Raw genomic sequence first — 506419 nt, 5'->3', positions numbered from 1 at the left:
TGCTGCAAAGGCGGGAACTCCATATTAATGCCTATGGATTTAGAATGTGATGTCAAAAGCTCCTGTAGGTGTCCCAATACTATAGTATATGTAGTAGCTAGAGAAGACTGTTGAATTTTTCATTATGAGGAGAGACCAGAAGTATACTATACACTGTATCTGTTATATATTGTGATACTGGGACTGCGCGGTGCCTTGCAGCACATCTGCATGAAATTTGTATGTTCTCCCTGTGTCTGCGTGGGTCCCACACTCCAAAGACATATTGATAGGGACCTTAGATTGTCAGCCCTATTGGGGACAGTGTGATGCTGATGTCTGTAAAGTGCTGCGGAATATATAAAATAAAAAATACTGTATACTTATGCCGTACTGTCTACTACTTTGTCTGTATATAAAGCTGAATGTGGGTGAGATTTGCTGTGTGATTGACAGCTCTACCTTAAGGTGTTGCTGCAGGCTATCTTCACACTTCAGATAAAAATGTGATGTTTATTTCCATGGAAGAAATCCGAGGCTCACTCTCTGTGTGTGAAGCAGATCTGCATGATGATTAGCCCATTTGTCATATAGTAGGTCTAATCCTCTGTTTCACCTTGAAATCTGACGTGTGAAAGGGACCTTATGGGAAGCTAGTGTAGGCATACTTACCCTACATAATATAATTTAGAGTTAAATTATGTTTTATTTTATTTACATTACTGCATATTCACTGAATGGCCACCTTATTAGGCTGGGTTCATATCCCCTTTTTTCCCCATCCGTTTAATGTATACAAAAAAGAATACATTAAATGAATGACTTTTTTTTTTTTTTTTCTCTTCTGGACTCTGCAGGATACAAGAACGTGGTGTGCATTGTTTTTGTATACAATTATATATTTTTTCTTCTAATGTATGCGTCAAACAGAGGCATAAAACATCATGTGAACCCACCCTTAGAGACTAGTTTATCTAGTAGCTAATTGGACCTTCAGAGCAGCAGCAAGTTGTTGTGCCCTAGATGCCACTAGGTGTTAAAATCGCTTCGCAGGAATATTGGCCCATGCAGACAGGTTAGCTTCTTGCAGTTTCTGCAGATTAGATCGAGAAATGGAGGTGGCACTCAGAGCCACCATGGAAAAAGTCTATGGTGTACCAACATGCCTTAGACTTTTCTGTCATTCATCAGTGCAGGGTGTACTATGAACACCACAGGCAGCACACTGAATGTAGGCAGGCTATTATAGCTAAATGATAAAGTACATGGAAGCTATACCATATTAGACTGTAGTATTCAGGTTAAATTGCTGTGTTGGCACTTTGCGATAAGTGGGTTTTGGGTAGCAGTTTGGGCCCTCGGCAGTGGCGTAGCTAGAAATGACTGGGCCCCACAGCAAATTTTTAATGCGGCCCCCTCCCCCAGTGATTTTTCCCCTTCCTTTCATGCCGCCCCATTCCTGTTGCTAGTAAAGATCGCTCTCTCAGACCAGGCCCGTGTGTGTGTGTGTGTGTGTATATATATATATATATATATATATATATATATATATTCTGCTCAAAAAAATAAAGGGAACACTTAAACAACACAATGTAACTCCAAGTCAATCACACTTCTGTGAAATCAAACTGTCCACTTAGGAAGCAACACTGAGTGACAATCAATTTCACATGCTGTTGTGCAAATGAGATAGACAACAGGTGGAAATTATAGGCAATTAGCAAGACACCCCCAATACAGGAGTGGTTCTGCAGGTGGTGACCACAGATCACTTCTCAGTTCCTATGCTTCCTGGCTGATGTTTTGGTCACTTTTGAATGCTGGCGGTGCTTTCACTCTAGTGGTAGCATGAGACAGTCTACAACCCACACAAGTAGCTCAGGTAGTGCAGCTTATCCAGGATGGCACATCAATGCGAGCTGTGGCAAGAAGGTTTGCTGTGTCTGTCAGCGTAGTGTCCAGAGCATGGAGGCGCTACCAGGAGACAGGCCAGTACATCAGTAGACGTGGAGGAGGCCGTGGGAGGGCAACAACCCAGCAGCAGGACCGCTACCTCTGCCTTTGTGCAAGGAGGAGCACTGCCAGAGCCCTGCAAAATGACCTTTAGCAGGCCACAAATGTGCATATGTCTTCTCAAACGGTCAGAAACGGACTCTATGAAGGCCCGACGTCCACAGGTGGGGGTTGTGCTTACAGCCCAACACCGTGCAGGACGTTTGGCATTTGCCAGAGAACACCAAGATTGGCAAATTCGCCACTGGCGCCCTGTGCTCTTCACAGATGAAAGCAGGTTCACACTGAGCACATGTGACAGAGTCTGGAGACGTCGTGGAGAGCGTTCTGCTACCTGCAACCTCCTCCAGCATGACCGGTTTGGCATTGGGTCAGTAATGTTGTGGGGTGGCATTTCTTTGGAGGGCCGCACAGCCCTCCATGTGCTCGCCAGAGGTAGCCTGACTGCCATTAGGTACCGAGATGACATCCTCAGACCCCTTGTGAGACCATATGCTGGTGCGGTTGGCCCTGGGTTCCTCTTAATGCAAGACAATGCTAGACCTCATGTGGCTGGAGTGTCAGCAGTTCCTGCAAGACGAAGGCATTGATGCTATGGACTGGCCCGCCCGTTCCCCAGACCTGAATCCAATTGAGCACATCTGGGACATCATGTCTCGCTCTATCCACCAACGTCACGTTGCACCACAGACTGTCCAGGAGTTGGCAGATGCTTTAGTCCAGGTCTGGGAGGAGATCCCTCAGGAGACCGTCCGCCACCTCATCAGGAGCATGCACAGGCGTTGTAGGGAGGTCATACAGGCACGTGGAGGCCACACACACTACTGAGCCTCATTTTGACTTGTTTTAAGGACATTACATCAAAGTTGGATCAGCCTGTAGTGTGTTTTTCCACTTTAATTTTGAGTGTGACTCCAAATCCAGACCTCCATGGGTTGAAAAATTGGATTTCCATATTTTTTTTATTTTTGTGTGATTTTGTTGTCAGCACATTCAACTATGTAAAGAACTAAGTATTTCAGAAGAATATTTAATTAATTCAGATCTAGGATGTGTTATTTTTGTGTTCCCTTTATTTTTTTGAGCAGTGTATTATACACACACACTCAACATTCACATTGCAACACCAAGAAGGAGAAGCCATGGAATTATTGCTGCCTCCGTACGTCCTGGGTTTCTTGGAATCAACATCTTGTTGACAGGACCACACGGTAACCTGTCACCTATGCAGCATGTGACCCAATTATGTATTGCATAGGTGACCTGTAACAGGCCAGTGATTGGCTGTAGCAGTCAGGTGTAACCCCATCAACAGGATGTTGATTCCATGGGACCTGCAGAGGTGGGTCCAGGTGAGTATAAACCCCACAGTGGATCTGGGCCCACTGAAGGGGTCTGTTAAAGTTTGAAGTTGGATAACCCCTTTAATGATTTAATATATATTTTTTTTTTATCAATTTCTTTAACAAAATATAATTTTTTTTTTTAGTGTCTCGTATGATTGCCACAAGCAGAAATACTCACACATGCTTTGGCATGCATGCTATCAGTGAGGTTATTAATGGTTGTCTGAGGAATGTTCTGTTACGCTGCATGCATTTGGGCATGTACATTATCCAGATCTGCTGCTGGCAGCTACTTTTGCTGACCAATGATGTCACAGATTTGATCGATGGGAGACAAGACCAGAGATGCTGCAGGCCAAGATAGCATGTTTAGACCATTCAGGCTGCTCACAATACCACAAGTAGCATGTGGCCTGGCATTGTCCTGTTGGAAAATGGTTGTACCCACTGCTTCGATCACAAAGTTTGGTGAGTAGCAATCTGCCAGCGTGATAAACCAAAGTTTCTCAGTTCAAGGATTCAGTCCCATTCAGTTTGTGTCAAATGACAATAACTGGCAGGTGGACAAACAGAAGGCATCACACAATCATTCCACAAGTATTGATCAGATTTTTGAGGTTTCATGTGACTAAAAAAGTTGCTTTCCATCTGGCTTTTTTTCCCCTCCCACATGCCACAGATTGAATATATGTGCTTGAAAATGTGATCATTTGCAGATCTGATCAACTACTTCCTGGATTTGCATACCCTTCTGGCTTATCCTTCTAAGGGCTCTTTCACACAAGTGGATGCCGTAAGGGTTGTCCACTGCATGAATGAAAGCCAAGCTCTGCTCCGGACAGCAGAGACACTAGATCTTTTTACTACAAAATCACTGAGATAAAGTTGTCACTGATTTTGTGGTAAAAAGATCCCAGAGAGACACGGAGCATTCTCAATCATGTTAATGCTCCCTGTCTCTGCTGTCCGGCACGGGACTTGGGTCTCATTCACGCAGCGGATTACCCGCACGGGATCCGCTTGTGTGAAAGAGCCCTTAGGCCTCTTTCGGACGGGCGTTGCGGGAAAAGGTGCGGGTGCGTTGCGGGAACACGCGCGATTTTTCCGCGCAAGTGCAAAACATTGTAATGCGTTTTGCACTCGCGTTAGAAAAATCGCGCATGTTTGGTACACAAACCCGAACTTCTTCACAGAAGTTCGGGCTTGGGATCGGTGTTCTGTAGATTGTATAATTTTCCCTTATAACATGGTTATAAGGGAAAATAATAGCATTCTGAATACAGAATGCATAGTAAAATAGCGCTGGAGGGGTTAAAGAAAAAGATATTCTTTTTTTTAACTCCCCTTAATCCACTTGATCGCGGAGCCGGCATCTCCTTCTGTCTTCATCTTAGCTGTGTGGAGGAACAGGACCTGTGGTGACGTCACTCCGGTCATCACATGATCTTTTACCATGGTGATGGATCATGTGATGACCGGAGTGACGTCACCACAGGTCCTGTTGCTCCACACATCTAAGATGAAGACAGAAGGAGATGCCGGCTCCGCGATCAAGTGGATTAAGGTGAGTTAAAAAAATTATTTTTTTTTAACCCCTCCAGCGCTATTTTACTATGCATTCTGTATTCAGAATGCTATTATTTTCCCTTATAACCATCGGGTCTCCATCCCGATCGTCTCCTAGCAACCGTGCGTGAAAATCGCACTGCATCCGCACTTGCTTGCGGATGCTTGCGATTTTCACGCAACCCCATTTACTTCTATGGGGCCTGCGTTGCGTGAAAAACACAGAATATAGAGCATGCTGCGATTTTCACGCAACGCACAAGTGATGCGTGAAAATCACCGCTCATGTGAACAGCCCCATAGAAATGAATGGGTCGGTATTCAGTGCGGGTGCAATGAGTTCAACTCGCCCGTGTGAAAGGGGCCTTAGTGTTGTAATTTCAGTGTTGAGCATATAAAAAATGCACTCAATGATAAAATAAACACATATGTCAGGCATATATGCAAATGGTTACAAGTGTGGTCTGATTAGACACTGGGTCTTGTCACAAGAGGGTGTAGTGCTTCTCTTGCTACACTATATTAAAGTCTCTCACAGGCTACTTTTAGGTAGTGTACCTCTCCGTGAGATATCATTGACTCCTAGACATATCATCGACATAGTTGACAGACTTTGAGAGGAGATGCATCAGTGACTGAGAGAAGCAGGATGCTCATTTTGAAAAACTGCCTGCCACATAGGCCATTCTGATCTAGCCAATAAGAGTTGCTGCATGTCCAAGACAGACAACCAGTAGAGAGAATTGTTTGGTCCACTGTGCTTCCACTGTTCAGTTGTCTACCATCAAGGTGGCATCTACATTACACACCCGTATCTGCTGGGACCATTTCCAGGCACTTAGCAGAAGGAAAGATGGTGTCATGGTGCCCATGATGTGTAATACCTTTGACAGCAAGCCACCGTCACCTTCATTTGCAGTGGTGTTCTGAATGAGAAACCTGGACTGCTACAGACTAGAACTGGAATAGTCTTTAGTGATGAATCCAGGTTCTGCTTGGGATCTCATGATGGTCAGGTTCAAGTATGAAGGCTTCGTGGTGAGCATGTCAATCCTGCCTTTTCTGTGGAGCAACACATTGCCCCAACTACTGATGTGATGATCTAGGGAGTCATCGCATACAAAAGTTGGTCACCCCTGGTAGTGATATGAGGGACGTTAACAGCTCAGCAATATGTGCAGGACATCCTGCGACCACATGTGTTGCCTCTCATGGCAAGGCTTCCAACTGGCATTTTTCAGCTGGATAATGCTCATCCACACACAACATGGATTTCCCAGAAATGTCTCCACCAGATTGCAATATTTGTTTGGTTTGCCCGGTTTCCAGATTTGCCTCCAATCAAGCATTCATGAGACCAGTTGGGACGCCAGCTTCAGAAATCTGAGTTGCAACATCTGTGGGCAGATGTGCTGCATAATACCATACAGAATCTGTATGCCTCAATGCCCAACCATCGCTCATCTTGTATCTAGGCTACAGGCGGTCAACTGGGTACTACAGCCTCCTTTCAATTGTACAGTTTTCCCCAATAAACTTATCCTTTTTCCCCGATATTGGAATCCCTTACATATATCATTACATTCACAAATAGAAAGTTTCATTCGATTCCAACAACTCCTCCTTTGTGCATTATTTTTTTCTCAATGATGTATATAAACGTTTAGAAATAGACATGCCAGTCATTGCTGCCCCTCACCTAATACTCATTTGTCCTGACTATCCGTACAATTAATTAAGACATTCTTTATATGCTTTCATCTACTAAATGGATTAAGAGAAAATCAATGTCTGGAATCTGCATGGCTCTAATGTTTTTCTGAGGGCTTTATCTGCAACAATAAGTTACTTTAGCTATCCCTTCAAGTGCTTTGATAAAACTACCAAGATAAATCACTCTTATGATATCATTTACTGATCCTACAAAAGTAATAAATCTGAAGTCCTTTGTGTTTGAACAGTAGATTGCTGGTCAGTTAGAATAAATGGGAGCAATGCTTTCTAGACGTATTTGATTATATTTTTAACTGTTTCTTTGTATTTTAATCTTACTACATATTGGTTTCCATTGAATGCATTAAAATGTAGACCTGATTCTTTTCTTTACTATCATTTCAATTAGGGATGAGCAAGGGGTACCTTGGAACCGAACCCGAGTTCGGGAAATGTTTTTTTTACAGTATAAAGTGTTACCTTGGAACCGAACAGAGTTCGGGAAATGTTTTTTTACAGTATAAATCAATTTCTGAAGTTATTATGCGAAGTCTCGCACGACTTTGCAAAGTAATAACTTTGGCTCATTGGAGCCAATAAAATCTAATACTGTATGGAGCGCTTGCTCCGTACAGTATTGAAACTAAGTTTTATGCGAATCGACTCTGGATGTTTCAATGCTTTAAAACAAGGATATTTAGCAAATGTTTCACTGAAGTTGTAATGTATTGTATCAAACAGACTTGGGGTCATTTATCAAACTGGTGTAAAGTAGAACTAACTTAGTTGCCACAATGAACCAATCAGATTGCACCTTTCATTTTCCAAAGGAGCTGTCAAAAATGAAAGGTGGAATCGGATTGGTTGCTATGGGCAACTAAGCCAGTTCTACTTTACATCCGTTTTTTAAAAGCCCCAATTTATTTTTGTTGTTTGCACAGACTGGATTCTCCGCAGTGTATCAATGTATTGCTTTATATTAATTGCTTAGATGCTCTCTATATTGATTGGTGAAGTGAAAATACATATCACCATAAGGTACTATATTGAAAATCATTGACATGAAGAGCACTTTGAGATTTAGGGCACAACAAGCTAAACTGTAGCAGCTAATGGTGTATTTCCAATGGAAGTAGACCATGCAGCGGCTATGGGCTCATGGGGAAAGGGGGCCCAACTGTGTATGAAAGGCCCTGTCCACTAATTAGCAGCAGGCACACTATATAATAAGAAGAAACAGTGGCAGGCAGAGTTCATGGGGGTATGGCATAATATATAGTAAGCAGCATTCTCAATTCATGTGGGGTATGGTACACTGTATATAATAAGCAGCAGACACAGTACATAGGGTGGGTGATATACTATATAATAAGCAGCATACACTAATATGCAGCAGGCACACTTCATGGGGGGTATAGCACACTATATAATACACAACAGTAGGCATAGTTAGGGGAGTTGCCAGGGGCAGCTAGTGGGTAGGGCCTAGATATGGGGGCCTTATTGCCCAATTATTTCTATGTACTTCCTTGGTAGCACCCAGTGCCAGGCTGCTCCGCCCAAGGCTAATAATATCATAGGATAAATCAAAATGTGAATAAATGCATGCAATTAAAACAGGGGCGGACTGGGAACTTAAAGTGGTACTGGAAAAAAAAACATGTAGGCGAGTCCAAGTTAACAGAAGGTGGGGCAACACAAGCCACAAGTAGGCAGGGACTGCAATACCATAGTGCAGCACAAAATACCGCCTCAGTAAAGCCAAATACTATAGTGCAGCACAAAATACCGCCTCAGTAAAGCCAAATACTACAGTGCAGCATAAAATGCTGCTCTATCACCATATTGAGGATGGTGATATAGTAGAATTCAGGAGAGCACCTGGCTGCTGGCCAGGTGCATAAGTACCCGATGCTCCTAGCATTAATGAATGCTGAGAGGATATGATTCTGTTCCTGGCCATGAGGAGGGCTTTGGTGGTTAACTGAGCATCAGCCCACTGCGAAATTTCCGTGTAGGGTCAATGGCCAGTCCACCCCTGAATGGGAACATACAAAGTTAACATTGTTTGTAAGGCTGAAAAAAGCCACATCTCTCAGAGCAGAGAGTACCAGCTTAAAGGCCCAAGTCAGGATTTGGGGGATACTTCTGGAATTCTTTGAAGAAAGGGATGCAAATGATCTGGGACTCTGAGAAGAAAGGGATGCAAATCCTGACTTAGGCCTCTCAGCCAGTTAAGCCAGTACTCTCTACTCTACACTGATGAGGGGCAATCACCCCGAAACAGCTGTCTGCGGATGAGGTGCTGGGTAATTTAATATACGAGTCATGTCTGAAGGCTTATTGTACCACCTCCCGTCTGCCCGTTGACTATAAATGTCTGGGAGGTGGATCTCTCTCTGAATGGACGTTTCTGAACGTCCATTCAGAGATTGCAGCTGCACGCTAATCATGCAGCTGCAGAGCGGGTTGCCCGCTGTCAGTGACAGCAGGGCAACCCAGAGAGAAGGCAGGGACAGTTCCCAGGTGTCCCTGCCTTCTAGATCGCAGTATACACAGCGCTGTGTATACAGAGCAGGAAGTGATATGCCACTTCCTGTCCCGGCCCGGTGATCATTTGACCGCCAGGACCAGGGGAGTGCAGGAGCTGTCGGATCTTCCATAGACCACGATCAGCCCTGCACTGAGGCTGTATCAGCGTATAAAAAATGTTAAAAATAGAAAAAAATTTATAAAATATACATATTTGGTATTGCCGCGCCTATAAATATATCACATGATCCACCCAGTCCGATAAACACCATAAAAAAAAAAAGCTTACATCACAAAAAGTGCAACACCAAGTGATCAAAAAGGCTTATGTCCCACAAAATGGTACCAATAAAACAGTCACCTCATCCCGCAAAAAATGAGCCCCTACATAAGAAAATCGCAAAAAAAAAAATATATATATATAGCTCTGAGAACATGGACACATTAAAACATCTTTTTTTTGTTTCAAAAATGCTATTATTGTGTTAAAGTGAAATAAATAAAAATAAGTATACATATTAGGTATCTCTGCGTCCGTAACAACCAGCTCTATAAAAATATCACATGACCTAACCCCTCGGGTGAGCACCGTAAAAAAATTTTTAAATAAAAACTGTACCAAAAAAGCCATTTTTTTGTCACCTAACGTCACATAAAGTTCAACATCAAGCAATAGAAATGGGGTATGCCCCCAAAAATAGTACCAATCAAACTGTCACCTCATCCCGCAAAAAATGAGATCATAACTAAGACAATCGGTCAAAAAAAAAAAAACTATAGCTCTGAGAACATGGACACATTAAAACATCCTTTTTTTGTTTCAAAAATGCTATTATTGTGTTAAAGTGAAATAAATAAAAATAAGTATACATATTAGATATCGCCGCAACCGTAACAACCAGATCTATAAAAATACCACATGACCTAACCCCTCGGGTGAGCACCGTAAAAAATTTTTATTAATAAAAACTGTGCCAAAAAAGCCATTTTTTGTCACCTAACGTCACATAAAGTGCAACATCAAGCAATAAAAATGGCGTATGCCCCCAAAAATAGTACCAATCAAACTGTCACCTCATCCTGCGAAAAATGAGATCATGACTAAGACAATCGGTCAAAAAGTAAAAAAGCTATGGCTCTCAGACTATGGAGACACTAAAACATCATTTTTTGGGTTTCAAAAATGCTATTATTGTGTAAAACTTAAATAAATAAGAAAAAGTATACATATTAGGTATCGCCACATCCGTAACGATCTGCTCTATAAAAATGTCACATGACCTAACCCCTCAGGTGAGGTCACCTTGCCCCATAAAGTGTTATAATGAATGATGAAAAAATCATATGTACCCAAAAATAGAACCAATAAAACTGGCACCTTATCCCCTAGTTTCCAAAATGGGGTCACTTTTGGGGAGTTTCTACTGTAAGGGTGCATCAGGGGGGCTTCAAATGGGACATGGCATCTAAAAACAACAGTTCAGCAAAATCTGCCCTCCAAAAACCATATGGCGCTCCTTTTCTTCTGCGCCCTGCCGTGTGCCCTTACATCAGTTTACAACCACATGTAGTGTGTTTCTGTAAACCGCAGAATCAGAGTAATAAATATTGAGTTTTGTTTGGCTGTTAACCCTCGATGTGTTAAATAAAAAAATTGATTAAAATGGAAAATCTGCCAAAAAAGTGAAATTAAAAAATTTGATCTCCATTTTCCTTTAATTTTTGTGGAACACCTAAAGGGTTAACAAAGTTTGTAAAATCAGTTTTAAGTAACTTGAGGTGTGTAGTTTCTACAATGGGGTCATTTATGGGGGTATCCACTATGTAATTCCCACAAAGTGACCAGACCTGAACTCGTCCTTAAAAAGTGGGTTTTTGCAATTTTCTTAAAAATTTTAAGAATTGCTTCTAACGTCCTAAAAAAATAAAATGACATTTACAAAATGATAAGTAGACATATGGGGGATGTAATAAATATTTTATGAGGTATCACTTTCTCTTTTAAAAGCAGAGAAATTGAAATTTTGAAAATTGCGAATTTTTCAAAATTTTGGGTAAATTTGCGATTTTTTCATAAATAAAGGTGAGATATATTGACTCAAATTTATGACTATCATAAAGTACAATGTGTCACGAGAAAACAATCTCTGAATGGCTTGGATAAGTAAAAGCGTTCCAAAGCTATTACCACATAAAGTGACATATGTCAGATTTGCAAAATTAGGCCTGGTCAGGAAGGGGGCAAATGGCCCGGATGTGAAGTGGTTAAAGGGTTGAACATTGACTTATAGGATAGCTGCCTTACATCTGATGGCATCAGAGGCAGAGCTTGTTAAGAGCTCATTTGCATCCCTTTCTTCCTAGAATTCCAGAGAAGCATGTATTGCCTATGAGTCTCCTCATGCTGACTAAGGCGCTCTCTCCCCAAGGAGAGATAGTACCCCGAAATCCAATTAAAGATACACCAAATTATCAAACATCGTGTGATATTTGATAAGTTTAGCCAATGTTATGGCAAAACAGACTCCTGTAAATCTGATGTCAAAAATTCCCTTCATGATATCATCCCTCCCAATGTATATACATGCTGCCTTTTGTTACTCAAATCAGTCTGTAAAACTGTACTCCACATCTTAAATGGACAGTTTCTGTTTTTTAGTGCAAAATTACCGTACTTTTTGTCAACTGAGTTTTCTTCTCAGAGACAAGGATAGAAACACCCCTGTTTTCTTCAAATCTGAAGCAAGACTTGGGCATTCAGTACTTAAAAGCTGGCCATACACATTAGATTTATGTTGGCTGATCCCTCTGACTTTGGTGGGTTCAGATAATCATCTAGTGTGTGTATGGGGGCCTTTTGACTGCCATCGGACAAGGAGGGTGGGGGGATTATTTGGCTGTGGTTTTTACTTGAGTCTATGTTCTCAGGAGATAAACCACCTCCAGAAGAGTCCGGCACTGGCTTGCTTCCGTTTCCCCATTCAAAATATTTGCACACTTGGCTAAGCGGTCATGTGTACTGGGGAGGTCGAGAGATACGGCTGTGCAGTTTTGGAAACTCCTATTTAATTATTGCCATTACACATAGTTTTGAATGTTTTTTTTTTATCAATATGTTTCTTTTTATAAATATGTATCTTGTAAAAGGATTCACTCAGACTTTTGCAAACCTTTGTCCATTAGAACATTTCTATGCAGCTGTTGCAAATGCAAGAATATGGGCCCAATGTTACAATTTAACATTACTAAACACCCGCCATCTATAAATTATACATGGTTTTAAAATAACCATATATCCTTTGTAAGCCTGTCATTGTGCAACCCTTTCATTGGGCTGAAATTAAAAATAGCAGATATTGAAATATATAAATTACACATTTTACTGAATCGTTAAACCATATATAATCTGATTTGCTTCCCCTGCTCTATAAAAAAAAATGCTACCTGCAGATTGCATTGCATTTCCTGGTGACAGGTCCTCTTTAAAAAAAAAAAAAAACTTGTACTTCAACTGTACAAGATGAAGCTTCCACTGATTATAGGCACCTCTCACCACAATATTTTGAGATGTGGCTGCAACAAAAGGGTTAACATTTGTGAACATTTTGAGCAAGCAGTAGGCTATTACTTTGCCTATTAGTGTCAACCCAAACTTTTAAGCCATGGCTTTCAATAATGCCTTTAAAAACTAAACCGTTCTTGAAGATGGTGAAAAAGTAATTTCATGGATCAGCAACTGGTTAAAAGATTGGAAACAAAGAATTGGATAACCCTGATAAGAAAGTAAATGGTCAAGGTTTTATTTCAGAAAGGTATGGTCCCAAGGGGAGCTTTACTGACTTCGCTTCAGAAAGAAGACAAACTCAGAGACCTAAGCTTTTGTGAACAGATGAAAGGGGACCTTGAAAGGTTGTGCAGTTAGGAGTGTTTAAAGGGAACCTGTCACCATGAAAATGCACCCATTTTATGGAGCAGGGAAGAGCTTAACAGACTATTATATATGATACAGTAAAACAAATAATTTATTAATAATTTATTCATTTAAATTTCTGCTCATTCTGGGCTTTAAAGTCTAGTAGGTGGTCCAATCAGTGATTGACGGCCTTCCCTCAATGACTATGCATAGATAGATTGCTGTCAGTCACTAATAGGACCACCTCCTTGATTTCAAAGCCCAGAACAAGCAGGAATTTAAATTAATGCATTACAAGTTTTACTGAATCTTTTCCCATAAATCTATATATTAAATTGATCAGCTCCTCCTGATCCATAACATGCTGTCTTCAGTTCAAACACCATGTTCAGCATGATGAGTTCCCTTTAAGTATATAGTGACATTTAATCAGCAGCCTGTTCCTATTCTAAAAAAACTCAAGTTACACTATTATCTATACCAGCAAACACTTTCACATAATTATAACTTATTAGATTAACACGCACTCTATCATCTGGAGTTGCATTAAAAAACATATTTTAATTAAAAGACATACTAATAAAAAAAAATCAATTAATAGCATGTATATACATAATAATTCTTCAGCCCTAATGAACCACAATACACTATTTCATATACAAAGTAATAAAATATAAAAAATGAATTAAGTAAAAAAAAAAGGCAGTTTCCAAGTCTGTTCTTATTCTTATCGTTGTTCAGATCAAAATATTTTAAGGCTAAGAAAAAAAAAGGCAGTTTCCAAGTCTGTTCTTATTCTTATCGTTGTCCAGATCAAAATATTTTAAGGCAAAGAGTTATTTGACATCGATAATTTATATTTATCAAAACCAGTGACCGTGAAGTCTGATATTTCAATAAAAAAAGAAAAAATGTATAAGAAAATATATATAAAAAAATGTATTCCAATTGATCATGACAATCTGTGATTTATATGGTTATTTTTAGTTATTTAGTTATTTTTCTTAATTATGAATAGTCCATCAAATGTCCTTTAATTTATATTATTTAGTGATTTTCCTTAATGTGCAAAATAATTGATAGTGTCTTCAATCGTTCGGTAGTGGCCCTTATTGTATTCAGAATAATAGGTTCATCCAAAGTGTTTAAAATATAACGTAAAGTAATGATTTGTTATTGCTGCTAAGCAGTCTATGTTATCATTTAATAAAGACAGCTTCTCATGTGCCAAGCGAGATAGCTGTAATGTGCAAAATAATTAGTAATGTTACCGTATATCTTCCATCGTTCTGCAATGCCCTTGTTGTATTTAGAGTAGTGAGTTAATTCAAAGTATTCTTTGTATTCACAATATGGTATACAATGTACTGGTTTTGTTATTGCTGCTGAATAGCATACATTACCGCCTTGATGCTTTCTATGGAGACAGCTTCTCTTATGCCGAGCGGTATAGCTTTAATGGTGCTCCCTCCAGATTCGGCATCCTACATGTTGGTAACTTTGCTTTATCCTTGTACTAGCGGGTCACTGTTGAGTCTGGGAATGTGAAAGCTTCACCCCAATCGGATACTTTGTAATGTTCCTTTCCGTTTGTCTATGATGGATAGTGATCTCTTTTTATCTTTTTCTTACTGGGTTATATCCGCGGCTATAAATCCTAGTGTGCTTGTAACGGATCTCCTGGCACCCCAACTGGGTACCTCCGTTGATGGATGCTCCTAGTGCTTCCCGAGGGCTCCAAGCACTCCACTTGACACCGTAAGACTGCAGACCCCACGAACCGCCACAGCTTGGTTGGGGTCTTGCCGTCTCCTACCCACCCTGAACCTACGACAAGGCTCCAGTGGGTGAACCTCTCTTCCTTCAGAGAGCGATGCAGGAACAAGGAACAGGAACAGGTCTTACAAGAGCTAGGGGTATAGCCAGGGGAGTATACAGCGTATAGAAATCCCCACACACATGAGACAAGGCTCTATGTTGAAGGTAAAACAGGAACTCACTTTATTGAAGACCAACTCAGTATATATACATTTCAAGAAGTCTAACAACATAAATCAATCAACCATGAACAACATGCAAACAGAAATCTTCACCCCCCTCCCTAATGAATGAATAAGGAGAGAGGAAACACATGTGATGGGATTATCTCCTGAGTGTATTATAGAGTGATCTACTCATCTTCACTGGAGTCGGCTACTCCTAGAGTCAGCTATCTTAATCCCATCACTAACACAATCAGTGGGAGTCTCAGTGCAGAGTTAACCCTTTTTGTGTTGCTGGATTCACACCCTGAACCTTTAGTGGTCAATAGGAAATATGTGGCATATAAACTCCACACATAAATCACGGTTCATAGTTCCTTGTAACCCCAAAAGGTCTTAGGGTGTGTCCATAGTTCTGGGTCCATAGTCCGTAGGAAGGAGCCTGGCCCTCAGGCTTCTCCAGCAGCCCCAGTGACGTTTCAGTCCGTCACAGTGCCATTCTTTATTATATCTTCTTAGATAGCATTTGACTTATAACCAGATGCGTTTCGGAGCCTGTGCGCTCCTTCTTCAGTGATGTAATACAGAAAAAAATTAAATTCTGAACTTTGTAGCCTGTATAGAGGATCGGTAAACCTAAGTTAAGGTATCTTCTCCAGACTGTGCAACAATATAGACTAAGCACATACAGCTTGACAGAAATGCTATAAGCATGTGGGGGCTATGTGGTGACCAGTGTCATTTGTTTAGTTTTGTCTTTTTTTCTTATGTCCTTAGTTTTTTGCCTTTTCAGATTTTTTTGATGATCTTTCACTGCATGATCAATCAGGTCCTCTCTATTCAAGTGTCCAAGGTATGCAATATTTTATCCCATGCTTGTTTGAGGACACAATCAGAATATCCTCTGTTTCTAAATTTAATGTGTAGTGTCTCTAGCTCCTTTTTAAAGAGAATGTTTTCGGTGCAATTGCGGCATAACTTAATGCCTTCGCCATATGGAATTCTGTTAACCACATGCCAGGGGTGGCATGGGGACGCCAACAGCACAGTATACCACTAATATCCTTCCTATAGTTATTGGACACTACTCTATTACCTTAATTAGACAGCTGGATATCCAAAAATTGAATATCCCTCTTGGTTATATGTGTAAAATTAAGGTTCATGTCATTCTTCTTTAAGTATTTAACAAAATGTCCAAATTCTATTTTGGTGGAGTCCCATACCATAATCAGAGTGTCTATAAATCTTCCATACCAAACAATGCTTGGTAGGAATATATTTTTGTCGCTCATGAGGCATAGCTCCTCCCAATGAGCCATATATATATTTGCAAGTGAGGGGGAGAATTTTGCACCCATTGGTGCCCCCCTCGTTTGCAAATAGAAGGTCCCATTAAAGGAGAAGTAATTATGTTCCAGGAGAAACTCCACTGACATGTATATGAATGCCTTCAATGCTGGACTATACTGTACTTTATAGATCTAAGTGCCTTTTCAAGCATGACAGACCTAAATATGGTTTATAGCTGTCCCACCATTCCAATTTGCTTACTATATCAAGCACTTGTTTTGTGTCCCTGATATAGCTAGGAATTTTATGTACTAGGGAGCCTGGGTGTACCATTTTCTTCAGCCTCAATTGCTCCCCCAAGCTCTCTATACCTGCCACTATAGGTCTTGTGTCTTGATACTGCAATCCACCCATTCCCTTAATTACCTTGGTCGCCCTTGTCTGCACCTGCTTGTAGTTCAGCTATGTCCTTCAGAATAACAGAATATAATGATCTGAAATCTCATAAACCCATAGTTTATTCACAAAAGATCATAGAACACATATCAGATGTTGAAAGTGAGACATTTTACCATTACATCATAAAAAATAACTAATTTAGAACTTGATTGCAGCATTCATTGGTGCATCTAAAAAAAAGTTGGGACAGGACAACAAAAGGCACATGACTGAGTATAAAAAGAGCATGTTAGTGAGGCAGAGTGTCTCAGAAGCAAAGATGGGCAGAGGTTCACCAATCTGCAAAGAAACTATGTCTAAAAATAGTGAAACAATTTCAGAAAAATGTCCCTCAATGTAAAATTGCACATACTTTAAATATCCCACCATCTAGACTACAAAATATCATCAAAAGATTCAGATAATCTGAAGAAATCCATGTGGGCTATAGTATTGGATGCTCGTGATATATGGGTCAACAGGCATGATTCTATACTGGAAATCACTGCACAGGCCATTGTCTGTGAACACAGAAATCATTGTCTGTGAACACAGTTCACCATGCCATCCACAAAAGCAAGTTAAATCTGTATCATGCAAAGAAGAAGCCATATGTCACCATGATCCAGAAACACTGCCATCTTCTCTGGGCCAAGGCTCATTTAAAATGGACAGGCAAAATGGAAAACTGTTCTGTGGTTAGATGAATCTAAATCTGAAAATCTTTTTGGAAACAACGTGCTGAAGACTCAAGGGGAGAGAGATCATCCAGCTTGCTATCAGCACACAGTTCAAAAGCCTGCATCTCTGATGGTTTGGGTTGCCCTGTTACCTATAGCATAGACAGCTTACACATCTGGAAATGCACTATGCTGAACAATATATAGAACAACATATGCTCCCATCCAGGCGTCTCTTTTGGGAAGCTCTTGCGTATTTCATAAGACAATGATAAACCGCCAACTACATCCACCACAACAGCATGGTGTTGCGGAAGAAGAGTCCAGGTGCTAAACTGGCCTGCCTGCAGAGCAGACCTTTCACCAATAGAAAATATTTGGCGCATCATGAAACATAAATTCCAGCAAAGAAGACCCAGGACTGTTAAGCAGCTAGAATCCAGATTAGACATGAATGGAACAACATGCCTCTTCCAAAACTCAAACAATTCGTCTTCACTTCCCAAAACATTTACAGACTGTTGTTAAAAGAAGAGGGGATGCTACACAATGGTAGACATGGCCTTGTCGCAACTGCCATCAAGTTCTAAATGAGTAAGTTTTTTTTCATGAAATGGTAAAATGTGTCACTTTCATCATCGGATATGTGTTCTGTGATCTATTGTGAATTAAATACATGTCTATAAGATTTGCAAATCATTGCATTCTGTTTTTATTTACATCTTACACAGTGTCCCAACTTTTCTGGGATTAGGGTTGTACATTGCCCAAGATTGTACACAAACTTTCATGTGTAGTCTGACTAGTGATTTATTTATACTTAAAACTACAGTATGGTCTTGTCATGAGCATCTATGCCTTTTTTGAAGCAAGGAAAAAGCCAAAGGAGCTTCAGTCACTTCATATTTGGGATTGGTTGATGTCACATCTTAGCGATATGCCATAACATTATGTGATGGGAATATTGCTTTAAGTAATTAATGACAATGTTGCAGTAAACTTACCCTCTTCTAAAAAGGAAGGCGTAGTAGGTAAACAGAATTCTGGCTAGTTATAAAAACTGGAGAATGCTTGTGGAGAAAATACTAGACCTGCTTTCTATAAAAACAAGGATTAGAATAGATAGAAGAAAGCAGAAAGAACTCCTCTGTGTGGAAGAGATGCAATTAATAGGAACCAGATGAAATGGTGATCAAAGATATGCAACAGTAGTAAAGACACATCTGTGTTGGAAGCTCCATTCGGAGCCCCCGTCGTAGATTCCATCAAAATAAGAGGAGACAAAGGTCCTGCATGCAGGACTTTATCTGCTAAAAAAGCGGGATCCTGAATGGACCCTATCATAGTCAGGGAGGTCTGTTTTGCTCCGTTCAGGTCAGTTACCTGCCGAATCTGGCACTTATGTTATTTTCATTGTTCTGCTCCTATTATAGAACAGAACAGTCCAATAGGTACCATTATTCTGATTTGTGCTGTTATTTGGGAAAGTAGTTACTATTAGCCCAGAGTTAAATTACATCCAAAAATATCAGCATTTGATTAGTAATAAATCTTGTTTCATGAAAATATGAACAATATGCAAAGTACACTGCTCAAAAAAATAAAGGGAACACTTAAACAACACAATGTAACTCCAAGTCAATCACACTTCTGTGAAATCAAACTGTCCACTTAGGAAGCAACACTGAGTGACAATCAATTTCACATGCTGTTGTGCAAATGGTATAGACAACAGGTGGAAATTATAGGCAATTAGCAAGACACCCCCAATAAATGAGTGGTTCTGCAGGTGGTAACCACAGACCACTTCTCAGTTCCTATGCTTCCTGGCTGATGTTTTGGTTACTTTTGAATGCTGGCGGTGCTTTCACTCTAGTGGTAGCATGAGACGGAGTCTACAACCCACACAAGTGGCTCAGGTAGTGCAGCTTATCCAGGATGGCACATCAATGCGAGCTGTGGCAAGAAGGTTTGCTGTGTGTGTCAGCGTAGTGTCCAGAGCATGGAGGCGCTACCAGGAGACAGGCTAGTACATCAGGAGACGTGGAGGAGGCCGTAGGAGGGCAACAACCCAGCAGCAGGACTGCTACCTCCGCCTTTGTGCAAGGAGGAACAGGAGGAGCACTGCCAGAGCCCTGCAAAATGACCTCCAGCAAACCACAAATGTGCATGTGTCTGCTCAAACGGTCAGAAACAGACTCCATGAGGGTGATATAAGGGCCCGACGTCCACAGGTGGGGGTTGTGCTTACAGCCCAACACTGTGCAGGACGTTTGGCATTTGCCAGAGAACACCAAGATTGGCAAATTCGCCACTGGCGCCCTGTGCTCTTCACAGATGAAAGCAGGTTCACACTGAGCACATGTGAGAGACGTGACAGAGTCTGGAGACGCCGTGGAGAACGTTCTGCTGCCTGCAACATCCTCCAGCATGACCGGTTTGCCATTGGGTCAGTAATGGTGTGGGGTGGCATTTCTTTGGAGGGCCGCACAGCCCTCCATGTGCTCGCCAGAGGTAGCCTGACTGCCATTAGGTACCGAGATGAGATCCTCAGTCCCCTTGTGAGACCATATGCTGGTGCAGTTGGCCCTGGGTTCCTCCTAATGCAAGACAATGCTAGACCTCATGTGGCTGGAGTGTGTCAGCAGTTCCTGCAAGACGAAGGCATTGATGCTATGGACTGGCCCACCCGTTCCCCAGACCTGAACCCAATTGAGCACATCTGGGACATCATGTCTCGCTCTATCCACCAACGTCGCGTTGCACCACAGACTGTCCAGGAGTTGGCAGATGCTTTAGTCCAGGTCTGGGAGGAGATCCCTCAGGAGACCGTCTGCCACCTCATCAGGAGCATGCACAGGCGTTGTAGGGAGGTCATACAGGCACGTGGAGGCCACACACACTACTGAGCCTCATTTTGATTTGTTTTAAGGACATTACATCAAAGTTGGATCAGCCTGTAGTGTTTTTCCACTTTAATTTTGAGTGTGACTCCAAATCCAGACCTCCATGGGTTGAAAAATTTGATTTCCATTTTTAATTTTTGTGTGATTTTGTTGTCAGCACATTCAACTATGTAAAGAACAAAGTATTTCAGAAAAATATTTAATTAAAATATTTAATTTTGAGCAGTGTAGTTTTCCATGTAATAACCTAATATTAATAATGTGAAAGAAAACCCATTTAAATTGTAGGTACATGTCATTCTTAAAAAAAATCTTCAGTTTTAAAAAGTGTAATTTTTTTTTATAAAATTTAAATATAAATTGCAAATAAACATGCACCCATTGTGCCCTGTAAATATGTCACACAGACACCAATATAATTACAGATGTCTGCAAGATAACAATAGGAAAAATATAAATTAGCCTTTCCTGTTAAGACATTTGTACAATGTTGTTCCCTGCAGCGCTAGACAGTTCTTATCCGAAAAGACAGATTTTCCAATATTTTTTCTGAACGATACCTTCCACTCTCTATAATCATTTTTCACCTTCATGCAAATGCAAGTGCAAATGAAGGAACATGGAAAGGTTAAAATAGAAGCTGTCTACTTCCATTGGCATGTAAATTTCCCCTCTCTGGCGTAAAGCTAGATGTTGAGTGTGGTTATTAGCTGCCATTCTGAAATTAGTGAAAGCCTCTTTAACCCCTTCCCGACGAGTGCTGTAATAGTGCGTCGCAACGGGACGTGACTTGCCACCCAGCGCCGTCCTATTATGGCCCGCTGATCGGGCGGGTGCAAGAGCTGCGCCCGCCCAATCAGCTGCAGGGGAACGGCTGTTCCCATTAGCTGGAGCCCTTCTGTATGCGCCGGCATCGGTGAAACCCCTTATATGCCACTGTCAGCGCTGACCGCGACATAGAAGGGGTTTGCTGCTGGTGAGGGAGCCCATCGGGCTGAGAAGGCAGCCCGATGCCATGCAGAGGATGCCCAATGTCTTGCACGACATCGGGACCTGCTTTCTATGGTTGCCCAGGAGATCCAGCCTCAGGCTGGATCTTCTGGCAACCCTTTTAGTGTATTACTCTGTGTAATACACTAACAGGCAATGCATTACAATGCAGATGTATTGTAATGCATTGCAGAGGGGATCAGACCGCCAAAAGTTAGAGGCAGAAACAAAGTAAAAAAAAAAGTAAAAAACAGTGTTTTTAATAAAAAAAAGAAAAGAAAAACTGTCAAAAAAGCCATTTTTGTCACCTTACATCACAAAAACTGCAACACCAAGCGATCAAAAAGGCGTATGTCCCACAAAATGATACCAATAAAACCGTCACCACATCCCTCAAAAAATGAGCCCCTACATAAGAAAATCGCTCAAAAAACAAAACAAACTATAGATCTCAGAATATGAGACACTAAAACATATTTTTTCTTTATTCAAATATGCTATTATTGTGTTAAAGTGAAATAAATAAAAATAAGTATACATATTAGGTATCGTCGCGTCCGTAATAACCAGCTCTATAAAAAGATCACATGACCTAACCCTTCAGGTGAACACCGTAAAAAATAAAAACTGTATAAAAAAGCCATTTTTGTCACCTTACATCACAAAAATTGAAACACCAAGCAACAAAAAAGGCGTATGCCCGCCAGAATAGTACCAATCAAACCGTCACCTCATCCCGCAAAAAATGAGATTCTACCTAGGACAATCGGTCAAAAAAATAAAAAAGCTATCACTCTCAGACCATGGAGACACTAAAATATTTTTTTTGCTTCAAAACTGCTATTGTGCTAAAGTAAAATAAAAAAATAAAAAGTAGACATATTAGGTATTGCCACGTCCGTAACAACCTTCTCTATAAAAATACCACATGACCTAACCCCTCAGGTGAACACCGTAAAAAACTAAAAATAAAACCGCCAAAAAAGCCATTTTTTTGTCACCTTGCATCACAAATATAGTACCAATCAAACCGTGAGGCAATCACAAAGAACATAATATAGAGAAATTAAAAATCATATGTACCCCAAAATAGTACCAATAAAACTGCCACTATCTCCTCGTTTCCAAAATGAGGTGTAGTTTCTACAATGGGGTCATTTATGGGGGGTTTTCACTATGTAAGCCCCACAAAGTGACTTCAGACCTGAACTGGTCCTTAAAAAGTGGGTTTCGGAAATGTTCTTAAAAATTTTAAGAATTGCTTCTAAAATTCTAAGCCTTCTAACATCCTAAAAAAATAAAATGACATTTACAAAATGATGCCAACATAAAGTAGACATATGGGGAATGTTAAGTAATAAATATTTTATGAAGTATCAATTTCTGTTTTAAAAGCAGAGAAATTGAAATTTTTTTCATAAATAAAGGTGAAATATATTGACTCAAATTTATGACTCTCATGAAGTACAATGTGTCACGAGAAAACAGTCTCAGAATGGCTTGGATAAATAAGTGTTCCAGAGTTATTACCACATAAAGTGACGCATGTCGGATTTGCAAAAAATGGCCTGGGCAGGAAGGTGAAAACTGGTCTGGGGTAGAAAGGGTTAATAAAAGTGTAAACAAAACCAGGCCAGGACAAAATTAGTTTTCCATCCCAGCAATAACTAGTCTAGCCTCTGGTGTAAATATTGCCTGGTAGCATGCAGATATAGTGTCTACATCTTGGGAATATCTCGTCTAGTGAGTAAGTTTAAAGGGCTTCTGTCACCCCACTAAACTCTTTTTTTTTTTTTTTTTTTGGGGGGTACTTATAATCCCTATACTGCAATATATCTATACATTATGTTATTAATCATTTTCGTTCAGTAGATAATGCAAAAAACATACTTTTATAATATGCAAATTACCTGTCTACCAGCAAGTAGGGCGGCTACTTGCTGGTAGCAGCCGCAAAAAACCGCCCCCTCCTCCTGTTGATTGACAGGGCCAGCAGCGATCTCCTCCTCCTTCGGCTGGCCCTGTCTGCATTTCAAAAATCGCGCGCCTGTCTTGATTCGGCGCAGGCGCTCTGAGAGAAGGAGGCTCGCCTCCTCAGCACTCCCTCAGTGCGCCTGCACCGATGACGTCACCGAAAGAGAAGACGTCATCGGCGCAGGCGCACTGAGGGAGTGCTGAGGATCAAGACAGGCGCGCGATTTTTGAAATGCAGACATAGCCAGCCGGAGGAGGAGATCGCTGCTGGCCCTGTCAATCAACAGGAGGAGGGGGCGGTTTTTTGCGGCTGCTACCAGCAAGTAGCCGCCCTACTTGCTGGTAGACAGGTAATTTGCATATTATAAAAGTACGTTTTTTGCATTATCTACTGAACGAAAATGATTAATAACATAATGTATAGATATATCGCAGTATAGGGATTATAAGTACCCAAAAAAAAAAAAAAAAGTTTAGTGGGGTGACAGAAGCCCTTTAACCCCAGTATTCTAGAGATATCTAAAAACTAAATAAAAAGGATTTATACCCGATACAAAATCATTCTGCTAAGATGCCTCAGAGGTCATAATGGAAGAATCCTAAAACACAGATGCAGCAATCTGCAACTTAATAATCCTAAACGCACCCTATCACATTAAATACACAGTCGTAGCAAACTTTAAATTAACAACACAGCAAAAGCCATTAAAAAGTCAAGTTTAAGTTTGCTGCCACTTGTATATTTAAAGAGAAAATGTCACCACAAAATGCAGTGTAATCTGCATGCAGTATGTTAAAGAACAGGAGGAGCTGAGCAGATTGATATATATTTTTGTGGAAAAAGATTCCGTAAACTGTATAACTTTATTTATACATGTAAATCTCAGCTATTTCTGATTTCATTATTCATGGGGAGGTGATAGCATTCTTTGTGTAAGTGTGTATACATAACTGTCAGTCATTCATAAATGTACATGGCTGACTGACAGCTATCTATGTATACACACTTACACAGAGAATGCTATCAATCTCTGACAACACCTCCCCTGTGTACAGCTAACAGTGACTGACAGCTATCTCTATATACACACTTACACAGAGAATGTTATAAATCATTGATAACACCTCCCCCATGTACAACTATCAGTGACTGACAGCTATCTATTTATACACACTTACACAAAGAATGCTAACAATCACTGACAACACGTCCCTGTGTACAACTATCACTAATTCACAGCTATCTCTGTATACACACTTACACAGGGAATACTATCACTGATAATATCCCCCCATGTACAACTAACAGTGACTGACAGCTATCAATGTATACACACACACAGAGAATGGTATCAGTCACTGATAACACCTCCCTGTCGACAGATATCAGTGACTGACAGCTATCTATGTATACACTATACACACCTACACAAAAAATACTATTAATCCCTGACAACACCTCCCCTATGTACAACTATCAGTGACTGACTGCTATCTATGTATATACACTCACACAGAGAAAGCTATCAACCATTGATAACACCTCCCCTGTGTACAACTATCAGTGACTGACAGCTATCTATGTATACACACTTACACAGAGAATTCTATCACTGATAACACCTCCTGCGTGTACAACTATCAGTGACTGACAGCTATCTTTGTAAGTCAATGGGGTACGGATCCGTTTTCTCTGACATAATATAAAACGGATCCGTACCCCATTGACTTACATTGTGTGTCAGGTGGATCCGTCTTGCTCCGTACTACATCGCAGACATTTTGGTGTATTCTGTTTCTTTCAGTTCAGTTTTGTCCCTATTGACAATGAATGGGGACAAAACTGAAGCATTTTCATCCGCTATTAAGATCCTATGACGGATGTCAATAGTTTAATTGAAAACGCTAGTGTGAAAATAGCCTTACACAGGGAATGCTATCAATCACTGATAACACCTTCCTCATGTACAACTATCAGTGACGAACAGCTATCTATGTATAGACACCTACACAGAGAATGCTATCAATCACTGATAACAACTTTCTGTGTACAACTATCAGTGACTGACAGCTATCTATGTATACACACTTACACAGAGAATGCTATCAATCACTGATAGCACGTCCCCATGTACAACTATCAGTGACTGACAGCTATCTCTATATATACACTTACACAGAGAATGCTATTAATCATCGATAACACCTCCCCTGTGTACAGCTATCAGTGACTGACAGCTATCTCTATATATACTTACACAGAGAATACTATCAATCACTGATAACATCTCCCTGACAGCTATCTATGTATACACACTTACATAGGGAATGCTATCAATCACTGATAACACATCCCCCATGTACAGCTATAAGTGACTGACAGCTATCTCTATATACACACACCGAGAATACTATCAATCAGTGATAACACCTCTCTTATGTACAACTATCAGTGACTGACAGCTATTTATGTATACATACTTGCACAGGGAATGTCATCAATCACTGATAACACTTCCCCCGTGTACAACTATCAATGACTGACAGCTATCTATGTATACACACATTAACACAGAGAATGCTATCAATCACTGATAACACATCCCCCATTTACAGCTATAAGTGACTGACCACTATCTATGTATACACACTTACACATGGAATGCTATCAATCACTGATAACACCTCACCTGTGTACAGATATAAGTGACTGATGGCTATCTCTGTACACACACTTACACAGGGAATGCTTTCAATCACTGATAAGAACAATAGAACAAAGTCAGAAACAGCATTCAGTTTCAATGAATCTTTTCCCACAAAACTATATTATCTGCTCAGTTCCTCCTGCTCTATAACGTGCTGCCTGCAGATTGCACTGCATTTTAAGGTGACAGGTCCTCTTTAATGTTTTAAAGGGGTGTCCCAGTGAAATTATCTTATTAAGACCTTATGCACACGACCATGTCCGTAAATAGAGATACCTTCCATGTGCATGTCACATTTTTCTCACCCCCTTCACTATAAATGACTATTCTTGTCTGCAATATGGACAAGAATAGGACATGTTCTATAATTTGTGGAAAGTCTAGATAGCACACGGATGACATCTGTGTGCTGTCCATTTATTTATTTTTGACCAATAATGGTTCCGTGTGCAATCCCCAGAAAATGCAGATCGGACACAGATCCAAAATATGGTTGTGTGCAGGAGCCCTTAAAAACAGGGTTTAATTGACCTAAAAAAAATAATTATATATATATATATATATATAACCAAGACTCACCGATCTGCCATCCTGCTCTCCCTGCACAACTCTGGTCCCTGATCCTTTCCACTTCCTGGTCTCAGACTCCACACAACAGAAAATTGCTTTGCTTGCTTGCTCAGCTAATCACTGGCAGAGGTGGGTCACTGCTACGGCCAGTGATTGGCTAAGTAATTCGACCTGTTTTGAAATATACACATTCCACTGGAAAGCCATTTTTAATATACTATACAGTTGCAGCAGATTTTAAAAGGACACAACCGTCAAATGTTTTATCAGATAAAATAACAGCTTAGGCTTCGTTCACATTACCATTCAGCCTTTCCGTTCTCCTGCCCCGTAGAGGGGCAGGAAAACGGAAAGGACGGATTCGGCACATAACTGAGCCGAACGGAGTCCACGGGCCCCATAGACTATAATGGGGTCCGTTAGGTTTCCGCTCAGAAGAAGACTTTTGAGCAGAGACAAAAGTTGTGCATGCAGGACTTTTGTCTCCGCTTCAAAAATCTTCTGAGCGGAAACCTAACGTATCCCATTATAGTCTATAGGGCCCGTGGACTCAGTTCGGCTCAGTTATGTGCTGAATCCGTCCTTTCCTTTCCAGTTTTCTGGATATCATTTTTTATTTCCTGTTCTGGCTCTTAATGTCCCTCTTTGTTTGGACTTTTAGCACAGCAAACATCTTTGCTTGACATTTTTACTCAGACCAGTCACTGCGGCCACAGAGGGAAGAGGAACAAGCAATTTAAATAGAACATCACACATTGCACTAATCCTTGCCATGCTCTTTTGTGGGCATCTTTATCCAGGCCTATCAAGAGAACAATAGGCAAAAATTCTTTGAAAATATTGTTTTCTAGGAATATTAAGAGTTTTAAAAATACCCCTTTCTGACAGGTGTCCCTTTAAATTGTCAAAAAAACTGATGCCATTGAAAGTCCAGTTGAACTTTGCTGCACCTATGTATTAAACACATTATAGACTGCTTGATCAGTAACTCAAAGAGGCATATTTAACTTAGAAGAAATATATGGTTAGTGGTTTGATTGAGTAAACTGGCAAAGAATGTAGCGGACTTTTAGATGGATGAGCTGTCACTATACTCACAGTTTGGGTGTCAGGAATGTCATTAGTTGCAAATTCTTAGAAGCATCCTATGTTAAAGGAAATATATTGCAGTTATTTATTTAAAAAAGAAGGTTCTGTAATGAAGGCTTGTGTTTTATGTCATTATTAACCTCTTACGGAAGCAGGGCATACCTGTACGCCCTGGTGTCCTGGTACTTAAGGACACAGGGCGTACAGGTACGCCCTGTGTAGTTCCGATCGCCGCACGGCGGTGATCGGAACAAGGTGCCTGCACAAATAATTGAGCAGGCACCTTGGTACAATGCCCAGGGGGGTCCTGTGACCCCCCGTGTCGGCGATCTCAGCAAACCACAGGTCAATTCAGACCTGCGGTTTGCTGCGTTTCTGGGTTATTCGGGTCTCTGGTGACCCAATAACCCAGAATAGGACGGTGATTGGTGGTGTTATAATACACCACCAATCACCGTCCTGCGATCCTGAGAGGTGGAGGTCAGGCCACCTCTCAGGATCGCTTCTGATTGGCCGGGTGGGCGGGCGCAGCGGCAATTTTAAATTGCCGCAGCTACTCTCCCCACTCATACACGTCCGTTGAGCGGGAGAGAGAGGAGCTCGGCTATAGTGTACGTTTTTTTTGTGCCATCAGGCACAAATCAGTGTATTTGGGAGAGGTAGATTAGGCAGGGATAGTGAGGGAGAGTTAGGACAAAAAAGAGTTATTTTATTGTGGTGTAGCACCCGGATCGGGTGTCTGGGGTCCTCAGCACTCAGCTGTGTGACCCTAGACCCCCCAGGGGTGCTGCAGCTTGCCCCCCGCCCCTACACACACATTTTTTTGGGGCGCAAGTGTTTTTTTTTTTTTTTTATGCGCTAACTGTGGCTGGCACTTTAGCGTCCAGCCACTGTTAGCGCATCGCCCACCCCACCGCTGATCAGCGCGTTTGAATCTTTTTTTTATTTTTATTTTTTTTACACTATTCGGTATTTTCTATTTTTTTTTTTTGTTATTTTTTTTTTTTTTACTGTTAGGTAAAGTACGCGAACGTCCGTCCCCCACACACACGCACAGTGAAGAAAGTTTTCCACGCACACACACTCACACACTCCCCTATGGCCCGCCGGACGTTATCGGCCGAGGAGGCATACGCCCTGGTTGCCTCCGAATCCGAGAGTCCCAGTGAGGACGAGGATGACCCCACTTTCCTCTTGTCATCTGCGTCCTCCCCATCATTTAGCGATGATGATAAGCCCCCAAGGCGGCGGAGACGCCGCCAGGCAGAGCTAGGGGACCGCCATGCCAGGGACCCTGTGGCCCAGACTTGTACGAGCAGCTCTGGGGCTCGTACTAGTTTTTCGGCCCACCAGAAAAGTCCACCTGAGCCCCCTACCGGTGAACTTGTCTGGTGTACCCCAGAGCATTTTGAGCCTGCGATTCCTGATTTTGTTGGCCAAGCAGGAATCCAGATTCCCACAGTGGGCTTCACTGAATATGACTATTTTAGTCTTTTTTTCAGTGACCACTTTGTGAATCTGATGGTGGAGCAAACAAACTTGTATGCCCAACAGTTCATTGCTCAACACCCGGGCTTCTTTTTGGCTAGGTCCGGTGGCTGGACTCCGGTCAGTGCAGCCGAGATGAGGACGTTTTGGGGCCTCGTGCTGCACATGGGCCTAGTCAAAAAACCCAGTGTCAGGCATTACTGGAGTGGGGATGTCCTCTTCCAGACCCCACTTTACAGTACGGCCATGACACGTACCCGGTTTGAGGCCATCCGGAAATGCCTGATTATGCAGATAATGCAGCATGTCCCCCCTCCCCGAGGTGATCCTGCCTATGACCGCCTGTACAAAATCAGGCCGGTCATGGATCACTTCACGGCCAAATTTTTGGAGGCCTACAGTTGCAAGAAAAAGTATGTCAACTCTTTGGAATGATATGGATTTCTGCACAAATTGGTCATAAAATGTGGTCTGATCATTATCTAAGTCACAACAATAGACAATCACAGTCTGCTTAAACTAATAACACACAAAGAATAAAATGTTACCATGTTTTTATTGAACACACCATGTAAACATTCACAGTGCAGTTGGATAAAGTATGTGAGCCCCTAGACTAATGACTTCTCCAGGAGCTAATTGGAGTAAGGTGTCAGCCAACTGGAGTCCAATCAATGAGATGAGATTGGAGGTGTTGGTTACGGCTGCCCTGCCCTATAAAAAACACACACCAGTTCTGGGTTTGCTTTTCACAAGAAGCATTGCCTGATGTGAATGATGCCTCACACAAAAGAGCTCTCAGAAGACCTATGATTAAGAATTGTTGACTTGCATAAAGCTGCAAAGGGTTATAAAAGTATCTCCAAAAGCCTTGCTGTTCATCAGTCCACGGTAAGACAAATTGTCTATAAATGGAGAAAGTTCAGCACTGCTGCTACTCTCCCTAGGAGTGGCTGTCCTGTAAAGATAACTGCAAGAGCACAGCGCAGACTGCTCAATGAGGTGAAGAAGAATCCTAGAGTGTCAGCTAAAGACTTACAAAAGTCTCTGGCATATGCTAACATCCCTGTTAGTGAATCTACGATACGTAAAACACTAAACAAGGATGGATTTCATGGGAGGATACCACAGAGGAATCCACTGCTGTCCAAAAAAAACATTGCAGCACGTTAACAGTTTGCACAAGAGCACCTGGATGTTCCACAGCAGTACTGGCAAACTATTCTGTGGACAGATGAAACCAAAGTTGAGTTGTTTGGAAGAAACACACAACACTGTGTGGAGAAAAAGAGTATGGTGGGGGGGGCATCATGGTTTGGGGCTGCTTTGCTGCGTCAGGGCCTGGACGGATTGCTATCATCAAAGGAAAAATGAATTCCCAAGTTTATCAAGACATTTTGCAGGAGAACTTAAGGCCATCTGTCCACCAGTTGAAGCTCAACAGAAGATGGGTGTTGCAACAGGACAACGACCCAAAGCATAGAAGTAAATCAACAACAGAATGGTTTAAACAGAGGAAAAAACGCCTTCTGGAGTGGCGCAGTCAGAGTCCTGACCTCAACCCGATTTGAGATGCTGTGGCATGACCTCAAGAAAGCGATTCACACCAGACATCCCAAGAATATTGCTGAATTGAAACAGTTCTGTAAAGAGGAATGGACAAGAATTACTCCTGACCGTTGTGCACGTCTGATCTGCAACTACAGGAAACGTTTGGTTGAAGTTATTGCTGCCAAAGAGGTTCAACCAGTTATTAAATCCAAGGGTTCACATACTTTTTCCACCTGCACTGTGAATGTTTACATGGTGTGTTCAATAAAAACATCTTAACATTTAATTATTTGTGTGTTATTAGTTTAAGCAGACTGTGATTGTCTATTGTTGTGACTTAGATGAAGATGAGATCACATTTTATGACCAATTTGTGCAGAAATCCATATTCCAAAGGGTTCACATACTTTTTCTTGCAACTGTATGTACCTGGAAGGGAGGTCGCGGTTGATGAGTCTCTCATTGCTTTCAAGGGGAGACTCATTTTCCACCAGTATGTTCCCTCTAAGCGGGCGAGGTATGGCGTGAAGCTGTACAAACTTTGTGAGAGTACCTCAGGGTACACTTACAAGTTTCGTGTATACGAGGGGCAAGATTCCCGTATTGAACCCCCAGAATTTCCCCCACTCTGGGTGAGCGGGATATCTTTGTACTGTCCACAATTCACGGTAATGGCATCACCCCTGTCCCTGTGCGAGGTACCGCGGGAACAGTCCTCAAGCCCGATTGTATCGTCGACTACAATCGGTATATGGGAGGAGTTGATCTCTCTGATCAAGTCCTCAAGCCATAAAACGCCATGCACAAAACCCGGGCATCGTACAAAAAAGTTGCTGTTTACTTGGTACAGGTTGCCTTGTACAACTCTTTTGTGCTGTCCCGGAGTGCTGGCAACACAGGGAAATTGCTCCAGTTCTATGAGGCAGTCATCAAAGCCCTGATCTTTTCTGACCGGGAAAGAGCAGGCCGGAGTACCTCGGGAACTGGAGGCGCCCGGATCCCCCATACTGGAAAGAAGGGACGGTCCCAAAAACAGTGCAGAGTGTGTCGCAGAAGGGGATCCGGAAGGACACCACCACTCAGTGTGACAAGTGCCCCGATCATCCGGGCCTCTGCATTGACGGTTACTTCAGGGAGTACCACACTTCCATGGAGGAGTAAATTTATAATCAATCCCCTTCCCCAATTTTAATTCCATTTAGCCACTAACAATCGAAAAAAAACTGACCAAAAAATAATAATTCATACATTTTTTTTATATTCTTTTGTAAAACTAAGATAAATTAAAAAAGTAGACATATTGGGTATCGCCGCGTCCGTAAGAATCTGCTCTATAAAAATACCCCATAACCTAACCCCCCAGATGAACACGGTAAAAAAAATCAAATAAAAATAAAAACGGTGCAAAAAAAGGTATTTTTTGTCCCTTTACATCACAAAAAGTGTAATAGCAAGCGATCAAAAAGTCATATGCCCCCCAAAATAGTGCCAATAAAACCGTCCTCTCATCCCGCACAAAATTAGCCCCTACCTAAGATAATCGGCTAAAAAAAAAAAAAAACGGACTCTTAGACTATGGAGACACTAAAATGTTTTTTGTTTTTGTTTATAAAAGGATAATATAGTGTAAAACCTAAATAAATTTTAAAAAGTTGACATATTAGGTCAAAAAAATAAAATTAAAACTGTGCCAAAACAGCTATTTTTTGGCAAATTTTCCATTTTAATCAGTTTTTTCCAGTAACAAAGCAAGGGTTAACAGCCAAACAAAACTTTATATTTATTACCCTGATTATGCAGTCTACAGAAACACCCCATATGTGTTCGTAAACTGCTGTATGACCAAATGGCAGGGCGCAGAAGGAAAGGAACGCCGTATGGTTTCTGGAAGGTAGATTTTGATGGCCTTTTTTTTGGCACCATGTCCCATTTGAAGCACCCCTGATGCACCCCTATAGTAGAAACTCCATAAAAGTGACCCCATCTAAGAAACTGCACCCCTAAAGGTATTCAAAACTAATTTTACACACTTTATTAACCCTTTAGTTGTTCCTTAACAGTTTATGGCAAATGGAGATGATATTTCAGAATTTCTATTTTTGGTAACCTTGCCTCACAAAAATGTAATGTAGAGCAACCAAAAATAATATGTACCCTAAAAATAGTCCCAAAAAAACTGCCACCTTATCCCGTAGTTTCCAAAATGGGGTCAATTTTATGTAGTTTTTATTCTAGGGGTCCATTAGGGGGGCTTCAAATGGGACATGGTGTATATAAACCAGTCCAGCAAACTTCCAAAAACCACAAGGCGCTCCTTTCCCTCTACACCCTACCGTGTGTCTGTAGAGTAGTTTACGACCACATATGGGGTGTTTCTGCAAACTACAGAATCAGGGCAATAAATATTGAGTTTTGTTTGGCTGTTAACCCTTGCTTTGTTACTGGAAAAAAAATATTAAAATGGAAAATTTGGCAAAAAATTTGAATTCTGAAATTTCATCTCCATTTGCCAATAACTTGTGGAACACCTAAAGGGTTAACAAAGTTTGTAAACTCAGTTTTGAATACCATGAGTGGTGTAGTCTCTTAGATGGGGTCACTTTTATGGAGTTTCTACTCTAGGGGTGCATCAGGGGGGCTTCAAATGGGACATGGTGTAAATTAACCAGTCCAGCAAAATCTGCCTTCCAAAAACCACACGGCGCTCCTTTCCCTCTGCGCGCTACCGTGTGCCCGTGCAGTAGTTTACGACCACATATGGGGTGTTTCTGCAAACGACAGAATCAGGGCAATAAATATTGAGTTTTGTTTGGCTGTTAACCCTTGCTTTGTTACTGGAAAAAATTGATTAAAATGGAAAATTTGCTAAAAAATTTAAATTCTGAAATTTAATCTCCATTTGTCAATTACTCTTGTGGAACACCTAAAGGGTTAACAAAGTTTGTAAAATCAGTTTTGAATACCTTGAGGGGTGTAGTTTCTAGAATGGGTTCATTTGTGGGTGGTTTCTATTATGTAAGCCTCACAAAGTGACTTCAGACCTTAACTGGTCCTTAGAAAGTGGGTTTTTTAAAATTTCTGAAAAATTTCAAAATTTGCTTCTAAACTTCTAAGCCTTGTAACGTTCCCAAAAAATAAAATGTCATGCTCAAAATGATCCAAACATGAAGTAGACATGTGGGGAATGTAAAATAATAACTATTTTTGGAGGTATTACTATGTATTATAGAAGTAGAGAAATCGAAACTTAGAAATTTGCAAATTTTTTAAAATGGTTGGTAAATTTGGTATTTTTTTATAAATAAAAAATAATTTTTTTTTACTCCATTTTACCAGTGTCATAAAATACAGCATGTGACGAAAAAACTTTCTCAGAATGGCTTGGATAAGTCAAAGCGTTTTAAAGTTATCACCACATAAAGTGACACTGGTCAGATTTGCAAAAAATGGCCTGGTCCTTAAGGTGAAAATAAACACGGTCCACAAGGGGTTAAGATGAAGTTATAAGTATTCTCTCATATTCAGATTTATTTATTTTGGAACCCCTAGAGAATAAAGCATTCCTAAAACAAGTATTTGAGTAGCTCATTCCCAATATACTTTAGCAAGTTAAATAAGGCTACTTTCACACTCGCGTTTGGTGCGAATCCATCATGGATCTGCACAGACGGATCCGTTCAGATAATACAACCGTCTGCATGCGTTCAGAACGGATCCGTTTGTATTATCTTTAAGATAGCCAAGACGGATCCGCCTTGAACACTATTGAAAGTCAATGGAGAACGGATCCGTTTTCTATTGTGCCAGATTGTGTCATAGAAAACAAACCTGTACCCATTGACTTATATTGTGTGTCAGAACGGATCCGTTTGGCTCAGTTTCATCAGACGGACACCAAAACACTGCAAACAGAATCCGTATCAAGAATAAACGTTGCTTTTACTGATAGCTGGGCTCTTGCTGCATCCGCCTGCATTGCTGTATGCGGTGATACTTTCACATACCGCGGTCAGCGATGACCGCTGCACATGCAGGGTTTACAGAGGGAGGGGGCTCCCTCTGACTCCATCGGCCCCCCGCGTTGCGCTGACAGAGAAGACAAAAAGTTAAAAAAAATTAAAAAAAAGTTTCAAGTTAAAAAAAGCCCCCTCACCATAAAAGTGTTTACAAAAAATAAAACAGACATTTTAGGTATCATTTCGTCCGTAACGACGTGCTCTATAAAAATGTCACATAATCTACCACCTCAGGTGAACGCTGTAAAAAATAAAAACTGAGCAAAAAATGCAATTTTTTTGTCACCTTACATCACAAAAAGTGTAATTCCAAGCAATCAAAAAGACAAATGTATGTGACCGCAGCATACCAACTCATGCTGCTGGCGTCATTCTCTGTGAAAGGTTGTGACCAGATGTTGTGGCCGTGTCCTGACTGCGACATGGTCATGCCGCGGTCTCACACTTCGTGGCAGTATAGGCCGCAGCTGGCTCCTGTTAAACTAATCAGCACTGTTTAGTTGTTCTGCTTGTTAATGGCCGTTTGGTATTGTGGGAGTCGTGGGGCCATTAACAGTTCAGACCTGTTACACAGTGCGTTCCTCATTAGTTTAACAGGCGCTCACTGTAGCCTGTTCGGCCACGTGGTATGTGACCGCAACGTAACAACTGCAACAATACCGCACTGTGTAGTTGTACCCTCAGAATATACGTTCACACAGAGCTTTCTCTTTTGGATGGGAAGTTGAGATGTGGATTTGATGCAGAATCCGTACCAAGAATGAACGTTGCTTTTTCCTTCCACGCCACTATTTTTATCAAACTGCTTGCGGAGAAGAAAACATACCGTGTAAATTACCAGAAGGTTTTTCCCACTGATATCAATAGGAGGTGGATTGCGTGCATTTTCTGTGCAGATTTTATGAGTTTGACGAAAAATCTACATCGAAAAATCACAGTCTGAACATACTCTTACAGTGCCAGTGATGAGATATACAGAGAATAGGTCATCAGTTAAAAAGTCTCATAAAAACCCCTTTAAGTAGGTTTAAAGAAAACCTGTCACCGGGATTTTGTGTATAGAGCTGAGGACATGGGTTGCTAGATCACCGCTAGCACATCCGCAATACCCAGTCCCCATAGCTCTGTGTGCTTTTATTGTGTAAAAATCCCGATTTGATACATATGCAAATTAACCTGAGATGTGTCCTGTCCTTGACTCATCTTAGGAACAGGGCTCCTCTCAGGTTAATTTGTATATGTATCAAATAGTTTTTTTTACACAATAAAAGCACACAGAGCTATGGGGACTGGGTATTGCGGATGTGCAAGCGGCCATCTAGCAACCCATGTCCTCAGCGCTATACACAAAATCCCGGTGACAGGTTCCCTTTAAGTAAAGAAAAGAAATGCTGCAGTAAGATTTTTTAGGGATTTTAAATTATTATTATTTTTTTTTTTTTTACTAGGAAGTAAGGGAAGAAAATGGGGAAGGAAAAACATTTTTTTTTTGTAGGGGGGGAGTGGGTATGGTTGTGAATTTTTTTTTTTTAATGGAGGGGGATTGGCGATTTTTTTCAGGGAAAGTAGGGGAAAGGAATGTTTTGAGGAATGTTATGTTTTCGTTTTTTGTGGGGGTTTGCTGGCAGGTGACAGCAGTATAGGACGGTGCTTGACTCTTCGCCTTTCTACTGACTCTTTTTCCAGAGAATATTTAGATTTCATGTTTTTCCTCCGGGATTCGCAGATGCTGAAATAAAAAAGAAGACGTATCAGTGATCTGGTTTCTTCTACTGACATGTCGGTCCCGGATGCAGTTTGTGCACAGATCCTATTATCAGTCTCCTGTCATTATAACCTGATGGTGTTTTACATGCTTCTCTTAATCTATCCCCCACTGGTGACAGATGCCCCAGACCATGCCACTGCTATGGGGCTTAAAGGAGTATTCCGTTTTTTTGCAAGTTGTCCCCTATCCGGCTCAGCTCCCACAATGGATGGAGCCCTCTGTCCACTGTATAGTTTCTGGCATGGCTGGCCAAAACAGCTGATAATTGTGGATATGGTTTGTCTGCCCCCCCCCCCCCCCCCCCCACCCCCCATGATCTGATACTAATGACCTATCTCGAGGATAAACCCTCAATGTCTAAGTCCTGGAGCACCCCTTTAACATTCAGCGTAGTGCCATCCATCTGGTTGCCCACTGATCTTTAGACAGGGCTCCCGGGTGACTTTGGGTGCATTTTGATGATGCTGAAGAGATAATATGGAAAATTGTTAGAATCTGATATGTCAGGAAGATTTCTATTCTGGATTGTTTGTATCATTGTCATAATCACTGAGGGGTTTTCTGGGATTACTATGGTGTTTAAAAGACATGTTCATATAGTTGCTTACCTCATGTACATCTTCACCATGCTCTCAATCTGGAGTCTCCAGACCCGTTTCCACCATGTAAACCAATCACTTTGGTCTCCATCCTGTATGTAGCACTTCCAGTTGCTGTATCCAACCAAACCCATGATGCAGGTGATTGATGGTTCTCCACCTGTTCTGCTATGATCTCCTCCACTGGGATCTTGTCTCTATGATGTCATATAGAGAATCTTCATATCAGGCCAGGCTTCTCATGATGTTTCTATGGCAGGTGATTGATGTTTCTCCACCTGTTCTGGCCATAAGTTTATTCTTCGAGAGGATGTTGTCTCTCCAAATATAACAATCTGAGAGCATGAAGGCATGTACAAGATAACATGCTGAAGATCGCCAGTCCAATCTTTACAAAATTCATCATTGACCTGCGATAGATGCCTTTCTCGCTGAAGTCTTTGTACATGATAATTTTGTCTTTCTGTTTGGTTGTTGGCGTCTTTTCAGGGGAAGCGGTGCTCCCTTCCATCTTTCTTCCCCAGGGTATATATGGAGGGCGGGTAAAGTATCCTCTGTCTCTGATCTTCTTCCGATTCATGATGACTTTGAATCTTGGTCTTGACAGTGGAACTGTGGGGCCGTCTATATTTTCCTCCTCATATCCAGAGCTAAGCTGTTCCTGTGGCTCATCGTTCTCCTGCTTATTTGGAAGCGGCCTGGCCTCTAGGTGACCTATGAGGAGCAGGCAGAGAACGAGCATAAAGCAGGCAGTATACATATTGTCTGTACTCCGCTCTAGGCAGGAACTGTTATGCACTCCGGAGAGTTTTCGTGCTTTAAGGCAGTAGCACGCGGACTGCAGTGGCAGTTGTGCCGAAATCCAAAAATTTGCTTGAAGGCAAGCGAGATGCTGGACACTGGAACTCTAGAAGAGGCAGCGAACAACTGAGGAGATTATGGTGCACCAACACCTACATGCTAGTTGCTTGTGACATCACCTTATTATAATATGTCTATGACATCACCTCATTAGCATATCTCCATGACATCACCTCATTATAATATTTCTATTGATGATTATAGTTCACCATCACTTACCTTCTGCTTGCCGGCTGTGACATCACAATGACCCTATGGATATTACCTTTAGGTCTACTATGTCTGGATGGAAAAGTTCAGATAAGCTAAATGTCAAAAGAACAACAGCCTGAGGCCACCAATATGATTCCAGCTTTCATATTCTTCAGCCAGGAAAGCAGATTATAGCTGGAATCCGATGAGGAAATGCTGTGATATTGTTTCTGGTAGATCTGATAAATGTGGCCAATGTCAGTCTGGGGTGCCTTGGGCCCACCAGTAAAAGTTGTTCTGGGTGACCACTGTACAGTTACATGCAAAATATAACCTGCTAACACAGTGGCAGGCAGCAGCAAGACGCTACATGATGAGTGATTATGGGGTCCCCGAAGAGAATTTGAGAAGACGGATCCCAGGGGAAAAAGCACGGTGGCTGGTCTGCCTCTGTACCTACAAATCATCTCAGCCATCTAATGTATCTCTAATAATAAACTTGGTAGTTTTTTCAATACATCTACCTAGTTTTATATAAAACTTGAAAATGAAGAAAAAAGTCCAGTTTCTACACACGAAAACTTTAAAAATCCAACATAGCAAACAGGTTTGATTTGGATTTTTAATGTTCTCGTGTGTATTGAAATAAAGAACGTTATTTTTTTTTGGAAGCTGGACTTTTTTCTTCATTTTTAAGTTTCCTATATGGCGCTTGTTTTCAAATTTGGTATTGTCGTGTCCGTATCAACCTGCTCTATAAAAGCAACACATGATCTATCCTGTCAGGAGAACTCCTTAAAAAATAAAAACAGCCATTTTTTGTTTACTTTGCCTCACAAAAGCGTAATATTGAGCAATCAAAAATCATATGTACCCCAAAATAATACTAATAAAACCTCATCCTGTAGTTTACAAAATGGGGTCACTTTTTGGGAGTTTCTCCTCTAGGGGTATGTGACAAAACCCCTGTTTTAGGAATGTCCAGACTCTTGTATTTCATCTGATGTTCATGTAGTTTACCCTATTTCGCTCTTTAAATGTACACAAATCACCTCATCTGCCTGTGATGCAGTTAACGAACACAATGGATATTAGCGAACACAATGGATATTGCCCGTGATGCAATCCACAAACACAATGGATATTGCCTGTGATACATTTAGCAAACACAATGGTCTTAGTCATCAACCGCATTGAACTATGTCCGGCCCCTTTATCCAATTATCTCCAGGATAGAGAGGAAAGATTTTACTGTTCATGTGGGAGTGTGTTATATCTTACTGTATATTGATTGGTCACTGTATTTTGTGTGCCTGTTCCCCACAAGGGCCCCGTGGGAGTAACCCTTGCTGGAGGACTTGATAAAAGGCTGAGCTGTGGGCATCAATAAAGTTGATCGTTTTTACCCCCTTCCTGAAGTCCTGGATCCTGTTTGTGGGGGATTGGGAGCTATATATTCACAACACCTTCAGATTTACTTGGTTTTCGGGAGACGCTGTGCGGATTTACTCAGCTGGAGTGTAAAATATCCGTAACAGGGTGCATAAGGGTGGTCTTCAAATGTGACATTGCAACTTAAAATTATCCCAGTGAAATCTGCCCTCCAAAACCCATATGGCGTTCCTTTACTTCTGAGCCCTGCCGTGTGTCCATACAGCCGTTTACAACCATATATGGGTGTTTTTGTAAACTGCAGATTTAGGGTAATATTGAGTTTTCTTTGGCTGTTAAACCTTGCTGTGTTACAGGGAAACATAGATTAAAATGGAAAATCTGCATTTTCCTTTCATTCTTATGGAACACCTAAAGAGTTAACAACGTTTGTAAAATCAGTTTTGAATAACTTGAAGGGTGTAGTTTCTAAAATGGGGTCATTTATGGGTGGTTTATACTACACTGCTCAAAAAAATAAAGGGAACACAAAAATAACACATCCTAGATCTGAATTAATTAAATATTCTTCTGAAATACTTTGTTCTTTACATAGTTGAATGTGCTGACAACAAAATCACACACACAAAAAAAATGGAAATCAAATTTTTTAACCCATGGAGGTCTGGATTTGGAGTCACCCTCAAAATTAAAGTGGAAAAACACACTACAGGCTGATCCAACTTTGATGTAATGTCCTTAAAACAAGTCAAAATGAGGCTCAGTAGTGTGTGTGGCCTCCACGTGCCTGTATGACCTCCCTACAATGCCTGTGCATGCTCCTGATGAGGTGGCAGACGGTCTCCTGAGGGATCTCCTCCCAGACCTGGACTAAAACATCTGCCAACTCCTGGACACGTGGTGCAACGTGACGTTGGTGGATAGAGCGAGACATGATGTCCCAGATGTGCTCAATTGGATTCAGGTCTGGGGAACGGGCAGGCCAGTCCATAGCATCAATGCCTTCGTCTTGCAGGAACTGCTGATACACTCCAGCCACATGAGGTCTAGCATTGTCTTGCATTAGGAGGAACCCAGGGCCAACCGCACCAGCATATGGTCTCACAAGGGGTCTGAGGATCTCATCTCGGTACCTAATGTCAGTCAGGCTACCTCTGGCGAGCACATGGAGGGCTGTGCGGCCCTCCAAAGAAATGCCACCCCACACCATTACTGACCCAATGCCAAACCGGTCATGCTGGAGGATGTTGCAGGCAGCAGAACGTTCTCCACGGCGTCTCCAGACTCTGTCACGTCTGTCACATGTGCTCAGTGTGAACCTGCTTTCATCTGTGAAGAGCACAGGGCGCCAGTGGTGAATTTGCCAATCTTGGTGTTTTCTGGAAAATGCCAAACGTCCTGCACGGTGTTGGGCTGTAAGCACAACCCCCACCTGTGGACGTCGGGCCCTCATATCACCCTCATGGAGTCTGTTTCTGACCGTTTGAGCAGACACATGCACATTTGTGGCCTGCTGGAGGTCATTTTGCAGGGCTCTGGCAGTGCTCCTCCTGTTCCTCCTTGCACAAAGGCGGAGGTAGCGGTCCTGCTGCTGGGTTGTTGCCCTCCTACGGCCTCCTCCACGTCTCCTGATGTACTGGCCTGTCTCCTGGTAGCGCCTCCATGCTCTGGACACTACGCTGGCAGACACAGCAAACCTTCTTGCCACAGCTCGCATTGATGTGCCATCCTGGATAAGCTGCACTACCTGAGCCACTTGTGTGGGTTGTAGACTCCGTCTCATGCTACCACTAGAGTGAAAGCATCGGCAGCATTTAAAAGTGACCAAAACATCAGCCAGGAAGCATAGGAACTGAGAAGTGGTCAGGTCACCACCTGCAGAACCACTCCTTTATTGGGGGTGTCTTGCTAATTGCCTATAATTTTCACCTGTTGTCTATCCCATTTGCACAACAGCATGTGAAATTGATTGTCACTCAGTGTTGCTTCCTAAGTGGACAGTTTGATTTCACAGAAGTGTGATTGACTTGGAGTTACATTGTGTTGTTTAAGTGTTCCCTTTATTTTTTTGAGCAGTGTATGTAAGCCCCACAAAGTCACTTCATAACTGAACTGGTCCTTTAAAATGTGGGTTTTGGAAATTTTCTTCTAAAATTGTAAGCCTGCTAACGTCCTAAAAAATAAAATGACTTTTACAAAACGATGCCAACATGAAGTAGACATCTGGGAAATGTATAGTAACAAATATTTTATGAGGTATCACAATCTGCTTTAAAAGCAGAGACATTCAAATTTCTAAAATTGTGAATTTTTCCACATTTTCTGTAAATTTTGGATTTGTTTTATAAATAAAGGTGAATCATATTGACTCACATTTACCACTAACATGAAGTACATGTCACGAGAAAACAATCTCAGAATCGCTTATATAAGTAAAAGCGTTGCAGAGTTATTACCACATAAATCCAGAGGAAAAAAAAACAGGCTGGTTTTGAGAGCTCCATTTATATAAGCAGGCATATAACGCGAGTTTGCGCGTCGCGTGTTTGATTTAAGTGTGTGTTTGTATAAGTGTGACTTTAGATTAAGGGACTTCAGAGTCAGTGACTTCAGTGAGGGACTGAAGTAAATCAGTTTCTTATTACTGCATTATATTGTATTTTTCGCTTTCGTTGTGTAATCCCCATTTAGTATGTGTTCAATAATTGACAGCGCAGTCCAGTGCACATCTTGTCTCATGTAAGCAGTCCTGGAAAAGCCGTTGGGTGTATATCATTGTTCAAAATGTGAGCAAATTACCAGTTTGGAATCGCAAGTTGAGTATCCTAACGGGCGAGTTTCAACACTGAGAGGCGTTAACAATTTGGAAAAAAGTTTGCTGCTCACTGAGCAAGCACTTTATGGGGTAGATGAGGGGGAGGGTGATAGCGATGAGGCTGAGGAAAGTGAGGTAGCTAGCTTGGTAACAGTTAGAAAGAGGGGTAGAGGGAAGAGTGCTAAGGAGGCTAGCCCTGATCTGTCACACCCCAACAAGTTTGCACGGTTGGCAGATGAGGGGGATGTCGGTTCAGCGACAGCACTGCTGCAGCCGGACACTTCCTCTGCCAGTCAGGGGAATGTCAGCTCCAAAAAGCAGGGGACCAGGAGAGTAGGGCAGGGCAGACAGGTGCTGGTAGTGAGAGACTCAATTATTAGGGGTACAGAAAGGGCAATCTGTCACAAAGACCGTGATCGCCGAACAGTGTGTTGTCTTCCTGGCGCTAGAGTTCGACACATCGCGGATCGGGTTGACAGATTACTGGGAGGGTCTGGAGAAGATCCAGAGGTCATGGTCCATATCGGAACCAATGACAAAGTTAGAGGAAGGTGGAAAGTCCTTAAAAATGATTTTAGGGATTAAGGTCAAAAGCTTAGGGCAAGGACCTCAAAGGTAGTGTTTTCCAAAATACTGCCTGTACCACGAGCCACACAAGAAAGGCAGCGGGAGATTAGGGAGGTTAACAAGTGGCTAAAGAACTAGTGTAGGAAGGAGGGGTTTGGATTCCTGGAGAACTGGGCCGACTTCTCTGTCAGCTACAGGCTCTATCGTAGGGATGGGCTGCACCTCAATGGGGAAGGGGGAGCTGTGTTGGGGGGAAAGATGGCTAGAAGGTTGGAGGAGTGTTTAAACTAGGGACTGGGGGGGGGGAGGGTAATTACATTATAGGATGGGAAGATAGTGCAGATAGAGACCGGGGGCAAGGTAGTGGGACTGGGGGAGGAAAGAAAGGAGGGACTAGAACAGTTCAAAAGGAAAAGTGTAGTGTAAAAAATATACATAAACCTCTTAATTGTAAGTATACTAATGCCAGAAGCCTGACTAATAAAACTAGGGAACTGGAATTAGTGATGTGTGAGGAGGACTATGACATAGTGGGAATAACTGAGACATGGCTGGATGATAACTATGACTGGGCAGTTAATGTACAAGGTTACAGTCTGTTTAGAAATGATCGTCAAAACCGGAGAAAGGGAGGGTTCTGCCTTTATGTAAAGTCCTGTCTAAAGGCCACAGTCCGAGAAAATATAAGTGAGGGACATGAATATGTGGAGTCACTGTGGGTAGAAATACATGGAGGCAAAAATAATAATAAATTACTATAGAGGTTTATTATAAACCACCTAATATACCAGAGTTCACAGAAAATCTACTACTAAATGAGATAGACGAGGCAGCAAATCATAATGAGGTGGTTATTATGGGGGACTTCAACTACCCAGATATAGACTGGGAAAATGAAAGCTGTACATCTCATAAAGGAAACAGGTTCTTGGCAATAACCAAAGATAATTACCTTTCCCAACTGGTTCAGAACCCGACTAGAGGGACGGCCATACTGGACTTAGTATTAACAAATAGACCTGACAGAACAACAGATGTGCAGGTTGGGGGACACTTGGGAAATAGTGACCATAGAGTAATAACCTTCCAATTATCCTTCAAACGAGCGTTTCTACAGGATGGAACAAAAATACCAAACTTCAAAAAAGCTCAGGCCATAGGCGTAACTAACTGGGACAAAGTCCTCAAAAATAAAAATACTGCCACAAAATGGGATATTTTTAAAAGCATCCTAAAATCTAATTGTGAGAGGTACATACCTTATAGGAATAAAGGGTTAAGGAACAAGAAGAAACCAATGTGAATAAATAGAACTGTAAAGAAAGCAATAAATGACAAAAAGAAAGCATTTAAATCACTAAAACAGGAGGGGAGCCAGGAAGCACTGAAAAACTATAAGGAAAAAAATAGAATTTGTAAAAACAAATAAAAGCCGCCAAACTAGAGACCGAGAGATTAATTGCCAAAGAGAGAAAAACTAACCCTAAAATGTTCTTCAATTATATAAATAGTAAAAATTATAAATCTGAAGGTGTCGGCCCTCTACAGAGCAATGAGGGGAGAGTTGCAGAGAGCGATGAGGAGAAAGAAAAGCTATTAAATATTTTTTTATCCACTGTATTCACTGAGGAAAATAAACTGTCAGATGAAATGCAGAATGTAAAAGTAAATTCCACATTAAAAGTGCCCTGTCTGACCCAGGAAGAAGTACAACAGCGACTTAAAAAAATTAAAATAGACAAATCGCCAGGACCAGATGGCATACACCCCCGTATCCTAAGAGAATTAAGTAATGTCATAACCAGACCCTTTTTTCTGACAGACTCTATACTGACAGGGAGTGTTCCACAGGATTGGCACACAGCAAATGTGGTGCCAATATTCAAAAAGGGTGCAATAACAGAGCCCGGAAACTATAGGCCAGTAAGTTTAACATCTGTCATGGGTAAACTGTTTGAAGGTTTTCTAAGAGATGCTATCTTGGAGTACCTCAATGAAAATAAGCAAATAATGCCACATCAGCATGGCTTCATGAGGGATCGGTCAAGTCAAACTAATTTAATCAGTTTCTATAAGGAGGTGGTGAATCAATGGATGTTGTATATCTGGACTTCTCCAAAGCATTTGACACTGTACCACATAAAAGGTTAGTATATAAAATGAGAATACTTGGACTGGGAGAAAACATCTGTATGTGGGTAAGTAACTGGCTCAATGACAGAAAACAGAGGGTGGTTATTAATGGTACACACTCAGATTGCATCACTGTCACTAGTGGAGTACCTCATGGGTCAGTATTGGGCCCTATTCTCTTCCATATATTTATTAATGATTTTGTAGAAGGCTTGCACAGTAAATATAAATTTTTGCAGATGAGACTAAACTGTGTAAAGTAATTAACACTGAAGAGGACAATATACTGCTACAGATGGATCTGGATAGATTAGAGGCTTGGGCAGAGAAGTGGCAGATGAAGTTTAACATGGACAAATGTAAGGTAATGCACATGGGAAGGAATAATGCAAATCACCCGTACATACTAAAATGGTAAAACACTCGGTAACACTGACATGAAAAAGGACCTAGGAATTTTAATAAACAGCAAACTAAGCAGTAAAAACCAGTGGCAGGCAGCTGCTGCCAAGGCCAATAAGATAATGGGTTGCATCAAGAGGGCACAGATGCCCGTGATGAGAACATAGTCCTACCACTTTACAAATCACTAGTCAGACCACACATGGAGTACTGTGTACAGTTCTGGGCTCCTGTGAACAAGGCAGACATAGTAGAGCTGGAGAGGGTTCAGAGCAGGGCAACTAAAGTAATAACTGGAATGGGGCAACTACAGTACCCTGAAACTTTAGGGTTATTCACTTTAGAAAAAAGAAGACTGAGGGAAGATCTAATTACTACTATGTATAAATATATCAGGGGACAGTACAGAGATCTATCCCATCATCTATTTATCCCCAGGACTGTGACAAAGGGACGGTGGTCTGTGTCTGGAGTAAAGAAGGTTTGCACACAAACATAGAAGAGGATTCTTTACGGTAAGAGCAGTGAGACTATGGAACTCTCTTCCTGAGGAGGTGGTGGTGGTGAGTACAATAAAGGAATTCAAGAGGGGCCTGGATCTATTTCTGGAGTGTAATAATATTACAGGATATAGCTACTAGAGAGGGGTCGTTGATCAAGGGAGTTATTCTGACCTCCTGATTGGAGTTGGAAAGGAATTTTTCCCCCTTAAGTGGGGAAAATTGGCTTCTACCTCACAGTTTTTTTTTTGCCTTCCTCTGGATCAACTTGCAGGATAACAGGCCGAACTGGATAGACAAATGTCTTTTTTCGGCCTTATATACTATGTTACTAAAGTGAAACATGTCAGATTTGCAAAATGTGGCTTGGTCCTTATGGTGAAAACTGGCTTGGTCTTGAAGGGGTTAATGAATGAAAACCAGATTATACTGAAGCTTCCACCATAAAACTATGGTATATGTCAATCTGCTCAGCACCTACACCTACTCTATAACATGCTACCTGCAGATTCTACTAAATTTTATGGTGGCAGGTTCTCAAGGTTCTCCTTAATCATGCATGTACAATTTTGAGTTTTTCAGACATTACTTGTGCATGTACTTATTCATTAATTTTGTTTTCTCATTTTTCTTTTATGTTGGAAGTACTTGAGTTTAAATGGTTATTATTTCCTAAAATTATGTTGCAGTTGGGGCTTATGTTTGAATCCTAAACTTTAGTGGAAGGAGTCTCATTTCAAGGCTTTGAGGCGTGGTACTGTAGCTTGTTTATGCAAATAAGCCAGAAGAATACCAGTCTATTAAACATGCATAGACACATTTTGGATCTGAACACTTGCCAGGGGAGCTAACCTTTTCTCCTTCATATCTAGACAAATTCATGAAACCAAATGTTCAAATGCAAACAAATCCCACATTCAGTTTTGTCCGGTCACTTATTTTCCTTTACATATGCAAAGTTGAAATATCCCTTGAATATATGAAGTATATCATACATTTCACTATGAAAGTGCATTGTTAGCTGTCAAGAACGGAAACAATGTCAGGGCTAAAGCATTCTTCATAGGAATGCAAACTATTAGCTCACTGGCAACCAGATAGGGTGCTTCATCAACCAAATGGATGCCTGCCAGCGACAAACAATATAGCATCCTTCTCTACAGATCTAATGTCATACAAAGACTTGATAATGTCATAGCAATAAATTAAGTTGACTCCATGCCATTGCGTTTCATGCCAGTTCTCACTGGTTTGCTTTAAAATGCAGCAGAATATGTCTTTCCTATTACAATAAAATACTTCCCTTCTACCAAGTACATAATGATGACACACGGTTTGCCACGTGAGGACAAGATGGATCTTGAGTGTTGCAAGGGTGTGTTTCATAGAGTGAAAAAAAATTAACTACCTATACATTGTTACATTGAAGGTACTAAATGAGTGAACATCACAAGCTGAAATACATTCAATAGGGAAATTTATTGGTATGAAATGTTCATTGATCATACTGTACATTTTCAAATTTTAGAAGTGTCACCTTGGTAAGTATATGGCTTAAAGGGAATTCTAGGATTGATATTCTCCAGAAACAGTGACACTCTTCTCCATGGGATGTGTCTGGTATACCAGCTTAGCCCCATGAGAGTGGCAGTGGCTGTGCTACTGTTTCTGAAATAGATCCACACTGTGCTGTATGCATACGATGTAGTGGAAAGCTGTATCCACACTGCTCCTATGTGGGAAGATGTATAGGAATGAAGCTGCTACATGAGTACTAGGGAAGGTAACATCATTCTGGACAGACCTTACATCCAGCATATATTGTCCTCATGAGACAATTTTGAAACTAGGAGCAAGTTGCAAGCTGAATATCAGTGGTCGGACAATGAATGAAGTTTGAACACTGCAATTTAGAGCAACTTTCTTTGAGAGAACATGTTACAGAGCAGGCCGGAGCTGAACAGACTGAAAAAAAGTTTTGTGGGAGAAGAGTCAGTAAAAATTTTATTTTATTCAGTAAAATCTCTACAGTTTGTGAGCTCACTAACCAAGCAGGCCATCTTATCGATGACTGACAGCCTTCCTAGTATGTCTGTGTATACAAGGATAGTTGTCATTCACTAATAAGACTTCCCACTTGACTACCAAGCTCAGAAACTCTGGAGATTTTATTTAGGCATCTTTAAGGGGAAACGAGGCTGCCGCAAATAAATAAATAAACAACGGCCTCCCCAATTGCTGCTATAGGGAGCCGTTCCAGCCCTGAAAGCAGATGGCTTACAGGTTTTCAATGCTCAGATAATGTGGTCACTGTCACAGAAAGATTTTTTTACCCTCCTCCAGATCTGTGCCTCCATACAATCTTGTATCTGAGCTCTACAAGTAATTCTGTCCTCCTCATGGCTTAGTTATTGCTGTGATATCAGCTGTGTGACTTTATATAGACAGGGGTGTATCTTTCCAATTCATGTCCAATCAACTAAATTTACCACAGGTGGACTCCAACCAAGGTATAGAAACATCTCAAAGATGATCAAGAGAAATGGGAGTCCCCAGAGCTAAATTTCACGAGTCATCGTAAAGGGTCTAAATACTTTTTGTTTCTGCAAAATTAGTTTTTTTCTTTTTACTACATTTGCAAAAGTTTTGAAAATTCTGTTTTCACTTTCTCATTATGGAGTACTGAGTACAGAATGATAGGAAGAACTTGATTTTTTTTTTTTTTTATTGGAGCACAAGGATGCAACATAAACTGTGAAAAAGGGGAAAGGGTCTGAAGACTTTCTGAATGCATTGTATATATTTATCTATTTCTTTCTGGGGTGCTTTTGCATAGTTTCTGTTGGACAATACCCACAGATTATGTTAATTATTTGGCAGCAATGAGAACCAATCTTCATAAATATGCCTTGATGTGCTGATGACGAGCTGCAGAACATGCTGGTTTATAAAACTTCATACTCATACATATCTTATATAAACATACAGATGTTCCAGAATGGAGATTAGCTTTTGCAAACAGTTTTGAGTTACATTTTAATAAACCCCTTACCATGTATCAAAACTTAGCTGTGCAAGGAGTTTTTCCACATTAAGTCAATGTGCTTTTAATGGCCAATCACATAAAATTTAGTAATAGACAAGACAGTGGCAAATAAATCAGTCTAGTTGTTCCATGTGTTACTCTGTATGTGGTTTATTTATACATTTCCTAAATTTTTGCTATTTAAGGCATTATGCTGATGCAGCTCAGATCTATACTTTGTCAGAAACAGCTGAATAGGTTGTTTCAATAATGTACATGGAAATACCCAACCCATGCATGCCATTCCATCCATTTCAGAATTGAAACGGGTATGGAAAAGTCAGTCCTTGGATTTTTCAGTCTCTAAGGTGGCCAATGCACCTTAGATAGCGGTCAGTTGAGCACTCGTTTGAACTAATTCTATTCCTCCATTTACATGTGTGCTCTGCCTGCATCTGTTTTCAGTGGAGAGAAGCGTAAGACTCCTTTGGCAGTAGTTTATACCTCATGAGAACTAAAGATTGGGCATGTTGGAATCCAGTATGTGATGGAGTCATATAAATTAGATAGTCGGCTTGTCCTGTCACTTCCTGTTTCAATTTAAAATAAAATGGCAGAACAATGAACGACTTGGCATTCAAAGGTGGCATGGTCAGATTTCTGCATATATCTGTGGGTAGGTGGCATCAAAACACATGATGAAGTGGTTTGTTTGACTCAGAAAGGTAGTAGCTTTCTAAATAAAGGATTTTCTGCTCTTCATAAGCTTCACTCCCTTCTGGCAGTACCCAGTAAATCTGACTACATTTCTGGCTGTGGACCACCAATTGGCGCCTGCTACTCTTGAAGGTGCAGCAGTTAATTCATTTCTGTACTCTCATGACTTCTATACAGTTGTGCCTGCCTTCTCAGGTGAGCTCATGTCCTATCAAGTGTTCCCTCTTTGCTGTCTCTTGATACATTATGGAGCTTATTCTTGTACAAAAAAAAAGGTATGAAACAATAGTGCCATGTGTCCATTGCCACAAATCTGTTGTAATAGCAGATTTTTCAGATATGGCCAGGACTATACCCAAGCAACCACCAAAAATAACCAACACATAAGTGAGTTTTCAACTGAAGATATGTGGTTTTTGGATAACTGAAATGACTATTGCCAGGCCAGCTTTAGTTACTCTCATTCAGACCTCAACAGACTAAACCTTTCTTTTTCTTTTGTTTAGTATCTTTCTTTTGCTTAGTTTTTTTTAAACTCATCTTTCCCTTTCTGCTTTTTTTCTTGTTTGTCTCTACTTATTCTTCCACTCACGTCTTAGTGGAGGCCCAATTGAACAAAGAACTTGCATTCATTTTATTAGTGAATATGTAAATGATTTATTGTGTACACTACGCAGTGAAGTATAATGAATTGTCTAGTCTGCAAATACGGAGTTCTCTATAAAGTTTGTAAGAATTTTGTGTTTCTTTTTGCATCTTAGATAATGTTGGTCTCATGATAAAGCAATGCTTACTGCATGTGTACATTCTGTTCAGGATTTTATATAGTTTGTGCAGCATGTTATACACATTGTGACTGTATCGATCTATGAGTAAAGCAAGATAAACCCCATATGACACAGTGGGCAATTATCCACATAGTGATAAGAAATAAGCTCAAGAGGAACCTTCCACAAAACATGAATAGCTATATGTAATGTAATGTCACTACATATTATATAACTTACATTTATTAAAATTTGCTATATTAGATTAAAATAGATTTCCAGTATTTGTAGTAAGTCCTACATTACCTTTTTGTGATCTTACAAAGGTAGTACTTAGTTCCCTGGCTTAAAGGGAATCTGTCATCAGAAAATTACCTAATTTTTAATTGAGTTTTTATGCAAAACATTTTAATTTTCCATGTCAATATGTGTATAAACCACCCCCATAAAATCTTGTAGTTTTTGCACTGGCTACTAAGCCTAGCACTAGGCCCCAGTTCATGGTCTGTACAGATCACTTAACGATAGTCGTTGCTTTATTACAGGCAGAAGTACAATGACAGATATGACTTATCTACTCTCCCCTGACCTCTGCACAGGTCACACAACATACAGTACCTAGAAAACTCTCCCATAAAAGTCTCCTCCAGACTATTTTGTCTATGGTCCATGTGGCTGCTGTAAATCTCTACATGCTGTTAAGCACTGCTCAGGCAAGATGGCATCCCCTATAATCATGTTCAGGAAGTAGAATAAAAAATTCTACAATCAGAAGATAAAAAAAGATCAGAAAAAAAAATGTGTCGCTATCTGGTTTTAAATGGTAGAAACACCTTTTCTCCATTTTACAAGTTGGTAAAGGTGGCCATAAACATTAGACTTAGGCCAGCCGAATATGTCGATGTCAGAGAGACCAACCAAACTTACTTTGGGATATGTTGGGGAAAGAAAGTATCGCACATGCTGAATTTAAGCATGCCTAATCTTTTGTTCTCAAGTGAGGTAAGTCACAGAAGGTGTCTGGCAACAGCTTATTCCACTCTCCTCAGTCAAGTGAGCATGCATGTGGAGTTCACTTAGAATAGCTGTTGAAACCATATTGTCAGCTTTATGATGGATTGTTTGGCCTGTCTATAATTTATTTGCTTTGACTAGTATTTGTTCTTTTTGTCAATTAATGCAGTTTGTTCTTTCTGTGGTAAAGCTCTGTAATTGTTCATACATGTTATGATTACAAGCAAGGCAGGATTAAGGTGGGTGGAAGCCCCTAGGCAAACATCTGGTGGGGTCCCCAAAAATTTAACTTTTTAAATGGAAGGGGATGTCCGTGAGCTACAAGACTGTCTGCTGCTGCCACCCTCTCTTACAAGGCCTACTTGCGCCAGTCCCCCTTTGTCTAACTTGGTGGCCAGCACCAGCAGCCTGGGTCTGCCCTGCTCCTCTTGTCTAACAAGATGGGGAGGCTGAGGAGAAAAGACACAGCTTACTGTTGTCAGGATCTTTCTGCCTCAGTGCTGTGGTCCACCCTTGCATTATCCTTTTCAGTCTTTGCAGACAGGCTGACCGTCAGCAATATAAAGCTATTCCAAAGTATGGATTCAAGGGGGGGCGTGGCTTGCTCATGGCAGAGTAGGACGTGCAGAACAGCTGCTGCACCATTCCTGATCTAATCACTATACCAACGACCAAACACACCAGGTTACCAACCAGATGGGACGGAAAATGGCTAAGGGTCCCTCTGAGACCGAAAGGCAGCAAGAAAACGCCAGCATTCAAAAAAGTTTTTCGGCTCGCAGAACACTACAGTGGAACCACATGCTACTCCCATGATGGCCGCCGGAGCGTCTCTTCCGGCATTGGACAGCAGCGCGCTCTCCTCACCATCAGACAGAGAGTCGGGCAGCCCTTCCTCGTGTGCTTCTATCGGGGGATGGGACCTCCAAGCTCAGTTACAAGCTCTCCCCACAAAGGACGACCTAGAAAAATCTGTCTCCAGGCTGGAGCGGACCTATCATGAGGAAATGGAGGTAGAAAGGGAGAAATAAAACACCTGGGTAACCGGGTTGAAGCCTCTGAGAAGTCACAGGAGGTCATACAGGGGTAATTAGAGGTTTAACAGACGGTCCTGAGGGCCCATTCTGAGCAAATATCCCAACTGCTGTCCCATCTTGACGATATGAAGTACCGCCATCGCAGGAATAACTTGCGGATCAGAGGGGTCGCAGAGTCGGTCCAAAACAGTGATCTAGGGGCCACGATACAAGCTTTGTTCGGCTCCCTACTTAATGGAGCAGTCTCATTACCAATTGAGCTGGACAGTATACATAGAACTCTGGGCCCCAGACCATCTGCCGCGTACACTTCTTTAAAATAAAGGAGGACATTCTAAAAGCTGCCAGACAGTAAGAAAAGTTAGAGATTGGGGGCTCTCCCATTCAGATCCTACCGGACCTTTCGAGAAGGACCCTCCAATTACACAGAGCAGTGAGGCCTTTACTTACGCTATTAAAGGAAAAGGACATCACATACAGTGGCTTCCCATTCCAGCTCCACGCCAGGAAAGATGGAAGGTCGGCTAAAATCAGAGAACCAGAAGACCTCCCCAAGTTTTTGGAGACTTTTGCATTAGCATCGGTTTTCCTACCAGATTGGCCGATTGTGTCGTCCCCAGTGCCTTTGCCTACAAGGAAGCACTGGTCTCAGGTGACTCCCAGAGCATCTAAGCAGTGGAAGACACAGTGAAATATGTCTCATCTTGTTTAAAATGTTATATTTAAGCTGATATGCTTACTTAGGCTGTTGTTTACTGTTTGTGTTGGGTCTCTTATGTGTGGGAGGTTGGCCATGAGGGCTTCCCCTGAGGGGCTCCTTTTGCCACTTTTTAGGTGGCGGAGGTGAATGAGTGAGTCACCTTGGTTCCTGTTGGGTTCTGCCTGGAAGGGGCCCTCATGGAGAAGTTGGGTGTGCATTTTATCAGTCAGTTATATGCTGGATAGTATAGTACTTTACCGTCCATATTTGTTATTTGCCATATGCAGGAGTGGGGGATCTGTTGCTTCGTTGGGGCTTTCACTTCTCCCCTATTCTCACAGGGTAGCAGGGGGTGTTTATCCATCTGCTACTGGTTTTCTTAAAACTTGTACAGTATTTTTACTGGTCTACAAGAGTCTTGTGTTATGATTGTGAGTTTACCCTGGTCCATCTTGTCTTTTCCTTCCCATTACATTCCTTGGTATACATATTTTGTGATTGAACTCTCACAGATTGTATTATATGAACAAATTTTGATAGAGGCCATAGTACTAACAGCCTGAATGACCCTGCCAAGACGAATCAGATTTTATACAACCTCCATAGGCGAGGGTTAGTATAGCCCTGCTGCAGGAAACACATTTTAAATTGGGACATGTTCCCTCCTGCAGGAACTGGTACTTCTCGGTATGGGCTCATAGTACTTTTGATGAATCCAAAGCTAGAGGGGTATCTATAGCTATCCACAAATCAGTTCCGTGCACCATATTGAATACTGTATCTGACAGCTCAAGCCGTTACATTTTTCTTAAACTGTCTATATCCTCCAGAATACTTATGGTGGCGAGTGTTTACTTCCCTAATACGGGTCAGGCTTCTTTCGCCTCCATGGTATTTGCCGCTTTGGATGAATTTGCAGACTGTCTTCCAATCATCATGGGTGGGGATATTGAATTCCCCTTAGATGCTACTCTGGATATATCTGCATGTAGGGCCTCTGTTCCTTCTGGGGTGGTCCAGGGATTTAAGAGACACCTTCAGTCACTACGACTGGTGGACTTATGGCGTATCCTTCATCCCACTGATAAGGATTTCACATTCTTCTTCTCCTCTCATAATTCATATCACCGCCTTGATTACATTTTTCTTTCACACCCTCTAGATCTACGCCCTGCTGTAGGTATTGAACCCATTCTTTTTTCTGATCACTCTCTGACGTGGGTGGCCTTGGAGGTAAGGGACCCTACTCGCAATAGGAGGTCATAGAAGCTTAATGACAATATACTCAGGGACCCTGTCTGTGTGGCGGATATAAAATCTGTTATCTCGGAATTTGTGGAGGTTCATAAATTGGATACCTCTAGCCCTACCATTCAATGGGAGGCTCTAAAATGTGTGAAACGAGGTAGACTCATTTCACACGCCTGTAGACTCAAGAAGATGCGGTCTACTGAGATTAATACACTCCTTCAGAAATTGGCTATGTTAGAGCGGAGACATAAAAATACCACCACGATGGCAGTGTACCAAGAGCTCTGTGATACTAGGTTTGCTCTTAGGAAAATAATTGACCAAAAATATTTGGGGGCCAGAGACAAGTTTAAAAAGCTTTTCTATGGGAAGGGATATAAGAGCGGTAGATTGTTGGCAAGGATGCTGAGACCTAGGCACTCCTCCTCTTATGTCTCATTACTTAACAGCAGAGAGGGTGGTCAAATCCACACTACCGGGGACATTTCCGAGAATTCCAATCTTATTATGAAGATCTCTACAATTTGAAGGGGAAATATGCTGATCTTCATGTAGATTTAAAGATCCAGAAAATTAGACATTACATGTCGCAGTTAGCAGGACCTGAACTTTCAATTGAGGACAGAGACACTTTGGAGGGAGACATAACTTTACAGGTAGTCCAGGGGGTTATAAAAAGATTGAAAGTCAGTAAGTGTACAGGCCCAGATGGCTTTACCCTCTGCTTTTATATATTCCTTGGGGATATTGCCAACACCCTTGCCAATATGTGCAACTCTTTGGGAAAGGGTTTCTTCTTTTCCGCCACAAGCTATAACCGCTCTTATATGTGTAATCCCTAAACAAGGCAAAGATCCCTTAGTCTGTAGTAACTACCGACCGATATCACTGATCAACATCGACGTGAAGATATACGCTAAAATCTTAGCCAATAGATAAAAGGTCTACATGCCCTCCTTAATACATGAGGACCAGGTGGGCTTTGTCCAAGGTCGGGAATCAAGAGATAACACTGTAAGGTCTTTGGCGCATGTGGCATGGGCCAATGCGTCCAACTTCCCCCTATGCCTTATCTTAATCGATGCAGAAAAGGCCTTCGATCGGGTAGACTGGACTTTTCTGAGTAAGACTCTGAGGGCCTTTGGGCTAGGTCCCAATATGATACATAGAATTCTTTCTCTATATCAAAGTCCTAGAGCCCAGGCTCGGGTTAATGGCTCTTTATCAGCCCCTTTTCAGATACATAATGGTACTAGGCAGGGGTGCCCATTATACATTATGGTCATGGAATTTCTGGCCAGAGCAATCAGGGACAATGAGTCAATTAAGGGATTCAAAATAGGGAATCTAGAATCTAAAATAGCCATATATGCTGACGATCTCCTCATTTATTGCTCTGACCCGGTTGAAGGCCTCCCCAATATTTTTAGGGAGTTCTTGATCTTTGGAGACCTTAGCAACTTCAAGGTAAACCTTCACAAATCCGAGATACTTAATATCAACATACCACTCGAAACGGTACAATCATTACAGTCTTTGTTTTCCTTCCAATGGACACTGGGACATATTAGCTACCCAGGAACGGCTATCCCCTCCCGAATATCTAATCTCTATGACAAGAACTTTGCCCCACTTTTGGAAGAAATTAAGGTGGATCTGCAGGCATAGAAGAAAATACCTTTGTCCTGGTTTGGGAGGATACACACGTTAAAAATGAATGTGTTACCAAGGATCTTATATTTCTTTAGAACTATCCCCATTCCACTACCGTGTAGATTCTTCAAAGCCTTTAGATCAATGTTCCTAGACTTTATTTGTGCCGGTTCATCTCCTAGGCTGGGGATACGTTTCCTAACACGATCCAAGTTGAGGGGAGGAGTAGGGCTCCCGGATCTACAAATGTACCATAAAGCGGTAACCCTTTCATATGTTTTGGACTGGTTCCATAGTGGTACTTCCAAACGTTGGATTCAGTATGAAAAGCAGGAAGTGGGTTGCCCAGCCCAGGATTTACTGTGGATAAATAAATTAAATAGACCCCCACACCTTCCTCATATTACTTTGGGAATATTGCAAGTGTGGGATAAATATGCAGTGCCTCTGGGCCTCACAACATTCCCTGGACCCATGACCCCTGTATTAGATAATCCAAACTTTCCCTTGGAGGTGGGACAGCAGACATTGCTAGGAGTTCGGCGGGAAGAAAACCTCAGGGCATATCAGCTGATTCTTAAAAACGCCATTCGTCCACTTGATCCGTTCCCTGGGAAGAACAATAGAGGGGCTTGGTTCCATTACAATAGTATTAAAAACTTAATTTCCTCTCTAGGCCCTATTACGTTAATATCTAGGGAGCTCACACCTTTTGAATCTCTCTGCTTGCAAACAACTTCACCCACACATCTGGTGTCTCTGGTCTACGGGCTGCTTCAGGAGTATGGAGGCCCCCCATCTTCTCTGCTTTATGTGGCGGCTTGGAAGAGGGAACTGGGTAGATAGTTTCCAGCAGATCAATGGGAAAAAGTATTTACATTATCACACAAGTCATCCATTAGCTGCAGTCTACAGGAAAAAAAGTTTAAAGATTTTGTCCAGATTGTACAGGACACCAGCTGTCCTACACTCTTATTATAATACCTGTCCGGACACATGCTGGAAATGTGAAAGGGAAGTAGGCACAATGACCCATATATGGTGGCATTGTGAAAGGCTGACTCCCTTCTGGAAGGTCTTGAATGAGCTATATAAATAGGTTAGCGGCAAGTCATCACAATGGACCCTTGAGGGGACTTTGCTATCTATGTTCCCTGGTCCCATTTATGCGTTAAAAGGGGCATCCTAATATTTTTTTGTGCAGGCCGCTCGCCTGGTCATACCCAGATATTGGAAATCCCAAGACACTCCACACATTAGAAACTAGTTAGATACATTTGAGGAGATACGCAGAATGGAGGACTTGTTGGCGGAAGATGAAGGCACAGATGAGAGATATTTTAAAAAGTGGACCTGCTGGATCCTATTTAAGGGTTCTCAAGCGTATCAAAACTGGTTAGTCCAGGTAGATATTAGAACATAAATGCTTTATTGTTACTTAAATTTCAAATGGTATAGCTTTCCCCTTTTTATTTATATAAATAATAATTCCCCCCTTCCTTTTTTTTTCTTTTTCCTCTCCCTCTCTCCTTCCCCCCTCTTTGTCTCTATGCCCGTTGTCAGTTTAATGCTTATTCATGCTAGCTGAATAGGGTTTTCCAATTTATCAAATGTGGTCTTTTTCCTTACCAATTGTATTGGTCTAACTATATTTGGATATTGTATTAAGTGGCAATCATACAAAGCAATTTATGTCGTTTCCATATATATTATATTGTTATCTTCAATAAAAATAATTGAACAACAAAGTATGGATTCAAGATTGAAATCTATGGGAGTGATACCACACAAACTATAAGCCACATAAGCATAAAATATGGAGCAGGGGAGGCTTCAAACCCCAGATCGGACTTCAAAATAAATTCACACCTCAGACCAGACCCACTAAATTCCTTCTCATCAGTGCGTCACTTGAAATTGCATGGCTGGCAGCAGTGGGCACTCCTGTAGGTACAGAGTACAGGGCTTCTACACACGACTACATAGTATAATAGAAGATATATTATATATACTATTTTATTTGTGACACACAGTGGGTGATATTTACTAAGTAAATGGCAACAAATTGAGCAAGAAGAAGAGTTCATAATATTGACCAAATCTATTAGGTATTTTAAATGAGGGAAGATGTTTAAAGTGGGAAATCTAGGTCGGGTTCACACGAGGCAGTTGCTGTAGATGGCCAAAAACGTGCTCGCCCATGGTGGCCAATGGCTGCACAATTTTAAAGACAAGAACTTGGCCTTAATGTCTAGTGTAACTGCTATGGTCAGGTCACAGTCTAATATAAAAGGTTGTATTTGTAGGGTGCAGCAGCGCTGATTTTTTTAAATATTTTTTTTTTTAACAATTCATCGTGTTGCATCTGAGGTCACAAATTCATCTCTGCTACATCTACTTCATAAATGTGCACCTTTGATGGACATTCTGTTTGGTACTTGGGATAGATATGATGGACAGCATGTTGGTATATATTATGTGAATTGCATGTGGAAATTCTTTAGCATTTATAGTAGCTGCAAAGTGGATGTGATAAAATCTCGTGCCCATGCTGTGGAGTGTCTTATAACTTGATATGTGGTGCAGATTTTAAATCCACAGCATACTAATTTATTTTTATGGAAAATTGGCCATGGATTTCACTCTGCAGTTGTTGAAATATGCAACAAATACACAGGGTTTCTGAACCATGGCAAAATCTGCACAAATTTTCCACAGCGGATTTGCTACGTGTGGCCATAGCCTATGTTCCCAGTCAGTTAACTTGCACCCTCCCATCTTTAAATGAAACATGCAGCTCAGCTAATCATATCTCTTTAAAGGGGGTTATCTAGTTTTCTGATACTCATGACCTATAGATCATCAATATCAAATTGCCGGGTTTCCGGCTCCCAGCACCCCCGTCAATCAGCTTCCTCTTCAATGTTTACCTGCAAGCTGTATAACATTTAGAAAAGGCGCTGGTTGCACCAAAGTTATAGAAGGCCTGCTTAGTTGTCTTACATTACAAACAGTTGTTGCTTATCTGTGTACCAAACTTTGCTACTTGACTACACTTCTCGCTCATATTAAAAACTGTTGCTGCTTATCAGTGTACCAAACCTGGACTGGAATTTGACTAGGCCTGCCTGCTAAACACCAATCAGCCAGATTGCTATGTCCACTGGACTCCGAGCCCATTTCAAGACCTGACAATTCCATTTACCAAGTGAGCAATCATGACACCCAATAACTGGGGATGCACCACTGATAATCTACATCAGTTTAAAGGGTTTGCATGAAATATAAAACATTACAATGTGGCCAAAATGTAGACATAAATTTGTCAATATGCTTGCTTGTAGGATTCCACTTCTGTTCCTGTCCCCTGCTGCATTTATTTTTTCATTAGTTAGGAAATGCACCAAGTGGAACGAATGTCCCCACAGACATACTCCAGAATCATGTGGAAAGCTTTCCCAGATAAGTAAAGGATGTTATAGTCACAAGGTGGTCCAACTCCATAACACCTATGGTTCTGAAACAGGATGTTCGACCTCATATAGGTACTACAAATGTGTCCTTTCCTACATTTCATCTTTAAAAGAGATATCCCGAGATGAGTGGATGAGATAACTAGCTTTAAATAAAGTTTGCGTTACTTAGATCTGATAAAATAACCCAATATTTTTTTTCAGAGCTGGTAATCTCACACTACTTTTCTCTAGATATAACAAGTTACATGTAAAAGTAAGGAAGGACACATATGATGGTTAAAGTAAAGGGATGATGAGATCTGCACACCCTGTATAAGGTTGGGTGCTCACAGCGGACTGTTCATCGTCTGATATCAAAGTAGAAAATTTGTGGCACACCAGAATCAATTAATGCTTTTTAATTAGTAGACGTATTACATCATTTCATATATATATAGTACATCTGGATTAGATAATATAGGTTAAAGTCGTATAGTTTAGTCCCAACGTTTCGGTCATGTGATTGACCTTTTTCAAGGGATCTATGGAAAAATATGCAAGTAAGAATCACTTATAGGTTTATATAATGATTAAGTAACAAGTGCAATTCACGTTATAACAAAAGGAAGGTCAGGTATATATATGTCAAAAAGGGGGGAAAAAGGAGATTACGCAAATATCATCAATGTTGAAGTCACAGTAGGGTAAGATTCCTCATCATACAGCATGAAAAAGTACATCCCTTTTAGTGTATATGTCACCACATAATATATTCTATATCAGTAATCACACATAATTAGGAGCAGTGGTATTCATATATGTTAATGTATTCAGGTAAGTTACACATATAGTATTTCTTAATGTATCATAGGGCACCTGGCTAGTAATCCATTGTACTGATACAGTTCTCTTTGTGATGACTATGGGATGCTGGTCTTTTCTATATACAGGGAGTGCAGAATTATTAGGCAAGTTGTATTTTTGAGGATTAATTTTATTATTGAACAACAACCATGTTCTCAATGAACCCAAAAAACTCATTAATATCAAAGCTGAATATTTTTGGAAGTAGTTTTTAGTTTGTTTTTAGTTTTAGCTATTTTAGGGGGATATCTGTGTGTGCAGGTGACTATTACTGTGCATAATTATTAGGCAACTTAACAAAAAACAAATATATACCCATTTCAATTATTTATTTTTACCAGTGAAACCAATATAACATCTCAACATTCACAAATATACATTTCTGACATTCAAAAACAAAACAAAAACAAATCAGTGACCAATATAGCCACCTTTCTTTGCAAGGACACTCAAAAGCCTGCCATCCATGGATTCTGTCAGTGTTTTGATCTGTTCACCATCAACATTGCGTGCAGCAGCAACCACAGCCTCCCAGACACTGTTCAGAGAGGTGTACTGTTTTCCCTCCTTGTAAATCTCACATTTGATGATGGACCACAGGTTCTCAATGGGGTTCAGATCAGGTGAACAAGGAGGCCATGTCATTAGATTTTCTTCTTTTATACCCTTTCTTGCCAGCCACGCTGTGGAGTACTTGGACGCGTGTGATGGAGCATTATCCTGCATGAAAATCATGTTTTTCTTGAAGGATGCAGACTTCTTCCTGTACCACTGCTTGAAGAAGGTGTCTTCCAGAAACTGGCAGTAGGACTGGGAGTTGAGCTTGACTCCATCCTCAACCCGAAAAGGCCCCACAAGCTCTTCTTTGATGATACCAGCCCAAACCAGTACTCCACCTCCACCTTGCTGGCGTCTGAGTCGGACTGGAGCTCTCTGCCCTTTACCAATCCAGCCACGGGCCCATCCATCTGGCCCATCAAGACTCACTCTCATTTCATCAGTCCATAAAACCTTAGAAAAATAAGTCTTGAGATATTTCTTGGCCCAGTCTTGACGTTTCAGCTTGTGTGTCTTGTTCAGTGGTGGTCGTCTTTCAGCCTTTCTTACCTTGGCCATGTCTCTGAGTATTGCACACCTTGTGCTTTTGGGCACTCCAGTGATGTTGCAGCTCTGAAATATGGCCAAACTGGTGGCAAGTGGCATCTTGGCAGCTGCACGCTTGACTTTTCTCAGTTCATGGGCAGTTATTTTGCTCCTTGGTTTTTCCACACGCTTCTTGCGACCCTGTTGACTATTTTGAATGAAACGCTTGATTGTTCGATGATCACGCTTCAGAAGCTTTGCAATTTTAGGAGTGCTGCATCCCTCTGCAAGATATCTCACTATTTTTGACTTTTCTGAGCCTGTCAAGTCCTTCTTTTGACCCATTTTGCCAAAGGAAAGGAAGTTGCCTAATAATTATGCACACATAATATAGGGTGTTGATGTCATTAGACCACACCCCTTCTCATTACAGAGATGCACATCACCTAATATGCCTAATTGGTAGTAGGTTTTCGAGCCTATACAGCTTGGAGTAAGACAACATGCATAAAGAGGATGATGTGGTCAAAATACTCATTTGCCTAATAATTCTGCACGCAGTGTACACAGGATTGGAGTATTACTTAAAGATGTTTAGACATGTTTAAATATATCCACTAGTTATATACCAGCACTATAGATGTCCTCCACAAGCCTGCCATACATACACACTTTCAGTGTTCCTCTTTATTAGTGCATCCACAGCTTTGATACACTATACATATCTTTATCCCACTAAGGGCAACTCTCATGCCCTTTCCAGCCTCACTATATCTTCTGCGCATGCGCGGAAGATCGTGATGTCACTCCGGACGCACTTAACCACCGGGGAGAGGATACACTTTAGCCTCTTTATAAATTACAGCACGCTAGTCTTGGCGTACACATCCGGCAGAGGCTTTCACTTACAAGTCACAGGTATGTGCTCCTTCATGCTAGTCTCCCTCCCCCTTTCTCCTTCTCTAATGAACAGACCTTCTCTAATGAACAGACTCTATCAACTAGCCAGGTGCCCTATGATACATTAAGAAATACTATATGTGAAACTTACCTGAATGAATGCCACTGCTCCTAATTATGTGTGATTACTGATATAGAATATATTATGTGGTGACATATACACTAAAAGGGATGTACTTTTTCATGCTGTATGATGAGGAATCTTACCCTACTGTGACTTCAACATTGATGATATTTGCGTAATCTCCTTTTTCCCCCCTTTTTGACATATATACCTGACCTTCCTTTTGTTATAACGTGAATTGCACTTGTTACTTAATCATTATATAAACCTATAAGTGATTCTTACTTGCATATTTTTCCATAGATCCCTTGAAAAAGGTCAATCGCATGACCGAAACGTTGGGACTAAACTATACGACTTTAACCTAGATTATCTAATCCGGATGTACTATATACTATATATATATGAAATTATGTAATACGTCTACTAATTAAAAAGCATACATATGATGGTTAGGCGTCCACAGGATTGGCGCATGGCAAATGTGGTGCCAATATTCAAAAAGGGTCCAAAAACAGAGCCTGGAAACTATAGGCCGGTAAGTTTAACATCTGTTGTGGGTAAACTGTTTGAAGGTTTTCTGAGAGATGCTATCTTAGAGCATCTTAACGGAAATAAGCAAATAACGCCATATCTGCATGGCTTCGTGAGGGATCGGTCATGTCAAACTAATTTAATCAGTTTCTATGAGGAGGTAAGTTCTAGACTTGACAGCGGCGAATCAATGGATGTCGTATATCTGGACTTCTCCAAAGCATTTGACACTGTACCACATAAAAGGTTAGTATATAAAATGAGAATGCTTGGACTGGGAGAAAACGTCTGTAAGTGGGTAAGTAACTGGCTCAATGATAGAAAACAGAGGGTGGTTATTAACGGTACATATTCAGATTGGGTCACTGTCACTAGTGGAGTACCTCAGGGGTCAGTATTGGGCCCTATTCTCTTCAATATATTTATTAATGATCTTGTAGAAGGCTTGCATAGTAAAATATAAATTTTCGCAGATGACACTAAGCTGTGTAAAGTAATTAACACTGAAGAGGACAGTATACTGCTACAGATGGATCTGGATTAGAGGCTTGGGCAGATAAGTGGCAGATGAGGTTTAACACTGACAAATGTAAGGTTATGCACATGGGAAGAAATAATGCAAGTCACCCGTACATACTAAATGGTAAAACACTTGGTAACACTGACATGGAAAAAGATCTAGGAATTTTAATAAACAGCAAACTAAGCTGCAAAAAACTGTGTCAGGCAGCTGCTGCCAAGGCCAATAAGATAATGGGTTGCATCAGAAAGGACATAGATGCCCGTGATGAGAACATAGTCCTACCACTTTACAAATCATTAGTCAGACCACACATGGAGTACTGTGTACAGTTCTGGGCTCCAGTGAACAAGGCAGACATAGCAGAGCTGGAGAGGGTCCAGAGGAGGGCAACTAAAGTAATATCTGGAATGGGGCAACTACAGTACCCTGAAAGATTATCAAAATTAGGGATATTCACGTTAGAAAAAAGACGACTGAGGGGAGATCTAATTACTTTGTATAAATATATCAGGGGTCAGTACAGAGATCTATCCCATCATCTATTTATCCCCAGGACTGTGACTGTGACGAGGGGACATCCTCTGCGTTTGGAGGAAAGAAGGTTTGTACACAAACATAGAAAAGGATTCTTTACGGTAAGAGCAGTGAGACTATGGAACTCTCTGCCTGAGGAGGTGGTGATGGTGAGTATAATAAAGGGATTCAAGAGGGGCCTGGATGTATTTCTGGAGCGTAATAATATTACAGGCTATAGCTACTAGAGAGGGGTCGTTGATCCAGGGAGTTATTCTGATTGCCTGATTGGAGTCGGGAAGGAATTTTTTATTCCCCTAAAGTGAGGAAAATTGGCTTTTACCTCACAGGGTTTTTTTTGCCTTCCTCTGGATCAACTTGCAGGATAACAGGCCGAACTGGATGGACAAATGTCTTTTTTCGGCCTTATGTACTATGTTACTATGTTACATATCTATGGGCATATAGTGAAAATAGAAAGCTCAAAGTGTATCTGCTACCTTCATGTTCATCACAGTGGTTCTACTACTACTGCCTGTATATAACTTGGTGGATGCATTATCAAATTGTAAGCCAACTGGTGCATACCGTTTAGTTCCCGTTATAATGTATAACTTTGTGTAAGATTATAACATTCATTTTATGCATCCTCCGACTGAATCTGGAGTTTACATGCCTGTGTTGCAGGAATATTCTGTGACTGGATAGTTTATCCTTATGTATTTTACGCTGACTTGTAATATTTTCAGAGCTTCATTTTCTAGAATTGATTTCTTCGACTTTACAGGCTTCTTAATTTTATTTTTTTACTGCAGTTGTGATGTCATTTCAAAACAAACCCAGAAGTACAGTGTTCCTACAAGTTTGTTTGGTCTTTGCATGCGAACCTCACACAGACAATTGTTTTACCCTTCAAAAAATTTAGGTTAGGCTCCATTCAGATGAATGTAATGCATCTGTGCCCATGTGGTCTGCAATGCACAAACACCAGCCGTGCACACTCTATGGTGCAGACTCAGACCCATTGACTTGAATGGGTCCACGATCTGCAAGATACGGAAAAAGATAGGACATGTCAGTGAATGCCAATGAGATTTCCTAAAAGTACAATGATGCAGATTTGCCAACTGAAAATCCACAAAGGCAATCCGTAGGGTTTCTGCCATGTGTGAACGTAGCCTTAAAGGGAACCTGTCACCAGTTTTATGGTGTCCTAACTAAGGGCAACATAAATAAGTGATTGATTCTCCTAGCACAATGCTGGGTCACTTTCTTTAATTGACCCAGTCAATCTGCCAACATCTTGTATTAAAAAGCTCCAGCTGATAATGATGAGTCATGAATATTCATGAGCTCCTGACTCTCCCCGACCATCTGCTGCTGATTGACAGTTATTTTCCATATGAATCAGCAGCAGGTGGGCAGGGGAGTGGCTATAGCTCTGAATTAAATATACGATGGACTCAATGACATCACGCTGGACTCAAATCAGCTCATTAGCATGCAGCATCTTTGTGTGTATATTATGAGGTAACCATCTGTCACACCAGTAAGTGAATACATCTAAGGTACTTTTTAGTAGTTAATGATTGTATATAATTAGTTAGATTATAATCAAATATCCACATGACAGGTTCCCTTTAAGTGAACACTTGAGGCAAATCTGATACATTGAGTTATCCCTAGGGCTGGGCCTGGGTGGATGGTCCATGACACAGGGAATTTCTATTTGGTGTTTATGGAATGACTGTGTCATGCACAAAATCCTCAAGTGTTGCACCACCTCCATGAGCATAACACAATGGGGGAGAAGAGCTGCCTTAGCTGCCCATAGCAAGCAATCAGATTCCACCTTTCATTTTTGCTCCTTTGGAAAACGAAAGGTAGGTTGCTATGGGCAACTAAGCCAGTTTTCCTTTACACCAGTTTGATAAATCTCCCCCAATACAATGTACACATTTTGGCCTAACTATTCAGATAATAGCTTATTTGTAATATTTGGCTACTTTGATAGCAGGCTCAAGTTCTACTGTAGCAACCTTAGTGCTGATGACAGGACCTATAATGGACCTTCTGGATTGTCTTCATCCATAAATCTACAATATTGTGTATCATATGGTATTTTATCATTTGCATCTGATGAACATTATTTTTTTCTCTCCAAAAATTTAAATATGTGAACCATAAAACCACATGGTTGGTTGTCTAAATTAATCTAGTACCACAGTTATCATTTTCAGTTTTTTCCCCAGTAATATCTGCAAGTGCAATAATATAAAACCGTGAGTTAACTGTTTTGTAGCCTAGATGTATGTGTGCACATTGTTTTTTTTTTTCACTTCATTTAATTTTTAAGAATGAAATATTTCTGAAATATACCGTAATTAGTCTTGTTGTCATCTTCATTTCTCAGAAATGTTTACAGCAAACACAAAATGCAATCCACAATTAATGAAAAACAGGCACAGGGAGTTTAGCTATATACATTTATATTTTGTACCTATTTTTAAAACTTTGATAGATTTTATTATTCCTGTTGTAAATGCATCACTTTAAATACATTTCTAAACACATAAAATATGTAATCAAGTACTAAACTTTTTTCTCCCGGCTACAAAAGACTCATTTCACAGTCACAAAAGAGGCTGGAACATTATTTCATTCATTTACATCCATTTGGTGCATAATACGACATTTACAAACTTCATTTAAATTACAACCACCATCTACACTTTTGGTCAAGCAATGTAAAACATAACAGCAAATGGAATAAAAAGTATGAGTAAAGCAGTCCTACACAAAAATCCTTAAAATGCCACATGATAATTACAGTAAGGAATTCTACATACTTATATGAAAAAGCAGGCCGGGAAACAAAAAGGGGAAATTTGCTGGATGTTTTTCCAGTGAAACAATGCTGCAATATCAAACAAACATCATATCCCACATACTTTTGGAACCCTTAAGGGGTATTCTTATCTGAGAAAATGGGGGCATATCGCTAGGATACGCTCCCATTGTCTGATAGGTGCGGCTCGAGAACGGAGCAGGCCAAAGTGGTGGCTGGAGGACTCCGGTCCGGCCACCACCAAGTGCTCTCCCATAGAAGTTAATGGTAGCACACAGTGCATGACGGGCAACCACTCCTATTCACTTCCATGGGTCCGACGGGAATAGCCGACCCAGCGCTCGGCTATTTTCGGCAGCACCATAGAAATGAATGGAGGGAGGCTGTGTATGAGCTTTTCGTGCACCATTCATTTCTATGGTGCTGCCGAAAATAGCTGGGTCAGCTATCCCCGTCGGACCAATAGTAGTGAGTGGCCCGTCATGTACTGTGTCTACCATTAACTTCTATGGGGAGAGCGCTTGGTGGTGGCTGGACCGGAGTCCTCCAGCCACCACTTTGGCCTGCTCAGTTCTCGAGCCGCTGGGATCCGCACCTATCAGACAATGGGGGTATATCATAGCGATATGCTCTCATTGTCTCAGATGAGAAAACCCCTTTAAGAGAGGTGAACTTGAACCAATTCAAGGATTTGACACCGTCTTGCTTAGAAACAGTAATTAATACAAGAGAACAAGAACGTTGGCTGCTCATAAGATTTTAATACTCCTTCGCCTGTCTGTATGCATATTTTGTGCTTGTGGTTTTCCTTCCCAAACATACAGATTAACACACTTCTTAAGAAATGTGTTTTAGATGGTGTTCCAGTTTGCTGTAGTAACACTGTAATGTCTTGGGAAAAGGTTACAGTTTGGATAAAGTTTCTGTACAGTGTGATGTAACATGCTGAATGCATTAAATGAGTAATAAGAACAGAAAATGGAAATTCACTGAAGGGTCTGAAAACCAGCAGAATTCAACTATAGCTATATATTTCATGCCAAGGACAGCATCGGAACCTATCCTCTGAGACTTTCAGTTACAAAGATTTTCCTGATCTCTGACGAAGGGATTCTGGAACACCAAATATATGACAGCTACATGGAACCACGAGCACAGAGCCTAACAGTGATACAGTAGGCATGCAAATTTTATTTGTTCTACATAATGTCGCACTATGGCACTGATTGGGAGTAGCGCTACTGTAACCATCGCCAGACATGGTGGACAGAGCTTTGAAGTTCCAGTGTCTGTATCTGGCACCTGATCAGCTGGGCATCTGGGAGTGAGACCCCCTGCCGATCCGATACTGATTACCTATCCTAAGGATAAATCATCAACTGCTTAGTCCTGGAGAACCCCTTTAAAGGGGGTTTTCAGGATCCCAATATTGATGACCTCTCCTCATTATAGATAATCATTATCGGTGGAATATGACTTCTGACCCCTTGGACCAGCTGTTTCAAAAGGCAGCTTCTTCTTAAGCTCATGATGTCACATCCTTCGTTCAGATAGCCTTTATATAGCTCTATCCCATTCAAGTGAATGGGATTGAGCTGCAATACCAAGCAAAGCCCCTATTGAGCGCTGTGCTTTGAATAGAAATAAGAGGCTGCATCACGTATCTGCAGACCCTTCAAACAGTTGATGAGTAGGGGTGTTGGGATTGGGTTCCCCACTGCATCAGAAGCTGATGACCTATCCTGAGGATAGGTCCACAATATTTAATTCCTGAAATACCTATTTAACAGTTAATCAAATGCTGTGAAAGTTGCAATAAAAATAATAAAAAATAATAATAAAATGCTCTTTTGCACAATCATTTTATCTGTGGGTGGAAAGCATTTCTTTTTAGTTTCTTACTATATAGACTTGCTGTAACATATTAGTATAAGTACAACCTTTTCTACTGCTGACTTCTCAGTTCTTCAATGGCTAGCCTAAAAGCTTTTCTAAAAAAAACTATGAATAAAGCAGTACAATCTACATTTTAGTAATTCTATTAATATACTATATCACTGTATTGTACACAGTTCAGTCATAACATTAAACCCTCCTCTTAGTAATGCCTGTTTCCCATGGAGCATCTTTTCTTATAACTCTGCATTATAAATAAATTGAAAACTGGGTGTTACTATTTCTCTTGTAAAATAGATGTGTCTGGCACACTCTGGTACTGCCAGCACTCATTGGACCCCAAATGGTAACACTCAGTTGTCAATTTATTCATATTTTTTTCAAGGAGGAATAGCTAAGAAATAGCACAAAACAGCATTCTAAGAAGATATGCTCATAATTGTACTATTATGGGGAATACCATTTTTTTTTTACAAAAACAGATGCGTCAGAAGAGGGGACCGGACAGATGAAGTGAATAACACTGGTTATCTCATGACAATGGCACCTGTCAAAAGACGGGGTATAACAAGAAGCAGGAAAAATGGGCAAGCATAAGGATCTGAGCAACTGTGACAAAGGTCAAACTGTGACAGATCACCATCAGAGCCTTTCCAAAATGGCAGGTCTTGTGGGGTGTTCCCAGGATGCCATAGTTAGTACCTACCAAAAGTAGTACACGAATGGACAACCATTGCACAGTTGACAGGGTCATGGGTGCCCTAGAGTCACTTATGCATGTGCAGATTAAAGCTAGTCTGTCTGGCATTATGCTTATGTAGCTTAACTGGAGAAGAGATGGCACCAGGATACAATATAAGATGAAGGCAATTTGGCAGAGGCAGTGTGATGTTTTGGGCAATGCTCTGCTAGGGAACCATGGGTCCTAGTAAACGTGTGGATGTCACTTTGACACAAACCACTTACCTAACATTGTGGCAGACCAAGTACACACCTTCAAGGCAATAGTATACCCTAAGAAGGACCCACCTCATAACATACTGAACTGAAAGGACACCTTCAGAGGTCTTGTGGAGTCCATGCCTTGATGGGTCAGAGGACCTACACAATATTAGGTGGGTGGTTTTACCAGCTGGTGTACTGCATATCTTAAAACTGAATCCCTTGCATTGAGTACTAATAGTACTAATTAGTAGTAATAGTGGCAGCCACTGCCTGAAAGTGCCTCAAGGATTTTTTAAAGGTTAAAAAATAGTAGCTCTCATAATCAATATATACATATTGATCAATGATCAATTCCATGCCATGCAAAATCAGAAGAACGTTTGCTGTGAATGGAAGGCAGTTTGGTTGAAATAATATTATAAGAGAAGAGAAGGCTGAGGAATCAGACTGGAAATGGGTGGAAGAGACAATCAGTGCCAAAATACAAAAGATACTTATGCTCTGATGCTCCACATAAATCACGAACAAGACAATGCGTTTTAGAACATTACAAAGGGACATAAAAAGCCTCACCCTAATTCCAACAAGACAAGCCAGTCTTTGGAACTTGAACGCATTTCACTAATGTGTTTCGAAATTTAATTCCAAGAAATTCTTGGAATTCATTATGCAGCTGGTTTAAACATGTAGATTATATAATCTTTTAGAAGAGGAAATGTAAAACATACATTAAAACTAGGTTAGGGGTAGATTCGGTAAAACTGGAATTTCTTTTAACTCAGCATTGGCAACATTAAAAAGAACTACGGTATTTGTTTCTGGTGCAGATACCTCGGTTCACTATTAAAAATGGCCAAAAATTATTAGTTGATGTTATACCAAATTTAGGTAATGACATTATTTGTAGGAATTTGTGTGACGGAGCAGTGAGGTGTGTTCTTTCATTTAATTGATCTGAAATCTTGAGATACATTAATTATATCAAATACGACAATTAGTATCTTGAATGTAAAACTGAGTATTAGTACTAGTACAGTAAGGAAGGAAAAATAAATTCAGACTAGAAACCAACATAGACTTGGTCAAATAGCACCTTCCAGTTACTGGTAAGTCACTGCATATGCCATAGTATATAAAATTAACCTACATAATGTGGGCAATTTGTATATATCATACTGCCCTCCTCCAGAGTATAAAATGCACATTCTGCTATCAGTTAGTAATCCACTAGTAGTCTTTTGTTTAAATTATATATGTAGCTGAATTTACAGTACATGAAAACTGTTTATATCCAGCCTTTAATCTGAGCACTTACTGTAACAATAGCAATATATCATCTAACTTAGGTCTGTATTCCAAGCCATACAGCCTCGGACGCTAAAGGAGACTATACATATTAGCCTAAAGCTTATCAAAACAGACCATTTCCACCAATACGACTGTTAATTGGGTAAATTGTACAACAAACAATCATTTTAGATGACAGTTCATCACTGTCTGGAAAGATGGGCAGGTTTACACATACAATCTTTCCATGAAGAATGTTCTGGCATAAGGATTTTTGTTTTCCGACCCCTACAACAAATTTACCCGATCCAAAGAAAAAAAATTGTGTGGCCTGGAAATGTGATGCCCCGTTCGTTGTCACATACACCACTGCAGCCATTTAATGGCCTCAGCAGTCACATGCCGTTTGGAGACACGTCACCTCTGGGGTCAGTCAGTGAATGGCTGTAGTGGTGCACATCACCATAGAGAGGACGTCACACTTCTGGTCCTCAAGGGACCAGAAGCAGTAGGGAAGGCACCTATAGATATAGATCATAGCACCAGTGAATAGGTAAGTGGCTTTTTTTTCCCTTTAGGCTGGGCACTTTCGGGGCCATAATTAATACTGCTGTGGGCTTGGACAACCCCCTTAAGGATGTATTCTGGAGAGAAATACATTACTAGTTACAAAATGGAAGAACAACTGAATGCAAAAGAAAAGCGATGAGTATTGATGAAATACTGCTTACCGTAATCTGTCAGAAGAATTCAATTTATCTGGTGCCAGAGATATATTGAGTGCAATATAAATCTAATGTGATTATCTATCCTGTCCAGGCTGAAGCTAAACTTGGCTTCAATAATACCATCAAGAATCCGTGAGCTTGATGACACATTTATGTCCTCTGAATGACTCTGATATTATCAGCTCGTATGTGAACATTAAATGGCTTTCTCGGTATGGTATGGATATATGAAGACGAAAATGAAGCAACTACAATCTTCAAACCTGAAGTAGCATGCAGCATTAATAAATTCCTTAGGCACAAACAGATGGGGGTTGTTCTGTAAGGTCTTATGTAATACATAGTTGGTGGGTATGGAGGGATCTAATATCTGTTAGAAATACTAAACACTACTTATACGATTCTTCATATCAAGTCACACTAGGGACTATTAACCTGATGCCACATGTAACAGTCCATAGTGTCATTTATAACTATAAATGTCAGACGTACTCTCTAATGACAAAAACACCCCAGATAGCATTCAGTGGAGCCACATAGCTGCAATGTAGCAACTGTTCTCCAGTGCTTCTGGACTTCACATAAAGCAAAAAAACTCCAGTTAATAGATTCCAAAAATAAAGACCACATTCACAAAAGGTTGTAGACCAGAGTGGTTAATTGTAAGCTCTAGGTACAGAATGATGGGTGTAGTAGTCATCCTCCTCTATTAAAATGCATGTACCCTAAAACTGGTTTTTAGGAATGGAAGCACTAATGGTTCCTGGTTGAAAGACAAATAAACCTTACTACGTGAACCACATTATAAATACGAATCTAATTACAACATTCTGTCAGCTCAGATTATGAACTGCCTAATGTCCATGCTGCACGCTAGGGTGGAAGTCGAGGAAATCACAATCATCTCCCTAGTTTCTAAGTTACATGCTGCATATGGAAACCTGGGACACTGAGCACATGTGAATTTATTCCAGAAGATACAATGGACATTGGGCAGGACATGCTACTGGGTTCTCTGAGTGAGTTCTCCAACAGGGTACGGCGACCTCCTTTTATCTTACGGACAACCAATATTTTTACTAACTGGAAAATAAAGAAGGTATGAGATATGTCTATAGCTCAGATACACATTAGCAGCATTACTGTAAACATGATAAGTACAAGCTTCAAAAAAATCAAGGATGCATCTACTTTATAATATGGACACTGGCCTATTTTTGGACTGTCAATGAATTTATGGACGGTTGGCAATCCTGTTAAAAACATACAGAAACCAAGTCTAACAGCACCTGGTAAATGCCGATTTATAAGTAAAGGTACACTTGTAGGAGATGTCTAGATGGATTAACCTCTTTACACTTCACCATCCAAATGTTCAAGATATGCCCCCATTGTCTGATAGGTGCAAGGTCCCAGAGGTGGGATCCGCACCTATTTCGTAAATGCAGCCGGCAAAGTGAAGCAGGGCGCACCGTGCATGAGCAGCTACCCTCCATCCAGTTCTATGGGGCCACTGAAAAAAGGCTATTTCCATTGGCCCCATAGAAATGAATGGGAGCGGAGGCCGCGCAAGCGTGGCGCGCTCCCATTCATATCTATGGGGAGAGCGATTGGTGGTGGCCGGACTGGGGAAACCCGGGGTCTTCCAGCCACCACTTTGCAGGCCACGTTCTCGATCAGACAATGGGGGCATATCCTAGCGATATGCCACCATTGTCTCAGATGGGAATATCCCTTTAATGTTTCCCAGACGTAGTAAATGTACTAATATAAACTTTCTTCCCTGCTGCTTCCAGCATTGCACTCCACTCCTGCAGCACTAACGCCATCTTCCCGGCTGCAGCGGTGGTCTCTCATACACCAGGTCACTGTGCATCCAATTACTGGTGATTGGCTGCAGTGAACGAGAGCAGACATCGCCAGGAAGGACCAAAGCAGGAAGCGGCAGGAAAGAAAAAGTATCACTTCGTTTGTTAGTTTAGTACAGTTGCTGCCGTTGGGAAATATTTAATTTAACTGACAGTATTTTAATGTTGAAAATGATGTGGCAGCATAAGGAAACTAAAACAGGGTTTTGATCTTTATGCTGGTTTCACACATTATTTTTTTTGGAAAAAAGCCACTGCAATTTTTGATACAGCTTTTTGAGCCAATGCTGGAAATGGATCCAGTGGGAAGAAGAATAAATATTAGCTTTTTTTTCTCATTTTGTTTAATCCGCTTATGGCTCTGACTACGTGTGTGAGAACACCCTAAGACTACCTGTACACGGGTGCAGGTAGTCTAGCAGAAATTCTGCATCAATTACTATGCGTTTCCGCACAAAATCTGCATATGTTACCCGTGGATTTTGTTGCGGATTTGATGCGGTTTTTCCCACAGATCTCACCCTTCCATTGAAAAGGGTAAAATTGCACAGTTGACATGCTGTGGATTTCAAAATCCACACAGCAGGTCAACTTCCGCACGAAAGAAGAAAGCAACGCGTACATGAGATTTGTCTAATCTCATTCACATTGCTGGTTGCGTATTTTTTTTCTACATGAGAATCTGTGCAGAAAAAGACATGCGTAATCTGCAACGTGTGCAGGAAGCTTTAGGGTACAGTGACAGAGCAAGAAAAATTGTGCCGCGGATTTTCCCATGATGAGGATTTCTTGCACATTATATAGCAAATTTCACCCTAAGCTTTGCAAAGGGTGAAATCTCATGGTGGAAATCGGCAGCATAAATTTACGTGGCGCACACTTAAAATCCATCCGCAGGTCACTTTCCACCTGAGATTTTATAAGTGGCACGTGGATGAGATGTTTTTTTTTTTTTTGCAATCTCATCCACTTTGCTGCTACTGAAAGTCACAATTCTGCAGTGGTAAATCCACATACCCCCCCCCCCATTTGGACGTACCCTTAGAGTACAACACAAGACATAACAAATTAGCAGCGTTACATATGTTCTGAGGTCCCAAATGCACAATAAGGTGATTGTGCAAAGCCTTATTTCAGTAGTGATATTTCGACAACATGTTAACAGTACATAATAACATAACATTCCCTGCACTTGTAGCCGATTCCTTCATGTCAGTTTATTGCCGTGTATCAATGGGATGACGTACACAGAGATGTCATCTCCTGAGCCCAGCCTGTCATTTGATATCCTCCAACCTCTGTCTTTCAGGACACCTCTAGCACGCATCACCAGATCCTGAGCAGCTAGCGTGTACCTGCCAAAAGAGAGGACCATAAATTATAGAACACTTTCCTGCAGATAAATATTACTGCTATGACTTTCTGGGACCTTTGCCTTGTATTGATCATATAAGCACTTAGAGTAGATTAAAGACAAGATCATTTATTATTTAATAATGGCTTCTACATTCTGTAGGCTCTTTTGTGAATAAACCTCTAGAAGAAAAAAAAAAGGCCAGCATTTGATTTACTTAAAAGAGCAATTTTATTTCAATATGAAGCTACTTGTGATGTGTAAAGCTGTCCGTCTGTAGGCAGGAGCCACTGTAAACAATGATGAGGACCACAAACTTTGCTAATTGTGAGGGTACCTACAGACCCACACTGATCTGACATGTATGGCCATTCCTGAAGATAGATCATCTAAGGAACCAACATCAGGTGAAAAATAGGCAGTTAATGGACAAAGCAAAATCTATCTCTAAAATTTTTTAAACATGGATGTTTGCCAGGCATTACCCATGATTTTGCTGACAAATCTATGGGTTATAACAAATATGCTTAATACAGAATAAATGTGGTATGTACAAAGATCAGGCATAACATTAAAACTACCGTATTTTTCGCCCTATAAGACGCACTCCCCCCCCCCCCCCCCAAAAGTGGGGGAAAAATAGCAGTGCGTCTTATGGGGAGAATGCTGCATTTTGGTGAATTTTCAATGATACGCCGCTCCGCGATGCTGCGCGGCGGGTGTATCAGCTGAGAGGGAGGATGGGCTGGGGGCCGGCATCTGCTTTTATAATGACAGCGGGGCCCGTGCAGTGACTGTATTCTACTACACGGGCCCCGTTCACTGTATATAATTGTACCTGTAATTGTAGGCATTGTTAATGTATACAAATTCTGGGTAATCATCGCCTGTATTACGGTACTTACAAGCGCTCAGTAGCAGAGAGGAGGGAGGAGGCAGGCCAGGAGGACGGGCGCTGGCAGCGTGAGTCACTACGTCACGCGCTTGCGCCGCCCACTTTATGAATAAAGCAGGCGGCGTGGGCGCATGACGTAGTGACTCACGCTGCCAGCGCACGTCCTCCCGGCCTGCCTCCTCCCTCCTCTCTGCTACCAAGCGCTTGTAAGTACCGTAATACAGGCGCTGATTACCCAGAATTTGTATACATTAACAATGCCTACAATTACAGGTACAATTATATACAGTGAGCGGGGCCCGTGTAGTAGAATACAGTCACTGCACGGGCCCGCTGTCATTTTAAAACCAGATGCGACCCCCACCCCCTGTATTGGGGGTCATTCACACTACAGGGACACTGTTATGGAGGGGATCTGTGGATGACACATAGCATAAGATGCTATATATGTGTCATCCACAGATCCCCCCATAACAGTGTCATCCACAGATCTCCATAACAGTGCCATGCAGAGACCCCAATAAGAGCCATCCAGAGATCCCCATAACAGTGTCACCCACAGATCCCCCATAACAGTGTCACCCACAGATCCCCCATAACAGTGTCACCCACAGACCACCACCCACCAAAAGCACACCTTTTGGTTCAAAATATTTTTTTCTCTTATTTTCCTCCTCAAAAACCTAGGTGTGTCTTATGGGCAGGTGCGTCTCATAGGGCGAATACGGTAATACTCTGTAGTTCCCCCTTGTACTACCAAAGCAGCTCTGACCCGTTGAGACATGAACTCCACAAGACCTCTGAAGCTGTTCTGTAGTATCAGGCACTAAGACATTGGCAGCAGATACTTTAAGTCCTGTAAATTGTGAGATGCGTCTGTCATGGATCAAACTGGTTTTCCAGCATATCCCACAGATGCTTGAATAGACTGAGATATGGGTAAATTAATGTTCCTCAAACCATTCCTCAATAATGTAGTGTGGAAGGGCACATTATCCTGCTGAAAGAAGCCACTGACATTAGGAAATACTGTTGTAAATAGAGTTGTGAAATTGGTCTGCAGCAATGTTTAGGTAGGTGGTTCATGTTAAAGTAACATCCAGATGAATGCCACAACCTATGGGTTCCTAGCAGAACATTGCTCAGAGCATCACACTATCTCTGGTGTCCTGTTCTGCATCCATTGTGCAAATCTGAGCTCACATGCCAACTATAGGCACATTCAAAGGTGGAAGAGTCAGCATGGGCAGTCTGACTAGTATGCACTGTCTCTACTGACACCGTTCTATAATGGCCAGCATTAGCGCTTTCAGCAGTTTGTGCTTCAGTAGTTCTTCTGTTGGATTGAACCAGTTTGGCTAGCCTTTGCTTCTCACGTGCATCCATGAGCCTTGGGTTCCCATAACTTTGTAGAAAGTTTACTGGTGGACCTTCCTTGGACAACTTTTGGTAGGTACTAACTGATGCATACTGGGAACACACCAAAAGACCTGTAATTTTGGAAATATTTTCTGCTGTTGTCTAGACATCACATTTCAGCCCTTGTCAAATTTTCGCAGATCATTGTGTTTGCATGTTTTTCTTGCTTCCAACACATCAACCTCTAGAACTGCTGTTCCCTTGCCATCTAATATATCCCACCAGTTGACAGATACAATTGTCACAAGATAATCTATATTATTTACTTCCCACATCAGTGTTTTTAATGTTATGACCGATTGGTGTATAATACAAATTGTTCTGCACCCTGGGGCACGGCTTCCAAATCTGTATGCAAGTACTGAACAGAACGTTTCACCCCAAAAAACATATGATGTTCCAAAACAACCGGTAATGAACGTAGAGTATAGGTTTGAAAGGTTAATAGAAAGTACGCGATAAGGCACATCAGATCTATGCATAATTATACATAAAATGCTATCAATCACTGATAACCCCTCCTTCCTGTACAGATAGCTGTTCACAGGAGGTGGAAAAAGCAAACATGTATGTAAATGTTTAAAATATAGGTCTGTTCCCACAAAAAATATATATCAATCTGCTCAGCTTCTCTGTAAGTCTAAACAATGTACTGTAAGTCTAAGGCTACTTTCACACTAGCGTTTAAGTTTTCCGGTATTGAGATCTGTCATAGGGGCTCAATACCGGTAAAAAAAACGCTTCCGTTTTGTCCCCATTCATTGTCAATGGGGACAAAACTGAACTGAATAGAACAGAATGCTCCAAAATGCATTCTGTTACGTTTAATTGTGTTCCCAGATAAGAGAGAAAACCACATTATGTAGTTTGCTTTCCGTCCTGGGATTCGGAGCAAGACGGATCCGGCATTACCCCCAATGCAAGTCAATGGGGACGAATCCGTTTTCTCTGCCACAATAGAAAACTGATCCGTCCCCCATTGACTTTCAATGGAGTTAATGACGATCCGTCTTGGCAATGTTAAAGATAATACAACCAGATCCGTTCATAACAGATGCAGACGGTTGTATTATCAGTAACAGAAGCGTTTTTGCTGGACCCTGCCGGAGCCAGTAGAGACGCTGGTGTGAAAGTAGCCTAAGATTCATTGCTTTGCTTTGCTTGCCAACTGGCCATTACATGACAAGATTGTGCATCTCCTAACCATTATCATGCTTGTTGTGTATATAGTACTTATTTTATTCTGCATTATAAATAATAATTATAAAGTAGAACAACCCATACACACCTTTGAGGGTCATCTGGATCACAGCAAGCCAGAAAATTTGTAACGGCTTCAGACACTTCTTCATTTAATAAGACATCCCAGAGGCCATCTGTGGCCAAAACCAGTACATCATCTGCACCATGTTCATATTGCAAAAGATCATAAACTCGTACCTGTAGTAAAACAAAATCAACATATCAATTGTAAAAAAAAAAATATCTGTTAATGTGTGAATGTGGTCTTATATGTCTGATACCTCCATGTTATAATACAATAACACAAGTCCATGCAGAGGTCATCAGGAGACCTGGTCTAAACAAACGGTTTTTGGACTCTGGGAAATAAGGTTAAATACACTAAAGTGTGCTTCCAGGTAAGAAGGACAAGATAGGGGATAACTATTAGATCGGTGGGGGTCCTACTGCAGGGACCCCTACCGATCACGAAAACTCCCACAGAAATGAATAGAGTGGCCGTGCGCATGTGAGACCGGCCGATCTGGTCATTTCAGGGGAACTGCAGGGGGTACGGGCCCCCGTTCTTCTGCTCAGTGGTGGTCCTGCTGCCGGGATCCTATGGATAGGGCATAACTTTAACCAACCGAAATACCCCTTTAAATATTTAACACACTGACTAGTGGACTTTACACAATCCAGAGACAGTCTCTGGCCTGTTCCGCGCATCGTTCAGTTTCTAAATGAATCTTTTGTTGAACATCCCCACTAAGTATCCTCTGGGCTGGCATTCCAGCTGTCATTGCGCAGTACTTTAATTCCCTTCTAAACCTTACAGCCATCAGACAGTGCTTGCATAGCACTTTAATTAACCTAAGGAACAGCAGTAATTTAAAAGAAGCATGACGGCTTTAGCAAAGGCAGCCAAGGGAAAATTATATTCAGTATCACAATTTGGAAATAGAACGCCTGGTCAGACATGCTGGTTAATCCTTTCAATTCAGCAATGCATCTGTGGTCCACAAACTCGTCTAAACATGTACTGTGTTTGGCAGAAGAGGACGGCTGGGATTTAATATGTTTTAATATGCTTCTTTGCATTCTTCACTCTCTGCAAGGAGGGAATGTTTATAATATAGACCCGGTTTTTTCTTGCACGTTTTTAGATGTTTGCCTGAGATGCAGTTACTGGAATCCTTGTATTTGTTTTTTATTTAATGTCACAATTTCACATTTAAGGGATAGCACAGAGGCTTTCCCAAATTTTTTGACACTACCAAAAAACAAACATGCAGTGCGCAGTAAAATCATTAGTCGTGCTTGTATGCTTTCACGTATTAAATGAAGAGGACAACAATTGGGATATTCCGGTAATAAAACATAGTTACTGAATCACCTGAAAGATCCTGTGCCAGCGCCCAAGTTCTCCTGACACGGTTGCAGCCAATCACTGGTCTCAGCGGTACACTAAAAAGGCCAATGACTGGCTGCAGTAGGCATGTGTCGTTGACAAGATGGCACCACTGCAACCGGCTCAACTGAGCCTGGCTAGGAGAACCAGAGTGGCAGCTCAGGATCTGCTAAGTAAACAAACGTCTATTTTTTATTGCAGGCATATCCCAAGTGTTGTCCAGTTTCTTCCAGAAACCGGGCAACTCCGGTAAAAATACATTTGTCCTCTTTCTCCCATATTTGTAACATTAAACACTTTCTAAATTTGCAATAACTGGTTCTTTTTTTTATAATATCTACATACTTTCTGAAATATGTTTACATTCCTTAGCAGAGCAGACAGGTATTTGCACACTTTTATAGCTAAGTGTTATGTGAATGAATGAGAGAAGCGGCAGCAGGACTCCTCACAAAAGTAGAGACAGGGAGGCAGCAGTATCTGCCCCTACTATACTTGCAGACACTGCAGTTAATGATGCACTACTACACCTAGCAAGGAGATCAACAGATTAAACTTAAAAAGGGCCTGTCAGTAGCCCTGACCCGTTTTAGTAAAAAATTGTATTCCGCATGAAAGAACCATCTGTTCGGATGCTCAGACATCAATGCTACTTCCTTAAGACTCATATGCTAAAGAAGGTCACCCAGAAACTTGGATGCATTTTATTGGGATTTTATGTAATAGACCCTAATAGACCAACACAAAGTAGCAAGTACAGTCAGGTCCATAAATATTGGGACGGACACAATTCTAACATTTTTGGCTCTATACACCACCACAATGGATTTGAAATGAAACGAACAAGATGTGCTTTAACTGCAGACTGTCAGCTTTAATTTGAGGGTATTTACATCTAAATCAGGTAAATGGTGTAGGAATTACAACAGTTTGCATATGTGCTTCCCACTTGTTAAGGGACCAAAAGTAATGGGACCATTGTCTTCTCAGCTGTTCCATGGCCAGGTTAGTGTTATTCCCTCATTATCCCAATTACAATGAACAGATAAAAGGTCCAGTGTTCATTTCAAGTGTGCTATTTGCATTTGGAATCTGTTGCTGTCAACTCTCAAGATAAGATCCAAAGAGCTGTCACTATTAGTGAAGCAAGCTATCATTAGGCTGAAAAAACAAAACAAACCCATCAGAGAGAGAGCAAAAACATTAGGCGTGGCCAAAACAACTGTTTGGAACATTCTTAAAAAGAAGGAACGCACCGGTGAGCTCAGCAACACCAAAAGACCCGGAAGACCACGGAAAACAACTGTGGTGATTGACCAAAGAATTCTTTTCCTGGTGAAGAAAACACCCTTCACAACAGTCAAGAACACTCCAGGAGGTAGGTGTATGTGTGTCAAAGTTAACAATCAAGAGAAGACTTCACCAGAGTGAATACAGAGGGTTCACCACAAGATGTAAACCATTGGTGAGCCTCAAAAACAGGAAGGCCAGATAAGAGTTTGCCAAACGACATCTAAAAAAGCCTTCACAGTTCTGGAACAACATCCTATGAAGGATGAATTCTGAAGTGTTTCGGGCAATATTATCTGCTCATATTCAGCCAAATGCTTCAGAACTCATTGGACTGAGCTTCACAGTGCAGATGGACAATGACCCGAAGCATACTGCTAAAGCAACCAAAGAGTTTTTTTAAGGGAAAGAAGTGGACTGTTATGCAATGGCCAAGTCAATCACCTGACCTGAATCCGATTGAGCATGCATTTCCCTTGCTGAAGACAAAACTGAAGGGAAAATGCCCCAAGAACAAGCAGGAACTGAAGACAGTTGCAGTAGAGGCCTGGCGATGTCTATGCATTCCAGACTTCAGGCTGTAATTGACTGCAAAGGATTTGCAACCAAGTATTAAAAAGTGAAAGTTTGATTTATGATTATTATTCTGTCCCATTACTTTTGGTCCCTTAACAAGTGGGAGGCACATATGCGAACTGTTGTAATTCCTACACCTGATTTGGATGTAAATACCCTCAAATTAAAGCTGACAGTCTGCAGTTAAAGCACATCTTGTTCGTTTCATTTCAAATCTATTGTGGTGGTGTATAGAGCCAAAAATGTTAGAATTGTGTCGATGTCCCAATATTTATGGACCTGACTGTATGTGTGAACTGAAAAGAAAATGATACATGGCTTTCAAAACTTTAATGCACACATTTGTATTCAGCCCCTTTGAGTCAATACTTTAGCGACTTAAAAAGATTAAAATAGACAAATCGCCAGGACCGGATGGCATACACCCCCGTATCCTAAGGGAATTAAGTAATGTCATAGCCAGACCCTTATTTCTGATATTTGCGGACTTTATACTGACAGGGAATGTCCCACAGGATTGGCGCATGGCAAATGTGGTGCCAATATTTAAAAAGGGTCCAAAAACAGAGCCTGGAAACTATAGGCCGGTAAGTTTAACATCTGTTGTGGGTAAACTGTTTGAAGGTTTTCTGAGAGATGCTATCTTAGAGCATCTCAATGGAAATAAGAAAATAACGCCATATCAGCATGGCTTCGTAAGGGATCGGTCATGCCAAACGAATTTAATCAGTTTCTATGAGGAGGTAAGTTCTAGACTTGACAGCGGCGAATCAATGGATATCGTATATCTGGACTTCTCCAAAGCATTTGACACTGTACCGCATAAAAGGTTAGTATATAAAATGAGAATGCTCGGACTGGGAGAAAACGTCTGTATGTGGGTAAGTAACTGGCTCAATGATAGAAAACAGAGGGTGGTTATTAACCGTACACACTCAGATTGGGTCACTGTCACTAGTGGGGTACCTCAGGGGTCAGTATTGGGCCCTATTCTCTTCATTAATAAATATATTGATCTTGTAGAAGGCTTGCATAGTAAAGTATCGATTTTCCCAGATGACACTAAACTGTGTAAAGTAATTAACACTGAAGAGGACAGTATACTACTACAGAGGGATCTGGATAGATTGGAGGCTTGGGCAGATAAGTGGCAGATGAGGTTTAACACTGACAAATGTAAAGTTATGCACATGGGAAGGAATAATGCAAGTCACCCGTACATACTAAATAATAAAACACTCGGTAACACTGACATGGAAAAGGATCTAGGAATTTTAATAAACAGCAAACTAAGCTGCAAAAACCAGTGTCAGGCAGCTGCTGCCAAGGCCAATAAGATAATGGGTTGCATCAGAAGGGGCATAGATGCCGTGATAAGAACATAGTCCTACCACTTTACAAATCGCTAGTCAGACCACACATGGAGTACTGTGTACAGTTCTGGGCTCCTGTAAACAAGGCAGACATAGCAGAGCTGGAGAAGGTCCAGAGGATGGCAACTAAAGTGATAACTGGAATGGGGCAACTACAGTACCCTGAAAGATTATCAAAATTAGGGTTATTCACTTTAGAAAAAAGACGACTGAGGGGAGATCTAATTAATATGTATAAATATATCAGGGGTCAGTACAGAGATCTATCCCATCATCTATTTATCCCCAGGACTGTGACGAGGGGACATCCTCTGCGTCTGGAGGAAAGAGGATTCTTTACGGTAAGAGCAGCGAGACTATGGAACTCTCTGCCTGAGGAGGTGGTGATGGGGAGTACAATAAAGGAATTCAAGAGGGGCCTGGATGTATTTCTGGAGTGTAATAATATTATAGGCTATAGCTACTAGAGGGGGGTCGTTGATCCAGGGAGTTATTCTGATTGCCTGATTGGAGTCGGGAAGGAATTTTTTATTCCCCTAAAGTGGGGAAAATTGACTTCTAACTTACAGTTTTTTGTTTTTTTTGCCTTCCTCTGGATCAACTTGCAGGTTAACAGGCCGAACTGAATGGACAAATGTCATTTTTCGGCCTTATGTACTATGTTACTATGTAATTACAGCTGCAAGTCTTTTGGGGCATGTTTCTACTAGCTTTGCACAACTAGAGGCTGAAACCTTTGCCTATGCTTCTTTGCAAAATAGCTGAAGCTCAGATTGGATGGAGAGCATATCCAGCAATTTTCAAGTTTTGCCACAGATTCTCAATGAGATTTAGGTCTGGAGTTTGACTGGCCGATTCTAACACATGAATATGCTTTTATCTAAACCATTCCATTGTAGATCTGGCTGTACGTTTAGGGTCGTTGTCCTGCTGGGAGGTGAATCTCCACCCCAGACTCAAGTCTATTGCAGCCTCTACCAGATTTTCCTCCAGCATTGCCCTGTATTTAGCTTCATCCATCTTCCCATCAACTCTGACCAGCTTCCCTGTCCCCAATGAAGAAAAGAATTCCTGCAACACAATGCTGCCACAACTGTGTTTCACAGTGGGGATGGTGTGTTCAAGGTGATGGGCAGTGTTAGTTTTCCACCACACATAGCATTTCCATTTAGACCAAAAAGTTCAACTTTCTTATCTGACCAGAGCACCTTCTTCAACACGTTTGCTATGTCCCCTACATGTCTTGTGGCAAAGTGCAAATGGCTTGCTTTCAAAATGGCTTTCTTCTTGCCACTCTTTCATAAAGGTCAGATTTGTGGAGTACACGACTAATAGTTGTCCTGTGGACCGATTCTCCCACCTGAGATGTGGATCTCTGCAGATCCTCCAGAGGGACCACGGGCCTCTTAGCTGCTTTTCTAATTCGTGCTCCTCTTGCCTGGACTGTTAGTTTAGGTGGATGGCCATGTCTTGGTAGGTTTGCAGTTGTGCCACACTTCCTCCATTTTAGGTTGATGGATTGAACAGTGCTTCTTGAGGTCCAGAGCTTGGGATATTATTTTTTTAAACTTACCTTGCTCACATTTCTCCACAACATTATCCCTGTCTGGTTTGTTTTTACAATGCTGTTTGACCACTAATGTTCTCTAACAAACCTCTGAGGCCTTCACAGAGCAGCAGCAGTTATAGTAAGAATAAATTACACACAGGTGGACTCTATTTACTAATTAAGTGACCTCTGAAGGCAAGTGGTCACACTGGAATTTATTGATGGGTATCACAGTACAGGGGCCTAAATACAAATGCACGTCACACTTTTCAAATTTTTATTTATTAAAATTTTTTAAAAACATGTATCATTCTATCATTCACATACTTGCTACTTTGTTTTGGTCTATCACATAAAATCCCAATAAAATACATTTATATTGGTGAGTGTAATGTGAAAACATTTGAAAAAGTTCAAAGGATGTAAATACTTTTTCAAGGCACTGTGTGAGTTTTACTGGATATAACTTAATGAATTGATCTGGACCTGATGAAATATATGGAAATACCAGTACATGCATAAATACAAACACACTGCACACAGTAATAGAATGCATTCACTAACACGCGAATAACAATGCAATTTTTGCAGTAAATGTGTTTGGACTGCACGGTAAATGCAGTAATATAATCCGTTCACTAATATGGGTATAAGAAGGTCGTTTTTGCAGCATGCTGGCAGTATTTTGTGATGGACTGTGATATTTGGCTGGGTTGGGGTGGTATAAAGTGCCATAATATAGTATTGCTGGCCCTGCCTTCCATCAATTTGGACACGACTACAAAACTAGGGCACTTTTAGTATTTATTCCAAGGTCACTTTAAGTTCCCAGTCCGCCCCCAAGCATCAGCCCACCGGGAAATTTCCCTGTAAGGTCTATGGCCAGTCCGCCCCTGGTCTGATCCTAGGTTCAGAGGTTTAGCAAGGAGCAGACAGATGGAAGAGAGTATGACTGCAGCATCGCACTACATGTGGTCTGTTCTTTGTTACCAGGACGTATAGAAACTGAGTAATAGTAAATGTTTAATAAAAATCTATTGCAACGTTGCTTTTCACTTTAAATACAAAGGAACTAGGCTTGAGCGAATCGAGCTTTGGATCATAGATCTAAAGTCGATTCGTTCAAACACTTCGTTTTAATGCTGTACAGCATTAAAATGTATTGCCTCCGTGGAGGCAAAATTAGTTTCAGACGAAGTTGCATGAGACTTTGGTGAATGAATTCGGTATTCATTTCTGCGTCTTTAAAAACTATTAAAATTCAGAATCCAAAGTCGGGTTTGGTACCAGCTGGTACCTCAATACCAAACCCAACTTCGGATTACAATTGTAAAATGTTTTTAAAGGAGCAGAAATGAATACAGAATTCATTCACTGAATTCTCGTGTGACTTTCAAATGAATTTTGCTTTCAAGGAGGCAATACATTTTAATGCTGTATAGATTAAAACAAAGATCTATGACCCCGAAGCTCGATTCGCTCAATATTAATTAGGAATACTAAATTTGATTGCGAAGGTGTATATAAGGCTCCATTCAGACGTCCGTAGAATGGGTCCGAATCCGGGTGCAGACTCATTCATTCTCTATGGGGCCGGAAGAGATGCTCTCCGCATCCGCATTCCCGGAGCGCGGCTCCGATCTTCCGGTCTGCAGCTCCGCAAAAAAATAGAGCATTTCCTATTCTTGTCCGCAATTGCGAACAAAAATTGGCATTTTTATGGGGGTGCCGGGTGTATTGTGGATCCGCAATGCACTATGGACGTCTGAATGGAGCCTAAATAGGGGGAAAGTTATCATTCAACTTATGCCTCTTTCTGGCGTAGAAAAGTCTCAAATCCATCGGATTTGCAACTTTGTAATCTTTATACCAGCCTTATCAAGTCTAAGAAAAAGGGGACGTGGTAAGAGTGGAGTGAGGTTGGGGCATCAGCCCCGGTGATTTACGTCTCAAACTGGTGTAAATAACGACTGAAATCTACAGCAGCTCTGATCTGCCATATATTTCATTCCGGCACACAGGTAACTGGAGAAAGCAGGTAATTTATGAGGCCTACATCTCGTCATAATTTACCTGCTTCCTCCCTCAGCGCAGGCCCTATCAAGGCCGGAGTAGCATATGATAAATCAGGGTCATGGTCTTTAAATTAAAATATTAACTAGCTGCACAGTAACCACGGGAACACTAACAAACCATTAGGGGTCTGTTTTTTTTTGCATGCCCTCACTTTCCTGATGCAAAGACTGTTTACTGGGTACATAAAAATGATTAATGCATCCAATGACCAAACTAAATTACTTCTGGCAAATCGTACATATTAAAGTCCCCTTTATTCAATTCATCTACCAGCTTCTAAGAAGTGGTTGAGTGTTCCAGTCTATTAATATAAGTCATGCATAATAACCAATACCATGTCATGGCAGTATTTCCTATGTGTTTAATCAGAGCACCGGCCTAGTATTTTACTAGCCAGGGATCAGATTTACTGAACAAATAAAAAGCTCCAGGAATAACTGCTTTGCATGCATTTTGCTATCCAGCCTATTTCAATGGGCGCACTGTTTAGCATAAGGATCAAATACCTTATTTCAAGCTTCGTTTGAGCTCTCTACGCTGTGAAGGGACGGAGAGGAGCTCCCATCCTGAAAATATACTGTAGCTGTGTATATGAGTCCAGACCTAATCAAGTTACATGCATACTCTGTAATGGCTGTTAGCATATATCATACCATAAGCTTTTATGAAGACAAAAATGTAATGCACATAAGGAAGTCGTTATAAGATCACATTGGTGCTACCGATGAAATTCTTCCCTTGAGGCACCATGATGATAGCTCTGACCAATTTAAAGGAAGTACATACATTAAAAATATACCTCTAGAATTCATGTCAAAAATGAAAATAAGGCTACTTTCACTTTCATTCATTATCAATGGGGACAAAACTGAACTGAAGGGAGCGGAGTACATCAGAATGCATTCCGTTCCGTTGCGTATCCATGATGGACAGCATTTTTGTGTGTGTCATGGGATACTGATCAAGATGGATCCGTCATGAAACAGAATGTAAATAGTGAAAAAACTGATCTGGCATCCAATGACCTACAATGGATTCAGTCACTGATCTGTCTTGTTCATTAGGGATATAATACAACTGGATCTGTTCTGAACGGATGCAGATGGTTGTATTATATACCGGATGCGTTTTTGAGGAACCCATGACGGAGCCAGCAAAAATGCAGATGTGAAAGTAGCCTAAAAGTAAAAAAGTTTTATCTAATATTTTGGCACATTCATAGGCCCAGAGTTTTCTTTCAGATGGTCCTTGTACAAAGTTATTTGCACAAACATCATTTCAGCCACATGTAGATGCTTATCAGCCATATCTTTACAGAGATTACTTTATTTGCCTAGAAGTACCGTTAACTCTTTGGATCATGCCTCAGGAATAGGGTTACACTGGGTTAATCTGAATGCCTTTCAATATGGGTACAAGCTAATACAATGCAACAGCACTCTGCAAACAATAAATATATGAACTAAAGGTGGATTTAGACGGGGCGATGGAGCGGCCGATTATTGGGAAGGAAGCGTTCCTTCCTGACAGTCGGCTGCTCGTTCAGTGAAAGAGACTGATACATTTACATCCCTCATCCTCATCCAGAATCATGGCTTCTGAGCAGCAGATCGCTGTTTAGACAGCACGATCTGCTGCCCAGAAGCCATAATAGGAGGCGCCTGCAAGAGCTACAGGATAACCCGATGAACGAGCGTTTCGCTTGTTCATCAGGTGATGGGTGGCACATTAAGATGGCCAGATGATTGGGAATAACAGTTCACAGAAACGATTGTTCCCGATAATCTGGACGATTATTGGTGCGTCTAAATGCACCGTAATGCTATATTCACTATATAACATAAATATGAGGTACTTGGCAAATATATTTTGAACAAAATCATTTGTGCCCAACCACCACAGCAAGGTGACCTCATTCTGGATGGGAACCTACTCTATATACCTCTCCTTGTGCCAACTGGCCTAGAATGAATTCAGGGAAAGCAGGCTACAGCTATATACTGCACCAATTAAAGAGGTTATCCCAGCTTGCTGTTACTAAGGTGAGATGAGACAAAGAGCCACCACCAGGTGGCCGGCAAACAACGAAGTGAGTCGGCATTCTGCTGTTTCGGTAGCTCCCATAGCAGTGCACAGGAGCTATGGAAATAGTGTAGCATAGAAAACAGCGGCCGACCGCCAGGTAGCAGAGAAACAACATAGCTTGCTGTGCTACTCTTTTTTCTTAGCTCCCATGCACTGTAATGGGGGCTACTGAAACAGCGGAACGCAATCCCTCTCCACTATTTCCTGGCCACCTGGTAGTTGGTGCTCAGTAACATCTCATCTTAGTTGCGGCAAGCTGGGACAACCCCTTTAATTAGCGCAGTTTATAGCTGTAGACTTCTCTCCCTGAATTCATTTGAGACTAGTTGGCGCAAGGAGAGGTATCATAAGCGATAGGTTCAGCATATATGTGGAGTCTGGTCTTCTTATATTAGGATCCGTTTTGTGGTCCACAAATTGCAGATCCCCAAAATATAGATGCGGTCTGTGTGCTGTCGGAATCTGCAAAACCATGGTAGAAATCTGATGGTCAGCCTTTGACATGTATTCTTACTGTCTGAACATACCCCAACAACTCTTTCTCGCCTATGTAAATTTTCCATAAAAATACTTGGTTTATCCATTAATTCAGAGTGCTTATTATATATGGTACAAGTCCTTCTCAGGTCTGACTGTAAATATAAAGAACAGTCAATATATTTTCTTAAAGAAACTCTGAGACTTTTCAGGTCCTGATATCTACGTTACCAGAGAGCACAATTACAATAGTGGCTCATTCTATGTACCTGGATTGAAGAATATTCATGCAATTTGTAGAAGAATTACAGAACGTGAGAACAATTAAGGCTAAATTTCAGGTCTATTTAAGCGATATGTTGACCACAAAATAGATACAGGAACTTAGGAAAAGTGATTTGATTGCAAGCAGATCCCCTTTCCTTTTCTTCTCCCTTCTAAGGTCTCCTGCCTTTCAATACCTTTTGTCTTTTAATTCCCATGCTGTGTCTGTGCTCCATCTGTGCAGTGAATGCTGCCTTCAGTATTTTTCCAGGTGGGATCAACCGTCTCCAACTTCAAACACAAACATCCTAAAGCATATTCTCAGAATGTTAACTTTCTACATCTTGCATATAAATAATAAGAAACTGATGCTATCACTTCCTTGATGATGGGAGTTTATTCCCCCCCCCCCCCCAAGCGTTTCCAGAATAAAATGAAAGGTTTTTCTTTGTCCTTTAATGATCGTTCAGTTTTCAATCTCTTTGAAATATGATTATTATAAGGTAATTGTTCATTTTTAATTTAATGACTTACCCTTTAAGGTATGGAAACATGTTGCGTGTCCACAGCCCTGGCGACATGTGGTGGTCAACGGTCATATGATTTTGCAAGTAAAACTGAGGCATTACAGTCAAGGTTATGCAGGTGAGCATGCAGTAGCCAACGATCGCTAAGTCTTGAAGGTAATACCAACCAACTGACCGCCACATGTGGGCAGATCTGTGGACACGCAGTGCCTGCCTGAACCTTCACTCTAGTAACATAGTTTGTAAGGCTGAAAAAAGACATATGTCCATCCAGTTCAGTCTGTTATCATGCAAGCATGGGGAGAAGACTATATATAAAACAGATAGGAAAGATAGAAAAAGAATCCAAACTGCAAAGTCTAGGTAATTGACCTCTCATTTATTATGACTTTAGATTCCTGTGGGTTGAGACAATTTAAGTTTCCACTATAAACTCTACAACATTCTTCTTCTTACATGTGCTCATCATATGGGACAGTCTTACAGGTTAAAACAATTGTCTTCTCATAAAGTTCTAGTCTAAATGTGGAGGAGGCTACAGAATAATACTGCAACAACTTCTTCTAATTAGTCATGGGCCAGGACACACACCATGACTAATGAATTACCAATCTAGAGCATGAAACAATACCAACTATGAAACGTATAATGCCCCCACCCCTCAAAAACTAATTGTCTATAAAGGGTTACACCAGCAGCTACTAGGTGCACCCATGCACCACCTACTTCACAATTTTAGTTAGTAGACGCGTCCAGCTTCCAAACTGTACATTTCTACTAGTTTTTTATGTTCTTATATATGTAGGGTGAGCTACACGCTGTGGAAAAATCTGCAGCAGATTTGGCAATGGATCCGGGACAAATCCCTGGCAAAATCACCATGAGTTACATGCAGATGTGTTGAGGATTTTGCTGCATTCTTGCTGCAGATTTTATTTTCATCAGTGATTTTGAGCCAAAACCAGGTGCGGCTCTAAACACAGAACAGGAGCAGATCTTTCCCTAATATCTTTGCTCTGTGGAGGCTCCAATCCTGGTTTTGGCTGACAATAAGTGATGGAAATCACTGACTAAACACTGACGTGTGAATAGGGGCTCTCCCTGTGAACTGCAAAGTGGAAAGTCCGCCGCATAAATTGACATGGTTTGTATTTCAAATCCACATTGCTATTCAGTTTATAATATGGATTTTTCTCAGCAGCATGTGGATGGGATTTGCTAAAACCTCATACACTTTGCTGGTACTGTAATACGCTGCAGATTTACTACACAAAAATCTGTGATGGATTTGTGGACGTAGCTAAAAGAGAAATACAGTAAGGATACCTGTTACATGAGGCATTAGAGGTGGCAATGTCGGGCTTCTGTTGCCCTAATTTTTGCAGGATCAGTTTTACAAATGAAATATTTGTACTTTGTTTAAAGGGAACCTGTCACTGGGATTTGATGTATAGAGCTGAGGACATGGGTTGCTAGATGGCCGCTTGCACATCCGCAATATCCAGTCCCCATAGCTCTGTGTGCTTTTATTGTGTAAAAAAAAACGATTTAATACATATGCAAATTAACCTGAGATGTGTTCTGTACGTGAGATGAGTCAGGGGCAGGACTCATCTCAGGTTAATTTGCATATGTATCAAATCGTTTTTTTTACACAATAAAAGCACACAGAGCTATGGGGACTGGGTATTGCGGATGTGCTAGCGGCCATCTAGCAGTGTATGTCCTCAGCTCTATACACAAAATCCCGGTGACCGGTTCCCTTTAAATGCTGCTGTCTCCAAGTATAGTGTTTTTATTCCAATTAAACCCCCATTCATGAGATATGTCCCTTCACTGTTTTCTTCCTCTTTATGGTAATTCACTGTTGTTTACCAACAGGACGGCAACCGTAGAAATTCTCCCTAAGTGGAGCCTGCCCAATAATTGCTGAGTCAGACCCACCATGCGTTCGCTAAGGGGATTTTCTACTATCTTGATCCTTGTTCCTCTGTGCCCCCCCCCCCCCCCCCTTTGGCTTTTCTGCCTCTCTTCTTTTCCCTGGTGAAGCTTCCACCTTAAGTCTCTGGCCCAGAATTAACTTTTTACTGTGTGGTCTCATGAAATATATATCATGAGATGATCAAGCTGAGCAAGGCCAGTGTAATGCTCAGAGACTTCAGTCAGGAGCATTGTCTGGGAAAAGAAGAGAGGAACATTTAGTGCACACAAGCCAGCGGGGACGCAGAGCAGGCAACCAGTAAGTTGAAAGTAGAGAGATCTTCTTAGCAATGAGGATGGCCGATCTGACACTGTCCACATCGATTGGACAGCATCAAAACAAATATGCACGCTTCACCTTGGGAGAACCGCTATGGTTGCTGCCCCATTGGTAAACCACAGCGAATTACCATATAGGATGACAAAACAAACAGGGGAGTTATCTCAGGAATAGGTGATCCAATCTGAATGTTAAAAAATACTCAGGAGTATGAGATTCAGTTTGTTTCAGAGTATTTGTGTGTGTATATGTGTATGTGTGTGTGTGTGTGTGTGTGTGTGAGAGAGAGAGAGAGACAGCCTAGTATGCTACTCTGGGTTTCTGAGCAATATATATGTGTTGTCTGGAGGGGGTAGTCTTTCTCATTATAAAAGAGCGCCTAGTATGCAGAAAACGTGTGCGGTGTATTGTAGGCCAGCCAATGTCCCTCTGGGTTTCTGGGAAAGATATTCAAAATAGCTCTCCTAAGCCTATCTGATACCAGCAGACTTCAGATGCTCTAATTTTTGTAGATTTCTCCCAGAAACCCACAGGAACGTTGATTGTCGTACGATGCTTCTCATGCATACTCTTCCATAAACAAAAAAGGTTAATTACCCAGAAAAAGCTGGATTCCTGGTATGAGATCCCTTTTATCTCCTTTTGGAAAGGAAACTAGCTTGCACGTCTCTTTTTTAGAGAAGCACTATGTGTAAAATGCGCCATTCGGTTTTCTTTCCAAAAGGGATTAACAAAAGCAGTGTTTTACTATTTCTATTATCGAGACCACTAGGCAACTCTACTCATGGTTTCTGGGAAAATATATGCAAATTAGTATGTGTAATATCTAGCATCAGAAAGAATTACTTTACCTTTTTTGTGAGGAAAGCCATTCACATAGCTTTAGCTTTTTAGGCAAAATATATTTAAATTATGGTATCTTTTCTGACAAAAAGAATAATAAAGGTACCGTAATTCTTTCTGATGCCCACCGATGTGGTTTAAATCTGAAAAGCAGTATCGGGTTAAATTTTAGCAAATATGTAAAAGCAAAGGAATATGTAGAAATAGAATATTTAAAAGACAGATAAAGGCAGCTAAGTGGAGACAGAGGCTCATTGCCAAAGAGAGTAAAACTGACGCTAAAATGAGAAGAGGAGAAAGAAATGTGTTAAATAATTTTTTTCACCGTATGTACTGTCAGATGAACTGCAGCGTTTTTAACTTTATAAGACTCATTTTTAGCAAGAAAAAATCTTGCTAAAAAGTGCCTGCGTCTTATAAACGCCAGTCAGGGAGATCCAGCATGGCCAGAGCCCCTGACTGCTTCATTAATAACCCGGCAGAGCGCATATACAGTGCTTTGCCTGATTACTGAGAAAGCTGTGCAACTGCACTCACTTCTCTCTCCCTGCCAACACAGATCCGTGTGATTAGTAGCAGCAAGAAAATGCATGGGGAGGAAGGTACTACAGCTGTACTGAAAGGAAATGAAAATGAGAAGTAAGGACCTTTGATTATGTCATCAATGCTGTATGTGTGTAGCCTAGTTGTATGTGTATACCAGAACTGTATAGGTGTATCATAAATGCATGTGTGTAGTCGAGCTGTATGTAGCAAAAAACTTGAAAGAAATGGTTCCGGATACAAATGGAGATCCTCTTTAAAACTTCTTCTTTATTCAATATTCATTTACAGCAGACAGCCACTTGGTACACAAGACAAGTTGACGCGTTTCGGGTACTAGACCCTTAGTCGTAACAGTACAGCACAGTGAAACACAAGAATTTAACTAGATATTGAGCCCACCCCTTCAACTATCTGGGGAGGAGAGCACCTTTTCATTGGTTGTTTCACTGTGATGAACACCCATCATCCACACTGCTAATCACAGAGTAGATGTCCTTCACATTGTGCTGAAGCTCTCAAGCCCATTAACCCCTTATGGGTTGCGCCTAGTTGAATTTGGCTAGACAATTGAAAGGAGAAAAACCGCACAATGTGAATGATGTACTACATATAAAAACATATGATAACATTACTAGAATGGCCTTGTTCATGCCAATGGATTCTCAACATAGGGATCTATTAGTCGCCTCTAGGAGGAAGATATATATGCATACAAATAATAATAAATATAAACATGAGAACATTACTTCCTTTCAGCAATTTTGTTAATAAATGTACATTAGCTCCCTTTTTAAGTTTAATCCAGCCGGAACTCGAGTATTTAGTCTAAATATCCAGAATGCCTCCCGCAGAAGGAGTTTTTTGCGGTGGTCTCCACCTCTTGGGGGTGCAATTACCTTTTCGATTGCAAATGCATTAAAGCTTTTAACTCTGCGGGAGTGCATTTGCACAAAGTGTCTTGCTGCATTGGAGACATTCAATGCGTTTGGATTACTGATATAATTCATGATATTCCAACAGCTGATGTTCCAACAGCCGATTTTTTTATTTTCGCACTGTACTCCCCACAAACAGCAAGTCACATTCAGTGCAACAGATGATATAAACCACCCCTGTAGTGTTACAATTGATATAGCTTTTAATTGGAAAACTACAGGAGTTATCAGAATACTCAAAGGATTGTAAGGGAGTCACATAGTTGCAGGTTTTGCATGGATTGCCCCTGCACCTAATGAACCCCTTAAAGCTGAGCCAGTTTTGTTTTTTGTTTATATGTCGACTATTAGAAGTGAATAGAGATGGGGACAGAGAGCAGGACAGGGTCGCAGCCCTCCTAGGAACTATTCTGCAGCCATATTTCAATGCATTATCGCCTGGTCCGAGAACGTGTGTAGTAGGAATATTAGACATCAAAAATCGCCATCACCGTTTGGGAGTGCAGCGTCTGTTATTCCAGGCTAGGAAATTGATAGCCAGATTCTGGCTTAGACCTCAACCACCGTCTAGGGGAGAATTCCTTAATAGGATGTCCGATATAATACGCCTAGAAAAAGGTGTATATGTTAAAAGGCAATGTGTAACGAAGTTTACCAAAATATGGGATAAGTGGGAGAAATTTAGGATACAGTGTCCGGATTAGCCTCTCTTCTTAGTTGGACTATGGGAAGGTAGAGGCACAGTCCCTGATTTCTTTTGTTCTTCAGCTTAATCAGCTATAGACCTACGATGTATGAAAGTGTTCAGCACTACACAGGATGGGTGTGAAGAAGAATGTTAAACAGATAGGAGATGTACACCAAAGGCTATGCTTAAGATACATTAATAAAATAACTGATGTTGGAGATCGGATCCGTTCCATCGCTCAGGTAAGGGGGGGGGGGGGTGGATTGAGTTATAGTTGGGCAGGGAGGGTTGATCCTATGTTCATTAATTACAATGGATGGAAAGGTGGTTTGTACATGGTATACGGTGTAACTGGATTACTTGATCTTAGGTGCATCTTATGATATGCCTGGTGACATATTACATACTCATGGAAGTAACTCTTTGCTGATCATGTAATACTATGATACTATTGTTATCAACTGATGCATGTATAATGTGCAGGCTATTTTCTTTCTTTGTATTTTTGTAATTTTCAAAAAAATGTCAAATAAAAATTATCTGATTTCAAAAAATATTTCAATGCATTATAAAGGATGTCATCATCATACAATATCGGCAAGCATCCTTTGACCACAGATCAGATTTTATTAAATTCCTTACTGTATTTGATGGATAAAGTCGGAACCCCGTCCTGGTCTCTGTCCCCATGTATCCCCACCTTCTTTCCTGGATTTTTTAATTTGCTCCCTTCCTTTCCGGGTGCAAAGAGCATATAAAATCAGTTTTTCTGCAGCGCAATTTTTCTACCCTCAACAACATCCAGTCAGGGTAGTTTCTCGCTTTTAACCTCCTATCTACTACACTGAATTCCTCTTCTAGGTACATTGATGAACTGCAATTTCTCGCAGCCCGGATATATTCTCCTACCGGGATCGCTTTTATAGTGTGTAAAGGATGGTGGCTTCTAGCGTTCAGAATCAAATTTCCTGCCACATTTTTCCTATATGTTCGAGTATGTACAGTCTCATTTGGGTAGCCATGGAGTGTCAAGTCCAAGAAGTCAATGCTGGATTCACCTACCACGCACGTGAAGCGCAAATTATAATCATTGGCATTCAAATGGGTCTGAAGGTCCGGGACGGCAGATACATCGCCTGCCCAAATCATGAGCAGGTCATCGATGTATCTGCCGTACCAGACCAATTCAGACAAAAACGGATTGTTCACACTGTAGACATATTTGTCTTCCCAGTATGCCATAGTTAGATTTGCCATTGAGGGCGAGAATTTCGCCCCCATTGACACTCCACGTATTTGTAGGTAGTAGGCATTATTAAACATAAAATAATTACGGGTTAATAAAAAATTCGCAACCTCACATGCATAATCTATAAACCCAGAACTGAATCCCGTATGTCTATGGAGATGACACTCCATGGCTAACAGGGCGACTCTATGGGGAATAGAGGGATATAATTCTATTACATCAGCCGCAATCCATTTATAGTTAGATTCCCATTTAAGACTGTACATAGCTCTTAATACATCAGCTGTATCCTTTAAGAAGCCTGGTGTGCGCCTAACCAACGGCTGCAAAAGATTATCCAACCAGTTGCCCAGGCTCTCAGTGAGGGACCCCATTCCTGACACTATGGGGCGCAAGGGGGAGGTGGACGCCCTTATGTATCTTGGGCAGGGCATGCATTATGGGAGTCACAGGCGCATCAACGCACAGATATCTGAACTCAGTGTCATTAAATATGCCCGAGTCCCGGCCTTTATCCTTTTAGTCGAGCTGTATGTATGTAACAGAACTGCATGTGTGTAGAAAAGCTATATGTGTGTAGAAGACTATACATGTGTAGCTGAGCTGTATGTGTGTAGCAGAGCTGTATGTGTGTAGCAGAGCTGTATGTGTGTAACAGAGCTGTATGTGTGTAACAGAGCTGTATGTGTGTAGCAGAGCTGTATGTGTGTAACAGAGCTGTATGTGTGTAACAGAGCTGTATGTGTGTAGCAGAACTAGGTACATTTAATGAGGTGACCACATGCACCATTGCTGGTTGTTACAATGGTCAGCAGATGACACAGTGAGGGAAGCAGGAGCTGACCAAAACTATTCCCACCCCCCACACACTCTGTTACTGACCTTGACCCCTCCACTTCAGTAAAACACATTCCCTTCAAAGAGGACCTACAAAATAGTTTTCGGTTATCTAAACCTCCAATAGTCCAGTGTGTCTTATAAAGTGAAAAATACAGTATTTAGTTTAGTTTAGAACACTGCTCAGTGGTGACCTATGATCTATTCATACTCAGGACTGGGACTCTGACAAAGGGACATCCTCTACAAATAGAGCAAAGAAGGTTTCTACATCAACATAGAAGTAGATTCTTTACTGTAAGAGCAGTGAGACTATGGAACTGGAGGTGGTGATGGTGAATTCACTAAAAGAGGGGCCAGGATGCATTTCTGGAGTGTAATGATATTACAGGCTATAGTTATTAGATTTTTAGAGAAGGGTCATTGATCCAGGAAGTGATTCTGATTGTCAGTTTGGAGTTAGGAAGGTATTGTTTGTTCTAAAATCAAGAAAATTGGTTTCTACAGTACATTTTTATTTATTTTTTGCCTCCCTCTGGATCAGGATAACAGGCTGAACTGGATTGACAAATGTTTTTTTTTTCTTACAAACTGTTACTATGTGTGTAATGTCAAGTATAAGCCCTGTTAATTAGGGAGATATTTATGCAAAAGCTACCACTAGTTCAAACCTTTCTTCTCCCAGGAATAAGGGCAAAGATAGAATTACATGTTAGGTTAATACACTAGGTGGAAATTCACTGAGTATAGAGCGATATAAAGTAATGTATCTAGAAAACTTAATCAAAACTTCACTGCCTATATAGATACTAAAATAAAAAAAATAAAAAATCTTTATTCACCACCTCTGATTAAAATTCATTCATGGAAAGCTGCCCTTGTACCACAGGCTCACACCCCACACTGTAGAGTCCCTGAATATCTTGGAACTAAATAAAAGTACAACACACCATGATTCTACGTTTATTGTGAGTGCCGAAAGAAGGGACAGACCGGGAAAAAATATAGATACTACTGTAGTCTAGGAAGGGTAAAGTACCAGATCATTCCTATTGACTACAGTTCATATCTCCGGACACCTATATGTGATAGCTGCCTGTGGTTAAACTAGGCTATCACCATATCAATCCGGTACCTATGTGTGATAGCTACCTGTGGTTAAACCGGGCTATCACTATATCAATCTGGTACAAATATTGATTAAAGTGCATCATGAATATATATACAGGGTGGGCCATTTATATGGATACAACTTAATAAAATTGGAATGGTTGGTGATATTAACTTCCTGTTTGTGGCACATTAGTATATGTGAGGGGGGAAACTTTTCAAGATGGGTGGTGACCATGGCGGCCATTTTGAAGTCGGCCATTTTGAATCTAACTTTTGTTTTTTTCAATAGGAAGAGGGTCATGTGACACATCAAACTTATTGGGAATTTCACAAGAAAAACAATGGTGTGCTTGGTTTTAATGTAACTTTATTCTTTCATGAGTTATTTACAAGTTTCTGACCACTTATAAAATGTGTTCAATGTGCTGCCCATTGTGTTGGATTGTCAATGCAACCCTCTTCTCCCACTCTTCACACACTGATAGCAACACCGCAGGAGAAATGTGTAGTTTCAGGTGCTGCACATCTCGTATCTTCACAGCATAGACGATTGCCTTCAGAAGATACGAGATGTGCAGCACCTGAAACTACGGATACTGGAAGCCTGTGCTAGCATTTCTCCTGCGGTGTTGCTATCAGTGTGTGAAGAGTGGGAGAAGAGGGTTGCATTGACAATCTAACACAATGGGCAGCACATTGAACACATTTTATAAGTGGTCAGAAACGTGTAAATAACTCATGAAAGAATAAAGTTACGTTAAAACTAGGGCTGCACGATAAATCGAAAAAATAATCGAATCGCGATAATCGGCAAATGCGATATGGCGATTTGGCCGAGCCGAAAATGCCGCGATTATATATGAAGGGGCCCCGCGCACATAACTGGCTTTATGTGTAAAGTATTTTACTAGTGTGTGAAACAATCTCTCTCCTATTGATAACAGGTCCAGCCTCTGTACTCACTTTCACGATGAATGCACTTCAGCGAACGGCAGCAAGCGGGCCGGCTGGCGCGTGACTGACGTCACTTAGTAACGCTCCTGCTTCCTGAAGTGGGAGGAGCGTTACTAAGTGACGTCAGTCACGCGCCGGCCGGCCAGCTCGCTGCAGTACATTCATAGTGACAGTGAGTACAGAGGCTGGACCTGTTATCAATAGGAGAGAGCTTGTTTCACACACTGGTAAAATACTTTACACACAAAGCCAGTTATGTGCGCAGTTTAGGACACATGAGGGGACACATAGGGCCATGAGGGGGACCAGCATAAGATGCTATATGTCTTATGCTGCCCCCCCTCATGGCCCTATGTGTCATAGCACACATCCCCTATAACAGCGTGCTCCACAGATCCCCCACATAACAGCGTCCTCCACAGATCCCCCACATAACAGCGTCCTCCACAGATCCCCCACATAACAGCGTCCTCCACAGATCCCCCACATAACAGCGTCCTCCACAGATCCCCCACATAACAGCGTCCTCCACAGATCCCCCACATAACAGCGTCCTCCACAGATCCCCCACATAACAGCGTCCTCCACAGATCCCCCATAACAGCGTCCTCCACAGATCCCCCACATAACAGCGTCCTCCACAGATCCCCCATAACAGCGTCCTCCACAGATCCCCCATAACAGCGTCCTCCACAGATCCCCCATAACAGCGTCCTCCACAGATCCCCCATAACAGCGTCCTCCACAGATCCCCCACAACACAGCTTCATCCACAGATCCCCACAACACAGCGTCATCCACAGATCCCCACAACACAGCGTCATCCACAGATCCCCCACAACAGTGCCATCCACAGATTCCCCATAACAGTGCCATCCACAGATCCCCTATAACTATGTCATACCCAGCCACGTCAGCGGCTCATATGGGAAAATCCAAGCAAATAGACCTCTAGCACAATTCCCTTAAAATATTGCATAGCATATCGTTATCGCAATTTTTAGGGCCCTAATCGCAATCGCACAAAATTCCCATATTGTGCAGCCCTAGTTAAAATCAAGCACACCATTGTTTTTCTTCTGAAATTCCCAATAAGTTTAATGTGTCACATGACCCTCTTCCTATTGAAAAAACAAAAGTTGGATTCAAAATGGCCGACTTCAAAATGGCCACCATGGTCACCACCCATTTTGAAAAGTTTCCCCCCTCACATATACTAATGTGCCACAAACAGGAAGTTATTATCACCAACCATTCCCATTTTATTAAGGTGTAGCCATATAAATGGCCCACCCTGTATATTAATGGTCGCTTGAATATCTAACGCGCTCACCGCGTTTCACTGGTAGTTGCCAGATCATCAGGAGCCACAGATATAGACAGGAGACCCTGAAAAATGTAGCTGATGCAATGTGTTGATATTTGGAACACAATGTAACAGAATGATGCTGAGAGCAGAACACATGGTAAAGGTGGTGATACTCCCTAAGTTGGGAGACTGTACCACCGTTAGTTTTTGGATACTATTGAAAAACAAACAAAAAGTGCAACCCCTACTGATGATGAGGGGCCACGCAACACAAATTGAAGCAAAAGTGAGCATTCACGCTGTCCCTACTGATGGCGTCCGGCTCTGGTATGGTGGATGGACAATAGAATATTTGAGTTAATGACAACCATTTATATTTGTATTTAATTTTCTCAGATAAAAATGCATAAAAACCAACATTTAAACTGCACTTACCTCAGGAACTGAAGACAGAAATGGTTTAATATAAATATTGGAATCGTGGACTTTCAAATCATGATCACCGAGTCCTCTGGTTACACCAATTGTTGCCATTACGCGGGCCTGCATCCAAAAAAAATGTATTATGTACTGAAAAAGGAACTGTTTGTAGATTTACTTTATAATCATAATTCTATATCATACATATTTAGCTAAAGTAGCAATAAAAAATACAGGTGTCATACATAATACTCAAAAAAAAGGGCTATACTCAAAAAAGGGCAATGTGGTTGTGGAGAAGTGTTAAATCTACAGTGTACATGAAATTCAGTTTTTAATTATTTTTAAATCAATACAAAAAATGTATGTTGTAAAACATGTACCTAAAATCTTAAAAAGGGCTTGTCCAGGATAATGAAATCCTGAGAAATGCTTATTTTTATGCAAACAAGGTTTTTTGTGCACCATGGGAGGGGCAGCTCTGTTTTGCGCACCATTGCTCCACCATAATACCACCCAGCGCCTCCCCATCTTGTTTGATTACCAGTCCGGAGATTTCAGAGCTGTAGTGATAACGCAAGAGAAGTCAGGTGCTTTGAACAGAGCGACCCCACCTACGGTGCACCGAAAACCTTATTTGCATAAACATTTTAAGAAGTGTTGTAAAAGGACTGGATTTCACAAGAAAGATACGGTTATATTTCCGGGCTTCTTTCCTACATAAAAAGGAGGCGAACATATGGAGTATGTAAAGCCTAAAGCGTAACTTTTAATACATATAACTAATATAAGGTATCCTTAAAAATATACAAAATACAACACATTACATAGAAATTGTAGTAGGAAAGAATTGGTTCACGGCGGCACCTATGGATAACCAATTGTCCTACCACAACTCGGAAGGTTCCAAAGCTCCACGATCCCAGGAAGGAAGCTATATAGAAAATAGAAGCTATCCCTGGGTACAGTGAAGTGGTAATGACGAAATGACAAGAGAAGGGAGATATCCCTAATTGCGCCCTAAGTGGGGGGTACTGCTCTGGCCCTGATAACTAGATGTATGTAGCAGCCTAACAGCAGAGCACTCGCCCTGATAAGGGCGACCCGGTCAGGAACCTTGCCCTGAAATAATTGGCCCTAGTACACCCTGCTCCTATCTATCCCTACATGCACGTTTCACCTTTAGAAGAAGGACTCATCAGGGGAAACATGGGGAGCTGAGCACAAATGTGATTGGGATCCGTGGTATGCGCCGTAATGAGCTGGCCCCAAACAATGTTAGAGCTGAATCTGGATATAGAGTCAACTCAAAAAAGCAAGATGGGGGCGGTGTTGTGGCAAATGATACTAGCCACAGTCCACCCTGACTAGGGGCCTAGTATCCGCATACTAGGCCCCTAGTCAGGGTGGACTGTGGCTAGTATCATTTGCCACAACACCGCCCCCATCTTGCTTTTTTGAGCCGACTCTATATCCAGATTCAGCTCTAACATTATTTGGGAACCGATGGTTTGGGGCCAGCTCATTACGGCGCATACCACGGATCCCAAACACATTTGTGCTCAGCTCCCCATGTTTCCCCTGATGAGTCCTTCTTCTGTATGTGAAACGTGCATGTAGGGATAGATAGGAGCAGGGTGTACTAGGGCCAATTATTTCAGGGCAAGGTTCCTGACAGGGTCGCCCTTATCAGGGCGTGTGCTCTGCTGTTAGGCTGCTACATACATTTAGTTATCAGGGCCAAAGCAGTACCCCCCACTTAGGGCGCAATTAGGGATATCTCCCTTCCCTTGTCATTTCATCATCACCACTTCACTGTACCCAGGGATAGCTTCTATTTTCTATATAGCTTCCTTCCTGGGATCGTGGAGCTTTGGAACCTTCCGAGTTGTGGTAGGACAATTGGTTATCCATAGGTGCCGCCGTGCACCAATTCTTTCCTACTACAATTTCTATGTAATGTGTTGTATTTTGTATATTTTTAGGGATACCTTATATTAGTTATATGTATTAAAAGTTACGCTTTAGGCTTTACATACTCCATATGATCACCTCCTTAGGCTTTTTTGTTAAATAATAGGTGATCCAAAACTATTTTCATTTCCTTAATATTTCACTTCTTTCCTACATATAAGAATGCTCACTTTGAAACTGCTTTTGGAGGTGACATACTTTCTTTTACTCTGTAATTGTCTCAAATTTGAGTGCCCACTATGAAATACACAGAATTCTAATCATAAATTTACACATAAATGGAAAAGAAAAACATCATGCAACTAAAAATTGTATTAGGTAGTATTTGTCACAGTATATCACATGATCAATTTCAGCTAATGTCAGCTGAACATAACTATATTAGTGCCATCCAGGGGTGGGCTGGGTCGGGGGGCAGGGAGGCAATTGCACCCCAGGCCGCCCTAAAAAAACGGCCGCTGGGCCACCCATCTTTAACAAAAATATTTTTTTTTATTCCTCAGGGCCGCACCGCTGATCACCACAGGCGGCGCGGCCCTGGATGTAATTGCGGCGGGCAGCAGTGGCGGCAGGCAGTAGGAGATGAGCGCTTCCATTGTGGAAGCGCTCATCTCCATATTCATCTGTATTGCCGTCCTCAGGACAGCGATACAGATGGCTGTGCTGTGGGGCAGGGGAGGGAGAGGCGTGTCCCTCCCCTGTTCTTCTGATAGGCCGCAGGCACTAATGCCTGCAGCCTATCAGAGGCGGGCTCAGGCAGCGCGATGACGTCATTATCATCGCGCCGCCTGAGCCGGGCAGCACACAGCAGGGACACAGGCCGGAAGAGGCCTGCATCGCTGCTGATGGAGGTAAGTATTAGTGTTTTGTTTTTTTTCTTTGTGGGGGGAGCTGTCACTATGGCTATGGGGGAGCTGGCACTAGGGAGGGGGAGCTGGCACTATGGGGGGGAGCTGGCACTATGAGGGGAGCTGTCACTATGGGGGGGGCACTATGGGGGCATTTCTTACTGGCAAATTATGGGGGGGCACCATGGGGAAGAGGAGCACTATGGGGGTATCTGGGGGCTCTAAAGGGGCTTTTTTTAATTATTGGCACATTATGGGGGGCACTATAGGGGAGAGCATCTGGTGTTACTATAGGGGCATTATTTGGGGGAACTATGGGGAAGTGGGGGCTCTAAAGGGGCCTTTTGTATTGGCACATTATGGGGGGCACTATGGCATTTGTTGGCACTAAGGGGGCATTTTTTACTGGCACATTATGGGAGGCACTATAGGGCATTATTTGGGGGCACTATGGGGGAGTGGAGCACTATTGGGGCATATGGTGGCACTAAGAAGGGGCATTTTTTACTGGCACATTGTGGGGGAGAGGAGCACTATAGGGGCATCTGCTGGGGGCACTAAGAAGGGGCATTTTTTTACTGGCATATTATGGGGGACACTATGGGGAAGGGGGAGAGGAGCACTATGAGGGCATTTACTGGGGCACTATATAGAGGTATTTTATACTGGCATACATTATGGGGACATTAGCTCAACTGCGGGCACTAAGCGGGGGTATTTCATGTACTGTCATATTATAGGGAGAATTAGTACTACTAGGGGGTGTTATGGGGAGCTTTACTACTACTACTGGGGGCTATGAGGAACATGATTACTAGGGCACTATAGGGGCATTATTACTACTAAGTGTGCTCTGGCAGAGAATTATTTCTATTGGTGGGATTTTGGGGAGCACTGTTACTTTGGGGGCACCCTGGCATAGTATCAGCTTAGCACAATTATTTTTGGGGGACATTATCTTTATACTATTAGTGTCTGGGCGATGTTATTTTTTAGAGCACTGTGTGCCAATAATTGTTTAAGGGGGCACTATCTGTGTGGTAGTAGTATTTCCAGGGGGACTGTTTCTGCAGTATAGTATTGGGGGCATAGCGGGCACAGTATTGGGGCACTATCTGTGTGGTAGCAGTATTTCCAGGGGGACTGTTTCTGCAGTATAGTATTGGGGGCACAGCGGGCACAGTATTGGGGGCACTATCTGTGTGGTAGTAGTATTTCCAGTGGGACTGTTTCTGCAGTATAGTATTGGGGGCATAGCGGGCACAGTATTGGGGCACTATCTGTGTGGTAGCAGTATTTCCAGGGGGACTGTTTCTGCAGTATAGTATTGGGGGCACAGCGGGCACAGTATTGGGGGCACTATCTGTGTGGTAGTAGTATTTCCAGAGGGACTGTTTCTGCAGTATAGTATTGGGGGTGGCAGGAAAGGGTGTTCATAAGATGTGAAGATGATGGAAATGTGGGAAACTAATGTCTGTTTCTCAATCTCTGCAGAGACGGGAGATGGCAGAAAAATCATCATGGCGGTCGGGTCTAAATGCAGAAGATAAAGAAAGAGAACGTCTACAACAAAGGTGACATCACTGGATGTAAGAGGTATGGGGCGCTATGTAGGAGAGGAGATGCTCCGGCTCCTCCTCCTGCCATTTGCAGAAGGAGGATTCAGAGCTGGGTGAGGATTCAGAGCTGGGTTGTTTATTGTATACTGTGAAGCAGGCAGTGCAGCCAGGACAGGTCCTCCCCTCTCCGTATGATGTGTAGAGACAGGCCTCAACAATAGAATGTCAGCTGTACAGTGTTTGTTGGGAGTGGCCTATTATATGTAGGAGCGGCTTTTAATAATGGGCGGGGCTAAAATGGGCCACTTGACTGGATTTTCCCCCCAGGACTAAGGCCGCCAGCCCTCCCCTGGTGCCATCTCACTGCCTGCCGCCGTTATTGAGAAAAACAAACTTTTATAATATGCTAATTTGGCTCTAGGAGCAGGGAGGTGTTGCTCCTGCTCCTAGAGGCTCCGTTCTCCCACCTCTAGCCACGCCTTGCTACACTAGATTGACAGGGGCAGGCATCGTTGGTAAATCTCGCGCCGTTCAGTATTTGGCGCAGGCGCAGTGAGTGAAGGGTGCTCCCCGGCTGCTAGCTTCCTCACTGTACCTCACTGGATTTACACTGCAGACAGGGCCAGAGGTAGGAGACCAACTATGACTGCCCCTGTCAATCTAGTGTAGCAGGGCATGGCCAGAGGTGGGAGAACTGAGCCTCTAGGAACAGGGGCAACGCCCCCTGCTCCTAGAGGCTAATTAGCATATTACAACAGTTCATTTTTCTCAATAATGGCGGCAGGCAGTGAGATGGCACTACTATAGCTATGTTCAGCTGACATTAGCACATAGCTAATGTCAGCCAGATTAATACCCATTTTTCAGGTGACAGAAACCCTTTATCAGTCTTGTAATCCTTACAGTAGAATTTACAGTCACTGTGCTTTAGCTTGGAAGCCTGTCCACAGTAGATAACGTGTGGTCTGACCATGCTCCAGTTTTCATCTCTATATTTCCATCTAACACTCTTAGTTCATCCTGGAACTGGCGACTAAATGACCAAATTTTGAAGGATGCCCTTTGTGTTGTAGATGTCAAAAACATTATAGAATCCTCTTTTTTTGACCCACGCTTCTGATACTACCTCCCTCCTTTGAAATGTGTTCAAAGGGGTACGTTGATTAAGCATGGGTAAATGACCGAACACAAATGCACCTTATCCCCTGTTACGGCTACAGACTTAGCAAGGACGAGAGTCTCTTAGGTCTCAGTTAGACCAAAAAAAGCCAAATACAGAGTGATCAGTTTCAGAGATTTCTTTGTAATTTTTCAGTTAAATGCGGACACTTACTCGCTTACTTCATCCATGTGCCACTACAACCTATATCCCCCATATTAAGGACTCCACTGGTACTAATACCTATTATGCAAATTGAAACATTTTGGGGGTCATTAGTGACCAGATATACCCCACTTTTGTTGCGACAGAATCTGCAACTTATTTCACGCTCACTCCAGGTCTAAAAAATGGGGTGTGGCGTGGGCAGAGAAGGGGACCGTCTCATTTATCATTTTCTACACCTGGTTTAGGCGTAGAAAATGGTCTAAATGTAAGCCAGCTAGGAACCTGTCTTACATTTACAATCGGCGGTGGATACACTGAAGTTATGTAAAACACCTGTTTTACTAAATGTGCCCCTTTGTACCTACTACAATGACATATATATATGAGATTACAGGTCATTACTCAGATATGGAAAAAGGGCTTCTCACTAACTGCATAGGTAACTACATAGCTGATAAAGCCCTCCCAACTTTACCTGAGACTATTTTTAAGGACTTAGAAGAGGACTTTCAGGAGCATGAAGTTGAGATAGCCATGAAAAATACACCATCTGGTAAAAGTCCTAGTTCACATGGGTTTACTCATGCACCCTTTCTCACAAAAGTAGTTAACAGTGGCAGATGGCCTCACCTTTGCTTCTCAACCCCTAGAGGCACACAGGAGTGTCCTCCCAAAATCAGGAGAAGACACCACATTACCTTTTAACTATAGACATATCTCCTATTAATGTTGATATTAAAGGGGTTTTCCAGGCTTTTCCAGGTGTCGGACTCTCGTCGATCTGGAAAACCCCTTTAAATTGTTCTATTGTTCTCTAAGGTGCTGCCTACCAGACTTTCACCTCTCTTCCTTTCTATCATACATACAGATCAAGCTGAATTTGTTCTAAGTTAATAGATGCGAGACAATACCAGTAAGACTCTCCTCATTATATCTCATGGTAAAGTTAGATCGTTACCTCATTAATTGTTGTCTGCTGATGTGGAAAAATCTTAACAAGCACAGTGCCGTACATTGTATAGTGGCTGGGCTTAGTATCGCAGCTCAGCCCCATTCAGCCTCACTGCAGGGCTGAACGCGGTCTCGGGAAGACCCGGCAGCTCCTGCAGTGTCCCCGAGATTAATTTGAACATGCAGTCAATAGTGTGACCAAGTATATGATAAAACAGTTACCTTTTTCCCTTCGCCATATATTAAAGGAAACTTTAAATCTTCCTCCACAATTGTCTTGTAAGCCCTATGGAAAGCAATGAGTTAATTGCGGAGCAGAAACAAACATGGTAAATAGCTCACTTGAAATTAATAGAAAGGCAAATTTTTAACCAGATAATAGCAAGCAATGTTTTTCCTCTAGATTTTTTAATGTTTATTCATTTTTATGTTTAGCGCATGAGCTTAGAGGGGCAGGGCAGGACACATAAAGTACATCATCGTTCTGCATACAACCCATTCAGGCCCTGCTCAAGGCATTTCATAGTTTAGTGTTACTTTAAGAAAAGAATTGTATTTACAGAAACATTGTCCTTATTTTACACCCGTAACACAAGCCTCTTATTGTATTTTTTGTCCAATCACCTCACGTCTTTATTCAGGGTTAGCAGCATAGAGTTGACGCATGCTATTTTATCAATTGTTTCTCCATGTCTCCATGATGACTGAATACAAGCTTTCAGCTAATTGGCATTCACTGTAATGTTTGGTTGCTAAGAGGAAAGTAAGAGGCATTTAAAACTTAAATCTGTCACCAGGTTCATTCTGCCCGAATCACACCAGCTGGGAATGAGGAGATGAGGCCGCTGTGTGACTTCTCCTCATCTTGCTTGGCTTGATTGCCAGATTTCTGCCTATATGCATACTGGGAGGAACTTGTCAATCAAATCAAACAGGGCAGGGAGAAGACACATAGAAGGCTCTCCCAATGCCCAGACTTTTTAAAAATTATGGAGGAGACGACGACGACCTTGTGTTTGCAACTTTTTAAACGCTATTTGTGGAAGTGTCATTTCAACACCACCCTCATCACTTTCTGGAGAAGGGGGTGTGGCAACGGCTTATTTATCTTCTTTTATGCCAGTTTTCTGGAGTAAAAGAAGACTAAAAATTCTATGCCAGAGACTGAAATCTCGGAGTTGGAGTAAATTTCGCTTTAGGTGTACAGACTGCCAGAGCATGCGCCTAATTTATGACGAGGCCTCATCATAAATTAGGCACATTGTCTGGTACCACAGGGGAAATCACAGACTGGCGTAAAATACTAACAGTTTGGAATAGAAAGATGGTCTACGATAAATCTTCCCCAAGTTTTTTTCTGACACAGTGTGGCATGTCTTAAGGAACCCTGCTGGAACCTGATGGGAGGTTCAGCTTTGCAATGCTGATGCGTGTATTCATCATGTTCAACAGTCAGCACTCTTTTGGAAATAGCCCTTGTTTATCTAATGAAACTGCCCAAAAATGTGGGTGCCCCTACATGTGGCAGATTGTTTTCAGACCATTACTACAACTGAAAATCTGTTCCATTTATCTGAATGAGGCTTGCAGAAAACCATGTGCTTCCCGCCAAAACAACTCCATTCAGGGGGGCGTGGCCTGACCGGCGATGTAGACAGACGCGTGGCGCGGAGCTCCTGGACATACTCCTGAAATTTATCTTCTACCTGTCTCCTACCTGACTTTATTAGGGACCAATACAGCTCAGAAGCCTCCCCAGACGTTGGACACCTATCTGGAGGCACCATGACCGCCAAAAGTCTAAGGAGAAGGAGGTTAAAGAGAGCCGCAATGATACGCCGAACAAACAAAATGGCGCCGCGCACGCTGCAAAACTCTCCGAAGTGGCGGCGAAGCTGGGGAAGTTTGCCCGCACCTCGACATCTGCAGCTAGTGCTCCATTGCTTGATGCTGGTCCGTCCGGCGAGCCGCAGGGAGCAGAGAGTTGGGAAGCGGCCTCATATGCCTCAGATCTACAACAGAAGGTGGGCCCAGAGTTGCTGCTAGAGACTGCACCCATAGCCGAACCTACTATAGCAGATGTGTATAGAATGGTGGCGCAGTGTAGTACAGCCCTCACGTCCCTAAATACTAATGTGGGGAGCCTCAAAGAAGAGGTACTGCTGATAAGACAAGATATGCGGCAGTTTAAAGAGCGAATTGGAGAGTTGGAGGGTCGTATGAGTGAGATGGAAGATCATCTGCCACCCGTTAAGAGGGACTTACAACGTGTCATACATAATGTCTCCCTGCTCATATCAAAGTCGGACGACTTGGAAAACAGTCTGAGACGGAACAATGTGCGATTTATTGGAATTCCAGAACGCACTGAGGGTTCAGACCCCGTATCGTTTATGGAAAAATGGCTTGTGGACACTATTGGAAAATAAAAATTGTCCCCGCTCTTTGCAATTGAACGAGCGCATCGGGTACCGTTTCGCCCACCACCACCAGGGGCGCCTCCGAGACCTCTCTTGATCAAAGTTTTACATTACAGAGACCGGGACGCCATCCTTAGAGCGGCCAGGAACTGCCCCGATATACAAATCAACGGTAACCGAGTTCTGTTGTTCTCGGACTTTTCTGCGGAAATACAAAAACGGAGAGCGAGATTTTTGGAGGTTAAAAAGCGGTTGAGATCCCTGCAACGGCCATACTCCATGTTGCACCCGGCTAAACTTCGAATGGATCCACACACATCTTCGAAGATCCTGCGGAGGCCTGTCAATGGCTGGATGCCCATGAGAAACATCGGTGTGGCAACAACACCTGAAGGAACGGGCAAATTATTGGCGGAACTGTTCTATAATTACAGTTTTTCTTAGGATATTATTATTTATTATGCGTTATGGTTCTCTGGAACTATTGCTATCTAAAGAGGGGGGGGTTTGTATGTTGATATTTCTTTTTGTACTCATAGCATTATAAGGGTCGCCATGCTGTTAGGATGGGAGGTTATGTGAAATAACCCATTTGTACATCCAGGATGCAGCGCTTATGTTAACTACAGTCGTGGCCAAAAGTTTTGAGAATTAGATAAATATTGGAAATTGGAAAAGTTGCTGCTTAAATTTTTATAATAGCAATTTGCATATACTCTAGAATGTTATGAAGAGTGATCAGATGAATTGCATAGTCCTTCTTTGCCATGAAAATTAACTTAATCCCCAAAAAAACTTTCCACTGCATTTCATTGCTGTCATTAAAGGACCTGCTGAGATCATTTCAGTAATCGTCTTGTTAACTCAGGTGAGAATGTTGACGAGCACAAGGCTGGAGATCATTATGTCAGGCTGATTGGGTTAAAATGGCAGACTTGACATGTTAAAAGGAGGGTGATGCTTGAAATCATTGTTCTTCCATTGTTAACCATGGTGACCTGCAAAGAAACGCGTGCAGCCATCATTGCGTTGCATAAAAATGGCTTCACAGGCAAGGATATTATGGCTACTAAGATTGCACCTCAATCAACAATTTATAGGATCATCAAGAACTTCAAGGAAAGAGGTTAAATTCTTGTTAAGAAGGCTTCAGGGCGTCCAAGAAAGTCCAGCAAGCGCCAGGATCTTCTCCTAAAGAGGATTCAGCTGCGGGATCGGAGTGCCACCAGTGCAGAGCTTGCTCAGGAATGGCAGCAGGCAGGTGTGAGCGCATCTGCACGCACAGTGAGGCAAAGACTTTTGGAAGATGGCCTGGTGTCAAGAAGGCCAGCAAAGAAGCCACTTCTCTCCAAAAAAACCATCAGGGACAGATTGCTCTTCTGCAGAAAGTATGGTGAATGGACTGCTGAGGACTGGGGCAAAGTCATATTCTCCGATGAAGCCTCTTTCCGATTGTTTGGGGCATCTGGAAAAAGGCTTGTCCGGAGAAGAAAAGATGAGCGCTACCATCAGTCCTGTGTCATGCCAACAGTAAAGCATCCTGAAACCATTCATGTGTGGGGTTGCTTCTCATCCAAGGGAGTAGGCTCACTCACAATTTTGCCCAAAAACACAGCCATGAATAAAGAATGGTACCAAAACACCCTCCAACAGCAACTTCTTCCAACAATCCAACAACAGTTTGGTGAAGAACAATGCATTTTCCAGGCAAAAGTGATAACTAAGTGGCTCGGGGACCAAAACGTTGACATTTTGGGTCCATGGCCTGGAAACTCCCCAGATCTTAATCCCATTGAGAACTTGTGGTCAATCCTCAAGAGGCGGGTGGACAAACAAAAACCCACTAATTCTGACAAACTCCAAGAAGGGATTATGAAAGAATGGGTTGCTATCAGTCAGGAATTGGCCCAGAAGTTGATTGAGAGCATGCCCAGTCGAATTGCAGAGGTCCTGAAAAAGAAGGGCCAACACTGCAAATACTGACTTTTTGCATAAATGTCATGTAATTGTCGATAAAAGCCTTTGAAAACGTATGAAGTGCGTGTAATTATATTTCACTACATCACAGAAACAACCGAAATAAAGATCTAAAAGCAGTTTAGCAGCAAACTTTGTGAAAACTAATATTTGTGACCGTTTCGTCACCTTTGTTTATAGCGTTAGTTTTTAACGGTTAGGTTCACTTTGCTTATCTCTTGTGTACCCCTGTTTGGTTCACAATACGAAACATGTCTACGATGGTTATGGGAATGTTGGGATAGGGGGTTAATGGAGCAGGATATATTTCTCTTCCTATTGTTATTAGGAGATTCCTCCGGGGTGATCGGCACTGGCTTCTATATATTCACATGTGGCACCATAATGTATTCCGTTAAAGTTCTTGCATGGAATGTGAGAGGGATGTCGCAGGTATCTAAACGGTCTGCTATTTTTCATACCCTGCAGGATTTACAACCAGCTATTATATGTTTGTCCGAGACCCATTTAACCCCTGATAAGACGCGCCTGATTCATAAAGCATGGATGGGTTGTGAGTTTCACTCTACCTACTCCACGCATGCCCGAGGTGTCAGTATTTTAGTACATAGATCTATTCCATTTATAGCTCAGGAATCATATATTGATATCGACGGTAGATTTGTATGTGTAGACTGCAAGATTTTTCAATTCCGGCTTATTCTAGTGGCCGTATACGTTCCCCCTCCATACTTGGCTGAAATTATGAAGACTGTTATTGCTTTCACTTCCAAATTCCCGTCAGTCCCTATACTTATTGTGGGAGACTTTAACATGTATCTTGACGGCTCTCTAGATAAATTTCACACTGGATAAGGGACACACACTAATGCCCCTACTTCTCTGGCAAAACTGCTGGAGGAAGTAGATCTATGTGACATTTGGAGAACCATGCATCCTGGACAGCGTCAATATTCATGTTACTCTCCTTCTTACAACTCCTTATCCAGAATAGATTTAGCCATTGGATCCTCAGCCTTGGTGGCTCTGACAAAAGAGATTTCATATCTACCTCGCAGTATATCAGACCATTCTCCACTATTGATTACATTGGTAATGGGAAGTCAACTGCATACAACTTGGCCTATTTGGCGTTTGAACCCATTCTGGCTCACGTTAGTGGATACCGGAAGTGAAATCTCTGGGGCCATTGCTGATTATTTAGCTATTAATGTAGGCTCTGCATCTGTGGCAATAGTTTGGGACGCCCTAAAGGCGTACGTTAGGGGGTTATATATAAAAACATATTAGTGTAAGAGCCGAGATCTGTTTAGGGAGCTCTCAGATAGAGTTATGCATTTAGAAGCGAAATATGTAGATCAGCCCACATCGATTAAAGAGGCAAATTGGAAGGAAGCCCAAAATCTATTGAAAGAACACGTACAAACTAAGGTTGAGGACAAGCGTCTTTTTGCGGCTCAGAGATACTTTGCTGAAGGGGAAAGTGCGGGCCATTTATTGGCTACCGTGATTAAGGCACAATCTGGCCCTTCTAGTATAGCCTCAATTAGAGAGTCTGGGGGACAATTGGTAACAGGAGATGAAAATATTCTGAGAGAGTTTTATGCTCATTTTAGGGAGGTGTACAGGTCCAGACTGGCCACCACTGCATCCGATAGATCCAATTATTTGGTAGGGATAGATATGCCAGTCTTATCAGAGGAGAATAGGCTGCTCCTGGATAAAGATATATCTTTGGAGGAACTAGAAGTGGCGCTGAAATCTATCCCTAATGATAAGGCGCTGGGTGGGGATGGCCTACCTGGCGAATTCTATAAAAAACATGGGGAGCTGTTACTTCCGCAGCTTCTAATGGTCTTTAAAGATGCCCTTCGGGAGGGTAAATTGCCTTGCTCCATGAGAGAGGCGGTCGTAGTAGTGCTGCCCAAACCAGGCAAGGACCCCACTCTTGTAGACTCCTATAGACCCATCTCGCTCCTGACAGTGGATGTAAAACTTCTTGCTAAAGTCTTGGCCAATCGGCTACTTAAGGTTATTCAAACTATTATCCATGATGATTAATCTGGATTTATGCCTGGAAAATCCACAGCTCTGAATCTCAGGCGGTTATTTTTAAATCTTCAGCTTGAGGGGAGAGATAGACAGGATAGTGGAGCTGCGGTGGTCTCACTCGACGCTGCCAAAGCCTTTGACAGTGTTGAGTGGGAATATCTCTGGGCGGTTATGAATAGGATGGGCTCAGGATTTCTTAGTTGGGTTAAGCTTCTATATTGTGAGCCTAGGGCTAGAATTAGAGTGAACGGTCAGCTGTCGCCTGCATTGGCTCTGGAGAGAGGGATGAGGCAAGGTTGCCCGTTGTCCCCCCTCTTGTTCGCATTGGCGATAGAGCCATTAGCATGTCTCCTAAGGTCCACACCATTGGTATGAGATTCGTGAGGGGTACCATGGAAGAACACGTATCTCTCTATGTGGACGATATGTTGATTTATGTAGGTAATTTAGCTCACTCCCTGGACTCTATAATCTCCATAATTTCGGAGTTTGGTGGCCAGTCTGGACTTCTCATAAACTGGGATAAATCAGTGATCCTCCCAATATCTCTGCACTTACAAGCTTATGATGCCAATTCCTCTGAGCTTAAAGTAGTATATTCCTTTAAGTACCTTGGGGTGGTAGTATCGATGAACCCCGGTGAATATATTTCTAATAACTTATTGCCTTTGATAGAGAAGTTCAAAAATAAGGTTGCCACCTGGCACAGGTTACCATTATCGTTGGTAGGGAGAGGTAACCGATTGAAGATGATTCTGATGCCCCAGTTGTTATATATTTTGCACAACTCCCCTGTGTGGATTCCTACACATTATTTTTACAAGATTCAACAGCTGTTTCGTTTTTTTCTCTGGAAAAATAATAAAGACCTTACAGAGAAATATGAGACCTTACAGAGAAATAAGAATGCGGGTGGTTTGGCACTACCTAATCCTATGTTATACTTTTTGTCTGCTCAATTACAACATTTCAAAGGCTGGGGTGTGATGGGTGAAATGGGAGGGAGTGGTCAGTTGATGGGGTGGGTCTCGGGTAGGTCTCCCCCATTAGCAGCCATAGAGGGAGAAGTAAAAGGAGAAGCTGGGCGTATTCCAACTTTACAACTTATGAGAAGGGTTTGGGTTAAGGCAAAGAACATTTTAGGAATAACGGGACTGGTCAATATCTCGCCTTTATGGAACAACCCGGCGCTTCATGAACTGATTGGCTTAAATGGGTATTCACAGTGGGAAAATAAAGGGATTTGGAATCTAGGCCATATCTACTCAAATGGGGTCCTAAAGCAGTACCAGCAGTTATGTTCTGAATTTAGCTTACCTTCCACACAGTTCTATAGGTATCTGCAGCTCAGGCATGCTTTGGAAGCTCAGTCTAAAATAGCTACGGTGATGTTCGTATCTAATCAGATGCTAAATGCAGCGGTTAATGCAGGACTGGTAAAGGGAGCGATTTCCATAGTGTATCAGGCCTTGTTAGAATACTTTCTAAAAAAATATCCTCTCAAAATTAGACATCACTGGGAAAGAGATGTGGGTAGTATTACAGATGCGCAATGGGAGGAGGTATTAGACCTCACCCCAAATTTATCCCTCAGTGAGGGGGCGCGGCTATCCCATCTATATTTAATCCATAGAGTCTATAAGACCCCAGTGTTTCTATTTAAAGTTGGCGGTAGAGACAGTCCGGAATGTCCTAAATGTAGGAATGCTGAGGCAGACCTGTTCCATATGCTATGGGCATGTCCCTTATTGACAACATATTGGAAGGCAGTGATGCACCTAGTAAATAAGGTATATAGTGCCCATTTTGCTCTTGACCCTAAGTTGTGCTTATTGGGTATAATACCAGAGGATAATTTACAATCAGTAATAGCCACTGGAATAAATAGAATGTTGTACCAAGCACGGAAAACGTTAGCGGCAAAATGGTTACAATCGATACCTCCAGATATATCGGAGTATGTAAGTCGATTGAATATGGTAGTTCGCCTGGAAAGGGGAGTATACCAAAAAAGAAATAATCTATCTAAATTTGAGGCGATATGGGGAGCCTGGATCGATAATTCTGGATGTTGTAGTCCTTGGTTGGAGCTCACAAGAGGATTATTGCGCTCCGTGTGAATGTACTGATCGAGGAGGATAGGTATGGGCTAGGAATAAGAGCGGGGGGAGGTTACTGTGGATATTGTTTGAGCGGTGTATATGTCAAAATTATTAGCATACCAACCAAAATGGAGTTATGGTACAGCTTACAGTCTGTATGGATGCTTGCTTGGGATGTACTGTGTTTAGGCTACTTTCACACTTGCGTTCAGAGCGGATCCGTCTGGTGTCTGCACAGGCGGATCCGCTCCTATAATGCAAACAATGGTATACATTCAGAGCGGATCCGTCTGGTGTCTGCACAGGCGGATCCGCTCCTATAATGCAAACAATGGTATACATTCAGAACGGATCCGTCTGCATTATATTTCACAAAAAAAACTAAGTGTGAAAGTTAGTCAGACGGATCCGCCCAGACTTTGCATTGAAAGTCAATGGGGGACGGATCCGTTTGAAATTGCACCATATTGTGTCATCTTCAAACGGATCCGTCCCCATTGATTTACATTGTAAGTCTGGACGGATCCGTTTGGCTCCGCACGGCCAGGCGGACACCCGAACGCTGCAAGCTGCATTCGGGTGTCCGCCTGCTGAGCGGAACGGAGGCCAAGCGGAGCCAGACTGAGGCATTCTGAGCGGATCCGCATCCACTCAGAATGCATTGGGGCTGGACGGATGCGTTCGGGGACGCTTGTGAGAGCCTTCAAATGGAGCTCACAAGCGGAACCCCGAACGCAAGTGTGAAAGTACCCTTATATGCGCAAATGGGAAACAGTGCTGCGTGATGGTTTACAATTGAGGTTTGTGGTGCCGACACCCCGGGGGATGAGATAAAAATAAGATCCTATTATTAGTGGAGGGCCTTGTGCAATTTATAGTACGCATCTCTAATTCTCATAGGAGGAATCTTATTGGGATTATTATCACTCTGTCCTCCTCTGGTAGTGATGGGGGGGGGGGGGAGAGTTACTTGCTGTTGGGAGGTTTTATTGACCGGTTTATGTGCTTATATATTGTAATATTCTATAATTGGATATATAATTTGATTATGTATCTATGTGTTCCATACTACAATTACTGTATGTATCTTACAATGAATCTACTTATTGTCTAAAGCATAACATAATGATGTTAAAAAACTGAAAAGCAATAATAAAAATGATCTGAATAAAAAAAAAACAACTCCATTCAGATGAATGGAACCGATTTTCAGTTACAGAATGGGGCAGATTTGTTACTGAATGTACATTAGTTAGATCATCCTTATAATTGTCCATTGAACTACGTTTCCTAGAAATTGAACTAATCCTTTAATATTATACACATTAACCAATTTCTTCAAGGTGGAGGTCATAAAGCATAAAGTTTTAGGCTGAAACAAGGCTTACAAGAAGCGTCAACATGCCATGCATTAGTCTCAATAAATGAGGTCAATCTTTGGGCAGATTCTGTAGCAGAGCAACTTGCAAAGTATAAAAGTGCGTCGGATTTGTTTTGTGGGCTCCATGGCAAAAATACATGTTGGATTTTTTCCGATGTCCATCTCCGTCTCACATTACTTCTAATGCAAATTTGAAACCTGTGTTGTGGGGAAAAAAAAGAATGAGCATGTTCATTACTGGGTCGGTTACTGCTCCACGTAGCAACAGGTAGATAGGCCCAATCAATGGGGCTAGTTCACAAGCAGATGTCAGCTTTGGATTTCTGCTGTGGGTTCCATGGCAAAAAATGTGAAAGGAACCATGACCGGAGCCATTACATGATTATTTTTGTTCCAGACACATAACTGTCTATTTGCTGGACAGGCGTAACATTACTTGCTCACCAAAAATTATTGGTGAATGTTTTATGTGCACATAAAACTGGTTTCGGTATCAGTCAAATAGACCACATTGATTGTATGTACCAAATGTCCTACTGGGGGGCTCTATGTTGGTGAAACTGGTCAAAAGCTCATTGCCAGACAATAAAAGAAGGAAAGATCTGCCTGTGCAGAAACACTTTTGCAGTCATGACCACAATGTCACAGACATGAAAGTCTTTATTTTTACAGGGAATTTTAAATCTGAGTAGGACAGGAGAATCTGGGAATACAAATTTATGACAACCTTTGACACACTCAGATCAGGAATGAATGTGTCTCATGGATTTATGTCCTTCTACATGTCTTAAGGAATGTGCTCCTCGGATCTCTTGGGTTCATCACATTCATGGAGTGAATATCTATTGGAGCAGTATTCCTCAACTCCAGTCCTCAGGGCCCACCTACCAGTCATGATTTGAGAATATCCCACAGAATGAATACCTGTGGTAAGTCCTGATCCACTGACACTAATTATATAACCTGCTCAATACTAAGGAAATCCTGAAAACATGACTGGCAGGTGGGCCCTGAGCACTGGAGTTCAGGAACCCTGTATTAGGGGACAATAAAACGTTCACACTCCTTATCTATAATTGCTAAAACAGTTTAGTGCTACAATTGTTTGTTTACTCCTCCACTTATATTAATCTGCTTTACATCACTTGTCTCATCTACCTTATAATTCCTTTGGTGTATAAATATGTGAATCTTCAGTCTTAAAAGATGCCTGGGTAGTCTGGAAAGCTTGCAACTGTGTCATCTTTTCAGTTAGCCATTAGAAGTTATCAATCCCTGAATAATCTCAATTTATTTTATCTTTTATTTACTGTACAAATATATGTTTAACTATATGGATATATGCAAGGTTATTCAAGATAAAGCAAGTGTAATGATGGGGAACATTTCCCAAGGGAAAATCATCACCATCAAAACAAGATTGTGTCAAGGAACAGCAAAAGCAGCCCTATGGAAATAAAAAGAAAAAGGGATACATTCTTCCAGAAACAGCACCACAAATGTTCACAGGCAATGTCTGGCATTGCCCTTCAGCCCCATTCAAGTAAATCAGACAACAAAAGGCACAGCTTATGGACATACAGTGCTTTTTCTGGAAGAAAGCAACTAGAGATTAGCGAATTTTTAAAAAATTTGATTCGCCGGTTCTCCAAATCGGTTTTGGAAAAATTTTGTTCAATCAGAATAAATTTGCGGTGGATTACGTAAAAAAACTGCTATTTCCTGGCTGCAGAGAGCCTTCATAGTGGTGTGGAACACTGTGCCTTGTAGTAACACGCATATGAAGTCTGTTTTGGTAGTGAAATAATACTGAGTCCGTATGACATGCAGATGACAGGTGTCACACTTAGAATCACTGCACACTTCACTTCTTTGGGCAGTCACGGGGCCAAAACTGACCAAATAACTCAAGTATGAACTGAGCCTTGCAGGTCGATGTTAGCGTCAAGAAGAAGTGCACTCCTTTTACACCGTCATCAGCTGATTCTACATAGATGTCTACAGAACCTGTTCTATTAAACGCTTATACAAGTAGAGCCCTCGACAGAGTGGAGAGGGTGTCAGCAGTAAGTTAGTGTTGAAGTCACTGATTATTTTTCCCTTCCTTTGATCCGTCACAACAATAACCCACAAAAAACGGATCCTGTCTGTGGAGCATCCGCCTTCACTCGGTCAGCATTTGGTCACTAATCCATCAGTATTGCTAAAGCCAAAATAAACAGGAGTGGATCCAAAACAGAGATGACACGTAAATGGAATATTTGCAAGTCTCCTGTGTTTTGTACCCACTCCTGCTATAGGCTACCAAATCACAAGCTAATTCTGATGGGACCATACAGGCCTTACAGCTGCTACACAGACAGGATCCGTTGTGCCTCTCATTTTACATTCCTTCTCACAGATCAGAGGAAGGGTCAAATAAAGGACGGTCAGCCAACCCAAAAAGGCTAAATAGTGGCCCAGTCATGAAGTAGGGAGGGTGGGAACAGCATGAGAAGTCCACAGAGTAGCCCTATGACATAGTGGTGAGGTGAAAGCAGCACGAGGAGACCACAGAGTGGCCCAATCACAGTCTGTAGGTGGCGGCAGCATCAGGAGGCCGCAGAGTGGCACAATGACAGAGTGTGGAGGTGGTGGCAGCATCAGAAGACCACAGAGTGGCAAGGTGACATAGTGTGGAGGTGGGGGCAGCATTAGGAGGCCACAGAGTAGCAAGGTGACATATGTGGAGGTGGCGGCAGCATCAGGAGGCCAAGGAGTGGCAAGTTGACATAGTGTGGCGGCAGTAGCATCAGGAGGCCACAGAGTGGCAAGGTGACAGTGTGGAGGTGTCAGCAGCATGAGGAGACCACAGAGTGGCAAGGTGACATAGTGGTGAGGTGGAAGCAACATGAGGTGACCACAGAGAGGCCAAATCACAGAGTCTGTAGGTGGCGGCAGCATCAGGAGGCCACAGAGTAGCAAGGTGACATAGTGTCGAGGTGGCGGCAGCATCAGGAGGCCACAGAGTGGCAAGTTGACATAGTGTCGAGGTGGCGGCAGCATCAGGAGGCCACAGAGTGGCAAGGTGACATAGTGGTGAGGTGGAAGCAGCATGAGGAGACCACAGAGTGGCACAATGACAGGGTGTACAGGTGGTGGCAGCATCAGGAGGCCACAGAGTGGCAAGGTGACATAGTGGTGAGGTGGAAGCAGCATGAGGAGACCACAGAGTGGCCAAATCACAGAGTCTGTAGGTGGCAGAAGCATCAGGTGACAAGTGTGGCAAGGTGACATAGTGTGGAGGTGGGTGACAATACCAGTACCCGCTGAAGATGGTGGGTGAAAGAAGGAGCACTTAGCATCAGATGTGTGGCATCAGGCGGGTGGCAGCATGGGATGATCTAGTCTGATGCATTAGGAATTGGTGGGTGGAAATCCTGGCTGATCCACGCCTGATTCATCTTGACAAAGGTCAGTCTCTCCACATTTTGGGTGGACAGGCGAGTTCTTCTTGGGGTAACTATGGCCCCCGCCGCTCTAAACACCCGCTCTGATGCCACACTACTGGCCGGGCAGGACAGCTGCTGGTTCAGGTTCTGCTCTATGTCTAGCTGCTGGCGAGTAGTTTCTTCACTATGCGGGTGAAGAAAGCTGCTCATCAGCGACTCTAGACTCAGGCTGCTGCTGATGGAGCTGGTACTGTTCCTGCCACCCCACCTCTCCCCAGCATGACAGTGGAACTTGAGTGCAGAGGGGCCCCCCGGTCAGATCTACGAGAGGATGGACGATGATGCAAATAGGCAGCGGCCAACTGACTACATAGGATGTCTCTATAGTAGTTCAGTTTGTCCTCCTTCTCAACGGGTGTAAAAAAGGCCCCCATTTTGGACCAGTAGTGAGGGTCCAACAAGGTGGAGAGCCAGAAGTCATCCCTCTGCCGAATGGTGACAATTTGGCTGTCACTACACAAGCAAGTGAGCATGCAGCAGGCCATTTGCGCAAGTGACTCGGAGGGACTCCCTGCCTCTATCTCCACTGCATACTGCCACGGTGTATCTGGGTCCTGTGCCTCATCGCCCTGTAGCTCCTCCGGCTGCTCCTGCTCCCCCTCTCCTGTCACCTTTGTAGCAAAACTACCCATTTCGCTAGACATTGCTTGTGCTCCAACGTCCTCCTCCTCCTCCAGTTCAGCACCCACAGGGCTCATGTGGCCGTGAGATCTAGGCGCCACGTCTCCAGTCCCCTGACCAGCCATATTTACCAGCATCTGTTCCAGGACATGAAGCAGTTGAATGACATTGTTCATCCTGTAGTCCTAGCAGCTGACAAATAACGTGGCTTTCTCAAAGGGCCTAAGCAAACGGCAGGTGTCACACATGAGCTGCCACTGGCTGACATCGAAGTTACACAGGGGAGTACTCCTGTCCGCTTGGATCATCAGGAAATCATTGATGGCCTTTTTCTTTTCGTACAGTCGGTCCAACATATGGAGGGTGGAATTCCAACGGGTGGAAATGTCGCATATCAGCCTATGTAGGGGGGTGCCGTTCTGCCGCTATAGCTCAAGGAGGGTGTGCTTTGCGGTGTATGAGTGGCTCAAGTGCATGCAGATGGATGGAAGACTTCAGGAACCACTTGACAACCAGATTGAACACGTGTGCCATGCAGGGCGCATGGCTCAGCCCTCCTTGACGCAGCGCCGACACAATATTCTTCCCGTTGTCGTTCACCATGGTTCCAATTTTCAGTTGTCACGGAGAAAGCCAGGATTTGATGTGGTATGCTGGAGGGGCACTATGAATTGTACCTGGAGTGGAGGCTGAGGACACGGTGGAGGATGAGGAGGAAGAGGCAGACATTCTCGCTGAACCAACAGCGTGGCAACGTGGAGGCGGAAGCGGCGTCACCTGGCCACGTTGCTGGTGTGGCTGTGCAGGAACCACATTCACGCAGTGGGCCGTAAAGGACATGTATTGTCCCTGACCGTAGTTACGGCTCCACACGTCGGCGCTGCCGTGCACTTTGGCAGACACTGACAGGCTCAAGGACTGGCCCACCTTCTGTTCTACATATTTGTGCAGGGCTGGTACTGCCTTTTTGGCAAAGAAATAATGGCTTGGGACTCTCCAACTCGGCTCGGCATAAGCCATAAGTTCTCTGAAAGGTGCAGAGTCCCCCACTTGGAAAGGGAGGGACTGCAGTACCAGCAACTTGGACAGGAGCACATTCAGCTTCTGCGCCGTTGGATAAGTGCACACATGACGGAATGCGTGACGAGGAGGAGGAGCATCAGGACCGGCAGATGATGGTAAGGACAGACAGCTCCCTTCGGCTAAGGTGGGGCAGCCTTGACTGAAAATGTATAAACTAAATAGTGACCCAAATCAATGCTCTTTCCAGGCATTGATTGAGATTTGATGAATTTATTTAGACTGAAGCTTCTTTGTGTTTATCTATATCACTTATCATAAGGGCTATCTTTCTTATTAGGAATTATTAAAGTTAAGTTTTATATACATACTCAGAGAAATTTGGGTCACTATTTAGTTTATTCTTTTTTTGCAAGAAATTTGGTGATCTATTACATAATTATCCCCCCTCTTTGTTTTTTTGGAGCCTTGACTGCCAGAAACCGGGAGCGTGCTAGTGGGTGATGCAGCGGTTGCTGCGGCAGGCTGGACCACCACATCAGAGCCACGGTTCTCCCAGGCCACTTTATGGCAACGCTGCATATGTTGATGCAGGGCTGTAGCATCCTGGCCACGCTTCACCCTCTACCCACAGATTCTACATATGGCCACGTTCACCTCCTCCGGCGGCTTAAAAAAAAAGCGGCCACAACGCCAAGTAGGTGATTTTACCCCCAATGCTACGCACTGACTGACTGGTACCGCCGCTGCCTCCTTGAGCCCCCGCACTGCTACTTCCCGGGCAGGTAGGCTCCCGCGAAGCGGGTGGTCTACCCCGGGCGCGTTTGGCTCCCGACCTCCCACTGCTGCCACCCGGCCACGCTAGCAACTTGCTGGCTCCGCCGCTGGCTCACGGGCAAGCTGCCACCCTCTTCTCCTGTTGATAATGAAGCCCCTTCGTCACCTGGCTCCCGAGTGCGATCAGCTACATCATCATCTGATGAACCCACTGACTCTTGGCTGGGGGTGTCTAATGTCACTTGTGACAAAGTGAAAGATCGAGTCAACCATTCAAGAACCGCTTGGTTGCTGGTCACAAAACGACCGCTAGCTGACACTGGGAGCTCAGGCCTCTCGAAGTGATCCCTGCTGCCATGGCCCCTTACTCTGCTGCAACCTCTGCCTGCGCCAGAAACATTTAGGCCTTTGCCACTCCCCTGTGCAGGGCCTGGCACTTCTCTGCTTGTCATACTGTTAGATCAAATAACCAAATGTTAAATCAAATATTTTTTTATTTTGCCAGTAATACACAGCAAACAGGGCATTAAAATATATCACAGCACTGTTAAACGGCAAATAGGCCCACATTTTTTTTCTATTTTTACACCAAAGGCTTTTCAAAAGATAAGTGCAACGATGAAAGGTGAACATATTTGTATTTCGCCAGTAATACACGGCAAACTGGGCTGTAAAATATCAGATAACTAATTTTCGCACTTCACCAGACAACGGCTAATAACCGCTTTTTTTTCCACTAATACAAGCCAAAAAATGCTTTAGAACATATAACTGCACCGCACAAGGGCAAATAAAACATATATTTCCTTGTAATGAACCCTGTTAATGCCTGTTTCAAACAGCACTTGCACTCTAATAAGAACGGTTTGATGTAATTGCAGAGCTGTATAATGGCAATTTGGGAAGGTCTAATAGGAATGTTCCTATTAACCAGGCTGTCACCTCCCCCACTGAACCCTGTTCAACATAAATGCTGTGGAATGATTCCTCCCTATCCTTTCCCTACACCTTGAATAATTTTAACTTGCACTTGTAAATCGTTTAGTTTTTTTTTTGCACAATGATGTTTTTTCTATCATGGTCTCTAGTGCCTGCAGACACATCGCTCCTTGCACTAAGTACGCTGGTAAATGGCAGAATCTAAGATGGCTGAGGCTATTTATAGGGCTGTGACATCACAGGGCTGGCTGGCTGCTGATTGGCTGCATGCATGGCATTATGGGTGATCCCGCCTTCCCAGAGTTCCTTTCTCCATGTCCTCACATGTGCAGCAGCCATTTTAGGAAAAATGCAATTCATTACCACGAAGCGCGAGGAAATTCGCATTCGGTGCGAATCGAATTTTTCCTGAAATTCGTCACGAATTCCACTTTGATTCGCTCATCTCTAAAAGCAACCATAATGCCAAACAACTTTACATCAGTAAGGCTAATTTCACAGTAGCTTTAGACATCTCCAGCAGGCTGTTTCAGCAGGAAGCAGCCTGTCGGAGATGCCTGGATCCGGCACTGCTGGGCACTATCTGACTCTCGCTGGCCCCATTCACTATAATGGAGACCAGCGGAGATCCGGCTGCAGACTGGCAAACACGGCGATGCAGTAGCTTCCGGCAAAGCCGGAATGCAGAGAGATCCGACAGGCTCTACCCTGTTGGAACAGCATCCTGGATCTAAAAGTGGTACTGTGAAACTAAGAGACATCAATATATCTACTGGAAGAGTTTTACTGAAACATGTCCTCCATAGAGTCACTGTATATTAATTTAACAACTAGGCTAAACAGTTAACCTCAAGGTCTCTGCTCAGTAAAATATCTGAGCAGCTTTCAAGTGCCATAGTTAACAAATGCTGAGGAGCAAACATTAAAAAGCTCATAAACTACATAACCTTCAGCTGACTTCTAAGTACTGCAGTCTGCATTAAAGGTTACCAATTTTGTCCTTGAGTAAAACTGATTCTGCCTCCATCAAAAATTCTTTGTTCTACAAAGCATTAAAAGATAAGTGAAGAGTAAAACAGGTGGATGGGAACCATTTAAACAAGCCCTGGGGATTTTTTTTTAAATATTTGAACAAAACACTAGCCAAGGAGGAGCTGCAGCACTGTCATAGCACTGAGAAATGATGATGAAGCCTGGTGACTAGAAATGCGTTGTGTATATTAACTATCCTACAGGGTTAATTAACATAATAAATGACATGACGTAGGTACAGGCTATCATGCTCGCTACTCTGTCCCCCGTCCCCAACCCACCACCTTGTCCCAAAATGATGATACAAACACCAAGGTTGGATTAAATCGGCCACAGCAGCCGTTTTTATTATAATATATGTTTAAATTTCCCAGCAAAACATTTTTAACCAAAAACCATATGCAACGGCATCTGACAACACTCACATATGTATAACATATAATAACGCTGAGGGAGGTCCTCGAAGCCCCAACTGTTTTATAAAATCCTCCTCCACAGGGTACTCCATCTTGCCCCCAGCCAATAATCGCCAGCTCGGAGGCACCACTGATGGACCTAAGAAGCAGCCCCTAAAATCCAACCATGGGAGTCCAGCCCCAACAATGGAGCCCTCCCATCCTCCAGAACCTGCTATTCTACCAACTCCGAGGACCTCCCGCCGCCAAGAACGCACAGGCATGAAACCTTATGCCTGAGCATCCCTCCACACACCCAAAGCTGTTTCTATGCCTCCTTGCAAGCCAAGACACCATAGGTCTATTCTCACAGCATTAGGATGGACCTTATCGCTACGCCAGAGAGCCCCCGACCCTTGTTCCAAATCACCATATCTGACTGCAACAGCCCCATTACGTGACACGAACCGTCCCAATCGCCCAATTCACTTTGTAACGCGCCCTATTCACCTGTTAAGCCGACCGAGCCTCCCGCCACACATGCCTATAAACCACATCAGACCATACCGTAACTATTCCCGGGAATAGTGCCCATATCCGCAACAAGTCGAATTTTATGTCACGCATTAACTCACGGAAAGGTCGAGCCCCTAAATTGTTTCAACCCACATGTATGACCAATACATCAGGGGGTCTATTCTAAACGCACATCCCTCTTGGCCCTGTCCAGGTTAAAATGCTCAAGGGGGAGCAGTGAAAAAATTTCAACATACTCCCCCTTCCAAATCCGCTCCTTTATGTCCTGTTTTAAGTGATTACCTAGGGGGCCCTCAAAACAGACATAGATTTTCCCCTGCGCGGCATCATCCACACGAATCGGTTCCTCCACACCCAAACCCCCCGCTTGTACTGCCACTGAACACCACATTCGCCCCTGAACCTTCCCCCACTTGCATACCCACTGCCCTCATCCCTTCGCACCTAGTTAGAGGCCAACCCTGTTACACCCCAGGCCGGAAGTGGTGACCCCCCACACGGCACCCCCTGCCACAAGTGCCGCCAAACCCCACAACACATTAACAAGCTCCCGCCCTAACTCCCCCGAGGGGCCCCCAACTCCTCCCCCTCCAGGTCACCGAGAATGGATAAAATAGGTCCCCATGTTAACTTACCAGGCTGCCTGGGTGCTGTGAGCCCACCAGCTGGAACTCCAGAATCCCTTCCAGCCGTAGATCCTGCAACCAATCCATCCACGGATCCGTTGCTCAATAGTTGCGATTCAATGGCGACGACCGATGCCAATCTGGATGTCCCGGGGGAAGGCGAGTTGAGGCTACTTGAAGACGAGGAGAGGCCAGCATCCTGCTGCCCGTTTTGCTGGTCCACATCTCCCCTGGCACCGCATCTGAAGGAGGGGAGCCAGCATCCTTCTGCCCGCTCAATTGCTCTAGCCTGTCTCCTCCCACGTGTGCAGGGGGAAGCAGCCGCATCTCCCTCTCTACGCCTGCGCCGGGCGTCCTCCCCTGAAACCATCGGGGGATCCGCTGCACCTGCTCTCGAATACACTTTCATAGCAGCAAAGGGTGCGCTGGTGCCGGTCGGGGGTCTGCTGGAGTCCCGCCGTGACGGAGGATTCCTCCCACGATGAGATGACCGAACGGGAGGATGCCGCTCTGCCGCCCGACGTGGAGGGTCCCTGAAGGGGCTCCCAACCCGGCGCCGGACTCTGGGGACCAAGTTGGGACTGAGGCACACCGGCTGGTGAGTACGCAGTGGCCGTCACGTCCCACGTGGCAGGGCCCCATACCCCTCTTCAGCATCACCGAGCAGGCAATGGAGCTGCTCCCGCAACCAATCAGGGAACTGTGCCTCCGCTCTCGCTGTCAGCTGCCCGATTAGAGCCTCAACTTGGGACATTGTGGTAAGTTTAGTCTGGCTGAATGGCTGCCCTAACGGAAACGGCTGTCCTTCACTCTGAAGTCCTTCACCTGATCTGCTGATTTTCAAACCTAAAATGGCCCCTTCTACCCTCCTCCCCGCCTATTTAATACCTCCCTTCTCCCCCCCCTGAATTTCAAAGCCACCAATCACCTCTTCTTTCTTTACTGGCTCGCAGACGCCTCCCCTCCTCATGCCGGCCTCCCCTAAGGCTTTGCCCTCTAGTCCGGCCACACTTTAGCACAACAGCGCACAATACTATATAGCCTAAAACAATAAAATAACAAGTTAAAGGGGTTGTCCGGGTTCAGAGCTGAACCCGGACATACCTCCATTTTCACCCAGGCAGCCCCCTGACTTGAGCATCGGAGCAGTTCATGCTCCGATGCTCTCCTTTGCCCTGCTCTAAATCGCGCAGGGCAAAGGCATTTTCCGGAGTTCCGGAGGGGCTGCCAGGAAGCCCGGTGACGTCACCGGCACTGATGGACGGGCTTTAGCGCTGCCCCAGCCTGTAAAAACGTGTAGGGCAGCGCCCATTAGAGCCGGTGATGTCACTGAACACACTGCCGGGCGAAAGCTTCCGCCTGGCAGTGTGTTATTGTAAACAAAAGAGCCCAAGGGAGCGTATCGGAGCATGAAATGCTCCGATGCTAACATCAGGGGTGCTGCCTGGGTGAAATTATGGGTTATGTCCGGGTTCAGCTCTGAACCCGGACAACCCCTTTAAGGCTGGGGTTACACCGTGATCTTGGTCATAACACCTGACGCATCGTGGTGCAGCTATTGAACTTTAAGTCGGTCACCAAGTTTTCATCCATTAAACAATCAGCAATGGACAGCAGAATGTTTCCCAAGCATGCTAGACACATTTATGTCATTTCTGCCTGTAGTGAATGTCCTGGAAAAGCACTCTAGCTCCTCTCGTAAGCTCTGCCTGGCATTCTCCCCCTCTCCCCTGATGTCAGGAAGATGCCTTAGCCAATCTTGCACAGGCACCGTATGCTACGCTTCTGGCGCATGTGAAGAACAATCCAATCCAAGGAACATTCTATGCAGGCAATGGAAGCTCAGCACACGGTGCCTGTGCAAGATTTGCCGAGGCACCACCTTGACGTCATCGGAGAGGGGGAGGATGCCAGACAGAGCTTACGCAAAAAGCACTGCATTAGTGTGAAGTTGGAGAGGGGTGAAAACTTTTGCAGCTTAGAGGAGGTACTCCGCGCGGAGATGGGCGGCGGGCTTGGGCACTTTGAAAACGAAAGCCCGCTCCCCTGGGCACTTTAGAGCTGCTTTCCATACGATTAAAACTGCTTTCACTACAGCCAGTAGCGACATAGAGATATGTGTAGCATGCTTGGGCAACATTCTGATGGCCATTGCTGATAGTTTAATGGGTGAAAATTTGGTGACAGACTCCCTTTCATGGGGTTGCATCGCAACTTGCTATGACTGCAACCCCACAATAAAAAACTTGCGAGTTGTACTGCGATCCCATTTAGGTAAGGGGCCGAATTGCTCCAAAATGAGAAAACTATAAATAAATTAGTCATTGTATATTAAAAACGGATCTAATTGTCTCAATCTCTTCTTGCAGAAATTGGTGGCATCATGGTATGGCAATAAAGGCGTTTGGCTTATTACAGTAGTGTAGTCAGAGCTGTGTGCATCTATCCCATGACCATGACAGACTTTTATCTGCTTCCACTGGAAGTAAACAATGAAGGTTCCCACTGAGTGACTGCAAGGAGAGATCTTGAAAACTGTGAGGAATTGATACATTATGTTGGAAACTTGCCTAACTTTTAACTAACAACCTTAAACCATACTACCCCTTTAAATGAGTTGAACAACGTCTTTGAAAGTGACATTATGCAAGTATCCTATTAAATTGGATCAACTGCATGTAAATGAAGTGGGTCAATACAGAATGCAGCGCAATTCCTCTTTTTCATCTCAACTTTTCAAACTCTTTTATTAATACATTAAAAGCATAATAAATCCTCAGTGAGACTTCCACACCACTCGCTTCATTACATACGATTTGGAAGTCACAAATGAAATCCAGCTAATCGGTTTTTGTCTTCTTGTTTTCTAATTCTGCCAGAGATTAATAAGCACTTTTTGTTTCAGTAAAGAAAAACCAGAGACCTACACAAAGAAAAGGTCACTGCGAGGCATCTGAAATGCATTGAGAGTGAAGTTCCTTTTAATCAGATCCTTGGAGAGTGAAAGACCTTCTTAGCTGGAAGAGGGAAATAAAGTAATTCCCTACTGCTTAGCCACTTGGCAGAGCTCCAAAATTTAACAAAGCGCCAATGAAAGAAAAATATATTCTTGCATACTAATACATTTAATTAAATGCAATCAAATCAAACATGCTTCGAGGTATATCATCCTGACAGATCTCTTCAGGGAAGAAAGTTAAGAGGAGCATTTCTACTCTATCGATGAGAACCTATTTATGAATATTCAGTTAATATTTGAAACATTTGACAGTTTTGCATTAAAATGAGAGTAAAATTATACAAACTAGTCAATCAAGTGTTAAGGGAACAAATATGGTTTATACTTTAACAGATATCAAAATGATCATCATTTAAATGTTTGTTAATTAGCACTGAATAGAGTTAATGAAGAGTGGGGAAAAAATAATTCATTAAAAGGGTTTTCTGGAAGTTAAAGTGTAACCTGTCTTTTCAGAAGTGCTTTCAGAGTGACAGCACTATATATGACCATTATATGACTTGTATCTGGCATTTTAGCAGTTTTCCTCTCTGCAGGCTCCATATGAAATTTTCAGGTGTCCCTGAGCTGGTGGGTGGAGACCAGCTGCTATGATGTCTAACCACAGACTACACATAGAGAAAGGAGATACTGTAGAAGCACTATATAGGTCATTATATAGAAGTAATGAGCAGTAGTGATGTCATTAAAGCACTTGGGGGTGATAGATAACACTTACTATTAACCCTAGAAGTGTCTGTGTTGCATCTGCCTCTCTATATTTCTCAGTCTGCTGCTCCCTGCTTCTCCCCTTGCTAAAGACTTCAATGATTCATCTGATCCTCCAATGAGCAAGCAGGCCAAATTGGTTTCTCAAGATGGATTTATCACACAGTTCAGGGAGAAAGTTAGTTTATGAAAGGACAGGAGGGAGAAAACAGCTGATAACTAGGGAACAAGGAATTTTCTCTGATAAGACATATTACAAAGTTATTGATTAAAGCAAACAAACAACAGTGTCCATTTAAATATAGATGACCTATCCTCAAGATAAGTCACCAATATCAGATCACCTATCCTCAGAAGAAGTCACCAATATCAGATCACCTATCCTCAGAATAAGTCACCAATATCAGACCACCTATCCTCAGAAGAAGTCACCAATATCAGATCACCTATCCTCAGAATAAGTCACCAATATCAGATCACCCCCTCCAATCAGCTGTTATAAGAGGCTGACGCCTTTTCCTAGGCCTGTGATGTCATGTCAATTGGTCACACAGCCTCTGTGCAGCTCAGGCCTATTTAAGTGAATGGGACTGAGCTGCAATATTAAGCACACAATGTATGTCACTGTGCTTGGTATACTATGTAGAGGCTGCAGCTTGATACACACCAGAATTCAGTGTAGGGCTATGTGATGTAGGACAGCACTGGATATTTCAATAATAAACCAGTGAGGGGAGGCCGAGATTCAATGTGAATAAATACAGTGCCATGAAAAAGTATTCATACCCCTTGACCTTTTCCACATTCTTTTCACGTGATCCGGGACTAAAGGACCCCTGTACAGAAAGGATCCCAGGGCTGTCTGTTCACTTAACTTGTTGTTAGGCTGCATTCACACGTCCGTGGTGTGTTGCGGACCCGCAAATTGCGGGTCCGCAACACACCAGCCCGGCACCCCCATAGAAATGCCTATTCTTGTCTGCAAGCTGCGGACAAGAATAGGACATGCTCTGTCTTTTTGCGGAGCTGCGGACCCAAAGATCGGGGCCGCGTACCGCAAATGCGGATGCGAACAGCACACTGTGTGCTGTCCGCATCCATTCCGTCCCCATAGAGAATGAATGGGTCCGCACCCGTTCCGCAAAATTGCGGAACGGATGCGGACCCATTTTGCGGTCGTGTGAATGGAGCCTTAGGCAGCATGTCTCATAGTGTCACTGATCATAATGTACTAGGATAAAGGTGTATGAAGCAAATATATTACTAGTTTTAAATAAAGATGCTAACTAGTAATCCCTTAATAGGTTTAAATAAATAAATTCAAAAACGTGATCTTATAATGTGCAAGCACGGCCACCGCTGCAGGATTGCTGGGTGGTTGAAACGCCTTGATACGTGCAGGATATTATGTGATGGAAAAATTAATCAGGACAGCAAAGGAGATAATATGGACAATAACAATATATTAGTAAGTGCCCTATATTAACTTTCGCTACATGATAAATGCCCTTTTTTGAAGTGAGACAACCCCTTTAATAACATTGGCTGTATGTCTTTATGCATGTTCTGCTGCAGAATAAATTTGGAGCCAGACGCCTCCATGATGGTATTTCACGATGTAAAAGTATCTCCTATATTTCTCAACACTGCAGACATTATTAATCCTGATCAAATCCCCAGCTCCATTTGCTGAAATACAGTCCCAAACTGACAAGACATATCATGCTTAATTCCCTTTGAAATCGAAAGTTGTCTAGCAGGCCATCAGCTCAGAACTGACAGAAACCAGTGGGACCCAGGGACACCTATCTATTGTTCGGAGAAGTCTGGCCAGAAGTGTTCTTCATGAAAGAACTGCGGCCAAAAAGCCATACCTTCGATGTATAAAGTGATGGCGGCAGGTGCTCTGATGACTCAAAATTTTAACTATTTGCCTGGGACTGAAGGCAGTTTGTTTGCTGAAGGGATGAAGAGCAGTGCAATAATGAGTGTCTGCAGGCAAGAGTAAAGCATGGTGGAGGTTCCTTACAAATTTGGGGATGCATTTCAGCAAATGGAGTTGGGGATTTGGTCAAGGCTGAGAAATACAGGCAGATACTTATCCATCATGCAATACCATCTGGGAGGCATCTGATTGCTTCCAAATTTATTCTACAGCAGGACAACGACCAAACCCAACAACCAGCGTCGTACATGTATGGTGGATGTCAATTTAAATATGGCACCCACTCACAGGAGCAGTGGACACCTTTGCGGCTGGGTTTCTGCTGTTTTAAACAGCAGAGACCCAAGGCTAATGCCTGTGATAGGTGATAACATCGATCACAGACATTTATCCTCTCACATGCCGTGGTCAGTTTTGAAACTGTTCCTTGAACTGTTCCTTGTAGGCTGGAGCCTGCTGGAGGCTCTAATGCCTATCACAGGTAACTTCCAATGTAGGCCTGCAGGTGGCAGCACTACATTAGAATATACTGAATTTTCTATTTAGTAATAGATTCAATTCCATTGCTAATTAGAAAGGACCTGATAATTTTAGGTTGTTAGACCCCTGGGGGCCTAAAAAAAAGAATTTTAACAAAAAAAATTAAAATAATCACCCCTTTTTCCCCCAGAATAAAAATAAACATTATAGGCATCATTGCATCCGAAAACACCCATTCCATTTAAATATAAAGATATTTATCCCATACGATGTAACAGAAAGAAAAAAAAAAATAAAGCCGATTCCCCTTTTTTTGTCACTTCACCCCAAATTTTTTTTATAATAAAACTATCAAAAGGTCATACACACCCAAAAGAGTATCAGTAAAAATTATACAATGACCTGCAAAAAATGAGTCCTAGGGGGTCAGAATACGGTTATATAAAGAAAAAATATTTTTTTTCCAAAGTTTTCTGCTTTTAATATCTAAACTCAAGAAAAACTACTGCTTATAATGTAATATAGTATAATAAAGTAGTGTGGTATAAATTCTGTATATGCGGTATCGTAATGGTACTAATCCAGACATGGGCCAGATTTACTGCATAGTAAAGTATGCAAAAAAAAAAAAAACCTCGTACAACCTTGTCAGAATTGCATATTTTTGTTTTTCAATTCCACCCCATTTGGAATTTTTTTCCAGCTTCCCACTACATGCATGCATATAGCATCTATTCACTTCATGGGGATCCAGCATGCACCGCAGGGTCCCCGAGGAGGTGATTGGGACAATTTGATCCTGAGAGCTGAATCAAGGTGGATCTTTAAAATAAAAAGTGTCACCCCCAGTGGTCTGAACGAGGTTCTCTCATATAAGCCCTTTTTATGATTGGAGGGAGACACTTGACTTCAAATGGGCGCCTACTGTTTTTCTATTAGCCCTTTGTAAATATCTCCAGGCACAGAGCTGCCTGTCTTGTGAGTCTGATCTAATAAAATATCGTCCCATCTTTCTATAGAAGCTCCTGCTGCATTTGACTCGGGCGTTTATAACTTTCACCCCCTTGGATCCTGAAGAGCAATGTGTATAACTATCATGATGACAGATTACCCTATTGTTTATCCCTTATGCTAAGCCATGCCTCTCCTGAGTTGTGGTGTGGACGAACCTGCAGGGAAAGTGTATTCTGATACCCATGGTTACCTTCCCGCGATGCCTTGGCCGCATCAGAGCGGGAGAGAGAAAGGCTGACTGAGCTGACCTGGCTGGTCTCCTCCCTCCGCCTGCCATTGGTTGATTGCATCAACGAGCCCCTTTTGTGGGTGGAGTTAGGTGTGCCAAAGGAAGTGGCAGGCAGTGTTCGCTTGCCACTGCCGCTCAGTAATGCTCTGACCCACAACGCTGCTCCCTAAAGAGTCGGATGACCGGCGAAAAGCGTTGGGGCCATTAGGGGTTAGTCTATGTTAGGGCGGATTACATAGGTCCGAGGTTCTAGAGGCTGGGGGTCGCTCTTTTCAGGGCGGGTGCTCCGATTGCAACCATTTAGGTATTCCCCATCAACAGACTAGGGTCTCTGAGGGATAGTGTACCTAGGCACTTTGCTATATTGCTGCAATGTGGAGTTCACACCACCACTGAGACTTGTGAGCTTCATTTGACCCCTTTAGCCTCACCAAACGGTACTGATCTGACCCTCCATTATATATTATACTTCTTTGAGCACCTTTTTCATCTTATTTTATGTGTAAAATGAAGTAAAAGCCAAGTAGAAGTAAAAGAATTCCCAGCTTACCAGTATTAGTTGGAATCTTACTCTCTGGGTAGACCTGACACAGAGACTGGGTGTCAGAATACTTATAGTACATGCATGCAATAGTAAATGGTGCCATTAGAAAGTACAACTTGTCCAACAGACCAGAAATATATGTGCAACATAATGACTAGTGCTATCATCTATTGCAATGCTCAGTTTAAGAAAAGTTAGGTCTCACTAGGTACTGAATTTAAATTGATTGGGGAGATGAAAAAACACCTTACAGTAATTTTACAGAAGCATCTGCAAAGGGTCTAAAAATCGTAAGAATATCCACTAACACTCTTGGTATACAATTGAAGGTCATGAGGTATCAACCATAATAACATTTCTTGTAACCGCAGTAGAGAAAAGGTCAACACAGCACATTGTGGTTGGCCAGATAAACAGGGATTTCCATAAAAATGATTTATTAGGTAGTCTTTTAGGCTTTCTAATTAACATTTTACTCCAAAATAGTGACTTGCTGTGCAACATATTTACTATTTGCCCCAAATTAAGTGCCATTTGCACCTCATTTCTACTACATATCCTGGGGTAATAAAAGTGTAATTGTGACAGTGTGAAACACCAATGATGCATGTTGTGACAAAAAGCTTTAACCTAGGATCTGGCTAAAATAAAGCCACTTTTTTTTATAAGTATGGGGGCGTAAATGTACACAGCCAAAATTAAGTGGATACTCCTCCTAATTGAGCTCAGGTGTTTCAATCACACCCATTGCAAACAGGTGCATAAAATCAGGCACAGAGCCATGTAATCTCCATAGCCTAACATTGGTAGTAGTACGGGTTGTACTGAAGAGTTCATGACTTAAAACACCACAAGCACAATATCACTTGGCACAAGTGTAACAGATCTCCTGACACCCCGATCGGGTACCTCCGTTGATGGATGCTCCTAGCGCTTCCCGAGGACTCCAAGCACTCCGCTCTACACCAAAACCACCACAGGAACAAGGAACAGGAACAGCTCTTACAAGAGCAAGGGGTCATAGCCAGAGGAGTATAGCAAATCTTCAGCGTATAGAAATCCCCAGTGTCGATCAGTTACCCAAACACCAGCCTCAACATGATGAAGGGTAAAACAGGAACTCTCTTTATTGAAGATCAACTCATTATATATACAGTTCAAGAAGTCTAACAACATAACGCAATCAACCATGAACAACATGCAAACAGACATTTTCACCCCCTCCATAATGAATGAATAGGGAGGGAGGAGACACATGTGATGGGATTATCTCCTGAGTGTATCATAGGGTGATCTACTCATCTAGGAGTCGGCTGCTCCTAGTCAGCTATCTTAATCCCATCACTAACACAATCAGTGGGAGTCTCAGTGCAGAGTTAACCCTTTTTGTGTTGCTGAATCCACACCCTGCACCTTTAATGGGCAATAGGAAATATGTGGCATATAAATTCCACACATAAATCAGGGTTCATAGATCCTTGTAACCCCAAAAGGTCTGAGGGGGTCTCCATAGTTCTGGGTCCATAGTCTGTAGGAAGGAGGCTGGCCCTCAGGCTTCTCCAGCAGCCCCAGTGACGGTTCAGTCCGTCACAACAAGTAAGTTTGTAAAATGTTGGATCTGCTAGATCTGTCCTGGTGAACTGTAAGTGCTACTACTGTGATCTAGAAGCGTCTAAGAGTGAAGTCCATGCAAAGGGTTTTCATGGTCCAGCAGAGCAGAAGCCTGAGATCACCATGTGCAGTGACCCACTAGGCCCTTGTTAGTGATTAAAACTGGAATATATTATGATGACTTAGGTAACTCATGACATATTCCTAATATTTCCACGGCTTTATACTATCTGCATAGGCTGTAAACTAAATCAAGGGTTAATCCAGATACTGTTCCCAGGGAGAAGGAGCAGCTTAAAACCTTAGGCTTGGCTCTCCTTCCTGTTTATAAGTGAGTTGGCAGTTGAAACAAGGCTGCAGAGAGAACAGCTTCCAATCCTGTCAGTAAGCTTCAGTCAAAATAGACCCCCAAGGACTCTAGGGACCTCTAACATGATATGCAGATAAGGAATGTCCAGTTGAAAGAGGGAGTGTGGGATTTAGCCTGAGGGTAACGCATGTCTACAGTTACTAGACCTTAAAGCCCTGGTTAGGGTATTTATGGTTTCCGACCACTCTTCCCTACTTGAGTGGCAACTAGCATTGTTGGTTTTGGAGTATGCATTTTGCAGTTAGCAATTGCAGACATTGAGGAAAACATTGCTTCTCTTGGCTGGAATGGCATATAGGAATTGCTATGTGAGAAAGTGCATTTCAAAGGGAACTCTGGAGGTAACTAAGGTTTACTAAGACTTGAGCCTTTCATCTTGTGTGGAAGTGCTTACAGCTTTGCAATTCAATAAAGACTTGTTCTGTTCCGCTACTCTCTGCTGCCTGTCTCCAGTCTTACACGCACCGCAAAACCAAGGGCACCCCACCTTCCATAAAGCAGAAGATCCTAAGTAGGGAGTGATGAATCATGTTTCATCTTTCGTCAGTCTGATGATGCACAACTCTGGGTTTAGTGGATGCCCAGAGAATGCTACTACCTACTGGAATACATTGTACCTACTTTAAAATTCGGTGTCAAATATCTATATACTGTACAGTATATCAATGCATGAACAAAATGGTGGTTTCAACTTATTAAAGGATCCTGTATTTTGAGCAGATAGCATTCATCAACCAAGTTAGTGCCATGTGAATCCACAGTATAAAATATCTCACCAGCCGGTCATATTAAAGTCCCTGTAGAGCATCATCTTTCCCAGTTCCTTACGTTGCACTCTCCTTGGAAATTCTAAATGTGTGAACTCATCTCCAAGTAGATGTGGCTGCAGAAAAGCCTAAAATATAGGAAAAAGAGAAGAAGAGGAATATTTACAGACTGAAATCCATGAAATGTACATTATAAAGATTAGTGAGACATCTAACCATATCTGAGCATTTTTCTGCATATTCAACCGAGCATGAATAGCTTACATAATCAATCTTATCTGTAATTTTAGCTCCTGGAAGTGATGGCAGGAAATCAGGACTTAGATGTAAGATTAAGCAGCATTATGAACCAAATCCTGGATTAATTCACTGCATTCCTAATTGAGAAATGTGCCTGCTGAATTTATTTAGTGTACAATACAGATATACACATAGAAAAAGTGACAGCAAATTGCTGTGAAATTGAAAAAAATAAAATAAATAAAATAATAAAAAAAATAAATAAAAGATCTGTAATCCATGTCATCTGTGCTTATATAAACACAGGAGAGTAGTCCAATCCTCTAAATAGCGGTCCCTCAAGTTACAATATTAATTGGTTCTGGGACGATCACTGTAAATTGAAAATATTGTGTCTCTATGTTAAAATTGGTAATTTGTTCCAGAGCCCCAAAATGCATTCCCAGGAAAAGAGAAAATGAACATCAAAGACAAATAAGCAGATAACTAACACATATAAAGCAAGTCCTTACACATAAAAATCTGAAATAGCTGCTGGAAGCTGTAAATAGCTTCCTCTATTGAACGCAGGAGCTTTTTAGGGTGCTATACAGTGTACCAGAAAAATTACATGGTGCCACCCCCACCTAGTGTCCAAAGGAGAAGATCATCATGGCATGTAGTACCGCAAAGTACTAAAGAGAGGCGCTACTAGACATCCAATACTGGTGATTTACCAGTAATGGTGCCTTCAGACGTAGTAGAAAAATCCATCAGAAAAAATGCAGATGCAGATTTTTACAAAGGTGTGGATTTTGTTGTGGATTTATATGTGTGGATTACATCCCTCATTGTAATAAACGGAGAAAATATGCTTTAGAAAAACAGCAACACATTATTACTTACGCAGCAGAAAGTTATTCCACAGTGGAACACAGGGCAGGGATTTATACTTTTAACTAACATGTAATAAACTTTAGAAGTAAAATAATGACTGTCATGGTCTTGACTATCCTAGTTGTATTAGACTTTTGCCAAGTGCAGTTCCCAGAGAGAGCAGTCTTTTTCTGCTTTTACATTATCTCAGGCTATGTTCACAATTGTGTTAGTAAAGTAAGTCCCTCAGTCACAGTTTCTGCCATTCTTAATGAAGAAAATCAGGTCTGCTTGCAGTGCTATTCTGCCAATAAAATGACAAACACCTCAGAGTATGCCAATTAGCTCTCTTTCCAAAAATAAAACCTCTGATGCTACCAGATGTAAGATAGCTATCCTATAAGTCAATGTTCAACTTTTTAAATTGGCCTTGAGGCATAATAGCTAAGCCAGCACTTCATCTGCAGACAGCTGTTTTGGGGTGATTGCCCCTTGCCAGTGAAGAGCAGAGAAAACTGGCTTAACTGGGTGAGAGGCCAGGTCAAGATTTGGGGGATACAATTTCTCCTTATGGAAAGTGCCAAGTAGGCGTAATGAGTCTAATAGGTCAGGCAATCCTCCTCTGGGAACAAAGTATGCAAATTACTTATTTTCAAATAGAAAAGAAAGCTAAACCTCTGATACCACCAGATATAAGGTAGCTATCCTGTAAGTCAATGTTCAACCTTTTAAACAGGCCTTCAGCATAACTTAAATAACAGCTAAGCCAGTACTTCATCTGCAGACAACTGTTTCAGGGGGGTTGCCCCTCATTAGTGCAGAGCAGAGAGAAGTGGCTTACCTGGGTGAGAGGTCTTTATCAGGATTCGGGAGAAAACTATGGACCCTATAATAAGTCAGTATGGTACTGTATGTCTTCTGATGAATCCTGCACTGTATAATTGTTTGTGGAAACTTGTGAAAGTGTATGTGAAAGCTAATGAAACAGAAACATGCTGTTCTTCACCTAAACTTATTACACCAAGCTATAAGGGTGTGTATATACATTAGACTATCCCTGTCAATCTTAAATTAAACCAGAAGATAAAGAAAGGAGAAAAATGACAAACATGCAAACATCTAAGCGGGGGTAAATTCCTCCTTCACAGAAGTATTTCATATCGCTAGATGAGGCTTTTCCGTTAAAGTTCATATGTGCACCATGGAAAAAAGATCCCATCTGATAGTTATTTGTTGGTCACCTTTCAAGTCCAAATGTGACACAAAGGGTTGTACTCAGAAATGTGTCATGTAATGTCTGTGCGGGAGGGATATTATAATGCAGTAAATTAAGACAAATCTAGAAGCTGATGGCAAAGGAACGATCCAAGGATGTACAAAGTGGTCCTCTGCTAATGCATAACACTTGTCGGCATTGTAGGATTATGTTTTGAGTAGTGTTGGGCGAGTATGCTTGGCCGAACACCATTTTCACTTGAGCATCGCGATGCTCGGCACATCGCGGTGTTCGGCCGAACACTGCGTGTGCTTGAGCGCGATGCTCGAGTCTCCTCCCTGCAAGTTTGTTGGCTGCTACGCAGCCAAAAAACGTGCAGGGAAGTACTGGCCCTCACTGTAATGTCGTAGCCATGTTGGTTACTGGCATTACAGTGATTGGCTGGCTGGAACGCGTCATTAGTTGCTATATAGCACCCAATGACACATGGTTCAGCTCAGTCTTAGTCAGGGGGAGCTGCAGCAGAAGGGACAGATAGTGTAGGGACAGAAGAAGCAAACGCGAAACGCGCATAGAGGGGCACGCCAGGTAGCGACAGCTCATCCACACAGCTTATCGGGTAAGAAAGATCCAGACTTGTTCAGCACGTTCTTGATATGATATCTTTATTGTGAATGTTGGCGCACATCTGACTATTGAATTAGTTGGACCTAGTGCAAGTCACTGCTGCCCGTTAGACTCGCTTTACATATTGGGGATCTCATGATAGATACTTTTATCCCTTATAGTCATGCTGCTGAGTTCTAGGAAATCCATCTGTACGCTACATGTGATTTTATGAGCTGCCGGCACAGGCACTTTATTTGTTTCCACATGTTTGTACATGTGTATGTATGTATGTCATATATGTCTTTTATGTTTTATTAATAAACTTTGATATTTGGGTATTTTTGTGGTACCAGTTCTCTTTGTTGACTCATATATAGGAGGTACACCCGTGTATGCACTGGTGGTGTTGATCCAGTTGAATAGTGTTGAAAGGTGTTAGAGACCTTGTTTTATCTGGCTGCAATATATATTATTCGTGCAACCTGCGCTAAATTGCGTGCAATTGTTTGGCCGCTGCTGACAGTGACACAACCTCTGCTACATCTGTTGTGTAATATTAGCGCATCCTAAATATCTGTGACATTCAGTGTAATTTTTTCTTATCCGCTGGTGACAACGACATTACCTGCGCTACATTTCCTGTATAACCTTTGCGCATCCTAAATATCTGTGACATTTATTAAAAAAATTTCACTGCTGGTGACAGTGACATTACCTGCGCTACATCTCCTGTATAACGTTTGAGCTTCCTAAATATCTGTGACATTCAGGGTAATTTATTTGCACATACACTTACAAAACCTGCGCTACTGTACGTGTAACATACTTGCAAGCATATATACCATTTAATATGCTCAAGGCGAAGTGGCCGTGCTGCTGATGGTGCACGCAGATGCCGTGGCCCTGGGCGCGGTGAAACTGTGCCTGCTGCCCGAGCACAAGAAACACACTCATCCACAATACCTAGCTTCATGTACCAGTTTGAAGGGCGGCTCAGGACGGCACTCTCGAAGTCACACCAGTGCCACCAGGTGGTCGGTTGGATTGCAGCAGATAATGCTTCCAGTCGGTTAAGCACCACCCTGTCTTCCACAAAGTCCAGTCTCAGTAGCCAACAGTCTGCTCAACAGAATCCTCACCCTGATCCTCCTTCCTCCCACCATGGAGAGTCTTGGCAAACAAGTGATCCCACACTCGGAAATTCCGAGGAGCTCTTTTCATTGCCATTCCTTGATTTGGGCCTCTTGCCAAGCCCGCTTGAAGAGGGACATGAGGAGATCTTGTGCACTGATTCCCAAACCCTTGAGCATCCACAGTCAGAAGAAGATGACGGTGGGGAATGGCAATTAGTGTTTCACAAGGTGGATGATGATGATGATGAGACACAGTTGCCAATAAGTGAGGTTGTTGTTAGGTCAACATGTCAGGAGGATGACCAGAGTGAGGAACTGGAAGAGGAGGTGGTGGACGATAAAATCACTGACCCAACCTGGGAAGGTGGCAAGCCGAGCAAGGACAGCAGTACAGAGGGAGAGGGATCCGCAGCAACACAACAGGCTGGAAGAGGCAGTGGGGTGGCAAAAGGGAGAAGGCGGGCCACACCAAACAGGCCCTCAACTGTTCCCCAGAGCACCCACTTGCGGCAATCTCCCTTGCTAAGGGGTATGTGTTCCTCAGTCTGGCGCTTTTTTGAGGAAATGCGGACGAAAAGAGAATTGTCATTTGCAACCTGTGCCGTCCACAATCAGCCATAGCACTAAATGTGCACCTTTCCAAATTGCTGGCCCTGGAAATGTTGCCATTTAGGTTTGTGGACACTGAGGCTTTCCGCAGCCTGATGGTGGCGGCCTTCCTTCGTTACTCAGTCGCCAGCTGCCACTATTTTTCCCGGTGTGCCGTCCCCGCCTTACACCAGCATGTGTCCTGTAACATCACCCGTGCCCTGACCAACGCAGTTATTGGGAAGGTCCACTTAACGACTGACACATGGACAAGTGCTTTTGGCCAGGGATGCTACATTTCCCTGACAGCACACTGGGTGTACGTTGCGGAGGCCGGGAGCGAGTCGTACCCTGGGATGGCACAGGTGCTACCGACACCAAGGATTGCGGGCCCTACTGTCACGGCGGAGAGTGGGGGAAACCCCCCGCCGTGCGATGTTAAAGGGATAATGGGAAGCTGCTAGGCCAGGACAACAGAATCAGGGAGCTGGTCACCTCCTAAAGCGTCCCTAACTCTGACCCTGACTCCTAACCGTATGAGCCAACCCAGATGGTAGGAGGGCTCATACTCAGGAACCTCGGGTCCCTATTAGCCCAAAGGATATCCCTGGACTAGGAGCAGGGTAAGACGACCTGTTCCTCCTAGACACGGACGAACAGGAGTCTAAACTGACCAAGCTGCAAGGAAAGGGAAACCTATACAACATATGGATATGGCAGGTGAGTGAAACAACTTACACACCTACCTGCCACAGACACAGTGACTGGAACCCATGCTCAAACGCTGATGTCCACACCATAGAGGGAGGCACACACACATTAAACACACAGGAAACCAGATGCATAGCTGCAATAAGGTAAGACACCACACAAACATAAGCTTAACATCAATACATGTTTTATGACCACAAGGGTGGTCCTCACTGGACAGATGGTATAAGACCAGGAGGATGACTCCAGCATAAGGCATGGCTGGAGTACCCCTCAGCTACAGGGATCCAGCAGAGGCTAAATAGCCCAAGTAACCACACCCACAAACTAGGAAAGGAGTTAACCCTTCCAACACCAGACAAGGTAAGTGTCACTTAAAGGGGAAATGTACACATAACATGAATCCCGTGCACACCAAACATAGAAAGTGAACACATACATACAAATGTTGCCAAAAGCAACCGCATGCCTTGAAGGCGAGCCGCCTAGCAACCAACTCAGGCTGCTACACTGCCAAACATAATTATGTTGCCAGCGGCAACCACACGTGAGACAAACATACAAACTGTCCTAACCTGCGGTAGACAACAAGGAGACCGCTGACAACTGCATGCGACACAAAGAGTCACGACCATAGGCCGTGACACCTACTTCCTTTAGGATTTCCGCCACCACCTACATTAGTGGCTGCAACCCCCCGTCTCCTCCTCCACCTCCTTCTTCCGTTCCACCTCTGAATTCTCATCTTGCAGCACCAGTCAGCCATCAGTTAGTAGCTGGAAGCAGTGTAGCACTGCAGTGGGGAAGCTGCAACAGGCCGTGCTGAAGTTGATCTGTTTAGGTGACAAACAGCACACAGCCGCAGAGCTGTGGCAGGGCATAAGGGACCAGACTAAGCTGTGGGTCTCGCTATTCAACCTACAACCAGGCATGGTTGTGTCTGATAATGGCTGTAACTTGGTGGCGAGTTTGGAGCTCGGCAAGCTCACACACATACCATGCCTAGCCCACATGTTCAACTTAGTGGTTCAGCGGTTTCTCAAAACCTACCCCAATTTTCCTAAGCTACTGGTGAAGGTGCGGCGCGTGTGCGCCCATTTCCGAAAGTCAAGGTGCCGCCGGTCTGGCAACGCTGCAGCAGCGCTTGCAATTGCCAGCTCACAGACTGTTGTACGGCGTGAGCATGCGCTGGAACTCTAAGTTCAACATGTTGGCCATGCTTTGTGAGCAGCAGAGGGCAGTAGTGGAATACCAGCTGCAACATGGTCGTCGCCTTTTCAGTCAGTTTCTGCTCTTCACAAGTGACGAGTGGGCATGGATGTCTGACCTCTGTGTCTACTGAAACGCTCAGTGATCACAATGAAGGTGGACGCTTTGCATGTGGAAGAGGTGGAAATGGGGGAAGACAACACACAGGGTGAGATAGCCAGACCACCCTCTGTTCGTCTTCTCAGCGTGAATTGGATGATGAGGAGGAGGAGCAGGAGACGGTTGCCTTCGCTACAGAGGGTAGTACCCATAGCAGGTTTATTCCATCTGTTCAGCGTGGATGGGCCGAAGAGGAGGAAGAGGATGAGGAGATAGAGTCATCCTCCTGATGAGGACAGCGAAGTCTTGTCTGTTGGGACTCTGGCACACAAACAGTCAGGTCCATGGAATCTGTTGCTGTCAACTCTTAAGATGAGATCCAAAGAGCTGTCACTATCAGTGAAGCAAGCTATCATTAGGCTGAAAAAACAAAACAAACCCATCAGAGAGATAGCAAAAACATTAGGCATGGCCAAAACAACTGTTTGGAACATTCTTAAAAAGAAGGAACGCACCGGTGAGCTCAGCAACACCAAAAGACCCGGAAGACCACGGAAAACAACTGTGGTGGATGACCGAAGAATTCTTTCCCTGGTGAAGAAAACACCCTTCACAACAGTTGGCCAGATCAAGAACACTCTCCAGGAGGTAGGTGTATGTGTGTCAAAGTCAACAATCAAGAGAAGACTTCACCAGAGTGAACACAGAGGGTTCACCACAAGATGTAAACCATTGGTGAGCCTCAAAAACAGGAAGGACAGATTAGAGTTTGCCAGACTACATCTAAGGCTACTTTCACACTTGCGTTCGGGGTTCCGCTTGTGAGTTCCGTTTGAAGGCTCTCACAAGCGGCCCCGAACGGATCCGTACAGCCCCAATGCATTCTGAGTGGATGCGGATCCGCTCAGAATGCATCAGTTTGGCACCGTTTGGCCTCCGTTCCGCTCAGCAGGCGGACACCCAAACACAGCTTGCAGCGTTTTCGTGTCCGCCTGGCCGTGCGGAGCCAAACGCATCCGTCCAGACTTACAATGCAAGTCAATGGGGACGGATCCATTTGACAATTACACAATATGGTGCAATTGCAAACGGATCCGTCCCCCATTGACTTTCAATGTAAAGTCAGGAGTCCCTATTAATATACCATCAGATCAGAGTTTTCTCCAATCCGATGGTATATTTTAACTTGAAGGGTCCCCATCACCATGGGAACGCCTCTATGTTAGAATATACCATCGGATTTGCGTTAGATCGTGAAACTCAGATCCGACAGTATATTCTAACACAGAGGCGTTCCCATGGTGATGGGGACGCTTCAAGTTAGAATATACTAAAAGAACTGTGTACATGACTGCCCGATGCTGACCCCCCCCCCCCTCCCTCCCCTGTATTTAACTCATTGGTGGCGAGTGCGGCCCCCCCCTCCCTCCCTCCCCTGTATTTAACTCATTGGTGGCCAGTGCGGCCGGCCCCCCCTCCCTCCCCTGTATTTAACTCATTGGTGGCCAGTGCGGCTGGCTCCCCCCCCCTGTTTTTAACTCATTGGTGCCCAGTGTGGCTGGCCCCCCCTCCCCCCCCCCTGTTTTTAACTCATTGGTGGGCAGTGCGGCCGGACCCCCCATCATTGGTGGCAGCGGAGAGTTCAGATCGGAGTCCCAGTTTAATCGCTGGGGCTACGATCGGTTACCATTGCAGCCAAGACGCTACTACAGTTCTGGCTGCCATGGTTACTTAGCAATTTTAGAAGCATTATACTTACCTGCGATGTCTGTGACCGGCCGGGCGCTCCTCCTACTGGTAAGTGAAAGGTCTGTGCGGCGCATTGCTTATAGCACAGACCTTTCACTTACCAGTAGGAGGAGCCCCCGGCCGGTCACAGACATTGCAGGTAAGTATAATGCTTCTAAAATTGCTAAGCAACCATGGCAGCCAGGAATGCAGTAGCGTCCTGGTTGCCATGGTTACCGATCGGAGTCCTAGTGATTAAACTGGGGCTCCGATCGGAACTCTCCGCTGCCACCAATGATGGGGGGGTCGGTCATTTTAATTAGGGGAGGGGGGAGTGGGGGACGGCCGCACTGACCACCAATGAGTTAAATATAGGGGAGGGAGGGGGGGGGGCGGCCGGCCGGCCGCACTGGCCACCAATGAGTTAAAATAGGGGAGGGAAGGAGGGGGGCCGGCCGCATTGGCCACCAATGAGTTAAATACAGGGGAGGGAGGGAGGGGGGGCCGCACTGGCCACCAATGAGTTAAATACAGGGGAGGGAGGGAGGGGGGGGTCTGCCCACTGCTGCCTGGCAGCACCTGCCAGGCAGCAGGGGGCAGTCATGTACACAGTTCTTTTAGTATATTCTAACTTGAAGCGTCCCCATCACCATGTTAGAATATACTGTCGGATCTGAGTTTTCACAAAGTGAAAAATCAGATCTGAAAAAAACAGTTATGCAGACGGATCCGTTCTGAACGGATGCAAGCGTTTTCATTATAGGAGCGGATCCGTCTGTACAGACACCAGACGGATCCGCTCTGAACGCAAGTGTGAAAGTAGCCTAAAAAAGCCTTCACAGTTCTGGAACAACATCCTATGGACAGATGAGACCAAGATCAACTTGTACCAGAGTGATGGGAAGAGAAGAGTATGGAGAAGGAAAGGAACTGCTCATGATCCTAAGCATACCACCTCATCAGAGAAGCATGGTGGTGGTAGTGTCATGGCGTGGGCATGTATGGCTGCCAATGGAACTGGTTCTCTTGTATTTATTGATGATGTGACTGCTGACAAAAGCAGCAAGATGAATTCTGAAGTGTTTCGGGCAATATTATCTGCTCATATTCAGCCAAATGCTTCAGAACTCAATGGTCGGCGCTTCACAGTGCAGATGGACAATGACCCAAAGCATACTGCAAAAGCAACCAAAGAGTTTTTTAAGGGAAAGAAGTGGAATGGTGTGCAATGGCCAATGCAAAGTCAATCACCTGGCCTGAATCGGATTGAGCATGCATTTCACTTGCTGAAGACAAAACTGAAGGGAAAATGGCCCAAGAGCAAGCAGGAACTGAAGACAGTTGCAGTAGAGGCCTGGCAGAGCATCACCAGGGATGAAACCCAGCGCCTGGTGATGTCTATGCGTTCCAGACTTCAGGCTGTAATTAACTGCAAAGGATTTGCAACCAAGTATTAAAAAGTGAAAGTTTGATTTATGATGATTATTCTGTCCCATTACTTTTGGTCCCTTAACAAGTGGGAGGCACATATGCAAACTGTTGTAATTCCTACACCGTTCACCTGATTTGGATGTAAATACCCTCAAATTAAAGCTGACAGTCTGCAGTTAAAGCACATCTTGTTTGTTTCATTTCAAATCCATTGTGGTGGTGTATAGAGCCAAAAATGTTAGAATTGTGTCGATGTCCCAATATTTATGGACCTGACTGTAGCTGACTTTATTTTATGCTGCCTTTCCCGTGACCCTCGCGTTATACGCATTTTGGCCAACACCGATTACTAGTTGTTCACCCTTCTCGGCCCCTGCTACAAAGAGAACTTCTCATCTCTAATTTCTTGTGGTGGAGAGGACTAGCAAAATGGTGCAATACCAGAAAGTCCTTGTGGAAAAATTGCTCCAAAAATTTCCAGCTGACAACACTGGCGGCAGAGTACGTAGATCCTTGGGCAACCGAGGAGGGGAGACTAGGGGAACACACAGCAGTTCCAACAAAGGCAGGGCAACATTCTCCAAGGCCTGGGACAGTTTCATGACACCCCGCCAGCACCCTCACCCTGATCCGCGGCCTAGTGTCACAAGGAGGGAAACATTTTGGAACATGGTGAAGGAGTACGTAGCATACCATGTCAGCGTCCTCAGTGATCCCGCTGTACCTTACAACTATTGGGTGTCCAAGCTGGACACGTGGCACGAACTGGAGCTTTACGCCTTGGAGGTGCTGGCCTGCCCTGCCGCGGGCGTTTTGTCAGAGCCATTGGCGGATCCAGGGGGTGGGGCAACGGGCGCCCCCCGAGAATATAGGTAGAGCAAGGGGCCTACTGACCATTCCGGCGGCGGTGGCAGCGGCAGGGAGAGATGAGCGCTTCCATTGTAGAAGCGCTCATCTCTATATTCATCTGATGAACGGTGCGGGGCAGGGGAGAGGCATCTCCCTTGCCCGTTCCTCTGATAGGGTACAGTCACTAGGCCTGCAGCCTATCAGAGGCTGGTGCAGGCGGCGTGATGACGTAATTGCGCAGCATGAGCCGTACAGAGCGGGACACATGCCGGAAGAGGCCTGCATAGCATCGCAGTGTCATGGAGGTAAGTATAAGTGTTTATTGTTTTAATTATTTTTAGTACAATATGGCAAGAAGGGGGGTGGGGCCGTATATACTGGCAAATTATGGGTGGGAGCACTATGGAGAAGGGGGGAAGGAGCACTATGGGGGCATCTAATGGGGGCTCTATATACTGACACATTATGGGGGGAGCACTATGGAGAAGGGGGGGGAGAGCACTATGGGAGCATTATATAGGGGCATTTAATACCGTCACCCATTTTGGTGCCACTATGGGGAAGGGGGGAAAGAAGCATTATGGGGGCATGTATGTGGGGCAGTCTATATGGGGATTTTATACTGCCACATTATGAAGGGCACTATGGGGACGGGGGAGGAGTACTATGGGGGCACTATATAGGACGGGGAGGAGCACTATGGGGGCATCTTCTGGGGGCACTATATAGGAGTATTTTATACTGGCACAAATTATAGGGGCACTATGGGCACCTTAGCTCAACTGGGGGCACTAAGTGTTTTTTGTAGTGGCACACAGTACGGGTCATTGCATCACATGAGGGCACTCTGGGGACATTGACTCTACTGGGGGCACTAAGAGGAGTTTATTTTAATTTTTTACTGCCACACAACGGAGCATTTTTTGTACTGGCGCACATTATAGGGGGGCTTTATTACAACTGGGGGACTATGGGAGCATTATTACTTCTGGGACACAATTACTTTTGGGGGCATTGTAAGAGCACTATTACTACTAAGTGCACTCTAGCACAGAATTATTACTATTGTTGGGATTTTGGAGAGCACTATTACTGTGGGGGCGCCCTGGCACAGTATCAGCTTAGCACAGTTATTTTTGGGGGACATTGTGGTTACACTATTAGTGTCAGGGGCACTATTTGCTGGGTGCAGTTATTTTTTTAGAGCATTGTGTTCCAATAATTATTGAAGGGGGCGCTATCTGTGTGTAACTAGTATTTTCAGGGGTTTTATCTGTTTCTACAGTATAGTTTTGGGGGGCACAGCGTCTTAGTATTAGGGGTGCATGATGGGATGTTGAGTTGGTGGGAGGAAAAGTAGTAAACTAAGATGTCTGTCTGTCTGTCAGTCAAACTCTGCAGAGATGAGAGATGGCTGAAATAAATCATCATGGTGGTCTGGTCTGAATGGAGAAGATGAAGAAAGAGAACATCTACATCAAAGGAGACGTCACTGGATGTAAGATGTATGGGCGCGATATATGGGTGGGGCTGTGTGTGGGTGTGGCTTGAGGGTGGGCAGGGACACAGGATCCCCATAATCTCCTATTGTCCGGGGAAGTGCCCCTCCCGAGGCCAGGCTCTGGATCCGCCACTGGTCAGAGCGGGTATTTAGTGCTGCTTGGGACATACCCTAATAACTGATAAGCGCATCCGCCTGTCAACTGAAAATATTAACAGGTTAACTCTTATCAAAATTAACAAGGCCTGGATTGCCCCTGACTTCTCTACTCCACCAGAGGAAAACAGCTGAACATAAAGGCACTTTAAATGTGGCTTTTATGGTGTATTGAATACACTGTATTCCCATGTACCCCTTCCACCACAAAAAAGGGTATATGGTTCAATCTTCCTTTTCTCGTCTCCCTCCATCATATCAACATGCTTATTAGGCTGCCCTCGCTCCTAATGTTTTAAAGGGTCAGCTCTGCAGCAGACCCTCACCCCTAATGTTTTAGAGGGTCACCAGCAGGCCCTCACCCATGATGTTTTAGATCGTCAGATCAGCAGCAGGCCCTCGCCACTCATGTTTTAGATGGTCAGATCAGCAGCAGGCCCTCGCCACTCATGTTTCAAAGGGTCAGCTCAGCAGCAGACCCTCACCCCTAATGTTTTAGATGGTCAGATCAGCAGCAGGCCCTCGCCCCTAATGTTTTAGAGGGTCAGCTCAGCAGCAGACCCTCACCCCTAATGTTTTAGATGGTCAAATCAGCAGCAGGCCCTCACCCCTAATGTTTTAGATGGTCAGATCAGCAGCAGGCCCTCGCCCCTAATGTTTTAGAGGGTCACCAGCAGGTCCTTGCTCCTAGTGTTTTTGAGGGTCACCAGCAGGCCATCAATCACAATTTTTCAAGGGTGTGTGTGATGCCCTCCTTTATGTGTAATAAAGGGTGTATTGGAGTGCCGGTTCCTTGTAATTTTTGGCAGCCCTTTCACTTAGTGCATAGGATTTATGAGTGAAGGAGTCCCACTACCTGAACAATTGTACCACAATGTAAATGAGGCCCTCCTTTATGTAATATACAGGTTGTATCGGAGTGCCTCTTCCTTGTAATTTTTGGCAGCACTTGCACTTTATATACAAGTGAATATACAGGAAAGAATGTTTCCTAACAATTTTTCCTCTAAAATCGATTTAATCTTGTCAGTCTGTAAAAGTGACCTGGGAGTCCAAGATGGATCGAGACATCCTTCCCATGCTGTTCCCGAACCATTTCGGTGGTGTTTCCATCAATTTCTGACCTGTTCCTGTGAACCAGACACCCTCCCCTCTTCAGAGCAGGCGGTGCCTGGTTTAATGCTCGGGTTCTCCCATTGACTTCCATTGTGCTCGGGTGCTCTGTAGAGCACCCGATCATCCCAAAAAGTTCTACTCGAGCACCCAAGCACTTGGGTGCTCGATCAACACTAGTTTTGAGTTGTCTGTGCCTCAGGTGGCAGAATAAAATGAAGAGCAATTTAATACTTCATTCAATCCGCATTTTGTTCTAGAAAGTCATGCCCTACATAAGGCTTCTTTTCTGACTGGACTGAAAATGGCTATGTTTCAATTATTTACAGATGCATGCTAGGAATCTATACAATGTGCCATCAAAGACTGGATATGATCAAAACCTTAACCCTTATCTGCCAGCGTCATCAGCTCCAATGCTCATATATGTTCACTCAAATACATTCACAATGGTTTTATTATCAGATTGTAGTCCTCCATAACAGTCAATGTATTATGTATGTAATAAGTCTCTAAATAAGTGAAATCCAACTCAAAAAGGAAAACTTGATTTTGCTCCTGACACCTTATGTGAAGGAACGGTGTGCAGAACTTTGCTTCCAAGCAGAGTTGTTTGAGCACCAGAATTCAGTTTGTGATGCAAGAAGTGATTTCCTGTCAGCCATATTACCGCATTTTTCGCCCCATAAGACGCACTTTTTCCTCCCCAAAAATGGGAGGAAAATGCCCCTGCGTCTTATGGGGCGAATGCTGGCAGTTTTACATCGCTGGATGCGATGTACAGAGCGGGGGCCGGGGGAGGGACTGGGAGGAGGAGCTGGGGGCCGGCAATAGCGGTGGGGCGGTGCGGTCACTGTACTATAGCCCCGCCCCACCGCTCCGGTATTGTAATATAAAATGTATTTTTGAATTAAACGTTATTAAACATGCCCCCCTCACTCCTAATTGTACCGCATATCCTAATTGCTTGTGTATAATGCCGGCAGGCAGGCCGGGCGGGCGGCAGCGTAACTCCCTGATGTCACGTGCCTGCACCGCCTCCTTTATGAATGAAGCAGGCGGCGCAGGCAAGTGACGTCAGTGAGCGACGCGCCGGCCGCCCGTTCTGCCTGCCGGCATTATACACAAGCAATTAGGATATACGGTACAATTAGGAGTGAGGGGGGCATGTTTAATAACTTTTAATTCAATAATACATTTTATATTTGTATACTGGGGCGGCGGCGGCGGGGGGGGGGGGATTACACAGAATCTGTGGATGGCACAGTTAAGGGGTGGGGTCTGTGGATGGCACTGTTATGGGGTGGGGGGTCTGTGGATGGCACATAAGTGTCAGTCATCCACAGATCCCCCCATAAGTGTCCGTCATCCACAGATCCCCCCATAAGTGTCCGTCATCCACAGATCCCCCCATAACAGTGTCCGTCATCCACAGATCCCCCCATAACAGTGTCCGTCATCCACAGATCCCCCCATAACAGTGTCAGTCATCCACAGATCCCCCCATAACAGTGTCCATCATCCACAGATCCCCCCATAACAGTGTCCGTCATCCACAGATCCCCCCCATAACAGTGTCCATCATCCACAGATCCCCCCCCATAACAGTGTCCGTCATCCACAGACCACCATTAGTTCCAAACCCACCAAAAGCACACCTTTTGGTTAAAAAAATATTTTTTCTTATTTTCCTCCCCAAAAACCTAGGAGCGTCTTATGGGCCGGTGCGTCTTATAGGGCGAAAAATACGGTAGTTCCTAGCCCAGTCTGACTTACATTAACATAGCCTACAACGCCTTCAATCAGCAGTTTCACTACAACAAATCACTGTAAGACCCCCTATCTAATATAGGCACATATTGAATGTATACAGAACTGTGTAGTGATTAGTAGGGACTACATGTAAAGAGTATAGTACAGTGAACCTACCCTTAAAGATGCACTCCCACAAACATTATTTTTCTCTGGCTTGTTAGAAGAATGCATGACGTAACCAGTGACTGCATTTGTGAGTTATCACCTCCCTTCTCATTCTCAGCTGTGTCATGTGACCAACTCTGATTTCCAACTGACACAGGGCAGGAGATCAGTTTCTCTATTCATTTCTATGAGACTGACATTCAGGCTCCCATAGGAATACATAGAGAAACTGACTTCCTGTCCACACATAAGATGCTGTGTTATTTGGAAAGTCTGATTGCTGGTCACATGACACAGCCAAGAAGCAGAAGGGAGGGGATAGCTCACAAATAAAGCCACTGGTAAGAATATTCACTACAGTTTGCATCATATACCTTTCTAACAGGTCAGAGAATAAAACAATTTGTGGGAGTGCCTCTCCCCCAATGTAGGTACTTGTATGTAATGGCAGACAATCTATGCAATATATGAAAAGTGTACCCTCTTGCGGGGAATATTGTCTTTTATGTATTTCAGAATAAAGTATTCAAAACAAAAAAAAATAAAAGGACATCACAAAGAGATTGCCATATGACGCTATGGAGTAGGGTTGCATCGGGTATCAAACTTTCGATACCCAATCGACACTTTTGTACCCTGATCGATATGATACCGGGATTCGCTATTTTCCGATACTAGGCTGCGCTACTGCACAGCCTAGTATCTGTTAGAGAACATGACACGCGCCGCCCTCAGAGCGCATCATGTTCTCATGAGTCGGCACAGTGGAGAAGGAGGCAGTCCCTCCCTCCCCACTGTGACGCAGCTACTGCTGGCCACCAATAACAGTAACACTGAGAAGGGGGGGGGGCTGTTGGCCACTGCGCCACCAATGAAAGGGGAAAGTGGGGGAGGCCACTACACCCCCAATGCATACAATTAACCTCTTAATACAATTGTACGTTGCAGGTGCCGGCTCTATCACACCTTGTCCCCACCCCAAAATAGGATAGGACTGTTCTAATATGGGCCGGACGTTCCACCAAATGTGGAATGCAAGCGGCTTTTTTGGTGTTTTATTTTTTTCGAGTGGTATCGAATGGTATCGAGTATCTCAGTACTTTTTTATGCTATCGAAATCAAATCTAAATTTTGGTATCATGACAACCCTACTATGGAGTTATGGGAATGACAGGTACTTTATCATAGCATGGCAGGGTCAGTGACAGCTATCTCATGTGCTGGACCGCCTTTAGCCTCACATATAAATTTAAGAAGGGACGCCTCTTCGGGCCATACCCATTAGCTAGCGACTCCCCCATACATACGCACATTCAGCTCAGGAGAGGTGCATGTGTTCTCAATAGTGAAAGTGAAATAAGTAGTTACCAGACACCTCTGAAATGGGCTGAAATCCAAGCGGCCAACCCTTCTGCCATCCCCTTGAGATCTGCCATAGGGGCAGAGTCGGGACGCTCTCCCATACTCTTTATGATGGGTGGTCGGCCCCCAAAAAAGTCTGGTTAGGTCGATACGTTTAATGTGAATAGCTACCTTAGAAGCACAAAAGTAGAATGTATTTAATAATCACAATGAACTCCATTCAGGTTCTGAAGGTTTTTTTATGCATCGGAAAGCAATGACCAAAAACCAGAAAAAGAGAAGAAGTTCATAGCTAGTTGTAAAACATGTTCTCTTGAAATGCAGTTAAAGGTGATCTTTGACTTTCTTAGGATCACATAATTTGAATGACGCACATCCTGGAAGAATAAACTGTTTATATCTTATGGTTTATTAATTCTATATATTATATGACATTTGTGTGCGTTTCTTTTGTTATTATAGCAATTTTCCATTCAGCATACTTTTTTGAAGTCTCCCTTCCATGGAAATATGCCAGATGTTACACTAAATAGGTTATTTCATCCTAAATTCATTTACTTGTCCTGCTGACAGACTTTCTGATGTCTCAGAAAAGATAAATACATGCACAAATCCCTTTTTAATGATCAGAGTGATGCAGGGAGAACAACTCTCCTCACCACAACATGGGGAGCTTCTTAGGCTCTCTTCACACTTGAGGTAGTTCTTTTCCATTAGTTTCTATTTCTTTTCGATGGAAAAATCTGTAATAAATCAATGCCAATAGCTCATGAAGGATCCATCACAGATCCTATTAAAACAAGCCTGTCCTGATCATCTCCAGCAGACACAGTTGAAAGGCCAATTAAAGCAAGTATGTTACCTACCTTAGGCTACTTTCACACTTTTTGCTGGATCCGTCATGGATCAGTAAAAACGCTTCCGTTACTGATAACACAACTGTCTGCATCCGTTATGAAGGATCCGGTTGTATTATCTTTAAAACAGCCAAGACGGATCCGTCATGAACTCTATTGAAAGTCAATGGGGGACGGATCCATTTTCTATTGTGTCAGAGAAAACTGATCCAATTAATTTATATTGTGTGTCAGGACGGATCCATCTTGCTCCGCACCACATCGCAGACAGAAAAACGCTAATTTCAGCGTTATTCTGTCCGCAATGGGAATGCAACCAAACGGAACGGAATTTATTCTGGCAACTCCGTTCCCTTCAGTTTTGTCCCCATTGACAATGAATGGAAACAAAACAAAAGCGTTTTCGCCCGCTCCTGCGTTCCTATGACGGATCTCAATAGCGGAAAGGGAATGCGCAGATGTAAAAGTAGTCTTATACTGTCTTCTCCTAACAAAGAAAAAGCTGTCAATCAGCAGAGGGCGGGTGCAAGCTCATGAATACTGCAGACTCCAAGTTTATCAGTTGTAGTGCAAAGAAATCATCATAAAATGAAAGTAGACCATGTTCACACATAAAACATGACTATGGTATTGGTTATTCAGCTTGATACCCTCTTTACCTTAGTTACCTAATCCCCCCAAATAAGGCCGACACCAAGCTCTGCTCAGCTCTGAACCCGGACAACCCCTTTACCGCCTTCCTGACCAGGCCTAATTCTGCAAATCTGACATGTGTCACTTAGCTTTAGAACATTTTTATTGACCCAAGCCATTTTGAGATTGTTTTCTCATGACACATTCTACTTCATGATAGTCATAAATTTTAGTCAATATATTTCACCTTTATTTATGAAAAAAATCCCAAATTTACCAAAAGTTTTGAAAAATTCGCAATTTTCTAAATTTTCATTTCTGCTTTTAAAACAGAAAGTGATATCTCATAAAATATTTATTACTTAACATTCTCCATATGTCTACTTTATGTTGGCATCATTTTGTAAATGTCATTTAAAAAAAAAAAATTTTTTAGGATGTTAGAAGGCTTAGAATTTTAGAAGCAATTCTTAACATTTTTATGAAAATTTTAAAAACCCACTTTTTAAGGACCAGTTCAGGTCTGAAGTCACTTTGTGAGGCTCTAATTTAAAACTATGTCCTCTTGTAGCAGTTTTTCTTCTTTTAAATATTCTCTCCTCTTTTACCTTGTTGATTCCCTTTATGTATTTAAAAGTTTATATCATATCCCCTCTCTCGTCTTTCTTCCAAGCTATACATGTTAAGGTCCTTTAATCTTTCCTGGTAAGTTTTATCCTGCAATCCATGTACCAGTTTAGTAGCTCTTCTCTGAACTCTCTCCAAAGTATCAATATCCTTCTGGAGATATGGTCTGGGCAATTGCTAAGGGCCCACACTCCTGAGGGTTCCTAGGCCTGGGTTGGGAATCTGACCTTGGGCCTGTCCTTCAGGGGGCCGCTCGACAATTAAACTAGAACTGCATTAATGAAGTTACGAGCCCAGCAAAGCTCAAGGACCTGTGATGACATCATTACAGGTCCTTAAATTCCTAAGAAAATACAAGAACTGCATGCGCCCAGTGACAAATTTAAAGCTATTGCCCTCAGGAGCTTCTACATCGCGCAGGCAGTCCGCGGTACTGCGCCTGCATGAGATTTCACATAGCGGAGGGGGGCAGCGGCAAAGAGTTTGGGTGTGGGCAGTTACTTATGCTGGAAGAGGTGTGCTTGGGCTCTAAAGGAAGGCGGGCTGGGCACTGTACGGGGGAGAAACTGGGCTTCAGAGAAGGATAATAACTTCCCTCTTGGCACCTTGGACACTCATTTGCATAACATAAAAAGTGGATTTTATCGCTAATGAAACCATGAAACAAAAAAATGAAGACTACAGCAAGAAATAAGGTATTTTATTGTACATGGCAGTAGTAACACCTTAATATGCTCAAACCAGGTGACAGATTCCCTTTAATGTCTGGTCAAGGCCACACCTTATCTAAAACCAGCCCTGTGTACACTGATGTGCATTCATTTTGTCTGACTTACTAGGTACTGAAGTCTTTGACGCTCTGTTTCTGGTGTAAATTCTGAAGACATAGGAATGATTTCTCCATTTCGAATAATTATAGCCCTGAAAGAAAAAACAATTTATTTGTCAAAGCTTCATTTTACATTAACATTACGGGAAAAAAATTTTTTGCCCTTAAAGGGCTTCTGTCACCCCACTAAACCTTTTTTTTTGCTTACTTATAATCCCCACACTGCGATTTATGCCTACATAATCTAATGAATCATTTTGGTCCTGTAGATTTTGTTTAAAACATGCTTTTAAAATATGCAAATTACCTTGCTACTAGCAAGTAGGGCGGCTACTTGCTGGTAGCAGCCGCATCCTCCGATCCTAAAGATGCCCCCTCCACATTGTGATTGACAGGGCCAGGGAACGGAATCGTTCTCTACTGGCCCTGCCTGTATGCATTCAAAATCTGGCGCCTGCGTCGCGGCCGTACCGGTCTTCAATCGGCGCAGGCGCACTGAGAGGCGGCCGCTCGCTCGGCCGCTCCATCCTCAATGCGCCTGCGCCGATGACGTCACATCTACACCCGGCGCAGGCGCATTGAGGATGGAGCGGCCGCCTCTCAGTGCGCCTGCGCCGATTGAAGACCGGTACGGCCGCGACGCAGGCGCCAGATTTTGAATGCAAACAGGCAGGGCCAGCAGAGAACGATTCCGTTCCCTGGCCCTGTCAATCACAATGCGGAGGGGCGTCTTTAGGATCGGAGGATGCGGCTGCTACCAGCAAGTAGCCGCCCTACTTGCTGGTAGCAAGGTAATTTGCATATTTTAAAAGCAGGTTTTAAACAAAATCTACAGGACCAAAATGATTAATTAGATTATGTAGGCATAAATCACAGTGTGGGGATTATAAGTAAGCAAAAAAAAAGGTTTAGTGGGGTGACAGAAGCCCTTTAAGAGAGTAAAATTGGCTTCTACCTCACAGGCTTTTTTTTTTTTTTGCTTTCCTCTGGATCAACTTGCAGGATAACAGGCCGAACTGGATGGAAAGATGTCTTTTTTAGGCCTTATGTACTATGTTACTATATTACTGGGTCTTTAAAATGACCGACCGGTTCACATTAATTAGGGAACAAAGAACACTTCCTGCTTGTCAAGATCTACTGTTGGATTGGTCATCAGTGCTCATGTGTGCAGTACTGGCCAATCCAAGGGCAACAGGGAGTGTCTAGGACTACCAAATACACAGTGTACATCAGGTAGTGTGAAGCGGTGCAGTCATCTTGGATGGCAGAAGAGAATCCCGGAAATTGGCTGATCCACAGCTGGAAAGATGAAAAGGAGGTCACCAGGTTGGTGTTCTGGTTTTTGCCCAGTTAACATGATTTTTTTTCTTGAACTGGAGGGATGCTTTCAAGTGGAACCCCAACTTTATACAAACATTTGTGAAAAGAAATGTTCTAGTTCATTGTCAGCTAGCAAATACTGTAGCTCTGAAAGTCTATCGATTTAAAATACACCTAGCTCAGATATTATGGTACAATTGCTCAAACTCTAAGATGGTATAAATTTTTAAACTCTATGAACTTTTGGTAAGTGATCAATTATTTCATGGTATGGATACATAAGTAATTTTCTATAATTTCTGGGCACCTTCCTGTTAAATAACGTTTTGCAGAGTCCACACAGGAGAGTTTCACACACAGAATTTTTTGGAAAAACACCACTGTAGTCTCAGCCAAAGTCAGAAGTGGATCCAGCAGGAAGGAGAAGTATAACTTTCCTCTGTTTCCCTTCTTTCTGAATCAATTTCTGGTTTGGGTTAAAAAACTGCTGTGTGAGACCATCCTCCTGTATTTTGCGGTCTGTAAAACACAGATACGCAAAAAAAAAAAACGATTAAATCTGTGTGACATCCATTTTTTGCAGATCCATTGTAACAATGCCTGTCCTTGTCCGCCAAACAGACAAGAATAGGACAATTTTTTTTTTTTTGTGGAACCGACATACAGAAACTGAATGCACACGGAGTCTTTTCAGTATTTTTTGCGGACCCATTGAAATTAATGGTTCCGCATACGGACCTGTAAAAAACGGAATGGAAAAAAATACAGTCGTGTGCATGAGCCCTTCAGTGTGTGGACTCTACATAATGCTACTTAACAGGAAAGTGCCTGGAAATTATAGAAAATTACTTTATGTTTTCCATTCCATGAAATAATTGATCATAATTGAGTTAGAACAAATTACATTTGTATTCATTTTTTTTCTACATAGATCTTGTTATTACGCAGGAGTAAAAAATGTTAATAATTCACAGTTCACTAAATTTTATTTAAAGGGGTTGTCTCACTTCAGTAAGTGGAATTTATCATGTAGAGAAAGTTAATACAAGGCACTTACTAATGTATTGTTATTATCCATATTGTCTCCTTTACTGGCTGGATTCATTTTTCCATCACATTATACACTGATCGTTTCCATGGTTACGACCACCCTGCAATCCATCAGCAGTGTCCGTGGTTGCATGCTATAGGCTAGTGTTTTTTCCACACGACTGACAAACTGCAGGGTGTTCGTAACCATGGAAACGAGCAGTGCATAATGTGATGGAAAAATTACTCTAGCCAGCAAAGGAAGCAATATGGATAATCACAATACATTAGTAAGTGCCTTTTATTATCTTTCTATACATAATAAATGCCATTTGCTGAAGTGAGACAACCCCTTTAATAATTATGGTATATTAGGCAGTGAATACAACACAAATGCACATAAATGCTGAAATTTTGGCTATATTCATATGTTATTTCAGTGTGGATTTCGTCATGAAAATCTACTGTAATTTACAGGACAATATATGTGGAGAAGGTTTTTAAAACTGAAAAAAAAACAAAAAAAAAACAAAAAAAAAACGAGAGTACACACTGACCACACAATCATTCTGTTGTGGAAATGCAAAGGATTTTTTTACCATGTGATGAACAGAGTGAAAACCAGAGTCTAATCTCTATGTAACGCGTGAGGATGTTTAGAATGGATTTTGTGAGAAAAGGCTTGCTACACGTGAACATATGATCCCATTTGCATCAAAGACTCCTTGGAAACCTCAACCAGGTCTTTTGAAAACGGTACGAAAGATCAGGCAGAGCTGCTCTTTTAAACGGAAGCCATGAAACAAGTGTGAATATAGCCTAAGAGCGATATAAAACAAAATGAATCAAAAACGTTTCCTGGAAAAAGCGGGTAAATATGTTCTAGTTCTAGTAGGCTAAACCCGGTACTTTGTTGTGTCTCTTACACAGCACAGTGATATCAGATGTTGCCTGCAAAACTATGATGGTAATACATGTCAACATACTGATAACTGTGACAATTATCCAGACAGTTATGCTCCATTAGATTAAAACCGATATTACTACATTATACATGTATAGAAGCTACGGACAGAAAATCTATTCCGAACAACCGGCATGTAAATACCAAATAATTAGAGTTTGAAATTATTGACATTCCACAGAATGTACCGTTCTCCATATTCTACAAAAGATGCTGTTAAGCCCAACTGTCACCAATTAAAAATGTTGTGTCATGAAGACAAAACCTTTCTAAAGGGAAGCTAACAACGTACTACCATTGAAAACCACAAGCTGCCACCCATATCTGCTGCAACGGCTCCACAACAGCACTCGGAGGGAGGTCCCAAGCCAAGGACTTTCCATCATGGCATCCATATGTCCTAACAAGGCATATGGATAGGGGTTGTCTTGGTAAGACCACCCGATTTAACTACAGAAACCTGTAGAAAGTCCATTGATATAAACTTATTGCTATTTTAAGAGCTAGTATTTAGGCTCTGCTGACACCAAGATCAAGACTTCTGTTTCTAATGGATCACAAGTGTAATTGCTACACCAAGAAGGAAATAAAATGGAAATAAAATATTAAAAAATCTAAATTTATTCAGTATCGAGTATGAGAGCCATATGCAGAAATAAACGCATTTACATGCCTTGGAATACTATAAAGGAAGAGTGTTCTGCCACACTTAATGCACTTGGGAATGCAAATCATCAAGATCTGCAGCCCCATTTGCAATTGCTGACCATCTCATATGTGCTTGATGGGTGATAAGTCCAAAGACACTGCAGGCCATGGTAGCATATTTAGGCCTTGCAAGCTAATCACAGTAGCAACGTGGCCTGGCGCTGTCCTGCTGAAAATCGGCTGCTGGGACAATGTGAAAAAATGGCTGGTTTCACGAGCAAATCAATCTAACGCCAAGCTGTTAGTGTATCTGAAAGGAAGACAAGAGGGATATGGCTACCATACATTATGCCACCTCACACCGTAACCCTGGTTTACCGTTCCCTTGTAAAGGCCTCTTCATGGCATTGCCCACTTGCTTTGCAGCTCAATCTCTGCTATCACTGCATCCAAGATAAAAGAAGAACTCCATTCCAGCCTCCATTCCAATCTTGCTGAGTATCATGATAGTCATTGAGAGCGGTGGAGTGACGTCAATGGAACATCTGTACCTGGATGTTTGGCTCATAGCCCAATGTCGTACAAACTCCTTCTGATGGTTTATGTAGACCAGGGGTCAGCAACCTTTGGGACTCCAGCTGTGGTGAAACTCCAACTCACAGCATGCTCCATTCACCTCTACAGGAGTTCTGAGAACAGCCAAGCAAGTGTCCATGCTGGGAGTCGTAGTTTCAACAAAGCTGGGGGGCCAGAGGTTGCTAATCCCAGGTGCTGACACTTTTTGCCGCCCTAGGTGTGGGATGTGACGTCCAATTTCACATGCAGTGCAGAATGGATCACTATGTGCCATTCTAATCAGACGATCTGTCCATGCAGAGCTCTGTGCACCTTTTGCTGTCTTTTCAATTTGTTGCTCTTCTACCAACCACCTGGACATGAAACAATGAACAGTGCCGACCTCTTGACCTAGGAGCATAGCGATCTGCTACAGCAATAAACCAAGGTCTCTCAATTCAAGGTTTCAGTCCCTCTCAGTTTGCGACAAGTGGGGATAACTGGCGCATCGACGAAGAGGAGGCATAGCACAATCATTATAGCTTGGTGTATTTTTTTTTCATCTAGCTGAAAAACCCTGCTTTCTGTCTGGCATTTATGCCTGTCCCACATGCCTCAGATTGGAGCTAGGTGTTTGAAAAAAATGGATAATTTGCAGATCTTAGCAACACCTGCTACTGCCTCGATTTGCATAACCTTATGGCACAGTTACACAAATTTATGAAGCTACACTTTATAAAGTGTATTATACTGCCACCCATTAAAGGAGTGCAGTGTAGGGGCGTGGCCTGAGAGCGCATGGAGTAGGACGCACCGCTCACAGCTCCTGCCGGCATCCTGATCATTAGTGTGGTAGCAACGTCTATTTCGATTATTTTTTCTTACCTGGTGGGTGAGAGGAGACCGGAGAGTGTGGGGGTGATTTTGAGAGCTCCGACATGCCGCGAAAATCCAACAAGGGGCCGCGATACGACAGGCCGGAGGTGAGCCAGCATGGTGCTGAGGAGGAAGAGGGGCCGGCCTTACAGTCCAAACTGAGCCAGAGTGCGGCCGCAAAGTTAAGCAAGTTTGCCCGCGCTGATAGCGGTGTGGGAGACTGGGCAGAGGAGAAGGAGACAGATGTGCATAATTCTTCTGAACAAGAGGACGGATCCCTGGATGGGGAGGCCCTGGATGCGGCGGAGTGGCCGCCATTGAACCCTGCACGTCCAGCTAAAAGCGCGGTAGGCCCCAAAGATGCGGCTAATGAAGAGCCCACGTTAAAAGATATTATGGCTGCTGTGGCCAGCTGTAACAGTACCCTGAAGGTGCTCTCTGTACAAGTTGGTAGCCTGAGGTCAGATGTGTCTATAATTAGGCACGACCTACACAAGATATCTGAGCGCACCTCTGAATTGGAGAAGAGGGTGTCTACTATAGAAGATGATGTTCGGCCTCTGCAAATGGCGGCAAAAACAACGGCTAAGGACATAGCTGCTTTATATGCTAAAACAGACGATCTGGAGAACAGGTCCAGAAGGAACAACTGAGGATTGTAGGAATGCCAGAAAAGACGGAGGGGGATAATGCTACAGAGTTTGTGGAGAAATGGTTGCATCAGCTATTTCATGAGAAAGGTCTATCTTCCCTATATGCGGTGGAGCGGGCGCACAGAGTCCCCATGCGGCCGCTTCCGCCAGGCAGACCGCCTCGTCCTATACTGGCGAAGATCCTGCATTTTAAAGACCGGGACACTATCCTGCGGCAATCAAGGGACAATGAGGAGATGGTCCTGAATGGGGTGAAAGTGTCCATATTTCCGGATTATTCCAATGAAGTGCAGCGGAGGAGAAGCAGATTTATGGACATAAAGAAAAGGCTGAGAAGTCTACAAGTTCAATATGCTATGTTGTTTCCTGCTAAACTGCGTGTGGTGGCATTGGGATCCACCAGATTTTTTGAAGATCCGGAGGAGGCGGCGCAGTGGCTGGTCGTCCACGAGCGACAATTGAGAAGTGGGGCCCTGAACACTTGAAGGAGGCTAAGATATAGTTTCTTATGTTCAATTTTTATTTGCATTTGCACTCTAAGGTTGCTATAAAGGTTGCACCAGTTAAGAAGTGTATTATGTAATGCTATCACAAGGTTGATCCTGTGGAGGGAGTAGGTTGCTGAGAGTAAAAATGTATTTCTCAGATGTGGGGAGGATTCTCTACCTGAGGGATGTTGTTATAATCTGTTATGATTATTATATGTTGGGGGGTAAGTTGCTCTCAGATGGCCCTGTTTTAATGTGTGAGGTTGATATCAAAGGGAAAATGTTCCCCAGTTATAGAAATCTGATTGGGAAAGGGGGGGAGGGGGGCGGGAGATTAGGTAGTGAGTTGGGGGGAAGAGATATGGTCTTGAAATATGAGCTGAGGAAGTTGGAGTGGGATGTGAGGTCCAAGTATGGTCTAAAATTCTATCATGTCACAGGTGATTAGAGTTTTGAGCTGGAATGTGAGAGGAATGGCAGATGCACGAAAGAGACAGTGTGTTTTTCAGTACTTGGGGCGGTTTCAGCCGGCTATATGTTGTCTTCAGGAAACGCATCTGATTGGAGAAAATCTACACTGGATGAGTAAGAATTGGGTGACATATGCGTTACATTCAACTCATTCTTCTCACTCTAGAGGTGTAAGCATGATTGTGCATAGTAGCATTAGGTATGAACATATGCAGGAATGTGTGGATGCGGATGGTAGATATGTGTGTGTTGTGTGTAAGGTGGACGGAATACAGGTGGTGCTGGTGTCTGTGTACGTGCCCCCACCATTTGCATCCCCATTAATAAGAGAGATTGTGGACTTTGTGGCGGACTTCCCTGGGCTGCCGTGGCTAATGATTGGGGACTTTAATTGCACGCTGAATGACTCCATAGATAGATGCCGGGTGGAAGGAGCAGGGGGTTTACCGGGGAGTGTGGCTCTCAGAAATATTATGGGTGAAATAGGTGTGCATGATGTATGGAGATTGCGTAACCCTGATAAGCGTGAGTTCTCGTGCAGATCAGCCGCGCATCACTCGTTATCGCGTATTGATTTGGCCCTTGTTAATGATATAATGCTGCCACTGGTCAAGGATGTCGTCTATCATCCTCGGTCGTTGTCTGACCATTCTTTGGTGCAGATAGACTTGTGCCTGGGGGTGCTCAGACAGGGACCGAGGCTGTGGAAGTGTAACTCACATTGGCTAAATGTGTTGGGTGGTCTGTCCGGGATCTCTCTTGAGATTAAGGAATTTTTTGTTATCAATACAGGGACGGCCTCGGTACCGGGTGTTTGGGACGCCATGAAAGCATTCCTGAGGGGAGTCTTGATGAAAGAAATTAACAAGCATAAATCTAGGTCTAGGGAGGCGGATGTTAAGGCGCATGTACTGGTGGCTGAGGCGGAGAGAGAGTTTGGTAGATTCCCCACCCTGATTAATAGTGAGGCGCTGGCGGTAGCTCAGGAGCAGCTGAGGTGTCATTTAGTGCAGGCCGCAGAGAGAAAGAGAAGTTTTTATCGTCAGAGATCCTTTGAAGAAGGTGAGAAGGTGGGTCATCTGTTGTCGGTGGTATCACAGGCTCAGAGAGGCTCCTCTTGTATTCAGGAGCTGAGAGATGACAGGGGGAATAGTAGCCAGGACACGAAAGGAATATTAGATGTTCTAAAAAGCTTTTATGTATCTCTATATGCTTCCACCGGCTCTAGGTCTGAGGAGGCTCTTAATGAATTTCTAGGGGAGGCACAGTTATCGAGGCTGTCAGAGGAGGATAGAGTAAGGCTGGAAGAGCCGATTTCACTGGAGGAACTGGAGGCTGCGCTTGGGGGTATGGCGAATGGTAAGGCGCCTGGAGCTGATGGCCTCCCAGTGGAGGTGTATAAAAAGCTGCAAGGGATATTACTGCCTGAATTACTTAAGGTGCTTGAGCACTCATTGGAAGCAGGTTCGTTACCACATTCGATGCAGGAAGCTATAATTGTGGTTATACCTAAACCTGGGAAGGATCCTAAAATACCGGATTCCTACAGACCAATTTCGCTCCTCACGGCTGATGTTAAGCTCCTGGCGAAGGTGTTGGCGAACAGGCTGTCCAAAGTAATTCTGACTATAGTACACCCGGACCAGACGGGTTTTATGCCTGGGAAATCGACGGCTATCAATCTCCGTAGGCTGTATGCTAGCTTAAATATTCCGGCGGATAATTGTGGAGACAGGGCCTTGCTTGCTCTTGACGCCGCCAAGGCTTTCGATAGTGTGGAATGGAGTTACTTGTGGGGGGTCTTGAAAACTATGGGTTTTGGAGCACGGTTCATTCAGTGGGTAAAGGTCCTATACTCTAGTCCTAAGGCGAGAATTAGAGCTAATGGAGGGTTGTCAGATTGTTTTGCTCTTGCCAGGGGCACCAGACAGGGATGCCCATTGTCGCCCTTACTGTTTGCTCTCGCAATAGAGCCGCTCGCGGCGCATATCCGCTTATCAACAAATATAGAGGGGTTTAGATACGGTGGGCTGCACAATAAAGTGGCTATGTACGCTGATGATACTCTGCTTTTTATGGGCGATACTGGTGCGTCCCTGGATGCGGCCATGGCATTGATTGACAGATTTGGTGGCTTCTCTGGACTTCAGATAAATTTGCAAAAATCCTCTTTGATGCCAATAGATGGGCAGGCCCTGTCAGGCAGACAAGTAGATAGCCTGGTGCCTTGGGTGGATAAATTCAAATATCTGGGACTATATATAACACCGAGACTATCGGATTTTGAAGACCTTAATCTGTCCCCATTGTTGGCTACTTTCAGGCTTAAAGTGAGGTCATGGTGTAGACTCTTTCTTTCGGTGGTAGGTAGAGTTAACCTTTTAAAAATGGTTATGATGCCCCAGTTGCTTTATGTACTGAATAATGCTCCCGTATGGATCCCCCAGGATAGATTCAAGAAAATTCATTCTATATTTAGGGATCTTACTTGGAAATATGGGCAGGCTAGGATTAAACTGGAGACATTGCAATATCCTAAGTCGGAAGGGGGCCTGGCTGTCCCTAATGCATGGATTTATTTTCTGGCCTCCCAATGTCAGCATTTCAAGGGATGGATTGATTTACATGCTCCGGATGTGACAGGGCAGATATTGCAGCATTGGTTGGGCAGTCGGGACCTCATGGGCATTCTGGAAGGCTCAGGAATGCATGCTGGGAGAGAAAAACTCCCTCTTATTGAACTTATGAAAAAAGTTTGGGCAAAGGTGAAGCAGCTAAGAGGTGTAGGTGGAATCAGCGAACTTTCCCCTATTGGAAAGAATCATCTGTTGCCCGAATTTTTTGCCATACCAGGACTTAGGAACTGGGAAACTTATGGAGTGACGAGAATTGGCCAATTAATTGAGGACAAGATATGTAAGTCATTTCAAAACCTGCAGCAGGAATTTAATATCCCTAGGGGGTGGTTCTATAAATATCTCCAAATGAGGCATGCCCTTGAGGTCACACTGCGGAAAGGATGTGTGATAGCTCAAATGGAGGTGGTTCATAAGCTTGTTCTCCCGACAGGGGGAGGTAAAAGAGGGCTGATATCACAGTTGTATGCTCTTTTACTGGAAAAATTCCTGGAGGGATTTCCGCTCTCAAGAATGAAAAAATGGGAGGCTGACGTGGGGGTTATGTCTAAAGATAAGTGGGAAGATATATTGGAAGGGGTCCCCAAAGTGTCCTTGAGCGAACAGGGCAAACTATCCCAGCTATTTATTATACATAGAGTGTACAAAACACCAGTGTTTCTAAAAAAGGTTGGAGTAAGAATTGATGACAGGTGTCCAAAGTGTATGGAAGAGGGTGCGGATTTGTTACATATGCTGTGGTCTTGCCCAGTAATTGGTAATTATTGGGAGGATATAAGAAATATGATTAATAGCAGAATGACATTGAGAATCCAAAAAGACCCAAAAGGTGTGTATATTGGGATATGTGTCTGAGATTGGAGGGACTGAATCGGTCAAGGTAGCTGTGGGGAGGTTGTTATATGTGGCCAGGAAACTGATTGCTATGAGGTGGATCCAGGGAAGTCCGCCTACATTGGGTGAGTTTGAACGGAAGGTGCATGACATGATGATACTTGAAAAAGGGGTGTATGTGAAGAGAGGGTGTCCGCAAAAGTTTGACAAATTGTGGAGTGATTGGTTATCTCATACTCACGTGGTTATATAGGCTCGTCAAGATCAAGACTAGTTATCAGGGAGGGGAGCGTTAGGGCAAGGTGGGGGGGGGCGAGGGCTTTGGGGGGGTTTAGATATTTATAATTCTTTGTCTCAAATATTTGTTTTAACATATATATACGTTATGTACAGATACTGGATAATAACCGTGTGTTGATATTTGTACGGTTACTGTTGTACTCTGACTCCACATGGTGGATAAAGCAAGAAAAAACAACGTATTGATTTTTGTAACACTCTGTATTTATTGATTCAATAAAAATGACTTGATTCAAAAAAAAAAAAAGGAGTGCAGTGTAAAATAGTGAAACCACTCCAAAAGTCGATCTCTTGGAGACCACCAATGATCTGGATTTTTGACATATTGTCAACTCCTTTATATCTTACATATAACTGGCCTTCTTCTATGAGAGTACCAGCCTTCTAGAAGACCATGTTTCAGTACTGGTTGTCAGTGGGTGGTAGTTTCAAACAGACAGCACACTGATGTAATCCGTATGCTTGTTCCGCAATTTATAGAACATCTCCTATTCTGAAAATAGCCATTTCTATTGATGGAAAAGAGAAAAATGCCGAAAGCACGTGGAAGGAATCTGTATTCTGCGGACCAAAATAAGGATATGGTTGTGTGCATAGGGCCTTGAAATACATTTTCTGAGGGAAAAATTCTCCAAAGGATTTTCTTATATTGGATGCCAGGTTTATAAGGCATTATCATGTTTGCACCATTGAATGTACTGAAGAGGATGGTGGAAAATAAACACCAGGGGAGATATTGGATTCATGATACAATATATTTCTTTTAAAGCGGTTGCCTTACCTGATCAACACCTTTTGTACCGAGGACAACCTAGTGATATACTGATCACTAGGGTTGAGCGAATCGAAGTATCCGAAGTGGACTTCGATCCGAATTTCAGGGAAAATTTGATTCAACGTGAATCCCCGTGCTGTGTGATAACAAATACATTTTCCCTGAAATGGCGGTTAAAAAAAAATACTCACCTCTTCCATTTGAGAACGAAGAGACCGTCACGGCCATCTTGATTGAATATCCCGCATGAAATCTCGTGTGTGGTGACGTATGACGTCACCACGCCGGCTAGTGTTATAACGTCATCACGCACAGCACGAGATTTTGTGCGGGATGTTCAATCAAGACTGCCTCTTTGCGCTCAAATAATATATAAGATAAAGTGAGTATTATTGATTTATTTACCGGATTAACTCCTGAAAGCCCTCACTATTATTCTCAGATGCCGCAATCAGCAATGAAAGCAGTATCTGAGGGGTTCAATGATGGGGGGTGGTGCCATCGCCATTCCCATCATTGCGCCCTCTACTTACAAAGAAATAAGCTTTGGGACAAAGTAATTCGTCACAAAGCGAACTTCTTTGTGAAATTCGTCAAAGCAGCTAAATCGAATTTTCGCTTGACACTACTGATCACCATAGGTCTGGCAGCTGAAACCCCAACAGCTGCTTTTACCAATGAATTCAACCGATTCTGTCAGGACAATTCTGCTAAACGGGAAGAAAAAGGGGAAAGGCTTATTCAAACACCACTCAAAAGTGATTATTTTTGTTCATTGCTTGTAAGTATGCTGCAAAAGTCACTTGGATTTACATGTAGCACATTGGGTGACCATGTAATATATCAGCATGCTGACTTCTCCACAATGGCAGCTGTTTGCAGTGGCTTCTAGCTCTGGCTAGAGGGAATCTAGAAGAGAACTCCCCCACAAAATGGGGCAAATCCAGTCATATGTCCCCAAAACACCTAAAATGTGTTAGAAAAAGGTAATTTATTATGATAAAAGGGTAAGGCGTTTCATGCAGTAGCGTTATTAACATTGGAGAATAACATGGCAGACTGATTTACAGAGTTGAGATTTTTCTAGGACAGTGATGGTGAAACTTTTAGAGACCGAGGGCCCAAACTGCAACCCAAAACCCACTTATTTATCGCAAAGTGCCAACACTGCAATTTAACCTGAATACTACAGTCCAATATAGTATATCTTCCATGTACTTTATCATTTAGCTATAATAGCCTAAGGCTGGGTTCACACTTGAGCGTTTTACAGCGCGTTCAAACGCGCTGTAAAACACTCAACACATGAAAACCAATGCTTCCCTATGGCCCTGGTTCTCACTTGAGCGTTTTACAGCGCTGAAAAACGCGCTGTAAAACGCCCTACGCTCAAACAAGTACTTGAGCTTCTTTGGGGCGTTTTGACGCGCGTTTGTGGCCATAGGACATTGCAGTCAATCACACAAACGCGCGTCAAACGCGCGTTTACTATTGCAAAAAACGCTCGTCAAAAACGCGCGTCAAAAACGCGCGTTAAACGCGCATATCAAAGACGCTCAGGTCTGAACCCAACCTAAATGTGTATTGGCACTCACATCTTTTTACAGTGAGTATGTATCCGTTACCAGAATTAATTAGAAAAATGCTCAATAGGTAACTGCCCAATTGAATAATTTGTCAAATTAAGACATAACTTTTAATTAAAACACTCTAAAATAAAAGAGCAATAAATGCTAAATGTCCCAAATGATGCTAGATCAAAGAAAACGAAAAGAAATAGGAGTACACGGCGGTACTGAAGCCCAAAAGTACTGGAACCAGGTGTCCTACCACATCCATGTTTGCTCTGTTCGTTGTTCCAGTAGTGGGTCTGGTCCTTCATCCAAACGATATTGAGATGAAGGGAAGATTAGAGCTGAAAAATGTTTTTGCCTTGGTTTACAACATGCCTGTAGAGAACTATTTTTAGGGCGTTTCTAGGGTTTCTTATCTTGAGGGACAGGTTCCGGATAGGGTCGCCCTTGTCAGGGCGAGTGCTCCATATTTAGTCTTTACAAGGGCCATTGTAGCACCCCCTTAAGGCTTTGTCAGGGACAGATCAGTTCCCTAATTGTACAACTTGCTTTCAAGGTACCCGTGCCGGACCCTTTTCCCTTCCCTCCATCTCAATATCGTTTGGATGAAGGACCAGACCCACTACTGGAACAACGAACAGAATATATGTGGTAGGACACCTGGTTTCAGTACTTTTGGGCATTAGTACAGCCGTGTACTCCTTTTTCTGTTTTCTTTGATCTAGCATCATTTGCGACATTTAGCATTTATTGCTCTTTATTTTAGAGTGTTTAATTAAAAGTTATAGCTACAGTATAATAGCCTGCCTACATTCCGTGTGCTGCTTGTGCCGTTCATAGCGTGTCCTGCGCTGATGAATGGCAGGAAAGGTCTAAGGTTTATTGGCACACCATAGACTTTTTCCAGGGTGCCATAGGTTCGCCACCACTGTTCTAGGACAATTGTTAATAATTGGTAAAGGTCTCCAACTAAGCCATAAATTAAGTGATCCTGACATTTTCTTGTTTCTTAAAAAAAAATATCTCTAGCTGCCTGTTCAGACAGCAGTAATCTTATGCAGTCCTCCTACTCAGCATCTGTGTCTGTGTCATATCATATGTCTAAATGAATACTAGGAGCATATATAGTCTTTAGGTGATAGATTCCTGTCTGGACGTCAATCTCTTGAAAACTCAGCTGCAAAAGTGGAAAGTATCCAGCAATTAGGAATAAAATCCAGTAACTTGGATTTTATTCCCGAGTGTTGACGCCTTCCACATTGCTGCTGACTTTGTACTTGTTTGTGCACTGGGAGGATTTTTTTTCTCACTCTAAGGCCTCATGCACACGACCGTTGTTGTGGTCCGCATGCGTTGCTCCGTTCCGTGGCCCCGTAAAAAAAAAAAAAAAAATACAGCAAGTCCTATTTTTGTCCGTTTTGCAGACAAGAATAGGCATTTCTACAATGGGCCGCCCGTTCCATTCCGCAAATTGCGAAAGGCACACGGGCGGCTTCCGTTTTTTGGGGATCCGCGGTTTGCGGACCGCATAAAAACGGAACAGTCGTGTGCATGAGGCCTAAGGTCTCTTTCAAACATCCGAGTCAGTGATAATATCCATGGTAAGATGTTCAATGTATCATCTGTGAGGGATCCATGTTTGGTCCATGTGTCATTTGTATTCCACATGCACAAAGGGATCTCCAGAGCATTTTCTACCAATGTTCAGGGAAAACTATTCCATCCATGTTCTGTCAGTGGTTTTCACGCACCTATAGACTTCAATAGGCATCATGGTCTGCATCATGGACATAAGTAGTGCATGTCATTATTGTTTGTGTGTGAATAAACACATTAACCCCTTAGTGACCAGTCTGTTTTGTGCCTTACCTAACAAGCAATATTTTTCATTTTCATCGTAGTCGTCCAAGAGCTATATTTTTCCATCTATGTAGCTGTATGGGGGCTTGTTTTTTGCAGGATTCTCTGGATCAGTACGATTACAGCAATACAAAATACATACAAACAAACCCCATTACAAACCCTTTTTTAAAAAAAAGAAGTAAATGTTTTTGCATCACCGCATCCCAAGACCAATAACTTTTTTTTATTCCTACAGAACTGTGTGAGGGCTCGATTTCTGAAGGGGATGACTTGTATATTTAATTGGTATCATTTTGGGGCACATAGAACTTTTTGATTGCTTTTTATTCAGTTTTTTGTGGCGACTAAGCAAAACACAGCGATTCTGGCATTTTTCTTTTTTTTTACAACGTTCATCGTACAGGATAATTTATATCATATTTGCGTAGCAATACCAAACGTGGGGGATAAATTATTTTTTATAATTTTTCTAATTTTTTCAATGGAAAAAAAGCGTATTTTTGATTTACCATTGCAGTCTATGGGAGAATTAAAATGTTATTATCAAGCCATGCCACAGACAGGGCTTTATAGGAACTTAGTTATAACAAGCCCCAGAGTCGTCAAAAGGCCCAAGGCTGCCATAGCTACCAAACAGGTCCTGTGATCTCATTGCAGGAGACCTGTTCTGTCACCTGGAGTGAGTAGCTCCGGGAAAATAACCTCTAATGTGCAGTGATCGCAATTTACCATGACATCTGAGGGGTTACAAGTCTGTGATCAGCATTATTGCTGATTACAGGCTCTGCCACTGAGTGTCTGCTGTGTTATACAGCAGGCACCCAGCAGCTATGGCATCCACTTTGAGTGGGATTCAGAGTGTGCGCCATCTTTAAAGATCCAACATTGGCCTCTCACCTGGTATAGAAGCAGTGAGGCTGGTTGTACCCGGAATGTATGGGATTCTGAAAGAATCCCCCCTTCTCCCAAATCTTTCTAAGAACTAATGCTGTCCACAAACAACCCTCATGCATCATTCACACATCAGTGTTTGGTCAGTGATTTCCATCAGTGATTGTAGGCCAAAACCAGGTGCGTCTCTAAACACAGAACAGGTGCAGATTTTTCCCTTATACCTTATGTCTGTAGAGGCTCCATTCCTGGTTTAGGCTCACAATCACTAATGGAAATCACTGATCAAAACACTGATGTGTGAATGAGGCTTTACTCTAAACCCAACACAAGAAACCAAAAAGAACATGTGGAATAAAGTACCATAATCCTCAAAAATAGAGTACTTACATAAATGCTACTTTTCACTTTTTCAGTGTTGCTACAGTTGCGCCTAGAGTGTATGGGCGTTTGAGCGAATGTAGCCCTACCCCAAAATCATTCTAAGAACTAAAATTCTCCACAAAAACAACCATAAATCTAAACTTAATCCTAATCCTAACACACACAAGAGACTACACAGAACATTTAGAAAAAATCCCACAGTCTCCAAAATACATCGCTTACCTAAACTCTACTTTTCATCATCTCACACTCACATGACCTAAATCGCTCAGGAGACTAAACATTCTAGGCTTTACCAATCTGTAACTGTACTGTTAGGTGGTTAAGGACGTGTGATGATGTCATCACAGGTCCTTGAGTGCTCCTAACCTCAGGGGGTTAAAGGGAACCTGTCACCTGGATTTTGGGTATAGAGCTGATGACATGGGCTGCTAGATGGCCGCTAGCACATCCGCAATATCCATATCCGATTTTATATATATGTAAATGAGGCTACTAACGTTTCCAGAGCCCAGCCACGCTCACTGTGAAGGAGCCCAGCACTGCCCCGCATCCTCCGAATCTCCTCCTTGCTCCCCGACGTCACAAAGCTAGAGCGCCGTAATCTTGCAATGCGCGATCTAGCGCATGAGCAGTGTTGGCATAGTGTTCCTTCCCTGTGCTGGCATCAGCCTCAGGGAACGAACTGCGCATGCGCTAGCTCACGCATCGTGAGATTACGGTGCTCTAGCTTTGTGACGTCGGGGAGCAAGGAGGAGATTCGGAGGATGCGGGGCGGTGCTGGGCTCCTTCACTGTGGGCGTGGCTGGGCTCAGAGTCAGAGAACGCTGGACTCATCTCTCAAGCATGGAGGAGACATGACTTATCTAAGGTTAATTGACATATCTATAAAATCGTTTTTTTGACACAATAAAAGCACAGAGAGCTATGGGGACTGGATATTGCGGATGTGCTAGCGGCGATCTAGCAGTCCATGTCCTCAGCTCTATACCCAAAATCCAGGTGACAGGTTCGCTTTAAGGACCTGTGATGAAGATGTCATAACATGTCTATGTGCTCTTATATACTTCGAACATCACTCATGCTGCAGCGTTTGCATCATGAGTGCATTTCAGGTTTATTCATGTCAGACGGCTTCCTTACAGACCGGTCGAGCGGGAATCTGCCCGGTAGGGTAGATTACCAGTCTGGCATATTGTCATCTCTTTTCTTCTACAGTTAGAAATGCAGAGCCGCTTGTTCTGTCTGCAAAGCTCTTTTGTTCAGCAATTAGACCAAGCCTATATTCTCATAGAGGTTATTCAGAATATTCTAGATTTCACCCCTTCTAAAACATCAGTTTATTTCTCAAGAAATGAATGCTGCTGTGCATATATCCCAGGTGGGGAAAGGGCTTTAGGGATCTCACTATGATGCACTATGCAGACTATAGACTGCAGAATATGTCCTTGACACATAAAGGATAGGAACTTGCTGGTATGGCTCCTTTTGTTATTGGAATTTCAATAAGGGCATGTGATATCATGCGGATTATGAATAGTACTTGTATTAACCGGTAAGGAATAATGAAAGACTGGTTACTGAGCAGAGTAGATGTAACATCGGAGCTTTCCTCATTGGAATGCAAGGAACAGGCGGCAGCAGATGTAAGACTAAATTAGTAGTCGTCCAACACATTCATTTACATGACACACAGCCAAGATAGTTGTCAGCTTTACAGATATTTACTTGCTACATCTTTCACAGTTAGTGAAGCTACCACGCTCAACTTACAATTAAAAGACAAGGAAAAAGTGACCTTCCCAATGCATCATGGGAAATGACAATGTATAATTAAGAGAATATATTATAGAGCTACAATGCTTTAATATCTCGTCTGTACTTAACTGCTTTACATTTTTTCTTTTTTTAGAACTTAGTGGTGGGAAACGACAAAGTGATTCTCTCCCAGGCACACCACCATATAGATATATAGAATATGCGTAAGACCCACAAATAACCTCCATTATATGCTTGGTGAACATCTTGCTCCAAAACCATGGACTTTACCGCGGCTGTCTCATGAAGACAACTCCTGTCTATATTCCCTATTTAGATGGGATAGAGGGGGTCTACGCTGTGACTCTCCTCCCTCTATTAGCCTGAATAGAGAACCATTCTGTAACATCAGTCCCTGTTCTGGTGGACTCTAAATGGCCACTATGTAATACTACATTTTTACTGCAGTGGCCAACGTAGGGGGTAGGTCTTGCTGTCTGTAGCTTACCTGTCTTTGATAGAAAGCAGCATTCAAAGTACTCTGGTATTCACATCATGTTGTGAAAACAAGAGAGTAGACTCATGCCCGGGCTGGAGCTCACATAATCATAAATCACTATGATGCGGGCAGTGTCACGCTCTATTGTGGGAGGGAAACCCCCACACCGAACATAGGAGGGAAAGGGAAAAGGAAATAAGGCCTGAGAACTAGGGAAGGAAGATGGACACCTCCTAGAGAAAACCCTAATCAAAGCCCTGACTGATTACCAGTATGAACAGACCCCAGAGGTAGGTGAGTTCATACACAGGAATACCTAAAGTCCTATCTAACCCTAAAGGACCCTGGTGCTAATGACAGGAATGAGACATCCTGTTCCTCCAAAAGGAAGGATGAACGGGAGTCTCCCTAAGGTCTAATACAAAACAACAAAGAAATACAACACACAGAAAAGCCAAAATACAAAAGGGAAAGGTAACACTTAACTTCCAAGAAGCTATGGCAGCACCAGGAAGTCAGCCGAGATCCAAACACCAGCTATCCACAGGTCCAACTGAAGCTATAAACCGCACAGCATTGTGGGAGAGAGAACTATAAATAGGGAAAGTTAAATGACCACAATAGCAACACCTGGAGGTTAAGGGTGTGGCCGGTACCAGAAACCACACAGACGCCTATTGATCCACATGGTAAACATGTCAAATCAAACCACGTGTTGCCAGTCTCAAAGATCTCCTGCCACTCACTGTCGTGGGGACATCCGTATGTCTCGGTACGTCCGTGACAGGCAGTTAGGGTCAGCCAAGTTACAGTTGGTGCAGCAAACGTGGCCATCACAAGGTCCGTATTTATCAGACTGCATAAACTTTTGTGAAACTGGCTTTAGGATCCGAATTCCTACCGCTCATTAAGTAATAACATTTACGTGATAGAAGTGTATTAAAATATTAAGGAATTTCTATAAAAGTAACCCTGTGGATGTCCTACTATACAAGTCTATTAATTCAGTAGGCATCTTCTTTACACAAGCCTTGTTTGTTCTGCACAATTTTACCAATCTTCTCCATTACCGATTTGCATTGGAATGCAGATCTACATGAGAATGGAAAACTACTTGAGAATTCTATTTTAAATTGAAGCACTAGCCAAAAAAAAGGAAAATCAAAAAAAGTTCTGACTAAAGACATGACCAACTCTTCCCACGAATATCTCACAGGCATGGAGTCGGATGAGGTATGGAGGGAACTGGACCAGTCAATACAGGAAATATAATAGTCCTAGGGTTACAGAACTGGGCTGACAAACCTTTGCACCTTGTCTGGCTACGTAATGACATATTTCTCAGGGTTTGTAATACTACAAGGATATTCTTGGAAATGCTTATGTCAACCATACCGAATGCTTATGTCAACCATAGCTATCAGTGATTTACCTATAAAAAGCACTTAATGGGGGAGATTTATCATACAGCCGTGTTTTACATCTATGATATCCTCAGCTCTGCCGAAGGACGCACCTCTTTTACGCCAGTTTTCTGGCCTGGTGGCTCTGACCTTCCCCAAACCTCCTTTTCAGGAATGTGGCAAGGGCAGTGTAGAAACATCACAAAATTTGTCGCAAGTGGCATTTAAAAAAAGTCGCAAACATGGAGGTTGCAACTTTTTATGCCAGAAAAGGGGTGCAAGTGGAATGATAACTTCCCCCCTACATATGTTTAGACATTTTTGAGATTCTTCATGCTGATGAACATTTTACTCTTCTTCATGCCGTGTGGCCCAATGCCTGTAACCAAATATGATCCACGTCCATATCTCTGAGAATATATTACAATAAAATAAAATGATTCCACCAAGAACTGTTCTCCCCTGCTCGGATTTCAGGGTTCTTTGAAAAGAGATCAGACAGAATTGTGGACTGCAGAAGAGAAGGTGACTAAAGAGTGCTATTGTACTCATCCAACAGGACCAATACCACTTTTTGGTTTTAATCTGTTGGGGGGGAGGGGTCACTGAAGTCAGTAGTAATTCTTGCAAGGTAAAAGGGAAAAAAACTTGTGGGGTCATTTATCAAACTGGTGTAAAGTAGAACTGGCCGAGTTGCCCATAGCAACCAATAAGATTCCACCTTTCATTTTTGACAGCTCCTTTGGAAAATGAAAGGTGAAATTTGATTGGCTGCTATGGTCAACTAAGCCAGTTCTACTTCACACCAGCTTGATAAATTACCTAATACATTTTTTCAAGTCCATCCACATCAATGCTTTCTAAAACATACAGGGGGAGATTTATCAAACTGGTGTATAGTAGAACTGGTTTAGTTGCCCATAACAACCAATCAGATGCCACCTTTCATTTTTGACAACTCCTTTGGAAAATGAAAGGTGAAATCTGATTGGTTGCTAGGGGCAACTAAGCCAGTTTTACTATACACCAGTTTGATAAATCTCCCCCATAGTGTCTACTGAAAACCTGGTAACCATTAGCTGGTACTGTAAAACTGACAAACTGGAGGAGGATGGATGTGCACTTATTACATAGCTCAATAAATGTGAAATACTATTACCTGCTGTCACCGGCATTGGCGACATACATTTTCCCCAGTAAGTATACAACAATAAGGGCCGTGCAGCCTCCAGAGATATTGTAAACGCTCCTTTCTCGCTCAATTTGCAGATCCTGAGGAAAGAATTGAAGTGAAATTACAATACACACCCAGTCACGTTTTCTAGAGCAAATCCAAAACAGTTTGTACAGAGTTTATCCGTTATATAACATTCATGCTTTACTAATTGAATATGCCGTAGATGGCTGATTGATAGGGGCTGGATTCTGGAACAGCAATGGAGGTGGTTACGCCATTCCAAGATGATAACTGTATATGTATTTCACTCCGCTGGGAATGGAGACAGTCACTGTCACTTGGATTTCACTTACTGAGCTATTAACATCACCACATCAGTCTCCACGATGTACATTAAAATATACTAGTAATACTGCCCTGTGTCTTGTAATTTGTCTATAAAATCGCTTGTATTAATAAGCTAATTACCTCAATAAGGAGCCCAAGGGGCTGTCCCTCCGGCCATTGGAGCCCAGGTGCGCCTATTATCTTGGAGCCCAGCACCGCCCCACTGCTAATTTATTCACTGCTCAACGCCGATCGTAATGTGTTTGTTGCGCCCGAAAACTCGCGCATGCTACATGGATACTCATGTCAGCGCCCGTGCGGTGTCCTGGCATCGGCCTCACAGAATGAAGTGCGCATGCGCCAGCTTCGCTTGACCCGGAAATGTGCGAGATTTCGGGAGCAACAAACACATTACGTCGGCGATGAGCAGCGAATAAATTAACAGTGGGGCGGCGCTGACTGGGCTCCAAGAAAATGGGCACGGCTGGGCTCCAACGGCCGGAGGGACAGCCCCCTTGGCTCCTTATTGAGGTAATTAGCATATTAATAAAAGCGATTTTATAGACAAATTACAAGACACAGGGCAGTATTACTAGTATATTTTAATGTACATCGTGGAGACTGATGTGGTGATGTTAATAGCTCAGTAAGTGAAATCCAGTTGACAGTGTCCCTTTAAGCCTGGCCCTGACAATTTCCTGCTCTAATTAGTACAATAAGGGCCCCTTCGGCTTTGGGGCAGCGCCTGCGCAGTTGGCACTCCAAAGCCAAAGTAGAGCTTCTGCCCTTGCTTGGCTAGTCTGAGCAGTTGCGCAGGCAGGAAATTGTCAGGGCCAGGCTAAACGTCTAGCTGCAAGTGGGCGCTTCTTCATCTGTGGGGACAGCCATCCACAGGTGAGACAAAGTGATTTCTTAGAATTCATTTGCTTATTTCTACATCAAACCCCCTCTTTAGAAATATGTAAGACAAACAATGTCTAAAGTGGGGAAACCCTCTTAAGGCATAAATAGAATAATATTCTCTAGAGAGCTCCAGAACTACTGCAGAGCAGCTGATTACCGGGTACCTGGGAGTTGGACCCCTGCTGATCTAATATCGACAACTTACCCTGAGGATAGGTCATCTCTATAATACCCGACAACCCCTTTAATCTGGGTTTCTTATGACAGAATCTACATATTTCTTATACTTTTTTTCCAATTATCTGGAGAACATTATGCCTTTTGCACCATGCATTTGGACTACATCTGTAGAAGTTCTGAGGAAACATGGCACCATCTTCAATGAACTTGATAAATATAAATTGCTTTTTTCTGGGCAACATTCTCCAGCCCTACTGAAAATTTCATGATAGCATGCGATAAATTACCCAGATGATGGTTTTCATGCTCGCTAAATTGTGCTCTTTATGCTTTCATTAATCTAAGAATTCCTTTACATTTATGTTCCTTGGTTAGTGATATAAGATCGATCAGGAAAGAAGAGAAAAAGTGCACCAAGCAGAACTAATGGAAGCATTTGGGAAACTATAAGGGATTCATTTTTAGTATGGTCAAGAGAAGAAGTTATACATTTCATAAGCGGGATACACTACAAAGTAGCAAGGGTTCTAATCTACGTCAATTGCTTTATGAATAATTTTACAGTATAAAATGTATAACAATATATGGTTTGAGACAAAACATGTCAGCTCATCTGAAACATGAAGTACACTATGTATACAGACGCAGCTCACAGGCGCCACCTAGTGTCCAAGGATCAATTAACATTAGGTATCAAATGTATCACAGGATACTTTTTAAAATTAAAGGAAGTAGTACCCTCTACTGTTGATCATAAGAAAAAAATGTGAATGATATGTATAGCCTGTGTATCCTAGAACATTAAAACAGCACAAGAATTTCCCTCATAAGCAGTATTCTCTTAAATGTGCCCCATTCATCATACACCACATTTCACACTGAGAATGACCCAATCTCTTTTTATTGATATGACAGTGGTATAGCCGGATGCTTCATTTTAAACATCCAATGTACTATATTGCAGTTACAGAATGAAAAGTATCAGAAAATCTTCACAATGCACACAAAGGGTAACAGGGCTCATTCAAATTTGGTAATTTTTCATCGCCCAATGTTTCAGGTGCCTATCAAGGACAAGTAGTCATTTATGAGAAAAACAGAAAACGTGCCAGTATTTTGAAGTATTTTGCCCCCAAAAAAACTGACGTGCATACTGTGCATCACAGCTTTACACACTTTTCTAAGTAAAAACTATGCCAGCTTATAAATGGTGTAAACTGTGTCTAGACAGTTTTGGTGCAGGATTTACACTACTCCACATTTATAAGGGCTCTTTCACTTGAGCATGTCCCTTGCTGAATCACGCTCTGTGTGAGATAGAGATCTTGCGGTCTGGACTACAGAAGCACATGGCATCATCATATTCAATATGTGAGAGAGAATCTAAATCACACATCCTCATTACTATGCTTTTGATATAACAACTGTTTTAAATTTCAGCATGATCCAGGCTGGGGGGGGTGTTTGGTTTACAGGTGTATTACGCTTATCCTGATAAACCGCCCCCCCTTCCTCGTGAAGTGAGTAAAAGTATATGATACTTTAGTATTTATCTGATAACATGTATCCTTTTATACACGCTTTTATCTATATGTTTTAACCTATATGCTGTAATTACCGGCCATACATTGTCCTGGTCAATACCACGTACGACGGTCCCTGGGATACACATTCACGCCAAATCCAATTTAACTACTATATATCAAAAAATTTATATTGTTTTATATATATTCATAAACTAATTATTATAATATATACCCATCGCATACGAGTACTGGCGCTCGCTACGGGTTTTCAGGAACAGGCGGATCTGGGTGAAATTCCCACCCACCAATCCTCCTTCTTCCTATCTATCCCATTGACCCAGGTAGAAGTAGAGCGGCACCTTAAAAAGAATAAAATAGACAAATCGCCAGGACCGGATAGCATACACCCCCGTATCCTAAGAGAAGTAAGTAATGTCATATCCAGGCCCTTATTTCTGATATTTAAGGACTCTTCACTGACAAGGGAGTGTTCCACAGGATTGGTGCATAGCAAATGTGGTGCCAATATTCAAAAAGGGTCCAAAAACAGAGCCCGGAAACTATAAGCCGGTAAGTTAACATCTGTTGTGGGTAAACTGTTTCAAGGTTTTCTAAGAGATGCTATCTTGGAGTACGTCAATGAAAGTAAGCAAATAACGCCATATCAGCATGGCTTCATGAGGGAACGGTCATGTCAAACCAATTTAATCAGTTTCTATGAGGAGGTAAGTTCTAGACTTGACAGTGGCGAATCAATGGATGAATATCTGGACTTCTCCAAAGCATTTGACACTGTACCGCATGAAAGGTTAGTATACAAAATGAAAATGCTTGGACTGGGAGAAAATATCTGTATGTGGGTAAGTAACTGGTTCAGTGATAGAAAACAGAGGGTGGTTATTAATGGTACACACTCAGATTGGGTCACTGTCACTAGTGGAGTACTACAGGGGTCAGTATTGGGCCCTATTCTCTTCAATATATTTATTAATGATCTTGTAGAAGGCTTGCATAGTAAAATATTTTTTTTGAAGATGACACTATACTGTGTAAAGTAATTAACACTGAAAAGGACAATATACTGCTACAGATGGATCTGGATAGATTGGAGGTTTGGGTAGATAAGTGGCAGATGAGGTTTAACACTGACAAATGTAAGGTTATGCACATAGGAAGGAATAATGCAAGTCACCCGTACATACTAAATGGTAAAACACTGGGTAACACTGACATGGAAAAGGATCTAGGAATTTTAGTGAACAGCAAACTAAGCTGTAGAAAACAGTGTCAGGCAGCTGCTGCCAAGGCCAATAAGATAATGGGTTGCATCGTGATGAGAACATAGTCCTACCACTTTACAAATCACTAGTCAGACCACACATGGAGTACTGTGTACAGTTCTGGGCTCCTGTGAACAAGGCAGACATAGCAGAACTGGAGAGGGTTTAGAGAAGGGAAACTAAAGTAATAACTGGAATGGGGCAACTACAGTACCCTGAAAGATTATCAACATTAGGGTTATTCACTTTAGAAAAAAAGACAACTGAGGGGAGATCCAATTACTATGTATAAATATATCAGGGGTCAGTACAGAGATCTCTCCCATCATCTATTTATCCCCAGGACTGTGACGAGGGGAGATCCTCTGCGTCTGGAGGAAAGAAGGTTTGTACACAAACATAGAAGAGGATTCTTTACGGTAAGAGCAGTGAGACTATGGAACTCTCTGCCTGAGGAGGTGGTGATGGTGAGTACAATAAAGGAATTCAAGAGGGGCCTGGATGTATTTCTGGAGTGTAATAATATTACAGGCTATAGCTACTAGAGAGGGGTCGTTGATCCAGGGAGATATTCTGATTGCCTGATTGAGTCGGGAAAAGAGTATTACACTCACCGGTAATCCGGTTTCCTGGAAGTCTCCATGACACCAAGTCCTGAGATTGACTTCCTTCTGATTGGACAGGAAAAACACAGAGAGGTTAAAACCCCCACCCCCTCCTCACATCACCAGTGTATTTTAACGAAGAACCCCAGGATGAAAGGATAATAGCTAATAGCAGAAAAAAAGGGTGGGATATATGTGGTGTCATGGAGACTTCCAGGAAACCGGATTACCGGTGAGTGTAATACTCTTTTCCCCAGTCGTCTCCATGACACCAAATCCTGAGACAATATCAAAGATACAATTAGGGGGGGACGACTGCCGACAGGACCTTACGTCCAAATCTTAGGTCATCATTAGCAGCTACATCTAGTCTGTAGTGTTTAGTGAAAGTATGAACTCTTTTCCATGTTGCTGCCCTGCAAAACTGTTGTAAGGAGGCTGAGGCTTTTTCCGCCCAGGAGGCAGCCATGCCTCTCGTAGAATGTGCCTTTAGGGAAGCAGGGACGTCTTTTCCCTGAGCTTTATATGCTTCGGAGATTGCCATCTTAATCCATCTGGAGATGGAACTTTTTGCCGCTTTCTTCCCTTTGTTAGGACCTGAAAATTGGACAAACAGATTTTTGTCTATTCTCCAAAAGACTGGTAGCTTCCAGGTACTTTAAGACCGCTCTCCGGACATCTAATGTGTGGTAAGTGGTTTCCTGATCGTTTTTCGGATCGTCACAGAACGAGGGGAGAACAATGTCCTGAGACCTATGGAAGGTCGAGACTACCTTGGGGAGGAAAGTCGGATCTAATTTGAAAATTAATTTGTCCTCAAATATTGCAAGGAATGGTTCTTGGATGGACAAGGCCTGCAGCTCACAGACCCTTCTGGCTGAGGTTATTGCCACCAGAAAAATAGTTTTAATGGTAAGCCATCTGATGTGAATAGAGTCCAGAGGTTCGAATGGATCAGAGGTTAGACCCCCTAGTACCGTATTAAGGTTCCATGGTGGCACCATGTTTCTAATCGTAGGTCTGATCCTATCTGCTGCCTTAAGGAATCTGGATATCCAGGGATGTTCCGTTAGCTTGGTATTTTACAGTGCTCCTAAAGCCGATACCTGGACCCTAAGGGTATTGGGGATAGACCTAAATCTAGCCCTTCTTGAAGAAAATCCAGGATTAGTGAGATGTTGGCTCTGAACTGGTTGAAGGAGGTTCCAGACCAATCAGCAAATTTCTTCCATATTTTTTGGTACTTGTCGTTGGTACTCTGCTTCCTACTAAGGAGTAAGGTGTTCACTACTGTTTTTGATAAACCAAAGTTTAATAAGTTGGATTCTTCAGAATCCAGGCTGTTAACTTTAGTATTTTCAGGTCTGGGTGAGTAATGGGCCCCTGACTTAGAAGGTCCGGCCTCCGAGGTAGAAGGAGAGGAGCTTCCACGCTGAGGGCTTTCAAGAGGGAGAACCAACTTCTCTTGGGCCAGAAGGGGGTTATCAGGATTAGTGTACAATTTTCTTTTAGGAACTTCTGTAACACTCTGGGGATAAGCGGAAATGGGGGGAAGGCGTAGACTAAGTTTGTTGTCCAACTCTGGTTGAAGGCGTCTACTGCCCGAGGATGATCCCTGGGGTTGAGGGAGAAGAACTGGTTTAGCTGATGATTTCTCCTGGATGCAAACAGGTCTATCGTCGGCCTGCCCCATTTCTTTGTGATTAAGTGGAAGGCTTCTGGAGCTAACGTCCATTCCCCTGGGTCTAGTCTGTGCCGGCTTAGGTAATCGGCCTGAATGTTTAAAACTCCCTTCAGATGAACCGCTGAAAGAGATTGAATGTTGCCTTCTGCCCAGGAAAAGATTTTGTTTGCCAGGTTCTGTAGCAGGCGATGCCTTGTGCCTCCCTGGTGTTGGATAAAGGCCACGGCTGTAGCGTTGTCCGAGTAGACTAGGACGTGACGACCCTCTGCCAGCTCCTTGAAATTTGAGGATTGCTGACTCACGTAATTCCCCCATGTTCCCTGGTAGGAGTTCCCCTGGACGACCGCTCCCCACCCGTGGAGGCTGGCATCTGTTGTGATGACTAGAGGGAGATCTTGTGCCCAGAAAATCCCTTTTTCTAGGTTGGATTTGCTGAGCCACCAAGTTAGTGATTTTTTGGTCTCTGCATCTAAGAATATTTTCCTCTCTAGGGTTAATTGCGATCTGTTCCATTTGTCTAAGATGAACTTCTGGAGTGGTCTTAGATGGAACTGTGCCCAGGCTACTGCTGGAATGCAAGCAGACAGACTCCCTAACACCTTCATGGCCTGTCTTATTGAACAGAATTTCTCCTTCTTGAACTTCCTCAAAGCTGTTTGAAGTTTTACTATCTTTTGAGGTGGCAGAAAGGATCTTTGGGAGACTGTGTCTAAAGTTATGCCCAGAAAAACATTCCGTTTGGATGGGATTAAATCCGATTTCCCCCAATTGATGAGCCAACCTAGGTTCTGTAGATGATCCAGGACTAACCCGAGATGGATTCCCATGGTCTCCATGTTGTCTGCCACTACCAGTAGGTCGTCCAGATAGGGGATCACACAAATTGCCTTTTCTCTCAAGGTTGTCAAGGCTTCCGCCATTATTTTGGTAAAAACCCTTGGGGCAGAAGAGATCCCGAAGGGGAGACACCTGAACTGGAAATGCTGAATGTGTCCCTCCAATTCTATCGCAAACCTTAGGAACTCCCTTGACGACCTGTGAATTGGGACATGATAATAGGCGTCGCTTAAATCTATTGTGGCCATCACTGCATCCTTCTTTAAGAGCTTCACTGCTGACTTCAGGGTCTCCATTTTGAATTTTTGATATCTTACATATTTGTTTAGATGTTTCAGATTTATAATTACCCTGGATTTCCCGTTTGGTTTCTTTATAATGAAGAGGCGGGAATAGAATCCCAGTCCTGTCTGATTTTTTGGGACGGGCTCTATGGCGGCCAAGGTTAATAGGTTTTTAATGTCGTTTTTTAAGGTCGTAGTTTGAGATGGGGGAAGGGTAGTGATCACATATTTCTGTGGAGGGGAAGAGAGAAGATCTATCAGATAACCCTCTTGTATAATACTTAAAATCCACCGGCTGTTTGTTACGTGCTCCCAAGATCTTAGAAAGGAGCTGAGTCTTCCCCCCACTGGTATGGCGTCATTGTTTGCTGTTGGATGAGGAGGCTTCAGCCCGATTTGGGTTGAAGAGGAAACTTCTCCCCCTGCCTCCCTTCGCATAGCTCCACCTCCCAGTCTTCCCTTTATCTTTTTTATTCTCGGGCTGAAAAAATCGGTCACGAAAGGGATGCCTTTTTTGTTTATATCTTTCCTCTGGAAAACCCCTTTTTTTATTTGTCGCGTTGTCTAGGATTTTGTCTAAATCTTCTCCGAAAACGTACTGACCGTGGAGGGGGAGTGCGATTAATTTATTTTTAGATGTGATATCTCCTGACCACGCTTTAAGCCATAGTGCCCTTCTCGCTGTATTTGAGAGAACAGCTGTACGGGCGGAAAGTTTAACTGATTCAGCTGCTGCGTCTGCTAGAAAGGAGGTTGCCATCTTTAATAGAGGCAAGCTCTCTAGAATTTGATCCCGTGGTGTCTTATTGACCAGATGTATCTCCAGCTGGTCTAGCCAAAGGTTTAGTGTTCTGGCCACACATGTAGAGGCAACGCCTGGTTTGAGAAGGGCCGCCGTAGTCTCACAGGTCTTTCGCAAGAGACTCTCCGCTTTCCTGTCTAGAGGATCTTTCAACTGTGCTGAGTCTTCAAACGGTAGGGCCGTATGTTTTGCTACCTTGGCCACTGGCGCGTCTACTTTTGGAATGGTCTCCCAATCCGTACAGTCCTCTTGGCTAAAGGGGTAGCGCCTCTTAATTCCCCTTGGGATAAAGGATCCTTTATCCGGTTTTTCCCATTCTGACCGAATTAATTTTTGGACACTATCAGGGACTGGAAAAACCGCCTTCTTCCTTTCACCTAGACCCCCAAAAATTTCTTGCTGGGTAGACTTAGGAGCTTTAGGCATCTCCATCTGAATGGTGGCCCTGATGGCCCTGATAAGTTCATCAATATCTTCAGGATTGAACAGGAAGCGCTTATATTCACCCTCTTCGTCTGAAGATACCGGGTGTTTTTGCACAGATTCGGAGTCTGAGACCGCCAGCCCCTCAGAGTCGAAATCCAGGATAAGTGATTTAACACTACGGGAGTCCTGAATGGGGGGAACTTTGGGGGGAGTAGGTTCTCTGGTAGTTAAGGCTAGCTGAACCTCTTCTTTTACCACTTTTCTAATGTCTTCAATTAAACTAGAAGACTCAGCCTTGATGACATGGCGGTACATTCTTTACACAGGGGCTTGGATCCAGTGTTAGACAATCTTTTGCAGCAAATACCACATTTTCTAGTTTTTTTAGCTGCAGAAGCCGAATCCTTTTCTCCCTGAAATGGTAAGGGAGGAAAGGATGAGCAGACTGAACCCACCATACAAAGCATGTGCCTGAGAACAGGTTACTCACTGTCCCAGGGTTTGATGCAGGCTCGGTTCCAGAGCCAGGCATTAGGGGGGTGCTCATCCTGACTCCCGACCGCTCCAGAGATGCTTCACCACATGTGAGCCGCGCTATGCAGGGCGCCGTTACACAGGTCCTGAGCGTTTTTATAGCGTCTCCATGTGCTTCTCAGGCTTCAGGACCTGTGGCGCATGTGGATGACGTCAGCGCGCTTAGCTCCGCCCCCGGCGTCTGACGTCATTCGCCTGCCGGCCGGAAGGGACACATCACAGTGCCGATCCGCCGTGTTCCTCCTTCCCTCTGCATTAAGCCCTCCGGGACCGCCGCAGAGGGAATCTTCGCAGGGGCACTACCTATGCGCCCGAGCCCAGGCCTAACCGAACGGAGGAGGGAGAGCTGCACTGCAGATCCGACCTCGGCCTGCAGATGAAAAATAACTCCAGGTGAGCCCAAACGAGCTCCGTGCACCTCTCCTGCTTCCTATCCTGATGGGACAGGAAAAACACTGGTGATGTGAGGAGGGGGTGGGGGTTTTAACCTCTCTGTGTTTTTCCTGTCCAATCAGAAGGAAGTCAATCTCAGGACTTGGTGTCATGGAGACGACTGGGGAAATAATTTTTTTCCCCTTAAGTTGGGAAAATTGGCTTCTACCTCACAGGTTTTTTTTTTGCCTTCCTCTGGATCAACTTGCAGGATAACAGGCTGAATTGGATGGACAGATGTCTTTTTTCGGCCTTATATACTTTGTTACTATCCCATTCAAAAACTCATATAATAAAAACACTTAAAAACATTGCGATACAAAAGCCTGGTGGAGTGCCATGAAAAGTATTCCACAAGCCTATTCCTCCACAAAACAATAAACAAATGCAAAAACTGTATAGCCACAGGGTTAGGGTGCACGACTGTATGTATTTTGTGGTCCGCAAAACGTGGATCTGGAAAAAAAAATTATTTTTGTGGACCCAGTAAGTGCGTATTCTTGTCCACAAAACGGACAAGAATAGGACATGTTCTATCCTTTTTGTGGCGAAGCGGAATGGACATACGGATGAGGACAGCTCGCGGTGTGCTCTCCGCATTTTTTGCGGACCCATTAAAATGAATGGGTCTGCATCCTATCTGCAAAAAAAGCGGATCGGATGCGGACCAAAAATATGGTCATGTGAATGAGGCCTTAACAGTTAATAAATCTAAAGAAATATTAGAAAGCAGTGAGTACAACCATAAAAATATGCAGCTATGCAATACCGAACCCTAGAGACCTGGAGAAGGGGGATGGCATGAGCAACCCAATGCATATCGCCAATTATCCTGGCTTCATCAGGGGTGTGTGCCAAGTGTACACATGATCTTTTAAGTACATCAGTAGGGATAGAACAGACAATCAAAGTAAACAAGTGTTACCTATGACGGTGGTGATCCAGCGCGTGAAGAACTGCATGGCACAAGACCAGACTAAAGAATAACTATTTCGCAAATTGCCATGAGATAACTCATGACTATCTATAGCCTCAGTACCTACATACAAGTTATTTTGAAGAAATAAAACCAAGTGACCTGTGGTATAAGATCCGTACAGCCAAAAGGCAAGTGCAAGCATGTAAACCCTATAAGACATATATACAGGCGCTCAAAATATGCCAAAGTGACAGTGCATGCATAGCCAACCACCTAAACACCATACATGTGTAGATTAGAAATTATTATATAATAAAATTATTAAGTACAAACCCACTAAAAGAAAGATACCGCCTGCTGGGACACTGACGGAACTCTGCGAAACAGCTGATCGGAAGAGTGCTGGGAGTCAAACCTCCACTGATCTGATATTGATTAACTATCCTGAGAATAGGTCATCAACATCATAAACGGGACAATTCCTTTAAGGCTCAAACAATGCTTCATCCTTAAGGAGTTAACCATGGCAAATCCTAGCAAGGAACCTGAAATTTCTGAGACTTCAATGATACAGGGTAGTATGATCTTTAGCACAACACTGCCACCTGCTGTCAACCATGCAAATAATATACCGTAAGCAACATTTACCACAAAACATATAAGGTAATTTAGAATTTTAGTACAAAATTCTTATTTATTGTCTGGTCTAACACTAATCTTAACATCCAAAGATGTTTTCCTCCTCTTCAAATTTTATTACAGAACATATAGATACTCAGAGACTGCACATATGGTTTTTGGAAATATACTTTTTGGAGGGTATCTGTGGAAATTTTTACCTATTCACCCAGAAGAGCATTTAAGTAGTCAGACACTGATGTTGGAAGAAAGGGCCTGGCATGCAATTTCCATTTTAGTTCATCTCAAAGGTGTTTTTTATGGGGTTCAGATGAGAGTTGTGTGTGGGCGAATTTCTTCCACACCAAACTCACCCAACCATGCCTTTACGGACCTTGCTTTGTCCACTGGGGAACAATCATGCAGGAACGGAGAATGGCCTTCCCCAAACCCTTACCACAAAGTTGGAAGCATACAATTGTTCAAAACGTCTTGGTATGTTGAAGCATTAAGATTTCCCTTCACTGGAACTAAGGGACCTAGGCCAGTGATGGCGAACCTTTTAACCACCTCCGGACCGCTGTACGCAGATTCGCGTTCCGGAGGTGGCAGCGCTGCGCACAGTCACGCATATACGCGTCATCTCGCGAGACGCGAGATTTCGCTCCAAGCCGGCCCGCGCATGCGCATCGCGGGCCGGCAAAAGTTAAAGAACAAGTTCGTCACCAGCCTGCCAGCAACGATCATTGGCTGGCAGGCTGGCGATTTTTAAAAAATCCAATCACAAGCCATATAACAGATCATATTAGTAAATATGATCTGTTATATGGCTTCTCTGCTCCTCTGCTGGTCCTTTTCGTCGGTTGGATCCAGCAGAGAAGCAGACATCACTGTGAGTACACCAAACACTTCACTGTAGCCCCTGATCACCCCCCTGCACCCCAATTAACCCTTTGATCACCCCTTTGATCGCCCCTGTCAATCACCAGTGAAAGGAAAAAAAGTGATCAGTGTAAACTGTCACTTTTTTTTTTCCACTAGTATTGGCTGTTAGGTTTTAGGGATAGTTTAGGCCCCTTGGTTAGGTAGTTAGCGTCAGTTAGCGCCCAGCCCACCGCACCGCAGTCACTTTTATTCGCTGAATAGCGTATCGCTAATCAGCATTTGTACTTTTATAGTATCTGTAAGTGATCAAAACTGATCACGGTCAGATCTATAATAGTATTAGTGTCACTTTAGTTCGCCCTCCACCCAAAACGCAGTGTTTGCCCGATCAGGCCTGATCGGTCGCCCACACGTGCTTTCACCCACGCCCGCCCCACCGCAGTGACAAAAAATATATATTTTTTGATCACTGCACATTCATTTTACACGCACTGCGGCGATAAAAAAATCAGTTTTGATATTTTTTATCAACCGCAGCGGCCTCCGGTACTTCGCTAGCCTCCCCTTTGTAAGACAGGCTTGCTTTTTATCTTGGGTAGTCTCAGGGAATACCCCTAAATTTAGTAGTCCAAAATGTCAAACAGGGGGTATTCTTCTGAAGAGGCCTACAGGATTCTGACCCAGTCGGATGAGGAGTGGGAACCCTCATCTGACGAATCTAGCGGGTCAGAATATGAACCTGTGGAAAGCAGTGGCTCTCTGACCCAAAGTTCGGACGAGGAGGTGGAGGTCCCTGGCAGCACCAGGCGTACCCGGCCCCGTGTCGCTAGACCACAGGTTATGCAGGATCCGCTTCAAGAGCAGCAGAGTGGGGCTGTCGCTGCCGGATCACGTGGTGAGGCATACACCAGCAGCGCAGCCCTCCCTGGACCTAGTACCAGCACTGCCGTACAACATGGTGACGTGGCGAGCACCAGAAGGGCAGTTGAAGCTGGTACGGTGGCACGTGCACTAGTTACCCCGTCGCAGCCACCGCGCAGACAGGCCCGTAGAGCCCCTAGAATCCCTGAGGTGCTGGCAAACCCTGATTGGCAGTCACCAACTTCAGCCGCACCTGTAGTTCCCCCTTTCACCGCCCAGTCTGGAGTTCGGGTTGAGACGGCTCAAATTGGTTCGGCCCTGGGATTTTTTGAGCTGTTCTTGACTGCGGAGCTCTTGGACTTAGTCGTGGCAGAGACCAACCAGTATGCCACACAATTTATATCCGCCAACCCGGGAAGCTTTTATGCCCAGCCTTTCCGGTGGAAACCAGTCCAAGTTTCCGAAATTAATTTTTTTTTGGGCCTTCTCCTCAACATGGGCCTGACAAAAAAGCATGAATTGCGGTCATATTGGTCAACGCACCCGATTCATCACATGCCCATGTTCTCTGCTGCTATGTCCAGGGCACGATTTGAGGCCATCCTCCGTTTCCTGCATTTTAGCGACAACACCACCTCCCGTCCCAGAGGCCACCCAGCTTTTGACCGGCTCCACAAAATTCGGCCCCTCATAGACCATTTCAACCAGAAATTTGCAGATTTGTATACCCCCGAGCAAAACATCTGCGTAGACGAGTCCCTAATACATTTTACCGGGCGCCTTGGCTTCAAACAGTACATCCCAAGCAAGCGTGCCCGGTATGGGGTCAAATTGTATAAGCTCTGTGAAAGGGCCACAGGCTATACCCACAAATTTCGTGTCTATGAGGGAAAAGATCAGACCCTGGAGCCGGTCGGTTGCCCTGACTACCTGGGGAGCAGTGGGAAGACAGTCTGGGACTTGGTGTCACCCTTATTCGGCAAGGGGTACCATCTTTATGTGGACAATTTTTACACAAGTGTGGCCCTCTTTAGGCATTTGTTTCTAGAACGGATTTGCGCCTGTGGCACCGCGCGAACTAGTCGCGTGGGCTTCCCCCAACGGCTTGTAACCACCCGTCTTGCAAGGGGGGAGAGGGCTGCCTTGTGTAACGAAGAACTGCTCGCGGTGAAATGGAGAGACAAGCGTGACGTTTACATGCTCTCCTCCATTCACGCAGACACGACAATCCAAATTGAGCGAGCAACCCGTGTCATTGAAAAGCCCCTCTGTGTCCACGACTATAATGCGCTCATGGGAGGGGTGGACTTCAATGACCAGATGTTGTCTCCGTATTTAGTTTCCCGCAGAACCAGACGCTGGTATAAGAAGGTGTCTGTATATTTAATTCAATTGGCGCTGTACAATAGTTTTGTTCTCTACAGTAAGGCTGGGAGAACACGATCTTTCCTCAAATTCCAGGAAGAGATCATCGAGAACCTCCTTTACCCAGGAGGTTCCGTGGCCCCATCCCCCAGTGTAGTTAGCCGTCTACACGAGCGACATTTCCCCAGTGTCGTTCCTGGTACCTCAACCCAACCGTCACCCCGAAAAAGATGTCGTGTCTGTAGCAGGAGTGGAATAAGGCGTGACACCCGCTATTTCTGTCCTGACTGTCCGGACCACCCTGCCCTATGCTATGGAGAGTGTTTCCGGAAGTACCACACACAGGTACACCTAGCATAGGGATTGCATCTCACAGGACAGGCACACAGGGCTATTAGGGCCCTTTTACTCTCAGCTGCTGCAAACCTCTCCTTTCACCTGGGATAAAGTGCATAACGTACTTCGCCACATCTTTGGGCGATTTGCGCTTTGCACATTGTCCCATGGGGAAGGAGAGGTTTGTTCTATAAAGGTAAAAAAAACTAAACAAAAAAAAAATTACCGGTAAGTAAAAAAGTTAAAAAAGTTTAAAAAAGTTAATATGTTCTGTTCAAAAGTTAATAAAGTTATTGCTTTGCGGCCTGGTTTTTTCTTTTTTGTTGTTTTTACCTTCCAGGTGGACCAACCGATCGACCAGCTGCAGCACTGATGTGCATTCGGACAGAAGCATTGCGCTGCTGTCAGATTACACGCAAGTCGGTGTATGCGGCGCTGCAAGACGAGATTTCTCCTCTGCAGTAAAAGATATGTTTGCCGAGGCATATGAGCTGAGGAGGTGGCGGTGTTCATATACTTTGGCAAACACTTTGTATATATAAAAAAAAAATCCCGGCAATGATTTATTCATCCACATCGATTGATGTGAATGGAGAAATCTGGTTTGCCAGGGCATACGAGCTGAAGTGGGTATGGATGTTGGGCGGAGCTCCTATGTCCTGGCAGACGCCTTTCCCCTCCTTTTTCTTTTTTTGGCAGAGATTTTTTCATCCACATTGATCGATGCGAATGAAGAAATCTGTGCCGTTCATTTTTTTCTTTCAGCCCAGAGGCTGAACGGAAAAAAAAAATCTCATTACCTGTATGCTCAATATAAGGAGAATAGCAGAAACTCCTAATGCTGGGCATACATGTAATGATTGCGGAGACCCTCAAATGCCAGGGCAGTACAAACACCCCACAAATAACACCATTTTGGAAAGAAGACACCCCAAGGTATTCGCTGAGGGGCATATTGAGTCCATGAAAGATTGAAATTTTTGTCCCAAGTTAGCGGAAAGGGAGACTTTGTGAGAACAAAATCCAAAAAATCAATTTCCGCTAACTTGTGCCAAAATTTTTTTTTTTCAATGAACTCGCCATGCCCCTCATTGAATACCTTGGGGTGTCTTCTTTCCAAAATGGGGTCACATGTGGGGTATTTATACTGCCCTGGCATTTTAGGGGCCCCAAAGCGTGAGAAGAAGTCTGGTATCCAAATGTCTAAAAATGCCCTCCTAAAAGGAATTTGGGCCCCTTTGCCCACCTAGGCTGCAAAAAAGTGTCACACATGTGGTATCTCCGTATTCAGCAGAAGTTGGGGAATATGTTTTGGGGTGTCATTTTACATATACCCATGCTGGGTGAGATAAATATCTTGGTCAAATGCCAACTTTGTATAAAAAAAAATGGCAAAAGTTGTCTTTTGCCAAGATATTTCTCTCACCCAGCATGGGTATATGTAAAATGACACCCCAAAACACATTCCCCACCTTCTCCTGAGTACGGAGATACCAGATGTGTGACACTTTTTTGCAGCCTAGGTGGGCAAAGGGGCCCACATTCCAAAGAGCACCTTTCAGATTTCACAGGTCATTTTCCTACTTACCAGACATTAGGGCCCCTGGAAAATGCCAGGGCAGTATAACTACCCCACAAGTGACCCCATTTTGGAAAGAAGACACCCCAAGGTAGTCCGTGAGGGGCATGGCAAGTTCCTAGAATTTTTTATTTTTTGTCACAAGTTAGTGGAAAATGATGATTTTTTTTTATTTTATTTTTTTTCATACAAAGTCTCCTATTCCACTAACTTGTGACAAAAAAATTTTTTTTCCATGAATTCACTATGCCCATCAGCGAATACCTTGGGGTCTCTTCTTTCCAAAATGGGGTCACTTGTGGGGTAGTTATACTGCCCTGGCATTCTAGGGGCCCAAATGTGTGGTAAGGAGTTTGAAATCAAATTCAGTAAAAAATGACCTGTGAAATCCGAAAGGTGCTCTTTGGAATATGGGCCCCTTTGCCCACCTAGGCTGCAAAAAAGTGTCACACATCTGGTATCTCCGTACTCAGGAGAAGGTGGGGAATGTGTTTTGGGGTGTCATTTTATATATACCCATGCTGGGTGAGAGAAATATCTTGGCAAAAGACAACTTTTCCCATTTTTTTATACAAAGTTGTCATTTGACCAAGATATTTATCTCACCCAGCATGGGTATATGTAAAAAGACACCCCAAAACACATTCCTCAACTTCTCCTGAGTACGGGGATACCAGATGTGTGACACTTTTTTGCAGCCTAGGTGGGCAAAGGGGCCCATATTCCAAAGAGCACCTTTCGGATTTCACAGGTCATTTTTTACTGAATTTGATTTCAAACTCCTTACCACACATTTGGGCCCCTAGAATGCCAGAGCAGTATAACTACCCCACAAGTGACCCCATTTTGGAAAGAAGAGACCCCAAGGTATTCGCTGATGGGCATAGTGAGTTCATGGAAGTTTTTATTTTTTGTCACAAGTTAGTGGAATATGAGACTTTGTATGAAAAAAAAATCAAAAAAAAAATCATCATTTTCCACTAACTTGTGACAAAAAATAAAAAATTCTAGGAACTCGCCATGCCCCTCACGGAATACCTTGGGGTGTCTTCTTTCCAAAATGGGGTCACTTGTGGGGTAGTTATACTGCCCTGGTATTCTAGGGGCCCAAATGTGTGGTAAGGAGTTTGAAATCAAATTCAGTAAAAAATGACCAGTGAAATCCGAAAGGTGCTCTTTGGAATATGGGCCCCTTTGCCCACCTAGGCTGCAAAAAAGTGTCACACATCTGGTATCCCCGTACTCAGGAGAAGTTGAGGAATGTGTTTTGGGGTGTCTTTTTACATATACCCATGCTGGGTGAGATAAATATCTTGGTCAAATGACAACTTTGTATAAAAAAAATGGGAAAAGTTGTCTTTTGCCAAGATATTTCTCTCACCCAGCATGGGTATATATAAAATGACACCCCAAAACACATTCCCCACCTTCTCCTGAGTACGGAGATACCAGATGTGTGACACTTTTTTGCAGCCTAGGTGGGCAAAGGGGCCCATATTCCAAAGAGCACCTTTCGGATTTCACAGGTCATTTTTTACAGAATTTGATTTCAAACTCCTTACCACACATTTGGGCCCCTAGAATGCCAGGGCAGTATAACTACCCCACAAGTGACCCCATTTTGGAAAGAAGAGACCCCAAGGTATTCGCTGATGGGCATAGTGAGTTCATAGAACTTTTTATTTTTTGTCACAAGTTAGTGGAATATGAGACTTTGTAAGAAAAAAATAAATAAATAAAAAAATCATCATTTTCCGCTAACTTGTGACAGAAAATAAAAAGTTCTATGAACTCACTATGCCCATCAGCGAATACCTTAGGGTGTGTACTTTCCGAAATGGGGTCATTTGTGGGGTGTTTGTACTGTCTGGGCATTGTAGAACCTCAGGAAACATGACAGGTGCTCAGAAAGTCAGAGCTGCTTCAAAAAGCGGAAATTCACATTTTTGTACCATAGTTTGTAAACGCTATAACTTTTACCCAAACCATTTTTTTTTTACCCAAACATTTTTTTTTTATCAAAGACATGTAGAACTATAAATTTAGAGCAAAATTTCTATATGGATGTCGTTTTTTTTTGCAAAATTTTACAACTGAAAGTGAAAAATGACATTTTTTTGCAAAAAAAATCGTTAAATTTCGATTAATAACAAAAAAAGTAAAAATGTCAGCAGCAATGAAATACCACCAAATGAAAGCTCTATTAGTGAGAAGAAAAGGAGGTAAAATTCATTTGGGTGGTAAGTTGCATGACCGAGCAATAAACGGTGAAAGTAGTGTAGGTCAGAAGTGTAAAAAGTGGCCTGGTCTTTCAGGGTGTTTAAGCACTGGGGGCTGAGGTGGTTAAAAGACCAACTGCAACCCACAACCCATTTATTTATTGCAAAGTGCCAACATGGCAATTTAACCTGAATACTGAAAAATATTGGCCAAGTTAAGCTGTGGAGCCGTGGCTTAACAAAGGCCCCAGTAAAATGAATACCCCCGTTGGCCCCCATTAATGGCCCCCATTAAAATTTAAGTGTAACTGTCATATTTATTTTTATTTGCTAGTTTATTAGAGCCAGGCATGTATACCTGAGTTAGTCTGTCAAGGATTGCCAAAAGATCTGTAATTACCTTATAATAACAGCTTTCATTAATGTCCTCTGTCCCTTTCCACTGCTCCCTTAAAAGACAGTTGCTATGGCGGTCTGTCTCCGTCTAGGAAGACGGAGGGGCGGTCCTTCACACTGCATGCCTGCATTAGGCTTCAGAGTGAGGAGGCGTGTCTCTTAGTAATCCAATCTGATTGGCTGTCAGGAAGCTGCTGGCTACAGCAAGTGTGTATGTGACGTGAGGGAAAGCAGTTTTGGCCTCAGAGAACTGGCAGAGGAGCCATCTTGAGAAGGTCCTCATATTGTAAATTTTTAAACAGCCGCAACTAAGGGAAAAACTCAAGGAAAACTGTGGTATGTGAAGAAACTAAAGATTGCTTTATGCATAATGCTGCTGCAGCAGTAACATATGCTAAAATAGATTTTTTTTTAATGAAAACATGACAGTTACACTCACTTTAATGCCTTCATTAGTGCCCCCTAATATTATTTTTCCTCCATTTGTGACTCCCAATATTAATAATGCACCCATTAAAGGCCACAGTATTATTAATGACCCCTTCAACACTCCTCTTGCGCAAAAAAAAAAACAAAAAAACCTCAGCTCATTTATTTGATCAAACCACAGTTAACACTCGCTACTCATTAGATGTGCAGGACAAGACCTGCGCTCCAGCGTGATGACATTTCACAGGTACTGCTGCTTCCAGTCACTGCTGCAAAATGTCATCACGTTGGAACACAGGTCCTGTCCTGCGCATCCAGTGAGCAGCGAGGGTTCCCCGCGGTGTGATCAAATGGATGAGGCGAGTTTCATTTTTTTTTTATCAGAAGAGGGGGGGCAAAGGCTGTACTAATGAGTGCTCCACAATGGAAGCGCTCATTAGTAATAGTGCACAGGTGGCAACCCTACGCATGGCCCATACAGAGCCATGTGCCCACAGAGTGAGCTCTGAGTGCCCCCTCTGGCACGCGTACCATAGGTTCGCCACCAAATTGCAGCTATTGAGTCAGCAGAGTGCTGATCACTTCTATGCCCTATGTCTCAGCACTTGATGACCCTGCTGTGCAACCTTATGTGGTCTGCCACTTTGTGGCTAAGTTGCTGTGGTGCATAAATGCTTCCCTTTTACAATAATATAACACACAGTAGATCATGGATATCTAGAAAGGAGACAATTTCATAAACTGACTTGTTACAATGGTGGCATCTTCGTAAAGTACCAGACTGGAATTCAGTGAGCTCTTTAGAATGACCCATTCTTTCATAAGTGTTTGTAAAGGCAGACTGCATGGTTAGGTGCTGGACTTTATACACCTGTGGCAATGGGACTGAATGAAACACCTGAATTCTGTGATTAAGAGATGATGGGTTCCAATATTTTTTCCCTTATACTGCATATTGCTAGGACTCAGTTACAGATAATACTCCTCTTATAATCATAGTACTTGAGGACCTCCAGGACTTATAGTATGGTTGAATTTGCACAACCACCAGATAGTTGCAAAAACCATAAAAATGAAGAACATATTGGCAGAAAATAAATGGCACGGAATGAAGAGATGATTCAGCAATGGAGTAAACGGTAGCTGTATGGCATACGAGTAGACAGCGGATGAGTGAAAGTGAACTGAAGCTGACCCTATCTGAATTCCAACCAGCAATATCCAGAATCGCGCAACACCACAGCAACAAATTCCAAACAAAGAAACACACTAAATTCTGTGGAACTAAAGATTCCAAAATACACAGGAAACACACTAAACTAAAAGGATCAGAGTAAGAAAAATGGCCTCTTTCACACCAGGGTATTAGAAAACTCATATATGGCACATATTTTGTGCGCAGGAATCCGCTGTTAATGTTAATGAATTGGGCTATTCACATGGGCGTATCATTTCCATCAGTATTGGAAATACACAGCGTGTCCTAGTTTTGTACGTATTTGCTTCAAAATAGGCCATGGGAGTGCATCAAAAATGCTGGAAGGAAGGAATATGCATGTAAATCTGAATGAATTACTGAGGCAATACTGATGACAATCTTGATGATGTATCATCCCAAATCCATCCATATTCTAGAGTCGGAATACGGATTTCAATAGGTTTGTGGGAAAGAAGCTAATCTTGGAGGAAAAGAACATGGTAAACAGCATACCCAGTCACAAGATTCCTAACCAACTAGGCAAGAGTAGATGATAACCTAACCCAGATTCAGATGCAAGGCAAATGTATAGCAATTGCCCAAACACAGTTAGTAACTAGTTAAACCTGAAGCAAAAGGCAGACCCATGCTGCTCCCAAAAGAAAACTGTATGGGGGGCGAACAAATATGGTCATATGTAAACGCCACTTAACAAGACCCGACCAACATACCTTATACTGTTCGTAAAAGGACCCTAAGGCTCCATTCAGGCGTCCGTAGAATGGGTCCGCATCCGTTCTGCAATTATGCGGAACGGGTGAGACCCATTCATTCTCTATGGGGCCGGAAGAGATGCGGACAGCACACAGTGTGCTGTCCGCATCCACATTTTCGGAGAGAGGCCCTGATCTTCCGGTCCGCAGCTCCGGAAAAAAATAGAGCATGTCCTATTCTTGTCCGCAATTGCAGCCAAGAATAGGCATTTCTATGGGGGTGGCGGGCGGGTGTATTGTGGATCCGCAATGCACTACGGACGTCTGAATGGAGCCTTATGTGGACTCTCTTTTGTACCAACCTGTCGCTTTAATCTGTTAGGAAGTTACTTTGGCATAAGCTTTTCAGACTAATTTACAAGAAAACAGATCGAATAGACGTTTATCAAAGAGATCAATTGTGTTATGGATTCTGCTACCATGGACCATAAAGCAATTCCATGATGGAATGCAATTCAACATATACCCAAACTTCTTTTTAAGGTTGGTCTCCCATGCGGTGGAGTGCAGGGGCTAGGCTCTCACATGAGGGCCAGACTCCCGCTCTAATGACGAGCAACGGAAGAAGTGCACATCTGGGCTGTTCAACCCCTTTGATGCTGCAGTCCATAGCGACCACAGAATCTAAGCTTGGGAGCAAATGAAGGCCCCAGGCCTGCCTCCAGTGCTTTCCATCAGCCTGGGCCTCTGATCAAAAATGTGCGCAAAGAGCTTCCATTTTTTATGTGTAATAGGTATTGTACCACTTTAATCCAGAATAATCCTTAGTTCCATTGTTTGCATGTGTACTGGTGTGCTGCCATACCTTTTTGTTTGCTGTCTGCATGCTAGCTTTATGGATGTGCTAGTCTGAATTTTCTTGCAGTATGTTTGGAGAGTAGCTCCCACCTTTAGGCCGAATGCACACGGCCGTGTTCCGCGGCCAAGAGCGGTCCGTGGTATGCCGGGCTGGATTCCTGTTAAGAGCAGGAGCGCACGGCGTCATTGGTTGCTATGACGCCGTGCGCTTCATGCCGCCGCTGCACTACAGTAATACACTATACTATATATGATGGTTTTTTTCTGAAAATATGGAAAGATTGGCCCCTATTCTCAGGACAAACTAATAATGTGAAGAAAGGGATGTACATTTTATTCTACATTTCATTTTATATTTTTTTATTTCTATATTTATTTATATTTATTTTTATGATCTACAATGGTGAAGGTTGCAAACATCATATGGATACAATTGATTATATTCTCAACCTGTATTCCTATGCCCTCTTATAGTGTGTTTTTGTAACCATTGCACTCTATATTTTTTTACATATCGCATAGAAAGTAATATCCAGTCCAGGTTTTACCTGTATTTTGGAATTTGGTAAGACACTTTCCCTTTAATCACAGGCAGCTATTTAAAATGGAGATATGGATCTATTCACTGCAGTCCACTGATGAAGGAACATGTGGTTCCAAAATGAGTCTGGTGATAATTTGTGAGCAGTGAATAGACTTCGATCGCGATCTCTATTATTATCCTAATACTGCAAAGGTTCGGTGCATTTTGAAAATTGACTGCATTTGCATTTGTTTTCCGAGCCGACCGCATTCCGCTACCTGAGCACCAAAGCTTGACCACGTGGGACGCCACTTACTGAGTCAGCGTGCACACAGAAGCAGGTATCGTGCAATTGGAGACTATGATAGGCTCTAATGAAACCAGCCTCCATACGAATATCGAATATTTTCCGGCTATACAAGAAGGAGTTCTATCCAGCTGATCCATATATTTACCAGCGAGATAGTCACACAGTCATCTTCTGGATTGGTAACGTACCACTTCATGACTATATCGCTTGCTGTTGTTCTGTCATATCGTACTGGACCAGCTATTCATCTCAGGACCGGCTATTCACCTCATGACCATTCACCTCAGGACCATAGCAATGATTTGCATGTGATTATATCCAAGAGGTATAACTGCTACTGAACTTACTATATTGCACCTTATGAGCCTGGCGCAGTGTCGATTACTCTACTCCAGTCATCAGAGGATTAACATATCATTTTGAGCCCATAGTGATTACTGGCAATAGAAATACAATTGATATTGCGCAGGTTTTAAATTGACTATATGGTAATAATCCAGCACTATAAAATACCATAAATACCAGATTTGACAAGAACTATATGTGGACAGACCTCAAATTATATCACATAAATTATTGGATTTTTGGACTATTTTTATTAATTTTATTTCTATTTTGTGTATATCTAATTGACATCAATGTTTTTTACACTGTGTTCATATTTGTAAATAAATATAAATTTTTTAACTATATTGTGCAGCCATACAATTATCAGATATCTGGGTGCCACCTGAACAGCGTTATCTTTTCTTTTTCAAATCCATTATACGGTGAGTGTGCCGTACGGGTTGTGCACCGATCCATTGTTATTTAAGTGGGTAGAGCCGCTGGTTTTCTTATATATTTTTATGCAGTTCTGTTAGTGTTAGGTACCCATCTGCGGATACTACCTTGATGCCGGTAGATGGGCCCGACACATGTTTGATCAAAAATGTGCGCAAAGAGCTTAAATTTTTTATGTATAGTAGGTATTGTACCACTTTAATCCAGAATAATCCTTAAAGTATAACTGTCATATTTTTATTTTTTTTGAGTATTGGATTGTGGTGATTAATATCTCCTTGGTGGCCCTATTTCAACTTTTCACTGTGTATTCAATTACCCCTTAATTCCACAGTTTTGTTCCCTGTACTGCCTACTTTTACCTGTGCTTAAAATCAGGTTGCAATGCAGGGTCCGTCTATGTGTTGAAGGACGGAGGACGCAGAAGCAGGCTGCGTGCAAGGTCAGATTACTGACAGCCAAGGACTGTAAGTAAATGATTAAAGCCAGGTCCTCCCCAGCAGCTGATAACAGTGCCTGGGCTGTGTGCACTTCTCCCTGTCCCTGCGCTTGGCAGACGCTCCCTCACTCAGCAGAGCTGGAGAATGCAGAGTTGGAGCAGCGCAGACCAGGGAAGGGAGATCTGCCATCTGCTCAGTGTATAAATGAAAGCAACATGTGGTAGGAGGACCCCTTTGTGCTGCAGAAGATTAACCCTTTAGGGGGAGGGCTCTGGTTACTGACACTTTTGGGGGGCTATTGTTACTGGCTAGTGAGGGCAGGCGGGATTAGCCTCAGGGTGAGGGCAGTGGCGGCCATCTTAACTGAATAGTGAAATTGCAGTTTTATGCAAACTGGTTGCTAAGGGCTGAATCTTATTAAATATGGGGTAAGTCAGTCTAATAGTAACTGATTCTGGAATATCATGTTATTAGTAACTACATATATGAAAATTGAAATTAGGGTCTAAGTGTGACAGTTATCCTTTAAATCTATTGTTTGCATGTGTAATAGTGTGCTGCAATACGTTTTTGTTTGCTGTCTGCATGCTAGCTTTATGGATGTGCACCTGTGAGATATGCTACTTTGAATTTTCTTGCAGAAAAATAAAATAAAGTTACAGCTCTTGGAAATGACAATGAAAAAATAAAAATAAAAAAATTGCTGGTCATCAAGGCCCAAAACTGGCTGGTCACCAAGGGGATAATATTAATAATATAACAAAATTGCAGAGAAAGAAATCAATTGGCACCACACTCTCCAAAAACCAGTAGTCCACAAGGAAAAATAAAGGTGGTACTCTATACCAGCAAAAGGTAGAATATGTTTAAAGCAAGAGAAAAGAGTTTACATATGGCACTCACCAGTAGAATCGCCCAAAAACTTTTTATTGAAGTCTCAAATCCATAGAAAAGTGCCTATACACATGGGTGCAGAATAGGTGGCACCTCGACATCATGATGCCATCATGACGTCATCATGACACCAGTCATCATGCCGATTCATGTGAAGGAACCTGCTATCCCGCACCTATGTATATAAACTTTTTTATGGATTTGGAACTTCAATAAGAGTATTTTTTGATCGTACTGGTGAGTGCCATATATATACTCTTTTCTCTATGAAGTTGTATTGATGTAGGCTATACCGAATTTCTGAAAATGCAATTACCAAAAAAAGGCAAATTCACTGTTAAACTGTATGTTTATGTATTTCTCTTACCATTTCCTTAAATGCATTTTCAAGAGCTCCAATGACAAGACACTCATGTGGAACTTTCTTCTCTGTAAAAAATCGCGTTTGAGGCGTGCTTGGAGAACCTGGGGCACCAGCAGCTCCACGTAATGACGCAGCTCTAGTTAGAGTCCTATTATTGGTAGATGTTGTTTCTGGAACTTCTCCTAGACAGGTGGGAGGTAAAATTGTTGAATTCTTCAAGATGTCTACAATGTCCTGTAGTTGTTCCACGATGTTAAGATGAAGAAGCTTAGATGCTACAACAGCAGCCCCAGCTCCTGCATGCCCATCAAACAATGCCCAGTACTGAAATGCGATTCCATCAGCTTCCTAAAGAACAAAATAAATCGTCATTAAGAACGAGATTATAAAAGTGTTTTTTTTTAACTACACATGAAAATCATAGTATATCAGCAAACATAACAGCTATATTCTTTACAAATAACACTTCCTCCACAAGAGTATTTCGCTGGGCGTGGAGACTAGAAGGGAAAGTTCCCTAAAAGTGCTCCCCATGCTGTGCACAGGAAAAATTCTAAGATTAATTAATGTACTGTATTTAGTTTCTCACATACAGAGTTAAAGGGTTTGTGCAGGCATTATATATTGATGACCTATCCTCAGGATAGATCATTAATATCTGAGTGGCAGGTGTCTGACACCTGGCACCCCTGCCAATCAGCTGTTTGAGAAGAAGTCGCACTTCATACGAGCGCCGTTTCCTCTTCATTTCGTTATGTGTTGTCTCCCCTGTAGTGGTGGCGCAGTGCAATTACAAGTGAATGGAGCGAGTACTTGTAATTACACTGCGCTTCTGCCACAACCTGCAGTGTAATGAAGAGGAAACAGCGCTGCCCCCTCTTCCTCAGCTGATCGGTGGGGGTGCCGGATCCCCACCGATTAGATATTGATGACCTGCACAGCCCCTTTAAGATGTAATCGGATACTTTAGTGCCAGCTCCCATACTGTAGACAAGAGTCTGAAGAACTATATAAAGCAACCGTACAGTCAAGAGCTCAAAAATAATAAGCAAGCCAGTACCTAAAAGGGAGGCTTAGCTGCTTCCTATTTTCCTAGAATCTTGTTTGATTCTACATTTCTATTAGGGTGTGATCTGTGACAACAGTTTAGCTCCAGTGCCTACACGGTCTCTGAGGTAGTATGTGGCACACCTCCTGTCTAGTCATTGGATCACAATTAGAGATGAGCAAACCACTCGAGATTCGGTTTGGTTCAGGTTCACCAAATTTTAGAAAAATTTCGGTTCGCAACTGAATCCATTCGGACTTTAAGTTGCTCCAATTGCCCTGAAAATTGGTATACCCTCTAGTCTTCTAGGAAAACCTGTTATCTTTTCATTTATTTTATATAATTATTTCATTTTTCACTCCCTTCTCCCTAAGCTCTCTAACACAATGACTGCAATAGTAAATGACATACATAGCTATGGGTAAACACACGTTTGACAGTGTTAACATATGTTAACACGTTAAGACACGTGTTATGCTTTTTCATGTTCCAAAGATTCCAAAAATTGTCCCTTTATGGGGGGCGGATGATGCTTAAACACACACGGTGTTATGAGATAGCCTCCAAAAATGATGCCTTGACAGGGTCTGAATGCCTGCCCACACAACATGCACAAGTGTTGATCGTCAGAAGAAAAAGTGGCTTTTTGTGAACAAACCTAGAAAAACTCTCCCTTTTAACTGGTAGCAGCAACAGAGCAGTATGGATGTGTTAACATTATGGATACAGCGGCATGCGGACGCAATAGTGGCAGCAGCAGAAGCAGCATAATATGGAACATAGAAGGCAGTAAGTCAGCTGTCTATGGATAGTAGTAGCAGTATTAGCAGTGGTGGTAGTAGTGCTAGTACCGGGGGTAGTGGTAGTAGTGGTAGATGCTTTGACAGGCCGCAGCAGTGGCATGATGGCGGAAGTGGCTTGATGGAAGCAGCAACCTTACAGAAGATGATGGTCAGCAGAACGCAGCAGTGGCATGATGGAGGCACCAGCAGCAGCTGTGCAGAACATGATGGTCAGCAAGCCACAACAGTTGCATGATGGTGCTAGCATGATGGAGACAGCAGGAGCAGCAGCAGCCTTACAGAACATGACGGTTGGCAGGCTGCACCAGTGGTATGATGGCAACGGAGGCATGATGAAGGCCAGAGGGCAGTAAAAGTGGCAAGATGGGGCACCGCCAGCAAGGCCAGATCTATTTATTGGCCTCAGCCGAAGGAGTGTCACCACGACCCCCACTGAAAACCCTCTCTGAGATGACACTGGAGGCTCGGCAAGAAAGAGAGTGCTGTGCCCATTCAGGCTACTGTTCCAGTCTGCCTACCTAAAAATCCATGGGGTCAGGAGACAGGGTATGTGCCAGAGACTCATAAGAGTTTAGGTAGGCCTGAACCTGGGGATTAAGGCGGGAGCTGTCGGCTTTCTGACTGACTTCAGCCTGGCGCGGCACATGGAAAAACTGCTCCATCATGTTGAGGAGACTGAAATCATTGCTGCTGCTACTGGTCCTGCTTCGGCTGCTTGTGGCACGGGAGAGGGGTGACTATACTGGCGGCAGAGAGGTACTGCTCTTCAAGCTGTAAGTTGTGACAAGCTGTGTACACAGAGCTTCCTGATAATAACGTAATTTGGCCTCCCTTTCCGCCATTTTGCTTTGATAGTGAGGATCTAAAAGTATGGCTATCCAGTAATCATCAGACTACTTGATGTCAACCATACGCTTGTCATTGTGTAAGTAAGCAAGTATACAGGTCATCATTCTGGCCAGGGTGCCTGAGGAGCCAGTTTTTTCGGGCTCCGTCCCCCCACTGGTGCCATCATTATCCTCTTGCTCCTCCACCTCCTACTCTTGCAGTGGCTGCTCCTCATCCACATACTCCTCCTCCTCCATGGCAGATTTTCTTTGTGGGTCCCCAACAGCTATGGGGTGGACAGCAGGAGGCGTTCGCTCTTCTTTTCCCACCATTGCCCCCTGCTGCATGAGCATCAGCATCTGTTCTAAGATAAAAAGGAGGGGATGACATTGTAGTTGTCCCTGCTGACAAACTTTGTAGCCTCTTTGAAGGGTTTCAGCACCTACAGGCGTTTCGGATAGGCTGCCACTGCCTGACTTCGAAGCAACACATGCATGACAAAATCGTTCACGGCTTTCCACTGCTCGTACAAATGCTTGAGCATGTTCAATGTTGAATTCCAGCTACTACGCACGTTGCAGATTATGCAGTGTAATGGCAGGCCATTCTGTCGCTGCAAGTCCAGGAGAGCTTTCCTCGCCATGTAAGAATGGTTGAAATGTTTGGACTTAGTCTCCTGAACATTGCCAGCACCTTGCACAAGCCAGTGTACTAATTTAGAAAGTGTTGCACGACTAGGTTAATGACATGCACCATACAGGGAGCATGTGTTATTTCCCCCCACGTTCAGGGCGGCCAGGATGTTGTGTCCATGGTCGCTGACCAACTTGCCCTGTTGTTGTGGGTGGGGTGGCAGCCAGCAGGATGTCTGCTGCTTGATGTACTTTAGCAACTGCTCTCCTCTGTGGCTACTCTCACCCAGGCCGATCAGCTCCAACAAGGCGTGGAAACACTTGACTTGACACATATGATAGGAAGAAGGGGTACTGCGAGCAACCGTGTGCCCTGCCCTACATGGAGGAGGAGAAAAAGTAGAAAGCTCCAGCTTCCGATAAAACGATATCCTTTATTTGATGCGGTAAAATCCATACAAAACAAGACAGGTGCAAAATCAACGCGTTTCGGATCTTACATTAACGATCCTTACTCATGATATCAAAAGTAAGGATAGTTAATGTAAGATCCGAAATGCATACTTTTTATGCAGTTTTTATGCCTCCCACTCGATACACAGGTGAGCGCTGCAATTTGACTTTCTATATCTATATTACATGGAGGAGGAGGACCTGTGTTAAAGGGACCTGGCCATGTTGCCAAGGTGCTGCCGCCCCACTGTTGCAAAAAACAGACCCAGTGGACTGTGAAAGTCATGTACTGTCCCTGCCCGTAAGAGCTGCTCCAAGTGTCCACTGTGGCGTGAACAATGCCACACAGCAAGAATCGCAGGGAACAGCTCATGTTGTCCTTCACATGAGAGTACAAGGCAGGGATGGCTTTTGGGAGAAATAATTCCAGTTAGGTAACTTCCATCAAACTGAGAGCACGCCATTAGCTCCATAAAGGCAGCAGACTCGCCGGCCAGCAACTTGACCAGGTGGGAATTAAGCTTGAGCACCATTGGACTGCTGGGGAATGATTGATGGCCTGCTGGTGAGCTGACCGTCTAAAAAATTATATGCGAGGGTCTGCAGGTGAGCAGACCCTGTAAAAGATTGTAGGTGAGGGCCTGATGGGGAAATGATCCTGTAAAACATTATATGTGAGGGCCTGCAGATGAGCTAACAATGTAAAAGTTTGTAGGTGAGGGCCTGCAGGTGAGATGACCCTGTAAAACATTATATGTGAGGGCCTGCAGGTGAGCTGACCCTGTAAAAGATTGTAGGTGAGGGCCTGCAGATGAGCTTACCCTTAAAAAAAATTATATGCGAGGGCCTGCAGGTGAGCAGGACAGGCCAGCACCTCCAAGGCATGGAGCGCCAGTTCGTGCCACGTATCCAGCTTGGACACCCAGTAGTTGTAAGGCACTGAAGGATCATTGAGGACGCTGACACGTTCTGCTATGTACTCCTTCACCATCTTCCAAAATGTTTCCCTCCTTGTGACAGTAGGCCGTGCATCAGGGTGAGGGTGCTGGCGGGGTGTCATGAAACTGTCCCAGGCTTTGGAGAGTGTTGCCCTGCCTCTGTTGGAACTGCTGTGTGTTCCCCTTGTCTCCTCTCCTCGGTTGCCCAAGGAACTACGGACTCTGCCGCCAGCATTGTCAGATGGAAATTTTTAGAGCAATTTTTCTACAAGGACCCTCTGATATTGCACCGTTTTGCTCGTCCTCTCCACCAGAGGAATGAGAGAGAAGTTCTCTTTGTAGCGGGGGTCGCAAAGGGTGAACAACCAGTAATCCGTGTTGTCTAAAATGCGTATAATGCGCGAGTCGCTGAAAAATGCAGCCTAACATGAAGTCAGCCATGTGTGCCAGAGTACTAACAGGCAAGACTTCGCTGTCATCAGGAGGGTGACTCTCAATCTCCTCATCCTCTTCCTCCTCTTCTGCATGCAGAACAGATGGAATTAAACTTCCATGGGTACTACCCTCTGTAGTGGAGGAAACCGTCTCCTGCTCCTCCTCCTCTTCATCGTCCAATTTGCGCTGAGAAGACGAACTGAGGGTGGTCTAGCTATCAACCTGTGTAATGTCTTCCCAATTTCCACCTCTTCCACATGCAAAGCGTCATCCTTAATTGTGAGCAGCGAGCGTTTGAGTAGATAAAGAAGTGGGATGGTTACGCTGATAATAGCGTTATCGCCACTCACCATCTGTGTTTATTCCTCAAAGTTTCTTAAAACCTCACAGAGGTCAGACATCCATGCCCACACCTTGCTTTTGAATAGCGGAAGCTGACTGGAAAGGTGAGAACCATGCTGCTGGTAGTATTCCACTACTGCCCTCTGCTGCTCACAATGCCTGGCCAACATGTGGAACTTGGAGTTCCAGCGCGTGCTCACGTCACACAACAGCCGGTGAGCTGGCAATTTCAAGACCGGCTGAAGCTGTCGATGACTTGCGGAAATGTGCACACACGCGGCGCACCTTCACCAGTAGCTCAGGCAAATTGGGGTAGGTTTTGAGAAACCGCTGAACCACTAAGTTGAAGATGTGGGCTAGGCATGGGATGTGTGTGAGCTTGCCGAGCTCCAAAGCCGCCACCAAGTGACGGCCATTATCAGACATAACCTAGAACCAGGCATGGTTAAGTGGCGAGAGCCATGGCTCAGTTTGGTCTCTTATCCCCTGCCACAGCTCTGCAGCGGTGTGCTGTTTGTCCCCTAAGCATATCAGCTTCAGCACGGCCTTTTGCAGTCTCCCCACTGCAGTGCTACACTGCTTCCAGCTACCGACTTGATGGCTGACTGGTGCTGCACGCAGATAATTTGGAGGTGGAAGTGGTGGAGGAAGGGCTGGAGGAGGAGAAGTGGGGGTTGGAGCCACTAACGTAGGTGCTGGCGGAAACCCTGATCGACGTAGGGCCCGCAATCCTTGGCGTCGGTAGCACCTGTGCCATCCCAGGGTACGACTCTCTCCCGGCCTCCACAATGTTCACCCAGTGTGCAGTCAGGAAAATGTAGTGTCCCTGGCCGAATGCACTTGTCCATGTGTCCGTGGTTAAGTGGACCTTCCTAGTAACTGCGTTGGTCAGGGCACGTGTAATGTTACAGGACACATGTTGTAAGGCGGGCACGGCACACCTTGAAAAATAGTGGCGGCTGGGGACTGCATAACGTGAGACAGCCGTCGACATCAGGCTGCGGAAGGCTTCAGTGTCTACAAGCCTAAATGGCAACATTTCCAGGGCCAGTAATTTGGAAAGTTGCGCATTTAGTGCTATGGCCTGTGGGTGGGTAGCTGGGTATTTGCACTTGTGTTCAAATGCCTGGGGTAAGGACATTTGTACGCTGCGCAGAAGTGGATGTGGTCACTGATGGTGCTTGCGAAAGTCCAGGCGCAGGGCGGGAAGCATCCAGGCCTGCGCCTTCGACAGGGGATTGGCCAGCACGCAACACAGAGGAAGAGGAGGCAGTGGTGTGACCCGCAGACACAGATTGTGGACCCGGGGGTTCGTCCCACTTATTACAGTGCTTGGATGCCATGTGGCGGATCATGCCGGTTTGTGGTGAGGTTGCTAGTGTTCACGCCCCGGCTCATTTTGGTACGGCACAGGTTGCAAACTACTATTCTTTTGTCGTCCCCACTTTCCTCAAAAAAGCGCCATACTGAGGAACACCTAACCCTTGGCAAGGGAGATTTCCGCTTTCCACCTTCCCAATTTGGGTCAGTGACTTCATCGTCCACCACCTCCTCTTCCACTTCCTTACTCTGCTCATCCTCCTGACTTGTTGACCTAACCACAACCTCAGTGATTGACAACTGTGTCTCATCCTCTTCATCAACCTCTTGAGACAGTAATTGCCGTTGACTTATTGGCAACTGTGTCTCATCATCATCCACCTCATTAAACAGTAATTGCCGTTCCCCATCGTCATCTTCTTGTGACTGTGGATGCTCAAGAGTTTGGGAATCAGGGCAGGGTGAGGAGGAAGGAGGATCAGGGTGAGGATCAGGGTGAGGATTGTGTTGAGCAGACTCTTGGCTACTGAGACTGGACTTGGTGGAAGACAGAGTGGTGCTTAAGCGACTGGAAGCATTATCTGCTGCAATCCAACCGACCACCTGGTTGCACTGGTCTGACTTCAAGAGTGGTGTCCTGCGCCGCCCTGAAAACTGGGACATGAAGCAAGGTATCGTGGATGGTTGTTTTTCTTGTGCTCTGGCAGCGGGCACAGTTTCACCGCGCCCAGGGCCACGGCCTCTGTGTGCACCATCAGCATCACGGCCACTGCCCCGACCCTTACTGCTCGCCTTCTCCATATAAAATTTTATATATACTTGAAAGTCTGTCACACATACAGTAGCATAGGATTTGGAAGTGTATGCGCAAACAAATTTAAAAAAGATATTTGGGATGTGGAAACGTCACACAGAAGATATCCCGCAGATAATGTCAATGCTGTCACCAGCGGCTAATGAAAAATTACAGCAAATGTCACAGGTATTTGAAATGAGGAAATGTTATACAGGAGAGGTACCACCGGTAATGTCACTGTCCGCAGAGTCTACAAAAAATGTACATTGTATGTCAGATAAAAAATTTTAGCGCACACGTTACACTGCAGATGTGGTGCAGCTAATGTCACTGTTCGCAGCGGACAGAGTTTACGTTTTTCCATAGACAGTGTCCGCTGCGGACAGTGACATTAGCTGCACCACATCTGCAGTGTAACGTGTGCGCTGAAAAAATGTATCTGACATACAGTACACTGGATGTCAGAGACATTTTTTGGATGCGCACACTTTACACAGGAGATGTGGCGCAGCTAATGTCACTGTCCGCAGCGGACACTGTGTACCGAAAAAGTACACTGGATGTCACAGACATTTTTGGGATGCGCACACTTTACACTGGAGATGTAGCGCAGCTTATGTCACTGTTCGCAGCGGACACAGTCTACGGAAAAAAAAACACTGTATGTCATAGATATTGTTTGGATGCGCACACTTTACATGGGAGATGTGGCGCAGCTAATGTCGCTGTCTGCAGCGGCCTATCTATTGCACGCTATTTAGCGCAGGTTGTGCTAAAAATATAGATTGCTGCTGCCACACACAATAGTCCTTAAAAGGACTTTTTGGTCTCTGAAAAGTTTTGGTGTTAATAATATTCTTAAATCACTCCCTACACTGTCTGTCCCTTCCTCAGCACAGCTCTCCCTGACTAAGAATGAGCCGAACATGCGTCATCAGGTGCTATATAGCACCCGATGACTTGTTCCGGCCAGCTTATCATTGTAATGCCATCAGCCGAGCAGGCTCGATCAACACTAGTGTTGTACAGTTTTATGCTTATTCCACCCCCCCAAGAAAAAAAAAAAGGATTTGGTAAAAAAAAATTAAGGGATGTCCCTGCAGCTAGCTGCTTTTGAGGTTTGCTGCAGCTTCTCGACATTTTACTTGATTCATCTGAAAGGAACCTGAAAAGGTTTAGGTTCGTTTGTCATCTGAAAATTTGCAAAGTTCGGGCCAAACCTGGTTCAGTACCAGCTCTGCTCTCTGTTTCTAGCTCTACCACCTCCGAATGCCTGGTGTGTTACACAGACAGGTTTACCAGGGGATAGTACATGGAATCCTAATTTCCAGCACAAAGAAGGAAAAAAAAGATAATTATGATGCAATTGCCCCACGCATAATAAGGAAAATCAGCCTTAGGCCTTATTCACACGACTGTTGTTTGGGTCCGCATCCGAGCCGCCGTTTTGGCGGCTCGGATGCGTACCCATTCACTTCAATGGGGCCGCAAAAGATGCGGACAGCACTCCGTGTGCTGTCTGCATCCATGGCTCCGCTTAAAAAAAACATAACATGTCCTATTCTTGTCCGCGCTTTGCAGACAAGAATAGGCATTTATATTGCCGGCGCCCGTTCCATTCCGCAAATTGCGGTAGGCAACACGGACGGCTTCTGTTATTTGCGGATCCGCGGTTTGCGGACCGCAAAAAACAGCACGGTCGTGTGCATGAGGATTACTTTAATCAAATTATTAATAAAAAAACATTTATCTTGCACAATCCTGTACTATCAAAGAGCTCTGTGGACAGGGTATGCTATTAAACATAACTTTTACTATAGTGTAATGGGGTATGTGTGGTTTTTTGACAATCCTGTACTATAATCATTTTTTATTATTGACCTAAAAAGATTTCCTGCTACGCTACTAGAAGGGGTTTTCTGTGTTTCAGTTGCTCACCAGCTTCAAGGTCCCTGGTTGCCGTCAGCGGGAACCCTAGGCAACCTTCAATAAATTAAAGGGCCTGTCATCTATCTTGACATGTCCATGTTCCCTTTACTCCTACTAGAAATATATAAATAAATTGACAACTGAAAGTTACAATTTGCCTTGTCAATGGGACGCCTCTGCATACTCAGCACTGTTGCAATGTCAAAGTGTAGGGACCCACCCCACTGACTAAGGGGATGGGGACTCCTAGATGTCAATTTATTCGCACATTTCCACACATTAAGAATAACAGAGAGATTGTTATTTCATGAGCAATGCATGCATTTACATAAAACCCGTCAGGAGAGCTGACAAGTCCTTTTTAAAGGGTATGTACACTGTCACAAAGACATTTTTTAGTGCCTCAATACATGTAAAATTAAAAAGTATGCAAATTTGCAAAACCACTTGTTAAAAAATGCTATCTTTAGTGTCTATAGCTACAAAGACTTATGCGGCTCCATATTAACAGACTACAAAAAAAAAAATGCTACACATTATGACTTAAATCATGAGCTACTTTCACACTAGCGTTTCTATTTTCCTTTATTGAGATTCGTCATAGGGGCTCAATACCGGAGAAAAACTTTTCAGTTTTCTCCCAATTCATCGTCAATCGGGAAAAAACTGAACTGAAAGGAATTCTCCAAAATGCATTCTGTTCCGTTTAATTGCGCTCCCAGAGTATGTTTGCTTTCCATCCTGGGATGTGGAGCATGACGGATCTGGCATGACCCCCAATGTAAGTCAATGGGGACGGATCCGTTTTCTCTGCCACAATAGAAAACAGATCCGTCCTCCATTGACTTTCAATGGAGTTCATGACGGATCCGTCTTGGCTATGTTAAAGATAATACAACCGGATTTGTTCATAACGGATGCAGATGGTTGTGTTATCAGTAACGGAAGCATTTTTGCTGAACTCTGCCGGATCCAGCTAGTGTGAAAGTAGCCTTAGGGTACTTTCACACTAGCGCTTTTCTTTTCCGGCACTGACTTCCGTCCTAGGGGCTCAATACCGGAAAATAACTGATCAGTTTTATCCCCATGCATTCTGAATAGAGAGTAATCCATTCAGAATGCATCAGGATGTCTTCAGTTCAGCCTTTTTGACTGTTCAGGACAGAGATAATACCGCAGCATGCTGCGGTTTCATCTCCGCCCGAAAAAACTAAACACTTGCCGGATCCAGCATTTTTTTCCATAGGAATGTATTAGTGCCGGATCCGGCATTCAAATTGCCGCATTGACGGATCCGGTATTCCGGTCTGCACATGCGCAGACCTTTAAAAATGTGAAAATAAATACCGGATCCGTTTTGCCTGATGACACCGGAAAAACGGATCCAGTATTGCAATGCATTTTTCTGACTGATCAGGCACTTTTCAGACTGATCAGGATCCTGCCTGCCGGAATCAAACAACGCAAATGTGTTCGTGACATGTTTTGCGGAACCGCAAAACACGGACAGGGGCAATGTGCGTTCCGTATTTTGCGGACTGCACATTGCCGGCACTAATAGAATATGCCTATTCTTGTCCGCAATTGCGGACAAGAATAGGACATGTTCTATTTTTTTCAGGAACGGAATTGTGGACCCCGAAGTGCGGGTCCAAAATTCTGTATCCGGGCAGCACGCATAGAAATGAATGGGTCAGCAATTCCGTTCCGCAAAATGCGGAACGAAATTGCGGACGTGTGAATGCACCCTAAATCCTTGTTTTCATTATAAAATGGCAACAATGTGAAATGCAAAAAAAAAAAAAAAAAACATACAAAAAACATCCAGCTCATTGTGACACTTACCATGTTTTCCTTCAGTTGTAGGCCTTCTCCATTTTGTAGGGATGATCTTCTCTTGTTTGAGGAGGTCTTGCTGGGAGTGGATTGTACTCCAGTTTTCTTCTTCACAAACATAACTTCACAGCTTGCCTGATCTTCATTGTGTGTGCTCTTCCCTGCATTTATCACTCTGTAGAGTACAGAGAAAGAAAAGGGAGATACAAGAAAAGAATTCCATTAAACAAAAATGTATATAGAAACACAAGCAAGTGTATTTTAAGGAGTTGTTCACCCTTGGAGAGCTTTTCTGCAGACCCCCTAAGTGTGGCCAGACCCGTGGTGGAAATCATAGGCTAGATTCACCCAGTGTTATGGATGAGGATTTGAAGCAGATCTTTGTGCAGGATTTTTGTCCAAAGCCAGAAAGCCGAAAAATAAAGGAAGGATTTCTACTTCTTTTTCCTGGTGGATCCTCTTCTGGCTTTGGCTGAAAATCCTGCAAGGGGTTACAGTTAACATCACCCACTCTGTAAAATGTAACAACCAAAAAACTTTACATGGCACTGATGGCCATCACCTACTGCAAAATACAGGATGAGAAGTGTGTTAGCAATACACCCTACCAGAACTTCTGTTCCAGAGCATAGGGAACTCGTGTGGTCACTTCTGGTGGTGGGTCCTGTTGCTAAGCAACCTCCAGAAATAATTGATAAACTGCCTTGACAGCTCAAAGCTTGAGGAGATTGCTCATTAGGGAGTGGAAAGGACTTGTAAACCATGTTGAAAAATGGCCCATACATAGACAACAATGTCCTTGCAATATTTTATGCAAAGCACAAAAACAGGAACCCAAACCGAAGATAACAGAAAGTGGGAAATATCATACTGCATTGTGAAGAAGCATTCATAGAGAAAAGGGAAATGAGAAAACATTCTGTTCTGCCAGAAGGCAGCCTCAGCAGGTGGGAAAAGGTTGGCAAACATCTTTCAAATGAGTCACACTTTCGGCTTCACATGGACCATGCTTCGAGAAAGGATTAGTCAGCAGAGTCTGAAAATCGTATCAAATGACAGATTTAGGAGAATTTAGTCAACCATACACTGCAAGAAAACTGCTGAGAAATCCGCAAACACGTATCAGATTCTTGAAGAAACTTCGGAAAATGTTGTAGGTGACACATTTTATTTTCCCATTCTGGCCTGCAAAGTTGTTTGGTGACTTCTACAAGACAATATGACTGAATGTCACCCATATTCATTCTGAGTAAACCAAACATGGTCAGAGGAGCAGATATCTAGACACAGAAACGGGTGACTTTCTGTGTCTAGACCCAGTTTGCCAGCACTTTCATAGACAGCAAAGGTTTTGTGCCAATACACAAATGCTGTCTGACAAGCCAGAGTTGGACCTGTCAGAACCTGGGAAAACGGCTAATGGGGAGAGACTGGGACACTAATTAATGCAAATGTATTAGTAAGCGCTATATGGTTTTTTTAGAAGGACAACCCCTTTAAAGATTATGGATACCTTCAGGGCATACACCATGAGCAATCCTAGTGTATACAACACAAATAGTGTATACGCCAACACTCAATGGGCTCAGTATCCAAAGACTAGAAGACAGTTGTTGACCATAGGTACAATATATCGATAAAAACCAAAACACAGTGAAAACTGATCTTTATTATAAATCCAATTCAAAAAACACATATGCAGTAATGGACAGATACAGATCACATTGAAGATGTCATCATACAATGATATTACAGTAGAATAATACAATGTCAATATAAAGTATTTCACAAAACTGAGTACACCCCTCACATTTTTGTAAATATTTGATTATATCTTTCCATGGGACAACACTGAAGATATGATGCTTTGATACAATGTAGAGTAGTCAGTGTACAGCTTGTATAACAGTGTAAATTTGGTGTGCCTTCAAAATAACTCAACACACAGTCATTAATGTCTAAACCGCTGGTAACCAAAGTGAGTACACCCCTAAGTGGAAATGGCCAAATTCTGCCCAATTAGCCATTTTCCCTCCCCACTGTCATGTGACTTGTTAGTGTTACAAGGTCTCAGGTGTGAATTGGGAACAGGTGTGTTAAATTTGGTATTATCACTCTCACACTCACTGGTCACTGGAAGTTCAACATGGCACCTCATGGCAAAGAACTCTCTGATGATCTGAAAAAAAGAATTGTTGCTCTACAAAAAGATGGCCTAGGCTATAAGAAGATTGCCAACACACTGAAACTGCGCTGCAGAACAGTGACCAAGATCATACAGCGGTTTAACAAGACCGGTTCCACTCAGAACAGGCCTAGTCATGGTCGACTAAAGAAGTTGAGTGCATGTGTTCAGCGTCATATTCAGAGGTTGTCTTTTCAAAATAGATGTATGAATGCTGCAGGGTGGATTTGATTTAAATGAAAAGGATTTAAATCACGATTTAAATCACTAGTCATTAAGGCTCGATTTAAATCATAGTTTTCTACATAAAGACTAATTCTTGCTGGTATAACTTATAATATGCAAGTAGATGAAGATTTTTAGAATAATAACTTTTCATATTAGTTTGATTAGGTTGATTCTGCATTCATGGGTTTGTATAAGTTAGGATTAAGGTATTTTTCTCAACTCTGTTCATGTTATACCATTTTTGCTGTGAAGAAGAGGCATGTGATCTCTGCCGAGTCAAATTCAGTTTTGAGAACTGCAAAAGTAAACCAAGCATCTGTGATAATATCTTGTAGGCAGAGACACTGCCCAATAATCTTACAAAAACCTCTGGAAGAGCATGACATTGTGAATGGATTAATGGAATTTATTTACCAAAAAAATTACACATATAGAAACATAGAATGTGTCGGCAGATAAGAACCATTTGGCCCATCTAGTCTGCCCAATATACTAAATACTATGGATAGCCCCTGGCCCTATCTTATATGAAGGATGGCCTTATGCCTATCCCATGCATGCTTAAACTCCTTCACTGTATTTGCAGCTACCACTTCTGCAGGAAGGCTATTCCATGCATCCACTACTCTCTCAGTAAAGTAATACTTCCTGATATTACTTTTAAACCTTTGCCCCTCTAATTTAAAACTATGTCCTCTTGTAGCAGTTTTTCTTCTTTTAAATATTCTCTCCTCTTTTACCTTGTTGATTTACTTTATTTATTTAAAAGTTTCTATCATATCCCCTCTGTCTCGTCTTTCTTCCAAGCTATACATGTTAAGGTCCTTTAATCTTTCCTGGTAAGTTTTATCCTGCAATCCATGTACCAGTTTAGTAGCTCTTCTCTGAACTCTCTCCAAAGTATCCATATCCTTCTGGAGATATGGTCTCCAGTACTGCGCACAATACTCCAAATGAGGTCTCACTAGTGCTCTGTAGAGTGGCATGAGCACCTCCCTCTTTCTACTGGTAATGCCTCTCCCTATACACCCAAGCATTCTGCTAGCATTTCCTGCTGCTCTATGACATTGTCTGCCTACCTTTAAGTCTTCTGAAATAATGACCCCTAAATCCCTTTCCTCAGATACTGAGGTTAGGACTGTATAACTGATTTTATATTCTGCTCTTGGGTTTTTACGTCCCAGGTGCATTATCTTGCACTTATCAACATTAAATTTTAGTTGCCAGATTTTTGACCATTCCTCTAGTTTTACTAAATCCTTTTCCATTTGGTGTATCCCTCCAGGAACATCAACCCTGTTACAAATCTTTGTGTCATCAGCAAAAAGACACACCTTACCATCGAGGCCTTCTGCAATTTCGCTGATAAAGATATTAAACAATATGGGTCCCAGAACAGATCTCTGAGGTACCCCACTGGTAACAAGACCATGGTCTGAATATACTCCATTGACTACAACCCTCTGTTGTCTGTCCCTCAGCCACTGCCTAATCCATTCAACAATATGGGAGTCCACTTACAGCCTTATTCTACATAATTAAAAAACTAATCTTTATTTAATGATGGAATAACTTTTGGATGGTAATATATTTTCCTCAAAAAGCATTTTATATAAAAAAATCTGATTTAAATAAAAATAATCCGATTTCTTTTTATTTATTTTTTAAAAATAATAGATTTTTATCCACCCTGGAATGCAGCCATCATTGCTGCAGAGGTTAAAGGGGTGGGAGGTCAGCCTGTCAGTGCTCAGACCATACGCCGGACACTGCAATAAATTGCATGGTTGTCGACCCAGAAGGAAGCCTCTTCTAAAGATGATGCACAAAAAAGCCCCCAAACAGTTTGCTGAAGACAAGCAGAATAAGGACATGGATTACTGGAACCATGTCCTGTGGTCTGATGAGACCAAGATAAACGTATTTGGTTTGGATGGTGTCAAGCGTGAATGGCGGCAACTAGGTGAGGAGTACAAAGACAAGTGTGTCTTACTTACAGTCAAGCATGGTGGTGGGACTGTCATGGCTTGGGGCAGCATGAGTGCTACCGGCTGTGAGGAACTACAGTTTATTGAGGGAACCATGAATGCCAACATGTACTGTTAGATACTGAAGCAGAGCATGATACTCTCTCTTTGGAAACTGGGCCGCAGGGCAGTATTCCAACATGATAACAACCCAAAACAAACCTCCAAGACGACCACTGCCTTGCTAAAGAAACTGAGGGTAAAAGGTGCTGGACTGGCCAAGCAAGTCTCCAGACCTAAACCCTATTGAGCATCTGTGGGGCATCCTGAAACGGAAGGTGGAGGAGCGCAAGGTCTCTAACATCCACCAGCAATGTGATGTCATCATGAAGAAGTGGAAGAGGATTCCAGTGGCAACCTGTGAAGCGCTAGTGAACTTCATGTCCAAGAGAGTTAAGGCTGTGCTGGAAAATAATGGTGGCACTTTGGGCTAGGACTGCAATAAACGATTATTTTAGAAAATCGAGTATTCTATCGATTATTTTTTGCGATTAATCGAGTAAAGAAAAAATGAATTAATAGACTGTTTTCCTTTATAAAAACTCATTAGACCCCCTGCCATTAGTCTCCAACATCCTTGTAATCAGCCCAAGTGCATCAGCTCCGTTCCCCTAGTACCTTCAGCTCTTCCCCACACCAGTTCCATCAGCTGCTCCCTAGTGCCATTAGCTGCCGCCTCAGTTCCATCAGTTGCCACCCCAGTGCCACCAGCTGCCCCCCCAGTGCCATCAGGCTGCCATCTAGTGCCATCATATTTCCCCCCAGTGCCACCAACTGCCCCCAGTGCCATCATCTTGCCCCCCAGTGCCAGCATCTTGCCCCCCAGTGCCAGCATCTTGCCCCCCAGTGCCATCAGCTTGCCCCCAGTGCCACCAACTGCCCCCAGTACCACCAGCTTGCCCCCCCCAGTGCCACCAGCTTGCTCCCCAGTGCCACCAACTACCCCCCAGTGCCACCAATTGCCCCCCAGTGCCACCAGCTGCCCCCAACGCCACCAGCTTGCGCCCCCAACTGCCACCATCTCACCCTCCTAGCCATGTCCCCAGAGACAGTACTTACCTCTCCTGTAGGGGCGCGGCTCCACAGCTCCTCCATCATCTTCTCTGCGCGCTGCACTGTCGTCCTGACGTCACACAGCGTTGGGTCATAGTGCGCGCTTACGTGCGCTATGACCTGACCACGTGTCAGGAAGAAAGTGCAGCGCAGTGACGGCAGGTGACCACGGAGCGGTAAGTAATAGCAAGCGCTTCACTCCCGCTCTGTGGTCACATGACACAAATGAATCCTCGATGTAAAAAATTTGCATCAAGGATTTTTTTGTGCCTAATTATTCTATTAAATCGAGTAATCGTTTCAGCCCTACTTTGGGCACAATTTGGCCATTTTCACTCACTTTTGTTGCCACAGGCATTAATGGCTGTGTATTTTGAGGTCTATGTATTTTGAGGGCACACCAAATGTACACTGTTATACAAGCTGTACACTGACTACTTTACATTGTACCAAAGTGTCAGATGTTCAGTGTTGTCCCATGAAAAGTTATAAACTATTTACAAAAATGTGAGGGGGCCTACTAACTTTTGTGAGATACTGTATAAGAGCAGTACACAATATGAAATAAGTGATGCAACCTAACTTTAATTAGCACAAGCAGAACAAATCTCTGAGGACATGCATCTACGAACCTCTGCACTTGCTCTACTGATCGGAGCAGCTATCCTGTTAAACATTTGCCCACAAATATTGCAGCTAGGCCGGTAGATTCTGCACACACATAGGTTGCTGAAGCAGGCATCCCAGCTGGTCCCATAAATGCTTGACTGGTAATAAATCTAGTGACAGGAAGGCCAAGTAAGTGTTGTAATCTGGAGGAGACATTCCTGGGAAACCCTTGTTGTATGTGGACAAGCATTATCTGAGAATTGCTAGTTGGAAGCCCTGCCATGAGAGGCAACACATGTGGCCACTGCAAACGAAGGCAACAGTGGCTGGCTGTTAATGGCAGGACACGTAATAAACGCCATGACACCAAATTTCCTTATGCTAAGCCCCTAAAAATAGCCAGGGCAGAGACAGGGGTGTGCAATTAATGTGCCACCTGTGTTTGGATGGTGTACAACAAAACTGTGGGAGCCTCTTGTGCCTGTCAGTGGACCAAGCAATCCTCTCTAGTGGTGGTCTGTCTTGGCCATCTAGACAGATCTATGTGTCCTTACGTAACCACTGCTAGTTAGCAGGTAATTTGTCAAAACAACTATCCTGATTTTCTCAGTCCAATGATGTGCCTCCTCTCAAAGTCTGTCAACTGAGCAAAAAGTCTTCGAGTGCATCACAGAGGCATGTCTAGCAGTCAAACATCTCTCACCAAGAGGTACACTGAAGTAGCCATCTGATTCTTGGCATTGTGCTTGGACATGTAAGGCTTGCATGCAGCTGTTGGGCCATGAAAACTCATCTATGAAGCTCCCAATGCATAGTTTTTCTGCTGATGTTAATACCAGAGAAGGTTTGGAACTCTGCAGTGGTAACTTTTATGCACTATGGGGATCATTTATGAATAGTGTTGGGAGCAGTGGTTAAGTGAGGGCATGCATACATGGTGAACAGGCTCCAAAAGGCCCAGTCAGACATACGACCAGCAGAAAAGATCATTTGATACGCGGAGAAGCATAAGCAGCTCCCACAATTTCATTGTCCACCATCCAGATACAGGCGGCACCTTCATTACACACCCCTGTCTCTGCCAGGACAATTTCCAGGAACTTAGTAGAAGGAAGTTTGATGTCATGGCAATGACAACCAGCCAACGTTGCTTTCTTTTGTAGCGGTGTCATGAACGAGAAACCTGGACTGCTAGGGACTGGCACCGCATTATCTTCAGTGATGAATCCTGGTTCTGTTTGGGATCCCACGATGATCGGATTTGACTATGGAAGTCTGGTGGTGAGTGCTTCAATCCTGCCTTTACTGTGGAGCAACACGCTGCCACAACTGCTGGTGTGATGACCTGGGGAGCCATCTCATAATTACGACAGGCTGTCACCCCTAGTAGTGATATGAGGGACGTTAACAGCTCAGTGATATGTGCAGGACATCCTGTGGCCACATGTGTTTTTTCTCATGGCAGGACTTCTAGCTGGCATTTTTCTGCAGAATAATGCTTGCCCACACACAGCAAGTTTTTCCCAGGAATTGCTCCACCAGATTGCAACACTTCCTTAGCCTGCCTGGTCACCAGATTTATCACCAATCGTGCATTCATGGAACTAGCTGGGACGCCAGCTTTGGCAACCTATGAGGAGCAGGATCTACAGGCCCAGCTGCAACATCTATAGGCAAATGTGCTGCAGAAGCTGTATGCCTCAATGCCCTATCTCATCTTGTATCTAGGCTAGAGGCCCCAACAGGGTACTAGAGCCTCCTTTCATTCGTATAGTTTTCCCAAATAAACTAACTGTTTCACTCCAATATTGTAATTGCTTGCATATATCACCATTACATTCACACATTACAATTTCAACAGCTCCTTCTTGGTGCATTATTTTATATTTTTTTGTCAATGTGTATATGGTAAACATAGCTGTATGCTGCTGCTACATATACGCAATTAGCAGACCATCTGCTACACACATACAATAGGTGTCTGTTTCCCGTGTAGATAATCCAATACCGCTCAAGATATTTGACTGGCCACTACAATATGGTATTGTTATAGGATTAACTCACCTGAATACAGCTCACAGTTAAAATACAAGCAACAGAGAGAAGCCCTTTAGCTAAGCCGGAAAATGCAGGTCAGAAAGACTAAAAAGTGCAGACGTTCAATTCATTAAAAAAAATATTAAAATGCATTAAAGCATAACTGTCACACTTAGACCCTAATTTCAATTTTCATATATGTAGTTACTAATAACATGATATTCCAGAATCAGTTACTATTAGACTGACTTACCCCATATTTAATAAGATTCAGCCCTTAGCAACCAGTCTGCATAAAACTGCAATTTCACTATTCAGTTAAGATGGCCGCCACTGCCCTCACCCTGAGGCTATTCCCGCCTGCCCTCACTAGCCAGTAACAATAGCCCCCTAAAAGTGTCAGTAACCAGAGCCCTCCCCCTAAAGGGTTAATCTGCAGCACAAAGGGGTCCTCTTACCACATGTTGCTTTCATTTATACACTGAGCAGATGGCAGATCTCCCTTCCCTGGTCTGCGCTAGTTCAACTCTGCATTCTCCAGCTCTGCTGAGTGAGGGAGCGTCTGCCAAGCGCAGGGACAGGGAGAAGTGCACACAGCCCAGGCACTGTTATCAGCTGCTGGGGAGGACCTGGCTTTAATCATTTACTTACAGTCCCTGGCTGTCAGTAATGTGACCCTGCATGCTGCGTGCTCCGTCCTTCAACAGATAGACGGACCACGCCTAGCAACCCGATTTTAAGCACAGGTAAAAGTAGGCAGTACAGGGAACAAAACTGTGGAATTAAGGGGTAATTTAATACACAGTGAAAAGTTGAAATAGGGCCACCAAGGAGATATTAATCACCGCAATCCAATACTAAAAAAAAATAATAATACGACAGTTATCCTTAAAGGTGATTATATAGAGCTGAACACTACTACAGCCATTTAGTTTCTAGTGGTTCATATCAATATGGCCAGTCACCAGCATGCTGGTCTGCAGTGAAGAATGGGGAAATTTGGAAAAGTAAAGTATTTTCTCAAAATAAAGCATTAGACATATTGTTCAGATGAACAACTATTATTTATTATTATTTTCATTTATATGAAACCAACAAAATAATTAAAGATGTATGCAACCTTCAATCAGGTTCTTTGTAGTAAGCCTGCCCACTTTCCAGATAACCCTCACCTCATATATACCTGACACTGATGAGATTATTGCTTATTCTCAACTCTTCAATAACAGTCCATCACACCCTCTATAACAGTCTGGTCACAACATTCCTCTCCTGCATAACGGAAACAGGACGCATCTGCTATGCAGGCCATAGACTTCCATTATGACGGAATGAATAACGGAATGCATCTAAAGGCATTCAGTCATGGAATTGCGTTATGGTCCGTGGTAACGGAATCCATAACCCAATTCTGCTTTTACTACCAAACGAAGCGTGGACGAATTTCATAATATGAAATTCGCTCATTTCTACACAGAATGATAAACATAGAAGGGCGGTCCCCGATGAACGGGCACCGTCTGTGTGGCTGGCACAGACAGATGGAGACCCATTCAACTTGATCTGTAACGCAAATAACCCCCCCCCCCTTCCCCTTGGACCCTCAATCGTGCCAAGACATGTGCATTTACTAGGTCCAGAGAGAATAAGGTTTTTCCTGAAACCATGCGATCAGACAGTAAAAAACATTTGAAAAAATGTTATGAAAAGACGGCACAATGTACTCCCTCATTAGTTACCAATTATAGTATTGAATTTTCGCTGATCTGTCGCATTGTCAGAAGGCATCTATCTGTTCTCAATTATGACGAGCAGTGGTCTGACATCATCGATGCATTGCCCGCCGAGCACCCACTATAGCGCAGAAGATTAGTCCCAGTTTGTTTTCTGCCAGCAACAAAAATACAAATAATACATTTACTTGCTTAAGACATAAGGGTACATTTAAATGTGGTCACCGTATCTGCAAACGGGTTCCTCTATATATTCCACGGCTACACAAAATACTTTTGATCTCAAACAATATGTTAATTGTAATACCAGCCATGTGGTTTATTGTGTTACCTGCTCAAGATGTCGTCTTCAATATGTTGGTTGCACCCCCTACAGTCTAAAAGTGAGAACATGTAGACACTTGTCGGATATCCCGCACACTAAAACTAGAAATGTCTCAGCTGTCAGTCTTCATTTTGCGGTTGCACATCAGGGCAATACCGCAGGGTTCCAGGTTCAAGCTCCAGAGGTGGAGACTACAAGCGCAAACTCTTGAACAGGGAATCCTACTGGATCTTCCGCATGGGTTCCTGTGTCCCAACAGGATTAAATCGCAAGCATGATTTAATCCTGCATTATTGATCCTTTTCTATATATTTTTGTTTATTGAAGATTTTAGAATTATGTGTATTTTTATAGTATGTCCAACTTTTTATCTTTGATTATTATGTGAGTAGGGGGCGTGGCTTGTGCTCTTGCCGATCGCAATCACCTGTGATCTGCAAGGCTCCAGCTATTTAAATCTCAGTCAGTCAGTATGAAACCTGTCATGAGTAAGGCTCAGTATTAGGGGATCCGAAACGCGTAGACCCGGTTGCCATGTTGGATTTATAATGTATTTTTGCATATTAGAATAAAGAACGTCACTTTTCGGAAGCTGGACCCTTTGTTCATTTTCAAGTTTCACTATTGTGCGCTTGGTTTCCAGCGCAGTCCGTGCCTCCATTACAAGTGATGATAGGTGAGCGCAGCCTTGGACTTTTCTTGCTGTGTGTTTAACTTGATCTGTCTGCACGCAATAAAATAGAACAAGTTCACTCCGTAGTGCTTCTTTGGCTCTCCGCGCCATATCTTCCGGATTGTGGACAGCAATACGGGCGCAGCCGGGCAACGGCCGTGTGCATGAGCCCTAATGGTGAGCATACGCTCTATTTTATTAAGGTGCAGACAGATCCCTGACCCATTCAAGTTGAATGGGTCTGCATCCGTCTGCGCCAGCCACACAGACGGTGCCCGTGCACTGGGGACGTCCTTCTATGTTTAGCATTCTGTGATGTGACTAGACAGTTATAGAGGGTGTGATGTGCTGTTATTGAAGAGGTGAGAAGTACAACAATTGGAGGAACGGACCACTGCGAATAAAAGTTCAGTGTCAGGTCTGTCTTTCAGGACTGACGGACAGTATTTAAAGGGGTTGTGTCACTTCAGCAAATGGCATTTATCATGTAGACAAAGTTAATACAAGGCACTTACTAACGTATTGTGATTGTCCATATTGCTTCCTTCCCTGGCTGGATTCATTTCTCTATCACATTATACACAGATTGTTTCCATGGTTACGACCAACCTGCAATCCATCAGCGGAAGGCGTACTTGCACACTATAGGAAAAAGCATCGGCCTCTATGGTGGTTAGGACTGTGGGAGCGCACATAGGCTTCTGCTTTTTCTATTCTCTGAAAGCACGGCCACCGCTGATGGATTACAGGGTGGTTGTAACCATGGAAACGAGCAGTGTATAACGTGATGGAAAAATGAATCCAGCCAGCAAAGGAAGCAATATGGAGAATAACAATACAAGTGCTTTGTATTAAATTTCTTTACATAATAAATGCCATTTGCTAAAGTGACAAAACCCCTTTAATACTATCCAATCATACTTATGAAATGCAATAACTTCTGGTTGATGCCGAAAACAGGGGGAGGCGCAATAATATTAGTGTGAGGGGCCTTTTAGAATCAGTGGAGATTTAAAACGCAGATTTTTAATACCTTACTAGAGGCTCCACCAGACAGTCCTTTGGAGTTGGACTGTGCACATAGAACTCCCAAGCTCACTAACCTGATTCGTCCTTGTGATGTTATTTGCAGGGTTCACCATTACTGACTGCAAGAAGCCATCATGGCAAAGCAAGATCAGCAGGCTCTATTTACAGTCAGGTCCATAAATATTGGGACACCGCCACAATTCTAACATTTTTGGCTCTATATACCACCACAATGGATTTGAAATGAAACAAACAAGATGTGCTTTAACTGCAGACTGGCAGCTTTAATTTGAGGGTATTTACATCCAAATCAGGTGAACGGTGTAGGAATTACAACAGTTTGCATATGTGCCTCCCACTTGTTAAGGGACCAAAAGTAATGGGACAATTGGCTTCTCATCTGTTCCATGGCCAGGTGTGTGTTATTCCCTCATTATCCCAATTACAATGAGCAGATAAAAGGTCCAGTGTTCATTTCAAGTGTGCTATTTGCATTTGGAATCTGTTGCTGACAACTCTTAAGATGAGATCCAAAGAGCTGTCACTATCAGTGAAGCAAGCCATCATTAGGCTGAAAAAACACAACACCATCAGAGAGATAGCAAAAACATTAGGTGTGGCCAAAACAACTGTTTGGAACATTCTTAAAAAGAAGGAACGCACCGGTGAGCTCAGTAACACCAAAAGACCTGGAAAACCACGGAAAACAACTGTGGTGGATGACCGAAGAATTCTTCCCCTGGTGAAGAAAACACCCTTCACAACAGTTGGCCAGATCAAGAACACTCGAGAACAATCAAGAGAAGACTTCACCAGAGTGAATACAGAGGGTTCACCACAAGATGTAAACCATTGGTGAGCCTCAAAAACAGGAAGGCCAGATTAGAGTTTGCCAAACGACATCTAAAAAAGCCTTCACAGTTCTGGAACAACATCCTATAGACAGATGAGACCAAGATCAACTTGTACCAGAGTGATGGGAAGAGAAGAGTATGGAGAAGGAAAGGAACTGCTCATAATCCTAAGCATACCACCTCATCAGTGAAGCATGGTGGTGGTAGTGTCATGGCGTGGGCATGTATGGCTGCCAATGGAACTGGTTCTCTTGTATTTATTGATGATGTGACTGCTGACAAAAGCAGCAGGATGAATTCTGAAGTGTTTCAGGCAATATTAAGGGTCCATTCACACGTCCGTTTTTTCTTTCCTGATCTGTTCCGTTTTTTGCTGAACAGATCTGGACCAGATCTGGACCCATTCATTTTCAATGGGTCCTGAAAAAAATCAGACATTGAGCTGTCCGTTTTTTTCCAGGACCCATTGAAAATGAATGGGTCCAGATCTGGTCCAGATCTGTTCAGCAAAAAACGGAACAGATCAGGAAAGAAAAAACGGACGTGTGAATGGACCCTAACTGATCATATTCAGCCAAATGCTTCAGAACTCATTGGACGGTGCTTCACACTGCAGATGGACAATGACCCAAAGCATACTGCAAAAGCAACCAAAGAGTTTTTTAAGGGAAAGAAGTGGAATGTTATGCAATGGCCAAGTCAATCACCTGACCTGAATCCGATTGAGCATGGATTTCACTTGCTGAAGACAAAACTGAAGGGAAAATGCCCCAAGAACAAGCAGGAACTGAAGACAGTTGCAGTAGAGGCCTGGCAGAGCATCACCAGGGATGAAACTCAGCATCTAGTGATGTCTATGCGTTCCAGACTTCAGGCTGTAATTGACTGCAACAGATTTGCAACCAAGTATTAAAAAGTAAAAGTTTGATTTATGATTATTATTCTGTCCCATTACATTTGGTTCCTTAACAAGTGGGAGGCACATATGCAAACTGTTGTAATTCCTACACCGTTCACCTGATTTGGATGTAAATACCCTCAAATTAAAGCTGACAGACTGCAGTTAAAGCACATCTTGTTAGTTTTGTGTCGATGTCCAAATATTTATGGACCTGACTGTATATGCCCTTCTATTATGGGTACTATCGGTCTGTAGATTGGGGAGACGTACTGATTGGGACGGAACATTTATGAAAGGTGCCTTTAATTCACCACCTAGCGGTAGTCTCCCCACCTGTGTTCATAAGGCAGTATACCACTTTGTCATCGTGAAAATAGTACCGGTTGCGTACATCTACACCATATGCTTATTCAAGGGGGTTAGCCGAATAGATTTCTGCCGACTGAATGATAATGACCTTTATTTATTGTAGTTACCTGATGCTGGTAAGCTAGACAAGCTGAACCTAGCATTGCGATCTGGATGTATGTTGCACAGACTTTTTTGTATGTCATACGTAGCCCGAAGTTTTTTTTTTACGTATATTCTAGCTAATCTAGTTACAATTTTTTTATGCATTCAGTTATACCATGTTTATTAATAGGTGGTTGTGGTTTAGTTCAGGTGGAGTCTCCTTCATAGAAAGGCTGTTTGCACACCTGGGAGTACAATTAAGATTTTTTTCCCCTGCCCTTAGAGGACGACTGACCTTCTAGACCTGGGATCAGCAACCTTCGGCACTCCAGCTGCTGTGAAACTACAACTCTCAGCATGTACACTTAACTTGGCTGTTCTTGTAACTCGCACAGAAGTGAAAGTAGGATTCTGGGAGTTGTAGTTTCAGAACAGCTGGAGTGCCGGAGGTTGCTGATCCCTGTTTTAGACCTTTAGGACAACTAGGGGATAGGACACTTGCTCCAATCCTTCCAACTTCTTCTACTGTACTGCTCATCCTCCTTCTCTTACTTCTACTCCTTTACTTTATTCCACTTTCTTTAGTTTTTTTCACCCCTTCTTTTTTTTTTTTTTTCTTTTTCATTTCCTCTCCCCTCAAACTACAGAGGGATCTGGACAGATTGGAGGCTTGGGCAGATAAGTGGCAGATGAGGTTTAACACTGACAAATGTAAAGTTATGCACATGGGAAGGAATAATGCAAGTCACACATGGAGTACTGTGTACAGTTCTGGGCTCCAGTGAACAAGGCAGACATAGCAGAGCTGGAGAGGGTCCAGAGGAGGGCAACTAAAGTAATAACTGGAATGGGGCAACTACAGTACCCTGAAAGATTATCAAAATTAGGGTTATTCACTTTAGAAAAAAAGACGACTGAGGGGAGATCTAATTACTATGTATAAATATATCAGGGGTCAGTACAGAGATCTATCTCATCATCAATTTATCCCCAGGACTGTGACTGTGAGGAGGGGACATCCTCTGCGTCTGGAGGAAAGAAAGTTTGTACACAAACATAGAAGAGGATTATTTACGGTAAGAGCAGTGAGACTACGGAACTCTCTCCCTGAGGAGGTGGTGATGGTGAGTACAATAAAGGAATTCAAGAGGGGCCTGGATGTATTTCTGGAGTGTAATAATATTACAGGCTATAGCTACTAGAGAGGGGTCGTTGATCCAGGGAGCTATTCTGATTGCATGATTGGAGTCGGCAAGGAATTTTTTATTCCCCTAAAGTGGGGAAAATTGGCTTCTACCTCACAGTTTTTTTTTTGCCTTCCTCTGGATCAACTTGCAGGATAACAGGCTGAACTGGATGGACAAATGTCTTTTTTCGGCCTTATGTACTATGTTACTAATGTCCTCTTTCAACTTTGGGTCACTGAATGTCTGAGGCCTCAATACACCACAAAAATGGTCTCAGATGCTGAACCACATGCATAAACAAAGAGTACATCGATTATTCCTTCAGTAAACACACTTTAAAGTGGAACATGTCCCAGCCATCCATTTCAAATATTTTCTCCTCTGATTCCAAACCTGAATTTCGCTCAAGAGCTGCATACCCTCATCGATTCTTGCTTAAGACACTCAGGGTATATACGTCTTCTTAAAACTTTGTGTAAAATACAATCCTTGATATTTACCATGATAGCTATCTTGGCTAAATGGTATTCTCCCAATCAGGATCAGGTTCCTGTCTGTCACTCCATCTTGACTGCTCTTTCTGAATTTGCAGAGGCGGTCCTTTCGGTAGGTGAGGTGACTTCTATTTCTTTCTAGATTACACGTTAGATTCTACCTCTGGTAGAAATAGCATCCCCCCATAGACAAATACATGCAGTCAGATGGGACTTCCAGGCCCTTCACCTGCCAGTCGAACCTACTTTTTTTTTTGTTTTTACTTAAAGGATAACTGTCACACCTAGACCCTAATTTCAATTTTCATATATGTAGTTACTAATAACATGATATTCCAGAATCAGTTACTATTAGACTGACTTACCCCATATTTAATAAGATTCAGCCCTTAGCAACCAGTCTGCATAAAACTGCAATTTCACTATTCAGTTAAGATGGCCGCCACTGCCCTCACCCTGAGGCTAATCCCGCCTGCCCTCACTAGCCAGTAACAATAGCCCCCCAAAAGTGTCAGTAACCAGAGCCCTCCCCCTAAAGGGTTAATCTCCTGCAGCACAAAGGGGTCCTCCTACCACATGTTGCTTTCATTTATACACTGAGCAGATGGCAGATCTCCCTTCCCTGTTGTGCGCTGGTTCAACTCTGCATTCTCCAGCTCTGCTGAGTGAGGGAACGTCTGCCAAGCGCAGGGACAGGGAGAAGTGCACACAGCCCAGGCACTGTTATCAGCTGCTGGGGAGGACCTGGCTTTAATCATTTACTTACAGTCCCTGGCTGTCAGTAATGTGACCTTGCACGCAGCGTGCTTCTGTGTCCTCCGTCCTTCAACAGATAGACGGACCATGCCTAGCAATCCTATTTTAAGCACAGGTAAAAGTAGGCAGTACAGGGAACAAAAATGTGGAATTAAGGGGAAATTGAATACACAGTGAAAAGTTGAAATAGGGCCACCAAGGAGATATTAATCACCACAATCCAATACTCCAAAAAAAAAAATACAACAGTTATACTTTAATCACTGTGCTAAAGATATGCAGTGTAGTTCCACCCCATAGGTAACAGGTTATTTCATACTGAAATGGCTGGCTCAACAACAACCTTTTGAAGGATGCAGTTTGTGTTGCAGATGTCAAACGCACTAAGGAATTCTTTTTGTCCATTTATGCCTCTGACTCTACTTCCCTCCCTATTATGGGAGGACCTGAAGTGTGTTCTGAAGGGTATGTTGATTAAGCATGGCAAGAGACTGAAAAAAGAGAGGGCCTTTCAGATAACCTCCATATTCTGGAGCCTTGGCATATAAACGCACCTTGTCTACTGCCACAGTTGTAGATTTAGCAAGGATGAGACAGTGGGTCATTACTAGACCATAGGAGCCAAAGGCATACGGACATTCCATTATGATTTATCAGACAAGTGTGGGAACCCCCTTTCGCATTTACTTCACCCGTGCACCACCACTACCGATATCCCACGTATTAGGGACTCCAGTGGCACTGAAATCCAAATGAGATCCTTAGAACATTTTATTACGATGACATGCTTTTTACGAAGACCAATATAATATCACTGGGCAATATTCACTGAAGATATAGATTCCCATATAACTGAAACAGCCCTTCAAACTTTGGCTACGGCAGCAGTCAAGGATTTATCTGAGGATTTCCAGGAGACGGAGGTAGGGTTAGCCATCAAAACCATCAGGCAAGAGCCCTGGCCCAGATGGTTTCGCTCCTGCATTGCATAAACTATTTCATGACCAGCTTAGGCTATTTTCACACTGGCGTTTTGGCTTTCCGTTTGTGAGATCCGTTCAGGACTCTCAGAAGCGGTCCAAAACGGATCAGTTTTGCCCCAATGCATTCGGAATGGAAAAGGGTCCACTCAGAATGCATCAGTTTGGCTCCGTTCAGTCTCCATTCCGCTTTGGAGGCAGACACCAAAACGTTGCCTGCTGCGTTTTGGTGTCCGTCTGATGAAACTGAACCAAACAGATCCGCCCTGGCACACAATGTAAGTCAGTGGGGACAGATCAGTTTTCACTGACACAATCTGGCACAATAGAAAATGGATCCGTCCCCTATTGACTTTCAATGGAGTTCATGACGGATCCGTCTTGTCTATGTTACAGATAATACAAACGGATCCGTTCTGAACGGATGCAGACGGATGTATTATCTGAACGGATCCGTCCATGACGAATCCGCACAAAACGCGAGTGTGAAAGTAGCCTTACACTTTTTCTCACACAGGTCTTTAACTCAGTTGCCAATGGCATCACCTTTTAATGCCTGAAGGCACACATCAGTGTCCTCGCAAAACCAGGGAAAGACACCACATTACCTTCTAACTATAGGTCCATCTCCCTTATTAACGTCGATAGTAAGCTGTTCCTAAAGTTCTGGCTAACAGACTTACACCTATCTTTTCTTTTGTCATACATATTGATAAAGTTGGGCTTGTCTGGGGCTGAGAGGCACAAGACAACATTAATAAGGGTCCATTCACACGTCCGTAACATGTTTTGCGGATCCACAAAACACGGACAGCGGCAATGTGCGTTCCGCATTTTGCGGACCGCACATTGCCGACACTAATAGAATATGCCTATTCTTGTCCTCAATTGTGGACAAGAATAGGACATGTTCTATTTTTTTCGGGAACAGAATTGCGGACCCGGAAGTGCGGGTCCGCAATTCTGTGCCCGGGCAGCACGTCATGCTGCCCCATAGAAATGAATGGGCCCGCAATTCCGTTCCGCGGAACGAAATTGCGGACATGTGAATGGACCCCTAGACTCCCTTCCTTATGTCTCCCGCTAATGCTAGATCACTATCCCTTTGTTGTCTGTAGAAGAGGAGAAAGCTTCGATCATGTGCATTGGGGCTTTATGTCAGCGGCTATTAAGCTTGAGTCCTCGCTTTCTTTAGCTGGATTTTAGCTCTGTATATGTGCCCCACTGCACGTATTTGAATCAATGGGGTGTTGTTGGCCATCTATCTAACTTCGTAATGGTACTCAACAGGTGTGCCCGCTTTCTCCTTTACTTTATGCTTTAGGTCATTGGTATCTGATCAGTGAGTTTAGACACCCGGGACCTCTGCCAATAAGCTGTTTAAGAAGACACCTGGTCTCCTGTGAGCACCGCAGCCTTCTCCGTGCTTACCAAGCACAACGCAGTACATTGTATAGCAGCTGTGCTTGATATCATTATTGGCCCCATTCACGTGAATGGAGCGGAGCTGCACCTAGGTCACGTGACCGATGAACTTTTCGTTACTGGCCTAGGGAAAGCTGAGAGAAGGCCACGGCGCTACTATAAGCTCCGGTGTCGGACCCCCACGGATCAGATACTGATAACGTATCCTGACCTAGGATAGAACTCTAAACTCTGATTCAGCCTAAAATGGAGGGAGGAGTGGAAAGGAAGGGGGGAGGAGCGGGACGGGGGGACGGGGGGTTGGGGACTGTCAGCCGAGACGGGGGAAGAGCCTCCCTAGCATCACTGGTGAGATGCAGCAACGGCCGTGCAGGGAGCAGGAGCGACGCGGGTGCCGGGCTAAGTATAACCTATATGAGATGCCCGGGCATTAGGGGGGGGGGGGGGTCATTATAGGATAACCCCTCATGGGTAGTGTAGATTTGCTTTCCTGGTGCATATAGGGTTTCTGTCACCCCAATTTTCGCTATTAAACAGGCTGACATTATAGATGTGAAAATGTCACCGGAATTTAACTCTGCATTGTATGCTCCCATTTTCGTGTCATTTTTACTTGTATTATATGCAAATGAGCCTCTAGGAGCAGGGGGGGGCGCGCGTTGCACCTGCTCCTAGAGTCTCCGTTCGCCCACCTCATTTCCACGCCCTTCTCTCTTGATTGATTGACAGGGCCAGGTGCAGGCTTTCTCACTGAGCATGTGACGAATACTGAACAGGACGGCGCAGGCGCAAGATTTACATGGCAGACGGGGCCAGCAGGAGAACCATCGCTGGCCTGGCCCTGTCAATCAAGACAGAAGGGCGTGGAAATGAGGTGGGCGAACGGAGCCTCTAGGAGCAGGTGCAACTCCCCTCCTGCTCCTAGAGGCTCATTTGCATATAATAGAAGTTTAAATTACATGAAAACGGGGGCATACTTAATTAAAAGAAATGCAGAGTTAAATTCAGGTGACATTTTCACATCTATAATGTCAGCCTGTTTAATAGCGAAAATTGGGGTGACAGAAACCCTTTAAGGTCTTCACCCCTTTAATTTGATGCATCTTACTCTAGTGCATTTTTATTAAGACTGCCATATGAAATGCTGGTTTTCATAAATTCCTCTTAACCACCTCAGCCCCCAGAGCTTAAACACCCTTAATGACCAGGCCACTTTTTACACTTCTGCACTACACTACTTTCACAGTTTATTGCTCGGTCATGCAACTTACCACCCAAATGAATTTTACCTCCTTTTCTTCTCACTAATAGAGCTTTCATTTGGTGGTATTTCATTGCTGCTGACATTTTTACTTTTTTTGTTATTAATCGAAATTTAACGATTTTTTTGCAAAAAAATTTCATTTTTCACTTTCAGGTGTAAAATTTTGCAAAAAAAACGACATCCATATATACATTTTTCTCTAAATTTATTGTTCTACATGTCTTTGATTAAAAAAAAAATGTTTGGGCAAAAAAAAATGGTTTGGGTAAAAGTTATAGCGTTTACAAACTATGGTACAAAAATGGGAATTTCCGCTTTTTGAAGCAGCTGTGACTTTCTGAGCACCTGTCATGTTTCCTGAGGTTCTACAATGCCCAGACAGTACAAACACTCCACAAATGACCCCATTTCGGAAAGTAGACACCCTAAGGTATTCGCTGATGGGCATAGTGAGTTCATAGAACTTTTTATTTTTTGTCACAAGTTAGTGGAAAATGATGATTTTTTTTTTTTTCTTACAAAGTCTCATATTCCACTAACTTGTGACAAAAAATAAAAACTTCCATGAACTCACTATGCCCATCAGCAAATACCTTGGGGTGTCTTCTTTCCAAAATGGGGTCACTTGTGGGGTAGTTATACTGCCCTGGCATTCTAGGGGCCAAAATGTGTGGTAAGTTGTTTGAAATCAAAATCTGTAAAAATTGGCCGGTGAAATCCAAAAGGTGCTCTTTGGAATATGGGCCCCTTTGCCCACCTAGGCTGCAAAAAAGTGTCACACATGTGGTATCTCCGTACTCAGGAGAAGTTGGGGAATGTGTTTTGGGGTGTCATTTTACATATACCCATGCTGGGTGAGATAAATATCTTGGTCAAATGCCAACTTTGTATAAAAAAAATGGGAAAAGTTGTCTTTTGCCAAGATATTTCTCTCACCCAACATGGGTATATGTAAAATCACACCCCAAAACACATTGCCCAACTTCTCCTGAGTACGGCGATACCACATGTGTGACACTTTTTTGCAGCCTAGGTGGGCAAAGGGGCCCATATTCCAAAGAGCACCTTTCGGATTTCACCGGCCAATTTTTACAGATTTTGATTTCAAACAACTTACCACACATTTGGGCCCCTAGAATGCCAGGGCAGTATAACTACCCCACAAGTGACACCATTTTGGAAAGAAGACACCCCAAGGTATTCCGTGAGGGGCATGGCGAGTTCCTAGACTTTTTTATTTTTTGTCACAAGTTAGCGGAATATGAGACTTTGTAAGGAAAAAAAAAACAAAAAAAAAAAAACATCATTTTCCGCTAACTTGTGAAAAAAAATATCAAATTCTAGGAACTCGCCATGCCCCTCACGGAATACCTTGGGGTATCTTCTTTCCAAAATGGGGTCACTTGTGGGGTAGTTATACTGCCCTGGCATTTTCCAGGGGCCCTAATGTGTGGTAAGTAGGTAAATGACCTGTGAAATCCTAAAGGTGCTCTTTGGAATGTGGGCCCCTTTGCCCACCTAGGCTGCAAAAAAGTGTCACACATGTGGTATCGCCGTATTCAGGAGAAGTTGGGCAATGTGTTTTGGGGTGTCTTTTTACATATACTCATGCTGGGTGAGAGAAATATCTCGGCAAAAGACAACTTTTTCCATTTTTTATACAAAGTTGGCATTTGACCAAGATATTTATCTCACCCAGCATGGGTATATGTAAAATGACACCCCAAAACACATTGCCCAACTTCTCCTGAGTACGGCGATACCACATGTGTGACACTTTTTGCAGCCTAGATGCGCAAAGGGGCCCACATTCATTTTATGAGGGCATTTTTAGACATTTGGATCCCAGACTTCTTCTCACGCTTTAGGGCCCCTAGAATGCCAGGGCAGTATAAATACCCCACATGTGACCCCATTTTGGAAAGAAGACACCCCAAGGTATTCAATGAGGGGCATGGCGAGTTCATAGAATTTTATTTTTTTTAGCACAAGTTAGCGGAAATTGATATTTTTTTTTTTTCTCACAAAGTCTCCCTTTCCGCTAACTTGGGACAAAAATTTCAATCTTTCATGGACTCAATATGCCCCTCACGGAATACCTTGGGGTGTCTTCTTTCCGAAATGGGGTCACATGTGGGGTATTTATACTGCCCTGGCATTCTAGGGGCCCTAAAGCGTGAGAAGAAGTCTGGAACATAAATGTCTAAAAATTTAGACGCATTTGGATTCCGTGAGGGGTATGGTGAGTTCATGTGAGATTTTATTTTTTGACACAAGTTAGTGGAATATGAGACTTTGTAAGAAAAAAAATTATAATTTCCGCTAACTTGGGCCAAAAAAATGTCTGAATGGAGCCTTAAAGGGGGGGGATCAATGACAGGGGGGTGATCAATGACAGGGGGGTGATCAATGACAGGGGGGTGATCAGGGAGTCTATATGGGGTGATCACCCCCCTGTCATTGATCACCCCCCTATAAGGCTCCATTCAGATGTCCGTATGTGTTTTGCGGATCCGATCCATGTATCAGTGGATCCGTAAAAATCATACGGACATCTGAATGCAGCCTTACAGGGGGGCGATCAATGACAGGGGAGTGATCAATGACAGGGGGGTGATCAGGGAGTCTATATGGGGTGATCACCCCCCTGTCATTGATCACCCCCCTATAAGGCTCCATTCAGATGTCCGTATGTGTTTTGCGGATCCGATCCATGTATCAGTGGATCCGTAAAAATCATACGGACATCTGAATGCAGCCTTACAGGGGGGTGATCAATGACAGGGGGGTGATCAATGACAGGGGGGTGATCAGGGAGTCTATATGGGATGATCACTTCCCTGTAAGGCTCCATTCAGATGTCCGTATGTGTTTTGCAGATCCGATCCATGTATCAGTGGATCCGTAAAAATCATACGGACATCTGAATGCAGCCTTACAGGGGAGTGATCAATGACAGGGGGGTGATCAGGGAGTCTATATGGGGTGATCACTCCCCTGTAAGCCTCCATTCAGATGTCCGTATGTGTTTTGCGGATCCGATCCATGTATCAGTGGATCCGTAAAAATCATACGGACATCTGAATGCAGCCTTACAGGGGGGTGATCAATGACAGGGGAGTGATCAATGACAGGGGGGTGATCAGGGAGTCTATATGGGGTGATCACCCCCCTGTCATTGATCACCCCCCTATAAGGCTCCATTCAGATGTCCGTATGTGTTTTGCGGATCCGATCCATGTATCAGTGGATCCGTAAAAATCATACGGACATCTGAATGCAGCCTTACAGGGGGGTGATCAATGACAGGGGGGTTATCAATGACAGGGGGGTGATCAGGGAGTCTATATGGGATGATCACTTCCCTGTAAGGCTCCATTCAGATGTCCGTATGTGTTTTGCAGATCCGATCCATGTATCAGTGGATCCGTAAAAATCATACGGACATCTGAATGCAGCCTTACAGGGGAGTGATCAATGACAGGGGGGTGATCAGGGAGTCTATATGGGGTGATCACTCCCCTGTAAGCCTCCATTCAGATGTCCGTATGTGTTTTGCGGATCCGATCCATGTATCAGTGGATCCGTAAAAATCATACGGACATCTGAATGCAGCCTTACAGGGGGGTGATCAATGACAGGGGGGTGATCAGGGAGTCTATATGGGGTGATCACCTCCGTCATTGATCACTCCCCTGTAAGGCTCCATTCAGACGTCCGTATGTGTTTTGCGGATCCGATCCATCTATCAGTGGATCCGTAAAATTCATACGGACCTCTGAATGGAGCCTTACAGGGGGGTGATCAATGACAGGGGGGTGATCAATGACAGGGGGGTGATCAGGGAGTCTATATAGGGTGATCAAGGGTGATCAAGGGTGAATAAGGGGTTAATAAGTGACAGGGGGGGGTGTAGTGTACTGGTGCTTGGTGCAACATATTACTGAGCTACCTGTGTCCTCTGGTGGTCGATCCAAACAAAGGGACCACCAGAGGACCAGGTAGCAGGTATATTAGACGCTGTTATCAAAACAGCGTCTAATATACCTGTTAGGGGTTAAAAAAATCGCATCTCCAGCCTGCCAGCGAACGATCGGCGCTGGCAGGCTGGAGATCCACTCGCTTACCTTCCGTTCCTGTGAACGCGCGCGCCTGTGTGCGCGCGTTCACAGGAAATCTCGCGTCTTGCGAGATGACGCGTATATGCGTCCACCCAGAAGAGCAGGGCCGCCGCCAGGACGCAATCCTGCGTACGGCGGTCTTGAGGAGGTTAAAGGGAACCGGTCAGAAAATCATGCTGCTTGAACCATGGGCAGCCTAAATCCCAACAGCCTCCCTAGCTACAAATACTATGATATTTCAGATAGGTTTCCACCGGGTATTGAATTATCGATACCCAATCTATACTTTTGTACTGGTATCGAATCGATACCGGGATTTGCCATTTGCCGATACTAGGCTGCGTTACTGCTTCTCTCAGCGCGCGCCATGTTACCTCAGCAGCACATGGGAGAAGGAATCACTCTCTCCCTCCCCCTGTGCTGCGGCTGCCACCAATGAGAAGAGAGAGGGGCGGAGGAGGGGAGGGGCTGTGGCCACTGCTCCACCAATGAAGATAAATAACTCATTAATACAAATACAGGAGGCGGGTGCCGGCGGCAGAAACACTTAGCCAGAACACGAGCTCTATGACAGGGAGCTGTGATCAGCTGAAGTTAACCCCTCAGGTGCCGCACCTGAGGGGTTAACTGCTGCTGATCGCATCTCCGTGTCATAGAGGTCTGGTGCTGGCTATGTGTTTCTGCCACCGGCACCCGTCTCCTGTATTTGTATTAATGGTTTAAAAACATTGGTGGCACAGTGCCTCCAACCCCCTAGTATTAAATCATTAGTGGCGCAGTATGCAGGGGTCACAGGGTCCCCTCCACCCTCTTCATTGGTGGTGCAGTGGCAGTTGTGATCGGCGCCCCAGCAGTGTAATCCTGGGGCTCCGATCGGTTACCATGGCAGCCAGGACGCTACTAAAACCTTGGCTGCCATGGTAAACCCCCTGCTGCAGTGTGAACAAAGCCCAGGGCAGCAGGGAGAGTGTGAAGTCCTATTCACCCTAATAGAGCTCTATTAGGGTGAATAGGACAAGGGCTTAAAAGATTCCAGGTTCTAGCTCCTATAGTATCGCAAATACTTTTTTATGGTATCGAAATAGAATCAAAATTTTGGTATGGTGACAACCCTAATTTCAGAGACAAAATAGTTTCAAAATGAGCCGAGGACAGGGAGACGAGGAACATGGGCAGCGCACCGACTATCTCAGCTTCCTTCACTGGTCTCTAGCGGTTTTCATATAGGAGAATGGATTCAGCCAGGGACAATTTGGAAGTAAGCCCCCCAGATGACAATATCTTTTCCGTTCTGGGCTCCTTTCAAAATGATGGTTTCTTTGAAAGGCCACAGCTGTTTACTCCAGGACTACTGATGGGATTTTATGCTGCCCGTGGTTCTGACACCATGAATCTCCTGACAGTTTCCCTTTAAATCTAAGAAAGCAAATAATGGAAACTGAACTGCTAGATGTTCAAAAAGAGCAACATAAACACTTGTCAGAGCACTTCATGGGATCAAAAATATGAGAATCATCTCAACAGCTTACAGAAGCTTGTCCCCCTGGCAAGCCATTATCTCATACACAAACAGATAGTCCTGAATTGAACTAGTGTATACTCTGCAGGATCTTTCAAGCTTCAATGCTTTAATCCACTAAGAATATCTAGCATTACTATTTCATCTGTGCAAGTACATCATCCTAAATAATAACGTTTTTATACAATTCTCTCACTCTAATTACTAAAAGCCCTTAAGAGTCAATTCAAGCAATTCTGCATAACCTAAAAACATTAAATAATGGATCCAGTGGACTTGATGTAAAAATGACATGTATGACTTTATCAAACAACGTATGTAACAACATACACTATCTAAAGTGTCAGACCCCACATACAAGATTAAAATACCTAAAACTAATTCCTGGAACAGAAAACGTGTTATTAAATTGGACTCGGAGCAAAAGACCTTCACGGTAGAAAGCACACTCACTGCCATTTAATTTCTTGGGAGGTAGGGTCACTCTGCATGAGCTTGAATCTAACTGAGCTGACAGCTACACGGTCCAAACTATTCTAAGCCCTGGATTCTGTGCAAATAGATTTTCTCAAAATAAAGCTAAATAATTAAAATGACAAACAAGCAAAATAACAGATGTATAACTGCAATACAGGATGGCAGTATGCATTCCTCTGGCAGGTAGAGATGTGCTTAGCTACTGTGTTCTTGAGACTATTTGTATACAATCTAAAAATAATCAGAACATATGTTATTTGTCTTTTACAGACGTCAAGGATACGGACAATTATCAGGAACAAATGCCTGTTCCCAATAATTGCCTCGTGTAAATGTGCTGCCGATCACTGGACAAAAGAATAAAATATTCATTTGTTGGGTTATCACATCTTTAAATCATTTATCAACAGCCTAAGTCCCTGTGTAAATAGAGAGCTGCCAAAAATATGCAAAGCGAATGGTGAACAAACAATCATAATAACGATCATTCGCTCCCTTTCACTTTCCATCAAGCCCTGTTAAAAGGCCCTTTAAAACGAACCTCAATTGACTTGAATAACGTCGACAGGCGCTCGTTACTGGCACAACGGCTGTGTTTAAAGTACCTAAAATCTCTTCATGCAGTGAAGTGTAGATACACTTGAGAATATTTGGGTTCTAGGAGCTGCAAACAACAAAAATAGGGGAAGGGGAAAGTCTTTTTTTTTTTTTTTTTTTTTTTTACTAGCAGTTATTCCACTTTTTCCTCTAGTGCTAACAGAGTATAGAAACCTTGACACACATTTGCCTGGAATGTTTATATAAGAAACAAAATATGGAAAAAAAAAACAATATACATTATCTTTATATGAAATTAAGACGCTTAACAACTTCCAGAAAACATCAAAATTAGAAGAAAAAAAAAAACTATATCTGAGCCACCAATCTTTTTATATGCCAAGCCAGTCAGGAGAGAGAAGGGAAAAAAAAAAGACCAGAATAAACTGCCAGAAAATGTAGAACTATAAGCAGTTTATGAGAACAGAAATGCTTAAAATTCTCTAGAACCACTCAAAGAGCAGACTCAGCCTCTGTAGTGACGCATACAGTTGGCCAGTATGTGCACATATAATAGCCACAGCCTATTTCTAACCAAAAATATAATCCCAGTCCTTCATATAACGTACCTCAACCAGTAACCCCCACCCTGTGCCTTCTGGAGGCAGTCAGGAAGCTATATGTCCAGTGAACTCTATTCAGATGCATCTGCTGCCACCTGAGGGGTTAATTGTGCTGATCACGGCCCCCTGTAAGAGATCGGATGCTGCTAGGCAGCAGGGGGCAGTCATGTACACAGTTTGTAGTATATTCTAACTAGAAGCGTCCCCATCACCATGGGAACGCCTCTGTGTTAGAATATACTGTCGGAAATGAGGTTTCACGATCTAACTCAAATCCGACAGTATATTCTAACATAGAGGCGTTCCCATGGTGATGGGGACGCTTCAAGTTAAAATATACCATCGGATTGGAGAAAACTCCGATCCGATGGTATAAAAGGGACTCCAGACTTTACATTGAAAGTCAATGGGGACGGATCCGTTTGAAATGGCACCATATTGTGTCAACGTCAAACGGATCCGTCCCCATTGACTTGCATTGTAATTCAGGACGGATCCGTTTGGCTCCGCACGGCCAGGCGGACACCAAAACGACTTTTTTTTCATGTCCGTGGATCCTCCAAAAATCAAGGAAGACCCACGGACGAAAAAGCGGTCACGGATCACGGACCTACGGACCCTGTTTTTGCGGACCGTGAAAAAAAACGGTCGTGTGCATGAGGCCTAAATGGCATAAATGTCTACGATGGGTGACCTCTTTAAACCTGGCCAGAAGCGGGAGAGAAGGGAAGAATAATAAATAAATCTGCAGCAGGAGTCAGTATTTCAGTTTTAGATGGAAAAAGTGTATATAATAACTTGTTCATAGAAAAGCTATATTCCTTGTTCAAATATGAACTGCAAGCAGTTTTTCAGTCAATCACACTATGTAGAAAAACCACAGACCACATACAGTTACTCAGATTTTTGTACAAACTAAAATTAGCTTTTCAGTGGGACAAATTAATCACTCCAGCATCCAATGCAACCAATCTTCTATTATTGGAACGTTATCTTTCCAGCTAAATTTTATTGGACCTTAGAACTGTATACAGCCAGATTGTCTATAAGCAACCAGAGCTCAGTTTTACTTTCTAATTAAAAAAATGAAAGCTACAGTTTTAATTTATTGCTTATATATGCAATACCACATTTAAGGTTTATAGCATGGAGACATCTGGGGGTCTTGCTGAGATATTATAGAATTTGGAAAATAATATCTTCTATTAGGTCAGTTTACTCAGCACAGCTTTCATTTTCTAACCTGTCCTGTCAAATTCAGCAGATTGTTTGCTAACCTTTCCTCACATTCCCTCACCCAGCATCCTGATGTAATGATGTTTTAATAAATAGCTATAAAGGCTTTTAATATACACCATGCTATACATGACTAGAAATAGCTCAAAAATTCAATAGTCAACCTTGTTAAGGTTAAAATAATGTTTTGTTATTAATGACTCCTTATGTAACTACTGCGACCTTGGCTGCTGTAAGTACATGACGTCAATATGGACAAGTCATTATGCCACACTCCGACCACTGGAGCAGAAGGAAAACAGAGATTAAGTTTAATGGGGTGGTCTCAGAAAGATAACTCCTTTAAAAAATAAAGCTGGCGCCAGGCTTCTTTAAACACCTGGCGATTATCTGCTAGCATCTGGTTGTATATGCCTACTATTGAAGTGAATGGCCTTCTATGAAATGCACAGAAGGAAGTCCTGAGCAGGTGCCCCCTCCATGATGCTCATGAGCGCAATGCATATGAACAGGGGTTGTGATGGTAAGACAAGCCCTTTAAAATGGTTGGCTACTTTTTGGGGGGACTTGGCAACCTGCTCCCCATCCTGAGCAGACATGCAAAGGGAAGCTTATCTATTCCCCACCTTTGCTCCCTGGCCTCGGCTGCCTCACTTGGGTCCCTCTCTGTCAACATCTGCTTTGACACTGCTGCAGCCAATTGCCGACCGCAGAGGAGACCTGCTTCTCTTGCATGTGAGCAAATGATTGGCTGCAGCGATGTCAAAGTGGATGTTGACAGCGGAGTAACAGAGACAGCTGAGGCCGGGGAGCGAAAGAGACAGAATCCAGCGGCAGGTAAGTATGTTTCCCTTGGCAGGTTTGTCCAGGGAGATTGGCTAAAAGCCCCCCAAAAGGTAGCCAATGGTTCATCCGTGAAGAATCAGTGTTTAGTCTATTTGTCTATTTCATACCCTCCGTGTGTCATCTGTATTACGTGTACACTGCTATGATGAAAATTAATTTCCAGAGAATCTCCTAGCAATGTTCTGTGAAAACCATGGTGGAATGGCATCCATGTTGTGTCCTTGGTTTTCAAAAACACAGACTATAATGTACGTGAGGGATCTGTAATCACGGACAAATTACGGAATGCCTCTGCGGTGGCACCACGGACCCGAAGTCTATGGAAAACCACTGATGTGTGAATACACATATTAAAGTCAAAGGATAGGTGTGCTGTCCATTGAGACCACGGACAGCAAATGAGTGAGTCACTGACATGTGAATAAAGCCTTAGGGCTCATGCACACGGCTGTTGCCCGGCTGTGCCAGTGTGGCGGCCTGAACATGAATGGGTCTGCAATCCATGGGGTTCCTCTCCAAACCGCCAAAAAATGTAATGTGTTCCGAACATGTTCCGTCTACAGAAACCGCATGGATGTTGCGGTCCCTAATGCACAGAACGGCCGGCACACAATTGTATGCATGAGACCTTATTCTGTTGGACAGTAAGATTAGGAGAAATACAAAATTTATATTGTTTTCATTACAAACCGGATTCCAAAAAAGTTGGGACACTATACAAATCGTGAATAAAAACTGAATGCAATGATGTGGAGGTGCCAACTTCTAATATTTTATTCAGAATAGAACATAAATCACGGAACAAAAGTTTAAACTGAGAAAATGTACCATTTTAAGGGAAAAATATGTTGAATCAGAATTTCATGGTGTCAACAAATCTCAAAAAAGTTGGGACAAGGCCATTTTCACCACTGTGTGTCATCTCCCCTTCTTCTTACAACACTCAACAGACGTCTGGGGACCGAGGAGACCAGTTTCTCAAGTTTAGAAATAGGAATGCTCTCCCATTCTTGTCTAATACGGGCCTCTAACTGTTCAATCGTCCTGGGCCTTCTTTGATGCACCTTCCTCTTTATGATGCGCCAAATGTTCTCTATAGGTCAAAGATCTGGACTGCAGACTGGCCATTTCAGTACCCGGATCCTTCTACGCAGCCATGATGTTGTGATTGACGCAGAATGTGGTCTGGCATTATCTTGTTGAAAAATGCAGGGTCTTCCCTGAAAGAGATGACGTCTGGATGGGAGCATATGTTGTTCTAGAACCTGAATATATTTTTCTGCATTGATGGTGCCTTTCCAGACATGCAAGCTGCCCATGCCACACACACTCATGCAACCCCATACCATCAGAGATGCAGGCTTCTGAACTGAGCGTTGATAACAACTTGGGTTGTCCTTGTCCTCTTTGGTCCGGATGACATGGCGTCCCAGATTTCCAAAAAGAACTTCGAATCGTGGCTCGTCTGACCACAGAACAGTCTTCCATTTTGCCACACTCCATTTTAAATGATCCCTGGCCCAGTGAAAACGCCTGAGCTTGTGGATCTTGCTTAGAAATGGCTTCTTCTTTGCACTGTAGAGTTTCAGCTGGCAACGGCGGATGGCACCGTGGATTGTGTTCACTGACAATGGTTTCTGGAAGTATTCCTGAGCCCATTCTGTGATTTCCTTTACAGTAGCATTCCTGTTTGTGGTGCAGTGTCGTTTAAGGGCCCGGAGATCACGGGCATCCAGTATGGTTTTACGGCCTTGACCCTTACGCACAGAGATTGTTCCAGATTCTCTGAATCTTCGGATGATGTTATGCACAGTTGATGATGATAGATGCAAAGTCTTTGCAATTTTTCGCTGGGTAACACCTTTCTGATATTGCTCCACTATCTTTCTGCGCAACATTGTGGGAATTGGTGATCCTCTACCCATCTTGGCTTCTGAGAGACACTGCCACTCTGAGAAGCTCTTTTTATACCCAATCATGTTGCCAATTGACCTAATTAGTATTAATTGGTCTTCCAGCTCTTCGTTATGCTCAAATTTACTTTTTCCAGCCTCTTATTGCTACTTGTCCCAACTTTTTTGGTATTTGTTGTTGATACCGTGAAAATTGGAATCAACGTATTTTTCCTTTAAAATGATACATTTACTCGGATTAAACGTTTGATCTGTCATCTACGTTCTATTACTAATAAAATATTGACATTTGCCATCTCCACATCATTGCATTCAGTTTTTATTCACAATTTGTTTAGTGTCCCAACTTTTTTGGAATCCGGTTTGTACATGAGGTAAGCAACTATATGAACATGTCTTTTAAACACCATAGTAATCCCAGAAAACCCCTCAGTGATTATGACAATGATACAAACAATCCAGAATAGAAATCTTCCTGACATATCAGATTCTAACAATTTACCATATTATCTCTTCAGCATCATCAAAATGTACCCAAAGTCACCCAGGAGCCCTGTCTAAAGATCAGTGGGCATCCAGATGGAGGACTCCGGCCAGTACACGTGTACCACCATCCTGGACTCTGAGGCACCAGTCAGCAAAATAATCTACAATCTGGCAAGTAAGGACGTATCATCAATGGCACTACGCTGAATGTTAAAGGGGTGCTCCAGGACTTAGACATTGAGGGTTTATCCTCGGGATAGGTCATTAGTATCAGATCATGGGGGGGGGGGCACAGACAAACCATATCCACAATTATCAGCTGTTTTGGCCAGCCATGCCAGAAACTATACAGTGGATGGAAGGCTCCATCCATTGTGGGAGCTGAGCCGGATAGGGGACAACTTGCAAAAAAACGGAATACTCCTTTAAGCCCCATAGCAGTGGCATGGTCTGGGGCATCTGTCACCAGTGGGGGATAGATTAAGAGAAGCATGTAAAACACCATCAGGTTATAATAACAGGAGACTGATAATAGGATCTGTGCACAAACTCCATCCGGGGCTGACATGTCAATAGAAGAAACCAGATCACTGATACGTCTTCTTTTTTATTTCAGCATCTGCGAATCCCGGAGGAAAAACATAAAATCTAAAGATTCTCTGGAAAAATAGTCAGTAGAAAGGTGAAGAGTCAAGCACCGTCCTATACTGCTGTCACCTGCCAGCAAACCGCCACAAAAAAACTAAAACATTCCTCAAAACATTCCTTTCCCCTACTTTCCCTGAAAAAAATCGCCAATCCCCCTCCATAAAAATAAAAAAAATTCCCAACCATACCCACTCCCCCCCTATAAAAAAAAAATGTTTTTCCTTCCCCATTTTCTTCCCTTACTTCCTAGTAAAAAAAAAAAAAAAAAAATTCAAATCCCTAAAAAATCTTACTGCAGCATTTCTTTTCTTTACTTAAAGGGAACCTGTCACCGGGATTTTGTGTATAGAGCTGAGGACATGGGTTGCTAGATGGCCGCTAGCACATCCGCAATACCCAGTCCCCATAGCTCTGTGTGCTTTTATTGTGTAAAAAAAACTATTTGATACATATGCAAATTAACCTGAGAGGAGCCCTGTTCCTAAGATGAGTCAGGGACAGGACACATCTCAGGTTAATTTGCATATGTATCAAATCGGGATTTTTACACAATAAAAGCACACAGAGCTATGGGGACTGGGTATTGCGGATGTGCTAGCGGTGATCTAGCAGCCCATGTCCTCAGCGCTATACACAAAATCCCGGTGACAGGTTTTCTTTAAACCTACTTAGTAACATAGTAACATAGTAACATAGTACATAAGGCCGAAAAAAGACATTTGTCCATCCAGTTCGGCCTGTTATCCTGCAAGTTGATCCAGAGGAAGGCAAAAAACCCTGTGAGGTAGAAGCCAATTTTCTCCACTTTAGGGGATTAAAAAATTCCTTCCCGACTCCAATCATGCAATCAGAATAACTCCCTGGATCAAAGGGGTTTTTATGAGACTTTTTAACTGATGACCTATTCTCTGTATATCTCATCACTGGCACTGTAAGATTTTTCGTCAAACTCATAAAATCTGCACAGGAAATGCACGCAATCCACCTCCTATTGATATCAGTGGGAAAAACCTTCTGGTAATTTACACGGTATGTTTTCTTCTCCGCAAGCCGTTTGATAAAAATAATGGTGTGAAAGAAAAAAGCGACGTTCATTCTTGGTACGGATTCTGCATCAAATCCACATCTCAACTTCCCATCCAAAAGAGAAAGCTCTGTGTGAACGTATATTCTGAGGGTACAACTACACAGTGCGGTATTGTTGCAGTTGGTACTTTGCGGTCACATACCACGTGGCCGAACAGGCTACAGTGAGCGCCTGTTAAACTAATGAGGAACGCACTGTGTAACAGGTCTGAACTGTTAATGGCCCCACGACTCCCACAATACCAAATGGCCATTAACAATGCAGAATGACTAAACAGTGCTGATTAGTTTAACAGGAGCCAGCTGCGGCCTATATTGCCACGAAGTGTGAGACCACGGCATGACCATGTCGCAGTCAGGACACGGCCACAACATCTGGTCACAACCTTTCACAGAGAATGACGCCAGCAGCATGTTATACATAGCGGAAGCTATTACATCACAATGGGAACATTTACTTATGTTGGTGCACCTAGACGCTGCCATAAACTGTACCAAAATCTGGTGCAAATCGATGCAATCTGGCACATCAAGTTCTTTTAGCTATACAACCAATGAGGATAATGAGTGATAGAGTCAGATAGAGAGTAGACTTCATAACCCTTCATAATCTCATTCTTTGTAATGGGCCACATTCAGGCTTGGATTGGCCCACAGGGGAACAGGCGAATCCTCCAGTGGGCACCTAAGCAAGGTGGGCCCCTACACAGGTAGAAAAAGTGACAGTAGGCTGACTGCACTAGATATAGATAGGCCGCATCCCAACCAGCCTATGCGTCCATATAAAACAGGGTAGATGTATTGAACAAACTACCAAGTTTATTATTAGAGATACATTAGATGGCTGAGATGATTTGTAGGTACAGAGGCAGACCAGCCACCGTGCTTTTTCCCCTGGGATCCGTCTTCTCAAATTCTCTTCGGGGACCCCATAATCACTCATCATGTAGCGTCTTGCTGCTGCCTGCCACTGTGTTAGCAGGTTATATTTTGCATGTAACTGTACAGTGGGCACCCAGAACAACTTTTACTGGTGGGCCCAAGGCACCCCAGACTGACATTGGCCACATTTATCAGATCTACGAGAAACAATACCACAGCATTTCCTCATCGGATTCAAGCTATAATCTGCTTTCCTAGCTGAAGAATATGAAAGCTGGAATCGTATTGGTGGCCTCAGGCTGTTGTTCTTTTGACATTTAGCTTATCAGAACTTTTCCATCCAGACATAGTAGACCTAAAGGTAATATCCATAGGGCCATTGTGATGTCACAGCCGGAAAGCAGAAGGTAAGTGATGGTGAACTATAATCATCAATAGAAATATTATAATGAGACAAGATCCCAGTGGAGGAGATCATAGCAGAACAGGTGGAGAACCATCAATCACCTGCATCATGGGTTTGGTTGGATACAGCAACTGGAAGTGCTACATACAGGATGGAAACCAAAGTGATTGGTTTAGGGCTCTTTCACACTTGCGTTCTTGTCTTCCGGCATAGAGTTCCGTCGTCGGGGCTCTATGCCGGAAGAATCCTGATCAGGATTATCCTAATGCATTCTGAATGGAGAGAAATCCGTTCAGGATGCATCAGGATGCATCAGGATGTCTTCAGTTCCGGAACGGAACGTTTTTTGGCCGGAGAAAATACCGCAGCATGCTGCGCTTTTTTGCTCCGGCCAAAAATCCGGAACACTTGCCGCAAGGCCGGATCCGGAATTAATGCCCATTGAAAGGCATTGATCCGGATCCGGCCTTAAGCTAAACGTCGTTTCGGCGCATTGCCGGAGCCGACATTTAGCTTTTTCAGAGTGGTTACCATGGCTGCCAAGACGCTAAAGTCCTGGCAGCCATGGTAAAGTGTAGCGGGGAGCGGGGGAGCAGCATACTTACCGTCCGTGCGGCTCCCCGGGCGCTCCAGAGTGACGTCAGGGCGCCCCAAGCGCATGGATCATGTGATCACATGGATCACGTCATCCATGCGCATGGGGCGCTCTGACGTCACTCTGGAGCGCCCCGGGAGCCGCACGGACTGTAAGTATACTGCTCCCCCGCTCCCCGCTCCTACTATGGCAACCAGGACTTTAATAGCGTCCTGGGTGCCATAGTAACACTGAACGCATTTGGAAGACGGTTCCGTCTTCAAATGCTTTCAGTACACTTGTGTTTTTACGGATCCGGCGTGTTATTCCGGCAAGTGGAGTACACGCCGGATCCGGACAACGCAAGTGTGAAAGAGGCCTTACATGGTGGAAACGGGTCTAGAGACTCCAGATTGAGAGCATGGTGAAGATGTACAAACCGGATTCCAAAAAAGTTGGGACACTATACAAATCGTGAATAAAAACTGAATGCAATGATGTGGAGGTGCCAACTTCTAATATTTTATTCAGAATAGAACATAAATCACGGAACAAAAGTTTAAACTGAGAAAATGTACCATTTTAAGGGAAAAATATGTTGAATCAGAATTTCATGGTGTCAACAAATCCCCAAAAAGTTGGGACAAGGCCATTTTCACCACTGTGTGGCATCTCCCCTTCTTCTTACAACACTCAACAGACGTCTGGGGACCGAGGAGACCAGTTTCTCAAGTTTAGAAATAGGAATGCTCTCCCATTCTTGTCTAATACAGGCCTCTAACTGTTCAATCGTCTTGGGCCTTCTTTGTTGCGCCTTCCTCTTTATGATGCGCCAAATGTTCTCTATAGGTTAAAGATCTGGACTGCAGACTGGCCATATCAGTACCCGGATCCTTCTACGCAGCCATGATGTTGTGATTGATGAAGAATGTGGTCTGGCATTATCTTGTTGAAAAATGCAGGGTCTTCCCTGAAAGAGATGACGTCTGGATGGGAGCATATGTTGTTCTAGAACCTGAATATATTTTTATGTATTGATGGTGCCTTTCCAGACATGCAAGCTGCCCATGCCACACGCACTCATGCAACCCCATACCATCAGAGATGCAGGCTTCTGAACTGAGTGTTGATAACAACTTGGGTTGTCCTTGTCCTCTTTGGTCTGGATGACATGGCGTCCCAGATTTCCAAAAAGAACTTCGAATCGTGACTCGTCTGACCACAGAACAGTCTTCCATTTTGCCACACTCCATTTTAAATGATCCCTGGCCCAGTGAAAACGCCTGAGCTTGTGGATCTTGCTTAGAAATGGCTTCTTCTTTGCACTGTAGAGTTTCAGCTGGCAACGGCGGATGGCACGGTGGATTGTGTTCACTGACAATGGTTTCTGGAAGTATTCCTGAGCCCATTCTGTGATTTCCTTTACAGTAGCATTCCTGTTTGTGGTGCAGTGTCGTTTAAGGGCCCGGAGATCACGGGCATCCAGTATGGTTTTACGGCCTTGACCCTTACGCACAGAGATTGTTCCAGATTCTCTGAATCTTCGGATGATGTTATGCACAGTTGATGATGATAGATGCAAAGTCTTTGCAATTTTTCGCTGGGTAACACCTTTCTGATATTGCTCCACTATCTTTCTGCGCAACATTGTGGGAATTGGTGATCCTCTACCCATCTTGGCTTCTGAGAGACACTGCCACTCTGAGAAGCTCTTTTTATACCCGATCATGTTGCCAATTGACCTAATTAGTGTTAGGCTACTTTCACACTTGCGTTGTTCTTTTCCGGCATAGAGTTCCGTCACAGGGGCTCTATACCGGAAAAGAACTGATCAGGTATGTCCCCATGCATTCTGAATGGAGAGTAATCCGTTCAGGATGCATCAGGATGTCTTCAGTTCAGTCGTTTTGACTGATCAGGCAAAAGAGAAAACCGTAGCATGCTACGGTTTTATCTCCGGCTAAAAAAACTGAAGACTTGCCTGAACGCCGGATCAGGCATTTTTTCCCATAGGAATGTATTAGAATACCGGAATGCCGGATCCGTCCTTCCGGTATGCGCATGCGCAGACTGAAAAAAAGGTGAAAAAATAAATGCCGGATCCGTTTTTGCCGGATGACACCGGAAAGACGGATCCGGCATTTCAATGCATTTTTTCGACTGATCAGGCATTTTTAAGACTGATCAGGATCCTGATCAGTCTTACTAATGCCATCAGTTAGCATACATTTTGCCTGATCCGGCAGGCAGTTCCGGCGACGGAACTGCTTGCCGGATCTCTCTGCCGCAAGTGTGAAAGTAGCCTAAATTGGTCTTCCAGCTCTTCGTTATGCTCAAATTTACTTTTTCCAGCCTCTTATTTCTACTTTTCCCAACTTTTTGGGGATTTGTTGACACCGTGAAATTTTGAATCAACATATTTTTCCCTTAAAATGATACATTTACTCGGATTAAACGTTTGATCTGTCATCTACGTTCTATTACAAATAAAATATTGACATTTGCCATCTCCACATCATTGTATTCAGTTTTTATTCACAATTTGTTTAGTGTCTCAACTTTTTTGGAATCCGGTTTGTACGTTTTACTACTTTTTTTTAATAATGCAAGAAAAATACAATAAATGAGAAAGACATTTTCTCAGTATATAAACAGTAAGGATAAATCTCAAAATAAACGACCAACAGTCCTCACAAGTCATGCTTTAACAAAAAAAAAAAAGTTTGAAAAAAATGCTTTTCTTTGCGTCGCCATATTCTAACACACATAACTTTTTATACTTCAATCTACGGAGGTGTGAAGTCTGAATGCTAATGACCGCTTCCATTATAGAAGCGGTCATTAGAAAGCGGGAGGCACGGGAAGGTGAGGGCAGCGCTGGCTGTACTCACCTCTGCTTACACCTTTCTCAAGGACAAAGCAATGCAGTGAATGAAGGGGTAGCATAATCAGCCATCCCTCCATTCACCATTAGGGGGCTTGTGCTCAGCTATATTCAGAAGTCCCATAGCAATGAATTGAGAAAGATACTGGCAGCGGGGCCCTGTTCTTGAGAGAGGAGCAGGTCCCAGAGGTGGGACCCTAACCCAATGGACATTTATTGCATATCTTATTAAGTGTCATTTAAGAATGCACATCAATTTGTAAAAGTGGACAGAAAAGTGGGAATAGCATAATGCCTCAAAAAAGTTGCAAATGAGAGAAGTTAGCCAGTATAAAAGTTATTGGTAGTTATATATGTGTGTTGGGGCATGCAGCGACGGCTTAACAAGAAGTTTTCTCTGGCTGGCCAGGTTTCACAAGACCCAAGGCTTCCATAACAATCGATTAGAAGGTCGAATCAGAGGACAGAGGGAGCCGCTTCGTCTGTCTAACTGCACAGATTCCATGACCACTGGTGACCGCAGCATCTGAGGAATTAAATGACTGGGATCAGAGTTATCTCTAATCTCAGTTATTGCAGCCGGGTGTCAGTTGTATTACACAGCTGCCACCCGCCACATATGGAAAGGAATCAGCTTGTGAGCCAACTCCATACATACTCCGCACACTAATATACAAGGGCTTGTTCACATGACAGATTTTGCGTGCAGATTTCTACACAGAATTCTTGTCAACAGGAATCCGCACTGCCTTCAGTTGGCCTTTCACACAGATTTTTAACGAAAAATGTAACTAAACAGAAGCCTAAATAATATCCTAATTAAGGGTACTTTCACACTAGCGTCGCTGGATTCCAGCAGGCAGTTCCGTCGCCGTTCCGGCAATCTGTATGCAAACGCATACCATTTGTAGACGGATCCGGATGCGGATCCGTCTCACAAATGTATTGCAATACCAGATCCGTATCTCCGGTTGTCACCCGGAAAAACGGATCCGGTATTTATCTTTTTCACATTTTTAAAGGTCTGCGCATGCACAGACCGCAAAACCGGATCCGTTTTTCTGGAACACTTAGGGACGGATCCGGCATTAATGCATTTCAATCTAAAATAAAGCAGCATGCTGTGGTATTTTCTCCGTCCAAAAACCGCACAGTGACTGAACTGAAGACATCCTGATGCATCCTGAACAGATTGCTCTCCATTCAGAATGCATGGGGATAAAACTGATCAGTTATTTTCCGGTATTGAGCCTCAGGACGGAACTCAATACCAGAAAAGAAAAACGCAAGTGTGAAAGTACCCTAACCTAAAAGTGTACAAGCAGCAGGCACAGAAAAAGAACACACAGGATCGGCGCATCATATGTACGTATACATCCGGCTTAACCTGAGCTGGGAAGTTGGCTGAATGAGATGCTTGGCAGTAATTCACTTACTGTCTACAATATAATCCCCATTCAGGCAGGCACACCCATCATCCTGTACTCCTAGGTATTAGGAATAAATGCCATGTATAATTCCTGCAGAAAAAGGATTCATGCAGTTCAACCGTAACATCTAAATTATGCAGAAAATGGTCCGGATTTCCGAATACAAGAAGAAGAAAGCCGTGGTAGTGGACTCCTTCTGTATCTGACACACTGCAGAGCAGCAGCTAAAGATCACTGATGATCTGAGGGATAAGTTTAGCTCTCTAATCAGCTGTTATCAGATCAGATGCGGCCTGGGGGATTTGGAGGGACATGCTTCCAGCGCATGAGCTTCGGTAAGACAATAACTCTTCCGGCTCTTATGCAATTTGCACTACAGAGGACTGAGCAGTAAAGAACAGTAACAAGAGGCAAACAAAAAAGCCTTTTACAGAGTGCCCATCAATTGTATTCACCCATCAGGGTTATTATGTAACACGGAATCACAGCCGGCAACAGGAAAAAGATTCTTCCCAAGAAAAACTAAATCTTGATAATGTAATTTTCATTCATTACAAGAATAAATGGGTGTGCACTACCGTGAGCTTATCAGGCGCTTTACAATACGCATTTTGTTTTGCCGCTGAAAGTAGCATCAGAGGAGCAGGGGAGAAAGCAATGCCAGAGCATCTCTTCGGCAGTATTTGGATTATTCTGGTAATTAAATGACACAAGGCATATCTTTAGGGCGTTTCTAAATTACCTTCATTAGTTCTCCTATAGGTGTCATGTACAATGACCCTATACGGAGACACAGAGTCTCTACACAAAAAAGCCTTTTACAGAGTGCCCATCAATTGTATTCACCCATCAGGGTTATTATGTAACACGGAATCACAGCCGGCAACAGGAAAAAGATTCTTCCCAAGAAAAACTAAATCTTGATAATGTAATTTTCATTCATTACAAGAATAAATGGGTGTGCACTACCGTGAGCTTATCAGGCGCTTTACAATACGCATTTTGTTTTGCCGCTGAAAGTAGCATCAGAGGAGCAGGGGAGAAAGCAATGCCAGAGCATCTCTTCGGCAGTATTTGGATTATTCTGGTAATTAAATGACACAAGGCATATCTTTAGGGCGTTTCTAAATTACCTTCATTAGTTCTCCTATAGGTGTCATGTACAATGACCCTATACGGAGACACAGAGTCTCTACACCCTCCATCTCTGGAAGGCATGATTGGAGTATGCCACAGTAGAGCCATTAAGATTCATGGGCATGAACGCTACACCGTATCAGTTTTTCTCAACTCTTTTTACACAAATCTCCACGTCAGTGCTGAATTCATAATAATCTAGAAGAAATTGACTCCTATCCCCCACAACACAATTGTTCCCATCTTCCAGTGTTTTCTACATGTCAAGTAACCCATGATATACCCTTTGAGACATTGAGGTTTCCAAAAAAACATCAGAAAAATACATAACTAAAGAAAACGGTGTAATTTATAATTAAAGTTAAGGCATAATATATGGTTAAAATTGTTTGCCCCCAATTCATTAATGGTAAACTACCACATAGGCATGGCGATTGTTCTGGACAAACTATTTTGTTACCAGTTAACTATTTAATAGCTCATGGTTGATTGTATTGTCCACTTACAAAGGACAGCAATTATCTTTACTTTTATTAGTGCTCATTCAGGGTTGTAATACTGGATTTACTATAACAAAGATGGAGGAGGAAGAAGTAGAGGTAGAGGAAGAAGAACTAGAAGAGGAGGAAGAAGAACTAGAAGAGGAGGAAGAAGTACTAGAAGAGGAGGAAGAAGAACTAGAAGAGGAGGAAGAAGAACTAGAAGAGGAGGAAGAAGAACTAGAAGAGGAGGAAGAAGAACTAGAAGAGGAGGAAGAAGTACTAGAAGAGGAGGAAGAAGTACTAGAAGAGGAGGAAGAAGTACTAGAAGAGGAGGAAGAAGTACTAGAAGAGGAGGAAGAAGAACTAGAAGAGGGGAAAGAAGAAAAGGAAGAAGATAAGGAGAAAAGTAAAATAGGAGGGGAAGAATGAGGAGAAGGAAGAGGAAACCTTCCATTTTCATCATGTTAAAATAATCACAGAAATGACATTGTTGGCCATTTGATTATGGTGCTGAATTTTGAATAAAAATTGAAATAAAAGTGGTGACTCTAATGCAAAAATCCTTTTCTATTATACAATAAAAAGTGGAAGTTTTTCTACCCGATCTACTGTGTGATCTTATGGTCACTGCTAGGGATGAGCAAATCGATTTGCATAAAAATTCATTCCAATACTGTACGGAGCAAGATCTCCGTACAGTATTAGAATGTATTGGCTCCGATAAGCTGAAGTTATTGCTTTGCGAAGTCTCACGAGACTCTGGGTAATAACTTCATAAATTCATTTGTACTGTAAAAAAAAAAAACATTTCCCGAACTCGGGTTCAGTTCCAAGTGGTACCTTGGAACTGAACCAGAGTTCAGGAAATGGTTTTTTACAGTACAAAGACTTTGCGAAACAATAACTTCGGCTTATTCGAGCCAATACATTCTAATACTGTACGGAGCTCCTGCTCCGTACAGTATTGGAACGAAGTTTTATGCGATTCGCTCATCCCTAGTCACAGCCTAAGCTACAGCGCAATATTAAAAAAAAAATTGTCACTAATGTGAGGAGCCATCTATTTTAGACTTCTTGTCAGACACCCTTAAATTGTTTTTGTGATTTTGGCATTGCAATGGCTTTTTTAACTGGTTGGCACCAACAAACTGAAAGGCGAAGTAGAACAAAGCCAGACTTAGAAGCCCATCCAGGTGCAGTGACTAAATATTGTGCTGCCAGATAGTCATTAAAGCTGTTAATTATGCAGTCTGTTAGCAAGGAAAAAGGCTTTAATGTGAACACTAATGGACACTGCGCCACATTTCGCATGTACTCCTGGCAATAGCTGCAGATGTGAACCCACTGGTGAGTAATAGAAAACAGAAGGAGAAATGAAGCACCACATTTTCTAAATTCAAGAGAAGCTTATGAACACAAAGCCAGCTATGGCTTATGAACACAAAGCAAATAGACAATTGCTCACCTGCTAATGGTCTTTTACTATTCGAAATAATAATTTGTTATCATAGTTATACAACGACATATCTGATAATATTTCTTCAGAGCTAAAGGAAATGGGAAAAAACACTTGTGAAAGCGTCCATAAGGCTCTATTCACAAATTAAAGGGGTTGTGCACTATAATGATATTGATGACCTATCCTCTGACTACAGGCTGATCAGCTGTTTGAAGGCATCATGGCGCTTGTGCAATGTCCTCTACTGTTTATCTGCATGCTATCTCCTCTGCAGAGGTGGTGCAGAGTACAGTGGTCCCTCAGGTTACAATATTAATTGGTTCCAGGACGACCATTGTATGTTGAAATCATTGTAAGTTGAGTAAATCGGTTCCAAAGCCCCAAAATGTCAAAGACAAGAGAAAATGAAGATTTAAGAAAAATAAGCAGATAACTGAGACAGATAAACAGTCAGGAATAGCTGCTAACTAGCATCTAATCCAGCTATTTTTACCAGAGAAGTGGCCTTGATTGGTTGGATTCTGAGGCATTGTATGTTGAGTTTAGTTTCAATTTACGATGGGTCAGAAAAGACCATTGTATGTTGAAAATATTGTATCCTGAGGCCATTGTATCTTGAGGGATCACTGTAATTACAACTGCTCATCCCATTTAAGTGAATAGGACAAGTAGCAGTAATTACACTGCACCACTGCTAAATGGTAGACGTAATGCAGGTAAGGTTTTAAGAGGATGCATGCTCTCATGAGTTGGACCGATCTGATATTGATGACCTGTCCTATTGATTATCAATATCATTACAGCAAACATCCTCTTTAAGGATATGTTTCGTCAGCACATGGGCCAAATTAAGGCCTTTTTAGTATAAACATTTGACAGCTGAAAGGTGATTTCTGGGTTCCAGATATTGATGACCTGACCTCGGGATAGGTCATCTATATCAGATTGGTGGGGGTCCAAATCATAACACACCAATCAGCTATTCCCTCAAGCCAATAGGATACAGCGTATAGTTAATGGGTTAGCAACTATAACACAGTGGGTGTGAAGCCACTGTGCCACTGAATGAGTTTGGGGCTACTCCCGAGTGCATTTTCAAGGTGGACCCCCGGAAGTCATCCTGGACTTTGCTGCAGAGGCGACCAGGCCACTACCTGTAGAAGTAGTCTGCATTCAGAAGCTGCTGACCAAGGGGGTCAAGAGACACTGGTGTGATGTACCAAACGGACAGGCAAAAGCATGGTCAGAGAGCAAGCTGAAGTCAGAAGAGGCAGAGTTTATGCAATATGGTAATGAGGCAATAGGTCAGAGCAGGTGTCACAGGGTCAATACAGTTACAGAGAGAGGTCATGCATGGGAGGTCTGAACATACTATAGCACACCTTTGGAGCACTAGAGAAGATAGGAAGCTTTAGCTAAGGCACCTTCCCATAGGGGAAGATGATATACATACCCCAGGGAACACTGTCGTTGGCTGGGGACATATTTGACTGACTGGCTCTTTGAGAGCCATGAAAAGCGTGCATCAGAATGAAGGAGGCGAGGAAGGGCGTGAGCAGCCTGATGGAGCAGTGAGAAGAGCAAGTACTCCAGTGACTGTGCCCCCCAGCGAGCATGGACTGCCAGAATCACAGCCAGTGGTAAGGAACAGGCGAGAACAGGTTTATTTGTAGTCTATTACCTTACAGACACTCAAGCTTGCATAGGATATATTACATAAAAGATACTTACCAGGACTCAAAATCTTGAGCCACCAAAATATGTCACTACCAGAGCTTTGGGACGTTCTCACAGCTCTGTTTCTCCACCCCTGTGATGATGTCACTACTAGAGCTGGGAGGAGTTCTCACTGCTCTGTTTACTTTTGGTTTCCTTCCTCCCAGCTGTTCCTCATGCGTTTGATTTCCCTCTCTTTATATCACCCCTCCTCCTATTGTAGGGCGTGGATTATAGTTCTCATTTCAGTTGTAGCTCTTGCTTTAGTATCTTCACTTGTAGCTATCAGTTCACTGGACCTGTGTTCTGCTGCAGCAAGCACTCCGGATATTGCCAGCTGTCCTTGGATCCGTCTTCTCTGCGGCTGCAACACCTTCAGCTAAGTGTACAGACATTGTTGTGTACCTGATTGTTTTCTGACTGGATCTGAGGTGGCCACGGTTCCCTCCATATACTGAGTAGGGCACCGGTGGCCGTGCCCCTTCCACTATTGTAGGGGTTACAGTGGTCATCAGTCTTAGGCACGTGGGCATGCCTCGTTCCGCCATTTGGATCCGGGCATGTGCTTTAGCAGCATAGGGAGAGCTTTGAGGGTCTGACAGGGGTCACCCTTTATCCTCCCTAGTTTGGGTCCGGTCAGTAGCTCTTTTACTGTGTATACTATTGTTGCTCACATACAGCCGTGACATTATAATCCACCAAAACCGTCCTTTTTTGACATGGATCCGCTTTCTGGCCTGGTTGACCGCATGCAGGGTCTTTCTTTGGAAGTAGCGGATCTCTGTCAATCTATGACTCAGCTTCAAGCATTGGGCTCTGCTCCGGCTCATGGAGTCTGTTGGGAGCCAAAGGTCTCACTTCCGGAAACGTTCTCCGGGGGCAGTGAGAATTTTGTTCGCTTCAGAGAGGCATGCAAACTCCATTTTTGCTTGTGTCCCCACTCCTCTGGTAAGGAGGAGCAGAGGGTGAGGATTGTCATCTCCCTGCTCAGGGGTAATGCTCAGACTTGGGCTTTTTCGCTGCCATCAGGGGATCCCTCCCTTCGATCCGTGGAAAGATTTTTTGTGGCCCTGGGGCAGATTTATGATGACCCGGATCGTGTTGCTCTGGCCGAATCTAACTTACGTGTTTTATGCCAGAACAAACTGTCTGCGGAGCTTTATTGTTCTGAATTTCGGAGATGGGCAGCTGATTTGGGTTGGAATGATGCTGCACTCCGGAGTCAGTTCTGTCATGGTCTCTCAGAGAGATTGAAAGATGCGTTTGCTTTCCATGAGAGACCAACGTCCTTAGAGTCTGCCATGTCATTGGCGGTACGCCTTGACAGGCGTCTAAGAGAAAGAAACGAGACCTCTCTGTCCAGCCATTGTCAGTCTAGGGGCAGTGGTGCGGACTCATTCAGTGTGCAGGGGCCTCATCCTGTCTCGCTCCCCTCTGAGGAGGAGCCAATGCAGCTAGGTCGACTTGCCCCTGATAAAAGATGATTTAGTCCTCAGAGTATGGTGTGTTTTTGTTGTGGGGGCATAGGTCATTTGGCAAATGTTTGTCCGTCAAGGAGATTCTTAAACTGTACTAAGAGCGATAATAAGAGAAAAACCTCAAAAGGTAAATCATCAAATTCTGATTCATCTGCTACTTTGGGCAAAGTTGATGTAGGAATTGATGCTTTTCCTCTGACCTGCAGTTCCCGTTTTCTCCTGTCTGCCAGGGTGGCGCTAGAGAGCAAAGTCATTTCTTGTGAGATTTTTGTCGATAGTGGAGCGGCCGTCAATCTTATTGACACTCAATTTGTAGCCATGCATGGTTTTCAGGTTTGCACATTAGAAAAGGATATACCTGTTTTTGCTATTGACTCTGCTCCACTCTCACAGAGATCTCTGAAGGGCATTGTTCACAATATCCGGCTAGCTGTAGGTGACACTCATGTGGAGGATATATCTTGTTTTGTCCTTAACGGATTGCCTTCTCCTCTAGTTTTGGGGTTACCCTGGCTCACTAGACATAACCCCACTATTGATTGGCAAGGAAGGCAAATAAATGAGTGGAGTGACTTTTGTAGAGAGAATTGTCTCACAGCGACTTTTGCAGAGGTGTCTACTAAAACTGTGCCATCATTTCTCTCCGATTTCTCGGACGTGTTTTCCAAGAGCGGTGTTCAGGAGTTACCTCCTCACCGGGAGTTTGACTGTCCCATTAACCTCATTCCCGGCGCCAAGCTGCCAAAAGCACGCCTCTACAATCTCTCACAACCGGAAAGAATCGCAATGCGATTTTATATCTCCGAGAGTCTCGAGAAGGGGCATATTCGTCCCTCAAAGTCACCTGTGGCCGCGGGTTTTTTTTTCGTTAAAAAAAAAAAAGATGGCTCTCTGAGACCTTGCCTAGATTTTAGGGAGCTGAACCGTATCACGATTCGCGATCCCTATCCCCTTCCTCTGATCCCGGACCTCTTCAACCAAATTGTTGGGGCCAAGGTGTTTTCCAAATTGGATTTGAGAGGCGCGTACAACCTGGTCAGGGTCAGAGAGGGGGATGAATGGAAAACGGCCTTTAATACCCCTAACGGGCATTTCGAGAATCTCGTTATGCGTTTCGGCCTGATGAATGCTCCGGCCGTCTTTCAGCATTTTGTTAATAGTATTTTCTACCATTTAATAGGGAAATTTGTATTGGTGTATCTTGATGATATTTTGATTTTTTCCCCTGATGTTCAGACCCATCAGGATCATCTTTTTCAGGTTCTGCAGATTCTGCGGGAAAATAAATTGTACGCCAAGCTGGAGAAATGTCTTTTTATGGTATCGGAGATTCAATTTCTGGGTTTTCTCCTCTCTGCTTCTGGTTTTCGCATGGATCCGGAGAAGGTCCGTGCTGTACTTGAGTGGGAGCTTCCTGAGAATCAGAAGGCATTGATGCGCTTTCTGGGTTTTGCGAACTATTACAGAAAGTTCATTTTGAATTATTCCTCTGTTGTCAAACCCCTTACTGACATGACAAAAAAGGGGGCGGATTTTTCCTCTTGGTCGGAGGAGGCGCTTGCAGCCTTTTCTAAGATTAAAGAGAGTTTTGCGTCTGCTCCCGTCTGGGTGCATCCCGATGTTTCCTTACCTTTTATTGTTGAGGTGGATGCTTCCGAGGTGGGTGTGGGTGCGGTTTTGTCCCAGGGCCCTTCTCCTGCCAAATGGCGACCCTGTGCCTTTTTCTCTAAAAAACTCTCCCCGGCAGAGAGAAACTATGATGTGGGAGATAGGGAGTTGTTGGCCATCAAGTTGGCTTTCGAGGAATGGCGCCATTGGTTGGAGGGGGCCAGGCCCCCTATCACCGTTTTTACCGACCATAAGAATCTGGCATACTTGGAGTCGGCCAGGCGTATGAATCCGAGACAGGCCAGATGGTCTCTGTTCTTCTCCAGATTCAATTTTGTTACATTCCGACCTGGGATAAAAAATGTGAAGGCTGATGCTCTCTCTCGCTGTTTTCCGGGAGGAGGAAACTCCGAGGACCCGGGTCCCATTTTGGCGGAGGGGGTAGTTGTTTCTGCTCTATATTTCGATTTGGAGGCCGAGGTCCAGGCTGCCCAGACTGAGGCACCTGCCCGTTGTCCTTCTGGGAAGTTGTTCGTGCCTCCTGAGCTACGTCACAAACTCTTTAAGGAGCATCATGATACGGTTCTTGCTGGTCACCCCGGGAGTAGAGCCACGGTAGATCTCATTGCTCTGAGATTTTGGTGGCCGGCTCTTCGTAAGTCGGTGGAGGGTTTTGTGGCTGCTTGTGAGACGTGCGCTCGCGCTAAGGTCCCTCGTTCACGGCCTTCAGGTTCCCTTCTCCCGTTACCCATACCTTCCCGTCCTTGGACACACCTGTCCATGGACTTTATCACGGATCTTCCTCGTTCCTCGGGGAAGTCGGTGATCCTGGTGGTGGTGGACCGTTTTAGCAAGATGGCTCATTTCGTACCTTTCCCTGGTTTACCCAATGCTAAAACGTTGGCGCAAGCTTTTGTCGACCATATTGTTAAATTGCACGGCATTCCCTCTGATATTGTTTCCGATAGAGGCACGCAGTTTGTGTCCAGGTTCTGGAAGGCTTTCTGTTCTCGCCTGGGGGTTCGGCTGTCCTTCTCTTCTGCTTTTCACCCGCAGTCGAATTGTCAGACTGAGCGCCTCAATCAGAATCTGGAGACATATTTGCGCTGTTTTGTGGCAGAGAACCAGGAGGATTGGTGTTCATTTCTCCCTCTTGCTGAGTTTGCTCTGAACAACCGTCGTCAGGAATCTTCTGATAAGTCACCATTCTTTGGTGCATATGGGTTCCATCCGCAGTTTGGGACATTCTCGGGAGGGGCTCTTTCTGGTTTACCTGAGGAGGAGAGATTTTCCTCGTCTTTGTCTACCATTTGGCAAAAGATTCAGAGTAATCTTAAAAAGATGAGTGAGAGGTATAGGCGTGTGGCTGATAAGAGACGTGTGCCTGGTCCGGACCTGAATGTGGGTGATCTGGTGTGGTTGTCTACAAGAAATATTAAACTGAAGGTTCCCTCCTGGAAATTGGGTCCCAAGTTTATTGGGCCTTATAAAATCTTGTCAGTCATCAATCCTGTTGCCTTCCGTCTTGATCTTCCACGGGTTTGGAAGATACATAATGTATTTCACAGATCTCTCTTAAAACCATATGTCCAGCCCACGGTACCCTCCTCTTTGCCTCCTCCTCCGATTTTGGTTGATGGCAATCTGGAGTTTGAGGTTTCCAGAATTGTGGACTCTCGCATTGTCCGCGGTTCTCTTCAGTACCTCGTTCATTGGAAGGGTTATGGTCCTGAGGAGAGGATGTGGGTTCCGGTGTCGGACATTAAAGCCACTCGCCTCATCAGGGCATTTCATGGGGCTCATCCTGAGAAGGTGGGTCCTGGGTGTCCGGAGTCCATCCGTAGAGGGGGGGTACTGTCACTACCAGAGCTTTGGGACGTTCTCACAGCTCTGTTTCTCCACCCCTGTGATGATGTCACTACTAGAGCTGGGAGGAGTTCTCACTGCTCTGTTTACTTTTGGTTTCCTTCCTCCCAGCTGTTCCTCATGCGTTTGATTTCCCTCTCTTTATATCACCCCTCCTCCTATTGTAGGGCGTGGATTATAGTTCTCATTTCAGTTGTAGCTCTTGCTTTAGTATCTTCACTTGTAGCTATCAGTTTACTGGACCTGTGTTCTGCTGCAGCAAGCACCTCCATATACTGAGTAGGGCACCGGTGGCCGTGCCCCTTCCACTATTGTAGGGGTTACAGTGGTCATCAGTCTTAGGCACGTGGGCATGCCTCGTTCCGCCATTTGGATCCGGGCATGTGCTTTAGCAGCATAGGGAGAGCTTTGAGGGTCTGACAGGGGTCACCCTTTATCCTCCCTAGTTTGGGTCCGGTCAGTAGCTCTTTTACTGTGTATACTATTGTTGCTCACATACAGCCGTGACAAAATAATGCCAAGACATTTCAGCTCTGAAGCCTGCGGAATTGTGAATGCAGCTCTGGATTACAATACAGACTGTAACTAAGGATGCATTTATAGTGTTACTGAACTTTATCTACAGAATCAATATATATGTAAAGTGTAAAATGACAGTTTTTAAAGGTGCAGATCTGTTACAGTAGAAGATGCATCATCACTGACAAACAACTTGTGTAGCCGTTCGGAGCTGTTTACAGAGCTTTAATCACTGTTTTCAGAGCTGAGTCACATGGAACGGGCACAAGACATTTTTGATACAGAAGCAAGTTTTCCGCAGCGAGTCTCAAAATAGCAAATGTTCTTTTAAATTGCACTGCCCTATTTTTTGGTTCCATATTGAAGAAGAAGCCCTTAGGTGTTTTAAAGCATGTACCATTTAAAAACAGATATGCTTTGAAAATGTGTATTTAAAAGCAGCAGAGATTTGTTGGAAGTAATATCAAAGAAACTGTAACGTATTCTGAAAACATAGCCTTCAGAACCAGCCCCCAAGTCATAACGATGCACACTATCTGTAATCACTCAGCAAAGGTAGAAAGCAAATGAAGGCTTTTGATATGCAAGTGCCTTTCATGGAAGCTTTTCTGTAGTCTACATCCCAAAAAGTTTAAAGGCAAGAAGGAAGTGAAGTTGCAATAATAGCTTTCCTTTCCAAGCACAATGAATATAAAATAAGCAATAAAGATGTAAATCACCAGATGACTGTTCAGTAAATGGAAGAAACAGTTATGGTATAGGTAGTAAAGGTAGTATGCTTTACACGTGAGGTGGATAGGGTGACATCTGCATGGAGGTTGTATGTTCTAACTCTGGGTGCATGAGTTGTCTCCTACACTTCAAAAAAAATCTTGATTGGTTAATTAGACTGTCAGCCCCAACAGGGGTAGGGACTACTGCACAGCCTAGTATTTGTTAGAGAACATGGTGCACACCAAGTTCTCATCAGCAGGCACACTGGAGAAAGAGGGAGTCCCTCCCTCCCCACTGTGACGTGGCTTCCGCTCGCCACCAATGAGAAGATAATACTGAGTAGGAGGGGGGGCTTTGGCCACTGCGCCACCAATGAATATAATTAACATTATTATAATACTGAGGGGGAAGGGGCACTGCACCACCAATGCATATAATCAACTCCTAAATACAAATGTAAGCGGCAGGTGGCGGCCGTATCACAGTCGGCACCCGGCCTCAATGACGGGGAACGGCGACTGCGCTGAACCCCGTCAATTAACCCCAAGGGGGATAATCGTTATTAAATAAAATGTAAAAAATAAAAATAAAAAAAAATAAAAAAACAACAAAATATTAAACATTTAATATCGCAATACTTTTTTATGGTATCGAAATCAAATCATAATTTTGGTATCAAGACAACCCTAAACTGGACAGAGTCCACTACAATATATGCTGTGACACAGGAAAAAATGGAATTTGGCTCACTAGTCTGTGAATGAGACGAAAAGCCTTATTTGCGCTGCACCACTTCTACAAAGTAGACATCATGGAGGAGGCTGTGTCTGGATAGGCCATGAATAGCATGGAACCGAACAACCCCTCTATGGCCATAATGACATAGTTTTACATAGTATGGCTGAAACAGGATACAAATCCATCAAGTTCAACCAGGGGATGGGAGAGGATATGAAGGAAGGGAAGGGTAGTGAGAAACCACAATTCTATACATTTAGATAAGCATTAATTTTATTTAGTACTAAGAATTCATTGTATGCTTTTTTTAAGGACAGCCATTTTCAGGACTCTCCAGAGGTATTCGATTGCGTTCAAGTCAGGGCTCTGGCTAAGCCACTCAAGAACATTCACAGAAATCTCCCTAAGACACTCATGGGTTGGCTGTTTGCTTAGGGTCAGTCTTGTTGGAGGGTGAACCTTCGGCCCAGATCATAATGATGGTTGACCTTCTGGAAGTTTCTCTCATCTGAACACAGGATTTTTGGAGCACAGCCTGCCCATTTCAGTGCAGCAGACATTTTGTTTCTGTCCTTCACCAGACCTGTGCCTCCACATAATTCTGTTCTGTTCTCCTCATGGTTTGGTTTTTGCTCTGATATCCATTGTCAGCTGTGAGACCTTATATAGACAAGGCTATGTCTTTCCACATTATGTCCAATCAACTGAATTTACCACAGGTGGAGTCCAATCAAAGTGCAGAAACATCTCAAACCTGACGAAGGGAAATAGGAGGTCCCCAGAGCTAAATTTCAAGTGTCATAGCAAAGGGTCTGAATACTGAAATGTAAGTTTTTCCTTATTTAATAAATGTGCAAAATTTGCGAAATTTCAAAAATTCGGATTTCATTTGGTCATTATGGGTTATTGAGTGCAGACTGATGGAGGAAAACTTTAATTCTTTTTTTCATTTTAGCATAAGGCCACAGCATAACAAAATGTGAAAAAAGTGAAAGTCTGATGACTTTCCGAATTCACTGTATAAATTCCAGTATGTTGTTAGGGGTAAAAGCTGGTTTCACACACTGCTTTTTGTGACAGTTTTTGACGCAGCTTTTTGAGCCAAAGCCAGAAATGGGCCCTGCAGGAAGGAGAGGTATACGTCCTTCCTTTATATTTCTCATTCCCCCCCAACTCACTCATTGTTTTGGCTCAAAAAGTTGCAGAAAATCAATGGCCTCAAGTAAATAAAGCTTTTTAAGAGAATAAAACTACTGTCCTGGCTGTTTATGCCACTTATCAGACACTGGGGTTATATCCTAGCGATAGGCCCCCAATGTCCAAAATGGGAATACCCCTTTAAGATGCAAGAACTCTGCTTGCAGCTAGCTAGTACAAATAACCATGCTGAAAAGGGCATCTGTCAGCAGATTAGTACCTATGACACTGGCTGACATGTGCACTTGGCAGCTGAAGACATCTGTGTTGGTCCCATGTTCATATGTGTCTGCATTGCTGAGAAAAATGATGTATTAATATATGCAAATGAGCCTCTAGGAGCAACGGGGGCGTTGCCGTTACACCATCTCTGGAACTGCTGCACCCTCTGCACTTTGATTGACAGGACCAGGCGTGATGACATTTACACTGCCGAGTCCTGTTAAATAGAGTACAGAGGGTGCGGCAGTTGCAGTTAGAGTTGAGCCTGTAGGTATAGAAGTAACGCCCCCATTTCTCCTAGAGGCTCATTTGCACATATTAATACATCATTTTTCTCAGCAATATGGGCATATAAGCATGGAACCATTGCAGATGCCTTCAGCTGCCAAGTGCACATGTAACAGGTCAGCCAGGTTCACAGGTATAAATCTGATGCCTTTTAATGCCTTCCTATTGTATATATTTTATACTTTACTGTCCCCATGTTCCTCAATTTCATTCATCCATTAACATTCATTTGATCCTGTATCCCCTTTACACTACTCCATGTATTAGCCGAGCAGCGCTACTCTAGACATTGAGCGGTCAGCGTCTGCCTGCGGGAAAGTGAAGCAGCAGTACATCACCGTGACAGGTTAAAGTTTGGCGCACACAGGACGCTCCTCTGTTTTTCAGCACACTGTCTGGATCCTGCTGACCTCTTCTAACAGGTATGTCAGTCTTCTATCTCAGCAGAAGCATTGCTATCCGCCCTCATTACCCGCTCTTATATTTATTTTATGCACTTACCGTATTTTTCGCCCTATAAGACGCAGTTTTCCCCCCCTCCTGCCTGCTACGGACGTAAGTACAGCCTGCTGGATTGAAGATATTCTATAGTTAAACATTGCCTGCAGTTAGATACGATTAGTACAGTGAGCAGGGCCCGGTACAATAGAATATAATGACTGCACTGGGCCCCGCTGCCATTACAAAACACCTGTATTGGGGGTTATTCACAATACACAGGGACACTATTATAAGGGGGGGGGGATCTGTGGATGACACATAGCATAAGATGCTATTTATCTGTCATCCACAGATGCCCCCATAGCAGTGTCATGCCTTCCACAGATGCCCCCATAACAGTGCCATCCACAGACACCCATAAAAGGGTCAGCCACAGACCCCCCATAACAGTGTAATCCACAGATGCCCCCATAACAGTGCCATCCACAGACAACCATAACAGTGTCAGCCACAGACCCCCCATAACAGTGTCAGCCACAGACTACCATAAGTATCATCCACAGATCCCCCATAACAGTGCGTCATCCACAGATCCCCCATAATAGTGTCATTCACAGGCTACCATTAGTTCAAAGCCCACTAAACGCACACCATTTGGTTAAAAAAAAAAAATCTTATTTTTCTCCTCAAAAACCTAGATGCGTCTTATGGGCCGATGCGTCTTATAGGGCGAAAAATACGGTATATAGCGCCACTATATTCTGCAGCACTTTACAGACATCAGCATCACACTGTCCCCAATGGGGCTGACAATCTAAGGTCCCTATCAGTATGTCTTTGGAGTTATACATCTCTCTTGCGCCAACTTCATATTCATCTCTGTTTTTGTAACACTGAAGTACATACTGTATATTACATGTTAGCCCCCCCCCTGCTTTTCTCTAATTGTTCTGTACGGTTTCAGCGCCGTCATACAAAGGGTGATGGCGTTCTCCTGCTCAAAGGCTTACAACACATAATTTGACAACCTAAGTAACTTGTCTTCATCCCAATAAAACCTGATACGCTCTCTGGTTCTCCCTCAATATTGAGTCATAGAGGAACTAATAATATTCTCCTTCATATAACCATATGAGTTTGACAATGGCCCTTTGTTGCTATTCTCGTTAAAGGGGTTTTCCGTTATTTTAATATTGATGACCTATCCTCTAGGTAAAGTAGAAAGAGACCGGCACTCACTATTTCTTCTGCAAAGTCGATATCTTTATTGGTCACATATGATATTCTGTGACGCGTTTCGGCTCACATCCAGGAGCCTTTCTCAAACAAATATGGCATACAAACACACAGTAGCAAACAGGATTTAAATAGCCCGCCAAGGTGGAAGTGACATCAGGTAACCATAGTGATAAGGTAAACAACAAGACAGAAAGACGTGAAGAAACAACCCCAACTGCAGCAGTATCAGCAGTTACAAAGGTGCTGCATTATATAAGCAATTCTGCAAGGATTAAAGTAGGTTCAAGATGAAATGATGCCGTTGGGATTTCTTCACGTTTTCTGAAAAAGACAGGAAAAAATATGAATAAATCAAATAATGAATACATAAAAAATAGAACTTGGAGATTACAGGAAGCTATTAAGATCATACTCCCGGTTCAAACCCTTGGGCTCAAGTGTCTGCAATATATGGATACGATAGGATTCGCGTTTTTTTAACATTTTAATCCTATCACCCCCTCTGCGAGGTTGTGGTACATGCTCAATGATCTGGAAGCGCAGCTGGGAGACATTATGGTTACAGCGATCAAAATGGTAGGGTAGAAGCAGGTTCTTTTTTCGTATTGTGGACTTATGCTTTGAGAAGCGATCCTTCATCCGCATAGAGGTCTCTCCTATATAAAGGAGACCGCACGGACACTTCAATAAGTTGGTTTCCTGTATGGGGGTGTGAGAAGTATTCGCCTCTAATTACACTCGAACAGTGTATGCCTCCCAAACAGAGGAATGTACCCCTTTTGGGTGTGGATAAGGTACTTTGTCGTTTTTCAGTTTGACTGCTACCCACATCAGCCCGTACCACCATGTCGCGTATATTCTTGTTGCGCTTGTAACAGATCAGGGGAGGACTCTGAAATTCCTCCACAGAGGGGTATGCCCTGGACAAAATATTCCAATGTCGATTAAGGATCAATCTACACTTATTCACCCAAGGGTGAAATTTTGAGACAAACGGTATGCGTGTTTTTTTTGCTTTATTGCCCAAAGAAATAACCTTATTCCTCTCGTGGTTGAGCAGTGGAGTGGGATAACCACGATTAGTGTTGAGCGAACTTCTGTTTTAAGTTCGGCGTCTAAAGTTCGGCTTCCGGTTAGAGAAGAATCCCGATATGGATTCTGAATTCCGTTGTGGTCCGTGGTTGCGGAATCAATAATGGCCGATTATTGATTCCGCTACCACGGACCACAGCGGAATTCGGAATCCATATCGGGATTCTCCGCTAACCGGAAGCCGAACTTTAGACGCCGAACTTAAAACAGAAGTTCGCTCAACACTAACCACGATGCTTAAACCTCTCAGCCACCTCATTCAGGCGAGTTTCCTCCAGCCCGGTGTTAGTGACAATTCTACGGACCCTCTGAAACTGGGAATGAGGCAGTGCTTTTTTAACCGTAGCAGGGTGATTGCTAGAATAGTGAAGGAGAGAATTCCTATCCGTGCTTTTAATGTATAAATCAGTTTCTATCCTCTAGGTAAGTCATCAATTTAAATTTGGCGGGGGTCCAACACCCGGCACCCCCGCCGATCAGCTGGTTGAAGAGAAGGAGGTTTTATTCTTATATTAAGTTGCTTGCTTCCACGTGATGGGGAGACCACGGGTCTATGGCTTGCTCTTCTTAGTGGTGGATGCAGATTAAATTGATGTACATTGTATAAGCTTAAAGATAGGCTGAGGATCCGCTGTGAGGGGGTCTTGCTTGTGCTGTTTCTTAGTTCAGTCAAACCCCACTGGTAGGGCTCATGCACACTTACGTGTGCCGGCCGTGAGCAGAGGCATGGAGCGGAAGGCCACGGAAGCACTACAGAGCACTGCAGTGGCATTTCGCCTGTGCCTCTGCACTGCAAAAAAATAGAACATGCTCTATTTTTTTGTGTTGCAGATGGATCGCAGATCCATTCCAGTTGAATGGGTCTGCATCTGCCAGCGTAGGCCACGCGGCCAGTGCCCGTGCATTTGCGGTTCCGAATGCACGACACAAGCGGCACACGTTTGTATATTTCTGACTCATCTGACCCTTCACTCTCGTGTTTTCTCTCCTTTTTTTCTTCTTCTTCCCCCCCCCCCCCCTTTTTTTTTTTTACAGGTGCCGTCAACTGGAGAGCATCATGTCATCCTTGAAGCTCTGCACTTTCAACACCAGGGGATTCAATGTACCGGAAATACGCTCTCAGATTCTTTACCATATGCATAAACAGAAGGTACAGATATTGTTGCTTCAGGAGACTCATTTTAAAACTAACCCCACTCCATCCATTCACAATAGGCACTTTGATGGTTCCACAGCACTAATCCAAAATTGAAGTCTAGATGTGTTAGCATTGCTCTACATAGGTCTCTCTCAGCTTCAGTTTAAGGCTACTTTCACTCTAGTGTTATTTGGGGATGCGTCATGGATCTGAAAAAACGCTTCCGTTACAATAATACAACCGCATGCATCCGTCGTGAACACCACTGAAAGTCAATGGGGGACGGATCCATTTTCTATTGTGTCAGAGAAAACTGATCCGTCCCCATTGACTTGCATTGTGTGCCAGGACGGATCCAGCGTTATTCTGTGCACAATGCGGACGCAACCAAACGGAACGGAATGCATTCTGGTGCATTCTGCTTCATTCAGTTCAGTTTTGTCCTCATTGACAATGAATAGGGACAAAAATGAAGCGTTTTCTTCCGCTATTGAGATCCTTTGACGGATCTCAATAGTGGAATTGAAAACGCTAATGTGAAACTAGCCTTAGCTGACCCTATGGGACTTTATGTTTTTCAGAAATTCCGTACAGATTGCTTATAATAGCCAATCTATATCTCCCTAATAAAGATCAGGTATGCTCTTGCAAAAGGATGCTGTTTTCACAAAAGGATCCCTAATCATAGAGGAGGATATCAATCTAGCTCTGTACAGAACTATGGATTCTTCCTCAGGCAGGTCTCCTGTGATGCTCCCCCAAGTACTTTCTCTTAAGGCTAAGATGTTTTAAATCAGACTTGTAGATGTCCTGAGGGTGCATCACCCCGATGTCAAGGATTATTCCTACTACTCTTTAGTACATTAGATGTATAGCAGACTTGATTATTTTTTTTCCTGATCAGTCATCATCTGTTGTCTTGGCAGCCTGCTTCATGGATATGGAGTATGGTGTGGTCAGATCATGCGCCAGTCTTTTTCTCTCTCTCCCTACCCGACGCTGTCCCTAGGGAGTGGGATTGGTCATTAAAGGGGTTTTCTCATCTTGGACAATGGGGGCATATCGCTAAGATATGCCCCTATTGTCTTATAGGTGCGGGCCCTACCACTGGGACCCGCACCTATATCGAGAACGGAGCCCCGCAAGTGAAGGAGGGCGCACTGTGCATGCACAGCCGCCCTCCATTAATTTTCTATGGGGCAGGCAATTCACTTTTATGGGGAGCTGGCTTGGTGGTGGCCGGACCGGAGTCCTCTAACCACTCCTTCACTTGCGGGGCTCCTTTCTCGATATAGGTGCGGGTCCCAGCGGTGGGACCCGCACCTATAAGACAATGGGGGCATATCCTAGCCCTATGTCCCCATTGTCAATGATGAGACAACCCCTTTAAACCCAAACTTACTCCAAGACCAGATCTGTTGTCAGGCTGTGGAGCGGGCCATAGCTGACTTTCTTGAGTTCCATTCAGCTGATTCCACCTCTCTCCCCATTCAATGGCAAGCACTGAATGGTGGGATACGGGGGAAACTCATACAGCAGGGAGCTAGTCTCAAAAAAGAAAAGCCCTTTTCCATCAATAAACTTCCCAAATTAGAAACCCTAAGTAAACAACAGCAAACCTCCCCCGTTTTAGTTTCCCCTTCTGAAAGCCTGGATAGACCAGAGATCCCTTTTGGATCAGAAGGGCGTGCGTCACCGAGATAAGTACAAAAAGGTTCTTTTATGAATATTCTAATAAGCCAGGCAAGGCTATAGCTCGTTTTATACACCCGTGGCAGTCTAATACTTATATCCCATCAATAGTGTCCGGATCTGGTGTTATACGACACACTCCAGAGGAGGTAGCAAGCACATTTAAGGATTACTATCATTCTCTTTATAACTTGCGGGGACCCTTGGCGTATGTGTCCTCATTGGACTTTCCCCTCATTGGCCATTCAACCCTTGTCCACCCAAAGTTTAAGGGACAGACGGGTCTTCCAGATTTTCAGGTATATCCTCAAGCAGTCATTTTGCTTTGGCTCATTGATTGGTTTCACAATCAAACTTGTAAACAATGGGAAATTATAGAAGCCGAATCCTGTCCATTGTCTCCAAGGTGCTTTCCTTTGGATCTCATCTTTGAATAGACTTCCCCTGGCTAACTTTCCCTTACTGACGTCATGTGTTCTGCAGCTATGGGAGAGACTCCTTATTCGCAAGGGTCTCTCTCACTGGCCAGGCCTAATGGTTCCTTTACCCAACGTTCTCGCCAGCCGTTGACAGGGACCACTTTCTTTCTCGGTCCTCAGCTGAGCATACATGTCTGACACAGGTGATGACTGAGGATTTTTTCTTACCTTCTTTCATGTTTTGCAGGAGACGTACCTGAATAGGACTTTATCCTAGATGGAATACGCCCAGCTGAGAGACTTCCTCAAAACGAGGTTTCCATTGGGGATACCTAAAATGGCCAGAACTGACTTTGAATCCCTGCTGACAGGGCCGGCTCCAGGTTCATGTGGGCCCTTGGGCGATAAAGTCTCAGTGGGCCCCCTTGTGGCATTTTGCACAGCGCTTACAGCAATAAAAATGCATGTATTATAGATTAAATACCTTACACAGAGCAGATATATGTGAATCAGTCCTTATGTGCTTACTTTTATTTTCTACCCAGTGTTTCAGTCCCTCAGGTCTACTCACAGATATGTGCCTCCTCACAGTAGATATGCCAAGATATGCCCCCTTTATATTAGATATGCCAAGATATGTGCTCCCTCAAAGTAGATATGCCAAAATATGTGCCCTCCTCACAGTAGATATGCCAAGATATGCCCCCTTTATATTAGATATGCCAAGATATGTGCTCCCTCAAAGTAGATATGCCAAAATATGTGCCCTCCTCACAGTAGATATGCCAAGATATGTGCCCTCCTCACAGTTGACATGCCAAGATGTGCCCCCTCACAGTACATATGCCAAGATATGCGCCCCTTCACAGTAATAATCCCCATTGTGCCTCCTTCATAGTAATAATCCCCATTGTGCCCCCTTTACAGTAAGAATGCTCACTGTGCCCCCTTCATTGTAGTAATGCCCTCAGGCTCTGTGAGCCCTCCATAGTAGAAATGCCCATTGTGCCCCCTTTACATTAGTAATGCCCTCTGTGCCTCCTCCAGAGTAGTAATGCCCTATGTGAACCCGGACAAACCTCTATTTTCACCCAGGCAGCCCCCCTGACTTGAGCATCGGAGCAGTTCATGCTCCGATGCTCTCCTTTGCCCTGCGCTAAATTACGCAGTCAAAGGCATTTTTAGGAGTTCCGGTGACGTATCTGTGCTCTCCATGGGGCTGCCAGGAAGCCTGGTGATGTCACTGATGGGTGGGCTTTAGCGCTGCCCTAGCCAGTAAAACGGCTAGGGCAGCGCTAAAGCCCGCCCATCAGACCTGTGACGTCACCGAACACACTGCCGGGCGGAAGCTTTCGCCCGGCAGTGTGTTATGATAAACAAAAGAGCCCGTGCCCTGCGCGATCTAGCGCAGGGCAAGGGAGCGCATCGGAGCAGGAGATGCTGCTGGGGTGAAAATAAGGGTATGTCCGGGTTCAGCTCTGAACCCAGACAACCCCTTTAAGGCTTTTTGAATTTAATTCTCAATGGCACTATCTATATTTAAATTTAATATTTTTTTTTTTTAAAACATAAAATCCTGCAATTTTAATGACGTTTCAAGTTCTATCCAAATCACTTCTCAGCAGTCATCAAATTATCATCACAGTGAAAAGATAACATCTCTGTATGGATAACACAGGATCACAATGTTCACAGTAGGTCATGGATAGATCTACTCATCCTCCATGCACAATGACCTCTACAAAGCTCTCCCATTGAAGTTAATGAACATCTCCTGTCTACTGTACCATATGGACCCTGGAGGCTGCTGCAAAGCATCTTTCTAAACGAGGTTAACAATAGCTCAGGCAAGATGGCAGCCCCATCATCATGTTCCGGAAACATCTACAATCAGAAATAAAAACTGATTTAAAAAGGATATATGTCACTATCCGTTTTTTTATTATTAATATAAATATAGGTAATATGTACTTCCGTTAAAGGGGTATTCCGGTTATAACAAGTTATCCCTTATCCACGGGTCCTGTACCCTGTGGAGCCCCCCCTGAAATGGACAGAGCGGCTGGTCAGAAAAGTGTGCCGCTGCTCCTCTATTAGTTTCTATGGGAGTGTCGGAGAAAACAGAGTACAGCTGTTGGATTTGTACAGAATCTGACAGAAAAAAGAAATATCCATATGAATGGGAGCTATATGACAGCCTCATACTGGTGGTCTGATAGTCCTTTCTAACCGTTCTGCCTATAATAATAATAATCTTTATTTAAATAGCACCAACATATTCCACAGCGCCTTACAATCAGGGGGTTCAAGTGCAAACAGAGTCATAAATAACATAGCAGCAAACCGATCAACAATTAAAACAAGAGAAATGAGGGCTCTGCTCACAAGAGCTTACAATCTAAAAGCAAACGGAGTGACACAAAAGGTAGAAGTGCTTGTCTTTGTACAGCGGTCCACCCATCTTAACACAATAGGGGAGAAGATCTAAAGCCTGTATTACATTGCCCAATATTTCAGCAGATAATCGATAGCGATCATCTGACAGTGTAATACTGCCGTCGATTGCCCGATGAACGAGCGAATGCTCCATCATTGTGCAATCCTAATCTTTTGACATGTTAAAAAAAATTATCGTTTGCAGGCGGCAGATCATGATGTCTAATAACGATCTGCTGCTGACAAACCACTATACTGCATGGTGATGAGCGATGGCATAGCGATTGGTCTTCTCCATGCTGTGGAGGAGATCGCTGCATGTAGTAGCAGCAGTCTCCTCCGCTAGAGAGCAGGTGATTGCTGGGAAGGAACGCTTCCCTCCCGGCGACTCATCCTCCACATCGGGCTGTGTAATATAGCCTTTAGGCGGCATGATCCAGTCATCAGTGCATTTGAATGCATGGGGTGCGGGAGTTTGAGGATGCTGAAGGTTGGTGTGGGGGACGGTGAATGGAAGAGTTAGATCAGGGGATTAGATGAGTTTTTAGGGAGTGCCTAAAACTGTAAATGTTGTGAATTAACCTAATTACTAGGGGTAGGGCATTCCAGAGAACTGGTGCAGCTGAGGAGAAGTCTTGGAGACTTGAGCGAGAGGTTTGAATTAGGGTGGATGTTAGTTGTAAGTAGTGTTGAGCCGAGCGAACTTGTGTTTTCAAGTTCGGCGTAGAAGGTTTGGGTTATCTAAGAACTCGATTATGGATTCCGCTACCATGGAGCATAAGTTAGTGGAATCCATAATCGAGTTCTTAGATAACCCAAACCTTGTACGCCGAACTTGAAAACACAAGTTCGCTAATCCCTAATCATTAGCTGAACGGAGAGCACGAGTAGGATGGTAGACAGAGATGAGGGAAGAGATGTATGCGGGTGCATTACTGTGGAGAGTTTTGTGGGTGAGAATGTAAAGTTTACATTTAATCCTGTACTGTATAGGCAACCAGTGCAATGACTGGCACAGGGTGGAGGCATCGGAGTAGTAGTTAGACAGACAGATGAGCCTGACTGCTGCGTTCAGGATAGATTGGAGAGGGGAGGGTCTGGTGAGGGGGAGGCCAATTAGTAATGAGTTACAGTCATAAAGACGGGAATGGATCAGGGTAACAATTAGAGTTTTTGTTATGATATAACAGAAATCAGCCCTTCATGCACTGACCTCTTAGTGAGTCTGTAATAGACTTATGCAATACATAGCAGTAAATGTCAGAACCAATAATGAGACAGGAGGTGTGCCGCAGACTACCTGAGACCCCCTGCAGGCACTGTCACCTAAACGGGTTGCCCAGCCAAGGAACATTACTTACCTATTTGGCTACATTCACAGAAAGACAAGAAAAACAGATGTGTGACGGGGTTATTCAAACTGCAGTTTTTTTTTTTTATTGTTAGTGAGTAAAGGACGTCAACAAATAGACCATGTCCTATTTTGTCCGTTTTCACTGACCAACAGCCCCCATATTATTGAAGGGGACCGTTTTTAACATCTGTTTCGCAGGAAGGTATCAGTTAAAAAATAGTCAGTTAAAAACTGACAGTGTGTCTGTGTGAATGTAGCCTTAGATCCCCTTCTGCTCCAGTAATAAATGGTAAATAATACTTATTTTATGGATTTCCCCACCCCTGCCCCATTTCTGACTGATCCAGACAACCATTTTAAGGGGCTACAAATATTGATGATACAGTCTCAGGACAGGTCATTGATATCAGCTGGTATGGGCAGCCGTGGTGCCAGAAACTATACTTTGTACGATATGGAAGCAGAAGGCTCTGTACACTGTGTAGTTTCTGCTCGGCTGCCATTCAACTGAAGAGAAGCCGATTCACCAGCCCAATTAGAAAAGCCGACTCACACACAGTTTTCAATAGATTTAGAAACAAAACAATAACTTTATTATTACATGTTACATAATGTTAAAATTCATCATATAATAACAGCGGTATACATATACACCAAATGGAGATACACAGGGGATATAAACCCAATAAACTACCCAGTATTAGACTCAGTGCACATAGATTTGGCGCCTTCCTCTATCAGCACATGCCCCCAATTGTTTGCAATTAAAGTGCTTAGCGCAATATAGAACGGAGGTATAAAATTAGGTACAAAACAGACCTTCAATAGAAATTCATATGGATATAAATAGTGCAACATAAGAAATAAGTCTGCAGGGAATAAATAATATAAATAAGATACCGTCCAGTAACTCCAACCCCGACGTACAGTACAGACCAAAAGTTTGGACACACCTTCTCATTCAAAGAGTTTTCTTTATTTTCATGACTATGAAGGCATCAAAACTATGAATTAACACATGTGGAATTATAGACATAACAAACAAGTGTGAAACAACTGAAAATATGTCATATTCTAGGTTCTTCAAAGTAGCCACCTTTTGCTTTGATTACTGCTTTGCACACTCTTGGCATTCTCTTCATGAGCTTCAAGAGGTAGTCCCCTGAAATGGTTTTCACTTCACAGGTGTGCCCTGTCAGGTTTAATAAGTGGGATTTCTTGCCTTATAAATGGGGTTGGGACCATCAGTTGCGTTGAGGAGAAGTCAGGTGGAAACACAGCTGATAGTCCTACTGAATAGACTGTTAGAATTTGTATTATGGCAAGAAAAAAGCAGCTAAGTAAAGAAAAATGAGTGGCCATCATTACTTTAAGAAATGAAGGTCAGTCAGTCAGCCGACAAATTGGGAAAACTTTGAAAGTAAGGGCTATTTGACCATGAAGTAGAGTGATGGGTTGCTGCGCCAGATGACCTGGCCTCCACAGTCACCGGACCTGAACCCAATCGAGATGGTTTGGGGTGAGCTGGACCGCAGAATGAAGGCAAAAGGGCCAACAAGTGCTAAGCATCTCTGGGAACTCCTTCAAGACTGTTGGAAGACCATTTCAGGGGACTACCTCTTGAAGCTCATCAAGAGATTGCCAAGAGTGTGCAAAGCAGTAATCAAAACAAAAGGTGGCTACTTTGAAGAACCTAGAATATGACATATTTTCAGTTGTTTCATACTTGTTTGTTATGTATATAATTCCACATGTGTTAATTCATAGTTTTGATGCCTTCAGTGTGAATCTACAATTTTCATAGTCATGAAAATAAAGAAAACTCTTTGAATGAGAAGGTGTGTCCAAACTTTTGGTCTGTACTGTACGTTTCGCCTCAAGCTTCCTCCGGGGATAGATACCTTGCTCTCAACACTAAACATATTTAAAAACAGGTGAAAATAACTTACTCAACCACTTCTCCCACATGTCCTGGCCTCTATAGCTCGGCGTGCGCTCCACTGTCGAACGCATGACATCCCTTCCTCCCATCATATCCCACATCCCTGATCAAATACTAAGTCCAAAAGGATATCATTTTAACCCATCCAGTTAGGAAAGAATACATAACTATCGATCTGTGTTGACTTGTATTAATTAATCCAAAGTGTTAAAGGAAATTTCCTCGGCAGATTGAACACTGGAACTCCAACCCATGACCGAACTTCCGGTATGCGTGCCACTGCGCAGCGCAACCTCAAATCACATGACACCACAGGCAAAATGCCAGCCAATCCCAGTGAAGAGGACAGAGGAACTGGCATGTGCTCCTCACTGGAACGCGCAGAAGAAATAGCTAAATGCGCGTTCCACCGTGGAGCGCAAGCACACCGCCGCACCACCGAGGCCACACCAGATCAAAGCAATACATAACTACAATGAGTGACCAACAAGGTAATTCATTGGTAACATGATTGTACTAAACAATTCTACAATGTGAACATGATTATAACCACGACAAAACAATTCAATAAGGCTACTTTCACACTAGCGTTCTGCTGTCCGCTCGTGAGCTCCGTTTGAAGGGGCTCACGAGCGGAGCAGAACGCTTCCGTCCAGCCCTGATGCAGTCTGAATGGATGCGGATCCGCTCAGACTGCATCAGTCTGGCGGCGTTCAGCCTCCGCTCCGCTCGCCTCCGCACGGCGAGGCGGACAGCTGAACGCTGCTTGCAGCGTTCGGGTGTCCGCCTGGCCGTGCGGAGGCGTGCGGATCCGTCCAGACTTACAATGTAAGTCAATGGGAACGGATCCGCTTGAAGATGACACCATATGGCTCAATCTTCAAGCGGATCCGTCCCCCATTGACTTTACATTGAAAGTCTGAACGGACTAGCTCAGGCTACTTTCGCACTTAGAAATTTTTCTAAGTTATTAATGCAGACGGATCCGTACTGAACGGAGCCTCCGTCTGCATTAATATGATCGGATCCGTTCAGAACGGATCCGATCAAGCGCTAGTGTGAAAGTAGCCTTTTAGCGAGAAACAAAATTATTATGATAAAAAATACCTCATTATGATAAATACAATCATAATAATTATGAATCCATACTGATTCCAAAGAATAAGAAGTAATACTTAAAGTGCCACACAGTGCATAAGTGCAAGTGAAAGTAAAATAATAAAAAGATGAAAGAAGTGACAACGCATGCCATACCAAAGATAAATATAAAGTGAAAAAACCAAATAAATACTGATAAAAATCCTTAATTCATATTACATTTGTTGTTGGTCCCCGTTATTGCATTGCGTAGTTACAAAACGTTTTACCATTTTAAAATTAATTCATAGTACAATGACGAAGATAATATTAAAAGGGGAGGGGGGGGTTAGATTTTTTAAATCAGTGACTGATCAGTGAGAGTGACTGGTGTCGGACTCCCACCAAGCTCCTATCAATTACTTATCCTGAGACTAGATCATCAATGTCTGTAGCCTGGACAACCCTTTTAACGTTTGCCTAAAGTCACTCCTTCCAAGGACTAGAAGGTGAAAAGTACAGAAGTTACCGTCATGATAATGGGGGCGAGATAGCAACCTCTATCTTTTAATCACCTGGGATAACAAAAAGCAGAAATACACGGTCACAGCACATGACATAATGCAACTTCTGTATGGTGCTTGATATTCGTGCCAAGATGAAGTAATGCACGTAAGGGGGGGGGGGGGGGGGGGCACAATGTGGAGTCATTCGGTCAAACATCTATAATAATAATTCCCAACTGTTTCCGTTTATTTTTTAGGCCCGACTATTATAATTAAAGAAAGGAAACCGATGAGCACAGCCACAGCCAGCTAAAATAGACAGTGAATTATTATATTGTACAATATCTCAATGTAACATTTCCCAGGCCTTCTGCAATCTAATTATCATATTGCATTACTATTATCTGCACCAAGGAACGCTACATAAAAGCAGCAGCATTCAGCCATGCTGAAAATAATCTTCTGCTGTAGACTTCGTTGGTTTCCTCTATGAGACGTGAACACGTTCTCTTCCCATTTATCTAGCTATAAAGCGTGCCAATCACTTGTAATAGAAGCTTAATAGAAACCACCCGAAATGCTGAAAAGACGTAAGAGATTAAAACCAGCGGGTTCAAGAGCTTCACAGCCTTCCTGATTCATTGAAAGCAGTTAGAGCCGAGAAGTACCCTGTACGCAAATTCACAAGAAGCAGAACCATGTGAAGAGGCATTCTCCGTAATTGTGTTCTTGTGGACATGTCAATATAACAAAGACATAAAGATATTGACGAGCATATAAACACCAATCACATACCGTGTTGGCCCCAACCCTCTAAAAATGTGGCTTAGGCTACAAGACAAGACTGTGCCGTTTTTTGCGGGCCGCAAACCGCGGATCCGCAAAAAACGGAAGCCGCATGTGTGCCTTGCGCAATTTACGGAACGGGCGGCCCATATTAGACATGCCTATTCTTGTACGCAAAACAGACAAGAATAGGACATGCTATATTTTTTTTGCGGGGCCTCGGAACGGAGCAACGGATCTTTTGCGGCCCCATTGAAGTGAATGGGTCCGCACCCGAGCCGCAAAAACTGCGGCTCGGATGCGGACCCGAAAAACACTCGTGGGCATGAGGCCTTACTGTGAGATACTACTGCTTACATAGCTCTGCAACATGTAGGGGGTTATTTATGAACATTTTTACGTCACTTTTTGGAATACAAATAGTTGCAAAGACCTTTTTGTGACTTTACAACAATATTTCGCTGCATGGGCGTTTTTACGCCGTCCTTGCCACTTCGTAATGGGAAGGGCCGGGACTTCGTACTATCATTTACGCCTGGGCTGGAGCAGTTTTTACTCCAGGAGCATGGACTGCCAAAGGTGCGCCTAATTTATGACGAGGTGCAAGCCTTGTCGTAAATTAGGCAAATGCTCCAGCAGCACAGGGAGAACCAAAAGACTTGTGCAAAACGCGGGTCTTTGTAAATGACCCCCTATGTGACCCCCTATGTGTGACACCACCTTAATGGTGCAGAGAAAACATGCACATAGACCCACATCTTAGGGTTCGGCTACACAGCGATTTTGGGCGCTACACAAATCTTTGTAAATGTGCCACCTTATGTTTTCACCATCTACTAACCTACCTAAGGCCTCATTCAGATGGCTGTAGTGTTTTGGAGATCCGCAAAACACGGATCCTGCCCGTGTGCGTTCCGCAATTTTCAGAAACCACATGGCCGCAACCATTATAGAAAATGCCCATTCTTGTCTGCGATTACAGACAAGAATAGGACATGCTCTACCCTTTCCACGGAGAGGAGCCACAGATGCGGACAGCACATGGTGAAATGAATGGGTCTGCACCCGTTCCCCAAAATTGACATGGATCTTTCATTCACCTCATATATTCATCTCTCATTCCCTCATGCAGCCTGCACCTCAAAAACATCTCTAGAATCCGCCCCTTTCTTAAGGCAGTATTACACTGGTCGAATTTTCGGTTGATAATCAGTAGCGATCATCTTGCAGTAATACTGCTGCCAACTGCCCGATGAATCAGCAAATGCTCATTCATCAGGGAATTCTGTGCAGGAAATCGCTGCATGCAATAGTAGCGGTCTCCTCCGTTAGCTAGCAAGTGATTGCCACGAAGGAACGCTTCCCTCCTGACAATCGGTTTTAATGTGGACACCACAAAAACTCTCACTGTGACCCTGATCCATTTCTGTCTGGAATATTGCAACTCATTACTAATAATCGAACTCCCCTCTCCAGTCTATCCTAGGCAGCAGCCAGGCTCATATGTCTGTCCAGCCACTACTCCGATGCCTCCACCCTATGCACTTTTTACCTTATGTGTCACCCTATCCCATCATAGATTGTAAGCTCTTGCAACCAGGTCCCTAATTCCTCTTGTTTTATTTTGACTTGTTTGTTACCAGGGTGTATAAAAATCAATGATTTTAAAAATAAAATAATAATAAAAAATTGATTTTTTTTTTTTTATCTGATTTTTTTTTTCTATAAAATGCTTTTTGAGGAAAATATATTACTATCCAAAGGTTATTCCATCATGAAATAAAGATTTTTTTTTTTTAATTATGTAGAATAAGGCTGTATATGTTTAATTTTTTTGGTAAATAAATTCCATTAGTCCATTCACAATGTCATGCTCTTCCAGAGGTTTTTGTAAGATTATTGGGCAGTTTCTCTTCCTACAAAATATTATCACAGATGCTTGGTTTACTTTTGAAGTTCTCAAAACTGAATTTGACTCAGCAGAGATCACATGCCTCTTCTTCACAGCAAAAATGTTATACCATGAACAGAGTTGAGAAAAAGACCTTAATCCTAATGTCTACAAACCTATGAATGCAGAATCAACCTAATCAAACTAATATGAAAAGTTGTTATTCTAAAAATCTTCATCTACTTGCATATTATAAGTTATACCAGCAAGAATTAGTCTTTATGTAGAAAACTATGATTTAAATCAAGCCTTACTGACTAGTGATTTAAAGGGGTTCTGCACTTTCATTTAACTGATGATCTATCCTCTGGATAGATCATCAGCTTCTGATCGGCGGGGGTCCGACACCCGGGACCCCCGCCGATCAGCTGTTTGAGAAGGCAGCGTCGCTCCAGCAGCGCCGCTGCCTTCTCAAACAGCTGATTGGCGGGGGTCCCGGGTGTCGGACCCCCGCCGATCAGAAGCTGATGATCTATCCAGAGGATAGATCATCAGTTAAATGAAAGTGCAGAACCCCTTTAAATCAAATCCACCCTGTTTGTTACTATGTAATTTATGATTTTGTTTGTATGTGAACCCTCTGTTTGTAAAGCACTAAGGAATATGTTGTCGCTATATAAATAAAGATTATTATATTTTTAAGGTTCTGGGGGTCGTGGTAAATGTATGCGTTAAGATGTGACCCGATTCATTTCGATGGCTGCCCTGATACACTGCAATACATGGCAGTGTTGTGCCCAAAATTGTCATGTAGCAAAGGATTCACTTACATGCAACAGACTTATTAGACCAGTAGGAGTTCTACTGCTGGGATCCCATACCTCGTGGAGACAAATGAAATGGACAAAGCGACTGGTCAGGTATGTCCGTAAGGGCTCATGTGCACGACCGGCTGTTTTGCGATCCATAATTTGTGGATACACAAAACTTGGATACTGGCCGTGTGCATTCTGCATTTTGCGGAACGGAACGGCCAGCCCCTAATATTACGGTCATGTCCTTGTCCGTAATGTGGACAATAATAGGACATGTTCTATTTTTTTTGCAGAACGGCCATGACATGGAATGCACACAGAGTCATTTCCGTTTTTTCTTGCAGACCCATTGAAGTGACTGGTTTCGCATACGGGACGCAAAATGTTAAAAATGGAACGAACACAGAAAAAAATAAGTTTGTGTGCATGAGCCCTAGCTCCCATAAAAATGAATAGAGTGGCTGCACTCATGCCCAACCAGCTGCTCAGTTCATTTCGGGGGATCCACAGGGCACACGGTCCCCGTTCTCGTGACCTCCCTGACCTGGCGATAGAAAGGTTTTATTTTAGGTGTGCATGGGAGCCTATGGACAAGTGGAGGATGTGGCTAATAAGCAGCAGCCCTTGTAGATAGGGTTGGGCAATAAACCGGTATTAACAATATACCGCAGTATTAAGAAATGGTGATATGGCGATATCGCCGCTTCTTAATTACAGCAGTATTTTTTGTGACGTCATAGGGGTAGTCGCACTTAAGTGCTGACTACCTCTAAAACGTCTGGCACACATTAGAGCCGGCACAGTGGAGAAAGAGAGAGTCCCTCCTCTCTGTGATGGGGCTGTGCCACCATTGAGAAGTGCAGTGAGGAGGAGGGGAGGGGCTGTGGCCGCTGCGCCACCAATGAAAATTACCCTCAATACAAAATATAGACTGCGGGTGCCGGCCGTATCACATACCCGGCACCTGGCCTCAATGACAGGAAGCAGCAATCCCGCGAATCGCGGCAATTAACCTCTCAGGTGCGGCACCTGAGGGGTTAATTGCCAGGGTTCGGTAGGATCCCTGTCATTGAGGAGGTCTATATTTGTATTGAGGGGTTAATTACATTTATTGGTGGCGCTGTGCACCCCCCACGCCAGTATTATAAATTATAATCATTGGTGGCGCGGTGCACCCCCCCCAATTCCTCACAGTATTATAATCATTGGTGGCAGTGGCCACAGGGACCCCTCCCCTCCTCCTCAGTATTATAAGCATTGGTGGCAGTGGCCACAGGGTCCCCTCCCCCCGTCCATATTGGTGGTGCAGTGCCAGCTTCCGATCGGAGCACCAGCAGTGAAATCGCTAATTAAGCCATCCATGGTCAGCTCCCTGCTTCTGTGCACAAAGCCCAGAGCAGCAGGGAGAGTGTGAAGTCCTATTCACCCTAATAGATCTGTATTAGGGTGAATAGGACAAGGGATGAAAAGATCCCAGGTCTAGCCCCTAAGGGGGTAAATAGGTATTAAATAAAAAGTTTAAAAAAATAAAAAAGTAAATAATCCCCCTTCCTAATTTTACATATAAAAATATATAAAACAATAAAAAAAATATTAGGTTTTGCCACTTCCGAAAAAGTATTGAAAAATATCTCCTATACGGTGAATGCCGTAACAGAATTTTTTTTTAAAAAACACACAATTCGTCATTTTATTGTCAGCTTAGGTCGGATGCTCCATAAAATGCGGAATGCACGCGGCTTTTTTTATATTTTATTTTTCTTTCGCGTGGTATCGAGTATTTCAATACCTTTTTATGGGACCGAAATTGAAGTTGCATCAAAATTTTGGTATTGTGACAACCCTAGTCACAGGGGCATAAGACCCTTAGGTCACAAAGAAATGGCATCTAGCGGCTGTAAGCCCCCAAAGCCAGGAGACTGGCGCTGGATAACAGTCGATGCGCTCTGGGGGCTTCTACGCGGGGGCTGAGATAACAGTCGCTGCACTTCGGGGGCTGTGGTAATATGCCTATAGCGTGTAGGCACTAAGACCCATATGGAAAGCACAGGTCTTTAGTAAATGACCCCCAATACTTTATTTGACTGAAAGGCATGTTTATGATGCCAGTGTGCCCTTTCTAACAATGTGCACTTATGGGCACACTCTGAACAAGCCACTTATCAGGGTTTTCCGCTAACATGTCCCATTGTCTATGGGAGAGCCAAAGATGGCGGATCACTGCTATCTCCAGCAACCCCATAGAGAATGAACGGTGCAGCAGGGGGCACGCCCGACCGGCCGCTCCATCAGATTAGGGGGAACAGTGACCCCGTTCTTGGTGGGCAACTAAGAGATATTACTGTATGGGGGCATCAAGGAAACACAAGAACATGTTTTGAGTGTTTGTTTTTTTTCTAAATGGGAATTTATCGCGATATAGATCGTTATCATGGGAATATTTTTGATATCGCCCAACCCTACTTCTTACCACAGCCCCACTAAAGTCTTGCACATCCTCTTTGTACTTTCACTTACTGATATCTTATCAGCAGTATGTAAGATCGTAATTCATGACAGCCAGAGTAGTGAGGAGGGCTGAGGCAGCTCTTTAGCCAACTGCTTTGAAGTAACCCGTCCAGCCGTGTCATTAGGACGGGTTTTGTGTGTACTAATAGGACAGCGGTCATTTTATTTCCCCCTGATGATTGCTCCTTAGAGAAAACCAGCAGTTATAAATAATTAAATCTATTTGGGAGTGTGTTTATAATAAACTAATATTTAGGTATTCTCAGCAAGTTTATCAATTCCTGGAGAACCCCTTTAACGTTATAAGGGCAAAGTTATGATTTTCAACAGTTGCATTTCAAAAAGGTTTCTAAATCCCGGATAAGCATTACTCCATTCCCATTCTTTCTCCAGTTTTACAAACTGATGTGCATACTCAAATGGCACAAAATTCTGAGCGAAATGCTTAATGGGGCTGTGCTATTAGGACATTTATGGCATATGGCATTTATGTCCAATCAAGGAGAAGGTCCAACTTCTGGGATCTGCTCCTATCTCCAGAACAGGGCGCCCGAAGGGAAGGACAGCAGCCGAGCTCAGCTATTTTCAGAAGTCCTGTAACAGCAAATAGAAAGCAAGCTGCACAAGAGCAACTACTCCTCGGCGGTTCACCACTACAGGACTGCTGGAAAGAGCCGAGCCAGCATTCCGCTATTTTCCCAACTCCTATAGCAGTGAACAGAGGGAGGTTGCGCATGCGCAGTGTTCTGGAGATAGCAAGTTCCTGAGGTGAAACCCGAATCTCCTATCTAAAATTTGAGGCACATCCTAGCCATATGGCGCAATTTTGTAAATATTTTTGGTCATCCTTCACACCCCAAAAAAAGTTCCTAATCATAGCATTTATGCTACTATTACACAGTGCTGAGTTGGTCAATATTTTGTTACCATATTTTGACACCAGGAGGGGTCAAACAATTTGTCACCTCCTGACAAAGTGAAACTCACAATGAGGTGCCAGGGCATCCAAACCACTGTTCATAGGCAAGTACTGTGGTCGTTCTGCATCTTGTTCTTGGGCTCTGACCTTGAATGTTGTGGTTTCTTTCCGTATTGTAGCCTACAATAGTGAGGAAACACGTGTATGTAGTACAGAAACTGTTGAGACCTTCACTGGTTATGTTGGTTGCCTAGAAGCTATTTTCGGAGTAGATGGATTTTCTGCATAGTTTTAATGGCAATATTTGTATTGGATATATTGTATTATTAAGGTTTCCCTCGGATGTTTGCAATATTTGTGAAAGGGTTAACAGAGAAAAAGCTGTCAATTTTTGCTTAAAAATGCTTTCCAAATCTGTACTGTAAGAAAGCAGCCCAACACAACTGCTTATGGAAAGAACCAGTGTACCCTAACCAGCAGAAATGGATAGTCTGTCACCAGGAGATCTATATGGCTGCCCCATACAAACCCCTTTAGGTGCACTAGAAGTCAAATCAAGAAGATGTATAAAAAAAGACAGACATTCACGTGAGAAATAAATGTCACTTATTAGTAATATTAAAAGCCAATGAAATTATGTCAGCAATTTTGGAAGGCAACCAAAGCCATGTTTGTAACAGAATTTTTGGCTTCATTATTGTATTTTCCACAGCCGAAATTCTCCCCGTCTTAGGCTACTTTCACACTAGCGTTCGGAGCGGATCCGTCTGATGTTTCATCAGACAGATCCGCTCCGATAATGCAGACGTTTGCATCCGTTCAGAACGGATCCGTCTGCATTAAAACTTAGAAAATTTTCTAAGTCTGAAAGTAGCCTGAGCGGATCCGTCCAGACTTTACATTGAAAGTCAATGGGGAACGGATCCGCTTGAAGATTGAGCCATATTGGGTCATCTTCAAGCGGATCCGTCCCCATTGACTTACATTGTAAGTCTGGACGGATCCGCTCGCCTCCGCACGGCCAGGCGGACACCCGAACGCTGCAAGCAGCGTTCAGGTGTCCGCTCACTGAGCGGAGCGGAGGCTGAGCGCTGGCAGGCGGATGCATTCTCAGTGGATCCGCCTCCACTGAGAATGCATTGGGGCCAGACGGATGCGTTCGGGGCCGCTCGTGAGCCCCTTCAAACGGAGCGCACGAGCGGACACCCGAACGCTAGTGTGAAAGTAGCCTTATGTTGTATTCCCGTGACAATGATAAAAGATAGTCCCAAATCTACAGACGTAGCAAAAGGTATTACAGTCTTGGATACATCATATTGATCAGGGGTATGTCATGGACTGTCTTACTGTGGTTGCACATACAAGTCAATGAAGTAAGCAGGACAACTTAAGGGGTTGTGTCACTTCAGCAAATTGCATTTATGTATAGAAAGTTAATACAAGGCACTTACTAATGTATTGTGATTGTCCATATTGCTTCCTTTGCTGGCTGGATTCATTTTTCCATCACATTATACGCTACTCGTTCCCATGGTTACGACCACCCTGCAATCCATCAGTGGTGGTCGTGCTTGCACACTATAGAAAAAAGCGCCGAGACCACAGGACTGCTCATAGGCTGGTGTTTTTTCCTATAGTGTACAAGCATGACCACTGCTGCTGGATTGCACATTATAATGTGATGGAAAAATAAATCCAGCCACCAAAGAAGACAACATGGAGAATAACAATACATTAGTAAGTGCCTTGTATTAACTTTCTATACATGATAAATGCCACTTGCTTAAGTCAGACAACCCCTTTAAGGGGGTTCATTTACTTCACACAAATTATTGTTTTGGCCAAATGACTCTAGTCGGCAGGTTAATAATATATAGACTATTTATTTGCAAGCTCAGCTAGTGTAGAAGGCTGAGCAAATTAAATCCTCTGACATCTGGATGATAAACTGATGGAAGATGTTCAAGGTGGAAATCATACTGGGAAACATTTAGTCATCGTGGAGTACCACTCGTAATTACAACGTGGCGGGCACGGTATTCTCCCATATGGGCTGTGAATGAGGAATACGAAGCAGCTAATGATGTATCTGACAAGGGCAATCCTAGGGTCGTAAAGATTTTTTTTCTAATTACACAAAAAATAAAATGAATAACATTGGCAGTCAACCTTATTGAATTATATAAATCAGATGATGGAGTTCCGAGTGTTTCCCCTAAAATAATTGTTATCTGTGACCCACAACCTGTTTTTACATCCCAACACAAGACTCTGTGTCTGTAGTGTCAGGTCTCTGCCTCTCCTTCCCCTCCAAGCTGGAACGTCACGGATCCAAGCAGGGTCTGCAGACTCATAAGTATTCACTTCAATGCAGTGAATGCTAAAGAAGCTGTTGTCACCGCCAGATCTCTGAGGAGTTCTGACAGACGTTCTTTAGTACCTCCTGCATGATGTTCTTTTGTTTTGCTTTCGCTTTGACATCTCTTCTCCCTCTCCCAGCTGTCATCCCTATATATTGCCTCCCTATATATCTCCTCCCATACTGCCTCACCTTGCGGTTTATACTACTTCCTGGATTGGTTTTACTGCTTGAAGTTGCTACTGCTGGCTCCTCAAGATAAGTCTATTTCTGTATTGTGTTTTCCTGTTGACTTGATTCTAGGTGACCCTGACTCCCTCCGTATTAAGTGCAGGGAGCCGGTGGTCGTGTCGCCTCACTATTATAGAGTGTTCAGGTGTCACACAGTTGAGGTACGTGGACATGCAACTTTCTATCATTGAGATCTTTGCATGGGCTGAGCAGCCAGGGAGAGCTCTAGGGCTTTAATAGGCCTCACCCTTGTGTTCCTTAGGCCTCTTTCACACGACCGTTTTTTTTTTCAGTTTTGCGGGCCGTTTTTTGTGGTCCGTATACGGAACCATTCATTTCAATGGTTCCGCAAAAAAAACGGAATGTACTCCGTATGCATTCCGTTTCCGTATTTCCGTTCCGTTGAAAGATAGAACATGTCCTATATTTGGCCGCAAATCACGTTCCGTGGCTCTATTAAAGTCTATGGGTCCGCAAAAAAACGGAATGCATACGGAAATGCATCCGTATGTCTTCCGTATCCGTTCCGTTTTTTGTGGAACCATCTATTGAAAATGTTATGCCCAGCCCAATTTTTTCTATGAAATTACTGTATACTGTATTTGCCATACGGAAAAACGGAACGGAAAAACGGAACGGAAACGGAAACACAACGGAAACAAAAAACGGAACAACGGATCCGTTTAAAACGGACCGCAAAAAAGCCATACTGTCGTGTGAAAGAGGCCTTAGTTTGGGATCAAGTTAGTCGGATCTTTATTTGTTACTTCTTGTTTTCTGCAACACCATCCGTGATAGCTGTGTTAGATATGGGGGGGGGGGGGGTCTTCAAGAACATAGACTTTTACTAAATAAATTATTTTAAAAAGTCTTCATCAGGATTTGAACTGCATTCTGTATGTCAGACAGAAGAGTTACCATTACACTACAGACCTGCTCTGTTAGAAAGGCAGAATTTTCAGGTTTTTAAAAAAAACTATTTGTTTCACAGACATAACTAAATAAATAGTATATTACTGAAACGAAAGGAACAAAAATTGCGTCATTTACCAATCACCATAAATAATATCTTCACTATATTGTATAGCTGATTATGATGGATACCAAATACTCTTTTGTGATATGTCATACTAATGATGTTACAAAAACTTTAATGGCTTTTGCTTTATTTTTTTATTAACAATAATTTCGCAAGAGATAGAAATTAAAAATTCTATTTTTTTAATTATACAAATTACCGTAGTTTCAGTGAGATTTGAACCCCAAACTGCCTGTACAGTAGACAGCTGCCTTACAGTGTTTTTTTTTTTATTAAATATCACAAAACAGTATTTGGTATCTCTGTAATCATAACAACCCCTACAATATACTGAACATATTAATTATGGTGACTGGAAACAGCCTAAATAAAAAGGGTGGGGGCACAGAGTTTGCCTGTATGGAGCCCTGAAACGTCTGATGGCAGCCCCGGATCCAAGCCTGCATGTAGCCCTGGTGAAAAAACCTCATCCTAGGACACGGCATCATTGCTGACATCATGTCTAAAGGGCAGGTTCCAGGAAAACGAGCAGAACACCGCCCTCAGAGGCAAGGCCTTACAAGCCTTGCCGCACCTCAAATGTAGACATGAGGTCATCGGGATAAGGAACCAAAGCGGTGGAAAATGTCACGTGACCAAGATGGTGCGCAAGAAAACACAGATACCGACCACGTGTGTTCCGCATTTTGCGGATTGGAATGTGTCTCCTGTCAATTAATGCTGAAAATTGCTAAACCAGAGTACCCCTTTAAAAAAAGGCACATGCATCAATGTATACATCTTGAATCAAATTTCCATGACCTCCCCCGCCCTGACAAATAAATAAAAATAAAGCTTTTTACACTCCCACCATGGCTCTTGAAGTGTGGCATAAACTCCCAGCAGATGTGGTTGGAAAATGACCAGTAAGTGAAATCACACATACCTGGGATACACATACACTCACCTAAAGAATTATTAGGAACACCATACTAATACGGTGTTGGAACCCCTTTTGCCTTCAGAACTGCCTTAATTCTATGTGGCATTGATTCAACAAGGTGCTGATAGCATTCTTTAGAAATGTTGGCCCATATTGATAGGATAGCATCTTGCAGTTGATGGAGATTTGAGGGATGCACATCCAGGGCACGAAGCTCCCGTTCCACCACATCCCAAAGATGCTCTATTGGGTTGAGATCTGGTGACTGTGGGGGCCATTTTAGTACAGTGAACTCATTGTCATGTTCAAGAAACCAATTTGAAATGATTCGAGCTTTGTGACATGGTGCATTATCCTGCTGGAAGTAGCCATCAGAGGATGGATACATGGTGGTCATGAAGGGATGGACATGGTCAGAAACAATGCTCAGGTAGCCCGTGGCATTTAAACGATGCCCAATTGGCACTAAGGGGCCTAAAGTGTGCCCAGAAAACATCCCCTACACCATTACACCACCACCACCAGCCTGCACAGTGGTAATAAGGCATGATGGATACATGTTCTCATTCTGTTTACGCCAAATTCGGACTCTACCATTTGAATGTCTCAACAGAAATCGAGACTCATCAGACCAGGCAACATTTTTCCAGTCTTCAACAGTCCAATTTTGGTGAGCTTGTGTAAATTGTAGCCTCTTTTTCCTATTTGTAGTGGAGATGAGTGGTACCCGGTGGGGTCTTCTGCTGTTGTAGCCCATCCGCCTCAAGGTTGTGCGTGTTGTGGCTTCACAAATGCTTTGCTGCATACCTCGGTTGTAACGAGTGGTTATTTCAGTCAACGTTGCTCTTCTATCAGCTTGAATCTGTCGGCCCATTCTCCTCTGACCTCTAGCATCCACAAGGCATTTTTGCCCACAGGACTGCTGCATACTGGATGTTTTTCCCTTTTCACACCATTCTTTGTAAACCCTAGAAATGGCTGTGCGTGAAAATCCCAGTAACTGAGCAGATTGTGAAATACTCAGACCGGCCCGTCTGGCACCAACAACCATGCCACGCTCAAAATTGCTTAAATCACCTTTCTTTCCCATTCTGACATTCAGTTTGGAGTTCAGGAGATTGTCTTGACCAGGACCACCCCCCTAAATGCATTGAAGCAACTGCCATGTGATTGGTTGACTAGATAATTGCATTAATGAGAAATAGAACAGGTGTTCCTAATAATTCTTTAGGTGAGTGGATATGTATCCTAAGATAAGAAGGAAATACAAGGGCAGACTAAAGGGACCATGAGGTCTTTTTCTGTTGTCACTCGTCTAGGTTTCCATTCTCCTCACCATCTTCTCAGCATAAGCTCCCCATCCTGGTGCCCTAATAATGTCACCCCCAATAATGTGCCTGCTGTGCTACCCGCTGTCCATAAATACTGCACTGTATAAATATTACTGCCAGATAGATAGTACCACACAGAATATGCCTCCTACAGTAATTAGTGCCACAAAGCATGTCCTAAAAGATAATTGTGCCAAGCAAACAGTACCCCTCACACCTCTCAAAAAATAGTAGTGCCCGGGTAGTGCTTCCAAAAAAAAATGTAAGAAGCAGAGTGCCCCCAATAGTAATAGTGCCCCAAAACAATTTATCCAGAAGTAACTGTGCAACCAGAATGCCTTCAATAGTGCACCTCCAAAAGTCCCACGAATAGTAATAATTCTGCCCATGATGCGCCAATTAGTGCTCTCCATAATGTCCCCATAAGTAACAGTGCCCAATAGCGACACTAATGGCAATAATGCGCCCCTCTGAGTGCCCTAATTCGCATTAGTGCTACCCATTAGTGTCCCAAAATTAAGTGTACCAGACACAGGCCGCTTTAATCTGCTGCCTGAACTGCCTGTGGCCCAGCGGGCAGGTCTACCCACTCATAAGGTACTGACCTACAGTGGACTGTAATTTAGGAGGGTGCAGGGCAGGGAGAAACGGGCTCTTGTGCCTCACTGCAGTATTCAACTGTATCCCTGTGATGAGGGAAAAAAAAAAAAATAATAATATGGTCCTCAATACGGAACACTGTATTATGGACTGATACAGTGCTTCTAGAGCAGAAGAGAGGAAACTCTGGCCCGCGGAATCATTTCATATGGCCCCCAGCTCCCTGCCATAGGGACTATAAGACCATTTTTTCCCCCAAGATTGGAGGAAAAGTGCCAGTGTGTCTTATAGTCTGAATGTTAATGACCGCTTCCTAATAGAAGTGGTCATTAGCATTAGAGAGGCAAGTGAAAGGGAGTGCGCTGCACTGGCTGTACTCACCTTCCCTGGTCTTCTTCAGGGACCCATGCTGCGTCCTGACATAGGACACAGAGCGGGGTCTGTTAGAGTGTCTGGAGGTAGTGCACTTAAACGGAACCTGTCATCAACTTTATGCTGACCTCACTGAGGGCAGTATAAAATAGTGACAGAAATGCTGATTTCAGCGGTGGGTCACTCGTGAGCTAAAAGTAAGTGGTTGCTGAGAACCAGCATCATAATCATTACAGCTCAGGCCTTGAAAAGAGTCAAATCTACCTGAGAAGAGTCATGGTTATCCATAATCTCCTGCTCTCCTGCTGATGATTGGCAGTTCTCTCCTAGAGAGAAAGGGAGAAAACTATGTAGAAGACTGTCAGTCATCAGCAGGTGGGCAGGAGAGCAGGAATTCATGAATGACCATGACTCTTCTCAGGTGGCCGGGACTCTTCTCCAGGCCCAGTCTACAATGATTGTGATGTTGGTTCTCGGCAACCACTTACTTTTATCTTATAAATGACCGACCCCTGAAATAAACTCACTTGTCTCTACGTTATTCTGCCGTTAGTGTGGGCAGCATAAAGGTGATGACAGGTTCCCTTTAAGCGCGCTATGACCAGAAGCTGTGCGCCGTCAGGTCACAGTACACAGCAGGACCCAGAAGAAGCGATGCAGGGAGTCCTGGATCCGCAGCACCACCTGAAGCAGGATAGGTAAGTTTAGTTTTATTTTTGTAACATCTGATCTGAGGTCTGATGGGGTCTGGAGGGTTGGGGAGGGGGTGTCCAATCTATGGCTCATTGAGGCTGGGGGGTCCGATCTGAGACTGATCAGATCTGATCTGTGGGTTCCAATTTAAGGATGATTGGCGCTTGGGAATCCGATCTGAGACTGATTAGATCTGATCTGGGGGTCTGATCTGAGTCTGATGGGGGCTCTGAACTGAAGCTAATTGGGTCTGATCTGAGTCTGATGGAGAATGGGGGGTCTGATCTGAGGCTGATCTAATTATAGCAGTCTAATTTTTAAAGGGTTTCTACCACCAGATGCGCTAATGTCAGCACTACATAACAGTATGTTTTTTACATTTCTCCCTGCAGCCGTTCTGATAATTTCATATTATAAAAGTGCTTATTTTATCAGAACGGCTGCAGGGAGAAAGGTAAAAAACACACTGTTATGTAGTGCTGACATTGGCGCATCGCTACTGTCAGCACTACATAACAGTATTTCTGGTGGTAGAAACCCTTTAAGTTGTACATTTTGTATGACCCGCGAACGATGTTACATATATCCAAATGGCCCTCGACAGCAAAAAGGTTCCCCACCCCTGTTCTAGAGGAAAACTAGGTCCAATCTACAGCATCCAATGCAAATCCAATCAAATACTATCTAGTTTTTTGTTCCAGTCAGGCCTCATGCACATGAACGTATTTTCTTTCCGTGTCCGGTCTGTTTTTCTTGCAGACCGTATACGGAACCATTCATTTCAATGGGTCCGCAAAAAAAAAACTGAAGTTAATCCATGTGCATTCCGTTTCCATATGTCCATATTTCCGTTCCGCAAAAAAAAAAGAACATGTCCTATTATTGTCCACATTACTGACAAGGATAGTACTGTTCTATGAGGGGCCAGCTGTTCCGTTCCGCAAAATACCGAATGCACACAGACGTCATCCAAATTTTTAGAGGATCCGTTTTTTGAGAACCGCAAAATAAATACAGTTGTGTGCATGAGGCCTTAGGCCTAGTTAACACTTCAGTGTTTGATCAGTGATTTCCATCAGTGATTGCGAGTCAAAACCAGGAATGGATCCTATGCAGGGATAAGGTATAATCGAAATATCCGTACCTGTTCTGTGCCATTCCTGTATTATTCCTGCTAGAAGTTTACAAGTAAATATCCAGCAGTCGGCAGTAAAGGCACTGCTGGGTGTTACCAGTTGTGGGCGAGTCTGACTCTGTCCAATCAGTGCTGCTGGTGTCAGACTGTGCAGAGACACACCCCCAACTGGTAACACCCATCTGTACCTTTACATCAAGCTGCTACCAATTCATTCATAAACTTCCAGTAGAAATAATAAAGGAATGGTACAACCTTGTATCATACCAGATGCTCCAGAAGTGTTATTACATGGGGGATACAAGTAGTTCCTACAAGAGACATGGCAGAAGAGGTGACAGGTCCACCCCGGGGACCACCCCACAGCTGAGAACACTTACAGCAGGGGACATTACAGAGAGGAAAATCTACATAAACAAAAATAAAAACGATATTACTATTGCATGTACATTGCAATAATACTTCAGTTGCAATGCCCTATTCATTTCATGGGATCACCCCTTTATGTGCTTATTAGGTCAATTCCTGAGACCACTTACCTGCAGGTCTACAAGCAGTCGCCTGCCTGGGACAGAGCTCACAAAGAAGTAAGGTTTCGGTTCTGCAGGGCATAATGAAAACCCCCAAACCATTGCAAGGAAGCCGCTGATAGCCACCCCCTAGCGCTATGGTATAGCTATTATTAGCGATATTATCCTACAGTATGGAAATGCGTGATGTAGGCCTTTAGCAGAATACTAATAATGATTTATTAATGTTTCTTCATAAAATAACATTTCAGGAGCACCTGTTCTTCGAACTTTGGCCAGATTTACTAATGTGTTGGCGCCAAAAAGTGGTGCAAAATGAAGCATCTAGGCCAGGGATGCCCAATTTGTGGCCCTCCAGCTGTTGCAAAACTACAATTCCCAGCATGCCTTCACAGCCTACAGAAGGCATGCTCAGCCTGCGGCCCTCCAGCTGTTGTAAAACTAAACCCGGTTTCTAAACTTTGTTCCGCCATGCTTGACGAGGAGGTGGGGCTTGGCAGAAAGGGGTGGAGCTTTATGGGAAAGAGGTGCCCCGTTTTGCTCCATAATTATGCCACAATTCTAGAGTAAACATCAGTCTCAAAGTAAGCCGACTGATAGTTGGTATAGATGCCAATGGGGCGCATATCCACATGCCATGCAGTCTTAGCATCATTTATAAATTTGCGGTTTTCATCAAAATACATAGGCCTCTCACTACTCGCTCTTAGTTTAGTTTCCATATGAAAGGTGAGCTCCTGAGAGCAGTTCACATGGGACAGTGCTGCACGGTGGCTGTGGGGGGTGCTGTTGGGCTGCTGGGTCTCACCGACTGGAGGTGTGTGGCAGTGGTCACCATGTGGTTCTGAGCCAAATTATAGCAGGGACCCACTTGAATGGACATGTTTATAGATCAATGCATGGCATGAGGATGTGCCACCCATGTCTTTTCCTATAGATTGGCAGTAGCTGGTAGTCAGAGAACCACGTCTATCATCCAGGAGGGGGGCTCTCTGAGAAATCTAGTTCTGAGCTTACGCCATGTACAGGATTAGTAAATCTAGGCCTGTGTGTTGTGTTATTCCTCCTAGAAATCTGTGATTAAATTGACACAATCAGAAGTTACCATTGGGGGGGGGGGGGGGGGGTGTCTCTATGGTCTACGCTCTCTGACTGTTCAATCAGATTATGTAGGGGAATGGTAACACTAAGTTGTCAGTGCATCCATACATTTCCAGGAGGAATAATAAAGGAACAACACAGGTCAAAGTACTAAGAAATGAGGTCACTGATTTCATGGAGAATACACTTGTTCCCAAAAACAGACATGACAGGAAAGGGGCGACAGGTTGGCTAAACAGCTGGCAAAATAGGAGATGTCATTGGAAGCCAATCATATTGCTCCTTTCATTCTGAAAAGCGCTGTGGGGGAAATGACATCTGGATTCTGAATGGTTGCTGTGGATAACTTTTCATTTGCAGTAGTTGCACTACAGCACTGCGGCTGGTGTGACACTACAACTCCCAGCAAGCTCCATTTATTCCTATAGGGCTTTAGAGAACAGGTGTGCATGCTGGGAGTTGTAGTTGTGCAGCAGCTGGAGTGCCAGAGGAGTATGGAAAGGAGAACACAAGGTATGATGCATCGCCCGGAGCCCATCAGATCTGACAGCCGACACGTCCTATGGGAGAATGAAGGTGACAGCTCAGGGACAAGTGTGCACTCACTCTGCGTAGCCCGTGCTCCACGGCAGCCTCTTGGTCTCCTTCAGGATGAGAATCGGTCTGGCGATATGGTCGGCCGAACACTCGATCTCGTCCTGCGACAGTCCCAGGAACTCAGGTCTGACATAAGGAAACCTCATAGGCAACTCCGAGCCGTTGGCATGATCAGATCCGGCGCTGCCAGCCATGATTCCTCCCATGAAATTGGCCACGGCGGATTTCATCCGAGTGAGCATATTACAGGCGGCAGGCTGGCGGGGGCAGCATGAAGCAATGAGCGGCAGCGGGCACGGGGCTCTGCATGGATCGGCCTGCCAGCTACCACCTGAGAAGCAAATAAGCCGAGGGACTGGAGCGCCAGCTCTGCAGGTTCCCAGCACTCCGCGATGTCACGGCTAAACCTCTGGTCATGTGACCCGCTCCCCGTCACGTGACCGGCTCCGGTGCTGGGAGGAGGACTCAGCCTTGGAGTAGGTGGCATCTGTGCTCCCAGGAGGCTACATCATAACGCAATGGGTTTCCTTTTGTGGGCATATAAAAATAAAACCATATATAAGGATATATCATAAACCTCTGGCACGCCAGCTGTTGTGAGACTACAACTCCCAGCATGCCCCATTCACTCCTATAAGCCAGGGAACTGTGCATGCTGAGAGTCGTAGTCCTAGAGAAAGATCAAAGGTTTTGCTCATCGGTAAGGGTCGCCGATCGCTCACGTATGGCAGAACAGGAGGCGAGATAGGCTTTCCATAGCCCATAGAATTTCTAGTATTGAATCCGTCTCGCCAGTTACCCGCTGTAACATCTGGCTGCAGTGTTTTTTAAATAAAAAATAATAATAGGCCGAAATACAGGAGTTGTCTTAGAATTTTCTCCATCAAACATGGCCATGACATCGCACAGTTCAGCAACTGGAAACCTCCCCCCTTCAGATGAATGGGGCAAGCCCCTGGATTTTCACAGGCGCTATTCAGATGAACCGGACTGTAGCCGAAATGTCTTCACAAATCTGTGTGTGAATTCACCCAAAGAACCAACGGGGGTGTAACAAAAAATATAAAATGCCTCTATGTGCAGAGGCTGATGGTTTAAAAATAGGGGCGCTTTATGGCTTTGTTTCCAGCCTTTTGAAAGGGAATGTGTCATCAGAACGTGACCTGTTCTTTTAAATCACATTTTTATGTGAAACATATTTTTTTTAAAATAAAAATGTATATATTCTGGTAACTTTTGCACTGGCTACTAGATCTAATAACAGGTCATGATTTCCTGTTCTGTAAGGCTTGTTTCACACTGCCGTGTTAGCTGCCGGATCTCTCTGCATTCCGGTATTGCTGGAAGCTACCGCATCGGCGTCCGGACCCATTCACTATAAATGGGGACCTGCGGAGATCCGGCGACCTGGCAAATTCGTGTGCCGAGGATCTCATCATGTGTGTCTCCGCAGGTCCCCATTAGAGTGAATGGGGTGCCGGGTGCTTGTCGGAGATGTCTTAACTAGGGATGAACGAACCCGTAGAAGTTCTGGTTCGGCCAAACTTCAGGTCAAAGTTCGGGTTCGAACTTCACTTTATTATTTTCAGTTATAACAGAAAATAGCATTCTTAAGACAGAATACTAATTGAAATGGCCATTGAGGGGTTAAAAAAAAAACTCACCTCATCACTTGATCGCGCAGCCAGTATCCTCTTCTTTCTGCAGGGCCTGCAAAAGGACCTGCGATGACTTCACCACGTGGTGAGCACGGTGACATCACCGCAGGTCCTTTTATCTTCATTCAGCAGGACCTGCGATGATGTCACCGCTCTAAGCACGTGGTGAGCGCGGTGATGTCATCGCAGGTCCTGAAGAGAGAAGAGAATACTGGCTGCGCGATCAAGTGGATGAGGTGAGGTTTTTTTAAATTATTTTTAACCCCTCAATGGCCATTTTATTTAGCATTCTGTCTTAAGAATGCTATTTTCTGTTATAACCATGTTATAATGGAAAATAATAAAATCACCCGAACACCAAACCCGAACTTCAGTGAAAAAGTCTGGGTTCGGGTCCGGGTACCTGAACTCGCAAAGTTCGGTATGAACCCTAGTCTTAACGCAAGTGTGAAACTAGCTAACTTTTCAGTAGCTATTACCATTATCACCACAGACAGAATTACAATGAGAAGTAACACCTCTATATGGATAACACAGGATCCACCATTCTCATTAGGTGATATTACAGCTTATCTACTCCCTCCTGACCTATACACAGGTCACAGAGCATGCCTAGAAAACCTCCCAATGAGTCAGCCCATTGTGTCTTTGGCCCAAGTACAGTAGCTGCTCTCAAAAGACAGGAAGTCTTAAAGGGGTTATCCGGCTAAAGAAAATAAGGACCTATCCTCAGAGCTGCGCTGCAACCAGGGCCGGTGCAAGGGTTTTTGCCGCCCTAGGCAAGATAAAAATTGCCGCCCCCCCCCCCCCCCTTATCAGATGATCTGCCCATATCATGACATCACATATGTTCCACCCCTTTCTCAGCTTTTAAATTAAAAGAACTGCTATGTTTCCCTTACGGTTAATCTAGCTTCTTGTAGCTGTCCCTTTTTGCAGAACGGAATTGCGGACCCGGATCCTCAATTCCGATCCTGAAAAAAATAGAACATGTCCTATTCTTGTCCGCAATAGCGGACAAGAATAGGCATATTCTCTTAGTGCCGGCAATGTGCGGTCCGCAAAATGTGGAACGCACATTGCCGCTGTCCGTGTTTTGTGGATCCGCAAAACACACACGGATGTGTGAATGGACCCTAAATGTGAGGTAAATTAGTTTCCAATGTAGTATTAATAACTAAACAATTACATAATAAACATATTGCATTGTCTACTTACCACCAGGACAATAAGATGATCAGGTCTCTGGATTCAGTCTGGCTCTGGGGACTCCCTTGTCACTCTCCCCTCCCCCCTCCTAGTCACTCTCATTCTACCCCCCCTGTCACTCTCATTCTACCCCCCCCCCCTTGTCACTCTCATTTTACACCCCCCCTTGTCACTCTCATTTTACACCCCCCCTCCCTTGTCACTCTCATTTTACACCCCCCCTTGTCACTCTCATTTTACCCCCTCCCCTTGTCACTCTCATTTTATCCCCCCTCCTTGTCACTCTCATTTTACCCCCCCCTTGTCACTCTCATTTTACACCCCCTCCTCCCTCGTCACTCTCATTTTACACCCCACCCCCCCTCGTCACTCTCATTTTACACCCCACCCCCCCTCGTCACTCTCATTTTACACCCCACCCCCCCTCGTCCCTCTCATTTTACACCCCACCCCCCCCTCGTCCCTCTCATTTTACACCCCACCCCCCCTCGTCCCTCTCATTTTACACCCCACCCCCCCTCGTCCCTCTCATTTTACACCCCACCCACCCTCGTCCCTCTCATTTTACACCCCATCCCCCCTCACTCTCATTTTACACCCCATCCCCCCTCACTCTCATTTTACACCCAATCCCCCCTCACTCTCATTTTACACCCCCCCCTTGTCACTCATTTTACACCCCCCCTTGTCACTCATTTTACACCCCCCCTTGTCACTCATTTTACACCCCCCCCCTTGTCACTCATTTTACACCCCCCCTTGTCACTCATTTTACACCCCCCCTTGTCACTCATTTTACCCCCCCCCTTGTCACTCATTTTACACCCCCCCCTTGTCACTCATTTTGCACCCCCCCTTGTCACTCATTTTACACCCCCCCCTTGTCACTCATTTTACACCCCCCCCTTGTCACTCATTTTACACCCCCCCCTTGTCACTCATTTTACACCCCCCCCTTGTCACTCATTTTACACTCCCCCCCCCCCTTGTCACTCATTTTACACCCCCCCTTGTCACTCATTTTACCCCCCCCCCTTGTCACTCATTTTACACCCCCCCCTTGTCACTCATTTTACACCCCCCCCCCCCTTGTCACTCATTTTACACCCCCCCCCCCTCCCCTTGGTCACCTCTAGTGTAGCGTGGCCGAGCGCTGTTCGGTCCGCGGTACAGGAGCATTTGTTTCTTGTACCCGGCCGGACTGAAAGGAAGTGCACACTAAGTGAGCACTTCCTGTCAGTCCGGCTAGGTACAGGAAACAAAAGCTCCTGTACCGCGGACCGAACAGCGCTCGGCCACGCTACACTAACAACAGCAGTAGCACAGGGCAGACACAGCAGGCTGCGCAGCACTGAGCCGGAGATTCTTGAGAGCATGAGGGGCGGCGCCGGCCGGCCGCCCGAACTTATATAACCAACTTTTTTTTTTTTTTTTTACACCGCAAAAGGGCGCCCCCTGCTAGATGGCGCCCTAGGCGACTGCCTAAGTCGCCTTACTGGTGGTGCCGGCCCTGGTTGCAACTAGGCCATGTGACTGGTGCACGGTGACATCACATGGCCTAGGAAGAGGCCCCGGCACTTACGGATTACCCAGCCTCTTCTAACAGCTGATCGGCAGAGGTATTGGGAATCCGGCCCCTGCCCATTTGATATTGATGACCTATCCAGAGGATAGGTCATCAATAGTAATTCCTGGATAAGCCCTTTAACATATTTTAGGCCTAGTGGCCAGTGTGAAAATTCCAGGATTATAAACCATTTTAATATACAGTAGATAATAACCTTTTTTTTTTTTTAAGTCAAAGCAAATTCGAAAAAAATCTGTTTAACGTACGAATGTGATTTTAACAGTAGGTCATTTTCTGATGACACTTTCCCTTTTCCATTGTAGAATCTGGTAGCTGTTGAAAATAACACGATTTCCCCTCTTTAGTCACTGTAAGTGGTGTTGGGTCATTGCCTGGGGAAGCACAAATACCTAATACTGTACTGGTAAATATCACTAGATGAATGACCCTTTCATTATTTCCTGAAGCTGATAAATGGACAGTATATTGACGCATTGGCAGTATGGATCTCAGCATGTGCTTACTGAAACCTGCCGTAAAATGGGCTTCTTAGTGTATTGTGAACTGTATGATGAGAACCAAAGTATTATACTGAAACAGGTTTCTTGGATTGGACAATTGTCGAGCAAATTATCAGGAATGAAGGTTAATATACAAGGGAAGGGGGAGGAACACAGTAGGTGAGGGTGGAAGCTGCTCATCTGGCTGTGTGGTGGCACCATGCTTATTTCAGGTGGTAGGCTTTCCTGAAGAGGTGGCTTTACAGATTGCTTTTGAAGGTTTGGATGTTGGGGGAGAACGAGTTCCAGAGTATGGGAGATGCATGAGAAGAATCTTGTAGACAACTATGCGAGGAACAGACAAGAGGAGAACAATGCTGCTGCTATTATATGTGCCATTTAAGGGGTTGTCTCATCTTAGACTTTGATATCGTTAGGAAATGCCATAAAAGTCAGATAGGTGCCTGCTCAAGTCTCCAGTATAGGCCACCCAAAGTGAAGGAGGGCGTACATTCACTACTCCATTCACTACTATGGGAGTTCCGAGAATAGCTGCCCAAACACAGTTTCGCAGTCGCTTCTTCTGAGGGATTCACATTATGCCTAGTACACACACAATATAAACAATCATATCTACTTATCTCTTAGGCCTGTCAAGGTGCAGACATCCCCTCCTAGATTGATAGATTGTAGAGATAGATAGGCAGATATGAGGTAGATAGATAGATATGAGATATATATGAGATAGATAGATAGATAGATAGATAGATATGAGGTGCACTGTACGGCAAATGTATTACAGATGCCCATCTAGCAGCTAATAGCTTATCTTGGGCTCTTTTCACAGTTTAAAAGACAGCAAATTGGCAGCTGCATTTGCTAATGTGAACATGATATCACAGCATTCAATGACAACACAATGATGGCCCTTTTATAAAAAAAATACCAGATACTACGCTTGCTCTCTCCTTTGCAGGTAGGTGACCTGTGTGGTCAGAAGCTACAGTAGGTATGTAGAGAGGTTCTCCAGCCTCCTCGATTCTCACAGGACACACTGGCAGGTTTATTATTGGGCATGGATTAGATAAAACTGAACAAGAACTACAAGTAGCAGCACACTGTGTTGCACAAAGAAACATGCAAACATTGAAAACATGAATAAATGTAAATTGCATTACTGCTATACTTTCTATATGAAAATTAGATTCTCTTTGCGCACATTTTTAATGAAAATTGTGTCGGGCCCATCTACCAACGACAACGTGGCATCCACAGACGGGGCCTGCACTAACAAACTCCTGGGCAATGTAGAATCCAGCTGTCTTATGCTGTAGTTAGAAGCAGGGCTGGGACAAGGTCCACCACCAGCAGAGGCTGAGCTTCTCAAGTGCGCCCCCCCCCCCCCCACCCTGCGGGCGTTCCTTGTAATTTTACCCCATCCAGAACCCCATCAGACCTCAGATCAGACGGAAAAGAATATTATCTTTATTTAAGAACTATCTTACTTCACTTCAGGGCAGACTCTCACACTCTATCCCTGCTGGGGCCTGGGCTGGGACTTGACACAGTGCTGTGCTGCTGCCCGCGCTGCTCCTGGTCTCCAGAGGGCGCACATGTGACCTGACTGCGTACAGCGCGTCAGATCAAAGTGCGCACTGTACGCAGCCAGTCAGGCAAGCGACTGAGCAGAGACCAGAGCAGCGGAGCGGCCGAGCCAGGAGGCGGAGCGGGGAGGGAGCGCGTAAGTCAGTGCCAAGTGCTCACTACTCCCTCCGTCCTCCAGCGCGGCCGGCAGGCAGGCGGGGCAGCAGCAGCGATGTGGTCAGTGGCCTGCCTGCCGCCCAGATGCTGGGGAGCTGGCCTGCTCCCTGAGCCTGGAGCCTCCCCAGCCTCTGTGTCGGGCCGGCCCTGGTTAGAAGCCCTGGGCAGATGGGTGGGAATGCATGGTCTAAATGGGGAAAGCCAATCCCCCAAATATACAATGCAAAAGAGAAGTTAGTGTAGGTCCCATATATTGGAAGCCACCTTGTCGCTGGTAGATGGGCCCGACACAATTTTGATCAAAAATGTGCTCAAAGAGCTTCTAATTTTCATATAGTAAGTATATTTCTTTACTTGTATTCATGTTTCTAAAGTTTGCATGAGTCTTTGTGCATAGAGACTGTGTGCTGATACGTTTAGGCTACATGCAGGCCGTTAAAAATGGACACACTGCAAGTTTTTCATGGCCATTTTTTAACCATGTGTGCATCCATTTTCTTTCTGTCTGTCCATTTTGAATGGCATTTTCCATTAGTTTTTCATGGCCGTTAAAAATGGATTAATTTCATTGGCTTTTCAAAGAAAGCCCCAACTTCTGCAGTATACATAATGTCTCCCATAATGGCCCACAGTTGTAATAATGTCCCCCATAGTGGCCCACATATGTAATAATGGTCCCTCATAATGGCCCCCATCAGTAATAATGTCCCCTATAATGGCACCCAGCAGTAATAATGTCCCCCATAATGGCGCCCAGCAGTAATAATGTCCCCTATAGTGACCCCAGCAGTAATAATGTCCACCATAGTGGCCCCAGTGGTACTAATGTCCCCCATAGTGGCCCATAATGTCCCCCACAGTGGTTTTAGGCTGTAATTTTGCGCAGAGGCAGTAGCTCCTCTCTTGATTGTGAAGGACCTGCCAAAGGACCTGCGCCCAGTGTGATGACATCACCAGAAAGGGCCATATTGAACTAGTGTACTATTTTAATGGTCGTTAGACAGTGTACTCATGTCTAAGCAGCCATTAAAAAACACTCCCATTGATTTCATTGGGGTCCATCTGGCCATGAAATCGGACATGTCTTATTTTTTGATGACCGCTATTCACTGGCCATTAAAAAATGGGCATGTAAATAGGCCCAAAGACTTTAATTGATGCTAAAAATGGCTGTGTGACAGCTGTTACCTTAACGGCTGTCACGCAGCCTTTTTTAACGTTTGTGAGCATGTAGCCTTACTCTACACCTATATATTCTCTCGATATGGAAATAAAAAAAAAAAGATATAAATAATGCTTAAAATCATTTATATATTATAATACTTAATTGTTAACCCGTTAAAACCCGTTAAATACAGTGTCAGAGGGGACCGCATACTGTGCATATGTTTACTATAGTATAAATCATATATAGTATAAATGGGAATAGCACCACCTATAAACAGTATATTATAAATAGTATTTCATAAATTCATCAACAATGATATAGGATTAATGGTATGATGCAGCAATATGTTCCATACCAGTAATTATAATATATATAAACCGAGTAATAGTATATCATATAATAAACTTGATTACTATGTATAGGTAACTTCCATATCCATACAATCTACCGGATTTATTACTAATAGATTATATTATCATTGTTGAGGATGAGTTCACACTTAAGTTATGTCATCAGTTATTTCCATCAGTTATTGTGAGCCAAAGCCAGATGTGGGTCAAAGACACAGAACAGGAGGAAATCAAATAATTACACTCGATCTCACTACTGCTTTTCGCTCACAATAACTAATCGAAATAACTGACCAAATAATTGAAGTGTGAACGCAGCCTGAAGGGGACGAAATATAAAATGAAAACACTATGGTCAGATCTACTCCATATAAAGTTACCAGCCTCTCAAGTAAGTCAAGACATACAGCATGCTGCGCTCCTCAACACGTTTCACCCCACGGCTTCTTCAGGGGGTACTGAGAACAATGGCTAAGGATGAATCTTATATAGGGTAAGAGGCGGGGTATAATGAAAGTCAGGTGTGACTTACTATTTGGCGCTAAAGGTGATCACACGCCATCACTTCTGGATGCCACTGCACGGGGAAGAAGGAAATGCGTACAAAGGTGCACAAAGAGCACCTAATTTTCATATAGTAAGTATAGCGGTAATGCAATTTACTTTTACTTTACTTCTTGTTTCCAAAGTTTGAATGTGTCTTTGTGCATAGAGCAGTGTAGTTCTACTTTTAGTCTTTGTTTGCTTTTCCGTATTTACAAATGCCTATAAGGGCAATAGAAACCTATCTTGGCCCAAGTGCAAACTAATACTTCACTTTTATTAATTTAATCATTAAAAAGTGTCACTGGTAAGTGTGATTCACATGTGATGGGACACAGACAAACAAACAGAATAACCTACTAAGGTATTAAAAACACAGTCAAAAGCCCACTGTGAGAGATCTCTCACAGTGGGCTTTTGACTGTGTTTTTAATACCTTAGTAGGTTATTCTGTTTGTTTGTCTGTGTCCCATCACATGTGAATCACACTTACCAGTGACACTTTTTAATGATTAAATTAATAAAAGTGAAGTATTAGTTTGCACTTGGGCCAAGATAGGTTTCTATTGCCCTTATAGGCATTTGTAAATACAGTTGTGGTTAACCTTGCCCAAGTCAGGTCCTGAATTTAAGGATTTGTTTGCTTTTCCATTGCAGACATGGTAGCTTGCACCTGAACCCCTCACATTGATTGGATGTGCTGGTTTAATTCTCTTTTGTATTAGATAAATAGATAGATAGATAGATAGATAGATATTAGATATATTCATGAATAGATAAGTAGATATTAGACTGAAAGGTATGGGATAGATAGATCTATAGATAGACAGATACTGACAGGCACTGTCAGGCCACTCTATTACAGATGCCCATATAGTATCTAATAGCTAATCTTATGCTCTTTTCACATTGCGTCCACAGGATCCGATGAGTGGGAAACTCAGTCTCGGAGGGTGTTAAAGTGGTTTTCCACAGTTTAGAATGCAATAGATTGGCTACATATGCAAATGAGCACATGACATTTACAGCATTCCATGACACCACAATCATGGCCTTATATACGAACACCAAACACTATTGGGGCTGGCCATTCTTTCACAGATGGGCAACCTGCGTGGTCAGTGGTTACAGCAGGTATCTACAGGGGTTCTCCAGCTGACTCCATACTCATAGGATACACTGGGTGAATACATTTTTGGGTGATAGATAGATAGATGAATAGATAGTTAGATGAGATAGATGCATAGATAAATAGACAGATATGAGATACATAAATAGATATGAGCTATATAGATGGATAGATGCATAGATAAATAGATATAAAGATAGATAGATAATAGATAGATAGTTAGAAATGAAATAAATAGATATAGATAGATAGAAAGAAAGATATGAGATGATAGATAAGAGAAAGATAGACTGGGGTTCCTTGAGCCTACCAAAGGAAATTATTCTTGAGGTCCAACCTCCACATCATCAATAAAGTCTAACAGGTTTTGATTTAAAGAAATAGACCCTAGTGGCAAGTTATTGGCTCCAAAGCCAGTTACAAATGTTTTTTTCTCCCTGACCTTTGGGGCCCACCATGGTATCAGAACCTGCTCCCATCAAAGAATCATCTGGTACTTTGGAGGGCCAATATAACAAAACAATAACAAACACAGGTGCACTCTGCAGAATCACTAAATCCTCAAACTGATTTTAAAATTGAGAGATTAGTCAACATGTCCTACGGTGTAGAACATGTCTAAGCCCGGACACCACGACAAGGTTTCTCAAGTAGCCCGAGACCCTACACTCTCCTACCTGAGCCGTATGGGCGATACCAGGAGCCAGTGGGCAAATTACAGGAGCATAAGGCCGACTCACAAACAACTCACCAGTTACCTCCATCATGTGGCCATGCTTGCAATGGTAGGAGGGAGGAGTCTGTGAGTCCCACTCAAGACTTGCTGATATGTCCCAGGCCTCACAGGTGCACCTAAATGTGGCCTGTAGATGGAAAACAGGCACATTTAAATAGGAGTTTATACACCTCCAGGAATCTATATATACAAACTGAGAAGACAGGTTGGCATTAGCAGGAGGTGCTCAAACCCACATGCAGTTGTGCATATATACAGGGGAGCAAATCCTGCACTTGTGGCCCGTTGCTAATGGCAATCCCCAGCAAAATGCATACAATGGAGGATGCCCGCGGCGAACCACAAGTACCACAATAGACATCCTACACAAGGTAACAAGTGCGGATGTAATAATTAATATAACAATATAACAAAACAATAACAAACACAGGTGCACTCTGCAGAATCACTAAATCCTCAAACTGATTTTAAAATTGAGAGATTAGTCAACATGTCCTACGGTGTAGAACATGTCTAAGCCCGGACACCACGACAAGGTTTCTCAAGTAGCCCGGGACCCTACACTCTCCTACCTGAGCCGTATGGGCGATACCAGGAGCCAGTGGGCAAATTACAGGAGCATAAGGCCGACTCACAAACAACTCACCAGTTACCTCCAGCATGTGGCCATGCTTGCAATGGGAGGAGGGAGGAGTCTGTGAGTCCCACTCAAGACTTGCTGATATGTCCCAGGCCCCACAGGTGCACCTAAATGTGGTCTGTAGATGGAAAACAGGCACATTTAAATAGGAGTTTATACACCTCCAGAAATCTATATATACAAACTAAGAAGACAGGTTGGCATTAGCAGGAGGTGCTCAAACCCACATGCAGTTGTGCATATATACAGGGGAGCAAATCCTGCACTTGTGGCCCGTTGCTAATGGCAATCCCCAGCAAAATGCATACAATGGAGGATGCCCGCGGCGAACCACAAGTACCACAATAGACATCCTACACAAGGTAACAAGTGCGGATGTAATAATTAATATAACAATATAACAAAACAATAACAAACACAGGTGCACTCTGCAGAATCACTAAATCCTCAAACTGATTTTAAAATTGAGAGATTAGTCAACATGTCCTACGGTGTAGAACATGTCTAAGCCCGGACACCACGACAAGGTTTCTCAAGTAGCCCGGGTCCCTACACTCTCCTACCTGAGCCGTATGGGCGATACCATGAGCCAGTGGGCAAATTACAGGAGCATAAGGCCGACTCACAAACAACTCACCAGTTACGTCCAGCATGTGGCCATGCTTGCAATGGGAGGAGGGAGGAGTCTGTGAGTCCCACTCAAGACTTGCTGATATGTCCCAGGCCTCACAGGTGCACCTAAATGTGGCCTGTAGATGGAAAACAGGCACATTTAAATAGGAGTTTATACACCTCCAGAAATCTATATATACAAACTAAGAAGACAGGTTGGCATTAGCAGGAGGTGCTTCAAACCCACATGCAGTTGTGCATATATACAGGGGAGCAAATCCTGCACTTGTGGCCCGTTGCTAATGGCAATCCCCAGCAAAATGCATACAATGGAGGATGCCCGCGGCGAACCACAAGTACCACAATAGACATCCTACACAAGGTAACAAGTGCGGATGTAATAATTAATATAACAATATAACAAAACAATAACAAACACAGGTGCACTCTGCAGAATCACTAAATCCTCAAACTGATTTTAAAATTGAGAGATTAGTCAACATGTCCTACGGTGTAGAACATGTCTAAGCCCGGACACCACGACAAGGTTTCTCAAGTAGCCCGGGACCCTACACTCTCCTACCTGAGCCGTATGGGCGATACCAGGAGCCAGTGGGCAAATTACAGGAGCATAAGGCCGACTCACAAACAACTCACCAGTTACCTCCAGCATGTGGCCATGCTTGCAATGGAAGGAGGGAGGAGTCTGTGAGTCCCACTCAAGACTTGCTGATATGTCCCAGGCCCCACAGGTGCACCTAAATGTGGCCTGTAGATGGAAAACAGGCACATTTAAATAGGAGTTTATACACCTCCGGAAATCTATATATACAAACTAAGAAGACAGGTTGGCATTAGCAGGAGGTGCTTCAAACCCACATGCAGTTGTGCATATATACAGGGGAGCAAATCCTGCACTTGTGGCCCGTTGCTAATGGCAATCCCCAGCAAAATGCATACAATGGAGGATGCCCGCGGCGAACCACAAGTACCACAATAGACATCCTACACAAGGTAACAAGTGCGGATGTAATAATTAATATAACAATATAACAAAACAATAACAAACACAGGTGCACTCTGCAGAATCACTAAATCCTCAAACTGATTTTAAAATTGAGAGATTAGTCAATATGTCCTACGGTGTAGAACATGTCTAAGCCCGGACACCACGACAAGGTTTCTCAAGTAGCCCGGGACCCTACACTCTCCTACCTGAGCCGTATGGGCGATACCAGGAGCCAGTGGGCAAATTACAGGAGCATAAGGCCGACTCACAAACAACTCACCAGTTACGTCCAGCATGTGGCCATGCTTGCAATGGGAGGAGGGAGGAGTCTGTGAGTCCCACTCAAGACTTGCTGATATGTCCCAGGCCTCACAGGTGCACCTAAATGTGGCCTGTAGATGGAAAACAGGCACATTTAAATAGGAGTTTATACACCTCCAGAAATCTATATATACAAACTAAGAAGACAGGTTGGCATTAGCAGGAGGTGCTTCAAACCCACATTGATAATTGCATTAATGAGAAATAGAACAGGTGTTCCTAATAATTCTTTAGGTGAGTGTATATGCAGCCTGGTTAAATACAAAGTGTAAACATGATTGGAAAAAAATGCTATACTTGTAAGCAAAAATATCCTACAATCTTGCATTGTGTGAAGACCATTGAAAAACGGGAACCAATGCCCAATATCAAGAATGCATAGTAACAGGTCCGCACAGCAGGGCATAGATACACAAACTGTATAACATTATAATGACATTGGCAGCTCTAACAACATAAATAGATTACACATATCGGACAGGTGACCCGAGGCTTCCGGTGTACTGATGCCTCAACGCACGTTTCGCCAACCCACTGGGTTCGTCAGGAGGCTTTGGAGGAAACAAACAATTTCCCTGGAGGACAAGAGTCCGGAGCATCCTCCTGTGCCTCCAACACCTTGGCCTCGAGATCAGGATAAAGAGCGGATATGACTACCCCTTCAGATAAAATGAGACTAGGGTCATTAGACTCACCTTCCCCCCCCAGGAAAGCTACGCGACAAAGCATCAGCCTTGATGTTCTTAACCCCAGGGCAGTAAGTGACGATGAAGTTAAATCTCGTGATAAACAATGACCATCTGGCCTGCTTTGGGTTGCTCCTTCCAACCAATGACGCCATTCCTCGAACGCCAACTTAATGGCCAGCAATTCCCTATTCCCCACATCATAATTCCTTTTAGCAGTAGAGAGTTTTTTAGAGAAAAATGCACATGGGCGCCATTTACTGGGTGAAGGAACCTGACAAGATTGCTCCTACCCCTACATCAGACGCGTCAACCGCAACAATAAATGGTTGAGACACGTGCGGTTGCACCAGAATAGGTGCTGAAGCAAAACATTCCTTCAGAGGAGAAAATGCCTGTAATGCCGCATCAGACCAGATAGAAATATCAGAACCCTTCCTAGTCATGTCTGTTAAAGGTTTAACCACCGATGAATAGTTCAAGATGAATTTATGGTAGTAGTTGGTAAACCCCAAAAACCGCATAAGTGCTTTCAGATTTTCGGGTCGATCCCAGTCCAACACGGCACGGACCTTTTCGGGATCCATACAAAAACCTGAGGATAGGAGCAGGTAACCCAGAAATTGCACTTCCTGTACAGCAAATACACACTTTTCCATCTTAGCATACAACCTATTCTCTCTTAGGATCTGTAACACCTGTCTCATATGATCCTGATGAGTCTCCATATTAGGCAAATAAATTAGTATGTCATCAATGTATACTACTACAAACCTCTCCACCAGATGATGAAAGATGTCATTGACAAAGTGCTGAAAAACTGCAGGAGCATTGTTTAACCCAAAGGGCATGACCAGGTTTTCAAAATGACCCTCGAGGGTATTAAATGCGGTCTTCCACACATCCCCCTCCTTGATCCTTACCAGATTATATGCCCCCCTCAGATCCAATTTAGAGAACACCTTGGCACCGACAATCTGACTAAACAAATCCAGAATCAAAGGAAGGGGGTAAGGATCATGGACGGTAAGACAATTGAGCTCACGGAAGTCCAGACATGGCCTCAGGGTACCATCCTTTTTCTTTACAAAGAAAAACCCAACAGCCACTGGAGACTTGGATGGTCTAATATGTCCCTTTGCCAAACTCTCAGTGATATACTCTCGCATAGCCTTTCTTTCAGGTCCAGAAAGATTATACAACCGAGATTTGGGCAATTTAGCTCCGGGAATAAGATTGATGGGACAGTCATACTCCCGGTGCCTCCGGAGGCAACTCCTGATTACCACTCTCACAGAACACATCAGAAAATTCAGAAATGAACGATGGTACAGTTTTAGTGTTAACCATAGAGAACGATGCATTAAGACAGTTGACCATGCAAAAATCAGTCCAATCGAGAATCTGTCTCGCTTGCCAGTCGACGGTAGGGTTATGTTTGCTTAACCATGGTAGACCTAACACCAACGGAGCAGGCAGACCCTCCAACACATAACAGGAGATAGATTCCTGATGAAAATCACATACTCTTAAATTAATGTCATTCACTAACTGCGACAGGCATTTTTGTGTGAGAGGTGCTTAGTCAATTACAAAGACAGGTTTTCATGTTTCCCACCCACACCACCAATAGTAATTTGGGGATTAAATGTCTTTTTCTTTTTGTTTACACCTTGATGCTGCAAGTACGGACAAATATTCACAAAATGTCCCTTCTTGCCACAACAAAAGCAGACTCCTTTCACATGACTCAAGCTTTAGTCAGTAGTTCCAGGAGTAGCTCCATCAAACTGCATAGGCTCATCACAAGGCGCAACCACCAGTGTCTCTCCACCATAAGTGTCAAAGGAAGCAGTACCCCTGTTAGACAGCACGTCCTGAAGGTGAGGACCCCTAGATCTCTCCCTCAGGCATCCATCAAGACATACAGCAAGGACATAGCTGCTTCCAATGACTCAGGATTTTCATGAAAAGCCAATGCGTCCTGGAGTCTCTTAGAGAGACCCTAACAGAATTGGCTACGGAGAGCAGGATCGTTCCACTCTGTATCGGCAGCCCATCTCCTAAATTCAGAGCAATAGGTCTCCGCGGAACGTTCTCCCTGCCGTACTTTGGTCTCGGCCTGAGAGATTCAATCTGGGTCATTATAGATAAGACCCAAGGCTCTGAAGAATTCATCTACCGACCGGAGGGACAGTGATCCGGTCGGCAGAGAAAAAGCCCAAGATCGTCCTCTTTAAGCAACGAAATAATCATACTCACATGTTGACACTCATCCCCAGAAGAGTATGGACGCAGCCTAAAGTATAATTTACATGACTCCCTGAACCGGATGAAATTGTCACTACCCCAGGAAAACCTGTCCGGGAGAGCCACCTTCGGTTTAGGGCAGGCCTGGGACCCACCACCGGAACCAGCAGCCTGTGGACTCTGAATCTGCAAGATCATCGCGCGGAGGTCTGCTACCTCCAAAGTCAGGTTCTTCAGTTGTTCGACCAGTGCAGACATAGTATCCATAGCTGCACAGATCAAAACAAAAATGGAGCTATTTGCTCTGGATAATGTCACTGATGTAGTAGGGGAGAACACCAAAAGACAACAAGAAGAAAGTGGAAAGACACTAGACGTCACCGCTAGGGAAGGAAAAAGGTCACCACCTATAAAACCCTGCTCCTGGCCCTAACTCCTATCAGTATGGGCACCTCTCGATGGTAGAGATGCCCATACACAGGAACCTAGAAAACCCTGGTAATCTTCGGATGCCCTAAAGGTAATGATAGGGCAGAGACAACCCGTTCTTTCCCTGGTGAAGGAACCAGCGTCTCGCTGAGGCCTAGTAAACAACCAGGGGGGAATACAAAACACAACAAACCGAACACTTAACTTCTGAGGATGATGGATGAACAGGACTTCAACAAGAACCACACTTCAACTCTTCCAAAACCAAATGAAGCTATCCAGAGCAAGAAGTGATGGGTAAAGTCAGACTAAGTAGGGGAGGTAAAGGTCACATGATCCACATCTGAACAGGAGGTGTGGACATACCAGCAACACACAGACAAAGTGAAACCAAAAGAGACTGTCAGATCACTCATGTGCAGCCAGTCTTTCAGACCTTCTAACACCTGTCACAGGTGTGACACTCTCTTTAATATTAATTGGACCCTGGGCAAGAATTTACTTGGGCCCCCTGGATCCCGCCTTCGCACACCCTAGCATGTGCCCACTAGAGGTGTTCCTTGGCAGTAATGTAAATACTGCCTTTTTTTTCTGAAAAGGCAGTGTTTACATTAAAAAGCTTGCAGAGACATGCTATAGACACCAGAACTACTACGTTTAGCTGTTGTGGTTCTGGTGACTAGAGTGTCCCTTAATATAGAGAGAGAAAAAAAAGAATCAGCACAAAAGTATCAAATAAAATGGCTGTATCATTATTCTAAAAATTAAAAAAGCACACCTTCTGACACAAATACATAGTTTTTTTTTATTTTACAATGTGCAGATAGTACTGTACCCCTCCATCCACCTTCTCCATCTCCCCTTCACATAAAACAAGTAAAAAAAAAAAAATATATATATATATATATATAAAATATAGCTTACAGTGAATTACTGTAAATACTTACAGTTCTGAAGACTACAGCAGGCTCAGGATCAGTGCTCTGGGCAGCTGGGCTCAGGGCTGTAAGTGGGAACCACTCTACAGTTCAGGAAGGAGACCGAGGCTCGGCTCACCCTAGCGTTGCAGTGCCTCCGCGTGACCTCGCGGCGTACGCCAAGGGCTGGAGAGGCCGGGAGGAGGAGCAAGCAAGTTCCGTAATTTTTTGCCCTATAAGATGCCCCGGCCCATAAGACACACCTAGGTTTTAGAGGGGGACAATAAGAAAAAAATATTTTTCATTATACCTCAGGTCAGACCACCAATCAGACCCCCAATGTTAATCAGACCTCAGCTAACAGCCCCAATAAGATCCCCAATGTTAATAAGACCCCAATAAGACCTCAGATCAGACCCCCAATCAGACCTCAGCTCAGACCCCAATATGAATGACCCCCAATCAGACCTCAGATTAGAGCCCCATGCCTCTCATTAGCCCCCAGTAGCCTCATATCAGCCCCCATTAGCCTCATAGCAGCCCCCAGTAGCCTTATACCAGCCCCCAGTAGCCTCATAGCAGCCCCCAGTAGCCTTATAGCAGCCCCCAGTAGCCTTATAGCAGCCCCCAGTAGCCTTATACCAGCCCCCAGTAGCCTCATATCAGCCCCCATTAGCCTCATAGCAGCCCCCAGTAGCCTTATAGCAGCCCCCAGTAGCCTTATAGCAGCCCCCAGTAGCCTCATAGCAGCCCCCAGTAGCCTTATTGCAGCCCCCAGTAACCTCATAGCAGCCCCCATTAGCCTCATAGCAGCCCCCAGTAGCCTTATAGCAGCCCCCAGTAGCCTTTCATCAGCCCCTAGTAGCTTCTCATCAGCCCCCAGCAGCCTCTCCATCAGCCCCCAGTGCCTTTTACAAGCCCCCAGAAGTGTCCATCAGCCTCATAAATATAAAATAAAATAAACACTTACCTCTCCTGCTCCTGGATGCCTTCGCTCCTCTCCTTCAGCGCGATCTGTAACCTCCTGCTGTCGGCTGTGCTGTGAAGGCTGCACACAGTATGACGTCACAGAGCGCCTCACCCTGTGTGCAGCCCTGCACACCCGACAGCAGAGGACCAGGAAGCAGGTAGTACAAAGCCTTCACCGCTTCCTGGTCCTCTGGACAATGTCATTGAATTTGTGGGCAGTGTCTTAAGAGGCCTCTGTCTTGGGTCCCCCAGGAGCAACTGGTCAGACTGGTATGGGCCCCACCTCTGGGACCCACTCCTATCCCCAGAATGGGGCCCCAAAGTGAAGGGAGAGCAGCCAAACATTCAGGGTGCCCTGTTGTGGAGATAGGAGGGGGTCCCAGAAGTGGGACTTGCACCCATCTGACATTATCCTAGTGATATACCACAAATGTAGAAATGGGAGAACTCCTTTAAATATGTCAAAATCTCTCCAACTATTGAGTTATTATTTAAAGTTTATTTTCATGTTCTGTAGTGAAATATGAGTGTCATATCCCTTTAAAGTCTCAGTGGCATCATCATGTTAGTAGTAGTAACCATCCACCAATAGTATTGCTCGGCATCACCATGTTAATAGCAGTAGCCATCCAACAATAGAATATCTCAGCATTACTATGTGAATAATAGTAATCATCCACCAATAGAATTGCCCGGCATTGCCATATTAATAGCAGCACCATCTACCATTAGAATTGCTCAGTTTGAATTTGAAAAAAAAGTCTGTTGCCTCCAGTCAGTTACACTTCAATGAGCGGTGAAGATGGACGTCTCCCGGCTCTGCCCGGTACAGCAGATAAGTTATATATCGCAGTGCAGATAAGTTCCCTTTATCTGAGTATAATTATTCTTAATATTAATAGCAGATATTAAGGAGATGTTTTATCTGAACCTTCTCCACTGATAAGTGAGAATAATGTGGGATATGAGATCAGTCATGTAATAACACAATATTATCCACTTCCTGCAATGGGAGTCAGAGCCCTGACAACTGCTGCTGTTATGTTAGTGGAGTTACCCATTATATCTATATATATTACATGTGACTACGTCAGGCTGTATTCAGACTTATAAATCTGAAACTGCAATGCTGGATCCCTTCCATGACCGAGATCACCAGCACGTCCCGGTCCTCATTTATTTACAATGAGGTCCGTCAGGACCTGCTGAAGCGTCTGTCCTTTGTTATGGAGGCTCCAATGCAGATGTGAACGCAGCCTTACACAGGATGACACTGGGGGCACACGTCTTGTGTATGTGTGTCCCTAGAGACATAAAAACTGACGCTGATAGACTGGTTTACAGATAGTGTATAAAATACTCTATGTACTACCGTATACTGTATACAATATTACCTCCTGCTTTACAACTGGGAAAACTTCACAAATACTCCTACATGGATGGAGGTAGTTTTTCTTGTGATAAATTTACATGATTTTTTTAATTAAAGAGGTCGTCTCGTCACAGAGGCCCCCTCTCATTTCAGATCCCCTGTGCCGATCCAGTGAGGGTTTTTCTGGTTTCATCATATTGATTGCCTGTTCCCAGTATAGACCACCAACACAAGATCAGTGGGGACCAACTGTCATCACCCTGTCTGGTCAGCTGTTTGGAGATTGTCATTTTTGCTTGAATGGGACAACCCTACAATATCCTGCAGTGCAGCTACTAAGTAGATGGCGTGTAGATAGCGGCCCCATGTAAACAATGAAGAGGCGGCAGTGCTTGGTCTCTTGCTTGGTGGTGCCGTATTCCGCCTATACTATGTCTCACGGTATGTGTTTATTGCATCCATTTCACCATCTATAACCACCTGTTTTTACATTTAGGTGATATTAGCCCTTTATCTTCAATTCATGTTATTTATTTATTTATTGATGGTATATTTTATTATAGACATACTGTATATGCTTAATGGCATCCTAGTCCTAGTGTTTAGTTGCAGTATTAAAGGTGGTTATATTTATGGATTGACCCTCATAGGTCATATTATTGTGTGTAATAATGGGTGCAATTTTCAACACATATACCATTGTACTATTTATTATATTATAGAGCGGACACGTGTTATAACTGTTATCGTGTCAACCCAGAATTTCACTTTTGACATTAGGCGGCATTGGCCACACCAGGATGTACTCTGTCTGGAGGAGTTTTTTTCCTCCATTTTTTCAGCAATACTTCTTTCATGTATTTATATTGTATTTTTATTTGAATCATGTAATAATAAAATTGTCACATTTTATTCATCATATTGGTGGACTGTTGTCAGGATAGACCATCACCAGAAGATCAGTGGAGACCAACTGTCGTCACCCTGTCTGATCAGCTGTTTGATCCTGCTGTGCCGCTACTAATTAGATGGCGTGTAGATAGCGGCCCCATGTAAACAATGAAGAGGCGGCAGTGCTTGCACAAGCTCTGTGACTCCATCAAGCAGTGGAGATGTAAAGAATCAGATCTCAACCGATCTTGTATTGATGGACCTATCCTGGGGACAATATGCTGAACCTAGAAAACCCCTTTAAATGCAGCCCTTGGGATGACTAGTTCCTGTAATACATGGTGGTTTATCAGCAGCTGACACTCTGGCTCATAGGTGGGGGGGTTCCAGGCCGGAAACACCCTTTATAATATCCATATGCATATGGACATAAGTTGTAGTGGTGGGACAAACAATACAGATGGATCAATATCAGCCATCGGTAGGCTAGAAGGATTATGTATGTTCTTCCTGCCCACTATTGCAGTAAACATGCATGCTCAGTCGTTGCAAGCATGCATTTTTATGGGAGAGTCAGTAGAGATTGCTGCAAACTAAACAAAGCGTTTGGCCAGTGCAATGAGCAGGATACAGGTATACGCTGACACCAAATTATCCAATGACTGGGTCAGGTGTAGATGATAGTCTATATTTTGTTTGTGACACCAATTGCAGCGTGCGCAGGGTACTATCACAGGGCTCTCCCAAGGTGTTCTAACGCATGTCCCAGGTTGCCAGAGTGGTATAATGGCCTATAATGTCTCTATAGGTGGTGATAATTGTGTCAACGGTGTCTCCTACCTCGGTACGGCTGGACTCCTGGCTCACTTGCAATAAATTTGAGCGTAGTGATAGTAGGAGTAATAGAGGAATTTTGCAGCAGAAATGATGTCCAGACCTTTAGATGAAGTTCAAACTTTTCTTTACTGAAGATAGCTTGAATGCAAACAGAATACAGCTTTGTTCTTTGGTCCCAGCAGGTTTTGGCAATGGTTGGCAGGAATAAATCTTTTGCACTATAAATCTGGAGCTTGCAGGATAAGACGTCTGCTTAGTAGCTCTGTCACTGTGGCAGGAATTTATCTTCTGCGCTTCTCTATATCTTCTGGGTTGTGGGGACAGACTAGCTGAGGAGGAAAATGACTTCTCCTAGGTCTCTGGACTTACTCTCAGATGCTTTCTCAGGGAATGCTTTTGTCCTGGAACTCTGGAGGTTGTCTGCTTCCTTGTCATCCAGCTGAGGCTGCAGGGCTCAGTCTGGGTATTTGATCAATGTCTCAGCCAAGACAAGATCCTGGCACACAAACTAACTTCCTTCTCCTCCCATACTGCAGGATGTGGGAACAGTCCACACCTCCACAAAAGGGGAGCTAAGCTGGAGTAATCCAGTCCAGCTTAGATAAACTAAACTAGGACCTTGTACCTTACCAATGCATTGCTGCCACCTGTTGGTGTACCTGGAATATTACAGGAAACATTGTATTTAACATGGTTTTACATGCACAGTTGTGAAGACATGAGCAAAATCATATCATATGACAAGGTAAAGGCTCTTAGGAGATAGTAGCGGGGTAGAGGCATGTCGTAACACAACTCTGGGATGTTACACCAGCAGCTCAGGTTTATGGCTGGCATTATAGGGCCACCAGAAAGGATCTCACCACTCTTCATAGTCTGTGCCTGCAGAATGCTAAGCAGCATGAGATGTACAGGAAGGGAAGTGCCTTGACACAGATACGGAACTAAGTACAATGCAGGTGACCTGTATGGTTTAAAGGTACTCTTATTGAAATGGCTGCCCATGGCATCCTTAACAGCCAGTTTAAGTTGACCGCAGAATTGGGAAGTCCATCAGTTTCAGAAAAGCTGCTCACTAGTTGTTTACTACAATGCAAAGAAGCATTATGAACGTCAACTTCAGCACAGAGAATCTTACCAGTGTAGAATATGGGATATTGAAACTTGGGAATGTGCTGTGTACTTGTACTTCATTCGGGGGCTGCAAGGACAGAGAAGCACATTTAGCTCAACTATAGGACTTGTCAGCCAACAAGGGTCAATGACATGACTCACAAGCTTTCTGGTAGTTGAAGATGAAAAGCCTAACTGGTTGAATACTGAACAAAAAATGCCCACTTGCTGGTGATAAAACCCAGTGAAGATACAAGCTTGCTGGTGGGTAATGCCTGCCAGGAGTTGACTTCAGAGCGTCTGATGTGTGTGCCTAAATAGCGTGGAGGCAGTCAACACCAGAATGTGGAGGAACTACAGCATTAGAGGACAGGGCTTCAATCAGAGGCAGTTGTCGTCGCAATTCATGCGACTCTCCTTCTTCTTTGTGTGGTGCCAAATCAATTAGAAGAATAAGTATGTGTACAGCATACTGCTTTATAATGAGACCAGACACTATGTGGTTTCATGAAAGCATCTTCTCATCCTCTTTGAGCCATGGTAGAAGAGAGCAGGCGAGAGAGCCTTTTATTCACAGTACATTCACTTAAATAGCAGACATGACATCACAAAAGGGGTGTTCCTTAAGAAGAGACTATTGGCTCCTTAACCTGATAGGAGTGGTTTCAGAATCCCCTCTTCCCCCTCCCTCATTGACCTTCTCATACATATGGTTTGCAGCCATCTAGTGGACAGAAATGTGTACTACAGAATATTCTCATTATATATTCATAAAATCATAAATCCTTCTCTCACAAATTGGACCCGACTAAAAATGGACTGGACCTGACTACAAAAATCAGGAGCAGAACAAAAAGACCTCTACATGTAAATGATGAACGGTGCTAGAAGGCAAGGACTTTTAGACATCCCGATGTGCATATAAATGGAAACATCTCCCAAACACTATGAAAGAGTGGTAAGAGAGATACACAGGTAAGTGAACATTGTGGTTTGATCCTAACTACAGATGAGCGAATTTCATGTTATGAAATTCGTTCACGCTTCATTTGGTGGTAAAAGCAGAATTGACCACGGACCATAACGCAATTCTATGACAGAATGCATAACAGAATGCCTTTAGAGGCATTCCGTTATTCATTCCATCATAATAGAAGTATATGGCCTACATAACGGATCCGTCCTGTTTGCGTTATGCAGGAGAGGACTCCCCTGCATAATGGAAACGGAACGAATCCGTTTTGCAGCCCATAGACTTCAATTATTACGGAATGAATAATGTAATGCCTCTAAAGGCATTCCGTTATGCATTCCGTCATAGAATTGCGTTATGGTCTGTGGTAACGGAATCCATAACGCAATTCTGCTTTTACCACCAAGTGAAGCGTGAATTTCAAAATATGAAATTCGCTTATCTCTATTCCTAACAGTCACTTCTATTTTCATGTACGTGATATTAAAAGCTGACCATAGACATTATATATCAGTGGAACTTTGGTGTGATTTTGGTAATCAGCCAACAATCTCATGTATGTGGAAACCAGGGAATTGAAATGGGAAGTGCAGAGGTATCTTGCATCAGAAGTGCCTGACTGCCATAGAACTTCCATATTTATTTAAATCACCCAAGGGCATGATATCTGATGAATAAATGTTCAGATGATTCTTCAAAACCATGGCTTAAAGGGAACCTGTCGCCACTAGCACATCCGCAATACCCAGCCCCCATAGCTCTGTGTGCTTTTATTGTGTAAAAAAAAAACGGTTTCATACATATGCAAATTAACCTGAGATGAGTCCTGTCTCTGACTCATCTCACGTACAGGACTCATTTCAGGTTAATTTGCATATGTATCAAATCATTTTTTTACACAATAAAAGCACACAGAGCTATGGGGACTGGATATTGCGGATGTGCTAGCGGCCATCTAGCAACCCATGTCCTCAGTTCTATACACAAAATCCCAGTGACAGGTTCCCTTTAAAGCAATGTTTGCCAAAAAGGGGAGAAGACTGGAGGAAAGTTCCCCCTTGCCCCTTTCTTTTTTAATAAAATCGAAATTCCTATGTATTATCACACTAAAGTTGTGTGATCCCATCTGCCAAACCTTATGGCATCTTTGTTCAGATGGGTCCCTACACTAACACTTTTATAAGAGGGGAGGTTAAGTGGAACTGCTCTGGACATCTTTTGACCACTTAATGCTGTACTGGTATCAGCTGATGGGTCAAGTTAAACAAAAAGTCTTAGGGTAGGGACCCATCTGATTGAGGTCGCCGTGACGGGGCAGATGGGCTCGCACAATTTCATGACATTGTGCGCTAAGAACCTCATGTTTAATAGCCGTTGGAGAATATTGCACTTCTCAGTTTATATAAATATGGAGTATAACTGATGTTAGGAATTTTCAATAGATAAGGAATAAGTTGTCTTACTAGAACAACCCCTTAAAAAGGTAAATTAAGTATTTTTGCCTGTTTGCACATATGCCGTTCATTTCTACTTAAAAACTTCTTTGTGTCACTTCTACAAAGTGAAGGGGAGTTACAGAAACCTATAATGACATTTGGCTACAAACCTTTACTTTGAAAATGGGGACAAAGTATGGACCAACTTATTATTGGGAATATTGCTGGTCGCAGCTGCTTGACTCCCAACACCCTTGCCTACTCAGTCAGGTAACTTTAGAGAACTAAGAATGGCATCAGTTGTGAAACTTTATACAACACTGGTCTGCAGTTACAGCTTCACAGCAGCTGGAGGACCATAGGTAAGGGCCCTCAAAAGGTTTGTCATTACACTGAGGCATGTTGAAGCAGCTTTCCTAATGAGTCAGTGGCCAAACTGGTTTGCGAGGATAAAAGTGTAAAAGAATTAAAATGTAATATTTCTTTTGGTGGAAGTGCTTAACTATTGTTAGTTGTCATTACTGAAAGATGTAATAAGGCGTACAATATTGTTCTATAGTTATAGGTTCATTCTTCAGAGCTGGGTGTGAATGTGGGGTGGAGCATGGGGTGGGTGGATGGGTTATTGCAGAAGCAGTTCTCATCTGCCACCTTCGTCTTCCACAGTTTTTCATTACAAGTCTTTCAATTACGCTATTGAGATTCGTCATAGGATCTCAATAGCGGAAGAAAATGCTTCCGTTTTGTCCCCACTCTTGTCAATGGGGACAAAACTGAACTGAATGAAACGGAATGCACCAAACCTTATTTATCTGAAGCTTGAGAAGGGATGGGTCTGGAATGAATCAGTCTAGGTTTATCTTGAGCTGAACTGTAACTTAGAGAATTACTTATACAGGCATTTGCCTTTACAATTGTTCCCCAAATGATGAGGAGCATTCCAACAGTGGTGAAAGAAAACCCCAGGGAGGGTATATTTCCTGTACTCCATCAGACAAAGCCTGCTGCATCCCCGGCCGACTATGGCCAAAACAGCATCCTGCTAATGGATTCTGGGTATTCCTCTGCATTTTCAGATCTCTAAATGGGAAAGAATCACATTATTAAATGGAGTACATGAGAAAGTCTCTCTCTCTGCATATGATGATGCATGCAGTATCGTCTGCATGACCTTGCTGTGGGCTCTATTTAAACCAAATAGGACTGCACTGTTTAGTCACTCTGCATTGTTGATGGTCGTGCATTATTGCAAGTGTTGCACAACCATTAACAATGCAGACCAACTAAACAGTGAGGTCCTAATTAGTTTAATTAGAGCCCTCTGTGGCTCTCATGGCCTGGTGGTACTTGCCCACAACACGACCGCGCCATGTGCCGTACCCTTACATGTGAAACACATTGATTTAACACTTTTTACTTGTAAATGGCTCATGCTCACGGCCGTTGCCTGTTTTGCGGTCTGCAAATTGCGGATCCGCAAAACATGGATACCTGGCCATGATAGGACAGTCCTATCCTTGTCCGTAACGTTCTATATTTTTGCGGGTGCCACGGAACGGACGTACAGATGCAGACAGCACATGGTGTGCGGTTTACATTTTTTGCAGCCTCATTGAAGTGAATTGGTCCATATACGACCCGCAAAAAATGTGGATCAGTTGCGGACAAAAAATACATTTGTGTGCATGAGCCCTAAAAAAATGCAATAGTGGTAAAAACACATGCATTTTTTAAATGCATTTTTTTGCAAAGTGTTTTTGATGCAATGCAACATGCAACATTCTGGTGGTCACACTGGTCAGTACTGTACTTTATTTGTAAGCCAAAACTAGGAGTGGAAAGTATAATAGATAGATTGGTACCTCTTCTGTGTTTTCGAACCACTCCTGATTTTAGCTTACGAAGGCCTGGTTCAAGTCAGTGTTTGGTCAGTGATTTACATCAGTGATTGTGACTGAAAACCAGGAGTTGCGCCTACACAGTTGTGTAAGGGCTCCATGCCCGTGCTGTGGACCGCAAATTGCGGTCCACAATGCACAGGCACCTACCGTGGGGCAGCCGCATGCGGATCGCAGACCCATTCACTTGAATGGGGTTCGCGATCCGTCTGTTCTGCAAAAAGATAGAGCAAGTTCTGTCTTTTTGCGGAACGGAATCACGGAAGGGAACACCACAGAAGCACTCCGTAGTGCTTCCGTGGGGTTCCGTTCCATGCTTCCGTTCCGCACCGTATCTCCGGATTTGCGGGCTTATCCAAGTGAATGGGTCCGCATCCGTGATGCGGAATGCACACGGCTGGTGACCCGTGTATTGCGGAACCGCCGTATGCCGGTCCGCAGCACGGACACGGAGCCCTTACGTTTGTGTGAAAGAGGCCTTAAGGTGTAATAAACAAATTTGCACCTGTTTTTCTTTTTTTTTTCTGATCCGCACCAGGTTTTGGTTCACAATTTGGAGTGGATTAAGTGGCCTAAAAGGCCAGGGCTGTTCCTCAAGCTTGGGCCCTACTCGAGTAAAAAAAATGTATACCGCACAGTCAGTGGCGTAGCTATAATTCATAGTGAAATTAGATGGGGCCATCCATCTGGTGTAAGAAAATGAAAACAGCAGCATAAGAAGCAATACTTAAAGGGGTATTCTGATTGGTTGAAGATATCCCCTATCAATAGAATAGGGGATTAACTATAAGATTAGTGGGGGTCCTACTGCTGGGACCCCCACTGATCACAATAATAAAGGGGCCGCACGCATGCCCAACTGGCCACTCAAGGGGGCTTCCGGGCTTCAGGGTCCCCGTTCTCGTTAACAGTGGGGGTTGCAGCGGTAGGACCCCCACCAATTTAATAGTTAGCCCCTATCCTGTGGATAAGGGATAACTTTTACCGACCAGAATACCCCTTTAAAGGTATGTATAATATCAACATACTGTATATCAGAAAACCCAGATTGTAGCAAAATGCCACCATATTGTTATTCTCCACAAAGAGGTACAATGTTCTTGCTCGTGATGGGGCCTTCCCAACCTCCAGGCCCCATAGCATGTACTATGCCATGCCCATGTGCACATTATACTTCCCTCTTCAGCCCTAGTGCTAAAGACATATTTAGATGGACATTATATTCAACATTACCAAACATACAGGAGAATACAAGACTACATATCTATTATATCCAGTGACATCTCTAATGTAGACATTCTCTTTCCTCATCTTCTCCATTCAGAGCAGACCGCCATGAGGACATCTTTCAGCCACATCTCGTCTCTGCAGGTTTTGCCACACAGACATCTTAGGTTTCTCACTTTTCCATTACTCTCCCCCTTCTGGTGCCCCAACAATGTTATCCTGCTGCTACCTGCAATACTGTGCCGTTGTGCTCCCTAGTGCCCCCAAATACTACACTGCAGAAATAATAGTGCCATACAGATAGTCCTTGTTATGTGAAGTTATCCCTTATCCACAGGAGAGGGGATAACTATTAGATCAGTGGGAGTCCTACTGCTGAAGTCCCCATGATAAGGAGAATGGGGACCCCGTACAACGTGGATTCCACCCAAATGAACGGCCGTGCATGCAGCCGCCCCATTCATTTCTGTGTGAGTTTTGGAGATAGTCAAGAACTGTTGACACTTTAGGGAGATATTGGTGAATGCAAGTCTGCATCCATTTCTCTGCATAGTGTGAATGCAGCGGGCGTAGAAGATGGGCGTGGAGGATGGGAGTTTTAGTTTTGGCCCTGAGGGTGGTAGCAGTACGCAAAGACAATTCACCCTCTCTGGCTCTCCCTGGGGCCATGCAGTGACTGGAGGGCGCACCCTTACTTCCCTCAGACACTTTCTAATCTTGGGGCTCCTGCCTTGTAGTGATTGGGATGCTCTTGATGTTGGTTCCAAGGCAGGAGTGTGGAAGCAGTGGCCAGTTGATGATGGAAGAGTCAGTAACCAGGCCAGTTATTATAAATAAATATTATAAATATTATAAATAAGTCTCTCTTTACTAAATTGCAGGATAGCAGTACTTATACATACAACAGTAGCAAGGCACTATTCCAAGTAGACCACAGTGCAATTCTTCCCGATTAGCAATATATGGACAGCAGCAATAATAGGGATTGTAGTACTCCTTCTCTCTCTAAAGTCTCTCTCTGCAGAATCTCAGGCATGTAATAAGGTTCCTTGTAAATGAGGGGTACAGAGGAGTACAGATTTAAGATGCGGTTGGCTATACTGTTTCAAAATATGAAAGGATGCACTCTCACAGCAGCAAAGTCTATCTGCCATAAAGGTGCACCATACCTTGCTGTCTGACTCTAATGCATGTCCATGCAGAATTTGGAACTTCTAACTTTTTCTCTCTGGAGCACTTTTGATGGTAAAGTACAGTAGCTTTTCTTGGCTGTAGATTTCTCTGAGATAAACGTTCTCTGAGCTCAGGCCTATGAGGAAAATTCAGAAGTAGGTCCTCATTGTAGCACAGCTAGACTCTCACTCTGACTAACCATTGGGTAGACTTAGGTCCCTCTTCTGGCAACCCAAAGGGATGAGCCAAGGTTGTTAACTTTTGCTTCGCGATACAGTACTATTAGGTATACAACATACAAAATCAGAACATTTCACTTAACAATATAACATTACAACAATCTACCCTTTGTAGTGAACCTATTCTAGGGTACTGCATGATTAGGGATGATTGTAAGAACTGGAGATGTTTTAACACTCAATTTGAAGTAGTAACTACAGGAATTTATCTATGAAATGTATTTCCTTTTTTGGTAAAAATAATTTTTTAACAAGTTCCTGTAGCATGGCCCCTGAAACAGAAGATTCATACTTAAAAGGAACCTGTCATCAACTTTGTGCTGCCTGTACTAACAGCAGAATAAAGTAGAGACAGGTGAGTTGATTTCAGCGGTCTGTCATTTATAAGTTAAAGAGGACCTTTTATCTGGCAAAACATTATGAACTAAGTGTCATGATCTGTACAGCGGCGCCCAGGGATCTCACTGCACTTAATATTATCCCTGGGCGCCGCTCCGTTCTCCTGCTATGCCCTCCGGTATGTTCGGTCACTTGGTTATAGTAGCTGGAGACTTAGCTGGCCAATCGCAGCGCAGAGCTCACAGCCTGGGAGTTTTTTTTCTCCCAGGCTGTGAGCTCTGCGCTGCGATTGGCCAGCGCTACAGCCTGGGAGAAGGAGACACCCAGGAGAACAAGGGCAGACTCCTCCCAGTATAGCCAAGTGACCGAACATACCGGAGGGCATAGCGGGAGAACAGAGCGGCGCCCAGGGATAATAGTAAGTGATATAGTGTAGCTGATAGGTTCCAGTGCAGGGTGTTAGGTAGTGTGATAGGAATTACTATACTGTGCATTTTCTCCAGTCTCAGGAAACTTCTAGCAGCTTGAAAAATATAGCAAAAGTGAGCCAACCCTGTATTGTGCGCGCAATACGCACATATTACATTGCCTATTTTCGCAATCAAGAAAATAATGACTGGAGATCACAAATTCTAGAATTTGCAAATTTATGGCGAATATTAGGCCAAAAATTTGCGAAATATCGCAAAAACAAATATTGCCTATGCTAGGTCTGATGTCTAGTTCTGGTGCCAGAGCTTCTGCTAACTCTGCTTTCCCTCCATCCCCGGCCCCCTCCTTCCCACATTCTAACCCCACCCACCCCATACCACTGGCCTGCTAAGCATACAACAGACCTCTAAGGCTGAGTTCACATTTCAGTAATTTGGTCAGTTAATTCCATCAGTGACTGTGAGCCAAAACCAGGTGCGGGTCAAAAACACAGAATAGGAGCAAATCTTTCCATTACATCTGTTCTCTGAGTAGGCTTCACTACGGGTTTTGGCTCACAATAACTGATGGAAATAACTGACTAAATTACTGAAGTGTAAACTGGGCTTTACGTAACTCATGAAAAATCTTCCTTTTTGGGCAGGGCCGTCTTTAATATTTATTGGACCCTGGGCAAAAATTTACTTGGACCCCCTGGATCCCGCCTTCCCACACCCTAGCATGCAATCACGCCCTCCACCACAACACACGCCCAAAAAAATCCACACACCTGGTAGAGTACAGTGAATGACTGTAAATACTTCCAGTTCTGAAGACTCCAGCGGCTCAGGATCAGTGCTCAGGGCAGCTCTCTCTACCGCTAGGGAAATAATCCTCGACAATAGGGAATTATTCTGCACGGGGCCGCCCTTCTATTTAGGAGGCAGTTAGGGTGTAATAGTGCTGGCAGGGCATATTAGGGCAAGTGCCATCTGTCTTGGCCCCATTACAATGATTTTTATCTACATATTCCGCAACTAGAGGACTTCAAGCAACTTCCACAAACCAGTAAGACCAATCCAGTTTATTACGGCAGACTTTTGTTAGTTTGGGCTTCAGAATTGTGCACATACATGCTTTATACACATAGATGTATTGTTTTGGATCTGTGGCATGTTTTGTTTGGTGTGCAAACTCGGTTTTGTATACTGTGCCTGTGATTACCATTTTTAGACCGCTATTCGATTAGAAGTTAAGTTTTATCATCTAAACTACCTCCTTTTGTGAGCCTGCTTAATATGTCTATGCAAACAGTTGAATAAGGAGGTCACTAGTGACAGATTCCCTTGAATGCAATGCTGCAAAAGTCCTGTTTGGGTTGTGATTCTGTAACTGTTTGAAATATCGTGATAAGGAATGTATTGATATTGTGAATGTATTCTGAGATCCTTTCCTCTAAGCTCCTGGTTGTCTTTTTTTTCTGACATTGGCACTGATGTAATTACACCCTCATTGTTGCATGTGAACACTTCCTTGATTTGATTTTGGAAATTGTTCACTGTTGACTAAGTTAACTTTTTATAAGAACAATGGCGGCCTTGCAATTATCGCAGGTGTTGCGTCGGTATAACCTTTTAAAGTTAACCATGTAGTTTGTGTTGTTTTTTGTTATTTTTTATATTCATACATTTTTTGTTTTCCATCACTGATAATGATAGACATGTATTAAACATTCAAAACTCATGCATATTTAAAAAAAATGTATGCATTACATCAGGGTTTTAAATGGCTTTTTTCCTGTATATGAAAATGCTAATGCGTAATAGCATCCTGATTGGTCAGTGAAGAGACTCCATCTTGTCTTCTCTTACATGTACAGAATTGTTATAATATCTCACCCACGCACTTCCGGTAGTATCTGTATGGGCGTCAATGTTTATCCTTTATGATTGGTTTAACGCTGTTGTTGTGCAAACTTTTCTGCTGCCTATATGAGGCCAAGCTATAGCATAATAAAATTAGAGTGTTTCTCAGTGATATTTGTGTCTGTTATTGCCAACTGAGAAACATCTCTCCTGACGTCAGTGTCTTAAACCAAAGTAGTTGTAGAGGTCCAGAAAGGTCCAAATCCTTTCAGTTTGGGGGCTCGTCCGGGATAGAGAAGGCCATCCTTGTGTCCGGCAAGAGAGACATCCCTTTTGTCCACTGCCGGGTCCGAGGGCACTGGCCACATCTCTACCTGTGAGTTTTTATTATGTATCCGGGATACATTGTTAAGCCTTAAAAATAAACTCCGGGAGTTTATAATAAGTACGTGGAGTACTTTCATGAATGGGGCCGGCACTTGGAGTGCCACGCACGGAAAGAAATCTCAGGGAGATTTGTTTTGTGTCAGGGACACATCATAGGATCTCAGGATCCATTCTGTAAGTTGTTGTGTGTCAGGGACACACCATAGATTCTCCGGGAGATCTATTTACTTTATCTAACTGTCGACAGAGATATTTTTTAGTACCAGGGGTACATGTAAGAGAACAGTCTCCGGGAGACTGACCTACCTTGGTTTGACGCATACCTATATTTAGAGTATATGATACATAGAGTGTTAAGATTCATCTGTTTGTGTGAGAGCTATTGTTCTGGTGGTAAGTGTAAGAACATATCTCACTGTAATATTATCACTCTGTCATTTGATGCATTTTCTTACTGTGGGTGGAGGAAAATCTAAGTGTGAGTTTCCCCCTCCCAACCAGAGACTGAAGGCTGCAAAAAAACTGACAGCCAAATTCTCCTTCCTAATCTCATGATTGTAAAGCAGCGCGTTTTCTTATGAACCTCAGACAAAATACAAGACTTTGAAAAACATTTATATGAGAAGGAGGCAGCGGGATGCTTTGAGATCAGGAAGATACAGACCCCCACACATAGTTACAAAAGTTCAGGAGCCAAAACCGTGAGTAAACAGAGACAGCCGAGACATTTCTCAGTTGCTCTCAGCCATTTACTGCAGAAGCTGTCTGTTTCAGTGTGATAGACTTGAAAAATGCTTTCTTCTCTATCCCGGTTGATAAGTAGACCAGACTCTCTTTTTGCTTTTTCCTTTGAAGGTCGTCAACTCACCTGGTGAGGGATACCAGGGATATGCTGATTCACCTGTAGTGTACAGCATTGTCCTCCAAGCCAGTTTTAAAACACTGGCACCCCCCCCCCCCCCCAGGGTTCTGTGCTTTTGCAATACGTGTATTATTTGTTATTGTGTAGTATGTCAGAGGAGGCCAATGTAACAGATGGTTTATCTTTGTTGAAATGGTTGTCTGAATGTGGACACAAGGTGTCACGCAAGAAAATGCAATGGTGTAAAAAGCAAGTTGAATACTTAAGCTTTGTTCTCACAAAGGGAGAAAGGAGAATCAGCACAGAAAGAGTCCAGTCTGATTGCGGGCCTGGTCACCCCGCACACCAAGAAAGAAATGTTATCTTTCCTTGGTATGATAAACTACTGCAGACAATGGATTCCTGATTGCTCCTACTATGACAATGTAATGAGACAAGCCACTCTGGCAGACATGCCAGATCTCATCAGGTGGTCTGAGGAAATGTTTAATGCATTTGATTATTTGAAATGTTCTTTAATGACAAGTCCAGGTTTGGGCCTCCCTGACTACAAACTCACATTCCACGTATATGCTCGACAAAATTGCTGACACAATATCACAGAGGCAAGTTATGTCCTTGTGCCTTTTTCTCAAAGGTGGTTCTGGCATCCATCCAAGGAATGCTGGCCTGTCTGAGATCTCTTGCAGCCTGTGCTATGATGGCTGAGCTTGCAACGCCACTCACAATGGGACATGAGACTATCCTGTACACGACACATGATGTAGTAGGCCTTCTCAAAGGCATACACACACAGCACATGTCCGCACAAAAACTATCTGGATGTGAGATTCTACTCCTCAGCAATCCCTCCCTCCAAATCAAATACGCAACACACACCTCAGGTCCAGCACCTATCTTGAATGCCCTATTAGGACTTAAAGGACCTGAGAATCACTTGACAGAGGCACATGATTGTATTTACGCCATACAACATGACACACATATTGTCCTGGAAGCCACACCCATCACATACCAATCTGCACAAGCAGCAGAATTGATTGCACTCACGAGAGCATGCATACTACATGAAGGCAAGCCAGTCACCATTTACACTGACAGCAGGTACGCACATGAAGTGGTCTAGGACCACGGGGTCATTTGGCAAAGGAGATGACTCATTGCAGCTGATGGTAAGCACATCTCACATTCACAACTTGTCATACAACTTTTAGAAGCCATAAGATTTCCCTCACAGATTGCAATTGTCCACTGCAGGGCACATACTGGTGGTAAAGATCATGTGTCCCAAGGCAATGCCCTGGCAGACGCGGAGACCAAGAAGGCTGCACTGATGGCCCCGGCCACGTTGCAAATGGTGAAATTAGTACCTCCTTCACTTGAGTTAACTCAGATGCTTGTGGATCTCCAGTTCTCAGCTACTGACGATGAAATGGCCGATTGGTGTTATCCAATCTTGCAGAAGAATCCTAGGACAGGATTAATCTGCAAGGAGGGGAAAACATGCATACCACAGCACAGCTCCCCTCTGTTCATTGCACATTTTCATGGAGTAGGACACAACAGCATTCAAGCAACACACATGCTGCTAGCACAGAACTACTATATTACAGGAATTAAACAGTTAGTGTCAGATTATGTGGGAAGGTGTATCACATGTTTGAGGAACAACCCAAACACCAATGTAACCAGATTGATTAAAGCCCTAAGTGAAATTGAGAAAAAAAGTTGCTTGTAAGTCTCCTTGTCTTCCACAGGAACCAACTCACCCATTCTAAGTGGGAGATATCGTGCTGATAAAGAAATTAAAGAAAGGAAAATTCGCAGGAGACTTCACCTACGGACCACCGACTACAGTGGTAGCCGCGACCCGCACAGCAGTACTTACAGAAGAAGCACCTACCTGGGTCCACGCCACCAGAGTGAAACTGCTAAAGGAGGCACCTCAAAAGGAGGTAATAACGGGGACAGACAGTCCTGACCTCGAAAAAGGACAAAGTAGACAGCTCTGACCTCCACCAGGATGCACTCCCTCAATTCTGGAAGATGGCACAGATGGTCCACTTGGACTGTGGGATTACCGACGATCCTAATGACTCTGCCGGAGCATAACAAAGCTGAAGTTGCTATAACTCAGAAAGGTGGAATCACTACCTTCTGGTACAATTCCTCCAGTACTCACGTTGCAACTTACTCCTTCTGTTTATGCAGCATAATGAAGTGCAGTCCTTCCACGAGATGCGGCAACCACTATAAGAATGGACATACCCTCAGAAACAAACAAACCCCCTCAAACCCCGTATCTTAACTTTTTACAATATGAGAGCAATATCTGACCCAACATATGAGGAGGCTCTTGCAGCAGAAACTGGGTTCTCTGATACCAACCTATGGTTAGAATGGATGAAGTACAGCGCAGCTTCAGTAAATAAAAGTAATTGTTATATATGTGGGACCGCTAAGCCTCACCTAGGTACTGTGACCTTAATATTGCCCTCTAGTGTTGAGGAATGTTTTTTGCAATTATTCTCAAATTCATCTAGTAACCAGTCTGCATGTGAAGAATGGAAGCAAAAATACCCACTCCTCATAAAAACTCCCCACCCTGGTGCAGGTATACATATCTATCCTGGTAACTATACCTGCCACAGAGGGGAAGATCAAGGAAGATCCCTGGGTAATTTCACTGAAGGATACTGTGCAACTTACAGTGAAACAGATACCTCCCTCACACAGAATCAAGTATATTCGATTGGAGATGTATATTGGATCTGTGGGGATGGAAAGATAAGATCTACACTAGAGGGTTCCTGGAAAGGTGAATGTGCCCTTGCTAAAGCCATCATGAACATACACATCTTCACTGAAAATGAAAAAGACACCAACACACATTTACGCAACCGTCGTGCCCTCCCAAAAGGTAGCTTCGACCCACACGTGTATATTGATGCAATAGGCGTCCCAAGAGGGGTCCCTCATGAATTCAAGGCCAGAGGTCAGGTGGCAGCAGGATTTGAATCCATAATTCCCCACATAACAATCAACAAAAATGTAGACTGGATCAACTATATTTACTATAATCAACAAAGGTTTGTAAACTACACCAGGGATGCGTTACAGGGTGTAGAAGAAGAGTTACAGGCAGATTCCATTATGACATTTCAAAACCGCATGGTACTCGATATGATACTTGCAGAAAGAGGTGGTGTCTGTAAGGTGTTGACGGACCCCTCATCATGCTGCACGTTCATACCCAACAACACCGGCCCTAATAGTAAGGTCACACTGGCAATAAAGAAACTCAAGGATTTATCAATCGAGCTCAAAAGAAACTCAGCTATCGATAACCCTTGGGATCAGTATTTTGTCTGGTTCACTAACTGGAAACAGGTGCTTGTACAGTTGGGAATTAGTATCCTGATAATTATTATAGTAATAGCAATAGTTGCAACATGTATCATACCATGTGTACGGAAACTGATAATGAAAGGAGTATCAAATATGTCATTTTATGAGACTCTGCTGCCTAATCCTGAAGACAACTTACATGAAGGATACAGTATAGAAAATATCTGGCGGTATACAGGGAAAAGGGCAAGGGTAAGAACCATATTGTCTAAGAAATTTGGTTCTAAGAGGGGATTGAAGAGATTCCATCTTGTCTTGTCTTACATATACAGAATTGTTATAATATCTCACCCATGCACTGTTTCACATCCCCCCCGCTGTGAGTTAGCTTTCCTTATCTGTCTCAGGACAGATTCTGGAAATCTCCCAGAACTAGAACAAATGTTCTGTCTAAATTCAGGGTCATTCGGCACAACTGCGTACATTCTTATATGTGACGTATTACATACCCTTAAAAGGATGTTCCGGTAGTATCTGTATGGGCGTCAATGTTTATCCTTTATAATTGGTTTAACGCTGTTGTTATGCAAACTTTTCTGTTGCCTATATGAGGCCAAGCTATAGCATAATAAAGTTAGAGTGTTTCTCAGTGATGTGTGTGTCTGTTATTGCCAACTGAGAAACATCTCTCCTGACGTCAGTGTCTCAAACCAAGGTTATCGTAGAGGTCCAGAAAAGTCCAAATCCTTTCAGTCAGTGAGGTTACTTCAATACACTATCATTCAACTATAACTTGTGTACATAGTAATGCATTTTTGCCAAATACTGTAGGCTAATAAATGTCTTTATTGGAAGGGAATGCCTGAACCCACTGATTTCAGGGAACCTGCCAATAACTATATTTATATGGTGATTTCCTAACTTTCTCCCAATCGCAGTTGTTATCATGACGATGGATTTCAACATGTCAGTCTTTTGTTCTGATGGGAGATAAGCCATTTTAGAAGTGTCCAGCCAGCCTAGGCCGAGCTGCACATGTGCTGGAAGAAATAGCTGTTTTAGGTGTATGGCGACCTTTATTTTTTTGATATAGTCTAAAACTTTGCATGTAGTTTAAAAGAATAGGGTGCCCAAGTTTAATCTGCTTTCAATATTGTATGCGTTGCTGAAGGTGTGTACTGTTTGTTTTATGTGATAAGTGGAAATACAGGTTCTCACAATGTAGTTAGAAAAGCTAACATAATTGGATTACATAACAGCGCTAGACTCAAAGCTTCTCAAGTGCAGCTGAAGAAAATAGAACAAGATGTTTCAGCAGCTAAGACTAGCAAAATTGAAAATGACTCTTGCCTAGCCCTTTGTATTTTCTTACATAATAAATATAAATTAATTGTACCCTATGTACTTTATTATTAACGTTCCATCATTTGCTCTGTGATTTGCTCTGTGATTATATTGTAGATTTGCTTGTCTGTATCCAGATTCAGAAAGACACGGCTTTATTCAATGATGTCATTTCCTCTTCACTGCATTGATCATAGATAGTGCAGACCTTGAGTGCCCCCTAGTAGTCACTCACATGTATCTTCATTGTTAGTAAAGTGCTGTGAACCAAAGAAGAGACTTGTGATTACTAATGGAGCACTGTGTGATTGGCACTGTTATAGCGGAGCACTGTGTGACTGGCACTGTTATAGTGGAGCACTGTGTGACTGGCACAGTTATAATGGTGCACTGTGTGACTGGCACTGTTATAGCGGAGCACTGTGTGACTGGCACTGTTATAGTGGAGCACTGTGTGACTGGCATTGTTATAGGGGAACACTGTGTGACTGGCATTGTTATAGTGAAGCACTGTGTGACTAGCACTGTTAGAATGGTGCACTGTGTGATTGGTACTGTTATAGCGGAGCCCTGTGTGACTGGCACTGTTATAGTGGAGCACTGTGTGACTGGCACTATTATAGTGGAGCACTGTGTGACTGGCATTGTTATAGTGGAACACTGTGTGACTGGCATTGTTATAGTGAAGCACTGTGTGACTAGCACTGTTATAGTGGAGCACTGTGTGATTGGTACTGTTATAGTGGAGCACTGTGTGACTGGCACTGTTATAATGGTGCACTGTGTGATTGGTACTGTTATAGCGAAGCACTGTGTGACTGGGACTGTTATAGCGGAACACTGTGTGATTGGCACTGTTATAGCAGAGCACTGTGTGACTGGCACTGTTATAGTGGAGCACTGCGTGACTGGCACTGTTATAATGCTGCACTGTGTGATTGGTACTGTTATAGCGGAGCACTGTGACTGGCACTGTTATAGTGGAGCACTGTGTGATTGGTACTGTTATAGTGGAGCACTGTGTGACTGGCACTGTTATAATGGTGCACTGTGTGATTGGTACTGTTATAGCGAAGCACTGTGTGACTGGCACTGTTATAGTGGAGCACTGTGTGATTGGTACTGTTATAGTGGAGCACTGTGTGTCTGGCACTGTTATAATGGTGCACTGTGTGATTGGTACTGTTATAGCGAAGCACTGTGTGACTGGGACTGTTATAGTGGAGCACTGTGTGACTGGCACTGTTATAGTGGAGAACTGTGTGACTGGCATTGTTATAGTGGAGCACTGTGTGACTGGCACTGTTATAGTGGAGAACTGTGTGACTGGCATTGTTATAGTGGAGCACTGTGTGACTGGCATTGTTATAGTGGAGAACTGTGTGACTGGCATTGTTATAGTGGAGCAGTGTGTGACTGGCAATGTTATAATGGTGCACTGTGTGATAGGTACTGTTATAGCGGAGCACTGTGATTGGTACTGTCATAGCGGAGTACTGTGTAATTAGTACTGTTATAGCAGAGCACTGTGTGACTGGCACTGTTATAGCGGTGCACTGTGTAACTGGCACTGTTAAAGCGGAGCACTGTGTGACTTGTTCTGTTATAGTGGAGCATTACGTGACTGGAACTGTTATGGTGATGTCACGCTGTGGTTAACAGCAGACAAATGCTGATAATATGCTTCCTTTAAGTATAATATATTATGCATAGTGTTATATTAACATTTATTATGGGTTAAATGCTGCAAAAACAATTTTTAATACCAGTCATTATTTATGTATTTTACTGATCACCATAGATACTGTATTCACCGCATTAAATAAGTTCTTAATAGTGATACAAAATATTGCGTGTCTGTTATTTACCATTTAGTTTTCTTTATTTTATAAAGTAAAACTGTGACTTTTACTGTATAAACTAGTATTTAATGCTTGTGAAGAAGAATACTATTTAAAAATCCTCTCATAGACAGCAGTATCAGACGTGGCTCACTGTTAGTCTTTCTGCCTCCCACACAGCTCGCCCTTAGTTTGGGATGCGACAAAGACCAGTAAAGCAAAAAGCTGAGAAATAAATTTATAGTAGGTATCCAAAATGACTATCATCCCCCATTGTTCTGTGTCTGATAAAACACATTGCAGATCAGTATGGCAGAATTCTTGCACCCCCCAGGAACGCCCACAAATCTCAGATTGACTCTTCTTGACCTGTCCTGCAGATCTGTGAGTTTTTAGTTTAATTGCTTATTTTTATGCACCAGTACTTTAACCTTCTTAGAGAGCTCTTGCAAAGTTTGGCTAATGTCTGCTATCTGATCAACCCAGGGTCCTTTAGGAGGGGGACCCCCTTGGGGATTATTTTCAGTATCATCCTGACCTCTATCTGCCAGTATGGAGTATCTAGAGCCCTTTCCTTTAATAACCTGGGACTCTCTTCAATCGGGAGGTGGGATGTGACCTTCTCTGGAATCTTGTCCGCAAGCCTTGCTCTAGCTGGTATGCCAGAGAATGCCACATTTTGGCTATTTTATTGATACTGTCGCCATTCCTCCCATCCATTTTCCCTCCTTGAACCCCTCCACCTCCAGAGTTTTTGCCTTGTTGCTTGGGGCTATTGTAAAAAAACGAGGTAAAAATCCTCTTCACCCCCAAATAATATAAACAATATCCCCAAAAGAAAAAAAAAGATAGGAAGGTTCAACGGGGCTCTCAATCACCAGCTGTTATGTACAACAGGGATACAGGAATACAATGGTGTCACTTATTCTTAATCCCTGCGCCTTGGATAAAACTAGTTCCAACTTAGTTTGATCTCACTAAACTCATCTTCTCATATCCTTCAGGGTCGTCCATGTCTTTCAGCAAGGATAACCACTTTCCACCTCATGGAATTCATGCACCCGCCAGTATCCAAGTGCATCACAGTAATCCACCTTTAGGCCCCTTTCACACGGGCGAGTATTCAGCGCGGGTGCAATGCGTGAGTTGAACGCATTGCACCCGCACTGAATCCTGACCCATTCATTTCTATGGGGCTGTGCACATGAGCCGTGATTTTCACGCATCACTTGTGCGTTGCGTGAAAATCGCAGCAAGCGCTATATTCTGCGTTTTTCATGCGACGCAGGCCCCATAGAAGTGAATGGGGCCGTGTGAAAATCGCAAGCATCCGTAAGCAAGTGCGGATGCGGTGCGATTTTCACGCATGGTTGCTAGGTGACGATCGGGCTGTGGACCCGATCTGTATTATTTTCCCTTATAACATGGTTATAAGGGAAAATAATAGCATTCTGAATGCAGAATGCAAAGTAAAATAGTGATGGAGGGGTTAAAAAAACCAAAAAATTAACTCACCGAGTCCACTTGAACACGTAGTTGCGGATCTCTGTCTTCTTCTGTAATGTTGAGCTGCCGGCTAAGGACCTGTGGAGACGTCACATCACATGATCCAATCATATGGTCCCTCACCATGGTGATGAACCATGTGATTGGACCATGTGATGAGCACAGTGACGTCATCAAAGGTCCTATTCCTGTGCACAGCAAAGAAGAAGACAGAAGAGAAGCCAGGCTGCGCAATCAAGTGGATTAAGGTGAGTTAAATTATTATTTATTTATTTTTTAACCCCTCCAGCCCTATTTTACTAAGCATTCTGTATTAAGAATGCTATTATTTTCCCTTATAACCATGTTATAAGGGAAAATAATACAATCTACAGAACACCTAACCCAAACCCGAACTTCTGTGAAGAAGTTCGGGTTTGGGTACCAAACATGCCGATTTTTCTCACGCGCTTGCAAAACGCATTACAATGTTCTGCACTCGCCCGGAAAAATAGAGCATTTTCCCGCAACGCACCTGCATCTTATCCGGGCAAAAAACATGAACCCCGTGTGAAAGAGGCCTTAGACTTCACACCTTCATACAGGGCTGAAATGTATACTTTACCGTATACCGTTTATTTATGTCCCCCCACCATTCGCATGTATGGTAGTGATGAGCGGCAGGGGTCATATTCAAATTCGCGATATTTCGCAAATATTTTGTAGAATTTCAGAATTTCACTTTTTTGGCAGATTTTCCATTTTAATCCTTTTTTTTTAGTTACAAAGCAAGGGTTAACATCCAAGCAAAACTCAATATTTATTGCCCTGATTCTGTAGTTTACAGAAACACCCCATATGTGGTCAAAAACTGCTGTATGGCCACACCGGCACAGAAGGAAAGGAACGCCATATGGTTTTTAAAAGGCAGGTTTTGATGGACTGGTTTTTTGACACCATGTCCCATTTGAAGCCACCCTGATGCACCCGTAGAGTAGAAACTCCAAAAAAGTGACCCCATTTTATAAACTACACCCCTCAAGGTATTCAAAACTGATTTTACAAACTTTGTTAACCCTTTAGGTGTTCCACAAGAATTAATGGAAAATGGAGATGAAATTTCAGAATTTCACTTTTATGGCAGATTTTCCATTTTAATCATTTTATTCCGCTAACAAAGCAAAGGTTAACAGCCAAACAAAACTCCATATTTATTGCCCTGATTCTGTAGTTTACAGAAACACCTCATATGTAGTAAAAAACTTCTGTATGGCCACACGGCAGGGTGCAGAAGGGAAGGAATGCCATATGGTTTTTGGAGGGCGGATTTCACTGGGAAAATTTTAACTTGCATGTCACATTTGAAGACCCCCTGATGCACCCCTAGAGTAGAAACTACAAAAAAGCGACCCCATTTTGGAAACTACGGGATAAGCTGGCCTTTTTTTTTTGGTACTATTTTAGGGTACAGATGATTTTTGGTTGCTCTATATTACACTTTTTTGTGAGGCAAGGCAACAAAAAAATTGCTGTTTTGCCACAGTTTTTATTTTTTGTTATTTACAACGTTCATCTGACAGGTTAAATCATGAGCTATTTTTATAGAGCAGGTTATTACGGACGCAACAATACAATACCAATATTTTTGGTTGTTTGTTTCAGTTTTATAAAGCATTTTTGAAAAAAAAAGATTTTTTAGTGTCTCCATATTCTGAAAGCCATAGTTTTTTTTATTTTTTAGGCGATTCTCTTGGGTAGGGTATCATTTTTTGCGGGATGAGATTACGGTTTGATTGTTACAATTTTGGGGTGTGTATGACTTTTTGATCGCTTGCTATTACACTTTTTGTGATGTAAGGTGACAAAATGGCTTTTTTACAGTTTTTTTTTATTTTTACGGTGCTCACCTGCGGGGTTAAATCATGTGATATTTTTATACAGAAGGTTGATACGGACGCGGCGATACCTAATATGTATACTTTTTTTATTTTATTTAAGTTTTATACACCAATATCATTTTTGAAACAAAAACATAATCATGTTTTAGTGTCATTATAGTCTGAGAGCCATAGTTTTTATTTATTTTTTGGGCGAAATTTTTATTTTATTTTTTTATTTTATTATTTTTATTGAATTAAGATTCCATCGCACATAGAATACATATTACACATGGAGCAATATACAATATCAAAGCTTCCAATAATATCGACATACATTAATCCATTTGATCATTGTACATAACTCTCAATTCAAATTTTAACTTTTATCCACCCCAATAACAGTCAAAACTTTCCAACCTCACTACTTCATCATAACAGCGTGAACACCAATCCCCTCCTCAAAAGTGACCTTTTCTCTCCCGTGTAGTACAGTACACCATCCCTTTACCTTAACCCGCACCCCTTACTTCTTCATCTTGCCAATTTCCCCAGTTTGTTTGCAATTTGTGACTCAAGATACCATTTCGTTGCTTTGAAAGCGGCCATAAGTTCCCGGATTTCATCTTTTGATAAAATAGTCTCGATAAATGCCCTCCATTTCTTGATGTATTTCTCTATCAACCTTTCTTTGTCCCATTCTATTTCCAGTCTTTCTAGGTATAACACATTTTTCATAGTCCCCATAACCTCTTCCCAAGTCGGTGCCTCCGTTTGCAACCAGCGCCTGACTTCTTGACTGACATAAGTAGGATATGTATCCCCCCATCGATACCACCGTCCCCAATTCCTCCTCTTGGTTTTTCGGTATGAAATGGAAGATGCACTGCTGTGGTGTTAGTGCCAGAGTTTCATCCCATATCTCTTTAACTGTTTCCACCGCCCGTTGCCACAGAGGTTGTACCCTCGGACAATCCCACAAAGCATGTAAGAGACCCGCCTTAGAAAGGTCACATTTAGGGCAGTGCCTCAGGTAGTGAGCTGGGGCATCACGGTATGATAAGTTAAAGGCGTAAGTCGCCCTATGCATTATCCTTAGCTGTGTCTCTCTCTATTGCTCATTATACATAGCTCGTCTAACTAAATCGAGACCTTCTCTCATTTTTTTGGCTAGGTTCTGATCATTAAGTTCCCTCTCCCATATTTTGAAAGCTCCCTTCACCAGGCCTATTGTCTGTGTATTATGGATCTTACGGTATAGCTCCAATAAAGAAAGAAAGGTACCCTCCGTGCGCAAAATGGTCGCGAACCATGTGAGTCTTTAAGCATCTCCCAGTGTCTCTACCTGTGCCTTATAATAGCTCTTAATTTGGTCAAAAGGAAGATAATGTGCATCCGAAAAGCGATATCTCTCCTTCACCTGTTCCCATGATAACAAACCCTGGCTGGAGACATCCAATATATCTCGCAGTCTAGTTACACCTTTACTCCTCCACTCCTGGAATAGTCTGTTTTCTCTACCCTGAGGGAAAGAGGGTAGCGTCCACAGCGGCATCTGGGGAGATATATAAAAAGGAAGTCCATAAATCTTCCTAACAGTCTTCCATGCCATGATGGTATCTTTTAATAGGATGGATTGTTTAGCGGATGTGGGAACTTAGGATGGATTGTTTAGCGGTTGAGATGGGAGGGGGGATTGCAAATGCCAAATATTCATCATTATAATTTGGCAGCTCTATTCCGCCATGCAAGGGACTGGATATGGGGGACGGGACACCACTCTGCAATACAGATAGAGCAAGAACTGGCCCTGCCGTGGTTTTGCATAGGCTATACGAGGCATTTTCGATTTCCACAGGAAGGCATTAAAAGCCTTCTGCACCCGTGACCTCCCCCTTTACGCCTACAGAACTCTCTGAGGCCATACGTAATTCCCCTAAAGGGAAAAGCCCTGGCCCAGATGGCCTACCCATCTCATATTACTCTACATTTCAGGAAATTTTAGTTCCTTACCTAATTCCGCTTTTCAATCAAACCCTTTCCAACACTCCTCTTTCTAGTGACATGACTAAAGCCCATATTGTTTTAATCCCTAAAGAGGGAAAGGACCCAACACTTTGCCCTAGTTATAGACCTATCTCTCTCCTTAACATTGACCTTAAACTGCCGGCCAAACTGCTAGCAAATCGCTTAGCGTCTATACTTTCCACCCTGATTCATAGAGATCAGACTGGCTTTGTTAGGGGGAGAGAAGGTAAAGATAATACCGCTAGAGTGCTTAACATCCTCTTTCACATACGAAAGAAATCATTACCTTTGGTCCTTCTCAGCACAGATGCTGAGAAGGCATTTGATAGGGTTAAATGGTCCTTTATGAAAGCGGTCCTTTCTATACAAAAATTCCCGATATCCTTCTTATCAGCAATAGACGCCATGTATTCAAAGGCATCAGCCTCTATATCAGTCAACAATATTATTTCCTCCCCCTTTTTAATAAGCAAAGGAACTAGGCAGGGCTGTCCTTTATCCCCCCTTCTTTTTGTTTTATGTATGGAACCCCTTCTGCAATCCATTAGGTCTGATAGAGATATCAGAGGAATAACCCTCGGAGATCAAGAACACAAGACGGCAGCCTTTGCCGATACACCTACTGATGATAAGCAACCCTTCAGTAGCTCTCCCCAAGATCTACCATCACTTAGAGATATTTGGCAAATACTCCAACTTTAAAGTTAACCACAGTAAATCCCTGATTATACACTCTGGCCTATCGACTTCCTTGGCTAAACATCTAGAGCATAATTCCCCCTTTAATTGGTCAAGCCCTCATTTAACTTATTTAGGTGTTAGCAAAGACCCCTCCCAATTGTATGCTTTAAACTATGCGCCTCTACTAAACCATATTTCCACCTCTCTTAAAAACCTTGATTTACCTATCTTCTCATGGTTTGGTAGGAAAAATCTACTTATGTCCCTAGTCCTACCTAAGCTGACCTACTTACTTCAAGTCCTTCCTATTCCTGTCCCTTCCTCATATTACGCCTCTCTCAGGTCTTTATTTAGCTCATTTATTTGGAATGGGAAAAAAGCCCGCCTCTCATATAAGATCCTAAATAGACCCAAGGCAATGGGCGGAATAGCTCTCCCAGATCCAGAATTATACGGGAAGGCTGTCTTACTAGCTAGAGTGGTAGACTGGCTGAGAAACCCTCCTCACAAGTCTTGGGTCCAGATGGAACAAACCTTAATCAAATCATCTTTTAAAGCCCTTGTGTTAGGGCATAAATGCTTTCTTCCCTTTCCACCGGATGTAACCCCTCTGATTAAGGCCACTTTTAATGCCTGGAAATGGTTCCAATCTACCTTCCTCCATATTCCTTTCCCTTCGCCACTCCTTCGAGTGGGAGATATTCTGCATACCGCACCTAAAGTCTTACAGGATAGCCTACCCACACACCTTAGAGAATCCGATATTTTGCTGAGAGATCTGTACACTGACGTTATTTCTCCTTCACTAAATAAATTGAGGGAAATACTGGGTATTCCTTCTTCTCTTGCGCTTAATAACCCAATTTACTTCATTAAAACGTATTTATCTCTCCACATCTCTTTAGGGGACCTAATAAGACCTCTAACTTGGTTTGAAAGCTTGATAGAAAACCCACAAAATCCCCTAAGAATCATATCACAATTTTACAGCAGACTCAGATCCCACAATTCAAATGTTTTACCTTCCTTCATGGGCCATTGGGAGAAAGACCTAAAGCATACTTTTACAACTAAAGAGATTGACATCATCTTACAATCCCCACATAAGTCCTCTAGATGCGTTTGCATTCAGGAGAACGGTTATAAGATCATGACTAGATGGTACAAGACACCAGATATCGTTTCTAGATACTCAAGCTCTGGATGCGATAGATGTTGGAGATGCCTATCAGACAGAGGTTCCTTCATACATGTATGGTGGAATTGCCCCAGCCTTTTTGCCTGGTGGGAGAAAATATTTCAATTAACCAACCATATATGCGGGGCAGATCTAGTTCCTTCCCCAGAAATCGCACTCCTGAGTCTCCTTCCATCTGGTCAGAAGATTTTAAACCGAACACTTTTTAAACACCTGATTGCCGCAGCAAGATTCCTAATTCCGAAACTATGGCTTTCTACAGAACCCCCTCCATAGACCAATGGTTATCAAAGGTCGACCAAATTCACAGGTTCGAAGAAATCTCATCCTGGAAATTAAGAAACTTCCAAAATTTCAAGAAGTTGTGGAGGGACTGGGAAATCTTTAGAAACCCTAACAATACCCCCCAAATCCATCCTCAAACATAGGCTGTTTAAACCCTTTGGAGCTGAAGATCTAAAATTCTTTCCTTCTTTATATAGGAAGGTTCCTACTTTGTTTAGGGTCCTTCATCTCTAATATTTGTAGCTATCTTCCTTCTGCGCCCATGCCAGATCATCCATCCAGGTATACTATGCTAGCTTAATTCAGACAAAAGCTATACTTAATAGATTATGGAAAATAGTAAAGACGCTTTTACCTACATATGTCAGGATATACCATGTGACGTTAATGTTACTATTTTCTGTTATTATTCACTATTACTTTATTGTGAGGCTTGGCCTCCACCTGTACTGTATTTTGGTTCTCAATAAAAGAAATTAAAACCAAAAAATAAAAAATAAATAAAAAAAAATGCCTTCTGCACCCGTGAAGTGTCTTTGTGCTTCAGTAGTAGTGGGGTCGTTTGTAACGGATACAGCAGCTTTGGGAAGCTAACCATCTTTAGCAGGTGTGCCCTACCGCACAGCGACAAAGGTAAATCCCAAAAATTTTCCAGTTCCCTCTATTTTTAGAAAAAGGGGAGGATAATTCAATGTATATACCGATTTCGGTGTGCAACCTATTTTTATCCCCAGATTATCTCCTCAGCACCCGTAGAAGGCAGGTCCCGATGCCATACAGGGCATTGGGCAGCCTCTGCATGGCATCGGGCCGCCTTGTCACGCATCGGGTCTCCGCCACAGCAGCGCGGGGACTCGATGCGCTGCTTCACCCGCCGCAAACCACGGACCGCGGCATAGAAAGGGTTAATTCACCAGCATCGCTGTAAACAGCGATGCCGGCAGATACAGCAGGGGCCCGGCTACCAGGGACTGCCGAACCCCTGCAGTGATCGGGGGCGCACCGCTCCGGTGCCCGCCCGATCATCCCGCCATGCATGTATGGCGGAATGCATTCTGGCAATGCATCCCCCGCCATACATGCACAGCGTTCTGCGTTAAGGGGTTAAGGACTAATATTTTACTGTTCGAAACGCGTAAACTTTTGGTGCCATGAATATGCTTTTACCGCTAAAGAAATAAAGACATTGTTTTTTATGGGAAGCTGGATTCTACTTTTATTTCATTCACATTGTTGCAGCCAAGTCCGGGCTTTAATCCGTGCCTCTCATCAGCGAACACAGGTGAGCGCTGCAGTTGCCTACCTTCTTATATGAACATCAAACTTTTTCTAGAATAGATCTGGCCTTGTGTGGTGATTCAATTTTTTGGTAAAATTTGTAGAATTAAATATGAACATAGAGGCGTATCAGATCGGATCTCCGCGTGGTCTTAAGGCTTATTTGTGGAGTATATTGCTTGGTGAAATCTCTCAGACCTGTAAAAAATATTGTATGAACGAGCTATAGCTAAAAAATGAGTCCCAGAAAAAGGAGATTCTATAAATTAGCTACCCTACTAATGAACGATATAATGAATGCATTCAGACCCAAAAAAAGGACTTCTTGATTAATAAGGCCTTAGTCTGTTGTTAAACATCAAAGGTCACCAACAGTTGTAGCGACAATTAAATCAAGGGATGAGAATCTCTGTAATGACGCAAGTAGTAATAAGGATGAGTTTATTGCTTTTTATTCCAGTTTATACAGAGCATCAGTGGACAGTAAAGCTGAGAAAATTAATCATTTCTTATCTGAGATTAATTTTCTTGAGATTTTAGAAGTAAAAAGGAGTATGCTTAATGAACCTATATCAGTGATAGAGATTAATCATGCTCTTAAGTAGTGATGAGCGGCATAGGCAATATTCAAATTTGCCTAAATTAAATTAAATTAAATTAAAAACAAAGAATATAAAAACAATACAACTGCAAAACACATGATGAAGTTACAACGTAACATCCAAAATGTACCACACGGTGGTGTGAACACACCCCTATCTGATCAGCACAGTATGATTTATTGATTCATGACAACCAGTGTCATACTTTTAACAAACGGACTCATATACCAAGAGAAACTTAGGATCTTCTGTTTATCAAACAGGCGATAACAATAAAACACGGATTTACAGGAAAATTAACTGTTATCCCTTGACTCTGTTTTCCTATGACCAATCAAAAATATATGATATTAATATGATAAAATATTCAACTCGGCAACCAGACTAAGGAAAATAACTTTCCAAGGTTTTAGTCCTCTTTTTCAAATAATGTCAGATCTTCCATTAACAATATGCATCTTTGCTAAGAGAATAATCAGCATTATGGAGGCACTTAACACTATATATTCCCACAATATGGGAACTCTTGGCTATATACCGAGAGAAATATCTTATTAATATCACGAGTAGTAAACAAAATATACGTTACCGGGTCAAAGGTAGACAGAGTTCAGATGGGACCAGTTCTGAGGAACTTTCCTAGTAATCCAAAAAGAATAATCCAAGTTTCTTCTGATAAAGTTTTTCTTTTTGATTGAATGGATGGATCAATGGATATATGGATCTTTTCTCTAGCTTTCTTTTTTTTCTCTTGCTACCCTTTATGCTACCCTGCACACGAGTAATTATTTCCCCCCTTATCTAAGAATCATCCCCTTTAGATTATGGATTCCCAATCAGGTAGGGTGGGTGTATTCGCATGCTAATAACCTCATGACGTTATCTCGACTCCTAATATGGTATAGGACAAATAATGAAATAATGTAATGTTGCCCATCTGCCTCCAGATGGCACTGTGGTACCGTAGGTGAACATCCCAACTTTTAAGCATTAAAATTAAATATCTAATAATATGTTTTCATGACTTTCAATGACCTATCTTACCATAAATCACTGAGGAAGGTCTTTTCCTTACACTTTTAATTACCTATATCCTGGACTTGTTGGAGTTGACTGACTTCTCCTATCTTTTTGAAATATAGGTTGACTTGATGAAAATTTTATATAGCGGCTTTGATGCTAGGCATCGGAACTTGAACATTTCACTTATCTATTCCCATGAATAACTATTGTCTTGAAATCCAATTAACTTAAACTTACTTATTTCTGTAGTTGTTTCTTCTAAATGGTAAATACATGGTATAACATATATATAAATCGATACATTGCTACACATAGATAACACATTATATGAATTATTGATTAACATATGTTGTAAACTAAATATACCATGCAAAGATATATGTAATATAATTATGAATATATAAATTGAACCTCATACAGAAGGTGTGCTCCAAGGACATGAGTCCTTATCAAGTAACCATGTTCTCTCCAGACAGACATGTTTTAGGGAGTTGGCATACTCCTTACCAGATGGTCTCATATCTTTAGTAATAACTTTTTAAATACAATGACCATCTATGTTCACAATTATTATATTTTTTTTTATATAGACTGAACTTGCCATGAACTCATCTTGGCTTTTTCAGCCACATAACAAAACTTTGGTTCAAGCTGATCTTATTCTTAAAGGCAATGAGATGAGCATTCATTTTGATTATAATATCATTAGATAATATTGTATACGTATGAAAATGCACAACAATGGCTTGGGGGAACTGTGCCCCTAGATCATTATCATTAGGGTGACAGAAATTGTAACTCCTCTTTCACTGCTTAGGAGGGATGCATAAATATTTTCAGTTTTCTAATTGTCCTAACATTTATATTCAATAACCTTTCTATACTGTTTTGTCATGAAAAGTCATTTACATACACATGGGCATATGGGAAAGACATGCAAATGAGCAGAATCAGCTGAAACACTATTTGCATGTCTTTCCCATATGCCCATGTATATGCTAATTAGTTTACATAATAAAACAGTATAGAAAGGTTATTGAATATAAATGTTAGGACAATTAGAAAACTGAAAATCTTTATGTAGCCCTCCTAAGCAGTGAGATAAGAGTTAGGTGGCATCCCAAAAAAATCAAATAAAATGTTGTCACCCTAATGATATTGATCTAGGTGCGCAGGTCCACCCAAGCCATCCAACAAAAATCAAGCAGCTTTGAGGCCTACTGGCTCTTAGGGCTCTTTCACACCTGCGTTCTTGTCTTCCGGCATAGAGTTCCGTCGTCGGGCTCTATGCCGGAAGAATCCTGATCAGGATTATCCTAATGCATTCTGAATGGAGAGAAATCCGTTCAGGATGCATCAGGATGTCTTCAGTTCCGGAACGGAACGTTTTTTGGCCGGAGAAAATACTGCAGCATGCTGCGCTTTTTGCTCCGGCCAAAAATCCGGAACACTTGCCGCAACGCCGGATCCGGAATTAATGCCCATTGAAAGGCATTGATCCGGATCCGGCCATAAGCTAAACGTCGTTTCGGTGCATTGCCGGAGCCGACATTTAGCTTTTTCAGAGTGGTTACCATGGCTGCCGGGACGCTAAAGTCCTGGCAGCCATGGTAAAGTGTAGCGGGGAGCGGGGGAGCAGCATACTTACCGTCCGTGCGGCTCCCCGGGCGCTCCAGAGTGACGTCAGGGCGCCCCAAGCGCATGGATCATGTGATCGCATGGATCACGTCATCCATGCGCATGGGGCGCTCTGACGTCATTCTGGAGCGCCCCGGGAGCCGCACGGACTGTAAGTATACCGCTCCCCCGATCCCCGCTCCTACTATGGCAACCAGGACTTTAATAGCGTCCTGGGTGCCATAGTAACACTGAAAGCATTTTGAAGACGGTTCCGTCTTCAAATGCTTTCAGTACACTTGCGTTTTTCCGGATCCGGAGTGTAATTCCGGCAAGTGGAGTACACGCCGGATCCGGACAACGCAAGTGTGAAAGAGCCCTTAGTCAGATGAGAGCTGGTCTTGAATGTCTCATCTCACACAAGACTGCCCTCGTAAGGTATGTTGACTGTACCTGTTTTATGGATAGGTTGTTGGCTTAGGAATGTATTAGTGCCGGATCTGGCATTCAAAATACCGGAATGCCGGAAAGACGGATCTGGTATTTTAGGGTAATTTCACACTAGCGTTTTTCTTTTCTGGCACTGAGTTCCGTCACAAATGCTCAATGCTGGAAAATAACTGATCAGGCATATCCCCATGCATTCTGAATGGAGAGTAATCGGTTTAGGATGCATAAGGATGTCTTCCGTTCTGTCATTTTGACTGATCAGGCAAAAGAGAAAACGTAGCATGCCGGATCTGGCATTTTTTTCCATAGGATGTATTAGTGCCGGATCTGGCATTCAAAATACCGGAATGCCGGATCCGTCCGAAAAAAAAAGGTGAAAAAAATAAATGCCGGATCCGTTTTGCCGGATGACACTGAAAAGACGAATCTGGTATTTCAGGGTACTTTCACACTAGCGTTTTTCTTTTCTGGCGCTGAGTTCCGTCCTAGGGGCTCAAATCCGGAAAAGAACTGATCAGTTTTATCCCCATGCATTCTGAATGGAGAGCAATCCGTTCAGGATGCATCAGAATGTCTTCAGTTCAGTCTTTTTGACTGATCAGGCTTTTCAGAAAACCGTACCATGTTGTATTTTTTCCTCCGGCCAAAAATCTGGAACACTTAACTGAACACCGGATCCGGCCTTTTTCCCCTTTGACTTGCATTAATGCCGGATCCGGCGCTGTGTGTTCCGTCAAACCGGATCCGGCTTTTGCTTGTTAAACCCGAAAAATTTGAAAAAAAGTTAAAGCCCATAAATGGTTTTTTCCAATGCATTTTTTCATTGTGATCAAAATCCTGATCAGGATTCAAATGTAATCCGTTTTCACACATTTTTCCGGATCCGCCGGGCAGTTCCGGCGACGGAATTGCACGCCGAATTCGAACAACGCTAGTGTGAAAGTAGCCTTAATGCATTTTTTGGACTGATCAGGCATTTTTAAGACTGATCAGGATCCTGATCAGTCTTACTAATGCCATCAGTTGGCATACGTTTTGCCGGCTCCGACAGGCAGTTCCGGTGACGGAACTGCTTACCGGATCACTCTGCCGCAAGTGGGAAAGTAGCCTTACACATACCCTGCTTTTGGTATACAGCCTTTGTGTGTGATTGTCTGTTATATGTTGTGTATTGTATGTTATAGGTAATTATTTATTTAAAAAATAAAATAATATAGCATCTATAAATGTTTTTAATTAATGATAGGTAGAAAAATACTTATAATAAAAGCTGATAGATAGCATAATAAGGATAAAGAGAAGCTATATACAATAAGTGAAAAAACATTATAGGTTTAGCGATTTAATTTTTTTTTTAATATTTGCAATTACGAAGATATATGTCACGGTGAGGAGTGGGGGAAACCCCTCACCGTGCGGTGTCAAAGGGTAAAAGGGGATCAGCCTGGCCAAAAGGAGTAATAAGGGAGCAGGTCACCTCCTACAGCAGGTCACCTCCTGCTGTCCACACCAACATTAAAGGACACAGCACAAACCACAACCACACAGGAGATCCATAGCTGCAATAAATGTGAGACAAGGGAATGTCTAGCAGACATTCTGGACACCAAACATCACCAGACATGTAACACAACACAAGACATACGACACTTTGAACATAACCCACGCAAACCAAAAGATAAGAAGGGAAAGAGACACCATAATAACATCAATGACCACAAGGGTGGCCCTCACTAGACAGATGGTAAAAGCCAGGAACAGTGAACCACCAGCATACACCAAGGCTGGAGGAACACTGAGCTTCAGGCATCCAGCAGAGGATAAATAGCCCAAGCAGCCACACCCACACACACATAAACCCAGTCTTCACAAAACACTAGGAAGGGAGTTAAACCTTCCAACACCAGACAGAGGAAGGAAGCCACTTAAAGGGGAAGTGCACACACAAGCATACCAAACCACACGTTACCACCGGCAACAGCATGCATGACTACCAAGTCACGGCAATCACCCAGAAGGCCGAGACACTGCCACCGCATGCTCTCACAGCAACACGTTGCCGTGGGCAACTGCAAGTGTGGCAACAGTGTCACAGCGCAAACCAAAGGACGTGACAATATAGCACTATATTCTAGATCGTCACGAATTCTCAAAGTGCCGATATTTGCGATAAAAATTCACGATTAGAATATTCGCGCTCAACACTACTCTTAGGCCTCATGCACACGACCGTTGTGTGCATCCGCGGCCGTTGTTCCGTTTTCCGTTTTTTTTCACGGACCCATTGACTTTCAATGGGTCCGTGGAAAAATCGGAAAATGCAACGTTTGGCTTCCGCGTCCGTGATCCGTTTTTCCAGTCCGTGAAAAAAATAGGACCTGTCCTATTTTTTTCACCGACAACGGTTCACGGACCCATTCAAGTCAATGGGTCTGTGAAAAATCACGGATGCACACAAGATAGTCATCCGCGTCCGTGATCCGTGTCCGTGATCCGTGTCCGTTTTTCCTATCATTTTCAATGCAAAGTTGACTTAGTTTTTTTTTTCACTTTTCATGTCCGTGGATCCTCCAAAAATCAAGGAAGACCCACGGATGAAAAAACGGACACGGATCACGGAACAACGGAAACCATTTTTGCGGACCGCAAAAAAAAGCGTCCGTGTGCATGAGGCCTTAACCACCTCCCGTCCGCCCATAGACTATAAATGTCCGGGAGGTGGTTCTCTATTTCTGAATAATAAGAAGTGAAAGAAACTGCAGCTGCACGCTAATCGTGCAGCTGCTGATCGGGTTGCCCGCTGTCAGTGACAGCAGGGCAACCCAGAGAGAAGGCAGGGACAGTGCCCAGGTGTCCCTGCCTTCTGGATCGCTGAATACACAGCGTTCACCGAGAGCTGTGCATACAGAGCAGGAAACGCTATGCTCGTCATGTGATCGCCAGGACCGGAGAGTGCAGGAGCTGTGTGAGGTCTTTCAGAGACCTCGATCAGCCCTGCACTGAGGCTGTACAGCACTGTATTGCGCTGTACAGCCTCTCTGGGAGGTGTATTTCTCCTGTAACTGGGGCTACTATGTCAGCCCCAGTTACAGAAGAAATCAACAGTGAAAAAAAAATAAAAAGTGAAGTAAATGTCCCCCAGAGGTCTTGTATGTCCTTATGGGGGACAATAAGTGTAAAATAAAAAATGTTAAAAATAAAATAAAAAAAAAAGTTTCACATGTAAAAAAAAATTCCCCAAATGTTAAAAATAGAAAAAATAAAATGAAATAGACATATTTGGTATTGCCGCGTCTGTGATGGTCAGCTCTATAAATATATCACATGATCGACCCAGCCCGATAAACACCATAAAAAAAATAAAAAAAATAACTGTCAAAAAAAGGTATTTTTGTCACCTTACATCACAAAAAGTGCAACACCAAGTGATCAAAAAGGCGTATGTCCCACAAAATGGTACCAATAAAACCGTCATCTCATCCCGCAAAAAATGAGCCCCTACATAAGAAAATCTAAAAAAAAATAAAAAAAAATATAGCAGAACATTGACACATTAAAACATAATTTTTTTGTTTTCAAAAATGCTATTATTGTGTTAACCACTTAAGGACCACAGGTTTATACCCCCCTAAAGACCAGGCCCTTTTTTACAAATCGGCACTCCACAACTTTAGCGGTTTATTGCTCGGTCATTCAACTTACCACCCAAATGAATTTTACCTCCTTTTCTTCTCACTAATAGAGCTTTCATTTGGTGGTTTTTCATTGCTGCTGACAATTTTACTTTTTTTGTTATTAATCGAAATTTAACGTTTTTTTTGCAAAAAAATGACATTTTTCACTTTCAGTTGTAAAATTTTGCAAAAAAAACGACATCCATATATAAATTTTGCTCTAAATTTATTGTTCTACATGTCTTTGATAAAAAAAAAATGTTTGGGTAAAAAAAAAATGGTTTGGGTAAAAGTTATAGCGTTTACAAACTATGGTACAAAAATGTGAATTTCCGCTTTTTGAAGGAGCTCTGACTTTCTGAGCACCTGTCATGTTTCCTGAGGTTCTACAATGGCCAGACAGTACAAACACCCCATAAATGACCCCATTTCGGAAAGTAGACACCCTAAGGTATTCGCTGATGGGCATAGTGAGTTCATAGAACTTTTTATTTTTTGTCACAAGTTAGCGGAAAATGATGATTTTTTTTTTTTTTCTTACAAAGTCTCATATTCCACTAACTTGTGACAAAAAATAAAAACTTCCATGAACTCACTATGCCCATCAGCGAATACCTTGGGATGTCTTCTTTCCAAAATGGGGTAACTTGTGGGGTAGTTATACTGCCCTGGCATTCTAGGGGCCCAAATGTGTGGTAAGGAGTTTGAAATCAAATTCTGTAAAAAATGGCTGGTGAAATCCGAAAGGTGCTCTTTGGAATGTGGGCCCCTTTGCCCACCTAGGCTGCAAAAAAGTGTCACACATGTGGTATCTTCGTATTCCAGAGAAGTTGGGGAATGTGTTTTGGGGTGTCATTTTACATATACCCATGCTGGGTGAGAGAAATATCTTGGCAAAAGACAACTTTGTATAAAAAAATGGTAAAAGTTGTCTTTTGCCAAGATATTTCTCTCACCCAGCATGGGTATATGTAAAATGACACCCCAAAACACATTCACCAACTTCTCCTGAATACCGAGATACCAGATGTGTGACACTTTTTTGCAGCCTAGGTGGGCAAAGGGGCCCATATTCCAAAGGGCACCTTTCGGATTTCACTGGTCATTTTTTACAGAATTTGATTTCAAACTCCTTACCACACATTTGGGCCCCTAGAATGCCAGGGCAGTCTAACTACCCCACAAGTGACCCCATTTTGGAAAATATACACCCTAAGGTATTCGCTGATGGGCATAGTGAGTTCATGGAAGTTTTTTATTTTTTGTCACAAGTTAGTGGAATATGAGACTTTGTAAGAAAAAAAAAATTAAAAAAAAATCATCATTTTCCACTAACTTGTGACAAAAAATAAAAAATTCTAGGAACTCGCCATGCCCCTCACGGAATACCTTGGGGTGTCTTCTTTCCAAAATGGGGTCACTTGTGGTGTAGTTATACTGCCCTGGCATTTTCCAGGGGCCCTAATGTGTGGTAAGTAGGTAAATGACCTGTGAAATCCTAAAGGTGCTTTTTGGAATGTGGGCCCCTTTGCCCACCTAGGCTGCAAAAAAGTGTCACACATGTGGTATCGCCGTATTCAGGAGAAGTTGGGCAATGTGTTTTGGGGTGTCATTTTACATATACCCATGCTGGGTGAGAGAAATATCTTGGCAAAAGACAACTTTTCCCATTTTTTGAAATTTTTGTCCCAAGTTAGCGGAAAGGGAGACTTTGTGAGAAAAAAATAACGCTAACTTGTGCCAAAAAAAATAAAAAATTTCTATGAACTCGCCATGGCCCTCATTGAATACCTTGGGGTGTCTTCTTTCCAAAATGGGGTCACATGTGGGGTATTTATACTGCCCTGGCATTCTAGGGGCCCCAAAGCGTGAGAAGAAGTCTGGTATCCAAATGTCTAAAAATGCCCTCCTAAAAGGATTTTGGGCACCTTTGCGCATCTAGGCTGCAAAAAAGTGTCACACATCTGGTATCGCCGTACTCAGGAGAAGTTGGGGAATGTGTTTTGGGGTGTCATTTTACATATACCCATGCTGGGTGAGAGAAATATCTTGGTCAAATGCCAACTTTGTATAAAAAAATGGGAAAAGTTGTCTTTTGCCAAGATATTTCTCTCACCCAGCATGGGTATATGTAAAATGACACCCCAAAACACATTCCCCAACTTCTCCTGAGTACGGCGATACCAGATGTGTGACACTTTTTTGCAGCCTAGATGCGCAAAGGTGCCCAAAATCCTTTTAGGAGGGCATTTTTAGACATTTGGATACCAGACTTCTTCTCATGCTTTGGGGCCCCTAGAATGCCAGGGCAGTATAAATACCCCACATGTGACCCCATTTTGGAAAGAAGACACCCCAAGGTATTCAATGAGGGCCATGGCGAGTTCATAGAAATTTTTTATTTTTTTTGGCACAAGTTAGCGTTATTTTTTTCTCACAAAGTCTCCCTTTCCGCTAACTTGGGACAAAAATTTCAATCTTTCATGGACTCAATATGCCCCTCACGGAATACCTTGGGGTGTTTTTTTTCCGAAATGGGGTCACATGTGGGGTATTTATACTGCCCTGGCATTCTAGGGGCCCTAAAGCATGAGAAGAAGTCTGGAATATAAATGTCTAAAAAAATTTACGCATTTGGATTCCGTGAGGGGTATGGTGAGTTCATGTGAGATTTTATTTTTTGACACAAGTTAGTGGAATATGAGACTTTGTAAGAAAAAAAAAAAAAATAATTCCGCTAACTTGGGCCAAAAAAATGTCTGAATGGAGCCTTACAGGGGGGTGATCAATGACAGGGGGGTGATCAATGACAGGGGGGTGATCAGAGAGTCTATATGGAGTGATCACCCCCCTGTCATTGATCACCCCCCTGTAAGGCTCCATTCAGATGTCCGTATGTGTTTTGCGTATCCGATCCATGTATCCGTGGATCCGTAAAAATCATACGGACATCTGAATGCAGCCTGACGGGGGGGGGGGGGGGGGGGTGATCAATGACAGGGGGGGTGATCAATGACAGGGGGGGTGATCAGGGAGTCTATATGGGGTGATCACCCCCCCTGGAAGGCTCCAGGGAGACGCCTGTATGTGTTTTGCGGATCCGATCCATCTATCAGTGGATCCGTAAAAATCATGCGGACATCTGAATGGAGCTTTACAGGGGGGTGATCAATGACAGGGGGGTGATCAATGACAGGGGGGTGATCAGGGAGTCTATATGGGGTGATCACCACAGTCATTGATCACGCCCCTGTAAGGCTCCATTCAGACGTCCGTATGCGTTTTGCGGATCCGATCCATCTATCAGTGGATCCGTAAAAATCATGCGGACATCTGAATGGAGCTTTACAGGGGGTTGATCAATGACAGGGGTGTAATCAATGACAGGGGGGTGATCAGGGAGTCTATATGGGGTGATCACCACAGTCATTGATCACGCCCCTGTAAGGCTCCATTCAGACGTCCGTATGCGTTTTGCGGATCCGATCCATCTATCAGTGGATCCGTAAAAATCATGCGGACATCTGAATGGAGCTTTACAGGGGGTTGATCAATGACAGGGGGGTAATCAATGACAGGGGGGTGATCAGGGAGTCTATATGGGGTGATCACCACAGTCATTGATCACGCCCCTGTAAGGCTCCATTCAGACGTCCGTATGCGTTTTGCGGATCCGATCCATCTATCAGTGGATCCGTAAAAATCATGCGGACATCTGAATGGAGCTTTACAGGGGGTTGATCAATGACAGGGGTGTAATCAATGACAGGGGGGTGATCAGGGAGTCTATATGGGGTGATCACCACAGTCATTGATCACGCCCCTGTAAGGCTCCATTCAGACGTCCGTATGCGTTTTGCGGATCCGATCCATCTATCAGTGGATCCGTAAAAATCATGCGGACATCTGAATGGAGCTTTACAGGGGGGTGATCAATGACAGGGGTGTAATCAATGACAGGGGGGTGATCAGGGAGTCTATATGGGGTGATCACCACAGTCATTGATCACGCCCCTGTAAGGCTCCATTCAGACGTCCGTATGCGTTTTGCGGATCCGATCCATCTATCAGTGGATCCGTAAAAATCATGCGGACATCTGAATGGAGCTTTACAGGGGGTTGATCAATGACAGGGGTGTAATCAATGACAGGGGGGTGATCAGGGAGTCTATATGGGGTGATCACCACAGTCATTGATCACGCCCCTGTAAGGCTCCATTCAGACGTCCGTATGCGTTTTGCGGATCCGATCCATCTATCAGTGGATCCGTAAAAATCATGCGGACATCTGAATGGAGCTTTACAGGGGTGTGATCAATGACAGGGGGGTAATCAATGACAGGGGGGTGATCAGGGAGTCTATATGGGGTGATCAGGGGCTAATAAGGGGTTAATAAGTGACGGGGGGGGGGGGGGTAGTGTAGTGTAGTGGTGCTTGGTGCTACTTTACTGAGCTACCTGTGTCCTCTGGTGGTCGATCCAAACAAAGGGGACCACCAGAGGACCAGGTAGCAGGTATATTAGACGCTGTTATCAAAACAGCGTCTAATATACCTGTTAGGGGTTAAAAAAAACACATCTCCAGCCTGCCAGCGAACGATCGCCGCTGGCAGGCTGGAGATCAACTCTCTTACCTTCCGTTCCTGTGAGCGCGCGCGCCTGTGTGCGCGCGTTCACAGGAAATCTCGGCTCACGCGAGATGATGCCAATCGGCGTTAGCGTAGCCTGGGGGAGCCGCCGCAATGACGCCTTTCGGCGTTAGCGCGGCGGCAAGTGGTTAAAGTGAAATAAATAAAATAAAAAATATACATATTAGGTATTGCCGCGTCCGTAACAACCAGCTCTATAAAAATATCACATGACCTAACCCCTTGGGTGAACACCGTAAAAATAAAAATAAAAACTGTTTCAAAGCAAGCAATTTTTGTCACCTTACATCACAAAAAGTGCAACACCAAGTGATCAAAAAGGCGTATGTCCCACAAAATGGTACCAATAAAACCGTCACATCATCCCTCAAAAAATTAGCCCCTACATAAGAAAATCTCTCAAAAAATAAAAAAAACTATATCTCTTAGAACATGGACACATTAAAAAAAAAAATTGTTTTGAAATTGCTATTATTGTGTAAAACTTTAATAAATAAGAAAAAGTATACATATTAGGTATCGCCACGTCCGTAACAATCTGCTCTATAAAAATGTCACTTGACCGAACCTCTCAGGTGAACTCTGTAAAAAGAAATAAATAAAAACTGTGCTAAAACAACCAAGTTATAATGAATGATCAAAAAATCATATGTACCCCAAAATGGTACCAATAAAACTGGCACCTTATCCCCTAGTTTACAAAATGGGGTCACTTCTTGGGAGTTTCTACTGTAAGGGTGCATCCGGGGGGCTTCAAATGGGACATGGCATCTAAAAACCATGTGGAGTTCCTTTTCTTCTGCGCCCTGCTGTGTGCCCATACAGCAGTTTCTGACCCCATGTGGGGTGTTTCTGTAAACCGCAGAATCTGGGTAATAAATATTGAGTTTTTTTTGGCTGTTAACCATCGATGTGTTAAAGAAAAATGGAAAATCTGCCAAAAAAGTGAAATTGTGAAATTTGATCTCCATTTTCCTTTAAATACTTGTGGAACGCCTAAAGTGTTAACAAAGTTTGTAAAATCGGTTTTAAGTAACTTGAGGGGTGTAGTTTCTACAATGGGGTCATTTATGGGGGAATCCACTATGTAAGCCCCACAAAGTGACTTCAGACCTGAACTGGTCCTTAAAAAGTGGGTTTTGGCAATTTTCAGCCTTCTAACGTCCTAAAAAAATAAAATGACATTTCCAAAATGATGCCAACATAAAGTGCACATATGTCGAATGGTAAGTAATAAATATTTTATGAGGTATCACTTTCTGTTTTAAAAGCAGAGAAATTGAAATGTAGAAAAGTTTTTTGAAATTTTTGGTAAATTTGGGATTTTTTCATAAATAAAGGTGAAATGTATTGACTCAAATTTATGACTATCATGAAGTACAATGTGTCACGAGAAAACAATCTCTGAATGAATTGGATAAGTAAAGGCGTTCCAAAGTTATTACCACATAAAGTAAGATATGTCAGATTTGCAAAATTAGGCCTGGTCAGGAAGGGGTCAAATGGCCCAGATGGGAAGTGGTTAAGGAATTTTCTGAGAATTCCTCACCGGTTTCTGATGGTTTCCCTTATGAGATTTATAGATCCGTCTACAATGGACGAGTTTATTATTATATTGATCCTTAAGAAGGGTAAAGTGGAGCTGGACATGGAGTCCTGTTAACCAATTACTTTTATTAATACCGAAGTTAAAATATTTGCCAAGGTTCTGGCTATAAGTTTAGCTAAGGTCATCCTCCCATGGTGGGGAAAGATCAAACAGGATTCATTCTAGGCTGTTCAGCACCTGAAAGCATTAGAAGAGGTTTTGCTAACATGTAATTCTGGAAGGGTCATCATTGGGCTGTACTTTCACTGGACGCCACAAAAGCGTTCAATAGAGTTGAATGGAAATATTTATGGGAAGTAATACACCATTTTGCGCTTGGGGATAACTTTATAAAATATTTTCAGCTTCTATTCAGAATTCAAAGAGCTAAGTTGCAGATTAATAATAATGGGGCGTAGCTCTAAGGGAAGCGGCTGCTTGGTGCCCGAACTCAGAAGGGGCACACCAAGGAGGAGGAGTAACAGATTTTTTTGTCTGGGCCTCCTCAACAGTTTTATACAATGACAAGATATATGTGTAGGAAATCGATAGAACAGCTGCCGGGCTTCGTCTAAGAGAGCAATCTAGTCTAGCCACAGGGGTTGGGGTTGCAAAGAAGGAGGGGGTTGCAAAAAAGTTGTTGGGGGGGAACCTTTCAAAAAATTGCTGTGGGGCCCAGTCATTTCTAGTTACGCCACAGAACTTACAGATTCTTTTTTTTATTATCATGCGGCACTACACAGGGCTGTCCCCTATCGCCATTATTATTTGCTTTATTCATAGATCCCCTAGCCATTTATATTAGATTAGATTCTTCGATTGAAGGATTTGGGTGTCAAGGTATTGATAATAAAATTGCATTGCATGCAGATGACATTCTTTTCTTTTTAAACGACTCAGAGAATATACTTCCTAAAGTGATTCTGATTGTAGACAAATTTGGTAGTTTCTTGGGTTAAAACTAGCTGCCTCCCGTTGGATGGAGACTGTGAGAATATCATAGGGGTGAGGTTGGTGGCAGATTTAGAGTACTTGGGGCAGTGGCGTAGCTAGAAATGACTGGGCCCCACAGCAAATTTTTAATGCGGCCCCAGTAATTTTTTCCCTTCCTTTCATGCCGCCCCATTCCTGTGGCTAGTAAAGATCGCTCTCTCAGACCAGGCCCGGCAGCTGTTCCATCCGTTTTCTACACTGTCTATGCTGGCACTGTATATAAGTTCATTGTGTAATACTGTTGAGGGGGCCCTGACAAAATCTTTTAGTCCTCCTCTTCCTGGATGGGCCCCCTTCTGGGTCAGGGCCCCAAAGCAGCCGCTTCCCCTGCTTCCCCTATAGCTATGCCCCTGACTTGGGGATATGTCTTAAAAAGATATTGACTGATTTTGTTTCTCTCAATAATACACCACTCATCCATAAAATTAGATAAAAATGAATTTATGGTTCAATGGTTCATTATTTTCGTGCCTGCCTGATTTGGTTTCAAGATCAAATAAGAAAGTTGAGGTATTAATAAATGACTTAATTTGGGGAAGAAAGAGAGTGAGATTGAAATTGGCCTATCCAAATACGAAATGCTACTTTGTGGCTTCTCAGTTACAGTTTCTGGTCAGATGGAATGAATCCTCATTCATATATTATTGGGTGTTTACATCATTCAAAGGATATGAATTTTTTTTCAGTTGTTGGAGTCTGGGCAATTGAATACATCTACATATATACAGAGGGTCTTCACTGTGCCACTTATATGATAAGCTGTGGTGTTGGCTTAAAATGTTTTTTGGGATAACTAAAGTCACAACACATTCGCTTTTATGGGGAAATAACCATATTAAGGAATTTCTTAAAGAGATTCTGTCACCTCTTTTTACCCTATAGAGATGCGGACATGCACGGCTAGATCGCCGCTAGCATGTCCGCAATATACCTGTCCTATATCTCTGAGTGGTTTTATTGAGTGTAAAAAATTATTTTATATATATGTAAATCAGCCTGGTAAGGAGCCCAAGGGGCTGCACTAACCGGTCTGGAGCCCAGCCACACCCCCCTGTAAAGAAGCCCAGCACCGCCTGTAACCAGGAATCTCTTCCTTGCTCAGAAAGTCAGATCGCCGTAATCTCGCGATGCGCGAGCTCTCGCATGCGCAGTTCCTTCCCTGAGGCTGATGCCAGCACAGGGAAGGAACATTATGCCAGCACTGCGCATGCGCATCGCGAGATTACGGCGATCTAACTTTCTGAGCAAGGAGGAGATTCTTGGTTACAGGCGGTGCTGGGCTTCTTTACAGGGCGCGTGGATGGGCTCCAGACGGGTTAGTGCAGCCCCTTGGGCTCCTTACCAGGCGTATTTGCATATATATATAAAATCTTTTTTTAACACTCAATAAAACCACTCAGAGATATGGGACAAGTATTTTGCGGACATGCTAGCAGCGATCTAGCCGTGCATGTCCGCATCTCTATAGGGTAAAAAGAGGAGATATAATCCCTTTAAAATTAATCAGCATAACAGATGGAGACGATATGATATTGTTAACATCTCTAAACTGTTGAAAATGTTATTAAAAGTTTTGAAGCTCTTAAAGAAGAACTCCTACAAAAAACTTTATTCTCTGACCTGCTAGAAAGGTACATAATATAATCTGTAGTGAATATAATCTTCTTACCAGCATCTGTGTTTGTGAGCTATCCCCTCCCTTCTGCTTCTCAGCTGTGTCATGTGGCCAGCAATCAGACTTTCCAAATAACACAGCATCCTATATGTGGACGGGAAGTCAGTTTCTGTATGTATTCCTATGGGAGCCTGAATTTTAGGGCTCATGCACAAGAACGTATTTTCTTTCCGCTTCTATTCCGTTTTTTTTTTGCGGACCATATGTGGAACCATTCACTTCAATTGTGGCTGTAGAAAATATGGAAGTTACTCCGTGTGCATTCCGTTTGTCCGCATGGCCATTCCGCAAAAAAGTTGTGCATATCCTATTATTGTCCGCAAATCACGTTCCAAGTCCCTAATTAAGTCAATGGGTCCGCAAAAAATACGGAACGCACACGGAACACATCAGTATGTCATCCGTATTTCATCCATATTTTGCGGATCCATACTGTAGAAATGCTATGCCCAACCCATATTGCTCATGTGTTTGGTGATTAATAAATTACTGTTTCCGTTTCTGATCCGCAAAAAACAGATCAAATACGGAAAACATACAGATATGTTTTGTGCAATAACGTAACGGAAGAGGACTTAAATCAGAGAAAAAAAAACCTCAGATACAGAACAACGGATCCGTGAAAAACGGACCGCAAAACAACAACGGTCGTGTGCAGGCCTCTTGCACACGACCCTATGGCTTTTTCAGTATTTTGCAGCCCAAAAAATACGGATGACGTCCGTGTGCATTAGTTTTTTTGTGGAAAGGAACAGGTGGCCCCTGATAGAACAGTACTATCCTTGTCCGTTATGTGGACAATAATTGGACTATATTCTGTGAACGGGGATCCTTATCCTCCAAAACTGTGCTCTGGCTGGACAGTTGGGTACCTGGCCGCTGTTGGTGTAGGAACCCACCCTCTGAGCCACCTGTGGACGACTGGCCTGATAACTGTGGGAATGATCCTTGTTCCTCCTCCTTTTCCTCCTGTGCCATATCCTCATCCATCAGCACCTGAAGCGTTGTTTCAAGGAGACATAGAAGTGGTATATTAAGGCTGATGACGGCGTCATCATAGCCGGCCATGTTGGTGGAGTACTCGAAGCAGCGCAACACGGCACACAAGTCCCGCATGGAGGCCCACTGATGGTGAAATGGTGTTCCACAGAGCGACTCACCCATGTGTGCTGCAGCTGAAACTCCACTATCACCTGCTGTTGCTCGCACAGTCTCTCCATCTTGTGCAAGGTGGAGTTCCACCTTGTGGGTACATCGCATATGAGGCGGTGAGCGGGAAGGCCGAAGTTACGCTGCAGCGCTGACAGGCGAGCAGCAGCAGGGTGAGTACGCCGAAAGCGCGCACAGACTGCCCTCACTTTCTGCCGCAGCTCTGACATTACGGGGTAATTCTTCAGGAACCTCTGCACCACCAAGTTAAGTACATGTGCAGGCAAGAGATGTGCTTCAAACTGGCTAGCCCCAGAGCTGCTACGAGATTTCGCCCGTTGTCGCACACCACCGGGCCGTGCATGAGGGTTTGTGGCACCAGCCACTCATCGGTCTGTTGTTCCTGTAACAGCGGCTGCTATGCGCCGCTGTTCCGCTGCTTACCGCTGCGGTCCTGGGCGCCATGTTCAGTGGTGATCTGCTGCCAGTGTTTCCTTTCAGCCCTGTCCACAGCATGCTTGCTGCTTGTTTCCTGTAGCATTTCCTTAAGGGCCGGCACGCGTCACTTCCTGTGTTTTATGGGTTGGATCATGTGACCACGCCAACCAATCCTAGCCCTCCTGCACATATATAAGTGGCTCAGCCCCCTTCCCAGATGCCTCAGTGTCAAGGTCCTTGTGTCCTGCTAAGGTTCCTCATATCCGCCTGTGTTCCTGACTCGTACTTGTGTTCCTGGACTCTGCTACCTGTTTGATCCCTGCCTGCTTGCCTTGACTCTCCTGTTGCCAACCCAGATTGTCTGACCTGTACCTGTGCCACCTGCCCTGATCTATTGCCTGTCTGACTTCGCCTCTGCCTCATCCTTCGGTCCTGCACTGTTGCTCCTGGTAACGACTCAGCCTGCTGACAACGCCTGTACTTTTTCAGGTACCTTGTGGTCTGCCTGGACCAGCTGCCTTGTGTGCCTATCCTCCTCAAGAGGTATTGACCTGGTGTTTCCCTTGGGAAAGTCTATCCCCACCATCAGGGGTACTGTGAAGATCGAGGGGTTCACTTAGACAAATCCCTTAGAGGAGGTAGGACATGTGGCACAGTGGGTGTACACCCGCTGGTTCGTGACAGTCCATGCCCACCCACAGCTCCTGAGCAGTGTGGGGTCTTTCCCCCAAACATATGAGTTTCAGAACAGCCTGCTATTGTTTCCCGCTGGCTGTGCTGAAGTTGGTGGTGCAGGTGTTATGCTGACGTGATGAGGAGGCTGTAGAGGAGGAATTGGAGGATGAAGCAGAGTAGGAGGAGGAGGCAACAGGAGGCACTGAGAAGCGTCCAGCAATCCTACATTTACCTAGCGGGCAGTTAGGGAGATATAACGTCCCTGCCCATATTTACTGTCCACGTGTCAGTGGTTATGTGGACCTTGCAACTGATGACGTTGCACAATGCACACCAGATTTTTTCCGCCACTGGTTCGTGCCGGGCAGGGATAGCCCGCCTTGAAAAGTAGTGGCAGCTGGGAATCATGTACCCTGGGACAGCTGCTGTTATGAAATTTTTAAAACTGTCAGTCTCCGCCAAACAGAATGGCAGCATTTCTAAGGCCAGCAACTTTGAAATGCTGGCATTCAGGGCCAGGGCTCACTGATGGGCAGGGTGGTACTTTCTCTCTTTCTCCAGTGTTTGAGGGATAGACAGCTGAATGATTCCATAGGACAGTGTGGAGATGTGATGGTGGTGGTGTTGCTGCCACATCCTCTGTTTGCGAGGTGGCAGATGCCACACTGGCTCCAGAGGGGGAAAAAGAGGCCAAGACTGCTACAGAAGAGGGAGCAGGAGGAGCCTCTGGTCTTTTGTGGTTCTTGAGGTGTCTACTCCACTGCAGCTCGTGCTTTGTGGTTAGATGCCGGATCATGCAGGTAGTGCTCAGGTTTAGAACATTTATGCCTTGCTTCAGGCTCTGACTGCACAGCATGGAAATCACCTGTGTCCTGTCATCAGCACACTGCCTGAAGAACTGCCATGCCAGGGAACACTTTTGCGCTGGCTTTGGTGTGCTGTGTCCCTTGGTGCATTGGGCAGTAGCAGGCATAGTGGCTGGGGGACGGCCGCTCTGCTTTTGCACCCTGCTCTGATCCGTGCCCCCCTTCTCTTCCTCCGAACTGCACACATCACTGGCATGACCTGGATGCCATGTGAGGTCTAGGATCTCATCATCCTCCATATCATCTTCCACTGACTCCTCACCCATGCTCTCCTGGCCGGTCTGCACACTGCAGAAAACCCCACCTGTGTTTCGTCATCGTCTTCAGAGAGGTGCTGCAATGTTTCTCCCATGTCCCCGTCCTCAAACATAAGTGGTTGGGCATCAGTGCACTCAATCTCTGTCACTTCTGGGGAGGATGGCCCACGAAATCCCCGCCAGCAGAGTAATCAAAAAGCATAAGTGACTGCTGCATGACTTGGGACTCAGACTGCTTGACTGATGTGCAAGGGTTGAGATGGAAGATGGATGCCTGTGGGACGCCAGTGCCAACTCTGCACTTTCAGCAGTGGAATGGGTGGAAGACAATGTGATGGAACTGGAGGCTCTATCAGCCATCCAATCTACTACCGCCTCTACTTGTTCTGGCCTCACCATTCTTAGAGCGGTATTCTGGCCTACAAAATGATGCAGAACTTCCTGATGCCTGCGTGCACCAGAGGAAGGTGTTTCATTTGGGCGAGTACCTGGCACAGATCAATAATGTTCTCTCCCTGAAGCAGGATCTCTACCACTACCAACAGACGAACAATTGTATATCCGTGTCACGGATGCAAAAGAAGTGTTTAGCACAAAAATAAATATGTAGGTCTCACCGAACCAATTAAAAGGCTGATATTTATATTTCACTGTGACGGTGGCAAGTACAGTTAATTTAAACACAAAAAATAGGTAAATCCCAATTAACCGGCTGATTAACTAGTATATATCCCTGTGACGATGGCAAGTACAGTGTTTTTTCAACCCAAAAAATTGGCAGGTCTCACTGACCCAATTAACAGGCTGATTTACTATTATATTTCCCTGTGACAGTGGCAAGTAAAGGTTTTTCACCAACAAAAAAGGTATGTCTCACCCACACAATTAACAGACTGATTAACTATTATATTTGCCTGTCACTGGTGCAAAGGAGTAGGACTGCACCAAAAAAAAAAATGCCAACAGGTCACTCTCAGACTGAACAGCACCAATATTAGGCATGACTGTGATGGCTTCCAAGTGCCCACAGCTTAAACGCTTGTTGATTGGCTGTGCTGCAGCCTTTCAACAAGGTTTATATAAACTACAAACAACGAACCCGGATGCGGACTTTGGCACCAAAATCCGTGTTCGGGTTTGGTACATTGTACACGGACACCAAAATGACAGTCCCAGTCCCGATATTGTCCTGGACTTGGCGGTCCGGGCTCGCTAATCACTACTTTCAGACCCCCTCATATCAGACCTCAGATCAGACTTTAAAATAAATAAATTACCTTACCTCTCCTGCTCTGTCGCCACTCTCCGGGTCCGGCAGTCTCCCCAGCTTTCTTGTCTTCTCGGGGCTCGCTCAGGTAATAGTGCGCTCTGTACATCCTGATGCTGTAGGCAGCCAGGACACAGCAGCATGGGCCCCAATAAGAGCAAGTAGGGAGAGGTGAGTACAGCACTCATAGCACTTCACTCGCCTCCTGCACACTAATGGAAGCGCTCACTATTATTCCTTTTATAAGATGCACTGCATCTTATATAGGGAAAAAACAGTGTCACTGGCCCTGTAGGCCCAGTCGCAACTGTGACTGCTGTGACCCCCAAAACTACGCCAGTGTATATACTTTGCATGTAATAACTGCAAAATGCTTAACAAAGACCCAGCAAGGGTCAAAATATTCTATTTTTTTTTATTGATGGAGGATGAAGATGACTATTTTACTTGATACCTGAAAGGACCCTGTCACATTAGACGTTATGCACTTGATCCCAGTGGATTCTTGGATATAGAGACTGTTGCACCCGTCATTGAATCATCCACTTTAACATGTGCTGCAGTCTCCTCTTTTTTTGTGGGTATTTAATTCTTAACAATAACTTTTACAAAGACAGGTGCACTCTGCGGTCTTACTAACCCTCATACTGATGTAAAATTGAGAGATTAGACAACATATCCTACTGTGGAAGACATGTCTGAGTGCGAGCACCACGCCAAGGTTTCTTAAGTAGCTCGGGACCTAACGCTAAATCTACCTGTGCCGTATGGGCAATACCAGGACTCAGTGGGCGAATTACAGGAGTGCAAGGTCTGACTCACAGCAAACTCCCAGTTACCTCCAGCATGGCTGCATGCTCCTAATGTCCAGCTATTTTTTCAGTTTTTGCCTCTCGATGTTTAAGCATCCATAACTTGGCTGTATAAGTCTAGTTTTATGCAAGAGAGATTGCATGTTTTCCTGCTGTTTGTGGGTACATATAAATTATGTTGTATTTTATATACTGCACATTTTTTTGTATGGCATTTTGACAGTGCTTTGTTACTTCATTCTTTATTTCGTGGCTACTTAATGTGCTATTTCTTTCTTTTTAAGTAAATTAAGCGCAATAAGATGTATTTTATGAAAAAATAATCACTTATTTAGTTATTTTTGCAAGCTTTTTAGTTTAAAACATTTTTAACTTTTTCTACACATACATGGTGAATTCCATTTGCTGAAGTGAGACAATATATTTTTATTCTACGTTGATATTTATGTGGTATTGTCACAACACTTTTTTTTCTTTTATTAATTGTTAACACTAATTACATTTGTTTTGACTCGCATGTCATTTTGTATTTTTTGTTGTGCTGTTCACATCTTCTTTGCATGTCACCTTGCACATAAATACAGTCTCTTATTATTTGTATTGCAGCCTGCTTTACTAAATATTTGTCACTAGGGGGCATATCAACCCTATGTAAACTTTTACAATTATAATCTTTTTTAATATATAGCAGTATTATAAAAACTTGCATTCATTTCCTCCTTGTATAGTTACCGCTGCTTACTCAGGTGTACAGTATGTTTTTTTATTTTATTTCAACCAGCATGGGCCTTTTTCACAACCAGCAAACAAAATAAAAGAAAAGCCAGGAAACACAAAAAATAAAACAGTAAGAAAGAAAAGAAAGAAGTACAAATCCACAAAGACCTCCAAACGATAAATACATTTATAGTCTCACCACTCAAATAATTGTTTAGTCTTAGGGCTCATGCACACGACTGTTCGTGTTTTTGCGGTTCGCAAATTGCGATCTGCATTTAGCGTGACGGAATATCCATTCCTGAACTCTATAGAACAGTCCTATCCTTGTCCGTAACACAGACAAAAATAGGACATGTTCCATTTTTTTTTGCGGGGCCGCGGAACAGACATATAGATGAGGACAGCACACAGTGTTTTGCAACCCCCATTGAAGTGAATGGGACCACATCCAAGCCGCAAAAACATGTGGATCAGATGCAGATAAAAACCACGGTTGTGTACATGAGGTCTTAGGCTGCTTTCACACAAGTGATGTTTCTGCAGCCTGAAAAATTACCCATAAATTTCAATGGGAGAAATCACATGGAGGATTTTCCACATGGACACTGCATCAGTTCATGTAGAGAGAACTGTGGCGTATTCTATCTTTGCTTTTCCCACAACCTCCTCATTGATGTGGTGGGTCTTTAGGAAAAACGGATCACATGTGGACTCCATCCACTGCCACTTGCTTCATGCAGACCAGTTTTCTGTCTCTCATCTGACACCAGACTTATTTTGACAAATCCAAATTAATACCCCTTGTAGAAATCTATATACCTCTTTCATCTGAAGTACCGGCAGATGTTTTCACACCACTCACAGGTATAAAAATCACTGCTGGCTTGGATATTCACTATTTTTCCACCTCAAGTTGATGTCTACGCACAGCACAGTTTTCCTGGCAATACCATATCTAAAATGAAAACAGATGTTAATCCCTCACAACTCCAGGTATCTTAAGAATCCAGCTGGAAAAGGGGTCTCTACGACTGTAGCTAATAAATGAAGCCCAACATAGTGTTAAAATGTAAAAAAGCTCGCTTTACTGAAAGGATTTATTATAATCATGAGAAAAAATAAAATTGAACTGATCATAAAGCTGATTGGCCAGGGTTTCACCCTCTCAGCTTCTTCCAGGGCATTGCAATTTAACATTTCAATTGTTCCACCAGGTTGTTATTTATACACTTCTTATGACCATATACATACAGTTTAGGCTTGTTCACATCACGTTTATGCTGTACATTTAACGTATATGTTGGGAAAAATAGGATGCAATAGTTCAGCACCCTAGGTTTTTCCATCCTGCAGAGTCCTGCAAAAAATGTATACGTTAAAGCATAAACGTATAGGTTTTTTTCTATGGAATTCTATAGTGACTGATGCCACTGTATGACATCCAACTGAGGCACCTGTGTTACATACAGGGTTTTGTTGCATACATTAAACATAAAAAAAAGTGATGTGAACCCAGTCCTAGGCCTCATGCACACGACAGTATGTATTTTTAGGTCCGCAAAAAATGGATCCGCAAAAAATACGGGTGACATCCGTGTGCATTCCGTATTTTGCGGAACGGAACAGCTGGCCCCTAATTGAACAGTACTAGCCTTGTCCGTAATGCTGACAATAATAGGAGGAGAAGTATGCAGCTCCCCATCCCCCTCCCAGGCCTTCGAGGAAGTTTTGTTAGTGGGTAGTCACCCAGCTCGTGTATAGTGGGTAGTCACCCAGCTTGTGCTTGGTGGAACGGTCCTGCAGATGGTTTCAAATGTTTTTTTATGGACTTTTAAATTGTTTATTTATTGAAATGGTTTATTTATTATTAATTTATTATCATTTATGATATGAATTAATTTTATGTGTAACCCAGAATAATGCACCCCGGTCTTTACCTCCATATGCAGATCTCTTTGTTGTTATTTAAATTAAATTTGTAATTGTCTCTCTATTTATTGTTTGCTATATGGCACATATGATACCATGCACAGAGCAAACCAGCACAAACAGGAACCAGACTGCAAATTCAATAACTGGCATAGAGCAATACTACTGCAGGATTTAAGTAGAGCACATATTTCACTGATTGGCTCTCAAGTTTCCTCCTGCCTCTCATGTTTTGCCCTTTCCTACTTCTTTGCCTGGCTTCTGGAGCAGAGATTGTTACATATGCCATTTTAGACTTCTATTAAAGGTTTATGTGCCACAGCACTGCATTTTTATGACACTGTAGAATAGCCTGTGCTAGGTGGGGTGAGTATTCATTTGTCTTATGAAAATGTAGCTGCTACTGTAACTATCGGGATCAGAGAAACCTCTTATTTCTGCTATTAAACCCTTCATATCCAGCAGCCAATAGAGACTGGAGCTTCCAATAGTTTTTTTTTATTTTTTATTGTCTATTTCATTATATTAAAGTAGTATTGGTAAACAGTTACATATTATCATTGTCCATCATTGTTCACTTAATACAGGAGTCATGAGCAAAGAAGGAAAGCTTTTGAACAATAGCATATTCAATCATTGGAAATAGGGAGTAACAATGCAAAAGACAGTATTAGCCTTAAGGTATGTACCCAAGTACACAGATAGCAAAGTTATATATTCCGTTAGTCATATAGCAACTCCCTTTTGAAAAAAGAAGAAAAGAAAAAAAAAAAGTAAATCACAGGGGTATCAACACTGGACACGACACATAGGGGGAGGTATTCAGGGCTAGGTACCATAATCTCTACGAACTTGGCTCAAGGAAGTCGTCCCATAATTGTCAAGTTTTGTTAAACTTATCTATCTTGTTAGATAAACTAGCTGACAATTATTCAATTTTTCTGACCTCGACGATACTTGTAAAAATGTCAAGTTGGGTAGGCGGGTTAGTTTTCCTCCAAAAACTCGCAATAAGGCGCCTAGCTGTTGTCAATATGTGCAAGGTTAAGAGCAGAAAATGCTTCTTCAATGTCAACGGTGGCATGTTTAATAAATAAAGAAAAGGATCAAGTGGAAACCTGATATTGAGAAGATTGAAAAGAACCTCTTGCACCATTTTTCAAAAAGGCCAAATCAGAGGGCATTCCCAGAAAAAATGTATATGAGATCCTTCACCCGTAACACATCTCCAACATCAATCTGAGATATTAGAGTTAAGGTGTTTCAGTAGTTGTGGGGTATGGTACCAGAACATTAACACCTTGTAGTTATTTTCTCTATGTGCAATGCAAGAGGAGGTCTTTGCTGTCCTATCCCATATCAGTTTCCACTCCACAGATGAAACAGAACGGTTAAGAATAATTTCCCATCAAATGGCAATATTCGAAGGGTTCTATGGTCTATTATATCTGCAAAACGAAATAGTTTGTTGGAGAACCAGGGCCTAAAAAAAGGGATTTGCATACTCATCGGAAACAAGGGGTTAAATAAAAAAGAAGTCATGGAAGATTTCCCAGGGGCTAGAGAGAATTGGCGGTTACATCTTTGCCAAATGTGATATGTAAGAGACATTGGTCCCAACAATTCTAGTACTAGTGTAGTTGGTAGTGGAGACCATATAAGTGAGTTGGGATGTACAGGGGCTATCCATAGTTTTTCAATTTTCAACCACCTGGAGTAGGCATATAGGTTGGCCCAAGCTGGTAGTCTCCTAAGATGTGTGGCCCAGTAATATCTTGTGATATCTGGAGCCGCTAAACCCCCTTGTGTTTTAAGTGCAGTGAGAGTTGCGCACACTATTCGATGCCTCTTCCCATTCCATATGAATCTCAGCACACATGCTTGAAAGGCCTGCAACTCCTTTCCAGGTACAGGGACTGGAAGGGTCTCAAACAAGTATAGTAGTTTAGGCAATATGGTCATCTTAACTGCTGCTATGCGACCTAATAAGGATATGGGAAGAGGCATCCATTTGTTCAAAAGGGCCCTAAGTTCACGGTACGTGGTTGGGAAGTTTTGAACACATAAGGAGCCGTAAGCTGGGGTTAAGTTTATTTCAAGCTAGTGTAACGCTGTGTCCTGCCACCGAAAACGGAAGTTAGCTTTCAAGTTGTTTAAACTATCAGGGTGGTAATTAAGGGGGAGAGCTTCTGTTTTTGCGGTGTTAACTTTGTATCTCGACAACCTCCCATATGTCTCGAGTAGGTGAAAAAGATTGGCAAGTGAGGTATGTGAGTTTGTCAATGTAAGCAGAATGTCGTCTGCAAACAAGGACAATTTAAACTCCACCTTATTAACCCTCACCCCATGAATGTCAGGATGGGCTCTAATGGCCGCTGCAAGGGGCTCGATACAGAGAAAAAAAAATAATGGGGACAGCGGGCACCCCTGGCATGTACCATTATATATGGGGAAGGCCGAAGAGTGGGCGTGGGACATTTTCACTGTAGCCGTGGGTTAGGGCATATAACACTTGCAAGGCAGTAAGCAATGGACCAGCAATGCCAAAGGCCTCCAAGGCGGAGAACATGAATTGCCAATTTAAGTGATCAAACGCTTTTTCAGCGTCAAGACTAAGCAGTAAGGCTGTGTCATTGCGCTTGTTAATAATCTCTATTAAATCAATAGTTTGTTTTGCATTGTTTCCTCCCTGTCGGTCTCTGACAAAGCCCACCTGATCTTTGTGTATTAAATAGGGAAGCCAGTTTGAGAGTCGGTTGGCTAAAGTTTTGGTGAATATTTTTAGATCTGAATTAAGGAGAGCAATAGGTCTATAATTGGCACACTCTAATGGATCTTTTCCAGGTTTTGAAATTACTGGTATATAGGAGTGTGAGAGTGAGGAAGGTATTGGGGAACCCTGCAAGAACGACGTGACTCCAATTTATTTTCCCTTAGTTGGGCAGTAAGGGTAATAGTAATTGGAGCATGGTCCGACCATGTAATATGGCCTAAATCAGCATTATCGAACATTCGAAGGATTGGGACATTTCCAAAGAAATAATCTATATGAGTATTATGCGGATGAGAAAAAAAAGTGTATGATTTTGCAGAGGGATAGTTTACTCTGCAAAGATCGTAAACTGCATACCGTCGAATGAGGCGCCTAAAGAGACGCAAAATTCTGCATTGTTCGCGTGAAGGTGGAGAATTGTTTGGAGGCAGCCTGTCCATATGTTCAGAGAAGGAAATGTGGAAATCTCCCCCTTCAATCATAGGGGCTGGGAGGTATTGGGACAAGTTCAAAAACACTTTGTTTAAAAAGGGGATTTGGGCCGAATTTGGTGAGTATAGATTACATAAAATAAGTGGGTGCCCATTAAGAGTAGCTTTGAGTATGACATACCTGCCCCCGATATTAGAAACACAGGATTCTACTTGTAGCGGACATTTAGCGGCTAAAAGGATAGTTACACCTGCAACTTTTTTCCCTGACGTTGCAGAATATACTCGGGGAAATGACCTCTGTGCAAATTTAAAGGAACCTTGCTGGTCAAAATGAGTCTCCTGAGGGAAGACTACATCTGCTTTTTGAGATCTGCATTCATTAAGAGCAAACCGCCTTTTAGTGTTAGAATTAAGGCTTTTCACATTTAACGACATACACTTGATTATTATAAGTGAGTGTGAGGAGAGATACTTGCTATGTTCAGGTTTTTCAACAGGAATCCCAGAGCAAGGATAACTTCTGCATTCCACAATAAAGACCAAATATACTCATAATACCTAGGTATAAAAAATATAAAGGGAAGATACATAAGGGAGGGGGAGAGAGACACAAAAGACTTCACAACTAAAATCAGTAACCACAAGATTGTCATATCATTAAACAGAATTGCCCAGATAGGGATCAGTAAAATGTAGCAAATATAATCAGCACCAGTTTGAAACCATCTCTCAATCCCAAGGAAGAAAAAGGATAGAGAAGGGGTCAAAATACTCACTCCTTGCATAGGGGTGTGACTGAGAGTCTTAAAAAATGCCACCTGTGGAGGACAACTGAGTAATAAAAGAAGTAATAGCATCGGTAAAGAAACCAACAAATACCTAAGAGAACAAAACATGGTTTTTGGAAACGCCGCATAGTAGCGGAGTTAAGAACAGGAGACGTGCGTTTTAAAGCACTGTACATTAAATTACTCAAGGGGGTGCATCTTGAGACTCAAGGTTGGGCGGTACGTCCTGTGGGGGTGACGTCTTCTTTTCTGTCTTGCTGTCTGCCAAACTGGATCCGGAGCAGTATTCGGGTCTTGGATTTGCCAGTCTGCAATAGGAAGCACCTCAACGTCCAAGGCTAAGCAAAAATCTGGAAAGTCCGCATGCTGACGCCGGATGGATGTCCTGCCATTTTTTGTAGCTATTAGGGCGAATGGGAATCCCCATCCATACAGTATTTACTTTTCTCTCAGAAGATTCAGTAGAGGTTGTAGCGCTCTCCTTTTCTGGAGTGTCCACCAGGAGAGATCTTGATATAATTGGACGGTCTTACCATGGAAATCAATAGACCGCATGAATCTGGCCTTGGCCATTATACTTTCTATTAGCTGAAAATTATGCACACAGCAGATCACATCTCTCGGCTGCGCAGCAGAGGACTTGGGGCACAGTGCTCTGTGGGCCCGGTCTAGTTTAATAGTTTGCGGCATCTAAGTTCCCAATATAGCGTTGAAGAGATCTGACAATATGTCCTGCAAGTTTTCAGCCGTGTCAGACTCAGGCAAGCCTCTAATGCGAATATTGTTTCTTCGTCCTCTATTATCCAAATCTTCCAGATGACGAGTGTTTTCTCATAATTTGCGACTGAGAGGCTATGATAGATTGTAGGTGGGCGACACTTCTGCGTGTGTCGTCGTGTTCTGTTTCTATGGAGTCCATGCGGCCAGACAACTGTTTAAAATCTTGCCTGAGGGAGGATATTTCAGACTTGCAGGCACTTCTGACCTCTGCTATTAACACTTTGAAGTCTGCTTTGGTGGGTAGGTGCAGCAGGGTCTGGTGGAGGAATGCAGAGGTCTGTGTGGATGGTATGGATCCCTCTTCCCCTTCATCCATAGAATCTGATAGGTGATGCCAAGCAGCAGCTTCACTCTCAACTCCTGCTCGGTGATGAGCCGGTTGAATAGAGTCATTAGGGTGCTCAGTCCATTCTCGGCGCCGTTGGGACGGTGTAGCCGTCTGTCTAGCTTGCTTAGGCGCTGCTTTTGGCGGCATAATGGCGGCTTGATCGGCCACGTATTCTGGCCTTATGGTCGCTTCGACAATGTCCTCTGCGGGGCAGTAAATACCCACGCCGACAGGAATAGGGAGGTGGAGGTAAGTCCGTGAATCTGATAGGTGATCCCAAGCAGCAGCGTCACTCTCAACTCCTGCTCGGTGATGAGCCGGTTCAATAGGGTCATTAGGGGGCTCAGTCCATTCTCGGCGCTGTTGGGACAGTGTAGCCGTCTGTCTAGCTTGCTTAGGCGCTGCTTTTGGCGGCATAATGGCAGCTTGATCAGCCACGTATTCTGGCCTTATGGTCGCTTTGACAATGTCCTCTGCGGGGCAGTAAATACCCGCGCCGACAGGGATAGGGAGGTGGAGGTAAGTCCGTGGGAGCGCTCGCGTGTCTCGCCCCGTGGCGGGAGGCCCTCTGGTGCTGCCTCAGGTCCGTACTCTCCAAAGGCAGAAGATGGAAGCAGGCCGCACGCTGTAAGTGTCCTCGCAGGAGGTCGGCGGAGGTAAGCGTCAAGCGTGGAGTTTGACCTGCTGGGAACCTAAGAGCTGTTGGGATGCTTAAGGTGTAGTTTCTTCCCCATGAGCTGCGCTAAGGAAGCATATAAGTTTCCTTTATAAGTTCAGGCGGCGGAGCTCGGCTTTCACGCTGCCATTCCTGCAGACGCCCAGGCCACGCCCCCTTCCAAGAGTTTTAACAGGGAGGTGGCTACCTCTGTCATCCACATGAGTCCCCAGCGATGTGGTCATGGAGTACCTAGAGGTTTCCATAGCAGCTAGGACCTTAAAAATGACCACAAAGTCAGCCATATGCAAAACCCTATTAGGCTTTGTCAGAGGCAGGATCTAATAGGCTGCCTATACTATTAGTGTAAAACTTACAGAAAATTCAGAAAACCAAAAGTATTGCAATGTATTATAGGAGCAAACACACAATATATTTTTCAAGTCTCCAGGTGGGACTAAAAAACTTAAAGGGAGTCTGTCACGTCATTTTCACCAATATAACTAACAGAATTGCCCCACAGAATATTGCCCCATATTCCAAACATACCTTTGTGTATTTTATTCCATGTCCAGAAAAAGTGCTTTTCTTCTGCTGGAAAACAGCTCCCAAGTGCCCGGTTGGGTGGGGTTTGCTGTTCCCTGGGAAGACAAACCAAGGGAGGGGGGGGGGGGGGGGGGGGCTGCTTTAGCTGCTCATATCTTGGGATTGGTGGATTGGCACAGCACAGGTCGTATCACCCCTCAGTCCTGGGGATGGCACAAGAAGGTCCCCTCTTTGGAGCACTCAGATCATCCACCTGAGTGCCCCTGCACTGAATTATATCTGTGTCCACACAACACAGATATAATTCAGCATTCTCTTCAGTGCTGACAAGACATGTGAACCATTGGGTCCCTGCTCTGCCACTCGGTGATCTCTTGTGATGCAGGCGATGTGCTATATTTATGTTCCATGCTTGGCTCTGGTACTGTGTGTATGTAATTGGCTTGGTGCTGGTATATTTATCTAATGAACTTGGTTCTGTATTAATGTAATGGGCTTGGTTCTGGTGCTGTACTTATGTCATGAGCTTGGCTCTAATGCTGTATTTATGTAATGCTTGGTTCTGGTGCTATTGTTATATAATGAGCTTGGTTCTGGTGCTGTTTTTATGTAATGAACTTGGTTCTGGTGCTGTATTTATGGGATATCCTGGTGTCATAAATGCTCCAGATCAAAATTCCCCCATTAAAGGGAACCTGTCACCGGGATTTTGTGTATAGAGCTGAGGACATGGGTTGCTAGATGGCCGCTAGCACATCCGCAATACCCAGTCCCCATAGCTCTGTGTGCTTTTATTGTCCGCATCCATTCCGTCCCCATAGAGAATGAATGGGTCCGCACCCGTTCAGCAAAATTGAGGAACGGATGCGGACCCATTTGCGCACGTGTGAATGGAGCCTTATATAGCGCCAACATATTCCTTAATGCTTTACAATCAGAGGGTTTATGTACAAACAAAATCATAAATTACATAGTAACAAACAAGTCAACAATTAAAACAAGACAAATGAGGGTTTTGTTCATAAGACCTTACAATCTATAAAGAGAGGGATAACACAGAAGGTAAAGTGTTTGTTTTGTATAATGGTCTCGCCAACTTAACAAAATAGGGGAATAGCTATAAGGCTGCATGAGTCACCAGCTGATTTCTGTAGTGCTTTTGAGTGTATGGGGTATAATGGATAGAGATGGTACTGTATTTGTTTTGATCTGAAGGTAAAAAAGCAAGAAAAGTCCTCTTCTGTGATAGATATTTCTTATCAGAATAAACCTACCAGCCTTTGTTTTGTCTGAGCATTGGGATCATGTGTATTGGGATACTTTTTTGCACCCTGCTGCTCAGTATTCAAAATCATTGTGCATGCATGTGCAATGAGCAGGACCGTGGTACAGTGGCCAATAATGCAGTTAAGATGTTATAACTCACGTACCAGGTGAGGAATGCCAGAGTGGGGATAGTGTCTCTGTGTAGTGTCAACGGTGTCTCCTACCTTGGTACGGCTGGACTCCTGGATCCTGGCTCACTTGCAATAAAATGAGTGTTGTTAGTAGGAGTAACTGAGGAACTTTGGTAGCAGTAAATGAGATCCAGACTTGTAATAAAGTTCAACTTGTCTTTACTGGTTGCAGCTTTAATCCATACAAAATACAGCATTAGCCTTAGGTCCCAGCAGGTATTGGTAATATGTGGCAGGAATCAATATCTCTTCTGCTTCTTATCATATGCCTGGAGAATCTGGCAGGTATCTATCTTCTGCTCTGTCTGTCTTCTGCTTGATATGGGCCTGACTAGCTGAGGAGGAATTTGACTTCTCCTGGTCTCTGGATCTGTACTCACAGCTATGCTCACAGGGAATGCTCTTCCTGGAGGACTGGAGTTGCTGCTTGCTTTCTACCAGCACTGAGGCTGATGGCTCAGTCTGGGAATGGAGATCTTTGGCCTCAGCCGAGGCTGGCTCCAAGGTTTGGATCCCTGTAATTGGGAGCTCCTACTAACTCAGCCTTCCCCTAGCCGGGGAGGCTGGTACACTAACTAGAACTTCCTTTCCTCCCCATGAGACAGAACATGGGCCAGCCCACTTCTGCTCAAAGAGGGGGGAGCTAGACTGGAAGGAACTATTCCAGTCCAGATATACTAAACTGGCTAAGGTCCTGCTACATACTGCTGCCACCTGCTGGTGTACATGGAAATTACAGCATAATATATAAAACAGGCCTAGAAAATACATATAATTAAGAATGCAATGTTAGATTACACCAGATGACAATATACATACTCCTAACATGTTGTAGCGGGGAGAAAGAGTTTAGTGACATACTCTGGGATGTTACACATGCTAAATATAAAAGACCCTAGGTCAGTGGTGGCAAACCTATGGCACGGGTGCCAGAGGCGGCACTCAGAGCCCTCTCTGTGGGCACCCACACCCTTGAAAATGTCTAAGCCTTATCAATATGCCTTAGACTCTTCCTGCCATTTATCAGTGCACATGTAGGCAGGCTATTATAGCTAAATGATAGATATACTATACTGGACTGTAGTATTCAGGTTACATTGCGGTGTTGGCACTTTGCGATAAATATGTGGGTTTTATGTTACAGTTTGGGCACTCGGTCTGTAAAAGGTTCACCATCACTGTACTAGGTAATAAGAGATGTAACACCAATATGTAGCCCTCATATGGATGAGCAGTATTTAATACAGTAAAATGGAATAAGAAAATGTAACAAAATAAAGTATGTTCAGTTCAAGTGAACTAATGGTTTCTAGATTAATGTAGTGTAAGGAGCATGACCCGAATTATTGTATTTCTTTAAAAGGGTTTATGAAGATTAAATTTGGTACCATTATAATTAGAGATGAACAAAGTTTTTTCAATAATTCGATTCGGATGCTTTGTGAAATTTTCCCCAAAAAATTGGATTCACTTATTTGGTCAATTACGGGGCCAAAACTGACCAAATAACTCAAGTGTGAACTCAGCCTTACAGGTCAATGTTAGCGTCAGATATAAAGAGCCATGCAATGGCCCAGGATTCTACTATAGCGTGAAAGAGCGCTGTCACGGATGGTGTACAGGAAACAAGACAATACCATATAAACAATGTCTCTCTGGATCCACAACTAAGGAACAAAGGGAGACCCCTGCAATAGACCTGCCGCTCTCCCTCACTGCTCAGCCTATGCGAACACCCCAAAGGTGGATGGCCGCATATCCACGTTCCTCGGCTATCTATTACCTGAAGACCCTACAATAGTGAAGGGACACGACCACCGGCTCCCTACACTGACACGGAGGGAGTCAGGGTCACCTGGATCCAGAAAAGACAAAATCATAAATACATAAACAGCACTTATCTTGCAGACGACTGACGACTGAGGACTGGGAACTGGGAACAGCATGCACACACACTCCAGGAAGTTGTATCAGCCGCACACTACTGCATTATGGGGAGGAACTTAAAGGGTAGCAATCAGTCCAACTGCATGACAGCTGAGATAGACTAACGAGATGAGAAACTAAACCAAAACAAAGAAATTCAAGGAGGAGGATCTGAGAAGCTCCTGTGAGCGCTTCTCAGCTGTCTGGTTGTGACAGTACCCCTCCCTCTAGGAGTGGACTCCGGACACTCAGAGCCCACCTTCTCAGGATGGGACCTATGGAAAGCCCTGATGAGACGAGAGGCCTTAATGTCCGTCACTGGGACCCACATCCTCTCCTCAGGACCATAACCCTCCCAATGAACGAGGTACTGGAGGGAACCGCGGACAAGACGAGAATCCACAATCCTAGAGACCTGAAATTCAAGATTTCCATCAACCATAATCGGAGGAGGAGGCAAAGGCGAGGGTACAATAGGTTGAACATAAGGTTTCAATAAGGACTTATGAAAAACATTATGGATCTTCCAAGTCTGAGGAAGATCAAGACGGTAGGCAACAGGATTGATGACAGACAGGATCTTGTAAGGCCCAATAAACCTAGGACCCAACTTCTAGGAGGGAACCTTCAATTTGATATTCTTGGTAGACAACCACACCAGATCACCAACATTCAGGTCCGGACCAGGCACACGTCTCTTATCCGCCACACGCTTATATCTCTCACTCATGCTCTTTAGATTATCCTGAATCTTTTGCCAAATAGATGACAAAGACGAGGAGAATCTGTCCTCATCAGGCAAACCAGAAGAGCCCTCTCCCGAGAAAGTCCCAAACTGCGGATGGAACCCATATGCACCAAAAAATGGTGACTTATCAGAGGACTCCTGACGACGGTTATTTAAAGCAAACTCAGCAAGGGACAAAAAAGAACACCAATCCTCCTGATTCTCCGCCACAAAACAGCGCAGATATGTCTCCAGATTCTGATTGACGCGCTCTGTCTGGCCATTCGACTGCGGATGGAAAGCAGAAGAGAATGACAACCGAACCCCCAAGCGAGAACAGAAAGCCTTCCAGAATCTGGAAACAAACTGCGTGCCCCTATCAGAGACTATGTCTGAAGGAATCCCATGCAATTTGACAATGTGGTCAATAAATGCCTGCGCCAGCGTCTTAGCATTGGGCAAACCAGGAAAAGGGATAAAATGCACCATTTTGCTAAAACGATCCACCACCACCAGAATCACAGACTTCCCCGAGGAACGAGGCAAGTCCGTTATGAAGTCCATGGACAGATGTGTCCAAGGACGGGAAGGAATGGGCAAAGGAAGGAGAGGACCTGATGGCCGTGAATGAGGGACCTTGGCACGAGCGCAAGTCTCGCAAGCTGCCACAAAACCCTCAACCGACTTACGAAGCGCAGGCCACCAGAATCTCCGAGCGATGAGATCCAGTGTGGCTCTTGCCCCCGGGTGCCCAGCAAGGACCGTGTCGTGGTGTTCTTTAAAAATCTTGTGTCTCAAAGGGAGAGGCACAAACAACCTCCCAGGAGGACAAAGATCAGGAGCTTCTGACTGGGCTGCCTGCACCTCTGCCTCCAATTCAGGAAAAAGAGCAGAGACCACCACACCTTCAGCCAAAATGGGACCCGGGTCTTCAAAATTCCCACCTCCCGGAAAACAACGTGACAGGGCATCTGCCTTCACATTCTTAACCCCAGGGCGGAACGTAACAACAAAATCAAACCTTGAAAAGAACAAAGACCATCTGGCCTGTATCGGGTTCAGACGCTTGGCTGACTCCAAGTAGGCCAGATTTTTATGGTCAGTAAACACGGTAATAGGGTGTCTGGCTCCCTCTAGCCAATGGCGCCATTCCTCAAAAGCCAACTTGATGGCCAACAATTCCCTATCTCCCACATCATAATTTCTCTCTGCGGAGGAGAGTTTCTTTGAGAAAAAGGCACACGGTTGCCATTTGGCAGGAGAGGAACCCTGAGACAAGACCGCACCCACCCCTACCTCAGAAGCATCAACCTCAACTATGAAGGGTAACGAAATATCAGGTTGTACTAGGATGGGAGCGGAAGCAAAACTCTCCTTGATATTAGAAAAGGCCTTACGCGCCTCTACCGACCAGGAAGAAAAATCTACCCCCTTTCTGGTCATATCAGTGAGTGGTTTAACAACAGAGGAATAATTCAAAATAAATTTCCTGTAATAATTGGCAAAGCCCAAAAAACGCATCAGCGCCTTCTGATTCTCAGGAAGCTCCCACTCAAGCACAGCGCGGACCTTCTCGGGGTCCATGCGAAAACCAGAAGCGGAGACAAGAAACCCCAGAAATTGGATTTCTGGAACCGCAAACACACATTTTTCCAGTTTCGCGTATAATTTATTCTCCCGCAGGATGAGCAAGACCTGACGTAAGTGTTCCTTATGAGTCTTGAAATCAGGAGAAAAAATCAAAATGTCATCCAAATACACTAATACAAATTTTCCCATTAAATGATAAAAAATGCTGTTGACGAAATGCTGAAAAACGGCTGGGGCATTCATCAAACCAAAAGGCATAACCAAATTCTCAAAATGGCCCTCAGTGGTATTGAAAGCCGTCTTCCATTCGTCTCCTTCTCTGACCCTGACCAGGTTGTATGCCCCTCTTAGGTCTAATTTGGAAAAGACTTTAGCCCCAACAACCTGGTTAAACAGGTCCGGGATCAGAGGAGGCGGATAAGGATCACGAATAGTGATACTGTTCAGCTCCCTGAAATCCAGACAAGGTCTTAAAGAACCATCTTTTTTCTTAACAAAGAAAAAACCAGCGGCAACAGGTGACTTCGAGGGTCGTATGTGTCCTTTTCTCAGACTCTCAGAGATATAAGCCCGCATAGCGACCCTCTCAGGTTGGGAGAGATTGTATAAACGAGATTTAGGCAGCTTGGCGCCTGGGATGAGATTAATAGGGCAATCATACTCCCTGTGCGGAGGTAAACCCTGAACTCCACTCTCAGAGAAGACATCCAAAAATTCAGAGAGGAAAGGTGGTACAGTCTTAGTAGAAACCTCAGAAACAGATGTTATGAGGCAATTCTCTCTGCAAAAGTTACTCCAACCATTTATTTGCCTCGCTTGCCAATCAATGGTGGGGTTATGTTTAGTGAGCCAGGGTAGCCCCAACACTAGAGGAGTAGGCAAACCGCTAAGGACGAAACATGACACATCCTCAACATGAGCATCACTCACAATTAAACGGATATTGTGAACTATGCCCTTTAATGATTTCTGAGAAAGTGGAGCTGAATCAATAGCAAAAACAGGAATATCCTTTCCCAAAGTGCATACCTGGAAACCATGAGTTATTGCAAATTGATTATCAATGAGGTTGACAGCTGCTCCACTATCCACAAAAATCTCACAAAAAATGCTCTTGCTCTCTAGCGCCACCCTAGCAGGCAGGACAAAACGGGAACTACAAGCAAACGGAAAACCTTCAATTTCCACCTCAACCCTGCCAATAGTAACAGACGAAACATTTTTAAAAGATTTTTTCCTTTTTGTCTCTTTATTACTCCCAGAAAACTGCCTGAATCTCCTAGAGGGACAAACATTTGCCAGATGATTTATACCTCCACAACAAAAACAAACCCTCCCCTGCGGGCTGAATCTTCTATTGTCAGATGCAATCAACCCCAGCTGCATGGACTCCTGCTCAGAAGGGGCTAACAGCGACTGAGACCCCTGTGCACAGAATGAGACCGCTGCACTGTCGCGGGGCTGAGTATGACAGGAAGGAGAGATCTCTCATCTCTCTCTAAGACGCCTGTCAATACGAACAGCCTGAGACATAGCAGAATCCAAGGAGGTAGGTCTTTCATGAAAGGCAAATGCATCTTTCAATCCCTCTGAAAGACCATAGCAAAATTGACTTCGGAGTGCAGCATCATTCCAACCCGTATCTGCTGCCCATCTCCGAAATTCTGAACAGTATATCTCTGCGGATTGTTTACCCTGGCATAACAGACGTAGTCTAGACTCAGCCAGAGCAATACGATCCGGATCATCATATATCTGACCCAGGGCTAAAAAGAATTCATCCACTGAACGAAGGGGCCGTGCCCCCTCCGGCAGCGAAAAGGCCCAGGACTGAGCGTTACCCCTGAGCAGCGATATAATGATCCCCACCCTCCGTTCTTCATCACCAGAAGAATGGGGAAGAAGGCGAAAATGGAGTTTGCAAGCCTCTCTAAAACGCACAAAATTCTCACTACCCCCGGAGAACGTATCCGGGAGCGAGATCTTAGGCTCAGCACAAACTCCATGAACGCAAGCTGAACCGGTCACTTGAAACTGAGAAAAAGTCTTACGGAGATCAGCTACCTCCAAAGAAAGACCCTGAAAGCGTTCAGCCAAAAGTGAAACCGGATCCATGCTTGAGACGGTTTTGGCGGCTGATAATGTCACGGATGGTGTACAGGAAACAAGACAATACCATATAAACAATGTCTCTCTGGATCCACAACTAAGGAACAAAGGGAGACCCCTGCAATAGACCTGCCGCTCTCCCTCACTGCTCAGCCTATGTGAACACCCCAAAGGTGGATGGCCGCATATCCACGTTCCTCGGCTATCTATTACCTGAAGACCCTACAATAGTGAAGGGACACGACCACCGGCTCCCTACACTGACACGGAGGGAGTCAGGGTCACCTGGATCCAGAAAAGACAAAATCATAAATACATAAACAGCACTTATCTTGCAGACGACTGACGACTGAGGACTGGGAACTGGGAACAGCATGCACACACACTCCAGGAAGTTGTATCAGCCGCACACTACTGCATTATGGGGAGGAACTTAAAGGGTAGCAATCAGTCCAACTGCATGACAGCTGAGATAGACTAACGAGATGAGAAACTAAACCAAAACAAAGAAATTCAAGGAGGAGGATCTGAGAAGCTCCTGTGAGCGCTTCTCAGCTGTCTGGTTGTGACAAGCGCACTACTTTTACACAGTCAGTGATTCTACATAGACTTCTACAAAATCTGTTCTGTTACAGGCTGATACAAGTAGTGGCCCCATGACAAAGTGGAGACTGTGTCAGCACTAAGTTTGTGTTGATGTCACTGTTTATTTTTCCTGTCTTCTGATCTGTCACAAGAACAACCCAAAAAAAGGGGATTCTGTCTTTTGAGCATCCACCTTCACACGGTCAGTAATCCATCAGTATTGCTAAGGCCAAAAAAAAAAAACGAGAGTGGATCCAAAACAGAGATGACACCTGCTTAGAATATTTGCATGTCTTCTGTGTTTTGTACCCACTTCTGCTTTTGGCTTCCATATCATGAGCTAATCCTGATGCAAAATAGGGACCGTGTGATAGAGGACTTACAGATGCTCCAAAGACAGGATCCGTTGTGTTTTTCATTTTTCTGTCCTTCTGACAGATCAGAAGAAGGGTAAAATACATGGTGATGTCAACAAGGCCAAACAGGGATATTAGTGGACCCATCACAGAGGGTGGCAACAGCGAGAGTAGTCAATGTAGTGGGCCTGTCACACAGTGGAGAGGGTGGCAACCTCATGAGGAGTCAACACAGTGGCCCAGTGACAGAGGGTGGTAACTGCATGAGGAGTCAACACAGTGGCCCCGTCACAAAGTGGGAAGGGTGCCAACAGCATGAGGAGTCAACACGGTGGCCCAGTCACAGAGTGGTGAGGGTGGCAACCGCAAGAAGAGTCAACACAGTGGCCCAGTGACAGAGGGGAGAGGGTGGCAACTGCATGAAGAGTCAACATAGTGGCCCAGTCACAGAGTGGGGAAGTGGGGGGCAATAACAGTGGTAGTACCAGCACAAGATGGTGGGTGGCAGTAGTAGAAGATGGCAACAGAGGTAGCAGGTGTGTGGCATCAGGCGGGTGGCAGCATCAGAATAGTGGCTGAAGCAGGAGGACAGAAGAAACGGGTCTTTATTCTAAATGTTTTGGTGTAGCACCCAGAATGATATAGTTTGATGCATCAGGCACTGGCATGTGGAAATCCAGGCTGATCCACGCTTGATTCATCTTAACAAAGGTTAGTCTCTCAATATTTTGTGTGGAAAGGTGAGTTCTCTTTGGGGTAACTATATCCCCGCCGCGCTAAACACCCGCTTTGATGCCACATTACTGGCCGGGCAGGAAAGCTTGTCTAGAGCAAACCCGGCCAGTTGTAGCCACAAATCAAGTTTGGCTGCCAAGTAGACCAGGGGATCTTAGATCTGGGGTGGCAGGGTGCAGTCCAAGTATGCCACCACCTGCTGGTTCAGGTTCTGCTCCATGTCCTGCTGGTGCTTGGTGGTTTCTTCAGTAGGTGGGTGAAGAAAACTGCTCATTAGAGACTCCAAACTTAAGTTTCTGCTGGTGGAGCTGGTGCTGCTCCTGCCCCCCCACTCCCCTCTAGCAGTCATGGCAGTGGAGCGTGAGCGCAGAGGGCCCCCCTAGTCAGACCTTCGTGAGGATGAGCGATGGCACACATAGGCAGGGGACAACTGATTACATAGGATGTCCCGATAGTAAAAGTATTGTGGTTCCGCGCGATGCTATCTCACACTATTCAACACCATAAACAGAAGTGGCCGTGCATACACTGTATTATTTTCAAGTATGTACATGCATACCTGCTTCAACTTTGTTGTGTTTCCTTTGCGCGTGCCAAGTTCCTCACTGTTCGGTAGGTGTATGTAGTACTGGGATAGGAAGCCCTATGTTCTGTCCTGAAGACGAGCCTGCCCCGGCCGGTGGCAATGCTCAGAGTTAAACTGCTAGTTAGCGCTCGGTTTTGACCACTGTATGACGTCACTGAACTAGGTACGGATGCCCAGGAGTAGGAGTATCAGAATTCCAACGGGTTTCAGATAAAATGTTATCCTTCGTCAGGAATGCAATTTCCTGCTTCTGTTGTTTACTATATAGGGTATCTTACTCCTCCCATTTTACTGATACCTATCTGCGTTAATCAAATGCAAATAATTCGATCTCTGAATTCAATCCTACTGGCACTAATGTATTTAAGTTGAAGATCCAGCGTGTTTCTGCTTTAGACATTTTTTTGATAAAATCCCCCCCCCCCTTGTCTTTCCTAATAATTTCTATCACGATAAATAAAGTCCCCACACTCAACCACCCATGTTTTTCCTTATAATGTCGAGACAGTGGATGACCTTCATCTTTTCTATGTATATTATAAATATGTTCCCCCACTCTTTTATTAAGAGCTCTTTTAGTACGTGCGATGTATATTTTGTTACAGGGACACGTTAATGAATAGATGACTCATCGGCTTTTACATGTGATGTAATCTCTTATGTCATACATGGTTGTGCCTTCACTATTTTGCACTTGTGTGTTTTTAATTTATGTGAATAAAAAGGAACTGCACAAAAAGGGAGGACTATGAAAGAGAAGCAACATATTGCAACAAAAATTTGAAGCCAAAGGGTATAACAGGGACAAATTGATAGAACAAAAAATGGAAGTGGCTGATCTGGAAAGGCAGGAGTTAATCAAGAATAAAAAATGTGGAGATAAAAGAGAGAATAAAGAGGGAGAGCATTTTGAAATGCCACCAATAATCACACAGTATAACTGCCAGGCTAATACTCCATTCAGACGTCCGTAACACGGACAGCGGCAATGTGCGTTCCGCATTTTGCGGACCGCAGATTGCCGGCACTAATAGAATATGCCTATTCTTGTCCGCAAAATGTTATATTTTTTTCGGGAACGGAATTTCGAACCTGAAAGTGCGGGTTCGCAATTCCGTACCCGGGCAGCACATCGTGCTGCCCCATAGAAATAAATGGGTCCGCAATTCCGTTCCGAAAAATGCAGAACGAAATTGCGGACGTGTGAATATATACACCTATTATTTTATCTTCTTTCAGGATGTCCCAGTGTTTTTTAATTATGTTTTTAAACATCTTAGGGTCCCTAAAATGTTTAAAAACATGATTAAAAAACACTGGGACATCCTGAAAGAAGATAAAATAATAGGTGTATATATATAGGTGTATATATAGGAAAGCCAGGAATGTGGGAAACATAGTAGCACCAACAAACAAATGTGTGAATATGCAAGGCAATGCCACTGAAGTAAAACAAGTAATAAATGGTTTCTTCCCATGTGGGGCTTGGGGGTATGTAAAAAGTTGAAAACCACAAAAAAAAATCTGGAAAAAACACACAAGTGCAAAATAGTGAAGGCACAACCGTGTATGACATAAGAGATTACATCACATGTAAAAGCCAAGGAGTCAGCTATTCATTAACATGTCCCTGTAACAAAATATACATCGGACGTACTAAAAGAGCTCTTAATAAAAGAGTGGGGGAAAATATTTATAATATACATAGAAAAGATGAAGGTCATCCACTGTCTCGACATTATAAGGAAAAACATGGGTGGTTGAGTGTGGGGACTTTATTTTTTCGTGATAGAAATTATTAGGAAAGACAAGGGGGGGGGGATTTTATCAAAAAAATGTCTAAAGCAGAAACACGCTGGATCTTCAACTTAAATACATTAGTGCCAGTAGGATTGAATTCAGTTTTATCCGAAAAGCGTTGAATTCTGATACTCCTGGGCATCCGTACCTAGTTCAGTGACGTCATACAGTGCTCGAAACCGAGCGCGAACTAGCAGTTTAACTCTGAGCATTGCCACCGGCCAGGGCAAGCTCATCTTCAAGATAGAACATAGGGCTTCCTATCCCAGTACTACATACACCTACCGAACAGTGAGGAACTTGGCACGTGCAAAGGAAACACAACGAAGTTCAAGCAGGTATGCATGTACATACTTGAAAACAATACAGTATATACACGGCCACCTCTGTTTATGGTGTTGAATAGTGTGAGATAGCATCGTGCAGAACCACAATACTTTTACTATTTTGTGTCTATTTGCAGTAGTGGCGATACTGCTGCGGTACCGCAGCGATAGAAACATAGCAGAAGAGTAAGTGTCAGTGAGAAACAGTGATTTGACATGTCCCGATAGTAGTTAAGCTTATCCTCCCTCTCAGCAGGTGGAAAAAAGGCCCCCATTTTGGACCCGTAGTAAGGGTCTAACATGGTAGAGAGCCAGTAGTCATCTCTCTGCCGAATGATGATAATCTGGCTGTCACTATGCAACAACTCAGCATATATCTGGCCATTTGCAGAAGGGACTCGGAAGGACTCCCTGCCTCCATCTCCACTGTGTGCATACTTCCACGGTGTGTCAGGGCCGTCTGCCTGCCTTCCTCATCGCTCTTCAGCTACTCCTGCTCTTCTCCTGTCACGTGTGTAGATAAACCACACATTTTGTATACATTGCTTGTGCGTGAATATCCTTCTCCTCCTCTTCTTCCTCCTCCGCCAGCTCTTCCCCCACAGGGCTCAGGTGTGAAATGTAGGTGCCATGTCTCCTGTCACCTGGACAGCCAGATTTATCAGTATATGCTCCAGGACGTGAAGGAATGGAATGACTTCGTTCATCCAGTAGTCCTGGTGACAAATAAAGTGGCCTCCTCAAAGGGACTGAGCAAATGGCAGGTATCACACATGAGCTGCCACTGGCTAATGTCTAAGTTACATAGGGGAGTGCTTGCATCATCAAGAAATTACTCACAGCCTACCTCTGCTCATACAGTTGGTCCAACATGTGAAAGGTGGAGTTCCAATGGGTGGAAACGTCACATATGAGGCGATGTTGGGGAAAGCTATTCTGCCTTTTCAGCTCAAGGAGGGAGTGTTTTGCAGTGTAAGGCTGGGTTCACACCTGAGCGTTTTACAGCGCGTTCCTACGCGCTGTAAAACGCTCAACAGGCAAGAACCAATGATTCCCTATGTGCATGGTTCTCACCTGAGCGTTTTACAGCGCGTACGAACAGGAGCTTTTTTGGGGCGTATTGTCGCGCGTTCCCGCCCATAGACTTCAGCGGGAACGCGCGACAATGGGCGTTTCTTGTTTGCTCATTTAAAAACGCTCGTACGTACGCGCTTTTATATATGAAGGGGCCCCGCGCACATAACTGGCTTTGTGTGTAAAGTATTTTACTACTGTCTGAAACAAGCTCTCTCCTATTGATAAAATGGCCAGCCTCTGTACTCACTTTCACTATGAATGCACTGCAGCGAGCGGCAGCAAGCATGCCGGCCGGCGCGTGACTGACGTCACTTAGTAACGCTCCTCCCACTTAATTCAGGAAGCAGGAGCGTTACTAAGTGACGTCAGTCATGCGCCGCGCCAGTGCATTCATAGTGAAAGTGAGTACAGAGGCTGGCCATTTTATCAATAGGAGAGAGCTTGTTTCAGACAGTAGTAAAATACTTTACACACAAAGCCAGTTATGTGCGCAGTTTAGGACACATGAGGGGACACATAGGGCCATGAGGGGGACCAGCATAAGATGCTATATGTGTGTCTTATGCTGGCCCCCCTCATGGCCCTATGTGTCATAGCACACATCCCCTATAACAGTGCCATCCACAGATCCACCCCATAACAGCGTCATCCACAGGTCCCCCATAAGTGTCCTCCACAGATCCCCCATAACACTGTCCTCCACAGATCCCCCATAACAGTGTCCTCCACAGATCCCCCATAACACTGTCCTCCACAGTTTTTCATTGGATGCCTCTGTTGTCAATCACACAAACGCGCGTATTACGAGCGTTTCCTAAATACAAAGACGCCCCAAAATACGCCTCAAAAAACACCTGAAAAAAACACCTGTAAAATGCGCATACCCAATACGCTCAGATGTGAACCCAGCCTAAGAGTGGCTGAACCGATTTACAACCAGATAAAAAATGTGTGCCATGCAGAAAGCATGGGTCAGCACTCTTTGAGGCATCACTAACACGATGTTCTTCCCGTTATCGGTGACCATGGTTCCGATCTTCACTTGGTGAGGAGAGAGCCAAGATTAGATTTTCTCTTGAAGGACGTGGAGCAGTTCCTCCCCGGCGTGACTCTGTTTGCCCAAGCAAATCAGCTGCAGAACAGTGTGACACCACCATGCTCTGCATAGGTGGTATGCTGGAGGACCACTCTGAATTGTGCCTGCAGTGGAGGCTGAGGGCAAGGTGGAGAATGAGGAGGCAGAGGTGGACATTGGCGCAGGACTCACAGCTTGAGAATGCGGAGACGGCGGTGTCGTCACATGGTCAAGTTACTGGTGTGGTTGGTCAGGAACCATATTTACCCAGTGGGCTATGAAGGGCATATATTGTCCTTGACCGTAGTTACAGCTCCACACGTCGGCGCTGCCGTGTGACTCAAGGACTGGCCCACCTTCTGCTCAACATACATGTGCAGGGCTGGTACAGCCTTTTTGGAGGAGTAATGACGGCTTGGGACTCTCCACCTTGACTCGGTACAAGCCATCAGTTCTCTGAAAGATGCAGAGTCCACCACATGGAAAGGGAGGGACTGTAGTACTAGGAACTTGACCTCAGGACCATCTTTAACGCAGGGCAAAAGGGGCAGCTGACCCGGGCCCAGTTGCTCCTGGGGGGCCCAAGGCAGCTGCCTCTTGAGCCCAGCTGGCCACTGGAGGACCTTTCATGGGTCCATACTTTATTAACTAAGTAGCAGGACATGTAGGGCATACACGAGGGAGGTCCCTGCACTTACTATTATTTCTGGGCGGCACTCCGTGGCGCCGCTGTGGTCCCTGTTACATTCTCCCGCGCTGTATGCTAAGTAACAGCATCGGAACACCAGGGAGGAGACATCAGCTTTTCTCACTGGGCGTTCCTTCTCCCTGGTTGTAGTGCTGTCCAATCGCAGTGCAGAATGTCACAGCCGGGGAGAAGGTGAGTTTTTTTTTCTTCCTGGCTGTGACGTTCTGCGAGAAGGAACGCCCACGTAGAAAAGTTGATGTCTCCTCCCTGGTGTTCCGATGCTGTTACTTAGCATACAGAGCGGGAGAATGTAACGGGGGCTACAGCGGCGCAATGGAGCGGCGCCCAGAAATAATAGTAAGTGCAGGGACATCCCCCATGTATGCCCTACATGTCCTGCTACTTAGTTAATAAAGTATGGACCCATGAATGCGGCAGCAACACTTGTGTTCTCCATCTTGCCCAGGGTCCAATCAATATTAAAGACGGCCCTGCTTGACCTGGAACACATTCAACTTCTGCACCGTTGGATGAGTGCACGCATACTGTTGTCTTCTTGCAATCGCCTCCGTGATCGATTGCTGATGAAATGAGTGAAGAAGAGTAGGAGGAGCATCAGGACCAGTAGATGATGGGAAGGAAAAACAGCTCCCTTCTGCTGAGGTGGTGGGGCCTTGACTGCTGGAGAAGGGGTGCGGGCCACTGAGAGATGCAGCAGTTGCTGCGATAGGCTGTACAACAACATTAGCATGGTGACATTGCACGTCTTGACACAGGGCCGTGGTACCAACATTGGCACCCTGGCCTCGCTTCAAATTCTGCCCACAGAATCTACAAACGGCCATGCTGACGTCCTCCGATGACTTGATGAAAAATTGCCACACCACCGAGTATGGCATTTTCCCCCCACCACTATGTGCTGACTGCCTTTTGCCGCTGCCTCTATGAACCCGTGCACCGCTAGTTCTTTCCGGACACGTAGACTCCTGAGTAGCAGACGGTCTACCCCAGTTTGGTTCCAGACATCACACTGCTGCCACTCTGCTGACTCACGGCCATGCTACCACCCTGCTGGCTCAGCAGCTGTCTCATGTGCAAAATTCCACCCTCATTCCCTGATGATGATTATGATGAAGCCCCCTATTCCCCTGTCTCCCACGTGCAATTGGCTACATCATCATCCACTACTGTCTGCATGTCACTGATGTCACCCTCACCAGTCTCATGGCCGCGTGCCTAACGGCTCACAACTCCTGCTACCATGCGAATCTCATCTTCGCTACTTACCTGTCTACCTCTTCTAAATCTTGGCTGGGCAGTATCTGTTGACTGTCCTCAATAAGCTTATCCTCACTTGAGACATGGAACAGAGTCGGCAGCATACAATACTTCCTGCTCTCTCCTAATAGTGTGGATAAAGCCTCCCTATTATACCTCTACACTGTCTCTAAGCTGTCCCTGAGCTGTTCAAAAGTAATATTTTGCAAATAAAGTCTTTCCTGATCACTGTCCCTAGTGCTTGTAATGTCTCTCTCTGCACTAAGTTCACTGGAAAATGGTGGAGACCAGGCAGGATGAGGCTTTTTATAGGGCTTTGGCATCACATGGGGCTTGCTATTTGCTGATTGGCCAGCTGCACAGCATTATGGGTGATCCCTTGTTCCTGAGCTTCTTACTTCTTCCTTCTAACATATGCAGCAGCCATTTTATTAAATAAATCTGATTTTTAACATGAAGGAAATTCGGCTTGACGAATCAAATTTTTGATGAAATTCGGATTGATTTCCACTTTGTCAACTTCGATTCGTTCAACACTAATTATAATGTATCTTTGCCAAATGGCAATCTGTCATATCTATGTGTTGATTTTTCTAGCATGGCATATTTTTTATTGAGTTTTTGGTGTAATAAAAAAAACATTGTAAGCCTATATCAGCATTGCAGATTGTAAAATGAAAAGGTTAAATGACTGTCGAGTCATTATATGTAAGTCAATACTATAGCGATGACTACCTGCTATTTATTTTTCACAGATTTCTATTACAGCAAGGTCATAAGTATTAAACTTAGATTACAAAATCACAATTGAGAAAAAGATGGTGCATATGCTGTATACTGATAAAAAAGTAGGGGGGAACCTTTAAAATGTGACAGCCATACAAAGTGTTGAGCATGCTATGCTGAGACTAGAAATGACTTTAGGCTGTTTGTAATTAAAACTGAGTTGCTGTCTTTCTCCGGGCCTAGATTTGGAATGTGCTCATTTATTTTCTTAGAGATATAAAGGTATTATAGATATGTTTGTCTTCAGAAGAGTACTGTAAATGAATTCAGTAATGCACTCTGTTTTACAATTGGTAACAAAAAACGAAATGTTCTATGCAAAAATATATGGGGGTCATTTACTATGCTGAAATACGCCTTAAATAGTGTTTCATCAGGCGCAGATAACGGCTCACGCCAGGTCTAAAATTATGGACGTGACGTGGGTGGGGAAGGTGATGCGGCCGGCAGGCCTATATAATTCACCATTTTCTATGCCTGGTTTTACATTAAGAACTGGCGCTGGATGTGCCGAAGTTATGGACAGGCCAGCGCCTCTTCATGACTTTGGCGCATCTACCGCCAGTTTAGGGCTTTATTAAGACCGGTGTCTAAAACATCGGTCTTTATAAATGTGCACCTATATTCGTATTTTACCATACTATACATTACACCTACAGGAGTTTTTATGACATGCAATTTTAAATTAATTGGCATTAATATAGAGTTGCGCCCCCCTCTCCCTTTGCAGCATCCACTCTTCTGAGAAGGCTTTGTACAAGATTTTGGAGTGTGTATTAGAATTTTTTCCAATAGGAACTTAAAAAAAAATAGAACATTTTCTATCTTTTTCGCTGACTGACTGCCCCCATGCAATTGAATGGATCAGTTTTTAAAGGGGTTCTCTGGGAATTAAGAAAATGAAAATACTTAAATATTACTTTATTATAAAAATATTCCCAAATACCTTTCATTAGTTATAATGGCTCATTTTGTCTGGGGAGCAATCGTCAGGGGAAATAAAATGGCCGCTGTCCTATTAATACACACAGAACCTGTCCTAATCACACAGCAGGACATGTTACATTAGAACACCGAGCTAAAGAGCTGCCTCATCCAACTCTCTGCTCTGCTTGTCAGGGATAATGATCCTGAATACAGCCGATAAGATCTTCAGCTGAATCTCTGTAGGAATAGAGTTCTTGAGGAGACATGAACTACAGAGAGGATGGACAGGACAGACTGTGGTAATGGAGACAACATACAAGAGCTGCTGCTCATTACCACATCCCCATCTACTCTCCTCATGAACTCCATTCCTACAGAGATTCAGCTGAAGATCTTATCATCTGTATTCAGGATCATAATCCCTGACAAGTAGAGCAGAGAGAAGGATGAGGCAGCTCTTTAGCTCAATGCTCTGAAGTAACTTGTCTTGCTCCCCAGACAAAACTAGCCATTATAACTAATGAAAGGTATTTGGGAATATACTTATAATGAAGTAATATTTAAGTATTTTTATTTTCTTATTTCCCGGCGAACCCCTTTAACGTCTGTTTCTCAGAAAGCCATCAGTAAAAAAAAAATCCATAAAAAATGGACAGTTTACCCTTTTTACTGACTTTGTGTGCATGTAACCTTAGAGCCTAAGCTAACCCCTCAAATAAAATCCCATAGCATTATCCCTCCTCCACTACTTTACAGTTGGCACAATGCAGTTGGGCAAGTAACATTCTCCTGGAATTCGCCAAACCCAGACTCATCCATCCACTGCTCCAGAGTCCAATGGCAGCATGCTTTTCCTACTCCATTCAACTGTGCATGCATGTGGTTGGCCATGGAAATCTATTCATTGAAGCTCCCAGTGCAGTTTTTGTGCTAATGTTAATGCCAGAGGAGGTTTGGAACTCTGCAGTTACTGAGTCAGCAGAGCATTAGAGATGTCCCAAACTATTCGCCGGCGAACAGTTCCCGGTGAACATCGCTTGTTCGCATTCGCCGCGGCAGGCGAACATATGCGATGTTCGGTCCGCCCCCAATTTGTCATCATTGAGCAAACTTTGACCCTGTACCTCACAGTCAGCAGACACATTCCAGCCAATCAGCAGCATACCCTCCCTCCCAGACCCTCCCACCTCCTAGCAAAAAGCAAGGACAGCATCCATCTTAGATTCATTCGGAAGCTGCAGTCTTAGTGAGAGGAGGGACAGTGCAGCTGCTGCTGATTTAATAGGGAAATCGATAGCTAGGCCAGTGTTCTATGTCCACTCCAGTCCTGAAAGACTCATCTGATCTGCTGTAAGGACAGCGTCCTGACAGCACCCCAAAAAGCCCTTTTTAGGGCTAGTACATCCGTCTGCTTTTTTTTTTCTCCTCTGTAATCTAATTGCAGTTGCCTGCCAGCGTGTGTGTCAGGCGGCCCACAGCGTATACTGTGCCCACTTGCCCAGTGCCACCACTCATATCTGGTGTCACAGTAGATTGCATTTAAAAAAAAAAAAAACTTTTTTCACTGTAATCTAATTGCAGTTAGTTGCCTGCAAGCGTGTGTGTCAGGCCTACAACGTGTACTGTGCCAACTACTGCCAATGCACAGTGCCACCAGTGCCACTCATATCTGGTGTCACAGTAGATTACATTAAAAAAATTAAATAAACTTTTTTGACTGTAATATAATTGCAGTTAGTTGCCTGCAAGCGTGTGTGTCAGGCCTACAGTGTGTACTGTGCCAACTACTGCCAGTGCACAGTGCCACCAGTGCCACTCATATCTGGTGTCACAGTAGATTACATAAAAAATAAATAAATAAATAAAAGACTGTAATATAATTGCAGTTAGTTGCCTGCAAGCGTGTGTGTCAGGCCTACAGCGTGTACTGTGCCAACTACTGCCAGTGCACAGTGCCACCAGTGCCATTCATATCTGGTGTCACAGTAGATTACATTAAAAAAATAAAATAAACTTTTTTGACTGTAATATAATTGCAGTTAGTTGCCTGCAAGCATGTGTGTCAGGCCTACAGCGTGTACTGTGCCAACTACTGCCAGTGCACAGTGCCACCAGTGCCACTCATATCTGGTGTCACAGTAGATTACATAAAAAAAATAAAAAATTTTTTTTGACTGTAATATAATTGCAGTTAGTTGCCTACAAGCGTGTGTGTCAGGCCTACAGCGTGTACTGTGACAACTACTGCCAGTGCACAGTGCGACCAGTGCCACTCATATCTGGTGTCACAGTAGCTTGCACGCATAGTACAACTAATCGGAAAAAAAAATTACAGGCAGAGGCAGGCCACCCCGCAGGGGCCGTCGTGGTCGTGGTGCTGTGACTTCCTTTGGCCCTAGAATAATGCCCAGTGTTCAGAGGCCACGTACCCTGAACTCGAAAAGTTCTGAGGACATAGTTGACTGGCTAACACAGGACACCCAATCTTCTACAGCTTCCGCTCGGAACCTTGAACCACCATCCTCCTCCAGCTCAGCTTCGGGCACCTCTCAAGTTACCACTCGCCCGCCTGACGCCACCACCAACACTAGCACCACAGCTGCTTCACTTGATCTGTCAGCGGAGTTATTTACACATCAGTTGGAAGAAATGAGTGATGCGCAACCATTATTGCCAGAGGATGTAGATAACAGGGTGTGCTGCCTTTGCAATGTATATTACATGCTTGGCACTCAGCAGTGTCTGTTTCTTTAAGACCCTCCATTTTCTTGAAGCCTAGAGGCGGGTCTTCTCTGTACTGTCTAGGGCTTGCTGGGACATATCCTGTTCATTCCAGCTCTGGCTACTGTAGTGACCAGATCCACAGGACATCTTAAAGCTATTACAGATTGCAAACCTGCCGAACACCAAAGCCTGTGAGTAAAGGGGTTTTGCTAGTCAGCTTGTGTAGAGGGATATTAGACATTGCAGATTGATAATGTGTGTTTCAGTGTAGTAAGCAAGCACATGTTAGTTAGGCCCTATCTTTTGTATTAGCTATGTATAATTTATGTTGCTTGAATAGCCATGCTTATATCTTTCTTTTTATGTTTGTTTCACAGTTTTACCACATATCATCTCATATCATATCATATCATATGAACACTATTGTACGCATTCCTGTTCATTATATCTCAGTAAAGATTGCATCAGTTCAGTAAACCAGCGCATCTTTCATTGGGATTCGGTTTATACTTGATGTTAAGCTGTGTACCTAAAGCAACACGCAGTCGAGACATTACACAGGGATATGTCTCAGTCAGGCAGCATTACACACATGGACGTACGGTGTGATGACATTGATGTTGTACCCGCTGCTGCTTACTTTGCTGAGTTGTCAGATACAAGTGAAGCGGTTGATGATGACGATGTGTCCGTGGATGTCACGTGGGTGCCCGCTCGAAGAGAAGAAGAACAGGGGGAAAGTTCAGATGGGGAGACAGAGAGGAGGAGGAGGAGACGAGTTGGAAGCAGGGGGAGGTCGTCGCAAGGAGCTAGTGGCACAGTCAGACAGCATGTATCGGCACCCGGGGTCAGCCAGACAGCACGCCAATCAACGCATGCTGTTGCCACCACCAGAATGCCGTCATTGCAAAGCTCAGCAGTGTGGCATTTTTTTTGTGTGTCTGCCTCTGATAACAGCGATGCCATTTGCAACCTGTGCCAAAAGAAACGGAGTCGTGGGAAATCCAACACCCACCTAGGTACAACTGCTTTGCGAAGGCACATGATCTCAAATCACAAACGCCTATGGGATCAACACATGAGTACAAGCAGCACACAAACTCAAAGCCGCCATCCTCCTCCTGGTCCAGCATCTTCAGCCACGTCAACCACTGCTGTCCTCCTTGCCCCCTCTCAACCATCCGCCATTCCGCCTCTCGCCTTCAGCAGTTCCTGCTCATCTGCCCACAGTCAGGTGTCTGTCAAGGAAATGTTTGAGCGTAAGAAGCAAATGTCACAGAGTAACCCCCTTGCCTGGCGTTTGACAGCTGGCTTGTCGGAACTCTTAGCCCGCCAGCTTTTACCATACAAGCTGGTGGAGTCTGAGGCCTTCAGTAAATTTGTAGCTTTTGGGACACCGCAGTGGAAGGTACCCGGCCGAAATTTCTTTTCACAAAAGGCAATCCCCAACCTGTACTCAATTATGGAAAAGGAAGTCATGGCATGTCTGGCACACAGTGTTGGAGCAATGGTCCATCTGACCACTGATGCCTGGTCTGCAAAGCACGGTCAGGGCAGGTATATCACGTACACTGCGCATTGGGTAAACCTGCTGACGGCTGCCAAGCATGGAATGCATGGCTCTGCAGAGGAGTTGGTGACAACGCCACGACTTTCAGGCAGGCCTGCTGCCACCTCCTCTACTCCCCCTACTCCATCCTCTTCGCTAACCTCCTCGGCTGAGTCCTCTTCTGCTGCTGCGTCTTGCTCCACATCAACTGCACCCCGCCAGCTCCCCAGGGGCTATTCCACATCCCGGATACGACAGTGTCACGCCGTCTTGGGGTTGACTTGCCTGAAAGCAGAGAGTCACACCGGACCAGCACTCCTGTCCGCCCTGAATGCACAGGTGGATCAGTGGCTGACTCCACACCAACTGGAGATCGGCAAAGTGGTGTGTGACAACGGAAACAATTTGTTGGCGGCATTGAATTTGGGCAAGTTGACACATGCCGTGCATGGCACATGTGTTGAATCTGATCGTACAACGTTTTGTGCATAAGTATCCAGGCTTACAGGACGTCCTAAAGCAGGCCAGGAAGGTGTGTGGCCATTTCAGGCGTTCCTACACGGCCATGGCGCACTTTTCAGATATTCAGCGGCGAAACAACATGCCAGTGAGGCGCTTGATTTGCGACAGCCCGACACGTTGGAATTCAACACTCCTAATGTTCGACCGCCTGCTCCAACAAGAAAAAGCCGTCAACGAGTATTTGTATGACTGGGGTGCTAGGACAGCCTCTGAGGAGCTGGGTATTTTTTTGCCACGTTACTGGACGCTCATGCGCAATGCCTGTAGGCTCATGCGTCCTTTTGAGGAGGTGACAAACCTAGTCAGTCGAACCGAAGGCACCATCAGCGACATCATCCCATTTGTTTTCTTCCTGGAGTGTGCCCTGCGAAGAGTGCTGGATCAGGCCGTAGATGAGCGTGAAGAGGAAGAGGAAGAGTTGTGGTCACCATCACCACCAGAAACAGCCTTATCAGCATCGCTTGCTGGACCTGCGGCAATGCTGGAAGAGGAGTCTGAGGAAGAGGAGTCAGAGGAGGAATGTGGCTTTGAGGAGGAGGAAGACCAACCACAGCAGGCATCCCAGGGTGCTCGTTGTCACCTATCTGGTACCCGTGGTGTTGTACGTGGCTGGGGGAAATACAGACCTTCAGTGAGATCACTGAGGACGAGGAACGGGACATGAGTAGCTCGGCATCCAACCTTGTGCAAATGGGGTCTTTCATGCTGTCGTGCCTGTTGAGGGACCCTCGTATAAAAAGGCTGAAGGAGAACGACCTGTACTGGGTGGCCACGCTACTAGACCCCCGGTATAAGCAGAAAGTGCCTGAAATGTTACCGAATTACCGGAAGTCGGAAAGGATGCAGCAGTTCCAAAACAAATTAAAAAGTATGCTTTACACAGCGTATAAGGGTGATGTCACAGCACAACGGGAATCTAACAGGGGAAGAGGTGAAAGTAATCCTCCTCCTACCATGCCGGCAAGGACAGGACGCTTTACAGACATGTTGTTGATGGAGGACATGTACAAGCAGAGCCCTTGTAGCACTCAGTGGATGTTTGGAGCTGGAGTAGGGTTCCCACCCCTTCTATAGTAGATACAAAGACTCCAGCCAAGTCGTATTTAGTGCAATTTGTTTTATTTGCATATCAATGGTGGTTGCTGCGGCGGAGTGACGTTTCGGCACCTCCGTGCCTTCATCAGACTGCAGCAAAACATAAAAATAAATATTGGTATAATATAAATCAGAGTGCCGTATAACATGACAGCGGATACATAGCATAAATCTCTATGTGCGTCATATTTCCACAAACATATATATATTTAATAGAAAAGTAGTGGATTCACAGATCCAAATTTTTAAGGAATGAAAAAGAAAAAGGAAGAAAAAAGCAATCAGGTAAACTAAAATAGTAACAATGTCTATTTTCAAATGCTGAAGTTCAAGGCTGAAAGAGCCTCTCGTGGTAAGGACACAGTCAGGTGCCGCCATCTCTTAATCAAAGAAGGGTTAAGGAGGTTATCAGCCTTGAACTTCAGCATTTGAAAATAGACATTGTTACTATTTTAGTTTACCTGATTGCTTTTTTCTTCCTTTTTCTTTTTTATTCCTTAAAAATTTGGATCTGTGAATCCACTACTTTCTATTAAATATATATATGTTTGTGGAAATATGACGCACATAGAGATTTATGCTATGTATCCGCTGTCATGTTATACGGCACTCTGATTTATATTATACCAATATTTATTTTTATGTTTTGCTGCAGTCTGATGAAGGCACGGAGGTGCCGAAACGTCACTCCGCCACAGCAACCACCATTGATATGCAAATAAAACAAATTGCACTAAATATGACTTGGCTGGAGTCTTTGTATCTACTATAGAAGGGGTGGGAACCCTACTCCAGCTCCAAACATCCACTGAGTGCTACAAGGGCTCTGCTTGTACATATTAAGAATCCCTAACCTGGTGAAGCACCGTGGAAAAGAACATGGCAAGCAACACGCTTTCCTTCCAAGAGGATGAAATTAACTCCATCCTATCCGAAGTCACCCTCACGAGCAACTTTCTACAAACACCTAGCTCTGAATTCAAGGCTAGAGACCTGGAAAGAGAATCCAGAAAACTACTAAGCTTCGAATTACACAGCGTAACCATGGCCGAATACCTGAAGGTCAAGCGTATACCTCGAGGCCTGAGGATACGAACAAGACCCACCTTTTTCAAAGATAACCCGGAGTACTGCTCTAAATTCGAACAGATACTTAACAAATGTTCTTTTGACATCATGACGCTTACATTATCTTTTCTACAACAAGCCATTACAGACACCAAGGATCTGATTAAGAGTACGGAGGATCAACTAAATGCGATACTCTCACAAGAAGATTACGATAAACTACAGGAAAAACTAAAAACCCATCTGGCAACTCAACGTAAAGAAATTGAGGATACCAAGAGAAACAAGTTCCGCAGGGATACTGAGGACTATCGCCTAAGCAGAGTTTACCGATGGCCCGACACTACTCCCACCAACAGCAGATGGAGATCCTCCTCAACCGACTCTTCTAATTCAGGGTCCAATCGGGACCCACACTACCGCTCAAGACAACCAGAATTTCGACCACCAAGAGGCCAAAGAAGATCCCAAAGAGGAACACACCTCCAGGGAACACAGTCAACATCAGTGACGACTAGATCACAGGTAAGGACACAGTCATTGGTAGTCAATATCTCATCTCAATCACTTAGCCCAGCAGACATGACACTGCTAGAAAAAGGCTTATCTTTCTGCCCATCCCATACACTCAATACCTTTCAATTAGAACTGGACCTACATAGGTTCTATAGACGCATAAGATTGACAGCACATTTCAGTACCATAAAAGAAAAAAACGTTCCCCAAAGTCCCAATGCCCTTATCTCAAGCAAAGAACTGTCCCTAAGGAATAAGAGCACATACATGCCACCCAAAACCCAACCACCGGTAGAGACATTCATATCACTGGTACAGAAGGATATGCACTCTTTCAGGAAGAGCGTAGAAAAATATGAACTCAAATTCACAAATAATCTCACCCAGCTCGACAGACAGGCACTCAAAAACCTTACTAAACAAAAAAACATCATCTTCAAACCAGCTGACAAAGGCGGTGCCCTGGTCATAATGGACAAAGATCACTATACAGCTGAGATTTTAAGGCAGCTAAATGACCAAGACGTATATGAAAAACTCAGTCACAACCCAACCACAAACATAGCGGGGAAAATTCAAGAGACATTAACTCAACACATAGCAAAAGGTACCATAGACCAAGAGACAGCCAACTTTCTGACTAACAGACACCCCATCATCCCAGTGTTCTACACCCTACCCAAAATTCACAAAAATTTGCTCAACCCACCCGGACGTCCCATTGTAGCTTCCACTGACTCCATTCTCTCACCCCTATCCATCTTTTTAGAAAAAATACTGACCCCCGAGATTAAAAAAACTTCATCTTTCCTACTTGATACATCTGCTTTCCTGGACATTCTAAAAAACCTTGGACCCATACAAAAAGACACCATTCTAGTTACTTGGGATGTGTGTAGCCTATACACTTCCATCCAACATCAAAAAGGTATAGCAGCGGTGGATAAAATACTTCAGAAGACAGACAAACACCCAAATGTGATCACCCTATGTAAGGACCTACTTTCCATAGTCTTATACCATAACTTCTTTCTGTTTCAAGATCAGTTTTATCTACAAAAACAAGGGACGGCAATGGGGTCCAACGTGGCACCCCCATACGCCAACAGCTATATGGCAGACTTTGAAGAGTCTTACGTATACCCAGACAACAACTTCATAACACATGTACAACTGTGGAAAAGATACATTGATGATATCTTTTGCATATGGAACGGAACAACTGAAACATTACTCACATTCCATAAATTCTTGAATAATATCACACCGGAACTCCAATTCACCATTCACTTTGATCCTACAACAATTAACTTTCTAGACACACTAATAACCAAAAATTCAGACGGAAACCTCACAACCGACCTATACAGAAAACCTACCGACAGGAATAACCTATTACATTTTACAAGTTTTCACTCAACTAACACCAAAAAATCGCTCTCGATGTCACAATTTCAGAGGATACACAGAATTGTGCAAACAGAACCTACACAGACCAAGAGAATTGAAGAAATGCAGGAACGCTTCAAAGAGAGAGGCTACCCGACACATCTCATAAAACATCCTATACATCCCCGCAATACCAACCGCCAAACCGGCAAACGCATTCCATTTGTCCATACCTACCATCCATGTACTAGAAAAATGGAGAATAGCCTCAGATCCCACTGGCACCTACTGACTAGAGCCTATCCAGACATTGAGGAGTTTAAAAATCCAATCCTAATGTGTCACAAACGACCTAAGAACCTACGAGACTTACTAGTCCGAGCAGACATTGGCTCAGCCACCAGAATATCCCGCCAGACATTTCTAAGGACACCAAAAAAAGGCACATTTCCCTGTCACCACTGCATCCAATGTTCTCACGTACAAAAAGGCAATAGCATCTCCCACCCATACACAGGCAAACAGTTCCTGATAAACAACTTCTTTACTTGCGATTCTGACTTTGTTGTTTACACACTAAAATGCCCATGTGGACTCATTTATGTCGGCGAAACCACACAAACCATCCGCAATAGAATTTGTCAACATAAATCATCAATACGCAAACAAAATCTCCTGCTCCCCGTTCCATACCATTTCAACCAGGCCTCACATTCCATCTCCCAATTAAAATACCAGGTCATAGAGCACATCCCGACACCAAGAAGGGGTGGCGACAGAGTCAAACTACTTAAACAAAGAGAGGCTTTTTGGATACACAAGTTCGAAAGCATGGAACCAAGAGGTCTAAACAGGGAATATGAGATACAAACCCTATTATAACGACCATAATGTTCACTGATTAACCACCTATGTTTTTCTCTTTACAGGCCCATTGATTCTCCAGGACCACTCTAGTGCCGCAATGTATCCTTTTTGTATCACAATGTAATCCTACGTCCTATGTTCTATGTTGTATCATACTGTGGACCCACGTCATACGTTATATCCTTTTTTCACAACCATGTCCGTCTCAGTAACTCACTTGTCGTCATCACACTACACTCCACCATTATAGTCTGCCTCAATCACTATAGTCCACCATACAATCACCTCCAGGTTACAACCGATAGCACGTCCTCATTCTATATACACATCACCTCTATACATTATATCTCATTACACTCTTTTATATTTACTGATTTCCTACTCTTCATACAGACTCGGCTACCATAACAGCAGTGGTGTCCCCATTCCTGTTTCTAGTATGACATACCAACTATATGACCCTTTCAATTTAATATGGCCCCTTATACTCTTTAGGACACCATTCATCCTCATCCTTCCCCCCATCTGCCCTCACTCCACATATTCCTGTAGATATGAAGTCACCAGATCCCCTTATCCACTATACTTGTCAGACCACGTTGCCCAATTCACCATATCCGTACACAACACTTGTAACCATAGTACCTAGTATACTGACACACCCCCATGACCGACTTCCGGTCGTTGGAACGCAGTACTTCTCACAGATGCGTTCCATTCCACTTTGCAGCCCAAAACTAGATTATTACATAACATATATCATCATCATGAACACTCCTTTACAATAACACTTTTGTCCTGTTTATCTCCCTTCTCTTCCCTGTGACTGCTGGTACCGCTGTGCGCTCCACCAACATACTTCCTGTTGGTGGAATGCATCGCGGCGATAGTATGCGTTCCACGTGACGCACTTCCGGTTTCCGGAGGCGCGCTTACACGGCTGAGCAGCGCGGGGTTATTTAAACCCCGTACCCCTTACCACAGACATGGCGCCTATACCTGTCAGCGGTACTACCGCATGTTTACTCTCGACTGCGTCCACACCTTTGTGACTCCCTCCACCAGCGGCACTAGGTAAGTTGCTCCTGGGGCATTAGACCCCCACCATTCTTTATTATGTACTTCATAGCTGGTCTGTTAGGAATGTGTTAACAGTGACTATGACAGAAAATGTTAAACAACCACTGCTTACCTGATAACCTCCTTAACCCCACAACACAGCCCTCCCTTCTTTGATTGAGAGATGGCGGCACCTGACTGTGTCCTTACCACGAGAGGCTCTTTCAGCCTTGAACTTCAGCATTTGAAAATAGACATTGTTACTATTTTAGTTTACCTGATTGCTTTTTTCTTCCTTTTTCTTTTTTATTCCTTAAAAATTTGGATCTGTGAATCCACTACTTTTCTATTAAATATATATATGTTTGTGGAAATATGACGCACATAGAGATTTATGCTATGTATCCGCTGTCATGTTATACGGCACTCTGATTTATATTATACCAATATTTATTTTTATGTTTTGTTGATGGAGGACATGCAGAGCTTTTTAAGTACGCATCGCCACAGACCTTCGGGGTCCACCCTCAGAGAGCGACTCGACCGACAGGTAGCAGACTACCTCGCCTTAACTGCAGATATCGACACTCTGAGGAGAGATGAACCCCTTGACTACTGGGTGTGCAGGCTTGACCTGTGGCCTGAGCTATCCCAATTTGCGATAGAACTTCTGGCCTGCCCCGCTTCAAGTGTCCTGTCAGAAAGGACCTTCAGTGCAGCAGGAGGTATTGTCACTGAGAAGAGAAGTCGCCTAGGTCAAAAAAGTCTAGATTACCTCACCTTTATTAAGATGAATGAGGCATGTATTCCTAAGGGACTGACAGTGGTCGATACATTTGACTAAAAAAGGCCTGGTGATGAGATGAGCTGCCTAGGGCTAAAAATGGTCCACACGCTGCTGTATTTTATTTCTGCATGCCGGATGACTTGCGTGAATTCTCCTCCACCAACTAGGGTTCAAGCCAAAATGTTTCTAGTGCACTTTCTGCCTGGAAAACATAAATTTTTCCGGCCGCTGCTACAATACCTAATTTTTCAGGCATGTGTACATGCCTAATTTTTCTGGCCTCTGGTGCTGCACTGTGGCCTTCGTGATCGTTGCCTTGTTGTGGTGAAGGGGCTTGCGTATCACAATGAAGCGATCACCTCTATGAGTGTGTTGGCAATGGCAATGTTGGCACACCCCAAATGAGATAAGGTCGTTGCTTCATTGTGAACAGACCAAAAGCAATCGGCTGGATAATTTTGCATAGAAAAAACATAAATTTTCTTTGTGATCATCTAAGGTGATCATTAAAGCCTACTAGGCCAACAATGGGCCCACACTGCAGAATCATTGTTTTTTGGGTCACTTAACTGTCACTGAACTACCTCAGCACGACCATAGGCTTTGAAAAACCGCCATCGCCTGCAATCTGCCAAACGTGCGCACGAGCACAGTCATCACTACACCAAGATTGACGCATAGAGGTATAAAATTTATGTCATGAGTGTGTCAACTATTGACAACTCTTTGCGGTTGTCTAAACTCTATTCCATACACGTCCCCTGATAGGGGACGTAACAGGGATTAAACTGATAGGAATAGTACTACTTAACATACCACTCATATCTGGTAGCACAGTAAATTGCACGGCGCACGCGCAGTGCCCCAAATTGGAAGTAAGAGGACCGACCAAGCATCTTTTTCCATCTCCCGGTTCCTGAAATCTATTCCATACACCACACCGACCCCTGATAGGGGACAAAACAGAGATTAAACTGGTAAGAACAGATTTTTTTAATAAAAAAAAGGAGGACAGCCTCTGCGGAGCTGGGTATTTTTTGGCCACGTTACTGAACGCTCATGCACATGCTCATCAGAGTGCTGGATCAGGCCGTAGATGAGCATGAAGAGGAAGAGTTGTGGTCACCATCACCTCCAGAAGCAGCCTTGTCATCGTTGATTGCTGGACCTGCGGCAACGCAGAGAGAGGAGTCTGAAGAAGAGGAGTCAGAGAAGGAAGGTGGCTTTTAGGAGGTGGAAGACCAACCACAGCAGGCGTCCCAGGGGGCTTGTTGTCACCTTTCGGGGACCCTTGGTGTTGTACGTGGCTGGGTGGAGGAAGAGACCTTCAATGACGTCAGTGAGGACAAGGAACGGGACATGGCTAGCTTGGTATCCAACCTTGTGCAAATGGGGAGTTTGCGGTTGTGCAAATGGTCTGTTTGCGGTTGTTTGCGGTGTGTTAAAAGGGGAGTTTGGTCTGTCACTGTGAAGCGGGCGTAACCCTTACACTACCTGATCGATACTACATCATACCTGATGTTTTAAAGCACGTTATTCCAAACAATTTAGGAAGGTTAGGTGATTTATGCCCTTTATGGATTAAAACCTGACTCTGCGTCAACTACGTAATTTTCCATGGGAGTTTTGCCATGGATCCCCCTCCGGCATGCCACAGTCCAGGTGTTAGTCCCCTTGAAACAACTTTTCCATCACTATTGTGGCCAGAAATAGTCCCTGTGGGTTTTAACATTCGCCTGCCTATTGAAGTCTATGGCGGTTCGCCTGGTTCGCGAACATTTGCGGAAATTCGCGTTCGCCGTTCGCGAATGGAAAATTTTATGTTCGTGACATCTCTACAGAGCATTGATGACATTTATGCCCTATGCGCCTCAGCACTTGGGACACCTCTTTGTACCATTACATGATTTATAACTTCAAGGCTGAGCGGCGTTTGTTCCTAAATGTTTCCACTTTGCCATAATACCTCTCACATTTGATAGTGGAATATCTGAAAGGGAACACATTTCATAAACTGACTTGTTACAAAGGTGGCATCCTATTATAGTACCACCCTAAAATTCAGTGAGTTCTTTTGAATTATGCATTCTTTTACAAATTGTTGTAAATGCAGAATGCATTGCTGGGTGCTGGATTTTATACACCTGTGGAAATGAAACATGGAGACCATGGTCAACTGACTATGGTATCTAACCTTGCTAAACAGGTAGCAAACTCCACTCGCCTCATGACTTAGTTCCATTTCTATACCCAGCTAAATTGTATTAGTCCTTTCCCCTGATATTAAGTCCCATGAGGAGTCTATCAGCATTGAAACAGAAACATGATATGTTGTGGTTAGTGCATATTGAGGGTATAGGTCCACAGTATAGGGTGAGGTTTCGGATGGGGTCGCCCTTGTCAGGGCGGGTGCTCTGTAGATAGGCTCACTAGGAACTACTAGTTTCCTCCCTCAACAGGGCAACAATAGGGATATTTTTGGCCACTGTCCACAGGGGACCCAATATGTAAAACACAGAAGAAATTACCTTTGACCATCTTCAACCACCAGATATTTTGTTATACCGTAATTGGATTATAATCTCAAAAGACACATGGTCCAGGATACAAGCAAGATACACATTGTCAAGGAAGAACAGCATAACGACTTGAGCACATTAAGGTACCCCCTGAATAGATGTGTCGGTATGCTAATGATTAGGACGACACAACTGGTGTTGATAAAATAATATCTCTAATCTCTCTTTATGTACCTTTTTTGGTCTAGCGCACATTGTTCATCCAATCATATGTTCTTTTGGGATGACTTATTACTTAATAGGAGATTTTTGTTACTATTTTATCGTTATTTAAATAAAAAGTTAAGTTTTACATATCCCTGTTACTGCTGATTCTTGGATTTGTATGGGGTGGTTTTTGAATAATTTTCATTTGGCTTGAGGTCTACAGACTGGTGGGAAACTAGATTTCAGTTTTTCTAACACTGAATGAAACACCTGAATTCAATGATTACGAGGTGTGTCCCAAGACTTTTCTTCATTTACTGTATCTAGAATCTGTACTAAACTAAAGTATTTGAAGAAAGCACACAATCATTCATATATGGGGCTATAACATGAAATCAAGAATACCTTCTCTACATTGGTTTTTGCGAAGCGACAGGGGTTTATTTTATGATCTCTCAAATACAGGATTGAATATGAAAGAATATATTGTTTGTATTGGGTTGCAGAATTTTCTGGCATTGAAAATTATAATATGAATCCTTTATAACAGTTTGAATGCTCAAAACAGTTGTCTGAACAAATAAAGAAACACAGTTACTTTAGCAATTTTAAATTAATAGTAAAAGTAGCGGATGCTCTTAATCTAAGAGCAAACCATAAAGAAGGGGTATAGGTCCAGATCAAGTTGACCAGCTTCCCTACCATAGTTACTGTTACAAAGGTAAGCTGAAACTGTTACAGATGAGCTGAAACTGATGATAGGAGTGATAGTGGCTCTAATATTATGATGTGTCGCAGTGGTCTCCCTCAGGTCATTGCTACATAGGGCGATGCAGCGAGGGTGCACCCTTTCTTCCCTCGGGGCACACTCTCATTCTGGGTCTCACCAATGATTTTAATACCGGGGAGGGAAGAGGGGGGGAGGGCGCACTGCCCACCAATGATTTTAATACTTGGGAGGGGAATACATTGGTGGGCAGTGTGCATTGCCCACCAATGATTTTAATACTGGGGAGGGGGGGCACACTGCCGACCAATGATTTTAATACCGGGGAGGGGGGGAGGGCGCACTGCCCACCAATGATTTTAATACCGGGAAGGGGAGGAGGGTGCACTGCCCACTAATGATTTTAATACTTGGGAGGGGAAGGGCGAGGGCGCACTGCCCACCAATGATTTTAATACCGGGGAGGGGGGGGAGGGCGCACTGCCCACCAATGATTTTAATACTTGGTAGGGGAATGGGGAGGGCGCACTGCCCACCAATGATTTTAATACAGGGGAGGGGGGGAGGACGCACTGCCCACCAATGATTTTAATACTGGGGAGGGGGCGAGGGTGCACTGCCCACCAATGATTTTAATACTGGGGAGGGGGAGGGCGCACTTCCCACCAATGATTTTAATAACTGGGAGGGGGGGCGCACTGCCCACCAATGATTTTAATACCAGGGAGGGTGCACTGCCCACCAATGATTTTAATACCGGGGAGGGGGAAGAGGGCGCACTGTCCACCCATGATTTTATTACCGGGGAGGGCGCACTGGGGGCTGATGGAGAGGGCACTGGGGGCTGGTGAGAGGCACTGGGGGCTGATGGAGATGCAGTGACTGGTGGCTGATGGAGATGCAGTGACTGGTGGCTGATGGAGAAGCACTGGGGGGCCGCTGGTGAGAGGCACTGGGAGAGGCACTGGGGGCTGATGGAGAGGCACTGTGGGCTGATGTGAGAGGCACTGGGAGCTGATGGATAGGCACTGGGGGCTGATGGAGAGGCACTGGGGGCTGATGGAGAGGCACTTGGAGCTGGTGAGAGGCACTGGGGGCTGGTGAGAGGCACTGGTGGCTGGTGAGAGTCACTAGGAGCTGGTGAGAGTCACTGGGGGCTGATGGAGAGGCACTGGAGGCTGGTGAGAGGCACTGGGGGCTGATGGAGAGGCTACTGGGGGCTGCTATGAGGCTACTGGGGCTGCTATAAGGCTAATGGGGGTTGCTATAAGGCTACTGGGGGATGCTATGAGGCTACTGGGGGCTGCTATGAGACATGGGGCTCTTATCTGAGGTCTGATTGGGGGTCATTTATATTGGAGTCTGAGCTGAGGTGTGATCTGAGGTCTTATTGGGGTCTTATTAACATTGGGGATCTTATTGGGGCTGTTAGCTGAGGTCTGATTAACATTGGGGGTCTGATTGGTGGTCTGACCTGAGGTGTAATGAAAAATATTTTTTTTCCGGAGAAGCTTGGAGAAAAAAGGTATAACAGTCTCCCACACTCCTTCTGCCCTGCCAAGCCAGCCAGAAACCCTGAGGCCAAGCCAGCCAGCACCCCTGAGGCCAAGCCAGCCAGCACCCCTGAGTCCAAGCCTGCCAGCACCCCTGAGGCCCAGCCTGCCAGCACCCCTGAGGCCCAGCCTGCCAGCACCCCTGAGGCCCAGCCTGCCAGCACCACTGAGGCCAAGCCTGCCAGCACCCCTGAGGCCAAGCCTGCCAGCACCCCTGAGGCCAAGCCTGCCAGCACCCCTGAGGCCAAGCCTGCCAGCACCCCTGAGGCCAAGCCTGCCAGCACCCCTGAGGCCAAGCCTGCCAGCACCCCTGAGGCCAAGCCTGCCAGCACCCCTGAGACCAAGCCTGCCAGCACCCCTGAGACCAAGCCTGCCAGCACCCCTGAGGTCAAGCCTGCCAGCACCCCTGAGGTCAAGCCAGCCAGCACCCCTGAGGTCAAGCCAGCCAGCACCCCTGAGTCTTCAGAACTGTAAGTAAATTATATATAAGGGGAGCTTATAATATGAAAGAGACGAATTACGCCTGAACAGACATATAGCGCAAATTCCAGTTTTTGCTTACGTTTTATGTTGCACTGAATTTTCTGCGAAATATATATCTTTTTTTTTTTGGGGGGGGGGGGGGGGTCAGGGTGGCAGTGGATCTTGGGTGAGTTCCCACACTTTTTTCCCCAGGATTTGACCCCTGGATGAGCGCTGATTTAAAGTTAAGTTACTGCAGGATACAGATTACTGAGGGGATGATCTGTGGGGTTGCCCAGACGGCTAGGTCCTTCACAGTAGTTATTAACCCCTTTCAGCAGTCTTCCAGTCACTGAAGAGGGGACTGCTGAAAGGGGTTAATAACTACTGTGAAGGGGGGACTGCTGAAAGGGGTTAACAACTACTGTGAAGGCCCCCCAGGTGATGGGGGCGTGGCTTCATGGGGTGGGGGCGTGATACAGTGGGCTTGTGCCCCGGATGTTTTCAGACACTAGCAACGCCCCTGCTCAGGATACAATATTTTCAACATACAATGGTCTTTTCTGACCCATCGTAAGTTGAAACTAGACTCAACATACAATGCTCCAGAGTCCAGATTCAACCGATCAAGACCACTTCTCTGGTAAAAATAGCTGTATTAGTTGCTATTTAGCAGCTATTCCTGACTGTTATATGTAAGGACTTGTTTTATCTGTCTTAGTTATCTGCTTATTTTCCTTAAATCTTCATTTTCTCTTATCTTGGATGACATTTTGGGGCTTTGGAACCAATTACTCAAGTTACAATGGTTTCAACATACAATGGTCGTCCTGGAACCAATTAATATTGTAACTTGAGGGATCACTGTACTTGGATACTGCACTGTGATATTCCCTTACTAAACACAGCTAGCTATACACAGTTAATACTTTTTGGCCAAATGATTGATCGTGAGGGCTATCTCTCATGACTCGTTCTTCACTTGTCCATACACATACACATTTGGTTAAGCTGAGCACGAATTAGATCTAAGTTGGGAGAGAGGAGAAAGCCAAACACTTCTAGCAGAAGTGGCTTACTTCTTTAGAAAAGGAAAGCATCAAGTGAAAAAATCACTTGGGGGAGAGTCAGGAGCTCCTTGTACACATTAGCTTGTTGTCCAAACTGGCGGTTTTTAGTGGGTTTGCCCAACAGTTCGCTAATATGTAAGGGGGCCGTGAGGAACAACTATTGTGCTTTTCTACAAACAAATGTTCTCTCCTGTCCTAGAGTGGAAAGATGGGTTGATATTACGTATCTGTTATGACCAGCAAGTTTTTGCCTGCTGAATTTTCTTCATTAGGTGGTTTGGGGTAATTGCTGGGCAACTGACGCAGCTGATCCATTACTGTGGGTCAGGTGGTTACTGAGGCAGGCCAAGCTAGTTTCAGAAACAGTTCCTGATTGGATTACCTTTCTTTAAATAATTTCAGTGAAAAGGACGTCTCACTTGAATATAATATGGATATCTTGTAATAACAATATGCCAAGTATCTTCAACTGTCTGGTGCCAACAGACAAAGTATGAGAAAAATATGTGAGATCCTCTAGGCATATGTTGTTAGATTAGGCTACTTTCACACTTGTGTTCGGGGTTCCGCTTGTGAGTTCCGTTTGAAGGCTCTCACAAGCGGCCCCGAACGGATCCGTACAGCCCCAATGCATTCTGAGTGGATGCGGATCCGCTCAGAATGCCTCCGTTTGGTACCGTTTGGCCTCCGTTCGGCCTCCGTTCCGCTCAGCAGGCGGACACCCGAACGCAGCTTGCAGAGTTAGGGTGTCCGCCTGGCCGTGCGGAGCCAAACGGATCCGTCCAGACTTACAATGCAAGTCAATGGGGACGGATCCGTTTGACGTTGACACAATATGGTGCAATTGCAAACGGATCCGTCCCCCATTGACTTTCAATGTAAAGTCAGGGGTCCCTATTAATATACCATCGGATCTGAGTTTTCTCCAATCCGATGGTATATTTTAACTTGAAGCATCCCCATCACCATGGGAACGCCTCTATGTTAGAATATACCATCGGATTTGAGTTAGATCGTGAAACTCAGATCCGACAGTATATTCTAACACAGAGGCATTCCCATAGTGATGGGGACGCTTCAAGTTAGAATATACTGAGAACTGTGTAATAACTGCCCTCTGCTGCCTGGTAGCACCTGATCTCTTACAGGGGGCTGTGATCCGCACAATTAACCCCTCAGGTGCCGCACCTCCCTCCCCAGTTTTAAATTCATTGGTGGCCAGTGCGGCCCCCCTCCTTCCCCAGTATTATATTCATTGGTGGCCAGTGCGGCCCCCCCTCCCTCCCAAGTATTATATTCATTGGTGGCCAGTGCGGCCCCCCTCCCTCCCCGGTATTATATTCATTGGTGGCCAGTGCGGCCCCCCTCCCTCCCCAGTATTATATTCATTGGTGGCCAGTGCGGCCCCCCTCCCTCCCCAGTATTATATTCAATGCGGCGCATTGCTTATAGCACAGACCTTTCACTTACCAGTAGGAGGAGCGCCCTGCCGGTCACAGACATCGCAGGTAAGTATAATACTTCTAAAATTGCTAAGTAACCATGGCAGCCAGGACTGCAGTAGCGTCTTGGCTGCTATGGTAACCGATCGGAGCCCCAGCGATTAAACTGGGACTCCGATCGGAACTCTCCGCTGCCACCAATGATGGGGGGGGGATTTTAATTAGGGGGGGCGAGAGGGGAGGCCGCACTGGCCACCAATGAATATAATACTGGGGAGGGAGGCCGCACTGGCCACCAATGAATATAATACTGGGGAGGGAGGGGGGCCGCACTGGCCACCAATGAATATAATACTAGGGAGGGAGGGAGGGGGGCCGCACTGGCCACCAATGAATTTAAAACTGGGGAGGGAGGGGGGTCTGGCCCCTGCTGCCTGGCAGCACCTGATCTCTTACAGGGGGCTATGATACGCACAATTAACCCCATCAGGTGCGGCACCTGAGGAGTTAATTGTGCGGATCACAGCCCCCTGTAAGATATTGGGTGCTGCCAGGCAGCAGGGGGCAGTTATGTACACAGTTCTTTTAGTATATTCTAACTTGAAGCGTCCCCATCACCATGGGAACGCCTCTGTGTTAGAATATACTGTCGGATCTGAGTTTTCACGAAGTGAAAAATCAGATCTGAAAAAAACTGTTATGCAGACGGATCCGTTCTGAACGGATGCAAGCGTTTGCATTATAGGTGCGGATCCGTCTGTGCAGATACCAGACGGATCCGCACTGAACGCAAGTGTGAAAGTAGCCTTACATAGCATTTAATAACCACCAAGATATAGTAAATAATCATGAAAAACCAAAATAAAAGACATCAAATGACAAAATGAAAATGTACACACATAATGCAATAAATATCCCAGTCTAAGCCTCTGGTGTAGCAGGTAAAAATATATAAATGGATCCATATAAAAATAGACAATAAACAAAACAGTATAAAAGATATAAAAAACATCAGGAGTAAAAATAGTGTAACTAGATTACTTGATACAAACAATGTTGCAAACAATCCTATTGACACATTAGTTAGTAATAGTGATTTGTTATACAATGCAGTGGATATGCTGTTAAGACACTGTACTGCTGAGCACAATAATATTCCCACATGTATAACAGTCACCCCGATCAACCATGTACCTTTGCACACATACAGCCATTTTGAGATACTTAGGCTCAGGCAAATCTTTTGGATGTACAAAATAGGTTCCATTAGTCCTCATGGCCTAAGGCCTCCTGCACACGACCGTTGTGTGCACCCGTGGCCGTTGTGCCGTTTTCCGTTTTTTTTTCGCGGACCCATTGACTTTCAATGGGTCCGTGGAAAAAACGGAAAATGCACCGTTTTGCAGCCGCATCCGTGATCCGTGTTTCATGGCCGTGAAAAAAATATGACCTGTCCTATTTTTTTCACGGCCAACGGTTCACGGACCCATTCAAGTCAATGGGTCCGTGAAAGAACACGGATGCACACAAGATTGGCATCCGTGTCCCTGATCCGTGGCCGTAGGTTAGTTTTTATACAGACGGATCCGAAGATCCGTCTGCATAAAGCTTTTTCAAAGCTGAGTTTTCACTTCGTGAAAACTCAGAACCGACAGTATATTCTAACACAGAAGCGTTCCCATGGTGATGGGGACGCTTCTAGTTAGAATACACTACAAACTGTGTACAAGACTGCCCCCTGCTGCCTGGCAGCACCCGATCTCTTACAGGGGGCCGTGATCAGCACAATTAACCCCTTCAGGTGCGGCACCTGAAAGGGTTAATTGTACTATCATATCCCCCTGTAAGAGATCAGGGCTGCCAGGCAGCAGGGGGCAGACCCCCCCCCTCCCCAGTTTGAATATCATTGATGGCCAGTGCGGCCCCCCCCCCCTCTATTGTAATTATTCGTTGGTGGCACAGTGTGCGCCCCCCCTCCCTCCCTCTATTGTAATAATTTGTTGGTGGCACAGTGTGCGCCCCCCATCGGCCCCCCCTCCCTCTATAGCATTAACAACATTGGTGGCCAGTGTGCGACCTCCCATCTCCCCCCCCCCATCATCATTGGTGGCAGCGGAGTTCCGATCGGAGTCCCAGTTTAATCGCTGGGGCTCCGATCGGTAACCATGGCAACCAGGACGCTACTACAGTCCTGGTTGCCATGGTTACATAGCAATAGTACAATAGTAGAAGATTCATACTTACCGGCTGCTGCGATGTTCGTGTCCGGCCGGGAGCTCCACCTACTGGTAAGTGACAGCCTCAGGTCTGTGCGGCGCATTGCTAAATGAACTGTCACTTACCAGTAGAAGGAGCTCCCGGCCGGACACGAACATCGCAGCTCCCAGGTAAGTATGAATCTTTTACTATTGTACTATTGCTAGTAACCCGCTGCCACCAATGATTGGGGGGGGGGGGGGGGATGGGAGGCCGCACACTGGCCACCAATGTTGTTAATGCTATAGAGGGAAGGGGGGGGGGGCGATGGGGGGCGCACTGGCCACCAATGATATTCAAACTGGGGAGGGGGGGGGGTCTGCCCCCTGCTGCCTGGCAGCCCTGATATCTTACAGGGGGATATGATAGTACAATTAACCCCTTCAGGTGCGGCACTTGAGGGGTTAATTGTGCTGATCACGGCCCCCTGTAAGAGATCGGATGCTGCTAGGCAGCAGGGGGCAATCATGTACACAGTTTGTAGTATATTCTAACTAGAAGCGTCCCCATCACCATGGGAACGCCTCTGTGTTAGAATATACTGTCGGAAATGAGGTTTCACGATCTAACTCATATCCGACAGTATATTCTAACATAGGGGCGTTCCCATGGTGATGGGGACGCTTCAAGTTAAAATATACCATCGGATTGGAGAAAACTCCGATCCGATGGTATAAAAGGGACTCCAGACATTTTACATTGAAAGTCAATAGGGACGGATCCGTTTGAAATGGCACCATATTGTGTCAACGTCAAACGGATCCGTCCCCATTGACTTGCATTGTAATTCAGGACGGATCCGTTTGGCTCCGCATGGCCAGGCGGACACCAAAACGACTTTTTTTTCATGTCCGTGGATCCTCCAAAAATCAAGGAAGACCCACGGACGAAAAAACGGTCACGGATCACGGAAAAACGGGACCCGTTTTTGCGGACCGCAAAAAAATACGTTCGTGTGCAGGAGGCCTTAATGAAATATCTGAAACTATTTTATAACACTCTTAAAATCACACATTTATTTTATCTTTTGATTTTTTTCGACGTAGGACTTTGCTGACCGCTAGTGATCATTTTTAGAAATCATGGGAGCAACAGTGAGTATCCCCCAGAATAAATACATTTTATTTTACCCTTTCTAATAATTTCCATTTCTAATTTTTATAGTCTCTGTCTTTCACTAATTTTACTGTTTATCATTAAATATGAATTTTTACATTAAAGGGGTTAGCAGGCTTCGATGGGAATGAGCCTCTCTAGCATCACCGGTGATGCTAAGGAGGCTCTTCCCCGTCGCAGCCTGTTATTGGCTGCCCCCCTCAAGTGTGATCACGACATCTAAACTTTGAAAAAACAGCATTACTGGAATCCCCCTGTGGCCAATGGTGATGCCGGCAATTAATTTAATTCGCTGAGTCTCTATGAAGAGACCCAGCCTATTAGAGCTGAAATTCTTATATTGGCCAGCAGGTGGCAGGCCAACATAAGAAATTAGCAACTCACATATTACCATGCTACTGTATGGGTGTGGTAATATTGAATAAAAAAAATTGTGAATGTTGTAGCCTCCTACACTGGCTAAAAAAACATAAAAAAGTAAAAAAAAAGTATAAAAAATTAAAAATATATAAACATTTAAATCACCCCCCTTTCCTTAGAATAAAAATAAATAAATACATAAATAAATAACAAAAAATATAAACACCATGGGCATCACTGCATCCAAAAACGCCCATACTATTTAAATATAACATTATTTTTCCAATACGGCAAATGTCGTAACGGAAAAAAGAATAAAAATGGCCAATTCGCCATTTTTTCATTGCTTCTTTTACCACCAAAAATTTAATAAAATGTGATCAAAAAGTCACAACACTCCTAATGATATCAATAAAAGCTACAGATTGTCCAGCTTAGTAGACATAACTTTAAAAAAGTTATAGGGGTCAGAATATAGTGATGTAAAAAAATTGCAACCACGCCCCCGACTGACAGTCTGGGATAGGCTTTTACTCCCTAGTAATGATCCCAGGTGATTACACCTGGGGATCCCTCATGCTAGGGAAAACCTGCCCTGGAATGGGAGGGGTGGATTGGCAGCTCCCTCTACCAACCTATCTCCTAATCCAAGTAAAATCCAGCCCTTAAATACTAAACAAAATAGCTCCAGCAACTATGCCTTGCTGAAGCCAGCAGCACTCTGGAACTTTAATTATCTCACCCAGTTGAGGAACCTGGGTCAGATATACCCCTATTCTGGGATCCTTATACACTTTAGCGTTCACATCACCACAAGACATATAACCTATATATATGTGGTATTGTTGTAATCGTACTGACCCAGAGTATGAAAGGCACATGTCAGTTTTGCAGCAAAGGGAATGACATAGGGACAAAATCCATAAAATGGTGCAGGAATTGCCTTTTTTCCACCCCATTTTGATTTTTTTCCAACTTCCCGCTACATTAGAAAGTACAACTTGTCCTGCAAAAAACAAGCCCTTATATGGATATTTGAACAGAAAAATAAAAAAGTTATGGTTCCAGGAAAATAAGGAAGAAAAATAAAAATAGAAAAACCTCCGGTATCCAAAGGGTTAAAAATAATATAATTATTTATATTATGTGCCTTATAACCTTTTGTTTTTTTCCTTTTGATTGTTCCATGATACAGTAACATCTTTCATTTTTAAAATAAGCTTCCTCTTCAGGTCAAGAGTTCTTTTTCCAGTAGTTAATTTTACAATTCCAGATGGCAGAGTGCATCATGTACTCTGTGGGAGAGATAATGTTGATCTATTTAACCTAGTTCAATCAATGAAGCTTTATGTACAATGTTTAATGTGTTGGGAAAACCAGCTTGCGAAAAAGCTTTTGACAATAAGATTAAACGAGACTGTTTTCACATTGTATTTCCATTCTCAAGCTGGCCACTGAGGTTCCATAAAAATGGTATAGAGGCGTTCATATGCTTCTAACTTGACAAGTCTGTACATTTCTTATATAGGTGAATATAGTGTATATTGTTTTTTCTAATGGCAGATGAAAGTGGAAAAATATCTAAATAAAAGGGGGCTTCCCATGGAATGGCACAGACCTTTTGGATTTAAGAAAAACTTGCTTACTTTTCCTGAATAGTAGCACGGTTTTTGAGCAGTCCTTGATTAGGGCCAAGACGAATTGTACCTAAAGTGACTGTTGGCTTTTTACCATCCTACAATGCCACAGTCAGTCTCTGGGAGGTGACTCGTTGTGTAAGCCTGCCCCATCTCACCAGCCACTTTGCACCAGTCACTTTGTATGGATCTGTTCCATGCCTCTGTGTCCTTATAGCTATGTTTCATGAACTGCCCATCTTCCTTTTATTGTAAACATGCAGCATATACTATATTTTGTGGTAAGAAGAGTGGGCAACAGAGTCTCAATCCCAGTCCTCAGTCTGTGTTAGAAAGGGCATTGTTTCTTTAAAGGGGTTCTCTGGGAATTTAGAAAATGAAAATACGTAAATATTACTTTAATATAAATATATTCCCAAATACCTTTCATTAGTTATAATGGCTCGTTTTGTCTAGGCAGCAATGATTAGGAGAAACAAAATGGCCGCTGTCCTATTAGTTCACACAAAACCTGTCCTAATCACACAGCAGGACAAGTTACTTCACAACACTGAGGTGCCTCATTCTCCTCTCTTACTTGTCAGGGATTATGATCCTGAATACAGATGAGAAGATCTTCAGCTGAATCTCTGTAAGAACGGAGTTCATGAGGAGACATGAAGTACAGAGGACGGGACGGACAGGACAGGCTGTGGTAATCTGTTGCTGTGGTAATGGAGACTGCATACAAGTGCTGCGGCTCATTAGCCACATCTGCTCATGAACTCCATTCCTACAGAGATTCAGCTGATGACCATAATAAACTGTATTCAGGATTACAATTTATGATGAGCAAAGAGGAGGATGAGGCAGCTCTTTACCTCAGTGATGTGAAGTAACTTGTCCTGCTGTGTGATTAGGACAGGTTTTGTGTGTACTAATAGGATGGCGGCCATTTTGTTTCCCCTGATGATTGTTCCCCAGACAAAATGAGCCATTATAACTAATGTAAGGTATTTGGGAATATACAGGGTGGGCCATTTATATGGATACACCTTAATAAAATGGGAATGGTTGGTGATATTAACTTCCTGTTTGTGGCACATTAGTATATGTGAGGGGGGAAACTTTTCAAGATGGGTGGTGACCATGGCGGCCATTTTGAAGTCGGCCATTTTGAATCCAACTTTTGTTTTTTCAATAGGAAGAGGGTCATGTGACACATCAAACTTATTGGGAATTTCACACGAAAAACAATGGTGTGCTTGGTTTTAACGTAACTTTATTCTTTAATGAGTTATTTACAAGTTTCTGACCACTTATAAAATGTGTTCAATGTGCTGCCCATTGTGTTGGATTGTCAATGCAACCCTCTTCTCCCACTCTTCACACACTGATAGCAACACCGCAGGAGAAATGCTAGCACAGGCTTCCAGTATCCGTAGTTTCAGGTGCTGCACCATTGATGGTATGGTGTGGTATATGGGGTACAAAGATAGTGGGGCCATTCTTCATCAATGGAAACCTCAAGGCCACTGGATATGCGAAATTGCTATATGATGATGTGTTTCCCTCTTTATGCACTGAAGCTGGCACGTTCCCTGAGTTTTTCCAGCAAGATGGTGCACCACCACATTATGGGTGTCAGGTCTGAGCATTCCTAGATGAACAGTTTCCTGGAAAGTGGATTGGTCGTCGTGGACCAGTTGAATGGCCCCCAAGGTCTCCCGATCTGACCCCCTTAGACTTTTATCTTTGGGGTCATCTGAAGGCAATTGTCTATGCTGTGAAGATATGTGCAGCACCTGAAACTACGGATACTGGAAGCCTGTGCTAGCATTTCTCCTGCGGTGTTGCTATCAGTGTGTGAAGAGTGTGAGAAGAGGGTTGCATTGACAATCCAACACAATGGGCAGCACATTGAACACATTTTATAAGTGGTCAGAAACTTGTAAATAACTCATGAAAGAATAAAGTTACGTTAAAACCAAGCACACCATTCCCAATAAGTTTGATGTGTCACATGACCCTCTTCCTATTGAAAAAACAAAAGTTGGATTCAAAATGGCCGACTTCAAAATGTCCGCCATGGTCACCACCCATCTTGAAAAGTTTCCCCCCTCACATATACTAATGTGCCACAAACAGGAAGTTAATATCACCGACCATTCCCATTTTATTAAGGTGTATCCATATAAATGGCCCACCCTGTATTTATAATGAAGTAATATTTAAGTATTTTAATTTTCTTAATTCCAGGAGAACCCCTTTAATGATCTCTCAAATAAATTTGTATAGCAGCAATAAGAGTAATAAAATCACATGGGTAATTTCAACTTGCAGTCTATAGTTTGGTGAAGACCTACATCTATAACTGTGCATTAAATTGTGCAAAGCCTTAACCTCTGACTGTACTGTGACATACTGTTGGGAGCTGTAACTAGAGAGAGACTTAGTGAACTGCTGCCTAATACAGCTGCAGAGAAGAATTAGAAGAGATTGGTTGCCTGATTGAGTAACCACTAAGTATAGTGCCTCTACCATGAAGTGTAACCACCAAGCATAGTGCCTTTTCCAAAAAGTGTAACCACTAATCATAGTACCATTGTAAATAACCTTTGTGTTGTAATTGGTAAGCCTATAGTAAGAGAAAAGACTGTGAGACTGTAATCACCATGCTAGTTGCCTCAATGCTGAGTAAACACCTTGTAAGACTGTCCTCCTTACAAGTATATTGTAATTCTATGGATCAACTGTATGCCAAGTGTGTGCTGTACAATATATTTAGCAGGTTCACATCTGGATGCTTCTTTGATGCATTTAAAAACATAAGGGCACAAAAAACTGTATATTAAAAAAAATAAACTTTTTTAAATTTGGAATTCAATGGCAAACTAAAGGGTATACAGCTGAACAGTTTGAAACTCTTTTTAGAAAGCAGATGGGGAAAAAATATTTTCAAACTCTATAATTATATTGTAAGGGTATTTTTAAGTACTGATTGGTTCTATCCTCTTTAATTGTGTCTCTTTTATATTACTTTTAGTATACTGTGTAAGGATATTTCCTGTAATTTCTTGTAATGTAGTACCCACCCCCATTGTGCTTATAAGGCTATATTCCTGATTGATCTCAGATATATGCCGGGCTAAAGGAAATAACTGTGGTCTGCACTGATAATTAGGTGGGACTCCACTTAGAACTTCATCCTAAGTAGGATGTAAGTATTGATTTGTCCTATCTCTTGTATACCCTGGGGTGTATGTTATAGCATGGCCAACCGGATCCCTACCCCATATTGCATATTTAGGCTAATGATGCTTATTTACTTTTTATTATTCTGTATGGGATTTATCTGTGTTATCTTATATTTAATCACACTTAGTTAATATGTTTATTCACTTAGCCTGCGTAAGCTTATTCATTCTCAAATCTTTTGAATTCACATTGCAATAATATATTGTTGACTTCTACGACCAATAAATTTACTATATCACATATGAAACAATGGCCCCTAGATCTCAGTGGAATTTATCTTCAGGAGTGGCAGAAATTACAACTAAATACATATTGAATTTCACTGAGTCCCATAGACAGAACCAACCACATGTACATAGTTAACAGGGCATGATTCACTCCATCTAAATTAGGTAAATTTGACTTACAAGTAGAAAGTTCATAATACAATTTGTTCATAATATCTTTGCTGCACTTATATTTGCCATTTAGGAATTTGCTGTATACAAAAAATGTAGATATACAAAATATACTTCTCTGCTACTCATGGCTACATCTGGCTTAAAGGGGCAATAGTAGTTGCCACTCACTGCAGCTATAATACCTACAGGCCTATTTTTACAGCATATCAGGAATTAATTAACCTCCTGTGTTTTATAAATATAACATAGACTTTGCAGAATAGTTAGCTTTAAAGCAACAAATGGTCAGGCTAACCAAAAGTACATCACTTTTTGGATTAACACATGCACTATTAGATAATATGTGAGATACACTCATTGATTAAAAAAATAATGCACCAAGAAGGAGTTGTTGATGATATATGTAAGTGATTACAATATTACAGCAAAAGGATGGGTTTATAGGGGAAAACTGTACAACTGAAAGGAGGCTCTCGTACCCTGTTAAGCTGCCTCTAGCCTGGATACAACATGAGAGAAGGTTGGGCATGGAGGTATATAGGTTCTATATTGTATCCTGTGGCACATTTGCCCTCACATGTTGCAGCTCGTATGTTGCCGAAGCTGTCATCCCAGCTAGTCTCATGAATGCTCAATTGGTGATAAAACTGGCAACCAGGCAGGCCAAGCACGTTTTGCAATCTGGTGGAGACATTCCTGGAAAACCCTTGTGTTTTAGGCAAGCCTTATCCTGGTTAAAAAAATGCAAGCTGGAAGCCCTGTCACGAGAGACAATATATGTGGTCACAGGATGTCCTGCACATATCCGTAACTGTTAGTGTCTCTTGTATCACTACTAGGGGAGAACGACTGTCCTATTTGTTGGCTCCCCAGATCATCACACTAGCAGCTGGGGCAGTTTATCACTCCACAGCAAAGGCAGGATTAATGTGATCACCATGAGGTCTCCATATTCGAACCCGGCCATCATTGGATCCCAAACAGAGGCTGGATTTGTTGCTAAAGACAATATGATTCCAGCCATAGCAGTCCAGGTTTCTTGTTCATGACATCACTGCAAATCAAGGTAATGGTGGTTGGCTGTCAATGGCAGGACATGTAATGGGCACAATTACACCAAATGTCCTTCTGCTAAGCACCTGAAAAAGGTTTGGGCAGAGAAAGGGGTGTGTAATGAAGGTGCTACCTGTATCTGGATGATGGAAAATGAAATTATGTGAGCTGCTTGTGCTAGTCAGTGGATCAAATTATCCTCTCTACTGGTGGTTTGTCTGGGCTGTCCAGTGTCTGTTCACCATGTGTGTGTGCCTACATGAAACCAATGCTTCCAACATCTACTAAAAGCTAGGTCAGAGCGGCCTAGATGGTGGGCAGTTCATCGAAACCACTATCCTGCTTCTCTCAAATTCTGTCAAATGGGCAAAAGTCTTCTGGTGCATCATAAATGTATGACTAGCAGTCTAGAAGTCGCTTGATACTTTTAAAACTATACAAGGTAAAAAAGCAAATGGTATCTCCTCCACTTTTCCTGGCAGAAAACTACTTAAAGGGTTTATCCATAGGGTTAAACTAATGGTAGATTACCCTAATGTGGGAATAAAAGAATCCAAACTCAACACTATACAATTACCCCATTTTCTAGGTCCCTGCTGGTCTCTGCTTCCTGATTGTGTCTCAACACCCTGGAAATGCTTGGAGATGCCTGCTTAGCCAATCATTAGCTAAGGCAGCCATTGCATTCACAGTGACCCTTGAGCCTCAAAATGATCTGATACTTTCTGTTTTGTAGATATAACTTTTGAGCAGTAATGTTATCTTTATAAATGTTTTAAAGAAAATGTAAACAAAAGCTCAATTTTTCTATAACCATTTTAACCCCTTAATGACCAGGAAATTTTTACTCCCAGCCTTCCTAAAACCATAGCTTTTTAATTTTACATTTACATAGCCATATGAGGGCTTGTTTTTTGCTGGACAAGTTGTACTTTTTAATTTATGGGTGCATATAATGTAGTGAGAAGGGGGGGGGGGGAATGGAATTACAGCATTTCCTATGCGGTAAAACTGGTCTTTCATTCTCTGGGTCAGTATGATTACAATGATGCCCGACATGTAGAGTTTTTCTTATGTTTTAATACTGAACAAAACAACAGGCACCTGGAAGATATGGCATCTGCTACACGCGTGATTGGACACCATATTTATAGTCCCAAAGTTTTGGAGTCTCAGAGTTGTTAAATCTTCATTCAATTATAAATCTTTGGCATTTCAGAAGGTATTGCAGCTCTGTATAACAAGGATTAACTGCTATTTCTATCTAACTACTATAGGTAACTGCCAGTACATATTCAATATGCTATAAAATTGAATTCAGACTCCCATACTTTCATAAGATATGTGATGGCAAATTGGCTTCTCTATAGCCTTAAACACACTCTATCACAAGCAAATCTCTTTAAGCAGGAAAAAATTTAAAGGGAATGTGGCATCAGAAAATGACTAAGTTGTTTAGTTTTTTTATGTTGAACCAAATTTTAAGAATTTTTTGTGACATTGTTTTTAATTTTCTATGTTTAAAAAAATATGCACTTAAAAACATGCTGTTTTAATAACGGCCGCTAACCCTAACAATATGCTGATAATTCCTTTCCGGTAGGGATCACTTTTCAGTAGTCATCTCATTATCATCAAGTACAATGACAGGTAACACCTGTACACATACCACAGGATAACACCATTCACAATAGGTGATGGTTACAGATTATCTAACCCCTCTCTGCACAATGACAAATTAGAAAGACACAGAGAAACAATTAGAAACAATTAGAAAGACACAGAGTTGACACAGACACAGAGTTGATGTACACTCTAAAACAAGTCCTGCAAAATATCCTGTGATCAGGAGTAGCAATATAAACCTATAATTGCTGGAACTCGAAGTGAATACAAGTACATATGTTTGTTATGCATCTTTTTTCCAACACACTCTTCTAGCGGCTGTCCTTCTTTATACCGATGAGCCTGGTCAACAATCCTGTGACGGCTGAATCACACCCAGGTATCTATGCCCCTTGCAGCATTTCTCTCCCCAAAAGTGAAGAATGGATCCGCTTCTTCAATATAGCCCAACTATGCACCGATCTTTGTCTCCACTTTGGAAACATACTTTTCCAATACAGGGTTTACCTCGGCTGACACTCAGGGAATGCAGACACCATATGTTAAGTCCAAATGATAAAATTTTTTTTTTTAACTTTATTGTATATCCTTACAAAATAATAGTTAAAACAGGCCTTTCATAAATATATTGCCCAGTCACACTTGACTCCAGTCTATTGTGTCCATGATCCATGCGGCTGCTACAAAGCTACTGTAGCTCAGACATAATAGATGCCCCCATAAAATAAAACCTCAACCATCAGAAAATAAAAATAGCTTGTAAAAATGACTATGTTTCAATATCTGGTTTTAATTAGTAAAGGGCAGTTGCAGTGTTGGAAACTTTACAGTGGACAGAGCTAGAAGGAGACAGCTTCCTCCGTACACTGTTTAGCAGCCATGCTGGGGTAACTGCAGCTCAGCTGAATGGGACCGAGTTGTAGGATGCCTGTGCCAAAACTACACAGTGGCTGAAGCCTTCTGCTCCATACACAATATAGCTTCTGGCACCATGGCTTCCCGACATAGCTGTCCCTGGGGATGCCAGTTGCTGGACCTCCACCAATCTGATATTGATGACCTATCCTGAGAATAGGTGATCACTGTCTGTAGTCCGGCAAGTTCGGCAACCCCTTTTACATTACTTAAACCTAGAGCAATTTTTGCTGATCTACATAATGCATGTAATGGAGTCTACTGTTGTGTATTCCTGTGTATATATGCTTAGATTTATTCTGTAATAAGAATATAATTTTAGCATATATAAGTACAAGATGTTTTTATTTTATATTCGACAAACCAAAATATGGAGGTCATGATAAAATATATCTAATTTTCTCTTTTGTTTCTTCAGCATCCTGTGTATGTATGATAATATCATAAGAGCCAAGCAGATTATTTGTAGAAACTAAATCAAGACAATTCTCCAAAATAAACAGTGATATTAATAATGTTTACGAGTAAGAATGTACTGTATTAGTAATGGAAAACTCCCAACTAAAAATCCACAGCTGCCTGCATTCATACAATGCATAGGACCCCCAACGTTATCCAATATGAAAGCTCCAGCTCTGCTCTCATGTATTGCTTTGCTGGTGCCAGTAATCTGCCCTTACAATTAACCATTGGAATCCATTATGCTTGCTGTCTATAAATCTATCTACTAAGGTGGTCCTATGTCAGAGCTTTGCACAGTCCAGTTCAGCAACTAATAAAAATGCTGTGATATAAAAATTACAGCTGTTCAGGTTTTAACTTTAGAACTTTTTCCTTTAGAGTTGAGACAAGATGTAACACAAAAGTAGACATAAAGGGGGATATTTATTAAGACTGGTGTAACAAAGTGGCCTTAATCTACTGTATTTCCTGCTGGTGTCACCAGATGCACTTCAAATATTAAGAGGTGCACCCTTCTTAATAATATTGGCACATTTATACATATCTGTGCGCCAAAACTGAAATCTATGCCAGCAAGGGAGCAGGTATAATCTACAATATATCAGTTCAGTTTCCTGGCGTAGATTATAATAAATGTGCTTGTTCTGTCTTCATACACGTTCACACAGTGTACAGTCTGACATTCAGCATGAACCATTCCTGTCTTCCAAATAAGAGGACTGTTCTTTGTAGTCTAACTTGTTTATTGGTCAACAGATCGTACATATGCGATTGATTGATTATATACGATTGATTGGTAAAAAAGGATTGTTTGGTAAAACTACAAGAATACAAATAACATGTAGAAGTATTAAGTATAAGATAACATGTACTATAACATTAACAGTCATCAGTGGATGCACATGGTAAAATGGCTGCCTATACATAAGATTGCATGGCTAGCTAACAGTAATAACAACTCCCTGAGTAACAATTACAACTAGCTGAACAGCTCTGCATAACATCATGTCCCTGAAACAAAGGTAGATCTCTCACCAGATATGATTTTACAAGGATGGTGGAGTTTGAGAAGGAGACATGCTTTGCACTCCCACAATGCAGTGCACCACCCACAATGCAGCAGTATTGTAACAGGAAAAACAAAGTGCAATACAACTTAACACTGCTAGATGGTGCTATAACCACACTAAACACTTCAGAAATACCAAGACTGAGGTAGACATGATCTGTAAAGATTCTCTAACCCTGCTGGGCAAAACAGTGCTAGACTAGCTATGGCCGCAATTGTACCTCCTACATACCTCCTTGTTCTGCCCACTTTTTGGAAAAAAGGCAAGGAGGGTTATAAATCCCAGAAAAGTTGTAACATTTCCACAAGCATGGCATGCATCAAAATGTGCAACTTACTGATGCCATAATGCCATAAATGTCCCCCATAATACCATATATTATGATCCATGTCTTTTCTATGTAGAACTCAGTATTAAAGTAAATCTGGACCGCTATTTCCATCCCAAAATAGGTGCTGTTACGCTTTCTCTGGGAGTATAGTGAATTATGCTCATGTAATCAATGCAATGTATCCATAATTTGGTTCAACTCCTCACTGTCATTTGAGTTATTTATTTGTGGTTAGTTCATATTGCTGTAAACATAGTATGTTCCTCCAAAGTTATATGTTTTAAGCCTCCTAAGGAGCTAATGAGTCTATGAATGCAGGGATGTACTGGAAGTGGGTAAAATTCTGCCTGGCTATCAGCAGCTTGGGGAAGGAATCATATACTTTATAAATACAGGGAGTGCAGAATTATTAGGCAAATGAGTATTTTGACCACATCATCCTCTTTATGCATGTTGTCTTACTCCAAGCTATATAGGCTCGAAAGCCTACTACCAATTAAGCATATTAGGTGATGTGCATCTCTGTAATGAGAAGGGGTGTGGTCTAATGACATCAACACCCTATATTAGGTGTGCATAATTATTAGGCAACTTCCTTTCCTTTGGCAAAATGGGTCAAAATAAGGACTTGACAGGCTCAGAAAAGTCAAAAATAGTGAGATATCTTGCAGAGGGATGCAGCACTCTTAAAATTGCAAAGCTTCTGAAGCGTGATCATCGAACAATCAAGCGTTTCATTCAAAATAGTCAACAGGGTCGCAAGAAGCGTGTGGAAAAACCAAGGCGCAAAATAACTGCCCATGAACTGAGAAAAGTCAAGCGTGCAGCTGCCAAGATGCCACTTGCCACCAGTTTGGCCATATTTCAGAGCTGCAACATCACTGGAGTGCCCAAAAACACAAGGTGTGCAATACTCAGAGACATGGCCAAGGTAAGAAAGGCTGAAAGACGACCACCACTGAACAAGACACACAAGCTGAAACGTCAAGACTGGGCCAAGAAATATCTCAAGACTGATTTTTCGAAGGTTTTATGGACTGAGAGTGAGTCTTGATGGGCCAGATGGATGGGCCCGTGGCTGGATTGGTAAAGGGCAGAGAGCTCCAGTCCGACTCAGACGCCAGCAAGGTGGAGGTGGAGTACTGGTTTGGGCTGGTATCATCAAAGATGAGCTTGTGGGGCCTTTTCGGGTTGAGGATGGAGACAAGCTCAACTCCCAGTCCTACTGCCAGTTTCTGGAAGACACCTTCTTCAAGCAGTGGTACAGGAAGAAGTCTGCATCCTTCAAGAAAAACATGATTTTCATGCAGGACAATGCTCCATCACACGCGTCCAAGTACTCCACAGCGTGGCTGGCAAGAAAGGGTATAAAAGAAGAAAATCTAATGACATGGCCTCCTTGTTCACCTGATCTGAACCCCATTGAGAACCTGTGGTCCATCATCAAATGTGAGATTTACAAGGAGGGAAAACAGTACACCTCTCTGAACAGTGTCTGGGAGGCTGTGGTTGCTGCTGCACGCAATGTTGATAGTGAACAGATCAAAACACTGACAGAATCCATGGATGGCAGGCTTTTGAGTGTCCTTGCAAAGAAAGGTGGCTATATTGGTCACTGATTTGTTTTTGTTTTGTTTTTGAATGTCAGAAATGTATATTTGTGAATGTGGAGATGTTATATTGGTTTCACTGGTAAAAATAAATAATTGAAATGGGTATATATTTGTTTTTTGTTAAGTTGCCTAATAATTATGCACAGTAATAGTCACCTTCACACACAGATATCCCCCTAAAATAGCTAAAACTAAAAACAAACTAAAAACTACTTCCAAAAATATTCAGCTTTGATATAAATGAGTTTTTGGGTTCATTGAGAACATGGTTGTTGTTCAATAATAAAATTAATCCTCAAAAATACAACTTGCCTAATAATTCTGCACTCCCTGTAGGTATGCATGGGTTTGCAGATCTATTTGTGGAATAAGCTTATCATTCTCCCTCCATCTATCCATCGTATGGTCTATTATTTCAATGTGTTTTCTACTTGCTGTGTTTTATCTTTACATTACTGTTTTTCTCCTGTTTTTTTTTTTTTAGATATTACTGCTGGACAAGAGGATAACCTAGCTCTTCAAGTGTGTCGTCCTTAAAGGAGTTGTCCTCTTTTTTTTATATTGATGACCAATACCAGGATAAGTCATCAATATCAGATTGGCGGGAGCCTGACTGCCAGCACCCCTGCTGATCAGCTGTTTGAAGAGAAAAAAGCCCTTATACGAGCAATGTGTTCTCTTCTCTGTTTACCTGCTTGTCATCAACAATGCAATGGGACAGGTCCTTCCTATTCAAGTGAATAGGACAGAGCTGTCCTATTGACGTGAATGGGATGTTGGAGTTGTAATTACACTGCTTGGTGCTGCAATGTCGACGGCAAGCAGGTAAACAGAGAAGATAACACAGTACTCGTACTGATTTGATATTGATTATCTATCCTGAAAATAGGTCATCAATATAAAAAAGCAGACAACTCTTTTAACTCAGCTAAAGATCTGATCACCATGAACATTGTGACCGTTAGCCTACAGACATAGATCATATAATGTTCTGGGTGAGGTTCTCTCCATGCATAAAGAAAGTTGGGGTTGACTTGCCAAGAATGAATCCCCTGCCATTTTTTGTGCTTTTGCATTGGTCCCCAGATGCAATCTGTATTCAAACAGCTGCAGTTGTGATGTAGCTGTATATCCCACATGACCACTGCAGTCAGTCACTGTCCTCAATGTTCATTTGTTAAAATTTTGGCAAACACAGTAGACTAGTGAGGGAAACAGGGAAGAGAATATGAAGATGGAGGTTCACATGACCTTGGGTGGGGCCCTGACTGGCAGGCTTGCCCATAATGCCTTGCAGTCAGCCTCACAGCCAATCAGGAGGGAATATTGGCTTGTCTATTAAACACTATGTAAGGTCTCAATCAGAGATGCCACTTTGAGCTCAGCCACTGATGTGATAGGATGTGTCTGTCACAGACACAGCAATTAGACTGGCAAGACAGCCAGTTTAGGATCTTACAGGTCAGGGAGGGTGCTAGCTCTCCTTAAAGAGGACCATTCATGGGTTTTTGAATCTCGAGCTGGTATGCTTGGGAGATAGAGTTGTTCCAGTAGATGCAAACTTTTTTTTTTTTGTTATATATTCCTCCACTGCTGTGCCCCCTGCTGTTTTTGGTGCCCTATATGCTAATTTAGACAATCAGTACAGGGAAGAGGAGACATCGGGTTTCCCCAGTGGGCGTCTCCTTTTCCCTGGCTGTGACGCTGTCCAATCACAGTGGACTGCACAGCCAAGGAGAAAGTGAGCGGTTCTCGAGGGAACAGGCTATGTACTCTAGTACAGCAAGTACTATACTCGCCTACATTTCCTGTTGTCATGAGATTTACCAAATCTAGTTCCTTCACTCATGCCGTGTAGACGTGGTAGATACTAGCGGTTTAAAAACATTGTCTAGCTTTGGGTCTTGGTATATTATGCTGGGATATTATGCGCTAATCATTTTTAATCACGTCACCAAAAATTACTACTTTATTTTGTGGATATCAGTCCTATATCTTTTATGCTTTAAGAAGAAAGGGTGATCAATAGCAAATGGAATAAGTCAATGTGACAAACTCCCCACAGTGACAGGTATAATCTCATCTACTTTACACTAAATGCAGTTGATGAAACTACAATAGCTCTGTCAGTCTCTTCTCACTCATTACCGCCTTCCTTAGCAGCTTCTGTCACCAGAGTCTTCTAGTTGTGTTAATTTACCTTCAGTTGGAATTCTTTTTCATCTCCACAACCTCCATTTAGGACAGGAGCATCACATCCTTTGTGATGTAGGGTGGATTAGCTCCTTCTACTGTATAATGATCATGCGACTTAGGCCTCATGCACACGACCGTTGTTGTGTTCTGTTCCGCAAAATGGGGTTCTGTTGTTCCGTGATCCGTTTCCATTTTTGTTTCCGTGTGTCTTCCTTTATTTTTGGAGGACCACCAGACATAAAGGAAGGTAAAAAAAAGTCTAAGACAGGTTTGCCATGCAAATGATAGGAATAAAACGGATGCGGACGCGGATGACAATCTTCTGTGCCTCCCCGTTTTTTAACGGTCCCATTGACTTGAATGGGTCCGCGAACAGTTTTCCACGGACAAGAATAGGACAGGTTATATTTTTTTGATGGACTGGAACCACGGATCACGGACGCGGATGGAAAACGGTGCACTATCCGCATTTTCAACGGCTCCATAGAAATGAATGGGTCCGCATCTGAAACGCTAAAATTGGCGGAACGGACGCGGAGACAAACAACGGTCGTGTGTATGAGGCCTTAAGGGGATGTTTCAATTTTCAAGATGGGAAAACCCATTTACAGTAAATTGGTGGAAATCATTCTACTTGTTGCAAAATGGATTAAACATTCATTTCTGTTCTCACTGATTTACTATGTGCATGAGGAAAAGGCTTTCTGAAAAGTGTATATAAGAAGCTAAACTAAACATTTAAGTGATCAGTTACATTTTACAATATTATTTTATCTGTACTTTACCAACAAATGAAACCATAAATATTATTTGGTTGGATTGATTCTGCTGTATAAAATCATACCTATTTTGTGGTGTTCCTGAAAAAAAAAAGACATTCATTTTTCATACAAACAAGGGCTTCAGTGCACTGTGGGGCATGGCCAGCACTGGAACGCAGGGGGCTGCCGCCCAGAATGCAGCAATTTCTTTCCTGTCTTTACCATTTTTATATAATAACCCACTTTTGACGTACATCTATCTATCTATATATAAAGAAGGACGTACAGTCAGGTCCATAAATATTGGGACATCGACACAATTCTAACATTTTTGGCTCTATACACCACCACAATGGATTTAAAATGAAACAAACAAAATGTGCTTTAACTGCAGACTGTCAGCTTTAATTTGAGGGTATTTACATCCAAATCAGGTGAACGGTGTAGGAATTACAACAGTTTGCATATGTGCCTCCCACTTGTTAAGGGACCAAAAGTAATGGGACAGAATAATCATCATAAATCAAACTTTCACTTTTTAATACTTGTTTGCAAATCCTTTGCAGTCAATTACAGCCTGAAGTCTGGAACGCATCCCTGGTGATGCTCTGCCAGGCCTCTACTGCAACTATCTTCAGTTCCTGCTTGCTCTTGGGGCATTTTCCCTTCAGTTTTGTCTTCAGCAAGTTTTGTCTTCGCGCAAGTTCTAAAAAAGTGGGCGTGGCGTGGGAGTGGAAGGAGACAGGTTGGCAGTCATGTCTCATTCATCACTTCCAACGTCTGCTTTAGGTGTAGAAAATGGTCTAAAAGTAAACCAGCAAGGAAGCTGTCTTACATTTAGACCGGCGCTGGATACGTGGAAGTTATGGAGAGGCCGGCGCCTCTTCACAACTTCAGTGGATCCACCGCCAAATATAGGGGTTATTAACCCCTTAAGGACCCAGGAAGTACCGGTATGCCCTATTTCCCGAGTCCTTAAGGACCCAGGACGTACCGGTACGTCCTGACTTAAAATCTGTATTCCGGCGCCCCAGGGGTTAATCGGAACGGGATTTCGGCTGAAATCATTCAGCCGGCATCCCGTAACAATGCAGGGGGGGGGGGTCATTTGATCGTTGGCTTCTAGTGGGTAGACCAGGGTGCCAGCACATTGCTGGCACCCTGGTATAAACGGCTGACATCTGTGCAGATGTCAGCCGTTTAACCCTTTCCATACCGCGGTCCGTACGGACCGCTGTATGGAAAAAGTTAACTGTCATCGGTCAGGGAGCTCCCTCCCTCTCCATCGGGGGGCTGCTGTGCCTTTGCAGCTCCCCGATGGAGAGGGAGAGAACCCCCCGACAGCCCCCCTCAGCCCTGTGCTTACCCTTCCCCGTCTGCGAAGTTGTGGCAGACGGGGAAGGTTCCCATGGCAACAGGACGCCTGCTCAGGCGTCCTGCTGTCCATGGTGCTGAACAGATCTGTGCTAAAAGCATAGATCTGTTCAGTGTAAGTAAAATACAGTACAGAACAATATATATTGTACTGTACTGTATTATACAGACATCAGACCCACTGGATCTTCAAGAACCAAGTGGGTCTGGGTCACAAAAATGTAAAAAAAAGTGAAAAAAGTTAAGATAAAAAAAAAAAAACATTTATCACTGAATAAAAATTAAAAAAATAAAATACACTGCACATATTAGGTATCGCCGCGTCCGTAACGACCTGATCTATAAAACGGTCATGTTACTTTCCCCGCACGGTGAACGCCATAAAAATAAAAAAATAAAAACTATGAGAAAATTTAAATTTTGCCCACCTTACTTCCCAAAAAAGGTAATAAAAGTGATCAAAAAAGTTGCATGTACGCCAAAATAGTACCAATCAAACCGTCATCTCAAGCCGCAAAAAATGAGACCCTACTCAAGATAATCGCCCAAAAACTGAAAAAACTATGGCTCTTAGACTATGGAAACACTAAAACATGATTTTTTTTGTTTCAAAAATGAAATCATTGTGTAAAACTTACATAAATAAAATAAAAAGTATACATATTAGGTATCGCCGCATCCGTATCGACCGGCTCTATAAAAATATCACATGACCTAACCCCTCAGGTGACCACCGTAAAAAAATAAAAACAAAAATGGTGTAAAAAAAGCCATTTTTTGCCATCTTACGCCACAAAAAGTTTAATAGCGAGCGATCAAAAAGTCATATGCACCCCAAAATAGTGCCAATCAAACCGTCATCTCATCCCGCAAAAAATGAGACCCTACTCAAGATAATCGCCCAAAAATTGAAAAAACTATGGCTCTTAGACTATGGAGACACTAAAACTTTTTTTGGTTTTAAAAAAGTTATTGTATAAAACTTACATAAATAAAAAAAATTGTATACATATTAGGTATCGCCGCGTCCGTGACAACCTGCTCTATAAAATTACCACATGATAAAACCTGTCAGATGAATGTTGTAAATAACAAAAAAAAAAACGTGCCAAAAAAGCTATTTCTTGTTACCTTGCTGCACAAAAAGTGTAATATAGAGCAACCAAAAATCATATGTACCCTAAACTAGTACCAACAAAACTGCCACCCTATCCCGTAGTTTCTAAAATGGAGATACTTTTTTGGAGTTTCTACTCTAGGGGTGCATCAGGGGGGCTTCAAATGGGACATGGTGTCAAAAAACCAGTCCAGCAAAATCTGCCTTCCAAAAACCGTATGGCATTCCTTTCCTTCTGCGCCCTGCCGTGTGCCCGTACAGCGGTTTACGACCACATATGGGGTGTTTCTGTAAACTACAGAATCAGGGCCATAAATAATGAGTTTTGTTTGGCTGTTAACCCTTGCTTTGTAATTGGAAAAAAAAATTAAAATGGAAAATCTGCCAAAAATGTGAAATTTTGAAATTGTGTCTCTATTTTCCATTAAATCTTGTGCAACACCTAAAGGGTTAACAAAGTTTGTAAAATCAGTTTTGAATAGCTTGAGGGGTGTAGTTTCTTAGATGGGGTCACTTTTATGGAATTTCTAATCTAGGGGTGCATCAGGGGGGCTTCAAATGGGACATGGTGTCAAAAAACCAGTCCAGCAAAACCTGCCTTCCAAAAACCATACGGCGCACCTTTCACTCTACACCCTACTGTGTGCCCGTACAGTAGTTTACGGCCACATATGGGGTGTTTCTGTAAACAGCAGAGTCAGGGCAATAAAGATACAGTCTTGTTTGGCTGTTAACCCTTGCTTTGTTAGTGGAAAAAATGGGTTAAAATTGAAAATTAGGCAAAAAAATGAAATTCTCAAATTTCATCCCCATTTGCCAATAACTCTTGTGCAACACCTAAAGGGTTAACAACGTATGTAAAATCAGTTTTGAATACCTTGAGGGGTGTAGTTTCTTAGATGGGGTCACTTTTAGGGTGTTTCTCCTTTAGGGGTGCATCAGGGGGCTTCAAATGGGACATGGTGTCAAAAAACCAGTCCATAAAAATCAGCCTTCCAAAAACCATACGGCGCACCTTTCACTCTACGCCCCGCTGTGTGGCCGTACAGTAGTTTACGGCCACATATTGGGTGTTTCTGTAAACGGCAGAGTCAGGGCAATAAAGATACAGTCTTGTTTGGCTGTTAACCCTTGCTTTGTTAGTGGAAAAAATGGGTTAAAATGAAAAATTAGACAAAAATATGAAATTCTCAAATTTCCTCCCCATTTGCCAATAACTCTTGTGCAACACCTAAAGGGTTAACAATGTATGCAAAATCAGTTTTGAATACCTTGAGGGGTGTAGTTTCTTAGATGGGGTCATTTTTGGGTGGTTTCTATTATGTAAGCCTCGCAAAGTGACTTCAGACCTGAACTGGTCCCTAAAAATTGAGTTTTTGTAAATTTCGGAAAAATTTCAAGATTTGCTTCTAAACTTCTAAGCCTTATAACATCCCCAAAAAATAAAATATCATTCCCAAAACAATTCAAACATGAAGTAGACATATGGGGAATGAAAGTCATCACAATTTTTTGGGGTATTACTATGTATTACAGAAGTAGAGAAACTGGAACTTTGAAATTTGCAAATTTTTCCAAATTTTTGGTAAATTAGGTATTTTTTTGTGCAAAAAAAATATTTTTTTTGACTTCATTTTACCAGTGTCATGAAGTACAATATGTGACGAAAAAACAATCTCAGAAGACCTGGATAAGTCAAAGCGTTTTAAAGTTATGAGCACTTAAAGTGACACTGGTCAGATTTGCAAAAAAATGGCCTGGTCCTTAAGGTGAAAATGAGCCAGGTCCTTAAGGGGTTAAGACCGAAATCTAGAATGCCAGTTTTAATAAATGACCACTTTAATCTTATGTTTTACTACTCTTGAACATAAAAAGTTTTTTTTTTTTACTGATTTAGTTTTAGAAACGTTTCTTTACCATCTACATAGCTTATTTTTAGTGAACAATTTGTATTTTTTCTTAGTTCTTTTTTTTGAAATATCACTGCTCCATAATAGTTTCCAGCATCAAAATGCTCACCATGATATAATACAGTATTATAGGGCAGTTCAGGAATTGGTTAAATATGAGTCACATGGCAGCAAGTGAATAATATACAGGTGAAACTCGAAAAATTCGAATATCGTGCAAAAGTCCATTTATATCAGTAATGCAAATTAAAAGGAATTTCATTAATGCAGCTTAAAATTAGAATTTTGTGAAAAGGTTCAATATTCTAGGCTCAAAGTGTCACACTCTAGTCAGTTAATAAATCCATATTCCCTTAGCAAAGGTGACCTCAATATTGAGACTGGGGTTTCATAAGCTATAAGCCATAATCATCCAAATTATAACAAATAAAGGCTTGAAATATCTAGCTTTACATGTAATGAGTCTATCTCATATACCAGTTTCACCTTTTAAGTTGCATTACTGAAATAAATAGATAAATGCTTAAAAGTAAAACACATAAATGCTTATGAAAACGTGTAGAAATCTGAGTCTCACTTGCTTCTGGGATTCACGTCCCCACCTATCCCTTGGTTGAACTTGATGGACGTTTGTCTTTTTTCAACTGTATTAACTATGTAACTATGTAAATTAACTTTGCACAATATTCTAATTTTTTGAGTTTCACCTGTACATTTGATTCACCTATAATGAAACCAATCTGTACATCATGGTGAATGGTGAACAAATTCAAAAATACAAAACAAATACAAAATGTTAGCTTTTTCCACTGCATTTTCCCATTTATATTTATACCATTGATGCCAATAACTGAGACTCAGAGATAAAGAGCAAAATGTTTTCTGGGTTTAAACACTGCTACAGTTTAACTTCTCAAATGTTCTGTTTTTAATTATGCAATTCCTCCTCTTTTTAATATACAGGAACCCTGATATTTCAAATTATTCCTTTTACCTACTCAGAGATTTACTAGCTAGGTCTTGTAGTGCAGAATTTAATGATCTCCCATTTAAGAAAAGGAAGATCATTTGATCATTGAGACAATACATTTCTCTCCTGTAAATCATCTTCTTTCACAACCAGATACTTTTTTTTCCATTCACAGGTATCCTATCCTCTTTATTCTAAACGCATGCATGTTTATTTTTTTAGCCTGGGATAAACTTCATATAGTAAGGCTAGTTTCACACTAGCGGCAGCCTTCTCCTGCAGGCTGTTCCGGCGGGTGAACAACCTGCCGAATCCGTGCTGCCGCTAGTGCACGCGTGGCGTCTGAGATCCGCTCCAGACCCATTGACTATAACATGCTGAGAGGCAGCCGGAATAAATGTTGTAGTTTTATTCCGGCCGCCTCTCGGCATGTTTGCCGTGCTGCCGCCGGAGCTCCGGCCCGCCCTCAATGGGGCCGGAGCGGACCTACAGCAGCACGTATGCACTAGCGGCAGCACGGATCCGGTAGGCTGTTCACCCACCGGAACAGCCTGCTGGAGAAGGCTGCCACTAGTGTGAAAGTAGCCTAATTTATATGGACAAGAATAAAGACTTGCAGTATGACTGTCTGTCACAGTATACACTTACCTAAAGAATTATTAGGAACACCTGTTCTATTTCTCATTAATGCAATTATCTAGTCAACCAATCACATGGCAGTTGCTTCAATGCATTTAGGGGTGTGGTCCTGGTCAAGACAATCTCCTGAACTCCAAACTGAATGTCAGAATGGGAAAGAAAGGTGATTTAAGCAATTTTGAGCGTGGCATGGTTGTTGGTGCCAGACGGGCCGGTCTGAGTATTTCACAATCTGTTCAGTTACTGGGATTTTCACGCACAACCATTTCTAGGGTTTACAAAGAATGGTGTGAAAAGGGAAAAACATCCAGTATGCGGCAGTCCTGTGGGCAAAAATGCCTTGTGGATGCTAGAGGTCAGATGAGAATAGGCCGAGTGATTCAAGCTGATAGAAGAGCAACGTTGACTGAAATAACCACTCGTTACAACCGAGGTATGCAGCAAAGCATTTGTGAAGCCACAACACGCACAACCTTGAGGCGGATGGGCTACAACAGCAGAAGACCCCACCGGGTACCACTCATCGCCACTACAAATAGGAAAAAGAAGCTACAATTTGCACGAGCTCACCAAAATTGGACCGAGTCCAAATTGTCTGAATTTGGCATAAACAGAATGAGAACATGTATCCATCATGCCTTGCTACCACTGTGCAGGCTGGTGGTGGTGGTGTAATGGTGTGGGGGATGTTTTCTGGGCACACTTTAGGCCCCTTAGTGCCAATTGGGCATCGTTTAAATGCCACGGGCTACCTGAGCATTGTTTCTGACCATGTCCATCCCTTCATGACCACCATGTACCCATCCTCTGATGGCTACTTCCAGCAGGATAGTGCACCATGTCACAAACCTCAAATCATTTCAAATTGGTTTCTTGAACATTACAATGAGTTCACTGTACTAAAATGGCCCCCACAGTCACCAGATCTCAACCCAATAGAGCATCTTTGGGATGTGGTGGAACGGGAGCTTCGTGCCCTGGATGTGCATCCCTCAAATCTCCATCAACTGCAAGATGCTATCCTATCAATATGGGCCAACATTTCTAAAGAATGCTATCAGCACCTTGTTGAATCAATGCCACGTAGAATTAAGGCAGTTCTGAAGGCAAATGAGAAATTGAACAGGTGTTCCTAATAATTCTTTAGGTGAGTGTATAATATCAATTCATCTTTTAAGCAGTTGGATCCATAAGCACCATGGCACTTTAATTTAAGGAGAAATGTTCAGTAGAGACAGCCCTTCAAGATGAACACGTTTCAATGAGCTTATCCCCTTCCTACCTGCTCCATGTAAATTTATATGATGTATTTACTGGCACTTTTGCACTTCCGCATGCAGTGTTATCTGCAGAATTGTGTTGTCATACTTAGGCTGAGTTTACATCAGCGTTCAGCCTTTCTGTTCTTCTAACTGAGCTAAACGGAGCCTACGGACCCCATAGACTATAATGAGGTCCGTTAGGTTTCTGCTCAGAAGATGATTTTAGAGCGCAGACAAAAGTTGTGCGCGTAGGACTTTTGTCTCCAATTCAAAAATCTTCCTCCGAGTGGAAGCCTAACGGACCTATAACGGAGTAGGAGAACGGAAAGGCTGAACGCTGATGTGAACTCAGCCTAACAGCCTAATAGTGTACTATAACTTATTGAGCACTGTGTTCCTTAAAGGGTTTTTTGAGATTTTAATACTGTCCTCTGGATAGGTCATCGTCATCTGATCAGGGAGTTCAGCTGCTTGAGAAGGCAGAGCAGGCTCAGTAGAAACACAGCCTTCTCTCAGGTTTTTCTAGGCCAAGTTATGACACGTTCATTGGTCACATCACCAAGTTGCAACTCAGCCCCATAAAACTGAATGGGGCTCAGCACGATACCAATCACAGCTGCTGTACATTGTACAGCGTTGTGCTTGGTAAGCATGGAGAAGGTTGTGAAGGTGCCTTCTCAAACAAGTGATCAGCGCGGGTCCCGGCTGTCGGGTCCCCACTGATCAGATACTAATGACCTATCCAGAGGATAGTATTATAGTGGTGGAGCTCCACACACTAGGTTTGCTGGTGCCAGCAAGGACGTGGTAGTCGTAATCGGAGAAGAGAAGATTGCGGCACACAGGAACTTCTTTTGCAATTTTATATCATTTATTAGTTTGACATCATTATATATAAATCATGATCCAGTTACATTGTGGAATATCATAGCCACTTTTGATAATCGGGCTGACCGGATGTTTCAATCACAAATGGACCTTCTTCAGCGGTCTAGTTATCTGGTTCTAGTGGCTGGGGTGTATGGCGCGCTGGATCACAGGGATCCAGAGGATAGCTCATAAGTATTAAAACCTCGGAAAGTTAGTTTATTGTTTGTGTTACAGGGCTTAAGATGTTCACATATGCACTGCACAATAGGTTTTAAAGAGAAAATACTCCTTTTTTATTTCCAGGAGCCAGCTATCAGCTCAATTAATATAAAAAAATGTTTGAGCATCATAGTTGTACTGAACACTATGCAATTGCATCTTTTTTCCCCAAAAAACTTGCTGCAAAGCTTCTACAGTAGTATATCTGTGCTGCAGAGGTTGCGCAATTGCACAATTTTTACCAAAAACCTGTTGCAAACCTTTTGCAGCTAATAATTGTACAATATACACATTTTCCAGAGTCACCAGCGTCATGTATTTTGGCTACAGATGTGCAGTTGTGTCTTTTCCCCCAAAACCCCTTACAAAGCTTCTACGGTTAATAAGTGTACAATAAGCATATTTTTTAGCATCACCAGCACAGTGTATTTTTACTGCAGATGTTGCACAATTTTGTAGGACATTAAAAGTAATTCTAAAAAATATGTTTAACATAAAAACTAGATTTAAACAATAGGCTATTTTCTGATAACCCTTTCCCTTTAATACCTCCATACATTTTATTTTACCTTGGATATTTAACTTTAACTATACCAATTAAAACTTCTTCAGGGACATAAGTTTCTGCTTTCTGTTTAATCCTCGACAGATTGGACTTGTATTGATTTCTGACGTCAAAGGCTAAAGATTTAGTTTTAAGCTATTACAAAGCTGTCCAGACAATCTAAGGAGGTGAGAATAAAACTGCTGAACAAGTATGCACCAAAACAGCATGAACAGAAATCATCATTGCACTTGCTGTAAATTACTCCAGGGAATTTTGGATATCACCTCGGCCTACAGTTACAAAGAGACAATTTCTCTTATATCACCATGGCAAAAAAATGACATTTTTCACTTTCAGTTTTAAAATTTTTCAAAAAAACGACATCTATATATACATTTTTCTCAAAATTAATTGTTCTACATGTCTTTGATAAAAAAAAAATGCTTGGGTAAAAAAAAAAATGGTTTGGGTAAAAGTTATAGCGTTTACAAACTATGGTACAAAAATGTGAATTTCCGCTTTTTGAAGCAGCTCTGACTTTCTGAGCACGTCATGTTTCCTGAGGTTCTACAATGCCCAGACAGTAGAAAAACCACACAAATGACCCCATTTCGGAAAGTAGACACCCTAAGGTATTCGCTGATGGGCATAGTGAGTTCATAGAACTTTTTATTTTTTGTCACAAGTTAGCGGAAAATGATGATTTTTTGTTTTTATTTTTTTCCTTACAAAGTCTCATATTCCACTAACTTGTGACAAAAAATAAAAACTTCCATGAACTCACTATGCCCATCACGAAATTCCTTGGGGTGTCTTCTTTCCAAAATGGGGTCACTTGTGGGGTAGTTATACTGCCCTGGCATTTTAGGGGCCCTAATGCATGAGAAGTAGTTTGAAATCAAAATGTGTAAAAAATGCCCTGTGAAATCCTAAAGGTGCTCTTTGGAATGTGGGCCCCTTTGCCCACCTAGGCTGCAAAAAAGTGTCACACATGTGGTATCGCCGTACTCAGGAGAAGTTGGGGAATGTGTTTTGGGGTGTCATTTTACATATACCCATGCTGGGTGAGAGAAATATCTTGGTCAAATGCCAACTTTGTATAAAAAAATGGGAAAAGTTGTCTTTGGCTGGTTTTAAAGTCAGTATAAAACTGAGTCTGCTTATATAGAACCTACCAGTAGCCATTTGGCTCCAGGAGAAGTATATGGTGGGCTCAGCGTGCATGTTGGTACTTGCATCCCTGGATCCGATGAAAGCTGTAATGGCACCAGACGGGGTTAAAAGCAGAGTGTGCTTGGCGTGCATGCTGACCTGCATTCCCTGGACTTTGTGTGGCTGTCATGGCCCATGAACAGGTAGGAACTAGTGTTAGGGACCACTCAATAGAGGCGACCTTGACGTGGTGAGTGGCTTATTATGCTTTGGCCAAAATGTACACCAATGCCTCATCCAGCATGGAGGCAGGGCAGAATGCTGGATGCAGAGTGCTATCACATTTGTATTTTCCATCTGTATATGTATTTCGCCATAGTGATGTGCACCTACATACAGGTTGTGCTGACTCAATCCCCCACATTTTTTCTTTGTAGTATATATTGGAGGCGTGGCGATCTGCTTGGAGTCATGCACACCTGACCAGTCAATCTGTCCTGGAGGCTGGTTTTAAAGTCAGTATAAAACTGAGTCTGCTTATATAGAACCTACCAGTAGCCATTTGGCTCCAGGAGAAGTATATGTTGGGCTCAGCGTGCATGTTGGTACTTGCATCCCTGGATCCGATGAAAGCTGTAATGGCACTGGACGGGGTTAAAAGCAGAGTGTGCTTGGCGTGCATGCTGACCTGCATTCCCTGGACTTTGTGTGGCTGTCATGGCCCATGAACAGGTAGGAACTAGTGTTAGGGACCACTCAATAGAGGCGACCTTGACGTGGTGAGTGGCTTATTACGCTTTGGCCAAAATGTACACCAATGCCTCATCCAGCATGGAGGCAGGGCAGAATGCTGGATGCAGAGTGCTATCACATTTGTATTTTCCAAAAGATATATACAGTTACGATTAATTCAACAGTTTATCAAAATAAAAGGGATAAAAGAAACAGAATAAAAGCTTACTGATGTACAGCTGAAAATATGGGCAGTCACTCCAGTCAGGATACGGATCCCCAACGACTGACTATGGAGGAGTCTACAACCCACACTAGTAGCTCAGGTAGTGCAGCTTATCCAGGATGGCACATCAATGTGAGCTGTGGCAAGAAGGTTTGCTGTGTCTGTCAGCGTAGTGTCCAGAGCATGGAGGCGCTACCAGGAGACAGGCCAGTACATCAGGAGACGTGGAGGAGGCCGTAGGAGGGCAACAACCCAGCAGCAGGACCGCTACCTCCGCCTTTGTGCAAGGAGGAACAGGAGGAGCACTGCCAGAGCCCTGCAAAATAACCTCCAGCAGGCCACAAAGGTGCATGTGTCTGCTCAAACGGTCATAAACAGACTCCATGAGGGTGATATGAGGGCCCGACGTCCACAGGTGGGGGTTGTGCTTACAGCCCAACACCGTGCAGGACTTTTGGCATTTGCCAGAGAACACCAAGATTGGCAAATTCGCCACTGGCGCCCTGTGCTCTTCACAGATGAAAGCAGGTTCACACTGAGCACATGTGACAGACGTGACAGAGTCTGGAGATGCCGTGGAGAATGTTCTGCTGCCTGCAACATCCTCCAGCATGACCGGTTTGGCATTGGTTCAGTAATAGTGTGGGGTGGCATTTCTTTGGAGGGCCGCACAGCCCTCCATGTGCTCGCCAGAGGTAGCCTGACTGCCATTAGGTACCGAGATGAGATCCTCAGACCCCTTGTGAGACCATATGCTGGTGCGGTTGGCCCTGGGTTCCTCCTAATGCAAGACAATGCAAGACCTCATGTGGCTGGAGTGTGTCAGCAGTTCCTGCAAGACGAAGGCATTGATGCTATGGACTGGCCCGCCCGTTCCACAGACCTGAATCCAATTGAGCACATCTGGGACATCATGTCTCGCTCTATCCACCAACGTCACATTGCACCACAGACTGTCCAGGAGTTGGCAGATGCTTTAGTCCAGGTCTGGGAGGAGATCCCTCAGGAGACCGTCCGCCACCTCATCAGGAGCATGCACAGGCGTTGTAGGGAGGTCATACAGGCACGTGGAGGCCACACACACTACTGAGCCTTATTTTGACTTGTTTTAAGGACATTACATCAAAGTTGGATCAGCCTGTAGTGTGTTTTTCCACTTTAATTTTGAGTGTGACTCCAAATCCAGACCTCCATGGGTTGAAAAATTAGATTTCCATTTTTTTTATTTTTGTGTGATTTTGTTGTCAGCACATTCAACTATGTAAAGAACAAAGTATTTCAGAAGAATATTTAATTAACTCAGATCTAGGATGTGTTATTTTTGTGTTCCCTTTATTTTTTTGAGCAGTGTATTTATTATTGTAAACAAGACCATTCCCAGAAAAATTATGGCTTTCAGAAAATGGTGATGCAAAAACATGATTTTTCTTTACAAAAATGCTTTGTGTAAAAGTGGTAAAACGTAAAATAAAAGATATAAAATTGGTATCTCTGTAATTGTATTGGCCAGCATAATAAAGATAACGTGTCATTTTTCCTGCACAGTGTATGCCGCAATAATAAAACCCAAAAAGCAATGGCAGAATTGCTGCTATTTCTTTTCCCTGCTTCGCAAAAAGCAAAACAATAAGTGATCAAGCAGTTGTATCTACCCCAAAATAGAACCAATCATGATGGCAACGCATCTTGCAAAAAATAAGCCCTGACACAGCTGTGTTTAGAGAAAAATAAATGTATGGTTGTCAGAAAATGTCTGTACTGGATCCAGAGGCTGTTCAATAGCAATATGGTGCCCATAATCTAATCCATCAAAATCTGCATGGCAAAAGCCAAATGGCAGTCTTTCCTGAACCCTACAGTGTACCTAAATAGCAGTTTACCTCCACATTTTTGGGCATTTCAGAATCCAGTAGAACCCACCTAACAATTTAAAGGGCATGGTGTGTCTCAGATGGCACACAGTGGGCACAATATATTAGGCACTGAAATGCCATATCTGTGCGAAATGCTAACTCCACCCCCTAATAATGGGGGTGTAATTTCTGATATTGTGTCACTTATTTGGGTTCCATTTATTTTTTCACCCCAGACCCTATACAGTTAGCTCAAGATGCGTAAATCACCACAATGGGCCTCAAATGTGCATGGTGCTCTTATACTCCTGAGCCCTATTGTATGTCCAGGCAAAAGATTAGGGCCACCTGAAGGGTGTTTATTAAACCAAGAAGCACCAGATAATACAAAGGCTTGCTTTTCCCCTGAAATATACTAGGCACAACATAGTGAACATGGAAATAGCATATCAGTGTAAACATTGCAATTTTCACTTTGCGCAACCTACTGTGAATACATTTTTGCAAAAAATGTGTTGGGTCAAAATGCTTACTACACCCCTTGATAAATTTGAGGGATGTGGTTTCTAAAATGGGGTCACTTCTTGGGGGGTGTCTTTTTATATTTAACTTCAGACACTCTGCAATTCTCACCAGTAGTGTATAAATCACCAGTCTACACCTCGAATGCACATGATGCTCTTTCTCTTCTGAACCCTGTAGGGTGTCCAAACAGCAGTGTTTGATCATATATGGGGTGTTGCCTTATTCAGGAGAAAATGGGTAACACATTTTGTAGTCCCTTTTCTAATGTTACCCCTTGTAAAAATGAAAAATCTGGGGCTAACCCAACATTTAAAAAAAACAAAACTGTAGTTTTTCATTTTCACGGCAAGGGGTTTCTAAATTCTATGAAACACCTGTTTGGTTAAAGTGCTTACTACACTCCTTGAAAAATTCCTTGGGGAGGGTGTAGTTTCCAAAATGGGGTCAGTTTTTGGGGGTTTCTACTGTATTGGTACCTCAGGGTCTCTTCAAATGTGACATGGTGCCTGAAAACCATTTCATCTGCCCTCCAAAAGCATATTGTGCTCTTTCCCTTCTGAGTCCTGAGGTGCACCTATACAGCAGTTAAGACCACACATTGGTTGTTGTTGTATTCAGTAGAAATTGTCCAAAGCCAATTGGTCATATGACTAGCAAAATCCCACTAGGGGTTCTGTCCTACTTAAAACGTAACCTTTATTTGATATTTAATGCCCAAACAGAAAATTTTAAACTATCATCTTTTCGCAGGGATCTGGTTTAATGTTATTTTATAGATATTATAAGGGGAGAGCAGTGAACATTTGAGAGATGTGTGCCTGACTGCAACGATGTACCGTATTTTTTATTTGTATATTTTTTATTATTACTTCTAATATGCCAGATTATTTAGGATTTTCCAATGACCTCTTTATTAGTCGAATGTGTTAGGTCAATTTTATTATTTAACACAGGTTTAATGAGACGCACAGGACTGAGGAAAAATTAGGACGAGGTGCTACCAGTAAAAGAGGATCCGCCCTTCCTCTAAAGTGAATAAATAATGATAAAAATATACTGGGCACACTCACTTATGTAGAATCATATATTTTATTCAAGGACATGTAAGGTAAAGTAAAATCAATTATTTTAAAAAGCACATATAAAATACAGTCAAGCAATATAAGAACACATGGATACAATAAAATATATAGATATAGAATAAATAATAGGACCAGTGGTGGATAGGCTGGGGATGGTAAAAAATCAGTCCATACGAAAGTCAGAACAAATAGAAGTATAGCCCAGCTGGTGGTTTGAGCTAATATAGTGGCTAGCTTCACAAAGTACTATAAGGTTCACAGTCCTGATTCACTGCAAGAGAATAATGTAACTGTGGTACAACAGAATTCACTTAAGTGAGTATACTTTCGGCGTCCCGCTAATACTCACTGTGCAGTGCGGTTCCTTATGCAGGTAAACTTGGAAACAATTGTCGTTAACAGCTGCTGCTGTAGCAACTGAAGGATACTGTGTCTTTTTTCTGTGCCCTTGCGATCCTTTGGCTGCCGCTCCGTAGTAGCAGGAAGCCGGTCAGCGCTGGGACTCAAGATGCTTTTCCCCTCGTCGGTATGTTATGCGACACACTCCTCGTGTTTTTGCGATTGTAGGTCCCGGCGTATCAGGGGTTTAGTAGGGCACGGAGTTCTCAAAGACTTTGAATTGCCGCACGGCTCTGGATAGTTCAAGCACGTACTCCTTGGGGTTGTTCCGGGGGGCTCCTCACCAAACGCGTTTCGGGGTACTTGCCCCTTCTTCAGTGGTACAGGTTCCCCCACAACTGCCTACTTTTATAGTGTCTTACAAATGGTAATTGTTCAAACACATGATGAGCCTCCTCATTTGGCTCAAAAGCTGACACGGAGTAGAAGAGTCCATTCCATTCAGATCCACCCAATTATCCACAAAAAAGACTTAAATTTCAAATAACCTACTGTTTAGTACACATCATAATAATCCGATTCCTATAAGTGCTAATACACTCCATTCCTATCCCTACATGTTATGTTTATTTCATTTCTTTCTCCATCAAATAAATTTATTTATACACTTCATTGATTTTATTCGTCTACAAAAAATCCCTTGCGGTATCTATGCGGTTTTGGTTATTAATCACCGGGTTATAGCTAACAGATTGAATAACAATCATTCCCTACAGTCCCCTGTCATTTATGTATGGCTACAATTACAAATAAATATAAAAATAAAAATAAAAATGTATAAATAAGAAATTTTTTATAAAAATCTTTTTTATATAAATAAGAAATTTTTCTTTCATATATAAAAATAAGAACAATAAAGTTAAAAAGTAAAAATATAAATATATATATAAACCACTTTATTTCATGCATTGTTAAAAATGTATAATTTATTTATTATAAATGCTTCCATTTTTCTTCATAATTTGAACACCAGGGTGGATTGTTGCACCCCGCAGGGGTGGATTGTTGCACCTGTGGGGTGCAACAATCCACCCTGGTGTTCAAATTATGAAGAAAAATGGAAGCATTTATAATAAATAAATTATACATTTTTAACAATGCATGAAATAAAGTGGTTTATATATATATTTATATTTTTACTTTTTAACTTTATTGTTCTTATTTTTATATATGAAAGAAAAATTTCTTATTTATATAAAAAAGATTTTTATAAAAAATTTCTTATTTATACATTTTTATTTTTATATTTATTTGTAATTGTAGCCATACATAAATGACAGGGGACTGTAGGGAATGATTGTTATTCAATCTGTTAGCTATAACCCTGTGATTAATAACCAAAACCGCATAGATACCGCAAGGGATTTTTTGTAGACGAATAAAATCAATGAAGTGTATAAATAAATTTATTTGCCCTTGAAAAAGCTGACGGCGAAACGCGCGTCGGGGCACAGACTGTCAGTGCCGTGGTAGAGATTGTGGTCAGTATGCTTTCTCATTCATGTCATTATTTGTTTAGAGTCACTGATGTAAGTAATAGGTCCTTTTAGTTTATGGTCCAATATTTACCGTTTGCTATATAGTATAGACAAGACCTAACTTGGTGTTTGGCACTGACCAATCTCTTGGCTGTAAAGTTTTTTAGCACTTGCACTTTACGCATTATCATTGTAACTACCACATATCTGCGGTCTGTATGGCATTTTAAGTGTTCTTAAATGTCTGTGTGGCCAGTGGTCATAACTCTAATTTTGTACCAATAAAAAGATCTGTGATTTTGTATAAAACTTTGTTGCTTGAGTTGTGATTTGATACTTATAGATCCATATATCTTTTATTGGTTTTGTAATGAATGATTGTGGATCATTTACTTATTTGAAATAAGGAAACAGTGTTGGTTTATCTATATACTTCTATTTGTTCTGACTTTCGTATGGACTGATTTTTTACCATCCCCAGCCTATCCACCACTGGTCCTATTATTTATTCTATATCTATATATTTTATTGTATCCATGTGTTCTTATATTGCTTGACTGTATTTTATATGTGCTTTTTAAAATAATTGATTTTACTTTACCTTACATGTCCTTGAATAAAATATATGATTCTACATAAGTGAGTGTGCCCAATTTTATTATTTGCTGTCTCTTAAAGGGAGTCTGTCACCTCCATATGGCCATATACAGTGCTTACATGGCTCTGTAGAAAACCTATACAGGATTGTAACGGTGCCTTTGTTCTTTTCTTTAGACTTGCACCAGCAGGAAAAATGAAGTTTAATTCATATGCAAATGAGCACTCGCAAGTGCCCAGGGCACCTACACACTGAACGCCGCCCCTGGGCACTTGCGAGTGCTCATTTGCATATGAATTAAACTTCGTTTTTCCTGCTGGTGCAAGTCTAAAGAAAAGAACAAAGGCACCGTTACAATCCTGTATAGGTTTGCTACAGAGTATATGGCCATATAGTGGTGACAGACTCCCTTTAACTTCAGAGACAATATGATACTATGTTTAATACGAGCCTTACACAGTATACGGCTAATTCCTACAGCCTCAATAAAGCTTTTTATAGCCTAGTTAGCGTGTTTTATATCTATGGGAGTTCACTTGCTCAGCGATTAGATTATTTTACTGCTATCTCAACTGCACTTATACTTCCTATATGGATCTAAATTAGCGGACAGGCTTTATCTGGAATACACTTTTGACACCTGTATCAGCTTCTAATTCTTGTGAACACTGCGGCTACTTTTATCTCAATCTGCCCTTAGTTTTTCTGAATTGCTTTCTGATATGCTGTCATAATCATTGCTGAGTGCTTTTGACACTAATAATTGAACGCTGCCGTGCAGCTACCAGTGTCTCAAGCTGCCCCCAAGATACCTATACTCCCTCGGTGCTGCAATGTTGCTAACATTTACTTTGTAGCCACTCATACACATCATACACTCACTCAGCTACAATGTTGCTGGTGTATGGAATGCTGCACATGTGCTTAGTAGCTACTTGCATACATCATACACAAAGTCACTGCCTATTTTGTAACTCTCCCTCAATGACCATACACTGTGTCATCTTCAAAGATTAGTCCCTGCTACTTCAGCTGTGCTAAAACACTAGCGCTACCCCTCACCGGACATCCGATGAAACATTCGAAGTCGATTCGCATAAAACTTTGTTTCCATACTGTACTGAGTGAGCGTATTGAACCAAAGGTTTATGCTAATAAACTTCGGATGTTTCATCCAAAGTCGATTCGCTCATCGGTATTGGCTACCTCTGGCAGTCTCATAAACAACGAATATAGTGGCAGTGTAGGTGCACAACGGTGACTCCAATCACTCCAGGGATGCTGAGTTCTCATGATGACTGTAAGGATTCTGGTGGTTAGTCTTGTCTTATGCTGGGACAACCCCTTTATCAGACAGTGGATTATAACCCAAACATGATGTGCAAAGGGCCTTCTGCTTCAGCTTGCATTAAGATGAGCTTTTGAGGTGACCAGAGGCATAATCTAAAGGTTAAAGAATTGCATCAATGATCACCTGATATTGACCAGCCATAGAGATTTTGCTTCAAGAAAAGGATTTTTTTTAAACAATATTTAGATTTACCGTATTTTTCACTCTATAACATTGCACTCTTCAGTGCATCTTATGGGGCACATACTAATGACAACTTCCATTATGGAGGTGGTTTTTAGAACTGGACGTCTGGGGAGCGGTGAATGCAGCATTCCCCGTGCAGGCTCTGTACTCACCGCTTCCTGGTCTTCCTCGGCCGCTCATTGTGCTATGACCTGCGCACAGCGTGAGGACGTCAGCGCACTCTGTGACCTCACGCTGTGCGGCGTTGGGTCACAGCACAGTGCGACAGGAAGACCAGGAAGAGCACTGGGTCTAAGTAGTGGCGGCGGTGGCTGGAACAGGAGTGGTAACTTGATTTATTCATTTTTCTCTGATCTGGGGTCTTATTCACATGAGAAACTTATTAACATGGAGGTCTGATCTGAAGTCTGAATCACATGGAAGACTTATTAATATTGGGGGTCTAATCTGAGGTCTGATTGGGGTTCTTATTAACATTAGGGGTCTGATCTGAGAACTTATTATCTTTGGGGGTCTGATTGGGGCTCTGAGCTGAGGATTGATAAACATTGGGGCTCTGAGCTGAGGTCTGATTAACATTGGGGTCTGATTGGGGTTCTGAGCTGAGGTTTGATGAAATATGTATTTTTTCTTATTTTCCTCCTCTAAAACTTAGGTGTATCTTATGGGCACGTGTGTCTTATAGGGTAAAAAATATGGTATATCCAATTTTTATAGCCCTCACGGTAAGGGGGTAAGTAAATTAAATTTGTTCATTTCTGTTTAATCATAAACATGATATTTTTTTCTCGAAAATAGTAATTTGCTTTTCATATATTTGGATTGATAGGCAGTTAGACAGTGTGAGATGCGCCTTCATTATATTTTTTGCTCAAAAGATAATTGGTTTGATAAGACTAAACAAATTACTGCAGAATGTCTGCTTCTTAATGTCTGTCAAAATTGAAACAAGTGCAAGGGGTTTGGTCTCAATTACATCACATTGCAGTTGGAGACTTGTTCACAGATGGCCAGGTTCCATCTTTACTGACCCTACAATTCAAGTTTCATACAGCAACTTGGACAACTGTACATTATGCCAATTTTTCTAAAGTATGTTATTTATTTCTTTTAAAATAGGGACTTTGAATAGCTGCTATCCTGATAGACACTTACTCTCTCTCATTTACAATAAAATAATATCAGCTAGAGCCCCTTCCAAGCCCTCTTATTTAATAGCCTAGGACAGGCATGCTCAACCTGCGGCCCTCCAGCTGTTGCAAAACTACAACTCCCATCATTCCCAGACAGCCTACAGCTATTATCCTACAGAAGGGCACAGTGGGAATTGTAGTTTTACAACAGCTGGAGGGCCGCAGGTTGAGCATCCCTGGCCTAGGAGAAAGATCTGAATAGGCCATTCGCAGACTCTGAAGTGAAGCAAATCCTCCTCCACTCCTATGGCTTCTCTAGATGTGTAGGTACCCAGGAGAATTCTTATAAGATACTTACTAGATGGTATAAATCTCCCGATGTAGTTTTGAAAATTTTCCCTTCAGCGGTGAATGCCTGCTTGAGATGTGGCCGTGCTCCTGGATCCTTATTCCATGCCTGGAGGAGTTACACGGTTATCCAAACTTATTCGAGGTCCATAGAGGCAAAAATAAAGGATGTTTGCTCTTCTGCGATTTCTTTATCTTCCCAGTTTGTTTTATTGAATTCTCCAATGCAATATTGCCATCTTATCAAAAATAATTTGCAGACTTACCTCATTATGGCAGCCAAGCTGCTGATTCCTTTACATTGGTTAGTCCCAAATCCACCTACAGTTTCTGAATGGTTAAAAAAGGTCAAGCAAATATATTGACTAGAGGAACTTACCAGTTGGGAACAATGGACTCATCCCTTCTTTCTGAAACTTTGGTCTCCTTGGACTACATGGAGCTCGGTAAGTCTTCCCTCAACAACATTGGAAGGTCGTATGAGAGTTACTTTGCGATAGTGTTCCTCACCTATTTTGCACTATTTTATTATGTTTTGTTGCATATTCCTAGAGAGCCTGATTTTTCAGGTATACCTACACTCATGGACTCATTCTTACATTCATTTACAAAACAGCTTCAAGGACAGTTAATTGTTTAGACTGATTAACCTTACACCCATCCCCTCCTTATCCTACCCATACTTTGCTCAATTATCTTGTGCAATGATATGTCTCTGTTGCTTTACGGATAAAACAGGAAAATCACGACAAGCACAATATACTGTTTTGATGTAAATTACATTTTTTTTTTAAATAAAGGGGGTTATTTTTTAAACTGGTGTGAAGTAGATCTGGCTTAGTTGCCCATAGCAACCAATCATATTCCTCCTTTCATTTTCCAAAGGAGCTGTCCAAAATAACAGGCAGAATCTGATTGGTTTATGGGCAACTAAGGCAGTTCTTCTTTATTCCAGTTTGATAAATGATCCCCAAAGATTATTTTAAAAAATGGTAAATAGGTCCATAAAAGGTAGTTTTGGTCTTAAGGTCTTTAAGGATTTCATATGTTGTTTTAACTACCTAGGTTTATTTTTCATGATAGATTTTACAGCCAGTTTTTGGTAGTCTTACTAAGCACTGAGTCTTTGATTTCCCTTTGAGAGCAGCAGAGAGCAGCAGATGCTGGTTCTTTTTTATATGCCTCTGATGCACTTTTGTGCTATTGATTTTACTTTTACTATGCATCAATTAATTATGTTTGAAATACTGGCTTATAACCACAGGAAATCCTAAGTGTGCTGGGATGGTCTGTACTGTAAACTACTAAATCTGGAGGTTACAGTTCAACTTTGTGCAATCATTCATATAAATGTACAAAATACAAAGCAAAACCTTGCCATTTCATACTTTGTTCATAATAATGCTTTGCTTTATGTTCGTCAATTTGTTGTGGCATACGCTATAAGGGTACAGTCACACGGTCAGGTTTCCTGATCTAGTTTTAAAATTGAAAAAATATCAAGGAGAGAACGTATATATGACAGATACAACTTCTGGTCTTTTTTTTTATTTATTTATACCTGGTTTTGATTTCCAAAACTGCATCCGGAAAATGGACTATGTGGCCTCACCCTAAAGGTTGCAACGGAGGGAGGAATCCAAAACCAGGAAGGTCGACACTTCCACCCTCATAACAGTTTTACAATTCATGGAATAATATGTAAAACAGTATGGAGTCTTTATTTTACCTTCAGCACTGCCCCCCCCCCCCTCCTTGGTTTATAGGCTGTGACAACATTGGCACATGCTACCTCTAGACCAGTTATCTGCTCCTCTAACTTGCTGATGTGAAGATTAGAAAACCTTTTGACAATCACCTGACTGATTCAGTTCTCCTCCAGAACACAAATTCCTCCTTCCATATTTCTCCTAACCTCAACATGTAAATATAGCTCCCTCATTGTCCTATGTTCCAGGCCAGGATATCAAAAGTCCTGGCTCATTAAGACAAGTATTTAAAGTTATTGTTTTATGCTGACGTACTTATTTCCTCACCTGGTTTCTGAATGTAGTTTACCCATTGGTTATATTACTACAAATTGAAATGTGACATATTTATTTTGTCAACAGAAGTTGTTTATTCAGTTATAGAAATTGATGAGGACCATACAATAGTTGTCATTTAGGCTCCTTTTCCTCATATTATTAAAAGGGTTGTGTAGTCTTCTTATATGAGAAAGGAAAATTAATCATTGAATAATTATATGCTCTGTAGCTTTCTAATTTACTCCGTGTTTACTTAGCCTTCTCAAGATCTGAGCTGTGTTTGCTGTCAGTAAATGAAATCATTCTTTTTCAAATTAAGAGGCTTAAAATCCATTCTGAACATGTTCAGCACACAACAGAGGTAAAAAGCAGTGGCACATTCTCTTGTATGTCTTTTTAGATTAGGAGGAGGATTGGATATTGATAAAAGAGGTGCATTTAGCCTTACATTTTCTTAAAGAATGTTTCCCCCATTAGTTGAACTAAGAACTGACATTCCTTTTGCTACATTGAAAAAAATAAGTACAAAATAACAGATCGTGATCTAACGTAACAATACCTTGTCTAGAACAGCTGCTATGTAATTAGGAAGGAGTAGTTCAGGATGGTTTTCAGGTTCTTGAGAATGTACAGTATGTACAAATCAGGCTCTGAATCAATTGTTCAAAATGGTAATACATTGGAAGAAAAATAGAGGAACTCGGGTTACTAAGTTAAGGAAATGTTTCTTTAGAAAAGTGTATCTAATCTGTTAAGCCTTTTCACTTGTTGAGAGTAGGTTAGAGCAGCAGTCGGTAAAGTGCGGCTCGCGAGCCACAAGCGGCTCTTTAGACCCTTGAATGCGGCTCTTTGGTGCGGGCTCCCACGGTGAAACCAACCCATCCTGCACTACAGAGGAATCTTGCCTGTGCGTTCCACAAAGCAAGAGAGGGCGTGTTGCTCCTGCACCGGATCCAGAGTCCTGCCCTTGCACCTCTGTCACTGACCTGACATCAGTGACATTGCTCCGCCTCTCCCTCTCCTCAGTTGGACAGTGACCAGCACGGAGCTATAATAGCCCCACCCACTTTTCTACCCTCCATTCCTGCAGCCTGAACCTTCCAATCTTCCCTGCCCAGCAAGCTGAACATCAGTTGGATTGCCACAACTGCACCATTGATGTGAGTAGCAGGGGAATTACTGCGGTTATATTCAGCTTTCCCAGACTGTGCACATGTGACCTGCAGTACAGTAGGAAAGCTGGGGGAATTATATCATGAAATGTCATCCAGCTTCCTGCATGGCACAAGTGCAGAGGCAGTAGAGTATGGGGGAGAGGCTCAGCAGGAAAGCTGGGTGTCTATATATGTGTATTGTATATGTGTGTGTCCATGTATATGGTGACTGTGTGTATGAGTGCGTCTATGTATGTGGAGAGTGTGTGTATGAGTGCGCCCCTGTATGTGAAGAGTATGTGTATGAGTGCGTCCATGTATGTGTGGAGAGTGTGTGTATGAATGCATCTATGTATATGGTGAGCGCATGTATGAGTGCGTCCATGTATGTGGAGAGTGCGTGTATGAGTGCGTCCATGTATGTGGAGAGTGCGTGTATGACTGCGTCCATGTATGTGGAGAGTGCGTGTATGACTGCATCCATGTATGTGGAGAGTGCCTGTATGACTGCGTCCATGTATGTGGAGAGTGCGTGTATGACTGCATCCATGTATGTGGAGAGTGCGTGTATGACTGCGTCCATGTATGTGGAGAGTGCATCCATGTATGTGGAGAGTGCGTGTTTGACGGCATCCATGTATGGGGAGAGTGCATGTATGACTGCGTCCATGGCTGCAGTATGAAAGGTACAGAGTCAAAAATACTTGTGGATATGTAGAGGTAAATCAGACATGTCTATTACAATTGCAGCGCATGCACTACTTTTTTGCGGTGCGGAGGCACAGCCAGAAGCACCACGGAAGCACTCTGTAGCACTCATATCCTGGACCCTGGACCCATTGAAGTGAATGGGTCCATGATGCGGGCTGCACACGACCGTGTGCAGCCCGCATCATGGACCCATTCACTTCAGCATGCGCTTCCTTCCTATATATTTTAGGTTTTAAAAATGTGGCTCAATCGTGGTTTTGGCGATATTTGGCTCAGTTGACAAAAAAGTTTGCCCACCACTGGGCTAGAGTGAGACAAAGTGGGATTTCGAGGAACGGTTCTTATTAGTGGGTGAAAAGTGGCAGGCATGAAAAGTAGCAGACATGTCAATCATGTGAGGATTGGCATTCTTGTTTGGTAGATGTCGGTGCTCTCCTCTAAGCCGTTGTTGTTAGTGAGGTGGACAGTTAGGCACTGTTTCCTCTAAACTAGGTGATCTTTTTTTTAATAGTATCTTTTTATTTATTAATTTAGCAAAAAGCATAACAAACACATCAAATACAGACAATCATCAATTGAGTCCAGTACAAATCAAATACATGGGATCAATCATAACAGTTCCTCATGACCCAAGTTTGGGACAGAAGAAAAAGATATCACTTTCAGGATGAACAGTACCCAACATATCAATCCTAAGGAAGATTAAAAGTACTGCACACACACACATTCAAACACGCCTTCATTGGTCAGAACAGTCGTTCAGTCATCTATGGTACTAGAGTCTGGGCTCCAATCCAGGGGTCCCATATCTTCATGAAGCGATCAGGGGTCCCTCTTCTCTCATACACAAACTTGTATAATTCAAGATCAGCATTAACTAGATGTACCCATTGTTGCACAGTAGGATTCTTAGGAGGTTTCCAGTTGAGAAGGATAGTTTTCCTAGCATAATATAAGAGTATTCTATACAGCTTCCTGCCAAATTTGGTTGGAACAATCTCGTTGGCTACTCCCAACAGACTAGTGAGTTCAGTACAGACGTTAGGAAAGCCTAGTTTGTCATTAAAATATTTATGGATCTCTTCCCAGAAGCCATGAATAATCGGACACTGCCAAACCATGTGTATAAGACAACCGTTTTCATGTCCACATCTTGTACAATGAGGGTTCGGCAATTTACCCATTTTAAATAGCCTCACAGGAGTATAATAAATCCTATGAAGCCATTTAACTTGAATCAACTGATCCCTAGCACTTACCACTGTAGATCTCCATGTACAGCTAGATTCTTTAACATGAACATCTTCCAAACCGTCAATGTCCCTTTTCCACCTAACAAATGCCCTGTCTAGGGGGGAGTCCTGCAACGCCATCAACGACGCATACAGGGTCGACACTGGTTTGACCAACGGAACCCTCCTAATCGCTGCCTCAACTGTACCACACTCCAGCTTTAAAGGTTCTCTACCAAACTGAGCCTGACAGGCATGCCTGAGTTGAAGATATCTATACAAACAACGCTGGGGCAAATTAAATTCCTGCTTCAAACTATTAAAGGTTCTAAATAGGCCCTTATCATATAGTTGGGTAAGGTAGCGCACCCCCCTCTGAGGCCAAAATTCAAACTCCAGTAATGAGAACAGCTCCGGAAGCACTCTGTTTCTCCACAAAGGCAAATATGGCGACCAAGTAATATCATTCTCATCAGGGTTACATTTCTGACCCCATTTGACCCACATCTGTACTGCAGCAGCCATCGATTGGGTGTAGTGTATTGTAGACCTAGCCCCCCTCCTATACGCCAAATTCGTAAGTGCCTCATAGGACCCCAATAAAGCTGCCTCCAACAGTACCGCCGGGTTACCTGAGTCAGCCCGTACCCACCACGCCACATAGCTCAGCTGCACCGCTACATAGTACATGTACAGGTTTGGCAAGGCAAGACCCCCCCCGCAGGTAAGACGCCTGGAGGGTGGATCTCGCTATTCTGGGAGAAGACTTATTCCATAGAAAGGGAGCGATTATTCTATCCAAAGTAGCAAAATGTCTCTTGGGGAGTAACACTGGGGCAGCCCTATATAAGTATAGCAATTTTGGGAGAAGAATCATTTTTACCACATTGATACGCCCAATCAGAGTTAAAGGAAGGTTTTCCCAAGCCTCTAGCTTTCGAGTAATGGATTGCATTGTAGGAGCAACATTCAAATCATAAAATTTTGCCAGATCTCTATGAACAATAATCCCCAAATATGTAAATTGCTCCACAATCTGAAGCCTATTGTTCACCAAAATGCGAGCTAGGTCAACATCATCAACCAGACATATACTAGACTTAGCCCAGTTCACACGGAGACCCGAGAAACCCCCAAATTGATCAACAACACCTAAAAGGGTATCCAAGGATTTCCCTGAATCTGCTAGGTAAACCAGCATGTCATCAGCATATAATGAAAGCTTTTCTGATATTCCAGCTATTTCCCAGCCTTCTATACCTGAATTAGAGGATATGAGTATCGACAAAGGTTCCATAATTAATGCAAATAACAGGGGGGAGAGAGGGCAGCCCTGTCTAGTGCCTCTACCCAAGGGGAAGGAGTCCGATGTGTACCCATTCACCCTGACTCTCGCCGAAGGAGATCTATAAAGCATTTGTAACCAGCACAAAAATTTCTCCGGAAAGCCCATTTGAGTCAGCACTGCCCACATAAATTCCCATTCTACTGAATCAAATGCTTTTTCATTGTCTAAGGACGCAAGAGCCCTCATACCACTGTTATCATGTTTGACCTGAAGATTAGTGAACAATCGCCTTAAATTAATATCTGTGGTTTTCCCTGGCATAAAACCCGATTGATCTACCCCAACCATGGAGAGAATTACCCCCCGCAATCTTAACGCCAGTACCTTCGCAAAGATTTTGACGTCAAGATTCAGAAGTGAGATAGGTCGATAAGAGCTACACTGGTCAGATGGTTTCCCCGACTTTGGAATCACTACTATCGTTGCCTCCAGAAAGGACGGTGGCAACGAACCACTTTCCAGTGCATACCTCAACAGCTTCCCAAATCTACTAACCAGGTCTTTAGAAAATCGCTTATACCATTCAGCAGGAAATCCATCGGGTCCCGGGGTTTTCTTGGTTGCTAAGGAACTAATGGCCGTTTCAATCTCCAGGTCAGATATGTCTGCCGCCAGGGCTCCCCTGTCATCTCTGTCCAAAGAAGGAATATTAATACCTGCTAAGAAATTGACAATTTCCTCCGAAGTACACGTGATCTTGGGGGCATACAATATCTCATAATAGGAGGCAAACTGTCGGCAGACATCTCTGGGCTCCCTCAATAAGATCCCTTGGTCATTCAGAACTCCCGCCACCACCGTTTGCTGTGTCTCAGATCTAGTCAAGTACGCCAAGGCCCTGCCACACTTATCACCATCTGAAAAAATAGTTTGCCTCTGATTTAAAAGTTTCTTCTCAGTATATTCAGTTAAATGCAAAGTAAACCTACGCTGCGCCTCAAGCCACAAAGTCTGCTTCTCAGGGCACGGATCTAGTATATATAACCTCTCCTTATCAGCTAGTTCCGTCTCTAGTTTTATCCGTTTGATATTCAGTTGCTTTCTATGAGTTGCAATAGCAGCAATCAATGCCCCTCTCATTACTGATTTGAAAGCATCCCATTCTACCAGACGATTCGTAGACCCTTCATTTTCTGCCCAGTAATTCCCCATTGCATCTAGACTCTCGCTCACCACAGGTAATACCTCGAGCCACATAGGGTTTAACCGCCACTGCTTATCAGTCGAAGCCAGCGGCTGTGACAGTATCAGAAGGAGGGGGGCATGGTCTGAAACTCCTCTCGGTAGATAATCACTAGACTTGATATAGGGGGATAAGTCTCTGCTGACAAAGGCCAGATCTATACGAGAGAGTGAGCCAGTAGAAGCCGAATAGCAAGAGAATTGTGCATCCGTGGGGTGGAAATAGCACCACGTCTCTACTAAGTCATAAGTATTAGCCCAATGTGATAGGACATTGTTGTGTGAGGCCTGGGGAACCTTTCTGTCCCGTATAGGATCTAAAGTGGCATTATAGTCACCCATAATAATATAAGGTATTGCTGGAAATCCTGCTATTTTAGCTGTAATTAAGTCTAGGACCTCTCCGCAGAATGGCGGAGGAATATATAGTCCCACAAATAGGTACTGCAGGCCTCTGACACAAGCATGTAAAATCACATACCTACCATAAGGGTCTAGCTGTACAGACAGTATTTGAAACGGAAGACTTTTAGCAATTAAAATAGACACGCCTCTAGCGTGATTTGAGTAAACCGCATGATATGTGGGGCCTATCCATGGGCGCCGCAAAGCTAGTACTTTCTGGCCCTGCAGGTGCGTTTCTTGCAATAACATTATGTCAGGGTTATACCTCTTCAGATAATTTAACACTAAAGACCGTTTAATCTTATCATTCAGACCCCGAACATTCCACGAAAGTAGCTTAATTACCGCCATTTATTCTTCTAAAGATAACATCTCCATAATTTCTGACCAATGAAGGCACATTCACGCACACACACAATTCACATCAAAGAACCCCTCAACAGAGAAACTCTCTTCAACCCACCCATTCCCAACCTCCCTAACCCACCCTGCCCAAACCTTCCTAACATGGTTGAGCCTGACACCCCAAACTAGCAACTCCTGGGTACGATAACCTACCCTAACTCATTAGAACATATATACATAGGTACGTTGGTGATAGGAAGCAAGTATATACGTCTACCCACAACAGTGCATAGTCATACAGGGTGTTGCCACCCAGCATACCAATATGGGGTTAAACATCTGATCAATAAACAAAGTCAAAGAACAGGGAATCTAACAGGAGTAATAATGGTGCATTTAAACCAGATACCCCCCCCCCCCAACCATCTTGTCAGCAAAACAATTTAACATTTAATCAAGTATTATTTGCTTCAGCTGCCAACACTATAGTATAAACCATCAGCGGTGAGGCCTTGCAATTAGATTTCTCTCAATCCATTCAGTAACCTCTTCAGGAGTACTAAAAAAACTGACTGTTTCACCATCCTGCACCCTAAAGCGAGAAGGGTAGATCATGGCATATTTCACATTTTTGTCCCTCAGCCGCGCTCGGACCTCAGTGAACTGCTTCCTTTTCTTCTGGACCTCTGCAGTAAAGTCCGGGTAAAAGGACAAACGGACATTCTCATAGCTGACATTCCCCTTCTGTCGAGCAGCTAGCAAAATAGCGTCTCTGTCCCTGTAGTTCAGGATCTTCATGATGAAAGGTCTAGCAGGGGATCCCGGCGGTAAGGGCCTGGTTGGAATCCGATGTGCCCTTTCTATAACAAAGCAACTGGAAAGTGAGATGGGATGTAACACTTCTTTTATGAGCTGTTCCGCAAAAATTTCTGGGGTAGACCCCTCCGCTCGCTCCGGTAAGCCCAGGATATGGACGTTGTTACGTCTATTGCGGTTCTCAGCGTCCTCCGCCCTGGCTTGCAGCATCTGTACCTGTTGCAGCAGCTGCCTGGTGTTATTTCCAGCTGCTCTGGACGCATCTTCCACATCACTCACTCTTTGCTCCACTGCAGATGTTCTTTCACGTATTTTGTCAAAATCGTGTCGCAAACAGCTAAGGTCAGACTGTAGATGGTCTATCTTTGATGTAAGAGCAGCTTGACAGGCAGCTATAGCTTTCATAATTTGAGAGGCTTCAGCAGAGGAACCAGGGACAGGAGACCCCTCACTTTCCTGTTCAGTTTTACTCATGGCGTCCATGAATCGTTTAACAGATGATGGAGCCACAGAAGAAGTTTTGCGGCCCATAGAAATAGTCCACAGACACTTTAAAGATCTGCTGGGGTTTGTCACTCATGCAGCAAATCAAGATGAGGCTTTATTAAATTCAGCAAGTCCTGCCACTCAGCCAAGTAGACTGCCAGATATCTTTACATTCCTCAGGGGGGAGGGGGATAAGTACACCAGCACCACCATTAAACTTTCATATATAAGGACTCCTAACAGGATTACCACTGCAGGACTTCAGGATAATAGTGGAAGTAGGGAGATACAGAGCGTTTCGCCGATCCACTCCGTTTGCTGGGGCAGAGAGGAGCGCCGCTGCACATACACTTAACGGCAAGATGGCGCCCACCGCGCGGCTTCTTCCCGCCTCGGTCTTCGGCTCAAGATTCCAGCAGGTATCGGCAGCAGTCCAAGGTAAGTTGTTAGCAACTTTCAGCAAGCCGTACCTGCACTGTGTACCTTGTGGCGGATCGTGTCCCGGCCTCACTCCACACTCTCCTCAGTTTGCGTCCCTCTGCTCCTCTCCCTCAATCCGTCGGCATCCACCGCGCCACAGCCAAAACTCAGCAATCCAGCACCGGGCAGAGTGTCCCCAAGTATGAAGGGGTCCAACATATAGTGAATGCGCTCAAAAAACCCTGATTATGCCAGGTGTATAAAGGATATTTCACAGGATTTTGTAGGAGCACTGCAATCCTGCTTCCTCACTCCATGCTGGCTCGGCCACGCCCTAAAACTAGGTGATCTTAAACAGAAGCGAATACATATTGCTATCTAGCACCAAAGTATTAGCTATGATCAGCTACAATAGTCCATGGGTTTATAGTAACATCCCTCAGTTTAGTGCAGAGAGAGTGTTCAGGTCTTAAAAGGGTTTTTCCATCTGGACATTTGTTGTATAAATATAGAATATGCTATAAATATCTGATAGGGTCTGGTCCCAATCTTGGGACCTGCTCCTATCTCAAGAACGGGGTTCTGTGGATATGCCATAAATGTCCAGATGTGAATACCTCTTTAGACTCTAGTGATATATGATAATGAGTGAGCTGTCTTTATCCCTTGTGGTCTATACCAGAAAAGAGGTTGCAGCCAGAATCCCTGATGGTCTAGGGAAGTGTTAATGGTACCATTAATGTCAGCATCCCTGGTAGTCCATGACAGGTAAGGGTTTAATATTTATATTTCCGGTGGTGAAGGGGGATGAAAAGGGTAGATTACACCATCCCTGGAGGTGGAGAGAGGGATCAAATTCTCTGTTGGTCTATGGCAGAAAGGGATCTTGATGATAACATGAGTACAGGTCAGCTAGTTTAGACCAAATGGCAGAGCCCTATTTTTCTAATCCAACATGATTCTGAGTCCTTTTTTTCTTAACCACTTAAGGACCACAGGTTTATACCCCCCTAGTGACCAGGCCCTTTTTTACGAATCAGCACTTCACAACTTTAACGGTTTATTGCTCGGTCATGCAACTTGGCAACCAAATGAATTGTACCTCCTTTTCTTCTCACAAATACAGATTTCTTTTGGTGGTATTTGATTGCTGCTGAGATTTTTCATTTTTTTGATATTAATCAAAATAGACCGCAATTTTCTCAAAAAAAGTGTCTTTTTAAATTTTTCTGGTAAATCTGTTCAAATATAATTACATTTCTATACAAGTTTGTGTCAGAATTTATTGTGCTACATGTCTTTGATAAAAAAAAAATCCAATAAGTGTATATTTATTGGTTTGCGCAAAAGTTATAGCGTTTACAAACTATGGTACAAAAATGTGAATTTTCGCATTTTGAAGCAGCTCTGACTTTTTGAGCACCTGTCAAGTTTCTTGAGGTGCTAGAATGCCAGGATAGTATAAATACCCCCCAAATGACCCCATTTTAGAAAGAAGACACCCCAAAGTATTCGCGGAGGGGCATGGTGAGTTTATGTATGATTTAATTATTTTTCACAAGTTAGCGGAAAATGACACTTTCTGAGGAAAAAAAAATAATAATAAAGTTTCCATTTCTGCTAACTTCTGGCAAAAACAAATAAAATCTACCATGGACTCACTATACCCCTGAGTGAATACCTTGGGGTGTCTACTTTCCGAAATGGGGTCATTTGTGGGGTGTGTTTACTGTTCTGGCATTTTGGGCGGGGCTAAGTTATGAGCAACCCTGTAAAGCCTAAAGGTACTCGTTGGACTTTCGGCCCCTTTACGCACCTAGGCTGTAAAAAAGTGTCACACGTGGTGTCGCCGTACTCAGAAGAAGTAGGGCAATGTGTTTTGGGGTGTATTTTTACATATACCCATGCTGGATGAGAGAAATATGACAACTTTGTATAAATTTTTTTTTAAAGTTGTAATTTACAGAGATATTTCTCACACACATTATGGGTATATGTAAAAATACACCCCAAAACACATTGCCCTACTTCTTCTGAGTACGGCGATACCACATGTGTGACACTTTTTTGCAGCCTAGGTGCACAAAGGGGCTAAAATTCCAATGAGTACCTTTAGGATTTCACAGGGCATTTTTACGCATTTGTATTCCAAACTACTTCTCACGCTTTAGGGCCCCTAAAATGCCAGGGCAGTATAAATACCCCACAAGTAACCCCATTTTGGAAAGAAGACACCCCAAGGTATTCCGTGAAGGGCATGGCGAGTTTATAGAAGATTTTTTTTGGGCACAAGTTAGCGGAAATTTATTTATTTTTTCTTACAAAGTCTCATATTCCACTAACTTGTGACAATTTTTTTTTTTTTTACCTGAACTCATCATACCCCTCACGGAATACCTTGGGGTTTCTTCTTTCCAAAATGGTGTCACATGTCGGGTATTTATACTGCCCTGGCATTTTAGGGGCCCTGAAGCGTGAGAAGAAATCTGGAATCCAAATGTCTAAAAATGCTCTCCTAAAAGGTACTAATTGGAATCAGTGACTGCGGTGCGGTGGGCTGGGCGCTAACTACCTAACAAGTAGCTAACTAACTGGTGGTGATAAGGGACCCTTACAGGGGGGTGATCAATGACAGGGGGTGACAGGGGGGTGATCAAGGAGTCTATATGGGGTGATCAGGGGTTAATAAGGGGTTAATAAGTGACAGGGGGGGGGTGTAATGTGTGTGTGGTGCTTGGTGCTACTTACAGAGCTGCCTGTGTCCTCTGGTGGTTGATCCAAGCAAAAGGGACCACCAGAGGAGCAAGTAGCAGGTAGCAGGTATATCAGACGCTATTTACAAAATAGCGGCTGATATACCTATTTGATTGGTTCTTTTAAAAATCTACAGCCTGCCAGCCAATGATCAGCGCTGGCAGGCGGTAGTTAAACTTGTATTCTGCGCAATCCTGTGAACGCGCGCTCCTGTGAGCGCGTGTTCACAGGAAATCTCAGGTCTCACGAGATGACGCCAATAGGCGTCACTAAGACCTGAGAGCGCTGCCGTCCAGAAGCCTATCGGCGTTACCGTGACGGCAAGTGGTTAATATATAGTAGCAAATTTCAGTCAATAAGTTTTACATTTGTTTATTAAAATGCAAAATTTACAGAAACATTGTAAAAATTACCACTTTTCAAAATTTGAATCTCTCTACTTTTAAGACAATTACATACAGTCAGGTCCATAAATATTGGGACATCAACACAATTCAAAATTTTTTGGCTCTATACACCACCACAATGGATTTGAAATGAAACAAACAAGATGTGCTTTAACTGCAGACTGTCAGCTTTAATTTGAGGGTATTTACATTCAAATCAGGTGAACGGTGTAGAAATTACAACAGTTTGCATATTTGCCTCCCACTTGTTACAGGACCAAAAGTAATGGGACAATTGGCTTCTCAGCTGTTCCATGGCCAGGTGTGTGTTATTCCATCATCGTTCCAATTACAATGAGCAGATAAAATATCCAGGGTTCATTTCAAGTGTGCTATTTGCATTTGGAATCTGTTGCTCTCAACTCTCAAGATGAGATCCAAAGAGCTGTCACAATCAGTGAAGCAAGCCATCATTAGGCTGAAAAAACAAAACAAACTCATCAGAGAGATAGCAAAAACATTAGGCGTGGCCAAAACAACTGTTTGGAACATTCTTAAAAAGAAGGTGAGCTCAGCAACACCAAAAGACCCGGAAGACCACGGAAAACAACTGTGGTGGATGACCGAAGAATTCTTTCCCTGGTGAAGAAAACACCCTTCACAACAGTTGGCCAGATCAAGAACACTCTCCAGGAGGTAGGTGTATGTGTGTCAAAGTCAACAATCAAGAGAAGTCTTCACCAGAGTGAATACAGAAGGTTCACCAAAAGATGTAAATCATTGGTGAGCCTCAAAAACAGGAAGGCCAGATTAGAGTTTGCCAAACGACATCTAAAAAAGCCTTCACAGTTCTGGAACAACATTCTATGGACAGATGAGACCAAGATCAACTTGTACCAGAGTGATGCGAAGAGAAGAGTATGGAGAAAGAAAGGAACTGCTCATGATCCTAAGCATACCACCTCATCAGTGAAGCATAGTGGTGGTAGTGTCATGGCGTGGGCATGTACGGCTGCCAATGGAACTGCTTCTCTTGTATTTATTGATGATGTGACTGCAAAGCATACTGCAAAGGCAACCAAAGAGTTTTTTAAGGGAAAGAAGTGGAATGTTATGCAATGGCCAAGTCAATCACCTGACCTGAATCCGATTGAGCATGCATTTCACTTGCTACAGACAAAATTGAAGGGAAAATGCCCCAAGAACAAGCAGGAACTGATGACAGTTGCAGTAGAGACCTGGCAGAGCATCACCAGGGATGAAACCCAGCGTCTGGTGATGTCTATGCTTTCCAGACTTCAGGCTGTAATTGACTGCAAAGGATTTGCAGCCAAGTATTGAAAATTGAAAGTTTGATCTATGATTATTATTAAGTCCCATTACTTTTGGTCCCTTAACAAGTGGCAGGCACACATGCAAACTGTTGTAATTCCTACACCGGTCACCTGATTTGGATGTAAATACCCTCAAAATAAAGCTGACAGTCTACAGTTAAAGCACATCTAGTTAGTTTCATTTCAAATCCATTGTGGTGGTGTATAGAGCCAAAAATGTTAGAATTGCGTCGATGTCCCAATATTTATGGACCTGGCTGTAAATTCCATTAGATAAAAAAGTTAATATTATCATTTACCATATGCACACTTCATGTTGGCATCATTTTGCATTTTTTGTGGTATTCACCTGAGGGGTTAGGTCATGTGATATTTTTATAGAGCAGGTTATTACAGATGCGGTGATACCTAATATGTAAACTTTTTTTATTTACACAATAACAGCATTTTTCAAACAAAAAAAATAATGTTTTAGTGTCTCCATATTCTGAGCCATATTTTTTTTTTTTGGGCGATTGTCTTAGGTAGGGGCTCATTTTTTGCAGGATGAGGCGACGGTTAGATTGGTACTATTTTTGGGGGTATACGCCTTTTTGATCGCATGGTGTTGCACTTTTAGTGACCAATTTTTTTTTTATTTAGCACAGTTTAAATATATTTTTTTTGACGGTGTTCACCTGAGGGGTTAGGTCATGTGATAATTTTATAGAGCCGGTCGATACGGACGCGGCATTACCTAATATGTGTACTTTTAAAAAAAAATTTCCCTTTATTTTGGCAAAAGTATATACATTGCTCAAAAAAATAAAGGGAACACTTAAACAACACAATGTAACTCCAAGTCAATCAAACTTCTGTGAAATCAAACTGTCCACTTAGGAAGCAACACTGAGTGACAATCAATTTCACATGCTGTTGTGCAAATGGGATAGACAACAGGTGGAAATTATAGGCAATTAGCAAGACACCCCCAATGAAGGAGTGGTTCTGCAGGTGGTAACCACACACCACTTCTCAGTTCCTATGCTTCCTGGCTGATGTTTTGGTCACTTTTGAATGCTGGCGGTGCTTTCACTCTAGTGGTAGCATGAGACGGAGTCTACAACCCACACAAGTGGCTCAGGTAGTGCAGCTTATCCAGGATGGCACATCAATGCGAGCTGTGGCAAGAAGGTTTGCTGGTTCTGTCAGCGTAGTGTCCAGAGCATGGAGGCGCTACCAGGAGGAAGGCCAGTACATCAGGAGACGTGAAGGAGACCGTGGTAGGGCAACAACCCAGCAGCAGGACCGCTACCTCCGCCTTTGTGCAAGGAGGAACAGGAGGAGCACTGCCAGAGCCCTGCAAAATGACCTCCAGCAGGCCACAAATGTGCATGTGTCTGCTCAAACGGTCAGAAACAGACTCCATGAGGGTGATATGAAGGCCCGACGTCCACAGGTGGGGGTTGTGCTTACAGCCCAACACCGTGCAGGACGTTTGGCATTTGCCAGAGAACACCAAGATTGGCAAATTCGCCACTGGCGCCCTGTGCTCTTCACAGATGAAAGCAGTTTCACACTGAGCACATGTGACAGACGTGACAGAGTCTGGAGACGCCGTGGAGAACGTTCTGCTGCCTGCAATATCCTCCAGCATGACCGGTTTGGCATTGGTTCAGTAATGGTGTGGGGTGGCATTTCTTTGGAGGGCCGCACAGCCCTCCATGTGCTCGCCAGAGGTAGCCTGACTGCCATTAGGTACCGAGATGAGATCCTCAGACCCCTTGTGAGACCATATGCTGGTGCGGTTGGCCCTGGGTTCCTCCTAATGCAAGACAATGCTAGAGTGTGCCAGCAGTTCCTGCAAGACGAAGGCATTGATGCTATGGACTGGCTCGCCCATTCCCCAGACCTGAATCCAATTGAGCACATCTGGGACATCATGTCTCGCTCTGTCCACCAACTTCACGTTGCACCACAGACTGTCCAGGAGTTGGCAGATGCTTTAGTCCAGGTCTGGGAGGAGATCCCTCAGGAGACCGTCCGCCACCTCATCAGGAGCATGCACAGGCATTGTAGGGAGGTCATACAGGCACGTGGAGGCCACACACACTACTGAGCCTCATTTTGACTTGTTTTAAGGACATTACATCAAAGTTGGATCAGCCTGTAGTGTGTTTTTCCACTTTAATTTTGAGGGTGACTCCAAATCCAGACCTCCATGGGTTGAAAAATTTGATTTCCATTTTTTTATTTTTGTGTGATTTTGTTGTCAGCACATTCAACTATGTAAAGAACAAAGTATTTCAGAAGAATATTTAATTAACTCTGATCTAGGATGTGTTATTTTTGTGTTCCCTTTATTTTTTTGAGCAGTGTACTTAGAGCATGCATGCCTGTGAGATCCAGGGGGCTGGATCTCACAGGCTCTCCTGGAAGGCAGCCACGATGCCTAAGGAAGGCATCATGCTGCCTTCCATGCCAACGGGTCCCCGTCACAGCAGCACGGGGACCCGATGGCTTCTTTCTCCCTGCACGGACATTGCACATGTTGCGGGGGTTAATGCGCTGGCATCGGTGATTTCAACGATGTTGGCGCATGCAGCAGGGGTCAGGCTATCAGTGACTGCCGGACCCCTGCCGCTAATTGGACGGGCGCAGCTCCTGCATTGGCCCGATCACCATGGCGTACATGTACTTCTCTGGTCCTTAAGTCACGGTTAGAGATGACGTACATGTTCGTCATGGGTCCTTAAGGGGTAAAATCTATTTCCTTAACATGATTATGGGAGTAGCCATCTTACCTGAGCCATTGTTAACAGCATTTAGAGATGTTTTCTAAGCATGTTTTGTGACCTATGCAAAGGTTAGGAGGAGCTATGATATCACATATATATCATATATAGTCAAAAAAATAGAGCAGCACTCCAGGATAATGTGGAAAATAGTTGTTTATTCACCCATTGGTGACGCAACATTTCGGCTCCAACATGAAGCCTTTCTCAAGCTTTATGTTGGAGCCAAAACGTTGCATCACCAATGGGTGAATTTTTGGGTAAGCTTGCCCTTTTGAGCCTGCACTTGCAGTATTATTTATAGGTTGGTGCTGCCTTACTTTTCTTATTATATATATATATATATATATATATACAGTACAGACCAAAAGTTTGGACACACCTTCTCATTCAAAGAGTTTTCTTTATTTTCATGACTATGAAAATTGTAGATTCACACTGAAGGCATCAAAACTATGAATTAACACATGTGGAATTATATACATAACAAACAAGTGTGAAACAACTAAAAATATGTCATATTCTAGGTTCTTCAAAGTAGCCACCTTTTGTTTTGATTACTGCTTTGCACACTCTTGGCATTCTCTTGATGAGCTTCAAGAGGTAGACCCCTGAAATGGTTTTCACTTCACAGGTGTTTCCTGTCAGGTTTAATAAGTGGGATTTCTTGCCTTATAAATGGGTCAGGTGGATACACAGCTGATAGTCATAGTGAATAGACTGTTAGAATTTGTATTATGGCAAGAAAAAAGCAGCTAAGTAAAGAAAAACGAGTGGCCATCATTACTTTAAGAAATGAAGGTTAGTCAGTCAGCCGAAAAATTGGGAAAACTTTGAAAGTAAGGGCTATTTGACCATGAAGGAGAGTGATGGGGTGCTGCGCCAGATGACCTGGCCTCCACAGTCACCGGACCTGAACCCAATCGAGATGGTTTGGGGTGAGCTGGACCGCAGAGTGAAGGCAAAAGAGACAACAAGTGCTAAGCATCTCTGGGAACTCCTTCAAGACTGTTGGAAGACCATTTCAGGGGACTACCTCTTGAAGCTCATCAAGAGAATGCCAAGAGTGTGCAAAGCAGTAATCAAAGCAAAAGGTGGCTACTTTGAAGAACCTAGAATATGACATATTTTCAGTTGTTTCACACTTGTTTGTTATGTATATAATTCCACATGTGTTAATTCATAGTTTTGATGCCTTCATAGTCATGAAAATAAAGAAAACTCTTTGAATGAGAAGGTGTGTCCAAACTTTTGGTCTGTACTGTATATATATTATCTGTCATTGCAATCCCGTCTCTGAGGATAATACGATAACTACTGAAAAGTGATCTGTATAAACCAAGAAGGGGACACTATAATTAGGCTTAGTGGCTTGTGTGGAAACTGCAGAACTTTAGGATTCGTTTAACACCTTCCTGATATCCCCTGTACAGAGGAGCTAAATGAGTGCCATAGCTACAGATTGTCTGCTGTTTTACACAGCAGACATCTGCAAGTAGAGTCCGTGATTGGCCATTCATGGACTTTTAACCTCTCAGATGGCATGTCAGTTGCGACCAATGGCATCTGAAAGGTCAAATACAAGGAGCTCTGCTCTCCTGGTATGCAAACAGTTCCCACACAGAAGGCCATGAGGCCTGTGATAGGGAAGTTTCTGTCAATCTCTGCCTGATCCTCCATATCCTGCAATGATAAATCATAAAAAATATAAAAAACTAACATTTATAAAAATTCAAAGCACCTTGTTACCTATTTTACAAATATAAATAAACAATAAAAAATAACATCATTAGTATATTTTAGGCTACTTTCACACTATCGTTGCTAGAATACGGTAAGCAGCTCCGTTGCAAACTATATGTAACTGAATACCTTTTTTTTCCAGATCCGTTTGACAGATCCGGTAAAATAATGTCTCATCCGTTATCCTCCGGTTTTAAGCAGAATAACGAATCCGGTATTAAAATTTTTCAAAGATCAAAAGAAACAATTTCAGATGCAAATTGTACAATGGCTTTAAAAGAGGACAGAAGGTCACATATCCCTCAGATGCTGCCTCAGAAAATAGCAAACATGATGCCAGACCACATTAAGTTTGGATTTCAGGCTCTAATCCTTGTTTCCCGCTGGAGGAGACATCTTTGAGCCAGACGGCGTCATTGCTATTGGGTTCATCCGATCACTTCTGCCCGAATGAGAAGGGGTGCTTTTGAAGTTCTTTTTCCCGAACTGCAAAATTATCCGGAGAAGTTTCTTAAATACCTACGGATGAGCGTCTCTAGTCTAGTTTTGACAAATTGCTACAAAGGTTCTCTCATCACATCGAAAGACAGGACACCATTCTCCATCGAAGTATTTCCCCTGCGGAACGGTTAATGCTTACCTTAAGGTAATTAGTAATTTTTTTATTTTTTTATAATTTGCTAGTAAATAGTGTTGATTGAGCACCATAGTGCTCGGTTGCTCGGGACGAACACATCGGGATGCTCGGGTGTTCGGTATAATGGAAGTCAATGGGAGAACCTAAGCATTAAACCAGGCACCCCCTGCTCTGAAGAGCGGAGGGTGCCTGGTTCATAGGAAAAGGTCAGAAATGGATGGAAACACCACTGAAATGGTTCGGGAACAGCATGGGGAGGATGTCTGGATGCATCTTGGACTCGCTGGTCGCTGCTGGGAACAATGTTGTCCGAGTAGTACGCCATTTTTACAGACTGACAATAATACACACAAAACCAAAGATAAAATCGATTTTAGATGAAAAATTGTTAGGAAACATTCTTTCCTGTATATTTAATTGTATATAAAGTGCAAGTGCTGCCAAAGATTACAAGGAAGAGGCACTCCGATACAACCTGTATATCACATAAAGGAGGGCCTCATTTACATTGTGGTATAATTGTTCAGGTAGTGGTACTCTTACACTCATAAATCCTATGCACTAAGTGAAAGGACTGCCAAAAATTACAAGGAACAGGCACTCCAATACACCCTTTCTTACACATAGGAGGGCATCATATACACCCTTGAAAAATTATGATTGATGGCCTGCTGGTGACCCTCAAAAACATTTAAAGCAAGGGCCTGCTGATCTGACCATCTAAAACATTATGGGTGAGGGCCTGCTGCCGTTTTGGTGACTCTAGATAACCTGGGGCCGATCGCATGTCAAACTACAAATCGGCGTGGTATTAAAAAGCAGGAAGTGCTCAACCCCATATGCAGTGGTGCATCTATACCGGGGGGGGGGGGGGGGGGGCAGATCCTGCACTTGTGGTCTGCTGCTAATGGCAATCCCCAGCAAAAATGCATACAATGGAGGATGCCTGCAGCGGACCACAAGTACCACAATGGACATCCTACACAGGATAGCAAATGTGTGGATGTGATAAACAGTATATATAATATAACAAAAACAAAGACAGGTGCACTCTGCGGTCTTACTAAGCCCTCAAACTGGTGTTAAAATTGAGAGATTAGCCAACACATGTCCTACGTGAGGACATGTCTGAGCCCGAGCACCGCGCCAAGGTTTCTCAAGTAGCTCGGGACCTAACGCTAAACCTACCTGGGCCGTATGGGCAATACCAGATGCCAGTGGGCGAATTACAGGAGCGCAAGGTCCGACTCAAAGCAATCTCCCAGTAACCTCCAGCATGTGACCATGCATACAATGGGAGGAGGCAGAGAGCTCTGAGCCCCACCCAAGACTGGCCTCACATGTGCACCAGAATGCTGCATGTAGATGGAAATAAAGGCACATTCAGACTAGGAGTTTCTACACCTCCAAAGAATTCAAAATACAAACTACAAATTGGCGTGGTATTAAAAAGAAGTGCTCAACCCCATATGCAGTGGTGCATCTATACCGGGGGGGCAGATCCTGCACTTGTGGTCCGCTGCTATTGGCAATCCCCAGCAAAAATGCATACAATGGAGGAGGCCTGCAGCGGACCACAAGTACCACAATGGACATCCTACACAGGATAGCAAATGTGTGGATGTGATAAACAGTATATATAATATAACAAAAACAAAGACAGGTGCACTCTGAGTCCTCCTCCTATTGTATGCATGGTCACATGCTGGAGGTTACTGGGAGATTGCTTTGAGTCGGACCTTGCGCTCCTGTAATTCGCCCACTGGCTCCTGGTATTGTCCATACGGCCCAGGTAGGTTTAGCGTTAGGGCCCGAGCTACTTGAGAAAGAATAAATAAGCTACTCTATTTTTTAAAAATATTTTATGAGAACTTGCCTCCTGTTTTCAGCGCCGGGAAAAAAGGGTTCAAAAACCACTATCTTTTATCTCCATTCTTATTTCTCCTGCCACCATCTGGGGCAGAGAAAAAGGAACCTTTGGCAGCAGTACAGGACCCCACATGCTGGACGGGAGAATACCAGCACAAGCTTTCTACAGTTGTTGTGGCTTCACACAACAACATACGGTAAGCGCTTCTTGTATACAGTGAAATAAGACCAAATATACAGCCACACACACGAGGCGCGGCCTCCTGTCTCCTTTCTCTCCTTTCTTTTACTTGAGAAACCTTGGCCCGGTGCTCGGGCTCAGACATGTCCTCACATAGGACATGTTGGCTAATCTCTCAATTTTAACACCAGTTTGAGGGCTTAGTAAGACCGCAGAGTGCACCTGTCTTTGTTTTTGTATTATATATACTGTCGATCGCATGTCCCCATGACGGCGATGATCCATTCGGATGTCTGGCCTATAAACTTTCGATGTTATTGTCAGCACAAACCATGGTGACTACGGGTAACAGGGAATCAGGGCGGCTACGGCTACGGCTACCACATCCAAGCAAGACAGCATGCGTGCAAATTACCTATTAGGTATAATTAGGTGAGGGCCTGCAGGTGATCTGACCCTGTAAAAGATTTTAGGTGCAGGCCTGCAGGTGAGCTGACCCTGTAAAAGATTTTAGGTGCGGGCCTGCTGGTGAGCCAACCCTGTAAAAGATTGTAGGTGAAGGCCTGCTAGTGAGCTGACCCTCTAAAAAATTATATGCGAGGGCCTGCTGGTGAGCTGACCCTGTAAAACATTATATGCGAGGTCCTGCTGGTGAGCTGACCCACTAAAAAATTATATGCGAGGGCCTGCTGGAGAGCTGACCCTGTAAAACATTGTAGATGAGGGGCTGCTGATGGGCTGACCCTGTAAAACATTATATGCGATCGCCTGCTGGTGAGCTGACCCTCTAAAACATTAAATGCGAGGACCTGCTGGTGAGCTGACCCTGTAAAAAAATTATATGTAAGGGGCTGCAGCTGAACTGACCCTATATAAAATTTTATGCGAAGGGCATTTATTTGAGGGCATTATATGCGAGGAATAAGCATGTGTTGATATGATGGAAGAGGAGAAGGAGGATGAGAAAAGGAAGATTTAACCATATACCCTTGTTTGTGGTGGAAGGGGTGCATGGGAATACAGTGTATTCAGTACATTATAAACAACACATTTAAAGTGCCTTTATGTTCATCAGCTTTCCTCTGGTGGAGTCGAGAAGTCATGGTCTATCCAGGCCTTGTTCATTTTTAAAAGAGTTAACCTTATCTGTTATAATGCCACCAGCAGCACTAAATACCCGGTCAGACAAAACGCTGGCGGCAGGGCAGTCCAGTACCTCCAAGGCGTAGAGCACCAGTTCGTGCCACGTGTCCAGCTTGGACACCCAGTAGTTGTAAAGCACAGAGGGATCATTGAGGACACGGTCTGCTATGTACTTCTTCATAATCTTCCCAAATTTTTCCCTCCTTGTGACACTAGGCCGAACATCAGGGTGAGGGTGCTAGCGGGGTGTCATGAAACTGTCCCAGGCTTTGGAGAGTGTTGCCCTGGCTCTGTTGGAACTATTGTGTGTTCCCCTTGTCTCCCCTTCTCGGTTGGCAAAGGAATTATGGACTCTGCCTCCAGCGTTGTCAGATGGAAATTTTTGGAGCAATTTTTCAACAAGGATCTTCTGTTATTGCATCGTTTTGCTCGTTCTCTCCACCAGAGGTATTAGAGATGAGAAGTTCTCTTTGTAGCGGGGGTCGAGAAGGGTGAACAACCAGTAATCCGTGTTGTCTATAATGCGTATATAACGTGTGGGTCGCGGGAAAGGCAGCCTAACATAAAGTCAGCCATGTGTGTCAGAGTACCAAAAGGCAAGACTTCGCTGTCATCATCAGGAGGATCACTCTCAATATCCTTATCCTCTTCCTCCTCTTCTGCCCACCCACACTAAACAGATGGAATTAAACTTCCATAGGTACTACCCTCTGTAGCGGAGGCAACCGTCTCCTGCTCCTCGTCCTCCTCTTCATCGTCCAATTCGCGCTGAGAAGACGAACTGAGGGTGGTCTGGCTATCACCCTGTGTAATGTCTTCCCCCATTTCCACCTCTTCCACATGCAAGCGTCGTCCTTAATTGTGAGCAGCGAGTGTTTCAGTAGACACAGAAGTGGGATGCTTACGCTGATAATAGCGTTATCGCCGCTCACCATCTGTGTTGATTCCTCAAAGTTTCTTAAAACCTCACAGAGGTCAGAAATACATGCCCATTCCTCGCTTGTGAATAGCGGAAGCTGACTGGAAAGGTGACGAACATGTTGCAGCTGGTATCCACTACTGCCCCCTTCTGCTCACAAAGCCTGGCCAACATGTGTAACGTGGAGTTCCAGCGCATACTCACGTCGCACAACAGCCAGTGAGCTGGCAATTTCAAGCGCTGCTGCAGCATTGACAGACCGGCTGAAGTTGTCGTTGACTTGTGGAAATGTGCACACACGGTGCGCACCTTCACCAGTAGCACAGGAAAATTGGGTTAGGTTTTGAGAAACTGCTGAACCACAAGGTTGAACACATGGGCTAGGCATGGGATGTGTCTGAGCTTGCTGAGCTCCAAAGCCGCCACCAAGTTACAGCCATTATCAGACAGAACCATACCTGGTTGTAGGTTGAGTGGTGGTGAGAGCCACAGCTCAGTCTGTTCTTTTATCCCCTGCCACAGCTCTGTGGTGGTGTGCTGTTTGTCTCCTAAGCATATCAGCTTCAGCACGGCCTGTTGATGCTTGCCCACTGCAGTGCTACACTGCTTCCAGCTACCGACTGATGACTGACTGGAGCTGCACGTGGATAAATCGGAGATGGGAGTGGAGGAGGAGGCGGGGGAGGAGAAGTGGGGGTTGGAGCCACTAATGTAGGTGCTGGCGGAAACCCTGATCGACGTAGGGCCCGCAATACGACGTAGCACCTGTGCCATCCCAGGGTACGACTCGCTCCCATCCTCCACAACATTCACCCAGTGTGCTGACAGGGAAATGTAGCGTCCCTGGCCGAATGCACTTGTCCATGTTTCCAATGGTTAAGTGGACCTTCCCAGTAACTGCGTTGGTCAGGGGACGTGTGATATTACGGGACACATGTTGGTGTAAGGCGGGCACAGCACACCGTGAAAAATAGTGGTGGCTGGGGACTGGGTAACGCGGGGTGGCCGCCGACATGAGGCTGCGGAAGGCCTCAGTGTCCACAAGCCTAAATGGCAACATTTCCAGGGCCAGTAATTTGGAAAGCTGTGCATTTAGTGCTATGGCCTGTGGGTGGGTGGCTGTTTATTTTCGCTTGCGTTCAAAGGCCTGGGGTAAGGACATTTGGACGCTGCGCTGGGACACGGAAGTGGATGTGGTCGCTGATTGTGTTTGCGAAGGTCCAAGTGCAGGGCGGGAGGCATCCGGGCCTGCGCCTTCGACATGGGATTGGCCGGCACTTAACATAGGGAAAGAGAAGGCAGTGGTGTGACCCGCAGACACAGATTGTGGACCCAGGTGTTCTTCCCACTTATTACGGTGCTTGGATGCCATGTGGCGGATCATGCTGGTGGTGGTGAGGTTGCTAGTGTTCACGCGCCGGCTCATTTTGGTATGGCACAGGTTGCAAACTACTATCCGCACTTTCCTCAAAAAAGCGACATACTACGGAACATCTTCCCCTTGGCAAGGGAGATTTCCGCAAGGGGGTGCTCCGTGGAACAGTTGTAGGCCTGTTTGGTGTGGCCAGCCTTCACCCTTTTGTCACCCCACTGCCTCTTCCAGTCTGTTGTGGTGCTGCAAATCCCCCCCCCCCCCTCTGTACTGCTGTCCTCGCTTGGCTTTCCACCTTCCAGGTTAGGTCAGTGAAAAAAAATAATAAGTGAAGTTAAATGTCCCCCAGAGGTCTTGTATGACCTTATGGGGGACGCAAAGTGTAAAATAAAAATAACAAAAATAAAAAAATAAAGTGTTTTATGAAAAATAAAAAAAGGTTTCACATTGAAAAAAAAAAAATTCCCCAATTAAGTAATAAAAAAAAGTTAACAATAGAAAAAAATATTATAAAATAGACATATTTGGTATTGCCGCATACGTGACGGCCAGCTCTAAAAATATATCACATAATCCACCCCGTCCGATAAACACCTTAAAAAATAAAAACTGTGTCAAAAAAAGCCATTTTTGTCACCTTACATCGCAAAAAGTGCAGCACCAAGTGATCAAAAAGGCATATGTCCTACAATGTGGTACCAATAAAACACCTCATACCGCAAAAGATTTGCCCCTACATAAGAAAATCGCTCAAAAAATAAAAAAAAACTATAGCTCTCAGATAATGGAGACACTAAAATATGATTTTTTTGTTTAAAAAATGCTATTATTGTGTAAAAGATAAATTATACATATTAGATATTGCCACATCCATAACCAGCTCTATAAAAATATCACATGACCTAACCCCTCAGGTGAACACCTTAAAAAATTAAAAAATTAAAACTGTTCCAAAAAAAGCCTTTTTTTTGTCACCTTACCAATCAAACTGTCACCTCATCCCACAAAAAATGAGACCCTACCTAAGACAATCAGTCAAAAAATGTAAAAAACTATGACTCTCAGACAATGTAGACACTAAAATATGATTTTTTTTCCTTCAAAACTGCTATTATTGTGTAAAGTGAAATAAATAAAAAAGTTGACATATTAGGTATTTCTGCGTCCGTAACAACCTGCTCTATAAAAATAAAACTCAGATGAATACCGTAAAAAATAAAACTCAGATGAATACCGTAAAAAAAAAAACTCAGATGAATACCGTAAAAAAAAAAAAAAAACTGTGCCAAAAAAGCAATTTTTTGTCACCTATCATCACAAAAAGTGCAAAACCAAACAATCAAAAATGCGCATGCCCCCCAAAATAGTATCAATCAAACTTTCACCTCATTCCACAAAAATTAGTACCTAACTAATACAATTGGTCAAAAAATAAAAAAGCTATGACTCTCAGACTATGGAAACACAAAAACATTATTTTTTGGGTTTCAAAAATGCTATTATTGTGAAAAACTTAAATAAATAAGAAAAAGTATACATATTAGATATTGCCATGACCGTAAAAAGCTTCACTATAAAAATGTCACATGACCTAACCCCTCAGGTGAACGCTGTAAAAATAAAAAATTAAAACTGTGCTAAAACAACCAATATTTTTGGCCACCTTGCCTCATAAAATATAATAATGAATGACCAAAAAATCATATGTACCCAAAAATGGTACCAATAAAATAAGTCAACTCTTCCTGCAAAAAATTAGCCTCTGCACAAGACGATCGACAGAAAAAAAAAATATGGCGTTTAGAATATGAAGACACAAAAACATTTTTTTTCAAAAATGCTTTATTATATAAAACTGAAACAAACAAACAAAGAAAGTAAACATATTTGAAATCATTGCTTCCATAACAACCTGCTCTATAAAAATAGCACATGATCTATCCTGTCAGATGAATGTTGTAAAAAAATAAAAATAAAAAATAAACTGCCAAAACAACCATTTTTTGGTTACCTTGCCTCACAAAAACATAATATAGAGCAATTAAAAATCATATGTACTCCAAAATAGTGCCAATACAACTGGCACCTTATCTCCTAGTTTCCAAAATGGGGTCACTTTTTGGGCGTTTCTACTGAAAGGGTGTATCGGGGGGCTTCAAATGGGACATGGCATTTAAAAACCAGTTCAGCAAAATCTTTTCTTCTGCCCCCTGCCATGTGCCCTTACATCAGTTTATGTACATGTGGGGTGTTTCTGTAAACCGCAGAATCAGGGTAATAAATATTGAGTTTTGTTTGGCAGCTAACCTTCGATGTGTTAAAGAAATAAATTTATTAAAATGGAAAATCTGCCAAAAAAGGTAAATTTTGAAATTTTGTCTCCATTTTCTTTTAATTCTTGTGGAACATCTAAAGGGTTAACAAAGTTTGTAAAATCAGTTTTGAGTAACTTGAGGGGTGTAGTTTCTACAATGGGGTCATTTATGGGGGGTTTCCACTATGTAAGCCCCACAAAGTGATTTTAGAACTTAACTGGTCCTTAGAAAAGTTCTTAAAATTAAAAAAATTGCTTAAAAAATTCTAAACCTTCTAACATCCCTAAAAAAATAAAAAATTACATTACCAAAATGATGCCCACATAAATTTGATATATGGGTAATGTTAATTAATGAGGCATCACTATCAATTTTAAAAGCAGAGAGATTAAAATTTAGAAAACAGTGAATTTTTATAAATATTTTTAATACATTTTTTTTATAAATAAAGGTAAAAGATATTGACTCAAATTTACCATTAACATGAAGTACAATGTGTCACGAAGAAACAATATCTGAATGACTTGGATAAGTACTGTAAAAGCTATCCAAAGTTACCATCACATAAAGTGACGCGTGTCAGATTTGCAAAATTAGGGCTGGTCAGGAAGGGGGTAAATTGCCTGGTCTGGAAGTGGTTAATTACAAAAAATATTTTTCTATTATATTAATGGCCATCGCTGATGCCCAGTACCAATTAGTGACATTCGATGTTGGGGCTTATGGCCTAGCCAATGATTCAATGGTCTTCAAAAATTCGGACATGGGGTGAAGGGTATACATTCCACCTCCTCAGCCTCTACCAGGTACTGATGCTCCCCCCATGTCCTTCGTGTTGGTTGGTGACGAAGTGTTTCCGATGTGTGTCAATCTAATTAAACCTTATTGCAGCCGTGCATTAAACTGGAGCAAACAGATATTTAACTACTGCCTGACTAGGGCCAGAAGAATGGTGGAATGAAAATTCAGCTTTCTGGTGGCTAAATGGCGTATTTTCACCAAACCCATTCAACTAAAAATAGAAACTGTTCATGAGGTAGTAAAGGCCTGTGTAACTGTAACTGCCTGTATAACTACCTTCTTATAAAAGAACCACTTCATGTCGAACAGATCCCTGAGGACAGCGATTTTGCCAGTATTGAAAATTTTGGACCAAGGACCACTGTAGCAGTTTCCAGGGCGAGAGATTCCCTTGCAGAATATTTCTGCTCCGCTGTAGGAATAGTGGACTGGCAGGCCCAAATGATTTAAATTATTTGTGTTAGTTTTTTCATGAAAAATTTGTTACTTGAATATATTCTAGATGTAGTTTGGCTGCATGGTTATGTGGATTTATTGATTTTCAAAAGCGGTTTTGTAAAATGTTTTAGTTTATTTAAAATTTTTTATACCATAAACATAAATGGAGTCTTTATGCATATATTGATCTACCCACGCTGGAGGAGCGACAAATACTTGTGTCGCTCCGCCAGCATTGGGAGAATATGTGTGGCCTCTCTTCTCCACACTAGTCTTCTCTTGTCTACATACTCTGCCCACGCTGGAGGAGCGACAAATACTTGTGTCGCTCCACCAGGATTAGGAGAATATGTGAGCACTAGAGCCCTCCATCTCCCTACACTGGAGGAGCGAGAAATACTTGTGTCGCTCCGCCAGTGCAGGGAAAATTGAAGGGTTCAAAAAGAACCAATTTTTGATCCCTAACGTAAAAATGATGATTACTTACCAGTAATTTGATTTTCCAGAGCCCATGACAGCACCACAAGAGAGAGGATCCGATCCCCAGAGACAGGAAACCTGCAGAAAATTAAAGGGCGGACACTCTCCTCCCAATTCAGTGTGATATCCAAGCATCGGAGGAAGGCCGCCATATACGTTAGAGACACATTTACGTTTTTTTTTTTTTTGCTGCTACACCCAAGTGAACATAGGAACACCATAGACGATATAAGGGTGCTGTCATGGGCTCTGAAAAATCAAATTACCGGTAAGTAATCATAATTTTTCCCTTCACCCATGACAGCACCACTAGAGACTTAACAGAGGAAGGAGAGTTTAAGTCCAAATGGTAGTGCCTATAAAAGGTTGAAGGAGAAGACCAGGTGGCAGCTTGGCAAATATCCTCAATGGTAACTGAGGATCTTTCTGCCCAAGAGGTAGCCACCACCCTGGTAGAATGTGCTCTGAGACCCATTGCTGGAGATAAACCCGAAGACAGGTAAGATAAAGAATAGCCAAAACAATCCACCTGGCAATAGAGCTTCTTGAAGCTGCGCCTTCCTTATTCACTCCTTGGAATATAATAAAGAGTGAAGAAGATTTGCGCCATTCTTTTGTACGGGAAATGTAGTTAATTAAAGCCCTTCTGACATCCAAGCAGTGAAGGGACTTCTCTTCCTCAGAAGCAGGATTTTTAAAAAGGGTAGGAAGAGTAATCTCTTGTGATCTGTGAAATTTGGAAGCGACTTTTGGTAGAAAAGCTGGGTCAGGACGAATCACAACCTTGTCCTCAAAAATTGTGGTGTGCTAATGGAGATAGCCTAGATTTCATTTATTCTGCGGGAAGGTGTCAATGCAACCAGGATACATAGTTTCAGGGTGAGACATTTTATGGAAATGGAATCTATAGGTTCAAATGGGGGACAAGTTAAGGCTTTTAAGACTATGTCCAAATCCCAAGGAGGAGGCCTGACTGATGACACCAAGGAAGACCTGTCAACTGCTTTAAAAAACCTAGATACCCATGGACATGCTGCAATCTTCTGATTGAATAGCGCTGACAAGGCCGAGACATGTACTTTTAAGGTACGGCCTGCTAGACCCAGGTCTAACCCTTTTTGGAGGAATTCTAATACCAAGTATATGGGAGCAGAGGGTGGAATATCATTAATCTGGATTTGTGCAAAGGCTAAACATTTCTGCCATACTCTAGTATAAATGGCAACAGTAACCTTCTTCCTACTCTTAATAAGGGTTGATATTAGGGCCTCAGAAAAAAACCTTTTCCTTAGCATGTACCTCTCAAGTTCTAAGCAGTTAAGTGGAGGTTCTTTATATGATGATGCAATACTGGTCCCTGGCTCCACAGGCCCCGGATCTCCGGAAGCACCCATGGGTCCGAGACCGACAGGATCCGGAGCCACGTGAACCAAGATCTTCTCAGCCAAAAGGGGGCAATGAGGATCACTCTTGCCCTCCTTTCCCTGATTTTTTGCAACACACAGGAAATTAAAGGACAGGGAGGGAAGGCGTAGGGGATCCGGTCTGATCTAGGGAAAAAAAATTGGGGACTTTCTTGTTCTGGTGAGTCGCGAATAAATCTATGTCTGGTTGCCCCCAGAGGTCCGTTATCTTTTTGAAATCGGATTGGTCGAGAGTTTGAGAAAGGATCTGACCACTTAAAAAGTCCGCCTGTTTGTTTTCGATGCCCTTGATATGGACTGCCGAGATTGAAGTACATACTCTTTCTGCTAGATTTAGGATTCTGTAGGCTTCTTGCATTAGAGTGCTGCACTTTGTGCCTCCCTGTTTGTTCAAGTATGAAACTACCGTCTTGTTGTCCGTTAGAATTCTTAAATCTCTTCCCCTGGGAAGGACAGAGTTCATTGCTAGACGCACGGCCATCAGCTCTTTCAGGTTGGAGGACCCTTTTTCTTGGACACTTCCCCAAAGGCCCTGAAGGGAGACTTCCTGAATATGAGCTTCCCATCCCCATGGGCTTGCGTCCGTGGTCAGACAAATTAGTTCTTCCATTTTCCATGGAACGCCCTGGATTCGATTTTCTCTTTCCAGCCACCATGTCAAGTTCTGTAGGGTCTGGTTTGATATTTTTATCTTTACCTCTAGAGAGTTGCTTTCTTTCCATTGGGACAAGATCTCCCATTGTAGTCCCCTTGAATGGAGCTGTGCCTATCGTACTGCTGGAATACAAGATGTGAGAGACCCCAGGATAGACATCCCCTTACTTATTGAAATTACAGGGTTTCTGATCAGGCCCCTGATTCTTTCTTGGATGAGACTCACTTTTTCCTCTGGCAAAAAACATTTCTGGAGGGACGAATCCAGAATTAATTCCAGACAGGACTGCCTCTTTGTGGGACGTGGTCTTGAGTTTTCCTGATTTACTATCCATCCTAAACTGTTTAGGATATTCACTACATCTGCTACCGCTGTTCTGCAAGCATTTTCTGTGTTACCAACAATAAAAAAAATCATCTAGGTAGGGAATAAAATGAATATCCCTTTCCCTTATATGGGCTGCCATTTCTGCGATTATTTTAGTGAATACTCTTGGAGCCATAGATATGCCGAAAGGGAGGGCCTGAAACTGCTAATGTTCTAACTGACCCCCTACACTGACAGCAACTCTTATTAACCTCTGATGATCGGCAAAAATTGGGACGTGATAGTACGCATCCTTGAGGTCGAGTACTGCCATGAAGCAATGAGGCGGAAGAAGATTTATGGCTGATCTGATAGTTTCCATTTTGAACTGGAGGAACTGATTTAACTTCTTTATGTTTATAATAGTTCTTAAAGACCCATCTGTTTTTTCTACCAGAAATAGGGGGGAATAAAACCCTTCGTCTTTCTCTTGCTCCATTACCGGGATTAAAACTGATTTTCCTATTAAATTTTGTACTTCTTTTTCCATGGCAGATTTTCCTAGACTTGAAGTTTGATTTTTTTTTAGAAAGAATCGTGCTTTATTTATGGAATTATGGAATTCTAATTTTAAACCACTGCGTATTGAGTCTAGAATCCAAGAACTTGATAAAATTTGGGTCCATTCTATGAATACATTTTTTAGTCTGTTCCCCCACTGGATATCTGGCGTCATTGTTGGTTTTGTTTATTTTTATCCCCAAAGGACCTGTTGAAGAAGTAGTTTCTACCCTTCCTATGGTTCCTAAATTTGTAATCTCTGGATTTTTTATCTGAGTCTCGATTCCCTCTGAAGGTACGAAAGGACCGGTTAAACCTATTTCCAGAAAAAGAAAAATTCTGGAACCCCAGAAACGTCCTCTTTTTATCGGCTGCCTTATCTAATAGATCGTCCAAAATGGGACCGAACAGGTGTTCTCCTTCGCATGGGACACAACAAAGTTTGTTTTTAGACGGGAGATCGCCACCCCAATTTTTTAACTATAGGGCTCTTCGTGCCGAGTTTGATAATGCTGAAGATTTGGCGGCCAATCTGACTGAATTAGCGGAAGCATCAGCTAGGAAGTCCGCTGCTTTCTTAATTGTTGGAAGGAATGCAATAATCTCTTCCCTGGGACATCTATTTTTAACTTGGTTTTCTAACTCCGAAAGCCAGACTATAAGGGACCTGGCTGTACAGGTAGAGGCTATACTTGGCCTAAAGGAGGAAGTTGATGCCTCCCATGCTCCTTTTAAAAAGGTATCAGCCTTTTTATCTAAGGGATTTTTTAATATCCCCGTATCATCGAATGGAAGGGCTGTTTTCCTAGAGACTTTAGAGATAGCTACGTCTATTTTTGGGGCTTTATCCCATGTAGCGGAGTTTTCGTCTTTGAATGGATATTTACGCTTTAAATTTTTTTTAAAAACACTCTCCTGTTAGGCTTTTTCCATTCCCCCTTGATTAAGGCTGAAACATTTCTGTGGACTGGAAATGTGTTATGGTGTTTGGATTCCAGGCCCCCTCGTCTCCTCAATGCCCATGGTTGAACGAATCGCTTTCAGGAGTTTCTCTGTGTCCTCTAAGGGAAAACAGGGTCTTCCACTAATCTCACCATCCTCAGAGGAGGACTGTGAAGAATTGTCAGATTGTTCAAACAGAGAGGAGTGTATCTCTTCCTCCTCAGGCTCCGAGGATCTATACTCCTGTACAGACTCCCGGCGCTTTGCTCTAGGGTCTTTCTCCCCCAGTCCCTTCCTAGATGATAGTGTAGAGTTGACTTTGGATCTAACCAGGGCCTGGAGACATTTATAAAAGTAAGGAGACTCTTCTGCTACTGTTCTATCTATGCAAGATTGACACATCTTTTCCCAATCTGAGGACAACACGGATTTACATATGGCACATTCTTTATTCTTCTTTTTAGAAAAAACTTTTTTAGTTCTTGTCTGAAAATTGATTAACATGAATACATCAGTATAAGGAAGCATAATAAAGAGACCCAGGCACTCACCCCCTCAGAGGTACAGGAGAAATAGAGGATGTGGCCCCGACCTATGCTAACATCTTCCTGGCCGAGGTGGAGGACAAATTGGTATACCAATCCCAATTTTTTGGGAGGGTCCTATGTTGGTGGCGCTACATCGACGTCATCTTCATGATCTGGACTGGCACCACCAACGAGCTTGATGAATTCCATTCACATCTGAACTCGGGTGTACCTGGGTTACAATTTACTGTTACCTCTTCGATAAGTGAACTCAGCTTTTTGGATGTGCGTGTCTATGTAGTAGGGGGTGAAATCAAAACAGACCTTTTTCAAAAGGCTACAGATAGGAATACCCTGCTCACACATGACAGTTACTACCCACGTCGTATGTTGGACTCCATGCCTTGGAGCCAACTACTAAGAGTCAGGAGAATTGTATCCGACGACACCAACTTTACACAAAGGGTGGATGCCATGTGTGACAGATTCATTGAACGGTTCCCTCAGGAAGCTCCTTGACAGAACCAAAAAGAGAGTCACATTGGTTGACAGGGATTCTGCTCTCCACAAATCCACGGGTTCCAAGGTCATGAATAGAGTTCCTTTTGTGTCTGTATATGGTCGGGACAGTGGTGATATTGCACACATTCTCAGAAAAGAGTGGCATATATTACAACGAGGCTTGCCAGACATTGATGAATTCAGTGCCCCTCTATTGATGGCATATAAGAGGAACTCTAATCTACGTGATAGGTTGGTTAAAACTGATGTTGGCGGTGCGGGTTTTGGTGCACAGAGATTATTGGCTCCACGTAGGCATGGAACTTTTCCTTGCTTGTCTTGTTGCAACTGTAGTAATATTCTTAAAGGTGACCTTTTTTTCCACCCATACAGTGGCAAAAAATACAAGATTAACGGCTATTACACATGTAGATCCCGGGATGTTGTATATGTTATACAATGCCCTTGTAGTCTCATCTATGTGGGTGAGACTACAATGGAGATTCGTGAGAGGATCAATAAACATAAGAGCACTATCCGCAAAGCCAACTTGGATAAACCAGTAGCCAAACATTTTGAGGTGAGCAAAACGACTACTGATGCTACATATGAAGTTGCATTTCAAAAAAATTTCATCCAAACACTGTACATAGAGCCCAATTATTCTATTAGTGCACAGAGAACTATCTATGTCCAGTATGAATTTTTTTTGGAAAGCAAATTCAGATATATAATCTGAAGCACACTTCGCTCATCTCTACTCCATAAAATACTATGTGGATGTCCAAGAAAAAGTGCCAAATAACTGTCTGCCTGGGCCATACACATAGATTGGATAACAAAATTCTGAATCTCTATAAACATAATCTTTTACCTTCACAGCTCTAGGGTTCTTCGTAGAAACCCCAAGGCTGAATAATAGCGATATTCCCGCCTTGAGGTTGCTCCCGAACCACTCGGGGCCCAAAGTTCCTTGTTGTAATCTTTCTTATAGCGGTCCCTGATGGACTGCCACCGAACCATGATTGTTGCCCCTGAAAAAAAAAAAAAGTTAGTCTTTAAGGCTCCATTCACACATCCGCAATTCCATTCCGCGATGTGCGGCCCCGATCCGGAATTGCGGACCTGCGCTTCCGGGTCCGCAATTCCGATCCTGAAAAAAATAGAACATGTCCTATTCTTGTCCGCAATAGTGGACAAGAATAGGCATGTTCTCTTAGTGCCGGCAATGAGCGGTCCGCAAAATGCGGAACGCACATTGCCGCTGTCCGTGTTTTGCGGATTCGCGGATCCTGGATCCGCAAAACACACACGGGTGTGTGAATGGACCCTCAACTACATTATTTTCTGACATCAGAGAAATGGTTTACTATTTAATTGATGTAGCTACAACGACAATGAAAATAAATTTGCTGTTAAACTATCGGTGGCAGTGACCCACATCAACTAGATGGTAAACCACTTCTGAGCAATAAAACATACATGTATGCAATCTACAAATGAAGTACTGTATACTTACGGCACTGCTCCTTTTGCCTGTCTCTGAGGTCCTCCCAATTCAGCACAATTGCCTCACCAATTTCGTGCCAGAGGAGCCAGATTGCGTTGTGGTCTGCGTGGCGGCGGTCAGTGTGGTCCCACAATGCTGGGCGCACCTCCACCATCTGGATGAGGAGGTAATTATCTATGAAAAAGCTGACCACCTCCTCATCCATTCTGATGGAGACTCTGGAACCCTAAAAAAAAAAAATTAAATACTGTTTAAAACTTTAAGAATTTACAAGACTATAATTGCTAATACTCACACGACTTCGACCGTTGCGAGCTCCCCGACTTCCTCTGGCAGAGTCTTGAGGACCTCTTTGTGAGGCAACGGGACGAGATGGCTATAAAATAGAAAAAAAATATGATTAGAAAACATACAATAGCATGTATTTTTGCAGAAAAAACATAAAAAAACAAACACCTACCATTTGCTGTGCTCCACCCCCACTTTCCTCTGAAACCCATTAAAAAACGCCACACACATATAGTACAAAAAACATCTTTATTGAGTATCCACAAATAGACATACACTATGAATGTCAAAGACAATTATAAAACCTTTGCAGGTAGGTGCTATGATGGATAATATTCCCCACCAGACTCCAAATTAGCAAATGTAATTTTATTACATATCATTTGTGCAATATCAATAATATTAAATCAAACAGGCTAAACCCCTAGGCATATCCTATATAATATGCACCCAAAAAAGAGGAGGGATTGATTTCTGAGGCCAACAATCTGTGAACAAAAGTACTAAAACAATAATCTCAATATAATATAGAATTGATCAGACTCAGACATAAAAATTATAGATTTAGTATGTTGCTTGGCTATTTTCAATACTACCTGAGAAATGCAGGCTCTTTGCAGGCTCCGTTCTAGAGATAGGTGCGGGTCCCAGATGTGGGACCCGCACCTATCAGACATTGGTGGCATGTCCTAGAAATATGCCCCCCAATGTATGAGATGAGCCAACCCCTTGAATGTATTGATAGTAATATGGAAAATTAAAGATAACGTCGCCAAAAACTCTTTAAAAGTATGTTTTAATATAAAAATGTGATTTATGCAATAGGTCATTTTGTGTGATGACAAGTATTCAGATTTGTTGCACTTCTGTCACTTTACAGTGTATAAAAGGTCTAACATTGCAAAAGTGATGTAATGGTTTTAAGTTAATCTTGACACAATAGAGTATTGTATTTTTTTGAGTTCTGGAGTTTTTGTCAGTAATCAAGTAAAAATATATCTTATTAAAATGTAATCAAAGATATCCAAGGCACTTCCTTCAGTAAAAAAGTGTGGGTTTATTCACCAGTAGCAACGTTTCGGTTCACACACTGGAACCTTTCTCAAGCAGTGTGTGATCCGAAATGTTGCTACCACACTTTTTTACTGAAGGAAGTGCCGTGGATATCTTTGATTATTTATTTTGGAGGAGAGGATCGCTCCATCAGCCGCTGGCACCCATCTCTCTACATTTTGACTGTGCAGTTCACATATTTGGGACTTTATTAAAATGTAAACTACTTTAAATTACCACAATGAAGCTATTTCCCTTTATTCTTGTATTATTGTTTATTGCATTCTGAAAGCAAGGGGTTATACAAAGGTCTAGAGAAGACTTTAAATAAATCTATGACAAATATGTGACCTACGTGTTTTCTGTAATCAAGTAAACCATCTCTGTGCTAATTTATTGTGTTCTGAGACTTCTTAGTATAAAATGTTCTGATATTTGTTTTTCTCCATGGCCGCTATAAATTAGTTGAATTCATAAATGTTCTAGTTATAAATCTTGGAAAAATAATTAGTTTATTGTTTTTGCAAATACATCTGGGTAAGGGGTTGCCTGTTCCACAAACTTGTTTTCCTTGGTGAACAATACATATTACGGTAATATAACGCGTTGATGGCATTCTCTCATACTGAAGTGGTCATTACTAGAGTTGAGCGAACACCTGGATGTTCGGGTTCGAGAAGTTCGGCCGAACTTCCCGGAAATGTTAGGGTTCGGGATCCAAACCCGATCCGAACTTCGTCCCGAACCCCATTGAAGTCAATGGGGACCCGAACTTTTGGGCACTAAAAATGCTGTAAAACAGCCCAGGAAAAGCTAGAGGGCTGCAAAAGGCAGCAACATGTAGGTAAATCCCCTGCAAACAAATGTGGATAGGGAAATGAATTAAAATTAAAATTAAAAAAATAAAAATGAACCAATATCAATTGGACAGAGGTCCCATAGCAGAGAATCTGGCTTCACGTCAGCAGAGAATCAGTCTCTTCATGCCATAGCAAAGAATCTGGCTTCATGTCAGCAGAGAATCAGTCTCTTCATGCCATAGCAGAGAATCTGGCTTCATGTCAGCGCAGAATCAGTCTTCATGTCATAGCAGAGAATCAGGCTTCACGTCACCCACCACTGGAACAGGCCACTGTCACACATTTAGGCCCCGGCACCCAGGCAGAGGAGAGAGGTCCCGTAACAGAGAATCTGGCCTGATGTCAGCACAGAATCTGTCTTCATGTCATAGCAGAGAATCAGGCTTCACGTCACCCACCACTGGAACAGGCCACTGTCACACATTTAGGCCCCGGCACCCAGACAGAGGAGAGCGGTCCCGTAACAGAGAATCTGGCCTTATGTCAGCGCAGAATCTGTCTTCATGTCATAGCAGAGAATCAGGCTTCACGTCACCCACCACTGGAACAGGCCACTGTCACACATTTAGGCCCAGGCACCCAGGCAGAGGAGAGAGGTCCCGTAACAGAGAATCTGGCCTTATGTCAGCGCAGAATCTGTCTTCATGTCATAGCAGAGAATCAGGCTTCACGTCACCCACCACTGGAACAGGCCACTGTCACACATTTAGGCCCAGGCACCCAGGCAGAGGAGAGATGTCCCGTAACAGAGAATCTGGCCTTATGTCAGCGCAGAATCTGTATTCATGTCATAGCAGAGAATCAGGCTTCACGTCACCCACCACTGGAACAGGCCACTGTCACACATTTAGGTCCAGGCACCCAGGCAGAGGAGAGAGGTCCCGTAACAGAGAATCTGGCCTTATGTCAGCGAAGAATCTGTCTTCATGTCATAGCAGAGAATCAGGCTTCACGTCACCCACCACTGGAACAGGCCACTGTCACACATTTAGGCCCAGGCACTCAGGCAGAGGAGAGAGGTCCCGTAACAGAGAATCTGGCCTTATGTCAGCGCAGAATCTGTCTTCATGTCATAGCAGAGAATCAGGCTTCACGTCACCCACCACTGGAACAGGCCACTGTCACACATTTAGGCCCAGGCACCCAGGCAGAGGAGAGAGGTCCCGTAACAGAGAATCTGGCCTTATGTCAGCGCAGAATCTGTCTTCATGTCATAGCAGAGAATCAGGCTTCACGTCACCCACCACTGGAACAGGCCACTGTCACACATTTAGGCCCAGGCACCCAGGCAGAGGAGAGAGGTGCCGTAACAAAGAATCGGGCCTTATGTGAGCGCAGAATCTGTATTCATGTCATAGCAGAGAATCAGGCTTCACGTCACCCACCACTGGAACAGGCCACTGTCACACATTTAGGCCCAGGCACCCAGGCAGAGGAGAGAGGTCCCGTAACAGAGAATCTGGCCTTATGTCAGCGCAGAATCTGTCTTCATGTCATAGCAGAGAATCAGGCTTCACGTCACCCACCACTGGAACAGGCCACTGTCACACATTTAGGCCCAGGCACCCAGGCAGAGGAGAGAGGTCCCGTAACAGAGAATCTGGCCTTATGTCAGCGCAGAATCTGTCTTCATGTCATAGCAGAGAATCAGGCTTCACGTCACCCACCACTGGAACAGGCCACTGTCACACATTTAGGCCCAGGCACCCAGGCAGAGGAGAGAGGTCCCGTAACAGAGAATCTGGCCTTATGTCAGCGCAGAATCTGTCTTCATGTCATAGCAGAGAATCAGGCTTCACGTCACCCACCACTGGAACAGGCCACTGTCACACATTTAGGCCCAGGCACCCAGGCAGAGGAGAGAGGTGCCGTAACAAAGAATCGGGCCTTATGTGAGCGCAGAATCTGTATTCATGTCATAGCAGAGAATCAGGCTTCACGTCACCCACCACTGGAACAGGCCACTGTCACACATTTTGGACCCGGCACCCAGACAGAGGAGAGCGGTCCCGTAACAGAGAATCTGGCCTTATGTCAGCGCAGAATCTGTCTTCATGTCATAGCAGAGAATCAGGCTTCACGTCACCCACCACTGGAACAAGCCACTGTCACACATTTAGGTCCAGGCACCCAGGCAGAGGAGAGAGGTCCCGTAACAGAGAATCTGGCCTTATGTCAGCGCAGAATCTGTATTCATGTCATAGCAGAGAATCAGGCTTCATGTCACCCACCACTGGAACAGGCCACTGTCACACATTTAGGCCAAGGGGCCCAGGCAGAGGAGAGAGGTCCCGTAACAGAGAATCTGGCCTTATGTCAGCGCAGAATCTGTCTTCATGTCATAGCAGAGAATCAGGCTTCACGTCACCCACCACTGGAACAGGCCACTGTCACACATTTAGGCCCAGGCACCCAGGCAGAGGAGAGAGGTCCCGTAACAGAGAATCTGGCCTTATGTCAGCGCAGAATCTGTCTTCATGTCATAGCAGAGAATCAGGCTTCACGTCACCCACCACTGGAACAGGCCACTGTCACACATTTAGGCCCAGGCACCCAGGCAGAGGAGAGAGGTCCCGTAACAGAGAATCTGGCCTTATGTCAGCGCAGAATCTGTCTTCATGTCATAGCAGAGAATCAGGCTTCACGTCACCCACCACTGGAACAGGCCACTGTCACACATTTAGGCCCAGGCACCCAGGCAGAGGAGAGAGGTCCCGTAACAGAGAATCTGGCCTTATGTCAGCGCAGAATCTGTATTCATGTCATAGCAGAGAATCAGGCTTCACGTCACCCACCACTGGAACAGGCCACTGTCACACATTTAGGCCCCGGCACCCAGACAGAGGAGAGCGGTCCCGTAACAGAGAATCTGGCCTTATGTCAGCGCAGAATCTGTCTTCATGTCATAGCAGAGAATCAGGCTTCACGTCACCCACCACTGGAACAGGCCACTGTCACACATTTAGGCCCCGGCACCCAGACAGAGAAGAGGTTCATTCAACTTTGGGTTGCCCCGCAATATAATGGTAAAATGAAATTAAAAATAGTATTGAATGAGGAAGTGCCCTGGAGTAGAATAATATATTGTTAAGGGGAGGTAGTTAATATCTAATCTGCACAAGGGATGGACAGGTCCTGTGGGATCCATGCCTGGTTCATTTTTATGAACGTCAGCTTGTCCACATTGGCTGTAGACAGGCAGCTGCGTTTGTCTGTAATGACGCCCTCTGCCATGCTGAATACACGTTCAGACAAAACGCTGGCCGCCGGGCAGGCCAGCACCTCCAAGGCATAAAAGGCTAGCTCTGGCCACGTGGACAATTTGGAGACCCAGAAGTTGAATGGGGCCGAACCATCAGTCAGTATGTGGAGGGGTGTGCACAGGTACTGTTCCACCATGTTAGTGAAATGTTGCCTCCTGCTAACACGTTCCGTATCAGGTGGTGGTGCATTTAGATGTGGCGTGGTGACAAAACTTTTCCACATCTCTGCCATGCTAACCCTGCCCTCAGAGGAGCTGGCCGTGACACAGCTGCGTTGGCGACCTCTTGCTCCTCCTCTGCCTTCGACTTGGGCTTCCACTGGTTCCCCTGTGACATTTGGGAATGCTCTCAGTAGCGCGTCTACCAACGTGCGCTTGTACTCGCGCATCTTCCTATCACGCTCCAGTGTAGGAAGTAAGGTGGGCACATTGTCTTTGTACCGGGGATCCAGCAGGGTGGCAACCCGGTATTCCGCACACGTTAAAATGTGGGCAACTCTGCTGTCGTTGCGCAGGCACTGCAGCATGTAGTCGCTCATGTGTGCCAGGCTGCCCAGAGGTAAGGACAAGCTGTCCTCTGTGGGAGGCGTATCGTCATCGTCCTGTGTTTCCCCCCAGCCACGCACCAGTGATGGGCCCGAGCTGCTTTGGGTGCCACCCCGCTGTGAACATGCTTCATCCTCATCCTCCTCCACCTCCTCCTCATCCTCGTCCTCCAGTAGTGGGCCCTGTCTGGCCACATTTGTACCTGGCCTCTGGTGTTGCAAAAAACCTCCCTCTGAGTCACTTTGAAGAGACTGGCCTGAAAGTGCTAAAAATGACCCCTCTTCCTCCTCTTCCTCCTGGGCCACCTCCTCTTCCATCATCGCCCTAAGTGTTTTCTCAAGGAGACATAGAAGTGGTATTGTAACGCTGATAACGGCGTCATCGCCACTGGCCATGTTGGTGGAGTACTCGAAACAGCGCAACAGGGCACACAGGTCTCGCATGGAGGCCCAGTCATTGGTGGTGAAGTGTGTCTGATCCGCAGTGCGACTGACCCGTGCGTGCTGCAGCTGAAACTCCACTATGGCCTGCTGCTGCTCGCACAGTCTGTCCAGCATATGCAAGGTGGAGTTCCACCTGGTGGGTACGTCGCATATGAGGCGGTGAGCGGGAAGGCCGAAGTTACGCTGTAGCGCAGACAGGCGAGCAGCGGCAGGGTGTGAACGCCGGAAGCGCGAACAGACAGCCCGCACTTTATGCAGCAGCTCTGACATGTCGGGGTAGTTGCGAATGAACTTCTGCACCACCAAATTCAGCACATGCGCCAGGCAAGGGATGTGCGTCAAACCGGCTAGTCCCAGAGCTGCAACGAGATTTCGCCCATTATCGCACACCACCAGGCCGGGCTTGAGGCTCACCGGCAGCAACCACCCGTCGGTCTGTTGTTCTATACCCCGCCACAACTCCTGTGCGGTGTGGGGCCTGTCCCCCAAACATATGAGTTTCAGAATGGCCTGCTGACGTTTACCCCGTGCTGTGCTGAAGTTGGTGGTGAAGGTGTGTGGCTGACTGGATGAGCAGGTGGAAGAAGAGGAGGAGGAAGCTGAGTAGGAGGAGGAGGAGACAGGAGGCAAAGAATGTTGCCCTGCGATCCTTGGCGGCGGAAGGACGTGCGCCAAACAGCTCTCCGCCTGGGGCCCAGCCGCCACTACATTTACCCAGTGTGCAGTTAGGGAGATATAGCGTCCCTGGCCGTGCTTACTGGTCCACGTATCTGTGGTTAGGTGGACCTTGCCACAGATGGCGTTGCGCAGTGCACACTTGATTTTATCGGACACTTGTTTGTGCAGGGAAGGCACGGCTCTCTTGGAGAAGTAGTGGCGGCTGGGAACAACATACTGTGGGACAGCAAGTGACATGAGCCTTTTGAAGCTGTGTGTGTCCACCAGCCTAAATGACAGCATTTTATAGGCCAGTAGTTTAGAAATGCTGGCATTCAGGGCCAGGGATCGAGGGTGGCTAGGTGGGAATTTACGCTTTCTCTCAAATGTTTGTGAAATGGAGAGCTGAACGCTGCCGTGTGACATGGTTGAGATGCTTGGTGACGCAGGTGGTGGTGTTGGTGGTACATCCCATGTTTTCTGGGGCGGCAGGTGCCAAAGTTCCTCCAGAGGCGGAGGAAGAGGCCGAGTTGGCGGCAGCAGCAGAAGAGGCCGAGGCAGCAGCAGCAGAAGAGGTAGCAGGGGGAGCCTGAGTGACTTCTTTGTTTTTAAGGTGCTTACTCCACTGCAGTTCATGCTTTGCATGCAGGTGCCTGGTCATGCAGGTTGTGCTAAGGTTCAGAACGTTAATGCCTCGCTTCAGGCTCTGATGGCACAGCGTGCAAACCACTCGGGTCTTGTCGTCAGCACATTGTTTGAAGAAGTGCCATGCCAGGGAACTCCTTGAAGCTGCCTTTGGGGTGCTCGGTCCCAGATGGCGGCGGACAGTAGCAGGCGGAGTCTCTTGGCGGCGCGTGTTCTGATTTTGCCCACTGCTCCCTCTTTTGCTACGCTGTTGGCTCGGTCTCACCACTGCCTCTTCCTCCGAACTGTGAAAGTCAGTGGCACGACCTTCATTCCATGTGGGGTCTAGGACCTCATCGTCCCCTGCATCGTCTTCCACCCAGTCTTGATCCCTGACCTCCTGTTCAGTCTGCACACTGCAGAAAGACGCAGCAGTTGGCACCTGTGTTTCGTCATCATCAGAGACGTGCTGAGGTGGTATTCCCATGTCCTCATCATCAGGAAAAATAAGTGGTTGTGCGTTAGTGCATTCTATCTCTTCCACCCCTGGGGAAGGGCTAGGTGGATGCCCTTGGGAAACCCTGGCAGCAGAGTCTTCAAACAGCATAAGAGACTGCTGCATAACTTGAGGCTCAGACAGTTTCCCTGATATGCATGGGGGTGATGTGACAGACCGATGGGCTTGGTTTTCATGCGCCATCTGTGCGCTTTCTGCAGAAGACTGGGTGGGAGATAATGTGAACGTGCTGGATCCACTGTCGGCCACCCAATTGACTAATGCCTGCACCTGCTCAGGCCTTACCATCCTTAGAACGGCATTGGGCCCCACCAAATATCGCTGTAAATTCTGCTGGCTACTGGGACCTGAGGTAGTTGGTTCACTAGGACGTGTGGCTGTGGCAGAACGGCCACGTCCTCTCCCAGCACCAGAGGGTCCACTAACACCACCACGACCATGTCCACGTCCGCGTCCCTTATTAGATGTTTTCCTCATTGTTCCCGTTCACCACAATTTTGAGAATGGCAAATTTGGGAATGGTTTTTCAACCCAGAAAAAAAAGTGTGCTTTTACGGTCACTACAAATAACTTGACCAGCTAAAACAGTAGAGATTTGGTTAAATAGAGATGTGAGGCCTGTTTTTTTTTGCGCTGTGTGACAGGTATAGGTTTAATCACAGAATCAGATTTCTATCAGCACGCTAGCGTGTGTCTTAGGTTTTTCTGAATGACACTATCACTAGCTTCAATGTAAGATATTCTTTTTGGGATAGATTTTAAGTAGGCCTCAAATACCAGAAACTAGTTATTTTGAGAATGGCAAATTTGGGAATGGTTTTTCAACCCAGAAAAAAAAGTGTGCTTTTACGGTCACTACAAATAACTTGACCAGCTAAAACAGTAGAGATTTGGTTAAATAGAGATGTGAGGCCTGTTTTTTTTTGCGCTGTGTGACAGGTATAGGTTTAATCACAGAATCAGATTTCTATCAGCACGCTAGCGTGTGTCTTAGGTTTTTCTGAATGACACTATCACTAGCTTCAATGTAAGATATTCTTTTTGGGATAGATTTCAAGTAGGCCTCAAATACCAGAAACTAGTTATTTTGAGAATGGCAAATTTGGGAATGGTTTTTCAACCCAGAAAAAAAAGTGTGCTTTTACGGTCACTACAAATAACTTGACCAGCTAAAACAGTAGAGATTTGGTTAAATAGAGATGTGAGGCCTGTTTTTTTTTGCGCTGTGTGACAGGTATAGGTTTAATCACAGAATCAGATTTCTATCAGCACGCTAGCGTGTGTCTTAGGTTTTTCTGAATGACACTATCACTAGCTTCAATGTAAGATATTCTTTTTGGGATAGATTTCAAGTAGGCCTCAAATACCAGAAACTAGTTATTTTGAGAATGGCAAATTTGGGAATGGTTTTTCAACCCAGAAAAAAAAGTGTGCTTTTACGGTCACTACAAATAACTTGACCAGCTAAAACAGTAGAGATTTGGTTAAATAGAGATGTGAGGCCTGTTTTTTTTTGCGCTGTGTGACAGGTATAGGTTTAATCACAGAATCAGATTTCTATCAGCACGCTAGCGTGTGTCTTAGGTTTTTCTGAATGACACTATCACTAGCTTCAATGTAAGATATTCTTTTTGGGATAGATTTCAAGTAGGCCTCAAATACCAGAAACTAGTTATTTTGAGAATGGCAAATTTGGGAATGGTTTTTCAACCCAGAAAAAAAAGTGTGCTTTTACGGTCACTACAAATAACTTGACCAGCTAAAACAGTAGAGATTTGGTTAAATAGAGATGTGAGGCCTGTTTTTTTTTGCGCTGTGTGACAGGTATACCAGAAACTAGTTATTTTGAGAATGGCAAATTTGGGAATGGTTTTTCAACCCAGAAAAAAAAGTGTGCTTTTACGGTCACTACAAATAACTTGACCAGCTAAAACAGTACAGATTTGGTTGAATAGAAATGTCAGGTCTATTTTTTAGGCGCTGGGTGACAGGCTCAACTTGCCCCTGATGTAATATATGGCCAAAAAATAACCACACTGTTGATGGTTAAATGCACTTGGGTGACACAGGCTCAGCCTGCACCAGATGTAGTATATGGCCAAAAAATAATCAGACTGTCGATGGTTAAATGCACTTCGGTGACACAGGCTCAGCCTGCAGCTGATTTAGTATATGGCCAATAAAAAACCAGACTGTTGATGGTTAAATGCACTTCGGTGACACAGGCTCAGCCTGCAGCTGATGTAGGATATAGCACAAAATAACCACACTATCGATGGTTAAATACACTTGGTGATAGCTCTCGCTGGCGCACCACAAGTCACAAAATGGCCGCCGATCACCCCAGAAAAAAAGTGATCTAAAAACGCTCTGGGCAGCCTCAAAAAAGTGAGCAAGTCAATAATAGCACTTCAATGATCCACAGCTGCAGATCGATCACAGAATGAAGTCTTTTGGAGGAGTTAATCTGCCTAATCTCGCCCTAACGTCGCAGCTGCAACCTCTCCCTATACTGATCATAGCAGAGCGACGTGCGGCGCTACGTGACTCCAGCTTAAATAGAGGCTGGGTCACATGCTGCACTGGCCAATCACAGCCATGCCAATAGTAGGCATGGCTGTGATGGCCTCTTGGGGCAAGTAGTATGACGCTTGTTGATTGGCTGCTTTGCAGCCTTTCAAAAAGCGCCAAGAAAGAGCCGAACACCGAACCCGAACCCGGACTTTTACAGTTCGGGTTCGCTCATCCCTAGTCATTACTTATTTCTCATTTTCTTGCTGTTTGAGCTTATCAAGTTAGTTGATCTTTGATGGCTTGGAATGGGATTTTATCGGACACTTGTTTGTGCAGGGAAGGCACGGCTCTCTTGGAGAAGTAGTGGCGGCTGGGAACAACATACTGTGGGACAGCAAGTGACATGAGCCTTTTGAAGCTGTGTGTGTCCACCAGCCTAAATGACAGCATTTTATAGGCCAGTAGTTTAGAAATGCTGGCATTCAGGGCCAGGGATCGAGGGTGGCTAGGTGGGAATTTACGCTTTCTCTCAAATGTTTGTGAAATGGAGAGCTGAACGCTGCCGTGTGACATGGTTGAGATGCTTGGTGACGCAGGTGGTGGTGTTGGTGGTACATCCCATGTTTTCTGGGGCGGCAGGTGCCAAAGTTCCTCCAGAGGCGGAGGAAGAGGCCGAGTTGGCGGCAGCAGCAGAAGAGGCCGAGGCAGCAGCAGCAGAAGAGGTAGCAGGGGGAGCCTGAGTGACTTCTTTGTTTTTAAGGTGCTTACTCCACTGCAGTTCATGCTTTGCATGCAGGTGCCTGGTCATGCAGGTTGTGCTAAGGTTCAGAACGTTAATGCCTCGCTTCAGGCTCTGATGGCACAGCGTGCAAACCACTCGGGTCTTGTCGTCAGCACATTGTTTGAAGAAGTGCCATGCCAGGGAACTCCTTGAAGCTGCCTTTGGGGTGCTCGGTCCCAGATGGCGGCGGACAGTAGCAGGCGGAGTCTCTTGGCGGCGCGTGTTCTGATTTTGCCCACTGCTCCCTCTTTTGCTACGCTGTTGGCTCGGTCTCACCACTGCCTCTTCCTCCGAACTGTGAAAGTCAGTGGCACGACCTTCATTCCATGTGGGGTCTAGGACCTCATCGTCCCCTGCATCGTCTTCCACCCAGTCTTGATCCCTGACCTCCTGTTCAGTCTGCACACTGCAGAAAGACGCAGCAGTTGGCACCTGTGTTTCGTCATCATCAGAGACGTGCTGAGGTGGTATTCCCATGTCCTCATCATCAGGAAAAATAAGTGGTTGTGCGTTAGTGCATTCTATCTCTTCCACCCCTGGGGAAGGGCTAGGTGGATGCCCTTGGGAAACCCTGGCAGCAGAGTCTTCAAACAGCATAAGAGACTGCTGCATAACTTGAGGCTCAGACAGTTTCCCTGATATGCATGGGGGTGATGTGACAGACCGATGGGCTTGGTTTTCATGCGCCATCTGTGCGCTTTCTGCAGAAGACTGGGTGGGAGATAATGTGAACGTGCTGGATCCACTGTCGGCCACCCAATTGACTAATGCCTGCACCTGCTCAGGCCTTACCATCCTTAGAACGGCATTGGGCCCCACCAAATATCGCTGTAAATTCTGCTGGCTACTGGGACCTGAGGTAGTTGGTTCACTAGGACGTGTGGCTGTGGCAGAACGGCCACGTCCTCTCCCAGCACCAGAGGGTCCACTAACACCACCACGACCATGTCCACGTCCGCGTCCCTTATTAGATGTTTTCCTCATTGTTCCCGTTCACCACAATTTTGAGAATGGCAAATTTGGGAATGGTTTTTCAACCCAGAAAAAAAAGTGTGCTTTTACGGTCACTACAAATAACTTGACCAGCTAAAACAGTAGAGATTTGGTTAAATAGAGATGTGAGGCCTGTTTTTTTTTGCGCTGTGTGACAGGTATAGGTTTAATCACAGAATCAGATTTCTATCAGCACGCTAGCGTGTGTCTTAGGTTTTTCTGAATGACACTATCACTAGCTTCAATGTAAGATATTCTTTTTGGGATAGATTTTAAGTAGGCCTCAAATACCAGAAACTAGTTATTTTGAGAATGGCAAATTTGGGAATGGTTTTTCAACCCAGAAAAAAAAGTGTGCTTTTACGGTCACTACAAATAACTTGACCAGCTAAAACAGTAGAGATTTGGTTAAATAGAGATGTGAGGCCTGTTTTTTTTTGCGCTGTGTGACAGGTATAGGTTTAATCACAGAATCAGATTTCTATCAGCACGCTAGCGTGTGTCTTAGGTTTTTCTGAATGACACTATCACTAGCTTCAATGTAAGATATTCTTTTTGGGATAGATTTCAAGTAGGCCTCAAATACCAGAAACTAGTTATTTTGAGAATGGCAAATTTGGGAATGGTTTTTCAACCCAGAAAAAAAAGTGTGCTTTTACGGTCACTACAAATAACTTGACCAGCTAAAACAGTAGAGATTTGGTTAAATAGAGATGTGAGGCCTGTTTTTTTTTGCGCTGTGTGACAGGTATAGGTTTAATCACAGAATCAGATTTCTATCAGCACGCTAGCGTGTGTCTTAGGTTTTTCTGAATGACACTATCACTAGCTTCAATGTAAGATATTCTTTTTGGGATAGATTTCAAGTAGGCCTCAAATACCAGAAACTAGTTATTTTGAGAATGGCAAATTTGGGAATGGTTTTTCAACCCAGAAAAAAAAGTGTGCTTTTACGGTCACTACAAATAACTTGACCAGCTAAAACAGTAGAGATTTGGTTAAATAGAGATGTGAGGCCTGTTTTTTTTTGCGCTGTGTGACAGGTATAGGTTTAATCACAGAATCAGATTACCAGAAACTAGTTATTTTGAGAATGGCAAATTTGGGAATGGTTTTTCAACCCAGAAAAAAAAGTGTGCTTTTACGGTCACTACAAATAACTTGACCAGCTAAAACAGTACAGATTTGGTTGAATAGAAATGTCAGGTCTATTTTTTAGGCGCTGGGTGACAGGCTCAACTTGCCCCTGATGTAATATATGGCCAAAAAATAACCACACTGTTGATGGTTAAATGCACTTGGGTGACACAGGCTCAGCCTGCACCAGATGTAGTATATGGCCAAAAAATAATCAGACTGTCGATGGTTAAATGCACTTCGGTGACACAGGCTCAGCCTGCAGCTGATTTAGTATATGGCCAATAAAAAACCAGACTGTTGATGGTTAAATGCACTTCGGTGACACAGGCTCAGCCTGCAGCTGATGTAGGATATAGCACAAAATAACCACACTATCGATGGTTAAATACACTTGGTGATAGCTCTCGCTGGCGCACCACAAGTCACAAAATGGCCGCCGATCACCCCAGAAAAAAAGTGATCTAAAAACGCTCTGGGCAGCCTCAAAAAAGTGAGCAAGTCAATAATAGCACTTCAATGATCCACAGCTGCAGATCGATCACAGAATGAAGTCTTTTGGAGGAGTTAATCTGCCTAATCTCGCCCTAACGTCGCAGCTGCAACCTCTCCCTATACTGATCATAGCAGAGCGACGTGCGGCGCTACGTGACTCCAGCTTAAATAGAGGCTGGGTCACATGCTGCACTGGCCAATCACAGCCATGCCAATAGTAGGCATGGCTG

At 43.3% G+C, this 506419-nt stretch overlaps 1 protein-coding gene across 2 annotated transcripts; it reads right to left on the bottom strand.

Annotated features, from left to right (window-relative positions):
• Positions 1 to 67555: 67555 nt before the first annotated feature.
• Positions 67556 to 300603, bottom strand: PPM1H (protein phosphatase, Mg2+/Mn2+ dependent 1H). Of its 2 annotated transcripts, none has more exons than XM_040408372.1 (10): positions 300212 to 300603; positions 215742 to 215907; positions 204376 to 204720; positions 178845 to 178957; positions 157769 to 157853; positions 138105 to 138223; positions 108261 to 108324; positions 101395 to 101502; positions 78665 to 78816; positions 67556 to 67875 (listed from the first exon to the last, which is right to left on the bottom strand). In XM_040408372.1, exons 1-10 carry the CDS (start codon positions 300442 to 300444, stop codon positions 67836 to 67838), a joined length of 1425 nt encoding a protein of 474 aa, XP_040264306.1. In that variant the 5' UTR covers positions 300445 to 300603; the 3' UTR covers positions 67556 to 67835. The 2 variants fall into 2 exon arrangements, with proteins under 2 accessions (XP_040264306.1, XP_040264297.1); XM_040408363.1 differs by lacking the exon at positions 67556 to 67875 and adding an exon at positions 71675 to 75063.
• Positions 300604 to 506419: the final 205816 nt, after the last annotated feature.

Source organism: Bufo bufo, chromosome 1 (assembly GCF_905171765.1).
Source record: "Bufo bufo chromosome 1, aBufBuf1.1, whole genome shotgun sequence".
Lineage (NCBI taxonomy): Eukaryota > Metazoa > Chordata > Amphibia > Anura > Bufonidae > Bufo > Bufo bufo.
The sequence above is the reverse complement of the archived record's forward strand: the minus strand, read 5'-3'. Positions and strand labels throughout refer to the sequence as shown.

Excerpts from the sequence above, each read along its gene's own strand:
- PPM1H (XM_040408363.1), bottom strand. The coding sequence starts at position 300,444 with ATGCTCACTCGGATGAAATCCGCCGTGGCCAATTTCATGGGAGGAATC. Across the intron at positions 157,854-178,844 it reads GCCAATGCCGGTGACAGCAG|GGCTATAATTATTCGAAATG; the intron begins GTAATAGTATTT and ends TTTTTCTTTCAG. Across the intron at positions 78,817-101,394 it reads TTCTGTCTTCAGTTCCTGAG|GTACGAGTTTATGATCTTTT; the intron begins GTAAGTGCAGTT and ends GTTTTACTACAG.